Source organism: Balaenoptera musculus, chromosome 5 (genome assembly GCF_009873245.2).
Source record: "Balaenoptera musculus isolate JJ_BM4_2016_0621 chromosome 5, mBalMus1.pri.v3, whole genome shotgun sequence".
NCBI classification, from domain to species: domain Eukaryota; kingdom Metazoa; phylum Chordata; class Mammalia; order Artiodactyla; family Balaenopteridae; genus Balaenoptera; species Balaenoptera musculus.
In genome coordinates this window covers 89,536,375-90,085,024 of record NC_045789.1, presented here as the reverse complement: position 1 = coordinate 90,085,024, position 548,650 = coordinate 89,536,375, and the positions used below count along the sequence as shown (strand labels likewise).

At 40.0% G+C, this 548,650-nt stretch overlaps 1 protein-coding gene across 5 annotated transcripts; it reads right to left on the bottom strand.

The window, feature by feature from the left end:
* Nucleotides 1–124,395: 124,395 nt before the first annotated feature.
* PPARGC1A (PPARG coactivator 1 alpha) lies at nucleotides 124,396–430,826 on the bottom strand. Of its 5 annotated transcripts, none has more exons than XM_036852984.1 (13): nucleotides 430,616–430,826; nucleotides 226,226–226,405; nucleotides 173,168–173,362; nucleotides 170,586–170,708; nucleotides 169,508–169,712; nucleotides 165,333–165,378; nucleotides 165,150–165,223; nucleotides 152,445–153,360; nucleotides 151,781–151,885; nucleotides 151,506–151,626; nucleotides 135,094–135,215; nucleotides 134,611–134,762; nucleotides 124,396–128,303 (listed from the first exon to the last, which is right to left on the bottom strand). In XM_036852984.1, exons 1-13 carry the CDS (start codon nucleotides 430,682–430,684, stop codon nucleotides 128,200–128,202), a joined length of 2,412 nt encoding a protein of 803 aa, XP_036708879.1. In that variant the 5' UTR covers nucleotides 430,685–430,826; the 3' UTR covers nucleotides 124,396–128,199. The 5 variants fall into 5 exon arrangements, with proteins under 5 accessions (XP_036708879.1, XP_036708882.1, XP_036708881.1 ...); XM_036852987.1 differs by lacking the exon at nucleotides 430,616–430,826 and adding an exon at nucleotides 244,282–244,364; XM_036852986.1 differs by lacking the exon at nucleotides 430,616–430,826 and adding an exon at nucleotides 231,327–231,477.
* Between the last annotated feature and the right edge of the window lie 117,824 nt (nucleotides 430,827–548,650).

Below are 548,650 nucleotides of genomic sequence, written 5' to 3'. Positions count from 1 at the left end.
AACTATTTTAAATATATATACTATTACGTAAATGTCAAAGGTATTTATCTGTTGATCATCATTCCTCACTTTGTGTATCTGTTCTGTATTTGTTTATCTTATTAATCTTATTCATCCTTCAAGAAATACCTCTCCTAGGAAGCTTTCTCTGATTTTTCCCTTTGCAGAAAGAACTGGGGGCTCCTTATTCTGAACTACCATGGTGCCTTATACATGCTTCTGTTTTTGCACTTATCACCCCATGTTTAATTGTAAGTGTGTGTGTGTGTGTGTGTGTGTGTGTGTGTTTGCTTATTTATCTCTGCACCAACTTGAGGTTAGAACACTGTGGATTCCTTTTACGTGTTTCTTTCAAGTCATTACGCTTAGTGTCCCCAACATATCTTATAGAGACTATGGTAAGCAGAGTTCCAATATGGCCCCATAATCTCTTCCCCCTGGTGTTATGTTCATGATTAAGTTACATTATATGGCAAGGGTAATGGGTCCCACTCCCCTGAGTAGGTTACATTATAATACAATTATAGAGGAATTTTGCAGATGTAATTAAAACCCCAAATAAGTTGAATTTAATCAAAAGGGAAATTATCCTGGACAGTCCTGGCTTAGCAAGTGGAAAGCCTTTAAAAGAGGGCTTAGGCTTTCCCTGAAATCAGAAGTGATCTTGTTGGCTTTCAGAAACAAGTTACCATAAGTTCTACAGCTGTAAGAAGATGAGTTTTGCCCCAAAACTGAATTTATTTATGTAAAAGCATGTGATCACCATCTTCTCATTTATGCATATATGCATTGACGTTCATGTATCTTCATAGAAAGTTTCTAAAAGTATATACAAATAGTAGTCAATGGTTGTTAAGCCCTGGAAAGCTGAATTGAAATAAAAAACAATTTTTTTTTAAGTTTTTACTAATCATTAGAGAAATGCAAATCAAAACCACAATGAGATATCACCTCATGCCTGTTATAATGACTAGCCTCAAAAAGAAAAGAGATAAATGCTGGTGAGGATGTGGAGAAAAGAAAACCCTTGTTTACTGTTGGTGGGATTGTAAACTGGTACAATCAGTATGAAAAACAGTATGGAGATTCCTCAAAAAATTAAAAATAGAACTGCCATAAGATCCAGCAATTCCACCTCTGGGAATATATCCAGAGGAAACTAAAACACTATGTTGAAGAGAGAGATATTTGCATCCCCATGTTCATAGCAGCACTATTTACAATAGCCAGGACATGGAATCAAGCTAAGTGTCCATCAATGGATGAATGGATAAAGTATTTGTGGAATATTATTCAGCCCCGAAAAAGTGCAACAAAGTGGATGGAACTTGAGGGCATTATACTAAGTGAAATAAGCCAGAGGAAAATAAACACAATATGATTTCACTTATATGTGACATCTAAACAAACAAAAAAAACCAAGCAGATGAACAAACTCAGACATAGAGAAAGAGATCAGATTTGTGGTTTCCAGAAGCAGAGAGTAGGGGTAGGGGGAATTGGATGAAGATAGTCAAAAGTTACTAACTTCCAGTTATAAGATAAATAAGCACTAGGGGTGTAATGTACAACATGATAACTGTATTTAACACTGTAGTATGATATATATATATACATATATATACGCATACACATACATATGAAAGTTGAGGGACTTCCCTGGAGGCACAGTGGTTAAGAATCCACCACCTGCCAATGCAGGGGACATGGGTTCAATCCCTGGTCTGAGAAGATGCCACAGGCCACAGAGCAACTAAGCCCGTGCACCACAACTACTAAGCCTGTGCTCTAGAGCCCGTGAGCCAGAACTCCTGAAGACTGCATACCACAACTACTGAAAAGCCTGCGCGCCTAGACCCACTTCTCTGCAACAAGAGAAACCACCGCAACGAGAAGCCCGCACACTGCAATGAAGGGTAGCCCCCGCTCGCTGCAACTAGAGAAAGCCCATGTGCAGCAACAAAGACCCAACTCAGCCAAAAATAAATAAATGAAATAAAATAAATTTAAAAAAAAAGTTGAACAAAGTAACTCCTAAGAATTCTCATCACAGGAAAAACATTTTTATCTTCTTTTTTTTTTGTATCTATAGGAGATAATGGACGTTAACTAAACTAATTGTAGTAATTATTTCACAATATATGTAAGTCAAATCATTATGTTGTACATCTTAAATTTATACGGTGCTGTGTATCAATTATATCACAATAAAACTGGACAAAAATTTAAAAAATATTTTAATTTTGTAAGTTTAAAATTTTTTTGATCTGTTTGGCCATTTTACTACATGCATGTATTACTTTTAAAAATTAATAAAATATGTACATTTATTATAAAATAAATTAATATAATAAATGATATAACTATATATTTATATATAGTTACTTATAATACTTGTCTGTATATAATATATACACACCTTCAAAGAAGAAATATAATCACAAGTTCAATATAATCACATTTCCTCTATTTGAGGAAAAGGGAGAAAAAACACACAAACATATAAATCCAAGATAATTATTACCTTCATGTATTTTCCTTGTCTTTCCTCATATGCATACTTTTCTCCTAGTTTTTATTGTATTTGACATTGAATTTTGCATAAACAAATTAATTTGTATAAATTAAGTAACATAGCAAAAATTTGTTGAGTTTATTCCATAATCTTCATAAAGCATAATTTTAATACCTGGAAAATATACCTTGAAGTATTGTGCCATATTTATTAAATCAGTATATCATGAGCTAGCATTTAAGTTGATTTCATTTATTCACCATTGTAAACAATATTGCAATAAATATTTGTTTTGCAAAAATATTATCCTTATTTAGCATATTTTTATTAAGATAGATATCCAGGGTCTTCCCTGGCAGTCCAGTGGTGAAGAATCCACACTTCTACTGCAGGGGGCACGTGTTCGATCCCTGGCCGGGGAAATAAAATCCTGCATGCTGCACGGCGCGGCCAAAAAAGAAAAAAATAAAAAAGATAGATACCCAGATGTGGAACTGTATCAAATGTACAAGTTACCATCCTTATAGACTTTCTTTACCCTATTCCCCCCCTAATATAATCTCTCCTTGCTAACACATTTTAGTATGTTGGTCTATTTTTACATACTTGACTACTATCTACCCTTTACAATGTATATATCTATATCCCATAGGTAACTAATTTCCATATAACACACGAATATATAAATCGGGTAGTAATAAGTGGAAGATGTTCTTGCCAGGCTGTTATGATATGAGGCTAATGGTAAGGGGCTACACTAGGGGCTTCAGTCTGTGGTACTTCTGCTTCATGTACCCCTGCTGTTGTATGAAGACTTTCCAAGAGTTCTGAGTGCCCAACTTCCTTAGGTACTCATATAAAATTAGTCCCCTTGAGAACGTTAAAGACATCATGCAATATTTTAAACTTTCCACCTACTTTAACCAAAACCTCTTTTCTTCTTGTTTAAGATAGAAAGGCATAGCTCCCACCAATCCTGGAGTCTACCTCTGGTAAAATACCCCATATGAAACTCTATGACACCAAACAAAGGGACACATACTGGTGGAGATGCTGAAAAACTGAATGAATCTAATAACTAGGTGACAAATTTTTCTCTGAAAGCTAGGTGGTTTCTAATTCTTTGCTTTCAGCAAAACTAAGGAGGACTTGTCAACTAATAGATTAAAAATAATTTATGATGCTAGATGACTATGCGAATTCTGGCATTTATCTCTGAAGAAGATCAAAGAATTGAGTAACATTGCTCCTTCCATTCCCATCCCCTTATTTATGTGAATATGATTTCTTAGTGCTTACATCTATAAAAAACAAAAATAGGAGCAGAATTTATGCAGTAACTATATGATTCTAGCAATAAGTAATATTCATTCATAGATATGAGCCAATGAAAGAATAAAAAGACATCTATCTCATTAAGAGATGAATTTCCAATAAAATATTACTTTTATACTTAATGATTATTGATCATTTTTGAAATATAACATATTGTTTTGATCAATGGTGTACTTAAGACAATTGCTGTAACAATCTGGAAGATAATTTTAACACTTAACAGTCTTATGGTTACAGGAAACATTTAAAAAATTAAATCTCTATTTATATACATGGTTTATTGTAGAGAAGTATGTTCAGGTGATCTATAAAGTTTTTCAAGCACAAAATACATGAAATTAGGATAAAATTATTCAGAGAAAGTAGACTAAAAAATACTAGTTTGAAGAGTAAAAAGAATTTTATTTTACTTAAAGTTGTTCATGTGTTTTAATGGGACTTCCCTGGCGGTCCGATGGTTAAGACTCTGTACTACCACTGCAGGGGGCACGGTTCGATCCCTGGTCTGGGAACCAAGATCCTGCATGCCACGCAGCATGGCCAGAAAAAAAATAATAATAAAAAAATAAAATAAAATTTACCACTTTATTTAAAAAAGTAAAGTTGTTCATGTGTTTTAAACAAACGGTGATAAGTATTTATTATTATTATTATTGTACTTAAATTTTATTGGAAAAGTTTAAAGCATGGTCTAACAGTTTTATTTTAAGTTTTTAATATTTCTACCACGTGGAAAATGACATTTTTGAAAGTATTTAAATACATGATGACATGGGTTTCCCTGACGATGCAGTGGTTAAGAATCCGCCTGCTGATGCAGGGGGCACGGGTTCAATCCCTGGTCCAGGAAGATGCCACATGCCGCACAGTAACTAAGCCCATGAGCCACAACTACTGAGCCTGTGCTCTGCGTGTGCCACAGCTATTGAAGCCCACGTGCCACAACTACTGAACCCATGTGCCAAAACTACTGAAGCCACGCACCTAGAGCCCATGCTCAGCAACAAGAGAAGCTGCCACAATGAGAAGCCTGCACACTTCAGTGAAGAGTAGCCCCTGCTCGCCGCAACTACAGAAAGCCCGTGCACAGCAACAAAGACCCAGCACAGCCAAAAATAAAATAAATTTTAAAAAATAAGATAAATCTTTTAAAAACAAATAAATAAATAAATGATGACAAATGTCAGTTGCCAGGTGAAAATTGAACAAGTGTATAGTTTTACTAAATTATTTTAGGGATACTCTGTAATCTACAATTATTAAACTTTATGTTTCATTATAATTATTATCAAGTAGTATGCACAGAAGTCAACCTCACCTCACCCTTGTGCTTCACTCCATACCTATGATACTACCTATGACTGAGTCTCACCACAAACCTTAGCCCATTCCAGGTTCTTGAACCATCCTTGACCTCCACCAAAACGGCTCAGTTAAATGACACATATTGAACAAAAAGGACAAATAAACTGCTAAAATTTTCAGTAGATACTGCAAGTTTGCTCCTTTAGTACAAAGGATATCCGGGTGAGTTCCAATGAGCTCCCTGCAGGTGCCAGGCCAAGCACCTCTTCCGCCAAAAAACTGACTCCTCTGATGGTCCAACCACTGAATTCCCCTGTCACTCCTGCTGCTCACAGCCATGGCTGTGCCAGACACTATAGTCTCTCAGTTTCCCAGAAATTTTACGTTCAGGAGGGAAAAATTATGCTCTTGTTAGTTTAATATTTCACAAATCAAGCATGTTTGTTACATAAGATATTTCAGATGTGATTTTTTTAAAGTCTTTTCACTTTAAAATTTTCCTGAGGACTTATGATTTTCCATGTGTGGATTATTTAGACTTTTATTCTAGGACATTTTTTTCTGGAATCAAAGAATGGATAAGATGGAACTCACGCTGATTTGAAATTTTGCATTTAAAATATAATACGGAAGATTGATACAAGCCTAGGCATGGCAGGCTATGCCACAGGTTTGTTACTCAAGATAAAGCTCTATTAAGATGTTCCTTTATAAATTGATCTACTAAAAATTTGAAGTATTTTTTAATTAAAGCATAACTGACTTACAATATTATATTAATTTCAGGTGTACAACATAGTAATTCAATATTTTATAGGTTATACTCTTTGCAAATTTATTATAATATATTAGCTATGTATCCTGTGTTGTACATTATATCCTTGTAACTTGTCTATTTTATACCTAGTAGTTTGTACCTCTTAATCCCTCTCACCCGTTTTCCCCTTCCCCCCACTCTGGCAACCACCAGTCTGTTCTCTGTATCTGTGAGTTTGTTTCATTTTGTTATATTTGTTTGTTTTATTTTTTAGATTCCACATATAATTGAAAACAAAGTTTTCCCTCTTTTTATAAAAAGGAGGAAGCATTATATTCTCTTCACATAAATGAAAATGCGTCACAAGTCTCAAACTGAATAGAAAGTTCAACCAGGGTATAACTCTCTGGATCCAAGGTGCCTTATAAACTTGTCAGGTTGCAAGAAAGTTATCTGTAGCACAACACACCAGATCTTGATTGTTCTACTTCCTTTCCACCTCTCCAAAATGTAATCATTAAAATGTAATTAAAGCCAGGTAATCCAGTTTAAAATTACAGTGATTTTTTAATGTTAAATCTAAAAGATGCTTAAAAACATGTTGTTACGCATTTCCACCTAACACACACATCTAGAACTTAAACTCTCTACTTGGCACTATAAAGTAGACTCTAATATTTTCATAAAACTCTTTGTGCATATAAAATGTACCCAGCAGTGTTCAAGGTATTGGGGATTAAAAATAAATAAAAAATAATCCCTGCCTTAAAGAGTTCACTGTGTGTAGGGGAGGTAAATTTATAGACCATGAATTTAAAATTGTAAATTGTGAATTTATAACTGTAAAATGCAAAAAGTAAATTAGAAATTGTAGTATATTAAATATTTTAGTGAAATAAATAATAATTTCCCATTATTAATTCTGTTCCTTCTACATAGTAATTATTGCGCCAATCACGTGACTTTCTATTTCTCTTCTCCCAGCCGTGCCCCAAGGTAGATCTTATTATCTACTACAACTAAATTGAGAAAAAAGTAAATAAATAAGTAGTCAATTTGACTTGCTAAGTATGTGATTATGGCATGAGATAATAAATGCATGTAAAAATGCAGGATTTTGTCCTCAACCCTCTTTTTTCATTCTTATAGTCTCTCAGTAAGTGATCTCTTCCATTCCCATGACTTAGAATGCTACCTTTATGTAGATGACTCTCAAATTCATAATATCAAGAGTACCATCCCTCTACACCCCAGATCCATACGCAATTACATATTTTCACTCCCAAACTTGTCTGTTCAAAGTTGAACACTTGTTCTCTCCTGAAATCTGGAACCTGGATATTTTTCCTTTTTGTTGCCAGTAAGGGGCTCTGACATCTATCAGTTGCTAATGCCAGAGACTGGAAGTCATCCATAATTGCTTCTTTTTCCCTACCCAACATTGAATCCATTTAAAGTCTCATTGGTTTTACTTCCAAAAATATATTTTGAATCTGTCCCATCTCTACTATCAACACCAACATCACCCTTGTCCTAGACCACAATAAAAGGTTTCCTCTCAGTGTTTCCCTGCTTTCACTCTTCTTCCCTCTCCAGCCCACCTAACCATCAATCTATTCCCCACACTATAGCCACGATGCTCTTTCCTAACCCATAATTTTGATCATATCACTCTTTGGCTTAAAACCTCCATTGCCATCTTTTGCTACTTGGAATGAAGCCAAACTCTTTTCTATAATCCAAATATGAATGATATGACCCCTGCCTACTCCTTCAGCCACCTTTTACACCATCATTCTTATGCTCCAGAGACATTGGCCTTCTTTCAGTGTCTCCTCCATGTTAAATGCTTCCTTTTTCAAGACGTTCATACACGTTATTACCTCTGCATGTAAATACCTTCTCCTGTGCTTTGTATGGCTATTCTCTTCTCAGTGTTGGTCTAAGCTTTCAACATAATCTTCTCGGAGAGGTTTCCCCTGATTATCTTATCTAAGAAGAATTCTTGCTGACATTTTTTTAATATTACATCTAAACCCTTCCTATCTCTTCACTCAATTTGCAAATATACATTTCTTTACTTGTTTATTTCCTGTCTTCCCTACTGAAATGTGAGATCATCCACAAGACCTAAGACTGTCTATTTCATTCATCAAAGTAGATCTAGAGCCTGTAATAATATTTGGCACATAGTTGATACAAGTATTTGCTAAGTATGAATAAATTAAAAAATGAGAATATTATTGAATACATGAAGGAGGCATGGCTTCTAAACATTTGAGAAGCAGTCAAAACTGTGTCTTTTTAGCTCACTTATAAAATAGGGATAAGAATGACTATCGTTCCTAAACTTGTAAGGATATAGTAAGTATCATGAGAAAGAAATTGATGTGAAAGTCAGAAAAGTTAAAAGCATTAAATAATTGACTTTTATTATTACTTAATGGTTATCATTTTTATCACTGTCATTGTCCTAGATGATATAACTTCTGACTATTAATAACTAGATGTCACCAAATGTTGGTGTCCCTTTTGAAAATCATGTGACAATATTCTAGTACCACTGCATACATAAGAGTTTCCATGTTAATAATAAAACTGACCCAGCATGACTTATGGACTAAAACACTGCCACACCCCACTTTCTGCTCACCCCAGACTTAATGTGGAACTTCAGGGAATTTGTTTAGTCTCTGGGGGCCTCAGTTTCCTTATCCATAAAATGGAGCCTGCCTCTTAGAAAGTACTCTGTGAAATAACTAATTAATGAGGGCAGTCACTAATTGCTGAGAATGAAATTGGGACTGAGGGGCAATCTGAATGTTAAGGGCTATTAATTGTAATAAAGCACAAAGGTCACTAACTTACATCTTTCTCCTTTGAGGGACTCAGCCAAAAGGATTTGGAGCACTTTTGCAGAAATTCCTATTAGGTCCTTGCATTGAGCTCACAATGTCCCTGGGGTTTGGGGAGGAGAAATCAATGGTTCATTATAATAGGAGTCCTGCAAGGATAATAATGTATTTCAACCTTCTTTATACATAGCCCTTTGATAATCCACACAGGATGCTCAGCAAGCAACAGTCAAGATAAAAAGTGTCCTATTTTAGTGATTTTCCTTTTGATCACCAAAACTCCACATTATTGTGACAGTGAGCTAGTGCTCATGATATCCTGTTATTCAGCTGGACCTAGGCAACCCTCAAGAGCTACTTGCTTTCAGGTAGCCTCTTTCTCTCTGATGCCAATTTCATCTTCTGGAAATACTACATTAAACAAATCACTCCGCCACTTAAAGGTCCTCAGTGCCAGTTGCTCTTGTGGATTTCCAAGGACATTAAGAAATCAAGCAAACCTTGGTTAGCATTCAAGGCTCTCCCTGACTTGATTTGGCTTATCTTCTGATGCTCTCCTTCAGATGCCCCACGCTGAAGCCAGACTCATCAGGAATTGTTTCCTCATGCCTTACTCCTCAAGCTGACACTTCTGGGCATTCCATTTTCAGCTAAATAAAACCCTCGCTCTCAAGCCCTCTACAAAGTCTACGCTTGCTGCCCCTCTTGCCTGGAATTCTCTTCAGCCATTCATTCATTCAATTCATGTTTATTGAGCACCTATCATGTATCTTGGGCACAGAGCCATAGAGAAAATAGGCACATTTCTGAACTCACAGAGCTTAAATAATGCTAAAGAGAGTCATTCAATGAACAAATAAAAGAAGAGTACCTCTTGAGGTAATAAATACTATGAAGATAAATGATATGAGGTAAGGGGTGTGGCAGAGAGAGATGATTTGGGAGATGTTATGTATGGTGGCCATGGAGGGCCTGTCTGTAAAAGGTGAGAACTAAGTGGAGACCTGAATAAAGTAAGGGGGAAAAAAAATCTATGTATCTATGTATATATCATGGCAAGGACGTAGGGGCATTTTGGGGAAAGGGTTCCAAGAAAAGGAAAAGGGAAGGCAAAGAATCTGCCTTGTTTGAGGAAAAGCCTGGAGTTTCAGAAGCTCTTCAAGCTTCTGAAGTTCTTCAAGACGGGATTCCTGTAGGTACTTCAAGATGCATGAACTAGGAAGAAGGGACTAGGGACAGAGGTATGGCAGGGAGTGAGACTTTTACTGCCTAATAGATGTTTTTTTTTCCTGAGGTGGTAAACCATTAGTGGGTGTTTGGAGAAGAGATGTGACATCTTTTGATGTCACATCAAATAGATGTATTTTATAGACCCTCTGATTTTTTCTTCTCTGCTCGGTGAGACTACAGTGCTCTGCTAGCTGGTGCTCAGTGCCTGCTCCCTGCACTACAGGCCAGAAAGCCCTTCCACACAGAAAGCCCTGGAGAGCTCACATCATTTATTTCCCCCCTCTGTCCTACACTGCCTATTTCCAATGCTTCATACATTTTGACCAGTTTTCTTGTTATTTAAAGTAGGAAGGCAGGTCCAGTACCAATTAAGAGGAAACTCCAAAATTATTTGCGTTATGATTTGAATGCTTATAATTACTTTGTTGTCTGCTTTAAAGGAACTGGAAGTGTTGGGAGGAAAATGTTTAAATTGCTCAAATAATCTAAAAAAACTATGATCCCAAGAGAAGTCTGTAAAAATCGTACATTAAGGATTCATTTCTCCTTTCTCTCTGTAGTGGGGAGAGGTACAGCAGATCACTTACACATTTATATTTGATTTTATTGTGTGTGACAGCTATTACAGGAAGGGTCTCCCTCAGCCTTCCTTATTTAGCACTGACACTAAAGTGACTTTCAGATAGCACCCCTTCTGGGGGGCACATTGCCTTCTTTTCTTGTTGCCGTGGTCATCACTGTCTTCCTTGTTGTTATTGCTGTTTTTTGCCTCAATAATGTATCTTGAAATAAATTTTGAATGGAAAGGGATCACAATCTACTAGATGCTAAATCAAATCATGTGTCTAATGCCTCCAGTTATCTCAATTAATGTCAGCATCGACTCATCTGCTAAAAGTACTCTCTCACAAATCCTACTTTTTCTACTCACCTGCACACATATATTCTGTCTTCAAGCCATTTGTGCCATGGCTTCCCTCAATCTACACACTGTTCTTCCTTCAAGGCTCAGTGTATGCCCCAAGTCCATCAAAAATATTTGCCAATTACTAGTATTTCCTAGCATATACACTTACTGTCTGTCTATTATACACACCTGGCCCTTAGTTATATACTCTACTATGAATTAGGTTAGGTTATATGATGAATCAACAGCTGTTCACTAACCTTATGGGATCCTTGGGATGTAATATGTTTTGTATCTATCACAAGTCTTAAAGTTAGAATCTCAGTAAATACTTAACAAAAGTTCATCACTATTGTTATATGTAATTCCACCAATCAGTTGCTCATCATCAAAATACAGGAACATTTTTTAAAAAGGAAGATCATTTGAAAAATTAAGGCAAAAGGGAATTCCCTGGTAGTCCAAGGGTTAGGACTCTGTGCTTTCACTGCTGAGGGTCCGGGTTCAATCCCTGGTTGGAAAACTAAGATCCCACAAGCTGCGCAGCATGGTCACAAAAAAAGGAAAAAAATTAAGGCAAAAAACATGAACCAACAATTCACAGAAGATATATAAGTGGCCTATAAACTTGCAAAACTATTTAGCTTTAATAGTAATCAAAGAAATGTAAATCAAAATGGCAATGAATATGTATTTTCAATTTTAAAAATTGGAAAAGATATTTTTAAGTAATAATGTTCAATGCTAATAAAACTCTAGTGAAAAAGGATCATTTTTCAACTACTAGAGGGGATGTAAATTAGCACAACTTTTCTGAAAGTCACTTAGCAATATATATAAATTGCTTAAAACAATCCATACCTTTTTATTCTTTTCTTAGGAATCTACCCTATGGGAATAATCATAGATTTACCAAAGAAAGGTGTGGTAAAGGATGCTATTCATAACATTACTCATAATAGCTCATAAAAAGCAAATACAAACCAATAAGGGAGAGGATAAATAATAGCACATATAATGAGCTTTTTACATTGCCATTAAAAATGATGTTTCAGGGCTTCCCTGGTGGTGCAGTGGTTAAGAATCTGCCTGCCAATGCAGAGGACACAGGTTCGCGCCCTGGTCTGGGAAGATCCCACATGCCGCGGAGCGGCTAGGCCCGTGAGCCACAACTACTGAGCCTGCGCGTCTGGAGCCTGTGCTCCGCAACAAGAGAGGCCACGATAGTGAGAGGCCCGCGCACCGCGATGAAGAGTGGCCCCCACTTGCCGCAACTAGAGAAAGCCCTCGCACAGAAACGAAGACCCAACACAGACAAAAATAAATATGAATAAAAATAAATTTAAAAAAAAAAAAAAGATGTTTCGAAGAATATTTAATGACATGCAATATAACATGTAGTGAAAAGTCAGGCCACAAATCAATATATAGAAATGTTAACAATTTTGTTAAGAGTCTACCCATACACTCAAGAGAAAATAAAAAGAAAAAAAGAAATAAAATTAAATGGACTAAATAAAAAAATTAATGAAATGATTCTTTTAAATCCAAATATGCCAGTAATTATATTAAATGGCAATGGATAAAATGCTTTACTGTTTCTGGATAGGAGTTTCTATTGTGTTATATTCTGTCATTCTATTAAGTTGTTATTTACTAATTCTTTAAATGGCCACCCTAGAAATTACAACTTGCATTCTTGATTTTAAATTAATAACTTTCCTGTCTCTCAGAAAATGCAAGTAATAACAGTTTAACTCCATCTTTTGTGCTACTACTATATTTTGAGCCCACTTTAGGATATATCAGGAGATGTTTAGCAACCGGTTACCTGGGAAAAAATATATGCAGAGATACATAAATGAGTTTATTATTGTTTTTCTTGATAAAAAGCATGTGTAGCACTAAATTTTCAAATAAAAATAAAATGTACAATTTTATCTGTTATAAATTCCATATAGTCAATTGATTCTCACAGAATGCTTACACTGCATTTTTTCAAACTCTTGTATCCTTAGTCAAACTATGGCTGAATTTGATAAATATATATAGTTATAACACCAGTGGGCTCATATCTTGGTTACATTAACATGAATGATGAAAATGAAACAAGGATAAATGTCAGAGCTTGACAAACTGACGTGAGCTATTTCTTTGCTAAAATGGTTGATAGTTAATCTGCTTTATCAACATTTTTATCACTTTCTAGACAATTAACAAAAACAATAAATCAAGCCCTGATTTGTAGTATATGCCAATTTTCATGATATAAATACTCCCATGAGAGCCAACTCCAAGTTACAGCATGACATCACTGAATGCATGTTGAAAACAGTTGTGCATTAATACACAATTATGTGGTATTTCCATCATAACATATATAACAGATATAAATAATATCCAGAGCATAGATAAAATGTAGTAAGATAAGGAATGGGAAGTTATGGGGTTTTGGTTATTTATTACATTTGTTGTTGCTATAAATTATTTTATTGGAATATTATACAATTTAATTTTTAATAATAGTTAAAATACTGTGTTCAACAACCAAATTTCAGAACTCCTGAAAACTTAACAGTAAGTTCTTACAAGCCAGTACTAGCTGACTCCAGCACATCACTGAACTCTCTCTATATATATCAATTCCTCAAGACATTATTATCATTTTAAACAGTTATGCTTATCCACATATTTATCTTTTTGATAGTTTTTGTTTCTTCCTGAATTACCATGGTTATTATTAGAATTATTTTCCCTCTTCCTGAAGAACTCCCTTTCGTATTTATATCAGTGAAGGCCAACTGGCAACAGATTTTTGAAGTTTCTATTTTTCTGTGTGGTAGGCAGAATAATGACAGCCAAATATGTTCACACTCTAATGCTCAGACCTGTGAATACATTACAGTATGTTACCTTTCATGACAAAAGGGACTTTGCAACAAATGTAATTGCCTAGGTCCACTTTTGCTGATTTTAAAGATGGAGTAAGAGTGCCACAGACCAAGAAATGGAGGTGACCTCTAGAAGCTTGAAAAGGCAAGGAAATGAATTCTCCTCTAGAGTCTCCAGAAGAAAATTCAACCCTGCCAACACTTTGATTGCATTCAGTGAGACTGGTTTTGGACTTCCAATCTACAGAACTACAAGATGATTATAAGTTTGTATTGTTTATGGGACCAAATTTGTGGTGCTTTGTATTGGCAGCAATAGAACGCTAATACGGTTTGAAATGCCTTTCATTTACCTTCATTTTTGAGGCATTTTTTTAACATCTTTATTGGAGTATAATTGCTTTACATTGTTGCATTAATTGCTGCTGTATAACAAAGTGAGTCAGGTATACATATACATATATCCCCATATGCCCTCCCTTTTGCGTCTCCCTCCCGTCCTCCCTATCCCACCCCTCTAGGTGGTCACAAAGCACTGAGCTGATCTCCCTGTGCTATGCGACTGCTTCTAACTAGCTACATAATTTACATTTGATAGTATATATATGTCAATGCCACTCTCTCACTTTGTCCCAGCTTACCCTTCCCCCTCCCTGTGTCCTCAAGTCCATTCTCTAGTAGGTCTGTGTCTTTATTCCTGTCCTGCCCCTAGGTTCCTCATGACCTTTTTTTTTTTTTTAGATTCCACATATATGTGTTAGCATATGGTATTTGTTTTTCTCTTTCTGACTTACTTCACTCTGCATGACAGACTCTAGGTCTATCCACCTCACTACAAATAACTCAATTTCGTTTCTTTTTATGGCTGAGTAATATTCCATTGTATATATACGCCACATCTTCTTTATCCATTCATCTGTTGATGGGCATTTTGGTTGCTTCCATGACCTGGATATTGTAAACAGTGCTGCAATGAACATTGTGGGACATGTATCTTTTGGAATTATGGGTTTCTTAGGGTATATGCCCAGTAGTGGGATTGCTGGGTCATATGGTAATTCTATTTTTAGTTTTTTAAGGAACCTCCATACTGTTCTCCATAGTGGCTGTATCAATTTACATTCCCACCAACAGTGCAAGAGGATTCCTTTTTCTCCACACGCTCTCTAGCATTTATTGTTTGTAGATTTTTTGACAATGGCCATTCTGACCTGTGTAACGTGATACATCATTGTAGTTTTGATCTGTATTTCTCTAATGATTAGTGATGTTGGGCATCCTTTCATGTATTTGTTAGCAATCTGTATATCTTCTTTGGAGAAATGTCTATTTAGGTCTTCTATCCATTTTTGGATTGGGTTGTTTATTCTTTTTGATATTGATCTGCATGAGCTGCTTGTATATTTTGGAGATTAATCCTTTGTCAGTTGCTTCATTTGCAAATATTTTTTCCCTGTCTGAGGGTTGTCTTTTCATCTTGCTTATGGTTTCCTTTGCTGTGCAAAAGCTTTTAAGTTTCATTAGGTCCCATTTGTTTATTTTTGTTTTTATTTCCATTTCCCTAGGAGGTGGATGAAAGAGGATCTTGCTGTGACTTATGTCATAGAGTGTTCTGCCTATGTTTTCCTCTAAGAGTTTGATAGTGTCTGGCCTTATATTTAGGTCTTTAATCCATTTTGAGTTTATCATTGTGTATGGTGTTAAGAAATGTTCTGTCATTCTTTTACATGTAGCTGTCCAGTTTTCCTAGCACCACTTATTGAAGAGGCTGTCTTTTCTCCATTGTATATTCTTGCCTCCTTTATCAAAGATAAGGTGACCATATTTGCATGGGTTTATCTCTGGGCTTTCTATCCTGTTCCATTTATCTATATTTCTGTTTTTGTGCCAGTACCATATTGTCTTGATTGCTGTAGCTTTGTAGTATAGTCTGAAGTCTGGGGGCCTGATTCCTCCAGCTCCATTTTTCTTTCTCAGGATTGTTTGGCTATTCGGGGTCTTTTGTGTTTCCATACACATTGTGAAATTTTTTGTTCTAGTTCTGTGAAAAATGCCATTGGTAGTTTGATAGGGATTACACTGAATCTGTAGATTGCTTTCGGTAGCATAGTTATTTTAACAATGTAGATTTCCAATCCAAGATCATAGTATATCTCTCCATCTGTTTGTATCATCTTTAATTTCTTTCATCAGTGTCTTATAGTTTTCTGCATACAGGTCTTTTGTCTCCTTAGGTAAGTTTATTCCTAGGTATTTTGTTCTTTTTGTTGCAATGGTAAATCGGAGTGTTTCCTTAATTTCTATTTCAGATTTTTCATCATTAGTGTATGGGAATGCAAGAGATTTCTGTGCATTAATTTTGTATCCTGATACTTTATCAAATTCATTGATTAGTTCTAGCACTTTTCTGGTAGCATCTTAAGGATTCTCTATGTACAGTATCATGTCATCTGCAAACAGTGATAGCTTTACTTCTTCTTTTCTGATTTGGATTCCTTTTCTTTCTTTTTCTTCTCTGATTGCTGTGGCTAAAACTTCCAAAACTATGTTGAATAATAGTGGCGAGAGTGGACAACCTTGTCTTGTTCCTGATCTTAGTGGAAATGGTTTCAGTTTTTCACCACTGAGAAAGATGTTGGCTCTGGGTTTGTCATATGCGGCCTTTATTATGTTGAGGTAATTTCCCTCTATGCCTACTTTCTAGAGGGTTTCTATCATAAATGGGTGTTGAATTTTGTTGAAAGCTTCTTCTGCATCTACTGAGATTATCATATGGTTTTTCTCCTTCAATTTGTTAATATGGTTTATCACATTGATTGATTTGCGTATATTGAAGAATCCTTGCATTCCTGGGATAAATCCCACTTGATCATGATGTATGAACCTTTTAATGTGCTGCTGGATTCTGTTTGCTAGTATTTTGTTGAGGATTTTTGCATCTATGTTCATCAGTGATATTTGCCTGCAGTTTTCTTTCTTTGTGACATCTTTGTCTGGTTTTGGTATCAGGGTGGTGATGGTGACCTTGTAGAATGAGTTTGGGAGTGTTCCTCCCTCTGCTATATTTTGGAAGAGTTTGAGAAGTATAGGTGTTAGCTCTTCTCTAAATGTTTGATAGAGCTCACCTGTGAAGCCATCTGGTCCTGGGCTTTTGTTTGTTGGAAGATTTTTAATCACAGTTTCAATTTCAGTGCTTATGATTAGTCTGTTTATATTTTCTATTTCTTCCTGGTTCAGTCTCGGAAGGTTGTGCTTTTCTAAGAATTTGTCCATTTGTTCCAGGTTGTCCATTTTATTGGCATATAGTTGCTTGTAGTAATCTCTCATGATCCTTTGTATTTCTGCAGTGTCAGTTGCTACTTCTTTTTCATTTCTAATTCTGTTGATTTGAGTCTTCTCCCTTTTTTTCCTGATGAGTGTGCCTAATGGCAATTTTGTTTATCTTCTCAAAGAACCAGCTTTTAGTTTTCTTGATCTTTGCTATTGTTTCCTTCACTTCTTTTTCGTTTATTTCTGATCTGATCTTTATGATTTCTTTCCTTCTGCTAACTTTGGGGGTTTTTTGTTCTTCTTTCTGTAATTGCTTTAGGTATAAGGTTAGGTTGATTTCAGATGTTTCTTGTTTCTTGAGATAGGATTGTATTGCTATAAACTTCCCTCTTAGAACTGCTTTTGCTGCATTCCATAGGTTTTGGGTCATCATGTTTTCATTGTCATTTGTTTCTAGGTATTTTCTATTTCTTCAGTGATCTCTTGGTTATTTAGTAGTGTATTGTTTAGCCTCCATGTGTTCGTATTTTTACAAATTTTTTTCCTGTAGTTGATGTCTAGTCTCATAGCGTTGTGGTCGGAAAAGATCCTTGATATGATTTCAATTTTCTTAAATTTACCAAGGCTTGATTTGTGACCCAAGATGTGATCTATCCTGGAGAATGTTCCATGGGCTCTTGAGAAGATAGTGTATTCTGTTGTTTTTGGATGGAATGTCCTGTAAATATCAATTAAGTCCATCTTGTTTAATGTATCATTTAAAGCTTGTGTTTCCTTATTTATTTTCATTTTTGTTGATTTGTCCATTGGTGAACATGGGGTGTTAAAGTCCCCTACTATGATTGTGTTACTGTCGATTTCCCTTTTTATGGCTGTTAGCATTTGCCTCATACATTGAGGTGCTCCTATGTTGGGTGCATAAATATTTACAATTGTTATATTTTCTTCTTGGATTGATCCCTTGATCATTATGTAGCGTCCTTCTTTGTCTCTTATAATAGTCTTTATTTTAAAGTCTATTTTGTCTGATACAAGAATTGCTACTCCAGCTTTCTTTTGATTTCCATTTGCATGAAATACCTTTTTCCATTCCCTCACTTTCCTTCTGTATGTGTCCCTAGGTCTGAAGTGGGTCTGTTGTAGACAGCATATATATGGTCTTGTTTTTGTATCCATTCAGCCAGTCTATATCTTTTGGTTGGAGCATTTAATCCATTTACATTTAAGGTAATTATTGATATGTATGTTCTTACTACCATTTTCTTAATTGTCTTGGGTTTGTTATTGTAGGTCTTTTCCTTCTCTTGTATATCCTGCCTTGAGAAGTTCCTTTAGCATTTGTTGTAAAGCTGGTTTCATGGTGCTGAATTCTCTTAGCTTTTGCTTGTCTGTAAAGTTTTTAATTTCTCCATCAAATCTGAATGAGATCCTTGCTGGGTAGAGTAATCTTGGTTGTAGGTTTTTCCCTTTCATCACTTTAAATATGTCCTGCCACTCCCTTCTGGCTTGCAGAGTTTCTCCTGAAAGATCAGCTGTTAACTTTATGGGGATTCCCTTGTATGTTATTGTTTCCTTTCCCTTGCTGTTTTTAATATTTTTTCTTTGTATTTAATTTTTGATAGTTTGATTAATATGTGTCTTGGTGTGTTTCTCCTTGGATTTTTCCTGTATGGGACTCTCTGTGCTTCCTGGAATTGATTGACTATTTCCCTTCCCATATAAGGAAGTTTTCAACTATAATCTCTTCAAATATTTTCTCAGTCCCTTTCTTTTTCTCATTTTCTTCTGGGACCCTTATAATTCAAATAGTGGTGCATTTAATGTTGTCCCAGAAGTCTCTGAGACTGTCCTCAACTCTTTTTATTCTTTTTTCTTTACTCTGCTCTGTGGTAGTTATTTCCACTATTTTATCTTCCAGGTCACTTATCCGTTCTTCTGCTTCAGTTATTCTGCTATTGATTCCTTCTAGAGAATTTTTATTTTCACTTATTGTGTTGTTCATCATTGTTTGTTTGTGTTTTAGTTCTTCTAGGTCCTTGTTGAACTTTTCTTGTATTTTCTCCATTGTATTTCCAAGATTTTGGATGATCTTTACTATCATTACTCTGAATTCTTTTTTCAGATAGACCACCTAGTTCCTCTTCATTTGTTTGGTCTGTTGAGTTTTTACCTTGCTCCTTCATCTGCTGCATATTTCTCTGTCTTCTCATTTTGCTTAACTTACTGTGTTTGGGGCCTTCTTTTCTCAGGCTACTTGTTCGTAGTTCCCGTTGTTTTTGGTGTCTGCCCCCAGTGGGTAAGTTTTGTTCAATGGGTTGTGTAGGCTTCCTGGTGGAGGGGACTTGTGCCTGTGTTTTGGTGGATAAGGCTGGATTTTGTCTTTCTCGTGGGCAGGACTGAGTCCAGTGGTGTGTTTTGGGGTGTCTGTGAACTTAGTATGATTTCAGGCAACCTCTCTGCTAATGGGTGGGGCTGTGTTCCTGTCTTGCTAGTTGTTTGGCGTGGGGTGTCTGTCACTGGAGGTTGCTGGTCATTGAGTGGCGCTGGGTCTTAGAGGCATGTTCTTGGTGGCAATTGGATTCTAGGTTTACAATTATTTTATTTCAGCAGTTTAAAATTCATTCCGTTATCTTCTGGTTTCATCTTTTCTCTATAGCTCCTCCTTTGAAATCAATATGTCTTTTGGTCTCTGGTTTTTAGGTTTTCTGTTTGCCCTTGTTTTTTGACAATTTTACTATGATGTGCTTAGACATAGCTTTATTTTATATTTTTTTATCCTGCTTTGGTTTCTCGGAGCTCTTCAAACCTGTGGCTTAATGTATCATGTTGGTTTTGAAAAATGTTTTTCTTCTTTTTTTGTATCTGTTAAAAATGTTTTTGCCCCATTCTCTCTTTTTTTCCCTACTCTGAGACTCAATTTACAAGTATGTTATACATCTTTGCTGTATTCTAGATGTCTGGTATGCTCCTTTTTATATTTTACATTTTTTTCTCTATGTCTCAAAATGGATATTTCCTACTGTTTTATCTTCCAATTCTCTGCTCTTATCTTCTATTGTATTTAATCTTCTATTAAAAGAAGCCATTGATCTCTTAAAAGCTGCTATTTTCTTTTTTATAACTAGAATTTCCATTTGATTTTTCTCATATATTTAAGTTCAATTTCAATGTTATCCTTCTTCACATTTTTAACACATTAATCTTAGTTATCTTAAAGTGTCTGTTGGATGACTCTAATAAATGTTTCACCCAAGGTTTTTATTTTTTATTTTTTAATTTTTTGTGTTTCTTCTCCTTCTCCTGTTTTTGGTCAGTATTTTACAATATCTAGCATTCAATTAAATAAATTCCATAAAACAGTTTTAAAGGGTCTGGTGATGTTATCTTTCAGAGGATTTATTTTTCATCTGGCCAGTAGCTAGAATATGATCATATCACCTTAATCAGTCAAGATCAGTGGCCCTTCCAGGCTCTCAAGAAAATTTGGTCTGTTTACCTAGGCTTTACTTCATTACCCTGAATTTCAATTTTATCTCCCAGTCATTACAAAACTGCTTAATATTTTATTTAGCTTTTCGGCCTCTTAAAAATATCTTCTTGAAATATTGTCTCTCAAATCCTGATTGCCTTGGTTGTTCTCTATATCTTCAAATAACTGTTTTTTCCTTTGTACTTTATCCAGATTTTATAGTTGGTTCCGGTGAGAGGGTCAGCCTAATATCAGCTATTCCATTAAATCCAGAAGCAGAATTGACTAAGGGACCATGCTTTATTTCTGTATATAGCAAAGACTTAACTTAATGTTGGCAAATGCTAGGTATTTGATGTAAATTGATAGAAACAGAATTAACAGATTAACAGAATTTATTATATATGAGTTCAAAAAAACTGAGTACTCTGAATAATTTACACAGTACTCATTGGAACTGCATTTAATGAATTATGCTTTGATTTTATGCCAACAGTTTACCCTGTTGAACCCTAAAATAAATAGTCCTATAAAAGTATTATGGTGTGTACTATTTGACATATTATTGAGGAACTTGTTTATTATGACGGTAGTGTTCTCTCTAGGAGAGCACTCAGAAAACATACTCTTTTGGCCATAGTGCCAAGAATAGCTTTTTTTTTTTTTGCCGTATTGATTGGTCTTTATTCTGAATTTTATATGTTGTGTAACTCTCAAGGTTTGGTTTGGTTTTTTCCATTTGGTTGAGAGGAAACATAGAGGACATAGAGGAAAGTTTGTAGTCTATCCATATAAAATATATGATTTAGCTTTATCCCTCACTACATTTTATTTTCCTGACTTTTTTTCCTACTACACTTAATTTAAATATTTTTGTTTATTTTATGTATTTTTGATTGCGGCCTCAGGTTGCCTTGAAACTAAATAGAGAGGACAAGTAAATTATTTGAATTCTTTACAAAGGGTTTTCTGCAACATATATTCCTTCTCAAAACAGTACTTAGCTACATTTACATTGGTAAGAAGGCTTTGATAAGTATAACATAGACATATATAATACATATTTTATAGTATAAAGAGATTTGCAAATTTTATTTAGTTGTTTAATATCCAATAAAATAGTATAAATATTACCTCTGCCACCTCTTTAACAAATAAAGAAACCAAAGTGCAGAATCAATTAGATAGCATGTTAACAAGTTAGAATTTAACCCAAATATCTTGATTTCAATAAAATACAAATAGAAAATAATAAACATAAGTGTTTCCTTTAAAAACCATGTCAAGAACTTAGATGCTTATTCCCGTTGTCTTTCTACTTTGCTTTTGTGTGTCTTCAATTAATCAGTACAAATATTTTCTTAAGTATGATAACAATTTTATTTTAGCTTAGTACTTACAAATCCTTTCTTTGCTTATCACTACACTTTCTGTAAAATAAGAGCTCTTTAATTCACCTTTCATACATTTCTGCTTGAAGATACACCTTCAAATGGATCAAATTTAATTGCAGTGTGGCCCTTAGCTAGTTCAAATTCCTCAATCAATTCACCTCAGACTCATCGTCTTTCAAGACTAAACGACCCCATTTTTCTTAATCTCTTCTCATATGTTCCATAATCCTTTCCATTCCATTTATCATTTTGTTGCCCTGTGCTCTCTCCAATTTAGCTATAATGTTCCTCAAATAAGATCTTCTATCAGATGGACACATGCTTAAAATCTCCTCTTCTATACTCACACTAGGCCAACTAAGAAGCTTCCCTGGTAATTTCAGCTTGCACAGTTATTATGAGCCTCAAGTCTGTGGAATGTTAAATACAGTATTCTAAAGAGGTGGGAACAGATGACATTTCCTTGTGTCAATATTTTGAGGCAACATGGTACTTTGCCTAAAAAATAAAAAGATGAGTCTTCAAATCCCAACAAAGTAAGTGCTTTGCCTATAATATGGATTTTTTGATGTCTGTATTAAAGAGCTACTTTGCAATTTCAGGAGATAATGTCATAATTGTAAATAAATAAATATGGTTTCCTTTCCCCAAATACCCAGTGACTCTTGACAAGAGTTTATCTATCATTATCAAGGCAATGAGTCTGATGTGAATTCAGGGTCTTTGCAATAATGGACCAAATTCATCATAAGATAGTATTTGCTTAAAAAAATTAAGTAAGCAAGAAAAAACAAATGTTACCTAAAAAAGTTAGTCTGCAGTTCTCTGAGGCACCTCGAAAAAGAAAGAAACACTGGTGTAAGAAACATCAATTACAAAAGCCCCTGAGTGATAAATAGCTACTTCCATGCAAGGAGTAATTACTGTCTCCTGGAGCTGACCCAGAGAATCTCTGTAGGGAGCAAATGTAATAGTGTAGTTGGAGCCATATGCCATGGGCATCTCTATGCACTGATGGAGAGGACTCATTTGGGAATGAGTTGGAAGAAGTCATGTGTGTTTATGCAAAACAATCTTGCCATTCTGTTATAAAGAGCTCAAATGCTATATTCAGATTCTTAAGGGAAAGGCAGAGTGGCAAGACCAGAAGTTGGGCAATGCAGTTCACTGGTTAGATTTTGAGAGCAAGCACTCAACTAAAACAGGCATGGAGAGCTTATCTAAAAGGCTTGGAATATTTGTTGCCAATAGTGCTGAGCATTTCAAATGCATTTGGCAGTTTCAACACTTGGAAGTCAAAAGAGTAACTACCTTTGTATTGTTTAGTGACAAATGATATAGCACCAATTTTCCTAGTTTAGGGGAAAATGATAATTTGTTGGCCCTGGTAACTGAAAATTTTGATCATATTCTGGCTTCAGATACAGATGGATCCACAGGAGATCAGTGGTATCCTCAGGACTCAATCTTTATCCATCTCTGAACTATGCTTTCCTCTGTATTTGTTCCACTGTCAGGCAGAGTCTTCATTCATGATGGCAAGATAGCTGCCAGCAACTCCAAGGTTATATTTCTATCCTATCCTCTCAGCCATGTCAGTAGAAAAAATGTGTTTCTTTCCCAATAGTTTTAAAAGAAATCCAGAATGAGTCTTATTGACTCAGATTGATCTGGCTTGTTTCATAAGTCCATCTCCAGACCAATCACCCTGGCCAGAGGAATATGATTCTCTGATTGGTCAGACATGGGTCACTTCTACTGCTTCATTCAAAGTGCCCCCCTTGGAGTTAAGAGCAAGATTAGCCCTCTCTCCCAACAATTGCATATGCTGAAAGGGGCTAACTGATGTTTCTCCAAAGGAAAACCATAGTGTTGGTATCAGAAGAAGAAATAAATTTTTTTAAAAAGTCAGGTGTTTAACTCTCCATAGAATTAAAAGGGAAAGAGCTATTCTGGGAAACCCCATAGGACTATAAAAAGTAGACAGTGGCATTCCTCTCACATTTAAGTACGTACTTATGCATATTTCTGACTACCACAACTGCCCCAGAGATGTTTAAAACACTACTGGGAACAGAAATCCCTTTAATCATGTGAAGTTGGCTTTATATCTCTCAAAAGACATGAGATCAGTTATTCCAACCCTAGAAATCACTCATTTTTTTTATTGTTGTTGCTGTTTGTTTGTTTGTTTGCTTGTTATAAGGGATGAGAACACTCTGTTAAGTGCTTTACAAACATTAACCCATTTAATTGTTAAAACAGTCCCATTTAATTATAATTTAATTATTCTTCTTTCCCTGTTATTAAAACAGTCCTGAGAAGTAGTATTATTGACATTTATTTACACATGAGAAAACTTGGTCACAGAAGGTTTAATGACTTGTGGTTCCACAGCCATTGATGGCAAGACTGGGATTAAGACACAAATTTCTTAGACCTTTTTTCTGCATAATGCTCATTCCCACTCTAAGTTAGCAATACCATTTGAAAAGCAGGAAAAGTGAATTCTAATTTTATTGTGAAGTAGAAAGCTATTTTGCAATCATCGTATACAACACTTCAAATCCTTGTCTTTCCGTAGTTTGTAACCCTTATACAGCCCCTTGAAGAGAACTGAGAGTCATTCAGAGCTCCATAGATTTAGGTTTTATACAGTTTGGCAGCCATTTCTGCAGTATGGCAGGTGATTGTATGTCCAAAGCAGTTGGAGCTTTATGAGTTCAAAACTCATTTCTACCACTTTCTAGATGTATGAATTTAAATAGGGTTTTTTAAGCTCTGTTTTCAAATATTTTCCCAAATATTAAATAGGTATGATATTTGTCCCTCCTTCATGATATTTGTCCCTCCTTCTGAGAGCTATTTTGAGGATTAAATGAATTATACATGAAAATTCCTTAGAACAGTCCCTTGTACACAAGATGCACTCAACACATTTAGTTTTATTATTATTGTTATTGCTCCTGTTATTGTTGTTGAAAGTAACCGCCATAACATAATTACCAAGAACTAAACAAATCAGGAAGCAGAGCTTATGCTTAATAAAAAGCCTATGTGGTTAATAAACAGATAAATATAAAGCAGTTATTTTTCTGTGATTTTGAAAGCACTAGTGGAGCTTGAAATATACAAATCCAAATATATACATGGGGAATTGATGACTACAATTTATTCTCCAGTCATCAAGAATGGATTCTCAGCAGGAAAGGAAGATGAACAACTAAATGAACAAAAGAATCAACCATTCAAATGGTATCAGCTCTGTGAATTTGTCTAGTTACTTCCTGAAACTTTGGACGCCACATTTGCTCCTTTGAGATCATCATATCTATGCCCAGTCACTTATGGAGGCTTCAATAAAATACTGTGATAGTTTGTGCTATATAGTGGGTACACAGCACAGTGTGGAGATTAACTTGGATACTCATGGACGCAGGATTCTGTCTGACTTTAATTACCCCAAATTATATTCTTTCCACTAGCACTGTGTTTCAAAATTAATGCAAATACAGTCTCCAGGTCAGTAAACTAAAATTCAGAAAGATTCTAACTTATTTAAAATATTTTTCAAAAAGCTATTAAGTGACTCTAAAGTACATCATCATTTCTTTCTTCTACCACCTGTTCTAAATTTTTCTGTTTTGGCTAGCAACTTCAGCTGGTCTGTGTGGTTTATTGGGTGGAATGAGCCAAATCCTTATCCCCGAATTTTGTCATAAACTCCACACAGTGTCTTTCACAAACATTAATACGCTTCATTCCATAGAGTCATCCAGATCATGCAATCCAAGCAACAGGGCCACTTGCATGGAGCCGTAAACTTCCACAGAGCCATTTTCTCCTCTGGGTCCCATCAAATATGTCTGACTTTTGGGTCATTCAGGGTATGGATTAGAGCAATACTTCCAAGTGTGGTATTGGCTTTCTCCAGAACCTGAAAACTTCTATGAGATATTGTGCTTCCTTCATCACCAAGTGAGATAGAAAATACAATCATCTGTCCTTTAGTTTGGAAGGTATGTCACAGCATGTCCCAAACCACTGGAATCCTAAAATTTTCACTGATGTATCTTCATCATGTTATCTCCTATTTTCTCGAGGGCATGTGTCTTACTGAGGCCTCTTATCTACTTGCCACATCTTGCTCATTCATGCCAGTTAGCATGATGTCATTATAGATTGGACCAGTGGGATGCTCTGATGTATGTCAAGAGAGTCCAGCTTTCCTCAGTCTATATTTTGACAGAACATGGGAGAATTTTCACATAGCTCTGGGACATGACTATAAATGCATACTGTTTTGGTTTTTTTTTTTTTTATTTGAAGGTAAACTTCTTTTGATCCACCCTTTTGATAGGGATGGGAAAAAATTATTCACCAGATCAATAGCTGAATACCATGTACTTGAGGCTATTTTTATCTGTTCTAGCACATCTGGCACTATATCTGCAATTGAGATACTACTCAATTGAGTTGGCAGTAACTTACTATTATCTTTCAGAATTCATCTGACTTTTATAGGGTAGAGACTGGTGAATCAAATGGAGATATGATAGGATGCACTACCCTATATTCTTTAGTTTTTTAGGTAGCATTAATTTCTGTCATTTTCCTGATTTTTTTTTTTTTTTCTAGCTGTCTTAGCAAGAGAGAGAGTTTCAGTTTCAGAGGCTTCACTTGGCTTTCCTAACTACTGTGGCTCTTATTCTATAATAAAGGAATCAAAATGAGTATATCTATGTCAATTATTTATTCAGAGACTGGGAAACAACCACTGGGTGGGTCCTTGGACCCACTGGACACACTGTGAGCCAGACCTGGGCCAGAACACCATTTATTACTTTGCCACATACTTCCACTTTACCAGAGGAGTCATGAAACCTGGATATTAACTCGAATCCTCCCTTCTTGAAATATTTGGATATTCTTCTTTCCCTGTTGTAAATGTCTGAAGGCCCCTTTGGGAAGTATTGCGGAAATATTACTCTATATTTGACCTGGTTTTCTAGGATCTTTTCATCTGAAGATCTGGCCTCTCTTTCAGTCAGTGGATTCCGGATGTGAAAATTGGCTTCTATTTAGAAGCTGAACATGAGATCATGACTTTCATTGGGTAGCTATTCTCAGTATGCTGATAATTCAGACTTGGTATTTTTTTGTTAGTAAAGACCGTGCAGTATGCTTTTAGCTATTATTCTGGACACAACCTTCATAGATCCCTACAGGTCAGGACTTCCTGGATGCCACTCCAGCCCTGTTGTTCATTTTGATAGTTACACCCCCTTGCCTTCTGAGAATTAAGCACTGCCACCTAGCCTCTTTTATTTGAAACCCTATCATTTCCAATGCTATAAGGAGCTAAGTGTGTAACATATCCCAATGTCAAGGGATGATATCATCTCAGAGGAAAACCATCACTGAGTTTCTCAGTGATGCTGACACCCTTTTAACCAGTGAACTCTTTTTTTTTTTTTTAATTAATTAATTAATTTATTTTGGCTGTGTTGGGTCTTCGTTTCTGTGCGAGGGCTTTCTCTAGTTGTGGCAAGCGGGGGCCACTCTTCATCGCGGTGCGCGGGCCTCCCACTATCGCGGCCTCTCTTGTTGCGGAGCACAGGCTCCAGACGCGCAGGCTCAGCAATTGTGGCTCACGGGCTTAGTTGCTCCCCGGCATGTGGGATCTTCCCAGATCAGGGCTCGAACCCGTGTCCCCTGCATTGGCAGGCAGATTCTCAACCACTGCGTCACCAGGGAAGCCCACCAGTGAACTCTTTATTAATCTGGCAAACAAAATGTTCTCTGGGCTCCCCCACGGAACATAAGCACCCAGTGGGGTGTTCAGGTTTACACCCACGCTCACATGCCTACTTCTTGGAGCTTTCGGAGCTCCTCTTCCATGGTGTGGCATGAGTTACAGTATTTCTACTTCATCTAATGTGCATCATAACTGTCTCCAAGCTCCTAAGAGCCCTCCTAGCAGATGTTAGCACAGCCCCCTGTACCCCTATCAGAGTGTTAAATTCCACCCCCCCAGAAGTATGCTCACATAAAATACAGCGTTTACAATCAGGTCAATCTGATTTCAAACTCAGTGTTCTTTGATTCATTTCCCCTTTGTTAAAAAGGTTTGCCTTTTTTCTAATTTAAATAGGTAATAAGCAGTTTACCATCCTTCTCTCAGAATGGACTCATGTTGTTTTTTAACAGAAGGTCCTAAAATACATGCTGGTGAATCCTGACCAATAATGAAGAAGGAACAATGAGTGTGAAAACTCAATTTCCTAGCTAATTTCTGTGAATTTCCCTCATATACATACAGGAAAATATATTTAATATAATTAAAAGAACTTTTATTTTTGTAAGATTCAATAGATTCCTCCTAACAGAATATTTGAAATAAAGTGACCAATCAGTTTAATGGATTAATAAATGATTAAGTAATCATAATTATAAATAATAAATCCATCAATAAAGGATTGTATCTGAAATTTATTTTTCTGGTTTTGTTCACTGGTCAATATCAAGCATCTAAGGCAGTGCCTGGCACATACTACTTTCCCAACAAATATTTGGTAATGAATGACCGTTAGGAAATAATATACGCTTATACGTTTGTGTGTGTGTGTGTGTGTGTGTGCGTGTGTGTGAACATATATAGCTTTAAGATATCATTTTAATACAATTAAATAGATGTGTATTTTAAAATATTTAAGCAATGTAGATATCTCTAGTAAAACGTGAAAGTTGTATTTCACCTTCAACATAATGTATTTAATTTATTCATTTATCAAACAGAAGATCTTCTATGTGACAATGACTATGCTATGTGCAAGAGATAAAACATTTAGCAAAAATAGAATGATCCTCCTCAGAGTAACCACTGTTACCGTACTGGTGTTTATCCTTCCAGATATTTTCTTGTCTATTTTTAAACACAAAAACACCCACATATACACACACATTCACAAGCCAAACAAACATTTTTTTAACATAAATGAAATTACCCTGTATATATGATTACATAACAAGCATTTCAGGTTAACATAAGGTGTTTTAAACCTCTTTACTTCATGGCAAACATACAAAATGATAATATTTATACACTGTGCTAAGATAAACTGTTTATAACTTAACATATAATGGACATTTCTTTTGTTAAAGTAACCCTTTGGTTACCTAATACTGAATCATGAAATATTCTTTTAATAAGTTACTGGATCTAGTTTGCTAAATTTCAATCTAGAATTTTTATATATTTATATATTTTCTGTATGTTTATATTTATATGTAACTGTGATTGGACAGTAGTTTTCTTTCACCTCTTTTAAAATCTCTATTTTTCTAGAATTGCTGTAAGGATTATGGTAGCTTTATAGAATGAGTTGAGAAGCTCTGCATTTTATCCTAAGATCTGGGATCATTTTTTACATAAATAAAGGATTTATTTGCTCATAATACATTGATGACTCTCTTATGTAAAACTGTCTTGGTTTATTGCCGTTGGTGTGGGTAGAGGGTTACCATGAGATCTTGACTATTTTTCAAATTTTTTCTATGATTTTCAGTCTGTTAAGATTATTTCCCTCCATTTGAATCAATTTGCTCATTTATATTTTTCCAGGAAAATCGGCCATTTCATCTCAACTTTAAAATTCTATTTGTTAAAGTTTTTCTCTGTAGCTTATGTCAACTTTCTTATTTAAAGTGAATTTGTTTGTGATTTCCTTCTTTTATTCTGTCCCCTCAGAGACAGGACTGGCTGACTGCTGGACTGATTGGAGTGGGCTTATGGACAAGCTGACTTCCCTTACAGCTAGTGAATCAATCAGAACAGGTATGAAGTCTGCCCCCTCCTCCTTAATTACCAGAGAAAAGATACCTTTACTCTGGATGAGAAACTTGTCAATGACTTTCACACTTTGAATAGTGGGTGGAACTGCCTTTCCTTTTTCCATTATTATTATTATTACTTTTATTCTTTCAGATCTACTATGAAGGTCTGAAATCATAGCATCCTCTGATTGGCTTACCCTCATCAGGGTAGCCCTCATCAGGAATATCTCTTACTTTCAGCTAAGAGTCATGTGCTAAAAAGGGCCAATGTTACACTCTAGAGGAAGCATAACTGGACCAACTCTTCCATAGTTAAGCCTTAATTCCTCCCCACATCATCACCTTACTGACTGCTCATGCTCTTTCTGCACCTTCTAAGCTAAGTTTTCTCCTGATCCAAATGGGCAAGAACTGCTCTTACCTCCATAGTTATGATTTTCTCTGTTCTAATTTCTATGACAATTTGATTCCACATGCTTTCTATCTTCCAGAAATTTTCAAAATTTCTATTTCGCTGATAGCATCGCTTCCTCTGTTAGGAATGTGTACAAGTTTTACAGTGTTGACCTCACCCTTGCAAATTGTAATGAATGGTCTTTTTGGCATTTTGATGGGTTGCAAAAAGCAAATTCTTTGGAAGCTAGACAGGTGACATTTGTATCATATTTGCTTACTAAATGTATCTATTCATGTGAGAATTATAAGGAATTTTATAGTTGTACTTATACAACTATAGAATGTATTAATTAAGAGTTACGAAGTAATTTAAAGTTGTATATGAAGTGGTCTTTCCTTTTGAAGAGTTATTTTCAAAATTATCTGTGTTCTCGCAAAATCTGTAACAGCTTGATGTGGACCTGTTTCTGAGATGGTGATTGGAAAGCATTTGCACCAACATGCAAAGAGTTTCCAGTATCTGTCAGCACTGTCTGGTTTTCAAGTATGTGCATCTTTCACCACCTAGATTCCTGCTCACGATAAGTGACATGTGGACTTTTAGTGCTTCCTGCACCAGGGACTGTCTTTCCAAGTCAGATTGTGAAGTCCTTTCAGAATTCGGCAGCATTACTCATCTTGATTATGCCACCAGTCTCTTTGATGGGAGGCTCACCCACTTCCTTTAAGAATAAGGATGAGATTTAAGGTTTAACTTCAAACATTTAAGGCACTTAAGATGCCAGGTCCAATTTATTTACAGCTTCTGATCGATGTCTACTTTCTGTGTGGAGCATGAACTGAAGATCGGGATTACTTCCGTCAGTTCACTCGCCATCCCTATGTACATGCGAAGCCAGGACCTTTATCTAGAATCGCCTGCTGCCACAGTCATCTTTTGGCATCAGATCTAAGCAAGATTTTTGAGTTTTTACTCTTTGGACTTTTAATGGTCTAACTGGAGAGCTGTTTGGACAGCATATGCAGGCACGGTGTTAAAAATGGGGCCCCTTTAGAAAATTGAGTGCATACTTGCCAGTATAAAAGCCAAACTTGTATTAAGTTTTTAAAAAAATTTTACTTAATCTGGTTCGGGGGCAACGAAATATGTAAACCAAAGTTGTTCATTGGGGTGGAAGACTATCTCTTATTGAATAATGTTGCTTATATTTTATTTATGATTCTTGCTTGATTTATAATGTTTTAATATAATCTCCTTGGAGAGAAAGCATGGTCCTTTGTAGTGGCATGATGACTAGGCAAGGAGATATGTGACATGACTTTTAATCCTCAGTCTGTCACTAAGAATTGTCTGACCTTTGTCATCTCACCTATCTGGACATGAGCTTTCACAGCTCTGAAACAATCTTTAAGTTTCCTCTCATTTCTAAGAATCTATTTTCTATGCTACTGATTGCTTTTTGTTTTATGATTAGGCTCTGAGAAAATTATGAAAATCCCCATACAAGTAAATAGACAATCATAGTAATGACAAAAACAAAAATTAGAATCCACAACTTCATTTTTTCCCTCTAGCAAGTCTGTAGTTATTCCAGTATTGTCTACAGGTATCTGATTTACTGGAGTGCCATATTTAAACATTCATTATCAACTCATGCAATCAGACTTAAGTGCACCTAAGTACACCATCTGTCTTTTTCTTTCTTATATATTCCTCTGTAGTCACACACAGATATCTGCTATTCTAGTAGTGTCTAGAGCCTATTATAGCTGCATCAGTTACAGCGCAATCAGCAAAGGAGGCATTCCCTTTCCAAGTCCTGATTTTCAGAATTTAACTGCACCAACATTTATAATGGCTCTACCCTTAATGTGATACATTCACGATTTTCTACACAGGTGTGTGTGTGTGTGTGTGTGTGCCTTTTTCCCCAAAGCTCCAAAGGCAAAGTCTATCTTTGGAGGAACTGTTCAAAGCTTGGACCTCTTTTTAAAAAGGCAAAGCATGACAGAAAATGTTTTGCAAATCCAAGAGGTTTCTGGTCAGTCTGTACCGTCATGCAAACCATTTCAAGACTACAATGCAGGCAGAGAGTGGTTCGGAGGCTGTCGGCTGTTCCATCACTATAATCCCTGAGGCCAGAGCCTGGTCCTTTAAATTGGGTTCTACAGTCACATTATTCGAACAGTGTGCCTGATCTTGGCCCAAAGAGGCATTAGTTCATCCTCTGAAAAGCAAACTGGAACACACCTTTTCAACATATCAGTGATGACTTGACGGCAGTGGGACCCAAAAGTACAGAGCAGGGACTCTCAGTGATAGGTCTTGCATTTTGGCAACATAAGCATGTAAATGAATAGGACACAGGATGAGGATTGAGACCTTTTGGAAACCAATAAGATCCTGAGGTTGCATTCTGGAATAATCAACTACACATTGAAATGAAATGCCCTTAAGTATGCTGACTCTTGTCACTCAGTTCTTGTATTATATATTTTATGGTCTCTTGGGACCTTTGAAATCATTCAGCCTTCATTGTAGTTCCCATCCCTGCCATTTATGAATTGTGTGGTTTTAAGCTGGTTGCTTAACCTTCATTAGCCCTGGTAGCCTCATAGGTGGGATGGGGATTATAATACCCATTGTTCATAGCTTTTGGGAAGATCAGCAAGACAAAGCACAGTGTGCCAAAGGTATGCTTAGCACTGCATAAATGAGAGAAGAAAAAATAATACTATAAGGCACTTACTATATTCCAGGCTCTATTCAAATAGCTTTCATAGGTTATCTCCGTTAACCCTCACAATAACTAAGAAGTCAATGCTATTAGTATCTCCATGATAGATGAGAAAGAGGTTAAGTAAGCACCTGAGTACATTCAGCTGTTCTTGATGGAATCAATAACTGAACCCAGAAGTCTGATTTCCTTGTCCACACTCTCATCTACTACCCCGTACTTCCTTGAAGAAAACCAAGCAGCTAGTCAGCTGGTCACCCAGCTTGCCCAATGCACAAGTATGCTAAAAAATATTGTTTATTACCTGACCTGTCCACAGTTCCCAGGGGTTCACATTGCCTCTCCTGGCCTCAGCTGGTTGAACCACTAGATGACCTGGCTCAAGAACTGTCCACCCAGAAACAAGCCAGCAAGTGATGATTTGGACAAATGCAAAAGTGGGGCAAATAAGATTTTCTCATTAAGGAACTTGAATGAAAAAAGCATGGAGAGAATTTGTCCTTAAGCAATGAGAATAAGAGTTGAGACAAGAAAGAGACCAGGGTGGATGTAATTTGTCATGGTAATATCAGTTTTATGAGCCCATGTTGACTGCACTATGATACTTTTGAACACCAAAACACTGGTCTTTTTCTTCCATGATGTCATTATTTTACCATTTTTTAAAAATCTGAAACCTGAATAATTTAAAACTTCAGAAGTTACACAAAGAGACTGATGGAACCAAGCAGTACTCTGAAAGTGTTCTAACTGTATTTCTCCCTTGTTTAAAATCTTTCCCAAGTATTTTATTGATGTTTCCAATTCTTCTTTCTAAGGTGATCATCTTCTCATATGTTTAGTAATCATTTTCATACCAGGAAGGACCAATTTGGGTTCGTTGTTACTTCTGCAGGCCCTGATAGGGTTGGCTTAGAGTGGTAGCCGTTACCTTAAGGAAAATAGTAGGAGGGTGAGGTAAGGGGATTGGAAGAGAAGAGGACAGGGAGAAGGTGGGGAGGGTCTCCGAGGCCCAATTTCTAGCTACTTCCCTAGAGCCTAACCATCTCCCTTCTTCACGTGTGTGGGTCCCTCTTTTCCCCCTGTTCCTTTATCCTCCTAAGACCAAGTTCATTTCTTAGGATCTCATCACTGCCATCCCTCCAGCACCATGGACACTATTATTTATCTTAACAAAGGCTATATTTCCCAACCATCTGCCTCGGGGATACTCTAACCAAAAGGCCCGAATAACCTTAATTTTCTCTCAAGTAGAACAGAGTCTGATATACAATGTAGAACCCTATTGCTCAATGCAGTAACCTCCAACCATAAGTGGCTATTGAACACTTGAAATGTGGCTAGTCCAAATTGAGGTCTGCCATAAGTGTAAAGTACATGCTGGACTTCAAAAACTTAATAGAAAAAAAAGAATAAAAATATACCTCACTATCTTTATATTGACTATCTGTTGAAAAAAATACTTTGGAGTATTTTTTAAAATAAAATACAGTATTAAAAAATACAGTATTGGTATTAATTTCATATGTTAATGTGCTTATTTTTACTTTTTTAATGTGACTCCTAGAAAAATTATATATATGTCTTATATTTTTGTTGGTGTAGAAGTTGACAGTAATCATATTTCACTTTTTGTTAAAAATATTGGCATTAATACTGGTGTTAATACAGCTCTTGGAAATTACATGAAATAAGGATTAAAATGCTGTGATTGTGATTTTGCTTTATAACAATCTCTGTGAGGTATTAAAGGCAAATCAAAATTATGAGAAACGAGTCAGTAGAAGCTCTGAAGAAGGGAAAATATAGAGAACAAGTAGAGGGTCAGGAGCCTGAATTGCAAAAAGAATAGATAACAGAATAGAAACGAGCTGAGGAGAGGGAGAATGACTGATAATATTGCCTCCCAAGCAAAGGGCAGACATCCCCAACTCCAGCTCTTAGGTCCTTACTGGCATCTGGAGCCATCCTTTTCTTTCTTTCTGAGGCTGGGTAGCTTCACAGGAAGCCTTGTATTCTGGGAGGCAAACTTTCCTTGTCTTTATGAAGCACCTTCAACATACAAAACATCCTTCTTTTGCTTGGGGACGTAATAGTGAGCAGGTCTATTATGTACTATTATTTTGCGTAATAGTAAAAACAGGTCTTTGTTTACACTTTGAGAGCAAGAAACTAATATTATAAAAATAATCAGTATTTAAGAACTGTGAAACAATAACTAAGCAAGAAAAGTGGATGCAGTGAGAAGATCTCTAAAGACTAGAAAACAGGTGGATGCCACAGAGGGTTTTTGTCAGGAGATGGCTACTCCTTATTCAGAAAGTGACAGGTGAGCTGAGATGCAGAAAGTGAGAAAGAGCCAGTCATGCAAAAATTCTGGAATAGGGAGAGAAAGGGGAGAACATTCCAGGAGGAAGGAACAGCAGGTGCAATGTCCTGAAGGCAGAAAGATTTTTAGTTTATTGGAGAAACAGTGTGATTGTGATTAGAGGGAAAGAGAGTGGTATGAGATAAGATGAAAGCGTCAGACAAGAGACCAAGTCGTGTACACAATTTGGGTTTTATTTGCACTGAAAAGCCACTGAAGGGTTTTAAGCTGTGGAATGACATGACCAATTAGGCATCCATTGCAGTGGTTCAAGCAAGATGTGATAGAAGCTTGGGCTTTGAATAATCCCTGGTACTTTTGAATCAACAGAATGTAGGATTAAGTCATCTGTATGGGATTTATTTGTCAAGAAATAATAATATTCAGCTGGTTTTTTAATATGCTCCGTTCTATTTTTATCAATAACAAAATTTATATGTAGTCTTTGAAACAAACTTTGAAAATATAAATAAGCACAAAAAAAATCACCCATATTTCTGCCACCCTGTAAGCATGGTTGACATCTTAGAGTGTATGGTTCAATACATTTCTAACATCTAGGTGTTTGTGTATACACAGAAATAGGATCATATTTATATATTTTTCAGAAGTTTTTTAAAACTTATACTGGGGATGCACTTCTATATCATTAAATATTCTACAAAATCATAGACTGCATGACAATTCAAGTGTATGGATGTTAGAGAATTGATCTGATACACTAAGTGATTTAATTTGCTTCCAAGTTATTACTAGTATTGTTTTAATTTTTTAATAGTATAACAAAATGTGATTATTGTCATCTTTATAAATAAATATTGGTGTTTACCCTTAATTATTTCCAAATGATAAATTCCAAACATGTAATTATATCCTAATTTAAACTATTTCCACATTTTCAATGCATAATGTATATGGTAATGTATCCTTATTCCAGTTTCCCAGGACTTTTGGACACAATGGATACGATAATTTTAAATTTTTTTTGCCTATTTAGTAGGCAATTAATAATACATCATTATTATTTTGTTTAAAGTACATATTTTAAATTTGTATTTCTGTTTAGTAAGGTTGAATATGTTTTTCTTTTGCTTATTGGCCAATTTACCTATAGTCTCTCAAAATTGTTTATTCATATCCATTTTGCTATGGGGGTCCTCATTTAGCTTGGCCTTAAAATAAATAAAAGGATAGAGAAATTGTTGTTGAGATGTTATTTCTGAGTCATGAGGTTAATCAGGAAAAAATTCTATTAAGTAACAGCACAACTAATGCCAAGTAATCCCTGCCAAAGTGATAGTGACAGACACTGAAAAGATTCCACCTACAAGGAAATGGTTCAACACAAAGTTTCCTTCTATTCAATAATGTTTGCTGAGAATATTCTCAGAAGTTTTTGAGGATTCCAAAATACTATTTATGTCATATTTTATGTCTCTTATTTGCAGGAAGCTTCACTTACTATCTACTCAGCTTGTTCAGGGTTCTGATTTTCCTGAAAAACAGCTCAAAGTGAAATGTCATAAGTTAGAGAAAGTCAAGTAGGTAGTGAGAAAAAGATGTATATCCTACCAGGTGAAAAACCTAATAGGCTCTGTTTGAGGGGTGATAATTTAAAACTGGTTATTTTTCTAACTAAACAAATGTCTCCAAGAAACTTTCTAGAAATATCCATATGGGTCAGAGCTTAGAACCATACCTAGTTTCTTGGCCATTTAGTATTTTTCACATAAAACAAATCGTTTCATCTAAGAGGCCAATGCTAGTACTTTAAGCTCCAAATAAAGGATGTTTACTTCACCTGAGTGCACATATTACTCCAGTGAACAGTTTCATAAATGATCTCAGACAAGACGTAGCAGAGCTCAGTTGAAAGGTTAGGAGATTAAGAGGCTAAAGACTCGGATTCATGTCCTGGCTTCTTCACCTTCTAACTTGTCTCCTTGGGGGAGGTACTTTAACAAAGCCTCAGTTTATTTTTCTATAAGCTGTATTTATTCTGTAAAATAAATTAAGATATGCAAACTTACTATCAACTGCAGAAGGTTTCTATAAACACAAGATGTTTTTGGCCCAGGAGTGACAAACCCAAACATCTTCAAGGGGTAGGTTGTCTTCTAACTGCACGTGGTGGATCCATTGGGCTCTGGTATCTTCTAGTTCCATAGGATTGCTGCCATCGTGGCAAATAAAAGCCAGGTGTTGTCTGATATTTCCTTTCTCCAAAAAAACCCTTATAAATCCTGATGAGTGTGTAAAATCTCCATCTTTACGTATTGACAGCTGATTAAAATATATTTCAAAATGATTTTGTTGGCCAATCAAATCATACTGGCTGCTCATTTTACAAACTGTTTTATTGTCTCCAATTTACACTGCTGCTAAAGCCCCTCAAACCTCCACGTTAGCATCTTTAGTTTCAGAGTATTTATTGTACTGAGTGTATCACATGCAGTCCAATCTTGTAGTAACCAATTATTTGTAATTATTTCCATGATGAGGGTTTTTCTCTTCAGGTGGCCAATTACTTCCTATCAAATTATCACTGAAAACCATTATTTTCATTTCCATTTGTAGACATCTCAAGACTTTATTTTCTATTCGGTACAAGTAAATGAAAAGGAAATAATAACAGCCAATGCAATCATGACTGTGATCTTATCTGTCTGGATTGATTAGAAGTCCTTACTCTAATCATGCAAACTCTTTATTAATGTTAAGTTTATTAAAACCTAGGTTCAGATTTAGTTTTTTCTTTAAAGATTTCATTTATTTTATCTTTTTATTTTATAAGATGGCAGGGAAGGCAGGATAGGGAAACCAAAGGAAAGCCTAGTTACCAAAGGGACCTAGTCTTTCCTGTAATTTGGCTTCACCACACTGATCTACTTTAAAACCCTTTCTCCATTTATCAAAACTCTGTCTCTGGTGAACTACAGTGGAGTGTTGCTAATTCATACTAATGACTGGGATACCCAGTGCAGATCATTGAATTCTGAGAATTAGCAAGTGAGCAAAGAAGGTGAAAAAAAAATGACAATAAATGGAGGCCACTGAATCACAAAAGGGTCCTTTGTTCATTTGTTTTCTTAATTATAAGCCAGCTTTTAATTAATTAGGTTAATGTATCATTGATACTAGCACAAATTATGTCCCTAGAGTTTTCCAACTTTAAAAATGAGTTAAAAATTAGGTGTAAGTTTATTTGGCAGTGAGTTGAAATAAAGCATTGGCAGAAGGGCAAGGCTAGATTTAAATTGGTATTAAACTCACAAAATTGCCACTTACTGTAATATTCTTTTTTTTTCCAGCCTTGGCATCAGTCATTGGTATTAAATATGCTTTTGGATTAGACCAGTACTCTAGGGAAGGGCTACCCGCTGTTGAACACTTACCTGCTTAAAGAAATGGCAGCTGGATGCTCTCAAGGAGTTGGCATGATTGCTGCTCCTCCAAGCATTCCCACAAGCATCTCAGGGTGAAAACCACTCCCCACCCCATTTTTCAAGAAAACAAAAGGAGAAAGTTTGGGTAGAATTTCATAGAAATATAATTAACTTCTTTTGAATGTTAAGCATTGGAGAGCTCCTTATGTAGAGGTGATGAAAATGCAGATCAGAGAAAGAGAATGAGGTTCCACAGAGAGGACCCAGTTTCATGCTCTTTTCAATCTACCTCCTTGGATGCTGGAAGATGCCCCACACTCCTTCTCACATTTTGTTATTTACAATTTATTTATTCTTTTACTGAATCGGCTATAAGACCGGGGTGTGAATTTGTTTTCTGCTCACGCTATGCCCACACTGCCTAGCAAAGTTCTCTAGCAAATCATAATCACTCAGTAAACATGCGTTCGGGACTGAATGCTTATATGATAGCATGAGGAATCCCAGGATCTAAGAACAGAGCTGTGGAGTTTTCCTTTAGAGAGCTCACATTCCTGAGAAGGAAAAAAAAAAAGTAAGCAAATCAGTAGGATGTTTCTATACATTTCTATACAGTAGAATGTTTCTATGATAGAGGGTAAGCTCGGACTGCCATGAAAGCACAGAGTAAGTGAAGCAAAGTTGGCCCAAGACAGTAAGGTTATGCAAGGCCTCCAGAGGGGAATGGGATTAAAGAATGAGGAAGAGTGAGTTAGATGCAGAAGGCTGGAAAAATGTTTAGGGAGCTTCACCTAGTTCATTCTGGAGAGGAGATAGAAAAGTAACGAGGAGCTAGACAGGAAAGAGTTCATAAAGAAGTTGGGATGCCATGTGAGCTACTTCAGTTTCATTTGTTTGTCATCAGGAGCAGAATCAAAGATGGATCAAAGGGGACAATGCTAGAGGCAGGACACCCAATGAGCAGACTGGCAATAGCCCAGCTGAGATTTGGCAAGGGCCTCATGGGATCAGTTGTTGCTACCCTGAACATATTTCCTCGTGGTACACAGGATTTCTAGAAAACTACCCTTCTCCCTACTTTTAGCCTGCAGTGTGAGTGAGATGACTTCATCCTCAGCTCCAAGGGTGATTCTTAATTAATGCAAGCTAATCAGCAAAGCCCACTCACTTGGCCATAGTCATCGGATTGGGACTAGGCACATGACTCGAGTGGAACTAATGTGGCCAGAGAATATCTGGGCTGGGCTTTCGTTTGTTTCCTTGTTTGTTTGCTTTTGTTTGTTTTTCTGCTTTAAGAGTAGTTTATTAAGAGTGACATGCTATTTTTTTTTTAATTTTGTTGGTGTATAGTTGATTTACAATGCTGTGTTAGTTTCAGGTGTACAGGAAAGTGATTGCTATACATATACATACATTCATTCTTCTTCAGATGCTTTTCTCATATAGATCATCACAAAATATTGAGTAGAGTTCCCTGTGCTATACAATAGGTCCTTGTTGGTCATCTATCTTATATATAGTAGTGTGGGCTGGGCTTTTGGAAGAGAATCTCCTATGCTCTTTTGGGAAAACTACTAGGAATACAGATTGTTCTGACTTATGATGGTTTGGCTTATTTTTTGACTTTACATTGGTGCAGGAGTGATATACATTCAGTAGAAACCTAGAAAACCTTGAACTTTGATATTTTCCCCACTTAGGAATATGTGGTGCAGTCCTCTCTCATGATGCTGAACATCACCGGAATAAATAACCAACACACTTGCAACCGTTCTGTACCCAGGCAACCATTCTGTTTTCCAAACTCAGCAGAGTAGTCAACAAATTACATGAGCTATTCCACACTTTATTATAAAATAGGCTTTGTCCTAGAGGATTTTGCCCAATTGGAGGTTAATGTGAGTGTTCTGAGCACATTTAAGGCAGGCGAGGCTAAGCTAACATGTTTGCTAAGTTAGGTGTGTTAAATACATTTTCAATCTGGGATATTTTCAACTTATGTTGAGTGTATCGCGACGTAACCTCCACGGTAAGTCAAGGAAGATCCGTGGTATTCTCTCTCCCATGACCAAGCAAGGCAGCCTGGACACTATTGGCTGCCAAATTGTGAACAGAAAGAAAATCAACCTTTAGATTAAGCCAACACTTCAGAAAGCAAACGTGGAGAACCAACTGTACCAAACCCCACTTTAAGTCTACTCTAACTTAGGGTCATAGATAAACAGAATTATGAATTTTTGAAAATCATTTATGCCATTTAAATGGGTTTTTCTGGAACTTGGACATTCTTGTTCCTGAAAGTATCTTAACTGCTAAAAACCTGTCTGTGGCAGCGACAATCTGGATAAAGGTAGAGATTTAGATGACCTCTTCCAGTCTCTTCATTTTTACGATTCCCTCTCATCCTTAGTTTATTAAGAAAATATCAAGGCTGCAAACAGCAGGCTGATGACTGAAGAAAAATGACATAAACATCACAAGAGTCAAATGACTCCTCCACGGTCCCCTGACAGCTTTTCTCCTTTCCTCTCTGTTGCCTGCCTGTCTCTGGCTGCCAAGAATTTGCTGTTTGCTTCTCACTTCCCTCATCCAATCCACACTGAGAAGATAATGTGCCCAGAGAGCACCAGCACAGAAAGCAAACGTCAGTGCACATTTCCCAGTGAATGAAAATAACCTACCGGTGCAGAGTGCCCTCTGCGCTCCAGGGCTGAGATGGGGTTGGGTTGGGTGGGGAATTCTTCAGCCTTCTGGTCCTGGGATTGCAGCTAATGGCTTTGGGGTTTTGCACAAGCCACATGCTCCTGGCTTTAATGTTGCCACTGTGGATGAAAACTTGTCATGTTGGATAATATTACACAGTTACTCCAAAGCAGCTTTCTGGCTAAGTGACAGCTTTTGACATGTCTCTAATATTGACAGTAGTGGTGACTTTCAAGTGTGCTATTTATTTCAGGTAGAAAGGGAGCAGAGAGTTTTAAATAAAATAAACATGTGCAAAGGAAATGTGGCTTAGTGGAGTAAAAATGTCAAGGGAGCTTGAATACCTGCTCTGCTATTTTTTAGCCATGGACCATTGGGCAAGTCTAGAGACTCAGTATCTGTCTGTAGAATGGAAATGGTGATAATGTCCACCTTCAAGCATCAAAATCACATTAGCCAATGTGTCTAAGTGTCTTGTGTGATGCCTGGCTCACTGTAGATGATAATGGTACATCTATTAATTGGGATTCCTGCCATGTCCATGACCTTTTCTAAGTAAACAGCTATAATCAAGCACTTAACTCTGAGAATCCTCAGGCAACATTGGTTCTGCCATAAGGCTTAGCTACCTTGGCCACAGATGATTATACCATTGGTAACCAGGCTCAACACAGGTGACGTATAAGGTAGCCAAGAAGTTATGACCTGGCAGGTACCTAAATTTGAACTACTTCTAAGATTCTGACAGACTCTTGCTTGAGTCCTGAAAAAATCAGAGAGTTAGTAGCCAGGGTTGAAACTGAAAGGATTTACAGAGAGAAGCCATGATGTTAGGGCAACAGCATGAAGAATCACTGAGGTCATGAGAAAGGAGAGTGTAAGCAAACTGGCAAAGTTTGGCATGATTCACAGACGGGAAGAATCCATGAGTTTATGGTGAGGGAAGCAGATAGATCTACAGAGAAGCAGACATATTAAGAGGAGCTGAGTTGCATGAATGGAAAATCATAAGTTTGAGACCAATGAACCTGTCTGTTGAGGACCTGGTAACTTCCTGTAGATCATCTAGAGGTCCTGGAGGAAACAGTATGGTGGAATTGTTAATCACACAGCTCTGGGGTCAGAATAGCTGGGCTCAAGCCCTGTCTCTGTCACTTACCAGCTGTGGGGATTTAAGCAAGTTTATCTATAAAATGGGGAACCAATGGGACCCACCAATAGAGCCATTATGCGGAACAAATAAATTAGTACATGTGAAGGCATAGTACACCACTGACACATAGTTATTTTTCAATAAGTAAATATTAGCCATTATTAGCTACTACCAACTATACCTCAACTGACATAAAACTGACATATTTAGCAGCCCTTCAGTTCCAATATAACTCCTATTTCCCTTATATCTAAATGTACCTTATAATTAATATCACTGTCAATCAAAGAGGCTACCTAAACATCTATTATCATTTTTATTTGAAGAACAAGGTAAAAAAATAAGAGGGGCAAAAGGAGATAAAATGTTAAATACAGCAGTAATGGTTACCATTTTTGTGTCCTAACAATTTTTTGTGTCATTCATTCATTCATTTATATATTTGTTTTTTCATTTATTCACTTTCAAAGATGTATTAAATTCCTACTATGCTGGAAATTCAATAAAACAAAGCAAAACAAAACAAATTCAGCCCCTGTATTTGTGGAGCTTTAAAATTTCGTGGCGTTAAGCAAATATTGAAGAAGGATCATTTTTAAGCTGACATCTGAAGATGAAAAATCTGTTTATTCCCTCACCTCATTTAGATAGTGACTCAAAGTCATCTTTTTGGTGAGTTCTTGTCTAACCAATGTTATTAGTCAGAATAAGATACGTAATGTGGTGGTAAATTAACAAATTTAATTTTAAATGGCTTAACAAAACAAATATATATTTCTTGCTCATATTATATGTCCAAAGTGGGTTGGTCAGGCAATCTGTATCATCTCACACAATTACTGAGGTTGATGAAGACTCTACCATATTTTATTGGCACCATCTGGAGCATGAAGGCTCATGGCCTCAGTGACAGAGGAAGAATGCCGTAAAGAATGTACAGCTTCTCTTTAATTCCTAAATGAAGTGACCATATCACTTTTACCACTAAGCCATTGGCCCAAACTAATGATATGATCCCATCTAACTGTGAGGGACTGGAAAGTCTTTCCAGCTACCAGGGAGCACAGAGAACTAGTAATCTGTACCAGAGACCATCTCATTTCAACTGTAGCTCCAGCTTTAACCCTTCCTATCTCTTTCTCTGGTTTATTTTTCTCTTTAGTCTTTTATACCATCTAACATTCTAATTTAAGACTGTCTCTTCTAACTAGAATGTAAGCTTTAAGAAGGAAAGCATTCTTGTCTGTCTTGTATGCTGATACCTCCCTAACACCTAGAACAATCTTTGGCACAGAGAAAGCACTTGATACATATTTGTTAAATAAATGAATAAATGAATGTTATTAGTGAGAAGAGATGGCAATTAGAAGGGGCAAAAAGCATTAAAAAGACCCCAAGACTGGAAGGAACTTGTCTTTTTCAAGCAAGAGATAAAAACCAACCTGGCTACAGAAGAATGCATAAGAAAATTGGCCCAATGTTTATATGCATTTCGTTAATACTTGAAAGATCCTTCCAAGGCAAGAATTATTATATTCCTAGGAAACAAAAACTGAAGCCCAGGATAGTAAGCTAACTTTCCTAAGGTCACACAGCTGCCAAATTGAAGAAGTAAGAGTCAATCTGAGTTTACACATTTTCTGCTCTACCAGCGTAAGGGTCTGGCTGATTCAAACCAGCCTAGAGCTGCAGGGAACTAGATCCATAAAATCACTGTTATGTGACCAACTAAGAATAATATGGACAATGTTAGTTAGATATCTGTCAATTTAGGCACCTCCCTATAGTAATACCTGATATGTTTGACATGATGAAAATATGTTCTAAGTCCTACTAACTTGTACATGTATACCTTAATACATCCTAACCAGAGCAAAAAGGTTAAAATTGAAACCAGAGGCCTGACACCAAATTAGTTGTTTGAACCCAGTAAGATAAACTACTTTTAAAAAATGGGAAAACCTAAAAATCACCCACAATTAACATGAGTACTAAGAAGAGAAGCACAAAGCCTCAAAACAAATGGGAGGAAATTTTACATTGGGACCACCCATTACTCACAAAGAAACACTGATATCCTTTTGTAAACTTTCCAGAAGTCATAATTCAGAGGCAAAACCCAAAATTGGGAACTGGAGGCCATAGTTGGAATGGTCTTTGTAATTTTGGTCTGTCTCATATCTGAAACTCTTTTCAATGTTTGAGAAATTCCCTAAGAAACAAGTCTTGAAGGGAGATAATTTAATTCTTCTAGAAACGTTAAAATGCAAAAGTCAAGAATCACTTGCCCACACTGTTTTCATGGGCATGTGACCTACTCTCAGCCAATAGGATGTATCTGCTAAGGACTTTTACCAGGAAACAGTAAAACTAAAACCTGCAGCATAGGGGAGTCTATTCAAGTGGAGACTGTATGTGGGCAGGAACATTCAGCTTCCATGTGTTCAGGGTCAGAGGGGCATCCAGGGTTCAACGGCAGTGACAGCTCTATCCTGGTGAGTAATGGATGGTCTCAAAGTGAAATTCCCTGCTGCTCTCCTGACTGTTTCCTGAGTTTGATTCTGCAATGTTTCTTTTATTAAATGCCTTTTCTAGTTTAATCTAACAGAGTCATTTCTATTGCTTACAATTAAGAAAACTGAATATTATGATACTCACATATTAATTACTCAGTGGGTCTAGCAAGGAGGTGACACAGTAGAATCTATGAAGGATAATGATGAGAGACAGATGATATGACTGTCTCTTCAAGTGTTTAGGGCCAGAAACTTTCCTAAATACTTGAAATATATTATTCAATTTAATTCTCACATCCATTTGTGCTGAGCACTTTTATTTCTCCCTTAGATGAGTAAAATAAGAGAGGCTAAGCAAAATGTTCAAGGTCACAGAGCCAGTATGGTAGATTAGATTACTGTTTCTCAAAAATTCACTTCTTCTCCCTAACCTACCTACCAATTGGATGATTGTACATCCCTACCCCACTGATACTGAACCTGGCCATGATACTTGATTTGGTCTCATAAAGGGTTGAATATTTTGCCCATTGACTTAGGAGCTGGTCTTGTGATTTGTTTCAGTCAATGGGGAGTAACTGGCTATAACATAAGCAAAGTGCAAAATATGACTGCATGTGATTGGACTTTCAACTCACACTTCTGTCTTCAGTGTTACAGGAACATGGCCCAAGTACCCTGTCAGTCTCAGAAGAATTGACAATAAATTGAGTATGCCTGACCTAAACCAATGTTCCAATACCAAGACCAGATGAGCCCAGGCTAGATCAGCTAAGCTCTAGCTGTTCCACAGACACCTCAGTCAGTAAAAGATTCTAGTTTTTGCATCCTTCTGAGTTTGGGAGTGATTTGTTACTCAGCATTATTGGGGCAATAGCTGACTGATAAAGGTAGTAAGCCATGCAACCAGGATTCAGACCTGGACCTGGTTTGACTCATAAACCTGTCTCTTAATTACTTTGCTGTATCACCTTCCCTGCTAGGTCTGGATATTTGCATTGAAAGAGTACAAAAGCAGGACAAAGTACTAGCACACCTTGGACTCTGACATTTCCATAGGCATAAGAGAGTCCCTTAACTAGAAATGTCTATGATAGTGTCTCTGTCTTTTTTGGACCATAGCCTCATTTTAGTTCATTTGTCTTGGTCAGTATGTCTTGCTTCTGTGTTTCTTTGTTCCATGCTGGTCTCCACAGGCAAATTATTTCCTGGTTTCAGTGCTAATGGACCTAGTACAAAGATTCTAACTTCTCGGAGTGCAGTATATTGAAGTTCTGCTCTTAACTCATGAAGCTCAGCAACAAAATCTGTATTTTCTCTGATTCTGCTTCTATTTCTGCCCTGAATTCTTAGTTCACAAAGCTAGCTAAAACAAGAAGTACATGAGGTAAGAGTAGCTTGTAACTAACTTGTGGGAGTTCCTAAGTATCTTGCTCTTCTAGTGATTGATAGTTTTGTCCTTTTTGGTTCAAGAAGCACATTTGTGCCAAATAATTCCTAAATAGGTTTTCCCCCTACTCATGCACACTTTCCATCATAACTGTTTCCTGCCTGCTCCTTAGAGATTATTGCATGGTCAAAATGTTGCCTTTTCCTACTGGTCTTGGGTATAACTCTTTCATGCCACTCAACCACTGTCTAAAGATTTATATTAGCACATTTACCTCATGTCTCCTTACATTCTATTGACTTTGTGTAACCAAGGATTGGATGATTAGCTGAAGGCAACTGACCTTGCCTGATTGCCACCTGGAGTGAGAGAAGCAAGACAGAGTCGATGGTGTTTGAGCATCAGTGCTGATAACCACCATCCACTTAATATCTTGTCTTGTGTACACTCTTTGAAAAAGAAAGAGATCCGTAACTGATTTGTCTGATATAAGAAACAGCTTAAAAGCACAATCTCAGCTACCCCTAAAGAAGAGAAGGTGTTTTCATTTCCTGAGAATAGCACTTGAATGTGGTATGAACTGGACCCTTCCTGTTCCTACCTTTCAGGTAATGCCCATTGTTTATTGCCCACATGAATACGGTGCACTCACCCAGAGGAGATACAAGCTGATTTTGGTCCTTTTAGCTAGAGAGAAACAAGCCACAACTGAGTCTTTCCTGCTCTTGCCACTCACAGGAGGTCCTTGCCCAGACTGCTTCCTGCTCTGTGTCTTACCCTGTAGATGCCAAGGGTTGTAAGAGCTTGGAAACACACACACACACACACACACACACACGCATAGAACCACCCATGTGGATCAGCAATGTCAGGCCCAGGCTGGTCCGAGGCAGCAGAGAAAATTAATCCACAAAATCCTGATTTAACTGAGTGTTTCCAAAGTACACAGGATGGATGTCTTGGGACCATGAACTGAAGATAAAAACCACTCAGTTGCAGGACCTCCACCTCTTGCTATGGGGACAACCTCTTTCAGATGGTTTTTTGTATAAGAAAATGCCCTTTGTAGAGCACGCATAAGATTCCAAGTTTCTTTCACTACTGCAACTATTTTAAAGACTAGGCAGGGTCTCTAGAAACATAAGAAGGAAAGAGGTGCTAATATAAAAAAAAATCTGAGGCTCAGAGATATATAAAAAGTTTATAAACAATATCCAATTCCCCATGCAGAAAAATGGATCTAAAGAATCCCTTATTCGTTCTACCCACAAATCCCTAGGGACATCAGATATAAGATTCTATTAACTCCATACAGTGGCAAAATCAAATGATTAAATGAAGACCACTGCACTTGTCTGGTTGCTACCTGCAGTGGGAGACGTGATCAGTTGCTGAGTAATTCTCAGAACTTAAGGATCGCAGTAGTTCCGGGTTTTGTTTTTTCTTCTAATCATGAGTCATAGCCTATTCTCAGGCTTACTGAGCAAAATGAAAGGAAGTATACTGAGAAAGTAATTGGAACAAGGTGAATATTGTGGGTTAAGCCAGAACGAGGACATAGCTGGGCATACGGTGTGGATCGGTACTCCAGGGAGGGGATCATGTCCACTCCTCACGTCCCATTTTTATAGATAAGAGTGAGAAAACAGACCTATCTATGGAGAGTGCACAGGCTTCTCAGCACTGGGAGGTCTGGATGTGGGTACCCTTGGAGTCTCTGGCACCATGAGAATGCGCAGTTTCCCTACTGGAAGGAAGAAGGCCTTGGCCCATGGAAGGTGAACTTGGGCACAGCCTCTGCCCCTGGAGAAAATCTTGGGGGAGGTGGACTGGCCTCCCCAGCTCAGTGTCCAGGCGTCCCAGAGTGAGCACCCAGGGTCACATTAAACCGTTCAGCTCCTCTGGCCACACCATATCACTGGGCTGGTGTCCCCCAGTGTGTTTAAGAAACAACTTACTAAGTAAAGAGAACCGAACCCTGCGCGGCTGAGGCAACCTCATCAATATAGATCATTAATTAAAATAAAACCTGACTCTGGGTTGTCTTTTTTTTTTTTTTTAACAAACTGAATGAGGTGTAATTTATACTGATTTTGTTTTGCTTTGTTTTGTTGCTGCTTTAAAAAAATGATTCCAACGTTGCATTCCATAAGGGCATTTCATTAACCGGTTGAATTTAAGTGACTTAACTGATGTAGTTAAAGCATTCACTTTGCTGATAAAAAAATAAAATGACTCAGGGCAAACACACTGTCATATTGTTATTATTGAACATGGGCTGCAACGCGCTGGCACAGGAGATGTTGCAGAGCACACCGTTAGACATGGTCCGTGTCCCAGGGGCATGCAACCCCAGCAAGGTTGTTATATGGTATTCATTGCAATTTGATGAACTTCATTTATCTAGACAGCCACTTATTTAGGATGAATTGGAACCTACTGAATCATCTTAATTCAGAGGCTTCTATGGCACCATGGGTCTACAGCATCTATTAAACTTGGGAAGATTTGGCAGCCATGACACAATGAATGTTATTAGCCCCAAAAAAATTGTCTAGGGGTGATGAATCATCAGCTTTATGGACAGGTGTGGGGGTGATACCCACTATCACCTTACTTCCCCCTTAGGTTTTTAAGTATGATATCAGTGCTGCAGTCACTGTTACTCATCTTCCCCAATAAAGAAGTTATCTGTCACAGATGATGCTATTTCCCCAGTAACACAATCATTCAATTCTTGGGGAAAAGAAAATCACACAGTCTGAAACCCTGATACAAGACGAGGGTTCCCCTAGGCACTGAGTTCTCTGAAGTGATCAGTTAATGAGGAGAGCAGAGCTCTCTCTGCCGCAGATACAGCCACTTTATGGCATCCTGTTACTAATTGAGAGTAGGAACTCCCATAAACTATACTTAGAGGATTTATTTGGATTATTTACAAGGCCAAGGGAGGAAACAGGCAAATAGAGACTTGCATCTAGAGTGAATCCAATTGCTGAACAATTGTACATTCTATTTATAGACTAGAGGGCTTTTTCGAAGACTGGTGCTATGTAAAATTTGAAAAAAAAATCTTAGGGTTGTCACTTTCCAAATTCCTGGCTGCTTTCTGAATTCAGTACCAGAGGCTTTTATAACCTATAGACCAAGTCTGTGTTGTCTTTGATGATAAAGCTTAAAGTTTTGAAATCTCAATGGTAGAATCTTCCAAAAAGTCACAGCAACTTTTAATCATTTCTGGCTCGAAAACACACTAAGGGCATTGTATCAGCCAGGGTTCTCCAGAGAAGCAAACAGAACAAACATATACATCATATGTCATTATAAAATATATATGAAATATTATATATGATAAACATATGATTTATTCATGTATACATGGCTTATTTTAAGGAGTTGGCTCACACGACGATGGGGGTGGCAAGTCTGAAATCTGAATTTGTAGGGCAGGCCAGCCGGCTGGAAACTCAGGCAGGAATTTTTTACCATTACCAAATTGAAGTAGAATTACTTCTTGTCCAGGAGATTTGCTTTTGTTCTATGGCCTTCAATCGATTGCATGAGGCCCAGCCACATTATTGATTTTCCTTCTGATCGCAGATGTTAGTCACACCTGCAAAATACTCCCACAGCAACATCTGCATAAGTGTTTGACCAAACAGCTGGGCACCATAACCTAGCCAAGGTGACACATAAAATTTAACCATCACACATATCAACTCTATTTGTTGATATCTATGTTGTGAACTTCAGCAAACAATATTTCCTAAATTGGCACATACAAAACCAGTAAGATCTGTGTTCAAAAGAAAAGGATCATCTAACTTTTTCCCATATTACAGCTTTAATGAAAGGTTATTTAGATTCAGAATACATAATGCTTTTTTGTGCTGATGTCAATTATTCTGCTGAAAAGGGTAGTTCTTGTGTTTTTGTAAACCCAGTGTTGGCAAATGATGACCCACAGCTAACTCTCATCCACTGCCTGTTTTTGTATGGCCAATGAGCTTAGATTGCTTTACATGTAAATGGTTACATTATAAATAGTTATGTAAGGAATTGCAATTCAAAAATGGTTAAAATGGTAAAATTTATGTTAACTGTAATTACAACACACACACACACACACAAATTATGTAAGAACCTCTTGGCCTTCAAACTCTAAAATATGTACGTACGATCTGACCCTTTGAAAAAGTTTGCCAGCTCTTGTTATAAACGAAATACTTGCTTACTGAGGGAAGTCCTAAATATCCCACCTAGTGATATGCAGCATTATTGTAACAAGTTCCTTTAGTCCATCTCATAATATCATAATTCCTCAAGAAACATTAAAAATAATAGATTTTTGTTTGTTTGTCTTTTTACTTAAAATCCTATCTTTATGAAGTAGACTTAAAGAATATCAGGAGTTCTGGTGTTTAATGAAAGAAAACTTTGTTTAAATCAGGAGCTTGGTATAAACATACACTACTATATATAAGATAGATAACCAACAAGGACCTACTCTATACCACAAGGAACTCTACTCAGTATTCTGTGATAACCTATAAGAGAAGAGAATCTAAAAAAGAATGAGTGTATGTATACGTATAACGGATTCACTTTGCTGTACACCTGAAACTAACACAACATTGCAAATCAACTATACACCAATAAAATTAAAATGAAAAAAAAAAAACTAATAAAAGCAATCAGCAATCTCAAGGTCCACCATGATCTGGCTCTCTGCCCTCCCCTCCAGCCTCACCTCCTATGGTCTCCCACCCCTCATTCCAATCCAGATTCATGGACTTCTTTTTATTCTTTGAATACTTCCATCTTGTTCCCACCTCAAGCTTTTGCACTTGCTGTTCCCTCTGCCTGGGGCACAATCTCCCCAGGGCCTCACATGGCTGCCCTCTTCTCATCAGGCAGATGTCAACTCAACCGGGACCTACTAAGGCAGGCTGTCTCTGACCACCCTCCTGACCCACACCCCCATCCATCTCTCCATCTCACTATTCTGATTTAATTTTATATAGTGCCGTCTGGAATTATTTGTAAATGTGTTACTCATCTTTCATCAGTACAACGCCAGCCCTGTCTTGTTCATGCCTGTACCTCAGTATCTAGAACATTCCATGGCCATAGAAGGTGTTCAGTTGATATTCATGTAGTAGGCAAGTGGGAAAACAGAACACTAGCCAAACTGAGTTAATATGTAATTCTCCCTAGTGATTAGTCTTCCAGTTAAGTCACCATTGGGTTAAGAGTGGTATTTAATCTGACCATTAGTTCATTTAACTAAAGGCACTGAGGACCCAACTCAGGGAAAGGACTAGGTACTGTGGATCCAACAGTGAAGAAGACAGACGAGGTCCCTGCATTCAGAGAAGTCACAAAATGATACAACAGGAACAGAGAAGTTTGAGATAATGCCATACACCAGTGGTATTATAAAACATTTTGTATATGTCACTGAATATGTTCCTTACCTCAAATAATTTCCAAACCACTTTGAATCATCATTTTCTAGCTTTAATAACATTCACAGTGGTTTCTTGAATATATAGGGTTTTGACACCATATCAGTGTTAGCTATAAAGGAATTATTATAAAGATTTAAGCTAAAAACTAAAGGAAAGACAGAAAAAAATATTTCCTGTGCTACAAAACACTATATAGAAAGTAATTCATTTACAACATTCAAAAATAGTGATCCTCTGACTTTATGACTACTGTTTTGATGGCAGAGATGGAAAATGTCCATATAAACATATACATGATGCTTTTTCTGTTGTGTGGATTTCTGACATTCAGATATAACAGCTCATTTTTAGCCAGAAAGGAGATATTTAACATGCCTACCTTTACTTCCTCCTTTTCATGCTTTTTTATTTTTTTATAAGAGTTTACTTTATAGTTTAAACATGGCCAAGCCCAGTTTTGAATTTTAAAACTTCAGGTGACCTCCCAAGCCTAGGGTCCCTATCCCAAGAGGAAAAGTCAACAGTAAAACCTGGCAAAGAATCCAGTAGCATCTTAGACCAAGAATGAAAAGGAGAAGTAGAGACACTGAGTTCACACACTGTGTTTCATGTGTTGGTTTGCTTCATGGAGAATTTTGTACTTTTAACTCAGCCAGCACAAGTTTATTAAGTAGCAAAAAAAAAAAAAAAATCAAGTCCTACCCAATAAATCTTTCTTTATGTACCTGTCAATATCTGTGTGGGTGTCCCATGACCTTGTTTCTTAGAATGTATCCTTCTAAACACACAGGCGCACACAAACATACAAACTGAAGGGGAATTTGAGGGTTTCTCTCTTATTTACTTCTTAGTAAATTTAGTAAGACAATTTGCATTCCAATTAGCCTTTAGCATAAAATTGAGAATTTTGTATATATAGAAATATTCTCTCTATATAGAATAGTGTGTATTCTATATATAATGTGTATATATAAATAATTTTTATATATAAGTGTACATATGTATATATATATACATTTTTTTTTTCCCTACCCTCAAGAGTCAAAGCGACAGATAGGTGTATATAACTGCCACAGAACTGAAAACCAGAAGCCCTGCCTGGGTTGTAGCACAAATAATCTTTTAGCTTGAATAACAGACTTCACTTCTTTGTCAGTTTCCTCACCTGTAAAATGAAAGCATCTTATTATATCATCTCTAATCTGTTCACTTCCAATTCTAGGTTCTACCAGAAAGTTTAGTTTATATAAATAAATAGCGCCTTGTCTCATTATAGTAAGCATAGCCAATTTTAAGCAAGGATTAACCAGAATTTTTTGGAATTTCAGGACTGACACTGGATACACATGTCAAAACATAATAAAACTGCACACTTTAAATGTATGCAGCTTAATGTATGTGAACTATAGCTTCATAAAGCTCTAATTTTAAAAAATAAAAGAATGACATAGCTCATTATCTATAAAGAATTTAAATTAACAGCACTTTGGAGGAAAAAATTAAAAATCACGTATTTTTATATGGATATTATTTTAAACTGCTGCTCAGGTAAGTAAAAAAATAAATGTGCCCTTTAAGAGCCACTCTTTTTTTAATTTAATTTTTATTCTATATTGGAGTGTAGTTGATTTACAATGCTGTGCACAGCCCTAAGGAGCCTTCTGTACGCAGATAAACTGCTTTGAGACAAAGCCCCTAAAAGCTGAGTTTTGTCCACCTGTTTGATTTGTTTAACAACCTCTTGAATTCAGCAGGTAAATAGGTATGCATCATTTTCAAAATAACCGGTTGTTTGTTCACCACCTCCCACCGCTGCCCCCAGCCTAGGTAGGACTGTGGGGCAGAGACTCTGCTCCCAGCTTGTGAGTGGAAGAAGGCAGGTCTGTTTACCTGCCAAGAAAGGTCTGGGATGAGCTCACGACTCAGCTGTATTACTGCAAAGCAAGAACAACTCGTTAAAGAGAAAACAATTCAGTCAAACTGAAACAAAACATAAATTTCTCTGAATTCAACTGTATTTTGAGAGACTACATTCAATGAAACCAATTAACAGAGGGTCAGGCAGCTTTAGGAATGATAAGGAGAAAAGAAAACTGTGGGATGGAGAGAAAACACAAGGAGAAAAAGAGATGAAAACAAAAGAGAGACAGGAAATGGCAGTTTGCAGTTTCGGGATCAACACTCGTGTTTTCTTATACTTTATTTAAAAAACAACCCTTCTAGGATTCCCAGGCAAAAATCTCGGCCAACATGCCAGCTCTGTGAATACAGAAGAGAAAACAGAGAAGTGAAGCAACTACACAGATTCTATAGAATGGTCTTTACTGAACATCGAGGTGATTAAAGCAAATTCTTTTTCTTTACCTTGCATTATTCACAAAATTGTCTTAACGTTTCACTTCTCATTGTGTTGTAAACAGAGCTAAAGCCAAGTGAAAAGTTAGTCCAGTTCTTTGCATAACTCAGGCAAAAAATCTGTATTACACACATATTTGCAAATGTGTAAACTTGCATTGGAGAACTTTGTGAAATAGAAGACAAAGAGCAAGAGAGGTGTCTACCAAAAGCACAAAAATGTTTTGCAGCATTTTCCTGTATCTTTCCTGAATGGCCGGGGATGTTTTAAACAAGGTTCTGCTTTCATTATCACGTAGACACTTCTCCCTCCTCAACACTGAAATGACATTCTAAATGGCATGTCTGTGTATTATAACCAGGTCCCAATTTCTCCTTGTTTTTGCCTTCCACGTTAGCAGCGGGAAAGGAAAAAGATTGGCCTGGACATTGCTAAAGCAATGCAGAAACGCCTTTAGTTATTATTACCAAAGTAAATGAAGAAACTGCCGACCAGATGGGTGTATATTATCTATCCAACTAAAAAAGTGTCTTGTTAACAGAGATAAATGGTCTGAAATGGCAGAACATTTTCTTGCAATTTTAAAAAATAATAGCAGCAATATTTCAGAGGATAATTCTGCAATTTTTTCAAGGTTTCTGTTAAAAACCACATTTGATATTGATAGATACATTCTTAAACTGTTCATTGACACATTCATAAATATGAGAAGTTGAAAGGGGATTTTTTTTAAAAAAACCCAACTATAATAATCTCTTTTGGAAGCTTGAAGACCAGATAGCACCCAGTAGGGCTGAAGATGTTTCATTCATTCCTGAATCAGCATTACCAAAACAAAATCGAGGCAGAGTGATGCAGAGGGGAATGTGTAAGTTAAAAGAATCAGACAGACCTGGGCCGCTCCCATTACTATCCTTGTGACCTTGAATGTGTCAAATAATGTTATGTAATCTCAGTTTTCATATCTCTAACATGTAGATAAAATCTAGGACTTTAGCATTGCCTTGAGAATTTTTTAAATACCTTATAAATTTCCTGTATGGTACATGCAAGTTGCCGTCTAAATGTTAACTTTTCAATGAGCAATATTTGTACAACACATTGGTTCTTTTCATCTTCTAGAAATGAGTTTCTAGTTTTATACAATTGGAATATTTTGTTTTCTTTCAATGTTATGGGTACATTGCTACACTTCGGATAGAAAATGAAACAAGATCTTTAGCAAAAATTTATAACACATGTTATCCTCTTCTATAGTCCTTGGCCTGGTTACATCAATGGTACAATTAAACCTAAAATCTATTATGGATATGAAAACATCGCCTTCATTTGCACTCAGCCATATCTATAGTCAAAAAAAAAAAAGGTTATTTACTAGAAGAAAAATACAATTAAATTCTGAGATGTTTTATTTCATTTGGAAAGCCTCCTTTCTCCAGGAACATAACAATGACTTACTGATTTATAAAGTGCTATACTTTAGAGGCAGTCAAAATGCTTTCCTGTAATTATGACACCTTGTATTTCTAATCTCCATAATACCTAGCTAGAACATCAAAAACTGCCTTTAAAGAGGCTTTGGGTCTTTTTTTGCTTGGATCACCTCAATTGCCCTTGGAGCCACCCAGGAGCTGTGGGTAAGTTTTAATATTTCCATTTTTAGCATTTGGTTAGTTGGTTTATTTAATTACTAGGCATACTGAAGAATACAAGTGACTTATTAGCTTGTCAAGCCCAGGAGAAGCTACAACACTGCATGTGACACCCCAGGAATAAAAAAGAAGATGAAAATGTCTTTCCTGACACTTGCAGCCTGGCTGTGTAAAGTCTGCTTTGATGAGCAGAATCAGAAGAGTTCCATTTTACTTGGAGTTTCGAGTCGGAGCTCTAAATGGTGATCATATCAAGTCAAAGGACTCTTGGAAAAAAAGAAAGCAGCATGGGTGAGACTCACACACTATTTTCATTATAAGAAGTCCAAAGCAAGCCACTCTTTTTTTTCCCCTTTTTTTTAAATTTAATTTTATTTTTCTGGCTGCCTCGGGTCTTAGTTGCAGCACGTGGGGTCTTCCTTGAGGCATGCGGGATCTTTCGTTGCTGCGCGGGCTCTTCGTTGTGGTGTGCGGGCTTCTCTCTAGTTGTGGCATGCGGGTTTTGTCTCTTTAGTTGTGGGTCGAGGGTCCCAGGGCATGTGGTCTCTGTGGCTTGCAGCACATGGGCTCTCTCGTTCAGGTGAGGCCCGCAAGCTCAGCTGGTGCACGGGCTTAGCTGCCCCACGGCATGTGGGATCTTAGTTCCCCGACCGGGGATTGAACCCGCGACCCCTGCATTGGAAGGCGGATTCTTTACCGCTGGACCACCAGGGAAGTCCCAAAAGCAAGCCACTCTTGCTCCAGCGTCCCTCTGTTCTTCAGCTGAGCACCAGAGGAAGTATCTTGCTTGGACTGAGAAGATCTAGCCTATGAAAAATACATACCTCAGCACAGTGTGGAAGCTGAGACAGATAGTGGCAACTTCAGATTCATCTCTCTTAATTCACGCTATAAGAGAACTCTGTGGCATCAAGTGGTCCTGAGGTTGTATTTATGTGATTAGATACATATTTTAAGTGACTCCATCACATTACTTTTCTGCCCAGGAAAACTCAGTTTCTGGGAACAGGTCCTTCCCTGCTCCATCTATGTGCTCCTGACTGGAACTGCCATGTTTTTATTAACATCACCCTCTTCCCCAATCTGGACCAATCCCTGCACTTTCCTAAGATATTTATAGATTCAGAACACACAGAGGGTGATACAGTCTCCCTCTTGTGGCCAAAGCAAAAAATGTGAATCTTGGTTTTTCCATATGCCTCCTCAGAAACATGACGTGCGATGAAAATAATAAAGTTGAAATGCAGACAGATAGCACTGTGAGACTTTCAGGGAGGGTCTAGTGCACTCACACCCCTGGACCTGGTTATTCCTGACACTCAGCTGCTTCCCTCTCCTTGCCCTTGTTTGGTTGGTCAACTCTGCCATGATTGTACGTGTTGATAAATGACCCTCTTGCTGATAGCTTGCTAGGGTTAGGCTTCTGACACTTGCAACCAAACTAATACACTCACCAAAGTATTATTTACTCAGCTCAATTTTCTCCTAAGCAGAAATAGAACTATCACCCTAATAAAATCCTTATTACTTGCACACATGTATAGAGGTCTTTGCAGAACCCTTCACTCTGACAGTCTGATTTAACAAGCTGCTTCAACTCGCTGCGTCTTAACGTCCTCATCCATGAAATGACACTGGTGAACTAGGTCAGAGGAAATAAGGGATGCGCATACACCACCACACCCCCATGGCAGTTATTAAGTACCAATCCTGGCATTCTTCCCAAGGACCTTCGCTTCTGTTTCAGAAGCTTTCTAACGCAGTATACAAGAGGAAGTTTATTTTTCTTTATTGGACCTTAAATAATCTCAAAATAGCATGATAACCTTTCTGCTTGTCCAGTGTAATAGACCGGGCAAGTATCTGATTCCCACTTCACAGGTAAGGAAATTGAAGCACAGAGGAACATATGGTTTACGTAAAGCTGTTCACCTTGCTTTTAACCCCTCCTCCCATTCAGGACAGGGAGGAGGAAGGAGGGTTAAAACTGTGGCGGCCTTTAAGTACAGTGAGTTTATTCCCTGGGAAAGGGAGCAGAGTGAGGCAAGTCACTCCAGGCCTTTTGTATGTTGCCTTGGAAGTTATCTCCTTCGCTTCCCCACCCCTTTCTCTCCCCTACCTTATCCCATCACATTGGTACCAGCTGGCTGTACCCCATATCAGAGGAAGAACGTGGCCCAGCCAATTACTGCTTCTCTGCACTAAGATGTACCCTGGTGAGCAGCACTCCCAAAGGGGTTTCACTTATGAGCAGGAAATAACAGAGGAGCCAAGGGAAACAGGCTCAGGGACCCACTTTTGAACCCAAGCAGAGATGCAAATTTGGGGTCTAAGCATGCCATTTAGTCAACCATGCAAATTAGCACATGCTCACTTGCCTGGGGCCTGAAAGAAACCAGGAGGGGGAGCCACAAGGAATTCCAATCTGTTCTGTTTCTCCTTCAACTGACTTTTGGTCATGTTTTCATTGGTATTTGCTTCTGCAGATTCCAATGGCTGAAGGGGAAAGTTTGTTTTCTTAACCTGGGCATCAGGAAGCAGATGTGAAGTAGAAGAAATGAGTTAAGATTGAAGGTTAGTAATGCTAAATTTTACGAGTAAACTAGGAAGAAAAGGTTAAAAGAATAAGATATATAAAAATTATATCTATATAAAATTTTACACAACACGTGCACACACATACCTCTGAAAGTCTGGTACAAAAAGGCAATTCAACCTAGTCAACCCCACATCTAAGAATCTTTCTTTTTTTTTTCTTTTAAAGGTTACCATTTACAATCACTGTTTATGGGTGCAGGGGTTAGGACGACTGTATTTAGTTGCAGTTGTTCAAATATATGCTCTTCATAAAAGCAAGTGTCTCACTCTGACAAGGGTTGTAACCCTCATATATTTCCTATAGCTCTAGCTGAATTGCAACTATTAAGTCCTATTCACTTACACCTTCTCAGCAAAGATTCCATTTCCCAATTATTGGAATAGCGAGTCAAATAAAAGCAATATTGCTAAAGAAAACAACATGAAAAGAGCCTTTCAATATCTAAAGAAAGCTGGGGAATGATTTAAACTAAGTAGTTGGAAAAGTATCTCCATCCATGGCTTCAACTACGAAGGTGGTGATGCTAGGGGATGGGGTGAGGACAAGAGGGGTAGGAGCTTGGAGCAGGGGCAAAGAGGGGAGAAAATTCATTGAAGTAAAGAAAGAGAATTGGTGTCTGGCATTTCCTCTGCAATTTAATGCTGTCAGGCCAGCATCATGCACAGTTACCCAGATTGAGCACATTGCTATTACGGAAGCAGAGCTCTCTTCTAGGATAGATTAAAGAGCTAATAGGTGAAACCAACTGCAAGGAGCATCTGTTTTTTTCATTTCAGAGCAAGAGTCCTTGCAGAACTGGAGAAATACAGGTTCCAGATTTCTTAGGGGGGTTGTAGTCTAGGAGGGGGTTTCTATAATTTTCCAATTTTTAAAGAGCCCTAAGCTCAATGAATCTCCATGATTCCTTCCAACATGTGACTTGTCATAGCAACTTCACCTTCTAAAATGTTACCGGTGTGAAGAGACCTGGAGAAGCACAGTGCCACTTTACCCAAGACATCTCCTATCAATGGCCTTATTCTTTGAGTGAGACTTGCGTGGGTATATCTGCACATCCTGGCTCCTGGGTACCTTGAGTGGTTGCCCCGCTACTTATGCCCTAAAAGAATAGATGACCTGGGCTTCCCTGGTGGCGCAGTGGTTGAATCTGCCTGCCAATGCAGGGGACACGGGTTTGAGCCCTGGTCTGGGAGGATCCCACATGCCGCAGAGCAACTGGGCCCGTGAGCCACAATTACTGAGCCTGCGCATCTGGAGCCTGTGCTCCGCAACAAGAGAGGCCGCGATAGTGAGAGGCCCGCGCACCGCGATGAAGAGTGGCTCCCGCTTGCCGCAACTAGAGAAAGCCCTCACACAGAAACGAAGACCCAACACAGCCATAAATAAATAAATTAAAAAAAAAAAAAAAAAAAGAATAGATGACCTGCTTCTTCTCTGTCATTGTAAACTAAACAAATGATTGGAAATGACAAGTCTGCCAAACATCTGGGGGTCATACAGCCAACTCACGGAATCTTTAAGGATTTCTTTGAGCAGGGATCAAGATGTATAGAGTATGAATGGTGGGAGTGTCAGAGAAAGAAGAGACACTCAGGATATTTGTTAAACAGCAGTGGTAGGTCAAGCAATTTAAATTTGTTATCTCATGAAACCTTCACAATAATCCTGCAAATAAAATCAGAGTATTCATATTTTCATTGAGGAAACATAAGACTTATCAAGAATCTCCAACATCCCTGATTACAGCCTTGCAAGGTAAACTCAGCTGTCCTTGACTCCAAAAGCTCATGAACCATGGAAAATGCATCCACCTTTCCCTCAGCTTTATTGAGGTATAATTGACAAATAAAATTGTAAGATGTTTAAAGTGTACAACGTGATGATTTGATATACATACATTGTGAAAGAATTCCTCCCATTGAGTTAATTAACACATCCATCACCTCACATATTTACCTTTTTGTGTGTGTGTGAGAAAAATTAAGTTCTACTCTCTTAGCAAATTGTAATTATACAAGACAGTGCTATCAATTATAGTCACCATGTTATACATTAGATCCTCAGACCTTATTCATCTTGTAACTGAAAGTTTATACCCTTTTACAAACCTCTCCCTATTTCCCCCACCTCCCAGCCCCAGTGCAGCCACTTTTAAAGTTGTGTCACCTTCTCCTGAAATCCTATTTTAAATAGCAGACACTTCTGGGAAGAAGAGAGGGCTCCTGTACACTAACGTGCTGTGGGTCCCTATGGTTTAGTAGCAGGGCTTTTGAAGCTCTTTTGAGCATGATGCACATAAGAAATGAATATTATTGTGACTCTGTACATATATACCTGTTTACATATGTGTATTATAACTGAAAAAACGTCCCCAAACAATATTTTCTGTTATATATGCAATGGATTCTGATGTTTAATGTATTTTTAGACTATGTTGCTATGAACCCACTAGCACAGTGGTTGTGAATGCACTATGGAGTAAAACCAGCTGGGATCAGACCTAAGTCTAGATACGTGCCAGCTGTATGAACTTGGAAACATTACTGAACCTATAATAATAGTAACAATTCATAGGGATTATGATGGTTAAGTTAATGTATCAATTTGACTGGGGTAAAGATGTCCAGATAGCTGGGAAAACATTATTTCTGGATGTGCCTGTGAAGATGTCTCCAAAAGAGATTAGCGTTTGAACCTGTAGACTGAGTAAAGAAGATCACTTCCATTGATGTGGGTGGGAATCATCCAACCCACTGAGGGCTTGAATAGAACAGGAAGGTGGGGAAAGTGTGGGCATTTGATCTCTCTGCTTAAGCTGAGACATCCATTTTTCTCCTGCCCTGGACATTAGCGCTCCTGGTTCTCAGGTCTTTAGAGTCACAGTAAGATTTCAGCCATCAGCACCCCCATTCTCAGGCCTTTGAACTTGGACTGAATTATACCACCAGCCTTCCTGGTTCTCCAGCTTGCAGATAGCAGATCATGGGACTTCTCATCCCTCATAATCATATGAACCAATTTCTATAATAAATCTATTTTATGTATCTATGTCTATATCCTATTGGTTCTGTTTCTCTGGAGAATGCTAATTTAAAGATGTTGTGAAGATTAAATAAATAAATATTACATGAAAATCACTGACACATTAAAAGTACCCAATGAACGTTAACTCTTATTCTGTGAAGCCCTTAGCATAATGTGACACATTGATGGAGCATCTTTACAGTGACTGACGTATAGAAAGTGCTCAACAAATATTAGCCATTTGTGGTAGTGTGTTCTTATTATAGCTACTAAGTATAGGACAGTATGATAAGAGTTTTGCAAGTAAAACAAAAGAAACTGGAGACTATTTAAATCAATGAGAAGAAAGAGGAGATCAAACGACATAAAGACTTTTGTGGAGACAGAAACATTTTTTACTACTTTGGCATCAGAACCCTAGCCATTTCCTTTTGTAACGATATAAAATAATATGGTGTAAGTATTTGTCTGTTCTCTTATTTTAGACTATTTATCTCGCTAGACTGTCAAGTCTTTCAGGACTGAGGCTGTGTCTTTTTTTTTTTAATAAATTTATTTATTTATTTTTGGCTGCATTGGGTCTTCGTTGCTGCACGTGGGCTTTCTCTAGTTGCGGTGAGTGGGGGCTACTCTTCGTTGCGGTGCGCGGGCTTCTCATTGCAGTGGCTTCTCCTGTTGCGGAGCATGGGCCCTAGGAGCACAGGCTTCAGTAGTTGTGGCTCACAGTCTCAGTAGTTGTGGCTTGCGGGCTCTAGAGCGCAGGCTCAGTAGTTGTGGTGCACGGACTAGTTGCTCCGCGGCATGTGGGATCTTCCAGGACCAGGGCTGGAGCCCATGTCTCCTGAATTGGCAGGCAGATTCTTAACCACTGTGCTGCCAGGGAAGCCCAGGCTGTGTCTATTAATTCACCACTGTTAACCTAGAGCCATGCCCTTTACATAGAAGTCACTCTATAAATTGCTATTGTTGAATGGATAAAGAAATGAATGGACACACATTATTAGTTTATTTGCATCCATATGTCAAAGTAATTGTTCAATTGATTAAAAACTATAGTCTTGTGGCTAGTGGTTGTATTGAACAGAACCCTCCCCTAAACTTTACTCACTACCCAGTTTTTAACATCATGTTGGTATCCATGCACTATGAGAGAGAGCACATACAATGTGTTTGTTCAAATCCTAAAAGAAAAGCTAGATTTGGAGAAATTTTACCTTTTTCTGTGAAGCACATCATTCCAGCTATGGGACATCTCTTGAGAACTCTACATGCTCTTGTGAGGTAAGCTTAAAGATGAAGTTGAGATCTCCGGTTGCCCAGGCTAGGAAGTTGGTCACCCATGAATTCCCACTCCCTCCACTGTCCCAGAGGAGGGAGCGAAGCTGAATGAAATGACATCACTTAAAATTTCCATTCGTGTGTTTTTTCTTTTGACTTCCTCTATTGATCTGGGCAAAAGTACAGAAGAAACTGGCAGTAGAAGAAAAGTACTGAAATCCAAGAGGGAAAAGACCTATGAGATTATGACACATTGTTTCCTGTTGATGCTTCCAGCTTCTTTTCATGCCCAGTTGGCATTATATCCTTAACCCTTCTCATTTCCATTTCCGTTAATAGAAGAGAATTCTGTTAATTCTGTTCATTGTGCTAGTGCAAGGAAATTACAATGTTGAAATTATTCAAAACATTGAGGGATCATGATTCAAGGTACAATGGTCCTGATTCACCTCTCAAGTGAGAGATGGCAGGACGAACAAGGTCTTGAGATGAATAAGCCAATTATGTAGTATTGTTGAATGCCTACTGCTTACCTAATATTATGCAGGGCAAAACAGAGGAGGAAGAAACAGAAGACTCAGTCTTAATCAAGAGCTATGAAATTTTCTTCCTAATAGGACAAGATTGACTAAAACATGAAGGACATAAAACCCTGAGGGTAGGACTTGTTTCTTATTTATCTGTAATTTCCTGTACCTAGCACCGGACCTAGCACACAGTAGGTAAATGCTGCTAATTAACCAATGAGTAGGTTAAAGTAGTACAAATGTAACCCTTGGAATTGGACAGACCTAGATCTCAAATCTGTCATTTTCTAGATATGTGATTCTGCACAACTTAGTTGATTTCTCCAAGTGCTGGCTTTCAAAACTCTCCTCATCTTATCCTAAACATAAACATTATGAAGATTAAGTGGATTAGAGATAAAACATCTAGAACAGTGCCTGACAAGGAATGTCTGCTCAATACACGTTTATTGCCTTATGGTTGTGGTGACATCATGCCTTAGCCCATACTCAGCAGGGCGAGCTCCCTTTTCTATACATGAAGATGCCAGGACAAACCAGGATGCAGAGCACAGTTCCTATGTTTATCCAGGAGTAAGCCTGTGGGCTGTCCCCAATTTAACTATGCTCATCAAATATCTCCCCCACTCATGTTCTACAGATCTCAGATTCTATCCTTAGCTGTATCTTGGGTAATACTGATCCCTGGCATAATAATAAAGGGAACCTAATTTGCACCTAGATGAAGAACACAAGGCCCAGTCTTATCAGAGCAATGCTAACAGGTAGTAGAGTGATACTGAAGAGCTCTAAGCCATGAGGCAGACACCAAAGTTTACATGGTTGAAAGAGAACACACTTTTTCTGACAAATCTTGAGTTCAAGTCCAAGTCATGCACTAGATATATGCACTAAGGCAAATGGTTTAATCTTTCTGAACCACAGATTTAAAATGTAGATATTACCTAAAAGTTTATTTTAAGAATTATGTGACATAATGTATAATGCGTTTAACATGGTTACTGGCACAGAATAATTAACCAATACCTGATTTGAATATTTTTTCTCCTCTAAGCTTGATATTAGAACCCTAACAGTGGATGCAGCCATTGTCCTGCATACCCATTCTGTCTTCCTAATGTATTTCTAAAAATACTGTAATTTCACATTGCTTCATTGAGCACTTAATATTTCTCATCCTTTTGAATCATAAGCCTTTTTAGTTTGTGAAGAACTGATCATTTCTGTCACCGAACCCCAGAAACTCTCAACTCCTGAAATAGTAACTTTCCTTCTTGAGCTAAAGAAACGTCATCAACAGCCATTACCAACTGCGGCAATGACTTATTCTTTCAAAGCCTCTAGAGGGCAAGATCACTATAATTTGCTCCTAAATTTCATCTGACTTGTGATTCCAATTTAGCCAGAATTATGAAATGTCCCTTCAAATTAAGTAAACCACAGCAGTCCTTGTGCTATCTACAGGATGACAATATATCCCATTATCCCTGCTCTACAGATTTCAATGAAATCCAAACCCATCTGTAATGGCCCTACAATTGGCACTATTGCCCTTGATCAGTACCAAGAGTCTATTGATGGAAAGGAGCCATCAGCAATCAATAGAGCATTAACTTCCCAAAAAAGCCTATGGTTAGCAGTTATTTATTGAGATACTGACAGTTTCTAAACCCAAATCAAGGTATAGAAAACAGAAAATTAGGGGACTCCACCATCATTAATGAGATATCTCTAGAGAAGGTAGAAATATTACATAAATATAATGTGATTCTGTGTTCTTAAATGGAACTGTATTTGAGGACCAGAAAGTAAAGCATTTGATGTCATTATCCAGGAAAAGAAGTTTTCAGACAGGTTAGTTAAAGAAGTGGATAGTGCCATATGGTATTACAGAGGGGCAGGTATTTCATACATCTAATCTATGCCAATCTGCTGAGCTTTCTTTGTTTCTATCACACAATCCTTCCTACAGCTCTATAAAACAGTATTATCTCAATTTTAAAAATGAGTGAATTGAGGTTCAGAAAAGTTGAATAACACATCCAAGGGCACAGAGGTAGAGGTGGAAGAATTAGGATGGGAACATGGGTCCGTTTAGCTTTAGAAGCCATGTCCCAGGTTGACTGTGAGGCATAAAGCATCAGAAGCGTATTGCATTGAGGACAAGGACTAGAGAGGGATAATTTTCAACTCAATGTTGAGTTCAATTAAATTCTTTAAGCATTTTTTTAGTAATTGTAATCACAAACTTTTATCAGCTGCCCTAGAGAAGCTATATACCTTTATATCTGTGGGTTCTATAGTCAGATTCTCTTTGTGTTTGTATCTCTGACATGCCTCTTACTAGCTGTGTAAACTCAGAGAAATTAACTCAATTCTCTGGTTTCCTCATCTGTAAAATGGATATAAAACTTACCTTGCACAATTTCCACGGAGATTAAACGAGATGACTTATAAAAGCAAAGTACTTTGCCTGGCATAGTGTGCATTCAACACATGGTGGTTGTTGTTATTACCCTTTTAATACAAAGCTATCTTATAAATTAACACAATGTTAGTGAAGCAGTCGAATCCTTCAGTGGAAATATTATTTCTTGTTAGAGGAGAACAGAACAAGAGTGGACAAATACTGCTTATTCAGGACAAGGAAAAAGTTGAAACCAATCATCATACCTTAACCAGAGTTATAGAGAAAACAGGAATATGAGATGGATCCCCCCATGGTACTGCTGAGAGCCATACACGAGACAGATGGTGGGGGGGGGGGCAGGCTCTTACCTGCCTGTGTTAAAATTTTATGTTATTATTTATTCAAAATATCAGAAGGCAAAACTTTTACTAAAGCTTGTGACAATTAACACTGACTGAGAAAATCTAATGGGCAGTAAACATCCAAAACCACTTTGAAGGTGTGGATCATCCCAAGAATTGTATTGTTCTCTTTCAGAATCTGGTCTTCCGATTCTTTAAAATCGCTGCTTAGCTGGTAGTTTAGGGGTATCACACCCTTTTTAAAGAAGCAGTTCATCCAGGATAATTTCCTCAATTCAGATTAATAGTTTTGTTGGGAAAAAATTTGCCACTTAAGGCCACGAAAATGCTTACAATGCCCCCCAAACTCTTGTAATCCATGCTGTCCTATGCCTTCTGGGCACATAATCCAGATCACCTGAATTTGGCCTTATTTGATCAGAGGCAAGAAACGGGATCACAGTGGTAGAAATGAGGCAGAAAAGAACTTCCAGAACACTGAGAAGCGGTCCCCACCAATCCTGCCCCCAAACCAGTCCTATTTCATGTTAAAATGAAACATTCACATCACGCTTTTGGCCATCGACTCCCCATACTTTCCCGTCATTTCATTTCCTAAGCAGAAGGTAGCTATGTGGACCTCTACTAAGCCAATCTATTTCTCTATGGAGAAATTTCTATTTCCCATGAGGTTATATGCAGGAAATGAATTCGTCATCTTCAAGAGATTCCATATAAAGATGAGAGAGGCATCAGCCTGAGCTCGGATGCCAAAGACCTTCTGTACAATGTCCCCAACACACAACCCTGGAATCCCTGAGCACTCTTACTCCTTCTCCCCAGGCCAAGGTTACTCCCTTAGCCAGCACTTTCTCATCCTCTTCTGGCTTCTTTGCTTTTCTACTTCCTTTCCTGCTCTCTCCTTTTCCTTTGCTGCAGGCTCCAAATGCTTCCACAAATCATTAATGCGTTTCCTATTCTGTACCTTCTTTTTAATTTGACTTCTTCCTACCCTAGTCCTGTGCCCAGTTTTATATGCTTCATTCTCACTGGGATCTTCTTCCCTTGGAAACCTCTACTTGGCTTCTCTTCCAAAACTTATCTTCAGTTTTTCAGTGCTCACAGGAAGCAAGGTAAGCTTGGAAAGCAAGCCTTGACATTCAAAGCATCCTGGAATATTTATCCCAACGGGGTTCTTAGTCCCAAAATGTTTGCCTTTCTTTTTCTTCTTGGCATATGGCTGGAGTGAGGAAAAGGAAGACAGTATGATTGCTGATCTTGGTCTTACGAGACTGATACTTTCAGGGGAACAGCCTGTTTGTTTACAGACAGGGCCCTTGGGGTGGTTACCATTGGTGGTTGCTGTGGCAGCTTCAATAGCACCATCGGCAAGGATTCACCTCCACCCTGTCTTTTCCCCACACCTCCCTCCCCTCTTTACCCAGACTCTGGTTACCAGGAAACAATAGCAAACCAAAATGTTATGTAGACCTCTTCATTGATAGAAGAGCTCATTTGCTATAGTTAAGCCTATAGTTGCAGAATTAAACTCACCTACTTGCCTCCACTACTAAACACCTCACACTGTCAAAGCCCAGGGCAGATGAAATCTGCTTCACGTTCAATCATCCTTTATGTTGGCTGTGTACCTGACACCACTGTAGTCCCATAGGAAAAGCCAGCTTTCCTGATCAGCTATGGCTTGGATCCACCTGTGGCTGACACCAAGGCAGCTCATTGTGATAGGGCTTAGGATGAGCAAAGAGTTGGCTGTCACTAGGTACTATGCCTGCTTTCTAGTGTGCCTGGGAATAAATTGAACCTCTGAAACCTCTGTCTCACTACCTAACACCAAAGGTAGTATCAGACCATCTGTCTGGCTTTATCCTTTCTGTTTTTTCCTTCTCAGTCCTAACAACCTAGCCCTTTTCAACCAGAGAAAACCCTACTTTCAGACACGTATATCAATACAAACTGATCTCTTCCATTTAAGACTGTGACACCAAAGTTTATCATGCTACACCTGAGTCTTTTTGTATTTGACTGCTGAAATATTGGAAATAGTTGAATTGGCTTGAAGAAAGATCAAGTTGGATTAGTACTAAAAGATAATCTAAATTTGATGCTTTGGGCTCTGGATCTTCCTTGAAAGGAAACTTATCAAGAACACACTTCTAGTATTTTTCAGTAGCTTAAGAGAATATAAGTAAAAAAGTTTTAAAGCAAGTCACCACTTTTTAGGTGAAAGTCCTAGGAAGCTATGCTTTTCATGTCACATCCTCCTCACTCTTTCCCATGACACAGAGAAGATGGGAGCAAGGAGGAAGTTCACCCTAACTTCACGCCAGTAAAATATACTGACTAAACAATTTAAAGACAATCACAGGGTCCCAGGCAACCAGGCCTCTCAGTTTTAAATGACTGTGGACTCATTTAAGCTTTTATTCACAGAGGGGCAGAAGTCTATAATGGATCACGGAAGTCAGAGCTGAGTAATGGTTCACCATGGCCTAGTTAATAGTTAGACAAGCTGTTCCCGTTTGATTAGGGTTTTCTTTTCCATTGCTATAATTGTATGATAATTAACTCAACAGAATTACATCTCATTTGGGGGAAATATGTACATTTTGAAGTTTCAGGAGTAACAGATCCCACATGCCAAGGAAAATGTCTGAAATTATACTGTGGGTCTCTTGCTTAGCCATAAAGATTGAATTGTTAGGCATGCGCCTTGTGAGTTTTTGCCTCTAAAGGAGCTAGTGAGTTTCCTTAGCTCTGACTTCTTCCAAAGGCTCTATGCACAAAAGTACTGTACCCAGACAGCTGTTGATAGATTAGAATTGCCAAGTGGCAAACAGCATGAACATCTAATGTAATCTGACTTTGGAATTCAGTGTGAGATGGAGCACATGAGGCTTCCCTAAAAGAAAAAAGCATCCATTAATACAGGCATCACCCCATGATCAGGTGTTTTACATAATGGAAGGAAAGTCTTTTAAAGCAGATGGCAAGGTATCAGAGTGGATGTCCAAATTAAGTCATTTATAAATTGGCCATACTGATAACCGTGGAGATCTTTTCCCTCCTCTAACCACCTATAAACTGATCTCTATCACACATTGCAGCTAATAATCATTTACTGTCTCATGGTTATGCTAATTTCTAGAGTTGCTTGTATCTTTAAAGAGAGAGAAGACACTTTAGAGCAGAAACTCATCTTTGTTCTCTCCAAATCTTGCTAGTTTAGTGCTAGTGCACGATCTGTGCCTAATACATGGGTTGAGTCACCCTTTAGGCCTCCATGTCAATGTCATTTTTTTCTAAGAAGCCACCCTTGACCATCAGTATTGAGTAAGTTGTTTCTACTCTGTGCTTCTAGAGCTTCCTGGACTTAAATTTATCAAAAATAGGACTCCTGTATTAAAATTATTGTCATGCTTGTCTTGCTGGCCTACAGTTTGTTTTCAATACAAACTTTTGTGATAGTAAAAGTTCTAACACATTTACCTTTCTCTTTTAGCAAACAGGAAGAATCATGCAAAGATCCTTGACAAACAAGGTGTATCTGCCAATTTATCTCCTGGCTAAAACTTGGCATTATTCTCCCACCAAGTTCCAGTAGTCTTACCATATTAGGATTTAGAAAACTAAACATACTCTCTTAGGCTGTCAGTAATGAGCTATCTAAATGTGGGCAGGGTGGAGGGTGGGGAGAAAAAGATTGTAAGATTTCTGAAAGGCCAGTATGCATTGCTTGATGAGGCACATAGCAAATGATCACCCTTAACTGCTGTCCATGCTAAGTGTTGCTTCTTCCAGGGACCTTTGGATCCTAGACTCACAGGTAAGATTGACTGATGTAGTACAGTCAAAACAGCGTTGATTTTCCTGTTGTTTGTCTACCAGAGAATTCTAGGGACCTAATATCCTTAACTGAAATCCTTGATTTTGGGGTAGATGAATGGTCTAGAATCACTGATGGTGTTCCCTGTTCTCCTGCTTCCCTCTCACACCATGAATTTTCTCTCATTGAATTTTTCCTCCCTCTTACCCATTTCCATCTCAGCAGGGAAGTTCTTCTTTTTCTCTCTGGTCTAAGCCTGGATATAAATCCCTCTCCTTATTTCTCCCTAGAATAATAGGCTGACATTTTGAACAGATACTTTATGGAAAAATAACCTGATCCAACACAGGTATAGAGTTCATTATACAGTTCACCTTATCATGTCTATTTTTCGGATTCTATACAATGTAGGAAATGCAGTGAAGAGCACTCACACCCCGAATCCCTACCTTAACATAATCCCCTCCTTAAAGTGCAGTCACTATGGTTCTTCCTCCCAGCCTGACTGCCCATGTTGCCCGAGAACACCATCTTGCCTCTCCAGCACCCATGTGTAGAGCTACTTATTTATTATATCCTTCCAAGGAAAAATGCCAACGCATTAAATGACAACACGTGGGAGTTAGAACCTTGCAGACACCTAGGGACACCTTCCCACTCAGTTCCTATTTCCCGGTGGAAGGTCTAGTCTGGTACATAGAAAAATAATCTGCAAGGAGGTATCCTACCTATTATCCCCTTGAGCAACCTGATTCTTCCATTTCTGCATTATCATTCATTGTTCACACACCTAGAGAATTCTAAATGACTCATTGAAGGGAGTACCATCATCTAAATACCTAAAGAAGTGATATTTCACTAAGACACCTAGCAGTATAGTTACTAGAACATACTTACAGGGACCTCCCTGGTGGTCCAGTGGTTAAGAATCTGCCTTCCAATGCAGGGGATGCGGGTTTGATCCCTGGTGGGGGAACTAAGATCCCACATGTCTGGGGGTCAACTGAGCCTGCAGTGTTCTAGAGCCTGTGTGCCACAACTAGAGAGAAGCCCGTGCACCGCAATGAAGATCTCACGTGCCGCAACTGACCCAACACACCTGACGCAGCCAAATAAATAAATATTTTTAAAAAGAACATACTTACAATAAGCATGTACATTAGTTTTTAAAGATGTATTGGGTTTAGAGACACTATAGCAGTGACACTTGCAATCAGTCTATTAATTTAAAGAACTGTAAGTGTTAAACACACGACTGCCTGTAATAGTAGACATTACACTCTCTACATACTTGTTAATGTTTCTGTCTCCTTAAGATCAGGAACCACTTGAAATCAGAGATTATGTCTCTTTAAAAATTTTTCATTTCCCTCATCCAACACAGTGTCTGACACGCTGTTAGCCCTCAGTAAATGTTTGATTAATTAGCAAATGAATACCTGAATTAATTAATTGTCTGATACAAAGCAACTTTGCTTTCTATAGTAAGTACTATTTAAATTTAGACTAAGAAAAAGAAGCAAAACTATTATATAGAGAATGGATAAACAACAAGGTCCTACTGTATAGCACAGGGAACCACAATATATTCAATACCCTGTGATAAACCATAATGGAAAAATATGAAAAAAAATGTGTGTATATATATATATATATATATATATATATATATATATATATATATATATAAATTACTTTGCTGTACAGTAGAAGCTAACACAACATTGTAAATCAACTCTACTTCAATAAAATAAAAAGAAAAAAGAAAAAACGAAAAACATAAGCAAACTCAGGTGAAGCTTAGTGACTGAATGTCCTAAACGTATATGGGAAGGTGATGTTGTTTTAGAAGCACAGGCAGAAGGATGAAAACCTGAGTTGATAATTCTGGCAAGTTTATTTCCTTTTCTGAAAAGCAGGGATAATAATACTTATAGTATAAGACTGATAAATAAAATAATGTTTACAAAGACCTTAGCATGAGCCTGGTACATAGTCAGCACTCGTAAAATGGAAGCTTCTGCTGTTGTCATCCGTGTGGCAGTGTAAGAAGGCAAGGCACAGCTAAAGAGGTTCTTAGTTAAGAAGATGCTAGATCTAAGCAAAACATTGTCTGAGGTATCCATATTTGCATAGCTCATCTCCAGACCATAGCCTAAAGTTACCAAATATTTAATCTCTAGGGATATTGACAAGAGCCAAATGGGATCCTTTAAGCAGAACTGAAGGTTTTGAATGGACAGAAATGACCACATAAAAACTGGTCTCAGTAAGAACAAAGGCCTGTGACCCCATGGCCATGTAGAGAGGCCTCATTCTCAGCAAGGAACACCAAGCCCCCACTTCCGTGCCAATGGGTTTATTCCAAGCCCCAGTGGACATAGAAAGTGTGTTTGGTAGTAAACACTCTCTGTCTGAGTTGGTGTAAAATCAACAGGGGTGTGGTTAAACCCATGAATGGGGACAGCTGTGGACCAACCTGGGAGGAGCTGGGGAGAGCGGAAGCAGGTTGACAGAGACCAAGATGAGCACAAAGCATCCTGTGCCTAAGGGATGACCATGGCATTGAGGTGGTGGTTTGTAGCTGAACTTGGACAAAGGAAAATCCTGTGTGGCCAGGCCCTCTTCATATGACAAACACTCTGGGCATCCATCAAACTGAAATCACATTCAAAGTGAAATCATGTTTGTGTGACCAACAATAGTGCATCAATCAAAATGTACATCCAAGCCCAGAATGTATTGAGAAATCAGAAATATAAGATCGTGGCAAATGCTGATAGCAATACAATGTAGAAGGCCCAAGCAAGAAGATTTTGAGAAAAATACCACAGAAAAACAGGGTTATGGGCATACATCATGTCTCAGGGTTAAGTTGTCCTAAAGAGACATGTCCCCAAATGCATTCTTCCTAGTTTTAGACTGTGAGAAGCTCCAGGGAAAAAAATTGTTTCTGTGCTCAAGTAACTGAGAAATGCTATAGCCCTTTTTAGAGAGTTTTCATATAACATTAGCATATTAATGACAAGAGAAATCCTGCTAAAAATCATGCTTATATTTATTTAATCTAACACTTCCCAATCTTCTGCGGCCACCATTTCCTTTTCACAGTGCTTAATATTCTGTGAAATAACTTTGGGAAGTTCTGGCCTAGGACCAACCATATTAAAGCAACTACATGTTTTTGATTTCCTCATTTAAGTAACAGAGATGCCAAAAATATGAGAGCAAAGTGCAAGGATCAAATAAGGTAAAGTATGTTAAGCACCAAGAAAAGCAATGGACCAGCTACATGGTATCTAGAAACAATGGAAGGTAACAAGAAGAGCCATTGAGAATAATGGTAGCCGAGAAGGATAATATTACTAAGACAGTCAATGTATCATTGAAATATTAGAACTAATACTCTTTGGAATATATTAGTTATATATTTTGCAACTGTATCCTGTATCCAAGAATGTCTTAAGCACATCCTACTACAGTCTTATATTATAAAACAGCATGAACCATTCCTTTTTCCCTCCTCATATCAAATATGTCTGATCACTGTCAATTCTCAGTTTAGAAGATCTCTCTCTCTCTCTGTGGTCATCCAACTCCTTTCCTGCTTTCAAAAGCAGCACCACTTTGTATGGAAACTGGGAAACAAAAACAAAAATAAAACAAAATGTGTATCCCTTTTCTTTCCTTCAGGTCTTCAATGGGTGGGATGACTCAGGTCAAACAGAAAAATCTTGGAACTGAAATTTAGAGAAGAATGAGAAACAAGAAAGATTCCCTCCCACCAACACACCCTCAAGATAGACATCTCAGTGACAAGGTCATTATAGGCCTTGCACAGTGTTGATTTCTAGAGATTCAAATGTTGAGTTTTTAATAGGCCCAGCCTTCTGCCAGAAGTCAAGACTCCTACATCCATTTGTCTGTTTCACATCTCCAGTTGGATGTCAAAACAAAATTCTTAATTGAACTTCCTGCTGCCTCCAGGCTACCAAACTTCTTCTTCCATTGTCATTCAGTAAATACGATAAGCAGCAACCCAAGTCTATCATTGCTCAACCAGAAGCCATTGGTGTCATTTTTGATGTCTCTTTCTCTCACACATCACTTCCAATTCTTTAGCCAAATCTGTCAGTTCTATCATCAAAATATATACCATCTACTCACCTGCTAGCCACCACCATCTCTTACCCAGATTACTACCCTATCCTCCTAACAGACATACCTGTGCTTCCACCCCATGATCCTTCTCACATATTCATCTTCTAATGTGAGCCCTCGGCAGCTTGCCAGCTCACTCATGATATAATCCAAGGTCCTCACCATGGCCCCAAAAGGCCTGCATTCTTTAACTTCTCATTCCATCTCATCATATCTCTGACTCTCTTCCCACTCCTTCTCCTCTCCATTCGCTTATCTCTGGCCTTCTTGCTTTCCCTGGAACATTCAGGAGTGCTCCCACTTCTTAGAACTGTTGTGAGGATTAGATGGTTGATATATATAAAGTACATAGAGCTGCATCTTACTCATAAGAGGTCTGAGTTAATATTGCATCACCACTATTTAAAACCCCTATGTATTTCTTTTTACTTTATCTTTTCACCACATCATGTATCATGGGTAGTGTTTTATGTCTCCACCACAGAGCATTTCTTCCAAATATTCTTTCTGCTCAAATATCCTTCCCCAGAAAGCTACATGGTCCTCAGCCTCACTGCCTTAAGATCTCTACTAAAAGCATCTTAACCATAAGTCTCTCCTGATCACACTATATTAAATAGCACTCACAGCACAAGATCTGGTGAAAATATAAAGAGGAAAAAACAAAAAGTCAAAGGGGCTCCAAATAGTTATGACATAACGTTAATTGAAATTTATTATAAGACATGACTCTAAGAGCTTTACATGAATTGATCACTTAATCCTCGCAACAGCTTTGTGGGACAGATAACATTATTAATCCCATTTTTTAGAGAAGAAATTTAAGACACATAGAATTTACTAACCTGCTCAAGACCATGCAGCTAAAAATTATGCAATGATGTTAGGATTTGAACCCAGGCATTTAAACTGATAGCCACTGTGTTTATCCACATTACAACCTGGTGTCTTGCTGATCTTTCCATTTTAGTGTCCATAGAGCTCTTCTTTCACTGATTCAGCAATGTTTTGTTGAACTCCTACTATATGACATGGTGTAGGGATAGGAAAAGATAAAGGTAAGAAATTAATTTGGAGATGTAGCCAGGGCTCAGATTGCATGTGGCTTAGTAGGTATTGTCTTAAATGTGATGAGAAACCGTTGGAGTGATATGACCACATCTGCATTTAGATGGAGCACTCTGGTTGCTTAGTGGAAAATAAGCTGTAGGAGGTGATAGAGAAAGCTGCAGGGTCAGTAAGGAGGCTACTGCCAGGTCCTAGTTCACAGGAACCGTGATGTATTGTTCCTTGAACAAGGGTGCCTATGGTGGAATTGATGACAATTGGTCAGATTCACAGTATATTTTGAGGGAAAACTAACAGAATTTGCTGGTGGTTTGAACATATGTCCCCCATTCTTTAAGTTGTACCGTTATATTGCACAATATGAATACTCCATTGTTATTAGCCATTCCTCATATTGAAGGCACCTCCCCACCTTTTTAAAATCACAAAGTGTGCTAGAATGTTTGTCTGTATTCATGGTTTTTTATACACGTGTGATTGTTTCTATAGGGCTGTGAAGTGAAAATGCTGAGTTACAGAGTCCACGAAAGTTTCATCCTAACAGATATTGACAAAAAAGTCTCTAAACCATGTGTACCGATCAGCCTGTGCCAATTGATATTCCTCTATTTCTCTCTTTAAAATGTGTTGACAATGTGATTTCAATGTGACATTGAAAACAGGCCTTCTCCCTGTTTTCCCAGTCTGTCTGCAGGTTATGCTGGGACGCAACCTCATCTATGTACCAGTGATAAGATGATCCTCATTACATCACCGGCCTCCCCTTGCTCAATCAATGCCCAAGCAAACTTCCACTTCTATTTGCAGCTGTCTGTTCTGGGCAAAGCTGAGAAATCACAGAGAGAGAAGAGGTGTGGGCCTTTCCAAGGAAATTGTAACTGCTGCATTCAGCTACCCTTGTAAGTACCTGGATACACGAAGAGCCTTCCCAAATCCGGTTATTTCCTTGTCAAGAACATGTCTTTTCACAGCCCTGGTACAAGGTCAGGCAGTGCCTTCAGGGGCTGTTAAGAACAGGATGCCCTGTAATTAACTGATTTTCTGCAATACAGTAGTAAAGCATGTGTTTCTGTAACCTTGAATATCACCTAGTACATAGGTGCTCATTGACCTAGAAGTTGAGGGCTTTCAAGGAAAAGAGATAACTGTGCCCAATAATCTTTCTTACCCTCTGCTACCTAGCACAATCACTCAGAGATTGCCTATCACAACAGACTGTAGACTTTCTGATAAACAGTGTTTTGGACACTTTCTAAACTTTATCTCATTAACTCTTTCAAACTCACATGCCTGGGAGCAAGGCAGGCAGGGATATATTATTCTAAATTTACTTAAGGTCAACCTGAGGAATGGAAAGGTTAACTGACTTGGCCAAGGTCATAAAACAAGCTGTAAATAGAATCAAGAACAGAATTCAGATCTCTGGAAATGTTTCAATTCTAGTGTGGGAAATGTTAAAGCACTGTTCCTTTCTACAATCTTATACCCCAAGAGCAATTTTGCCATTCTAATTATTCTCAATTATGTTTTCATATCATGGCATGCACAGAAAACAGCAGCACTTATATGAGTCATGAGGGTAAATGGATGAAGATGTCTGTGGTGCCAGGTGACCAGCTTGGAGCCCCAGTCATCCCAGGTCCTGCTAGACTCTTTTGAAGAGTGAAGGCATCAGAATCTCTGCCAACTATAATCCATTTGGGTCAAACTAATGAGGAAGCATCCAACATTCCTATAAAGTTCAGCTTCGTGCAAAGAACTACCTTGCTCTGCCTTGCAACAGATGTAAAAGTATGGCAGGACCTGAAGAATTGAGATTTTGTGTATGCTGGGCATCCTGTAGGCCTGGGATTCATAGCGATTTCTCACTGGAGCTGTAGGAGACCAGGCGTTTGGAAAAGGGAGCTAAGGGCTAGATCACTCCAGATAAGAGAGGAGGAGCTGCAGGACCATGGGAATGGCAGTGGGACAGAAAGCAGATACCTGAATTAAAAGAAATTTCCTAGGAATTGGTGACCATCCATGGATGTCTTCAAGATGATTAGCCTTTTAAAACTTCTCCCTAATGTTCCTTTCTCTATACTTAACATATGGTCTCAAATCTTATGTAGTTATTTTTCTAACACAAAAATTTGATCACACTTTCTGTGAAAGCTTTAACTGTTTCTTATCCGGCATAAGAAGAAGTCCAGACTCATTACCTGGGCATACAAGATCCTTCAAAACCAGGGTCCAAGAACAAGCCACCAGGTTTCTCTCTCTCCACTGCCTATCTCAAAACCAGGGCTTCCAGACACACAAAAGAATGATCCTTCCCTTCCAAACTGAGCTTTTCAATACCTTCTGGATGGTCTTTGCTCTTTCCTTTACCTTGTTCTCTGCCTGACAAAATCCTCCTCAAGATCCCGCATGAATGTTACTTCCTCTGTAAAAACTTTCCCTAATCTACCAAGCATGTAAGTTTTCTCCCTTCCTTTTCCTACCATAGAACCTTGCTATTCTTGCATATTAATTAGTGATCTGTATGAGTTCTGTCTCTTCCATTGGGCAATGAATTTCCCCCCAAGGTCAATGCTAAGACAACACCCAGCATCTAGCATGGTACCTGGAACATAATAGGTACTCCAGAGTGTTCATTTGAAGAATTGAATAAATAGATCTTCCATGCTGAACAATGTTTGTGGACTAAGAAAATGATTATTCCTTTTATTGTTCAACATCCTACTAAAAGTGGGCCTTATTGGTGCCGTCATACATGATTTTGAATCTCATTTTTGACTTAAGATTTTAAGTGACTTAACATCTTGGAGCCTCCTTTCTCCCACCTATAGAATGAATACAACAATAACCTTACAAGGTTGATGTGAGAAACCAGTGTTATCCTAATACTTGCCATATATCAAGATATTTAGTAAACATCTCTTCCTTTCTGCTTTTCTTCATTGAAGGTGTTTTAAATGCTAATAAAAATATATTGTTTTTACAATTCCAGTCTTTATTCACATCTTAATCTACTATTTTATAAAGGTCACACATTTACTTTTGAAATTACTTATCCATGTGAACATAGCATATTAAGGTACATATGTATAGCTGTATCTTCAAGTATATAAACAAAAATTTTTTAATGGCATCCCCAAGAAATCTATTATTGTTGCTAAACACTCATACAGGCAACATATGAATGGCTAAAAATGAGTAATAGTAATAAGCTTATTGCAGTAATCTTATAGTAATAACCTGAGAGGTAATAAAATATGGAGGTTAAGTGCGTGGGCCAGGAGTAAAGAACAAACTTGGATTTTAATTCTGACAATATCCCTTACAGGAAAATCTGATGTATGATGCTTCAATTTCCTCAACTGTATCATGGACATAATAAAACATATTTAACTCAAAGAATTATTGTGAGGACCAAAAGAGATATAGAGTGTAAAGCATGTGGCACAGAGCCCAGCACTTGGTACACTCAGTGGCTCTTATTTTTATGGTTCCAATCATTATTATTATTTCTCCGACTTCACCCAAACCTACTATAGCAGACTTCCAGGACCATGATAATCTCACACACATATTCTGAGCATCCCACAGGGCGTCCCCAATGTGCCTATGAATGACATCTCAGCCTTCACCCAATAGGGAGCATAGAAAGGGCAAATAGGGCCTCTTGGTGAAAAAAGAGTGTGACCATGGTAGATCCATGCAGGAAGCTGTGTGACTCTTCCTTATTAATTCCCCTGGTGCCAGAAATGCAGTCACCCACCCTCTGACCCTCTACCACCCCCCTCACCTCTGAGCACTACCTCGGCAGACACAGCCATCTACAAGCACTGTCACCCCACATCCCACTGCCACCTGGGTATTTCCAGTGTACAACAGCTCTTGATGTGCTAAAGTAGCACTGAGTGCCGTGCCAACGTGGAGAGGATGCTTTGCCACCATCTGTCTTGTTACATTTGTGGCATAGACACAAAACTGGTTTTGTCTTGAGGCTCAATATTGTATGGGGTTTTCAGTGTGTGGGAAGTAGAGGTTCATAGGCTGGGGTAAAACCTGAATGACTGAGGGTTCTTCTATTAGAATCACTCTTATTCCCTTTCCAATAACAGAGTCAGATTACCAGACACAGCCAATTTGTCTTTCTCTTCTCTTCAAAGAGAAAGTCACTCTAGTTAGCACTCTTCAAACTCTCCCTCCCAAGTTCTATACACAGTGAACCTGAACCCCATGTGTCTGGGAACAGAGCCAAAAATGGCCTGACATGAGAGCAAAATCTCTTTGATGTGCCATCTTTTATCTTAGGGAAAAAAATCATATGAATTTGGCATCCTCTTTGTGGTATTATATTAATCTAAAATAATGGCATTCTTCCTCCAGATTTTTTAGTCCATTTCATGGCTTTGGGTTCCCTCTGGAATTCCCAACCAACCTCAACAGCACTCATATCTCATGTTAGGATCCCTGATCAGCCTTGGAATAAATGAGTTCTCTCCCAGGAGACGCCTTCTTTGTTAGTACTTGGTGGAAAATAGATTTCTGGCATGCTCTTTTCACTCATTTGTCAAACATGCCCTGACATGGCTGAATCCCAGCCATAAACACAACGTAAGGTTGAACTTGACTCCCCTGTTCCCCAAGACATTTAAGCCCTGTCTCAGAGGCATCATGAAGAACCTCAATTTTTATCCTACCATCTGCCTATGCATTTGCTGGGTAAATGTGAGGTTCTGTTGGCTGAGTAGTCAAAAGCAGAAGGTTTGCTGTGCATGATTACTGATGGAAACCACACTGCTTCAAAGTATGGGCAGACACAAGGGAAGCATTTGATAAATGTGTCTTAAAGATAATGACTTACATGGAAGTATAGCTTTCTGCGAAGAAAATTTGGGTTATCCAAAGACTTTCAGGGCCTTCCAGAAAATAAAACCCATTCAATTAGTTCTCTCCATGTACTTAAGCATATAAAAGTAATGGATCCATATAAATTATTACATTCCATATTCACGCCAATTAAAAATTCCTCAGATGCTTCAGTCAATGGCCCATATGTATTATAGTTCTAGCGACTCCCATCTCTTTTATAGATGCAAGTCAACCATATGCAGTGACATAGGCTGTGCCAGAAGTACCAAAATAGTCTTTGGAAATGAATGCCTCTGCATTGTGGCTCATAAAAATACCTGTTCATTATAAATGTAAGTCAACCCAGCCCAGTATTAGTTGAATGACAAGAAGCTAATTGCTGAAATGCAGTGAGATCCAGAGCTAAACGCAGTGGGCAAAGACTTAATGGAAAAGTAATAAGGTTAGGTCATGTTACTATTATCTCTAAATTCATGTGGTTTTCCATGAAATAAGTGGAGCTCACTGCAGTCCTCTGAGACCTGGAGGTTTATAGCCCTCATGTTGGTTCTGCTTAAAAAGGCCAACCTCCATTAAAAGGAATGAAGTACTGATACATGTTACAACATAGATGAACCTTGAAACATTACGTCAAGTGAAATAAGCCAGTCACAAAAGGCCACATATTATATGATTCCACTTACATGAAATCACCAAAATAGGCAAATCCATAGAGACAGAAAGTAGATTAGTGTTTGCCAGGGGCTAGGGGAGAAGAGAATGGGGCCTGACTGCTAATGAGTGGGCGTTTCTTTTTGGAGTGATGAAGTGTTACAAAATTAGATAGTGGCCATCGTTGCACAACTCTGTGAATATACTAAAAACCACTGAATTGTATGTTTCGAAAGAGTGAATTTTATGGTAGGTGAATTATACCTCAATAAAGCTGTTATAAAGGAAAAACAAAAGTTCAACCAGGGTGTAATATGAAGTGGAGCCTAGGACTGGGGAAGGATGAACCATGGCAAAAAAAAAAAAAAATCCTCGGAAGAGCTATACTGGACCCATCCATTCCTGGACAAGCTTCCGGAATGAAGCCCAGCATCACTTTCGAACCTAACCGATTTCATTCCCCAAATCCATAGGGTGACAGTCTTCAAGTCACTAAGATATTTTCATTCCCTTTCTTTCTTTGTTTTTTTTCCCCCTTCATTGAATTTTCTAGTAATTTTGAGTCAGGTGGAGAGGAGTCCGCTCTGCTTGTGCTGTTCATTATGGAAATTGATTTGACCCTCATTTGCATCTATTTGCACCGCCATTAAGCTGATTTAGAATCCGAGGGTGGTTGCAGCCTCCTCGGAAGCTGGCAGATTTGCTCTAAAAACAGAGCCCTGGAACTTTCTAACCAGCTCTGAAGAACTTGTTCTCTTGCCCTTTTGATTTCTGCATAACATGGGCAGAGTTTCAGAGAAATACAACTCGTGGTAAAGGAAAGAAAGGAAACCTTTGTTGTCTCCTGCTATAAATAGCCTCCATCCGCTTGCCTTCCCTCCACGCTGCTGGTCAACCCTGCAATCCTGGGTTGCACATCAGAAACAAATACGTTGGTCTGTGGAGCAAGTGGCCCCAGGCAAGCTTGCAGCTGGCAACCGGCGGCAGAGGAGTTAATTTTAAACAGTCTAATATGACCTGAGCGCAACAATTATGCTTGCCGTACTGACCCACACGTTCCTCACGAGCCGCAGGAAAGGACAAAGAGCAACCCTGCAACCTGGACAAACTCGTCAAGAGTCGTGATAAGAACTTAGGAGAATTCAGACTACCCCTGCCTTAGACGTTCTTGCCTCTCCTCTTTAATTTCCCTTTCCTCTACAGGCCGGAGCTGATTTCTTGCTTTCCATTTAACTCTTTCTCACACCTGCTCTGTTTGGTCCCTTCCTTCATCTAGCAACCAACAACCTCACATTCTCTATACAACCTGCACTCTCTCTTATTATGATGGCATAGCTTGATTGCTCTCCGTGATTGTAAAATATTGAATTCTCGTTGTAAAAAAAATTTCAGTTTATATAAAAAGGAAAATAAGAAGGTATAGAAATTAACTCTATTTGCCACTCAGAGAAATTCACTGGTATTTTGAATGCAGAGTCTTCAAATTCAAAGAGAATATATATTTTTTAAAATGAAACCTATGAGACGTATCTATTTTTCACTTAGAAATCCATCTTGTGCATCTTTGCATTTCAATAAATATAGATCTACACTACCATTTTTAGCAATCTCTATAAATGTATCCATAATTTGCACACTTAGTCTGTTTCTTCTTGATTCATATATATATATATATATATATATATATATATATATATTCATAGATAATGTACACATTCACAGGTTTTTTTTTCTTATCCCCAAATTTATCCATGAGGGCTTCACTCTATCCACAAGTTATCCAAGTTTTCCTAGTCGCACCTGCCATCTGGACCTCCTACTGTGCCAAACTGTCTGCTCATCAGAAGTTGCCCATCCTAGGCCTTATTCTTCACAACCGTATTCCATTTGGGGATAACTGGGAAACTGCAAGGAACAAAGTGAGCTAATGGGTTAATTGGGACAGTGGCTTTTATTTGGTTCCAACAGATAATTGGAGCAGGATGAGCTTTAGAGATAACCTGATATGGCATTGCCCCAAGGAAACTAGGATGGAATACAGGGGTCAGAGTGAGTATTAAACAAGTCTCTGGCCCCTACTCCAGAGAGCCCAATGTGATGAGTTTGGAGTGGGGTCTGGAAAACTACAATTTAACAAGCACTCCATGAAATGATTTTGATCAGTCAAATTTCAGAAATGCTAGTTTTATCCAACAGCTTTATCTTTCATATGAGGTCATAGAGGACCAAAAAGATATAATTTGTCATGTCTCCATGAACAATTAAGGTAAGACTTGAGGTATTGCCTATATTTTCCTATCTCCAAACCTGTCATCTTTTCACTGTGTCAGAGCATCTTATTCTAAAAAAATTTTTTATTAGAACAAAGGACTTCTAAATAGAATACTGTAACAGGAAGGTTTTTTGTCTGGTACACAGTGACAGTTCTGGTACTCAAAGTGGGCTAAAGGGAGATTGACTTTGAGGCAAAAAATGTTATTCTACTGCCACTCAAATCATATAGAATGCAAATGGCTGTTTACATCGTGTGTGTGTGTGTGGGTGTGTGTGTACATATGCCTATATACAGGTCTTAGGAAAAAATACAGTGAAACATGATTATAGAACCAACAGGATCAGAATAAAGGCTTTAAAGACCTATTTCTAGAACTATCTCCAATGGAAAAAAAAATACCAGTGCTAACGCAGAAAGACTGAATCTAATCAAAAGCAAAGTTTCCTTTGATTTGAGTCTGTCTCCATCCATGCAGAAAAAAATGCAAATCTTTCAGCAAGATTTTCAACTTTCAGTACAAATGCGTAACACAGAACATGCAGAGACAGAAAGAAGACTTCTTAAAAGCAGTATTCAATAGTGGGCTACTTATCTGGTCTAGTGGTCAGTTCAGTTTTGGTGTTTATATATAATAAGTATTTGGCAGGATTCTTTAATTCAAGATCATATAAAGATAATAAAAGTGGTCATTTAAAATGCCCTAACCTCATGGAGTAGGAACTATGATGGAAACCTTCCATTTTCCCAAGAGATAGTAGTGCTTCCAGTGGGCACAACTTCAAGTGGTACGTTCAGTTGTCTACTTTGCATGGGAGGAAAAGTAACCATATCAATCTCCCAGGTTCCTGTCATGGGTTGAATTGTGTCCCTCCAAAATTCATATGTTGAAATCTCAACCCTCAACGCCTCAAAATGTGACCTTATTTGGAAATGGGGTCATTGCATATCTAATTAGTTAAATCAAATGAGATCACAGTGGAATAAGGTGGGCCTTTAATGCAATATGACTGGGGTCCTTATAAAAAGGGGAAATATAGATGCAGAAACAGACACACACAGAAAGAATGCCATATGAAGATGAGTTATACTGCCACAAACCAATGAAACCCCAGTAGAAGCTAGAAGAGAGGCCTAGAACAGATCCCAACTTACAGCCTTCAGAGAATATGGCCCTGCTGACACCTTGATCTTGAACTTGTGACCTCCAGAACTGAGACAGTAAATTTCTATTGTTTAAACTACTCAATCTGTGGTACTTTGTTACAGCATTGGTCAGAAACTAATACACTGCCCTTCAGAACACAGCCTTCAACCAGATGACACTTTTTAAGCCAAGGACAATCCAACAATAGGCTAATACCCACGACACTCACTGTTTGGACCATACAAAAGCTTAACAGATTCTGAGACCCTAATGGCAATGGACTAACACCTGCAACAAGGTTCAAAACCTGATTCTCTTGAAATAGAAGCTGACTGTTCCCCTCAGTTATTTCATGATCCTTGTGCAGCTGCACTAACAGAGAGAAAAGGGTCATTGTACCTGCAGGGATGATTGATCCTGAGTCTTGGATTGTTGCTATCAAACATTACAAGGAGGACCATATATGAAACGTAGGATGTCACCTGGAACACCTCTTAGTAACCTCTTGCCCAATAGTAATAATGAATGGAAAACTGAATCATCCCCCGCCTCACATTCTCTCTAAATTGTAAGATCCGTAAGGATGCAAAACTATGTGAATGAAGGTTCAGGTCACCACCCACCTGGGCAAGGTGCTGCCAGAAGTCATAAGGAACCTGAAATGCATGGCAGAATATGATGGTGACGATGGTGATGATTACCAAATTAGGCCTCATGACCAGCTACTGAAGCAGGGCCAAAGCAGCAGAACATTATGATTATTTACTCTTTCTCTTTTTCTACTACTTTATATGATGACCGGTGGCTAATGTTTTCAGTTTCAAGTAGAAGAATGAAGGAATCAACGTCACCCCTACAATGATACAGTAGCAACTTTGTCTCCTGTGTTTAGGCCATAAGATTTTTTTTTTTTTAATTTATTTTTGGCTGTGTTGGGTCTTCGTTTCTGTGCGAGGGCTTTCTCTAGTTGCGGCAAGCGGGGGCCACTCTTCATCGCGGTGCGCGGGTCTCTCACTATCGCGGCCTCTCTTGTTGCGGAGCACAGGCTCCAGACGCGCAGGCTCAGTAGTTGTGGCTCACGGGCCCAGTTGCTCCACGGCATGTGGGATCTTCCCAGACCAGGGCTCGAACCCGTGTCCCCTGCATTGGCAGGCAGATTCTCAACCACTGCGCCACCAGGGAAGCCCCAGGCCATAAGATTTTTAATGGATGAAGGATGGGAGTGGTTGCTCAGAGGCCAAAAGGATTGACTGTGCTCCTGATCTCTCCAGATCTGCTCACTGCTCTTCCCCACCCTGCTATTTGCCTCAGGAGGCAGACCTATAAATGTTGCATCAATGGACTCTCATCTCTCTGGGTTCTTGTTGGGATCACCCAATGGGAGCACTGGCAAGAAACGAGATACAGAGAAGACAAAGAAGTCACGCTATTTCCCTCACTCCTTCTATTAAGTCAAAGTGTTTGACTGGCTACATTCTCATCAGAAGATCATAGGGCCCATCAAGTGGCCCTCACCTCATATTTCTTTCTTTCGAGTTCCAGTAAGTATTCTCTTTCTCTGCCCCTTTATGCCTAGAAATGGTAATGGTGCCACCACCATCCCCCCCCCCCCCCCCCCACACACACACAGTTGAATAGTCCCTGGTAACTGGTCTCTATTCTTTGTGGTTTCCCTGTATCTTTGAAAGCACTCTATTAAATGCTCTTCAAATGACTCGATGTGAGTATGCCATCATTTATTTGCCAGGACTCTGATGAAATAGAAACTCCGACTTATTTAGCTATATGTATAATGTATACAAATTCTGTTTAGCAAACTTAAAGTGCATCTAAAATTGAATTCTCATTTTAATTTCCAAGTTTCCCTTCCCAAGAAGTTGATGAAAACCCCTAGCTGGCCATGGTTCAGTCCATTATAGACGTGTTCTGTTGGCTGTGGCCGCGTTCTGTTGATCCTCAATGCTGAGAGCTGGGCTGCCTTTGTTCCGTGGCAGCATGCGTTCAGTTGTCCCTTTCTTATATCCAAACTAGTTTTCAATCCAAGTTGATTTTTTTTTTAGTCAATCTGCAGTACTTTCAAGTTTTAGTTGTTAGGTTTCACTTGGACCATTTACTTATTTATCTACGGTATTTCTAAAGTTTGTTCTCCCTCTGATGCATTTTGAAAAATTCTGACCAGATATTATTTTTACCCAGGTAATGGCTTTATTTCTACCTCTCGTTATATTGTCCTTTCTCCTTCTCCCTTTCAATCTCCCCTCCCCTCCCCTCCCTTCCCATCTCCTCTCCTCTCCTCTTCTCTCCTCTCCTCTTCTCTCCTCTCTACACTCTTGTTCTATCATTGCACAGAGCAGTGGTGAGAAAGCACTTCATTCTGCTTCTTTTGTGGAAAGAGTAACTTTTGTATCAGGAACTACACTGCAAGGAGTCATACCCTGTTTAACAGTGGCTGTAGCTTCTTAGGGGTGTTAAACTATTACTTGTGTAGTTTCGGGTAAATTAACTACAATCTTGCCACTACTGACTTTATGTAGGAACTCTTTTTTTTTTTAATTTAATTTTATTTATTTTTTTATACAGCAGGTTCTTATTAGTCATCAATTTTATGCACATCAGTGTATACATGTCAATCCCAATCTCCCAATTCATCACACGACCCACCCCCCACTGTTTTCCCCCTTGGTGTCCACATGTTTGTTCTCTACATCTGTGTCTCTATTTCTGCCCTTCAAACCGGTTCACCTGTACCATTTTTCTAGGTTCCACATATATGTGTTAATATACGATATTTGTTTTTCTCTTTCTGACTTACTTCACTCTGTATGACAGTCTCTAGATCCATCCACGTCTCTACAAATGACCCAATTTCGTTCCTTTTTATGGCTGAGTAATATTCCATTGTATATATGTACCACAACTTCTTTACTGTTCATCTGTCGATGGGCATTTAGGTTGCTTCCATGACCTGGCTATTGTAAATAGTGCTGCAATGAACATTGGGGTGCATGTGTCTTTTTGAATTATGGTTTTCTCTGGGTATATGTCCACTAGTGGGATTGCTGGGTCATATGGTAATTCTATTTTTAGTTTTTTAAGGAACCTCCATACGGTTCTCCATAGTGGCTGTATCAATTTACATTCCTACCAACAGTGCAAGAGGGTCCCCTTTTCTCCACACCCTCTCCAGCATTTGTTGCTTGTAGATTTTCTGATGATGCCCATTCTAACTGGTGTGAGGTGATACCTCATTGTAGTTTTGATTTGCATTTCTCTCATAATTAGTGATGTTGAGCAGCTTTTCATGTGCTTCTTGGCCATCTGTATGTCTTCTTTGGAAAAATGTCTATTTAGGTCTTCGGCCCATTTTTGGATTAGGTTGTTCGTTTTTTTAATATTGAGCTGCATGAGCTGTTTAAATATTTTGGAGATTAATCCTTCGTCCGTTGATTCATTTGCAAATATTTTCTCCCATTTTGAGGGTTGTCTTTTCATCTTGTTTATGGTTTCTTTGCTGTGCAAAAGCTTTTAAGTTTCATCAGGTCCCATTTGTTTATTTTTCTTTTTATTTCCATTACTCTAGGAGGTGGATCAAAAAAGATCTTGCTGTGATTTATGTCAAAGAGTATTCTTCCTATGTTTTCCTCTAAGAGTTTTATAGTGTCCGGCCTTACATTTAGGTCTCTAATCCATTTTTATTTTTGTGTATGGTGTTAGGGAGTGTTCTAATTTCATTCTTTTACATGTAGCTGTCCAGTTTTCCCAGCCACTTTTTGAAGAGACTGTCTTTTCTCCATTGTATATCCTTGCCTCCTTTGTCATAGATCAGTTGACCATAGGTGCATGGGTTTATCTCTGGGCTTTCTATCCTGTTCCATTGATCTATATTTCTGTTTTTGTGCCAGTACCATATTGTCTTGATTACTGTAGCTTTGTATTATAGTCTGAAGACAGGGAGTCTGACTCCTCCAGCTCCGTTTTTTTCCCTCAAGACTGCTTTGGCTATTCCGGGTCTTTTGTGTCTCCATATAAAGTTTAAGATTTTTTTTTCTAGTTCCGTAAAAAATGCCATTGGTAATTTGATAGGGATTGCATTGAATCTGTAGATTGCTTTGGGTGGTATAGTCATTTTCACAATATTGATTCTTCCATTCCAAGAACATGGTATATCTCTCCATCTGTTGGTATCATCTTTAATTTCTTTCATCAGTGTCTTATAGTTCTCTGCATGCAGGTCTTTTGTGTCCCTAGGTAGGTTTATTCCTAGGTATTTTATTCTTTTTGTTGCAATGGTAAATGGGAGTGTTTCCTTAATTTCACTTTCAGATTTTTCATCATTAGTGTATAGGAATGCAAGAGATTTCTGTGCATTAATTTTGTATAATGCAACTTTACCAAATTCATTGATTAGCTCTAGTAGTTTTCTGACAGCATCTTTAGGATTCTCTATGTATAGTATCATGTCATCTGCAAACAGTGACAGTTTTACTTCTTCTTTTCCAATCTGTATTCCTTTTATTTCTTTTTCTTCTCTGATTGCCATGGCTAGGACTTCCAAAACTATGTTGAATAATAGTGGTGAGAGTGGACATCCTTGTCTTGTTCCTGATCTTAGAGGAAATGCTTTCAATTTTTCACCATTGAGAATGATGTTTGCTGTGGGTTTGTCATATATGGCCTTTATTATGTTGAGGTAGGTTCCCTCTATGCCCACTTTCTGGAGAGTTTTTGTCATAAATCAGTGTTGAATCTTGCCAAAAGCTTTTTCTGCATCTATTGAGATGATCATATGGTTTTTATTCTTCAATTTGTTAATATGCTTTATCACATTGATTGATTTGCATATATTGAAGAATCCTTGGATCCCTGGGATAAATCCCACTTGATCATGGTGTATGATCCTTTTAATATGTTGTTGGATTCTGTTTGCTAGTATTTTTTTGAGGATTTTTGCATGTATATTCATCAGTGATATTGGTCTGTAATTTTCTTTTTTTGTAGTATCTTTGTCTGGTTTTGATATCAGGGTGATGGTGGCCTCTTAGAATGAGTTTGGGAGTGTTCCTTCCTCTGCAATTTTTTGGAAGAGTTTGAGAAGGATGGGTGTTAGCTCTTCTCTAAATGTTTGATAGAATTCACCTGTGAAGCTATCTGGTCCTGGACTTTTCCTTGTTGGAAGATTTTTAATCACAGTTTCAATTTCATTACTTGTGATTGGTCTGTTCATATTTTCTATTTCTTCCTGGTTCAGTCTTAGGAGGTTATACCTTTTTAAGAATTTGTCCATTTGTTCCAGGTTGTCCATTTTATTGGCATACAGTTGCTTGTAGTAATCTCTTAGGATGCTTTGTATTTCTGCAGTGTCTGTTGTAACTTCTCCTTTTTCATTTCTAATTTTATTGATTTGAGTCCTCTCCCTCTTTTTCTTGATGAGTCTGGCTAATGATTTATCAATTTTGTTTATCTTCTCAAAGAACCAGCTTTTAGTTTTATTAATCTTTGCTATTTTTTTCTTTGTTTCTATTTCATTTATTTCTGCTCTGATCTTTATGATTTCTTTCCTTCTGCTAACTTTGGGTTTTGTTTGTTCTTCTCTCTCTAGTTCCTTTAGGTGTAAGGTTAGATTGTTTATTTGAGGGATATCTTGTTTCTTGAGGTAGGCTTGTATAGCTATAAACTTCCCTCTTAGAACTGCTTTTGCTGCATCCCATAGGTTTTGGATCATCGTGTTTTCATCGTCATTTGCCTCTAGGTATTTTTTGATTTCCTCTTTGATTTCTTCAGTGATCACTTGGTTATTTAGTAACATATTGTTTAGCCTCCATGTGTTTGTGTTTTTTACGTTTTTTTCCCTGTAATTCATTTCTAATCTCATAGTGTTATGGTCAGAAAAGATGCTTGATATGATTTCAATTTTCTTAAGTTTACTGAGGCTTGATATGTGACCCAAGATGTGATCTATCCTGGAGAATGTTCTGTGTGCACTTGAGAAGAAAGTGTAATCTGCTGTTTTTGGATGGAATGCCCTATAAATATCAATTAAATCTATCTGGTCTATTGTGTCATTTAAAACTTCTATTTCCTTATTTATTTTCATTTTGGATGATCTGTCCATTGGTGTAAGTGAGGTGTTAAAGTCCCCCACTATTATTGTGTTTCTGTCGATTTCCCCTTTTATAGCTGTTAGCAGTTGTCTTATGTATTGTGGTGCTCCTATGTTGGGTGCATATATATTTATAATTGTTATATCTTCTTCTTGGATTGATCCCTTGATCATTATGTAGTGTCCTTCCTTGTCTCTTGTAACATTCTTTATTTTAAAGTCTATTTTATCTGATATGAGTATTGTTACTCCAGCTTTCTTTTGATTTCCATTTGCATGGAATATGTTTTTCCATCCCCTCACTTTCAGTCTATATGTGTCCCTAGGTTTGAAGTGGGTCTCTTGTAGACAGCATATATATGGGTCTTGTTTTTGTATCCACTCAGCAACCCTGTGTCTTTTGGTTGGAACATTTAATCCATTCACGTTTAAGGTAATTATTGATATGTATGCTCCTATTACCGTTTTCTTAATCGTTTTGGGTTTGTTTTTGTAGGTCCTTTTCTTCTCTTGTGTTTCCCACTTAGAGAAGTTCCTTTAGCATTTGTTATAGAGCTGGTTTGGTGGTGCTGAATTCTCTTAGCTTTTGCTTGTCTGTAAAGCTTTTGATTTCTCTATCGAATCTGAATGAGATCCTTGCAGGGTGGAGTAATCTTGGTTGTAGGTTTTTCCCTTTCATCACTTTAAGTATATCATGCCACTCCCTTCTGGTTTGTAGAGTTTCTGCTGAGAAATCAGCTGTTAACCTTATGGCAGTTCCCTTGTATGTTATTTGTCATTTTTCCCTTGCTGCTTTCAATAATTGTTCTTTGTCTTTAATTTTTGCCAATTTGATTACCATGTGTCTCGGTGTGCTTCTCCTTGGGTTTATCCTGTATGTGACTCTTTGTGCTTCCTGGACTTGGGTGGCTATTTCCTTTCCCATGTTAGGGAAGTTTTCGACTATATCTCTTCAAGTATTTTCTCGGGTCCTTTCTCTCTCTCTTCTCCTTCTGGGACCCCTATAATGCGAATGTTGCTGCATTTAATGTTGTCCCAGAGTTCTCTTAGGCTGTCTTCATTTCTTTTAATTCTTGTTTCTTTATTCTCTTCTGCAGTAGTGAATTCCACCATTCTGTCTTCCAGGTCACTTATCCATTCTTCTGCCTCAGTTATTCTGCTATTGAGTCCTTCTAGTGTATTGTTCATTTCAATTATTGTATTGTTCATCTCTGTTTGTTTGTTCTTTAATTCTTCTAGGTCTTTGTTAAACTTTTTTTGCATCTTCTCGATCTTTGCCTCCATTTTTTTCCCGAGGTCCTGGATCATCTTCACTATCATTATTCTGAATTCTTTTCCTGGAAGGTTGCCTATCTCCCCTTCATTTAGTTGTTTTTCTGGGGTTTTATCTTGTTCCTTCATCTGGTACATAGCCTTCTGCCTTTTCATCTTGTCTATATTTCTATGAATGTGGCTTTTGTTCCACAGGCTGCAGGATTGTAGTTCTTCTTGCTTCTTCTCAGCTTAAATTAATTCCCAGACTGTCCTCCCCTTTTTGTCCTCTCTCTCTTCCTCTTTCTCTCATTCTTTCTTTCTTCTCTCAATTGATAATGAGTGGAGGAATAGAGAAAATGGAATTGATCTGCTAGTGTTAGAGGGTATCCTGCAGAGGCAGGGGGTGGCTGTGGCTCACCATGAGGACAAGGAAACTGGCAGCAGAAGCTCTGGGAAGTACTCCTTGGTGTGAGCCTTTCCAGAGTCCTATGTAGGAATGCTTCACAGAATATACCAGCTGTTAATGAGATACTGTCCTTGCAGCATTTCATCATAAATAGCATATCCTTGAGGATAAGAAGGAGTGTTTTGGTGTATGAGGCAACCCACCATCACCATCATGAAAATATTTGAAGAGATAATATTTTTAGAAAACAATCTTTTGAATCACATTTTGTTGCTAGAGACAGGCTTGGGGTGGGGTCTTGAGTTTCCATGATAAGCAAAAACTACTCTTCCAGTGGCTGTGACTCAGAGCCTTTTCTCTCTTCTTGAGTTGAAGCTATTTAATTCATCTCTGCTCAATTCAATTCCATTCAATGCATTTTAATTCAACCCTGAAGATAGAGATGGACGACTTATATGTACTTGGTATTGTGAGAGATTCAACAATGAGAAGTTGCTATCATTTTATTCTTAGCACTTTCCCATTCACAAATTTACTTCCTCTTGCTCATCATCCATATTTGTTCATCTCCCATGTGTCCAGGTCCTTCATACTGTGACTTGATTGGGCAAAGCCTCATATAGTGCCATGCTTCCATCTATACTTGAACCTCAAGAAACAAAAGCTCTTCTCTCATTATTTTTAAGCAAACACCCCTCCTTTGCATGCATTCCAAGAAAGACATGCATTAATTGTTGTAGAAAGATCTAATAAATTCATCCCCACTATTATTTTATCTAAGGTGGAATCGGAATGGTAAGAACCAATTTGATTACATCCCCCTGGGGTAAAAGTTTGCCTTTGAGCATAATGCTCTAAGACAATGGAGTCTATTATTAATACAACTTAAAGTTTTAGTAGAAAATAAGGTGGTAAAACGATTGGGTAGGGAGTGGTCCAGATGTTTTCCACTGATTTTCATTTTGCCAGTAGGATTCTTTCTCCCACTGTTACCACATGGAGATCTCCTCCCAGAGCTCTTTTTAGCAAAATCCTTGGAGGATTCTGTGCTTTGCATCTGTAATTGAGGAAGTGGCTGGATGAAAGGGAATAAACACTGTGAAAGGTGACACTGAGGAGAAAATAGTCCAAACCCATTTAGACAACTGTGCCATCATTCTTCTTCAAGAGCACTTTTTTTTTTGGCTGTGTTGGGTCTTCATTGCTGCACGCGGGCTTTCTCTAGTTGCGGCAAGCGGGGGCTGCTCTTATTTGCAGTGGGCGGGCTTCTCATTGCCGTGGCTTCTCTTGTTGTGGAGCACGGGATCTAGGCATGCAGCTTCACTAGTTGTGGCTCATGGGCTCTAAAGCACAGGCTCAGTAGTTGTGGCACATGGGCTTAGTTGCTCTGTGACATGTGGGATCTTCCTGGACCAGGGCTCAAACCCATGTCCCCTGCTTTGGCTGGTGGATTCTTAACCACTGCACCACCAGGGAAGCCCCCCAAGAGCACTTTTTTTTAGAGCTTTGTGCTCTATTTTTTCTACACACATTGAGGTGTAATTTACAACAATAAAATGTATTCTTTTTAGGTGACAGTTCTATGCATTTTGACAAACTTATATAGTCATGTAACCACACAAAAATCAAGATGTAGAATATTTCTGTCACCCCAAAATATTCCCTTGTGTCCCTTTGTAGAAAAATCTCCTTTCTTCACTTCCAGCCCCTGGCAACCTCTGATCTAATGTGTGTCCTTTTAGTTTTGTCTTTTCCAATATGTTATGTAAAGGGAATTATACAGTATTGTAGCCTTTTGAGTCTGGCTTCTTTCAATTAGCATAATGCTTTTGAGAGTTATCATTTCTGTTCAATGTTTTAGTACTTCATTCTTTTTTTATTGCTGAATAAAATACTTATTATAGTATTTTGCTGTATGGCACACCACAATTTGTTTAACCATTCACCAGCTGGTGCATATTTAAGTTGTTTCAAGTTTTGACAATTATGAATAAAGCCACAGCATGTATTATTATTTCTCTTTGGTAAATACCAAAGAATATTTTCATAGGTTGTATGGTAAATATCTGCTTAAATTCATAAGAAACTACCAAACTGTTTTCTAAAAGGCCACACCATTTTGAAGTTGTGCCAGCAGTATATTAGAATTCTAGTTTCTCCACATCATCACTGACATTTGTTATTGCCTTTTTAAAAAAAATTGAGCCATTCTAATACTTGTGGTATTTCTTTGTATTTCTGATTTGCATTTTTCTAACAGTTAATGCTTTCAAATATCTTTTCATGTGTTTGTCATCTATATACCTTCTCAACTGAACTGTAGGATCAAATGTTTTGCCTCTTTTTTAATTGGGTTGATTATTTCCATATTATTGAGTTTTGAGAATTCTTTATATTGAATATATTCTGGCTATTAGTACTTTTTCAAATTATTGCCTTTTTTAAAAATGTCAGCAATTTCCTTACAAACATTGTAACCCCAAGAATCACTTTCTCATTCTTTCATTACCTTTGGAGGATCATTGATTCACAATTATTATACTTTTCCCTCAATCTTCTAATCTTAAAATTTTGATCTTGGGTCACTTTGAAAGTTATATAAAAACGAACTATCCACTGTCTCTCCATAATAATCTGTATATATACAAATTTTTTTCATAGCTTTTTAGGAGTCCATAAGATACCTACTCCTGAAGTTGCATATGGACCATGAACCATGAATTCCAGATTAGAAACTCATGTGTGCACCCTGTTAATGCCAACTTGGATCACTATAATTATCTTCCTCTTTATCTTAGATGGACACAAGCTATTGGGTGATGCTGGATAAATCACACAACTGTGCAAATTAATACACTAAAGATATTCTTTCAACTATTTCAACAAAGTCTACACAGCTATACAATAATATTTCATTAGTCTCTGTAGTTCTATGTTTAATTCTTACCGAAGCCAGTCAACACATGTTCTTTATTGCCATTTCCTTCACTCTCTGCAGATGGTCCTGCTACCTACTTCCCAGAAAAATAGAAGAAATCAGGTGTGAATGAGCCCCCACTTAATTTAAACTTACACATGTACACAGCCTTTCTTCTCTCTAGTCTCAGAGAGAGAGGTGACCTTCTTCCAGCCAATGTTAATCCTTCCTTTTGGGCTCTTGATCCTACTCTATCCTAGACTTTGTTCATACACCCATATAGTCCACCTGTATTATTAATGTTGCCCTCTTAAATTGCTACTTATTCTCAAGATTTCATTATGTTTTTTTAATTTGAAAAGAGAAAAAAAGCCTCCTCGATGGTGTAACTCATTTTTCACTCCTTTCCATACTCTACCCCATCCATTTCTCTGTTTTCATAACCACACTTCTGAGAAGAATATGTTACACTCACTACCTTCAATGGTTCCATTTCTCAAATCAATCCAAACTCCTGTAACATCTCTGATACTCCATTAAAATTGCTCTTCACAAGTAGTGAATAACTTTACATATGTTCTAATCACAAAAAAATAAATTGGTTATTTTCAGTTATTATAGATGTCCTCTTGGAAATATTTGCTGTTGATGACTGTTTCCTGGAACTCATTTCTCTCTTGTCTTTTATAGCAATATTCTTTCCAAACTTCTCTGTTAGTGTCTAAACTTTCCTTGATCTCTTCTCCCAAAAAGCACCACTATGATGGTCAGGTCTCAGATCCTCAGGTCTCTCTCTCTGTTAAGAACTTTTTTTCCTCAATACACAGAGTGTTCCTGGATGATGAAACTATGATACTTTCAACAACCAGCTACCTATGAATCAATGAATCACAACTCTTGACCTCACACTAGATCACTTTTAGAAGTTCCGCTAAAAAACTTTTAAGCATTCTTTTCATAAGCTGCTTGAACCCAACCTGTCTCAAGTAAATGTAATCATTGTCACCCTCCCCAAATTATTCTCCAAATTTGTTTTTCCCTCTCTTGCCCTAGCTCAGTGATTATTCCCACCATTTCCCCGTTGCCCAAGAAGAAAACTGAGTGTCACACTAAGTTTACTCTTTTTCCTAAAATTCCCATTTCTGAGTAGTCATTTAGTCACTCACACATTCATCTGTGCAGTAAATATTTATTGACTGCATACCACATGCCAAACACTCTGCTAACTTTTTGCCAAGTTGAATCAGACATTGTGTTTGCTCTCTAACTGCTTACATTTTAATGTTGCAGATGCTATATACTATATTTAATGTGAGCTTAAAAGTAGGATTATCTTAATTATCTTAAATGTGGGAGAGTCAGAGAAAACTTGCCAGAGGTAACCCTTGAATTGAATGATAAAGGATAAATGGTAATTAGCTAAAGAAAGGAGAGAACAATAGTCCAAGAAGGAACAGCCTACTTCAAGGCATGGCAATATGGTTCTGCTTCCTAAGTCACTCCCTTTCACTTCCTCTCCAGATGCACTGCCGAGTACTTACATACAGCTGGTCCATCATATTTTTTACCAATACAATTAAAAAGTGCTCCTAACAGGTCTCATTGGCCTCTAGTACATCTTCCTCCAATCCACCTTCTACACCGCTGCTAGAGTGATCTTTCTAAAGTGTCCCTCTGAGCATACCTCTCTCATATCTAAAATCAGTGAATAGCCCCCAAGTTTTTAATTGCATCAAGAGGCATAATGAGTTCGCTTCTCATTACCGTACGGATCCAATAAGCTACTATCATTGGACACTCTATTGACCACTGAGCTTGCTGAATATGCCAATGTTCTTGCCAACTTTTGATCTTTTCCAAGTGCTGGTTCCTCCTTCTAAGATTTGCTTCTTTCCTCTCATCTGACATCTGACATACTACTTTTTCTACAATCCATAGCAATGTATGCATATGTTTATTATAGCATCTATCATGTCATATTATGCTTGCTTACTTGTCTGTTTTCCCGGTCACACCTGGAAAGCCTTGAGGAAAAGAAAAATGTCTTATTCATCCTCATATACCCAGTGTTCAGCATCGCCCCTGACATAGTCATAGGTGTTGAGAATATTTATTGATTGAGCATTAATTAATTAATTAATTAATATTAGGTACATCCGTTGATTAATGAGAAAGATTTCACAAAATCTTTCTCATTAATTTCACATCTGAAAATATGTCTTTCCTACAACACTAAAGAATCAACAAATATTGCCAAGCTCTTACTATATAGTCACCGCTGTGTCAGGAACCAATGATTTAAAGATGAAAAACACAGTGCCTACTTTCAAGGGGCTTATAGTCTATAAGGGAAGATAGACATGAACACAGGCAACTACAAAAGATAAGTTTTAAGCAATATGATAAGGGAAATAAAGAGAACCATGAGAAAAGGGGTAGAAGGGCGTCCAACCTGGATTCGTAGAGTAACTTTCCAGAGCCAGTGAGGTTTAAGCTGAGACCTGAAGAATAAACAGGTGGATGAGATAATTATTCCAGGCAGCGGTAATTTCATGTGACTGTCCTGGGTGAGAGGAAAAATCACTAGAATTTAAAGATCAGTCTGGCTGGACCATAGTAATCCATGAGAGTTAGTGGGATGTGAGATTGTGAAGGGCTCTCAGAGTTCCCAGGGCTTAAAGAAAGGGACAGGAAAGATCAGGTTATGTTTAAGAAAATCACACTGGCTGCAGGATAGAGACTGGTTTGGAGGAGGGCAAGTATGAAGTCAGAGAGATCAGAAAACGATCTATTCCCATCATCTGGGCAGGGGATGATGGTGGTATAGTCAGAACTCTGTCGGCTCCACCAGTCTTTAAGAATGTGCTCTGCGATCACAGATTTTTAAAAAGCTGTTATGCATCAAAGTGCCTCTACCCTTCTGCCTCCCTTCCTGGGAAATGACAAGAAGGCTGTGGGATGAAGGCAAGAAGGAGGTCCTTTATCTGAAGATATCCTATGTCTTCATCTGGATGCCAATTTAAATGTGTGAGGGAAACCTTTACAAGACAAGGTGTGAAGAGCTGAAACTCAGAGATGATGACAGATTGATGATTAGGCTTTGGCCAGCCACACCGCAGAAATAAGTTACAGAATACAGTGTGAAACAACAACCATAAAAGTATGTTCCACAGGCAAGAAAAAACTGCTCTCAGTGCTCTGCTGAAGATGACTGGCAGTAAAATATGTCTATTCAATTGGACAAAAGTTAAATTCAGTAAGGAGACAATATAAAGCCAAAAAGGGGCTTCTATTCATGTACTTTCTGGTTATGAAATGGATGAAAAATGAGGTTTCTCTGGTTTTATGTTGCAGCCTAGCACGGGCGTCCAGGCTGAGTTCAGATTCTTCCAAGTTGCTGCTGTCATTTTGTTTTCTTAGAATCTGGCTTCAGGTCCTTCTTCATTTAAAGAAAAAGCAACTTGAAGGGGAGAGTAGGATCTCAGTGTGGCGAGACAGAATGTTTTCTACCACACTCTTTTCTCAAAATAAACAACTGCTGTCAGGAAGAACTCCCCTCAATTTCCCCACCGAGTCCCATATTTCAACGCCTCACAGCAGAGTTTCCACTTGGCTTTATAATTGCAGAAAGGAATTCAAGTATACGTTAAGCACCCTGATGTCCTAATACCACCCATCCTTTGCCATATATATTGGGCTTATTTCAAGAAAACGAGAGGCTCCCCCTCTTCTATATTACCAACTATGAAAATGTACATTTTGCTGGCATAGGTTTCCCATAAGTTCTCAGTCACTCAATTAGTTGTTAAAAATATGGCCTAAAATCTCAAGTCATATTTACTGCAGAGGAATGGCCATATATACATTATATTACACATCCATGTGGAAGGCGCATGGCAAGCTCTGCCTGGTTCACCTTTTTAGATTCCTCTCCATCTCGTTCACTTTTCTCTATCCCAGTGGCCACTGCCATAGTTCAGGCCACTATGATCTCTCACCTGGAGACTGTAGCTGACTTCATCCCAAATGACTCTGCCTACCATCTTGCCCCATATCCAATCCATCCTCCACACTGCAGCCAGAGTGATACTTCTAGAATGCAAATGAATGAAACATGTCACTCCCCTACTTAGCACTCATCAAAGGTTTCACAGTGTCATTAGGATAAAGTCCAAGCCCTTCAGAATGCCCTTTGTAGCCTGGCATCCAGCTTTTCTTTCTTGCCAATCTCTCATCCTCTTGTCCTTCCCTCTTTATGTTCAAATTAGGTAATGGATCCTTTTCTAGTTCTTGAACATAATTTTTTTCCTACTCACTGAACTCTTAGTGACCATTTGTTTTTCACTTTAAATATCATTGAGCAAAGCTTTTCTGCCCCTTAATAAACAACGTCAAGTGCCCCTGCCCTGAGTTAACACTGTATCTTGCATCTTATTGCTTTACCCAGCACACTTTATCTCAAGTGATGATTTAACTATCTGATTCTCCTGCTAGACTGTAAACTTCCAAAGAAGTGAGCTTTCGAATTTGTTCACCATCATATTCCCAGCAGCTAGCACAGCAACTTGCAAATCAATTTACTGAGTGAATGAATGGTTGGATGAATGGATGGATGAATGGACAGATGAGGATGAGCCTCATGGAGAGCTTGGTAAAGAAAGTGAATGGAGTCTTTTGTCCCTTCTATAAAGTGGAGATGATAAAAATACCAACCACATAATCATTGCCGTGAAGGTTAAATGAGATGTTTATTGAATATTATAATGTAAAGCATTTAGAACTGTGCCTGGTATGTTCTAAGCATGCCTCCAAAAAACACTAGTATTGAGAGTCATAATGTTATGTTCTCAAGAAATATGATAAATAAATTAATGGGTAAAAAATTAAAAAGCCAAAAATACAATTCAGTAGTAAAATCTAGATAAGTTCTCACTGACATTTCTGTTCTGCCCTTAATTACAAAAAGCCTTTGAGACTTCCTGACAAGGCCCAGCATCTGTGGTCCCAACTCTTCCACATTCAGCAGGCAGACACAGAATACAATGGAGCACTTTCTGCCTTAGGATCCAAGTTCAACCCTTATTACTAGAGTTATTTCTGCCTAATTCCTAACCTCTTAGACTCTGGACCCTGTCTGTGTTCTGAGATCTATGACATCTTCTTGCTCCCCCTTGTATTAGCTGACCTTTTGGTCTTTGGCCCCGTGACTGCCTGCACTGGTGGTACCTGATTAATTGGGCTTATGCTCCTGACCCTTCCTTGTTTGGTTTGTATCCAGGATGGGTCAATGGCTTTAAGGACATGCCCCTGGGCAGTGCACCATGCCGAGACACACAGGAGAGGAATACCATGGCAGTTGGTCTACATTAGCGTAATTCTCTCTGAATCCACTTTCAACCAAGTCATTCTTTGTCTGAAACCAACCTATTTTTTTACCTTTGCTTTATTTTTATTACTTTCTTACCAGTTGCCCTTTCAACTTGGTGTTGTCCTTTTTAAGGCTTTGATTAGCCTTCTCCTAATGTGACATTTCCTTGGAAAATGTTTGGCTTGGTCCCAGGATCCCGCATATCACTGAACATACTTCTGTGCTGCTCTAACTGGGTATAAGCCAGAGGTGATGTACAAAATATTTAATGAGGCAATAAGGAGTCAAACTGAATGTTGGCAACAGGACTGGAGGAGGATTCTGGAAAGTCCTCATACTATGTCAAGCATTAATCATTTGGTAGCTGGATCTGAGAGTGTAGACTGGGGACTTAGGGAAACAGCCACCCACCAAGCTGTATAAAAGCATTCCAATATTCAACAACCATGGTAACTATACCTCAGCAAAGATTTTATCTAAGATGGTGTTTTCTAACACAAGCCTATTTTCTTTTTTTATATCCCCACAAGGCATTGCCTATTAGACTAACCTTTAAACTTAGGCATTAGGAGACAGGATTTCTCACAAAGACTATGTCTACACATATATTTGGCTTTAGTTTCTTCATATGGAGATTACTAGAAGCAAAATCACCCCTGAGGTTACTATGATTTTGAGGAGATGATATTGCTCAGAAAAGCTCAAACTTGTGGCTGTTTAATAATTTAAGCCCTTGAAACTTCATGAACAAGAAATGAACTAGGAAGTTTGTACATGCCTCAGGAAGATCATTTTCTCCAGTCTCTTTCAGATACAACCATGATGGATACTAGGGATCATATTAGAAAAGGATAGGCTGACTGTCTAACAAAAATCTGTACTCCACTGCCAAGGTGAAGACCTTGCCATTTGATGTGTGTTATAGACCAGTAATTTGTATGTAACACCCATTCTTCCTTTTTCCAAGATGGCGATTTTATTGTAGTTACCCTGTTCCTTCACCACAGTTGGATACTGGAAGAAGGGAACAGATTACTTGTCTTTCAGCTAATAGTCACCAGACCAGGAAATTCACACCTGGATCCGATAGTGAGGACTGGACATCACTCTCAGAGATAATGCACTTGAAGCTAGATTCTAAAATGAATGAGATTAGGGGTTACTTCTTGTGGGAGAAGGATGAAACATATCTATATGAAGAAAGCTATATGAAGATGTCCACTAGTGTAAGGGGCAGATTATGTTAGAGACTACTGATTGGTTAATTAAGTACTTACCTCTAACCTTCTTCTTCCTTGCTCCATCTATCACAGAGGCCAGAAAAGCTAAATATATGCTTTCCCAGCTTCCCTTGCAACCAGGGTGAGCCACATACTTCTAAACACAAAGAGATGAAGGTCAGAAGTAATATGTGAAAGTTGTTACTGATAAAATAAGCAGACACTACTGATTCTTTACTTTACCACTTTTTTCCTAACTTTAAGGTAGATATGAGACTTGGCGGTGTGGCATCCATCTGATAATCATGGGAAAAAACCCAAGAGAGTTAAAGTACAAACCCTGACACTATTATGGTATTGAACGTGTCAGCAATAATCAACCTTCTGATTCTTGTTAAGTGAAAAACAGTTATTCATATTAATTTACATCGCTATTGATTGGATTTGCTGTTGTTTGCAGCTGAAAGCATCTGTACTAACAAAGTCCTTTGTAATGTAATTGAAGTCTCCAACCTCATTAAACCTAGTGAAAACAATGGTAAATTTTGCACTGTATACCTTTTGCTTTCTTAGGTTGAAATCTGTTTCCTTATGGTCCATGTGGGCTATCTGCTCTCTGCCATGAAATCTGTCAGGGTACAACTTTGTAATAACTCCAACTGGGCAAACAATATAAGGGCCAGATGGCTATGATGATACATCAATCTTTCCAGAAGCAAATTTTATAATAACAAGTTTAGAAACCTACCCAAAAAATTATCAGAAGAAAACTAAACATAATTGAAGTAATAATTAGATATGAATCAACAATGAAAAATTCATAGAACTCAAGCTAGCACTTGTAAGCATTATGTTCATGATAGGTATTTCTAAATGATTATGGAATATTTTTTCAGTGATACCCCTTAATGTCTGAGAATCCTTCATTAGGGAAAGTTCTAGACAACCAGTATCAAGTAATTGGAGCTGACACATAATGTGACACCTAACTATTTGTTAACAATTGCATACACACATTGTGTAGGTATGGTTCATGATACAAACACAAATCCATGCTCACCAGGAACTGATAATATTTTTTGGTGGGCAGAGAGAGGGTACCAAGTGAATGTTCCAATTTTGTTTTGCACCCTCTTATTTCCCTTGTCTTAATTAACATTGTCATCCTCATCCTAGTCAAGAAGATATACAGAATCTCTTTGAGTTTATTCAAAACTCCATTATTATGACATTGTATTCACTGTATTCATGACTAGAGCTAGTAAACAATCCTGTTGCTTATTGCTTTTATCTCTGCCCCTTTATCTTTGCATCTGAACATTTAAAACTTCAAAACTATTCTTACTGTTATGCGTAAAAAGATGTTTCCACTATCCCTTTACAAACGATTATTTATCTGCCCTTTTAGACAAACTACAGCCGTTGATGAAAAAAATTTGTTTCTAGATGTGACTTTTGGAAGACAGCCTCTCCCTCTCCCCCATGCAGGAAAATAGCTCCCTGCTTGAGTGACCTTCCATTTCCAACCAATTGGCAGTTTCCTGCCAGTTGTCAAATCTATCTGGCAACTTAACCTAAAGGATAGATGAAAAGGAGCAGGGCTATTAGGAATTAATACTTAACACTTTCCTGCATATGGAATGTATTTATTTGATCTGGGCTGTAGTGAAACAGTGCTAAAAGATACCTCCAAAAATACCAAAACAGAGATGTTACCCAGAAACTCAGGCAATTGCTCTTTGGTGACCTGAAAGAAAGAATAACATGAGTAAAGCAAATGGGAAAGTGCCAAGAAAAGAAAATATAGATCGGGGGGGAACAAAATAGAACAGAAAATTAAGTTTAATGACATTTTAGAAATAGGTATATGTGCATGAAAAAAATAATCTAAAAAAAATAGGCTCCTGCTAAAAGCAACTCCAGAAATACAAGGAATGTAAAAAATATAGAAAGGTTGACTTAAAATCAGCTGGTGTCAGTGAGAAAGAATGGGCATGGAAATTCCAGCTCCCCATGATAAAATGGCATGATCTTGAAAAATAACTGTAAGTTCTCTCATTGCAAGTGACACTGTGAACCCTCCCCAAGAGAGAAAACAAAAACCCACATGAAACAAAGACAGGAAGCAAATGAAGGAGGGCACTTTGACTTTGATTCAGTTATTCATTTATTCAAATATTTAGTGAGTTCCTACTAGTTCTAGACACTTTTAGGTGCTGAGTGTACATCAGTTAACAAGAACCTCAAAACCCTTGTCTTCATGGAGCTTACAATTCTAGTGAGGCAAACAGAGATGATACAATAATAGAAAACATAGAGATAATCTCATGTCATTCCCATGGTGCTGCCATTGGGATAGGCCATCCCATCTATTGTCTTCAAAGCTTGCTCCTAACTTCGCCTTCTGCATCGAGACATAATATGACAGACATACAATAAATCAGGGCTGAACAATATCAGAAGCAAACAAGTCCACTAGTGGAAAGCAAGAAAACGCATTGGTTGGGGGAGAGGATGCTGGCCTGGGTGTCAATCCCCCTGGGGCCCACTCACATCCTTCCCTTCCCACGGTTTAGTTATGGGGACCGCAAATCCCTTGTGTCTACACTCGTTCCTGTGGGGTTCTGACACGCACAACCAAATGGGCATGACTTCTACATAAGATACAAGAGCAATAAGCTGTCTTCCACCTTATTTCATCGTTGGATAACATTGTGTTAACATGCATCTGATGTTAAATAATGGAGCTCTCTGTATGCTGACTGTTTTGGTTTTGGTTTTGGTTTTTGCTGCTAAATGTTGTTTCTCATTTAATTGTATTCCCTTCCAAAATGATGCTGTGTTATCTATGCCAATTTTGATATAGTATTTGTAAGAGGTTAATATAAATACAATCACACACACAAAACTCAATAGAAAATGTTTCAAACTCGTTTTGATTTGAAAACTGTGGTCAGTGTGAATGTATCCAAGAGAAATAACTGCCCCCAAATTACACAATTGGCACAATGTTGTTAAAAAAAAACACAAAAAACTCATGTCATTCCATACTGTGTAATTATGTAAAATGAAGCCTAAGTATTTCACAACTTCTCAGATACAACAGACCTGTCGTCTAATACAATCAGTGTAAGAGATAAGTTATATATTTGCGTATACATATTGTCTTGCCTTTTTTCACGTGTCAGCATCCCTCCCCATAAGAAACCATGCTTGCTTGGTGAAAGGTAGAAGCTCAATTTCCCGATCAGGAGAGGTAACTTGGACTAGGTGCCCTGTTGCATGTTGTCCCTCCTAACTTTGGCTTTAGGCCAAGGAGGATTAAACCCACCAGGAGAAGGGAGCAAAGCAAGGTATAGAAATAGAAAAATCTCAAAGAAATTAGTAACAATGATCAAGGCCAAAACACTGAGAGATAACATCTTTTCTTAAAGGTGAAAAAAATGAGTATAAAAATGTGCTAAGAAGTTACATTTTCATATAGGGATGGTTGTTCTAGGTCATCCATCCATCCATCCATCCATCCATGTATTCTAAACAGAGTAAGGTATAGGCAAATTTATCTTCACTAAGAAGGAGACGCCCAAATATGAGCTGACTTGCAAAATCACATTCAAATCCCATGAAGTTTATTCTGCAGGCTTTGTCAATAGAGCTGATTCTTGGGGGTAAAAACTGTGATATAAGGCATATTTGTCCTAAGCCCAGCCTCTTTTTCTCTTCCTGTGCATTGCCACATCTTTACGTTTCCTGTTTAACATATAGGCTGGGGTGAGCAATTTCCCAAAGTTGTTAGATGTGCCTGTTTGTGGAAGAGTCAAACCAAAAATCCTAACAAAAGAAAACTTCCTCCTGTCAGAGATCTGGTATAGTTTTGCCATGAATGATGTAGAGAGATTCCGTAAAGCACTAAAGGAAGCCCTGGGAAATTTATGTTAAATACAATCAGTCTTACATAGACATATATCTTGAAGTCCACTCTTTGACATTTCCTTCTTAAGACAAAAATTAAATAATGACCCTCTATAAAAACATTAAAGGGCTCCTTTTACTGAAAAAAAAAAAAGAGCAAAATTACATGGCAGATTTTAAGCTCAACTTGTGTTTAGCCCACCTTGAATTCCTTTGACACACTTCCAGCTCTACCTTAACAACAATAGGAACAATTCCGTAAACTAGAGATTTATAACATATGACAACTCAACCCAGATCCTTAAGAAACTAGAAGTGAGTCAGCAACATTATATCTGCTTGAAATTCAGGGCATTTCAGAATGAGGGGGAGAAATCTTCAAGAATTTCACAGACAATGCTTTACTCTCTGAAAAATTGCTGAGAATTCCTCATAGGCAAAGAGGTGCCTGAGGTTTGTAATCCCCCTGTGGCTAGGTGGCAAATGAACCCAGGCTTTGTGAACCAGGGCCAGACAGCTGACAACAAGAAGGGCCACATCCTCAGGATATTTAGTTGCTACCATACAACATTTCTTAAAAAGGGATTAACCTTCAAAGGCTTCCGTCCTCTTCAAGCAAATAATCTCTACTCCTTAATGCAGGCCACGCGGCCCTTAGTGAATAGGCTTTTGCTTGACTATCCACACGTGTCACCCACTCAGTCTTGCTGCCCCTCTTCTACATACCCCCTGCTAATTTCAGACATATTGAAATTCTTTCATTTCCTTAATAGATCGTGCCCTAGTTCTAATTATTATTGAGATGACTCATGATAGATTCATAATATAAAACAGTTATCATACATAATAACAACAAAAATAGAGTCTCCATGCATTAACTATTTACTGTGTCAGACATGAGTCTTGTGCTTACATATAGCGTGCTCATTTTCACCCAAACCCCACAAAGCAGGCTATATCTATTTTTGAGCTCAGGAACCTGCATTTTGAGAGGATGGGTAATTTGTCTAGGTAACATTGAACATATATGGTAGATGTGGAACGTTAGTGAAGGTCTATTGATGTCCAAACACATCATCTTCCTCTGCTCAAGACTCAGTACCATGCCTAGAAAGTCTTCCTTGGATGCCCTCTGCCCCTACTTGCCATTTGAAAGCAAGTAAGGTTGTTACAACTTACTAGTCTGCTTGCACCTCCTTCTCTTAGAGTGCAAGCAACAACCCGGCCCTCTTCTTTCTCAGTTATCACATTACCGTGTATGAGCTAGGGGCTCAAAAGGTGTTTGTCACCCATGGCCAACCATAAATGAATGAATGATCCAAATGTTGCTGCATGACGATTCAGGGACCAGGTGAATCGCAGGAAGTAACTATCTTAAGTCTTTCTGCGAACGCTAACTGGTATAACCAGATGTGGCTAAAGCCCAGGACTTTGTTTTCCGAGCCCTCCTTCTCCCCATCCCAGCCCAATTTACCCGCACAGACGATCCAGGAAAAGACAAAATTATCTCCCTACAAGGAGATTTAAAAGTGATCATGACAGGTGGCTGCTGAAGGGCCTGTGTGAAGTCATGATAAAGGCCGTTAGGAGGCTTTATGGAATTGTAACCCAGGAGAAATGTGGCTGGATTCATCCGGCTGTGGTTTGGGGACCTATGAGCAAATTTTACTGGCTGACCTGAACTAGTGAATTGATTTTTCTTTTCTCACAGATCCTCTAGCAAGAGTGGAACAGAGAAAAGACTGGAGGCCTGGAAGATGAACAGAAGAGATGGCAGAGCTGAGGGGAGTCTTTCCTTCTTTCTTCAAGTGTTCTTGAAGAAAGGGCTCAGTGTTCTCTGCAGAACTGAGAATGTGTTCTCCGGAGACTGAGCCCTGGGGGAGGGAGACACCACCGGGGCCCAGCTGAAGATGAACCCACTGCATCCCATGGCTTCTGCGAGTTGGGCGTTTCCAGACCAAATTATAGAGCAGGTCATAGAATCAGGTCACAGGTGGGGATGCTAATTTCCTGCTTCACTTTCAAGAGTGCTAAATGACACATATGAAATCTCTCTCTCTCTCTCTCTCTTTCTCTCTGCTTTTAACAAGGAATCACTATAGCACATAATCACTATAGCATAATACAAAACAGTATTGCACTACAGCTCTCCACACACTTGTATACTAGGTAGGATATGCCTTCAGTCAATTAAATGTCTTACTATCCTACTGTCATAAGAGGACGAAGTGGGCATTGGAGGGAGCGTCATCTATCTGAGTGCAGGAGCTCTTCCAAAGTATGCCATTTATTAAGTGATGAAAGCTCTTCCTTGGCAGAGATGGTTATCACAGAAGTTGCACAGTCATTTAACTTAAAAAAAGATAACCGTTGTTTTTTAAAAAAGCGTTACCTGTAGTGATTTCTGACCTGTGACCATGATTCTCTATAATAATAGCTATTGATTGGTGTAATCACACTTAACTCATGGAGACTGTGAGCTTCTGATGAGGGCATGAATCTCCAGCAGTGCTTGAACAGAGCAATAATCCCCTCATAGATGTTTTGTTATTATTAGCTACTATTAATATTATCCCCAGTTTACAGATAAAGAAGCTGAGGCTTAGAGGAGTTACACGCTTACCCAAAGTCACACAGCTAGTAACTGATAGAGCTAGGGTTTGCTTCTCACTGGGCCATGTGAAGACTCTAGCAAGGCTTCTTGACAAGAGACATGAGTGCAGAATCCAAGGAGCAGAGAGGGTTCCTGCAACTGCCTCTTTCTCTCCCGTAACTCAGAGGAGAATGCCAAGAGTTGCTTTCCAATAGCTTAAGTAAGAGGAGGGTCCCACACTATGTGGTGAGCAATCAGCAGTGGTCCAGTTTCACCAAAGACCTCCCCAGCCATTGTCTCAGAATCAAGTCGCTCAAGCTGGGAAGTTGTGGTAACTCCTTGGAACTCAATTTCATTCTGACATCCTATTCATCTTCCAGCTTATTTCCCATCACTGACCCTGATCTGATTAGAAAGACCTTGGAAAATATCAGTAATGGCACTTTTTTTTGACAAGTTACTCCAGAATGTATTTAATATCTTAAAATTGTCATTGATTGAAACTGGTAATTCTAAATGAGCAATTTAAAACTAATATCCCTCTTTTTTTTCTTAATCTTTTTCCTTCCTAGCCACTGGTTACTTGATATTTTCAAAGGTGTCTTCCTAAGCATTCAACAGGCTGTAAAAATGTTGAGAGAGGAAGATAGAAATGTCCCATAGCATAGAACCTCTCTGGAAGCATGAGTTGTTTCCCCACTGAATCTCCTACGTAGAACAGAGCCCAGCGCACAGCAGTTGCTCAAGAAGTATTTCACAAATCAGAAAAAGTTTTTCCTAATGGATTCTTATTATTCAGAATATTGGAGACCTGAATCTCAACACTCAGTAGTGGTTTTCCATTGGGGCTCCTGTAAGTAAGGACCTGCCAACTTGTAGGTAGGATGGGTGATGTTATTCAGTGAGATTTGAGAGGCAATGAAGTTTTGTCTACTTCAACCATTTCTCTCGTCCAGTAATCTTTTACCAACTGAAATTTCCATCTTTGATTCTGCATTCAGTACCAGAGGAAGGGCACTGACAGGAATTAAGAGCTATTAGCCCAGATAAGTTCATTTAATTAGCGAATTGAGACTTGGGCCCCTAAAGGACAAACTTATAGGGGTGAGTGAGCCCCAGTTATAGGAGAGAATCAAAAGTGCTTGACCAAAGGGGTAGAATGATTTGTTGCTGTTTGTTCAAGGAGAGCTGAGAGGAGCATGCCAAAGGGAGGGTCACCCCACCAAATTCACCAACTTAACTAGCCCTCGCCTAAGTGCCAAACGAGTGACATGGGTTTGCTCCAGAAAGCCATGTTTGCACGGTCCATGAGAGACACATAGCATTATAAGACAATCATGAGGGAGGTGATGTGGGTTTGTGTGTATATGTATAGCTGATTCACTTTGTTATACAGCAGAAGCTAATGCACCATTGTAGGGCAATTATACTCCAATAAAGAGGTTGAAAAAAAAAAAAAGACAATCATGGAGTTGGAGCCTGGAAAACTTGAACTGGCATTCTAGCTCTGTATAACCCCAAAGCTTAGCTGCCTGACTGCCAAACCATGCCCTTCATCTTAAAACTCTAAGCAGCCTTTTACCGGAGAGGGAGATTCCCAAGCTGCAAATAGGAAGCAATTCCTTAAGAATAAAAACCCCCGTGTGGGTAAAAATAAATAAATAAATAAAATAAAAGCCCCCGAATCAAAGGAAAACTTGCTGTGCACTGGTTCTAAAATTTCCATTCTAAAACACCAGAGAAAGTGACTAAAGGGGAAGTTTGATCAACCACCATCACAGAGTCACAGAGTAAGGGAATGTTATCTCCTCATCTTGGACTATTCTGGAAGAGAAGAGGTTCCATCTCTCCCGCTATTTTTTTCATCACGTCTTCAGAAGTATTCAAATGAGTTGAGACAACTGCTTCACTTGGCATTTGGATCCATCTATTAGCTACTCAGGGCCTCGAGTGCTTAGTCATTTCTTAGCTCATGTCACTGCGCTTTGTTCTCGCACTTGACACTGACTCCAATGACCTTGTAGCATCTGCCCTGCCAGTTCCCTGAAAACCCTGAGCAACCTGCTCCGATGAATGCTCCGATGAACGTCCTTTTCTCTCTCTCTCTCTTTTTTGACAAGGAAAAGAGCTACCAGGTTTCTTGAACATTCCTGAGTAGCTAATTCCTGGAGTCCTTGTCCTCACTTCTTTCCCTCTGCACCTTACTGGCATTGGCTCCAAAATCTGCTGCTTTTCCAACAACGGCCTGGCATGGAGCTGAGGTTTTCAAATGTTAACTCCCTGGCACCAGTCCTGTAGGTGTTGGCAGAATTCTTCCCTGATTTGCACACAAACCCTTTCGTTTTGATGCATCCGGCTCAGCTCGGCTTTTTGCCTGGCCTACAAGGTGGTTAGGAGGCCATGGCCCAGGGAACAGAGTACAGAAGTGTCCTCTTCCTTTTCAGATCATCTCTCAGCCACTTTCATCTGAGCTTGTAGAAATGCACCGTCCCTCCAGGCTCTTACTTAAACCCTGTGGGCAGAGCCAGAGGGTGGACTCACGCCTAGATACCAGCTTTTCAGACTTCCTTCAGGGAGGTCTGCACGGTCTCCGGCTTGCCTGTGCGGTTCTCATGCCCTTGCTCAGGGGAAAGCTTTTCTAAAGCTTCTATGATGGAAAAACCTTTCCACCCAGGAGCCACTATCAATATGTGTATTTTAGCAGAACACCAGGGGGCTATCTGTAATGTCTACTCTGGGGTGAAGGAGTAGTCTGACCTGCCTGACATCCATTGGTTTCCATATTCTCTGCCTGATTCTTATGAACAGAATGTAAATGGAGCATGGTAAGGGGAAAACAGGAGAAAAAAAGATACGAGTGAAAGAGATAATCCATTCATTCATCCATTTATTCATTCAAAAAGCTTTTCTTGAGTGCTACTATATGGATCTGGGAAGGGTGCTGGGGTTTCAAACATAAATGACACAGTCTTTGTCCTCCAGAAATTCAAGACTCTAGAGAAGAAAGAGAAACCATTCCCATAGCAGAGTCTGTTACTTAGGAGAAGTACTGCACCAATGTTGAAGGAAGATTAGGGGGTTAATAAAAGCTTCCTAGAAGAAACAGTGTTAGAGTTGAATCTTGATGGAAATAACAAATTTTATAGTGGCCTTGCTGTGGGTCAGACACAGTGACAAGTGCTAAATAAATGTGCACAAAATAGACTCTGTCCCTGACATCCTGGGGCTTAAATTCCAGAGCAGGGCATAGAGAGGTGTGGTTGCAGGATGGGGGGAGGAGCTTAGAATCGCTGTAAAGGACAAACATTAGCTAACAATGATTGAATGTTCCTATGTGCCATATGCCATGCTAATTGCATCATATTTAATCTTTAGAATAACATTATGTAGCGGGTACTGTTATTTATATTTTAAAGGTGATCTAACTTACGAGATCTGGCATTCAATCTTAGGTGTGTCTTACCTCAAAGCAAAACCTCTTAACCGTATGGGGAAAAGACCCTCAGGCTCTCTGACAGGGCAGGAGAGGGAGGGCATTCCAAGTAGAGGGAATAGCTTTTGCAAAGTTTTGGAAATAGGACAGAATTGAGAATGTATATTCCAGAAACTACAAAGGTGGAGTAAGAGTGAAACTGTAGTACCGGGGAGCCATGGAGCTGGGAGCATGGTAAAAAGTAATGGTTGGGGGATGGTAGGGGCCATTCGTGGATGAAATTATACTCAATAATAAGGCCTTTGCGTTTGTTTCCAGAGAGCCACGTGAAACCATCAGTGGGTTTAAGAACAGGGTAGGATAAATTTAGAGTTTTCAAAACACTATTTTGACTGCTAAATGGAAGCTATAGTGGAATTGGTTATAACTGGAATAATGAAGATGAAAAATTTGAGAGCTTGAAAAGAAGTAGAATAAATAAGACTTGGTGAGCTTAGATTTGGTGAAATTAGATATGGTAATGAAAGAGAGGGAGGATTTATGATGACTCCCATGTTTTTGCCAGGGAATTTCGAGTTGATGACAATCTCTGAAAAGGCGAATATAAGTCTATTTTTCTAAGGAGTAAGATGATGTGTTCAGTTTGGGACATACTGTGTTTAAACTTCTAGGAGAAACTCAAAAGAAAATGTCCAGTAGGTCTATGACTCTGAAGCTTGGGAGAGTGACTTGGGTGAGAGAAATTGATTTAGAAGTCATCTGCCATGGTCTTCGGGCACTCACCATTATCATGGCCAATGATACATCTCGAGAACATGCATCAAGAAGAGAAAGATGATTAAAGAAAAAAGCCAGGGGAATATCAACATGAGAGAGATAAGTAGAAGAAAAAAAAAAAAAAAACTAATGAAGGAGACTACAAAGGGGTGGCTAGAATGGAAAGAGAAAGATGAGAGGATAATGCACTAAGAGTATTTTCCTATTTCCATAGCATGTTAGAATTGGAAGCTATCTGCCCCTTTCACTTTAAAGATGTGAAAAGTAGTGCTTGGGATACAGCTGGTGACCAGAACTGAAGCCCAGAGCCGACCACGGTTTTGTGTTTTTGTTTGTATTTCCTTTAGTCTCACTGTCTAGCATAGTGTATGGAAACTGAAATATATATATGTATACAAAAAAGAAGTGTCCTTTTTGACATCAGATTTCATCACAGCTTTCCAATTTTTCAAAGGTATTTCAAGTGCCCATTTGGACCACTAAGAAGAAAAGGGAGTATTCTCATCATTTCCCCGGTGGTTTTACAGAGATTAGCCCAGGAAACGTCATATCAACCTCACAGAATGGGCTTTGTCTTCCCATTTCCTCTTGAAGAAACTGAGGCTAAGAAATGTCAAGAAATAAATTTGCTGGGATCACACAGCTACGGTAGACAGCTATTTCATAGTCAAATTGCCCTAATTATTTCTGCTTGTCAATTTCTCGGGGGTTCGGTGCTGACTCCATATGCAAACTAGCCAGAAGGGACAATTTTAGGGGTTATCTTAATAATAATAATTAAAGGGTAGATTGATTTAAAAGCTTTGTTCTCTGCATTGGGGCACTGAGATGAATTCTAAAGTGGTGCCAGAGCTTTGAGGAAATTAGTGATATCTTTCAAGAAATGCCAATAATTGAGAACTAGCTCCAGAGTTATTAACAGAGTTGGCACTTTCTACTTTCAGAAAGAGTCTATCATTGTGCTGGGGCCTTGGCCTCTTGTGTTGGAAATGAGTTAATGTCGTCAAAATATGACAAGCTATTTTTATTCCTTACCCAGATCAGCCATAGTTTAACAACGCATTTCAGAGTACGGCTGATGGAAGCTCCACCTGAAACCTGTTCTCCCAGATAAGTATCTTCATCCCATTCATCGTTTCAAGAAAAGAAATCTTACTGCATGGCAGCATTTTCATCTGCTTTGGTTTCAGCTAGAGATAAATTGTGCTTGCTGCAAACTAATTAATATCAGTCACCTGGAAAGTAGAAATTGGGAGACAACAGGCTTCTCTTTCTTGATAAACAGATTGCTGGGTAAGGGATGCACATGGATGTGACAATTCATTTGGCCGTAGAAATAGCAGAAATGAGACTTTTTGGATAGATATTTGGAAGGCACGAGCAAACCTCCCCAGCTTCTGCCATTTCTGCTCAGGTGGGGCTTTTGGGCTAAGTTTCAACATTCCCTAAGTTGTTTGGATCAGCAGAAATCTCTATGCCCCCAGAGAAGTTTCCCTAAAGCTATAAGCAGAATGTGAAAAGAATGACCAACTCCTGGGAAAGCTCTATTTGCACCCCAGTCATCAGCAGCCCCCTTGCCTGAACCAAGTTCCCACTTGGCTAAAGAACCATAAAGGATGGCCTGGGTGATGTGTAATCCAAGGATTCCATCAGAACTATGCTGCTAGCAAAGAAAAGCAAAGTATGTTTAGAAGCAATAAACAGACAGATTCCTCCCCAGAACTAGCCTGCGGTGGCCGGGGGAGGGGTGGGGGAGGATGAGTTGTAAAGCTCTGAGGAAAGAGCCCATGTTTCTCATGGACCCCATAGAACCAGTTCATCATGACCTCCCTCAAATGAAGAGATCACATTCTGTCATAGCAGGCTCTCGTTTCAGGGGGTGGTTCTTTGAAAGAGGCAGAAGAGGGAAAATGCCACCATGTGAGTATTCCTTACACTCAATTTCTCAGAGAAGTCTTGAGGGACCATTTTTCCATATCAAGAATCATAAATTGCCCTTTTTATAGGAGCTTGAGAAGAATGATCTTCCAGAAACGATTCAGAGCCAGGGCATTTGGGGATTCGTTTAGCGAAAACTGAAAATTCTGTCAACTTTTCATTCATCTATCCAGTCAGGTGTATACACAGAAGATGTAAAAATGAAGAAGTTAGCTCTGCAAATCTGGGGCAGAAAGTGGGGAGAGATAGGTATGGAAAGTATTTGTAGAAAAGGCAACACTTCAGCTAAGTCAATGAAAGATGGCAAGTATTCACAGGCAGACATTTTAGGGAAATCTTGAATGTTCCCTATTTGAGGAGAGATTCTGGGGAAAGAGAGAGTTTTACTGCTTCTGCTTCTCCCACTGCCCAGTTCCACATATCACGGTCAGTTCTGTTAATAAAGATCCCATGGAGGGACTTCCCTTGTGGTCCAGTGGTTAAGACTCTGCACTCCCAATGCAGGGGGCCCGGGTTTGATCCCTGGTCCGGGAACTAGACCCCACATGCCACAACTAAGAGCTGGAATGTTGCAACAAAGATCCACGTGCTGCAACTAAGACCCAGCGCAGCCATATAAATAAATAAATATTAAAAACAAATCCCATGGAGCTTTCACTGTCCATTCTCCCTTATGAGAAATAAATTTGTTCCCATAGATCTTGGGACATTTCTGAACTGTTCACTCATTACATTGTATATGCATTCACCAGGCTGCAAATTCCTTGAGGACAGGGTATCTCATTAATTGGTTTTTGCTACCTCTGGTGATGACAACAGTGTCTGGGACATAGCAGGTGTTTTTGTAACATTTGTCAAGTACTCTGCATGTCTCCACACTTGATTGGGAGTTTCTTAAATGTAGAAACTACATTATTCATCCCTTCCAGGTCTAGCTCAAAGTACATATTAAATAAATGTTTAATGAATATCTAAATAAGTGAGAAAGAAAGTTCTTAGATATTGAGAATACAAGTGAGTATTACATCTTCTTGTAGGAACTCACTCAAACTTTAGCATGATAATGGAGCCAAAGACACACTCATTGTGTACCCTTCTTCTGACCACCCGGTGTCACTGTCCTTCCTGCCTTCCTTCAGGGAGGGAGGACTTGGGTTTTCCAGTTTCTCTCACTTTGGGTCTAACACAACCACCTATTATCTTGAAATGATCTGAGCAACAATGAGTTAGAACTGATAATGGCCATAGTTTTTCATCTTTCCCAAGAGTACTTTCAGTTTAATTAAAACCTATATGAATCACCAAGTGTTGAATTTACAATATGATTGGTCAGCCGTAGAAGAGATATTTTGGAGAAAGGCATCTGCCATGAACCTCTCAACTCATACTGTGGATGCAGCTGCCTCATTAGTAGTCAATTGTTCTGCGTGAGTTTGTTCTTGTCAATGTGTTGCTGGTTCGTGTTCTGATATTGTATGGTGCCCAGCAACTTGTGATGTCACTGAAATAACAATGACAGCCTGTATTCTAACCCAGACTCTACCATCGTGCAACCTGAAGCCAGGGACTTTTCCACTATGACCCTGAGCATCCTTGACTGTGTCCCCTAAGACTCTCCTCCTGGTGTTAATTCTATCATTCTTTGAGTTTTATTTATCTTCTCAGATAGAGTCCATGAAGTCAGTGGATATGGTATTTCACTTCATCTTATTCGTAAGTTTCCTTTGGGAGGGGGAAGGATGACCTTGGAGGGATGTAAGAATTGTGTAACTTGTTACTCATGGTGATTCATTAAGCTGCAGAGAGGTTCACAGCCCATCCAAGCTTCTTAAACTACCCATCCAGTCCCAGCCCCTGGCCTGATCATGTAGAGGGTTGGAAAATTCACAGCCACAGAAAGCTCTGGAAATGGAATAGCATCTGTATATATGTTGGGTGATGGGGGAGACATGAAGAAGAAGAAGAGACATATCCGATGGGGGGAGTAGCATCTTCTGCCATCCAGATTTACTTCAGGACCACCTCCTTCTTCAATTTAAATATTCACTGATTGTGTACAGTGGTCCTCAATACAGAAAGGCCACCCCCTCAAGGAAAACCATGCCCTCCAAACAGATACACAAACTACATTCTAGCCAGATTCTCCCAGAAAAAAAACAAAAACAAAAAACCCCTGCATTTCCTCTATTAACCTCAACATCCTTTCATCAATTCCTTTCTTCCTTGGTCCATGAAACGAATCACGAAGAGATTATTTTCTGGGAAAATTAGTAGAAAAATCCTGATGCAGACAGTTCCCCTTCTGATTGCAGTCTGACTTCCACGTATTGAATATCACATCAAGTATTGGTTCAGGGGTTTCAAAGGAGAGCTCAGCAAAAGAAGAAAAACAAATAAGCCCACAAAGTTTTTCAATGTACCTACTGCAGAGTTATCAGGTCATAGATCTAAATGTCAGCGCTATATGCCCGATTTGCACATTTCAAACCGATTTGGTAATTTTTTTTCATTTTTGTCTGCACGCATGAAGTGCTTTAGAATACTGAAACAATTTAGAATCATATTTAGTTTGCAACAGTTCAATTAACTTAAGTGCTGAAACATGCTCCCCAGCTGGTAACTAGTTTAATCGGTTACTATTACAAGAAATAATTTCTTCAGTGCTGGGGCTTCCCAATGTCCTCTTTGGAGAGGGCATGGCCATTCACAGGTATGTGGGAATGGAAAGGTTAGGAGTCTAGCAAAAATCTCTGATTTAACAGAGAAGAAACATCAGAACCCATTCTATTATTAAAAAAAAAAAAAAAAAAATACGTAGGTATGGGTTTTCAACTTCTGTGATTTTATGATCCCCTGTTCCCTTGGAATAACTTTATAACCACTCAATAAGCTAGATGAGGGTGTGGATCAAGGGTCGAAGACTTTTAAAGATATTGCATAAATGCACTTAAGCATGCGCCAAAGTGATAAATAGGAAACCAAGATGAATGTCAGGAATGCTGTGAAGAATGATTGGCTGGGACAGTTGAGCAGCTGCTAAGGCAACTCCAAACACCTGGAAAGAAGGATTTCCTTCTGGCTTACAGCAAGGCTGAATTGTTCTAATTGCATTTGCATTAAAAGGCACCACTGGCAAATTGCAAAAAGGATACCGTACGGTGGGAAAACATTATGTAAATTTTCAAAAGGCACAACATAATACTGCATCTCGCTTTTGGAGACGTGGAAAGGTAGTTAACAGAAAAAGAAATGGATGGGAATAGCAACACGCCAACCACAGGAGACAGGTCACTACTGAGGAGGGAAGGAGAAAAAAAGAGATGGGTATGTGATTTTTTTCAGAGCGATCTTAGGCATAGAGGGTAAAATGTTAAGATCTCATACATGAGGCTCTATTCGAATATTTTATGCACTTACGTGTCTGTTTGGTATGTTTTCTAATTAAACCTTAAAAACATTTTAAAAAGAGTCTGTGACAGTATCCATTTTGCAGCCATTGTTAAGCCAGTCATTGCTGGAATGTTTTCTCTTACCCTGGAGACTGATAGCCCTAGACTATTTTTTTAAGGTTCATAGAATGCCAAAGACCAAAGTCTGTGATGAACTACCCCTCTTTCCCGGTTTATAATTTTTTTCTTTTTATTTATTTATTTTTTATTGGAGTATAGTTGATTTACAATGTTGTGTTAGTTACTGCTGTACAGCAAAGTGATTCAGTTATACATATATACATATATATATATATATATATATACACACGCACATTCTTTTTTATATTCTTTTCATTGTGGTTTATCATAGGATGTTGAATATAGTTCTCTGTGCTATACAGTAGGACCTTGTTTATCCATGCTATATATAACAGCTTACATCTGCTAACCCCGACCTCCCACTCCAGCCCTCCCCCAAGCCCCCTTGGCAATCACCAGTTTATTCTCTATGTCTGTAATTCTGTTTCTGTTTCATAGATAGGTTCATTTGTGTCATATTTTAGATTCCACATATAAATGATATCATCTGGTATTTTTCTCTTTCTGACATTTCACTTAGTATGATAATCGCTAGTTGCATCCATGTTGCTGCAAATGGCATTATTTCGTTCTTTTTGCCCTCTTTATAATTTTAACTGACCTCGTTGAGCTTGGACACTGAATTGGAAATGTAGCACAAATATTGCAGTGTTAGAAACTGAGCCCTCTTTTCTCTACTATTGATTCCAGGTACAACATGGACACTACCCCCAAAAGGCCATCCATAAACTCAAACTGTGAGTGTCTAGTGATTGATTGCTTTCCACAGTAATCCTAAGACCTTACTGTAGAAATGTTAGCACTGGAGAGAGAAATCCAGACAAAATACACCTGAGAAATTTTAAGAAGGTCCTCTATCATGAACAGCTGATATTCAAGATGAAAATGACTATACACACAGGAAAGAGAAAGCAGTCAAAAGGTGCCTAGTGATTACGCCTTCAGCTTGTCACATAGCTTAGCTTTAACCGAGAAACTTTTAAATAGTGTTGGGAAAACTGTAAAGAGTTATCAAATATTGATTATTTTTGTTATTGAATACCTAAGTGGTAATGGTGCACCAACTCCAATTTAATTTTAATGCAGGCAGGAGGTCTACTTTTTTTAAAGTTGATTGGCAGTCCTTTTAAATCAAATTGTTTACCATGGGATCACAGCACTTTGCCATTCCTGCCCATTAAGTATGAGAATCTCTGGCCTCAACCTCATAGACATTAGTAATACCGCAATATACCTTCCAGAAAACACAAATACACACGCACACACACATATACATATGCATATATGTATACACACGTATACACACATATGTACATACACACATATACATATATACATGTATACATATACAGTTGACCCTTGGACAACATGGGTTTGAACTGCTAGGGTCCACTTATACTTGGATTTTTAAATATGATGCGATGTGGAACCATGGATATGGAGGGCTGACTGTAAAGATATTCTTGGATTTTTGACTACACAAGTTGTAGGCACTCCTAACTCCATGTTGTTCAAGGATCAACTGTACATATATACATATACACTTGTGTATGTGTACACACACACACACACACACACACACACACACTTTCTCTCTCACACTACTGCTAAGAGTGCCTTGCTGTTGTTATTAGTAAACACACAGTTTAATTTTTTCTTACTATATTGTCAACTAGTCCCTTCTGCTCCTAGTACCTAGTATGGTTTCTGGCCCATTGGAAGTGTTCAGTGAATGCAGAATGAATGAATGCATTACATAACATTCATTCATTCTAACAAGATGGTAACAACAAAACCACACAAACTTTTCAATCACCTCCAACAGAAAAATGTTTTCTTTTGGGCATTAATATTTTATTGGTGGAGGCATTATATATAGGAAATAGTCAATTAAATAAGTGTTAGGGTCAACTGGACTTACCCAAATGTTGGCAGATTCTCTACACCTCCATTTTCTCCTCTATAAGGTGAGAATAATGGTACACTACCTCATTCTTTACTTAGGAGGATTTATCAAGAAAATTCACATAAAGAGTCAAGCAAAGTGACTAGAAGATTGTAAGCCCACAATAAATGTTAGCTGATACCACCATAGTCATTACCATTATCCTCACTGTTTTAATCACAGCCTGAATTTGCTGGACTTTCGAATGGAAGATAGATTTTCATATTAGCCTTCTTACTGCAGCAGAAAGATTCATCTAATTTGAAAATTAAGATGTTAGAGGAAAAGACTCAGATTAAGTACCATCGTTATCTGAGGTGGAATTGCTGAGCAACCAAACAGCCAGGTGTGTCACTAAGACCAGATTCCGAGAACAGAAGCCTCCAAGTTGATCAAGTTTCCAAATGGAGATGGTAAGGTTAAGTTTTTAAGAGCATGCAAAAAAAAGAGCAAATGATGCCTTTAAATCATCCCATTGCCATGAATTTAAATGTCTCCATGGTATCTAACAGATATGACTTTTGAGGGGGTTCAAGTTTAACCTTCAAAATGCTGCAAGTCTCTGAGGCTCCCTTGCTGCAGGTGGTGACTCTGGGGATGGTGAAACTGAACCAATTAGAAGGAAAAAATGGGATCTTCTGCAATGCGTCATTGGAAGGTGAAGAGTCCTGTTTATTGTATGTACCTGTGGTATCTTTTTATCATTCCCCAAAAGTAAAGCTGAAAATTTCTCTCCGAAAACCTCATTAGGGAAACCTCTAAGAGCCTCCCACCAATGTTAACAACCCAGGCAGTAAACAGGATTTTAATAACTCCTCCAAGCAAACACCAGGTCGGTAAAGGCCAATTGCTGTCTAGCTGACACAGAACCACACACACACATGGAACCAGCTTTGTAAGGTCCATTCTCTTATTCACAGCTCCACTGCCCTCGCAGTTCAATTGCCCATTTTGTTTATATAATCCCACAGGCTGAGTTGGCATAAAAGGCAAATAAGAAACCAGGGGGAATCTTTGCCCAAACCTTGCTCTGTACCTGAAGTTCAAATGTGTTTGGTTAACCTTCTCTTTATTCCTTCTCTTTCCTTCAGCTGAGCTTTCTAGTTTTAGTACTTGACATGGTGAGTCATGGCAGAATGTGGTTCAATGAGACCCTGGCACCATGTGACAGAGGAACTCTTATGAGCTCTCCATCACTTGTTTCATTCATCAGGCGCATACACCGACACTCTCTATGGATGTCACCATACCTGCCATTAAAAATGGGAAAATGTCAGCCATAACACACAGGTACTTCTCAACCTCAGACACAAAGGCCAAACATTTGGTGGAGAACTCCAATTTTTGCTTTCCTTCTAATCATTTTCCTACTGGATGGTTTGATAGAGATTCAGATGTTGACCCTGGGAAAGGCAGCTCATTGAATAGTACCAGGATGTTTTGTAGCCAGATAATTGGAGGAACATTAGGCCATGTGTTGCCCTTGATCATGAAGTTACCTGACACGAAAGTAACATGGCCACATCACATGTTGTGTCACCTGATTACTAACTTATCCTTCTCTGGCAAGCAGAGTAATTAACCATCATTCTGTGATAGTGTACATACATTCCTACCAACAAATAGTGACATGCTTACAGAGGGCAATACCTCTAAGTACTACAAAACATGAGTCATTTGATTAAAGGGTATAGCAATCAAGCTGAAAACATGCCAAGTGATTAAACTAGGAACAAACACAGCCTCATTTTCTTTAAGTCTTAAGTGTGCTGGGAAGCTCTGGTAGGAATAAGAGACCTGGTTGGAAATGAAGTTCCATTTAAGAGCATTGATATGAATGATTTTCAACACCACCAAAGTCAATCAAAGGAAAGTACCTGTGAATTCCCTTAAATGACCTGCTGAAGAGTATTGTGTGGTAGCTATATTACTATAGTCCCCCTTTTTCTCATCAATTAGTAATGTTAAAGAGAAGCTTGATGATAGAGTTCCTAACAACGGCAAAAATAAATTCTCTCCAATTAAGTAGTCTAATAAGCTACTTAGGATTTTACCACTTAACATTCTTTCCTTCCCATTTAATTTCAGCTTTCACTTGGATGTCATCTGGTTGAAAATCCATCACAGAAAACTACATGGAAAAAAAGATAATGTTGCTAAGTGCTCCCAATGTTCCAAAACGAGCAGAAGTACAACATTTTTTCTAAATCAACCCAGGACTTTCCTTAAAAATTCAGCTTCTTCCTACTAGAAATTAATATATGAAAATGGTCAATATGCAAATTTAAATATCACACTGGCTACTCACCTTCAGTAAGTGTTATCTGCATACATTTGGAACAATACAATATTTTAAGGTTCTTGATGATACTAATGCCTTGGTGTGCATATGTGCATGTATAATTATGCTCATTTAATTTAATCAGGAAAATATTATAGGATCATTTGGTTTTCTCCTCTAAAAGTTCTCTCACTTTTTTCAATTAATTAATTCCACTCTTCCCCTTTTATAAGTCAGCCGATGGTAAGTAATGGTTTTAGGGTTAAAAGGAATATGATCACATTCCTGTAAGAATGATGGACGGAAAAGAGGCAGCGGGGAAGGGGGTGGTCTCTTGTCCTTATCATACATCCTAATCAAGGAAAAGTGTTAGGCTTTTCAGTGGGAACCTGGTCCTAGAAACATCCAAATTTTCTGATCATTTCTTCCTGCAAGTTTCCAGTGTCCCTGAATGCTGAGAATTTGCCCCGGGGGCAGTCACCTGGTTACAACAGAAGCCCAGGAAACAAGCTCATGTGACCCACACATTCCACATGCTTGACTGGAGTGGAGCTTGTGGGGCTTTGCAGAATTACTGGAATCACATGGGATATACTGAGGGGAGCAGGAGGGTAGAGGACATTTAACTGAAACCATGAACTAGAAGAGTAGATAATGTCGCGGTAAGTAGAATAAAAAGGACCATGTTGATTGAAAGGGAAGAAACATGACCCAAATCTCATTGCATATTATCTTTCCCCCACCAAGGAAATCTTATTTTCTTTCTCATAGAAGAAACTTTGTTCCTCTTCCCCAACATGTTAACAGAGACCAGTGAAAAGAAATAGGCTGCTTTGTGCCCATCAATAGAATCTATACAGCATCTTTTTCCCCAGGGATTAATTCAGCTTTTGATTAAATCTTTCTGAGATTTAAATCATGATGTTCCAAACCTCCAAGGAGCTCCTCTATGAGTTGTGACCTTATTTATTGCTCTCTGCTGTTTGATAAAGTGTGAAGATTGATTTATAATAGTGTATACTGTGTTTGAAAATAAGAAATGGTAAAGAGAATTGCAAAATACAAGATTAATATAAACATTGCAAAAAGTACATCTTGGTTATAACATTCTATGATTAATACTGAGTTACGACTGTGTAGCTAGTGACGCTAGTGTCAAATGAGTATAGCAGTGCTCTCAGAGCTGTAAATTATACCCAGTGATCAGCTAAATAATGCTACAATTAAGAGAAAACTGGCAATGCTGAAAAAGGATTTTGAACCAATATCACATTGTATACTTTAAACAGATTAGTTTGGAGGACTTTTGAATGGAAACAAGCTCCTTTTAAATAAACTATTCATATCCAGTGTTCATTTATTTTAGTCAGCCTAATTTTGGCTTCAATAATTATTTTGCCATTAGTATCATTAAGGATGGAAGCGATTTAATGTTTGAGGACAACATCAAATGAATCCTCTATCTCTAATCAGGATGTCCCTGTGTAAGACTAGTGGCTACTCCTTTTTTTTTTTCTTAAAAATCCCTCTTTACCCTCAAAAGGTTTTTAAGGGTAAAAAAGTTAACCCTTTAAAAGGAAGACTGTCATTATTCTATTGCCCTTGCTAATTCCAGCCAGAAGATTCAAAATGCCCTATACAATTTAAACACCAGTGGAGACAAGTCACAATCTGAGGCTTATCCACTGACTGAATCACAGTTGTAGATGAATGCAGTATTTGGGTAAGATAACGGTAAGTTTTTATTTTCTATTTTGATAAAATAATTGGCAAATCTTACAGTGCTATAAAATAGACAGAGAGCCATGGGAAGTGCTTCTTGTGTTATTTAGTAGATTTCGATGTACTATTGATAGCTCTATCACATTTCCAATAATTACGAACACGTTTTTCTGTAGGAGAAAGGGGGGGGTGCTGGGAGCTGGAATATATTTAGCCACCTTTCCCCATGTGTAGGCTTATGCTGAATCTTGCAATGCAAGTGGCTGGGAGTGAGGACCACATCTGAAATCTGGACATGGCAGAGCACTAATAACACATTCTCTGCAATCTCTGTCATGAAGATCACCAATCACCTACAAGGTGCAGTGGACATCCTGACAGCAAGCTGTACCAGCAGCAATCTATCAGCTTGTCCCATATTTAACCTGATGACTTACATATGACGGGGGGACAGGGAGATGCATTCTGTTACAAGTCTTCAAAAAATATTCAGTCCATGCTATACACCAGAAACTAACATAACATTGTAAATCAACTGTCAATAAAAAAAAATTCAGTCCATTAGAGTAGAATTGCTTCCTAAGCTGACATATTTAGCAGGTTTCTCACTAGGGGCAGTGGCTTGTACTTAAAATTCACACTTTCCAGGGTTAAGTACAAAAACAGAGCTAATCCGTTTGATAAAGTCCCACATCACTTCTCATTATAGAAATCACCACTTCTGCCTTTGCCATTTGAAAGGAGACAAGGTAAAATACAGAAGGTGCATGTTACCTTAGAGCTGAAATCCATCCATGAATATGGAAAAGCAGGGGGAGGGGGGAGATCCAGAGAGGAAACAGAATAACGATAAGCAAGTAATGTGTACTGATCTGAGGAATATGCCAGGAGCTTGGTTATGATAAATAAGAAAAGCAGAAGTAGATTTGAAACATTCGTTTCCCTTTATTAGCTCAGTGAGGCTGATGTGTACTGCACATTTAAAAAAAAAAATCACAGGAATTTTCATACAATGAATAAAACCACAACAATACATGTAGAGTTGGCAGGTGGGAAAAATAAAAAGCCCGACAAGGGCTCAACTAATCGCTCACTTTCCCTCTTCAGCATAGTTCAACCAACAGTATTACACTTTCACCTACAAATCTTATAGTAGCTCCATCAAATCAGCAGTTCATATTATTGAAAATGTCTGTCACATAGGTACAAATTTAGAATCATCACATTATATTACATGGCTATTCTAGGTCATCTATAGATCAGGTCTTAGACTACAGTGATTGAAGTTCTCGTTACAGCCATCAAAAAAGGACACATAATCATTACCTACTGTAAGTTCACATCTAAAGGCATGAAAAGGTTTCCTTTTTTTCAACTGACCCAACCATCATACCCCAATAGTGCAAAGTTCCCTCTCTGCTGCTTTGAATGTTGACAGCCCAACCGTTGCTCTCAGAGTCATTTAGCAAAAATTGATTTTGTTGCACTGGAAGAATTATTCTGCTACATCTCTTGAAAAAAAAAAAAAACCCCACATTTCTAAAGCACCAGTTCAGTTACCAAAATTGTAGATGTGGTACTTACCACAGCATGAAGGCAATGGCCCGGGGTCATCTAAAAATCCTACAGATCTATGCTGAAATTTGCCTCCAGTGATGATGGGGTGCATGTGTTCATTTGAAATATTCTCTCCAAAAATAATTTAAAAAATAAAAATAAAAGGAACACAGTTTACATTTTGATGGGCTACCCACAGTGTCTGCATAAGATACAAAAGCTCTATTTGGATGGTCTAGTGAGTCTCTCTTTGCACTAATTTTAGATGCAATTTGAAGTCCATGGAAGAAAACTATCTTCATGGTAACAATATTTGTCAGGCCAGAAGGGGGGATAAATGAATCCTCAACATGAAATCTGTAGTGTTGTCTTTTCATAAGTAAGAAAAGAAACCTAGATTTTTACTCATGTCAACAATCCAGGGCAAAAAGGAGAATGTATTGAAAATTGGATCACAAAAAATTTCAAGGCAAAATAGAGAAAGCATCTGGTCCTTGAACACATAATATGATTTACTAAATATTGATTTCTTAAAAATAATTTATTGCTCTTAATAGTCTTTTTTTTATTCTTATTCTACAACAGAAGATACTCAAAATTCAGAAAGAAAGACTGTAAACTTTAGTTTGGCGTCCACACAGAGTTAAAATACCTGCATTTAACCTACGGAACAACAAGAATTAGGCGGATTAAAGATGTGTTACGGTCGTAACGCAGGACCTGTGAACAAGTTCTTTTATTTCATAGTATTTTTATTGCTTTCTATCTACTTAGAAATAAGAAGCCAAAAACTCAAGCAAGCATCCGACAGGACAGACAGTGGATTCACTCAGAACACAATATGCTGGTGATAAATGAATGCAGCTTTCAAAATGAGCTGCATTGGCCTGGGGGTGAAATCCATTTTATAAGATTGTGTTGGGCGAGAGAAAGGAAAAGAACGATTACGTAGTAGGTATATCATGTCTTCCAGGAAAGTCATGTCGGCCAAACTGTGATCGAATCTCAATTTAGAAACTTGAATATACACGCCAAACTTTACTGACTTCCATTCCAGGGCTCCACACTCAGAGGAAATCCTGATGCTCAAAAATGGAGGTTTTTCTGAAGTTTTTATTGAATTTAGCAGAAGCAATGTCATCAAGAACAACTTCATGGTCACGTCAGAGGCCATGCTAGTGCAAGTAGAAACACTGCTTCTGCAAAAGCGGAATTTCCCAAATGAAACACTTAAACTCCAACCTGACAATTGCCATGCATCCTAGGTAGAAAATTTCCACTGGCTTTATTATTTTCATCATCTCATAATTTATAATAAATAGGCTATCTGCAACTGATAAATATGTCTCTTTAGTAAACAAAGGAATGAAATATCAGTATTTATACAGGATGCATAACTGTAAAAAATACAGATAAATACCATCATCATACTCTGCCAAGGGAAAGAGATACTGGCTTCAAAGATAGTCTTCAGACACACATTAATTATTGTAAAAATCATACTGTAATTATTACCTCAGCATTTTGTATCAAATTAAAATCACAAAAATTAAAACAAAACAGCATTTTAAAAAGATTTCTGACCTCTAGTTTCAAAACTACTGTTGATAGAGAAAATAAAAACATTTCTTAATGGTTACCCATTGAGAGACTTTACATAAAATCATGATATCTTCTAGAAAAATTTTAGATGAGAAAATTTCATTCCCCTAACAAATCCAGTGTATAAAACTTCAAAGAAAAACAAGCAACAAGAAAATGTGGAAAAATATCGCAGAAGTGGTTAATACCTTTAGGGGGCTAGGAGATTTCTTGACAAGATGCTTGGATCGAAGCTCACCTAAGAAGGGATGGTTGTGCGTAAAGCATCGATTTGTTGTGTTGCACTCAACGGACACACACACTGTCCTTTTTTGTTTGTTTGTTTTGTTTTACAATCAAATATATATAAGCGGTAAGTTCAGCTTCTAAATATGTTAGTGTACAATAATTGTTTCACCTCATAGTTACATTTGAATATTCTCGATTAAGAAAAATTTAGCAGTTTTGAAAAGAAGGCTGCATTTACAGTGCATAGCTGTAACAAAAAAAGAACATCATTGTATCGTATGTACACAAAATAAAAATACTCCATTTAACATCTGTAAATACTTAACTACATCAGAGAATGTAGCAATTATACTATCTGAACACATCCCAGAGAGTTCTACCCAACTCCCATTAGCAATGTAACACCGTGCTCGCTCCTAAGAAAGAACCACTGAACAAGCTGCACGCTTGACCATTGACAAGGCTTTTGAAATTCGCTGTGGAAGATCAACATTTTGGACATTTACATGGGTGTCATGAGAAAGGACGAACTACAGAAACTTCAAAATGTTAGGAAAGTTGAGCTCGGTGCCCGAAGTATCCTTTCCCACCCAGATTCCATGGCAAAAGGAAAAAGGAAAAAAAGAAAGAAAAAAAGGGAGAGAGAGAGAAAGGATATGAGTTCTACGGAACCTGCAGTTTCTTCGGGATTGTCATATAATCATTACGTTATGAGAGAAAGCTTGCTTCAAGTTGATGTTGCACTTTCTTAAAAAAAAACAGAGTACGGAGGCTGATGCCCAGACATCAGTGGCTGTCATTTTAGGGTGGCTTGTGGTTGGTTGGTTTTCTTTCCTTTTGGATGTACACATTTTTTTTTCCTTTTGAATAGAATATGAACATTTTGAAGTTCTAGGTTTTAAGTGTGTCTTCATGGAACTGCTGCCATTTGAAGTGGTTTGCCCTTGCACGCTCTGGTCAGGTGCCCCCAGTCCCCACCTGTACATACACACTTCCCCCAAACCAGGCAAACACACACACCGCGTACACACACACACACACACACACACACACACACACACACACTCCATCACCAAGAGACTCAGGGAAAGCAAAGCTGACACCCATAAATAAACATGTGCTTACTGGGTTTCCATTCTGTCTCTTGCCTCTTCAGCAGCTGTGTTCATGTAAACCATTGTTGTTCTTGTTGTATTGTTGTTGTTTTGTTTTGTTTTTGTACAGAGAGTGTAAAGTAGGAGAAATTCCTAAGTATGACTTGCAACAGTCTGTTAGGGAAGGACGCGCTGTCCCGTGAGGTATTCACCGTCCCTCTGTCATCCTCAGCCAGGGAACATGTTACCTGCGCAAGCTTCTCTGGGCTTCTTTCAGTAAACTATCGAAATCCAGAGAGTCATACTTGCTCTTGGTGGAAGCAGGGTCAAAGTCATCTGAGTTTGAATCTGAAAGAAACCCAAGCCAGATTTAGATGTACCCTTTGCTGATGGTCATTAACTCAATCATCTAATCTAAGATTACCTGATTCAAGAGCAACTTATCCAATCGATATACTTTAAAAAATACGCCCAACTTTTATTAGTATATGATATTGGTGTTGGTGTACACATATATATGTGCATATATTTACATATATATTTGTTCAGAAGGTATTTATATGTATGAATATTAATATGCATATATATATTTGCAGAAGGTATTTTTACAGTATATGGTACTGGTATATATACACACCAATATTTTAGTTAATTAATTGTATATTTATATATTTATTTATCTATTTATAGCACATGTATATATTTGCAGAGGGTAAGGAGTGACGAGCATTCAAAACAGTCATCTATTGACTCATTTTAGATTTAAACACTCCTGGGACGTAATCAGAACAGACCTTAATATTTCTTTTCAATAGCAACTTAGTCAATCAATATGCTTTAAAAATAAGCCCCCTCTCCCTTCCTGGTAGATGACTTACCCAAGGTTCCCCAACCACTTAGTTGGAGAGGTAAAAGTAGAAGCTGGAACTAATTTTCCTATTCAGTGGGATTGATTGCATTGAGCATGAAAGCCAGTTGAGTGGGAGAGAGGGAATTGTCAGAACTTCACCGAATCATCGCCCTGCTGCTCCCCTTTCAGGTGGGAGGGACATATGATCTCCAGTACCTTGAGGGACCCCAGCAACAGTGGCACAAACTCTCCCCAAATTAGAAGGTTTAGGAAAATGCTTCATGTCCAGAGAGGGCAAATGCAGCCTCTTTACTCACTAATAGGAGAGGAAAAATACACCCGCATAAATAAAGCCATGGTCTTTCTTAGATCCTTAAACTAGTCCAAGTAAGCTTTTGTGCAAAGCTCCACATGCCACTTTAAGTGGCCCTGAACAAAATGGGTGTATGTCAGCCACGTTGGACGTCAAGTAAAATTCTGTCAAATATTTCTGATTTTTCTCCATCGACATCTATGAAAAAGTCAACTATTTCTGCTGGTGTCTCAGCTTGAGAAAAGGTATCTTGGAAATACAATAGAGGGCCTCTGGCAAACACATTCATGCTTTGGAAAGCACTTACTAGAAGAGAAAACTAAACCTTTCTGGGAAACGTTAACAATGTTACTAAAATATAAGTATTTGTGTTTTACCCAGATTAAATTACAAAATAGAAACGCTCAGTGACAGAAAAGGGTAATACTGGATAATATGGGGGCTAATCACTGACCTCACAAGGTGTTCTTCTGAAAAGGTTGCAAATCCCTCAAGCTCTCCAGAACCAGGCTGATTCCCCTTCCCCACCAGCTTCAATCTACTTTAATGACAAGGAAATTCCTTCACTTTTTTTTTTTTTTTCATTCTCACCATCCCTTGTCTTTACCACATTTCTTTTTCCAGGTAAGATGAACAATTATAGTCAGCCTCAGATATAAAAACAGGACAAAAATGGCCCATCTTTCCTCACTAACATTTTATATGGTCCATCTTAAATTACACTGGCTTACACTCTTCTCTTCATAGCCTAATGAATACTTTGCTTGTATAACCAAAGCCTCACGAGTAGCTGTTGTTCAAATCAAAATCTTTTCTGTAGACACACAAAACAAGTCCTGCTCATTATCAGAGATTAGCCTGAAATCAGAATTCCACTTGCATTGTAGATGAAGATGGAAGAGTTGTCCAGTGATGGCAGTCTGTGTGACATAAAGTCAGCATAGAACCGTCGAGAACATATATGTGTATCTTTCCTTGGAGGAAATTTTGAGAATATTTAAAATGTCTTAATTTGGGATTATTCTACATGAAACCCAGAATTACAGTGTTTCTGTATTTTCATTAGTAAATACTAAAAGCACTTTGATACAGTGGGTTTCAAGAATTTCTACACTGTGAAATACAGTGACTGGTGCTTACGTATATACCAACTTTCATGGGCATACCATGTGAGTCGGCACCCACAAAATCTTTCTCATTTCTTGAAAAGACAACGTGTTTATATGCAACTCCTGTGGCAATAACATCCACTCCACCCCTTTCCCTCCACTAAAGGAAGGATATTGCAACACAGGTAAGAGATAACGAAATTTTTATAGGAATAACCTGAAAGCCACTCTAACAAATTAAAAAAATAAATTTTTATAATTAATAATACTGTATTAATAGAAACAAATCACATCACAACTGTATTCCCAGCACCTAGAAAACTGTTGGCACAAAGTAGGCACTCAGTATTTGTCTAATGAATGTATTAATCTTGAACATCCACATATTATTAAAAACATGATTGAAAATATTTGTGTTTAGATCTGGGATTGATTTACCAATGAATGGCAAGGGTATATGTAAAGTTACATATGTATTCAAGATGTTGATAATATAATACATTTCTTTGAGTTGATAAAGAGTTTGTGACCAATGTTATTTGCTTACTTTTTATTATTTACAAATTCTAAGCCATAACTAATTCCTGATCAAAATGATCATATTCTTAATCGTGACCCATCCTTCTATTTTGATCCTATAGTCCTAATTTAATTTCTGTCTTTCCTCTTTGAGATTTTTCATCAAGCTCTTTCAAATGGAAAGATCTACTTGTTTATAGAACAGTAAACAGAAAGACACACAGATTACAGATTCATAGAAACCAGACTTAAATATTGGCTTCATCATGGTAAGCTTGATCATCCCTTTAAACTCTGAGTCTCATTTATAAATCTGGCTCATAAATAGTAACTAGAATCATTGTGTTTTGCATTAATAGTATTGTAAGTAACCATTAAGTGGCCTCAACAGCAGAGAAATGGAGACCTAAATAGACATTTCTCCAAAGAAGACATACAGATGGCCAACAGGGACATGAAAAGCTGCTCAATATCACTAATTATTAGGGAAATGCAAATCAAAACTATGATGAGGTATCACTTTACACCAGTCAGAATGGCCATCATTTAAAAGTCTACAAATAATAGATGCTGAAGAGGGTGTGGAGAAAAAGGAACCCTCCTACACTGTTGGTGGGAATGTAAATTGGTACAACCACTATGGAGAACAGTATGGAGGTTCCTTAAAAAACTAAAAATAGAACTACCATATGATCCATCAATCCCACTCCTGGGCATATATCTGGAGAAAACCGTAATCTGAAAGGATACATGTACCCCAGTGTTACAATAACCAAGACATGGAAGCAACCTAAATGTCCACTGACAGAGGAATGGATAAAAAAGATGTGGTACATATATACAATGGAATATTACTCAGCCCTAAAAAAAGAATGAAATAATGCCATTTGCAGCAACATGGGTGGACCTAGAATTTATCATACCAAGTGAAGTAAGTCAGACAGAGAAAGACAAATATCATATATCACTTAAATGTTGAATCTAAAAAAAATGATACAAATGAACTTACTTACAGAACAGAAATAGACTCACAGACATAGAAAACAAACTTATGGTTACCAAAGGGGATGGTGGGGAGGGGGGTGGGGAGAGATAAATTAGGTGACTGGGATGAACAGACACACACGACTATATATAAAATAGATAAACAACAAGGACCTACTGGATAGCACAGGGAACTCTACTCAATATCTTATAATAATCTATAGTGGAAAAGAATCTGAAAAAGAATATATATGTACATGTATAACTGAATCACTTTGCTGTATGCTTGAAACTAATACAACATTGTAAATTAACTATACTTTAAAAATAGCAGAGAAATGGGATATGTGAGCTAACTTAATTTAGGAGAGCAAATAAAAATTTTAAAAATTGATAATCTATCTAAAATGATAGGTTGCTTTACTTTTGGTAAAATTAATCAGTATCACATCATGTCACTTTACTCTTGACATACACGCAAGCTCCCAACCCCTCTAAGAGTCCAGTATATGCTTACATGCACGTTATTCAGCATTCATGGCCCTAGGCACTTAACTTCAACTATTCAGGGAATAAAGACAAGACATATATGATGTTGTTTGGTTCCAAAGCTGGCCCCTGGTGTTGATTCTTTCATTTTAAAATAACTTGAAATTTATAACTTCTCATAACAATCATTTTTATTATAATTATAGCTACTATTCATTGAGAATCTATTTTGTGCCAGACACTGACACTATGCTAAGGGCTTCACAGACACATATTTAATCTTCACAACCACATTATGATGTATTTTACAAATGAAGAACCAGAAGCAGAGGGAGTTTAATTGCTCAAGGTCAAAAAGCTAACTCAGGTTTCAAAACCAGGCCTGCGAAATTCCAAAGCCAAGGCGCTTTCAACTACACCAGGCCTACACTCAGATGGACTCCACTTCCTGCATTTATAAGGCTGGAGGGAATTGGAAAAGTCCATGCTATTACAATACACATCAAACACACCTTTCAGGAAATCAGAGCTAGCTTAGCAATGGCAAAGTTTCTATTGCTGCTGGCAAGGCAGAAAGATAACTAGAGGAGAAGCATTCTTCTTAGAAATATTTCAGGGAGGCTCCAGTTCAATTTGGAAATACTATCCCATGCTCCCTTTACCAGTGATGAATCATGATCTAAAGGCCCCTCTAGGTAGCTTATTTTAAACTCTAGATGTTTGGAAAGACTAGAAAACACCCTGGCCTTCATCACTGAAGAAAATAAGTCAAACCAACTCAAGACTTCAATCTGTCTGGACTGTTTTTATCAGCCAACATTTGAACAAATGACTTGCCACCTTTTATATTTTCATCCCGAGGCGTCTATCTCTCTAACAGTCAACTGCCTCTCCCTTGCTTCATACTATCTATTTAACTTGTGAAGTGAATTATAGCATATTCCCCCTGAACAATACACCCCACCTGTATCAATTACTCTAGGAAGACATCAGTTCAGCTGAAGGAAGAAAAAAGCTCTGTATTTGGTATTCATTTTTTTGTCTTTATACCAAGCCAAAGCAAGTGCAGATAGACATATAATAATGCTTAGGAGCAGATTTATATGTTAATTTCATGATGATTATTATAAATTGATTTAAATAATTATGTCATATGCACAAGACATTTGCCATTTTCCTTCCTTCATTATTTCATGAAGGAATTTAAAGGCTTACAATACACACATTAGTCAGGGAATAACATGGAAAGGAACAAAATTAAAATTGGAAAGGAAATCAAGATGTCCATCGTGGCATTATTTATAATATCAAAAACTGAAAATGTGTTTAGCTATAATGGAACAATTAAATATAATGGCACTATTTGCCAAATAGAATACTATACAACCATTAAAATATACTGGTAAATTATTTTTGATCCTTTGAATCACAGTGGAAAATGAACTTATATAATATTAATCGAGAAAAGCAGAACTTAAAAGTGTATATATATGTATAATATGACCTCAACTATAAGAAATTTGACGTTCTGAGACAAAATACTGAACAGCAAATCCCATACTAGGTAACATGGTTATCTGTAGGTGATAGACTGATAGGTGATTTTACTACTTTTCTTAATACCTTTTTATATTTTCCAAATGTTACCCCTTGAGTCTGTACAACTTTTATAACAGGAAAAAAGGAATACTTATCTATTCTTCAGCTTCCTTACCTGTAAAATGGGGATGATAATATCCACTTCCTAGGATTGTTCTGGTAATTAAATGAGAAAATGCTTACAAAGCCTTGGCACAGTGCCTAGCATATAGAAGCACTAAAAAAAACCAGGGTTTTTTTTCTTCTTTTGTTTTAAAGAAAGTACAGTGTGATTTAGCACATGAAATTTTACTTTCTCCTCTCTGAGTGTAACGTGTAGAAAATGTTGACATTTCTAAGAGTTTGTGAGATAATAAGGAAAAAAGAATAAGACTTTTGCATATTCTGTTCTGCAAAGCAATGATGCCAATGTTATAGCTTGTACAAAAGGATTCAGGGTAGGCACGGAAAGCAGTAAGAGATTACAAACGAATACAACACCTGCACACTCAAAACATACCACACACACACACACACACACACACACAAGACATACCAATAGTGCAGAATTTCAGCATATGGGCAGACAGTAGAAACAATTTGCTTCTTCTCTTTGTTGCCGAAACTTAAGCCCCTTGCTTCTGAAACTGTCTCGTGTGTTAAAAAATAAAAAACAAGATAAAATCTGTATTCAAATATTCCCGCTAGTAAAATAAAGTGATGGTCCAACCCAATGTGCCTACAGTTTACATATGCTTCCCTTTTGAGCTCTACATTATGGATTCCTCATTCTATGTACAGTAAAATCCATACCTAGGTCTGCATAGTTAGACTTGAAAAATTGCTTGCGTCCACAAAAGTACAGCTCGAAGTCAGTTTCATTCGACCTGCGTAAAGTATATCCATTTTCAAGAGCAGCAAAAGCATCACAGGTATAACGGTAGGTAATGAAACCATAGCTGTCTCTGCAACGGACAAAGAAGAGAAGTTCAAAGCTAGTGAGGAAGCATTAGCATATATGACTGTAACCCTTTCTACTTTGGAGACTTCGCTGGTGCCAACGTCTGAACCACTGCATCCATTTATCAGTGTGATTGTCCTGTCAAGCAGCTAAATACTTATTTCTGGGACAGGAAATCTCAACTAGAAAGATTAATAAATAGGGATGAAAGAAAATAAATAAGGTTCTGAACTCAACATGTCATCTGTCAAAGCATTCCCATTCTAGTAATCTTATGGCCATAATTTTTTACATATGTCAGCTTCTAAACAAGAAATAATCTTGAAGATTCTCACCCATCATCCCGCAGATTTACTGTGCACTCCTCAATTTCACCAAAAACTTCAAAACGGCCCCTCAGTTCTGTCCGTGTTGTGTCAGGTCTGATTTTACCAACATAAATCACACGGCGTTCTTCCTAGGGGGGGAAAGTGAGAAGACACTTGCTAGTTCTGAAAATAGGAAAGAAGTTGAATGCTAGAAACATTAATAAATGTACAATCATGCATAATGAGAACCCCCCCAGAGCATGCCAATTAAAGCAAAACACACACTAAACCTGAACAAAAGACTACACTTGAATCAAGTTTTACTTTCCATTTCTTCAGTATCACTCTCTTCCGCCTCTCACTCTCTTCTACTTTTTCTATCCATCTCTGTTCCTTTGTCACATGAAATTTAATGTATTATAGAAGAAATGTGTGTAATGCAATCTTTTTTATCACTGAATAGCTGAATAATATCTATTAAATTTTTAAAACTTGTGACTCGATTATTAATCTTCAAAATTGGTAGGAAACTGACCTGGCTTGCAAAACTCTTTAATTTCCCCTTAACTCAGAATTCTAATGATAAAATATACACATTTTTTAGTTCTATTGACAAATAATTGACATCAATTACTATATAATTTTAAGATGTACAGCATGATAGTTTGACATACAAATTTTGACACCCCTCAAAATATTGATTCTTAAACTCTAGTATAAATACAAATTACCTGGGGCACTTATTAAAAATGCAAATTATTGGGTTTATTCCAGCTGTATTAAAAAAATTTGGAAAGTAAGCTTCAATGATCTTTATTTTTAACAAGCACACCCCAGTGATTCTGATACAGGTGGTCCAAAGACAATAATTTTAAAAATACAGTCTTAAAATACTGGCCATTTTAAGCCATGGGTCTCCAAAGAATAAGAGCTATAAAAGAGGCTATAAATTTCACTTTGCCAATGAATCTTATTTTAGGAACAGATGAGAAGGGTGTGGCCTAATTTTCACAAGTGGAGTCAATATCATCATAATCTGAAAGTCAACAGCAATTTATAACCTACAAAATATGGGAAGAATATTTTATAGCCTGAAGATGGATCACTTTTTAAAGAACAAGAATGCATTCTTAGTGTAAGAAGTAATTGTATATCTCTTATTCCAAGAAGACAAGGCCAAAGATGATGTTTCTCAAACTGAGAAAAGGTTTTTCAAGAACGTAAGAATTTAGTATAACGAAGTGCTTACCCGTTAGCTTGTATGTCTATCAATGGCGAACAAGAATGAAATGAACTTAAGGTTGGAGAGATTTAAGTTAGATGGAGGCAGAGACTAGGAAATACAGGGCAAAGGTACAGATTTAGCTTGCCTAAGAGTTTTCTCTGGATGTGCTGAGAATATCTGAGAATATCTTTTTACATCTTGGATGATGCAAAAAGTCATTTAGGCTTAAAGCAAAGAGATGTCCTATGTTATTTACTGAACATATGTCCATTTCATGTGCCCAGTATTTAGCAAAGAACTTGGCAAAGAGTGGACTCTCGGGAGAGGAGAGAAGATGGCGGAAGAGTAAGACGCGGAGATCACCTTCCTTCCCACAGATACAGTAGAAATACATCTACACGTGGAACTGCTCCTACAGAACACCCACTGAACGCTGGCAGAAAACGTCCGACCTCCAAAAAGGCAAGAAACTCCCCCCGTACTTGGGTAGGGCAAAAGAAAAAAGAAATAACAGAGACAAAAGAATAGGGACGGCACCTGCACCAGTGGGAGGGAGCCGTGAAGGAGGAAAGATTTCCACGCACTAGGAGCCCCTTCGCGGGCAGAGACTGCGGGTGGCAGAGGGGGGAAGCTTCGGAGCCATGGAGGAGAGCGCAGCCACAGGGGTGCGGAGGGCAAAGCGGAGAGGTTCCCACACGGAGGAGCGGTGCCGACCAGCACTCACCAGCCCGAGAGGCTTGTCTGCTCCCCCGCCGGGGTGGGCGGGGCTGGGAGCTGAGGCTCCGGCTTTGGTCGGATCGCAGGGAGAGGACTGGGGCTGGCGGCGTGAACACAGCCTGAAGGGGTTGGCGCACCACAGCTGGCTGGGAGGGAGACCGGGAAAAGGTCTGCAGCTGCCGAAGAGGCAAGAGACTTTTTCTTGCCTCTTTGTTTTGCGGCGCGCAAGGAGAGGGGATTCAGAGCGCCGCCTAAACGAGCTCCAGACAAGGGCGCGAGCCGCGGCGATCAGCGCGGACCCCAGAGACGGGCGTGAGACGCTGGGGCTGCTGCTGCCGCCTCCAAAAAGCCTGTGTGCGAGCACAGGTCACTCTCCACACTGCCCCTCCCGGGAGCCTGTGCAGCCCGCCACGGCCAGGGTCCCGTGATCTGGGGACAACTTTCCCGGGAGAACACACTGCGCGCCTCAGACTGCTGCAACGTCACGACGGCCTCTGACGCTGCAGGCTCGCCCCACCTCCTCCGTACCGCTCCCTCCCCGCGGCCTGGGTGAGCCAGAGCCCCCGAAGCAGCTGCTCCTTTAACCCCGTCCTGTCTGAGCGAAGAACAGACGCCCTCAGGCGACCTACACGCAGAGGCGGGTCCAAATCCAAAGCTGATCCCCAGGAGCTGTGCGAACAGGGAAGAGAAGGGGAAATCTCTCCCAGCAGCCTCAGAAGTAGCGGATTAAAACTCCACAAACAACTTGATGTGCCTGCATCTGTTGAATACCTGAATAGACAACGAATCATCCCAAATTCAGGAGGTGGACTTTCGGAGCAGGATATATTAATTTTTCCCCTTTTCTTTTTTTTTGTGAGTGTATATGTATATGCACCTGGGTGAGATTTTGTCTGTATAGCTTTGCTTTACAATAGCTTTATTTTACTTCACTATACTATAGCCTCTTTCTTTCTTTCTTTCTATTTTTTCTCCCTTTTACTCTGAGCCGTGTGGACGAAAGGCTCTCGGTGCTCCAGCCAGGCATCAGGGCTGTGCCTCTGAGGTGGGAGAGCCAACTTCAGGACACTGGTCCACAAGAGACCTCCCAGCTCCACATAATACCAAACGGCAAAAATCTCTCAGAGATCTGCATCTCAACATCAAGACCCAGCTTCACTCAACGACCAGCAAGCTACAGTGCTGGACACCCTATGCCAAACAACTAGCAAGACAGGAACACAGCCCCATCCATTAGCAGAGAGGCTGCCTAAGATCATAATAAGGCCACAGACACCCCAAAATACACCACCAGACGTGGACGTGCCCACCAGAAAGACAAGATCCAGCCTCATCCACCAGAGCTCAGGCACTAGTTCCCTCCACCAGGAAGCCTACACAACCCACTGAACCAACCTTAGCCACTGGGGACAGATACCAAAAACAACAGGAACTACGAACCTGCAGCCTGTGAAAAGGAGACCCCAAACACAGTAAGATAAGCAAAATGAGATGACAGAAAAACACACAGCAGATGAAGGAGCAGGGTCAAAACACACCAGACTTAACAAATGAAGAGGAAATAGGTAGTCTACCTGAAAAAGAATTCAGAATAATGATAGTAAGGATGATCCAAAATCTTGGAAATAGAATAGACAAAATGCAAGAAACATTTAACAAGGACGTAGAAGAACTAAAAAGGAACCAAGCAATGATGAAAAACACAATAAATGAAATTAAAAATACTCTAGATGGGATCAATAGCAGAATAACTGAGGCAGAAGAAAGGATAAGTGACCTGGAAGATAAAATGGTGGAAATAACTACTACAGAGCAGGATAAAGAAAAAAGAATGAAAAGAACTGAGGACAGTCTCAGAGACCTCTGGGACAACATTAAACGCACCAACATTCGAATTATAGGGGTCCCAGAAGAAGAAGAGAAAAAGAAAGGGACTGAGAAAATATTTGAAGAGATTATAGTTGAAAACTTCCCTAATATGGGAAAGGAAATAGTTAATCAAGTCCTGGAAGCACAGAGAGTCCCATACAGGATAAACCCAAGGAGAAACACGCCAAGACACATATTAATCAAACTGTCAAAAATTAAATATAAGGAAAACATATTAAAGGCAGCAAGGGAAAAACAACAAATAACACACAAGGGAATCCCCATAAGGTTAACATCTGATCTTTCAGCAGAAACTCTGCAAGCCAGAAGGGAGTGGCAGGATATACTTAAAGTGATGAAGGAGAAGAGCCTACAACCAAGATTACTCTACCCAGCAAGGATCTCATTCATATGTGATGGAGAAATTAAAACCTTTACAGACAAGCAAAAGCTGAGAGAGTTCAGCACCACCAAACCAGCTTTACAACAAATGCTAAAGGAACTTCTCTAGGCAAGAAACACAAGGGAAGGAAAACACCTACAATAACAAACCCAAAACATTTAAGAAAATGGGAATAGGAACATACATATCGATAATTACCTTGAATGTAAATGGATTAAATGCTCCCACCAAAAGACACAGGCTGGCTGAATGGATACAAAAACAAGACCCATATATATGCTGTCTACAAGAGACCCACTTCAGACCTAGAGACACATACAGACTGAAAGTGAGGGGATGGAAAAAGATATTCCATGCAAATGGAAATCAAAAGAAAGCTGGAGTAGCAATTCTCATATCAGACAAAATAGACTTTAAAATAAAGACTATTACAAGAGACAAAGAAGGACACTATATAATCATCAAGGGATCGATCCAAGAGGAAGGTATAACAATTGTAAATATTTATGCACCCAACATAGGAGCACCTCAATACATAAGGCAAATACTAACAGCCATAAAAGGGGAAATCGACAGCAACACAATCATAGTAGGGGACTTTAACACCCCACTTTCACCAATGGACAGATCATCCAAAATGAAAATAAATAAGGAAACACAAGCTTTAAATGATACATTAAACAAGATGGACTTAATTGATATTTATAGGACATTCCACCCAAAAACAACAGAATACACATTTTTCTCAAGTGCTCATGGAATATTCTCCAGGATAGATCATATCTTGGGTCACAAATCAAGCCTTGGTAAATTTAAGAAAATTGAAATCGTATCAAGTATCTTTTCCGACCACAACGCTATGAGACTAGATATCAATTACAGGAAAAGATCTGTAAAAAATACAAACACATGGAGGCTACACAATACATTACTTAATAACGAAGTGATTACTGAAGAAATCAAAGGGGAAATCAAAAAATACCTAGAAACAAATGACAATGGAGATACGACGACCCAAAACCTATGGGACGCAGCAAAAGCAGTGCTAAGAGGGAAGTTTATAGCAATACAAGCCTACCTCAAGAAACAGGAAACATCTCGAATAAACAACCTAACCTTGCACCTAAAGCAATTAGAGAAAGAAGAACAAAAAAACCCCAAAGCCAGCAGAAGGAAAGAAATTATAAAGATCAGGTAAGAAATAAATGAAAAAGAAATGAAGGAAACAATAGCAAAAATCAATGAAACTAAAAGCTGGTTCTTTGAGAAGATAAACAAAATTGATAAACCATTAGCCAGACTCATCAAGAGAAAAAGGGAGAAGACTCAGATCAATAGAATTAGAAATGAAAACGGAGAAGTAACCACTGACACTGCAGAAATACAAAAGATCATGAGAGATTACTACAAGCAACTCTATGCCAATAAAATGGACAACCTGGAAGAAATGGACAGATTCTTAGAAATGCACAAACTGCCGAGACTGAACCAGGAAGAAATAGAAAATATGAACAGACCAATCACAAGCACTGAAATTGAAACTGTGATTAAAAACCTTCCAACAAACAAAAGCCCAGGACCAGATGGCTTCACAGGTGAATTCTATCAAACATTTAGAGAAGAGCTAACACCTATCCTTCTCAAACTCTTCCAAAATATTGCAGAGGGAGGAATACTCCCAAACTCATTCTACGAGGCCACCATCACCCTGATACCAAAACCAGACAAAGATGTCACAAAGAAAGAAAACTACAGGCCAATATCACTGATGAACATAGATGCAAAAATCCTCAACAAAATACTAGCAAACAGAATCCAACAGCACATTAAAAGGATCATACACCATGATCAAGTGGGGTTTATCCCAGGAATGCAAGGATTCTTCAATATACGCAAATCAATCAACGTGATACACCATATTAACAAATTGAAGGAGAAAAACCATATGATCATCTCAATAGATGCAGAGAAAGCTTTCGACAAAATTCAACACCCATTTATGATAAAAGCCCTGCAGAAAGTAGGCATAGAGGGAACTTTCCTCAACATAATAAAGGCCATATATGACAAACCCACAGCCAACATTGTCCTCAATGGTGAAAAACTGAAACCATTTCCACTAAGATCAGGAACAAGACAAGGTTGCCCACTCTCACCACTATTATTCAACATAGTTTTGGAAGTGTTAGCCACAGCAATCAGAGAAGACAAAGAAATAAAAGGAATCCAAATCGGAAAAGAAGAAGCAAAGCTGTCACTATTTGCAGATGACATGATACTATACATAGAGAATCCTAAAGATGCTACCAGAAAACTCCTAGAGCTAATCAATGAATTTGGTAAAGTAGCAGGATACAAAATTAATGCACAGAAATCTCTTGCATTTCTATACACTAATGACGAAAAATCTGAAAGTGAAATTAAGAAAACACTCCCGTTTACCATTGCAACAAAAAGAATAAAATATCTAGGAATAAACCCACCTAAGCAGACAAAAGACCTGTACACAGAAAATTATAAGACACTGATGAAAGAAATTAAAGATGATACAAATAGATGGAGAGATATACCATGTTCCTGGATTGGAAGAATCAACATTGTGAAAATGACTCTACTACCCAAAGCAATCTACAGATTCAATGCAATCCCTATCAAACTACCACTGGCATTTTTCACAGAACTAGAACAAAAAATTTCACAATTTGTATGGAAACACAAAAGACCCCGAATAGCCAAAGCAATCTTGAGAACGAAAAATGGAGCTGGGGGAATCAGGCTCCCTGACTTCAGACTATATTACAAAGCTTCAGTAATCAAGACAGTTTGGTACTGGCACAAAAACAGACATATAGATCAATGGAACAGGATAGAAAGCCCAGAGATAAATCCACACACATATGGTCACCTTATCTTTGATAAAGGAGGCAAGCATATACAGTGGAGAAAAGACAGCCTCTTCAATAAGTGGTGCTGGGAAAATTGGACAGATACATGTAAAAGTATGAAATTAGAACACTCCCTGACACCATGCACAAAAATAAACTCAAAATGGATTAAAGACCTAAGTGTAAGGGCAGACACTATCAAACTCTTAGAGGAAAACATAGGCAGAACACTCTATGACATACATCACAGCAAGATTCTTTTTGACCCAGCTCCCAGAGAAATGGAAATAAGAACACAAATAAACAAATGGGACCTAATGAAACTTAAAAGCTTTTGCACAGCAAAGGAAACCATAAACAAGACCAAAAGACAACCATCAGAATGGGAGAAAATATTTGCAAATGAAGCAACTGACAAAGGATTAATCTCCAAGATTTACAAGCAGCTCATGCAGCTCAATAACAAAAAAACGAACAACCCAATCCAAAAATGGGCAGAAGACCTAAATAGACATTTCTCCAAAGAAGATATACAGATGGCCTACAGACACATGAAAGAATGCTCAACATCATTAATCATTAGAGAAATGCAAATCAAAACTACAATGAGATATCATCTCACACCGGTCAGAATGGCCATCATCAAAAAATCTAGAAACAATAAATGCTGGAGAGGGTGTGGAGGAAAGGGAACCCTCTTGCACTGTTGGTGGGAATGTAAATTGATACAGCCACTATGGAGAACAGTATGGAGGTTCCTTAAAAAACTACAAATAGAACTACCATACGACCCAGCAATCCCACTACTGGGCATATACCCTGAGAAAACCATAGGTCAAAAAGAGTCATGTACCAAAATGTTCATTGCAGCTCTATTTACAATAGCCAGGACATGAAAGCAACCTGAATGTCCATCGACAGATGAATGGATAAAGAAGATGTGGCACATATATACAATGGAATATTACTCAGCCATAAAAGGAAATGAAATGGAGGTATTTGTAATGAGGTGGATGGAGTTAGAGTCTGTCATACAGAGTGAAGTAAGTCAGAAAGAGAAAAACAAATACAGTATGCTAACACATATATACCCAATCTAAGGGAAAAAAAAAAAAAAAAAAGGCCACGAAGAACCTAGTGGCAAGACGGGAATAAAGACACAGACCTACTAGAGAATGGACTTGAGGATATGGGGAGGGGGTGGGGTGAGATGTGACAGGGTAAGAAAGTGTCATGGACATATATACACTACCAAATGTAAAACAGATAACTAGTGGGAAGCAGCCGCATAGCACAGGGAGATCAGCTCGGTGCTTTGTGACCACCTAGAGGGGTGGGATGGGGAGGGTGGGAGGGAGGGAGATGCAAGAGGGAGGAGAAATGGGAACATATTGTATATGTATAACTGATTCACTTTGTTATAAAGCAGAAGCTAACACACCATTGTAAGGCAATTATACTTCAATAAAGATGTTTAAAAAAAAAAAAAAAAGAGGGGACTCTCAATAAATGTTTGAGAAACGTAACTGAACAATTCACAGACCCTATAATATATATCCTCATAGGTGATTTGATCATCCATGTTTCTTCTTTTACCATATGCAACACTCATATTTCTGTTTTCATCAGGGAAGTTCCTCTGAGCTTCAGATTCAAATCAACAACTATCTATTTGACATCTCAGGTTGGATGTCCCATAGGCACCTCAACCTCAAACTAGACCAACATTACCCAAACCAAACTCTGTAGTTCAGCCTCTTCCCAGTGGGTCTTTCTTGTATCAGTGAAGTTAACCTCATCTAGCCAGTTATTCAGGACAAACACTCAAGTGCCTTCCTTGCTTCTTCCCGCTTAGTCCCCTCCACATTTCCAATCACTCCTTAAGTCCTGTTGATTTTTACTTCCTAAATCTGCCTCTTTTATTGCATGTCCCCTAAATCAAGCTGCCAGCATCTCTTTCTGGACCAGTAAAACAGCCTCTTTACTTGGATCCTGTGTCTGTGTTTACCCTCCTCCAAACTATTCTTTCACTTCAGTCAGAATAGTCTTTACGAAGAGTACAGGAATCCAATAATGCCAATTAAGATCTAAAACATTTCAATAGTTTCTCATAGCATTTAAGGAAAGAACTAAATCATTAACAGAACCTACCGGGCACTTCAGGGTCTGGATCTATCTTCATCTTGGGCTTCAGCTCCCACATCCCATTCTTTCCTTTCCTCTATTTCCAGCCATATTGATCTTCTCTCAATCCCTAGTATGTACTGTGCTCCTTCCTTTTCTAAGGGCTTTGCACAAGCTGCTTCCCTGCTACTTGGAATACCCTTTCCACACTGCCTCTCCCTCCCCTCCACCAACATACACATACTGTCTAGAATTACAGTGAACTCAACAATCATTTTCCTTTCTGAGACTTGAGGTGAGGTCTGGCTTTCTATTACTAGTTGCTCTGATAGAACACTCTACTTCTCCTTTGTAGTTCTGTGCCCAATTGTAATTAAATAATTAATAGTTTATTCGGTGTTTAATGTCTATCTCCCCCAACAATGAAAGCTTCATGAAAGTACAGACCATACCAGTCCTATCGACTACTATATTTTAACAGTACCCAAACATGAGTCTTCTTAATGAATATTTGTTGAAAAATCAATCAATTGCCAATAAATTAATCACTTTTAACACCTAGTTCCAGACCCTTCATTACGTCAAAGGTGACTAAGTGTGGTCCTTACTCTGAGACTCTCTAAGACAATGGAGAATGAAAACCAGGTTTGGTGCTTTATCATAGGAAAAACCTTGCCCAGGTAGCTCAGCTGAGTGTACTAACAAAGGTTTCCATGATTTGCTTTTATGGTTTAAGTGTAAGGACTCTCACTTTTCTCACTCCACTGAAACAGCTGGTAAAACACAATTCCTCTGACAGCAACCATTGAGCCTACATAACTGACCAGATGAAGTACAGCAAGCAGAGCGGGCTGCCTGATTCGCTTCCATGTAGATTGTATGTCTCAACTGAAGGCTGTAATTGTGTTGTTCCAGAGCACCCAGCACATCCTGGAGGTCAATAAATATAAATGGAGAGTGCGGCTCATCCCGGGGGAGTGCTGTACACTTGAGCAAGGGAATCATCACATCACATTCCGTTCTATTTATGCAGCCAGCTCCAGCCAAACAGCAGAATTTGATGGGACTGTTATCTAAACTTCCTGGCGCCTGCTTGCATGAGTGTTATTTATTTATTTTTTTTAATGAATGTTTTTAGTAAGGTTACTACTGTACAGAGGAAAAGGAGGGAGAAATGCAGAAGAGAGAGAAAGAAATTGAATCATCACAAAGAAATTGCTCATCTACTATTAAGGGAATATACACAGCCTATGTTCATCTTAAAGGAAATGCAAAGTAAACGTGAAAATCGACCATATGCACATCCATATGCAGACATATTGGGATAGTCTCTGAATTGCTTCTTTATACGAAACTGTATGCAACAATAATCCCAAAAGAAGATAAACCAGAGGACCTTTTGTATCAGATACTGATACATTCTGCAGTAAAAAGAAGACACAACCTAGATAGGAAAGACAGAAATCCAAAGGGCTGTTCCACAATCACTTAAATTACCTATTTGACTGTCAATCTTCTTTTATGCAACGTAAGAATGCGACCACATCTTGCTATCTTACAAAGATCAGAGATTGAATTCATGTTGAAATTCTCATTTGAGAAAATGATTAGAGTGTTTGGTTTTCCTAGTGATAAAAATGAAATTAAAAGGCATCTGAAGGTCTAAAAAGCAAAGACAAAAATCTTTCCAAGATTGGCCAAAATGTCTAGTGAAGAACTGATTATTTTTAACATGTTGCAGTTTTATTAGACAGATGAATAGATTCCATATCTTTAAAAAACCTTAACATTTGCAGCCAATTTTTCAAGACATTAATTTCTAAACAGGAGATGAAAGGAAAAGAAATCAAAATGCTTAATAACATTTCCAACTTCTTAAAGGCTTGGAGGAACTCTAAACCTTTGGAAAAAGCTCCTTGAAAAATGATTTTCAGACCAGTTTTCACTATCGAGGAGGAAGGGACATTTATCAAGTATATTTTAGCTTCAATTTTCACAGAAGCCAGTTTGCTGATGGGGTGGATAATAAAAGTGAAGATTTATGTTGCATTAACAGGTATGGTAAATCCTCATTATATCAAAACACAGGGGATAAACAGAGAAAAAAAATCTGACTGAATTAACTGACTTTGCATTATCAAAATCTTTATCAGAAAGTGTGTAGAGCCTCCCAGTTAGCTGGGGAAAACATACAATGGTTGTTTCTCATCAAAAAATAAGTAACTCCTGGTAAAAGGGGTTTGACTAAGAAGAAAAGGCAATTAGTAGTGAGATTAACGTTTACTAAATTCTAATAGATGCCAAGTACTGTGCTTGATGCTTTTCTGTGGGTTATCTCACTAAAATGCTCTGCAGTGTTAGGTAACAATAAGGAACAGCCTGACATAATTTGGATTTTAGTTCTCAGAACTTTTATTCTACATTTCCAAGTCAGGATAATTTAAAAATCCCTCTTCCTATGCTAAGGAAACTGCATGTCAACTTTGGCAATGAAAGATTTATGTTCACTTCCAGATTAGTTACAACCTAACTTCCTCAAAAATTCCAAGGATGTTACAAATACTATAGATGAGACGAGTGGATAAAATCCATGCCACTTCTACAGTGAATGGTATAGCTAGGTCCTCTATCTAAAAGATAAAGTGGGAGGGGTGAATGACCATGAAAAGGTGTGAATGGATAGAAACAAAGGCCAAAACTCTGACATAATGCCAAAACAAGTTTCCTTTTTTTTTGTTTTTTCTCTTGTTCTTAACATTGATTACACTCATCTGATTCAGTAGGCATTCAGTAAGTGACTGCTACTAGGAGACACTTCCAGGGGAGAAACAAAACTATAGCTTTCAGTTTACCAAAGTTACTTCCATCCAAGTACCGCCCAGGAATACTCCTCCTTCGTGTCTTAGGTTGGATAGATGTGAATACATCCAGGTTAGTTTACTTAAGAGCTAATATAATAATAAGAGCTGAGATGCAAGTAAACACAGTGATAAGTCAGAAAACATGAAAACTATAGACTCAGAGCATGTGTAACTACTTTTGATAAAACTGAAAATTTCTAAGTTGTGAGTTTAGACTCATAATATAACATATTCACCCATATGGAATAGCTCTCGAAAAAGGCTTGAATAGAAAACTACTTTATTTTCTCCAAAAAGTATAACCATGAGAAATCACACAACTTTTTTTTTTTTTCATTTGGAAGAAGCTGATAATTATCAGTGATGAGGCACTGCTTCTGGCTCCCTGGCTGCACATTGACCAATGGAGAAGAGAAAAGAAATGGCACAGTCATCGCCCAAGCACATCTGGTTTTGGTTTTAAGCCCTGAGCCATTTCATAATGTCTAGATTTGCCCTTTAAATTAACATCCCATTATCATGTTTTCTGGCAGGAAACTGTAAAGATTGCAAATGGAATTGGACTTAGAACTCCCCAAGAAATTAGAGCAGTGACAGTTTAGACATTAAGTACTATACTCTGGCTTCCAGAATTCCAGTATAACCTGAATTATTTCAAGCCTATGAGACTGAGAAAAGCGGAGGATAAATTGGGTTTTGAGAGCATTTAGATGGAAATTGGAGGAAAACAGCAACTTAAACAATGGCAATATTCAACCACAACATATGATTCTGTGTAATTACTAATTATTAGTCTTTTCTTAGCTGTCTGATTTGGTGCACTGAAGTCGGTCTGAATAAAGACTTTTGGACACATACACGATAAAAAGTTTATAGATGACCTAAACCACCATCTCCTTCTTATGGAACTCAAAAATAAGTCAATATTATAGACCACAAGGCAAGGTAGCAAAGGTTAATTTTGTAAAGTATCTATTACATGATTGTAACATTATTTTTTTCATTTCCTTTTGGAGCCTCTGTTTTGCTGCTCCCCTGATTATAAAATTGATCTGAATTAATGAATAATCCAGCACTGCACCCAAGATAGTCCAGATTAAATTTGCTATTTATTCATTACTTTAAGGGTGTCTCAGAAATCTGAATGGAAATCACCTACCCGACCAACTTAGGCAAACTGTCCTAGTTCCTTTAGCTGTTTCATGAATGACTTTTCAAACTAATCTAGTCAAATGAGTCAAAAATCATTGCTCGTATCTCCAAGTCCGCAAAAATATATTTTGCAGATGCATTATGGCACAAGAAAGCAGATCATTTTGAGGAAGGAAATCAATCAGAAAAACTTCCTGCGGGTAATCTCATTAAATAGTTCCACTATGCCTTCAAGATAGTCTTCAAAATCTTTATTATGACTTACAGGACCCTTCAAGGATCTGGCTACCATGGAGACCTCCAGACTTATTTCTTGCCTCTCCTGTACCCTGGTGTTCTAATTAAATGACTAGCAGTTTCCCAGTATAGCTTGTTCTTTTCCAGAGACTTAGTATAAGCTAAAGTCTCTGCCTAGAATAGTAATTTCCAATAAAAATATAATGCACCATATGTAACTTTTAAATTTTCTGAGGCACATTTTAAAAAGTAAAAAGAAACAAATTTAATTTTAATAATATATTTTACTTGGCTCAGCATAGCCAAAATATTATTGTTTCAACTTGTCATTGATGTAAAAAATATTAATGAAGTATTTTACACTCTTTTTTTTTTTTTGTACTGTCTTCAAAATTCAGTCACACTCGTAGTGCATCTAAATTTGGGACTAGCTGAATTAGCCTCATGGCTAATGGCTCCCACACTGGACAGCACAGGTGTAAAAAACCTTTTGCCTTTTCCTCCCTTTAGGTTTCAAATCAATCTCACCCTCTCCAGGGATGCCCTCCCTCGTTCTCAGGGCTGGTTGCCAACCCGTTTGCCACTGCAGTACCTTAGGCACATCCTCTGCAATAGCAATTAACACATCCTATTGCCTCTTCATGTATCTTTACCAGCCAGTAGACTTGAACTCCCTGGATGTGGGGACTAGGTCTTACCTAATTTTAGAGCCCAGGCACCTAACAAATGTCTCTCATATAGTCATGTGTTTTCACTTATATTAAGCAAAAATAGCATCTAATAGTCCAAGTGGGAATTGGTTTAACAGTAAGTCCCAAATCTTTATACTAAGCTCTTACTACCTATGGGTCACTGTGTTAGTAAACAATCTCTATGTCCTAGTTTTCTTTTTTAATCTGCTTTTTAAAAACAAAAATAAAAATCTCAAAGCCAAAATTCTCACAAACGTCTAGTTAATTATGATGACTTAATATAAGCCAAGTTGACATTTGCACTATAATTGCTGTCTTTCAAAGGGAACTGATAAAGATTGTCTTAGTCAAAGAATTAACCAAGGAACTGATCAATATTTGTGACACATGGAAAGGCAGGGTGGTAGGGTGGTATCTGCTTCCAAACTGAGGCTAGCGGCCTCAAGAGTACTTTTGGCTCAGGCATCTATGGAATATAGACCATCACACTATTTGATCTATCTGTAAAGAACCAAACTAGCAAAAAGACCCCTCCCTCCCTTTCTTCACCCTGGTAAGTATCTGGCACTAAGTTATCTTTGGAAGAATAGAATAAGCACATGTCATTTATCTACATTTATCTACATAGCTTTAGTTACAGCTGTGTTACATTTTGCACAAATGAGCAAATATATGATAAAACAATTTCTCCAGTGTCATTCTTTTGGGAAGAAACATGAAGAGTTTTATCAAATATGAATATGAAAACACTGAAATAACTATTTTCCTTTATGCTTACTCAACATGACTCTCTTTGGTATATATTAACTGTACTGTTCCATACTACAAGGCTTTGTAAACTATATGGCACTCTATAAATGTGAATTATTATAATTATTGAACAGGCTATTAATTAAAAACATCTAAATTAGAAAAATTGAATTTTTAATTTTCATTAGTCTTCTTAAGTGTTAACTAATGATACTCTGGCAGATCTTAATATCACAGCTCATTTGAAAGTTGTGAAAAATGAGGGAAAGTGTTATAATTTTCACAAGGCCTTTAATTTGGTCTTAGGTAGATTCAAAGTTAAATGGCAGCAAAGCCCTAGACCTTTAGCCTAAGTATTCAATTACTTCTCCTTTCTTTCTCCTTGAGCGCCTGAGTTAACAAACCTCTCAGTTAACCTTTTTCCTCCAGTTGATAACTGTTGGCCAACGCTCGATTTGGACTCTATTAGTCAGCTCTTTTACGTAGGTTTTTCAAGATTTTGTTGATGGTTGTGGGTTGTTTTAAAGGTACCATATCCATCTAACATTTACAGCTAAAAATCATTTCCCTAAGCCCTGGTTAGCTTGTATGCAAGATGTGTCAAAGGTTGATCTTCATTGAAATGACGTTTAGCAGCTAACAGACAGCAGCTGCAATGAATGAAAACAGTGCCATTTCCAATGGATATGCCATGGCTCCCTGGAGCACCATGTTGGGAAAACGCTCAAGGCTCTATTGGGGTTCAGTGGGAAAGATTTCCTTAATCAATTAGGAATATCTGCCTTGAACAAGTACTGGATGCTGACAATTGGAGGACCTCCTTTTTGCCTTCTAAGGTCTGACCAACATAGAATGAACTAGATGCACATAACCTAGATCCTTACCCCAAAGGGTCAGTACTGTGTATATGTCAAGTGAATGTAATACCCTGCAGTACATGGTGCTGAAATCCATAATAGGTTATTGAAAAGCAGTTCATAAGAAATATGGATGTGTTAGGTGTTGACCCGGCACAAGGAAGAAATGATGACTTTCTAAGCAAATCTTTCTCTACCACTGCCTTTAAATCTAATTCAATCCAACCCTCACGTCTGCCAAAAAGATGAAAACTGAAACCAAATAGTGATATCTCTTCATTTTCCACTCAGAGAAAAAAAAGCAGCCGAGAACAATACAAAGAACTCATCCTCTGGCTTGATGGGACCAGTATCTGACTGGACAAATCTCTCCTTCCTCCATTTTTAGAAACAAAGATCGAAAACAGTAATGAGCTTCAAGATGAATGAGAAACAGGTAGTATGGAGGAGAAATACACTGACCTAACATTTTGTTTTCCGATAGTCTGTGTTAAGAGGGATTGAGGGCTCACTGATGCTTTAAAGCCAAAAGGCTGAGTATTGCGTATTCTAACAAGAGTCTTTACCTTATTTTCTAATCTGTGCCCACCCCCCGGAAAAGAAAAGACAGGAAAAGAAAAGAAAAGAAACCCTCCTGTAAAATGAAAGTAAGCTCCAAGCTGCTTACAATTGCCTTCTGCCTTTGCCTCTCTCTCTGTTTGGCCCTTTCAGACTCCCGCTTTTCAGACTCTCTGCGGTATTCTTCCCTCTTCAGCCTCTCGTGCTGATACTCCTCGTAGCTGTCATACCTGAGAAACAGAACTTCATCATTAAGGCAACCACCTCCAATCGCATGAGCAAAATTAAACAGAAATTGGGGGGTGGGGGCAGGGTTTTAGAAAACATCTTGTCATCTACGGGAGGAGATGAGAGGCGCGGAGGGTAAAGGACGTGTATCTTTACCTGGGCCGCCGGCCGTAGGGCGATCTTGAACGTGATCTCGCGCACAGGGGAGAATTTCGGTGCACGCGGTGTTTGCAGTGGCCTGACTCATAGTAGTAGCAAGATCTGGGAGAGAGGAGGAAAAACAAAAGGGCATTTGCAACTGCCGGCGAACCCCAGTTCATCGGCATGACTGAACAGCCCCTGGAATTCCGCATTACACAAACCGGCTTTCAGTTCCCAGCTACTTGTGAGATTTCCCAGTGACAGTTTGTGATCGTCTAGTCAGCTTAGAGGTCTGGAGTGACGTGTTCTCTTGCAGCGTCTCTTATTGATGTGAATGCCGAACGCCGGCCTGGTACACTGTCAGCTTTATCTTGCATGGATCTCACCTATCCTGGCACAAGGCAGCTCTCCAGGTAATGGAAAAAGTTAGATGAGCAAGTTTCTTACAAATTGCTCTCTCTGATCTGACTGGCTCAAGGCACTGGGCTCAAGAATGACAGATTTAAGAGAAGATGGGGAGGAATGTATGGGTAACGACAATCTCCTTAGTTCCTGTCGCACTGGGAATGGATGGTGAGGGGCGGGGCTGCCCGTGGGTTTTGAATGCGTTTTCTGCCTTTGTTTTTTTTTCACTTCCTGGGAACGCCTTAGGCTTTGGGTGGGTTTTGACAAGGTTTACCTTGAAGAGGATCTACTGCCTGGGGACCTTGATCTTGACCTGGAATATGGTGATCGAGAACACGACCTATGTCGAGAAAAGGACCTTGAACGAGAGCGCATCCTTTGGGGTCTTTGAGAAAATAAGGATTTGGGTGGTGACACGGAATCTCTACACGGAGAGTTAAAAGAAGAACAAGAAGGCGACACATGGAACAATGAATAGGACTGTGTGCCATCCCAAGGGGACTTCAGTTTATCACTTTCATCCTCGCTGTCATCAAACAGGCCGTCCATGGCTAGTCCTGAATTTATAAACATAGGTAGTTTGGAGAATTGTTCATCACTGAAATCACTGTCCCTCAGTTCACTGGTCTTGTCTGCTTCGTCGTCAAAAACAGCTTGACTGGGATGACCGAAGTGCTTGTTCAGCTCAGCTCGGATTTCCTGGTCTTGGAGCTGTTTTCTGGTGCTGCCGGGAGAGACCTGCCTGCTCACCTCCGAGGCCTCTCTCAGGTAGCACTGGTCTGAATCTGTGGAAGAGCGCATCTGCCCCTGCCAGTTGGAGGAGGCATCTTTATATTCTAGTTGTCTGGAGTTGTGGAGCTCCTGTGATATATTAATGAGTATTTCCGTTTTGGAATTAATTGACTGACAATAGTCATGGTCACCAAACAGCCGCAGACTGGGCCGCTTGGCCTTCCTTTCCTCGTGTCCACTGGTGAGCACGGAGGTCTTGCTGAGCTGTGAGTACAACTCAGACTGCTCGGGCCCTTTCCTGGTGGAGTTATTGTCTTGGATACCAGAAGACTCACTGTACCGGGCCTTCTTTGATGGCGGAGGTACCACGGTCTTGCAAGAGGGCTTCAGCTTTGGAGAAGCCCTAAAAGGGTTATCTTGGTTGGCTTTATGAGGAGGAGTTGTGGGTGGAGTTAGGCCTAAGATAATAAAAGAAAAAAAAAAAAAGGGAGGGGAGAGAGAGAAAGAAAAGAGACAGAGATACGTTGTTAAATGCCAGAATATGTTTTCCTAACTTTTCCAAGATTTCAGACAATGGTTAAAACTCAGTGTAAAGGAAGGAAACTAAATTCATGATAAGACCGGAAAAAGTGACCCTGTCCCCCGAAGCCTCTGTCACCAAGAAAAGATGGACCTACAATATGAGGCTGTGGTGAAAGCCATGATATTTTGTATTTCAAACGCCAATGCTAACAGATCCTGCTTCCCAGGAAACATGACCACGTCACCACCAGGCATTACCAAAGCTCAGGTTTACAGGGGCTTCTCACAGTCTGAGTTGTGGAAAATTAACACAGTGGGACACAGGGAAATCATAGAAGACCTTTGGTGGCATTTGTCTGCAAAGAACGCTGGGGAGGATGCATGTAGATCAGGAATTTTTGTAAAATCAAGGATATCTACCCATGGAGCCAAAGAATTAGGCAACTTTAAAAAAAAAAAAAGACAAGAAAAGAAAAGATGGGATGACAGCAACTGAGAGGGAGGAGGGTGGGAATGACATTGGCAACATCAAAGTAAGTTCAGTAAAATGCAGCCGGCTAATGCAGGGCACCAGACAACTCTACAACCTGACGGCAATGATTCTTTGTCTCCACAGTTCATTAACTTTGTAAACCATGGCTAATGTAGGTATAGTACAGTCTTGTAAGCATAACTAATACATTCTGTCTAAAATATGGTTCTGCAACAGAAACCTAAGTGAACAGTAACACTAAATATTGCGGTGCCAGAGGACCATTTTACTTGGAGCACCACATCAGGGCGGGTTACAAGGCTGAAGGATTGAAATGAATCCAAGCTTCGGCAACTAACTAATTGAAAAAAATGAAAAAAAAGAAAGGAAGAAGAGGGGAAATCTGTCACTTGTTGCCTTTTGTGCTTTTCTACAGAGGGCAGAAAATTCCATCACAAGTCACTGTGGGAGAGTGTGTGAAGGCTGGTTACCTCTGTTCAGTTTCACCCCTAAGTCCTCCTCAGCCCTTTATGCCAAGGAAGAAGAATTGTGGAAAGGCTCCAGAGTCGACGGAACTTTGAAGAAGGGCAGGCTGGAGTTCAAATGACTTTATGCTTACAAGGGAACATTTTAGTTTACAATACACTTTTTATTTAGGAGGATGGGAGGACGCTATTCAGCGAAAAAGAACTTAAGTCCACAAGAAGCCTGGGCTTAGACTTAAGGCGACTGCATGCTTCAAGGAAAATTCTACCTTGCTGGAAAATAGAAGTATATATATGTATATATATATATATATATATATATATATACACACACACACACACACACACACATATACACACACACATACATACACACACATAACCAAGTAGGGCACAGAAAGCTACATGACGTTTTGGTATGAACAGAAAGACACTGCCTCTCTCCCCTACTTTACAATAAAGAGATAGAAGAAATTAATATTTTCCTTAAAATGAAATATTTTGCACCAATATTTGGCAATTTTTATTATACATAGCTAATTCTCCCTAAAGGAGGGAAGGAAACGTGCAAAAACACAAAGAGGTTTGACTTTGGAAATCTATCCCAGAAAAGTTCAGAAAGACAGGGAAATGCAAACACAAAGAGAAGGAGACACTGCTCTCCCTTCGTGACACGTCTGAGTCTCAGAAAAGCTTCCCTTTATCAGCAGCCAACTGTACACCTGCCCCCCATTCTCTGCTTGAAGATAATAGGGAGGTGACGTTACTGAATGAATCATCCATGTCACTGAAGTTCACTCTCCTTGTGTTCCCTCTTTCATAGACAAGTATATCTTTCACTCAATCTAAGGAACTCCTTTATGACCAATTTTCTCTCCTCCTCCCCCTCCTTCCCCTCCTCCATCTCCTCCTATTCCTCCCATTACCCCTCCATCTCCTTCTCCTCTTCCTTTTCTTTCGTTCTTTCTTTCCCTGTCTATCTTTCTGTTTGTCTGTCTCTCTCTCTGCTTGTTTCCTCTACCCTTTGCACTGCCCCATTCATACACACTGATTTCTACCACATGCTACCTTCAATTACTGCTACAACAAATTTAAAGATACCAATTCCCAGCAAAGAAATGACAAGATCTCAAATATTTCTCACAGGAAGCTAAGATGCTCAAAGAAATAATGATGAATAATCTCTCTTTGCTGAGTAAATAACAGTCAAATATTCCAAATGAGATAGCCCTTGAATTGGGGGAAATGACATTCAACATCCTCAAATACAACTTCATAAATCTTTTCATGATACTCTGAATGGGGGTAATTTTTACTTTTCCAATAATTTACTGCCAGGATCACTCACTTACCAGATATTGCTATATTTTCACGCTTATCTCTTTTTGAATGTGAATTATATCTTGTCTCTCCAGACAGATGAGGAGCTCTCAGTGGAATATTGCTTGGGCTTATTTTTGCAAAATGTTTCACTCGTTTTTATTTTTCTAGATCCTCCTTTACTAGTAGGTGTCCCATTTCAGTGGCCCAAGGATCACTTGGGAAGCTGGTCAAATATTTTTAATGACACGGTTCATAGACCACTTATGGAGAGCCAGTGTCCCGTCGCGTCTATGTGGCACCCTGCCTTGATCTCAGGTAGATATATTTTGACTGACATTCTAGACTTATAAAAAGAAACCCTAAACTTCAGAAACACCAAATTAGGCCACTATTAAAGAGAGACTAGTTCTAAAAATAGCTCAGCTATCTAGGGATTTTAAATATAGAAATTCTTTTTCGTCTTGAACATTTGAAACCCTTGTCCTAGTACCTAAGCTCATTATCGCTTAAATAACCGATTCTCAAGTTGCTCTTGGGAGTGCTAACACATGATTAGAGTTTCTTGGCGTTAAAAACAAAGCCTTTTACTTCCTTTTCATTTTAGATGGCCTGTGGCAATTAAACAGACTTTCACTCAGCACCTACTATGTGCTGAATATTCCCCCAAATGCTGGCATTTCAGGGATTCAGCCCCCAGGACTTCATAAAGAGATCATTCTCTAAAATCTGCAGTAAGTACAGATTTTCTTGTGTATCTGCTTAACACTTACAGAAACACCCTGAGATAACCAGATATACCCTGTGAGTGAAAATATCAGGGCTATAAATTTCGGACGGCCCTGCTCATTAAAACAAATAAATAATACTCGCTTAGTAGATGGAAGTTATTTTAGGATTAGTGAGTCGGTGGGCAGGGAGAAATAATTCAGATCATTCCCTAACCTTTTGACTGTTTACTGAAACTTCTTTAATCTGAGGAGAATACCCCAGAGCAAGACTGAGACATCTTAAGGACCATGAGACTGCGTGTCACCAGTGCCTCATTGAAAATCTATTTCCAGATAGGGTTGAGATCCAGAGTAAAACAAAACAAAGCAAAACAAAAGTGTAAGAAGCATTTTTTTTTTTTTTTTTCTTTTAACGTGATGTCCAGCTTTTAGGAGTTGTGCCCGGGACAGGGAACCCTTTGCTGCACCTGAACTAATTAGATTTCTCTAACCCCATCTCCTCCACCCAGAATGTTTTCCCCTGCGGTAGAAGGGCAGTCAATACTCAATTCCTCAACGCCACTACCTTTGTCATCTTCCCACTAATTGCCGGACTCTCAATTTCAGCCCACAAGCCTAAATCAACCGGGCTAATGCCTCCCATAACCTCCGGATTATTTCCTGTGTGTTGATTTTCTGGGGAATGTGTACATTTTGGTGTTGACAGTACAAGGTATATTCCATGCTCTCTCTTGAACTTAGCAGGTTTTGACAGATTTATGTGAGGACAGATGGCCGTTACAGGCTGAAGGCTGACAAGAGGCAGTTCAGAACATTGTTAACACACTTGCACAAACTCTCAGCAGTGCAGCACTGTGCAGAATGTAATTCAGACTATAGCTTTTTTATTGTTGCCTATTTTCTTTTGTCAGAAGAGCCTGCTGTGCAGAGCAACAAATGGCTGCTATTACCCAGAACGTAATGGGTGTCAGACAAATCACGTAACACAAACAATCAAGAGTATGTAGGTCATATTTCAACGGAGCACAACCTTAGCAATATTTATGATTACTGCATTGAAATGTGCTCTATAATAAACAAGTACCTCTACATCACTCACACTTCTGCACTTCTGCACAGCAAATCTGGGGGAAGTGGTACACACTCTCCCACACTCTCCAGTTATCTTTTTAAACAGCCCTTAAAAAAAAAAAGTCAGAGACAAGTTTGGTTTGGTTTTGTGTTTCATTATGTGCTATAAAACGATTTCCTTTGAGGAGTTCTCTTTTGGGTTGGTGTGTTTAATTGAATGACTGATAAATGGCAAGTCCTCTGCTCTGTATTCTGTGCTCCACTATCCAGCCAATGACTTCAGGAAGATCTTTTTTAATAGTTTACACAGTTTTACAGTTTACATTTCACACAACCTCCTGCTAAATCTGCGACTCGCTTTGGAGTTTGACAGTGGGATTTTTCTTACGTCACATGCCAATTCAAAGATTTCTCAAGGAAAGACACCGAGAAGATGATTTTCTAATTTGCTTAAAAACTCACCAAAGAAGGAGGACTGGGCAAAGAGAGGAGACTGACTTGAGTTCTACTCACATATTTTTGGCCTCAAGAACTTGGAGTGGGTGTCAAGGGAGCATAGGAAGGACTGATACTCAATCAGTATGAACTGTTACTGCTATAATTGTTAAAATATTTTGTTGATAAAAGCTCCTCCAGTGCTCTCTCTTCACCCCTAACTTCCCCAGGACTCACTGGATCTCCACAAAAGCCAGCGAACAAAGTGTTAACCCCTGACACAGAAGGGCCTCCCACACCTCACTCTGGTACCCAGGCTGGCATGTCCCCTCTGACTGATGGAGCCCCCGCCTTTCCTGCTTTTTAAGGATTTCCTGTATCAGCCCTGAGAACTGGGGAACAAACTCACAGAAAAGCTTCAGAACATTCCTATGACATGTGTCTAATGCCCCAACTCTTGCTCATGGAACATGAAGTTGCTATTCATTGGCCCTCGGGCACTTTCCCACAGAGCTGGGGCAGGAGAGGGGGTCCGGGTCGGGGACGGAGGAGTCTGGCTTTCCAGGTGTCTCCCACCAAACCCCTGAAGTTGATATGGGAGAGAAAATTGCTTTGCTATCCTTGGCTTGAAAGACATTGGATAGTGCCATTTCCAGAAAAGAAAACTGAGGTGCTTTTCAGACGCTGAGTCAAGAAGAATGAGATTAAAAATAGAAAATGAGGGATATGAAATATGGAAGAAATTCCTGTCAGGACAAGTTGCAAAACACTGGAATGGGCTGTAAAGAGAATTTGTCGGGTCTCCCTTTCTTGGCTTCTTCAGCCACAGGAATGGATTATATGACCTGTCAAAATCACTTTCTAGTTCTCTGTCGCTGTGGCTTTCTTTTAAAAGTACCAGCTACTGCTCCTATTTTGCTTTGGTCTATTTCCCCACGGATAAGTCACATACAAAAGACGTATATAGCAAAAGGGTATAGCAAATTTATGCTGTTTGTCAATATACCATCCAGCAAAATCAGCTTTTAAGTGGGAAGTCCAAAAATGACAATATAAGACTCCACATAAAAGAATAAGAAATTACTCATTGATGGGTTAACGAGCGGGGTATTTTAAGTGCAAGTCTACTGAAGTGCAATTTGAATAACTGCCGATTTAAACAAAATCCACCATCATGAAAACCATGGGGAAAAATATACATATCGATGGAGGAAAGCATTGCTAAGACCTCGTGAGTTAGGGTGATGAGGGTGCTGATGATTTTGTTCTTATTTTCCTAATTAGTTCTAAAATAGTTATATTTATTCTTATTACTTTTACAGTAATAAAAATAAAACGTTTATATATACATATACGTGTGTGTGTGTATATATATATATATACACACACATATACATATATATGTATGTACATGTAAATAAATATATATAAATAAAAGTTTGGGGGTCATTCACTTTGGTTCCTAATCAAATTCCTTCATGTCCTGTGGTTAAAACCATCACCTTGTTGAGATGACATTGCTTTGCCATTCCCATTTCAGAAGCAAAGATTCTAGCACTCTGAACATCTCCATATGCAATAGATTTAAATGCCTTCTGCCAAAAGAGCATTCTCTTTTCTCTCATCTTGCTTTACTAACAGCTATTTTGAAATCAAATTAGTTTTTACACCTGTAAAAGAGAAGCATTTTTTTTTTATCAGCCAAAATGAGCTAGTTTAGGACAATCACAAAGTCAGACCAGCTGGTGATACCTAATAAAACAAACTTCCTATCTCATCCCTCCTGTTTCCCAAAGACTCTGCAGATGGGGCAGAGGGATTATTCTTGAGGTCTTAGAATGTTGTTGACTCTTTACATTTTCACTTAAATGTTTGGAAAATTTCACTAAAATTTGTAAAATTAAATAAGAAGACACCAGAAAGTCCTGGGCAACAGCTTGATCCACGTCCTCTGTTGCGACCAAAGGCATTCAGCATGCATACCAAGGATCAACAAATCAACAGCCTGCATGCTGTCCACACCCTGTCCACCCCTCTGCTGCACCGACGGCAGACATTACTAACTGATCATGGGCAGACATTACTAACTGATCATGACATTCCCACTGAGTACAGACTTGGCCTTAGCAGCCTTCTCAACACAATGCTTCTGGCAGCCAATACCAACCAAAGACGCTTGGCAAGTGAAATAAAACCTATTTAACATAACAGATGTCCACTACTATCTTTAAAATTCAGGCTTCGGGGAAGAGACATAATCTCTAGTCAGACAGACTTGCTTTGAACCCAGGGTCCACCACAGACCTAGAATCAACATATAGCTTTTTCCTTCACAATTAAATGGACAGAGAGTCCAGAAATAATACAAGTGAAGTGCCTATTAGTGAATGTCTGGCCTCTAGGATTTGTAGTAACAGCAGAAGTACCTGTTGTTGAGAGAATGAATGCCCAAGAGGAGATTTTTCTACCTTGATTTGGTAAATCCCAGCCCCACACCAAAAGCAGTATATGTTCAGTTTCATGGGGAATTAGGGGAATTTTGCCACAAAAAAGAATACATAGCTTCATATAGGAGAGTGCCAAAGAGGAGATAGTATTAAGGCCAATAAAAGGAAACAGGTAAAAGGTAGTCTAAAGTTGAAAAGATGAGCTGGAAGGTACAATGACCTCCAGAAATGAATTTAATGTAGAATTAGTAATTAAATAGCTAATAGTTATTGAACACATATGCTGTCACTGGACTAAGCTTTTTTCATGTTTTATCTCATTTAATCCTCACAGTGCCTCAATGAGATGCAGGTACTGTGATCAGCTTCATTTGATACATAAGCTTCCTGAGTCTTACAGAATTTAATTAGATTGACCAAAGGCCTTACAGCTAGATGAGGGTAGATCCAGAATTTAAACTTGGCTTTGTTCAATATCAGAGCCAAGGTTTTGCACAACTTCACTAAACTGTGCTGTCTGTTTTTTAAAAAATCATCATAGACTACTTTCATTTGGAGATTTGCAGCTTTTCAAGTATCTTAGTTCAGGTAGTATCACACGAAACTGCCAATTTTTTTGGTATGTCAAAAATGTTGAATACTGGCAATTTTATGTTTCAATTTACAATACAGTATCTTCTGCTCCATCAATATCTTCTCTCCTTTCCACCCACACACTTAAAAATCAGATGCAAATATTTTTCTCCCTTAAGGCACCCCAAGTCAGTGGAGCGCTCAATTTCCTCCAAACTCCTTTCCACAGATCAACTCTGTCACTCACTGCCTAATGGTATTGCCTTAATGCTTCCTTCAGTCCTGAACTGTCTCTACAATTCTTTTCAATCTTTTGCACAATCATGGTATTTAACTTGAAGCCATGTTACAGGGTTCCCTTTGAAAGCTTATTTTCTCCCTTTGGTGATTCTCTTGAGGCACAATCAGTGTTTGTCATATCCTCCAAACGCTACTACACAACAAATTTTACTGAAGATATTTAGTGGGGATGGAGGTCATGAACATTACACATTGTCTAGCACTTCAAACACACAATAGCTCTATCAAAAAAAAAAAAAACCCTCTTCTCCCCCAATCTCCTCCTCCCTACACCATCCTCCGAACAGGTTTCAAACGTCTCCTTCTAGCCACCTTCTACAGCCTCCAAGTTCTACTTCATCCCTTGATTTTCCTGTAGCTAGAATTCCCTTCTTGCATGTAATGCAATTTGGCCATACATCAGCTTGTGTAATTTGTATCTGCACTCATTACCACCATGCTCAACAAATGAAAAACCAACCTCTGAGCCCACCTTCTTTAGAAAGTAGCAGAACATTATAAACAGTAAATAATATTTTCCCTTCATGCTACTTGGACAATATGTGTTACTTTCCCAACTGACTATAAGCCCACATCTTAAAAACAAGAACATTTATTTAGCACCTACTATGAGCCAAGTACAATAGTCCATGCTTTGCATGGATTAGTCTCTATGTCTTATGCTTGATATATATTCCCCAAGACCTACTGTGTTGCAAGCATAGAGCAGGTGTTATATATGTTGGTAAATTGATTTCCATTGTACTCAATACTCTTTCAAAGCACTAAGAAAAAGGGGTTTAAACTAGTAAGATGAATTCTGGTTCACCAACAGAAATAAATCCACTGTATATATTTTTAGGATGCTAAGTATTTTTTTAAAGTATCTTCTATAACTTCTCAACAGTGTAGCCTACTAACCTTTCAAATGTATAACTAAAATATTTAAAATTAGGTCAGTAAGAGAAATAATAAAACTTCTGACAAGAAGAAAATAAAAGTAAGTGCTTTTTTGTAACACCATAATCTCATGAGTACAAGGAATGCAATTTAAAGGAAATGTTATACACATAAATGAGCAAAATGTTTTAAAAACGAAGATACCCAATGCTAGCAAGGATGTAATAAAGCAAATATATCCACATAGTGATAATAGGACTATAAGTGGAAACACCTCTTTTGGAAAGCAATGGGTTAATATGTATCAGAAGCCCCCAAGATATTTATATCCTTATATTCATGTTAATAACTACTAGTAGTTTATTTTGAGAAAAATAAGATTTAAACAATTTATGAACAAAGATTTCCACTGCATGCTATTTCAAAATGGTAACACTTTAAAACAACCTAAATGTGTAACACTAAAAGTATAATTAAATTTTGATACATTTTGATACATGTACCTACTCAAACTAATGTTATACAGCACACTAAGAAAAGCCTGATAATAAAGGGTCTGTGATAATATAAAACTTCCTTATTAAAATGTTAACTGAAAAATCAGAATGCAAAATTATGTACATACAAAATGATCACAGATGTAAAAATATCCATAGAAAACAATTTAGAACTATACACAATTTTTCCACTAGTTTGTATTTTGGACATCTTTTATAGTAAGCTTATATTATTTATAATCAGAGAAAAATAAAAAAATGTTTCTTTAATGGAAAGCTTGGTATCGGTATACACAGTGGAAGCTTTCTCAATCCTCTCTAAACCAAAGCAACTTACACCTACAGCATTCTGAACACTCCTAGTTAATGGATTCCTTTCAGCTGGTTGTTACTATAGCCAAGGTAATGTATTTTCCCAAATCCGTTAATGTCCATTGTACTGGTGACTGCAATTATGACAGATAATAAAATATTATGTAACTGAATGAATATTAGTAAGAAAATATTAGTAAGAAAAGTTTTTTCTATTAAAAGACCCGATAAAGGTATGTTACTAAAAGAAGGGCTGGGCTTCCCTGGTGGCGCAGTGGTTGAGAATCTGCTTGCTAATGCAGGGGACACGGGTTCGAGCCCTGGTCTGGGAAGATCCCACATGCCGCGGAGCAACTGGGCCCGTGAGCCACAATTACTGAGCCTGCGCGTCTGGAGCCTGTGCTCCGCAGTAAGAGAGGCCGCGATAGTGAGAGGCCCGCGCACCGCGATGAAGAGTGGCGCCCGCTTGCCGCAACTAGAGAAAGCCCTCGCACAGAAACGAAGACCCAACACAGCCAAAAATAAATAAAATAAATAAATTAAAAAAAAAAAAAAAGAAGGGCTGTCAAATTAGTTGTAGGTGGGTGGTATGGGAAAACATAAGGAATTCTGATTATGATTTATATTAAAAAATCATAAAAACCTAGAATGATTCTGCACTCAGACTACCACACAAATACCCTTAATTATTTTCCTTCAAAAAGCAAGAAACGAAACGTGAATACCATCTATGATGCATTATTAGTGAAGTTTGTGCCAGAAAGATGAATGGATCCCTAGTTAGTACATTTAAGTTCAGTGCAAAGGTCTCTCTGTCTTATACCAAAAATTTTATAGTTGAATGTATAATTCGTATGTTTTAAGCAAAAGTGAAATGATTAAACTGTGTATACTTCAATCAACTTTTTAGATAAAACCACCAAATACTCACTCATTGGTCAGACAAGAAGGCCTCTACTGCACATAATAGACGCACACACAAGTTACTTATATCACATGTGTAATTGTAATTTATTTAAGAAATGATGTTATATATATTCTTTATATGTGAATACATGTGTGTACATGTATTATTATATAACGATATATTTATACTTGCAGACACACACATAAAATATATATAAATACCATGAAGTTAACTGCTCTACTGCTTGACCAAATCATGCAATCATGCAATAGACCTTTCATAAGGAGGTAATTTAGCAAACTCAAAGGGTGAAATTAAACTTAGTAACAATGACCACGGTGTGTGTAGGCACCATAGTTCTGGCTGAAAGCATTTGTTTAACTTTCTGTTCCTTTACCCTTATCAGCAATGGCCAGAGCCTAGGAACTTCTTGTACAGACATCCTCAGATTCACTTTCTGGTGGGGTTCAAGTGCCTAAACCTAAGCACTTACTGCAAAGGTACCATTTGCAGCCAACTCAGAAGTCTGCCTAGGAACTCTTTGGATTTGTAAGTTTCTCAGGGGTTAGTTCAAGTTTTTAAAGCTTCTTCCTCTTCAGAATGTGAAGTAAGACTGGCCAGATAAACTAAGAAGTCCAAACGGTGAAGGAAATTGCTCTTGTTTAAAATATATAAGAACATTTTGTTTTGGTGAATGGACATATTTTCATTTTTCTCCTTTACTGGAAAGATATAAAAATGGTAATATATATAGGAGAGCATTACACTGTTGAGTACAATGGAGAGTAAGAAAATATTTCAAGTGAAGTATTGATAATTAGTAAACCTGAGTTCAAACCTTTGCTCTTTGCTTTCTAGCTCTGCAATCTTGGGCAAGTTACTTAACATCTCTGAACCTTATTTTCTCATCTTAAAAATGAAAAATACTACCACCATCTTCATGAGGTCGTTATGAAATTAGCTAAAACCACTTATACGCTTGGCGTATCTATTGAGTGGAAGACCAATAAATGTTAATTTCTCCTCCTACTCAAGTTTTAGTGTCTTAATCGGAAATAGGTTTATTTGTGGATCCAAATCAATGATATATATCAGAGGGTCTGGCCCAGGTGTGACACACAATAAACGTCTCCTCTTAAAAAAATAAACAACTGAAAATATTTATAGATAACTTCTTATCCAATGTTGTTTGTACTCTTTGTGAATTTCATTAATCACATAGAGAATATACGCTAATATATATTTCACATACAGACTCACCCACACAAAAAGATCCAAGTGAAATGTAAGGCTTACCTGCAGTTCCAGAGAGTTCCACACTTAAGGTTCGTTCAATAGTCTTGTTCTCAAATGGGGAACCCTTGGGGTCACTGGAAGATATGGCACATTTATAAAAACAAACTGAAATGGAGTTGCTGTAGCCAAATGTATTAGAACCCCCTTCCCTTTCTGAAAATGGTTACATTTCGTAATACTTACTTTGGTGACTCTGGGGTCAGAGGAAGAGATAAAGTTGTTGGTTTGGCTAAAGGAAAAAAAAGGAAACTAATTATGAAATATTGAGAGTTTTTCAGATTTGTTTTCTTTCTACAAGTCAAGTTGGAAACTGGAAACCGGAAAACTAAAGTAAGGAAGTCCCTGAATATTGGATCAAACTCAGACAACAATCCATTATGCTAAAACAAATTCCAAACAACATTTGCATCAGTAAACTATCATTTGAAAACACATACGAAAACAGAATTTTCCCCAAAATGTAGCATCCCTGTTAAGGATACAAAATTTGCATCAGACCATCAGAGAGAAATAATGTTTTCTATTTTAATTTGGAATATAGTACACGGTTTGTTTAGGCAAGTAAACAGCAGAGTAACTACAAGACGACAGAACATTATGAATATTCAGTTGATTTTTCTCCTAAAATGTATAATTTTATATCTAGCCCTGAGAATAGGTTATCTCTATGAGGCCAAAGCTCACTCAAGAACTATTCTATTCACTGACAATTAAGTGAGAGATTATGGCAAATTGTGGACACTGACCCAGATAGTTTAAAAGGCCTTCAGATCCCCAAATCTGATAGACAACTAAAGGAAGACTACTGTTTATCAGTTGAGAGACCTATAGACCTGCAAAGAGAGCTCATCTACTTCTTTTTCTGCTTCCTAAATCTTACCCTCCTACAGGAGGCATTTCCCAGTTATGAAGGGTGGAGTAAGAATCTTCTCACTCCAAAATTTCAATTGCTTCTCCTTGGCAGTCTTGTCTTTTGAACAGAAGGAGGGGAAAACATGATGAGAAACGTACTTGGGATATACGTCCACATATTATGTATATATATGCTTATCTATAAAGATATTTTTATATGTATGTAGATTTTGTCAACTTTTTCTCATTAAAATAACTTTCAAAAGGTCAAGAGGTAGTCATTTATGTAATGAAAATCATGGACTTGAAACCAAAAAGGTCTTTAGAATAAACTTTCTTATTTTATGGATGAAAAACCTGAGACCTAAGATGCTGCATGATATTTCCAGGGCCATAAAACTAGTTACTGGCAGAGTCGGGCCCTGAATATGTTTTCTTTCCCCTATTATCAAAAGGAATTGCGTTCAATAGATATTAAAGGAAATTAATCAACACCAGTAATTAAGGCCCTTTGAAATGTGAAAATACTATTTATGTCCAAATTAGGTTGAAATTAGGTACTTTACTTGGACAAACAGCATTTACATATACAAGTAGTATTTACATAGCATTTAATTTGTAGATTTAGATTTCGTTTTTAAACAATTGCATGGTTTATCATCTATCCAATGTGCATCCAGAAATACGAAGCTCATGCTGTCTTGTGCAAATTAGGTACATTGATTGATTGGCTTTTTCAGATATAACAATAAATGAACTGATTTGACACTAACTTTTTAATATGTCTGACATAATGAGCCTTTCAAAAAGAACACACTTATGAAGGAAATTTACCAACTTCTATGGTGCTCAACTAATAATTAAGATAACACATAAAGGTTCTATACAAAATATCACCAGGTATGAATATGTGTGATGTCACACAATAATGTACATTGAAAATCAGTCACTGAAATTCCAGTTTTCAAGGTGTAGGGTAGCCTATCTGGAATGCTTAAAGGAAGATCCCCCAAATTCTGATAGTTGGGTAAAAGTAAGGCCTATGGCAATGGAAGGAAAGGAACAGGCAGTGGTCATATTTCGTGGGACAAAATGCAAACAGGAAATGAGGGCCACAGGAAGGGCACAGCTTCAAAGCGAATCCAGAATCTAATCCCAAAATAAGCCCACGCTCACAAAAACTACCACTAGAGGAGCTTTGATTTGGTTTACTGGAAGTTTAATCCACACTGTTGCAATGACTGGTAGACCAGAGACTCTAAGATCCTTGAGGACAGGAATGAATCTTTTTCATGAAGATCATGATATCTTTGATGAATGACTGCATTAGTAAATGAATCAATACATGAATAAATGGGACCATACAATCGCCCAAGTCCAGACCATTATCCTAGGGAAGTGAAAAGAAATGGACCCTACAATGGTACAGAGAGCACACGTGAAGCTCCGTGCAAAAAAAATGACAATATGTTCAATAAGGCAACCTCAGAAAATCCTCTTAGTTAATTGTCTCTAATTGTTCATATATTTTCTACATTAAAATTTTGAATAATAATTTAAATAATCCCTGAAACCCAGCATTTATTTCCTGTTGGTTATTAACAGCCAGCCATGTTTGCATGTTTATTTTCTTTTAGACCTCTAGTAACTACAGGAATTTTTTTTTTTTTTTTTGGTTGTTGTTGTTTAACAAGCTTTGTTCTATTCTGGGATATACTTTTGATGCCTCACCACAGATATATACCTTAAAAAAAAAAAAAACCCTACATACAGCAGGTTTTATCTAAAGTATATGTCTTTCACAGGCCAATTTAGTTCTTCACTGCCATGGTTTGTAACAGATTACAATAATATTTAGTGGTACATGGATTGACAAAATTAATAAACCCTCGAAATCCAAAAGGACCAAGTAAAATTTTAAAAAAAGACAAAAAACCCCCCACTTTAAAACATGTGTTGCTGGACTAGGTTCACTGACTACAGGGTTCCAGCAAGTTTGGGGCTTCAGATTCAGCTCCAGAAAATGAACATATGACCAGCACCACGTGGGGAGTAGCCCAGTGAATTCCTCATTTCAGGTCACCCACTAGAATCCCACAGCACGTCTGGTTCTGCACTGAGAAAACTGTTCCAGTGCATGCATGTGAGAGGCCAGTCAGGGTGCAGCAAACTGAGAGACTGTGGCCCATTTTGATAAATATATTTCCTTGAACGGACAGAAAGGGATGGACGGTGATTTTGAGATATCCACCAGGGAAAATCTAATTGAGAGCCAATTAAAAATATTAAAGGAATATGAAAATCCCAGGTTTATGGTGAGGTAGGGATGAGAGAGGGAAATTCAAAACACTGGAGAAGAAAAGACGTATTAAAAGCAGCAGCAACAGCATACCTGTATGAAATAATCATGGTTCAAAACAGGGATCAGGGGCTACCACTCTGCAGCTGGAAGGGGAATTGGGGAAACAAAAGGGAAAAAAAAAAAAGAGGTGGATGTTTATAACTGCTATTTTAGAACGTGTCTACTTCCACTACAAAGTCAGAGGTACAGATGACGTGGAGGTTAAATATTTTAAAGCAACGGCAACTTTCTACAGGCTCTCGTTGGGCCTCTACAATTAGAATATTTTGAAGGAAGACAAAGAAAGAAAGGAAGGAAGAAAGAAAGAAAGAAAGAAAAAGAAAGAAAGAAAGAAAGAAAGAAAGAAAGAAAGAAAGAAAGAAAGAAAGAAAGAAAGAAAGAAAAAGAAAGAAAGAAAGGAAAGAAAGAAAGAAAGAAAAGAAAGAAAGAAAATGTATCTTTGCTAACAGAGATTTTCCCCAAATCACCCTGATCTGCCTCAGGAGTATCAGCCTTCTAGTACCGTATGGGGACAATAAAAATCACCCCAGATGTTTAGTGCAATATAAGCTTATATTTTTTAAATAGAAAGCAAATTTTTTAAATATCCAGGAATTTCCAAATCCTTATTTACAAAATAAAATTTGTGACTATACCATGTAGTCTAGAAAAAAGAAGAACGCACATCATAAATGAGAGACTGCGTAAATACTATTTACTATTTCATAAGGGATAGACAGCAAGCAAATCAACAGTGCCTCATTTTTTTTTTTCCATTATTGGAAGGGAAAAAATAAAAGCTCTTTCATGAATTGGCTAGCCCGGCTTGCTCAGAGCTTCAGTTGTTTCAGCAATTCAGAGGTTCCTACAAACCTCATCTGATGTTGCAATTCCCTCTGCACCACCCCTGGCTCCCCACCCGGCTAACATTTCAGGTGCCTTCTGGTGACTGTGAATTAGGCTGTATCTCAGCTAAATAGGATATGTTCAACCTGTGTCCAAGGAAGGATTTTTTTTTCCCCCAGCTATCATAAAGTGCTGAGTTCTCCTTCAAGAGAGACACCGATGGAACAGAAGCCCGAAGTTTGGGTCCCCTCAGCCCAGTGCAGGCTTGCCCTGCCCTCTGCGCCCTCACCCGCAGCTTGTGTTTGGGTCCACAGCCTACCTTGTAAATGTTGCGACTGAGATTGTGTGTGGGCCTTCTTTCTGGAGGTGCATTTGTCTCTGCTGCTGTTCCGGTTCTCTGTGGGTTTGGTGTGAGGAGGGTCATCATTTGTGGTCAGATACTTGAGAAGCTCCGAGCAGGGACGTCTTTGTGGCTTTTGCTGTTGACAAATGCTCTTCGCTTTATTGCTCCATGAATTCTCGGTCTTAAAAGCAAGGCATAAAGAAAGCTAAAATTGGTGAACTGAACCTTATCAGAATGGATATAGGTTTTCTGAAGAGATGAGATTTTCAATGAAGTGTTCAGTCTAAGTGTACTAGATCTATGAGCTGTGAATAATTGTTTGCAGAACAAGGAAAGAAAATTACATTTAAAATTCCTAAATGACATTTATGCAGCTTTTTATTTCATTTCTCCTACATTTCAATGTTCCTACTCAGCAACATGTAACTAACAAGACCCTACAGCGCCTTTACTGTGAATAAAAAAAAAAAAAAAAAAAGCCGGTTTAAACCTTAATTTGCCACTGATTGCCGGAGCCCAGTATTCACAATTCTCTTAAGTACCCCTTAACGCTCCGTTTTCACTCACAGTGAATGGCAAGACAAACATTGTTTAATACAGCCCGCTAACCGAATTATGTCATTGCCAGCATTCCATGCAATTAATGGCAGAGATAGATATTTTGTGGTGATTCCAGAGCAATCTTTCTCAGGTTAGACAGCTGGTAAAATGGCAATCCAGCATCTTAAAGTCACTCATAGATGATACCAGACTATCAGCAAATTGTATTGTAGCCCACGTTGCTGCGTGTATTAATAAAGTAGGCAAGAAGTAACAGACAGTAGAACTTTCATTTCAATCGTCCAAAGACAAAGCGTTGATGAACTCTTCCTAGTTTAAAACAGGTAGAGTATTGCTTTTGGAAACCCATTTCATAATCTGTTTCACCATTAGGAAGCCGCTGCAGGATTCCAGCTGAATTAACACATAGAAACCTATTGTTTATTTTATAGCTTTAAGCCAAAGTCCCTTGTGATTTCCCCTCCTGTATTAAAAAAAAACTTTACATTTGTACCTTAACAACTGCAGGGTTTGTTCTGATCCTGTGATTATGGTTTGCATGGTTGTGGGTACTGAGGCCACTGCATTCATTATAACTTAGCTGAGTGTTGGCTGGTGCCAGTAAGAGCTTCTTAAGCTAGAAACATATCAAGGAAGAGAGAAAGCAAGAAACGTTAGGCATCTTTTCAGCATTAGAATAAGCTGTTGAAATTTTAAACTTAAAATTAATTAATTTTAATTACAAAAATGAATTCACTCTAATCATAGTACACCTTAGCACAATAGCACTAAGGAAACATTTTTAAAAAGTAAGAAAAAGGGGCTTCCCTGGTGGCGCAGTGGTTGAGAATCTGCCTGCCAGTACAGGGGACACGGGTTCGAGCCCTGGTCTGGGAAGATCCCACATGCCGCGGAGCAACTGGGACCGTGAGCCACAATTGCTGAGCCTGCGCGTCTGGAGCCTGTGCTCCGCAACAAGAGAGGCCGCGATAGTGAGAGGCCCGCGCACCGCGATGAAGAGTGGTCCCCGCTCGCCGCAACTAGAGAAAGCCCTCACACAGAAACGAAGACCCAGCACAGCCATAAATAAATTAATTAATAATTAAATTAAAAAAAAAAAAAGTAAGAAAAAGTTTGGCATTACACTACAAACTGTGAAAGCGTTACCTTCTCCTACATTTGAGACTTAGTAGTATCTACCTTAATTTTTCTTTTAGATAAAGTAAGCCAGAAGAATCTTCCTAAAAGGATTTCCAAATACCTATGAGGTGAGAAAAGCTGCTTTACTAAATGAAGACTAGGGGATTTGGGGGGGGGCGGGGGGCTGTACATTTCCCCCTCAATAACCCAAATGAATCAAGGGGCAATAAAGAAAAGATTCTGTGATGTTTTGAATCATGTTTCACAATCAAGTGTAAAACACTACTGATTCAAATAATATTTCAGATAAAAGAGTGGCTTTCACTAAAAAGAATTTTTAAGTAGGTAGAGTCCTGGCCTGTAGATCAAGAGATCTGGGTTCTGGCTTAGGCAAAGCATTTCATCTCTTTTGACCTCTTTCTCTTCATTTGACTTGCTGGCCTTCCAGGACCTCCCTGATGGGATATGTAGTATGACTCTGAGTCAACAGCCCCTCCCAACTGAAACCACTGTGTGGATGAAAATCGTTGGGTATCCATGTAAAGAAATCAGAGCCTAGGGGCTTCCCTGGTGGCGCAGTGGTTAAGAATCTCCCTGCCAATGCAGGGGACATGGGTTCGAGCCCTGGTCTGGGAAGATACCACATGCCGCAGAGCGGCTAGGCCCGTGAGCCACAACTACTGAGCCTGCGCGTCTGGAGCCTGTGCTCCGCAATGGGAGAGGCCGCGACAGTGAGAGGCCTGCGCACCGCGATGAAGAGTGGCCCCCGCTCGCCGGAACTGGAGAAAGCCCTCACACAGAAACGAAGACCCAACATAGCCAAAAATAAATAAATAAATAAATAAATTAAAAAAAAAAGAAGAAATCAGAGTCTTAGGCAGCAAAGCCAATGACACTGGCACGTGGAAAAACTGGGGAATACATATGTTACCATTGCTTATGAGATATTCTCCTCTAAACCAAAAATCTCGAAATGGAAAGGCATATAAGTAGGGTCTCCACAGGTTTACATGGAATGCTTTTAACATATAGAAACTTAGAGACGGGAGAGAAACAACACCTAGATGGCAGGCCAAAGCACACTATTAAAGTTTGCAGGATGGCATTCCATAATTTACATTGCATGCTATTACATCAGATTTATGGCAAATGACAAATGGCTACCATAGCTGAGAAGGTAAACTGTGTCTTAGAACTAATAAAATCCTGGTCGAGTACTGCACTGAAAAGAAAATTCACTCTTCATTGCCAATAAATCTACTCTTCATTGCCTACCATAAATTTAGGTAACTTAGGTGGCAAATGTGCTATTATTTTCCAGTCTTCATAAGAATTATGGATCCAAAGCCTTGAAATACTGCATACTCTTTGATCTACCTTCTATTTCTAAAATAATATGCATGAGAATAAAACTACAAATATGTCAATTATCATACAATTTATGATGGTGAAAAAAAATAGGAAAAAGACTAAATATCCCCACCATAAGGGATTGCTTAATAAATTAGTTCATCTCCAAACAATAAAATACTATGCAACCATTCAAAATTATGCATCTATTTAAAATTCACGAACATGTTCATGATATATCTTAAAACAAGAGATTTCAATAATTTTTGATACTAGAGATTATTTGAAATTACAGGTGAACTTTTTGTCTATTCTTTTTAGTTGTCTACATTTTCTAAGTTTCTAACCATAAACATCAATAATACTAAAAGATATAAAAACCTACAAAAGGTAGTTTTAAAAAACTGCAGTGAGACCACATGAAGACTGTATTATCAACATTTTTCAACACAGAATCACAGAATTTGCAACTCTGAGTGTGCTTGGGGATTATTTTGGCATCAGTCTAAACAAAAAATCCAAACCTTATTGTTACTACATCATACCCACGCAGCGGGTAGCCAGAGGCAACTCCAATTCCTGTTAAACAGTAGGAAGGGTTCTTACTAGAGACGGCTCTTCTGTCTCCTGAGGCGGAGGGGTGCCATCAGGCATGGAGGAAGGACTGGCCTCATTCTCGGTGGTCACATCTCCATCTGTCAGTGCATCAAATGAGGGCAATCCGTCTTCATCCACAGGGAGACTGTCCAGTGTCTCTGTGAGGACTGCTAGCAAGTTTGCCTCATTCTCCTCATCTATCTTCTGCAAAAAACAATAAAACAGAAGAAGTCATGAGTTAGTTCACATTGGGAGATGAGTAATCTATTAATCAGCATAGACTGAATATGTTTACCCAAATGAATATGCGATACATGAAATTTGGAACGTCCGAGCCAGAACACAAGATCACGTCTTCCTTAAATTCCAAATCCCTTTTGGTCTGAATCACGCAATCAATTAATACCTTTAGTGTACCAATCTCTGATTGTTGAGCTGTCCAATTCAGCTATTTATTGTGTCGGTGTTAACACTGCTAAATACGATTCTGTCTTGTTCACAGTCATTTTCCGTATATTTATGTCTTGTTTCCTTAACTAAAAGAGAAGATTTAGAGAATCTCAGGGCTTGAGAGCATTTTAATTATCATCTATTGCATCATCAGATATAGTGTTTCAATCTCCTGTACAGCATACCCACCAAAATGTTTAGATAACCCTCTGTTTGAACACCACCACAAACTGAAACTATACCAAGAAAAACTATACACTTCCATGGTTTCAATTATAATCTCATCACTGAACACTCCACAGACATTTATTTCTCTCCCTGACATCTCTCCCAACTTTAGCCATAAATCTATAACTGCCTACTGGACATTTCTACCTGATAAGAGCTCCCTTATCTCAAAATCCAAACTGAGGACCTTTCGTGGAAAAAAACCCAAAAAAACAAAACCAAAAAACTTGCTGTTTCTCTTGACTTTCTGGGTTTGGATAACAATTCATCAGACCCTAAACTCTGGAACCACCTTGAGTTCTCTGTACCTGGCCAGTCACTAAGTAGAGCCTTACTTTGTAACATCTCTTGAATGCATTCATTTCTTGTGACCAGGGGTACTTTCTAGGGCAACATCGCCTCTAACAGGGGCTCTTCCAAACATGGTTTAACTCATTTTCCCACCTGCCACACTCATTTCCACCAACACATCCTTGGAAAGCTCATCTTCAGTTATTCATTGCACAAATATTTTTGAACACCTACTGTATGTCAGGGCCATGCTAAGTGTTGGAGACACAAGGAGAAACAAGACAAAACTCTGCCCCTCTGAGAACCCACCAGGGGAGGGAAAGAATCTGTAAACAATGTATTATAAAAGAGAATATTCATTTATTTCAGCACTCTGTAAAAAAAACTCAAGATCTTCCGAACTGGAGCTTATACCCCTTGTCTATAGGTCAATGTGCTATATTCTTATGTACCTGGGCAACCAGTGCCAATGCGGGGCGTACAGTATAGACAGTCATTGATTACTTGCTGAATAATTCATTGATCTGCATTTTTTTACCTAAAATATATGTTGTGTAGATCACTTTCTTTTCCTTCTTTTAGCACTTCACGTTGTCCAATCTGACCTGCTTCATAAGTCATTTTTTTAAGTTCTGTACGCTATGACATTAACAATATCAGCTAAATTATCCCACGCAGATCCTATTACAAAATACACCTAAGCTGCTGACATCTAACGAAGTCAGCAGTGCCACACTTCCTTTCTCTCTAGCACTGAACTCCAGTTAATTGACCTGACAAAATTACAAGAATCACAGAATAAGACAGCTAATCAGAAAATCAAATTGTATTACTAGAGAAATTAGGCAGGCGTTTATCACGTATACATTCTATTTTCACATAAAAATTGCTTTCCCTCCTTACTGATGATTCTCCATCCAGGAGGAAAACTATGAACGTCTTTCTGTTTTGGATTTAAGAAAGCAAGAAGAGCCATAGATACTCATGGTAGACTTTATTTGGCACTTTTAACATTTGTTTCCATCTCCCTAATGGCCCTGTACTTGACCTTGTGAGTCAAGTGGTTTGGGGCACACAGTGTGGAGTAACAATTCTAGGAGTTTTTAGACTCTAGTGTAGGTGGTAAACCCTAATCAGAAGGTGTGAAATGGGGCTTCCCTGGTGGCGCAGTGGTTGAGAATCTGCCTGCAGATGTAGGGGACACGGATTTGAGCCCTGGTCTGGGAAGATCCCACATGCCGCGGAGCAACTGAGCCCGTGAGCCACAATTACTGAGCCTGCGCGTCTGGAGCTTGTGCTCCGCAACACGAGAGGCCGTGATAGTGAGAGGCCCGCGCACCGTGATGAAGAGTGGCCCCCGCTTGTCACAGCTAGAGAAAGCCCTCGCACAGAAACGAAGACCCAACACGGCCATAAATAAATAAAAAAGAAAGAAAGAAAGAAAGAAAGAAAGAAAGAAAGAAAGAAAGAAAGAAAGAAAGAAAGAAAGAAAGAAAGAAAAAAGGGCACAAGGAAATCTTAAAAAAAAAAAAAAAGGTGTGAAATGTTAACTTCAAAATTGCACCACTTCCTTCCATAAATTGGCCAATCCTTTAAAATCCAAATTGCTCAATTCAATAATAAGACTTTATTGAGCATCCCCCTCACCCTCAACTCTTCTGGACTCTGTCCATGTAACCTTAATAATAAAGATACTGAAATAATTTGCTCCTATTTTCTGCAGAGGATCATAATCTGGTATCCAAAGATGCCAATCTCTCCCTTTTAATTTTGATTTCGATTCTCCCACGTACCAAAAACCAAATTCAGGTTATTAAACTATTCTGAATAAAAGTTATATTTAAATGAAATATATATTGTTTTAAATCATCTTAAAATAATATATATTTAAATGAAATATATATTATTTTAAATCATTTCAAAATCATCTCAAAATCTCAAAATCAGATTTACACTAATATAAGTATCCCCATATTGCCTAATAAATATAATCTTTGAAAATGACTCAAGCACACACATTCATGCTTACACACACACACACACACACACACTCACACACACACACAAGCACATGCACAAGCACTTTCAATAAGCTGGACATTTTTTCCAGGTATCCCAGTTTTCAGAAAGGCTTACTTCACTGAAGTTCAAAAAGAGCTCAGGAAAAACAGTTAAGCATGTTTACCAGTAAATTAGTAATTTTGTTAACTCCAATTTAAATTTTGCGTTTGGCTTCCCAGCAATACTACAAGCCCCTATTTGCTTTCAGTCACATAATACAATAGTGTCTTAGTTCTATCCCTAGTGTAAACAAACGACGATAATTCTAATCAAGTCAAAATGACCAAGAACACTTAAATTAACTAGTTTTCTTCAGTTCCTTTAATAAGCCTGGGTGAGTGTACACCAAATACAATGGCAGAAATACTGGAGCTTGATAATGTCATAATTAATTTACAAGACTTGATTAAACCACCAACTATTTAAAGTCTCCTCTCTCCTGAAACCACCATGGGAGGGGAGGGTTTGTGGAATGGAAGACTGGCATTGTGTGGGGGGGAGGGGGGAGGGGGAGGGGGGGAGGGGGAGGGGGGAGGGGGAGGGGGAGGGGGGAGGGGGAGGGGGAGGGGAGGGGGGAGGGGAGGGGGGAGGGGGGAGGGGAGGGGGAGGGGGAGGGATGGGGGAGGGGCAGGCTGGTCTTAAATCAGTATGGAACAGTGGGACTGTAATCATTATTTACAGGCAGTGTCCATTAGAAATAATTATTAAACCTTTTTATTATCATCCTTGTATATGTGTGACTCAGAGAGGTGCTCCAAGACCATTTGTTTTAATAAAGTTATTCTTGAATTAAGGTAGAAACGAATGCTATGATTTCAAAATCTCTGTTTTCTTCCGTCATAGCAGACTGGGAAGAAAGTTTGATGACGCTTCTGTGTTGAAGCTCAACAGATATTCGTACATGTAAAGTTGAGTGGACACTGTCCCTCATTCTGACAATTTCAATTAATTTGGCATGAGTTTCAACAATCGAACACCCCAGAGAAGGCAACGCATGTGACCAAAAGAACTCAAACAATTAATGTCACTTTCCATTATTGCTTCGGTCCCAATTTACAGAGCAAATAAATGAAAGTCGCTGCAGACAAAGCCCACTGGCCTACTAACACATGTCTGTTCACAGGGCATGGAAATACATGAGTCAGGAAAAATGCCATTGCAAGATAACCTTTCCAAGACTCGGCTCTGATACTGCTTTCTAATTGTTCAAAATTACTGTTTTTATAAAAATATACTAATTAGCTCCATGTAAGTTGGAAAAGAAAAGCAGAGTGGTGAAAAAGAGAGAGCAGATCACCAACTGGGTGGTGAGCTACAGCTACACAAATAGCTCAGTCTCCTCTGGGGGCAGAAAGGCAGAAGTAAGGTTGGGAAGCAGACAAGGAACATTTCCATGTGGAACTCTGTGGCTATCAAGCCGCATTTCCCACGATGGGTTTCAACCTTGGCCTCTCCTTACATAAAGGAAGTCCGCAGCTATTCTTCTGACCTAAATAAAGGTCCTTGTGACTGTAACACTTCAATCTCTAAGGGCTCTCCAGGAATAAAGAAGGCATAGCAACAAAAACTCACTCAAGGTGTAAAGAATTTCCAGTGACAGATATACATACATGTATACTAACAAACCACAATTCAGAATGTGCAACAAATCAGAAGCCATATCGTGTCCTTAATAAACGATAGTTCAGAACAGTCAATAAAACCAGAAGATTCATTACCTCTCTTTGGAACTGTCGGGTCCCTATATGAATTGCACTAAGTGTGATATAATTCAAAAGGTACAGTTGAAGGAAGGTAGATTCTGCCCCTTCACACACCCCAAGTCACCTCAAGATTGAAATTTGGGATCCAGTGTATAATATCTGGGCCTTGTTCCTTTGTGAGCAGTTGGCAAAACAATCTTCCAACCAGTTACACATGGTGGGGTAGACAATGCATTCAACTCACCCAAATGCACCCAGAGTGAATACATCCACTAAATTAAGGAGGAGGTGAGGGACTCTGAGATGCTGACGCCTGAAGGGAGAAACACAGAGTGCAAAACTGCATGAGGTATCCCAAAGATTTTTAATGCAGACTATTCTGGAAGGACCATGCCCTGCTTATGATAGTAATTTTTTCCACATCTTGTAGAATTGCAATTATACTCTGCATCCCCAGATTCTTACACTCGCTTGATCTCTGTTTGATAAAAATAGTTTAATAGCCATTTAATCACAGCTTCATTATCTTAGCTCTCTTAATGCGAATTAGGCCAGGAGAATTCTTGCTTCCTCATTAGTCAAATCATCAATAAGAAGGAAACAGTGGGGTCTTCTTATCATTCATTAATCAGTTTCAATACCTTAGGGGCTGTTTACTCCGAGATCAATCTGTGTGAGAGGTCACTTAACCTCTCTGAGCCTCTATTTTTTTACTATGTAAAATTTCGAGTTGTTATCTGCCAAATTCCTATTACAGAATTTTTCTGCACTCATGAGTAATAAGGAGAAAAAAAAAAAGAGTTGATAAAGGCCTGAGAATTCTTAAAGAAGGTGCTCAATAAACATCTCCTGTGTATATGCCCATCATCTTGATTATCTGTATTTGAACTTCATTCTTTGAGCACGTTCTACCGCCGACTCTTAGCACTGGGCCAGCTTCCTCCCAAATTCCCAGCATGCCTTGGGCTTCCTTCTTGCCCCATCCTGCTGATTTGGAAGCAGCTAATGCAGACAAAATTAACTCCTACTTTAAATGAGGCCTAATTAAGAAGGGAATTCTGCTAAAGTAACATCTGGTAATGTATTCTGAAGCCAAATATAAATGACATTTTTGGATTATCCACTATATTGGATTATTTGTTCCAATAGACCCCACCAGGAGTTGAAATAAATAAATAAGAAAGTGAATTTTATGATAGATTCAGGGGCTCAAATAAGGAATACAATTGATCATAGGCGTCCCTTTCCTGAATCACCATATATAAAGTGTTGTACCACTGTTTCATGCACAAAAAGGCAAAAAACATTTGCATGTATCAAGGTTGGTTTTGATGTATAAAGTTTGATTCAAGATTTGCAAGAAGCTGAATTCAAAATAAAGAAAAAACTTTTCTTCTGAAATGAAATAAAAAATAACAATTCGGATTAAACCCCTGAAATAGAATTTGAGGTTTTTAGTTTTTTTAAAAACCATTTTAATGAGGACAGATAACACTTCACTAATTGTTTATTGCACATGTCTGCTCTGAGTAATCTGAGTCTTTGCTGAAGAGGTTGTTAAATATTTTGAATACTATTTTCAAACAATTCTTTTTCCTTCTTTCTTCTCTCTCTCTCCTTGAATGCTCTACAATCCACTGTGGTTTTTCTTGTTTTGCTTACATCCAGGCATGGGTAACAACAGCATGTCTGTCCACCTTCTCACACTCCAAATCAGGCAGAATCCCCACATGGCACTTCTTATAGGTTGCTAACTCTTACCCCATTCCATAGGAAGAGTCTCTAAAACACTCTACTAACTTTTTGCTTAGCATATGGAATAAAGGGCTTTGAAAATGGGATGGTCACTTGAAGGCAGAAAAAAAAAAAAACAACTTAAGAAATCTCAAGCACATATGTCCAGCAGAAAAATAATCAAGACAATAAAGACCACCTTACATCATATCACACATTTCTTATAAAAAACACTTTTTCATCTATTCATTTCTTACAAATACCCCAAAAGTTAGCTTATTCCTCTATTTTATTCCCAGGAGAGATACAATGAGTACATTAGGCGCCACTGTATTTGCCCTGTCAGATGCCAGAGTTGCTGGTTGTACGATATAGTGGCTAACAGGAAGAAACAAATTTAAATTTCACTGTCTAGGCAACTCCCCATGAAACTATAGGCTACTTAAAATATCGTGTACGTAAATGTGTCTACACACACCACACCCCTCAACACATACAAGTCTGCATTTCAAGGACATATTTGAAACAGAATCTATGTATATGTGCATCTCAATCTCTTGAGTGTATTCTACATATTCAATTGTCATTGACTGTGTAAGTGTATAATCAGTGCATGTATTCTTCCTCCCAGTTATCCACTCTAACTGAAGAAAGCAATGAACAAAAACTGAAGATAACTCCTGCAAAAATAAAATAAAATAAGGATCAAGCAGAAATAAATACAAGCAAAACTGAAGGATTCCCTCCATAGATATATTTACCTGTGGGAGTCCATTTAATTCCTGGTAATACTTACGCTCCTATTTAAGCAGGCATAAAATTTAGGTTCACATCTGCACTTAGGCTCTATACTAACTTATTAGCTTACATCACACACTCATGAGTTAATAAGCATGTCCTGAACATATGGAGTTCATTATTCTGAAGAGGTCACATGAGCCAAAAGTGTAAATACAGAAGTTCAAGAGAAAGGCCTAAGAAAATCCTGGTTGATGCACTCAAAATGAGCTAGTTAAGGGGTGGGCGGGGGAGATGTTTCATGTCTATTCCTCACACTATATAGAGGAAGCAACTGGGTTGTGTCATCAAACAGGAGGCTTAATAGACCTGAAAAGAGCCAGTAAGGCATTCCATTTGTCCTCAAGTTTAAAACAAGAGAGAAACTGGGCAGGTTATAAGAACACCAGACTGGAAGTCAAGAGAATGGATCCTAGTCCCATTTGGACCACCAGCTATCTGTATGGCTTAAGTCAAACAACTCAATTCCGGCTTCCCTGCACATGCTAGAATGGTCATTCTATAGGCTCCCAACTGGCTTCCTGTTTTCACCCTTGCCACTTGCCACCCCATCCCAATAGTCCATTTAGTCCATCCCAATAGTCCATCCCAATAGTCCATTCTCAACCCAGAAGACAGTGGTCCTGATAAACCTTGAGTCTTATCTTGCCTCAATTTTGACCACGCCCTCCATGGCTTCCCATGTCTCTAAGAGTAAGAGTCAAAGTTCTAAGAGTGACCTACCAGCCTAGGATCACCATATAATTTATCATCCAAGCCAGAACACTTTTGAGAGTGACTGGGAATAATCAACAATCAACCACTGGGGGCTTAACCCAGACTATTGCAGGCTAACTGAGATGCATTGTTGGTTGCCCTATACTAGACCTATAGCCTCTGATGCTCTCAACACCCCCATTTATCAGGCTGAATCCTTTCCAAACACTCTGAGCTCCTTACTAGATCACAAAAATGCCAGGCATTCCTCTGCCCCAAGGCTCTGCACCTGCTGTTTCCCCTTTCTAGAAGGCGTTTCTGCCAGAAGGCCACATGGCTTGCCCCCTTTATCCCCTTATTTACTCAGATGTTACCTTCTCAGTGAGACCCTCCTAACTACTCCAAACACAGTCTATCCACCTTCCTGGTTTATTTTTCCCTTTGAAACTTACTGCTTAACTGAAACTTAACTCAGTATATATTTTAATGACAATTGTTCATGGCCTGTGTAAAATAGAAACCCTGCAAGGTCCATCTGATCACTGGTTAAAACATGTGACATATAGTAGAAGCTTAATTAAAATGAATCAGTAATAACTAAAAAGTCTAACCAGTTCTAAGAATATAATGTGACTTTTCATCCTTTTGTTATTGCCACTGTTGTATCCTCTGTAATTCCCACCTCTTCTCACCCTCAGCAGATCTGTCTTGATAATAATGTTTATCTTAGGCTCTGATTTAGAATAGCTTCCATTCATTTCTCATGCATTTTTTGTAAATCCATCTTTTGTAAAGGAAGGGTTTGGGATGGGTCTTGTAAATGTAGAGATTTACTCTCACCAATTCTGGTGTTTGGAAAGATACTGGAATGCATTATTAAGCAATTAATTCACAAATATCTCAAAAGAGCCAAGAGAAAAATCATGCCAGACCAACTAACTATCTGTCCATGCAGGAGCATCAGGCTCACTAATCAAGAGAAAACAATTGACATAATCTATCTGGATTAGAGTGAGCTTCTTTATTTCATACCTTATAACATACTCGTCTACAAGCTGGGAATATATATTACTCTTAGCCAGAGGGTTTTTCAAACTGTGTTCCATGGAACCTTGGACATCAGTACAGTTACTACAAGGATTGATTGTAAATATTTTAGTATATAATATATTTTATATAATTGAATTCATATACAAATATAAATAATTTGCTTTTAGAAAGCAAAATGTACATTCAATTGTGTTATGTATCTTATCATAAACACAGTGCAGATCACCACTGCCTTAACCTGCCAAGTTGAATCATTTGGTGTTGGTCTCAAGATTTAAAAATATCTTGAGATGTGCACATGAGCAGTTTAAAACCTGAAGCCATTTACAAATACTCCTTTCTATGAGGCAGCGTTTTCTCCATCCTCTTCAATCAAAACAAAGTACAAAATAATCAGTTGCTAAGATTGCTATAACATACCAATCATTATCTTATAACCCAACTTCACTTTTTTATGTTCATTTAAATAGTATCAAAAATATTATGACATAAATGTTATTTTGATTTAAAAAATAGTAAACAGCAGCTGACCTTTACTGAGGGCTTCTCATGTGCATGGTGCTGAGTTAATTTCTTTATGCATATTATTTCATTTAAACCACCATTAACCCTAGTAGTAGCCCCAAACTCATGTGGCTAATAAGCAGAGTTGGATATCAAAACAGATACTTCTGATAAAAACTTGTTCTCCCTCCCTTTCTTTATATGTTGGGATTTTACGGAAGAAATTATTAGAACAAAAATGAAAGTGGGCATGGGCTAGTCTAATCTATATTCACATTTGGGGGGTACAAAATCAGTTGGAAAGACATGTCAGTTCATTATCAACAGGTAGGGACTAAGGTGAAGAAATATAGTTACATCCCATGAAGCAGAGTTGGCCTTCCATGTAGAAAGAGGCGGTTTCTCTGAGATTGCTTCTTACTATCTACAGCTGGCCCAGTGTTACTGCCTATCTTTAGTCCTACTGGGTGTGATTTTCTCTTCGATTAGAATGATCTCCCCTTTCCCCTTCATTTTTTTTCATATCTCTGACTCTCACCTCAAAGCCTATTATAAGTGGTCCTTCTTTAATGAAAAGTTTTTCAACAAATCCAACCCATACTGGTATCTTCAAGACTTTATAATAGTAACCTGGATCCCTGGTTAGAAATACAGATTTCTGGATCCCACCACATACCACCAAATCAAAATATCTAGATCAGTGTTTCTCAGCTTTGGCACAATTGACATTTTGGATCAGATCATTCTTTGTTCTAGGGGGCTCCCCTGTGCCCTGTAGGTTGTTTCACAGCTTCCCTGACCACTACCTATTTAGATGCCTATAGCACCTCTCCAATTGTGACAACCAAAATTGTCTCCAGATATTGCCAAATATTTGCCAGGAGGCAAAACTTCCCCCATTTGAGAACAATTTCCCTAGAGAAACAGTCCAGGATTCTGTAGTTTTGATAAGCACACCAAGTGATTCTGATAATCATGCAAGTTTGGGTAAGTTGCTATTTTGTGCCTCTTGAGAAATGTATAAATCAAGTTAGAATATACGATTCCATGTATGCTAGATTGATCTCTTCTCACACATGCAATTCTAGTAGTGCCTAATAGTTATTAATAACATTTTTAATTTATTCTATGTGAATGCTTATTTCTAATATCTTACATTAATGTGCCTAGGTGCTTTACAGCCTTACTCCCCGAATTTCTTTTGGATTAGTTCTACGGCATTTTACTCTTTTTATTACCAATCACTCTCCTCTTTCTTCAGCATTTTCTGACCATCATCATTATCGTAAAGTTCATTTTCGTTTTGTAGCCTATTTGATTGCATAGGCTAGATGCCAAATGATTCTTGAGGATTTTCTTCTATATACTTTCACAGAGTTCTTAAATATTTCTAGACTTCTTAAGATTTTTTTAAAGATCAAAAGCACATAAAAGCCTTGTAAGATTTTCATGTTCTTATGAAAGAGGCAGTGAGGCAAAATATAGATTCTGAAGTTAGATTGCCTGAGTTGGTATCCTGAATTCATCCTTACAAGGTATGTAACCTTCAGCAAGTTACTTAACCTCTCCGTGTCTCAGATTTCATGTCTGAGAAGTGCGTTATAATAATGACTTATAGGGACTTCCCTGGTGGTGCAGTGGTTAAGATTCTGCACCCCCAATTCAGGGGGCCCGGGTTCAATCCCTGGTCAGGGAACTAAATCCCACATGTATGCTGCAACTAAGAGTTCGCATGCCACAACTAAGGAGCCACCCAGCACAACCAAATAAATAAATATTAAAAAAAATTTTTTTAATTGAAAAAATAAATAAAACTCTGGGCTTAATTTAAGAGAAAAATAATAAGACTTACATTGTAGGGTTATTTTGAGACTCAGTTGTGCTAATCCATGCATATCATGTAGAACAGTGCCTGATATATAGTAACGACTTATGTTTGCTATTATTAATATTATCATTATTATTGTCCTCATGCACTAGATTGAGTTCAAAATAACTGAGACCAAATATAAATTTGTTGCAAAAATAATATGAAGGAACACAGAGTAGACTTTGAGGTAGGGATAGAGTATAAACAAATGAAGGGAAACGGAAAGAACATTCTACTCAATAAACTGACACAATATAGAGATTAGAAATGTGGCATCAAAATTATTAAATACACGAATGCTCAGAAATCCTTACAATTTGTATAAAGGTCATTGCCTACCTGTTACTTGTTAAGGCTAATATGTCCGAGTTAACAGGCATGGTTTGACATAATCCCTGGATGCTTGCATGTTTATTACATGAAGTGATCACCTGAAACCCATATCAAGCTGAACTTTGATATCTACACTTGACATACACTCGTGCACACACAGGCATAAATACCATATTTATGTGCATGTTTATAAATGTATGTTTTTATTACTTACACATATTTATTGAGTGACTACTACGTGCTATAATCGTTTTTCTAGAAACTTACATTTTAGTTTGGTAGAGAGAAGATGGCAGACCTTCCAAAGATTAGACTAATATATACAGATATGTATAAATATATATATACATATATAATATATAAATAATATAGAGTATATATACATATTACACAGAGAGAGTACATATATATAGAGAGAGAATATATTTGGTTCATTTATATATATACATATATGTAATATATACATACATAGAGAGAGAGAAGGAGACAAAATATTTGGAGTATATAGATAGACAAAGAATGGAATATATGTGTGTGTGTGTGTATATTTATAGTGTAAATGCATATATATACCGTATTGTGTGTGTGTGTGTGTGTGTGTATGAGAGAGAGAGAGAGAGAGAGAGAGAGAGAAAGCATTTGAAGTAGCAAGGCATAATATCTGAGAAAGAAATATTTTAGGCAAAGGACAGAGTAAGTACAAAGGTCCTGAGGTACAAACTTGCAGTGAGTAAGATATTAATTTTTCCATGGTTTACATATTGGCAGAAGGGTGAGGGAGGTAATATTGAAAATATTTAAAAAACATTCCACAAGAGCATTGATCAATCAGAACAGCAACACTAGGGCTTCAGAGAGGACGCTTACTCTAAATGACTCATAAAGTTTTACTTTTTTAAATTAGCAGATTATACTAACCCTGGGCATAAGCAATGTTTTTTAGATTGGCTCTGTAAGAAACATTTATAATAATTTTCCATTACAACTAATAAATTCTCTCTAAGATAGTACATTTTCTGCCCCAAAGAAGTGCTTAGAAGGCACCATTACAGAGGTCAATGCAAAGCTATTTGTTCCTAAAGACTTAGCACCACGAGCTATGTGTGCAAAACGTGCAGCTGCAGATGCCTGGCACCTGGATCCAGATGGTATATTAAGGTTGGGGACGCCAAGATGCAGGTGATGTCAAATGATCTGATTACTGCAATATTCTGGCAATAGCATTAAAATGAGAGAAAACTGTCTCAAGGTAGTTAGAAGCTAATCAGAGGCAAGGCTGTCCTCTCTATGGGGCCATCTAGGGTGAAGGAAATCAAAGTGTACATCCTGATAATCCTCTGTGCCACTCCTGGCCTGTCCCCAAGAGAATAGGAGCCATTTAGATCCTGGGATTGGACCTTGGACTCCTTGAGCACCTTTCATTTTCCATTAAAGTGTTCCTGCACAGAATAGCGGGTTGTCAATAAATACTTGCCAAATAAATACAATATGAGAAGTTCATCTTTTCAATGACTTTGTAGCTAAGTGTTTCACATAGGTTTGGGTTTCCGAAGCATCTGAGTAAGTCTGCAGTCTCCTAGGATTTAGAGATTGAGCTTCTCTTAATGCCAGACTGAGTGCAACCCTCCTGAAAAATCTTTAAATACTTTATACTGAATTCCGTCTGGATACAGAACCATTCATGATGGTCAGTGATTTATATGCATACCCAGTTAGCAGGCACAGCAGTGTAGCCTAGGACATCCAGTTAGACAAAGTGGCTAATAACACCAAAGGTAACATATTCAAAAGTGGCCTTGAAAACTGTATTTTTAAAAGTGTATGTGCCTTTAACAACATGGGAAATGACAAGAGAAGTACAAACCAAACTGGATACAAATTCGAGAGTTACAGAAAGGAGAAAAGAAGCCTCATATAATGATAGAACATAGTAACAGAAATACCAAACAGTAAGAGCTAAAAGGGTCAACTCACCCAGCCACATGATTTTGGAGATTAGACGACTGACCCCCAGAGGGTTAAACAGACTTTCTCAAGGCCAATTAGTAACTGATCTAAATCTATACTTGTTTGTGGCCTACGGTTTCCTTATTTTTTCTACTATACTATGTTGTTTCCCAGGAGAATTAAAGGAAATAATAGCAAAGAATCTTTCTCATGCACTTGCCACTTTATTCTTTAGGCCTCAACATTGTTTAAAATATTGTAAATGGCAGTGTGTACATGTCAATCCCAAACTCCCTAACTATCCCTCCCCTCCCCACCCTTCCCCACCTTGGTAATCATAAGTTCCTTCTCTGAGTCTGTGAGTCTGTTTCTGTTTTGTAAATGAGTTCATTTGTATCCTTTCTTTTTAGATTCCACATGTAAGGGATATCATACATATTTCTCTTTCTCTGTAAACACTGCTATATTTAAGATGGATAACCAACAAGGACCTACTGTATAGCACAGGCAACTCTGCTCAATGTTATGTGGCAGCCTGGATGGGAGAGGAGTTTGGGGGAGAATGGATACGTGTATATGTATGGCTGAGTCACTTCGCTGTGCACCTGAAACTATCACAACATTGTTAATCAGCTATACCCCAATATAAAATAGAAAGTTTAAAAAAATAAAAATAAAATATCGTAAATGGAAAGTTCCCATTTCAGTCCTCTATAGAAATGCTGGACTACAATTAAGTTCTATGTCTGTGCTTTTCAATAGACCATAAGCTTCTTGGGAATAGGAATCATGATGTGCATGTCAAACTGAGTGTCAAAAAATGTTAACGAATATTTATTGAGTATCTACTAATGTGCCAGGCATTCTTGACAGCGGGAATATGAACAAAATAATTAAAAATGAACAAAGTAATTAAATGTCCCTGCCCTCACAGAGCTTATTCTAGCAAGGGAAGACAGATGATTAACAAAATAAATTACTGTAAATGAAGTAAACAATTGTGAGGAATAAATGACTAGATAAAATAATAAGAATTCCACTTTTATTCAAGAAAAGCCAAATATTTTTAAAAATCAGATTTACTTACAAAACAGGGCATGACTTTTCCTTAGAAAATATTTCATACTGGGATAACATAGAAACACTTACACTATTGAAAATATAATTCTTAGTACAAAAAGTTGACTCAAAGAAAAGTTTCCTGCTGTCTTTCACAGAAAGTAAAAGGTATCTGTGAGTCTCAACTTTGGCTACATATTAGAATCACATGAGCATTTAAAAAAATATTTATGCTTGATACCCCTTATCCCCACCCCCAGAGCAACTAAATCAGTATCAGTATCTTTGGAAGTAGGAGTTAGTATTTTTATAAAGCTCCTCTGGCAGGATTCGGGAGCCAGGACTTAATGGTAGAGTCTTTGAGGTGAAAATACTTGCTATGATCTATATTTCATGGGCTTTTCCATCAGTGCAGGCCAGTGTCCCACAGTGAGTCGCCCTGAATTCTCACATGTTCCACAGAATGTGGATGCTTCACCTTCATCCAGCGCACATCAAATCTGGCCCCCTTGCTAGGTGAGGCTTTCTTTCCTGGGTCCTGTTCTCATTTCAATTTCCCACTCAGGCTAGGAGCTCAGAGTTTGACCTTCGAATCCCTGGGTTAGTTCTGTCAGTATCTCTCTCCAGCACTGGATCCTTCTTTAGTGCTCGTAAGTCCATCAAATAGATCTTTTTGGCATATGGCAGGGACAACCACCAGCCAAGAGCCTCATTGCTATGACTGCTGCCATCATACTGGATCTCTTCTTTAAAAAAAAAAATCATCACAGATCACGTTAGAGTGGCCTCTGGCTATAGGCTGGGCAGGCGATGAAAGCTTGGGTTTCAAGTAAAAAGATGTCCAGGAGAACACACACAGTGACATGCTACATCCGTGAAAATGATGATACAGATGTATATCATTAAAATGAAATGTACCCATTAAATACTATTAAATCAATAAAGAAATTTAGCAAATGGCACTTGTTCAGCCCATGATCTATGCATGTATATGGGGGAAACATCTGAAAGAATAAACACCAAAAATTACAAGGAAGTGAGACTTCAGATGACTTTAGTTCAATTTGTCTTTTCTCTAATCGTTCTGTAATGATCACTTTTGTATTTATAAAATAAAAACGTAAAAACAAAAAGCATGTGTAGTAATGTGATAAAAGGGACAAGAGAAAAAGCTTAAGTGTGATTAAAGAGTTAATCCAGATCAGTCCAGGTCTACTCAGCTTTGCGGCTCTGGCTTAGAATCTGCCTTCCTTGGACCTTAATTTTCTCAACTGTAAAATGGCAACTGAAATATGCCCTGGTTATTCCTGAAGGTTACTGGAAGTGGAAACATTGTAATACCTATGTGTTTTGAGGAAGAGTTGAGAAGCAATACACAAAAATGTAGTGCTAAAGGTACATGCATGTCAGATAAAATCATTCAAACACTATTTACTGAATTTGCAATATACTTCCATAGTTGAATACTTTATTTAAATTTAGTTCTTCCTCACAACACCCCACAATATCAAGCAGACTATAGCAACCTGTATAAGAACAATGACAGAATTGGCTGAACCAGGACAAAAGTATCATTAAAAAAAATGAAGTACCACTGAGTCATAGGCAATATAAACAGGGGGTATATAGGAAAAGAAAAGGTTATTGTGTTGGAAGACTCTATAGCAAAGCCATGGAAGGGGATTGAGAAACGACTCTGACACCCTTGTTGCCCCAGCTGACATCAATGGTTGTAGACAGACTTTCCAGGTATGTTTGTTGGGATGATGTCAGCCTGCTGTAATCTGTTCAGGGGTGAAAGATCTGATGTTATCAGCTAAGGGTGGCCCTGGAGTAAATCCTTTCACCTCTGGGCACAATATGAAAACATACGGCTTTAGCAATTGACAGCAAAATAGTTCTGAGCCATCACAGCATCAATTGCTGCTCACTTTGTCCCTGGCAGAGCATTCAGTAGTTCAATATTCCTGAAACATTAACCCAAAGTCCCTCATTTTGCTTCTGTTCCTATTGATATCATGTCCACTGTGAATACTTTTAAAGTAATAGTCAAAATCTTATGAGATTTGGCCTAAGAAGAATAGGGTTCAAGTTCTGATTCTGTCACAGACTAGCCTATATCCTTAGAGAAGGCATTTGGGCCCTGTGACCCCAGTTCTATCAACTGTATATAGAGGTAGCTGCTTCACAACATTGAGGTAAGGATTAAATGAGATATTGGACAAAAGAATACCATAAAACACTATGTAACTATTTCCTACTATTTCTCTAGTGATGTTCCTTTTAAAAACTCATTTCAAAATGTTACCCTGTCAATAAAAGAGCAAAACTTAGGAGAATATCCTAAGAAACCCTAGGTAATAAGAACTTAATCTATTACCTAAGATGAGCCATTTCACAATCTTTACCCCTGATTAAATAGCCTTTCTACTTATACAATAAATTGGGTTTAGTAACTGATAAAACCTTATAGATATTGCCTTCAATTTGGAATAGCTGAACTAGGACAAAAGTATCATTTAAAAAAATCAAATACAATTGAGTCGAAGGAAATATAAACAGCAGATACAGGAAAAGAAAAGGTTATGGTGTTTGAAGATGATAATGGGAAGAAATAATTGATTCATCTTATCTAAAAATAAGACTAGGTAAAATAGAGTCTTCAGTAAATATAGCAGGTATTGCACTTTCATTTTTATATCTTTAAAAAATGGGAAAAAAGCCTCAATACATATTTAAGCATTTTGAAGTCCACAGCCATGTTTTATGTGGCTTTATTCATTCATTCCTCCTTTTATTCATTTGTATATTTAGAAAATACTTTTTGAATGGCAAGTGTCTAAGACACACAGCCATGGCTCTAACAGACACCGTCCCTGTTCTCATGATGTTTACAGCATTCCAGCTGCTCAGCAGTCATTGGTGTAGAATCTAACATAATTATTTAAACAAAAAATGAAGGAAAAATAGACTAAAAAATGAAAAGATGGAGAAAAAGAAAACTGAAAATCAAAGAACAGGAAATTAGAAGGAGAATGGAATAATTCATAATTTTATCATCACTTTTAGTTAGAAATGAAATACTCTTTTCATATTATACTCTTTGTTTGGGCTGTGGGCTTCGGAAAATAATTACTGTCTTTGAAATGTGAATTAAAGTTTTAATCACCACACACAACTCTTCAACTGTTCTTTATTCTTAAACATTGCCAAGATCTTCTTTGGGATCTATAGCTATAATAAAACATTAGAAGAGAAGCAAGATTTTTCCTTGAGCTTCTGTGACAGTGATCAGAGTATTATTGCCATAAAGGCCAAATAAAATCAAACCACAATCTACCAGGGAACTAAAAAGTAAACTCTTGTTTTGGCAGAAACTGTCCATTTCTGTAAAGTACAAGTATGACAGCAAGATACAGCTCTCTTTCTAGTAGATAATACAATGGCTGCATGCTTTTTAATGATTGCATATTTAATCTTGAAAAAAATAAGGTTGCTCTAAGATCAAAGTTATTTCAAGATAAAGGGCAAGTGAAGAAAACTATCTACGTTGACAAATAAAAGAGAATAGTATTCTTTGAGCTCTTGCTATGTGCTAGGGATATTGTACCTGCTATGTCTTTTTATCTGTAAACAATCCTTTGAAACAGCTATCACTTCACCATTTTACAGATAAAGAGACTGAGGCTTAAGGAGGTTAAGAAACTTGCCTAAGTTTACATTGCAAACATGTGACTGAGTGGAAATTTGAACCCAGGTTCCCCCTCTCTTCAGTGTCCCTAACATTTCTAGAGCATTTTTCCAGTGGCAGAATTCAAAACTCTTATACCTTCACAGGTGTGAATTTCAACTTAATTGTTAATTTTATTTTCAAGATCTCTTTGGGGAAAAACACAGCTCACCGAATATTCTTCTAGAAATAAAAGTCACATGTTTCATGGCTTCTAATGAGTTGTTGCAGCTCAGAAGTTTCCATTATATTCTGACAATTAAGTTGCTAATAAACTGAGGAACCACTAATTGACTTACCTATCTCACAAATTCAAGATCCAGCTAGTACCCTACAACACAATTCCCATCACTGAACCAAAAATCCCTCACATTTTGCAATCCACTTAGTGAGTAGATTTGATCTGAGTAAATTTCATATGGTTCCTGTATTTGACATGAAGTTCTGACTGGGAACACACCAGCACCTTGTCACATATTAGTGACAACATGCCCCACTGCTGCCGAATGCATTATCAGAATGATAAGATATTGTTATGCTGGGACCAATGCAACGGCTGAGGACCCAATATAAAAAAATTTATGGTAATTGAAACCACAGAATCTTAGGAAATGCAGTCAATTTCATAGAGTATCAAAAGGTCACCGTATTCAATTCATACTTGAGGCTGAGCACGATATTGAAAAAAAACACATGAAAGCCAACGACCTTATCAGTTGTCCAGGATGCAACATTTACTGACTATATAAGGTAATTTACTGATTACCAAATAAACGCATTACCTGTGTGTGTGGAGCCTTGTATTTGGCTCACCAAGTTCTTGTAAAGAACTTAACAGTGTGAAAGCATTGTTAAATATGTCAGCATTACCATATTAACTGCTCTGTTCAAGCTTCAGTAAGAGCAAACTTTTTCAGTTCCATGTTCCACTAGTAACACTAAAGGTTCTTGGAAATTTTGCTCTCTTCTCAAATTTTGGCAGTACGATTTGCCTACAAGGGCCATTTAAAAATAAGAACATTAAGTGTACTAAATCAGGTGCTTCGCATCACTGGATGATGTTGGTAAAATGCAGATTCTTATCCTGGGGTTCGGCCTGAGATTCTGAGTCTCTAATATCCTCTTGGATGATACTAATGCCGCTGGTTCACAGACCACAGTTTGAGTAGCAAGTCTCAAGTTTTCTTCATAAACTCAGCACATTTTCTCTAATACTTGTCCCATCACATAGGGCAGAAAAATTCTGTTTATTACAGTTAATCCCCACTAGAAAGACACGCCATAACATTTTGGATGAAGACTTAGATTTTTATGTCATTTCACTCATTCTAGCTCAGATTCCAAATTGGAGATCTTTGGGCCAGAACTAGCCCAGACATATGTTTTGTTTAGATAACATAGTGTTTACCTACAAAAGGTTTTAAACCTTATTAGATGATTGGGTAATAATATTTACTGAACTGGAGATTTCATATGAAACTTTTGTTTTTCCAAAGAAATCAGAAGATTCGAGGAGCAGCTGACCATTTTACACAAGGGATGTCCTCACCAATTCTCCACTCTCTCCCCTTATAGCTCTGCCATTGAGTTTCCATGGCCTTTTTTACTGTGTTGCCCACTTGCATTAAAGTCTCTCTCTCCTCTGATCTTCCTTTTTTTCCCATTTACCTCCCTATTCATTATGGTATCTCTAATATAAAGTGCTTTTCCCAATTTTTTTCCTCATAGAAATCCTAAGTATGGCTTAAGATCCAGTTTGATTTTTCCTATCCCATTAAATATTACTTAAGCACACCAATATAACTCTTTTAAAGTGTTTTAGCACATCCTACTATACTTTAAGCTTATCGTGTAAAGCCTAGTTTTTATCTTTTCATTAGCACATTTTTATCAGTCTTCATCTATGTAGTGATAGACAGATGCAAGAAACATGACTCAGATAAGCATATGAGAGTGTGTGTGTGTGTGTGTGTGTGTGTGCATTTGTATACCAATTACTTCAGCTTTTAACTAGATTGTCACTGTCTTCAAGGAATTAACAATGTGCAGTGGTGTTTGCATATTAACAGGATGATCCATAGGAAGTAATTATAAGCAAAATTATTTGCTAATTTTATGCTGGAGCTATGATAGATCTCCTTTCACAGGTTTTCCTTTTTGTATAAGGGATTTGTAAAGTTTTTTTTTTTTTTTTTTTTTTAAGCATTTAGCACTTAGGATATTGGTTTTCTATATTAGAAGATCTGGGTTACAGAAAGCAAAGACATAGTCAAAACTTTTAACTACTTAAAACATCATAGCTTGATTAAAGTTAAGTACAGAAAGAGGGGATCATCTTTAGTGGAAGACACACTCTGAAACATCTCTTTGAATGGGGAATGTGAGAGGTGTGTAAAAAGACAGGTAGAACAGAAAATTCAGCATAAAAGCAATATCTACATCAGGGTGGTGATACTTTATATGCACTATTACAGTGGGCCAAAGTATTATTATTTATTAAATAGATGAAAGGAAAGATTTCCTAAGTTATATCTACTATGTTGCCTCAGGAAAAAAATGAGCTACATTTTGAGGAGGGAAAGTATACTAGATGAATCTCAAATTGGGGAGTCAGACATGTTTCCATATCTGAACTTGATGAACACTGAGCCACTATGAATTTTCAGTGGTGAAAATGAAGAGGGATTTCTGCAGAAAATTCTTATGCTGAAATAATCCCTGCTCCTTAGTCAAACTCCACAGAATATTAAGGTAATAACTGCTTATATCTTCTATCCAGAAGGATATATCAAAACATGATAAAATTATGAAAACATTTGGAAAGCTATTTGATAAATCAATCATTTCATTTTTTTTGGAGCCCCTACCATGTATGAGTCATCATGCAGTAACGCATGAGATAGCTGGAGAGGTCATAGAGTGAAGGATCTAAGGATACAGGAGCTGGCGTCAGACTGTATGGGCACAAATCCTAGCTCTGACACTAGGGCTGCGGACCGAGGGTGAGCTGCTGAACTTCTCTATGACTCGGTTCCCCATATATAGTGAAGACAATTATAAAATATCTGCCTCAAGGTTGTTGTAAGGATTAAATGAATTAAAACATGTAAAGTGCTTAGAATACTGCTGGCACATAGAGGCCTTCAATAGTTAAAAGTTTTCTTTGTTATCCTGAATGAGTGAGTTTATGATCTAGTCAAGGAAGTGTGACGGGAACAATGAAAATATAACTAACTCCACAAGGCCATGGACGTATGACATGTGTTAGATAAGTCATTCAGAGACTGAGGGTTAGTTCTGAGAAGGGAGCATTATTTTTAGTTTTACATAACGTTGCCAGGAATCCAGGCAAGGGATTTCTTATAGAAGTCATAGCATTTTTAGCATAGTTACATTGTTTTGGTCATGGAAATCCCTTCAACAACAATTACAGAACAGGCCTCTCCTAATGTCTGGGTATGATGAGACATCTAGGTTTTCCCTCTGACCTGTGAATGAAGGCTCATGGTGAGCACATCTAGACCTCACACTCGGGTTGATTATGAACCTATCCAATTACCAGAAACACGTACAAGTTTCCGATGGTCTTGCAACTTGTCTGGCCTGAGAGGCCATACAGCCAAATAATTTCACAGGCTTAGCAAAGAAGCCTAGCTTGAGAGAAAAAAATTAAAACCTCTATAAATGAAGATACCCTTGCCCCACAAAGATGAGTTTTATTTTTATTTTATTTTTTTTAAACAATCTATTACCTTTTATACAAATGTAGGAGTAGAGTTTTATTTTATTTACATACTTTGCCATTATAAATCCAGTAAAGTCAGAGCATGTATACAAATTAGGAATGATCTAACATTAATACGGAAAGCCACAATTGGGGGGAAAAAAAAGTATGCTTTCTTTACAAACAATAAATGCTGGAGAGGATGTGGAGAAAAGGGAACCCTCCTACACTGTTGGTGGGAATGTAAATTGGTACAGCCACTATGGAGAACAGTATGGAGGGTCCTTAAAAAACTAAAAACATAACTACCATATGATCCAGCAATCCCACTCCTGTGCATATATCTGGAGAAAATCATAATCTGAAAGGATACATGCAACCCAGTGTTACAATAACCAAGACATGGAAGCAACCTAAATGTCCATCAACAAAGGAATGGATAAAGAAGATGTGGTACATATATACAATGGAATATTACTCAGCCCTAAAAAAGAATGAAATAATGTCATTTGCAGCAACATGAATGGACCTGGAGATTATCATACAAAGTGAAGTAAGTCAGACAGAGAAAGACAAATATCATATGATATCACTCATATGTGGAATCTAATTTTAAAAAACTGATACAAATTAACTTATTTAAAAAACAGAAACAGACTTACAGATATCGAAAACAAACTTATGGTTACCAAAGGGGAAACGTGATGGGTAGGGGGGGATAAATCAGGAGCTTGGGATGAACATACACACACTACTATATATACGATAGATAACCAACAAGGACCTACTGTATAGCACAGGGAACTCTACTCAAAATTCTGTGATAACCTACATGAGAAAATAATCTAAAAAAGAGTGGATATATGTATATATATAACTGAATCACTTTGCTGTTCACTTGAAACTAACACACATTGTAAATCAACTATACTCCAACAAAATTAAAATTAAAAAAATAAATGTGTGACATAACTAGATAGAAGGTAGTTAAGTTAAATAAAGGAAAAATGATGTAAAAAAGTATGCTTTATTTGATATTAATTATTTAATAGAAGCCTATCAACTCCATATAAAAAGCTTCACATATTGGCATTTACCAACAGCAACAAAAAATGGCGATACATAGGTTTGCTATCATTTACATCCTTCAGTTCATTATCTGAATGTCAAATAATAAAGATGCGTTTTAATACCGATAATATTCACTGTACTAAAATGTTTGGCTCAAAGGCAGGGCTCACCTTAAAAATTGTTTACCTGTGTATATTTCCTAGGGAGGGATGTGCCATTTATTTTTGTATGCTGAGTCTCTGATACAGCAGATGCTGCGCAAATCCCAGATGGAGGAATGAATGAATGTGAAGAAGAAAAGGGGAAAGAAGAGAAAGAAAGGCCTTATTTCAAAATAAAATAGGTTCAAATATTTTACCTTTCTCTTTAAGTGATCCTCCCATGACGCCACTCTTCATTTCTCTTTGTCTTATTTGAACCTACCATCACTAGAGGCAAACAGCACTTAATATTAATTATCTTTTAAAATATCCATCTTGGGAGTTCCCTGGTGGTCTAGAGGTTAGTGCTTTTACTGCCGTGGCCTGGGTTCAGTCCCTGGTTGGGGAACTGAGACCCTGTAAGCTTAGCAGCGCAGCCAAAAGAATAAATAAATAAATAAAATAAAATACCCGTCTTTACTTCTAAATAGACAATGACCTGGAACATAGTAGGCATCCAAAAAGCACTTGTCGAAAAATGAGAATGGTTGAGTTAACTGTAAGCTCCTTTAGGACAAGCAAGTACCTACTTATGCTTGATGGTTCTCCAAACAGCGAGCACTGTACCTTTCATAATGTACTCCAAAAAAAAATTTCAGATTTTTTTAATGCCTTACTCATTCAACATATGCATAAAAAGAGCTGACTATATTTCAGACACTGAGTTAGGTAATGGGACTACGTTAGTGAAAATCATAGTTCATACCTCTATGGGGCACATAGTAGAGGTGCCTGGATGTCTTGGGGACCAGAGAGAGATAGTCTAAGGGAGGTGATGTAGAAGGGGAAGTCTGGATGATAGTAAGAAATTAGGCAAGCAGCAAAGAGATGGACAAAGAGATGTGCTACATCTAAACAAAACGGTGTAACTTACACATAGAAAAACCCAAAGCGTCACCAGACCTAGCATCTAGTAGATGTTCAATAAATAACCACGGAATAAGTGAATGATTACACAAATGGTACATTACGGGACCCATTCAACATTAAGCTACCACCAGGTTCTCCCACCCTGAACCAAAATAAAGTGGTGGTTGGGCGTTTGTTATACAGTCATAATACAAATGTGTTACACAGTTATAAAACAAAAAAATATTTATATGCCCTAACCCCACCCCAAATTGCTCACACAACATAGATTAGAGCTTACTGCCTTTCCAGAATGTGCCCCTACAACCATAAAGAAAATCAAACAGCAGTTGTTGCAAATGCCAAATTCTGAACTTTTGCAAGCAGTATTCTGAGCAAAGGTTCCCTGTGTCGATGTTTTCTGTAGTGTAGGCCACTGTTTCCTGGTTTCCTCTTACCATGGACTCATTAGTCATCGCAAACATCATTGACTCAATGGGGTCCACTTTAACATATAAAATGCCTTCGCTTGTTGGCTCTCCTCAGCCACATCAAAGAGAGGTCCGGGCCATGCTCAAAGCTGCTGGACACTCTGAGAAATCACACTGTGCTTGCTTGTCTTCCCTCCAAAGGTTACATTTCCTGACAGAGATTGAACACTTCACCCGTTCTAGGATCGCTTTTGGGGATTATGCACTAATGTTAGCCACTCAAGCAAGTAGCTTAGTCATTTCCCTTTCGCCTCCGTCTAGAGCTTCCCAGTTTGGCCATTTTTTCAACAAATATTTCTTAGGTGCCTACCATGTGCTGGGACCCATGCTAAGTGCAGGGTCCGAGGTGAATAAAAGAGACACGGCCCCTCCCTCCTGGAATTTACCTTGGATTCAAGGTACGCATTGGATACACACTAGGAAGTCACTAAGCAGAAACCCCACTTCCCCTTCATCAATGATGGGCTGGCACAGAGCCCAGGGGCGGGCTGCTGGACACTCCTTCCCTGGAATTTGAATCTTGCCCAGAATTCTCTTGCAGTTTTTGTTCCCAAGGACACTTTGGGTTTTACAGAGCTATCCAGGAAATTTGGGGTATCGAATTTTCCTACACATGGCCATTTACTGACTACCAATGAGGTCCAAGCATTAAACTATGCACTTCCCTTACATTATTTCTACATATATTATTTGAGATTGTTTTTTTTAAATGAGAAGACTAATGTTTCTTGGCAGAGAAACACAAGTGAGTTCTCAGGGATAGCAAATACGTGTGATTATGGAGTGTAATGAGACACACATTCCTCTGTATCCACAGAGCCAGCATACCACTGGGCTCACAGAAGATGCTCATCACTGGTGTTCTATATGTGTTTCTGGGACTGTTGGATCACTATAAAAGGCTATGAGTGCATACTGCCAAATGCCAATGAGATATACAGACCACAGGATGGAGAGCACAACTTTGGCAAATAACATCAGAAGCAAGGTTTCATAAAATGTAATTTATTGTGTGTATATATACAAATGTATATTTATATTTCGAAGGCACAAGTAATTAAAATATCAGTGCTATTTTTAATTCATGGAATTTCAGAGGAGAGACACTGTGTGGTCGGATTTCCACTGTTTATTTAGGAGCAAGAACCCTGTTCCTTTCCTCAATGTCAAGCATTTTATGCTGACAAGATCCTCCAACCACCTTAGGACCCTATAGCTTTCATGTCTTGCTTCTTGACTTCACTGTATTTTGTAGTAGCACCACAATTTCCTCTTACAAAATGATCCCTGCTCCATTAGATACACACTGAGAGCCAGAAAGCCAAAGCCCCACTCTCTGCTCACCACCCAGGAGCTGGCATAGGACCCAAGCGAAAACTATTAAGATTTGAACGGTGATCAGAGCCATCTGGCAGTTCTGTTCCAAGGCTTGTAAGCCCACTTCAACCTCTCTCATCAATTCCATCAGCCACTGATGTCCTTTTGCTCCTCTGCTTGGGAGTTGATTCTATTTTTTTTTTTTTTCATTCTGTTGTTTACAACAAAAGAACTCAAAAATTCTAAATTCCCACTATTATAGCTAAATTGTAAATGGTTTCCATGGAATAGACTGATTCTTGGAAAATGTAAGGCTTTGTTCATATTACATTTATTATCTTTACAGATACCCTTAAGGATGAAGGACAAATAGCATCACCTCCAGCTGTTTACAGATTTTTTATTTGTTAAAAATCATTTCTTGCATATCCACTATGTCCAGGCACTGTGCAAAGTACTTTCATTGCATTATCTCATTTAATCCTAACAACAACTTACTAGAACATAAGCTCCAGGAGGGCAGGGCTTTTTATTCCCTTGTTTACTACTGAATCCCCAGTGCCCAGCAGATTTTTCACATGTAATAAGTTATCAGTAAATGTTTGCTGAATGAATGAATAATCCTACGAGGCAGGCACTAGTATATGAAAGAAGAAACTGAGACTCAGAGGAGTTACGTAAATGTATCCATGGCCCCACTGCAAGTAAGTGGTGGAACTAGGATTTCAAACCCAGGCCTATCTGACTCTAGGACCCAATCTCCTAACCATCCTGTTATGCCTTTGGATTCTTGGGATGCAGAGAAGAAGGAGGTCACCGATGTCTAGGAACTTGGGAAAGGCCCTCTGAGTCTCGGTGTCCTCTTGTGAAGAGGAGATATGGCCCTCATTTGTTTTTTTGTAGATTTTCCATAATCCCTTCGTACACATGGGAAAATGTCATTTGTAGAGATAATATGCTAAAATTGGGAGAGAGGATTGAGAGTCGAATGTCACCTTTGCCATTGCTAGCTCATAGACTGGCAGGTTTCTTAATTCTGAGACTGAGCCCCACTCTGCCAAACATTTGCTTTCTAGTCCATTTAGGAAGGCAGGAAGAATTAGTGAAAGTCGTATGGACTGACTCTGTGAGTGGAAATATAAATAGAAATTAAGATATATAAATATATAATTATATAAGTATAAGATATAAATTTAAGGTATAAATTTATATTTTATGAGATAACATAAATAGAAATGAAGGTAACACATAAATATAAATTTATATAACATAAATATAGTTTTAAATATAAATTAGACTATTATTATGATAACTTTTAATACCAGCCCACTCCAGTACACTCTTCAAACCAAGTATCCACTCTGTGCTCTTCCCAGGAAATAAAGTTATACTAGGAGGGTTCTCAAGCATCATTTCAGAAACCATTCTTCCTTGCCTCTGTTAACTAGGGAAGAGTGATATTGCCTAAAATGCTAGTCCCAATGTCAGACCAAGACAAGGCTCAATGCAGAGGTGATGGCAACACAATCAACAGAGCCAGTTCAGATGTGAGCTTTGGCTTGAACAGTTAGCTCTGGTGTGCCTGCATCCCGAAAGTGTAAGGGACGGGTAATGTTAGGATCTTCTAAGCAAAGGAAAGAGAAGAGATGTGCTCAGAGAAGTAGGAAGAAAATTAGGAGACTACAAAAAGGAAAATTAACAACAACTAAAACATTTAAAATAAAATACCAAGGGAGCAAAGAGTTTTACTACCTCCCGGTCAATGGGGAATCATAAAATAGCACAGAAAATTCCAGAAGATCAAGGGCTTTTATATTAGACAATTAAGAATTCCCTGATGGGGGCTTCCCTGGTGGCCCAGCGGTTGAGAGTCTGCCTGCCAATGCAGGGGACACGGGTTCGCGCCCTGGTCTGGGGAGGATCCCACATGCCACGGAGCAACTGGGCCCGTAAGCCACAATTACTGAGCCTGCACGTCTGGAGCCTGTGCTCCGCAATGGGAGAGGCCGCGACAGTGAGAGGCCCACGCACCGCGATGAAGAGTGGCCCCCGCTCGCCGCAACTAGAGAAAGCCCTCGCACAGAAACGAAGACCCAACACAGCCAAAAATAAGTAAATTAATTAATTAATTTTAAAAAAAAAAGAATGAAGGAGAAAAGAAAAGAAATTTAAGAATTCCCTGATGATATCAGAGGAAGCGCCATTAAATTCAAGAGGGGGAAATTAGATGCAATGATACTGTCTCCCCATAATCCTTCAAAAAATGGATGAAAATATGAGTATTAACGTGAGAAGAAGAAAGGAGTGAGGAGCAACAGAAGAATTCTAAAAAGTCGAGGAATTCTAAATAAAGAGTAAAAAGGTGGGAGCAGGACAATATAAGGGCCAAAATCTAAATAGTGGTTCTCAGAGGGCATTGGCTTGCTCCCTGCTTGATAATATTCACCTACTGACCATTCTTAGCCTTCCTGGGATGACCAGGCTCCCAGGAATAACAATAGTGCCTGGTAATAACAGTTGCATTCTTGGATATTTATCTTCATTCAATCAGCAGTATAACTGTTACCATAATACTCTGATCAATACTCTGCTACCCAAACCAGAACACGATGACCTTTAAATACAACATATTTCAAATGAAGGGCAAGTCCACATGACAGTCCTTTCTCCGTGTGCTGCAGTAGGAGTGGTTGCGAGCAGTCTTGTGTTTAGACAGCAATAAAACACTGTTTTGTAAATGTAACCAGAAATGCAAAATGGGCACCACTTTATCTTAAACATCAGTGCACAAAAACCTGTATTATTTGAAGCAAAGAATGAACTAGCTGAAATGGAATCATTGGCTTAACCAAAGATTTTGATACAGTCACCAGACTCAGCCTGGCAGCTGCTCAAGAGATCTTGTTACCCAGGTAATTTTCCCAGTCCCCTAAAAATTCTTCCAGGATGGTTTAGAAGATCACAAGTAAAATGTCATTAATTCATTCATTAGGCAGCACTGAGTACCTTTTGTTCACAGAATTTTGAACTAGGAACTAAAGAACTGCTAAGATAACACAGGAACCAAAAGAAATAAAAATCAACATCCCTACTTATAAATTAGCTGAGGGAATAATACACAGTCTTATGACATGTATTTATTGAGTTCCTATTATATGCAAGGCATTGTATATAAGAAAAAGATGAATAAGACAGTTTGACTTCTTAACCCAGGAGCAACAGAAAAACAGAATATTAAGAAAAAATGCACAGCCACAATGCAAAATGATTTGACGTGCACTAAGGGAAGGAGAATTGTCAGAGCTAAGTGAAATTGTAAGAAATGGTTTATTGGGGGATATATGCCTGTTTTCAATTGCATTTTAAAAGAGTTATATTCCCCACTAAACTTGTCTTCTGGGAGACTTATCTTACAGGTATATTCTACCAAATCTAGTTTATGAAGACATGCCCATGAGTTCAATAAAGGACTTTAAAGCCAAGTTTAGGATGCTTTATCAATACTTTGCAATTGCCCTCCTTCTCAACCAAATACCAACAAAAATATTGGTCCATCAGTCAACATGCATCAGGAGTATACACACTGGGGGCATGAAGAATATCACAAACAGTTCCTGGCCTTACAATTTTAATATATGCTTCCAAGTACAATCCTCTGCAAATGAAAACATCTACAGATCCATGTGCAGTAAGGCATAAACTCTGATCTGTTGACCAGGCTGTGGCAGGATGGATTCATGCAATCTCTCCACTAAATAACATGAAATCTACTCTAACAAGATCAGATCTGGGCTCTGCTAGCTGTTGGGGTAGAGGTGGAATTAATCAGGGAACACTTCCTGAATTTGAGAGGTTCCTGTGATTTTCAAATTCAGGAGAATTGAAAACAAGGGGACAGAAATAATTCCAGGCATTTGGAAAATTTTAAAAAGGCTGGGAGTAGGAGGGGATGAGAAGCTTAGAGCCCGGCAATAGAGGTATTAAGTCAAAAGGTATGGTTAAAAATTCAAGTTTGGGAGTTGGGCCGTCTTAGTTCTTCTGGTTACTTTTTGTAACTTGGCCCTGGACAAGTTACTTATCTAAGCCTCACTGTCTGAACAGTAAAGTGAGATAACACCTCCAACCCGTCATGGCAATTAGGTGAATCAGACGAGATCATTTATTTTTAATATATTAAGTTAAACTCTTTAAAAAAATCTTATTTTATTATTTTTTTTAATATACAGCAGGTTCTTATTAGTTATCTATTTTATACATATTAGTGTATATATGTCAATCCCAATCTCTCAATTCATCCCACCACCGCCACCTCACCCCCTGCTTTCCCCCTTGGTACCCATACGTTTGTTCTCTACATCTGTGTCTCTATTTCTGCCTTGCAAACCGGTTCATCTGTACCATTTTTCCAGATTCCACATATATGTGTTAATATACGATATTTGTTGTTTTCTTTCTGACTTACTTCACTCTGTATGACAGTCTCTAGGTCCATCCATGTCTTTACAAATGACCCAATTTCATTCCTTTTTATGGCTGAGTAATATTCCACTGTATATATGTACTACATCTTCTTTATCCATTCGTCTGTCCACGGGCATTTAGGTTGCTTCCATGACCTGGCTACTGTAAATAGCGCTACAGTGAACATTGGGGTGCATGTGTCTTTTTGAATTATGGTTTTCTCTGGGTATATGCCCAGTAGTGGGATTGCTGGGTCATATGGTTAATTCTACTTTTAGTTTTTTAAGGAACCTCCATACTGTTCTCCATAGTGGCTGTATCAATTTACATTCCCACCAACAGTGCAAGAGGGTTCCCTTTTCTCCACACCCTCTCCAGCATTTGCTGTTTGTAGATTTTTCTGATGATGCCCATTCTAACCCGTGTGAGGTGATACCTCATTGTACTATTGATTTGCATTTCTCTAATAATTAGTGATGCTGAGCAGCTTTTCATGTGCCTCTTGGCCATCTGTATGTCTTCTTTGGAGAAATGTTTTTTAGGTCGTCGGTCCATTTTTTGATTGGGTTGTTTTTTTGATAATGAGCTGAATGAGCTGTTTATATATTTTGGAGATTAATCCTTTGTCCGTTGATTCGTTTGCAAGTATTTTCTCTCATTCTGAGGGTTGTCTTTTCGTCTTGTTTATAGTTTCCTTTGTTGTGCAAAAGCTTTTAAGTTTCATTAGGTCCCGTTTGTTTATTTTTGTTTTTATTTCCATTACTCTAGGAGATGGGTCAAAAAAGATCTTGCTGTGATTTATGTCAAAGAGTGTTCTTCCTATGTTTTCCTCTAAGAGTTTTATAGTGTCTGGCCTTACATTTAGGTCTTTAATCCATTTTAAGTTTATATTTGTGTATGGTGTCAGGGAGTGTTCTAACTTCATTCTTTTACATGTAGCTCTCCAGGTTTCCCAGCACCACTTATTGAAGAGACTGTCTTTTCTCCATTGTATATCCAAAATTAAACTTTTTTTTTACATGAAAATGCTCTTTGAAAGTGTAGTCCTAGTGTCTAGCACATAAAAATACCGAAAGTTACTGTTACTATTGGCAAGAAAAAGCCTGGCGAATTATTGACCTCAAAGCAGAAGTGAAAAATCTTTAATCTGTCAGACAAAGGGGAACCTTGATATCCCTCCTCCACAGCGTCTGCCAAATAAATATTTCCTTTAAGACACCCATCCTCATAAAGACTTCCATGACTGTGCCCAAGCTCAATTATTATATTTTTTTTCACAGACTTCCAATAGCAGCTCTTTACAATCGAAGCACATTACATTCTAGATCCTTCCTCTCAGCTCCTGCCATGATCCACATACCCTCCTCTGATTCTCTTATTTTCCTTAACTGATCCCAAAGTCTCCAAATCACCCAGGCTTGAAACCACAGCCATTTTTACTCCTTTTTCTCCCACCACAGCATCGAACCTCTCACTGGATGGGATCAAGATCTTCATCGATTCTTTCTTCACAACGTCTCCCACATCCACCCCTTCTTCATTGTCACCATCATCTCCTAATTCCAGTCCTATTACCTCAAGCTTGAAAACCACAACCGCCTGCTCACTGGGCCTCTGCCTGCAACCTCTGTGCAAGGTAACACTTCTTCCATGATAACAAGCCCTGCCTTCTGTCTTCCCCCTGCTTGTCCTGACCTCAAGCTGTTATCTGTCATACAAGTCACATAAGGTACCTGGGCCTCAGTTTCCCTATTGCTGGACTAATCTCTCCTCAAATTAATTTAGTCCAATGCTAAGATTCTATTCACTTGTATCTACTTTCCCTCTTGCCCAATTAGATTCGTTCTTATTTCCCAGTCATCCCTTGGGCTCTCTCCACCACCATGACTTTGCGTTTAACATGGTCCCTGTCTCATCCAGTTTGTTATGCCAACAGCTAGCATAAATCCTGGTACATAGTAGGTGGGCAATAAGTATGTAGTAGAGATGAAAACTGATGTCTGAAATACTTCCCTTTCCTCTCTGCTGATGGAAATCTCTCTCCATTCTGAAGATCTGTTTCAGAAGATCTGGCTTCTGTGTTCCCCGACAGGTCTTATGGATCTCTTCCCAATTCTAAAACTCTTAGAGGAGTTTGCTAATATTATGCCAATGAGCACATGTTTCCTTATGGGACAATTTATTTCTAATGGAAACTGAACACAGGGAGTAGATCACTGACTCGTATATTTTACGTTGTGCCTAGAATCGGGCTTTGTTGAATGTCCATCCACATTTCACCCACTGTCCAATTGTGTCCCATGAGTAGGTCTTGTTTCCTCACAAAGCTGTGTATCCCCAAAGAAAGATAATCCCTAAAGTCCATATATTTCTTTTTCTTTTTTTAAATCCTGGCTTTACTATTTTTTTTTTAATTTTTTTTTTTTTATTTTATTTTTATATATGGCTGTGTTGGGTCTTAATTTCTGTGCGAGGGCTCTCTCCAGCTGCGGCAAGCGGGGGCCACTCTTCACCGCGGTGCGCGGGCCTCCCACCATCGCAGCCTCTCCCGTTGCGGAGCACAGGCTCCAGACTCAGCAATTGTGGCTCACGGGCCCAGTCGCCCCGCGGCATGTGGGATCCTCCCAGACCAGGGCTCGAACCCGTGTCCCCCGCATTGGCAGGCAGACTCTCAACCACTGCGCCACCAGGGAAGCCCCATATATTTCTTTTATAGGCAGCATAGTTTCTGGCAAAGTTCTAGACACACAGAAGAAGCTGAAAAATAATGGTTGGTTTCGTCATCAAGTATGGCGTGTGCGGGATATGATACCTTCTGAAGTAGCTGGGAACAACACCATCAGGGAAGCACTAAAGGGGGCTGTGATCACTAAGTACAAGGTGATAAGAGTTAAAAAGAAATGACGGAGGAAGATGTGATCATTCACTTAAGAACAGGAAGTTTTCAGCAAAAGACCGAACATGGAGAACAAAGGACGGGGAGACGGAGGCAGTGACCCTAAGGCTTGTGGTTTGGGGGAAAAACAGCAAACTGGTTTCTGATCCCTGGGAGCACACAAACAAGAAGTTAGGCAACCTGGTGTGCGCTGGGTTGCAGAGTCAGCCTGTGCTAAAGATTAACAGCTGGTCTTAAAGGGGACTAAAGATCAGGAGCGAGCTTGTAAAGCACAAAACACCTCCCTGGCAGCAGACTGCAATGGCAGGACAAAGAATGCCCAGACCCCACCAGTGCTCTGCAGAAGTAGGCACCATTTGATCATTGAACAGGCAATAGAGCAGCTCAAGGAAGCAAATATATCCTTGGAGATGGTCATGCGACTGGCCAGTGTTTCTGAAGCTTCCTGATAGAAAACAGCAATTCCATCCTACTGACACTGAGGGCAAGCAATGGGAACCCGGGAATTTGAGTTCTGGTTAAATACTAACTCCTAAATCCCTAATCTGTGGGAAGATAGAAATCATGCATAACCAAGAGGAGTGGTGGGGCATTCATTTATCCGGGGCCTAATGACATGTTTATGAGAAGGCTGGTAATTGAGGTAGAATCACTCTGGAAGAGAGGAAACCTAGGCATGGTGTCTGGATCTCTATAAACGTCCTAAACTTTTCTGACTGCCACTGTGTGGGCGTGGGCAACTTCTTTCTGCCATTTGGTGACAAGTCTCCTTGAGAACTGAAGTCCTGCCTTAATCACCTTTCTAACCGCCACCTCACCTGGCGTACCATCTTGCTTATACTATGAGCTCAAGAAACTTCTGGCTATTGATTGCTGAAATCTACCCGATACTGGATTGGCAAATTGTCTTCTGAATGTCAATAACCCAGTCAATCTGGGAACAACCTTAAACTTGGATGCTTAACAGCATTGTTTTTGATGAACTAAGTAGAAATTAATGCATGGCTAAGTGTTGTGATCCACACCTGTGGTTATATGATTTAAACTGAGATAGCTCACACCTATGCCTCCAGACATACACCCAACCCCCACCAACCCACGCCCTCAAAAAACACACAGGGCTGTGAACAATAGAAAGCTGATAGAGTTGTTTGGATATACTATATAGAGACAGACAGACAAGAATTGACAGAGCAATCGTCTCACAAAGAGTTGTTAATCGGTAAGAAAGAAAGATACCAGGAATAGCCAGCCTAGTGTTTTAAGACGGCATTTTCTTTGCTTTCTGCTTTTAAATTACACACTGCAAAGTCACTGAGGAGAAAGCATTAAGAAAACTTTCATTTGCTGTGGTACAGTTCACTAGTCTTTCTTTGCCTAAATAAATGAATAAATAAACCCCCTGGAAACGTTTCTTTCTTCTCATAGACATTAATAATGATAGCTTGAACTGTAAAGATTTGGTTTTACTGAAGGTAATGGAGTAATGTTTATTTCCATTAGGCTAGGCCTATAAAATCCTCTTTTTATAACCGTGAGCCTACAATTTCAAAACAGCAAAGTTTGACATTTTGGTCTCTGACAGGCAACACTTAATATTGGGATGTTTTAAAAATCTATATGAAAAAAGCTCCTAATACAAGATAGGCTGAACATTTTCCCCGAAAATGGTTTGTTTTAGCTATCTCTCTTCCTCCTGGATGGACAAGGAAAATCAGACAGCTTATTGGCTTAGTTTGTTAGGCCAGGTTAAAGGGATGCAACGCCAAAGACTCTTAAAGGAGCTTACCCTTGGGCTAAAAATAGCACGCACTAGAGAATTATCTTAAATACGACCAAACTTGTTCTGCACTGTGAATGCAGATAACTGTAATATGTTTCCATTTTTGGTCTTTTCAGGGCTTTTTTTTAAGTTTGGCTTGTGGTAGCTGACTATTTAAGTCATTTCTGATTCTATTTGTCACATGTGCTCCCAGGGATACTGCCAAGAGTACCTGACTGAGGAATTCTTCTCATTTAGCTCTGCTGCTTTTGTTAAAATCTAATGAGCTATTGGACTGCCAAGCGTGACGTAGAACGGCCTTGTTAGAAGGCAGATTCATTAAAAAAAAATGTTATTAAGGGCCTAATATGTGCATCCTTTTTCTTGGCCATTCCGTTTTCCTGCTAAGAGATGAGAAATGCAGTTTACTATATTTTATAAGTAAATAGGAGTATGTTTAACCCCTGATGTGGTGAAGTCTCAAATAAATAACCTACCAACACTTACAAACTTTCCTCCCTTTTCACCCTTTCAGCAGACATTTTTACCCCTCTGTTTGTGTCTTCATGTACTTCATCTCTAATTTTGCCACAAAATCCATCCCAATATCTTATAATTTGTTAAGTGTCTTTTCACTAGACAACCAACTCTGTGTCCTAAGTATTATGTACACAATACGTCCTTGTATTTTGAGCACCTAAATTAGTGCCTTGCACATAGTGGATGCTCTTTAAATGGTCAATAAATGGGTCAATTGAAGAAGGACTGAAATAAATTCCTGTATCAGAGCATCCTATATAATAGCATACTAAATTTTAACCCATGAGTCAGCCTAAACAGGTACCCACGTGGGCTGGGTAAACTGTTCCCTTTTAAACAAAGACAGCTCTCTGAGGTCTTTGCTAAAATAGCAAAGATGACCAAGAATTCAACTGCTCTACAGAAACTGGTAAGACATTCAGGTTAAGGGGACCCTTTTGCTTTGCTATTTTTGTACCCAGGTTTCCAGCCTATAAACCAAAGCAAGCCCAAAACATTCACAACTTCTGAAAAGCCTGAACGCCTTGGAAGATTAGCCATCATTTGCCATCCCACCATTTCTTTCTAGCCTCTGTGCTTGATTCTTCCAGGAAACAGGATAACTGTCGTAGAGCTGTGGTACTGTAAACTTGTGCGATTAGGCAATCACTTTTCCTCATGAGATAAGTTCTTTTTATTGTAATTTTTGACAAGGAAATGACAACAAAAACAAAATATCTGCACATGTTGGAAGTCTGGATCTGTTGAGAGAGGCAAAACAGGCCAGGAAACATGGGCACAGTGTGGGAACAATGTGGGCCATGGGAAGCTGGGGCCGTGCATTTTTATGAGCTCCCAGGTAACAGCTGATCCCTTGGACAGAGGCAGAGTTAATCCCCCATGCTCTGGAATGCCATAAAGGTACCAATTCTTTAGCTCTTCACTGAGTGTGAGAAATATTCCCTCTTCCGTAGGAGAGAGGAGTGAATACTCGACGTCCAAAGCAGACATACAACAGTGCCTTCATGTGCCAACACACACCAGCTTAACACATGTCTTGCAACTACCATTATAACCACCCATCTATCTTAATCTGAGGAGCAAGTTGCAGTGCATTAGAAAGTAAGTTCACAGCTCGTCTGGCAGGTGCACACATACTGCTGTCACAGTTGGCTCTGTTTACAAACCATCTCTTGGAGAGCATGCTCTCAGATCTTTGAGATGTCTTATTTTTAGCAGGATTGGTCTAAATGGCTGGGGAGGTCATTTTATTCTCTCTCTCTCTTCCTCTCCCTGAATCTGATAGAACCACTGTAAATCCATCTGTTAACAGACATCAGAGATAGAATTCCAAATATGCACAGTTTTGTGCTCGGCACAGAGAAGGTGATGAGGTAACAAGTTAAGGTACACTTATAAAGGATACGAAGGAACGCCCTCATGCAGTTCATAATGTAGCTCGAGGGATACTGCCGGAAGGACAGACCCCTATGGCCACAATGCTCTTTGGCACATGTGATAATAATACTCATTTTGCCTAAGAGGGGCCACTGATAGCTTCTTAAGTTTAGGGATTTAATAGTTTATCCTTTGCCTGGTGAAGGTTCCCACTGAACACAGACCCAACCAAACACTGGCCTTTAGTGTAGCACATGGTTATAATACAGTTTACGGACCTTGGGTGTATGGCAAATTTCCTTTGGACTCTCATTTCTTAAGACTTATTTCCACTGACACTCAAAGGAGGACAGATGTAATTTCTGAGAACCCCCAACTGCACATCTTCTTCTGTCCGTGCCTCCGCACTTCATTTACATTGATTCTTTCCTTTCCACTGCTCAGCTCCATGGAGGACACTGAGGTGGCAGGGCAGCCAGCTCGCACACAGCCTGGGATGGGCTTTTATGCTCCTGGATGAAAGGTCGGGTGGAAAGGCCCACCATCGGCACAATGAATCTGGTCATTCAGGGACCATCCACTGGTTCAAGAATAGCTTGCAGGTGAGTGATGGACAGGGTCACCACTGCCCGACTGTATCAGGAGCTATTATGACAGCCATAAAGAGAAAGGGGAAAAATTGAACGACGGAAGAATGATTCCTGAAGGGGACATGAAGAGAGGCACAAATGTCTTCATACAAGGGAGAAGCGTGAGAAGTACCAGGGGGGCCGGGCTGCTTACAGCAGTCAGGGTGGACGGCATTCTTTGAAATTGCCAAAGTTTGAATACTAATGAGGGGTCATGGCCCAACCAAGGCTCAGGGTCCATATAGAGAAACCCACGCTGTCCATTCTCTCCCCTCAGGTGAAAGGTGACAGAGCTGGGCCAGAGAGTTTGGATAAAGAAGACACACTTAGAGCTTTCCTTGGGTTTCGAGAGAGAAATGAGATTTAGAGAACTCAGTCCTGCACATTATCTGAAATCCTTTACCCAAAACCAAGCAGCGCATTTTAGTGATTGTCTTGTAAGCCCTACATCCTCTATTTATAAGGATCTCCAAACAAAATGGGAAAAAAAGGGGGAAATTACTCATAGTACTGGTAATACAATTGAGTGTGTTCTCAAAGAATATAGACACATGAATTATGCATTGTTGGAGTGGTGGTTTATTTGGGGACTGGGTAGAAAAGCAACGAAGGGGAAAGTATCAGTAATTTCCTTCTAAGGTAATGCAGGGAATTACTTATTTAAGGATAAGTCTGCTGAGCTGTATTTGCCTTGACCAATGGCCTTACAGCTAAAGAGCTTTACTCCTGACAAGAAAAAAAGAATCAGTGATCTTTTTATTGCAGGAAATTTTTACCAGTTGTGTTCTTTTTGTTTTGTTTTGTTTTGTTTTGTTTTGTTTTGCCTTTGGCTGCGTTGGGTCTTCGTTGCTGCACGTGGGCTTTCTCTGGTTGCGGCGAGTAGGGGCTACTCTTCATTGCGGTGCACGGGCTTCTCACTGCGGTGGCTTCTCTTGTTGCAGAGCACGGGCTCTAGGCGCGCGGGTTTCAGTCGTTGTGGCGCACAGGCTTAGTTGCTCTGCAGCATGTGGGATCTTCCTGGACCAGGGATCGAACCCGTGTCCCCTGCATTGGCAGGAGGATTCTTAACCATCGCGCCACCAGGGAAATCCCACCAGTTGTGTTTTTTTAAGGGAGAAAGTGATCTGACAAATTATACAATGAAGTTTAACATTACATGGAATATTCTCCTATTAGGTACTACTACGTGGGAAAAACAGGATGATATCCAGACCCCAGGAAAATCTTTTAGATGCAAAAATATGTGTGTGTGTTTGCATATATGCCTCATTTATTTCTCATGATCAGGCATTAATCCACATGGGCACTTGTGCAGATGAATCAAGAAGTTGAACGGCTTAACCACCCAATTTTTTATTAAAGCATTTAATGGGAAGATTTCAAAATCATTTACATATATCCCTCATCTTAAAAATTATGAGAATTGATTTTTGTAGCATTATGTGATATTGTAAAATGACCACAGGGAGCTGTTTAGAAAGATAGCCCTGAGAAATACAGGGCGCTTTGCCCTCAACTGAAATGGCCCCAGACAGTCATATTTTGAGTAAGTGTCTACTTTTTGTAGTTTTTAGTCTCGTCTGTTTTGGCCAGTTCCTATTTCCCACCCCTTGCCTCTACAAGCTCATTAACTTTCTAAATCATTTCTTCTAATCTCCCATGTGCTCAGAACACAGATAACTAGATTGGTGTAAATTGCAAGTAAAACAAAAGGAAGCAAGTGATAAGTGAGAGCTGGAGAAGCTTATCTGGGAATAAAATGCATTGAGTTTGAGGGTATGATTTTTTTTTCATCTGGTTTGGCTTCTCAGAGACATTTATACAAATGGTATGTTTCTCAGCTATGTTTCAGACAATTAATAATACTAAGTTAAAAATGGCCAGAGAAATGAGGTCTCCTAATATGAATTATAAAAATAACCACTGTGATTAAGTAAAAATGCATCCCATCTATGGAACATACGTCTTCCCTTTCAGCTATGAAACATGTCGCTGGAAATAAAAGCGAACCAGCAACTAAAGGAAAAAAAGTGGGATCGCTGTTTTGTTTTTCCATATCACAAAAGCAGGAGGGAGGTCACACAGTACCGTTGGAGGGTATCATGGCTTTTGCTGACTCAGAGAAGAAACACATTTGCCATTCAAAGACAAATTAAACAGGGCATGGGTCATGCTACGTGGATTGCCAGACTCAGTTACCTGCCAAGACCAGGCAACATTCTGTTACCTCCAAATGCATCTAAACACAGAAAATTCTTTGGCTCTGTGTGGACAGAATGTCTCTGTCAAAATTTTCAGTTGGAACAAATATTGCAAAGCAGTCCAGATGAGATCTGTCCCAGGAGAAACTGACACAAATTCCTTTAGGACAGAGGAAGCCACCTCAGCTACATTGCTGGGATTGCCGGGTGATAGGATTAAAGGAGCTAGAAAGTGGCATTGTGACCTAATATAACTCTCAAATCTATTGCACACAGAGCCCTAGAACTGCGGACCAGCGGGGTAAGATGTCACTTAACCCACGCAGCGTCGCGGCGTTCAGATGCTCAGGTATTTGACTAGACTCTTCTCCAGTGGGAATAGGAGGCGAGCCTGCCCATCAGGCAGCACTGCCTAAAAGAAAAGGCAAGCCGGTATCAGTGGCTCAGAGGAGAGCAGGGTGTCCCTGCTAAACATGTGCTGGCAAGACACAAGAGGATCCTGACATGAGAACATTTCTGGACAGGATCTGAGTTGGCGAGGATCCCTGGACACCTGGGAGAACTATGTCTGGAATACAGAAGCTCCAATTTCACCTCTGAACAAATGTGAAGCTAATGGCACCCAGCGAAGCTAATGTCCTTAGGCCAAGAGTCCATGGAAAAACCAAGGGCATTCCTATAATAGAGGGACTTTTTTCCCTATATAAGCACCATTCAAATCAGAAATAAACTTCTCGGAAAGGACTGGGGAGAAAAAGTTTAAGCCGGGGAATTACAGGGAAGTGAAAGGGATCTAATTGAATCAGGCCCAGTAGAGATGTAATGCTTGGTACCTCCAGAGAGAAGAGGCAAGAGGTAGTGAGCCTTCTTCCTGTGCCTGCCTCATTCACAGAAGCAGGTAGGACCATCCATGAAACAGTGCAAAGAAAGCTCCAAGACGTAGGAAAGCCACATATTCAAGGTGTCGCATATAGACAAAAAGTGTGTCAGGCCTTCCAGCTGGACTGAAATATCATTCTCACAGAGAAATGTCAACAGGCCTAAAATGGTGCAAAATGGTATTCATCCAAAGGAGCCCCAAATACGTTGCCAGGGGCTCAGTGTTCCACTCACGGCAGCCTTGTACACTGGTGAGAGAACTTTCTGCTGACAGCCTTGCCCTCTTCCCTTAGGTTGGCTACCTCTCCTCTTCTCTCAGCCATTCCAATGAGCAAACTGCTGTTTTTCTCAATACACAGTTGTGTAGGACACCATAAATCCCAGGTTCTCTAATTTCAAATATTCTGTCCCACTGCCCTGCTTTTGATGGACCCTATGCCTGGGCTCTTGGTTTGGAACAGAAGGTCCCATTAGCTAGGAGAAATGCTCTCCGGCAAAACTCCATGTCGAGGTGAAGGCATTTCTGAAGATGATAAGTGTACCAACCCAGAGAAGGGCAGAAATTATCTGTGAGCGATAACCAGGATAACAGGCAGGTGGGGAAAGTCCCCGCTTTGCTTTCTCTCTCAGAGAGCTTATCTCACTTGATTTTAAAGCTCCGTCTTCATCACTAACCATGAGCTTCATGGTACCATGGACTTTGTCTACACGTAATCACTGTATCTTCAGAAAGTGGCAAGGAGACGGGCATGCTAATGGTTGACAGTAATTTTTCTTTTTTTAATGAAGGGATAAATAAATCAGTGAGAGAACAGAGAAACTGTTAAAATCCAGAAGCATGAAAAAATGTGAAAATACGCACAAGTTGGAGACCAGTAGCTTCGGCAGGCAAGTGGTTTCTTCCATGAGAAAATGTGACCATCCACACCACAAGTGATATGGGATGAAAGATCAGAGTTAGTCATACCCCCTCAGTAATACATGCATTCTAAAGCACAGTCCTGAGGTTTTAAAGTTGGCATCTTAACCAGGAAAATCCACATGACGGCAGAGATAGCCGGCAACACCTTCTGTTTCCAGACCACTTGAAGGAAGATGGGGAGTGTTGAACACACTCTAAGAATTTCTCCAAAGTTCAGAAGTACTTGGCATCAGTTTCTACTCATGCCTCTGGTGCCGAAATATCAGCCATCGTGGAAACTGGTCCCTGCAGTTGCTCCCCGGCGACTGGTATGTTTCATTTGTCCCCCTCTCCTTTCAGTAAATTGCACATTTGCTCCAATCATTTCTCTGCTGCATCTCTCTAAATTCTCTATCGTGGGAAAGTCTGATCAAAATGTCCAGCCTTCGCTATGACCCAGGGCTCTGGTAATGAATTAAGAGTTAACTGGAGTGCAAATGAAACAGAGAGCTTGCCAGAAGATGGTTAGAGAATTTCATGACAATTAGCACTGATTTGCGCTACAAGAATACAAAAAAAAATTGTTTCAAAGGAGAACAAAAAAAGCTTCTCACACATACATAACCCAAAAAAAGCCTTCTAGCACTGACTGAAAATGATACCATTGGATGACAGAAGAAACACACCAGATTAGCCAATTAACATTCACCCAAGAAAAGTAAGCACTTTGGAGAGAAGGGAGGAAAGGAACCCATCAACTGTAATATCAACTTTACAATAGCCCTGACTGTTTATCTACCCAAAGGAAGTGCTACCTCCCAATTTTTTTTGTGACCCTCTCGACAATTCTGGGGGAAAAAGTGTTAGTTCAACATTATGGCAAGCCAGAATATGACTCTATTTATGTGACAAGTTGACAACATACAATTTCATGCTTGTTGAACTGATCGGTGTTATATATTCACTGTGCATATTACGAAGGCTCACTGTTATAAATATGAAACAGTATACACTTATTCAAAGTAATTCCAGCAGTGGCAATTTATAGCTGCTCTTACGAAGCCCATTGCCACCTTAAGGGGCTGCAGCGCACAGAAACAGATGTGAAGTGTGACTCTGACCAAAATGGACTGACGATGACCTATGTGAAAGCAGGCTATTACATTTTGGTCTGCATGGCAGCTGACACTGGTTTGTATTTAGATATGTGACTGGTGAGAACACTGTGTCCTTAAAGCTCTGTTTAAACATGGGCCAAGACATTTGTCTGCTGGACTAATTATTTTACCACCCAGCCATGGCAAGTATCCCATTTTTTTCCCTAAAAAAAAAAAGAATGCAAATGTGTATGCGCACACACACAGGCACACAGTTCCACTATGCTGTGTAAAGTTACAGGCAGTACTTTAAACCTTGGTCATGTCAGGTGAATGTTGGCAAGAGTTCTGGAACGTCTGCATAACAGAATTGTACCACGTTCTCGATCAGGTGCCTGGGAATGGGACAAGGCCACAAACCATCAAATCATAAGCTGTCCCAGACACTGTTTTTGGTCAAATCATTTCCTCCTTTCTTTCCCCGCTTTCTTTCTTTCTCTTAGCAAGCTTCAACCAATTTGCAAGTGTTCGCTTCCACAAGGACAAATTTGGAAGAGTGAAGAACAACACAATTTATCCAAATGTGGAAGGAAATGAGGGAACCAGGTGCCTTGCTAAAGCTAGATATCACAAATTTGCATAAGTAGTTTCCCAACGACAGAAGTGCTATTTGGAACAAAATAAATTGCTTGTATTGTATGCAAGGGCACAAACCTTGACCAAGTTTGTGGTTGCTTCCCTGCTCCTATGTTTCTTTAAGTACACCCTGATATTCCTGCTAAGAAGCCCAAGTTGGTGGCCCTCTGTAGGTAGATCTAAAAGGATAATAGTTTATTTATTATTTCATTTAATTATTTGTTTTTAGGTAGACCTAAAAAGCTTACTGTTTATCTAGAAGTCTTCAACATCTGTATGTGACTATTAAGAAAATAAATAAAAATATTTGAATATGAATTACATTGCTGCAGGATTTTCTAGTAATTCTTTTGTTTCCTTTTTGTTTGTGTGTTTGCTTAAGAGTAAGTAACACCCTTAGCTCTCATTTTGAGATCTAGCAATGCAGTCACTGACCGGAATCGTGGATCTTTTTTGAAAGATTTTAATTCTAGTGTTTCGGAACTTCCACACTCTAACAAAGTTTGTTATTCAAAATCTACATCTCTTTCTACTTTTCCTGTTGGACTGAAGTGAAGGTGTTGTCGGTCTGTCTAGTAAATCCAACCCACAAGATAACATAATCACATACATTCATTTCTCAGAGACCTTGGCGGTTCTTATCTCCTTGCTTTTATGATCTCTTATGAACAGCCAGGAATAGCAATTTGCAGGCTGTTTGTAAAGCCATCTTAGTCTGAACCTAGCCTTCCCCTCTTTTATCACATGGCAATATTCTGCAGCTAAATCCCATTCGCCACAGCAAAAGTTGCTCTGAGCTCCATTTTCGAATAATTTAAGTATTCTCTGTGTGTATGGAACGTATCAAACATGCAGTGTAGGGCGATTATCATTTCAATGAACTATTTATTAATAGAAGGTGGTGTGTGTGCTTTGCTTAGATTTATTGATATGCTGCCCACTGTATATTGTAGCCTGAAGCTATTTAGTTCATGGTCATCAGCGTCTCAGACAAGCAGCTCTGTGGCTCTCATGGTCAAAGTTCTTCTTTGTGCTTTGCTCAACTTTATTTTACCACTATATCCCCTACAACCTTAAACACAAGGCTTGAGTTCTGTGTTAAATCACAATTGTTTCCTATTAAGTGTTCCAAGCTCCCCATTTTTATTAACAGTTACTTTATTAAATCCTTAATAACATAGATAGAATAGTTAGTTAATTTGTGTGTCGAGCCATGGATGCTAATTTGTAAACATAATAACATACTGCAATCATTTGCATAATAGCATTTTAATCTTTTTAGTAAAAGCTGTAATTCCCTACAAAGTACACTGCAGCAGAAACTAAGTGACTATTGGTAATAGTACAAAGGCCTTAAAATTCTGATCCTATTATAGTGTTGGAACATACCCAAACTGCTTCCATAATCTCTGAAATGTTACTATTCTCTGATTTAGGTGTCTGTGTCAAGAATAAAAATGAAGTATAACCGGTAGCAATAGACTATTTCCTAAATGTAATTTAGTATTCACTAAGCACCAGCACTTTGCAAATAGCTCTGAGGCTTTCCTTCAAAGATCAGAGCTCCAGCCTTGCATATTGTGTGAGAAACACCAAGGATCTCACACTAAACTCAGTTGTGCCGAAGACAAGGCTCCAATAAATCATGCTGATGTGGCACAGGGCAGGGCATCGGCCACCAAGAATTTGGCTGTGAAGTCTCCTCCCTCCTCCCTGCCCGACCAGCCTGCTTTCACCTCCTTGAACTAACTGCTTCTGAGCAGAAGTTTGGGAGAGAATGAAAAAGTGGGGGAAATAGTTAACAAAGCTACTTCTAAAAAAAAAAAACACAAAAAAACACAAAAAAACAACTCTAGAGGGGGCTTGAAAGAGCCCATTAACACCAATCACAAGACTGGCCAAAAACAAAAAAATAACAAAAAAAAAGCCTACTTGTTTAAAAGTCAAGCCAAGTCATTTTACGCAAGACCTGGTCATTCATTAATCTATCCGGCTGCAAACCTTGAATGAATAACTTGCTCTAGTAATGGAGATGGGCAGGTCTACACAGCATCAGTGTTTAGGATCTGAAACTATGCAAATTATTCTATCATTTTGGAACAGAAAAGGCACAAAAGTATCTCCTATTATCATTTTGGGGTAAATTGCATAATGGATAAGAAGTCATTTATCTTCGTAAAAATTTGCCCTTGCCAAGAGTAAGAGTGTGTATTTCCTTGTGTATCTCTCTCCCCTTTTCCCTTGCTCTCATTCTAGCTGCTTGTAATTCAGCATCTTTGGCAGGCTACAGTAAAACACAGTACCCTGCTTTGCTTTCAAACTATACCTCAGAGCGCACAATCTTGAAAGTAACCTGAGAGGTTAAAGAAGAAGAAAAAAATGGTCCTTACAAAATTGTTTTACATCACAGGCAATTCATTTTATAAAACACACAGTAAAAGTTTTCATTGCTAAAAGAATAGGCACATAATTATCGGGACAGATAAACCTTGTTAAAAATGTGAAGTCTGGGGTAGAGAACAGTGGAAGAACAATGTGGCTGTCGGTCTTTAATGTTCATCTTTTTATCTGCTTTGTGTGTTGATCTCGTTCAGAGGTGAGCCACCTACTGGGCTGTGTTTCCACGACATTTCATATAGATGGGGGAGGAGGACAAACAGACACTATGTATAAGCTTACTGTGCAAGCACACATAGTTGCTATACAAAGAGACAGTTTGTCCCCTGCAGCACCCTGAATCTTAATTACTTTAACCTCGACTAATATCTTTGAAGTAAATCTAAGAGGCATTGCGCCACTTTTTCCTGATTCCTCCCCAAGTTTTCCTCCTTGTGAATGTGGGTCTCCACTTTCCTGGCTCCAAAGATATCCAGGTGGAGTAAATTTTAGTTCAATGACCCACTGGAGAGTCCAGGAGGTAGGAAAAGCCCAAGATATGCCCATAAAATGTCTCACCTCCTTCTTGGAGTGCCAAGAGTATCGAAATAGTTGGTCTCTATCCCCAAAACACAAACTAGTACCTTCTACAATCATTATGCCCAATTACACATATGGATTCTCACTTTCCAAATTGCAAATGCCTAAGAACTGGATTGACTTCCCGGAAAAACAGCAGCCGACCTCACCTTTTGTAACCACAACTTACACTAACAAAAGCAACCATCAGGAAAGTTAGTGGTGAAGGATGTCATTTAACCGGCATCCTTTGACTTACTATTTATTAGTAGGGATTGATGCCAATAGACATAGCCCCATGGGTCAGAGCTCCTGAGCCATATTTTTCCAGTGGTCAGCATAATGGCAAGGCGGAAACAGGGTGATAAACCAGATGTTCCCAAGATAAGGTAGATGTTATCAAGACAAGAAGTCTAAACGGTCTTTAACTGAGGTGTGTAGAGAAACACACACACACACACGTGAACACTACTCAGTCTCCCAGCTGGATAAGCCTACAGTAGAGGTTGAAAATAAAGCAGCACACAGGCTGGGTCAGATTGTTGCTTCCTGATTTGTGACTCTCCAAGATGAACATCTAACTGATTTATACCCAGAATTTGAAATTTTGTGGTAGGCTACAAATGCAAAGATAAGTACAACATAAATTTTTAAAATACTCCATAAGTCTCCAGGAGTTTCAACATTCTTCAATGTTCTTATGTTACAGCCAATTATCTCTCCACTTAAATGGCTATTATTTTCTTACTTGAAGTCTATATTCTCCCTAAGCGTCATTACCAAGTGTGGCAAAAATCTGGTTGTGGGCCGTAAATTGAATTTAAATGACAAACATTTATTGATTGCAAATTGGAGATTCCAGAAATCTTCAAGAAGTGATTATTGTAAATGAATTCGGTCTCTCCATATAACAAAGGAGAATTTATTCTCCTGATGATTAAATTAAGGGGAGGTGGTTTGGACACACATTTTTTTTCTCTGTTTGTTTTATTAAAATCCCAAGAGGTGTGCCATTCATAGAAAAGTCTGCCTGACCTCAGGCACAGTCAGAAGCAGGAATTCATTACCATGGAAGGCTACAGAATTTCCTCCAAGGAGACAAGTGAGAAAAAGCAGACACCACGTGAATTTGTGGATTGGGTTAAATCTGTTCTGCCCCTGACGCAGCAGGGAGATGGGAGCCCCTTTGTAAAATGACTCACAGTCTAAGAAAGTGCTTCAGCTCCTAAAGGTGAGCAGAAACTTAACCAGATAGATACCCATGAAGTTCCAATTCCCTTTGGAATATTTTTGAGTTAGTCTGCTTTGCCACCTCCCTCCCCAACCTAACTCATATTTATCAGGACTGATGGAATTTTCCTTTGAGGTGCTTCAAATTTTGTTCCCTGGACGCCATCCCCTCTGCTGTCACCTTGTCCCTTCCCTGCACCTGCATCGCATGGGGTTTGGAATGCAGCAGAGCCTGCTGTCAGATTTCCTCTACTTTCTTCTTGTCCATAGCTCTTAAAACGATCAGAACGATCACCCTTAAATACCATCTCTGTCACATTGCTCTCCTGCTAAAAATCTTCAGTGGCACCCTAATTCCTATCGTGTAAACACTTGCAACTGGGTCCTCAGGGCCTGGCATAATTTTGTACCCACCCTAAATCCAGACTAACCTATCTTACTCCTGTGCTCCCATTAATACATTTTTCACTTTGAGTAAACCAAGCTCTTTACCTTCATAATCCGTCTATGAAAAGACTTCACTCTTATTCTCTTATTAACCTGGGTGATGTTATTCTTGCTGATTCCCTCCTTAGCTAGGATACATACATATACACACACACACACGTACATATATACATGTATACATGAATACACACAGTCTTGCAATATTTGCCAATTGCTAATATATATATAATATATAACTCCATGCATATAACTATACATGTGCACATATACATGGATGTAGATAGTGTTACGTTGTTCTCCAATTACTGATATATATGAACATGTACATATATCTGTATATTTGTATACATAGTCTTCCATTATTTGCTAATGGTTTCCGATTTCACCCTCCCAAACTAGATTTAAAGTCCTTTAGGGGAAATAGATCTATTGGAGCTTTATATGTAATTTTCACATTAGCTAACGCAGTTCACACCATCAATAAATATATGATGGTGAACTCATTCATGAGGTTGCAATTATTTACTGAGTACACACTTTCTCCTGCTTTCTAAGAAAACATCTAGAAAAACATCAGCGACCAAGACAAGCTGGTTCCCTGCTCCCAAAATGCTCACAGCCTTTTGAATAGCCAAGATCTGTTGTTTTTAACTTCTTCATAAGTATATAATATATGCCCATTGTAGAAAAAAATTAGAATACAACTGAAAGTCGAAGGAAAAAGTGTAAAATCATCTATAGTCCCACTATAATGATCGAATATTCTTGAAAGCTTCCATCCACCATTCCCCGGTGGCATATAGCAGGACACCTTACAGACAGATAGCAGGAAACCACCTTTTTTCTTTTACAAAAGTTCACAGTATCAGACCTTCCTGCAAGTTTCAGTAATTACCCAACGTGAATGCTGGCCACAGATTAGAGACCTTCCCTCCCCATTAGCAAAAGCAGCCTTCAGTACGTATTATGAGCAATGACCTAGAGACAGCTACATTCTCACTCTCCATGTACTAAAGAACCCCAAGTAGCTGCATTCAGAAGTTAACAGACCACCAAATGAAAGATGCCCATTCAGTGGAATCAAGGAGGCATCAAAGCAGAGGTTAAAATAAAGCAGAGACAAGGTGGCCCACAATGTCCCAGAAGAGCCAATGTGCTATTTAACCTAACCCATGCCACCCATCTTTACAACACTGCCATGCTTTAAAAGTACTTCTTTATTCTCCTCCTTCAAACAATGCACAAAGCGACAGAGAGAAGGAAGTTGTGTTGCAATATTCTGAAACATAAATCTTGCTACCAGCCGGTCCAGGGACAGCATCCTGTTTTCCTGACACATGGATAAGATAAACTGGCTGCTGCACCTATAGGCCTTGTGTCCTGTTTTGCTAAGTGGCTTCTGAATCATACATGGTCACCTGCATTTACACATCCAAACATAGGTTGTGCAAGCAGATATCGCTGCTTGTGTGCCCAGTTACTCAACCAACATGCGCGACTACGCATCAGCTCACTCTCCTCCCACTCAGGAATTCACTGTTGCCCAAATTGGGACATTCAATTCCATTCTTTTTTTTCTTCTTCTTCTTAAGTTATTCAACACATAAAAATCAAACTAAGATTCAAATTATGGAAGAGGTCAAAGGAAGAAATTTCTATTTATTCCCAACGTTTAAACATTCTGCAATACTAAACGTAACTCTAAATACCCGCTTTCTTCCCGCTTTGATGAGAATTCAGAAATCCTGTGGCCAGTGTCCAGCAGTGTCATCAATGTGATACTTGAGTCAGGGAAAAGTGTTGAACTGCTCGGTGCCTTATTTTATTCTGGGAATCCGAGGTAGATAATGCTTGTTATTGGCAGATCAGAGGTGGCAGAGACCGTGACTGTTGGGCTTGCTCAAGTACAAGGCCTTCACAAATGTGATGAGGCAGGGTTTTGAGAATTGGAGGAGAACAAGGGAGCACAGGTGAAAGTCCGCTGTGAGAGGTTTAAAGTCACAGGCGCTGGGAAATGCCTTTCGGGTAATGCCGCTTTGGTAGAAGCAATGTGCAAAGCTGTAGCCATTCAAGGGTTACTCTGTTGCCTATGGAGCTTCTTCACAGGGGAAGACACAATTTTAGAATTCCACCTATGCTCAAAACACACTTTTTTCTTCGTTATAGAAAAGATGTCTGAGTTTAACGCTAGAGGGCAAAGAGTAGAGGCATCTTTTCTGTATGCAAATGCTGAGGAAGCTGCTTCTGTGTGTAACAGTATTGAGTATTGCCACATTTGGCCTTGCCCTTGGCATCGACAAAGAAGAATGGGTTTCGTGACATCAGAGAAAACTGTTATGGGGACTTATTGATACAGTCACTTTTGCTGTCTGCCACTAAGAGAATTCCTGACATATCAGTCCTGGGGCCCTGGGCATCTCGATAATTTTATATGGCTTCTAAGTCTTCATATCCTGTATCTTAACTCTATTTTCTCTCTCGGAAATCTGACGGATTCATCTTTAGTGTTTTCTAAAAATTGTGGCGACTTTTTTTTTTAAACAGGATTTCTTCACCTCAGCACTATGGTCACTTGGGGCCAAATGATTCTTTGCTGTGGGGAGCTGTCCTGTGCATTATAGGATGTTAAACAGCATCTCTGGTCTCTGCCTACTAAATACCAGCAGCACCTCTCTGCCTCCTGTCCTAAAAAATCAAACATCCCGCCAAACAATGTGAAATATCCCCAGGCAGGCAAAATTGCCTTCAGTTGAGAACCACTGGTTTAAAATGAACTGATGAGAGATTAAATGAAATAAACCTTGTGTTTAGAGTGTTGAAAACAATTCTACCAGTAGTAGAAAGTTATATAGGAAAACAAAAGGGGTGTCTTTGTGTAGATTAAGCATCTATAGATATATAACTAGTTGCCAAACCAAGTCTCCCGGAAGTGTAAATGAGAAGTACCTCATGCAGGTGCCACGACATGAAATACAGGGACACCAGCCATGAAAAAAAGGTGTATTTTTTGCAACCAGCCCACAAGGGAGGCCTTGACTACCACGCCATCGCCCCAACCACCTTTTAGTTTTTCCCTAACCATCTTCTACAAAATGCATGGCATTCATCCAATATGAAATAGTCGATTTTTAGATAAGAGGTCTATGGAGATGGACATTTTTAAAAGTACCGTTTACTTAATGCAGCATGACTTAAAATGGGCCTGTAACCTGACAAGTGTACTGAATGAGGAATGTTCAATTTACCAGTTCGAACCAGCCAAGTCCTCACATGAACTTTCTGAGACCCGGCTGAGAAGCCTGGGAAAGTATAACTAACCACAAACCCTCAGTGTTTCCTCCACCTGATTCCTTCTCCCCAGCCTTCACTCCATTACCTTAAGCACTCTTCTAAGACCCACTTAATGCTCCAGACATATTATAAAATCTTAGCGGTCAACAGAATCTACAGCCACCTCAGCTCACCAGCTATATACCTGCTTCCATGTCAACCAACACTGAAAGGAAAGATTCTGTTCTATTTTTAAATATATTGAGCAAAGAAGCAGCTTGGTATGTAAAGGATGGCTGTCACCCAAATTCACTGTTATTCTATTTTTAATCAAGGATAATAGACTTTGAAGTCAGATACATCTGGGGTTCAAATCCCACGTCTTTGTCAACTGTGTGATTTTGGGAAAATCACTTAGCCTCTCTGAAACTCACTGTCTGCATATGTAAAATGGGAATGATAATAATAGTACCTAAACAGTAGGTTGTTTTGAGGGATGAGTGCGATGACATACATAAAGCAAAAGTGTGCTAAAATGTTGGCCGTTTTGTTATTACTATTACTCTTATGAACATACTATATTCATCATTCACCCACTATTCACGAAGCACTTATTCAACACCTTCTGTGTGCTGGAAAAACTCAGTAAATATTGTAAAATGGGTTTTCTTAATGACTCAATAAACATTTATTCAGTGCCTTTTATGTGCTGGGTGCTGGAAAAACTCAATAAATATTGTAAAATTGGCTTTCTTAATGACTCGAGATTTCAACCAAACAACACTGAAGTATAAGAAATGTCTCTGCTGGTGGATAAAAAATACATTTAAAGTGATTTGTATGGAACCTGGCACATGGTAGATAGAAAATGTTACATGATAATGGTGGTGCTGGTGGTGGTGATACTGAAAACTAGTTGATTTGATAATCTTTACTCAGTTCACTTGCCAGAGTTTGTCCCTCTAAGAAACCATTTATTTTCAAGTAAATGAGTACTGATCTTGTAAGAAAGAACTTCTTTTCTCAAAGTAACTGTTTAATAGATGCAGATTAACATTCTTTATTACAGGGTAGGCTTCTAATAAAGAGTCTAGAGTCTGGGAGGTAATTCTCACTACTGAAAAGTAAATTAATTGTGACTAATTTATAAGTAAATATCAGAGTAGTTGGGCTTAGTAGTTGGGCTTAGAAGTTCCCATAATATAAAGAAATCAGAGGTACGATTATAAATATGATAACGATAGTAAAAAAAAAAAAAACTGCTCACCTACTTTGTAAAATAATTAAAGGTAGACCTCACCCCTTGGTTAAAAAGAAATGTATTCTTTTACATTTTACATTAGTTTACAGTAGGCATCATTTTCTGTGGGAAATAGACAGGAATAAACAGGTGTAGACGTTTGTTCTTCTTTGTCATTTATTCTTTCACAATCCCTTAGTATTTCAACAGAGTTTGATGCACTCTGTTGTGGGTCCTTAGGGCCTTAATTCTCAAAAAAAAAAAAAAAAATTTTTTTTCCAAAATTGTTTTTCCACAAAATAGGAAGTGCCTAAATATGATAAAAAGTCTTTTGGTGACAGCAAAGTAAGAACTCATTATGCTTTCAGGCCAATAATCATGTTAGTGTGGCATAAGCCAAGTTCAATGAGAAATTAATTTTCACCAAGGGCTGTCCTTACCTCAAATATGTTTGAAGGCTCATTGTTGTACTGATTGGATATTATTTCGGACTGGTCACTGCACCACTTGAGTCCACCCAGAAAGCTGTCCGTATCCAAGTCGTTCACGTCTAGTTCAGAAAGGTCAAGTTCAGGAAGATCTGGGCAAAGAGGCTGGTCTTCACCAACCAGAGCAGCACACTGCAGGGGGCAGGGGAGGAAAGAAAAAAGCTTTCATTAACTGCAGGAATTTATTAAACTGCAATAGCATGTGATAGGAATTAAGCCTGGTTAATTCAACGACACCACCAAAGCTGGTTTCCAGGGTTTTAGTCCCCAGAATAAACATCCTAAATTCTTTAACTCACTTTGCTCCCAAAGGATACTTTGCCAGAACCATTCCATCCCAAATTCTACCTCCAAATCCATAGTAAATGCCATGCTTCCATGAAGCCTTCTCTGACTCGTCCAGTTAGAAATCAACTTAGATTTGTTGGTACCTCTTTGATAGTAAGCACTTACCAAGTTTCAAATTGTTTTCTGGTTAACTATATGCAAAATTTCACTCTACTCTTAGAGTATAAGCCCTTTGAGGGAAGGATACAAATTTGATTTCACCTTGGAATTGCATCACACATACGAGAGACAAAATAAACGATTACTAAATGAGAGAAGAAAAAAAAAGAACTATACCAGGAAAACTTTCTCCATTTACTCTCTCTTTAACCATTATAATCCATATAATTCATTTAGCAACTAATGATGCAACGTCCTTTAACGTGTCTATGGTTCTCTTGAACTGTTATTTAAATCTTTTACTTTTCATGAGCTTCTGAACTTCTCAAACAGGTCAAAAATAAATCCATTGAGATGAAGGACAAAAATCATATTTTTTATGATCTTTGGTATCTTTCGCTATGTGTAACTTGCAGGTCTTGTGTGTTGGTGTGTGCGTCTGTGTATATGTGTATACCGTTGGGATCACCTGAAGTCTGAAAAGAAAAACCACTCTAGCACACCACAACTATGTTTTTGTTCATCATTTATATATTCCTAAACTATGCTCTAAGTGAATTCAAAAGAACAATTCTTTATTTGGAGTTTTAAAAATGATTTCAATATATTGAGAGGCTTAAAATACCCTCTACCGTGACTGCGCTGCTTGTCACCTCCTTGCATAGAGTAAGTGGTCTGTTAACTCTCCTGCACTGTGGCTTTCTGAGGAAAGTGGACCCGCTTCCTAAGGTGGGCTTCTAAGCTCGGACTGGCTATCTGACTGCTGATTCATCACTGCCAATTGTGAAGAACCCTGCAGAAACTTCCTCTTGAAGGGATCTGGTGATGCCAGAGCCATAAGGACTTTATCTATCTGCAGGCCGAGGGGTCTCAATTGAAAGGCACACTCTCTGAGGTGGTCCCCTCACGGCCCTCCCTCCCAAGGCCAGGAGAGACGATGGGGAGTTCTTCCCATCCAGGCAGCAGTTGGGCATGAAGCTAAAGATACTGCTTGACATTCAGATTTTGAATAAAATGAGTTCTACGCAGATTTTTTTTCTCAAGCACCCCTGTCATCCCTGGCAGGCTACATGACACGGGTCATATGCAGCAGCATGATCGTAAGCACCACGCTGAGAAGTAGGTGCTGGGTAATGGAGTCAGCAGTTGGTAAGGGGAGGCTGGGAGAAGCCTGAAAATTCCTGCACTTCCTCCCTAAGACCACTGGGCCCCACGGAGATCGCAAATTGCAGGCACAAAGGTAATGCCAAGAAAGGGCAACCCCCTTCATCTCAACTCTTTCCTTATCATTTTATTGGTCTTTCTCTTTTATTATTGGAGTTAGCCCAGAATTACAGATCCGTATACTTGACTAGATTGATAAGTAAGCGGAGGCTGGGCTGAAGAGAAGATTTTGTTCTGGGACAGTGTTTGGATTTTGTTACAGGCACAACACTTCCCAGTCTCCACACTTGCCCACTGCTTGTCCTCCAAACACAAACACACACACACACCCCCACACACAGTTAACTCTTCCACAACACGACCAATTCAGAGACAAGGGGAGAACTTTTTCGCTGGTGCAAAACCCACTAGGATTAGGGGAGAGTCCTTAAAATAAAAAGCATAAACAACAAAAAAATAAGTTCGACAACGTAGGATCTCTACATCTGGCTTAAATTCCTTTTGTGGAGAGCATACTCTAGAACCCGTGTTTGGGAATGCTGATACCAACTGGTGGACAACTTCTTGCTGTCTCTCTCTTTAACAGCCCTCTCGAGGCATGATTTCTTCAAAACCCTTTAACCTTTCAGAAATATGTATTTTTCAGTAACTTTTGAAAACCATTAAAAAGATCAGATCAATGTTTTGTATTTTACTCTGGTGTAATTCACATATTTCTTTCCTTTCCTCTCTCTGTCTGCCTCTCCCCTTTTTGCTTTTCTGTTATCATTGAAAAATGTGCATGTGCTCTTGCCAATGCTGACGTGCTAATAAAATCAGGGCTTCTGAACGTGGCATTATCCTGATAATCTAAAACACATTAGTGGTAGCAAGTGTTCCTGTTATTAATTTATATTTGGCCTTTGGATGATGCCAGACTTAACAGTCCGAGCCCTGGAACTGTCCCCATCTGACACTCTGATATTTACTGCTTCCCTATACATCTGTAACAGGTGTGCTTTATTGCAATTACGGAGACACATTCTACTGCCTCTTTGCAACTATGACAGCTATTTCACAACCATAGCCTTAATTTTATAATAAGATTTAAGAGGATAAAGCAGTCACTAAACACAAAAGGCTAATTATTGTACGTTATTTCACCCCAACAGACTTTTCTCTTAGTTGAAGAGCAGACAATAAATTAGCTTAACTGCACTGATGATAATGAAACATTATAATTAAGTATAATTCTCCATTAACCTTTTGGAGGTTTTTGTGCCATTGATGGTAAATTTTAAAGAGAGAGAGAGAAGAAAGAGTGGACTTGCCCACATTAATTACATTAATGAAAAAAGAATCTTACTTCTTAAAAAAAAAATTAGGACAGGGGATAAGGGGCAGGGCAGGGGTCAGTAAAGAATGACAGTCTTAGTAGAGTGTATGTCATCGGAACTGTCTCTATCAATCTTGGTAAGCTTATTGGACATCACCTCCATTAAACTGGGAAACACGGGGGACTCGGAGTAGCTATAGTGATGGAGGCCTTTATTAACCAATGTACTGTCCCGTCATTATGTGCAAAAGGGCATAATACGTCTTAGGATGACAGCAGACATTAATGATTCAAAACATGAAAGCGGCCTACGCTACCTGCTGCTCGTAATATTTGAGCCTGGCGGAGGTGATTCCCAGGGCTGCCACCACCGAGGTTGGGCTGCCTCCAGCGCAACAGAGAAGCGACTGGCCCGTCTCAGCTGACCGACAGCTCAACCCACGGCTGGACAATTAGCCCGAGACCTCACCTCCTTAAGAACAAGATTAAAAAGCCGCTGTTCTAAACGGTTCTGGCGCTTATTTGAAAATGACTGCAGGAATGCCAATGAGGAAACTAAATCTTCCCTATTTCCATATGATCTAGTTCCTCAATCAACTCCTAGCAGCGTCAGGAAGAATACATGATGCAAAAATGAAACTGCAGCAGCTGAGACCCACAGTGCCAGACAGACAACCACCCACAGGATACTCCAGCTGCTCGAAGACAATTAGGACTTTGAAGCCACTTAGATCCCTGACTCGTCATAGCTGCAGGACGTATGAATTATCCATAACTCTTCCACCTTACCAAGAAATCACAACAAGATAAGAACAGTTACAATCCGCAAACATGTTATCTGCCAAGGCAAGAGAGGGCAAACGGAGCCAGCATTTGCAAGCCCAGCGAAGAGTTAAGAATCCAGGCCATGCCTCACTAGAGAGGAAAAATGCATTCGCAGACGGCCTTGGCCAAATTATTTTCACTTTAGATGTGTATCGCAGCACCACATGGACATCTTATTTAATCAAATCACGTGTAGCCCTTGATCCTCCCCTTACCCTACGTGCCCCCAGCTTCCCAGAGGAAGCTCTCCCAGCCCTTTGCCAGATTCATTGTTAGCCGCTCAGATCCTCCCTGCAATTCAATTCGGGTCCATCTCACCAGAGTCCACAGAAAGTTTTGCTTGTTTCCCAAGTTGGCCAAACTTTCCGAGAACATTCCATTGTGTTGAATGCGAACATGCCGCGGTCCTCCGTCCCCCCCGCTAGTCACTCTAGACTCCAGAGATTACGAGGAAACCGGCTCGCTTTTTTTCCCCCCTGTATGAATTGTAGCCAGCAGAGACTGTGGAATTGATGTATTGCCATCTATTTTTACACAAGCAGCGAGCAGCTCCACACACAGTCCTGCATAAACTCTATTCTCTCTCCGGCTTCAGGCAGCTCTCCGTGGTACAGAGAGATTTAACCATTGGCTTCCCTGCCACTGACGCTGATGGAAAACCTTGCACCGTGAGGCTTTTTTTTTTTTTTTTTTCTTTGCTGGCCAAAGCTTTCAACCGCAGAGGAGTTTTAAAAGAATCAGCTTTGTTGTTTTGTGTTCTGTGGGAAAAGCAATCTAAAATAGCCCAGCAGGATTATTTAGGATTTTGTGAGTTCTCTGATGAACAGAGAGAGAAGAAGAAAAAAATCCAGACTAGAGTCAAAACTGACTAGATTTGAGCCCATCTATTTTAATATTTTTATCTTCATCTTATTATAAATAGAAATGGCATTTTTCCAACCAGGCCACTAAACACCACTGGAAAGACTTCAGCTTCTGATTCATATCAATATCTTAGGGCATAAATATTGCATATGAGTAGAAACAGAGCCAAAGGCACATGGAAAGAGTTTCTAACTGCAACAGATCCTGATGACAGCAGCTAAGCTTTGATTTGTTCACGGTATCTCAGAGCCACCTTAAAATAGCAAACTTATTGGAGTTAAGATAAGATTGAGATTCCCTTCCCAAAGCTCCTGCCCGGGCTACTTTGCTGCCTCCTCTCCTCGCCCAAGCCCAAGCCCTTCCCCCTCTTACAAGCATAATTGCATTGCGAGGGAAGCTTCCGCCCTGGCTGCAGTGTTGAGCCCAGCCCCACCTCACCTCGATGTCACTCCATACAGAGTCCTGGTTGCACATGTCCCACGCCATCCAGCTCCTGAATGACGCCAGTCAAGCTGTTTCAACTCCAATCCACAGGGACACAGAGCACACACTCATGCAGGCAACCAGCCCCTTACTGAGAGTGAACTGAAGGCACCTGTCTTACTACAGTCCCCAGTCACATGACAAAGCTATTAAAAAGTAGGCTGGGCTGTCACTCACCCAGCCTCCCTTCTCCTGTGCTGCTAGCTGCTCAAACTCGTGACGTCACTCAAAGGCAGCCCTCTGCCTCAGTGAAGTAACGCTTAAAAAAAAAAAAAAAAAAAAAACAGAAAGAAAGAAAGGAAACACTTGGACTTTTGGAGCATCATGCTGTGACTAAAGCCAGCTTTGAATGCCACCGACTCTAAATGGAGCCTTGGCCATATAATAACTAAAATCCCCTGCAATCTTTTTTTAATTTATTTTCCTTCCAAAACAAGCAAGTGGCAAAGCTCTCTGTTTCATGACAGAGTAACTACATTCTTAGCTAAAATGTGGACTCCCTCAGGACTCAGATTTGAAGACATCCAAGTGGACTTGGTTTGGGACTAAAGCAAGATCTTATCACATGATGGATTTTTATGAGACATTTTCTAATTGGGGGAAGTGTTTGAAAACAGAGAATGGGGCATGCTTTCTTTCTTTTTTTCTTTTTTGTTTGCTTATTTAATCAACAAAACAGCCTGTATTTGTTAAGGTATAAACAAACTCCTCCACCCAGAAATCTGCTGTCCCTGTGGCAGTAGGGAACACCAGCTCCCGAGAAGTGTTACTGCAGTTTACTTTGTTCCATATAAGGAGAACAAGCAACAAAATACCACCCTTTCAGGGTCCTTCTAATTATTTCCATTTCTCTCATAGGCTCTCAGAAAACAAGTGTTAGTAAAGACATTCGCTGCCGCTTTGCCCAGATCAGCTTAGTTTCCCGGCTACCTTTTTTTTTTTTTTCATACATGTAGCATTTCCTCTGCAACTGCCTTAGGGTGCCTTTTTGAATAAACACTGGATTCCAACCCTAGTACCCTGGGTTGTGCAGTTTGCCTTTGAGATCAAGAATGTCCATGGAGTAAGGGAAAAATACCAACATGCTATTAGCAGAAATATTCATTTCTTGAGCTTTTTCATTTTTTGAATTTTTCAGCTTCTAGCCTGAGACAATGAGGGCTAATGCAGGTTCAACTGTTGTATGATGACACTACATATTGAATCCATAACAAACTCAAGGTACTAGACAACGCCAGAAAACACTTCCCATAACACCACAGAGGTCGGATTTAACCCTTCCAAGTTCCAGAGTGATGTTCACGTGGATACATATTTGTGAATATACATGTTTTTATAAAATTTTAAACCCCATTTATTTTAAAAATCAACTCAGTCTTTTACTTGATAATTACTCATCTGAAAAAAAAATTCCCCAGGGATCTAAAAATGATTCTAAAGCACTATTCATTTAATCTCCTATTCTACTAGGTTTAATGTAATGAATTTGCTATTGTCCATCCCTTTATCAGGAAAAAAATGGTGATTTGCTCTAAATATAAAGTAGCTCAAATATTAAAGTGAAAGAAAAAACAAACCAAAAAACATCAGACTGTTTCTTCTTTCAGATCACATCTATTTTAAGAAATTTGTCTACCCTGAGATCTGCAACAAGTTGCTAGTATATTCCTGAATAATGTGATGAAATTGACAGTTTGTCATTACTGGACGTAAAACGATGGCCAAAAGCTTTGACGTTTTAAGTTAGCTGAATACATTTCACTGGCACATTTTCCCTCTTACAAATAGCGGAAAATTACCATAGTTTTAATTTTCCAAATCAAGAAAGAACAGGAAAATACTACCTCGGGAAGGTTTTTATACATGCAATTAGTGGCATTACTCTGCACTCCCCACAAAGAAACACTAATTTTCTTCACAATTATATTCTGATTTAATGTAAAACTACAGTAAATTATTAAAATGCAGGGCAAAGGTCATTGGCTCTGTGCTCAACACAGTCAACTGTGAAATAATATTGGTCACTTGACCAAGAAGAGTTGATGTTTATTCATTATTATCAGGTGATCCCTGTGTCGTGATATTCTCTGATACTTTTGTGTTCATTGAATGCTAGGCATCCATTATATTTATGTGAATATATATATATTTTTTAATCCTATCTTTTAGAGATGTTCTTTACACTGGAACATTCTGTATTATTGTTTTTGATATTTAACCTGTTCATATTATGTTATCGGGGTTTTCTTGTTTGTCTTTTTGCCGCCTAATTCCACTTTTTCTTAATCAAATCAGCACATCCACTGAAAGCAAAGGTGGTTTTATATATACATACTTTTTTCTTTTTCTTACCATCACGAAGAGGGTTAGTTAGGAGTCAAAACATTGAAATGATTTATAAACTCCAGCATACTGCAATTTTTCCCTCAGATTTCTATTATTGTACACATAAAAATTTAAATAGATTCTTGGGGAAAATTAGAGTACCTTCCACTGTTTTTTTTTGGTCTCAAAATTACAACTCTAATGAGAGGGATACTTTAGAGGTCTTATAACTTGGTTAATTAGCTCTTCAGATTAAAGTTTCTCTTCTGTCCAGTTTTTCTTTTCTCAGGAGTACATAAAGTGTTAGTTGCTCACCAACCTTGGTCTTTCCTGGTTTCCCAGGATGTTTCTATATTTGATTCCCCCTCTGCCTTGACTGTTTCTCTTCCTTTCTCCCTGCAGCCCTCATTTCATCCCTTCATCAACTCTGCCTCCAAGATTTCCAAATGTTTGGTTTCAATCAACAATGATCTATTGAAACCTTACTGTGTCCACAGCAATGTATTGCAAAGGCTGCTAAGAAGGCATATGTCATGAACACAAGGGAACTTACTTACAATTTGGGAGGATGACAGACCTTAAAAACACAGAGTAATCTGATATGAAAAAAACATTGCTATTTTGCTCAATATCCAATTCTTTTCTTCCTTAAAATACACCCTTTCTAGGTACAAGGTCCTTTCACTAACCATTAAATTCACACCCAAATCAACCCCATTTTGTCTCAACAATAGAAGGAGGTATTTATTAACATCTGTTGAGTGCTCATAATGTTCCATATCTACACAGAGCCTGGATTCCACCCCAATGGAATTTCTCCCCTCAGTAGTTCGGTTATCGTTCCCCAAGACTCCAACATTGGTGGAGGCAAGAGTATCTATCCTTAAAGTCGGTAAGAGAGAAATTAAACCTTCAAGAGAAGAATTCAATTCTATGAAAAAAATTTGACAAAGTACATAACGTTTGAGTTTCCTTCCCCTCTCCTGCCCCAGATTGCAAGGCTTTTGCTGCCCTGCCTATTTCAGACATCTGCCAGTTATAAAAAATAAACACCATCAAACCCAAATACCCAAGTAGACAACAGCAGAGACTACTGGTTTTGATCTCATTATTGAACATAGGTGGGAACTCAGAAGTGAAGAGCTACTAGTATAAATATCTTTTTGCTCATTTGTTTTTCTAAGCTTACCATAAACTACATGAGAATAAATTTAAGGCTAAAAGTTTTTAAAGAAGAAAAATGGGGAAAAAAATATACAGCAGAGCTTACAAGGGCTAGACACTGAAATTAGCATTTTAGATACCACACTTCGATCAATTTAGTCCTCAAAACTACCCAATAAAGATGATCTGTGTACCCATTTTATAACTGAGAAAAATAAGACAGAGCCAGGATTTAGATAACAGCTGAAAAGAGCATACAGATCTCTGAAAACCCTTCTAGGAAGAACTAAAGTTTCATAATAAGAATAATATTCATTCCCAAATCAAAAGCACAGCAAAGTCCCCCGAGGCAACTTTATAACCTAGAGACTGTCTATGTAGCTGGAAACCAACATTCCTGGGAATGCTGCCTGCATAGAAAGGAAAGGGATCTGCCTAGAATGGCTAATATTTTTAAAGTTAATCATTGATAACAGGCATTCAACTGCTGGCTTTTAATTCCTAGAGGGGCTAACTGATCCTGAAACCCCACATCAGTCTGAGCACGTGCTCTGAGCCCCTGGGACGTGTTTGAAGCTGCTGCTGTGCAGGGCACAGAAGTTGGTAGCAGGGCAGGGTATAACAAAGGCCTCTAGCCTATAACCACTCTAAAATGAAGTCTTATTTTACACAAAATCACCATGGTGTTGTCACTGTGAACTGAGCATATTTGGAAAACAGAGGAAAATCAGTAGTTGGCTTTAATGCCTCCTAGCATTTGTTTATTTATCTTTTTATCTTCTAATAAACTAAACAACTTCAGCAACCTCTCTCTCATCTCCAGTGAAACCTTCTGCAGACCAGCTCTATGCAACTGAGCCTGTATTTTAACGTGGATCTCAAAATCTGCTCTTGGCATTTTTCACATTAAAATAGAAAATAATGTGCAAATTAATCCAAATTGCAATCAATTGGACTAATCTAAACATAAGGCAAGAAGTATGCTTATTAGGCCCACAGATAAGAGATAATAAAAGGATGGTTAAAATCTGATTTTGTCTGATGCTTAACTCTGTTGTATTTGTGCATTTATAGACATTTTCATTTACCTTAATTATTTCAGGTTAATTCATTTATAATGCAGCGAGTTATTGACTATTTAAACAAGAAATGTTCAATAGGATTATTTAGCATTTTTTTTTTACTGAAACTGAAAATAAAGCACATCATATCTTATTAAATTTGTTATTATTTAAAATTTTAAAGTCCTATCGAACCTCAATAACATAATTCACTTGGTAAGAGAGATATTTTATCCCCTAACTGAAGTTACTGAGGGCCAGAGAAACCTCAGGTACACAAATTATTAAATTGGAAAAAAACTGTTAGTCAAACAGTTCCCCCTGTTTGGTACTTATTTCTAGAGCTGGGGTCCTAATGAGCTTAACTTTTTTTGATTGTAGAGAAAAAATTGTATTTTCAACTATTGTTGAAATGGAAGAATTAAATAAGTGAAGTGTTTTTTTTTTTCTTTTTCTTTTTTTCAATCCCACCAGGTAAGATTCAGACGGGTTTTAGTTATTTTGCTTTTGTTTCTGTTGTGGATTTCTCCAGTGCTTTGGTATTTGAATTTTACTCTAGCAGAGTGAATATATATCCTAAAAATGTGAGGATGTAGAAAGGAAATAAATTCTCATCTTAGGAAGCAATTAGCTTAAGGTCTAGCTAAATTTTGTGATGCCTTATATAAACTCTTACTTTTTTTGCTAGCCCAAGTAAACACAAGATTTTTGAGGAAATATTCTTAATCAAGAAGACCACTTCTAAGACTGACCTCCACATAGCAGCTCAATCAAAAACAGATGTCAAATACTACTGGTCAGATTATAAATGAGTACAAAGTTTTCTAGAGGACAAGCAGGCAGTATGTGTCAAAAATGTTAAAAATGGGCATCCGCATAGATCCAGAAATTCTACTTCTAGAAGTTCATCTTAAGGAAATAACAGGGGGATATGTGCAAAGATTTTTAGTGTGAAGATAGTCAATGCTACATAATTTACATTATTGAAAACTTGAAAGCAGTGTAAATGTCCAACAGTAATGGCCTAGCAAAATAAATAATGGAACACTATATATATATAAACTCATATATATTCACACACATACATTCATTATGTATATATATTCAATGCTATCATTAAAAACTGTTGTGAAATACATTAATGGCATAATGAGAAAATGTTCAAAATATATTAAGGTTTAAAATTTTATGTTTGAAAAAACTATAATCACAACAAATTTACATATAAATATACACTCAGAAAGATAGAAGAGCTAAGAGGATAAGGAGAAAATATAACAAGGTGTTAACAGTGGCCGATGACATAAGTTCTTTTAAATTTGTGTGTGTGGGGGGGGTATATGTGCCTTTCTGTAATTTTTTAATTTTCTATGCTAAATATGTATAACTTTTATATTCAGAAGAAGAATAAAAACTATTCATTTTTAAAAGAAATATAGAGATTCAGACTTATAACTGTGCCTTCTTAACATACAGGGAATGTAGCAAATAGAAATGTAGCCCCTGACATCCAATATAAGTCTCAATATTCATCATATATTTAAAAGAAAGCCATTTCTGTATATGAAATCGAGTCTAACAGCCACTCCACTCAGGATGCAAAGCTGAGAGAAGTTACTACCTGGCACCCTGAGAAACCTCTGAGCCCCGACTTATAGGGATAGGAAAGCTATCCACTATTAGCTTGCCTCAGAGGTGGGCCCAGACCACTGACACCCAGATGCCACAGCCATCTTCACTTTGTTTCTCAAGTTGAAATTCATCAATTAAGTGAAACAAACATTCCATTCTAAAATGCGATTATCCTTGGTAGGGTTAAGGGGATTTCAGTTATTTATACAAAAGCATCTATTTGTTAATCATATTTTTTATTCCCTTCTAGCATCTAATGGAGCTCAGAAGCACAAACCAAGAAAAAAAAAAAGTAAATGCTTTCAGAATGTTATGACTAAAGTATTAAGAAAATTTCTCAAGAAGGGATTGTTACTGACTAGGGAATAGGAAGGGGCAGTTCTAGAAGGAAGAAGGGAAGAGACGCTGGAGATGTGGCTTCTACTGGAGACCATGGAAATTGACTGGATGGGGAAAATGCAGTCCACGTTTCAAACCAATGACTTGCAAGTGAACTTCTGGACCACAATCTGTTCCAAAACGGGGAGCCACCTGTGTAAATACTGTCATGCTGCAGCCCTGTTCTTGGGCAAGAAGCTCATTCTGGGTTCTCCGAATGTCACATGAGACCTTGACCCACCTCCTTTCCCCTGGAAGGCTGACTATCTCCGCAGGAATGGAAGCTGTATTATGAGCCTCTTCGACTTAGCATCCTTGCAGTTTCATGGGTCTTTCCTGCAAATCACTCTTCCTACACTTGGGTGATCATTATTTTGACCATTAAGAATTCTCATGAGAAGATAGTTGACGGGGCTGGAACCAAGGCCAAGTTCATGAGTTATCAAGTGATTACATGAGGCTCAAGTCTTCCTGATAAGTAGAGTGACTTTGTGGATCTTGATTTAGCCCAAAAGAGAAGGACAAGGATGGTAGGAAGGACATGGGTCCTGCAATTCAACTTTGGGCGGTTCACTTAATGATTCTGAGCCTCAGTTTCCTTATCTATCAACAGAGATGGCCGGATTCAACTATATCTAAGATTTCTGTCAACTCTCAAACGCAATGCTGTATCTGCCTTGACAGACACAGGCAACCTAGGAAGACTTCTCTGCATGCGGTGAATCCAAATGTTTCATTGTACAAAGGCACTAGAAATCAGGGAGGGTGTGCAGGAAAGGTATCCGGTGCTCAACTTTGCTGAAAAACCACACAGCTTCATCACTTTCATAGCAATATGGATATTTAACTTCCTAACCATTGCAGAAAAAGAATAGATGAGAACTGGTAAAACATAATACTTTCATGAATATTGGCTGTAAGAAGACCAGCTTCTACAGACCTGGATTTCTTACAAAGCCCAGGTCATTGCCCCAGAGAAACAGCAAGTTTTCATCTTGTTTATCATTAATTCTATTAAATGGTACAAGTCACGTAGAAGATCAAGTCCCTGCTTGCATGGTAAGGATGAAAAACACACAGCTGATATGATAGTGACTATTCACTTCTGCCTGCATATAGATGCAGTTTCACATACTAACATGTGATTTGGTTTTACAACAGGTAAGAAATGATGTTACCCAGAGAGAGAAGATAGAAAAGAGGATGGATCTGAAATTCAGGGTTTTGTAAATAGGAATAAGGTCTAGGGAAATACGAGCTTAGAGTAACGCTTTTGCCTCCTAATACCAGAGCACTCCCCCCGTTAAATAAAAAGCTCATGGTATTGGGTAAAAGAAGACCTTACCTTTTTTTTTTTTGTAATTTGAGAAGGATCATCTGAGAGACTACTTTAGGGTATGGAGGCAGAAAAGAAGGACAAATGCCTAACATGGGTTATCTTGGCATTATTAGCAAATATATTAAACCAATGCTGTATCACAAGATATATGGTTGATGCATCACTGGGAGTTGTCGAGTTTTCCTGTTTAGCTGTGTTCTTTGTACATATGACCCTATTTATCAGGAGGAAGATCTGTGCTTCAGAGCCAAATAATATCACCAACTTAGAGACCTTCCTTTAGCGCTGAATGAATAGCTCAGCTGCAGCCACACTAGATTCCCTAATAGGACATTTGGAGAGGGAGCCCTGGTAACAATGGAGTAAGCAAAGTAAGACCAGGTGAATGATAAACCTCAGTAAGAACAAAGCCTTGACAGACCACCAGCTCAAACAGTGCAGGACACTCCAGCAGTACACTCTAGCAGGACAGATTTAACTTCCTGTTTCCTTGCACCCAGAAAAAAGAAACAACAAGAAAGCTAACATAAGAAAGCTTGATTTCTGGGCCTGTGAAACAGTCTCCAAAAGGCAGTTTACAAGTTTCCCTTTTCAACAGTCCAAAAGCTTGATTATTCTTTAAAGAGCCCAGGTTGTACTTTGCCCCAAGCAGATGATCAGAAAGGATTCTTTTCCTACCTCTTTTCAAAACAAAAATCTCTGACAACTCCTGAGGTGTAACTTCCTACCATCCATCTTAGTACATCCATTTCCATGTAGGGTACCTAAAAATAGGCCACACCTAACCTTTTGCACAGCCATACAAAGCTACTTAGTGGGAACTCCAACTATTCAATCTCCTGTGGGTATTTTCAGACTGTGCCCTTTTTGTCTTCCCTATTGTATTACCTTATGTTGAATATTGCGTAAAAACACAGAACAAGAGAGGTTTGCTGGGAGATACCTTACACTGCAACCGTTAAGGCTCCATATTTGAGCTTTGTGATTTTGTTTTAGACTGAATCAAATGAAACTGTGGTTAATAACGTTCTTAAAAAAGCAATTTAAATAATAATGTTCAATAAACTTATTAATTCCACTGACAATATTATGGTTGTTGAGGTTCTTACACTTCAAAAGTATAGCCAAGTACATCAATGAGAATGAATAAACTTCTAGTACACATCAAAATGTACATAATTTCCACAAACATAATGTGAAGCAAAAGAAGCCACACACACCAAAAAAGTACATACCTACTTACGCTAGTCATTATACAAATAAGTACAGAAACAGATATACCTAATTTATGCAGCCAGAAGTCAGGACAGAGGTTGCCTTTGGTAGTGGTTGGAGGCTGGAAGGGGCTCCAGAAAGCTAGTTATGGTTTATTTCTTGTTGGCAGTGCTAGTTCCATGGGTCTGTTCAGTTAGTAAAAGTTCATGGAACTGAACCCTTATGATATATGCACTTTTTGGTATTCATATCATATGTCAATAAAAAGTCTAAAAAGCATAGAGAAGAAAGAGAAAGAAGTCTTTCTATACTCCCAAGTTTTAAAGTTTGCTACCTTTCTGTTAAAAAAAAATATTCTGAATGTTCAATTTATCTCAAAAATCCAGAAATTACATAGACAATCAGAAGTGTAGTAGGAATCAAGGGACCCGATGTGTAGGTTTGTTTGTTGACCTTGGACAAAGCCATTTCACCTTTCTAGATCTATCTTCTATCAAAAGATGGGCTAGGATTAGGTATCTCTGAATGTATTTCCTAAATGAGTGAAGTGAAGGAAACTTCCAACTCTATACCTTTAGTATTTTGCCCTTGGTTTAAAATTTGTTATTGAAGGGGGTCATTGACTTGGTGTGAAAACAATGGTCCCCTTCTGTGAGAACATAACCTTTGGGGTCAGTCAGCGCAGATGCGCCACTGGGTATCTACCTGTGTGATCCCAAGCAAGTTACCTAAACTATCAGACCTCTCATTCTTAGCTGTGAAAATGGCAACATAAATACCTACTTTACATGATTGGTGTTAGGGTTAAATGAGATGTATACAAGCCCAGTGCCTAGCATATAATAAGTACCCAGTAATGATACCTGTCATTCACATACCAATACTTAAAACTCTTTGAACATCAAACACCAGTAGAATAAATACATAGGTTTGCTTTTTGCCTGGCTTCCCCATCTAAAAAAAGTCCTAAAAGCAAAGCAGAGCAGACTTCCTTTTGAAGTCTTACATTAAGCCAACTCTCTATGAGTGTACACACAGAATCATCACCTAAGCTGTGGGGATGCCAAGTGCCCGTACCTGAGGAAGGGAAAACCAGCCTCATACCAGTCCTGACCTGTCTCTACCTCTAAAGAGACCGGAAGGAGCAAGTGCAGAGAACAGTTTTTGTTTCCATGTTGCTGTCCACAAAAGTGATCTGAGCCAAAAGTCTTTCAAGAGTTTCTCTGTTAAGAAACAAGACATCCATATGGTGCCTGAAAACTGACAAGATACCATGAGTTTGCAAATTCGAGAAGATCCGCCAAATAGCAAATCGTGTTTTAAAATGATGATATCTATGGGGTAAAAGTGGAAAACAAAGCCGCAGGAGCAAAACAATTCAATATAAAGTCAATTTTGCCACCAGTGGTCCATTAACTAAATTGTCTTAGCATTCACACTTTTCTCGAATTTGTGATCAATCATACAATTACTTTTTAAATTGATAAAGTGACATAAAGGGTATGTGATATTTTGTTTTAGATAGTTGAGGTATTTTTTTTATTTCAAGTAATTTTTCTGTGGAAGGATATCCATATACATTAAAAAACTGTGTTGGCATATACATTTAAAAAGTTGGCATATACATTAAAGTATATACATTGGCATATACATTAAAAAACTGTTGTCCAATGCAGCAGCCACTACCCACCTATGGCTACTGAGCATTTGAAATGTGTCTAGTCAAACTTGAGATGTGCTGTCAAGGCAAAATATACAGAGGATTTCAAAGTCTTAAGTGTGAAAAATTGAATGGAGGATATTAATAATTTATAGTGATGACATGTTGATATAATATTTTGGACATATTGGGAAAAATAAAAGATTTTATTAAAATTAAACTTACCTTTTCTAAATGTGGCTACTAGAAAATTCCAAATTATATATGTGATGTACATAATGTTCCTATTTGACAGTGGTGGCCTGAAGTTTTGCACTCACTCTCAAGTAAGTGGTATCATAGATGCAAATAAAATGAAAGAATACAGAATCAGGGAATTTCAGAAGAAAAGGGGTATTAGAGCAGGGCCCCAGCAGTACACAACTCCAGGGCCATCACCCCCATCCCCGTCAGTGAACAGTGATCCTTGGACCTTTACCGTATTCTCGCACAGCCCTGTATTAAATGTTGTATAATCCACCTCCTTACATAATCAGGAAGTCCTTCTAGAATATCCCTGAGGCAACCCCATATTATCTTTTCAACACCTTCCAAACCTTTTCAAACATATACGTAATAACGCGATGGAAATTTATAAAGTGAGGTCTAACCGGTACTCCAGATTGGGAGCGGGGGGTGTGGATAGAAAATAGAGCTGATCATATTATAAAACTTGAACAGGCTGCAGGAGAAGGCCAGAGCAGCACAAAGTATGCAAGGTCTGAGGGATGAATATGCAAGGTTCTCAAGAAGACTGTTCCCTTCCTGGGGACTAGAGGCATTTTTCAGAGGGTAACATTCACTTGAATTACAAATGCACCCGCCTCTCTCTTCCAAGGGAGAAAAGCCCGTTGTTGCATCTATAATGTAGCTTTAGTTTTTGGTGCCAGAAATGATTCAGTAAACACAGTTATGTTATGGTACACTATTCGTATTCAGCACTCAAATTAATCTCAAGGCAGTGCTGGCATGAATTCAATTTGATGCCTGTGCTTAGGATTTCACATAGGTGCCTTCATCCAATTCTTCTTCGCAACTAATAAAATCTTAATTCATGGTAATATGTTTATTTCTAGTTCAGTTCATATTAAGGAGTGCAGTACTTTACAGAAAACTAATTAATATCAATCATATATTATAACATTTTTAATGTTTCAGAGGAAAATCTTACACTAGGGGAAAGATTAGATGAACCGGGGGTCTTAGCCTATCCTATTACTCTATTTCTAGAATTTGAGAAAAAGGTACCAAACATCACTTAAAATATTAATTTAATTGAAGGTGTGCATCATGGGAAGTCTGGGAATTAAGAAACCTCGTTCTTATCCCTAATAGGACATCGATTTGATGTGGCCCAAGAATGTAATTTACACTCTCAGAAACTCTGTTTTCCACCTATTTTGTGTAACCACCATATAATTTGCAAGTTGGTAAAGACAGTCAAATTCAGATGTGTGACACTATTAAAATAATGAACTTCACTAATAGCATGCCTTCTGCAATTGTTGGTAACAATTCTATTTTTATGTAATGTTTGAGTAATGTTAATAGCATCATATTTTCTGGGATTGAACATATAGCCAGCTGGATAGTACAAGCGTGAGTCCTTGACTACGACAGAAATGGTGCCCCCTGGAGTTGTGCAATACAGTGGCCCTCCATTGCCTTAAGGAACTATGTTTAAAAGGCCTAATTCTCCCCTAGGTACAAAGGACTGGAGCAGTGGTTATACAACTCCTGAACATCTTAAAAAATAATAATAATAATTCAATAGATGCCTTGAAATTGCATGGTCATACTATCCAGCCTTTCCAAATCAGGCATTAGGCATTCATTCATTCTATAACAATTTCCCCACACTGACATGCTATAAGCAAAAAATAAAGTTAAATAAATAAATAAAAATTAAAAAGATAGGCACATCCTATTCTTTTTTTTTTTTGCCTCTTTAACAATCTACACATAAAACCTCCAAATCTGAGATAGACAGATAGATATCTATATATGTATTTTTTAAATCCTGATAAGTAGAAAGAAAACAAAAGCCAAGACACCAGAAGGAGTCTGGGGGCAGAGATCATGCCTCCTGATACTCACTTTCAGAATCGAGTCCATAAATGATAACCCCCAAGATGCGTGTCATTCATTTTACTGCAGTGTAAATACTTGCATGGCAAGTTGAGGGAACACTCACGATGGGGGCTCACACACACTACTTTTTAATTCACAAGGGCATGGTGACGTGGGAGGGCACCTCGGAGTCACTGCTCAATGAACTCCACAATAGGGCACAAATCTGAAACCCAATCTTAGCCTGATATGGACGTAAGAGCAAATATATACAGTATCATGTGCTTTCCAACAGCCCTGTGTCTCGAGGGAGCTCTCTGACATCAGCCGTTGAGACAGGTGGTTCCCTTTCCAACTGTGGAAAATAAAACCCCATTGCAGAGGCACTAAGTAAATATAGCTGTACTGTAATTTTTCTTTGGTGCACTCTCCCTGTGATTTCTGTCCTGTGATGATACTTTATCGAAGGAACCCATCCAGGGCATCCTTCCATGCTAAACACTGATTAAACATTGGCAAACGGGCTGAAATTGGCATTCAAGACACTGGTAGAGGATTCTGTTTTGCTGCTCTGGTTGGAGAGTTCTCCTCCTCTCGTTGTCAAGTGGCTGCCTAAACCTCTGCTGGAATATGTCCCTGTTACTAATACAGCCCAACAAAATGACAGACAAGAGTCAGACCATCTGAAAATCACATGCACAGAGCAGGTTAATACCAATCACATCCAGTTCAAGTCTGAGAACTCAAATCAGCTGAGATGTACTAAGCCCTTTGTGACCACAACTATTTGCTTTTGCATTTAAGAATTATTAGCAGAAGGGCACCCTGTAACTTGTGTATAAAATTACTTAATTCAATTTCTGTTTCCCTTTCTGAACATAGATACTTTTACACTCTGACAGCCGCTGGCTCTTGAAGCATTCTCCTTTTTGTTGTATCTCCTTAGAAACACAAATCTTGTTCCCTGGCAGCGGCGGCTCTAAGTGCTGTACCACATGCCCAAACTAGTTCTCCCTCGCAGCTTTAATTCACAGTAAGTGGCATGAAAGGAGGTCAACCCTTCTCGAAAAATACTCAGAGTTCTTTTTGACTTCAGAATCTATTTTGGAAAGCCACACTCCCTGGTACGTAAAGAGCAGCTTCCCATTTTGAAATTCTGGCTGTAACTACTGCCAACTTGACGGAATGGCCTCAAAAGGGCAAAAGCAGGGTGACAATCACAGTTTCAACTCTTGATCATCATTCTCTCAGGAAACTCCATGAGATAAGGAAGTCAGTAAACTGCCATCCCGTCTTTGCCCCCAAATAACCCTTTTATTTGAAAACTACTTATGGCGTGCATACATGTCTTAGCTTTGCTTTCCTGAGGTGTTTATTGAATGCTTAACTCAATAATGCCATCTTAATCCCAAAAGTTTCCATGGTAACCTACCACTGTAATAAACAAGTCTGAAGGATGGGAAATGAAGCACGGGGCTCCTTTCTCCCCCTCTCCTTCTTCAGCTTTCAAAGAACAGGGTCTTTTCTACTTCTAGAGAACGTTCTACTTCTAACATTCATAGCCCATAACTCTTTGAGCTAGAGTCAAAATAGTAGCAATAAAAAAAAAATGATGACCAACATTTGGTGAATATTTGCTATTAATGCCAAGCACTGTGCTGAGGAGCTTTGTGGATTATCTCACTTAGTTCTTGGACTAACAGGAGAAGCAAGTACTATTATTATGTCAGTTCTAGGAATTGAATCTTAAAGTTTAAGTAACTTTTCTAAAGACAAAAAGCTGATATGTAGGAGACCTGGGGCCTGAAGTCAGTCTTGTCTGACTCCAAACATTCTGCAGACCGTGCAGAAAAATGGCATTTTTGCTTGTGCCCCAAAGTCACGTAACTTAGACATCTAGGAATCTCTCCACGAATCAGAAGGGAACCATAGCTTCCCATTCAGAATGAAAGTAAAAACACCACACACATCTAGCTAAAACTGCCAGGGAAATTAAGAAAAGGCAGAACTCAAACAGGATCACAGCCAACACATGGCACCCTGCTCTGGTCAAAAGTAGCCACACCACAGGTCTCTTTGAACGTGATTTGGCAAATCATTTAAAAGAACGTCCCTTTCTCTGTGGATCAACCTCTAAAGTTAACTTGGGATGTCTGATTCAGATCACTGACAGCACCCCCCCAGAGAAAAAGGAGCCCTTATTATAATGCCACTCTTCTTCCGAAATGAAATTTAGACTACTTTTGAAGATGGCAATTGCAAACGAAAGTCAGATTAGAACACATCTTAAGACCACATGGCAAACCACATTACAAAAATGTTTTCCATGCCACAAACCTGTTCCTATACAAATCTATCCCATGAAGTACAAACAATATGCTTATCTCACTCTAGAACAGAACTCAGTAAATACACCTTAAGCTTGACTCTTAATACCAGTAATTGAATAAACTCACAATTTTATAGCCTTTGCTTGGAGTGCAGCCAAACACAGAAAGGTAGCATGAGTCAGGGCCATTCAAAACTCATCATGGTACTAGTCTTCAGAAACGGGAGCTAAAAAATATGGTTTTCTAATCTCCTCTGATTTATGAAAAATAAATAAAACAAACTCCATTGAATGCATTTACCCCCGAAAAATGTAAGCTCGCAGAACTTGGCAGCTCTGGTCTTAAAACAATTATAACTAAGATCCAAAGTACCTGGGTCACCTGGTGGACTAGAGGGTCATCATTCAATGGGGCAGGTTCCAAAGTAAATAGCCCAGAATTCAAAGCCAGAATGAGACTGTGTCCTCTGATATGCTCACACCTCTTGGAGCCTAGAAGAACAAAGGCAAACAGGGATGGCCTATGGCCACTTGGGGAGGTAGGCATGTGTTATTAATTCTGAAATCCCCATGGCCACCGTCACCACCACGCCTAAAAAAAATCAAAACCACACTGATTATAACTGAGTAGGAATGAAAGTTGCATGTTTTGGTTTTGTAATATTTTGAGGTCTGGTCTGAATGTAATGATTTAAAAAGGAGAAACTCATTTTCTAAAAGAGCATTAAGCCAAGTTCACATTCATGATCCCTTTCTAGGCATGCACATTATACTGCTAAGAACAAACACTTTGAAGCAAAATCTAATTCCGATGGACGCAGAATACATTGGCTGTGAAGGCTGTGCCCTCAGCAAGGAGCACCAGACACAAACATGAGTACGAAGCCACTTCAGAACATTTCATCTCAATCCCAAGAGCTGAACTACTTAACGTCTCTGTGCCTTCATTTTCCCATCTGGAAAATGGACATAATGCCTACCTCCCAGGCTTATCACAGGGATTCAACAGGAAAAGCTGAAGGGGTGTAAGTAAGGGGAGTACAAAATGAATGCCTCACCTACAGGGGGGAGCTACACAAATGCCCACTTCCCTCACTTTTCAAATTTCTCAGATCCAACTATTTCTCTGTCCTCTCACTCCTTCTTCTCCCTCCTTTCCTAAAGCATTTTAAAGTAAATTATATGCAATAAAGTTTTTGTACCTTTTAGTCCATGGAGTAGAGATTGAGATTTATGAATACACAAAGGTGTATAAGGACCAGGACTCATGCTTCCTTCTCTGGGGGTGCCTTGCCCACTTACTGAAGGGAGAGAAGAAATGACAACTCTGCTTGGAGGATAAAGTAAGTCCCAACTCAATGTATAAAAGAGAGGCATTTTTGGGACTTCCCTGGTGGCCCAGTGGCTAGGACTCCGCGTTGCCAGTGCAGGGGGCCTGGGTTCCATCCCTGGTCAGGGAACTGGATCCCACATGCTGCAGCTAGGAGTTCGCATGCCACAACTAAATTTCCTGCATACCACAACGAAGATCCTGCATGCGGCAATGAGGATCCCGCGAGCCGCAACTAAGACCCAGAGCAGCCAAATAAATAAATAAATAATAAATAAATATTAAAAAAAAAAAAGAGGCATTTTTAAAGATCAAAGATTCGTGTGAAAGAAAAATCTTGAAAACTTTTAAACGGAAAAAAAAATTTGATATTTGGATTTATCGCTGATGCTTTAGTCATTGCCAGTTTGGGTAAATGTATGAGGAAAGAGATAGTACAAAATGCTACCAAATGTCACTTGCTTCAAAAGAACGAGTGACAGACAATGTCTACATATTCCAACTCCAAGCATCTCTTTTGTTATTTATAGGCAAAATTATTAAGGACTAAATATGAAAAATCAAAATTTTGAAAATGCAGAAATAGGTGAAGTGCGGAAAATAAAAACAAGCAAACAAAAACAAGGAAAACCTGAAAGTTAGATTACTCATATGCACCAAAGCTCTCTCCGAATAGTTGCATCATAAAGCTACTGTAGAAATGCCCAGAGGTTAAAATAAGTAAAATAAATTAAACTGGTGGTATAGGAGAGAAGAAATGTATTCTCAGAATCTATATATTGTTTTTCTAAATATTATCAGTAACCATCACCACTTGAAAGGGGAAGAGGGAAGTGGAAAGAAAACACCTTACTGCTTGGAAAATTATCCACAAAGAATTCGTCTCTGCGATTCATGTCCACAGTCGTTATTTATAGTCTCAGACAGTAACTTGAGACTTGTTAAAGGGTGTGTGATGGACTTCCTTCTCCTCCACAGGAACTCTGCCTACTAAATACTAACTGTTCACAATCTTCCCACCTTGTAAAGGTAGATAAAGTCGATCCTAAAGGTTATAGTTAAAACTGAAAGTCCTTGCTCAAAGACTTGGGGTCAAAGGACCACGTCAGCGTCATGATGCCGAGGCAAAGAGGAAGACACACATCACCAATCTCTCTACACCTAGCCAACTGTCTGGGAAAATACATATCTGCAAACATGTAGAATGCAAGATTAAAGGGGAAACAGCCAGCTGTTACAAGTCAACAAATCAGTAAGTATCCACTACTATCCAAAAGATGGTCCAGCAACATGCCAGGTGCTTAACTTGTATAAGACTGTATAACTCTCTGCCCTGAAACCGCTTATAGTCCAAGAGTGAGTGGAAGGTCAGACTCACAATCAATTAATACACTCACATGTGAACAGAACAATAGCAAGTGTGTTGAGGGAGAAGAGACGGGGATCAGTTAGGGGCTTGAAAATAGATCTACTTCACCTTATAGACAGCCAGGCCCTGTGAAGACTTTAGAGGCTCCTGCCCCACATGTAATTCAAAATAAAAAGTAGACTCATTACTAAATTACATGTGTATAGAGAAGCCCAATAGGGTTCTAACCTTTGTCAGAATAGCTGTTTCCAATGATCACCTTTTTAACCATTTTTTAAAATTGAAGTATAGTTAATTTACAATGTTGTGTTAGTTTCAGGTGTACAGCAAAGTGATTTCAGATTCTTTTCCATTATAGGTTATTACAAGATATCAAATATAGTTCCCTGTGCTGTACAGTAGGTCTTTGTTGTTTGTCTATTTTATATATAGTAGTGTGTACCTGTTAATCCCAAACTCCTAATTTATCTCCCCCCTTCCACCTCCAACCTCCACTATCCCCTTTGGTAACCATAAGTTTGTTTTCTGTGTCTGTGAGTCTATTTCTATTTTGTAAATAAGTTCATTTATATCATTTCTTTAGATTCCGCATATAAGTGATACCATACAATATTTGCCTTTCTCTGTCTGACTTATTTCACTTAATATGATCATCTCTAGACCCATCTATGTTGCTGCAAATGGCACTATTTCATTCTTTTAAACAAATGTAATAATCTTTCAAAGGAAAAATTTTGGTGCCCTTGCATGTGTGCCCTGCTTTGCTGAGTGCCCTACTCACTAGTTTAGTGTAGTATTGGGTAATCCTGTGTGCTTGCCAACATGCAAATAAAGGAAAACAGAGATGTGGTTTGCCAGGACCTTGCCCGTCCATTCGTGGGCCCTCCAATAAAAGTTCTGCGATCACGAATAAATGATTGCAAGAGGCATACGTGGCCGGAAAAGAGCATGTGGATTCCTCTAGCTCTGGGATGGGGGGTACCTGCTGAGACCCCAGAAGGGTGAAAGGCAGAAGGAGGAAGGATAATGAAGGGGAGATTTAAAAGAAGGCTGACCTGAGGACAGAACCAGGCTCTGATACCTCCTGACTCTTTGAAATGAGTCAAGATATTGATACTTAATCTCCCTGGGTCTCTATAAAATAAGGATGACACCACTGTCCTCGTGGAGAATGTAAGGACCAGATACCTAGGTTGGCATCTGTAGATATTTGGTTAAATTTTAGTTTTCCCCAATACTAAGGGGACTAGAAAATAAAAAGTCCTGGTGACAAATGATAAATCATACAAGGTCCAGTGTTAAATGCTAAGGGAAATACAAAGAAATATGAAAGGCAGTGAGAGCCAAGATCTGGCTCTCAAGCAGGTGGTAGGATGCAGCTGCTTATGTGATATTATTGGAAATCAGTCTTTAACCCACAAAATTCTAGGAAGTAACTAGACCAGAGAGAGAAAATCGAAAGTAGTTTAAAACGGAAATAGGTGGTTTTCTTAAAAAAATAGAATTCAATATATAATGTCCATCATGTACCCACTACCATTCTAAGTGCTTTATACATATTATCTTATGAAATAGGAACTATTCTTATCCTTTTTTTTTCAGATGGAGAAAGAGACACAAAAAGTTAAGTAACTTACCCCAGACTGCACATCTAATAAATGGTAAGGTTGGAACTTGAACCTGGGCAGCCTGGTCCCAGGGTGTATGCCCTTAACCTCTACACTAAACTGCCTCCCTCTGCTGCCTGACAAAGTTTTTAATCTTCGCTAGCTAAAACTGTGTGAGGCGCTACAGCTACATAGTTGAATTAGATCTGGCTGCTGGCCTCACAGAGCCCACACTTTAATAGGGATGATGGAGTCTCTGAGTCTGGAGCAGCTGTACAAGAGGAATCTGTTGGACAAAGAACAGGGCAACCCAGGCTGCCTGGAAGAGAGTGGGGAAGGAGAAGCAGGCGTTATCAGGAGTCTTTCTCCCATCTTCCCTTCTTTGAAATCATTCTGTGTGTGCCTAGCGCAGTGTGGGGCGCACCCAGTGGAAATCATTGCCTTTGTCCCCTTCTGACTATCAAGATAATATTTTCTTCTGATCTTACTCACAATTATGAATAAAATACAATCTATCCTCTCGCAAGGAGTTTATGATCTTGTGGGGCTAGAGATGTGAACTTTAATAATTCTAATATGGGCTCACATGGTTTGCGGTGAAATCTTGAGATGACAGACATGATATACAATTAGAGACCTGATATAAATAATGACACCAACAAGTTCTGATAGTTACCTGATGATCTTCCTAACGGGCCATCAGTCTGACAAAATCTGCTGTTAACTGTTGATAAACTGGGATAAATGGCCATGCATTTAACCAAGAAACACATGTTAAACTATAATTAATCAATGATTTTCCAATTGGACAAAAGATTGACAATGTCCACCATGGACTAGAGAAATTATGATACATGAATACAAATTATTTCATCAAGAAATATATACTAAAATGCATATCAATGGATTCTGGAAAGCATCTATTTTTAAAGATATGCAATCCTAGGGGCTGTTCAGGAACTGCCTGTCCCCAAATGTACACAATCACAAACTGCATAATCACAAAACGGAAAGACTAAACCACAAAGAGGTCATCAGGATTCATTTGAAAAGATACCCAGTATGCAGAACTACTTTTTAAAGTAGAAAAATGTCTTAGAAAAGGTTTAAACAAAGAGAGGGAGAGAGAATACCAGGTGAAGAGATGGCATTTTCAAAAGTGGGTTCTCGGTTGCTAGGCCAGGCTGAGAGGCAACATGGTACAGACAGAGCCTCACACCCTTGACTCTGACACTGACCTTGGCTCAGAGCCACATGGCCTGAGGAAAGGTTTGAAGGCTCCCTGTGCCTTCTGTACAACTGGGCTCACTGTGCCTAGGCTCTTTAGGAGGATTCTATAAGGATCATAGAAGATAATAATCTGATTGTCTATGTGTCAACTCGGCTGGACTATGGTGCCTAGTTGTTCAAACACTAATCTAGGTGTCGCTGTGAAGTTCTTTTGTAGATGTAACTAATATCTACAATCAGTTGACTTTAAATAAAGCAGATGACCCTCCATAATGTGGGTGGGCCTCATCCAATCAATTGAAAGCTATAAGACCAAAAACTGAGGTTGCCCTAAGAAGAAGGAATTCTGCCTCAAGGCTATAACCTAAAAAATCCTGCCTGAGTTTCCAGTCTGCTAGCCTGCCCAACAGATCTGTAGATTTTTGGCTTGCCAACCTTCCCAATCATGTGTGCCAATTTCTTCAAATTCCTTTCTCTTTCCGTCCCCCTCCCCTTCCAATTTAATCAAGAAACACATGTTAAGCTATAATTAGTCAATGACTAATAGTCAATGACTTCCCTTTCCCCCCACCCCCTATCTCTGTCTCTGTCTCTCTCAACCTCTCTCTCCCCTCTGCCAAGTAATAAATGAGCATATAGAATGTAGGCCCTTCAACAGTAGTAGACCAACTGGTGAAATGTCTAAAAGCTCAGGAATATAATTTGTAATGTAATTTCAAAAGTAAATTAGGCCTCTCAGAAGAGAGAAAATGCAAATAAAATGAAGCACAGAGATATTTAGAACACACTCTTCATGAAGACAAAGACAATGCCTTGTTCACAGTTATGTCCATAGGTCTAAAATGGTAACTCAACAACTTAAAAAACATGTGTTGAAAAGGAATGAATACTAGAATTCTATAGAAATGTACAGCAAGGTAGGATATTTTTTCCTATTGGTATCCACCCAAACTATTTTTCTTCTGAGCTAACAGAACATCATGGAGGAGGTATGTATTCAAGCATCCATCCTCATGTGCATCCGTTCATAAAGCATGCACTGAGACCCTGCCACATTCAATAGGCTGTGCTGGCCTTCAGACTGTGAGATAAAGAAGATGTCTTCGCTTTGGAGCACCACAGGCTGGTAAGTGAGCCGATGAGTAAACAAGTATAATATATTAGTAGAATATATTGGAGTTAAGCAATGCAGGAGGTGCTGGGCAAGCTCACAGAATGGATACCAAACCTCTTCTGGAATTCATTCATTCATTCATTCATGTGTTCTTTCTTAAATGAATCTTTATTAAGGTGAACTCTGTGCCATACATTCTGCTATGCCCTGGGACTACTCAGATAGTATAATAAATAATATTAATAATGGGTAAATTATATTGAGCACTTACTGTATTTCAGGCATGTTCTAAGCCTTTTACTTTATTTACAGATTCTCCTTATACCAGTAGGGAATCAGGTATGTGTTTTCTATATCTTTCCTATAAGACAATCATATGGGCATAAATTCTCATATTTACTCTTCAAAGAGTTGTTGATCACCGACCATCTAGAAGGCACTCTGTTAAGCACCAATTTATGTGATTAACACCTAATCTCTGCCTTAAATTTAGTGGAAGAGTCTGACATATCCACAAACGACTACAATATCAGGCTATGTGACACCCACAGTCTTGCAAAGGCCTTGTCATAAGCATAAAGATGCCACCTCCAAAACTTCACAAAAACTTGGGAATATGATTATGAACACAACCAATAGAGATGTGTTGAGAGTGGGTTTTTTTTGCTTTTTTTTAATTGAAGTATAGTTGGTTTACAATGTTGTATTATTTTCAGGTATACAGCAAAGTGATTCAATTATACATGTATCTATTTTTTGTCATATTCTTTTTCATTATAGGTTATTACAAGATATTGAATATAGTTCCCTGTGCTATACAGTAGGTCCTTGCTGTTTATCTCCTTTACTTAAAGTACTGTGTATCGGTTAATCCCAAACACCTTGTTGTTTTATCCTATCCTTAAGCCAGAAAAATAACCAAAGAGAAATATTGTTAACATGCATGATAGATCTTCAAAATTATATTTAAAAACAAAACTCTCTCTTTTTTGTGACTAAGGACTAGTTACCACGTTAACTGCAGGTCAACATGGCCTGAACCAAACATAGACGCCTGGGATGTCAGTCAACACCAGTGTTTTCAGTCACCTTCCAGGCACTAATGTTAACATAAAGTCTTGTTTCTCAAGATCGCGAAGTTAAAGGTGTGAGCATAACAACAGAAGATGTTGACATAAATATCTTGCATTATTGATAAACAGCTTGAATTTGTCATCAATTAACACCAGCTATAGATTGCAACAGTTTCTAAATGAAGCCTTGTAAATAACTGTAGTTTTAATTACTCTAGGAAACTACAATATCCATCAGCATCCACAACTCCTGCCAAGTATCACCATGGTCCTAGGAAGTTTCACAGTCACTTAAAAAGGTTATAGTAATGAAAGAGGAAAGATTTTTGTATCTCAAAAGAAAAGACCAATTCTATCCAAGAAACACAAGTCTAAACCTTCTTGGAAAGAGAGAGAGAGATAGAGATAGAGACAGAGTCAGAGAGAAAGAAAGAGAAAGAGAGAGAGAGAGAGAGAGGGAGAGAGGGTCATGAGCATTGGGGAGAAAGCAATAAAAGCAATAAATGAAGAGTCCCCAATCAAGTCAGAGATAAGATTATTCAACAGTCAATATGAGAAAAAAGAAGGGGAGATTCCTTTGAACTCAAGGAAAATGGGCTGTTTGGTTTCTCTTGTACTTTTCATTGACTCTATTCATTTCTTTGATATTTAAAATGTATATCCTATCTATTTCTAAAAATGGGATTCTGGATTACATATGAAGTTAGACACATAAAACAAGACTATAAAAATGAAAACCAGATCAAATCAGGTTAAGAGGAGCCAGGAATTAAACATTAGGTATATACTTGGGATGCACTACTTTTTTTGTAACTGAGTTCTGAATTTACTTCTGAGTTTCCTGGCCATTTGGACAAAAATCAAAAAGTGTTGGGATAGATAAACGTTCATTATTCAACAAAAGGAAACAGGACTTCCCTGACCTCTCTAGTACAATTGTAACCTCACCCCTACTCCCATTGCCCAGCCATTACTATCCCTATTCCTTCCATATTTTTCTTCATAGCATTTATCAATTTTCTAAACTTTGTATCTTTTGCTTATTTTCTGTCCCCTTCCACTAGAATGTAAGGTTCATGAGGACAGGAGTTTTTTGTTCACTATTTTATCTCAGTTCCTAGAACAGTGCCTGGCACATAGTAGATTATATATGTATAAATGTTGTCACGTAGCCAAGAGTGATTTTTTTCTCAATACCGAATTCCAGCAGAAATGTATCATGAGGTCCCCTAAATAAATTATACCAGGCTATGAGGCCACGTTGGGATGGGGAGATAATGGGCTGACAATCCACGGCAAGCATAAAATGAGGCACATGCAAACGTGCAGTGACAAGGGAACAGAATTTGGAGCCAGGAGAGCTAATTTCAGCTACCAAGGCTACCTCCTGCCACCCTGCACCTTCTATCAGGCAGCACAGCATCATTGTGAAACACGTGGACTCTGGAGTCAAGCAAACTGGTTTGAAATCCTGGCTCTGTAAGCTTATAAGCTGTGTGACCTTTGACAATTTACTTAACCTCTCTGTGCCTCAATTTCTTCATCTGTAAAATATAGATAATAATAGGACCTACCTCAAAAGATTTCTGTGATAATTAAATGAGTTTATATGTGTAAATCAATCAGAATATTGCCTGACACGGTAAAACTAAGTACTGGCAGTTAATTTGAACTTGTGCCCCTCATTTGTAAAGCATGGATAACAACTACCCTTGGAGTGGTCATAAGGATCAAGTGACCTTAATATATGGTAATGTGCTTAAGTTTTTTAATGGATGACTTATTTTTTATTTTCATGAGTGTAGCACATGTTCATCATAAGTTTTTCAGAAAACGCAGAAAGATGGAAAGGAGACAGTAAAAGTCTTCTATATCCCAGTAAACAGTGACAACCACTATTAGCATTTTCTTGTATAAATTTCCAGATTGCTTTCAATGCTGTATCTACATACAAATATAGATGTCTGTGAAAATATAATTTTTAAACAGCATTAGACACGTACAATAGACCTGCTTTTCTGAAACTTATCATGGGTGTTATCTCATATCAGCAAATAAAGATCTACATCATTCTGTGTAACAGCTGCCTAGTATTCCATTGTATGAAAGTGCCTTGATTTATTTAGCCAACACTCCATTCACAGACAGTTAGGTTGTTTCCGCTTTGTGAAAGTGCTTGGTAAACTACAAAGTAATATACAAATGTTAGCTATCATTATCATTATTTTTAAAATAAATATCTAGACATCACCATTAAACTTTTGAAAGGTCTTTTTTTTCACTATTTCTTTAACCCCCTGGAAATGATGCTTTGATCAAATTGTATTCACACCATCATTCAAAAAAGCATGGCATTTAGGGATCCTATGTCTGAACAGGAAAATCAACAACTACTAAATCAGAAGTAGGGGAAGACGTTAGGGAATGAATGTCTCGAAGAGCCCACTTCTCAGTACGAAGCCTGTGTCCTTTCCTGGCACGTGCCACCTCACTCTCCTTTGCTCATAGACTGACACTGCTCACTGATTGCCACCCTTTTCAGAATCTTCCCATGGCTTCAGAATCTTTTTTGATAATGAATTCCAAGTAAACATTATGAAACAACTGGAACAGGCAAGAGAGATGAAATATATTTGCTCACCCCAAGTTGAGGATATAAGGTGATATCTACCAGCACTTACTGCGTAGCTACAACTTATAGTACCCATGTGGTAAATGGCAGATTTTGTAGCTATGTTAATTTACATCATTGCCCCTCCTATATTCTGAGTTCCTTGAGATTAGAAACTATGTCCTGTCCTTCTATGTAGTCTCACCTTTGCCTAAAAGAACGCCTCATAAGAGTAGATGCTTAATAAATGTTGTTCACTTGTGGGTGAGCAGTTGAAATAATGTCTGAAGTCCTTGATCTCATGTATTTTACAATCTCATTGATTAATAACTGAAATTAAAATAAAAGTGCCAATGTATTCTCTGAAAATAAAACCTGCCAAATTATTCCTGGTAGAGTGGAGTTGGATAGGGCATCCAAATGCATGAAAACAAGTAATTTAGAATTGCTACTCTTTTTTTACAATAAATTTTTTCCATTAATTAATGTTGTGACTTAGAGCAAATGTGCATGGCAGGAAACAGAGGGTCGTGCTTACACCAATTTTACAGAAGAAAGTGGCTGTGCATTGAGATATATTGTGAATATTCTACTTCCTAACTCAGGTCCCAGCATGAGTTGGACGGATTCAGCTCATAAAATTCTGGCCTTTCACCTCTTCAAGGCTACAGTTAACTTCGCCGTGAGTTTCATTCATTCAACAAATATTTACTGCATGCCCAATATATACGAGGCACTGCAGTAAGCTCTAGATTTGGAAAGGTCCAACATGACAAAAAATGATTTAAATTCAAATAGATTAGACGTAAACATTCCATGTCCCTTAACAATGAATGGGGCCATCATGACAAGTATTATTCATGACTGTCAAAGACAGGGCTTGTATGTTTTTATCTCCTAATATTAAAATAGGAACTCATCACTCTAACCAGGAAGATATTTCTATCCTAACGTGGAAATTAACAAATAGATTTCATTGTCTCCTCCCTATTTCATAAAGGCTACCAGAAATTCACTGCTTAAAAAAATTCAACCATGTCTAAGCATTGGGAAAATTTCTACGATCAATGAGTAATGTCTGCCATGAATAAAGAGTGGGGCAAGCGGCCTGTGTGTCAAGTACTTGCCATTCCTATTCCATATATATCATGCTGACCCTGCTCCTCTGTTCTGGGCTGTTCTCTCTGGATAACTATTCTATTGGTTCTTTGTGAGTTATCTGAGGACTCATCTATTCCATAAACCATGACCCAACATGGTTAATATTGAGTGCTGCCCCCATCCACACTGCACCATCTAGCACTTGATTCTATGCCGAGCTTCACCCTTCTCCAGTTTCTTCATTTGAATATATCTAATTTTTATCTAAAATCATAAAGCTCCCTGAGAGCAGCAACCTTTTATCTTCATTCTCTGTTGCCCCTACAGCACTAAGCACCCTGCTGGCTATGTCGAAAGTACTCAATTATTTTTTTGTATGGTTGCATGGGGAAAGGATCAATCTCAGAGCCCTAAAAACCTGGCTTCCTATACTAATTATCCCCTTACCATATACAAGACTCTGTATAAATTTATATAACTATTGTAAGCCTCAGTTTTTCCATCCCTAAAATAGAGCGGCGGCAAGAGAAAATCTCTAACTTTCCAAATCACCCTAGCATTCAAGGATTCTACGTATTTTAGAGGATATTTTGCTTGAAGGAAAACTTTTGCTGTTTGAAATATCTCTTTTCATCTAAGAAAGGAAGAGATTTTTTTTCTTTGAAAAAGAAGTGAATTGTGAATCCTCTTGAGAGGCAGCTCAGCCTTCACTTGCTCTCTATTCTAACTTCCCAATAAATGAATGGTCATTTTCTCCTCTTGCTTCAGCCCTTAAGAAAAGTCCACCCTCTTACTAATAGAAAATAGGATTTGAGTGATGGCTTTTATACTAATTGGTCAGGAGCTTAGATAAAATATTGTTATTGACAGAATGTTCTCTTTTTTCATGCACTGATAAAGTGGCTTAGCAGAGCGAATAGAGAGTAAATGCAGGACAAAGAAAAAGTACCCGAGATTTGAGTCAGATTGGAAGAATCAAGTCAGCACTGTAAAGTGCTTGCTAATAAGAGACCCTGATAAGAGGATGTAACAGAAGCCAACGTATTCAACAAGACAATGGAAACAGGAACGCGAGAATCACCAGTGGTGGGTGAGAGGTTAAGAGCGAAGATCCAGAAGTCTGACTTGTTCTCTTTGACCCTTGAGGTCCACATAGGATCAAATGTAAATGAAATCATTCTGAGACTATCATTTTTAACTCAGCCAGAAGAGTGGTATGCATAAAGAAATCCCATCGCAATCTGTCAAAAACTATCTATTGATTTTAAAAGATAAAACATAAAATGTTCAAAGCAGCATTGTAAGTGTAATGGAATGGGTTAAGATCAAGGGCAGAGAAGCTTCTACTGGTGGGACTGTATTCTCCTGTGGCAGGTGATGAACTAACTCAGTAATCTCTCAGGTCTTTTACCTAGAAAGGCACCGCTGGCTACTATGACTTGATCTATCTAAATTTTAGAAGATGAAAATGGAACCAAGGTTAATATCAATGTTAATCGTCATAATGGTAATTTGTTTATACTGTGGTCAAGACTTTAATTTGCCATCCCTTAACACTAAACTACAAAATGCAGAAAACACTACTCAGCCAGCAGCTTGGCAGTGCACTAAGGAAATAGAAGCCATGAGAGAGCAAGCAGTGCCCCCTGCCCCCGGGGAATTTGATTCAGGCATAAATACCATAATCCTTTCATTTTAAGTAGTGCTTGGACAAACCAAATCTTCATTTTCCCCCAAACCCTAAACTTGTCTATGAAGAATGCTGCAATCATTCTTCTAATCTTTTCCTCTTACACCCCAACTTTCCTCTTCCCATCTCCCCAGTGGCAACCTTCCCTCAACTTCAGAAATGGGAACGTTGGGGCAAGTTTGGCTGGAATTCTTTTATGTAGTCTCTGTATCCTACAACTTGCCCTCGAGAATCCTCCTTCTTGCTTGCCCTGCAATTGAAATGACCAGAGCCAGACCAGACTCAGGTTCCTGTTTGGAAAAAATAAAGAGGTTCCTCCCCGTTCTTCAGACCAGTCCCAGCAACGGGGCGCCTGTCCCAGGCAGAACTCACGCTCTGCTGAGGATTCACCAGCTCCACCACCCAGCCCGGGCCTGCCCACCAAGTAAACAGCCAGGAAAGCACAGCCCGGAGAACTAGGGGTTCATCTATAAAAGGAATGCCACCCACCACATCCCTCCTACCCTGCGTCTCAAAGGGGAGAGAGTGGGGTACTCCACTTTGAGCTTCGGGCAAAGGAACAATTCCTGTCTCCCACTCATCACATTCTTCCGAGGAATGGGGCTGACTTTGATTCATCAGATTACATTCACAATTCAACTCTTCAAGACTTTGTGTTCTGGGAAACCAGTAAACAACCCAAGGCTTGTCCTCAGATAACCAACTGTGTGTGTGTGTGTGTGTGTGTGTGTGTGTGTGTGTGTGTGTTGGGGAGACAGGGGTGGGGTGTGTAAGGAATTGCACTGAATGAATGAGAAGGGATTCTTCGACTCCTGAGAAAGTCTCCACACAGAGAAGTGCATGGGAGTGAAACACCTTGTAACTTAAAACTATGTTTCTCCCGGCATCTCCAGTTCTCAGCCTGAGCCAGGTCAGCCGTGGGATCCGACTTGGCTGTCCTTGCATTAAACACAAACACCACACTGCTGGGCCGACTCCGGGGTGCCAGGCAGCAACTCATGAAAAGTCCCCCTGGGCACCCTGAACACCAGTTTGTTTGACATTTCACTGGCGACCTCGGAACTGTCTGAAAGTGCTCAGATCCCATCAGGCCGGCAGGTGGGAGGGGAGGGTTTAACAAGATAAGCACACTCTGTGTGGGGCTTCTCTGGAATTTATTGTCAAAGGAACGTGGAGCCAACTGAATACACGCACAGTTTTACAGGTGCACATTTCATGTATTCGTTGGGGTGAAACGCTATTTGGACTCAGCTTTCAAAAGGAAGTTCAATCCTGGTAGCCATAAATTTGTTTTCTACATTCGTGACTCTACTTCTGTTTTGTAAATAAGTTCATTTGCACCCTTCTTTTTTTTTTTTTTTTTTTTTTAGATTCCACATATAAGCAATATCCTATGATATTTGTCTTGCTGTGTCTGACTTACTTCACTCAGTATGACAATCTCTAGGTCCACCCATGTTGCTACAAATCCTGAAAGCAATAATAATAATTCCGTGGTTTCAAGGAAAATACAGCATTCGCCTAAACAGAAGGCCTCTGCCAGCCCCCAAATTACGATGTGATTCTAGAAATGTTAGAGAGCACTTTCTAAGTGTGTGAGCCTTGCTTATGACCCATCGACAGGTAATAATATCATTCATTCATTCCACAAATATTTATTGAATATCCACAATGTTCATGAAATATTCTTATCATACTAGAAGGTAGGCAGAGCAGGGAAGGATACCCAGATAATCAGATCTGGATTTTGACCTTATGGAATTTACAGTCTGATAGGAGAAACAATACACAAACACTAAAGATCCTTCGGTGCAAGGGAGAAATACCAGGCATGTGAGAAATTGGCCCCTGATGGACCGGGTGGCACTTGAAGAGAAATTGATTCCAGCTGGGGCAGAGTGTATTTCTTAGCTTTGGTATGCAGTGGAAGACAGGGAGCCCTCAACATCCCATCACATCAAGAAAGGAGCATCTCTAAGACAACTTCACTTTCTTGCCAAGATATACAGGTACACATCCATGTGTGGTCTGAATTTCTATAGCCATCCAGGGGTTTTCCCTCCTTTCTTGCCCCCAGTAACAGCAGGGAGTAGACGTGTTCACACAATGGCTAGGCTTCATTTTTTTTTTAACTCTGTCATGTTTTTTAAGAGGATTAGCTTTATTAGTGCAGTTAGTTCACTTTCCTTTGATTTTTTTCTTTAATGTTAAAAACAAACCGAGAATAAAAGCAGGAGTTGACTTCAGTCATCCACAGCAAGGCACTAACTCTCTGGGTCTGAGGTGAAGGAGTCCGCCAGCATTTTAGCTCTCCATGTGTTTCTTTGGTTTACTCCTGACAGGTACAGTGGAATGCTTCAATGAAAAACACCCAACTCATTTTCGATCTGTGAATGAACCGAAGGCATCCCGTGGCTATTCAACCCCACTGGAAGCCTGCTGGCTCGTCCATGCTCCACCATGATTGTACCCACTCTGGCTTCCACATGGAACTTACTAAAGTTTGTGCTGTTTCCTGGCAGGGTGATTTATCGCTGACACCTCTTTGCCACTTCAACTGGGGGCCACTGCGATGGGGCAAGGTTCAAGGAAGTTGGCCAAAACTGAAGCAGACATTTTATCAGCTAACTATTGCATTTTCTAGTTCTTGACTTTTCCCCAGGAGCTTCTGGTTTTCATTTTGTTGGCTGCCATTAACTCTTCCAGTGCTGTACAACCCGAGGTTGTTTTTTCTGAAAATAAAAGCACCTCCAGTACAGCAGGGTTTTTTGGTAAAAAGATATGGAGGCTCCTTGCTCCTAACAACTGAGTCTCACCATGGTTTCGAGCATTAGAGAAATATTTCTGAAGATGCTGGATAAATGGGCAGACTGAGGTATGGAATTAAGTCAAGAGCCTGAAATTATATACAGGTCAAAAGAGGCAACTGAGGAACGTGGCCGTTTGCTTGACTCACCCCCTTGAAAACAACTCTATTCCAGTATCTGTTACTTTTATAACTTCTTCACTTGCTCGATCACTAATTTATTTACTCATTTATTTACTCACTTAACAAATGAGCTTAGTGAACGTAATATGAGATAGATTACTGTGTAATGACTAAATGCTAGTGATGGAAACAAAAAACTGAATAAGATATGCATGCTCCTCTCAAGGAATCCACAGTCCCATAGGGAAAATGCATCATCAACAAATACTCTTGAGGCAAAAAAAAAAAAAAAAGTGACTACTAGAAAAGAAGTACATCAAAGAGCTGTCAGAATATAAAGGGGAGAAAGGAGTATAACCTGATCAACATAGATTTAGAAATAGGTTCCAAAACTGCTCCAATTATACTTGAAGCAAAATTTTAACTTGACTTCCTGAGATGGAAAAGAGAGAGAGGTATCAAATCCACCCCCTACCTTTCCCCTGAGATAAAATATTTCCAAAAAAAGTTCACTTTCGAAATACTTTCTCCACCTCCTTTTCCTTAATTCTACACCCACCCTCAACACTTTCTTCATATTTTCATTCTTTTTGCTCTTGTTGAAGCCACATAGTTTTCTTCAAGAGGACACAACCCAGAACTCAAGAAGAAATCGTGAAATCTCCTTCCAGGATTGGCCTACACTCTCCTTCTTTACTAAGGACAGATGCCGTTTCCGAGTCTGGGAAGCAAGGGTAAATCAGTTTCAGGGCTGGCTCAGTCCTGGCCTCTCCTGGGCACAGGTAGAAGTGATACCAAACTATGCTGAATCACTTACAGTGGTTTTATGATGAAGATGATTAGTCACAGAAGATCGACTTGACCATCAACTCCATTTTGTAATACTGCAAAATAAGTTGGACACCGAATGGGACAGTCTTAAACTTCTTAGCCTCCTTCTCTGTGTAAACAAGTGCCCTACCTCTCCTAGAAGATTCCCTACCCCATTTTCAGGGGCCATCCGTGCTATCTAGAGGAAGGGTTGCTCAATTAATGTCCACAGTAGACATATCCAAATTTCTAAGGCAAAAAGTAAAGGAAGAGTCTTTTATTCCATTTGTTTTCTTGGACAGGACTCCAATCACGAGTCTCTGGGACAGTTTAGTTTTTGCAGGCACAAACTTCCATGCAGCACCAAGCCCAGGCAGGACCAACTTCCTCACCATAGATGTTCACTGAATTCCATCCTCACTCACATCACCAAAGGGCACGAGGGATGTGGCCGCCTGAACTAACCCTTTGGTTACACACGCTGTTTTCATTTAAGACTCTCCTGATCCATCTCTTTCACACACCAAACAGAAGGACAGTTTTCTCCCCCTTTCCTCTCTTTTGTAGAAACCTCATAGGTTCATGGTCAGAAGATCAGAACACATCAGTGTCGAGCAAAACACATTATGTTTTGAAAAGTGTGAACTACTTGAACAATTAAATAGCTTAAAAGACAAGCCTTCAAGTGTCCTCAGAAGAGATGTGTAAGCACAATTTTCTCCTAAAATGAAAACCCAGAGAACTAAATATGGGCCTGAAAGCATTTTGTTTTTAATTAACTTTCTAAAAATCCTCTCAACAGGAGTGATCTTTCACCAACCCATTGTCAACTGGAAGAAACAATTAATTTGGTCATCAAAAGAGTCATTTTTACCAATGAACCGTCATTATCAATCAATCTAAGGTTCTCTGCATACCCCTGCACTAAATATAAGAATGAATAGGAGAATAAATCTGTAAGTGAATAAATTTTCTGCACACCAATCCCCACAGGCTATGTGTTTATAAGTCAACAGCTTAAAATGAAAACATCTGATGAAGGTAATACACCTGTTAAAGGAGCATAAAATTCCAAACCCAAAGGCAAAATATAAAGTTTATAAAGCCTCTTAAAGGAGCCATCAAAGCGAACTATTAAATGAGTACATCTGCTCCATGCTAGACTCTAGTTTATAAGTGCCACTCAAAATAAAAGAGATTTAGGACAAACATTTCATGAAAGAATGTGAAAAGCAGTGAAGGGACCATCTTTTGAGGATGATGAAAGGAAATGGAATGGATTCAGTTAAAAAGAAGAATTGACCTAAACTCAGTCCAGGACTCAAACAAAAGGTTTTATGAGTCTAGTTTTCACTGAAAGGGGTGCGACATGAGAGGATATAGGAAGATCATTTTTATGTCCCACTTTATACTTTGGTTTTAGTCTACAGGCAAAAAGGAAAATAAATCAGTTCAATGCTTAAAGTTACCTGTCATGAAACATGATATTTAAGAAAAATACACATATATAAATATATATATATTAATATATATATTCAGCCAACGAAGTCAAGGCAGTTCTTATAAAACTTTGAACCCAACATGTTACCAAAGAAGTCTAATAACAGAGGAGTATTAATTGTGCAAGATTGTGTGTCTACCTGACCCTCTCAAATTTGATTGTAGTCATGCTATATTTTCTGGGTTTTCTACCTTTCCAAATGCTGTTTCACAGTGCTCCATCCCTATAATGTTGGTGTTCACTATAATTCTGTTCTCAGCCCACTCTGCTTGCTCTTCTTACTCTTCCTTGGATTATGTCATTGCCTCTCAAGGTATGAACCATCATCACTACAATAACGATACCCATATCCACGTCTCCAGCCCAGAATGCCTCCTCTCAGCCTTTGAGTCAGCCAGCTGCCAACCACTGACACCCTGCAAGTCCAGGGGAACTCAAAGTATACGACCTATATCTTCACATCCTCCCCCCAACCCAGCTGCTTCTCTGTGTTTTTTGTATCACTTGGAAAGTAGCCGTAAGATCCACCCAAACCAGAAATACAGGCATCACTTTTAACTCCTCATCACTCCTAAATCTGGCCCTTCTTTTCCGTTCCACTCCCAAGGTGCTAGTTCAGACCCTCTTCAACCTCATCCCAGTGCTCTTTCTAAGACACAATGATGGCCACACCCACCTTGTTACCTCATTTCAGGGCCTCCACACTGACCTAGAGGGAGCTCTTGAACATGGCGGGGAGGCCTTCTCTGAGCTGGCCCCTGCCCATGCTTCCAGCCTGACTACTTACCAACCCCCACCCCCTTCCAATTTCCAAAAGAATGATCTTTTTCATGCCTTTCCCCAAGCTCTACCCAAAATCCCTTTCCAGTCCTTTTTCCTTATCTAACACCTCTTCTTCCTTGAAGAATCATCTAAGATGTCAGCTTGTCTGGGAGATGCTGCTGACCCCTTGAGGCTAAGTTAGGTCATTCTGCTCAGGGTTCCAAGTGCCCAGTATACTCAGGCTACAGCACATTATATGCCCACTTCCCCCAATAGACAAAGAGCTCATAGATAGCAAGGGCACTCTGATGCATCTCTGTTTCCACCACAAACAAAACAACAACTACTGAATACAAGATCTCTCACAAAAATGCATATACATACACCTATATCCTACACACAGATATTTTAAAGATACTATCATCTAATCACACCAAAAAAAATAAGAATTTCATATATGTTTACTTCCTTACATCCCTTAAGAAAAGGTTTATGGTTTCTTTTTTGGTTTTGTTTTGTTTTGTTCTGCAGTTAGAGAAGAGCGTAATCCAAGCTGGTTCACCTTTTCTTGAAATAAATTAAATTTGAACATGAGTTTTGCCAAACTATCTAATAACATTAAGAATAAATAATAATCCACTGTTCTAGGTGCCGTAGATGTCTGAATTAATTTATCCTTGCTGTAGCTCTAGGCAGCTTGGGTCCAGGTATTACTATTCTCCCCATCTACACAAAGGATAACTAAAGAATTGAGAATAGCTCATCTAAAGCCACACCAATCAGAAGGGGAGGAATCCTGATGCAGCCCAAGATCTTCAACTGTGTACTACACTGCCCTCAATCAAAATTCAGCTCATGATGATTGACTTCTACATCATGCAAACAAATTGTACTATGACTCAAAAATGTTCTAGGCATAATAGCTTATATGGAAATGGACATCACCAATCAGAACATATTCTAGAGGGTTCTGCTATAACAATTAATTCTTTGGTTCCTGTATCATGAGGCAACCAAGGGATTCCAAGAGCAGAAGCCAAGGTGACGGGGGGCAGGCACTCAGAGGGCTCAGGCAGCAGCTATTTACTGTTGAGCACTTCACTATTTTGACAACTGATAATATCAACTGAATATCAACCCTGCTCTAATTCATCAGAAAAAAGGTATCAAAAAAAAGTGTCTGGCCTATTCTCAGGTTTGATGGTTTACCCTCCCAAGGGTCACCATCCCTGTATGCAGCCGCCATTGAGTAGAATTTCCTTAGAGGGAAAAATCCACAATTTCTGGTGGAAGAACAGAGGCAGCAAAATTATTCTGGGCTTCTGTGCTCTTTTTTTAAAATTTTGTATCTCCAGGCCCTAGAAGAATGTCTGGCACAAAAAAAGGCACTCGGTAATTATTGTTAAATAAATGGATAAGTAACTCACCGACATTGGATTAAATGTTAGGACAGATAGGGAGGGACACAGAGCACTAATCTACCAAGGATGCTAAAGCACTGCTGGTGACAAAGTGAGACACAGGGCGCTAGATGTGGTAGAAGGAAAACTTTGATAAGTTGCTCGAGATAGAAGAATGAAACTCCCCAGCATGTGCTCACATCGTAACAGACGTTCCTTAAACTGCCATCTAAGGATGGAGGCCCTGTGAACCACAGGCCTGTTGTACGGTTGAATGACACATGCAAGCTGGAGCCAGAGCTGAACTGCTCGGGGCAATAGGATGAGGCTGATGCTGCCTCCAGGGGTCCTCCCACTCACTCTATCATTTTACCGGAAGTGGTCCTGGTCCCTTTGCAGTAACAAAGTGGGAACATTGTTGGATGTCAGTGACAAAGGCAGTAGCAGGCACTGTACTGAGGGGAAGAAGTGTGGCACTCATGGGGATGTTGGGGGAGGATTTGGGAATGGCTTGACCCTCAGTAGGAAGACTGAAAGTGGTCTCATGGTTGAAATCATCCTGGAAATGTCAACATTTCAAGTCTGTGCTCAAAGTTTTCTGCCTTCTGCTGCTGAGCATGCAAACAATGACAATAACAAGAATAATAACTAGAGTAACACCTGTCAGCTTTCATTGAGCACTCATTGTGCCCTAGGCTAAGCCTGTCTAAGCCTCTTCTCATTAAATCTTTTTAACAACCCAATAACGAAGGTACTATTATTATTCCATTTTATAGCCAAATGTTAACAGGGCCTGAACTCACCAAGGAAATCCTCAAAACACGGCTGTTCTCTAACATCTCCTAAAGCTTTGAGATCCCATTGTTTGTCCCTCCAGGGTACCCCACTGAGCATAGTTACATTTTAGCACCCAGGACATTATTTAGATGATGTCATCCAAATTTTGCTCCAAACACTGTTTTATTTACTTTTAAGTCCCCAAATAAGGTTTGAAATTTCTTTTCACTCAAACATAAAGATCATTTACATTGCTTCATATGGCTTCAAGCAGGACAAAATCCCTCTCTGCCACATGAGGGGCTGTGAATTTATTTATTTATTTTTTATTGAAGTATAGTTGATTTACAATGCTGTGTTAATTTCTGCTGTACAGCAAAGTGACTCAGTTATACACATATATACATTCTTTTTTTATATTCTTTTCCATTATGGTTTAACCCAGGATATGGACTATAGTTCCCTGCGCTATACAATAGGACCTTGTTATTTATCCTTCCTATATGTAACAGTTTGCATCTGCTAAGAGTGGCTGTGAATTTGATTTTTGGCATGGCAGCCCTCGTGCAGTTGGCTACCATTGTGCCCTTCCATGGACACTCAGGGCAGCATATAAATAATAAATCATAGCATTTCTTATGTTTGCTTTGCACCCTCCGAGACACCAGTCGTATCGTGAGGAGGAACGCCTTCTCACTGCTGACATTTAGGTACGACGTTGAATGGCTGTTTCTCTAGCCAGGATTTCCATGCAGTTCTCTAATACCTTAAAGATCAACCTTAGCAACAACAACAACAAAGGCAAAGAATTTTATCAGTACAACGTGTAAGAAAAGAAAGGTTTTAAAATATGAACAACCAACACCATTGATTTTTTTTTTAAGCCCAAAGAGCATATACCATTCAAGCTATAGGGACAAAAATAATTTGCTACTAAGGGGCCATCCAAATGGGAACCAGTAGGATCCTTTGAGGTCCAATGGACTTTTGTGTTTCTTTCTCCTCCCCCTCCCTACCCAGACTCTCAAGGGGACAAACCCGTGTGGGAAAGTGATCCTGGAAAGAATGGGTTAATACATGCCATACAGTGTCCTCTGTGATGCCTGAAATAATTGTCACATGGCCCCTATAATCTGTCCCATGCTGTCAGCACTGGGTTAGTCATAATAATATCAGATAAGAGCTGTTCAAAGTGACACACTAACCAACATGAGAGCCACATGACTTTCTGGCTCGGCTGCTGCCCTTCAGCTGAACTTCGGCTTAGAACGAAAGACTCCCAGAGGCGGCCCAGCACATGCCCCCGAGGGTCCCGTGGCATTTTCCGTTGCTAGGGCCTCTGTTGCTTCCTGGGCCGGTGAGGGGCAGCCGGGGCTCAGTTACAGGGAGTCTCTGGCTCACCCGACCTCTGGGGCCAGGGAGAGGGAACCGCGGCGGGGCGGCCGCTGCTGCCTTTCTGAGCCTGGGCTGGGACTCCCTGTCCCCGCCACACTTGATTAGTTTTGCAAATGTGTGTGTCACACCGTTGTGCCGAGTGCCGCAGCGGGGAAACGGAACCCCACAGGGAGTTTGTGCTGGAAGAGATGGAGAAGGAATGTGGCTCCTGGCTAAGCGGACGCCAAGGCAAGGGCAGGAAAGGAAGGAGGAAAAAAAAAAAAAGAAGGAAAGTGGTCATCTCTGGGTGGAAGGTTATTATAGGCTGACTCTGGTTTATTTGTGCTTTTCTGCTACTACTGCCTCCTCCCTGTTTTTTGGCTTCTGGCATGTTTTAGATTTTTAACTTGAAAAGTAAAGTCATATCTTTTTTTTTCAAGGAGAAGAAAGGAAGCAAAGAATAGTGGAAAAGAGGAAGAAAGGAAGGTGACCCGTTGACTCCCTGATGCATTCACAAAGCAGAGAGCAGAAAAGAAGGGAGAAAGGAGGTCATCTGACATTGGATTTGAGGACATTTATTGGCTGTGTGCCTCTGGCATATTTACCTAACGTCTCTCTCTAAGTGTTGTTATCCTCAGCAGTAAAATGAAATAATAATACGTAATTTACAATATTGCTGTGAGGGTAAAAAGACGTGATCCATGCTAAGTGGCACATGTCGTAGATGCTAGATAAATAGTAGCTACTGGAAAGGCACAGAAGCTGTGGTGATCTTTGGAGTCAGAACTACCCAAGCCCACAATCTGGCTCTACCACTTATTGGCATGTGACCTCAGTCGAGTTATTTCACCTCTATGAGCCTCAGTCTTCTTATCTGTAAAATGGGGATAATGACACCCAACTGTCAGAGTTATTGAAAGGAATTATGGAGGTAATGTTCAGCACTCAGCACAAAGCCAGGCACTGAGTAGGTATTCAGTAGATAGTAACGGTGGTGGTAGTAGCGGTGGTGGTCATAGGTAGGTAGGTACGTAGGCAGGTAAAAGGAAAACAAATCCATTCATTTATTCAGCAGACGGAAATCACAAGAAGTAGAAGTAAATGAAAATTTATACAAAGGTAGGGAATACGTAACTAAAAATCAAAGGGAAGGGTCAGTAAAGATTGGAAGGTTTTTTAAAGGACACAAGTACGTGAAGAGACAGAGAACATCCTGAGTAGGACTAATCCTATTTCCTACTTGGAAATTACCTAGTCCACCCTCCTTCTGCCTTTAGGGAGGTAATATGTTATTCCTCCCATTTTATAGATTGAAGGTCAGAGATACGTAATGACTTTTCTAGGATCACACAGCTAGTAAGTAGCATAATGGGACCTAACCTGCAGCTAGCGCCCTTACTATGCTCTTTTAGGAAAGACAGGTGAGTAACAAAAAGCATGACAGAAGTTCCACGTAATTAGAGAAACATTAGCAACTAAATGAAAGGCAATAAATGGTATTGGGCAAAAATTCCTGTTTACATGACGGGAGATGGAATAGAAAATAGTTTTTTTTTTTTTAAATAAACACAAACAGTATTTTGACAAGACGAAAATTTTAAAAATGAGAAATAAAAATTGTATTTAATAGAAAGACAACTTATTGAAGATAAATCAAGGAAGCTAGAAATTCATGGAGAAACATAAGTAGGAAGAATTCCAGTGGGAAGAAGGAAAGCTAGACCCCCTCCTGCTAATGTACCCACGTCTGTTCAGGGCGCTGCATGTGCTAATGCCCTGACAAAGGCCACAGCAACTTGCTCTGCAAAAGGGAAAGCCACCAACATATGGGGTCTAGGAATCCTAGTCTTGCTGGTTCTAGGCTGTTAACATTAGGTGCTTCAGGAAGAAGAAACAACTTGCACTGGCCAGGTGGGCACACTGCACACTCTTCCCTCCAAGTGGTGGCTCTAAGGGCATAAAAATAAGAAGACCCCAAAGCAAAGGTGAAGCTCAGCAGGAAGGAATGGAGCCGTTGTCCAATTATTCTGGCGCCAAAATGTCTGAAAGCTTGTGAACATTTTTCAAGTGGAGTCCATTCCCTTTCCTGAAGCCAGGGGGTGCACTAGGGCAGAAAACAGTCACAGATGATGAAGTTTGCCTCTTGCTTCTGCCACTCAGGAGCCAGGTGGACTTGGGCCTGTCCTTGAAGCTCAACATCTCCACCTTTCTTTCCTCAGATGTGAGAAGAAAGCCTTCAGGGTTGTTTCAAGGATTAAATGAGATAGTAAGGATGCACCTGGCACATTATAAGTTATTAATACGATAATTTTTCCTTTGCGTCCAGGAGCATGTGTTTCCCCACCACACAAAATCTTGGCTTGTTGGGTGGACTAACTCTCACCTGCTCACCCCACACTGGTTGGAGGCTTATGAAGCTTAAGTAAAAGGAACGAATATGAAAATGGATAACAAAGAATGGGAGAAAAAGGAGAAACACGATTCAGTATTAAGGAGAATAGTACTGGCCCAGCATTCTGAGGCACTAGAGGCATTTTATTTCAGAGAGCTTCCTGGCTATCACCTGAAGTTCATGAGTGCTAGCCTTGCCTATGCCATGTGTATAAATCATCCCTGCCCATTTAATAACAATCATAAGAGCTTACTTTTATAGGGCTTTAGTTTAGGAGGCACTTTCACATACATTACTTAATCATTCACCTGACGCCAGGTACCGGCAGCTGCTGACCACTCATCTGCCAGGAGTGGGCAAAACAAGTCTTTCTTTAGTTATGTAAAGATGAGCACCAATTCCTTCTGGGAAAGAGGTACTATATCCTGTGTGGTCTAACAAAGATGTCTCCCAATATCGCTTGCTATGTAAACCCATCCACTGAAGGATGGATTTACAAACAAATTGCCATGGGGATAAGGAGACTCCTGGAAAGAGAAATTGGAACGTCTCATTTAATGTTCAATGTTATTGGAATCTCACTATTAGAATGAGGCAGACTCAATTCAGGTCCCAAAGAGGACCCATATGAAGGTGACATGGGGAAGGATGGATTTGGCTGAGACTGGAAATCCACCCAGAGCCTGCTACCCTGTGTTGGTATAATGCTATGAGGAACACTAACTTAGCATGCGAGTGTGATGAAAGAACGTGGCAAGTTGGACCCCAAGCCAAGGGACATCGTTGGGTCTGCTTGGAGATCTATAGCAACAAAGGTCCCTGCAGAGCAATGGACCAGACTTCACTGTGCTATGTAGGATCACCGTCCAACAACGACACTGTGTGGTAGCAACAGAAGCAGCGGTGCCAGTAGAAAGCATAGCATCCACTTGTCCTGCTAGCATGGTGTAAAAAAAAAAAAAAATAGAAAGAAAGAAAGGAAGGAAGGAAGAAAGAAAAAAGGCTGGATCCTCTGGACTAAATAAAACCCTAGTTACTGGGAACAATTAGGATTGTGATCTGTGAGATGATGGAGAGACTTCAGGAAGGCAATTTCAACTTCCTGCAACAATGGCACCTGAGACACTCTGCTGATTAATAACAAGAAGAAGACACATAACTGGGTGGCCCACGCTGATGAAGCCCATCATCTTGGTTACATTTACAGCAAATATTGGTTGAGCAAAAACTCTGGGCCAGACACTATTATACAGGCAGAAAAGTTTTATTATTAGTCTCAATTTATAGATGAAGAAACGGAGGCTCATTTAGGTCGACTGGCTTCCTAAGACCCCAGTTCCAGGAAATGAATGAGGAGGTTTCCTTTCCAAAGAAGATGATTCTAGGTAAACAAGAAACAATGTTCCTCCTTTGGGACAAAGGTGGAATATCCTACCAGATACTGTGGAAGTGTCTCTGCATGTGAGGATGCATCATTTTCACAAAGGTTCCCTGTCTTTTCCACTCCCCTACATGTACTTGGGCAGAAACCAAGCTCGCGGTCCCGCTCACATGCTTGTGGCTTGGCTGCCAGCTAGGGATCACATTCTCTGCTCCACAGGCAAAGCCAAGGATTCTTCTTGCAAAATACTACTTGTGTCCTGGTATCACCTCCTGAAAGAGCCGTCGTCTACGATACCCACATGCCCGGGAGGTGGGGTGGGCAGGATCAAGCACTGGCAACCAGACCATCCAGCAAGAAAAGACTATTTTTCCCCCCAGTAAGTTTCCTAAGAGTCATAGACTTGACCATTGATAAATACAACACACATTCAGGAAATCTCTCAGATGATCTTAAAGAGAAATGACACTGGTAGTTTCTAATATACTGATGTTGGCCACTTTTTTTCTGCTTACACGTGTGGCAGAGAAAGAGCAGATAATCATGTATTTCTGACTCACAGGTACTTTTCCTAGCTGTATCATCATAATGAAAATGTTAGTAGATACCAATTTTTATAACAGAGCCACTTATTGCACAACTCAAATGGGTGTCATTTACATAGAATACAGTGTTGAATGGTGCCCCCTAGAGGTGTGCAATATGGCAGTGTCTATAGACTACTTTCCTTATGCCAGGCACCAAAATGATTTACATGTAGTACCTCATTTTGATATAATGACAAACCATGTGGTAGGCATTAGTATCTATTTTATAGACAAGGAAACAAATAAATATTGAAAGTTTAAATTATTTACCTATGGTACCACAACTAGTAAGTTGCAGAAGCAGGATTCAAACTCAGAACTATCTAAGTCCAAAACTCATATTGTTAATTGTTTCACTATCCTAGCTGATGCCATAGTATAACAGTTAGACATGAACCTTTAAGAAAGAATTACAAAGCTGGTTAGTATCTAAATGCTAACTCCATATATAAGCAGACCTTTAATTCTATTTTTTCAAAAAGACAAATGGATTAAGTTTTCTTGTCCTCTTAACATGTAATAACTTTTCAGTACATCTCTTTAATTTAGTGACTATTAAGTACTGATATTACTACACATTCATTCATGCCCACATCCAGAAAAAAAAGTTTAACTGATTTCATTTAAAATAAGCCAATATCATCACAAAGCCTTTAGATACAACTGATCTATCACTATGATTGCAAGAGCTAATAACAAAAGCTAGCACATGTTGAGTAACTACTATGTTAATAGTTCTAAGTCATTTCCATAGCATGTCTCATCCCCAAGACACCTTTATAATGCAAGTACTATAGTTAGGCCTACTTTACACAGATATTTTAAGGAATCAGAATATGAACTGGGCAGCAGTCTGGCTCTGGGTTCTACTTTACTGACGCAAAGATCTGAAGGATAGAGATCATAAGATATGGAAAGCAGCAGATGGAGCCAAGAAGGGTAATCGTATAAAAACAGAAAGAAACAGCATCCCAGAACAGGGTAAAGCACCAGCTCTTGCATGTACGAGACATCAAAAGCATCGACTTCGCCATAATGCCCAAGAATGAGGAGGCATTTTCTGTGCAGAGACCAAGAGTGGTACCATGAAGGGTGCCACAGTGACAAACCACAAGTTTCATGATCCACAGAACGATGCAACTCTTTCCATCACATCTCTTTTGCATAGAAAAGAGAGGAAGAGAAGACAGGATAAACCATAAGATAACAATATCCCCGGTGTAACGTCCACTGATTTACCCACCTTCCTTGCCTCTATGGTAGTTTTACAAGTGAAATTCATCTTTCATTTATTTGGGTGGTCTTTCTCCCACCGCCATAGGGAGCTCATACAATGTAGGATGATGCATTCAAAAGTGCTGTTGAGGGCTTCCCTGGTGGCGCAGTGGTTGAGAATCTGCCTGCTAATGCATGGGACATGGGTTCGAGCCCTGGTCTGGGAAGATCCCACATGCCGCGGAGCAACTAGGCCCGTGAGCCACAACTACTGAGCCTGCGCGTCTGGAGCCTGTGCTCCGCAACAAGAGAGGCTGCGATGGTGAGAGGCCCACGCACCGCAATGAAGAGTGGCCCCCGCTTGCCACAACTAGAGAAAGCCCTCGCACAGAAACGAAGACCCAACATAGCCAAAAATAAAAATAGATAAATAAATTTAAAAAAAAACAAAAAAACTGTAGCCCCTTCCTCTCCTCTCCCAGGACTTTCTATCCCCCTTCTTCAAAAAAAAAAAAAAAAGTGCTGTTGATCCCATTCTGAACCAGGAAATGGAATCAGAAAGTTCCACCATTTCTGCCCAAAGTTAAAACTTGGCGCTAAGCCAGAGGTAGAATCGTGGGTCATAACTGACTCCCAGTTCCCAGCACACAAGTTCCCTTTTCCTTTCACTGGAAAAAAAAGTTAACCCAAATATAAACTCTGTTGACTCTCTTCACCTTTTTTCTATTAAAATAAACCAGATTTCTGTCTGTCCTCAACAGGTATACTTATACCAGAAAGGTGAGAAGGTACTGCCAACTGTCTAATCATTGAGCATAAATTCACTTGTTGGGTGTTCACTCTCCCATTCTGTACCCTGCAAGTCCAAACTGCTTCATAGATTGTTACCAGAGACAGAAATGGTCCCTCTGTCCTTCTCCCCAGGAGGAAGAACAGAGCCTCATGTGGTAGTACTTTCTGCCTCATCATCACAGTGCTTTCAATTATACAACTTCTCGTTATTTAGGATCAGTCCCTTTTCCCAGTGTCCCCAAGGAACATGCCGCAACAAACATCCCATTCATCTCAACAGAACTTAGCAAACTCAGAATAATATGCATAAGCACAATTGGGCTTGGAGGTAGGTCCAAAAGAAACTAGCAAACGTTGTGGCCCACGGGAGGCTTGGAGTGGCCAAAACGGGTCCTATGAGATTGAGTCGAGGTTACGAAAATAAGTAAACCAAGGAAGTGGAAGAGTCGCACAGAGACAGGAAAACCAGAAAAAAAAAAAAAAAAAAAGGTTTCTGCTAAATACAGTTTCTGGTCCTTGCCATGGGTTTAATTTCAGCACCTCTAAGTCTCCTGAGTAAGAATTGCTGCAGAGAAGGTCTGAGGAACAATGAAAAGTCCCTCTTTGGAAGGTAGAGGCACCATATGACACTTCTTCATTTAAAAAGAAAAACGCACATCTTTTCCTGGTCCAACAACTCTCTAGGTCAATCATTTATTCATCCTTTCATTAAATTACTGCACACTTAGTACATGTCATACGTTGTGCTAGGTAGCCACTGGAAGATACAATGACAAATAAGACATGCCTTCGAGGAACTTGCAGTAGAGTCAGGAAAACAGACTCGAAAAGACTGATGAAGATGCAAGATGCTAAGGGAGTAGAGAGGAGAAAATGACTAACTAAGGATGACAAGGAAGACCTCCTTGAAGATGTGATGTAAAGCACCGTCAACAATGAAGGTGCAAGTGCAAGAGGCAAAGAAGTCAGAGAAGGACACTCAGGGAGTGGTAATATCATGACCCCTTTCATTAAGTAGGGATCACTTAAAAAAAAAAAAAAAAAAGAGGTTAAAAGCAAAAGCCAGAAAACTGATGAGAGACAGTGTCAGGGAAGTGAACCTTCCTTCCAGCCCTCTAGGACATTACTTCCATGTCGAAGAAGAGCTGTGAGGAGACAGCGTGCCTGCTGCCCAGCAAAGGTCGCTTGGCCTTTGGCAGCTAGAAGGCGTCCTGTGGCTGCCCCGGCGGGTGCCCCCTTGGAGTCAGGGAGAAGCGTCCACAGCTGCGCCTGCTCAGAGGCTCATCAAGGCTATTTTGGGCTGGATGGGGTCCATGGTGATGATTGCCTGGCCAGGGCAGCTTACCCAGTGTTACTTTTTAGCATTCTGTTTTCCTTGTCATTTAGCTCTGCACCATACAATTACTCAAATAAGGAGGAAAAAAAAAAAAAAAAAAGGAAGAAGAATATGACTATATCTTATTTTTAGTACTCAAATCAGTGGTGGCGATGTCCTCTGCATTTCAATAGCAATTTTGCATATCAAAATCCCCCCAGATAAAGCATAGTAAACATATTAAAATCCATAATGACATTTTTTCTGCGCTGTTTCAAAATATGTTTGTTTGTTTTGAAATACCAAAATGGCTCAGCCCAAATTAAAGACTTAATTCATTGTCAGATGGGCAAAAATAATGTATAAATGCAATGAGCATCCTCACCTTATTGCCCTCTAGGTCAAAGAATAATTTAAAAAACAACAACATTTTAAAAAAATTTCAATACTCTCTCCTTCTAAAGAATTCAACGCACATTTCAAAGATTATCATAGTCACAGGATTCTACAGTGGTAGGGACTCTTAGAGATTTTGCTGTCTTTGCCCTGTGTGCAAACATTCTCTGCAAAATGAATTTCTAGCCCATTTGATTATTAGAGAGGGAAAACATTAGAGGGTAGCTCACACTAGTAAATGCCACAAACCTAGGAGTTAGAGAGACCCTCACTTCAGCACTATTGATGGTTACCATTTAACCAGCTATGTGCAGACACTAATGCTGAGAACTTTACATGCAACGTCATAATTTAACTCTCACAATTACTCTGCAGAAGTTGATATGACCTTAGTTTTACCTATGAGAACACTGAGGCTAAAGAACACAAAGCGTGTAAGGGAGAAACATAATAAGAACCTTCGAAGTCTGATCTGTTTTAAAAAATAGCATGTTACCTCTTAACAAGGAAAAAAATCATTCTCATTAATTTATCTCTTCTCATCTTCACTTGCTTGAAAGTGGTCAGAATCTGCATATAATTAACTGTATATATTTTAAAATATATTTTAATCCTTTTGCATCCCTAAAATCTTTTCCAGAACACTGAGTTTTCAAGCATCCCCTTATTGGTCCTAATTTCTAAAATGTAATCAGCAATTTCCCAGAACATATAAAAATTGTGTTGGTCTCAGTTCATTCAGCAATTAATTTACCAAATATATATTAAGTGCCTTCTCTTGCAGTGCACTCCTCTTTTTATCCACAGAGATGAAAGTACACCATTCCTGCTTTGAGGAATTCAAGAGACATGTAATAAATAGTTGCAGCAATGTAACAAATTCCATCTTATAACAGAGAACTATGGAAGGTACTACATGGAACATGGTAGAGAAAGTGTCAACTCTTCCGTTAGCTCCAGGGTAAATTCCAGAAGGAAGTGATTTCATTTAAGTCTTAAAAACTGAGTTGAAATTTCTCAGGTGATCTAAATAGGCAATTGTCAAAGGAGAGAGGACAGGTTGAAGCACATTCTAGATTTCCATTTGAGAATATGCTATGGTTTCTACTGTCACGTTAAAAACAAACAAAAAAGAAACAACTAATTTTCACTGGCTTTACATGCTTATGATAATAGCAAATGAATAGTAACTATATGGTCAGTAGAAGCAGAAGCATGAAACAAGATGACATCAACAAAATTAATCCATGAGATCTTTTTATCTCATTAGTTCAAGTGTATGTGTGTGTGTTACTATTGGTTTTGCTTTGTTTTTGTTTTGTAGTTAGTTCATGGAATTGTCTTGTTTGGTGGGCATTCTGACAAACTAGACCTGGGCCTCACAAAGAATCACCCTATAAGATCCAATTCTAATTTGCCAGTATCCTTCTTGGTTGCTTGCTACTTAAAGCCCCAGCATAAGATCATTCCCCTCCAGACTCTAGAACACCACTTAGCTCAGTAGGAAATAGATGAACTTTAAAGCCCAGATGTAAAGTAGTGTCTCCAAACTGTAGGCTAAAATGTAGAATGCCTTATGAAATTAATGTTTGTTAAACATAGACTCTGGCAAACAGAACTCTGAATCACTGAAAATAATTTTTTAATGCCTTAACTCTAAAATGGATTAACCAATTCATGTAGCTTTGTAAGAGAGAAAGCAAAAATCTAACTTCTAGATTAGAATGTAACATCCATCACACTGGATCAGACGGGCAACTGATATAAACAAAGAATTTCAGGATTACCTTCTAAAATGGAAATAATAGCCCACCTTTAACCTCATCCCCAAAGGGACTTATAAACTCCAGACAGAATATATAAACTCCATTTCACACATACCCATTTTAGAAAGGAGAATGGCTTTGGTGACAGATTTCCATGTCACAGGGCACCTACTGTTGCTTTTTGGAGTAGGAATTCTTTTTTTTTTAAAATTAATTAATTAATTTACTTATTTTTGGCTGTGTTGGGTCTTCGTTTCTGTGCGAGGGCTTTCTCTAGTTGTGGCGAGCGGGGGCCACTCTTCATCGCGGTGCGCGGGCCTCTCACTATCGCGGCCTCTCTTGTTGCGGAGCACAGGCTCCAGACGCGCAGGCTCAGTAGTTGTGGCTCATGGGCCCAGTTGCTCTGCGGCATGTGGGATCCTCCCAGACCAGGGCTTGAACCCGTGTCCCCTGCATTGGCAGGCGGATTCTCAACCACTGCGCCACCAGGGAAGCCCTGGAATAGGAATTCTGATGCAAGACCGTTCTAGCTTTATGCGGCCATGTACCGTCCTAAGGCACAGTGTCACCACTGGATGGCTTCGTATCCATCGATCCTTCTAGGTATTATTCCCTGGATACATGTTGAGTATCGTCACTAAAAAAACTCACTGCATGAACCCAAGCCACAACACTGACCACTGCTACAATTACATTATGAATGACTATAATGTCTTTCCTTTTCCTGCTTACCTGTTCTACTAAGAATGATTTTAATTGGATTTAGAGACTCAAAAACCACCATTTCAGAGAATGGTCAGACCTCTCGGTCCTCTGTACTTTAAGCTGGGCAAAGACTTTAGCTCTTAAACAACCCAAGAATACCATATAATATGAGAAGATACAATCTTTCCACTGTGGGAGATGATGGATTGCAAAAAAGCAAAAGAGGAAGGAGAAGAAGAAAAAGCAGGAGGAGGAGGAAGGGAAAAGGAGGAGGAGGGAGAAGGAGGGAGGGGGAGGAGGGAGGGAGAGGAAGAGGAAAAGGAGGAAGGAGAAGAAGGAGAAGAGCAAGGGGAAGAAGGACAACTTCATAGATTTTTGACCTTAACGAAATAGTTTTCAAATTTCACCTCTTGCCCTACTGATCCAAGTGTGTTCTAAAACAGTACCATCAGCAGCACGGTTCTTGGGATAAACAAGGAACTGATGAGCAGTGAGGGGAAAAAAGTAATTGAATTCACTGAAGAACAGCTGAAAATGTCCCTCTGAGAAAGGAATTAGTATCCATATTTAGATTTTGATTGTATCTAAATGATTCCTAATTTCTGATCCATTCTACACAGTCAGATTTCACAGAACCAGTGGATTTTGCTGTTAGTAATCTCAGAATTTTTTCTCTTTTCCTCCGGTTCCCAATCTAAATATAGTACATTAAGATCATTCCAAATAAGTATAGGGTTTAGGACAAAAATCTCAGTCCTTTGAAACACCCACATTGTTATTTATTTAAAATTCACCTCCACACTTATTGAATCTGTGCAGCTCTGTTTTCAACATATCCCATTGTGCTCATACACTTAGTATTAGTAAATTGGTCCCTTTGGGAATCTAAACTTAGGTGCACATAACGCTACATCTTGGAATTCATAATTCTTCCATAATCACCTCCCATTTGGCATCTGTGAAATCACAAAGGCAGGCTTCCTCAGTGAAGATCTGTTCAGAGTCCAATATTTACATAAACAATTTCTGTTTGGAGTGTAGGTTCTTTCATGCACCAATAACCTCTCCATCTCTGTAGGTCTCTAAATTTCATGTTAAATAAATTTTAGCGCTGTAGAAATACTTCAAGCAATCTTCATCATTTTTTCAGCATGAAAAGTCATGTAGACAGTCTAAAGAGGTATTTTGTGGATTTTTAATGGAATAAATGTAAGTACAATTTGAATTGTAGGTACTATTTGTGTTGCAGGAATAATTTGAGGGTTTTTTTTTTTTTTTAATGTTACCTCCATCCCTAGACTAAAACATCCTTGGGAGTGGGAACTAGCTACCTATCCAGAACATGGTCCAGCGAATACCCACTGAATTAACATTTTAGATAATCTGAGTTATTTCCCTGATAAAATAAAAGAGTGATTATGATTTTTCAGTCAAAACAGGACTTTGACTTTAAATCCTTCTTTTTAGTAGTATATCTACTACATGCTTAAATTTTCTGCGTATCAAATCATCAAGGATTAAAAGGATTAATATACAACCTTGCTATGGTTTGGTAAAGATAGCATTCACCAGTGTAAATAGGTATTACCTTTCTATAAAGTAATTCCCCACCAAAATTTAAAGTCTTTTAAAAATACCTACTCTTGGGCTTCCCTGGTGGTGCAGTGGTTGAGAATCTGCCTGCCAATGCAGGGGACACGGGTTCGAGCCCTGGTCTGGGAAGATCCCACATGCCGCGGAGCAACTGGGCCCGTGAGCCACAACTACTGAGCCTGCGCGTCTGGAGCCTGTGCTCCGCAACAAGAGAGGCCGCGATAGTGAGAGGCCCGCGCACCGCGATGAAGAGTGGCCCCCGCTCGCCGCAACTAGAGAAAGCCCTCACATAGAAACGAAGACCCCACACAGCTAAAAATAATAAATAAATAAATAAATAAATTTATTTTTTAAAAAAAAGACCTAGTGAAAAAAGATATCAGGATCGATTAAAAAAAAAAAAAAAACCTACTCTTTGACCCAAATTTATGTAGAAAAGGGTTTTTTCTAAAGAAAATAATTTGAGGGGTTCAAGGATAATTGTAAAGACTATTCATGTGGCATTGCTTTAAAAGTTGATATAAATGGAAAAACCTCAAAGTCTATCAATAGGGAGCTGGGGAAATCAGTGGTGGAACATCCACACAGTGTAAAAATGCAATCATGCTCTCTGCTCAAGGAAGTAGAACTTAACTCCCCATCCCTTAAGTGTGGGCTGTACATAGTGACTTGTTTCTAAAAGTACAATCTGGAATGCAGGATAGGGAGTAACTTCACAGTGGAGAAATCAGACACACAGACCTTAGCCTGATGATCAAGGTTAACACCATCACAACTGATGCTGATAGCATGTACTCTGGACGTGATGTGTTGAGGATGGCACTTCACCTCTTTGGGCTTCCCCCGCAAAACCCATAACCCCAGTCTAAACATGAGAAAAGCATCAGACAAATCCCAATTGAGGCACATTCTATAAAATTCCTGACCAGTACTCCTCAAAAGTGTCAAGGTCATCAAAAACAAGGAAAGTCTGAGAAACTGTCACAACCCTGAGAAGCCCAAGGACACATGACAACTAAATGGAATGTGGGCTCCTGGATGGGATCCTGGAACAGAAAAAGGATATTATGGAAAAACTAATGAAATCTGATTAAAGTATGGAGTTTAGTTAATAACAATGTACCAAAATTGGTTCATTAGTTGTGACAAGTGTGCCATAGTCATACGATATTAAATTAGGTGAGACTGGTTACAAGGTATATGGGAATTCTCTGTACTATCTTTACAACTTTCCCATAAATTTAAAACTATTCTAAAATAAAAAGATTATTTGAAATAATATAGTCATGAACAACGATGATAAATAAATGTGTGCGCTACTTCCAGATTAAATTAGGTGTTGCCAATGTGCCCCACAGTACCCTGAACTCTTCCTATCATACAGCACAACTGTCTCTTTCCTATTTCATGAGAGCAGAGGCTAGTTCTGTTCCGTGCAAAATTCTCCCAAGACTACGCAGGAACTTAGTAAATAAATGAATGGATTACCATGTTGTCAAGTAAAAAATCATCATAATAATAAATTACAAAGCACTCTGTGTAGCATGCTCTATCATATATTAGCTATACAACCTTGGGCAAGTCAGTTCAGAGCTCTGAGCATCAGTTTCTGTATCTTTAAAGCAAAGATGATCATCACCCATATCCCATAGATTTGTTCTGAGTATTCAAGGGTTAATATGTATAAAATACATTGTTCTTCCCCCCCATCTCTCTTTGCCTCTCCATCATCCAGATGGAGTGATTAAAAAATATGTATATTAGAAGCTACATATCTAAAGTGAATGATATTTGCCATTTTAAAATGTGTATTTTCAATTATTTTCAATTTATTTTCGATTAGCTCTGTTCATAATTTTTAGATAATGAAAATATATTACACTTGTTAAAAATATTAATAAAAAGGAAAATAAGTCAACATACATATATACATACACCAATGAGACATAGCAAAGATACATAGACTATTGTTCTGTCCCCCAAATAATTTACAATCTAGCTGAAGAGGCAAGGGACAAAACCACTGCTGAAAAGTTGAAGAATCACTCAGTAAAGCAATATAAAAGATGCCTTAGAGTAATCTCTGAGGAGCAGGTAAGCGACCAGAAGAAGTCATCATTAGAACAGAACCTGAGAGAAAGGAAAGGATGACGCTATGAGATGCCAGCTGGGGACAGAGTTGGGGGCACGGTGGTCCTAGCCGGAGGGACAGCATCAGAGAAAGCACAGTTAGGGAAGCTCGGGTGTGAGAGGCACCCACCGCTCACACACAAGCCTGCCTTGTATATCTTTACATCAATCCAGGTTCTTGAATTGTCCCCAAGTCCCCAAATTTGTTTTTTTAAGAACTCCTGATTAATAAACCCTCATCAAGCCTTCCTAATCCACTCCCATTACATAGAAAGAAGAACAAAAGACCAAAAGAAGCCTAACCTCATTTCTGAATTTACATTTCCAACGCCAGTGACTCACGCACGTGTCAAGATGGTCAGCCTCGCGTGACCTGCAGATGTGGGTCACAAAGAGATGCAGAGCCGGCACAACCCAGAACAGCTGGAAGCGGACACAGAGTGACAGGCCAGCCCCTCCCTCCTCCCGGGGGCGAATCGACTCCCTCCATATCATAACTTGGCTCGGGTATCTTTAGGATGCCAGGCTTCCAGACAGAGAGGGAGTGAAAAGAAATGGGGAGCTAATTTCGTTCATTACTTGACAGCACATCATGGAGTACACACTCTCCCATTCCCCCCAGAAAAGAGTACCCATTTTGTCTACCAGTAGAACTTATGGACTTTTAAAAATAGATTTTGCCAACAATCGTGCGGGCAAATGCTGACTTGCAGTCTGGGAGCTATCTCTTCGTCAGGCCCAGCAAGATGAAAGCAGGTTCTATTTTCATCATGAGAGAGCCGCGCGTGGAGGCACAAAGGAGAAATTCACTTTTCATCTCCATCAAGCAGAGCCCCTCACGAGCCAAAGCGGGGCTGGCTCCAACAATCGCCAAAATGCCCTGTGCGGGGGCACAGCGGCTTCTGCTTGAAGAATGGCATCGTGCGGCTACAAATCCAGGACAGGAGGATTTCCCAGCGCCCAGCTCAAGCTCAAAGTACAGAAAAATTCTTTCCTAGTCTGGTGTGCCAGGAACTTGACAGTGGAAGAGTCTTAGTAGCAAGAGCAGCAAAGGTGCAGCGCAACCCAGACATACAAGAACGAAAAGAGGACACGGATAAAGCCCGCTCCGAAGCATGGGGGATTGGTGCTTTTTTTGATCTCTTTGATTTTCCCCCCAGGGCGGATTGTTCCCTTTCAAGCTTCAAGTCTGAGAGTAGTTTCAGTATATTTCTTTCCTGGTGGGGAGGTTAAACAATTTTTTTTTTAATATTCGTATGTATGTATTTTGCTCTCTTATTAACTGCTACCAAGTAGTATTTTTTAATATTCACAGGGTACCTCTCATGTAACTATCTCTTTACAACAATCGAACTGAACCCAAAGACCCCAGTTGTGCATTCAGCCTCTGGCGGGTTAGTGCAAAATTCAATTTGTACTAATCAGCCCCTGGCTGTTGAAGCATGTAGTATACTAGACGTGACAATTCCCTGTCTTACCGTATCCACTTTTCCCCCCTGGAGGTTCCCTGATGCCAGCTAACTGGGAGCAATCACCTCACTGAGAGAATTCGGTATAACGAAGGGTGAGGTTCAAACCCATTAATGATGATGGTGACAATCCTACCAGCATTAATATGGGAAATGGCAGCTAATAATGATCATGTGCCTACTATGCGCCAAACACAAAACTAAATGCTTTACATAGATCATCTCATTTTACCTTCAAAATAACCCTGTAAGGTACATAGAATTATTATCACTGTTTAATAAATGGGGAAATGGAGACTTAAAGAATTTGATCAGTCTGCACAGGCCCACACTAGTAAGCAGTGGAGCTGGAATTTGAACTTGGGCGGTGTCACCCCAGAGCCCGCGCTCTGGTCCACTGCTCAGATCATACCTATATCCTCCCCAAAGCTATGCTTACCACCCCTTAGTGCAGACAGGAAACAAAAGCCACCCAGTCGAGACAGGGCCCATCAGATTTCACAGACGTTCCATGTGGCCAGCCTCCTCTCCAGTCCCACCAAAGAGCCGATAGTCTCAGGCTCCTGGGTCTGTCCATCGCACGCTGGGCGTGCAGCAGCCTGTTAGAGCAGCCTGGTGGAGAGAAGCAACAGAATTGCCGGGGAGGGGGGGTGGCGGTAGGGGGGCAGAGGGTGGGCACAAAGGAAATTACATGTGTTTCTCCCTCCCTGCTGTGCCGAGCTCCTTCCTCTCCACCTCAGAAACTCAGCAGGATCTGGCGAGCCAAGTGGGGACAGGAGGACCAGTTCTTCCTTGGTTATGACAAACCCTAGAGAAGAGCCTTCTTATTTTGCCACTCAGCGTAAGTTTCCATTGGGGAAAGACCACTCTGTGTTCTCGTGCTTCCTGAATTCTTATCAGCCAAGGACACAGTCACGCTCCTTGCTGTCTGAGAAACCTCTGCTGTGGAACAACCAAGATTCTTTTATTCTTTAATTCATTCATCTATTCAACGAATGTTTACTGAGTACTACTCTGTCCCAGGCACCATGTGACTGGGATAAATGATTAATAACACACAATGGCTAACTTCAAAGGGTTCAGCATCGATTAGGGAATACAAAACTCTGGTCCCTTCCTTTAAAAATGTATTTTAAGACATGCTCCAGAGTGCAACTGTCTCCGTGGGGAAGGGAGGAGGGGGAGGAAGGAGGCAAGAGGACAAGCAACTCCTGTGTGACAGCCCCTGTCCTAGAAGCTTTATGCACATCGAATTTAATTCTTTCCCCAGTTCTGAGAGGCAAGTACCCTAAGCCCCATTTCATAGCCAACCGAGGTACAGAGAGGTTCGAAAACACCTTTTCCCAAGACAGTGAAGGCTTCACAACTCCTGTCTGGGAGATCCTGAGGGGCTGAAATCCAGCTGGACTAGGGAGCTCTAGGGGGCTTGTCTTGAAGTTGCATTTGCAAAGTGAGTGCGTTATTCTGACTTAGGGACACCATACATCTCACTATCTCCAGGTCAGTCCTGCTTTATGCCAGGGTCCCTGAGTGATTATTCATGAACTGAACTCCTCTTTTCACTTGTAAGTGTTCCATGTTGATGATAAATTACACGGGCATCCTATTTTTTTTTTAACATCTTTATTGGAGTATAGTTGCTTTACAATGGTGTGTTAGTTGCTGCTGTATAACAAAGTGAATCAGCTATACGTATACATATATCCCCATATCCCCTCCCTCTTGCGTCTCCCTCCCACCCTCCCTATCCCACCCCTCTAGGTGGACACAAAGTACCGAGCTGATCTCCCTGTGCTATGCTGGGGATCCTATTTTTACTTCAACTTTACTCATTTGAATTGGCTTGGAGAAGACTGGTGGACATTGCTGGGATTAAATCTTCTATTTCCCAAGCCAGTCCTTTGGAGCACCAAGAGCCAAAAGGCTCATGTCCAACCCTAGTAGGATTCTTCCCCAAATTACGAGACTCCAAATCCAGTGTTTTTTCCCCTAGTACTCTTGCTTCCTATGAGAATCATAGCTAGAGATGGACATAGAACTTAACTTCCAAACCACATTACTCTATTGGCCTAAACTAGTTTTTCCCTTCATATTTCAAGTCATAAGGCAGATAGAGAGCTGAATGGCACAGGACTGGTTTAATGAAGATCATTTCTGAATTAGCTGCCCATTGTAAGAAAATCGGAATAAGATCAATTAACAGACCAGTCAGAAACTCAAGGAGCCAACATGCAGACATGGACCAAGCACAGCATCAGTCATCCTGCAAAAAGTCAATACGATGTCTAATTTGTTAACCATATATGGAATGATATGCACAAAAGAAACAAAGACAACATCATGATGCTTGCCACCATCAGCTCTCTCTGTGCTGGGCTGTTCCATTATGTAAGTCCCAAAGCACCAAGCAAGGCACTAAATTACGTACAGGTAGTGGTTGGATATAGGCTGCCAGCCGGCTTTTAGCAACATCCCCCATATGGCTAGGAACACTTGTGCCAGTTAATTAGCACTGGCATTAATCGAGAGAAGGAACATTGACCAGGACATCGAGGTTATCCTTAGACTATTTAAATGTGTCATGTGATCATTCGTTCCATCTGTTATCAACATACCTCACACTTAATCCAGTAAATCAACTCCCTACCATTTTAAGCAAATGATTCCATTTTGCCAGGCCTCTTTGCAAATCTCGGGGTGTTTTTCTCCCTAGAATCTATAGTGTGAAGTGTCACAGTGTCCTGATGTGAATTCAAGGACAAGAGCTACCCCTCCCCCCATCCATGAAATCCTGGGGAAGTATCCGTAAGAGGTGGGGGAATAAAATCAACCACATGCCATCACTCACTCAAATGCATATTTTTCACTTTGCAGCTACCCAACAAATCTGCCTTATTTTCTTTCCATGCTCACAATTCTGCTGAAAGCACATAGAAAATAAAGCCCCATTATTCAAATGAATTTCACTGTGCACTAAAAATGTGACTACGTTTGGGGGAAACCCATTTTAAAAGTGATCTCCTCTGAAATGGATAATGCCTAGCAAGGTATAAAACACTTGGGTACTTAGAAAAGCAGACAGGAAATAGTCCAACCTCAAAACACCTCATTGGCAAATTGACTCATTATAGGTATAGACCCAAAGTAGATATCCAATCCACATCCTAGAAAGGTATATAGACCATGCATTTTTAGAAACACTGGTAAACATCTTCCCTGAGAAACTTATCTTCAAGAGTCTCTTTTCGTACCCTAAGAAAGGTTATATATTCAATATATCATTAATCTTTAGCATTTCTTTATCTACCTCTTCCATAGACTTCTTTCCTCTTCAACACTACCTCCAAAGCCAATTCTCATTAAATTGATGAAAATGTACATCATTTGCCCAATGCACGAGATGGCCTTTAGGAAGAGGCCAAAACCCCCTCAAAGTTATAAAAGGTCTCGAGTATTGGTCAGATGAAAGTAAAAATAATGCCTGATCATGATGGAACGTCTCTCAGTGCTGAGACATCTTAGAATAATCAATAGAAAGCACTGAACCTGACTGAGGAAGATCAGGGTTCAAATCCTGCTGCCTCCAGAATGGTGACCTCGGGGAAATTACTTGATCTCTCCTGGCTAAAAATGACAATAAAATCCCTATTCTCTCCAAATAATAGAGTTAGCATGAGACCCAGCGTAATAATGGACACTGTCATTGCCACCTGACTCACTGTGGACTTGGCATAGAGTGGTAATCAAGTTTAGTTCCCTTCTCTAGTACTTCATATAAAAGGTATTACCTAATCTGCAATGTCGTCTTAAAAAAAGTACAACTTACTCTTTCAGGTAGCTCAGTGTGATGAAGCAGACATTACTGGTCTAATTTTACCCCAAGCACAGGGAAAATCCAAAAGTCATCTCAGGAGCCAATTAATCAGAGAGAGATAATTAAATTTTACACATTGGACTAAGTTTTAACTAGGACACTAGAGCTACCTTGAGGATTACATAGTGTTTCCTGCTCTGGGGAAAATGAAATTCGTACAATTATACAATTGTTCAGCTCAGCCAATACTTATTGATGATCTGCTTCATGCCAGATCCTACACGCTCTGAACACAGATAGGAATTCGACCCTTTTCCTGACCTGGAAAACCACGTGGTCTAGGAGGCAAAGATAAACACAGAGATACGATGTGATATATGATATGCAAATTGTGAGACAGAGGTACACAGTGAATCAGGGGGTGGCTTCCTGTAAGGGATGTCATGTCTGAGTCAAGATGAATAAGAGTTAGATGAGTGACTAGTCACAGGAAGGGATGCCAGGCAGAGGGAAGAGCACAGACAAGACCCTACATGGAACCCTTACAGGGAGTTAGATGCCGTGCTTTTGTACTGGAAAATCGACATGAAAGAGCAAGGTCTGGAACATGAGGCTAGGGAGTATGACAAACAGATAACCTGAGAAGAGGAGAAATGGTGCCGTGCACTATCAAAGGATTCTTTACTTTACCATCAAACATCACACAGTTTTTCTTAAAATGAAGATCAAAACAGACAAGCAAAATGCATTCCTGTTTGTAAAACACAGTCTTACGATAGATTCCAAAGAAACCATCTATTTACCCAAATAAGGAACAGTGGGATACACACAGAGATGGACACAATAGTCTCTGGGATGCTGCAAAGCTGACTCCCTTGACTGAAACTCACAAAAACAAACACACAAACAAAGACCCCAAACTACCTGGGAATTTAGAAGGAAAAACCTGGAGCTTAGCAATCCTGCTCTAACCTCCTCCATTTATTGACTAGAATAATTTGCAGTCTCTCAATCTAGAACCCGTTCATGAAAAATAAATCCTCTCCCCCTTGCCCTACCAGAAGAGTCATTGCCTTCATCTCCAATACAACACTCCAGAAGTCTAACATTTCTATCCATTCATCAGTGGTATGTGCAAATATTTGAACAGTTATTAACAAAAGCTCAGGTTGAAAGGTAGTTGTTCATCTGGAAAGTGTCTGTAGATTGAATAATTCTGTTTATAATTCATGGCCATTTCCTTCCACTTCCCCATCACAATTTACCATGTGGGACACACTGGCCCATGGTCGTTCTGTGTGTTCTGTTACTTGTTTTAACCAAGGCTCTTGTACAAACTAAAGTCTGCAATACAACTTTAAACATTATGTTGCATATTATCCTTCTCAGAATCTACCATAAGAACCCATACCCTGCACATTCCCAAGCTCACAAGAATCCACCTGCCAATGCAGGGGACACAGGTTCAAGCCCTGGTCCGGGAAGATCCCACATGCCGTGGAACAACTAAGCCCATGCACCACAGCTACTGAGCCTGCGTGCCACAACTACTGAAGCCCGCGCACCTAGAGCCCGTGCTCCGCTAACAAGAGAAGCCACTGCAAGGAGAAGCCTGTGCACCGCAATGAAGAGTAGCCCCCGCTCACCACAACTAGAGAAAGCCCGCACACAGCAATGAAGACCCAATGCAACCAAAAATAAATAAATAAATAAAATTTAAAGTAAATAAAATAAATAAAAATATATGACCATAGGAACATATCCCTGACCCCTCTTGGGGCCTTGGAAGGGGTCTATAGAATGAGAAACCCTGAAGCCTAAACTTGATTTGTTTCATGGTAAGTCCCCTCTCTGCTGAAGACTTCCCACTTTGGCCTGCCTCTTGGTGCCCCAGCATGCCTGTTTGTTCTCTTTATAAGGTCACACCTCTATAAGGAACCCCTTCATTAACGTTTCTTCATATACACAATCTGTGTTGATTCTGAGTCCTGCAAAAATCCTTGCCCATTCTAACGTATTAAGTGAAGATGTGATAGACAACCTTGCTTTCTTCCCCTTCTGCTTACCTTCCTGAGAGACGTGAAAGTTTCCTGTAACTTAGTCTAAATTTTGGGCCTTTCTTTCCAAAAGCAGTCATGAAAAAATAAAACTAGGCAGGACTAAAAGAAATACTTTACTCTCTTATGAGCTTTTCCAAGCAGGCCACAAGCTAAATGTATTGGGTCTATCCTCACTAAATGCATAAAAGAAATATGATGGCACCTTTCTAAAGATATGTTTGGTCAACTACGATTTTTAGCAGCTGTAATTGCAGTGCAGCTATCCAGCATTTTTCTTGCTGCTCCTTTTGAATAAACATCTTAGTAAACACCCAAAACAAAGCATTATTATGTTACAGAGACAGAGAGAAGAACTTTATTATGGAACCATGTTGGTTTGGCTCTAACCATACAGAGTACACAGGTCTGCAGGTATTTGATGCAGATGTTTGAATTGATTGGCCCCTTGCTTTTACTATAATATCCAGGGTCTGCATCATTAGATTATAGAGCAAAATCCCCAGTGAAGTGGTGAGAGCGTCAGTTCCCTGAACATCCAAAGCCCAGTCAGATTAAGCCTGCAATAGTGTATTGCAAGCCTGCCGTTTCTTTTTAATTTTCAGAACCATGGCATTCCTAATGTCCACAGACGGAATACTCAGTAGTAAAAGAAATGGTGACCATTTTACAACTGATTCAAACAACTTCACCTTCCAAAGTTAGAAACTCTAAGAGCTACATACCAGGAAGAAAATACAAGGCTACATTGTCACACGTGGAAATATACAATGGTATTCCAGTCACCTCCTATGATAAAAGTGCTTCAAATTAGAACAACACATTCATTGTTAGGAAGATGTTTCATAAGACTACACTGTCCAGTAAGAGATATTCAGTTAATTTCCTTTGAAACATGGCTTTTTTCCCTCCATATCATCACTTATCCACCTAACTCCCTCCAGTCTTTGGTTTTGTTTTTTAACTCTTCGTAGCAACTTCACGACTAAGAGTTTCAATTGTTTATGGATGCTGGCTACCTTGCTCAACCAAGTTGAAATTTACATTATCAAATTCTTACTACATTAGTGTTTCTAGGATGGAAAAGAAAGGAACAAGAAGATGAGATCTTCATAGCAAGTTCACCATCCTAAATGTAGCACAGAAAATAAGCAGGCTTATTTTTTTCACTCTGGCAGTTTAGTAATGCTAACTGTGGGAATATCCAGTTTTTACATTGCATATGTACTAATTAGTAAATTACACATTTATTAATATGTTAGTAAACAAGTACATATTTGTTTTAAGCAGTGGTCATTTTAAACGCTTTTTTGACAATTTTGTACTATTTGTAACTTAAATGTAATATATGTTCTTTCATATTTGAAAGAACTCTAGAGAATTTTTTCATACTGTTTACAACCTAAGATCTTCTAGAAAGAGCTCACATTTAAATGTTTAATTTGAACAAGTTTAAATAAAAGTTTGAAATATTCTCAATAATTATATAACAATAATTTTGGCATCATTCTAGTAGATGCCAACTGGAAATATAAATGTTGATTAACAAAGCAAATTAAAATGGAGAATAAGAATATAAATAGAAAACATATATGTATTTATCTCTACCAAGTTGTAAAGAAATAGATTGTTTCATATTAAGAGGCAACACTCTGCTCTTTTTTATTTGTAACAATTATAACGTATTAGAAATCTGAGTCCGTTTCTCTATTTCCTAACTCCTAAAGGCTGTGCTAAGAGAAGATATTTACAATAATGGAAGATCTAAGAAAATTATCTGATACTTAACACCACAGCCCAATATTACACTCACAACCAGGAAAGAGCTGCACATAAATTCTCAGTTTTGCTGTTGTCTTGTTCTTTGCACCAAGCGTCCCCAGATATCAGTATTTGCTAAAAGAGATATCAGAGTGTAGCTAATAAGAAAAGGCAGAGGTAAAAAGGCAGGAACATTCCATTCTTCTTGAAACTGTTTCTTTCTTTTGAGGAAAAGTTATACTTCAATTGGGGAGATAACCAAAATATTGATCTACATTCAATTTAAGTTCAAATCAAGGTCCAAGTATTAAATACCAGCATGGTTATTTGCAGCATTCCCTGAAAATGGGAAAAAAATCCATGACAGTGATTTTCTTTTATTGATGCTTTTAAAATGTATTCAAAACACCCCATGCTTGTGTTACTATTAATAAATGTTAATTCTTTACCCTAGAAAACCTCTGGAAATACACACAGCATCTGCCCAGAATATAAAACAACATTGATTTATGCCTTGAACGTAGGGTTACAATGAATAACAAACAAATTCATTATGATGGCATAAAAATATCAAAATAAATTACTCCCTAGTATCTATATCACATTGTAGGTTATTAGTTATTAATATCATTATTCATGACAGGCTTAAATACTGATGTAAAGGAGTAATTTTCTTTATTACTATGCGTTCCTCTAAAATCGGTTAGTTGGACAAGGACAGAAATCTAGGTAACTTAGAGTGAATATTAAAAAAACAGCTGTGTCAGATGTGCCTGAAAAGAAATCTGCATGTGTCTGAAAAGAAATCTGCAAGCAGGATTAAACAAAAGCCCTGGGATGTACCTCGGTCATTTATTAGTATTTTTACTGAGTAATAAGAATAATTGCTGATATGTACTGAGCACTTACTATGCACTAGTCTTTGGGTTAAGTACAATAGGTGCATTATTCCCATTTATTCTTATTATTCCATAGGTAAAATTATATCTTCATTTTATAAGTGGAAAAAAATCAAAACGGAGAGATTTTAGGTAACTGCATGTGGGCAAATAGCATCAGTATGACTAGAACTTAGGTCTTCCTAACTCCCAAGTTCCTTCTGTAGATCAGAAGCCAGGAAACTTTCTGTTAAGAGCAATGTAGTAATATTTTTGGCTTAGGGAGTCATATCTTCTCCGTGGCAGCTACTCAACTCTACAGTTGTAGAGCAAAAGCAGCCATTGACGACATGTCCAGGAATGAGCTTGGCCGTGTTGCAGTAAAACTTTACTTAAGGACACTGAAATTTGAATTTCATATAATTTTATAAGTCATGAAATATTATTCTTCCTTTATTTTTTCTAACCATTTTAAAAATATAAAAACGATTCAGCAGATGAAAGGACAGAGAAGATGTAATATATACATGCGTGTGTGTGTGTGTATGTACATGTACACACACACACACACACACACACACACAATGGAATATTACTCAGCCATAAAAAAGAATGAAATAATGCCATTTGCAGCAACATGGATGGACCTAGAGATTATCATACTAAGTGAAGTAAGTCAGACAAAGAAAGACAAATACCATATGTTAGCGCTTATATGTAGAATCTAAAAATAATAATACAAATGAACTTATTTACAAAACAGAAACGGACTCACAGACATAGGAAACAAACTTATGGATACCAAAGGGGAAGTGAGGGAGGGAGGGATAAATTGGAAGTAGGGGATTAACAGATGCACACTACTATATATAAAATAGATAAACAACAAGAATTTACCATATAGCACAGGGAACTATATTCAATATCCTGTAATAAACTATATTGGAAAAGAAATTTTAAAAGAATATATATATATATATATATATATATATATATATATAAAACTGGATCACTTTGCTGCACACCTGAAACTAACACAATATTGTAAATCAACTATAATTCCAAAAAAAAAAAACCATTCTTAGCTCTCAGGCTAAAACGAAAACAGTGAGCTGGATTCGGTCAAGAGGCTGTAGTGTGCAAAACCTGCTCCGAACTAGTACTTTTCTACTTTAATGTACACACACATTAGCTGGGAGGTCTGGGGTGAGGTCTGGAAACTCTGAATTTCTATCAAACCCCCAGGTAATGTTGGTGCTGCTGGCCCACAGACCACCACGCTCTGAAGAACAAAGTTCTACACTGTAATGCTCTCCTAAGCAATCTCTAAAGATGCTCATTTTCTTACACCCAGGGTTTTGGTTAATGACCTCACTGAAGCTCACAGATGTTCAAGTTGGGAAGCTTTGAGCCCCTGCCCCCATTCTTATTGTTCCATATCTGATTTATCTCTCCAGAGGCTCTGCCTCCTTTCCATCCCCAATTCCAATGCCAATCACATCTTCCAAACAGTTCCCTAGTCTCCAGTCCCTTCTCTCTGAAGCCTCTCCTCTATTTGGCAATCTGGGACTTCTTTCTCTTTAAAATATAATAAAGCCCAAATATTTCCCTTCCTGACTCGCACTCATCTCGGTGGTGGCCCAGGGCATACAGAATAAGATTCAAATGTTAAGTTCTTCACAGTCTCACCTAACCCACCTTACCGATTTCGTCTCGCATCATTTCCTAATGATAATCATGATAACGGTAGCCCCAAACTTTTGTTAAGCTCTTATCATGTAGAAGGCACAAATACATTTCTTTTAACCATTGCTCCAGACTACTGTATGAGGTATGTTCTGTTATTCCTATTTTATAGATAAGGAAACTAAGATGTAAAGAGCTTCAGGTGCCCAAAGCTACAGAGCTCCTAAACAACAGATGTGAAGCCAGAACCCTGGCCTCCTGACTCGAGCCCACAGCCTAACCGCTAAGGTGTATTCCCTCCCAAGGTCATTTCACACGCTCACCACGCTGAACTACTTGAGTCCCTAATGCAGGCCACGCATTTGCAGTGGCTCATCTCTGCCTGTGACCTCCTTTACTGCCATCGTCGCTTGCCTCCTCCTCACTCAGCACTCAACTCACAGGTCACCCCTCTCAAAGTCTCCTTTGTCTCCCTCTCTCCTCATGGTACAGAGATGCCCCCAGAGTCATTATTTTTCTAGCGTCTATTTCCCCTACCAACACTGACCTCCCTTAAGGCAGGATCTCTGATTATTTTTTTCTGGTACCCCCGTCAGTTAATACTATGCTTGGGAGGTAGTTGGTGTTCAATAAATATTTGACAGATGAACAAGAGAGTTGAGGAATGAATGAATGGGTGGGCAGTCAATTTAACAAATCACCCTTCGCTGGATTTCCACATCTGTATAAAGAAGGGATTGAATCAGATAAGTTCTAAATTATTTTCGTCAAGACCCATTATATATTTATTATTCATTCACGCCCTTATTTATTAAATGCCTACAGCCTGCCGGGCACAATTCTAGATCCTGAGCATATACAGTAGCAGAGGGAGCAAAGTCCCTGCCAAAACTGACTTAAGGAGCACTCTTTTAGACAGATGTACACATATGCATAACAAAAAAGACAGCTATTTACAAGTGGCATTTATAATTGTATTAATCAACTCATATGTGTACAAGTAAGAATCAGTTCCTTCCGGTCTTCAAAGAATATGTATTGCCAATAAGGCAAGAATATGGGACAAAAGGACAGAGGGACACTTGAGTTTAGGTTGATTATACTGTCCATTTGGGGCCTCAAAATTGTAGCAGTTTTGCATTTGATGTATTTAGTTGCTAGCAACCTATACCTGAGTGTGCATTTACAGAAGGACACTGCAAATAAGAAAAGTAAAGAGATATGAAACAACTTTCCATGGCTTAAGAAACAGTTATCTTGTGGAGAAATGGAAAGTTATACTTGTTGAATGGCATATGAAAAGCACAAATGATTTAAGTTCATTCTATTTAAGTTTAAATTAAGTTCCAAGTATTGGATTATTTTAACAATAATCATCATTTTGCTTACTTTTCATTTTACTTACTGGTCATTTTTACTGCACATAGAATTGCAGTTACAATAAAAATAGAAGCATTCTTATAGAAAAAAATATATATAACCTGAAATCCTTGTAAAATTTTCATAAAACCCCAGTAAGATAAACTTGTAAATTAGTATTCAGAGATTTAAAACAGCTGATAACTTGACAACCACAAATTCATAACAAAAACAGATATGAACCCAGGGGCCTAAGCATAGTGTTCAAGTTTATAACTCAGAATTTTCTTTACCCTGTTTAAAATTCTGCTGTACTTTAAGTAAATGTATCTGTATCAACTGTAATCTACTCCAACAATTCATTTAGCCTTAATGGTATCAATTTTGCTTAAGTGCAATGCAGTTTTCAAATAAATGGTCTTATGCGGCTATCAATACCTATGTTTGTGAATGTAACTCATTGCCCTTTCTATAAGAAAACCTAGAAATATAGAAATATATAATATTTTTCTTATAGAAATCTTTTCTTACAGAAAACATAGCTAATGGAAAATAGCTAATAGAAAATAAAGGTTTTGTACTTGCAATATTTACAGTAAAATTATTTCTAGAAAGTGCTTAAGCGTACTTATGAAATGGAATTGTCTTTAGCATAGTCTCAGACATAAATGAAAATAGATCACTATGCCCTTCCCACCAAGGAAGGCTAGAAAATGTTAGTAGACATACACCCGGAGTCCTAGTTGCCTTTATTTCTTGAAGAGTGTGTTTGTTAGTATGATTTACCCCCAAAGGGTTTATTAATATTAACAGAAGGAGCAGAATTTGGAAGATATCCTAGAACTTCAATATGCAAATAAATGACTTTAGCTAGAACCCTTGATTTAAAAATAAATGAAGCCTTTATCACTCTATGCTCAGTCCTGCTCCAAGCACAAGGTCCTTGGCATTGGAGAGGAGTCTCCCCTTTACTGTCTCATCAGGGAGTGCATGCAAATGTGACTACATTGACTGAGGGTAGGCATTACACACCATATGGCCCTCTTCAACAGAATCAACATGAGGATGGGCTCTTTGCTGACAGAGAACTAAGCAGGGAACAAAGTGAACACCTGGTCAGATAAAAATCCATCAGGATATTTGAATCGGCTGCCCAGTCTCCAAATTATTTGCAGGCATCAAGTCCGAGGTAAAATGAAATGTGCCCCTCTCCCATATTTCAGTAATTATTCTGGTGTTAGAATGTGCATGATATATCCCTGAATGGAAAAACCTTCTCAACTGGCCAGTATGACTTTTAATTCCACAGAAGGTGGTGATGGTATGGTGAACAGCTTAAGAGATTAGAAATTGAGACTCCCTGCCATTTCTTCAGTGGGCACAGCCCAGCCCAGTGTGGCTTTGGGGAACACCACCCTCCCTAGCTTTGTCTTGACCATTTGGAAAGATGCCAACAATGACTACCAGCATGCTTGCTGCCCTTTTAAGCCCTCAGGTGGCTGGGAGGCCTTGGACTCTCCTGTGAAGGTAGAAAGAGAAGAGTGTATGTGACAGGTCAATCTTTCTCCTTCTTTTCTCTCTGATCAGCACTTCTTTGTCCTTCTCATTTATAGAGCAGAACTTCTATATCAGCCGGGAAGGTGATGGCAGCAGAAGATTTCAAGTCGTTGGATGCACCAGTAAAAGGCTGCTTATCAGTAAGTGCACCAGGCCATGGTAAGCTCAGCGAGCTCCTGTAATGAGTGCCCAAGAGCAGAGGGGAAACCTTGAGTCTGTAAAAAAGCAACCCAGCCTCTAAGGTTGGTCAGCCTGGGCAAGTGCTCAAAATGGCGATTTCAAGGCCAGACTAAGGAGCTAATAAATTATAGTCACTTCACACGCAACATGGTATGATTTTTCCTGCTGAGTTGGATCAGGTAGCAATCTAGACTAACCTTTAAAAACTGATTTGAAATCTCCCAATAAGGTGGCCCGATAGATGCAGCCTCTGTTTTGGATATGAAGGCCTAAATTTTCATCCTTCTGTGTCAGAAATATCTCTAGAGCGGTAGCGATTTTGTCCCCCAGGGACATTTGGCAATGCCAGGAGACATTTTTATTTGTGATTCCATGGTGGCGAGGTGGTGGGCAGGGATGCTTCTGGCATCTAGTAAATAGAGGTCAGGGATGCTGTTAAACATCCTACAGCATATGACAGCACCCCTCCCCATAAAAAAAGTTATATAGCCTAAAATGTCAACAGTACTGAGGTAGTATTAAGAAATTCCTCTCTAGAGGGTACACAAATAGGTAAACCACAGCTTGTTTAACCAACAAGAGTGAGCTGGCAAAATCTGGCTCCTAATTTGAGAGGCAGGACCGAACAAAGCATGTTAAGTCCACTTGCGTTCCACTGGGCAGGCCTTGCCTTTGTCAAGTAAATCCACTACGAAGTCCTGTTGGGGTAATGAACTTGTCCTGTGAAAATGACTAAACGGAAAAAGGAATAAAATCATCATTATTTCCGGCAGAGAGCCCCATCATCTTGAATTGTGCAATGTGTCCTGCAGATGGGGAAGGTTTAACGAGCATGCCCAATTAGCTCTATTGCCTCCACCTAGGGTGAAAGTCATCACGTTGTTTCAGTGCCTGAGGCTTCAAGCTCCCCTTAATCTGCCCCAATTCATAACAAAATTAAGCATCACTAAAGTAAGTCATTCCACTTTCTCTGGGAACCCGATGGCCTAGTGGACTTATAAGCACGTGACAGAAAAATGGTAGTTAGATTAACTACCAACTCTGTTCACTGCGCGCTCTCACTTCCAGATATCAAGGAAATCATCTATGAATAGTTGCTTTAATTATGTTTCTGTGTTTCAATTTAGCTAAGTCTACATGTTGGTGGAAAAAGCCAAAAAATGGCTAAATGGATGTGCGTGTGTGTGTGAGCACACACGTGTGTGTGTGTATGTAGTTTTTCTAGATAGTTCTTTAAAAAAAATCATATATCTAGGCAGCTAAAAATAATGTCAAGAATGGGGCAGTTACACCATTTTACTATTTTAATCTTATAACAATACTATCTCTTCAGGAAAGATCTGCCACCATAGCAGAAGTTCTGATGACAGAATAGCAATGTAGATTTAATTTCCCCCTGAGCAAAATTTCATCAAACTTGGAAAAGGGTCAGAATATCCTAACTCAAGTCCCAGGGCAGGACAGTTCCACTCGTGGAGGATTTCAGGGATTCAGCTAAAGGATATGACGTGATTTATCCTTACGCTTCTATAGAAACCATATGGTACCCAGAAGTTCTCAGCATGCTCAATTGAACCTACTGGGGAGACCAGCCATCTCCCTTGCTGACGCCCACATTACACTTCCTGTAAAAGGTTAGGGCACTTGTGGGTAATTTCAGCATGAATCCAATCCCTAGAGCAACACATGACAATCAGGTTGTCTGACAAGGACACATGGTCCCCCACCCTTCCATGTCACCTGTTACTGTGTTATAACTACATGGAACAAGAACTGGCCTTTTTCACTATGGCAATTGGGATAGGCATTGAGTGGCCACATTCCCTGCCTATCAAAAGGCCCCCTGTGCTTGTTATGCAGTGATGAGATGCCCATCGCAGAGGACTCTCCTGAAATCATCCTTTGCCCTACACGGTGACGCCAGCCCTAAAGGTGTCCAAGTGAATACTTTAACTAATAGGCTGTTTTGAGGACTTTGGACAAAGAAATGGGTGTCAGGATCATGACCAATAGAGATAAGGAGCATTTGCACTGTTAGATGCCATTTCCAACTAAATCAAACCCTCTGGCCAGTAAGAAAAGGGCTGGAAAAAAAAATCCAACAACAAATCTGCTGAGAAAGCCAAATGGGTCCACCTTCCACAACCCCTTCTCTCCCCCGTTTTTTTTTTTTTTTTTTTTTTTGAATAGCACCAGGAAGAAAAGTAGAAGTAGCAGGGGTGGGGGCAGTTTTTCTTCCAGTTAAAATGTAGTGGGACAGAAAATTCTGAATATCCATTCGGCAACAATTGTCAAATTCTACTGTATGTTGTGGGTGAGGCAAAGCATGGCTGAAAGGGACTGAAGCTAGGTTTGTCACCTAAGCATAGCATGTTAGGACCATGAGGTCACCTGGCCCAACACCTTCATTTCAAAGAGGAGAAAACTGAAGCTCAGAGAGGGTGAATGATTCACTCAACCAATTCTCTAGTAAGAACACCAGGAAGCGAAACTTCCCATTTCATCCTGTTGCCTCCCCTCACTGGTCCACTATTTCAAGTCCATTGCTTAGATCTCTCTAGAGTCTACCATCTCTGAGTTCAAAGCTGTCCAAGACAATTTGACAGTCTAAAGCAACCGATGCTTCCCAACTCCCAAATCCAAACTGGGAGCTGGAACTTGAGGTTGGCTCTACCTAGCCAGGAAGATATTTTTTCTGACTCTGAGCAATCCCAAATGTCAATACAAGACTCCTGTTTGCCCAGGGCTTACTGCAGGAACTTGGTCCACTGAGAACATATGGCCTGCTGGGCACCTGCACATATAGATTATAACCTTGACTGAAGGCCAAGTAGAGGAGGTGATAAAGGCAATTGCCATTAGTCTGTGCCTTTTACCTCTTCCATTTCAATTGTCTCTTGCTCTTACCTGAACCCACAGGAAAACTGCACAGCAAGAAACACTAAAAAAAAGGGAGGCCTCTTAAGCTCCAGGGACTTGAGCTCCTAGCCGCAAATTTCCTTTCATTCAAAAGAATGATCTCCACCTTTTTTCTCAGCACAACACTTAGCATGCCCATGGGGGGTGGCGGGGCACGGGAAGTGTTTCTCACCAGGAATAAGCTGCAAGGTATATTTGAAAACTGAGATTTCTGAATTGCAATTGGCATCTCTCGGTGCCTTTCAGATGGGGGCCATCTAACTGCAAAGTGACATTTTGTGGTCAGGACTTGGTGGAGACCCAGTGAAAAACTACAATCAGTCAGTTTCTAAAACACAGGCTCAAGAAACTGGGACCTAGCATTAAACCTAGACAATCTTCCATGATTGTTCATCAAAGGAAAATCACAAGAGACATTCAGTTTTCAAATTATTCTCCCTCGCTAGCCGCTCTTATTGCTATTACCATGAGCAATATCATTCTTTACCCACTGCAGGAATCTTTTGTGAGCAAAATACCATTGAAAATCTTTACTTTCGAATCCATTCACTCCTGGCAAGAAGCAGTCCTGGATGAATTTTCGGGTGCCCAGCTCAGTAAAGGAGTGACCTTTGGTTGATCTAATTTACTTGTCTCTTTTATCCACATATGATTTATATTAATGTGTATTTAAGTAATGCCTTTGTCTTCTAGCACCTGTAAGCCCTTCATAATCATTAATTAAGCCTCAAGTCCATTTGAAATAACAGATTTCTTCGCTTCGTAGAGATGGAGAAACTCTGGAAGGATTGCGGGTCCACGTGGAGACAGTCTTGACTCAATCCCTAGAGGGAGATCAGTACTTTTCCCAACCTCTCCAGGCAGCCTAACTGTCCATAAATGTGTGGCCATAATATTAAGTCCCTGCTAACCACATAATTGCATTTATGAACCCTGGCAGTTCTGTATTCACTCCTGGGTGCTCTTGGAAAGTTGGCCAAAGAGATGAGGGTATTGGAGCATGGCTAGAGTGAGGAAGGGCCAGCCAGGGAGGAAATATTGAAGTTTTTGATGGCTTGATCTTCTTGAAACAAATATTCTTTATAACATGGTCAAGCAACTGTGAAGAAGCCATTAGAGAGGGGTGAAGCTGGAGGCCAGGGGGCCAGTTAGGATGTCTTTATAGAGTGAATCCAGAAAGTACAGTGGCTAAGGGCACAAGTTGGTTTTTTTTTTTTTTTTTTGGCTGTGTTGTGTCTTCCTTGCTGTGCACGGGCTTTCTCGAGTTGCGGCAAGCGGGGGCTACTCTTCGTGGCGGTGGGCGGGCTTCTCATTGCAGTGGCTTCTCTTGTCCTAGAGCACGGGCTCTAGGAGCGTGGGCTCAGTAGTTGTGGCACGCAGGCCCTAGAGCTCAGGGGCTTCAGTAGTTGCAGTGCATGGTCTCAATAGTTGTAGCTCACAGGCTGTAGAGCGCAGGCTCAGTAGTTGTGGCACACGGGCTTCGTTACTCCGAGGCATGTGAGATCTTCCCAGACCAGGGCTCGAACCCATGTCCCCTGCACTGGCAGGTGGATTCTTAACCACTGCGCCACCAGGGAAGTCCCTCAGGGCACAAGTTTTGATGTCAGTCAGCTATGGGTTGGAATGCTGGCTTTGTTACTCGCCAGATGTGTGGGCAATTTATTTCCCTTTTTGAAGACTCTTGTTTTCTCATCTGTAAAATGGGACTAACAAAAGTTCCCCATAGTGCTGTGGAGATTCTATAAGATAAATGTAAATCACTCAGCACAATATTCAGTGCAAAAAATGTTCAGTTATAATTGCAAAAACTGAAATAACGCTAACATTTGCTGGGCACTGTTCTGTTACTCGTTAACTCCTCACAACAGCTTGAGAGGCAGTGTTATATTTTGCCTCCATTTTGCAGGTGAAGAAACTAAGGTACAGAGAGGATTTGTAACTTAAGTTATGGAGCTAAGATTCGAACCCACACACTCTGTCTCCAGAATCTGTGCTGCTTATTACTCCTCTAATAATAGCAATTAGTATTGATTACTAAGGCCATAGATCTGGAATGGAGACAGATGGAGGACTGCGTGCCCGGCAGGACGTAGGGATGACAAGAGAAGGGATGACCCAGACTGGTTCCCTGCGGTTCTGACTTGAGCGATGGTCCATGGTATCTCTCACAGTGGTGGGTGGTGGGGAATACAGAAAGAGGAACAAGTCTTATATACCCGTAGAACATTCAGATATAAATGGTTAATAGGCGGGTGCATACATGGATCTGGAGTTCAAGGCAGAAATTAGGGTGGGTTTTATAAATTTGGGAGTCATCAGAAAATACTTGGGAACGGGAGTCCTGTGAGTGGATGAGCTCACACACACAGTGTATGGGGTGAGAAAAGAAGAGGACCCCTTTGGGGGGAAGCAGAGGACTCCAACATTTAAGGGTTGAACAAAGAAGGGTCCTTAAAGGAACGCAAGAAGGAGTGGGTGGAGAAGGCACGTGCTTGCTGAAAGCCAAGAAGGAAGAGGGTTTCAACAGTCTTTCTCTGGTTTAAAATTAGATTTTTTTAATTAGGGGAAATATTTTATCTTTCCCCACTTACGTCTTTAGGGTACCACTCCCCAACCAAATACAAGGAATTTAAGTGTAGATGGATTAGTGCCATGCCAGCTCATTTCCTGGGAAAATAAAAAACTCACATCACGGGCTAAGGGGAGGTTAGCTTGTCCATCCCTCTCTCCATCTCTGACTGTTAAGGACTCATCTGTTCTTCATCTCAAAGACTACCACATCCATGAAGCTCTCCCACGCACTCTAGTTGGAATTTAAACCATGTTCCTTTGTGGTTCTAGAGAATTCCATACATATCTATACCACATTTTTTTGGTCTAATTCATGTCACAGTTGTTCGTACAACAGTTCAGTCACTTACTAGACCAAAATTTAATTGATGGCAGGACCACATCTTAGCCTTTCTGTATCACTAGTGCTTGATGCTGTGTCTGGCACATAGCAGGTGCTAAATAAATGCTTGTGGGCCATGAATGAATTTAAATTTTTTAAAATTTTTTATTTATTTATTTTATTTTATTTTTTTATAAATTTGAATTTAAATTTTTAGTGAATGTAGCCTAACAGGTACATTCAAGTCAGTCACCATCTTGCTTCTGGTTTCACCTTTTATGCACTGTATCTCAGTGCAAAAATACAGTATCAAGTTTCCATATCTGTAAAATTAATAAAATAGAGCTAGTGGGAATTAAATGAGATTATAAATGGAAGGTACTTAGAACATAGCAAGCATCCAATACTCGTTAGCCATTAAGTGCCAGGTTCTCAGCTCAATGACTCGCCGAGCCCCTCTGTGGAGGGTCTTAGAAATTCCTTGCTGTGTTTGGATTTCCTGTGGGCCCCTCACAGACCCAGGGGTCCTGGTTCCCAACCTATTCCTTTAACTCCTGTCCTGTAGGATTTACAGCCTGACTGTGACAACTAATTTTGGAACTGTAATGCCTCCTGTCATCTTCCATAAATTTGACATAAATAAATCACAAAATACCCTTTTTATATCGCTTTTTATCTTGCCACGCTCCTTGTTTCTTTTGGAAACAGTTTTTATGGCAAATGCACAGTGTAAATCCAGCCGGCAATAAAGCATGCCAAACAAGCGTGTAGCACAGGCACCTGAGAGGAAATTACCCGCCATTTGCAGTGCTCCACACAATTACCAGCAGGATGTCGTGGAGTGGCCTATTCAACGCGCCGCTCTGTCCTCCTCACGCATGATTTGCATAGCCCTTGTAAACAACATTGTCACACAACAGAGAGGGGACCCACTGGTCTGCGTCTTCATGCCGGCCTCCTCTTGTGGCAACGTGAAGTCCTGACTTTGCATGGCACCTCCCCTGCCTGCTTCCCTGAAGAGGTCCTTTCCCCTACAGCAGCAAAATCCAATAGAACCTTCTGCAATGATGGAAATGTTCTGTACAGATACGCTCGCTATCCAGGATGGTAGCCACAAGCCCCATGCAGCTACTGGACACTTGACGTGTGGGTTGTGAGACAGAGGAACTAGATTTTTCAATTTGAGTGTAATCAATTTAAATGTAAACTCTACCTGATAATTCTGTAGCTAAAAATATATACAATGTTGGATTGACGTAGCTAATACTTCATTTCAAATTTTTGCATCTATAAGTGAAATGATATATAATTTTCTTTTCTTGTATTATCCTGATACAGTTTTTGAACGAAGATTACACTAACCTCAAAAAAAAAAAAGTAAATAGCCACATGGGGCTAGTGGCTACCATAGGGACAGCACGGCAAAGACCATTTGACCTGTCTTCCTTTTCAGATACCTTGTTCCGTACTTCTCCAATTTCAAACAACACCAGGAATCATGGTAAGTATCCACTGAGTACTTTCTCATGTGGCTGCTCTGCTTTCACCCTAATGGTTACCCTATGGGGTAGTTATTAAGATCTCCATCATTTAAATGAGGCCCCCGAAGTTGAGAGATTTTAAGTGACAAGTCTGAAGTCTCTCTGTGCTGGAACAGAGACACGCACCCAGGTCTGTCTGTCAAAGCTTTGCTGCCCTCAGAGTGGTGTTCAGACCAGGCATTGTGGCTTCAGGTTATTATAACTGAATCGTTAGGGCAACCTTTGTATGAATTTGTTAGCACTGCAGGGTTCAATACCTAGCTCTGCAAAGCTCTCCATCAGGGGATGGAGACAGCTAGCTTCTCATCGCACCCTACCGCCCACTAGCTGCAGGTGTGAGGCCGTGCACTTCCAGACACATCTCTCCATGTGTGTGTACAGGCTTGTTGCTGCCTCACAGGTTTGTTGGGAGCACTTGAGAGATCCATTTGAGGATGTGCTAAAGAGTAAAAGCGCTGCACAAATATAAGGCCTTGTGATTAAAGGAAACTCTGATGAATCCTACCGCACCCTATTTATTTCCGGCCTAAGTTGCCACAAAATCCATGTGCAATATCATTACCCACATCGATATTTACTGAACACCCCCGAAAGCCTACATTCTGTGCAGCAAAATTAAAGGAATGCATCCTGTGGCTTTTTTGTAATACCAAATTAAAGTAATGACTATCCACAGCAGAAAACCCACCCCACCGTGCACTGATTATTAACATGTTAATTTCTATGTCCCAGCTTTTGAAAATGATTCTGGGAACTACTTATTGAATTTTTAATTTGCAGATTATCTACCAAATTGGCTGCAATGGCTCTGAGCAATGGGGCCCACATGTCAGCTGAGCAGGTAAAGCAGACGCATGCAGACAACAGCGGCTCAAGTTCTGATGGGTCTGCCTACCCAGGACCTGGGCCCCTTACTGGCTCCTGAGAGCTTCGTGTTCAAGAGAAATAATAGTGTATTTCCCATATGTGTGTATCAGGAGGGGAAGAGATATTAGAATCCTCCCCTAAAGAGGTTTCTAAAAATCATTCCACAGTCTGAACCTCTAAAGTCATTTACCAAGCTTATCTTTTATTATGCAAAGCCTCCCTCTTTCTTTCCCTTCCTTTCTTCTTTCTTCCCTTCCCTCCATCCTCCTTCCTTCCTGGCACTGGGAATACCGGCTGGAATCAGGCAGACCTGTCTCTGCTCTCACAGAACTCGCAGTCCAGCTGAAAGCTGTGGACACCAACAGTATGTGACACAACAGTGTGACAAGATCTATGCATGAAAGTGTATAGGAATCCCTAGCCCAGAAATGAGGAGGAATAATACCAAAGACGCCTTCCTAGAAAAAGCAAATTAAAGGGGGAGCAGGAGACAGTCAAATGGGTGAAGGGAGAGAATATTTCAGGCCGTGGGAACAGCAGAAGAGAAGAACCGGAGGTGGAAGGAAGTTAGAGAGCCTTTGGTGGTCCTCCACCAGGGCTGCAGGTTCAAGCCCCGCCCCCTCGCAGGTGCAAGCAGAAGAGCCCCAGGAGCTGAAAGCCTCCCCCACCAAATCAGGCAGGAGGCAGAACGGTCCCCAAAGCTCCTACGCACCACTTGTTAGCCATTTGTCCTCCAGAAAGTGACTTACCCTTTCTCAGCCCCCTCAGATCACTGGAGATCTCGCCTTCACCTGGAGTACCTTCAGCTCCCTTTTTCTTCCCCTTTCATTCTCTACTCACTCTCTTATATACACAGTCATCTTTTTCTTCTACATACCTTATTTCTGCAACTAGATCATAACAACTTATTCCTAATAATAAATGCCTTTCTTAAAGTAAAAACTACTGAGACTTTGCATTTGCCCAGAACTTTGTACCTTGCAAAGGGGTTTCACCAGAGGGATTGTTATAGAGATCGGCAGAATAATCCCCTCAGTCAGTAGGGCAAGTATTAAGATCCTCAATTTACTGAAGAGAGCGCTGTGCTTCAGAGAAGCACAGAAGCTATGTGACATACCTGAAGCAACACGGCTGCTTCATGGTTGAGCTGATACGAGGACTCAAGCCCTAGAGCCAAGATTAGATCCTTGATAAATGTTTGGTAAGAGTCTTACCAAACATTAAATGGCTGACATTTTAAGTGCTTGCTGGGTATGTCGTTCTAAAAACGCTGTATGTATGAAGTACATTCAACTTAAACTCATTGTATGAGGCAAGGGCTACCATTATGTGCTTTATTACGGACAAGGAAACTGAGTCACAAGGATGTTAAACAGTTTGCCCAGGCTCACTAAACTAGTGATGCCGCTGTGGTCCACGCCTAGATCCACCCCACAGCATGTATCCAGAGCCGCTGGGCACGCTGCTTCTCTTGATGACAAAATTTCTTTTACACTTGTTAGGAATCCTCCAGTGCTGGGAAGAACACCATGAAGACTGAAGAGGCTCAATGAATATTTATTTATTTATCTTTAAAACAGTTTACTCTCTTGTAGGAATTAAAAGTTTCTTGACAAGTTCGAAGGCTTTGATTGTTTATTTCTTCCAAATTCCCATAACGATCACGGCTGCCCATGAATCAGCTTTCTCTAGTATCTCTTTACATGCATTCCCAGCCCTGGACTGGGGACATTCTGTTATTGTATTTCTTTCTGCTGCTGGGTCACCCATCGGACCCACCCACGTTGGCACTCCCAGACACACACCTGCCTCAAGAGCAGCCTCTCAGCATAAACCACACACTCTCAGCAGGAGGCACCTTCAATATCACTTGCTCAAAACAGCCCATTATGTCCCTTAATCTTTTTTCCCCCGTGGTGGGTAAGGACTTTCCTTGGTTCCCTTTTTCTTTTCCCACAGAGATGAGGAAACAATTCTCCTTAACCTTTTGAAAGCAAACAACAGACAGCAAAACCATGACACAAGATACAGATAGATACATGCGAGCTACCGTGAATATTCTATGGGATTGTTTAGTGTGTGACTGTCCCACTTCTCATTGACCAAAAGCAATGCGGACTTAGGAACACTTAGACAGACTTCTTATTTTACTAGATATCCTTTTACCTCTGGGTCTAAGAATTCCTACATCAGTCTGCAGCAGACTGGAGAAAAAGCTTAAGTACAACAAATTCCAACTCACCATAGCAGCCATCATTCAATAAGATAGGAAACCAAATGACACACTCACCCCTTTTCCCACGGCTGCAAAGGGCTGAGGTGAAACCGTTGCAAATTCCTCAGACTTTGCTACTGCAGCTGAGGTTTAATGGGTTAATGATGGGCCCTGAAGTCAGATGAACCTGGCGACTCCCAACCCTGCTATTTTGCGACTTAGCAGAAGTTGCTAACTTAGCAAGCTGTTAGGCACATGTCCTGGCCTAGCCCCTCCAATTTTTCAAATCATGATTTGTATGCTTGGCTGCTTACGTCTGGGATAGGCACGGTAATCTGTGCTTATATGAGGGGGTAGGTAACCATGCGGAAACTCTACCTGGAGGTTCAATTAACAAGCTTGATTTGACCCTCAGAGAATGGCAGATACAATTCGTGGAGTCATATGCTATGTCTTTTCCCTCAATCAACTTATTTTCACAAGTGTTTACTAATCCATACAAAATGTGTTACCTGCAGCTGAGGGACCTCGGGTCACCACTTTATGTACATCCTTTCTTCCTGGATCAATGGAAAGAATAGCAGGTTGGTATCTATTTGGTCTAGTGTCAGTGACTATGATTTTGGGTAAAGGTCAAAAGGCTTTTATACACCAGTTGTTTTTTTTTCCCTGAGAAAAATGGTACCACGTCAGTCTATTTCTTAGTATCTTTCTCATGATATAGTCTGCTCTGATCTGCAGCATAGTACAGCTGCACTGGCTGTTAAAACATGAAGACACTTCCATGCCAGCTACTTGGGTGCAACATCGATCACCCTATGATGTGATGCAACCTCCCTTGGATGCAACAGCTAAGAGGGGGGCGCCCAGCACAGCACAGTGGGGTGGGGGGAGGGGCTCCACCATTCTGCTTTGGGCTGGACCTGGGTCCATTTTGATTGGTCATTGCCCTAGTTTTTGTGCCTGTGGTTATCTATTCCAAATAGTATCTCAGGATATATGGGATAATAGATGCAAGAATCCTTACAGATTTTTGCAAGGTTCCAAGGTTCCATATAAATTTAAGATAGTATTATAGTAATAACTCATGTAATCAATATGGCTGGGGCATAGTATGTTCAGAATGACCTAATTTGCTAATTTACTCGAGGTTAACCCACTTCTGCAGGGAGATTGACTGAAGCAAAGGACCTTTCCTCAAACGATATAGAGGACGGCACCTTGGACCTGCATTTCAGACATTTGACTTTAGTGATCGAGCTTTTCTCTAATTCATATTTTTAGCAGAAAATAGGACTTTTTCACCAAATACAAATACAACATCTGTCATCTGGACCATCATATATTCTTAGAAACAGCATGCTAGGCCTGCTGAGTTGCTTATCTCCAATGATGTGGTTAAGCAAGGTGGAAGAGCGAAAATTCATCCTCCCCAAATGACACAGGAATAAAGGCACAGACATTTAAAGAAATAAAGTAAAATTTGAAATGTAAAACGTCAGAGGGGGTGCTTAGGAATAATGAAACTGTAAGAAGTTAAACACAATCAGGTTTAAAGAGATAATGATAAAAATGAAAATCTGAAATCTCTTGCCAGTAGAGTAAACCTAGTCTAGGAAAATGAATTCAATATTTCCTGCAAATAAACAGTGGTTTCTAAAAATAGAAAACACAGATGTGAAAGCCAGAAAGTTTCAGGGGATCTTAGGTAGTGATGGTCAAAGCATGACTTTTTTGTGACTCTGTGAAATTACAGATGAGGGATTTCAACCCTGAAGGTAACTGAGATTTTATTAAACCGACAGACTATATTTTAATACATCCCTGATGAAATATACATGTGCTCACTTTTCAGACATAATCTGTATGAAAGTGCTTTGTGAAGCACTAAACCAGTGTATCTTCAAGTGGATTGCAAAGAATCAAAGACCTGTGAGACACTTAGTGAAAAATCAAACTACTATTTCACCCTGTTTCTCTGTTAGATATTCACAATGCTCATGAATCTATTAAAGGCTCTGAAAAGTCCTGCAATATTTTTTTAAATTCCTTTCACTTTTTTTTCTCTCTTTAATCAATATTTCCCAAATTTACCTGAGCAGAGAAACCATTTTTATTTGTCACAATTTGGGGGATGTTACATTAGAAAAATATAAGGAATTATCATTTTGCTACTGGAAGATTTTTGAAACACAAATATTCTGTGCACATCTTCAGGTGTCTGATCCTAAGGGTCCTCAAAGGCACCCTCTTAGGCTTCACCTGTGACTTCCTATCTGTACCAGCGATGTTGGTTTGAGGGTCTTTCAGCTGCTGGTTAAGTGAAGATGAACTGCATTATTATTCAATTGCAGTGATTCTACCCACTGTCAATTCCCTAGAGGATCAGAGAAGTCCTCCCACTGTGGTCTTCCTGGGCTCAGGATGCTGGCTTGCAAGCTTCCCTAATTGCTTCACCCCCCTCACTTCCTACCCTGCATTTTTATCACTGGCAGGTGTTAGCAGGAAGCGCAGTCCTGTGGCCGAAGGAGGAAAGAAAATTTAGAGCAAGTGCCTTCTTTTAAGGAGAGCAGCCTTAGCAAAAATGTTACAAATTAGCTACAATTTACAGGTTCTCATTCTTTCCTGATTTCTTCAGGTGCCTGTGCTTGGCTCTCCAAAGGCTTTTAAACTTTATTTTCCTTTCTTTGATTATGCTGGTAGAAAGATGGAATTCTAAAGGAAATGCATCATAAAATTTATATTTGGGCAGTCTTATCAGCATTGGACATACATAATCTTTCATTGCAAAGTTTTTGCTATGAAATTGCACACAAATTCATTTCTACAAAGAGAGACAGAGACAGAGACAGAGAGAGGAAACCCTCTATGTTTTTATGGTGTTTGATGTCTATTTTTATGTTTCTTAAAGATAAAGCATTTATTCTATGCATGATTTGAATTTTATGCATCTCTTCTTTTTGCCTTAACGGAAGTGAATTCTTATTGCATAGCCAAATTTTACACTCAATTTATACTGCAGAGTAACTCCCTTCCTCCAGATGGGACTATAAACCAGTAGAAAGAAGTTTTTTAAGTGTTACTAATTGAATATAAGGGATCTACTTCTGAAAGGAAATCAAAGGCTCAGGGGAAAGCACAGAACATTATTGGTAAAGGACACTAATATCCATAAAATAAAATAACAAAATTGGTGCTGGGGTGGCTTGGTAACCAGGTTGGGTTGCTAACTTTGAAGGCACTGCATCGCCAAGTCACAGAAAGGGCAGCATATGGGGGGAATGCAGAGGAGGAAAGGCTGGCTTACCGGGTAAAAAAGATTTCTCCAGCTTCTTTGAAAGCTATTGGAGATCAAAACAAAGATAAGGACTTCTAATGGCCTGGAAGATGAATGGGCGAAGAATAACTACAAAGCCGTGGAGAGCAGGCCCAAGTATTAGATAGATCGAGAGGGAAAAACTAGTTGTATCAGGACCACTATTATCAAGGATCCAATAATGATAACATGGAAAAAACTTCTTTGCTTAATGTGTGTGTGTGTGTGTGTGTGTGTGTGTTTCCCCACAAAACACCTGTAATAATGCTGTATGCAAGCAGAACAGACAACTGCCAGGGGACCCAAAATAATATAATAACAATAATAGTACCACCTCATAATATTTGTTGAGTACTTACTATGTCCCAGGAAGCTGTGCTAAGCCCTTTGTAATGTATTTTTAAATTCTCTCAGAAACCTTTGAGGCCAAAACCCTGTCTCTAGTGGTCACATGAAAGGTGCTAAATAAATATTCATTGAATTAATAAACATTGCCTTGATGTGGTTACCATTATTCTTCCTCTTTCACATACAAGAAAAATCAAGTCTCAGAGAGCCTTGAGGAGGTGAGGGAACCATACAGCTAGTAGTTGCAGAGGCTGGCTTGCACCCATGACTGTCTGTGTCTACGTTTTATTTCAGTGATACTGCCTAAATTGGGACAGAGACACACATAATCTTTCCTCACAAAGGTTACGGGGGATGGGGTCTCAGGATCTGGAGCCATGGCTGTAGAGACAGCGCAAAGCCAGGAGAGAGGAAAGAGCATGGTTATAGGACAAAGAAACACCTAGTTTGATTTTGGGGTCCATTATAACTAACTGCTGACCTCAGTTTCCTTAGCTGCAAAATGGGGAGATTGAAATCCATCTTATTCAATTGTGAAAGTTTGAGGTTATGCAGACAAAGTGGTATTTACATGTTCAAAGTTGGTAAACATTATTTTTATTCTGTGTAATAAAAATAGCAATCCCAGCCGCCTGGCATCTGTTGGGTGGCATTTCATTGTATGACTGTGTGAAAATAAGAACCACTGGGCCCTTGGTTTCGTCATCAGTTTCAAATACTGAGTTAAACTATGAAGGGTTTCTAGGGTCTCTTCCTGATCTCAGCTGTGCTATTCCCTCCTAACAGCATCATAGTTAATAGAGCAGGTGCTAGAGTCAGGCTTCCCAAGTTCAAGTTCTTGCTCAGCCACTTAAAAGTTGCGCAATCTTGTGCACAGCACTTAACCTCTTAATGGCCTTCGTTTCTAATTTCTAATATGCAAATAATGACATAACAGTCTCAGTTTCCACATCTGCAACACATGAATAATGATAGTGACTACTGGGCATGGTTGTTGTGAGGCTCAAATAAATGTTGGCAGTGATGACGGTTGTCACAAAGATGATAATGGTCCTTTATCAGACAGCTTTTGGAGTTTGAAATTCTCACCATACACGTACATCAGGTTTGGTTAAGCAGATATGAGACATCCAAAAAAATGAAGTTCAGAATTTGGAATGGCTGAACAAGAGGGTAGGTAAGCTTTGATGTGGGGCAGGAAAGAGGAACCATGGAACTTTTATTTAGTCATTAAGCAAAGAAGTCTCCTAAAATGTAATCGTTCTGCTAAAAACAACCCCACAGTAATGTGGGGCTTGGGACCCTGAAGAGGAGGATGGTTGGTCTCCAGAGTGAGAAGCTCTGAAGGAGAAGAGAAGTATTTAAAAAAGAGTGGGAATGAGGGTTGGGCTGTTAACTCCTTCACAAATAGCTCTCTCTTGGATGTGAGATGGACAACATTCACTCACCAGAAAAGATCTAATGTATATTTCATATAATGGTCTAAATGAATCATTTATCCAGACAGCCTTTATGGTAGCTATTATAGACTGAATTGTGTCTCCTTAAAATTTACATGTTGAAGTCCTATCCCTCAAGGTGACTGTATCTGGGGCCAGAGCCTTTAGGGGATAATAAGGTTAAAGGAGATCATAAGGGCAGGGCCCTAATCTGATAGTACTGATGCCTTTATACGAGGAGGAAGAAACACCAGAAATACGTTCAAGCAAAGGGGAAAAACCACGTGAGGACACAGGGAGAAGGCGGCCACCTGTAAGCCAAGAACAGAGGCCTCAGAAGAAACCCACCCTGCTGGCACCTTGGTCTTGGACTTCCAGCCTCCAGAACCATGAGGAAATAAGTTTCTGTTGGTTAAGCCTGGCTACAGCACACTGACACAGTAGCTGTAAGAACATGTACGCTTAGAAGAATCCCTCTGCTTAAGTGTTGAAGAATAAAGAAGAAAGCTAGAAGGAATTATAGAAGGAGAAAGAAGAGAAGGAGGAGGAGGAAGAAGTTCAGGAGAAGAGCAATGTTCCTCAGCATCTATTCTGAACCACAATATAAAATCACCACGGCTGAAGAATCTTCCCACGACCCTCTGCTGAGGATGGAGTTTGCCTGTCTACAGAGCTCAGCCGCACGAGAGCTGCTGCCTGGATCCTGCCGCCTTCTGCGCGTGCGCTAAAACCACGAGGCTTTCTCATCCCGTAGCCTCCCTGGCCATTGCCTTCTCTGAAATTAGGCCCAAAGCAAAATGATATTTTAAATAAGATCACCTCCACCCGAAAGAGAAGAACAGAGTGGAAGCTTAGCTCATTGTAAACTTGCTCATTGTAAAAAAACAAAAATAATAAGCAAAATCTCAGAGAAGCCTTCCACCTTGTATATAGCTACAAAGAGTGAAAAATTAAACTAAGAAAAGGATGGTTCTAAGATAAATACAAATAGGAAAAAGAAAAACATTTTTTCACTTTCATTCAACTTCTATCATCATCACCCATTCGCTTCCGACTTTGAAGGCTACCATGGTACCTGTTTGTCAATAATAAAAAGTAAATGTATTTTGAGACTGTATTATAAGCCTCCTGATAGATTTTTATCGCAGTTGATATTAATTTGCCTTCTCTATTCACATACTATGGGTGCCAAACTAAGTTTAAAAAACTACTAGTACATAGTAAAACAGGGCAGAGAATGACATTAAAACGACAGTATTTTCAGTTGGATTTATAGAAGGTCTCCATTCAGATATGAGTGGCTATAGTTAGCCCCCATCCCCCAGCCACTAAGCATCCAATTTGCAGCCAGTTTTGCTACTACCAGCTAAAGAAAAGACTCCAGTGTTACTTTGAACCCACTCCATCCTGACAGGGGAGGACCATTTGAAAGGCAATTAAGTATTCAATAGTAAAATGCTTGCCTGTTAAGGTCACCTAACCATCCTACTCTATTCTTTTTGAATTTACTGGCTAGAGACTACTTTAATTCATTTTATAGCAGAACAGTTAGATTATGCTCCATTTATTATAAACATTTGGTTTGCATAGAAGATTTGCTATGTTTTATTAATCTATCCCATAGTCTTTCTAAAAATATGATGAACAAGGTAGCATAAAATGTCATTCTTTATACACTTTAGGTGGTTGGCAATTAACGCGTTGAGGCTCTGCAGCTCTTCTGACTCAAAGGCTGTTTTCTGATACGGATCCATCTTGCCCACATCATCTGTGGAATTACAAAACATATGATAAATCCAAGCATTTGACAGCATTATTTCCATCCGGTTATAACCCTATTTGATAAACTCAAATCAGCAGCAAAACTATACCAGATTAATGAAAACCCATCAGAAAGTGCACCATGCCATTTAATTTCTGGGGAATTACAGCTAAGATACATTCTAAAACATTCAGAACAAATGGGGCAGGCTTTTTAGAAGTATATTTTAGTTAAAGTGACTGGGAAAAAAAACACCCGCAGTATTGTATGTTCACCACATCATGTCCAAGAAGCTGAAACAAGAACAAAATAAAATGCAATGTGTTTTTGCCGATGAACAAAAGCTGCTTCAATTATGAAAGAGTACACTGATAATAGAATCCCAGAGACAAAGAAGTAATATGAACACATGGCTCACTGCTTACTGTATATACAGCAAGGAAACAAGTTACATCTATTGCACGTAGAAAGAGGCAAGAAAAAGAGTAAAAAAAAGAGAAAATGGAGGAAGAAAATGCACACTTAGCTTCTGTTATGTTCAAAGAATAATATCACGTCTAAGAATGGTTTAACCCAATAATGTAGCAAAAATTCTGTCTTATATGTAATTATTGAAGAATCCTAGCGCCATCTTTTTTTAAGAAGATAAAATTGTCATATTCAGATGCTGACCTTTTACCATGCAATATGAAGCCATTAATAAAAATTTATGTTAACACCAACAACCCCAAAATGCTTTAAAATATCAATTTTAAAGGATACTTTCTCCTATATCCTTTATTATAAATGTTACACAGACACAGGCAGAAACCAAAAATCAATTTTTAATATATTTCTTCCTACCACAGGGCATGAGAAACATTAATGGTTTCTGCATCTACATGGTTACAATTACTAGCTTTGCTTTTCTAACGCAGTGCTCATAAAGTATGCTCGGCTTATGATTGGGGGGATGGGGTGCTATTCTTAAGGTTTTTCTGGATGTAAGTTAATAAGCGATAATCCAAGATCTTGAGAGTCATGCCATTACTTGCTTCCCCCATCCAGCATCCTGATATTTACATGATCACTTACACGGAAGCAGCAGAACAACTTAAAACTTAATGATCCCAATTCACAGCCCTGCAGGGGGGAGAAGAAGCTGCTGTAAACCTACTGAGGGATGTTATCATGGGTCCTTGCTGTAGAGGGAGGGAAAATAACCACTCCGATGGTTTTGTTTCACCTCTACTCAGATGGACTCAGATATGCTTTATGCCTTTTCGCTTTGTGTCCAATGTCTTTAGGGCCATTGCTGAGGACAGGTACAGTGGACATCTCCTCTTTCATCTGCTCCTAGTGCCTGATCTCTCTGGAGAACCAATTTTCTCTCTATGGATGTTCTTACTGGGACTGTTTATCAGGGTACATGGCCCTCTCCTAGCCATGGGGTAAGCACAGCCCAATGAAAAGACTGCTTTATAGTTGCTAGTATCTAGGGCTTCGGGAATACGCTGGTCCCAACTTTACTATAACCTGGTTCTTCAGGATTTCCCCTGATTCAGTAACCTACCCCATAGCTTTTCCTCTCTGTTTTAGTTCATTTAGCCAGCATCACTTCCTGTGGCTTGAATTGAAACTACCTGCCAGGAGAAAAGGGGAGGTAAGCAGCTTGGTCTTTACTTTCCTCCAAACTCATGTTCATTGATGCCATTTATCTGTTCAGATATTTTCAGTAGCTCCCCTTCTCAATGGTTTAAAATTCTCATTCCTCTGCAAGGCATTCAAGGCTCTTGTCAACTGGTTTTACTCCATCTATCCAAACTTAACTCCCACTTCCCAAGACAAGGAATCCACAGAAATTGTGCGAATTCATTTTCCTTGCTTAATGCTCTATTCTGAGCATATATATGTTCTCTTGGTCATTTCACGTAACAAATCTCCCACTCTTTATGAGCAGTGATTCTTAGTTGGAAACAACAGAACCCATGTGCACCAGTTTCAGCTGAAAAAAGAAATTATCAAAGGGTGTAAAGTACTTCCCAGAAACTCCAAGAGCTTTAGGCCAGAGGCAAAGCAACCGAAAGCAACGATCAAATTACATCCCAGGCCTGCCCACTGGGGACCCAAGGCAGTTGAGGCAGACCATAGACTTCCCACCACCCAGAAAGAGGCTGGCACAGGAGGCTTCCTTTCAATTCTCCCCATTGCTACCTCTGATAGTCAGTGCCAAGTGGAGCGTACTTTTTCCCATAATTTGTTTCCAAGCTAAAATCTGAGTGCAGAACTTAGATCACATGCCTGCACCTTAGAAAGGTCCCTGGGAAGAAGTTTCTGTCTTCTGCCTTCAGGGAGACACAAATGCATAAGCTGCTGGGTGACCGTGAACTTGACAAACATCCACTATACTAGCCCTTATGGGCCTACCTCCGCCATAAGACCTTCTTCAAGCTTTTAATATGGAATGGTCTCGCTTGTCTCTGAACTCCTTTTAACTTACTATCTGTATCTCAAATGTTCAGCTTGATTGAACACATTTAAACTACATTATGATTTGAAAAGTGTTTCCGCACACATCATCTCTTCTGATCTTCCCAACGCTCTGTCAGTTGGGTTTCCCTAGTGTTCTCCTTTTATAGATGAAGCAGGGGAGTGTTGGTAAAGTTGAATGACTTGCCCAACTTCCTACTTAAGACGCACTCTCCATGTTATCCTCAGTAAACACACCATGAGGGCAGAAGTCAGGAGCCAGCATTTCCTTGGGTGTCTGTCTTCTCAAATCGCCCACCTCATATCTAGAAAAGCATAAACCACTTTGCATGTGTGTTCTCTTTTTTTGAACATATAGAACAAAGTTCAACAGCACACCAACCATGGGACATCACATTTCCAAGGAAGAGGAGAAGGAAATGTTTCCAGGATACCACTGCTGTAGAAATTCCCCTCTAAGTCTCATAGCCATGCAAGCCAGTTGGGCAACTTGAGGGAAATTAGGTGTGGGCTGGAAAAGGAGCATTTCGGGAAAAAGGAATAAGCATCACCTATCAAAGAGAAGGGGTCAGGACGAGGAAGAGAGTTTCACTGCACAGAAACAGGTGACAGTCCCAAACCCTTCAGAGGGAAGTCAACAACCAGACACCAACGACCTGAATGCAGAAATGGCATTAGCTTTTTAAGCTCTGCAATTTCTCCATGTGTGTTACTTTTATTATTATTCCCTATTTGGTTTTGGTCTTTCCTTGTTCTGCATTTTTTTTTTTGCCTTGGTTTGTTTGATCACAAAGTGATCAGCCATGGTACTTTTCCTTGAAACCACAAGGAACGGGAAAGCTAAGGAAATGCTGCCCTTAGTGGGAAGACAGAACTCAGAGATGGATGAGGGTGACTGATTAAAGAAAAGGAAAGCAGAGGAGCTTCTATGACAAAAGGGCCCTGAGGCAAGAAACAAAATGCAAGACCAAAATAGGGGCCCAGAATTAATCAAAGAGCAAGATGTTTTGACTCAGATGCATCAAGAAAGTGACACCCTTTCATCTAATTTCTCTTCGAACACTGAAGTGTATCCACTTTTACCCATAAGCAAGAGATTTCTGGGAAACTCCTCGGAATATGCCCTCTGTCCCCAGTATGGGTTTTTATGTTAGTCAGGATACAGATGTACTGCTCTAACAAAGATACTCCAAATAACAGTGGTTTAAAAAGAAAAAAAGTTTCATACAGCAGTTCAAATAACATGCAGTCCTAGGCTGACATGCTAGGTCCATTTCAAGTCCTCATCCCAAATGGTAGATACTTAACCATTCTCAACACATTACTTTCAACTCCTGATCTAGAGGGCTGCCCCAGCTCCTGCCATCATGACAGCATTCCAGTCAGTGGGAAGAGGAACAAGACAATGTACTAGGCATGCTCCTTTTCTTTATGGGCAGGCCTGGAAATTGAAAACATCATGCTCACTTATTTCCCTTCGACTATAACCATGCCCCACTACAAAAAAAGACAAGGATATGCAGTCTGTGACTAGGCAGTCAGAAGCTCAGCTAGAACTATACTATAGCTGCTATACTAAAGGAAAGAAGAAATGATAGATATTGAAGGACAACCAGCAGTGTTTGCTAAAAAGGCTAGAAATAAAAAAGACCTAGGATAAAATCCTGGTGCCGTCACTGACCAACTGCTTAATCTTAAATAAATTACTTATCCTGGATAAGTCTTGGTTTTCACATCTACAAAGTGCGCATAAAGACACTCACCATACAGAAGAGTTATGAAGATTCAGTGGGATAATGCATGTAAAATACTTGACCCACAGAATTGGCAATTGATAAATGACAGTTATTATTATTTTATTGTTATTATTTTTTAACAGGAGTTGGCAAACTATAGACCGAGGGCCAAATTCATAAATAAAAAGTTTTATTGGAGTACAGCCATGCCTGATTACTTGTGTATTGTCTATGGTTGCTTTCACCCTACAAGGGTAGAGTTGAGTAGTTGAGACAAACTCTACGGCCTGCAAAGTCTAAAATATTTACTCTCTGGTCCTTTTAAGAAAAGGTTTGCTAACCCATGATCTATAGTCACATGTTCTGTTTCTTCAGTTGCAAATAAGTCATGAAACATACTTCACACATCATTTCAAGAATGAAAGAAATAAATTATGTGAAGCACCGAGCACAGTGCCAAGCACATAGTAAACACTCTATAACCTTTAGTCCTATTTTATTTTCCTTGACATATGGTTACCACTGGTCCTACAAAAACATTACTAAATGTATACAAGACATTACATGACAAAAACAAGTGTCTCGGGAGCTTCCCTGGTGGTGCAGTCGTTAAGAATCCACCTGCCAATGCAGGGAATGCAGGTTCGAGCCCTGGTCCGGGAAGATCCCACATGCCGCGGAGCAACTAAGCCTGTGCACCACAACTACTGAGCCTGCGAGCCACAACTACTGAGCCTGTACTCTAGAGCTCATGAGCCGCAACTACTGAGCCCACGTGCCTAGAGCCCGTACTCTACAACAAGAGAAGCCACCACAATGAGAAGCCCACGCACTGCAACGAAGAGTAGCCCCTGCTCACCGCAACTAGAGAAAGCCCATGCGCAGCAGCGAAGACCCAACGCAGCCAAAAATAAATGAATGAATTAATTAATTTAAAAAAAAAACCTGCTGCACTTAGTTTGAAGCTTCCTTAAAAACAAACAAACAGGGCTTCCCTGGTGGTGCAGTGGTTGAGAATCTGCCTGCCAATGCAGGGGACACGGGTTCGAGCCCTGGTCTGGGAAGATCCCACATGCCGCAGAGCAACTAGGTCCATGAGCCACAACTACTGAGCCTGTGCGTCTGGAGCCTGTGCTCCGCAACAAGAGAGGCCGCGACAGTGAGAGGCCCTCGCACCGCGATGAAGAGTGGCCCCCGCTCGCCGCAACTAGAGAAAGCCCTCACACAGAAACGAAGACCCAACACAGCCAAAAATAAATAAATAAACAAAACAAACAAAAAACAAGTGTCTCACTTTGGGGTGCTCATATATTAAACTCAGGTGCCTTTAAAACAGCAGCATCACCACCCAGGGCAGCAACACCTCACGTCAGTTATGCCAGGGAGAGCTGGGTGCACCCTTAATGACTATCTGAAGTCCATGTGGGAAAAACAGGGTCCACATCACATAAAGGAGAAGTTCTTATCTATACGTGGCCAAAATATGCAAAGCTTTGAATGGGAAGATGCTAAATCTAAGTTAAGAATTTCTAGAAATACAAAATATAGAAGAAGATGGAACAGTGCCTGGTTCTAGAAATATTTATTAAATGCAAAGAAAGAAGGGAGTGGGGAGGGAGGAGGGGAGAGCCTTAAATGGTTTTCCAGTGTTCTTACAAAAAAGAAGATTCTTAACTGGCCTGTCCTGTCTCCCTCTGTGGCTCTTCACTCACCACCAGCCCCCGAATTTCCTGCTCTCCAACCGCCCTGCCCTTCTTGAAGTCTCTTAAAATTGTCCACATTCCTCCTCCTTTTATCAGAACTTTTGTGCATCTTTTTCTATCTGGCTAAAACAGTATTCTTTTACCTTTTTTGACTGTATGTTTCTATTAGTAAAAACATTTTAGTGCCCATGCAAACACGTGAATATTTAGTCATTTACAAATTACATGTACATATATGTACGTATACATATATGTATATGCACATACTTATACAAAATGTATATGTATGTTCTTCTCTAAAATGACAAAAATAGAAATGTAAAGGCTAGATAGAAAGTTATGACAGAGCTAATGTTTAATGTTTTCCCCCAACCCCTGGACATGCATTTCTCTCCCAGCCTCTGCCCTCCCCCTGATTTTACTTCAGGTCTCATCTCGAAGGTCCCATCCTCAGAGAAACCTTCACACCGTGAGGTACTTCTTTGCTCTCATAACTCTTTTTACTTCTCCTTCAGGGTACTTATCACAGCTTAAACTACACGCTCGTTTGTAATTACTCAATTAATGTCTTTCTCCGTCTCTCCCTGCCAACCCCACTCCCACCAATTCTAATATCTATTCAAATGTCTATTCTGCCCACTCGTGAGAGCAGAGATCGCGTCTGTTTTACTTAACCACATGTCCTCATCACTTGACACATTGTAGATCTGACTAAATATTGATTAAACCAACACGTGAACCATTCTATAAAGAAATGCATGCTTTAAAAAAAGGCTTAGAAAGGATAAATTTAGAAAATAAGAAATGTCTTATCAAGAAGGTCGCTGACAAGATAAGGCTGGGTGAATAATCACATATCACTTTCTGGGGCATCTTCATTTTTCAAAAAGCCTTTTCTGTCTGTAATCATATCAGATTTTCCCAATACCTCTTCAGGTAGATGAGGCCAGACATTTTTATCCCCATTTTACAGATGAGAGAACTGGAACTTAGAGAGTCTGAATGATTTTCCCAAAGCTATACAGCTAGTTGGTAGCAGAACAAGAACTTGAACTCAAGTCTTCCCACCCCCCGTCCACACAGCCCACAGTCAGGCAGGATGAGGGAGCCCAGGCAGTGGGAAACTCCTGAATGTCTTCAGGAAGATATGAATTAGAGCTGTCAGAAGAACCCACTGTATGCAATACCATAGAACACTGACAAACGTTTCAGAGTGGCCAGGAGATAGAAATGGAAATAATTAAAGCCCCGGGAATTAACACAGAAAGATGACAGGGCTACAGTGAAAGTTTGGAGGATGGAAACTAAGAGATGAGTTACTAACAGCCTTCAAGTTCATCAATGTTTGTTACGTGGCGGGTGGGTGGCCAGCTGCTCTCCAGTTCCAAAGACCACCAAAGAAATGGGAAATCGTTTAAATTAGACGAGGACGCACTCTCCATTCACTACACAAATGGCTGGGTGAGCAAAACGGATGTTAGACTGGAGGATTCACCCCGGGTATGGAATCTCATTCCCTGACGATAAGGGCTGAGAGGACTCCCCACCTAACATCTGATGGAAAGTCAGTAGAAGAGGTAAGTTGTGCTGGTTCCTGCTGACCAGCACCATCCAATGTTCAGAGGTGGATGCTATACACAAAGCAGGAAAAACCAGGAAAATTAGATCCATCCCTGCAATTTTTCCTGCTGCCCATTCCTGAACTGTAGACATTGATGCTTAGCTTTTTTAAAAGCAAATATTTTGGCTAAACAGGTAGGAAGCAGACGTAAATGCGCATCTAGTAAGTATGGTGATTTTGAACAACTGCCTGTGCAGGAGGTGTTTTCAAATTTGAGAATGAATTAAAAGAAAACTAAATATAAAATCGCACACAAATCATAATGCTCAAGGGATTACAGAGAGCACAGAGGAAATTTGAATGTTTCTACTTTATCTTCAAGTTAATGGACAACAACCAAAAAAATAGAATGGTCTTATTGGGACTGTTTCTCATGAAGGCCAATCATGCCAAAAGCATGTTATATATCACACCGCAACCAATTTTTAAAGAGAAAATGATGGTAGAAAATAGTAAACTAACTTGAAAGGTGCTGGTCAAGCAATCAGAAGACCTGCCCACCAGCCTCAGCTCTGAGACTAAACCTCAAGTAAATGCCAAAGGGTCCAGCCCTGTGACCTTGGGCTTCATCTGTCTAGACCTCAGTTTCCCTGTCTGTAAAATGAGAAGACACCGCCCAAAGCCTTCTCCACTTCTATAACAACCCGGCTCTCTGGTTTTAAATCTCTGAAGAGTTATTAAAAGGAAGCTATGTATTAAAGGCCTCCTTTGTGTCAATCTGAAGATTAGAGACTATCTAGTAAACATTTGGAAAAGTGAAGTGTTCACTGGGATGCATCTCAGTATTAATTGAAATGTCTTAAAGCAGAGTTAAAAAGTCTAAAATATTTACATACACTTAATCGAGATTAGCTAGGGAAAAATAAGAAGATTTCCCCTTACTTTGGTTCATGGAATTCTTCATCAATTAAACTTAAATGTAATGACATTTTGACTCAAGTTCTCAGATTAAAATGATTTGCATATGACTCCAAGTAACATTCAGTTGAAAGAAATAGTTAATAAGGCTCTACTTGCAAGAGTAACAGGGCAGTATTTACCAAGTGGACACAGCTCTGCCTAGCTTCTCTACAAGTTCAGAGCAACTGAATTTCCCTTCAGGAGGTAGGGACAACTCTTGCAGGAAAACATACAGAAACCCGGACTATTTTAGGCATTTGATAATCATGATCTCATTTCACTGTTTCAATCTCACAATAACAGTTGGTAGTATCATCTACGTTTTACAGATGATGAACTTGAGGCTGAGAAAAGTCAAATTTGCCAAGTCACGTAGTCCAGCATCCAGCAAAAACAAAGTTCAAACTCAGGCGTGCCAGTTTTCTCCATCCTAAGGTATCACCTCTCTAGAGTGTATTCATAAACAATGAGACATTATTGAGCCTCCATGCTACATAAATGACACGTTCATAGAGGGAATAGCACAAAATGTATAGTTGTATAGCAAACATCATCAAGAATATTATTTCTCTTTCTTATCTTCAAATTCTCCAATGTAACTTGGCAATTACAGGTTTTTAAAGCGTATTTCAGTAGTAATTTTACTACCAAGAAGAACATAGAACTGGTTGTAAAAGTAAACCCCAAGGTACCTAGGTCTACTTTCAACTCTCAAGTCCCATAACATGTCTTATGGTACGCATTATAGGTATTTGATGGGTGCAAAATGGCATCTTCCTTATGCTGGCCCACGGGGCAAAAATATCAAACCAAAGGCATAGAATCACAAAGTCACCTGTGGAAAGCAATATTAAGAATACTGAGTTTGTCCACCTCCCTCTTTTTCAGAAAGGTCTACGTTTAAGCCACAGAAAACACACACACAATTCCCTCCACACCTAAAGGACCGCAGGAAGTGATTTCACAGCAGCGGGATTTCTTTCACTATAGACTCTAACCGTTGCCTGCTTATTAACAGTCATATTGTTAACACTCATTCCTCACCATTCTGCCCTCCCAAATACATTGCCACCTTCAAGAGCTACTTTTGGTTCCCTAAGCCCATCATGGTATTCCTTGCCTCTGAGCTTTCCCAAATGCACATGCTCACTCTGCCCAGACTGCCCCATGCTCCTCTCCCACCGCCCACCCAGCTCTCTTCCTGTAGGTGTCAGTGTGTCACCACTTCCTGGAAGCACTTCCTAAACCCCACCTCACCCACCACGCCCATGAGAGGTGCCTCTTCTATATGCTTCCACAGCATCACACTTCTAAGTAATAACCACCTGTTCTTTAACTGATTTCCCCACTCCCCAACTATAGGCCCCCAGAGAGTAGAACCTTATTTTGTTTATCACGGTATCCACAGCACCCAGCTCAACACTAGCACCTTGTAGGTTAGCTATAAATACTTGTTAAAAGAATCAGAATGAATAGCTCTGGTGTTCAATACTGTTGGGAATACCCAAATGCAAAAACTATCCTCAGATAAACAAACCTCTGAAAGACAAATGTTGTTAAAAATTTAGTGCACTGAAGATTAATAACATTTCTTGCTCTCTTACGTTTTTAGACTATATTTATGTTTTGTATTAGTATAATAGAAATCATCCCAATAGTATATATGGGTTTACTGCTCTTTATAGAGAAAGTTACATACAGTATGTCCATTTAAATATGTATATACATACATATTCTATATATATATATATATATATATGCAGAGTAGATATATATAACACATAAAAAGAGTTCTAACCACAAAAATAATTTGCACCATAAGTTTATGTACTTATTTGTATACATATAAAATTAGTATATAAAATGTATATACTAAAAAAAGATGTATATACTAACTCCTTGATTACTAGGGAACAAATCTTACGTTGAAAAACATTTGCTGATGCAGACACGGTTACGCAGAAAACCAAGGTTGGAAAGGTTGCCAGCAAGTATGTATTTATCAAAGTGTTTCTAATGGCCCCATCATTACAAGATCTAGTAACTTCTAAACTTTCAGATTAATGGCTTTAGAATTGGGGGTGGAGTTTCTTTTAATAATGCACATTTCAATCCTCAGTTAACAAGAGGTCATGTCAATAATTAATGGTTTCTGTAGCGGTTCGACACTGCATCACTTCCTTGACAGATTTTTTTAAATGTAGGCTTTGCCTTCATAACTAAGTACAAGTGGGGAGGGGAATAGGGAGGTGTGGCATGAGGCCGCACTGTGGGATTTACTCATTTAACTTGTGCTCTAAAGTGTTCTTACATATCATCCCATTTGATAGGTACAAAAATCCTGCAAGGAAATTGGGGTGAATGGAAGAGGGACAGGTAAGAAGAGTGGAAGACACTATTCTGTTTTTCTTTTTTTACTTTTTTTTACTTTATTATTTTTTATTTTATTTAATAAACTAGTTGATTTACAATATTGTGTTACTTTCAGGTGTACAGCTTCAGATTTTTTTCCATTATAGGTTATTACAAGGTATTGAATATAGTTCCCTGTGCTATACAGTAAATCCTTGTTGTTTATCTATTTTATATATATAGTAGTGTGTATCTAGTAATCCCATACTCCTAATTTATCCCTCTCCCTCCCCTTTCCCCTTTGGTAACCCTAAGTTTGTTTTCTATGTCTATGAGTCTATTTCTGTTTGGTAAGTAAGTTGATTTCTATCATTTTTTTAGATTCCATATATGAGTGATATCATATATTTGTCCTTCTCTGCCTGACTTACTTCACTTAGTATGATAATCTCTAGGTCCATCTATGTTGCTGTAAATGGCATTATTTCATTCTTTTTTTCGGCTTAGTAATATTCCATTGCATATATGTACCACATCTTCTTTATCCATGCATCTGTCGATGGACACTTAGGTTGTGGAAGACGTTATTCTATATGTTTTATAAATTGTAGAAACCAGAATGTAGAGAAGTTATGTAACTTACCTAAGAACATAAACTCCACAAGAACAGTAGCATTATCTGCTTTCGTGTTCATTGCTGGTTTTACCGCTAGCATGGTAGTTGCTCGATAAATATTTAGTGAATTAAATATTGAATAAGTGAATGAATGAATGAGTAAATGAGTACTAAAATTTGCTGCAAGAATAGGACCTCGACTCCAACTTCCTGACTCTCAGTCTCATGAACTCCCAGATATATGAACTCCTTTGTTCTCAGACTATCCCTTAAAAAGGTTAAAAATGATTTAAAAGAAAATAATTGCATGTATTCTAAAAGACATTAATAAGTTTTATCCCCACTTCAAAAGGCAAAAAAATTGTTGAAGATTTTTTTAAATTAGCTTCCTTAAATAATTTGTCCCTACAATTAATGTTCACTTCTAATATATATATCCTGTGGATAATAATAATAAAAAAGAACCGAGCCTCTTTGCTGATAATTTACCAGGTACTCTGAATGCACAGAATAATAATACCAACAACAGTAAATTATGTTATATAAATACTGTATTCCCTATACTATGTACCACGTAGGTATTAATGTAGCAATTACACTTCCTCGCCTTACCATAGTGTTGTGTCCTATAGATTGTATGTAGCAAGAAGTATTCTACTGATACACATAGGATAGATCATTTCCCTACAGTAATTACTAGGATGCTGCATTATCCATAAGAAAGCTGTCACGTGCTTTCAAGAAACATAAAGAACAACACGCATCTCCTGTTTTATTGAAGGCAGAACTCAGCCGGCCTCTCTGAAGAGTAAGTTCTCGCTGAGAAACGCACTTGGCCTTTCCTGATCACTGGAGAATTGAGTTATTGCACTCAGATCCAGCTCAGAGGTGGAATCAGCTGTCCTGACCTGCAGGGCTTCTGCAGGCGTCACCAACTCACGGACGATCAACAGAAAGGAGGAGCGCAGAAGACTTAGGCACAATTGTAATCAATTCCTGTAATTGAGGGAAATAAACCATGGCCACCTGACAAAGTAAAAATCAAGTCAAGTAGGAGAGAGAAAGAAGCATCACCATCTGATACAGAAATTGACATCTGTTGCTAAAACTGCTCCCAGAAATGATAAAATAAAATAAAAGTAGCGAAACATCTCACCCGGTGAGAGTTTGGCAGCTGCAATCAAAGCATCCTTATAAGCCGGAGACTTGTTTAAATTTAGTTTTTGATCCATTTAAAATAAGAAATAAAAGAGCTCCAGAATCATACTGTTGACCCAGAAGGACAAGCCTAGTCCCCCAAGGTCAGTTACAAATGATAGGGCCACCCCACTTTCTGGAAATCAAAGCCATTCCTCCAGAGTCAAGGCCAATTGAGAGACATGGGTGGGCAGATGGTTTGCTTCGTTGTCTTGAGGAGTAGGAATACAAGACAATGAAAGTTTTATGAAATTAGGAACTATGTCTTCTCCACCTTGGTAACCCCCAGTGCTGAACACAATGCTGCTTAATAAATATTTGTTGAATGAATCAAACAATTGATTAACCTGGGACTAACAAAAATTAACCAGGTAAGAGAAGCTTCTGACCCTGAGAAAGTACTCAGACAAAGGCAGGCAAAGCTGCTTTCCCCTTGGGGCTGGGGCCTCCTCCACTCTGATCCTATCTAGGGAGCAGGACCTACCCCCCAGAAAGACCTTCAAAGAGCGTGTGAAAGGGAAACCTGGGCGGCGGAGGCAGTGACATACGAGAGCCTACAGAGTCAAATCCTACTCTGGGAGCCGAATCTACAGAATCTACATCACCGGGGCTTACTCCCTAGCAGCACTGCAAAGGTGTTTTTAAGAGCCTCCTTTGGCCAATGAGAAAATCGAGACTGGAAGAGCTTAAATCAGTTGCTCAAAACATCCCACAGACAAAAGACAGCAGTAATATGAGCACAGGTTTCTGAAACCCACTGTCACTTTCTCTCCTCTATACCTATCCAGGAGTTTCAGCAACTAGACTAGAAAATGAATAGTATAACTGAATCACTTTGCAGTACAACAGAAACTAACACAACATTGTAAATCAGCTCTACTTCAATGAAATAAAATTTTAAAAATAAATTAGATAAAAAATTAACATGTGACAAAGGCCAAAAGCCAAGACAAAGAAAAAGGGATGGAAAAAACCACAGCAAGAAATCTCAACCAAGGAATGCTACAACGGCAGAGTGCAAAATCATTGGTGCTGAGTCTCCTGGAATCGCGCAAGTGTTCTCTGTCTCATAGTAGGTGAGAGCTCAGTGAACAGAATGAAGTTTTCCAGGCACTGTATTTTTGAGGGAATTTACTGTGGTATTCTTTTTATAACATTCACTGAACAATGTAATAAACGATCCTTGCATCAGCCACTGCTTGGTGATTTTTTCCCCTTCTTTCAAGTCCTTGGAAAAGAAAGTTTCAATCATATTTCCTTGTTTCTGTCACATGGAAGGTAGAATTCTCTTAGTAGTTCCATTGATTCTGTTGTGCTAGTACAGAGGGCAGGAATACACCTGACTGCATTGCTATTAATGTTATAATTACCATCAGGTAATATTATTACCATTATGTTCCATTCTTAATGTGTGCCAGGCATTGTTCTAAGCATTGTTTTGCATACATTATTTCATTTAATTCATATAACAACCCTATAAAGCAGGTGTTATATGTCTCCTGTTAAAATAATCAGGGAACTGGGAGTCGAAAGGTTATACAATTTGCTTACGGAGTTGTACCCAGAAAACAGCAGAGTTGGACTTTGAACTCAAGTATGGTTTGACGCCAAGGACCATCTTTTTAACCACTGCTAGATGAAGGATGCCTGGCTTTGTGACCGCTAATCGTACCTTTTGACAAGCTGCATGTTCCCATTTTAAAAGAGTGATTGAAAGGCTCGATGTAGTCCATTAATTTTATAGCCACTTGTATCAAAATCTCTTCAATTCCCTTTGCAGCGTTTCCTGCTCCCATGTTAAGCTCTTCCCCCTTCCCTCTACTGCTCCTGCCCTCCACGTGTGCACCAGAATGAAGTCTGGAGCCTCCTTCCAACCCGAGTCTTTCAACATTTGAAGAGCCAATGAAAGCACACCCTCTACCTTCAATTAAACAATATTTAATTCACACAGCACTTCCCTTCTGAAAAATTCAAAGAGCCCTAGGTGCTTTTAATCAGAGTCTCTTGGTACCTAAATGATTGCTTAAGTTTAATTGTGTCCCCTTTAGGTGACAAATTAGCTTCATCCCCTAATCCTAGAATCTGAAGGGAATTGATCCTACTCTGTCCTGCCTTAAAAAACAACGGCCACTGAAACAAAGCAAAACAAAACAAAACAAAACAAAAAACAAATGGTGTGTAGATAACAATAAAACATAACTAAGGAAAAGCTCTACTCTATAGAAGCTTAGTAAGAATAACGATGGTATTTAACAATTATTGAGTGCATTCTATGTGCCAGCTAACTCTCCAAGTGCTTTACACAGATTATTTCTTCCTTCCACACTGAATCCTGTCAGACACCAAGTCACTGCAAAAGCAGTAGACTTAACCCCCGCAATGTATAGAGAAGACAACAAATGGGGACAGAGGAGAAAGTTCACTGGACCAATACAGCAGGAATGAAACACTGATATCAAATGATCCCCAGTCAAAAAATGTTTGCCAACTTCCTCCATGAAGGAGTGATGGTCAAAATGTAGATTCACATTTGGGGTAGCATGTTTGAAACTAACCATGTTCTACCTGTTTTAGCTGCTTATATATTCTGATCCTAGTTTACCTCTATGAGCCAGGGATTGCTGTCATCAGCCTCATTTTACAGATGTTGAAACTGAGGCTTGAAAAGAGTGAATAACTTACCCAAGGACACACACCTTCTCAGGGCTACAGACAGGGTTTGGACCAAGCCCCCCAGTCTAAGCTCTTGACCACTAAGCTAAAAGTACCTGGCTATGTGGTCTCTGGGTTATTGAAAAGTCTGCAAGCATTTAGAGCAGAGAAGGAAAGAAATGGATTTTTGTAAACAGCACAGCAAAGGCATAATAACTTCTTGAAAGACTAGGATGCCATTCAGTACCTAGGAGTACCTAAAACTCAGCATCTAAAATAATTTAAGAGTAATTTTTTCAGTAGTATTCTAGGGGCTTAAAACAATCCACTGGACACTTCTTCCTTCCTGAAGGGACTTCAAAATTTAAAAGATTGTCATCTGTGTTTGACAATTTCTCCTGAGAGTAGGAGTTTCCAGGTAATGCGAATTGAAGGTAAAATATCCCAGTCTGTTCAGATACGCACGCTGTGAGCTAGTAATAAGCTGAGGTTTAGAACCCTGGTCATCTCATTTCCAGACAAACACTCTTCATACTGGCTATTTTCACTCTTGTCTCGGCTTAAACCCATCCCGCCCCCGTCTATGTAATCCCTGTGTGCAGGCAGTCACCAGTTAAAGGCTCCTGAGCAGATTTAAAACGTTCTGAAGCTCCAGGAGTACAGAGTTCTTTTGATCCTGCCTGGAAGATTCAGCAGAAAGACTTTAAAGTATACCAGTCAGAAAGTACTATAGAAAAAGGCTGTTTTGTTTCCTGGGGCGAAAGTCTTCCAGGGGGTTGAGGAGAGAAGTGATCTGTAGGGAAGTTGGTCTTTCCTCGTGAAATAAACACTCGCCCAGATTGGGCAGAGAAGGGAAGTGAGAAAAACACTGCTACTAATAAAGCCCTACAGCCATCATTTTCTAGGCATGTAAATTGCAGGAAGCACAATGCTAGGTACATTCCTCAGGTCTAATCTAAACCTGACAATGATCTACGAGGTAGGTACTAGTAATTTCATTTTTACAAATGAAGGAATGGAAGACGTGAGAACTTAAGCAAACTCTTTCCGAGGTCACAAAGATACTAAGTGACACCTCCAGGTTTCCACCTCAAGTTTGTCGGAATTCAAAGTCGACATTCTTTCCCACGTGCCCCACTCCCTCAAGACCAGGGAGGCAGCAGCAATCCAGAAGGAGGCAAGAGAAAGAAACACATTTTTCCATGCATGAAATATAAGAAAGAAGATGATAGGATAAGAAAGGAAGTTGGTCAGGCTTTGCAAGAAGGACAGCCACAGATGAGTGCTATCAGCAGTGATAGTGACCAGACACTACCAAGGAATGGATTTGGTCATTGAAACATATAAAGCAGATGACGCTTAGAAGGAACAATCACCAGAGCAAGAATGAGACCAACCAGCCCAGACTGAAAATGTTTACCAGTTCCCTCCATGAAGGATGGCTGGCCTAAAAGAAACTCACATTTACAATAGCATGTTCGAAATTGATCGTGCTCTACCTACATGAGCAGTTTAATATAATTTAGTGTGAGTCTAAATCATGGTTGTATAATCAATCTCTTCCTGTGACAGGTTCCAGTTTAAAACTCCCAATGGTACTGATTATATTAAAACTCCTCAGGTCTGAGCAAAGTCTGCAGAGTAGTACAGTACCCAGACAAGGACTGGCAGGTTCTCATGGGTCCTATCTGCATCCTGGGCTTACACGATAGAAAATAACGTGGGAAAGTCATGTAGATTGACTCCATGAAAAAGAGACACACACACACTCACACACACACATCCCTTGCTTAGATGTGTCCGTCTTGCCATGGGCTTATTCTCCTTGCAAGTATTGTATTTCAGTTTACAGAACCTCTCTGACCTCCAAAATACTATCCTCTTTTAAAGACCTGTTCACCATTTGATGATGTCACTGCCCTGCTCAGTGGTCCTCTGTGGGATGGCAGAGAGAGTTTAATTCCCTCAGCTCTACTGCCTTCCCAGCACCCTCCAGCAGCACCCAACAGCATGGAGGTCCTCTCACTTTAATTTCGACTTTTTCACCTCCTTACTGTCCACGGGTCTGGAATCCTCACCCCACCCCTCCTCTGCATTCTAAACATTCTATGTATCACTCAAGATTTGGCTAAAGAGTCCCTTCTGTGGGGAAGTGACTTTCCAGGGAAGGAGCCAGACCCTCCTGGAGCATTGCCATGGCCCTACCTCTTTCCTCCTCATCCTAATTATCATCTACTTGCTTATTCTTCTGGTAGACTGTGGGGAGGAAATGAGTCATTTTCACTTTTAGACGCTCATTGATTAGCTGAATGAAACAATGAACAATCCCTTTCAGCAACAGAGAACACTTTAAATGATGAGGTAAATTCTAGTCAGCCTTCCAAAGGGAACCTGACTTTGGGCCAAATCCAGAAGATCCTCAAAGGCGAGAAAGAATGTAAGTCTAGAAACTCTCAGAGATGCTAAGGAGAAAGCATGTGCTTCTCATCTTCAGCAGGACTGATATCTGCATGACAAAAGCAAGAGAACTGGGACTTCCCTGGTGGTCCAGTGGTAAAGAATCCACCTTCCAATGCAGGGGACGCGGGTTCGATCCCTGGTTGGGGAACTAAGATCCCACATGCTGCGGGGCAACTAAGCCCACGCACCACAACTACTGAGCTCGTGCGCCTCAACAAGAGAGCCCACGTGCCACAAACTACAAAGCCCATGTGCTCTGGAGCCCACACACCACAACTAGAGAGAGAAAAACCTGCATGCCACAACTAAAGAGAAGCCTGCACACCGCAGTGAAGAACCTGCACTGCAACAAAAGATCCCGCAAGCCTCAACAAAGATCCCGCGTGTTGCAACTAAGACCCAATGCAGCCAAAAGAAATACATAAAGAAAAAGCAAGAGAACTATGCACAGTTTGCTCAGACATTGTATTTATAAGCACTTTCACAGCTATGATAGCATTTTCTACCTTTGATGAAATGGAGGTGATGGAGATGAATAATGATTGTACCCATACCTCTTACCAGTACTTTTCATGTGTTATACCATGTAACAACCTGAAGAGGTAAGTATTTCCCCATTTATTATGCAAAGCCCAAAGTCACCCAGGAAGTGAGCAGTGGTCATGACTCCAACTCAGGTATGATGATGGGAAAACCTAAGATCTTTCCGCTATAGTTCAGCTTCCACAGAAGAGAAAAATCCTCCTATGTATTGGTCTTAACCTGTATCAGTCAAAAAGGATTTCCCACTCAGAACTGCAGAATAGGCTTCCCCATGAAGCAAGTTCACTGCTTCTCATTCTCAGTGCCACTTAGACCTGCTCAGTCCCTAGAGATCAGCTCACGAAGCTTGGCTGGACACTAGGCTTCCCCCTCTGCTCCATTCTTCCTATCTTCCCTCCTTCCATCCCTCTCTCCCACCGTGTTTCCCCTGAGAAACTTCTTAACATGTTCTATTTCTGCAAAACAAGCAGAGCCTAGACACAGGTAACCTATAAAGACCTGGGCCGGAGGTCAACAAAATTTTTCTGTAAAGGGCCAAAGGGTAAATACTTTTAGACTCTGACAGCCATACATTCTCTATCACCACTATTCAACTCTGCCATTAGCATGAAAACAGCCATAGACAACATGTAAATGAATGAACGTGGCTGTATCCCAATAAAACTTCATTTTCCAAAATAGGAGGCCAGCCATATTTGGCCCATGAGTTATAGTTTGCCAACGCCTGGTCTAGACCAAGGGCAATAAATAAATTTCATCTCATGTGCCAGCTTTGATCAATGAGTGGTAGCTGGCTTCCTGGAGCTCCATGTTCACAAAGACTCTAAGGCTATCTACGGGCTTAATAGGAAAAATGCTCTGATCCATTACTGATGTCTGCTATAGGTGTCAGAATGATCATGGTGGGACATGTGCCATATTTGCCATCTTTGGTTAAGCTTTGAGTACACAAATGAGTTTATAAAGAGGCCTTGAAACAATGTATATTTCTCAAATACCCTGAGACCCACCGAAGTTGAGTGATCACCAAGCCACCACTCTGCTACCACCTCTTTCCCTAGTAAATTTCATCTAGCTTCTATTCTAAATGATTCACAACTCAAGAACCAATGATTTGGAAAAAGAAGAAAGTTAGAAAATCTATCTGTAGATCCAATCTAAAAGTAAATCATACTTTGAGAAGTTGGATTAGGCAAAAGTCCTTTCTTATCTAAAGTTTGTACCCTAGATTACCTAGGATTAACAAACCATCCTACTCTCTCTGTAGCAAAAGCAACCGTAGCAGGCGGGAACTGTTTTTCTTTTTCAAAGAGACTCACCATTAATGACTGCCAAGAAAACCTTTTATATAAGCGGTGTTGTCGTTGACAACAGAGATGGTTCAAGAATCACACTTTGAGTTAACATTGAACTTGTAAGTAAATACATAAAGCTTCAGTGCCATAAAGCTAACTTAAAAGGGGCATTTCTCTTTGTAGTTCCCCGGAGTATTATGGACTCGATGATATTCTTCTGTTATAATGTGGGATTCATTAAAGAACTAAAGTTATAATTGTCTCCATCAGTACATACAGGCCTCCAACCAGATAAATCGTCCCAATGAATTGGTTAATACAACCTCAAGACCTTGGTATGAAGTCCTCCATCTGACCCCTGGCAGGTGGGCAGAAAACCCAAGGCTGAATTTTACTTGGGAGAATATCAGAGAAGGAAATTCAAAGGGCATTTCCAAAGCATGACAATCTTTACACACATAAGACAATTTCTACCTCACAGTTTTATTCCTAAAAATGGAAAATGATATAAGAAACAAATGCATACATGTGTAGTTTTAAGATTTATGTAGTAATTAATGTAATTGTTGATTGTGATCAGTACTATCTTTCTCATTATATCAATAATGAAAAATTTAAATTTAACTGGAAAAGTATGTATCATTTGAAGGCATTTTTTTTAGCCATCGTATTTCTACATTATTTCGTATAATGATATGGTAAAGACATGAAGTAACAAAGAGAAAGTAAAGTAAGAACTATGCAAACTGATATCCTCTTAATTAATCAATGGGAAGGCCATGTGATAGCAGGAAACTTAGAATAACACAACTTTTACTAAACTCACTACCAATTTTACTGAGAGCAATTTTGGAAGAGTAAGACAATGCAGGGTACATTGGCCAGATATAGATATTATTTTGTCTGTTTAAGGTTTCTGTGCATTATCATTCATAAAATATGTATGGCTTTATTGACTTCCTAGTGAGAACAAGAGGTTGCTTCCCTTTAGAATATAAAAAGTCAGAGAGAAGCTTGAGAGTCAATATCTCTCATACTAAATGCTGCGGTAGCTTGGTGAGTGGCCTATATTTGAATGTTTTGATCTCCCTCAGTTGTTGTCAAGTTTAAGGACTATTTCAACGATTAAAATTCTAAATGAAATACCGTGACTAAAATCAGAAATGAAGATGCTTGATTTATTATGTATCATGAACATTGCTATCAACCTACGAATACATATTTATTTATTACAATAAAAAGAGGCATGCATGAGAACAGGGAACCCTGGAGATTATTTTGCCCATGTTTTATTTTGGCTGGTTACAGACAACAAAGAAAACAGCATATGTAGCACTTCTAGCAAGTGTATATCTACAAGAATACCAAGGGCCTCTTCCTGAGTGCCTTTATAAGCCACGCTATTCCCTACCCTCTTCTGTGGAAGTTATCGCTGTATTAGATGTTGTTGAACATATTTGATATGAAAGCATTGTCTGTTTGCTACCAGTATGTAACGAGTCTCTCCCCCAGAGTTGCCAGCAAGGTGCTGATTAATTAACTGAAGTAGTGAAGCTGAATCGTACAACAGCTGTTTAGAGAATTGTCATTAACTTGGTCTCCTTTCCTGTCTATTAGCTTTCTTGCAGCGATTCCACTAAAATGCAAATCTGGGAAACTCAGCATCACCATCTTAACCTCTGTGTCCTCTTTGATGCAAAAAAAAAAAGAGTTAATGGTCTGGGCTGATTTGTTTTTGAGGGAAATCCAGAATCCAGTGAGGAAACAGGAATGGAAAGAAGGCATAAGGAGGTAAAGAAGGGATTTTTGGAAACTTCCTAGAAGTCCCTGTTTGTCTTGTCACTTGTCACTGGCAGCTGACAACAGGACAGTCCTTTGGGCTGAATGTCAAAATGGGAAGGGCAGCTATCCTAAGCTTATTGAACAGTTCAGCTATCTGACAATCTCTCCCTGGGACCTCCTTGCACTAGAGGGAAAAAGGCAGTCTGTCACGGAGAGAAACTGCAAAAACCAAAAACGAGCAGTGTGGCGAGGCAGATGTAGCTGCTCCTCTGGAATGATGACAGTTGGCGAAGGATTCCAACCTGTAGACCTCAGCTGCCCCAAGAACCAGGATGATTATTCAGAGGTGCAGAATCTATATTAAGTGGCAGATTGGAGGGAGGGTCGACTTGATGAGACACAAGCACATCGTTAAAACATTCTGCAGCGAGGTGTAGTGACTCAGACCAAATAAAAATGATGCGCTTTCTTTTTTTAAGTTCATTTCTTCCTTGCTTTCTTCCTTCTTCCCTCCCTTCCCTCCTTCCTTCCCTGCTTTTATTCTTTTCTTTCCCTTCTCCCTTCTTTTCCCCTTCTTTTTTCTTTTACATATATTTTGAAGTCTCCCTGGCACCTTTTGTAAAAGGCAACATCTTCCACATGTAGGCCAACAAAATTAATTCATAACAGAGGCTGTCACCGTTTCATCCCAGGTATCACCTGATAACCCCGGTAAGCTCTGCTTATTCCCTCTGACATGAATCTCAGAGACTTAGTACCAGAGAGCTCAGATGTTGACACCTTCTGTCGCTGTAACGGTTACCCCGTGCAATTTCATTTGCCGTGTCACCCCTTCACATCAGACTCACTTGATAAAACAGCTAAGGATTTTCAAATCATAAAAAAGGAGAAATGAAAGATGTGATGAAGTAGCACGTAATCGGGTCATCGAGGCATAGAATAAAGAAGCCAAATACATCCCCCCAAATGCAGCAGGTGCTTTTTTTTTTTAATGAAGCAGATAAATGTAGAAACGAATACATTGATACAGACAGAGCATCTGCCTCATGATAAAATTAAGTCTTGTGACAGAAATAAATCACTGTGGGGGAGAAGTAAACCATTATCCAGTGGGATATTTTCTTTTCTTCTTATGTGACAGGACTTATTGGATTCCCTGACGCTAGGCAGCTAAGTGCATCCACAATTTGATGATAAATCAGAAAGACTGCAGGATTTGAAATTTAACGACTTATTTTTCTGTGATGTAGAGATAAGGGGAAAATTTTGGTGAGTAACTATTAAATTGGGAATCTCCTTCTTCTCTGATAATCTGATCTTCTGGTACTGTGTCACATCATCACACAATGCCAACAACCAGCTGTGAGTAAAATAGGTTTTGGACTAAGATGAATAAGGGAACTACTTATCTTTCCTTTTCTTTCCCAATATTCATCTAAAGAGTACCATAGAAAGGTTACTTTTGACATAAAAATATACCGTTCTTATTACACTTTCCTTTTTATCCCCTTCAATATTTTAAAAAATGGCAATAAAGGCATGTTTTTCTTTTTAAAACATTTTCACATTTGAACAATTGAAAAGGAAAATCCATATATCATGTTAAAAGTACACAGGAACTAATAGGGCTCGGGATTACTTTACCATGTTTGATAAATGTGACTTGAAAAAACACACCTTCACGTTTTCATGATTCCCTTTGTTGTAATACGCTATTAATTACTGGGAGTGGGGGGGAAATGATTTATCTCTCCAAGATGGACCTTTATTTTTCTCGTGTTGGATCTCTGCAGTACTTTAGCTAATGCTTGCACCAATCACAAACTCTCCTACTGAACTATATACATTGCCCTTCCAAGAAGCAGAGAGGGAGAAATCAAACGATTTTTCTCTCCAGGTAGTTTTTTTAAGAGAGAACATGGTATATCTTCAAGAGGAACCCGATCCATTGTGTAAAAATATAGTAACAATCTAACAACCGACATCCTAGAGAACACTCAGAAACAGTGCATTTTTGAACCTGGGTATATTTCAAAAACCAGACCAGAATCAGCTTTCTTATAAACTAAATCAAGCTCACTGTCAAGCTGAGATCTGATATTTTTTTCCTTCTAAGTACTGTCTTGTAAAGAGCCAAAGGTGGGTTTGGATGGAGAGGCATTAAACACTGATCACTGGTAATTACGGTAATCTCCTTCAAGGCTGCAAACTCAGCCTGTCTTCAGAGAGAGCTAACTCCTTGTGACAACACGAGAAAAGCTGTTGAAGAACTGTAGACTCCTACAGCTGGGTACCAGCCTTTAATTAGAGTGTGGCACCAAAACAGTCGTTCTTCAAGTATCCGAAGAGGTATAATGAATCTATTAGTTCACGATATAAAAGATATCACCAGCCAAATCCTACATCTATCACAAAACATACCAAGAAGTGAAGGAGGGGGGTCATACCATCGGCCAAACGTCATGACCATCAGGAAGAGAGTCATGCAGTGTGGTCTGGTATTCAGTTGTTCAGTTTCACACAAACTGGATGACAAAAACAACAACAACCAAAAAAAAAGAGAAAGATACACACTTCTGAGAGTGTCTAGAAATTTGGAACATATTTTTATGCTTTAGAAACTCAGTTTGACCTGATTCGTCATTTCCAGAGAGCAGAAGTCACTGATCTCCTTGCAATTTGCTTTTGAGACAGTGGAAAGGGTTTTACAAAAAAAAAAAATCAAGCAAGAGATCCTGGCATAATCCCAGCATTAATTATGGTTCTCAAAAGTGCACGCTGCTATTTCTTTTACTTTTAACAATCATGACAATATTTTCCTAGCTTTGTTTTCCACAAAAACACAAACAAAAAGAACTAGACGCAATATTGAATTGGCAAGCTCTCCATAGAAACCTCAAGATAAAGGACTAGAAAATGTACCTCTTAGTGTCCTTCATTATATGCTACGATCTCACAGTTTGGCTCCAGCTACCAGGCATTCCACACATACCTACAAATGTCCCATTTTTTGTTGCTGTGATTTATTGCAGCCCGACACGCTAAACATAATTACAGGAAGAATATGGACCTTCATTATATGGAACTGAGTCCACCTCGCGGGGCCTTAAATCTTTCCCAAAACATAGAAATAATTTGAAACGGACAGCCGTGTTCGTTTCAATCTTGTTGGATTTATTTACTCTGATCGTCTCTTGATTACCACAGAGAAATCCATTTTTACGATCACACAAAGAATCAGAGTCATGAAAGCTATGTCCATGAATAAAAAGAATGAGATGGAGTCAAAAGCATCTCATCTTCCAGAAGGAAACTCTAAGACAGAGAGAGGTGGATGTGTTACCTACACCCACACAGCTGGTTATCAAGTCGGCCAATCTAGAACACAAACCCCTGAACTCAGAATCCAACACTCTTTCCACTAAGTTGTCAAATATCTTACCTTCTTACCCTCTAGTGAACAGCACTGAAGGGGGAAATCACAGAAAAATCAAAGATATGCTACTTCAACCTCTGGGAACTTAGTTGAATATATTTTCAATGGTACATAAGACCTAAAACAGATGTCCAGTAGATGGAAGAACAGAATTAAAATAGAAAAAATATGCAGTCAAAGAAGATCTGAGTGAGGAAGAGGGTGGGAGGATGGGCTTTGAAATAGTAAACATCCATGAGAATCACCCTGGCCATGAGGATTAATTAGCTGACACCTATTTCAGGCATCAAGGAGCCAGCCACACAGACATCTTCACCGAAAGCATTCTAGGCATGGCAAACAGCAAGGCCAAAGACCCTGAAGCAAAAATGAATCCCAAGAATAAGAAAAAGACCAAAGAGTGTACAACTGAGTCAGCAGGAGATAAAGAGGTAGGCAGGGGTCAGCTCCTGTAGGAACCTTTAAACCATGGAAAGGAATTTGGCATTTGTTTTGATGGCAACAGGAAGTGATTTTAAGTTAAGGATGTGATACGATCAGATTGATGTTCTGTTTTTTAAGGTGACTGGCTGCAGTGTGCAGAATGGAATGTAGGATTGAAACAACATACATAAATCCCTTTTAAAAAAAAAAGTTAAGGAGAAACAGAAGCAGCGGCTGTCGTTATATAAACAGCATCATAATCTTCAAAAATAATAATGCAGTGATTTTTTTCAGAGAATGTCTTAAACTCTGGCACTAGCCAAAAGCATATGGTTTGTCCACGTTCTAAAACCCAGAGTGATAGATGTCTGAAACAGAGGCAAAGATGAAACTGATGTTGGGCCTCATTGGGTCAGGTCATCATTGGAATTCAAGCCACCTGTGTTGCTACTGCAGCTTGAGAAAGCTCAGACCTAACATAGGCAAGTCTCAGGTGTTCAGAATTTCAGAATTCTGTCACCTAAGCATTCCAAATTGAATAGAGGGGAAATGATACTTCTTTACAAAGAAGAACCCGAAGAAGTAGAATGAGTGAGCTGAGGGACAGGAATGCAGCCTCTGCATTGAGAAGAGTCAACACCTTAGGACTTTAGGGATCAAGAACCAGATCAGTCGGGGTGATTAAAACACAACTGGTGATTTTCCACAACAAAGGAGTAGTCAAGTCCTGCCCCACAGCTAAATTCAAACCGATCAATTTCATCTGCCAATCTCCCTTTTGTTTTTTTTGTTTGCTGGGGTTTTTTTTTAGGTTCTCATTAGTTACCTATTTTATACATAGTATCAGTAGTATATATATGTCAATACCAATTCTCCTAATTCATCCCATCCCGGCTCTTTGCCCTTTGGTATTCATACGTTTGTTCTCTACGTCTATGTCTCTATTCCTGCTTTGTAAATAAGATTGTACCGATTTTTTCAAATTCCACATATATGCATTAATATATGATATTTGTTTTTCTCTTTCTGACTTACTTCCCTCTGTTATATTGGAGTATAATTGCTTTACAATATTGTGTTAGTTTCTGTGGTACAATAAAGTGAGTCAACTATATGTATACATATATCCCCTCCCTCTTGGACCTCCCTCCCACCCATCTGGGTCATCACAGAGCACTGACCTCAGCTTCCTGTGCCTTATAGCAGGTTCCCACTAGCTATCTATTTTACACATGGTAGTGTATATATGTCAATCCTAATCTCCCAATTCGTCCCACCCTCCCCCCAGCCCCGTGTCCACATGTCCGTTCTCTACATCTGCGTCTCTATTCCTGCCCTGGAAATAGGTTCATCTTAAAAAACTAAAAATAGAACTACCATATGACCCAGTAATCCCACTACTGGGCATATACCCTGAGAAAACCATAACTTCCTTTAGTTTTGGTAGTAACTTTGAACCATTAACCCAAGGTAGAGTTCACCTCTAAAGTCCTGCCTGTTGATGACAAATTCCCAGGGATGTTCATATAAGACAAAAAAAAAAAAAAAAAAAAAAAGAAAAAGGAAAGGGATGGTTTATAAAGCTCTAGGGAAATCACTGATTGTGATACTGGTCTTCAGTAAGATAAAAAATTAAATCAACAGCTCAAGAACCACACTAGCCACACATTATGAAAAACTGAAGTTCTTGGATCTGCAAAGACAAACTACTAGGAGAACACCAGGCTTCATAAAGAGACAGGTTTGTGTTTGAATCCTGGTTCCACCTCTCACTGAGTGACTTGCCAATCCATTATGTTTTACCTCTCTGGGCCTCAGTTTCTTTATCTGTAAAGTGAAAGTCACATTGACAGCTGATTGTTGGGAGGGTTAAAATGAGGTCATTTTGGTGAGGCACATAGTAGGTAAGACACATAGGAGGTACACAAGAAATGTTCGTCACAGTACAGCTTGCCCACCCTTATCTCCCTGAGGACTTTCCAACAGCATTCATGACTTAGAAAGACTCCATCTGTGCTACTGACTGAAGTTTTGTGTCTCTCAAAATTCATATACAGAATCCTCATCACCAGTGTGATACTATTTGGCATTGGGGCCTTTGGGAAGTGATTAGGTCATAAGGATGGAGCCCTCATGAATGGGATTAGTCCCCTTATAAAAGAGGCCCAAGAGAGTTCCCTTGCCCTTCCACCATGAACTAGGAAGCAGGCCCTCATCAGACACTGAATCGGCCAGCACCTTGATTTGAACTTCCCAGTCTTCAAAACTGTAAGAAATAAACGTTTGCTGTTGTAGCCACCCAGTCTATGATATTTTTGTTACAGCAGCCTGAGCTAAGACAATCTAGTTACAAACAGAGATGAAGTCTTCAGGGGAATGAGAATCTTTAAGATAGGATCCTGAAGAAATATCCTGAGTCCCCAGGTTATTCCTAAGAAAAAAGATTTAAATTCAAAAGGCAGCAACAAAGCATTTTGAAGCTGGTGATTTAAAGAAAATTATAAGCACTAAACGTATAAAGGAATTCATATTCACATTCTTTAAATGTGAAATAAAAGAAGAGCTTTTGAAAAAAAAGATTCTTTTTCAAAACAGGTTTGCAAAACTCAGAAGGCAAAGTAAATAGACACCTAAAATAGGGTACAGGAAACTATTGTGCTCGGTATTGTTAAGAATGAAGTCAGCTTGGTATATGGAGAACACATGTGATGGAGAATCCTGTCCTGAGTCTACCAGAACCAGCTCTGGGTAACCTTTGGTAATTCAGCCCCCTCAATTCTTCTGTTAAATGAGACAATTAGCTAAGACAATCCCTACAGATCCTGTCAGATCCAGCCTTTTCATAGTTTATGTTTATGGCCCTTAAGATCATGGGGACCAAGAGGGCAGTGTTAAGTGCCATATTGTTCACATTTTCATTTCTAGACAAAATTGGAGGTTTCTGGATTTTAGGTGCTACACGTAAACTGGTGGGAAGGACACAGGGTCAGACCTATGAAGAGAAAAAATACCAGAAATGAGGAAAAAATGCAACAGAAGCAGAGAAGGGCAGAAGTCATCACTATGGCATAGTAACTGGCACTGAAAACGTGTTGATTGGTTAAAGAGAAAGACGGAGAGGAATCAATGGGAGGACTGCATACTTACACAAAGCCTAGAAATCTTACAATTTCATTAACATATGGGAAGGGGGACTCAGATTAAGAGTGGGGATTGGAAAAGTCTTGGAGACATGTAATCCCACTGAAGCTCACAGTGGTGACATAGTCACTCAGCTAGTTATAGACTCAGGATCAGAATGAAGACTCTTGACTCTCGACCAGTTAGTCTTCTTTCTCCAGCTGGACAGCAAGAGTGATGGCTTTGCAACTTTATAGGTTTACCCCTAAATACTGACTGAAACCACTGTTAATCCATTACTCCTCTTCAGAGTAGCCTGGTGCCAAAACAATCACAGAAAGATGCATAACTATGCTATGCTTTAGGCGTTTAGGGAAAAGATATGCTTGGGCACCTCTTTGGACTACACTCTGTACTGTCTGTAACTTGCTAGTCCATTGGTTAGTCCACTGATAGCGGTGATGTCTTCCTCTTGCCATATTGAAGACTGCCCCTCATAATCCCAACCACCTGAAACTCAAATGCTACTTCTCACTAGATTAGCAAGGCGTACCTGTGTGACTAGATGTACCCTAATCTGTGTCACATTACAGAAAAGAAAAAAAGGAAAAAACATTGCTGAGGTCAGCAGTGGCATTCTGATATTCAACATTGGTGGGCAGTAGCATTAATCCTCAAGGCCATCATTATTCAACCCACATCCACGTGACTATTGATTGAGCTCATTTTCCCTAGATTTAATGTAATCCAACTCTGATGTGCATCACTTCTAAGATGCTCATCTTTTCACATTTTGCCATCTGAAATTTTGATGTCTAAAAATTGGGAGACATTTTACAATCAATAGTATCTCATAGTTTAATGGGCAGTGTTTGTTCATTCTTTGTGATAAAGAAAGTAATCATGTATCATACAATTATGTATCTTAGACTCAGTGAAATGTAGTATTGAAAGCAGAAATGGAGAGCAAACATTTCATCACTCTCTTCAGCAAGCTACAGGAGAGTGAACTGCCCATTTTTCTCTTTGTCTCTCTCTCTCTTTGTGTCCATATGTCTCTCTCTCCCTCCCTCCCTTCTCACTTCCTTCTCTCTCTTTTGTGTGTGTGCACAAGCTCTATTCCTACCACTCTCTCTTCATTCTCTTGTCCTTCCCATGTTTAAACTTAGATTTATCAGCTGTCTCCTCTGTAGCAGGCACTATGCTAAGCACTAGAGATGAAATGATGAGTCCAAACAGCAGTGGCCCCTGCCTACATGAAGCTTACCAGCTACTAGGGAGAGACAGATATTGATCAAATAGTACAAGAACCAATGTAAAGCTACAAGCATAGTAAATGTTTGAAAGGAGAGGTGCCTAGTGCCACGAAGGAGTACAGAACAGGGTAATGACCTAGTTGGGAAGACTCCCTTGAGAAATGAAGAATGAGTTGGGATATCCTGCTTGAGAATAAGTAAAGGTGAAGGTTACAGGCAGAGGCTTTTGTGTAAAGGGAATTTCATATCAAAAGGTCCTTTGGTAGACAGAAGTAAAACTTTGAGAAGGCCATGTCGCTGAAGCCCAGAGAACAAGGGGGGCCTGGATATGGGGTGAAATGGGTCAGGAGTAAGACTATGGCCGGGTTCTGTCTTCGTCTTAAGAGAATCTGAAGGCCCTGAAGAGGTAAAACTAATGGGGAGGGTGGGAGAGGCAGTATGTTCAGATCAAAAACCGCATGGAGTTAGAGTCTGTCATAGAGAGTGAAGTAAGTCAGAAAGAGAAAAACAAATACAGTATGCTAACACATATATATGGTATCTAAGGGAAAAAAAAGGTCATGAAGAACCTAGTGGCAAGACGGCAATAAAGACGCAGACCTACTAGAGAATGGACTTGAGGATATGGGGAGGGGGAAGGGTAAGCTGGGACAAAGTTAGAGAGTGGCATGGACATATATACACTACCAAAGGTAAAATAGATAGCTAGTGGGAAGCAGCCGCATAGCACAGGGAGATCAGCTCGGTGCTTTGTGACCACCTGGAGGGGTGGGATGGGGAGGGTGGGAGGGAGGGAGATGCAAGAGGGAAGAGATATGGGGACATATGTATAGGCATAACTGATTCACTTTGTTATAAAGCAGAAACTAACACACCATTGTAAAGCAATTATACTCCAATAAAGATGTTAAAAAAGAACAAAAAACAAAAAACCGCATTCTAGCTGCCACATGGGGTCCACTGAAGGGTGCGGGCTAGAAGACTGTTCTAGTGGTCCAGGCAAGCACTGATGGAGGAAAGTGGACTCAGGGCTACTCTCCTCACCAGCTCAGCCATGCAGTCCTCAGCTCTGCAGTGCAGCCCTTCCTGTCACCTCTCCTGTGCACAGACCTTGCAGTGACATCCTGGGAGCAATACCCATAGATTGAGGTCAGAATATTCAATAGAGGTTCCTGCCACAGATGGCAGAGAACCGTGAACAAGACAGGACAGGGGAGGGGGCTTGGAGACGCACGGGGAGAGCAAGGAAGCGTAGCCCATATGGTCTGCCAGGTCTCCCCCAGCTGGGATGTTATGTAGCAAGCCTGGACACTCCTGAACTTTCTGAGTCAACCTATTGTATCACTAGCATGGTCCTCATTAGATAGATGCCTTGAAGATCTCACAACCAACTTGGGGAAGATAAAAGTTTATTTGAAGCCTGGAGAAAAAGAGCTCTTTATTTAAAGGAACACAAAGGGTCCTTAGGAGCTTTTGTTTCTTGGCAGATATTGACTTAAAAACCGATCTTACTCCACTGGTTGGAATATATCTATTTCCAGTCCTTGTACCTCTACCCTATGAATTGCGATTTGATGAAGCCATATGAACAACAAATAAAGCCTCAGTGTAAAAACACTAGATGTTCTTAGGAAGGGAAAACATAAAACTTCAATCCATGGTTTATTAAAATCCCTAGGTAAGCACAGTTTACAAAGCTAAATGCCAATACCTATAATTCACCCCCATGATAACGTTAGCCACAGAGTAACTGCTACCTCTAGCTGCCTTCAAGTTTGGTTGCCCTTCAGAAGTACTGAAGATCTAACTCCTAATGGCTTTTTATATAAAAAACAGTCTTTGATTGACAGAATCTAATCACTAGAAGGGCAGCAAACAAAAGCTGGGCAAAGCACGGTTCCCTGTTGCTTTTTTTTTTCCTTGCAACCTCTATAAGCATCTGATCACACAGTTGTGCAATTATTTGCTAACTGAAGATGTTATTATTCTGTTACCGTCTTGGAAAAATAGTAACCTTTCTCGGCAAAGATAAAAATATGTGAGTTCTTTTCCCACAGTTTATATGTCTTAAATCTTACGTCATTTTTACAGCAGCTTTCTTCTCAACTCTCCCACCATTTATCTTTCCATTTTCTGCAAGGGCTAGTTTACTTAATACAGCAAGACCTTCACATAACTTTTTGACATTAATTATTTTGGTGGCACAAACTCCTGTGTGAAATATTTGCTGCAATGTGTCCCACAGCCTATTAAAAAAAAAAATACAGTGAAGGAAAAGAAAAAATGGAAGGCAAAACACTTCTGATGATTATTCACTACGCTATAAGAATTTTACATAAATTAATGGAGAGTTTGATTGTAAAGCACAGAGCCTCTCCCATTACAGCCTTGCATCAGTAAGCTAACAGAAACATTCTGAAACTGTGTCGGCAAGTAAAGGATGCCAGCGAGGAAAGTGATGGAGTAGAACACAGCCTTTATTCTGAGAACAGGATCTGACCCTGCTCTTGCTAGAGGTGTCTTCTGGCGACCGCACGAGGATTACGAAGCACTGTGAGTGACATTAAAAGAATTCAGCCCTAAATGAAAACTAATAAGCAGTTCTGAAGAATCAGCCCGCTAGGATGACTCGCCGTGAGATGCTGCACATTTCAGGGCGGACAATGTATTGCTGGCTTTTTTCTTCTCACTCTCTCCTTCTTGTTAACTACAAACAACTCTCCGTAAACTTCCATTCTGAGAAGAAGTGAAGTGGGTAAAACACTGACTGGGTCAATATTTTAAGGAACAGCTCTGGGTTTAACTCGACCGGAGGGAAACTGACAAGATCTCTGTTTTAGAACACAGCCCTCGAGTCTGTTTTGGAAGCAGCCGCCGGCACCTCCTGCAAACAGACTGTCACTCTGGTCCAGCTATGGGGCATTTCACAGTTCATTACTACCCCCTCCATCGGGAATATCCGGGAAGTAAACTGGCCTGTAATTTGTCCGTTTATCCTAGCAGTGCTTATAGACCCACCTACACCTCTTCCCCCAACCCGTGCCCTGCCCTCCTCTCCTCCTTAGCAGGTAGAAAAGGCAGGGACCACTCTGTCAGGCACCCAGCTTAGTGCCTGACACATAGAGAACCCTCAGTAAGAGTTGGTTAGTTGATTGGTTGGCTGAATAAGCAAGTCATAAAAAGACACTGGAAGCCTCTGATGGTTCAAGGGGTGGCTCTGGCATTAGGGAAACCTGGAGTTGAATTGCTATCACTCACCTCATTAGTCCTGTGCTCTTGGGCACAACTATAACCTCCGTAAACTTTAGTGTCTTCATTTACAAAATGGGTGTAATCATAGTACATACCTCACAGAACTGTAAATGGAAAATTCATTCATATGTCAACAAACTACTTATCCCCAGCACCTGGAATGCAGTAGATCACTCAGTAAATATTAACTTTCAAGGCAGTTTTGTGCAGGCTAGAGGATTTAAAGGAGAAGCAGCTAAGAAACACCCTGAAAAGCAGAATTTAACGTTGCTGCCGCCACTTATTCAGTGGCAGTCCCCGTGGCGGAGCCATGCATTTAACACGTATTTATTAAATGCCTAGCCTAATCTTCTTCTGAGAAAGCTGTATTGACTCAAAAAAGATTCCCGCTTTCATAGAACTTATATTCTAGCGAGGAAGGCAGATGAAAACACATCAGGAAATTTGTAACGTGTCAGAAAGCACAGATGCCCAATAATTATTCATTCATTCATTTTATGTATATTTATTTAGGATTGCTTTCTGCAATCACTGAGTGTATGTAACATTTTTTTTTCTGATCACAGGATAATAATTTTTGATAAATATGTACCTAAAATGTCAAGAAATGGAGATAAGAAATTAGATACAGTCCACACAGCCTCCTCAGAGCAGACTGCTTCCCCATAACATTTGCCTGACGGGGCAGAGAAGTGCTGACTATTGTGACTACTGAACATTCTAGGTTGGGGCAGTGTCTCCAAATACCAAAACTAAGATCTCGGTTTTAGAATAACAGAGGGTCCCCGCGAGTATTAATTTTCACTTGGCATCATGTGGAAACCCAGAGAACTGCTCACAACCATCTGTTCAGCTATGATAATGAGGGGTAGTGGGTTTCTTTGAGGCATGTGCTGGGATGGATGAAGAGCTGGTAGCAGAAGTAGGACTTTGCAGTTTCAAGAGCAAGTAGAAGTGGCCACCATCATCCTGGGGGAGGACAGAACTCCAGGCGGCCACGCCTTCTTTCCACTGTGATATAAGGCAACTGAATAATAATAGACTTTAAAGTAGGGGCATCTCCTTTTTAAGAAAGGTCAAAACTCTCTATCCGTTCTCTCTGAAGCTCATGCGCAAATGTATCCATGGAGAGACTTTACCGTCTGCCATCAGGACATTGGCTTCCCACGTTAAAGTCTTGACGGAAACAATGCAGCACCAATTACACACCCATGGACTCAGGCACATATGACTCACACATACACACTCATATGTGAAAGTGCATACTGGGGACTCTCATTCAAGTTTATAGAGCATTTCACTCCCATGCTTGGAGAGTAAACAAGGCAGTCTGAGCCCAGGAGGGAACACGCCAAAGTCTCTTGGCTTTCTAGGCTGTGGGCTCTGGGACAGTCGCCTGCGACGATCTGAAGGCTGCACAGAAACCACTTCCTTGTATCCACAAGGTCCTGGATTTCCCTTTCCGTCAACCTTCTCTGACCCACAGTTACCAAAACCCAATGTAACAACTCTAGCTCTTTTGTGTTCAATACCTGAATTCGGTCAGCTCAGAGCCTACAAGGAAATGGCAGAAAGAGGATAAACTACCACAAGCTGTGGCAGCAGCTTCCAGTGGAATCAGTGGCACCCTATACCATTTGTGCACAGATTGCCTCTTTAAGGACAACTGGAATTAGGTGCAATATATCATTTATTCTGGAAGTTACTGGTTTGTGAAAGTATGGGAAAACTGCCAACTCACCTGAACTGCAGTTATGAGTAATAACAAGGGTTATAATTGACATTCAGATTCCATTTTTAAGTTAATGAGGTATCTAACGTGCAATCCAGCAAAAGGCCTTCTGTGCACATAACCTCCGGCTCCCTAAAATAGAAATCTGGGTTCTGATCGTGCCTTTCAGACTCATCAGAACACTTACAATATTCACTGAGAAAATAGTGATAGAGTAACTCTTCACAAAATGGAGCTGCCATCGTGTGCCCAGTGAAATATTTTTGCGAAGAGTGTCCAGGGTGGTTAAAGCTAAAGTTGCCTGTATACGTAGAAGTGAGCCTTTGGGGAGAAAAAGTCTGTTGTGAACCAGCCAACCTCACTGAGCCACCATAGTATTGGTAATTTCTAGGTGAGGATGATATTAGGGAAGCCAATTGTCAAGAAGTATAGCTCAGCTCTTAGCGTTTGACCTGAACTTATTACGTTCCTGACCCATTAATCAGACTGGACATAGGATTTCTGCTGTTCAGTCTTACCTCCCCTCCACAGAAAGCATCTCCCTGGACGTCTACCTTTGGAGTTTTCTGTGGCCATCGCCAGCCCATTCGGACTGGACTCTCTCTCCTGCGCCAGATTCTTGATGACCTGGTGCTGCCCTGTTCTGCTCTGCAGCCCTGCTTCATAACACTCTCAAGATCTGACTCACATGTCTTGAACTCAGGTCTGGCTGCCCACTTAGCCTCCAGTGCCCATTAGGATCCCTAACCCTGGTAAAATATCAAAATGGAAAGCCTGCCAAAGCCTCATGAAATCTTTACTCATTCAGAAGGTCAGATGGGAAGGTAGGCTAGTGAATGAGATACTATTTTGGAAAATATATATATATTTTGTACATTCAAAATATCCAGTGAATCCCACTGGACTATCAATGAATTCATTTACAGCCTTCCTTTGGAGCCCTGCTTTAATGAATGGGAAACAATGTTTTGTGATGGAGCGATCATTTCCATGTTAACAGTTTGTTCTTCCCACTTTTTTGTTTTTATAGATGCAATCACACAATCTTATTAGGAAACCCTTTTAATGGGTTGCTCAGTGGTGAGATTCACTCACTGAGCCTCTAGCTGTGTTTGAGCATTCCCTACACGCCACATTCTGAGCTAGGCATCGTGGACGCAACAGAGAACAAGAAGGCGATGGCTCCTGCCCTGGCAGAATTTACATTCCCAATTCTCACCAATTCTAAATTAGCAGAGTATTAGTTAATTAATTTTCATGCTGCCATGCATTGGGTAGTACAAAACTTCCCTAAAAGTATACCCAGTTTCAAGTTCAAGGCGTGCTGAAAAACCAATAAATTCTTCATCACTCCACACTCTTTTTCTTCTGCAAAATTCCATCATCCAAGTCTAGTTCAAACACCACGTCTCAGATGCCTTCCTTCCCCCCAGACACAGTCTGTCTCCCTATCCTCTTCTCTTTCATGTGTTTGTACATGTAGTTGCACCGTCTATCAAAAGTTCATGAGTGGGGCTTCCCTGGTGGCGCAGTGGTTGAGAATCTGCCTGCCAATGCAGGGGACACGGGTTCGAGCCCTGGTCTGGGAAGATCCCACATGCCGCGGAGCAACTAGGCCCGTGAGCCACAACTACTGAGCCTGCGCGTCTGGAGCCTGTGCTCCGCAACAAGAGAGGCCGCGATAGTGAGAGGCCCGCGCACTGCGATGAAGAGTGGCCCCCACTTGCCGCAACAAGAGAAAGCCCTCACACAGAAACGAAGACCCAATGCAGCCATAAATAAATAAATTAATTAAATTTTTTTTTAAAAAAAAGAAAAAAGAAAGAAAAATATCCCCCAGGAATCTGAAAACGAAGACTAGATTCCAAAATAATTACTGTGAATGTACAGGGAGCATATCTCTTAAAAAAAAAAAAAGTTCATGAGTGATCTTCTTTGCATGATGGCCACCCTAACAGACTGTAATCTCCCTGAGGCATGGTTCAGCCTCCATGAACCATGGATGGTCCTCTTCCAGGGCTCCAGAGCATAAAATTGCAAATAAAATGACTTAAGAGACCAGAGCCCATGTTCTCAAGGATTCCCTCACTGTCCTCCTGTGAATTCTGCCCTTACCCTCTTACACGTGCAATCACCATTCCCATTCCCGCTAGAGCAAGTTCAATAAATGATTAATTTTTGGCAAAAGGTAAGGCAATAATTGCACATGTCCCATGCTTGGACATTTAGTCAGTCAGTTCGTACCTAAGAAAGTCACAGTTGTGAAGTACTGCTAGGGTGCCAAGAATTAATTACCCTAAATAAGTTCTTGGGGAGGGACCAAGTTTCCCACATCAACATTCAAGGCGGATGCCACCACACAAAGGGAAAGAGGAAGAAAAAGCCCAGAAGCCTGAACAGGAAAGAACATTTAAAAAGAGAGTAAGGAAATTTAAAAAAAAGTGTATTATAGCAGCCACACGCCTTTTTCCGCACGTAATGCTGTAGGATGACGTCTCTGCAGGGAACAGTCCAAGACCCCATTCCTAGCATCAAGTGTCTGATGTTTCCAAACCAAGAACAAGCTAAATATTTTTCTTCCTGAAAAGAGAATTTCTCCCTGTTGCAGTAACAGAATGAAACAAATAAGAATAAAGCTGGGTTCACAGATATGGGAGCAAAAGCACCAGCTGAAGCCAGAATGAACACAAAGGTCTCTCTGCACCTACATCTCATCCTTGGGATGGGATAGAGGCGGATGAAGCAAGAGGGTGAAGGTGCAGATGGCAGCAGGCACGAGTGCCGTCAGACCCTCTATCTGAACATGCAGATCTTGTTATGTTATGTTTGCCCATTTTCTATTGTTGCATAACCAGTGACTAAAACTTTAGTGGCTTAAAACAGCACACATCGAGCACACCTTAGCTGGGTCCTCTGCTCAGGGTCTTACAAGGCTGCAGTCAAGGTGCTGGCCAGGCTGTGTCCTCATCTGGAGCTCAAGGTCCTCCTCCGAACTCAATCAGATTATTGACAGACTTCAGTTCCTTGGAGTAAGACTGAGACTCTGAGTTGTTAGGGGTCATTCCCCTCCATAGGAGGCTCACAATATGGCTGGTCGCTTCATCACAGCCCTGACGGGGTGTCTGTCTCCTGAGGAAGGACCCAACCTTCTTTTTTTTTTTTTTTTTTCTTTTATTATTTATTTTATTTATGGCTGTGTTGGGTCTTCGTTTCTGTGCGAGGGCTTTCTCCAGTTGCAGCAAGCGGGGGCCACTCTTCATCGCGGTGCGCGGGCCTCTCACTATCGCGGCCTCTCTTGTTGCAGAGCACAGGCTCCAGACGCGCAGGCTCAGTAGTTGTGGTTCATGGGTCCAGTTGCTCCGCGGCATGTGGGATCTTCCCAGACCAGGGCTTGAACCCGTGTCCCCTGCATTGGCAGGCAGATTCTCAACCACTGCGCCACCAGGGAAGCCCCAGCCTTCTTTTAAAGGCTCTCACCTGACTCAGATCCATCCAGAATGACCTCTCTTTTGATTAATTCAAAACCAAATGACTTGGGATCTTAATTACATCTCTAAAATCCCATCACCTTTGTCTTATAACGTAACCTAATCACAGGAATGACATAGCATCATATGCACAAGTTTTGACCACACTCAGGGGGATGGGATTATACAGGGCACATACACCAGGGAGTAGAAATCTTGGAGCCATCGTGAAATTCTGCCTACCACAATGTTGCAATTCTCTCTTGACACTTCCAGCTCCTGGTCATTTCTCTAGCATGGGAGGAAATAGGAGAAAAGTGGTAGGGAAGGCAGGCAGGAACCTATTCTATGGTCAGAGTTACTGGGCTGAACCATACAAAATCACCAATAACTCACCATTTTTTTGGCCAAAGAAATAGATACAGCGGGCATGAGATATACGTGTGTGTGTGTGTATGCATATATGTAAACATACGTTAATAGATATAATTAGATATAGGTATAATCTATTTACTAGATATATAGGTATCAGTATAGATGATGTAGATGCAGATAGATATAGAGATAGATGTGAATCACCCTTTTTTCATAAAGTCAAGTCTTCCAAACCACTCTGCCTCTGGGGTACCCAAGAAAACCCTTTTCAGTTTGGTATATATTATGTGTATTTAAGTTAAGATTTCAGTGGTTTTATGGGTAAAAGAGTTGTTATTTACTCTCCCTTCTAACAGATTTTCTTTTTCATCTTCACCTTCATTTTTGTAGCAACCATGGAGTCTCAAGGAAAGGAGAAACAAGAGAAAGCTCATTCCAAATCAGGCTTTCACCTCTTGGTAAAGCTTTCTTCATGGCTGCCTAGATCTTCAGCAATGCAGAGCTATTCTCAGTTCATGGTGGCATATATGTGCGTGTGTGTGCCTGAGTGTGGTGTCCTCATGTGTACATACACTTGGGAGACTCTGGAAGGAAATGCCTCCAAAGTACTTGTCTTTTCTGACAGATGAATTAAGTCTGGTCCAACAAGCAATCTATACAACTCATACAAAGCTGCACAGAGAAAGCCTTGCCCAAAGCAGGAAAACAAAGCAAAACTAAACTAAACCAATGTTCATTTTGTAAGGTGGCAAAACTTCAAGAAGACATCATAAACGAACTTGGAGTAAACATTCCATGTTCAATGCCAAGAGTTGCTAAAAGAAGTGAGATTGGCGTCTGTGGACAAGCCAGACAGCACAAAGGCATGAATTGTTTGCAGGCTGATAAGACACACACAAATATGTGATCGTGTGTACTTTCGGTGGATAAACCCACTGCCAACAGAGTGGTACCACAGGCTGTGATGTTTACAGTATGAATAGGAAAGTATGAACACAAAATGTGAGAATTTCACCAATCATTTAAGCAAGGAAACAGTTTGTCAATGTTCTGAAAATCAGAAAATATTATTTGAGTTCAATTCTGCTGGAAGCATAAATTAGAATAAGAATCACCAATACCTGGGACCATTTCAAAGGCTCATGGTAAGTGAAAATTGAACCTTTCCTGAAAAGCTGGGTTACAGTGCCATGTGATGGGAATTAGGAATAAATGGCGGAAGGCAGCACGTAACTAAATGTTTGAACTAAACAGTCAAATCTAACCCCAGTTTTCTCAGTGACTTCATGTATGACCAAAAGCAAGTTGTTTCTCTTCTCTCTGTCTCGTTTTCACAAACATATATAAAAGTGTGCATTCATCTAACAAACATCTATTGAATGCTAAGCATAGGCCGGGCACTGGTGTGCTCTTGGCATATTCAGGGAGATCAGTATAGCCACAAGGGGCAACACCAGGGAAAAATTATCAACTATTTGTGGGGGAAAGGAAAACTCAGATATGACCCCATGATAGACCCCTTCCAGACCCCAGAACCATGAATATATGTGTATTATTGAAAGCTAGACATGCACCAATAGAATTTTAAAGTTCTTTCAACTTTTGTTTCTGTTCAAATTATGATAAAATATATTTCAGTTCATTGTATGTCCCCTAATCTTTAAAAAGATGAATAACACATCTGAAAAATACCAGAGAACAAATTACACCAATAAGTCTAAATGGCTGAAAGACTCAGATAGCAGTGACCTCAAGTAACATTAGAAGCTGTTCATAACAGTTATCAACAGTCTCTGTCTTGAGTTCAGCCTATATGTAAGCTGAGGAGTCATTCGAGGGATAACCAAAGGTACCCTCTCTTATTGGTCCAGCCATCGTAACTGGTGTTCCCAATGTTCGCACATCTTTTGGGGGAGGAGATAGGGGAGTTCGGGGAGAGGAAATTCTAGGACCAGGGAGGAAGGGAATGGGAGTGGCAAAGCACTGCCTCCAGAGAACGGGGCAGGAACAGAGATGAATGAAGACCCCAAAGGGTAGGAAAGACTGATGTATTAAGAGGCTGCTACCTCTCCACTTCAGCTCACTATTGCCATGTGGTGAGGTACCCAAGATGGTTAAATCTTCCGATCTTTTTAAGAAGATCCAAATTTCCATGTAGAATCTTGAAGCCCTAGCAACCAAACAAAAAACTTTTGAACAGCATTTGGATCAAAGCAAACAACCAGCTAGCCAGTTGAAACCTCTACCAGTAGACCATAAAGCACTGACATTTTCATCTCCTAATACTATGCCTGAAATTGTAATAATACATAATATAATCCCTGATGGCTAAAAGTGCTCTGAGGAAATGAATGATGAGGGTAAATTTTATTGGGAAAGCTAAGATCTCCATGGTAGGAGATGGGATTGAATCAGTGGTGGGGGGGGGGGAGGGTTTGTACATAAAAAATAAAAACAGTGTACATCAAAATGCAGAAAAGACAGATAAGCAGAGACAGAGAAAGACAGCTTAGAGAGAGAGAGAGCACGAGGGAGGGAGAGAGAAAGTGCCAACACACAGGAACCAAAAGAAAAAGGAAAGAGGGCAGAAATGGGCATTTGGGGAAAGTAAATGTAATTCCTTTAAATCTTCACTTAGAACAGTCCTGTTAGCAAAATAATTTTTAGAAATTTTTACTGACAATGTCATCATTTTTTTTAATAACAATCAGCATTCTTTATGATGCTCAACTTTTGTGTTGTCTTCAAGAGAGTGAGGCCCCAGAAAAAACTCATTATTCCTGGAATTGAATTCTTAACAGACAGAAAAAGTGCCTGTGGACATATTTGAGAGTATGATGGTTTTGAGAAAAATATAATTTTTCCCTTGCAAAAAACTCAGTTAAAAAGACAAAATATTCATAAATATGATTTAACCATTTGGAGAATAAAAAAGGATGCTTAATAAGCATTAGGGTACTATCTTATATGTGAGCACATATGCACCTGTCTCTAAAATTATGTATTCAGCAGGATGCCCTGAAAATTCCAGAACACTAAGGGTCAAGTTGTAGCATCATAAAAATTATAAACCTCCATGTGTGAAAATAATTTTCGATTTATGAGGAAAATTAAGGGACCTGGCCCATTCCTGAGGTATGAATATAAATAGATATTTATAGCAATCGTGTGCCCCTTCCAAACATTATTTCAATTTTTACAAAATCCATTGGGATTTAGACACAACTATTTCAATAAAGACTTGATATGAAACTATTCTCAGTTCTTCTCGTTTTGTTTTGTTTTTTCCTCTCTGAACAGGTACAATTTTCTTTTTTCTGCCTTTTTTTTTCTTTTTTAACAAGAGTCAGTAAAAGCGTTTAAAATGTCACAAGTTACGTTTTCAAATTTCTATCCAGATAAGTCATATTTTGAAAACGACAAGTAGTCTTTCCGCACATAGCCATTTTAGAAAGTTTTATAGCTGATCCAATTTAATTCAAAGGGTGGATGGGTGAGGGTTTGGATGGGGGGCAAATAATGCCTTATACTGCCCATAAATGCCAATCAACCTCCAGTCAGTGGCACAGGCCTCCATCTTTCAAATGTCAGTAAGTCTCCTATTAAAAAAAAATATACGGGGCCAAACGACTGTGTAGTTCTCATTCCTCAAGATCTCATTTTCAAATGTTCCTGATCTTTCATCCTTTGTTTATGCTTTCTGATAGAGTGACACACCACCAGCACACCCAAGTTTACATCCTGAATTCTCTGATAAAGCCACACTGACACAGTGACTTTTGTTTTTTCACCACTAAACAAGATAGTCTCCAACTGGGAGCCTCACCCTCACTTTAATGTTTTCTTTTTTCCAGTCAAAACTAGATTTAAATCAAGAATAGCGTGTGAATATTGTAAAAATCTCAGAGAAGCCACAAAAATAAAAAATTAAAATTAAAACATAAAGAAAATTGTATTCCATCACCTAGAGATACACCTAGACAAACTTTTTTGATGTGTGAGTATATACTTATGTTGTTACTGTTTAAACAAACCATAGGATGATACTATTTTGTTACCTAATGTTTCACTTGAATTATTGAGAATACTGTTCTATCAATAAATATCAACCACATGGCTCTTAATAGCCAAATAACCATGAGTCATGTATTTAAATATTTGCCGTGATATATTTAGCCAATCCAATTTTTCACTATTATAAACAATGCTGTGAGGAACATCTTTCCAACTAAACCTTTGTACATGTTCCTACATATGTCTTAGGCTAGGTTCCTAACAACAGCAGCAATAACAATAGAAATAATAATATATATGAGGACTTACTTTATTATACCAGGCTCTGACCAATCACTTTTCATGCATTATCTCATTTAACCATGGTACCAATCCCAGTTTTACAGGTTAGAAAATTGAGATATGATAAGGATAAGTAATTTGTCTTAGGAAGTAGTATTCCCAGATCTCCCAAATTTGGTTGAATTCAAAAATCCATTCTTGGTACATGTATCTTTTTTGAATTATGGTTTTCTCAGTGTATATGCCCAGTAGTGGGATTACTGGGTCATATGGTAGTTCTATTTTTAGTTTTTTAAAGAACCTCCACACTGTTCTCCATAGTGGCTGTATCAATTTACATTCCCACCAACAGTGCAGAAGGGTTCCCTTTTCCCCACATTGCAGCACTATTTACAATTGCCAGCCAGGACATGGAAGCAATCTAAATGTCCATCGACAGATGAATGGGTAAAGAAGATGTGGCACATATATACAATGGAATATTACTAAGCCATAAAAAGGAACGAAATTGAGTTATTTGTAATGAGGTGGATGGACCTACAGTCTATCATACAGAGTGAAGTAAGTCAGAAAGAGGAAAACAAATACTGTATGCTAATGCACATATATGGAATCTAAAAGAACGGTACTGATGAACCTAGTGGCAGAGCAAGAATAAAGACGCAGACATAGAGAACGGACTTGAGGACATGGGGGGAAGGGGAGGATGGGATGAAGTGAGAGAGTAGCATTGACATATATACACTACCAAACGTAAAATGGATGGCTAGTGGGAAGCTGCTGCATAGCAGAGGGAGATCAGCTCGGTGCTTTGTGACGATCTAGAGGGGTGGGATAGGGAGGGTGGGAGGGAGGCTCAAGAGGGAGGGGATATGGGGATATATGTATATGTATAGCTAATTCACTTCGTTGTACAACAGAAATTAACACAACATTGTAAAGCAATTATACTCCAATAAAGATATATATATATTTAAAAAATCCATTCTTTTTCCCACCCACACCAATCTACCACCCTGGAGGTGAAATTTTCAGCTCAAACAATATTCATTATTCAAAGCATTTCAATGACACTTGACAAACAGCCCTCCAATTTTAATAACGTCCACTGTCTCTATGGATCCAGGAGAACAGTCTTCCTTGCTCTCCAAGCCCCTCCAGAAATACCACCAACACCACCACTTACTTAAACACTGCTTGTAAGTTATCTTTAACACCTCAGAAAATGGTACTATAAAAATAAGCAAAAGACCTGGGACTCAAATTGAACATGAAAGTTATTGTAGATATTGTTTCTTGACAAACAGCCTCTCCAAACCACATAAATTGTCCAAAGCCCCTTAAACCTTTGTTCTCCATTACCCACATAGGACTGCAAAGGAAATGCCACCAAGGAACTACAGGCTAATTGAAAAATCACTCACCTGAGATGCAATCAGGATCACGCTCCATTTCTACAGACGTACATAGAAACTAGAAACATGTGGAGTCTTCCCTGAACAGAGCAACCAGCTAATCAGCAAACTCAAAGGGAAGTCATCTGCTTTTTTCTCCCCTGTGTTGCTGGATTTGCATTTAATAATTCAAAAGAGATGCCGAAAAAACCCAAAAAACTCTACAGGGGAGATCAGGTATCCAAACTCCTTCCACCCCTGAGTCCTACCTGCTCCCCTTTCAAGGAAAAACTGTAGCCTTGACTGGGTGGGAGGCCAGCCTACCACCCAAGAGCTGATGTTTCTAAAACCTGTTGTCCAGAGATCATGACCATGGGTTTCCATTAACAGGACTAAGTAAACGCTTTCCTAAATAATCCTGTCAATGGTTGAAAAAAATACGTGTATTTTTGGAAGAAAGGCTCAATACCATACTGGCAGGGGATAATACTGATCCTCATTTTGGAGGCTTTTTCCCCCCCTGCTTTTTGGAGAGACAGTTAATACTGACTGTACCTATCATTAATTTTCCACAGTCATCAGGGGCTTTTAGGTTTTATAAGCATAATATCAATACAGACTGTCTTCAAAGCTCTTATTTCTTTTAGATTTTCCTTCTGCGTTCAGTGTTCTCTACCGCCGCAAGACAATACTTCACAGGTTTAAGGCATGCGGCTACTAGAGAAAGTCACTCTGATACTAGTAAGGAGATGGACTCTCATTATCTTTCCAGAGGGACTGGCATGTGTGAGTAAAACGCTTTGATTTCTCAGATCCCCAGTCCTAGGGGGTTGGGAGTGTGTGCTGAGAGTAGAGCGAGGACAAGGCACGGGGGAAAAAGGGGTAGAAGCGCACCCCTTTCTCTTCTTCTGCATCCCAGGGCTCAATTTCTTACATCCCCTCTCTTTTTTTTTTTAATTTATATTTTATATGGAAGTATAGTTGATTTACAATGTTGTGTTAGTTTCAGGCGTACAGCAAAGTGATTCAGTTATACATATACATGTATCCATTCTTTTCCAGGTTCTTTTCCCATATAGGTTATTACAGAATAATGAGTAGAGCTCTCTGTGCTATACAGTAGGTCTTTGTTGGTTATCTGTTTCATATATAGTAGTGTGTATATGTTAATCCCACTCCTGGGCATATATCTGGAGAAAACCATACTTCGAAAAGATACCTGTGCCCCAATGTTCACTGCAGCACTATTTACAATAACCAAGACATGGAAGCAACCTAAATGTCCATTGACAGAGGAATGGATAAAGAAGATGTGGTACATATATACAATGAAATATCACTCAGCCATAAAAAAGAGTGAAATAATGCCATTTTCAGCAACAAGGATGGACCTAGAGATGATCATACTAAGTGAAGTCAGTCAGACAGAGAAAGACAAATATCATATATCACTTATATGCAGAATGACAAATGAACTTATTCACCCCCTGTCTCTTTAAAGCCCCCATGGAGCATGTGAACATCTAGACATGGATGTAGTTTTCTCCCTCTGGGGAACATCAGTACTTTAGGTGTAGTTTGATTCCGTGTTCTCTCTGTTCTTTCAGAAATCTATTCTTTCAAGAATCCCTATGAAAACACCACCAAAGTGCTGACTGACAAGAGCTAAACTGTGACCTCCATGGCTCTGCTCGGGCCAGTGTGGCCTGGTCACCATTCCTGCCACCCATCAGTGTTTGCTCTAACAGCTCTGAGGTTGCAAGAACATGAGTGATTCCAGTCAACGACCCAGGTTTCTTGGCCAAGACCTGAATGGTCCTTGGGGAATCAGAGACCTCTATAACCTTTGAGATGCCACCTGAAAGGTCTGGCTTGGAGGCAGGCTTCTTGGTCCATAGGAGGGAAGCAGGGTTCCCCTCATCTGCCCCTCTTGCCTCTTTCAGGCACATGAGAAATTATAGGGAGTCCGCTGGCCGGGCAGCCACCTCCAGAGGGCACAGACCATCCACTTCCAAAGGCCTCCTGACCCAGGAATATCCCTCCTCTGGCATCCTGTGCTATCTCAGACAGGCTGACCCTGGACAATGTCACACAGGTCTTCCAAAGCCATGACTAAGAAGCCCACAGGTCACTTGCTAACCCTTCTTCTGTTGGGATGTTCTAACCATGTTGCATTCCTTCCTTCCTCAGGGATGTATTTAGAGCTGACTTTCTGCCACGTGCTAAGCTACACACCAAAGATGCCTGTCCTGTCTTCAAGCAGTTCCTCGTCCAGGAGTATGTATATATTATCTGGGGGAGGGGAGGGAAGGAGAGGCACAGAAACGTCACAGAAATGGTGATAAATCTGGTGTTAGGAATGAGAGTAACGTGTGCATGTTTGTTGAGGTTAGAAGAGCAGGCTGCCCTGCTATTTAGAAGCCTGGTTACCTTGGGCAAGTTCCTTCACCTTTCTAAGCCACAGGTTCACCACCTCTGAAGGGGATGTTAGAGGATGTTCCGGATGCATCAGATCTGGATGACACCGTGATTTGGTGTAGAAGAGATTTTAAAAACCCCAAACACTATAACATAAGATAGAAATACAAAGTGGCATGAGGGAAGTCAAAATAAAGCATGTGGGCTGGTCAGAGCAGGGGGCATCTCTTGACAGTAGGCGGCTGAGGTTTCTTTGCTACAAACCTCCAAAGCAGGTAGAACCAAGCTTCTCTTTGGAGAACATTCCAAAGTGCAGCCAACGTAAGTGGAATTTGATAGCTAAAATGCTATCCTGGGATGTCCATGTTGCAACCATGGCATAATTCACTTATTTCTGCTTTCCTTATGGGTGTAATCAACACCTGGGGACCACAGCCTGCCTGCACCTACCAACAGACTAGCATAAGTAATGACAAACACCCTCTCTGGGTTTGAATCGGTATTCAAGCTTAACTCACTAACGGACACCTTACTAAGTTCAGGGTCAGACTTCTGCCAGGACCAGCATGTATAAAGCATGCTCTATGTTCCAAGCACTGACCCAGGTAACTTACAGACAACGAAACTGAGTCTGAGAGGTTAAGTCACACAGCCAGTGAGCAATGGAACCAGATTTCTGATCCATGTGTGTCTGACTTCATAGACCAGGGTCTTCCTATTGCATCAATAACCAGCTCTTCCCTGGCTTAGTTCACAAGAAGCAGCTTCTCTCTCCACCCTCACTGTCCACCCACGTCCTCCGACTTAACTAAATGTCTGGTTTTGCCTTTTCTCAACAGCCTTGTCACAGAGCTGCTCAAAACCCAGAGTGACAGTCTCCAAATTCTGACGGGCAGTAATTTAGACCCACGTCATCCTGTGCAGCTCTTTCTCAGAGACTGACTTCAAGGGTTCCCTGGAAATGGAAAGCACCAAGCATTATGGTGTTTGATGGCAATTTCAACAGATCAGCCGGTGGTCAAGCTCTTCGACTGCCTAAGAGTATCAAGTTACCCCCAAAGAAGCGAGTCCTAGGTCCTGCCATAGCACAAGGCAAGGGTGGAGAGGCACTGCCAAGTATCTGCTGTGCTGCTCAGTTCTGTACCATTTATCTAACAGCTAATATAATATCAAGTGACAGTTTAAATGGGCTACTTTCACCTAATCTGTGCATGCTGTATGCAAAACAGCTCTGACCCTGGCTTGGTTCCTTAAAGCATGTAGGATTTAATTATCTCCCACTGTTATAGAAGTAATGACAAGTTACTTAGTACTTTTAAGACTGATAAATAAAGTCCTTTTGACAGGTGAGCTGAAAACTACCCCATTTACAAAGTTGTGATACAAATGCCCCTGTCCCTAGCCTCAGGACTTCCTTTCTTAAGTGAAAATGATCTCTAGTCCCTGGACCCTCTTAAATATAGTACACCCAGAGCAGTGAAGTTATACAGTGTCTTTTCTGAAAAGGGGAATTCTTCAGGTGCTAAATGAGATAAATTGACAAAGAGAAAGGGAGAGCATGAGGGAAAGAGAAATAAAGAGAAGCATCTACGTATTTTATTAACACTGAACTTCAAATAAACATCTGTGTGAGTTTCAATACACTTGACTACACACCATCATCTTTATGTCACAGCTAAGGCCCTGGATTGGAGAGTGCAGTAGAGATTTATCTGCAGTGATAAAATTTCCAGTTTCTTTCAATTCACATTCATTTCTCCCATCTTTCCAGAAGGAATAGTCTCTCCTGCCTCCCCAGTAATCACAGATCTGTTCCCCTGCCCAGACTCCATGTCCAATCTCTCTTAATTAACTGAGTTTGACATGTTTCTAGTACTTATTTAGAGCTGCCAGTCACCTCTGTCCAATGCCTCACCCCCTCACAGAGGGGTATTTGTCACCAGGAAAGAAAGTATGGATATTAATACAGAAGTCAGCAAGGCCCCAAGTGCAACAGACTGAGGCAGGTAAAATAAGAGACATTGTCATAAATACATGTAATGTTCAGTAAAGGAGGAGTTGCTCTCAAATGACTTAAATACAACTCCAGGTTTAGATGACTTTTTAAAGATCATTATGTAATTCAATGGGAAAAGAAGCAGGAGAAAACCTGTCACCTAGTGCTGTAACTGTCATTAGCAAAGCTGGCTTTTCCCCAGGTGTTTTGCATCATGGTTTCTCTCTAGAATCTGTTAAGAGGTATAAATCCGTGTTTGCAAACATGTGGCCCATAGTTGATATCTAACCCAACAGCATGTTGTGTTTGGCCTGCACTACCTTAAAAATCTTTGAATGAATTGACAATATAAAATTGAAATATTTTACATAAAGTCCAGAAAATTTACTTCTCTTGAAAAGTTTAAAGGCCTGACAATACTATGCCAGCGTGACCCCATGGTAACAACTGACTGATGCTAGGTAGCAACTTTTCCTATCAATGGGGTAGGCAGTGTCTGGTTGGCCACACTCTCTACCAGTCCCAACTGCCCTCCACCTGACTGCATCACTCATGTGCACGATCTGTAGAACCATGAGTTTCCAATGCCTGCCATAAAACTTCTCTTCCAAGAAATATTTATACACACAAAATTCAGAGTAAAGGTTCAGGGGTGGATAGAGCCCTTGATATAGATTATCCATTATCCAGAGCTTCTTAAGCTTGGCCAAGCCACCTCTCTGATTTTCAGCTTCCTTGTCTGCAGCATTAGAGTGTGCATGATCATCTTTTAGGTCCCTTTCTTCCCTTGAAGTGAAAGACAAAACCACTTTTTAAATGAATTCTCATGATGGAAAGCTCAGAGTTTTTTTTTTTTTTTTTTTTATTCTGTAGACCAACAAATGAGCCACTACCAACAGCACGTTCAAAGGCTCCGTGGGGAAAACTGGCAAATCTTCAGATACACACTTGCTCCAAATAATCATCCATCCTTCACTCCGAGTCATGGAGGGTCCATTCTGCACAACAAGCGATCACATGCAGTTTCTCTAAGGAGCAGGGTGTACAGGAAAGCTGTGGGATAAGAAATCCAACCTGAGAAATCTCTCGGTCCGCAACGCAGTTGTATGGGTGTAGGAAGAGAATAAGCACTCCAGGACTAAATCCCAAGTGAGAAGCTGATAACGTGCTTCAAATTGCTCTGTTGGGCCTCCATCTTTACTCCTTTCCCCAAAACTGTATAAACAGGGCCTAAGTACAAATTAAGCCATTCACGTGATGGCCATTTTCTAGCGGGTCAGTATTGCGGCAGAGACACACAAGAAAAGCTGTATTTTGTCCTCCTATTTACAGAGTCATAGGCTTTCAGTGGCAGAAAGGACTTTAAAGGGGCCCTAATGCAAGCCTCTAGTTTTACAGGGAAGGGAAAAGACTTAACCCAAGAAACAGGGTAATGCACCCCTGTCCCAGGCTGCTGTATGTGTGTGTTTGTTTCTCCCCATTTTTAGCATAGTGTGGCCTATAGAACAGACTGCCTGAGCTCAAAGTGTGGTCCCATTCTCATTACCTGAGTCCCCTGTTTCCTTTGACTCTTTTTCTTCATCTATAAAAATTGGGATAACGGTATACTTATAGGATTTTGTGAGGATAAAATGAGATGATTCATGTAAAGCACTTGGAACGGGGCCCAACAATTAGAACTAAGTAAGTGCTAACTCATTATTTATTATCAGTTTTGCTTCTGAGTAGAATTAAGTGGAAAACAGTGTGGGGTGCAGCCAGGTGGATCCTAGGTTCTACTTGGGGAGCCTCTATGCACTCACTATTGGAATATTGAGCAAGTAACTTGACCACCCTGAGACTTAATTACTGGTCAGCAAAATGCCGAGAATTACAGGAATAATGTGTGTGGAAATGACGAGCACTAGGTCCAGCATGCTATAGATGCTGGACAAGTAGTTCCAATAATTGACCGTTAATATTATCATTAATTTTTGCAAACTTTTCAGTTAGAGGCCACATAGAGTTAATCTTGGAATCCACGCCCCTTTCCCCACAAATCAGCACCCATAATAATGACTAACATCTGATACGTGCGTTTATCTACAAGGCACTGTGCCAAGTGCATTGAATCCTCATTGAATCCTCATAGCAACACTCTGAAATAGGTCATAGTATCATCATCCCCATTTTATAGATGAGGAGACTGAGGCTTGGAAAAATAAACTTAGTCAAGAGAACACGGCTAGTAATTGGAAAAGCTGGAATTTAAAACCAGGCATCAGACCCCCGCAGTTGTTTTATTGGCTCCCCAAGGAAACAAAATCCATTCTCTTAATAAGTTTTGTAGCTGGCCACTTCTGCATAGCATTTAGAAATAAATGGGCAAAGATATTAAAATGATGAAGTTAAACTTAATTTCTTTCACGGAATAAAAAAAATACTAAGTGCTTTCTGACAAACATGACAACTGTCTCAACTGAGACACACTGGTATGTGGAACAGTAACTGCAAGTAATCTACCCTAAATCATTAGCAAAGTGCCACTTGGAATTTTGACTTTGTCGAAATGAATGGCTTCTCTTTGTTAAACACCTACATCATACCAGGGGCCATCTATGAGTCTTTGAGATGTCATTTAATCCTAATGTCATACAGGTGCTAAAAGATCAAGTCAGGACTTGCCTGGAGTCCATCTCATTCTAAGCCCAAACCCCATGCACTATGTGTCAAGACAGACTGCAAGAGGTTCACAGGGAAGGTCTTGGAACCAGCTGCCTGCCTTCCAATGCGGGCTCCTCATCTCACTAGCTCTGTAGCCTTGGGAAGTTAATCCCCCCATGTTGCCTCCATCCCTTCTCCTGCAACATGAGGAAAACAATCTTCCCAAGACTGACTACATGTAAGTTGCTTAGGGAAGGGCTACTCAAAGTGTGATCCATGGACTTCCAAGACTGGATCCATGCCAGTCTTCACCCTGTGTTTCATCACTTCATGATCAGATAAATACTGAAATTGAGCTTCTGAGAAAATAATTTTTATGGCCATTGACTCCAATAATAATAAAAAATGGGGCTTGTATATTCTATGCCATTTTACAAAATTGTTTTTATTAATTGTTAGATTTTAATAGAGCAACAGTCCATGATATATTGAAATTTTTTAAGGAAAAAAAAAAGGAAGGGAGGGGTGTCCTACCCCACAAGCAGTTTGAGAAGCACGATGCTTACCAGTTATGCAGAAAGTTCTCAATAAATGTTAACTATCAATATTAATATCATTATTTGCTACACTGTTTCTCCACTTCCTAGAAAGGGAGCCAAAAATTCAAGCAGCATCAAGAAGATAAATTCTAAGACATAGGATGCTGGTAACTTTACTGACCAGAGCTTGACTCTTTCCAAGCCCTGGTTCATGATCTATGGGGAGAAACCATGAGGAAGTTCTGAGGCTTTTGCTGGATCAGCTCAGTGGACTTCCAAGATGCCCATTAGTAGAAGTGGTAGAAAATAACTCAATCCCTCAACTTTTCCCCTGCATTCCATGTCCAATGCTCTCTTATTTTCCAGTTATAAAGTCCTTTGCCTTAACATTTCCCCGGTCTTCTCCTTCCCCTTACTGATAGTATTTGATAGGATTCACCAGAACATTGGAGCAAAGATAAATATGGATTAGAAATCCCAGTTCTCCACTTACTGGCTCTGTGATCTTAGGTGTATTACCTAGTGTCTCAGAGCCCTGATTTCCCATCTGAATAATTGGGATGACAATGTGTACCTTAGAGGAAGGTTAAAGGGGGCGCCATATTGAAAACCCCCAACAGACTCCATTGGCCTTCTCCACTCTCCTCTGTAAAGCAGGTAATGCAGCAGTTGGTAGATGTAGGTGGGGAGAGGAAAATTAGAAAGTCTGAGAACTACATCGATAGAGTCACTTTGCTCTTATTATTTATTTAAAACCAAGACTCCAAAGTGTCTGTTAGACCACAGGAAAAAATAAATAAATAAATATGAAATCCAACACTTTCATACCATTGCCAGAAAAAAGAAAGTCTCAGTGAACAAGGCCATTGACTGAAAACCTAAGAGAAACGTCCTATATTAAACAATTGCTGGAGGAAGTACAAGCTGCCCAGGAGCCTGTGTATAAAGGAGGTGAGTTGTCTGGAAAGGCATTTACAGGAAGAAACCAACATGAGGAAGAGGTTCCTCACTCAAAAATCAGCCACCCACCGTGCAGATAGAGTGCTTTTGCTAGTGACGTGAAAGGGAGGAACCGAACTATAAATTAACACTAATAACCTATTGACGAGGACAACAGACCATTGACCAACTTAAGCGATTCTAATAGAACGGAATTAACTGCTACACAACAGAGTTTAACAAACACAGTCACTATCAGATTGGTTGTAAGTGTCTTTGCAGTGAGTCCGAACTTTTGGTTTCGGTAAGGGCTGCGGGTAGCAGAAACTGCAGTCACCTATATAAAAGTATCCAGTGCATCCAAAAGCTGCCTCCCCACTCCCACACCGTGAGGCAAAATACTGTCTCTACCAGAAAATACAGTTCACACTGGGAACATCATTTATCATGGCTGATGCCACCAGCCTGAGAAAGGTTTACATTCGGTGTAAATAAGGTAGATTTGCGAAGTTAATGAGTTCCACTACCCAAGCTCCTTATTAATTCATATACCTCAAAGACATCTACTAAAAATAACACCTTTTGAGTCGTATACCATCTTCATGGAGATCGTTAATATTTCCTCATAATAGAGCAGTTACCAGTCCCATTCTTTCCCTTGATCACCTTTGCACTCCTGACCCGCAACACCGGCTCATTCACAGTTCTCACTTATGTTCCAATTGCCCTCAGATCCCACTAGCCTCCCTTTCTCCAAGTGACAGTCATCTGTGTGCAACCCTAGTGAGACCTCGGCCGGAAAGCTGTCCTCCGCACCTCTCCCCTCTCTCTTTTCAGTCTGGGATTCACAGAGTAGACTGGGATGAAGGTGAAAAGGAGATGGAGTCTTAAAACTGCATGAAGACTGGTTTATGAAGCCTTGCCGCATTCATTCATTAATTTGTTTGTTCTCTCGCTCATCTTTTGAACAGTTTTTGAGTACCCGCTCAGCGCCAGGTACGATGCAAGATGCTCAGGATACAGAGAATAATAAGATCTGATCTCTGCAGGGAAGCAGACAGATAAACAGCTGAGTAAGAAGGTAAGTGCAGGGCTCAGTGGGAAGAGAACAGGAGGGCACCCAGCTCACCCTGAGAGAGTTAGAGAAGGAAGATTCTCTGAGCTGGGTCTGGAAGGATTAGGAGGACTTGCCTGTGGATGAAAAGGGGGAAGACACAGGAAAGTTCATATAAAAGAGCAGAGCCGTGCCATTTTATCCTTGTCTACGTACCCTCAGCAATGGCACGGAGCCTGGAAAGCAATAGGGACTCCATGCGCAGTGAGCGAATGAACTAACGGCACAAAGATTCCCATGAGAATCGACCACTCATTGCCCCCATCAGTCCCTTAGCAAGAGAGGTGGTGACCCCTTTCCATTCCTTCTGTGGCCCTTTAATACAGAAGTTGCTTCATGCTCTCCTCTCTAAGGGGTCTCTGATTTCATTTCTTATGTCGTATGACACCTCCTCTTTGTTCCCAACTTCCTGTCACAAAGAGACAGAAGAGCATGGGTGGAAAAGCCTCCCTAACAACAAAATTTGTATGTGGTCCCTTCAAATGACCCAGATGCCTAGTAAAACAACTGTGGATGGGGGCTTGGATGCAACTACATGGCCGAGCCCCCATGTTCGGAAAACACAAGGACTTCTCAACCTTTGTGCTACGGACACTTTGGCCCAGATCACTCTTTGTTGTAGAGGTCTGTCCAGTGCATTGTTGGATGCTTAGCAAAATCCCTGGCTTCAACCCACAAGATGCCAGTAGCATGCCCCATCCTGGGACATCAAAAATGTCTCCAGACATGGCCAAGTGTCCCTGGGTTGGGGGACAGTCAAAACCATTATAGATGATAGCTTTCTTGATAATCCACCCCTCTGGGGTTCTCCAGCAGTCAAATGTACAATCTTAGAAGGCCATCAGAGACTCCCAGTGTAAAAAGTGACCTTGGAGCTCATCCAGCCCAATACAGATTTTGCCTGTGGGTAGACTAATCCACTATTCCAAAATGCCTTCGAGTGGATTATAAAGGAGAAAAGGCACATGCACAAACACACAAAAGCCATTACTCCTGTGTCATGCTGCTACCCTGTGTGAAACTGACTAGGCAGAGCTCTGCAGATATGGCTTCAGATGATTGGAAGAGATCAGGGTGACGTGGGGCTTGTAGATGGGATGCTTAACTCCAACTCATATTCATTTACTGCTACATTTAGGCTGCTTTCAGGCCGCCTTTCTCTCAAAAATACCTTTCATATCAAAATGGCAAGGTTCTGGCTCTGAAGCCTTAGAATGCTGAGTGATCCAATTTGCTTTCATCTTCCTAAACACGTGGGTAAGCAGAGTCTTGGACAGCTTAGCATTGCCATAACATCATAAATAAATAATTATATAGATATCTGCTGGACATGCAAAAAATATATTTCTAAACAACAGCAAAAAAGAAGCCTCATTATTTCTCCCATGGAGTAACTCAGAAGTCATTCCTAAGGTCTTTTTCTTTCAAGATACTAAAGATGGAGAGAAAAGCAACTCCAATATCCACATTCCAGTTTGTTACTCTAAACTCAGAATTTGGACGTGAACCGTCTTCAGTAAATACATTAAAAGGTAAAACAAAAGAGATGGGAGGATATATAGAGTAAATGAAGCAGAAAAGACAAATCAACCAATAGCAACACATGGACCTTATTTAGATCCTTATTCAAACAAACTGTTAAAACATGGCATTTATAAAATAATTGAAAGTTTTGATATTGACCGCATATTTGATAATAAGAATTATTGTTAAATTTTTGATTTGCCAGTGGTATTGTGGTTGTTTTTCTTTAAACATACACAATAAAATACAGAAGAAAGAATATCTTGCATTTGCTTCAAAGTCATATGAGAGGAGGAAGCAGTCTTAAAGAAACAAGATTGGCCATGAATTGTTAATTGTTGAAGCTGGTTACAGGTACATAGTGGTTCATTATACTATTTTGTCTCTTTTTTATGCGTTTGTGATTAAAAAGTGAAATAGATTAATTTTTAAAGGAGCAAGAAAAAATATTTTGAAAAGGAAGTGATCGAAGACAAAGATAGAATGGCTTTTTCTGCCTCTGATCAAAAGTGGTGCATATGATCATCAACTGCTGTCTCAACAGTGTGTTGGGAAGCACCTGGATGGTATGACAGAGCTGTCTGAAAGACAATCACGTGGAGAACTCTGAACGGCTCTATAGAATGTGGCATATTCTGCCTTGAAGTACTATTACTTGTAGATGTACCTAACTCCCCCTCCTCTTTCCTTAGATTGTAATCTCTGTGACAAAGACTGGATCTTGCTTATCACTCTGCCTCCTGGAGAGCCATACCTAATACTTGGGACATAGTAAATGTGTGAGAATCACTTGTTGAAAGTATTGAGGCAGTGTCTGTGCCTCTATAGGACCGGTAAATTGAATTTAAGGTTAATTTTTTCATCAAAATATAGAGCAACAAAATTTTTAAAAACTTCTGAGAAATGAATGGGTGAATTTTGGCAGGCAGATCATCACATGGCTTAAATCAGTGTTTCCCAAAGTATGAGTACCGTAGTGATATGTGTGCAAGGTGATTTTATATGGTTCACAAACAACTTTTATTGAGGAGTTATGTATTTACTTTTAATATTTTTTAAGATGTAAGTACTTGGTGTTTACATAGATGCAATAGCTTAGGAAGAGGCTACAATTATTTATATTTGAAATAAAATTTAGTAAAAATTCATACTATTGGCAAAGAGCCATGGCAAAAATGTTTGAAGGTACTATTCATAGGTTTAAATAGCAGAATCCCAAAGAACATCTACCTGTTTACCTCTCATAAGTGCCCCATTGTTAGCAAAATGTTTTGGAATGTGGACTCTGGAACGAGACTATCTGTGTTCAAATATCGGCTTTGCCACTGACTAGCTGTGTGACCTTGAGCAAGTTACTTAACCTCTCTGTGCCCCCAGTTTCTTCATCTGTGAAGTGGGGATAACGATAGTGCCTATCTCCAGGGGTTATTTTGTGGATTAAATGTAAAGCATTTAGAAGAAAAAAAATAAGATACTAGTATATATATCCATCAGGATGGCTAAAATGAAAAAGACTGACAATACCCCGTGTTGGCACAAATGTGGAGTGACTAGAAGTCTCATATATTGCTGGGGAGGGTGCGAGTTGGTTCAACCACTTTGGAAAACTACTTGGAAATATTTACTAAAGCCAAACACATGCCTACTCTATGGCCCTGAAACTCCACTTCTTGGTTCACATCCAAGAGGATTGAGTGTATAAGTCCACCAAAAGTCATGTATGAAAATGTTTCTAGCAGTTTTAAGTATATTAGTCCCAAACAGGAAACAACTCAAACTGTCCATCAACAGGAGAAGGACTAAATAAATTGCAGTAAATTAATAAAATGAAATACCACACAGCAGTAAAATAAAGAGAATTGCTAATATGTGTAACAGCATGAGTAAATCTCACAGGCATTTTGTTTAGCAAAAGAAGATAGACACAAAAGAATAAATAATGTATGATTCTATTTACACGAAGTACAAGAACAGACATAACTAATTGATAATGATAGAAAGAACCTCTAGGAGTGGTAACCTCTTGGGTAGGGTATTGACTTGAAAAGGGCACAAGGGAATCTTCTGCAGTGTTGGAAATATTGTATACACATATAAAGATCCATTGAGCTGTACACTCAAGATTAAAGCACTTACATACTTTACTGTATTTTTTGTACATGGATCAAAAGTAAATTGTAATATAAAGTACTTAGAACAATGTCAGGTACATAGTAAACACTCTGCTATTATTATTTACTCTTATCTTCTAGTTATCTATCCATTTCAAAGAGTCTACAGAATTTCTTGAGAACCTAAATATTCTATGATGGTACAAGAGTTATCAAATATAGTCCCCATTTTAACGAGGAGACAAGCGATTTGAGGAGACCTGTTAACCAGTTCCAGTCACCCCTCAGGAAGCATCGTTATGGCTTAGCAATTCGGCGTACAGTCTCTGAAGCCAGAAAAACCTGCCTTTGATTCTTGGATCTGCCATTTACAAGCCTTGGCAATGTTTCTTAACATCCCAGAGTCTTGGTTTATCTTTTTTTTTTTTTTTAAACTTTGGGTTCTTTTATGTATTTATTTATTTATTTATGGCTGTGTTGGGTCTTCGTTTCTGTGAGAGGGCTTTCTCTAGTTGTGGCAAGTGGGGGCCACTCTTCATCGCGGTGCGCGGGCCTCTCACTGTCGTGGCCTCTCTTGTTGCGGAGCACAGGCTCCAGACGCGCAGGCTCAGTAATTGTGGCTCACGGGCCTAGTTGCTCTGCGGCATGTGGGATCTTCCCAGACCAGGACTCGAACCCGTGTCCCCTGCATTGGCAGGCAGATTCTCAACCACTGCGCCACCAGGGAAGCCCCTTGGTTTACCTTTAATATACAGCTGATAAAGAAGCTGCTTCATAAGATTGCTGTGAGATGCTTATAAAAAGTTAGCTAATATTACTATTTTTAGATTAATTTCATCTTTAATTTTCAGGAAAAAAATGATCAGGGCTAAAACTGAATATTTGAGAGGCATTAATTACAATTGAGTTATAGCTGTGTTCCCATGTTCACCTTCCTTTGAACTGTTTCCGAATGTTTATATAGACATCACCTGAGAAAGGCTAAATGATCTTTCAAGATCACAGAGGAGTTTCAACTCCAATTTATTTACAGACATGCTTGTGGAAACCTGTCAATATGGCAGTCAATTATGATTTTAAGTATTATCTCTATTACCAGCAGAGAAAGCAGGGCGTCCCTAGCTGTAGGTTTGCATTCGTTTCTTGATTACTGCGTATATGAGTATGTATTGCACCAGTATTTGTATATGTCCCTTCCTCAACCTTTCCAAACCACCTCAGCCTCTCTCCTCTTTGTATCTATGACATGCTGTGTGTATAATACTTTTATCACTGCATATATTTCACAACAGTGCCTTTATCCATTTACCTGGTTGCCGGCCCCATGAGACCACAAACTACTAAAAAGCAGAAGCCACGTCTTGCTCATCCCATACCCCCCAGAACTTAGCGTGGTGCCTGGTACAAAGTAGGTACTCAACAATTTGTGTTGACCTAAATGTCTAGAATGATCCAGGCTGCTGCTAGCCTAAACGGCAGCTTTTGAAAAAATCAAAGACACCTTCTTCTTCCATCACAAGAGGTCCCACACCGGGACACACAGCTTAGCAAGCTGAGAATGGACTGGATTTCAGCCCCCCACTTGCCCTGTCAAGTCAAGTTCCCTTGTGAAGTAAACACCCTGCCCAAACATAAGTGGACGAACAAGAGAATGCTATGACCTTGTGGAACAAAACAACATAAAGGGACGATGGCTTCACTGTGCATAATTCTCTGTTTCAGGATTATCAGCAGTCCCCTCTATAAACCTAGTCTGGATGTCTCTGTCACTTCTAGATGAGATTACTTCAACTCTAGGGGTACCCAAAGAGTAGCTGAGCTGGGTGCAATAGCGGTGGCCCAAACCTTCCTTAAATGAGAGAATCAGTAGCACTCGGGTACCTACTGAGCCAATGCAATTAACTCAAGGTTGGAAAAAGTCTATAAGTGATATTTAAAATTCAAGGGCCAGGTACCAGAGTAATTGCCCTGATTCTGACCCACCAAGGTTATTTGATCTAGCCTGCTCTTCTAATTCTCTCCCCCAGGAAGTGTAAAGCAGGAGCATTCCAAATCAGGGCCCTGACACCATCCCAACTGCTCTCCCTGAGGGCGACATTCCCTCTGGGATCTTCAGAGTAAGAGAAGAGTCTTTCTATATGGGCTGCTGGCTTGGATTTTTCCTTTCAGTTCCTTTTTTTCCCTCCCTCTGGTTGTATTTATGAAAGCAAATGGCTATATTCAGCAGTGGACCCATCTCCAGTTTAATTTCTATTTACACCTTGTAAGTGCACCCCAGACACTGCACTGAGATGGGCATTCCAGAATCCAAATAGAGCAAGTGATATACGGCAGAAGCTGGCAAATCCTCCCTCTTAACTCCTCGGGCTTAGTAATTCCCCACAGAACCTGGACAGCCTCACCTAACGTCGCCACAGAGACTTAACAGCAAAGAGCCACAGTGATGTCTTGTCTTACACAATTTAATTACACTCACCAAATAGACAACAGTGCATTTACTGGCCCACCATTAAATATTATCATAAGTAATTTAAACCCAACTTCACTTGTCCAAATATATGGACAAAATACATTCTGTCATCCCAAAGCTTTAATGTTCCCTCCATAACTGTGAATCATCGGCAAACCCTCAGTAATTTATTCTGCTTTCCAATTGGAAGCATATCTTAAAGGAAGAAAAGTCAGAATGTGCAACACTTCTGATAGTAAACTTGTCCACCTGCTATCCAACATAAATTAAGGAGCCATACTTTAGTGATTCAATTACACCACTGAGTAATTGAAAATATGCAATTACAAGGAGTTGAGGTTCTTATGAGAAACATAATGTCTGCATTCCAGATTCCCTAGTATTTGATTTATAATTGGAGTATTGGCATAATATTCTACATTTGAGAGGAAGTGCTCCCTTCTGGGTAGTTCTAGAATCTGAATATTTAGGGCTACAAAGACCCTACGAGCTCATCTTGCTTAACCCTTTGTTTTAGGTATGGGAAATGGAGGCTCAAAGATCAGTCAGCTTATAAAAGGCAAAGAGAGGCCTTCTGACTCCAGATCAGAAAGTTTAGCATCACGGTCAAACTCACAGTCTCTGGAGTAGGACAAAATTCAACCTTGATGCTATACAAGCCAATTAATCTTTCTATGCCTTTGTTGCTTCTTCTTGAATATGGTAACTCCTAGATCAACTAGATACTATTATCTAGTTAAATAAAGATGCCTTTGCTTCTTCCTCTATTAAATAGAGATGATAACTCCTAAAGCAATTAGCCACAAATAGAGAACACCTCCTAGAGTTCCTGACAGAGTAAGTTTTCTGAAACACTTAGCATAATGTTAGACACACAGTAAGTACTCAATAAAAAATTAGCCACCACCATCACCATCATCATGTCCAGTCCCAGTCACTGTATCATTTCATAGTCTTTTACTTAAATCCTATTGTTACTTTCAATATCTAACCAACAATTTGGCCAAAACATATTGCGGTTACTGTTCCACATTTAGCCAGATTATCTTTCCGCTCTATTCCAAAGACTGTACACCTTACAGCATACTTCCCCCAATTTGAACAACTGGATCCCCCTTTGTTTTGAGGACAACATGCTAACCAACCACTAAACCTCCAACGCTCGATTCATTTCTTGGGTTGTACGCTGACGAGGTATGTCTGCGTCAGGTGCAACACTTTATCCAATCAGGCTTCCAATGCCAGCTGTCCCAACTCAGACAGATGCACTGATCTGCCATTTTAGTCCTGTAACTAACAGTTGCATCTTAATATGTAAATATTTTAAAAAATCACAAATGATTATTCCCATCGTTGACCTCCATTCTTTCTCTTGACAAAGGAAACCATAGCTTCTTTGAAACCCCAAATAAGCACATGTGATCAAATGCTAATTTAGCAATAAACAGAAAATTGACTTCAAATCATCTCTCTGTCACTCTAATTGATTAACAGTCACATGAAAATTGATAACATGATTTTCAGCAACAGAGCGCGTGGCACAAGCCTGTCGGTTCTATTGGCTTTGGATATTTACTTCCTTCCAAATAAAGCTTTTTAAGAGTACATTAGTGAGTCCACTAATAATCTTAAAAAGCAGTCTAATTACAATAATGAACTCTGTACAGTGAGTTAATGCAGCGCTGAAGCTTATAGATCTGAGTCTCTTATTGCACGAAAAACAAAGTACAAATTCCACTGAATACAGGACAGTCATAGTTCTGTTTCACTGGGAGTGAATAAGTGACTATGGTCTTCTTTGCTTCTCTAGCATTCTGGCAAAATATACTCACATGATATCTACCTGCCTTAAAATTGCCCCAATATCCATAATACTTATCTTAACACAAAATGAATTTTAAGCTGCTGACCTAGTGGTCACATGGCTCAGTCAGAAACCATCCTTAAGAAGTAGAAGATTGAAAAAAATTTAACAGAAAATAAAGCTGCATTGGTCTAGGTTGTGAATATTCCTAAACTGAGTAAGTTATTATAGCAGAACTTGACTCCAGCTCATGTTGGCAATACAAAAACAGACATTGGAATGGTGATAAAGCATGCTAACTTTCAGTGCGCTGAACATTCTCTATCTGCTCCTTTAGTTCTCTGCTTCACCCTTCTCTATTCCTGTGACCCCTGAGGCTGACCTTTAGAAATTGTGTCCTCGGGCCTCCTTGCCTTCCACTTCTGACTAGATTGAGATATGGGGAAGCACTAACAGTAGGTCTAAGGTCAGTGGAAAAAGGAGGTGGGTATTTTCCTTACAACTCTCTCCCTGCTGGGCACAGGTTGAAAGGGACCTCGTTCCTCCACCAAAGGCTGCACTGCTGAGATGTGCCCTATCCACCAGCTATAGCTACAGGTCTCTGGGTTCCAAAACAAGCTCCCTTTCCTGGCATCTTCAGGTCTAGGGGAGGTCTTGGCCTTCCACTGCTGCTAACCCTGGGGATACATCATTTGTTGATTTCCTTTAACCCTTCCCACATCCTTGAAAATAGTCTCTTCATTAAACTCTAATCCCATTTGAATGTGCCATCTGTTATCTGCCAGAACCCTGTCTGAGATGTCTACCTTCCATTAACACAGTGGTCCTTTGCCTGTTGGGGGTTACAAACCCCTTTGAGAGCCTAAATGAAAAAAAAAAATTACAGAGACCTCTCTCTGCCAAAATGCACATAGTCACACACATGTGAATTTTCTGATACCATTTCAAAGAGCTGACAGACACCTTGAGTCACATCCATGGATCCCCAAGTATGAACCCCTACTATATTTAAGAAAACAGTTTTTATATTCAGAAGAGAATTATATGGGTACTATGTTGTTCTTTAAAGAGTCCAAAATGGGTATCAGATTGTGGAATATGAAGTTATAAGAAAGCACCCCACTCCTAAAAAAATCCGAATAAAGAATAAATATAAAAGATATTGCTCAATAATGCATCTTTAATTTTACTATTTTCCTTGCTTGTCACATCATTTAAGTATTTATCACATATACCCTTAGAATGTTTTTCCATCGGCCAATGTTTTATTTACTTGTAAAGCTGATTGTTCATCACTTCAAGTGCCATCTGGACTACTGATAAGTAAATGTCTTTAAAAATCTCTGAAAGAGATTTCTGGCAGTTTTACCATCTACCAGACCCACTCAGCCTTCCAAAGCCTTATCTCCAAGGATGCCGATATGTATTCAGCTGTTTTTTTATTAACACTGGTGGCTTCACAGTATTAAAAATGTATACACCAGGGACTTCCCTGGTGGCGCAGTGGTTAAGAATCCGCCTGCCAGTGCAGGGGACATGGGTTCGAGCCCTGGTCCGGGAAGATCCCACATGCTGCGGAGCAACTAAGCCCATGCGCCACAACTACTGAGCCTGTGCTCTAGAGCCCACATGCCACAACTACTGAGCCCACGTGCCACAACTACTGAAGCCGGTGTGCCTAGAGCCCATGCTCCGCAACAAGAGAAGCCACTGCAATGAGAAGCCCGCGCACCGCAACAAAGAGTAGCCCCCGCTCGCTGAGACTAGAGAAAGCCTGTGTGCAGCAACGAAGACCCAACGCAGCCAAAAATAAAATTAAAAAAAGAAACTAACACAACATTGTAAATAAACCATACTTCAAAAAAAAATTAAATGAAAAAAAAATGTATACACCAAGTTACCCAAATAGGAAACATGCACGGATTGTGATGAAAAATAAATTCCACTTCAGATAGTCACCCTCTCTGCCTATATGCCTTCCCCATGGTCCAGGATGAGCATCTTTCTATAGGAAAATCAAAAAATGAATGCTGAAGTCCAATGCTCCAGCGTGCTTGAATCTCTTAACGTCTCTATCAGTGGCTATTAAAATTTAAAGTGCACTGCATAGTCCTTGACTCCAAAAAACACATGCTACTTACATTCCTTAAGCTACTGGCAGCTTAAGTTATTCTGTGTGGCTTGGAGGGGAGCAAAAGAACCAATGCAACAGACACTGGACCATATAAATGTCAACTGAAGACCATGGGAACAAAAACTTTAGTTGATGTTTTCCCTCCAATGGCAGTCATCTTAATGACCCTGTATTTAAAAGTCACCTTTTTTATATAAACCTGTTTAAATACCATGATATAGTGTATATAAACTTGTATGAGTCCTATGGGCATATACATTATTCTTTTTTCAGCCCCCAAATAAGATTAGCATAAAAGACACCATTGGTGTTCATAATTTTAAAGAATACATGGATATTTAGTTGGCTGCAACTGATGTTTTTAAAAAAGAAACTGGGGCTTCCCTGGTGGCGCAGTGGTTGAGAATCTGCCTGCCAATGCAGGGGACACGGGTTCGAGCCCTGGTCTGGGAAGATCCCACATGCCGCGGAGCAACTGGGCCCGTGAGCCACAATTACTGAGCCTGCGCGTCTGGATCCTGTGCTCCGCAACAAGAGAGGCCGTGATAGTGAGAGGCCCGCGCACCGCGATGAAGAGTGGCCCCCACTTGCCACAACTAGAGAAAGCCCTCGCACAGAAATGAAGACCCAACACAGCCATAAATAAATAAATTAATTTTAAAAGAAAAAAGAAACTGAATGGAATAAAACAAATTGTATCAGAATGCATCACTTGTATTAAAGGTGAAATATTGTTTATAAAAAAAAGTCTAACAAAAAAATGTCTATCAAAGAATATGTGGATACACAAGCTCTACAGTTCACATACTTGATAGTAGTGGAGCACCTCTTTTTATTATTCTACATTATTTTCTTTGTTAACCAAGATCGCCTTGACTATTTTGGTGACAATCTTCAACACCAGTCATCAGCAGTACTGAGAGAGTGCCCTTATCCTCAAATGGTCTTTTTGTCCTCATGATTTCCTCATCTGCCATGAAGCTACCAATCTTATAGGCAGCTCTCTGGGGTCAGCGAACTGTGATGTCTTCCCTTCATCCTTTCCCCACACTGATCCTCTCCTCCTGAATCAGGAGATGACTTCTGTTTAATCTTAAAAAGAATAAACATGCAACTGGATTCGGAAGTCCAAAGAAGATGTCTCTCCTTGTCATCTCCAGCTCACCTAGGGATCCTACCCCTGATTCCATCAAATACATGGCTGCTAAATTAATCTTCCTAAAAGCACAGCCTCAACTGTTCCCCATTGTCCAACCATCCTGTTCAAAACCTTTCAAGGGCTCATCCTGTCTTTCTGAAAGAAGAAATGGTTTGAACTCTATAGCCTGGGATTCAGAACCCTTAATAATCTGGCACTGGGTTTACCCTGACTTTCCACCTTTCTTCTATGTTATTGTGGGTTCCAAATGAATTACATCACCATTCCCTGGAGGTACCATATGCTTTATAATCATGCCTTTGCCCATCTCTCCCTTCTACCAATAAAGAATGGCTTTTCCAAGGCAGTTCAAATGTTACCCCATCTATAACACATATGACATCTTTTCTATACCTTCCTGCCCACTGCTCACCAGCCCAACCCCAGGGATTTATCTGGTAGTCGTTAATCTCTCTGTAAACTACTAGACCCAGTTTAGCTGTTTGTAAAATGGGGTTAATAATGCCAAGTAATTTTGAGGACTAACTATGTAGAATACTTAAAGCACAGTTATGGTTTCTGTGGTGGTGGCCGTGGTTATTGCTTCTGTCTTCAAACAGGTACTATACAGTAAGGAATTGGAAAACTCAATGTGATTTTGTTGATTTTTGTATCTTCCACTGCCCCTGCCACAGTATAGATAACTTAGGAAGACACAGAGGAAGGACATATGAAAGAAACTACATGTCCTCAATTTGGGGGCACAGAAAGAACCAACAGTTTCAGATTCTGAGTATATCGTCTATGTAGATCAGTTTGGCCTGGAAATGCCATATGTGTACACTGGTTTTCGCTTAACAAAGTGTTAAATTGGGTCACTGCACTATCACTAATTGAATTCTAAGAGATGTCAACCATAATTCCTAGGCTGGGGCTCTTTTGTGCAAGATGGCAGTTGAGTGTAACAAGGACCCCTGCTGCTCTTACCAAAAGAACTGAGTCTGTCTTTGAGTCGGGCCCCGTTTCTTCCTTTTCAGCTTTCCTGAGCTATCACTTACAGAGAAAGCAAATTAGATGCCACTTTGTCATCTTGGTCTGCAGTTTCGCACAAAGCCTTCCTCTTTTAAAAGACCCTGAGGGTCAGATTCTAATCTGAGTTGTAGTGTGATGAGTCTCTTAAAAGAACCACTCTGATGCCTGCAAGCACAGCAGAAAGTATAAGGAAATACAACCTCATTAGTCAAAATCATGGCCACCTCCCAGACACCTCACGTAGAAGCAGGGCGGCCATGTTGGATTTGTTTTAGTAAGAAATACGACTGAGCACAAACAGGTTTCATCCTGTCAAAAGACTGCTTCTTTAATCCAGAGCTTGGAGTGGAAAATATGAGCTGAGGCATATTCAATGGCTCTGAGACATTTTAGGCATCGTACACACTCAGCTTGCAGCACCTCTGAGCCAGGAGTGCATCTCAAAGTGACACATGGTGACATAGAGTTCCACCAGAGCACAGAGCACTGAGTTAATTGGCAAGGCTGGTCACTAGAATGCACACTTCACTCTGCAGAAGCCGGAGGCCACTTGAGGAGCACCCAAAGAAACATTTTAAGTGGGCAAGAGTCACAAAACTCCTGCATACGGCTCACATGACAACCAAGAACTCCTCCTTATTTGTACTCTTTGTGCTCCTGGAGGGGAAAACGTAAGCCTTTCCACACAGGCAAGTATTTTAAGTCCTACTGAGCACAGAAGTTCTCAGGGGAACTACCCACAGCCTGAAGGGTCACTGCTTCCTAATTTCCCTGGGTGGTACCTGATGACTCAGCAAGAGTCTACATCTTAATTCTTGCATGGAAGGGATCACCCTAGTTCCAGGAATGAGTACTGAAGCCAGAGGACCTCAATACCACTCACTAGTCATGTGAACTCGGGCAATTTTCTTAACTCACTAAACCTTAGTTTCTTCCCCTCTACAGAAGAAATTATGTTTTATGAGAATGAGAATATGTATACAAATTATGTTGTAATATAAAAATATTTTTAAATTAAGGATTAATTTTAATGCTGAGCAAAGACAGACCATCCCTCTGTCAAAATATCTCTGTGTTTGGTGCCCTTAGATCCCACACTCTGCATTAGTCCCCTAGGGCTGTTATAACCAAGTGTTATAAACTGGGTGACTTAAGACAATAGTTATTCTATCATAGTTATGGAGGCTAGAAGTCCAAAATCAAGTTGTCAACAGGGCCATGCCCTCTGTTACGGCTCTAGGAGAGTAATTCTGTGATGGTAAATTTTATGAGACATCTTGACAAAGCCACAAGGTATCCAGATATTTGGCTAAATATCTGGGTGTATCTGTGAGGGTGTTTGAATTGGTAGACTGAGTAAAGTAGATTGCCCTCCCCAATGTGGGTGAGCATCATTCAATCCATTGAGGGCTTGCATAAAACCAAAAGACAGAGAAAGGGAGAATTTGCTCTCTCTGCCTGTCTGAGTGGGGACATTGGTCTTCTCCCGCCCCCAGATTGGAATTTACATCATCAGCTCTCCTGGTCCTCAGGCCTTCAAGTTTGGACTGGAACTTACATCATTGGTTCTCTCGGTTCTCAGGCCTTTGGACTCAGATCAGAACTACATCACCTTTCCTGGGTCTCCAGTTTCCAGACAGCAAATTGTGGAACTTCCCAGCCCCATAATCACAAGAGTCAATTCCTTATAGTCTCTCTCTCTCTTTCAAAGTATATATATAACACCCTGGATTTTCCAAGGTAATCCTGTGCTGGCCCTACAACTTCACTTATGCATGTCAGAATATATGCCCCAATATTGGTTTCAAAACCAGGCTCACTAAAATATAGGCATCAGAAGAAAAGACAATGGGGTGGTTTGTTCTTCAAAACCTTCATTTCCCTTCACAAATTTCTTCTCCCCCGATGTTTCTTCTCTCAGTGAATGACAGTTGGGGGTTCTTAATCCTTCTATATCAATTCCTGTCTTCTTCACTCCCATCCACTAATCTGTAACCCTGTCTATTCAAACTCTCCCACATTTCTCAAATCAGCCTCCTCTTCCCCAGCCCCACACCACTCATTGGTTGAGGACTCATTATGTCTCAGATTATTCACTTTGTTAACTTGAATTTTTGGCCTCATCAATACTCCTACCAGATTGATCTTTCTACAAAGCTAACTTGATCATTCACTGGCTTCAATTACCTTAGTGACTATCTACTGCCTTCAGGATTAAATCCAAGATTCTTAGCATGCCATGTATGGCAGATACTGCTGGCTATGTGTTCATCAAAACTCATCTCCTCTTCTCCTGGGCATACAGCTGGAGTTCATTGCCTAGCCATCCTTGCAATTAGTTGTGTCTCCATGTCAGTGGGTTTCTAGCCAAGAGAACATGAAAGAAAATGACACGTGCTATACCCAACCTGGTCCATAAAAATCTCCCATGCCATCCTCCATGCTCTCTCTTCCCCAGTCGGCTACTAGGTGCAGAGAGTCCACTACAGGGCTCTGGGGCCTTAGGAAACAGTAGAGCCATAAGATGGAAGAAATCTGGGCTCCTGGAATAATACTGAAAGCTACCTGCTATATGAATGAGATATTCATTTCTATCGTATTAAGATCTCATTATCCCACTGTATTAAGATATTCATTTCTATTGTATTGTATTGCTGAGTTGTGACAGTTTTTTATTACAGCCATGTGCCTACTTTGACCAATATACCATTTGAGGCTCTCAGTTTTCTGGCCCTTACCTACCTCTTCCATCTCATCATTGATTCGTTACTCTTTTCCATCCTATACCATCTTTTTGCCTCAGTGAACTATTATGGTCCTCCAAACTCATTACTTCCCTCTTGACTTTGGTTTCATTAGAGTAATGCTCTCTCTACTTAGAAGGACCCTATAAGATAGACTATTCTTTATCTTCATTTTACATATAAGGAAACTTAAGGCTTAGAGAGGTTAGGTTCCTTGCCAGATTGTCAGCTATTATGTAACTGAGTCAAGATTTGAACCTAATCAGATGGATACGGAACCCTTGCACTTAACCACTAGTTCATGAATCAATAAGTCTTTTGGAATGAGTCCTTCTCAGCCAGCAGCAGAAAAGTACTCAAGGTCTAGCTATCGCCAGGCCTATCCCAGCCCACTTGGACGGCTCAGACACCGTTCAGAGATTCTGTTCATGAACACACATAGAGAAGCTATATAATCTCCCATGCTTAATGTCACTCTTAATCTTACAGAGCAGAATGTTAATAATATCATTCCTTGAAGGTAACACAAACACTTAAAATGTTTTCTTTCCAACTCTTCTGCCTTTACACTTCACTTCCTGCCTTTTCTGGTTCAGTGTCATTGAACTTAGTTGGTAAATGGGCAAATATATATCTCCAGACCATACTAAGCATGTCTTTTGATGTGCTCAAGTTCCAAAATGAATGTCACTCATGTTACAACCTCTCAGGTGCTCAGAAGTATTAGCAATTTCCCTTTTCCTTTGCTGATTTTTTCTCTAGGCTATCTATGCTATATTACTTCAATCTTTTTTCGTACAGTAAGTCATGCCCTCTAATCCATTTATCATTCTCGTCATCCTTGCTTGCAGTATTTCTTTTTCATCTTTTTTGAAAGCAAAATGGTGTCCTAATAAACACACATTTATACAAACACACATTACAAAATCTCAGGCATTCCAGAACCAGTCTTTCCATCAGAATCCTCTCTTGACAACAGCTGATGTAATTTTTGTCCTGCCTCTTTCTCCCCTCTGCTCTTTGGTCAACACTTCACTTTTTTATCCAGATCTGTCCTTCTCATTTTTGCCCAAGTATCTTCAACAGTCACAAGTGGCTCTTTGATCTGCTATAATATACATAAGTAAACACATTTTGTGGTTCTTTTTTTTTTAACTCAAGTATTCCAAAGAGTGATGAATGTCAGGAACTATAAATGGACCCTTGCAGCACCCTGTGAAAATCAGAGTTCAGACAGGATTCAAGCCAGTCTTTCCAATACTGATGAAAGGCACCTCATCCCAAATGGTGCTTTGGAGAATATTGTCTATACCCAACCTGAGCCTAGAGAATTTATGAAGGAGAGAAATTTTTGCACTGCTATTCTCATGCCTTTCTATAACTTCCTCCAAGCTGTCCACAGATCTTATTTTCCACCCAATCATCCAGTGCTCACACACTAATCTTAGACACCTACCTCTTCCAACCTATCGGTCAATTGATTTGATAAATTAATGCTAACTAATGGAAATTAAGGAAAAATCTTCCTCTCTTTAGGCAACATATGACCTCTCTGAACCTCAGTTTCTTTGTGTGTAAAATGGAGATGATATTCTGCTTTCTGTATTTCCGCATGTAGGGAACTGTCAATTATTCATATGCTTGTTATAGGGACAACACACTAATTTTCACAGTCTCTTCCCTTAACCCTCCCACTCCCAAGAAAAATTCTAGTATCAGTATGTTCTCCTCCTATGAGCCCTTAATATATACATTAGGATAATCAGGGAAGGAAAGAACCTGAGAAGGTCCGAAGACAGGATTTACTCTGAAAAAGATCAAAACTAATAGTCTCAGGAATGGGGTAGAGGAATAAGTCGGTAGCTTCCTGGTATGGATTTGGGGGAATTCTTGGGGAGAATGGAGAGGAGTGAGTATTGAGGGGAATGGTTATTGTCTATCTGAAAGACAAGACAGGAACAGAGGAAAGAAGTGGTGGGTGTTATAAATGTCCTACTTCCTGAGCGTTTGTTGGAGAGAGAACAATGAAAACTTAAATCAATGTCAATGACTATTTTCCTTTGACTTGATCCTTGCCAAGACTGTGCTATGAGAGGTTTTGGCTTTATAAAAAGGTTCTGTGTATGTAGATTATTCACTTTTCCATTATCCAAGGCCATGGTTGGTTCCACCTTCTCAAATCCAGAATGGCCCACTTTAACCTTTGTGTGCCCTTTTGAGACACTGGCTCCCAACCTTAGTCATCCTTAGTCAATGTCTACCAAGGGGTTTCGGAATGACAGTAGGAAATATAATTAGAAGTTTCGTTCTCCTCCTGTGAAGGGGACAATCACAGAAGCACTTCAAAACCAAACCAACAGTTTAAGGATTATCCAGAAATGTGATTTATCTGAATTCTCCTCCATTAGTGTGTTTAATCAAGGACTGACTGTGTGGAGAACTGCATATTTCCATAGTTTCTAATGTTCACTCTGATTTTTCTGAAGATTTTTTTCATAAATTACTCCCTTGTTAGCTCTTTAAGAACCCTTGGAATAGATAATATGATCTTACTGATTTATATGGTATAGTTTAGCTACTAGAATATTCTTTTATTCAGCCGCTTATGTAGCTTTCTGACTTTCCCACCAAAAATCTCCTTGACTGCCACCTCTAAGCTTCCCCTCTGTATAATTTAGTTAAAGGCGGAGGCCAAGTAGTTGCTAATTAATTCCTCACATCGCAGTTCTCTAGTCATCTAGCTTTCCTCTTCACATAAAGTGGCCTGTCTGGTCTCCCATTCTCCTTCATTTTCTAATTCCATTACTTAGGAGAAATATTTTGGTTGTAGTTGTTCTTGGCATTGTGGAATCTATTACTGCAAAACACAAATTGTCCAAGTCAAGTCAGATCCTTAAACACTCACTGACAACTAGCTTATTTCAAAAGCGATTTTATCAGCCTTTTTGCCAAATCCAACAGACATTTTATTTAGAACATAGTCTATTCTTCGAACTCCATTCATTCAAATATTTTATGGAATTCCAGGTAGTGTACTAAGAATAGGGAATATGATAAAAGATATGGTTCTTTTCTTTGGAAAGGAGTTTCAAAGGAAATATCTTCATATTTGAAAAAAGATGAAACACATTCTTTTAAAGGCTACATTCTATTGTAAGTGATATCAATAGTAACGACAGCTATTTACTGTGCACTTTATGTGGGCTCTCTCTGTGCTAAGGGTTTTATCTTCATTCTCTTTTTTGATTCTCACCACACCCTATGAGTTAAGTGCTCTTGTTACCACCTATTTTACAGATAAGAAAATAGAGGATCAAAAGAAATTAAGACACTAGATCAAATTATACAGCTTACCAGTGGCAGAGCTATAATTCATATCTACAGTGTCTGCCTTCTTAAGTTCTAAAAACGTAGCATGAGCATGAGTGTGTCTGGCATGTAGTAGGCACCCATTTGCTGTTTGGTTCATTGTTAGTAAGAAGAGGGTCCGGGAGGACAACGGTGTGGCTTAAACAGCAAATCTGAGTCAAGGAGCAATGGAAGCAAGTGGACATGCAGGCTGAGGAAGTGGCCTTGCCCTCCTCTTGGAGGCCAGGCTGTAGAGTGAGCTCTGAAACCCACAGAGAAGGGGAAGGCACTGAAGACTTCTGAGCAGGGAAGAAACCTGGCGAAATGTGTCAACCAGGGACAGCTGTTCTCAGTGGTGATGTGCACAGAGAACTGAAAATTGGAGGCCTCACGACTCATTAGGAGAAAATAATAATAATCTATGGGTGGGATAATAATGAACTGAACTAAGAGAATGGGCATCACAGAAAAACAACGGGCAAAATTTGGATATGGGACTTTGTTGTAGGGTGTAAACAATGATTCTGAGGTTCTGGAGCTAGTAACTATTGTTGTCATCATCGAAAATCATTTAGTCAGGAATAGGTGTCAGTTTGGGCTTGACAAAACAGTGGGTACATAGTAGGCACTCAGACGTTCTTAAAATGAACAAAAGGATGAATGAACAGATGAGTAAATGAATGAGTGAATGAAGTGTTCTTGAGAAGCTGAGTTTGAGGGAATGGCAGAGCCTCCCAAGTAGAGTCAGATCCCAAAGAACTGTCCCTGGAAGCAATCTACATTCCCTGCGCTCTTTCCTTCTTTATTTATTTATTTATTTTTAATTTGCCCCTTTTTCTTTTTTTTTTAAATTTGCCCCTTTTTCTTTTTTTTTTTTAAATTTGCCCCTGTTGTAGCCAAACCTCCATATTCTCTTTAAAACTCTTCTTCTGAGTTAGTTTAGGTAATGTGGTAAATAGTCAGATTTATAAATTTATAGAACTAATTCCTGAGAAACTCTCCTGTCATGCAGCCAGATATATATATATATATATATATATTTTTTAATCCAGCAGGATTTCTCATTCTCGGAGAATGAGCTCTCTGGGAACAAGAGACTCAACCAATACCTCTATTCAGTTAATGCAAGGTTTTGTAACTCTCCTTCAGAATATAAGTTGAATAGAAGACCCAAAGGGTTACCCAATAACCTAAGGAATCAGTCTTATGTCATGCACTGGACACAAGGCATATGTGAAAAGGGCAAAATAGAAGAGGACATGGAATAAAATGGGTGAAAAGTCACATTCATAAAAGCCTAGGCACCAGCTTTGATAACCACCACCAATGTGCCTTAGGAGCAGTACGATGTGCCTAGTTAAATAAAAGATAAAAGATGAAGGGCAACAAGGAAAAATAAAAATAGTAACTCCGGGTTCATCAATCCTAAATTTCTGAGACCATTAAAAATGGAATTTCAGGGACTTCCCTGGTGGCGCAGTGGTTAAGAATCCACCTGCTAATGCAGGGGACTCCTAAGTTTCTGAGACCATTAAAGATGGGGGCTTCCCTGGTGGCGCAGTGGTTGAGAATCTACCTGCCAATGCAGGGGACACGGGTTCGAGCCCTGGTCTGGGAAGAGCTCACATGCACGCGGAGCAACTAGGCCCGTGAGCCACAACTACTGAGCCTGCGCGTCTGGAGCCTGTGCTCCGCAACAAGAGAGGCCACGATAGTGAGAAGCCCACGCACCGCGATGAAGAGTGGCCTCCGCTTGCCGCAACTAGAGAAAGCCCTCGCATAGAAACGAAGACCCAACACAGCCAAAGATAAATATAAAAATAAATTTTTAAAAAAAAAGGAATTTCAGGGACTTCCCTGGTGGCGCAGTGGTTAAGAATCCACCTGCCAATGCAGGGGACAGGTTCGAGCCCTGATCGGGGAAGATCCCACATGCCACGGAGCAACTAAGCCCATGCGCCACAACTACTGAGCCCGCATCCCACAGCTACTGAAGCCCACGTGCCTAGATCCCATGCTCGGCAACAAGAGAAGCCACTGCAATGAGAAGCCCCCGTACCGCAACGAAGAGTAGCCCCCGCTCGCCGCAACTAGAGAGAAAGCCCGTGTGCAGCAACGAAGACCCAACGCAGCCAATAAATAAATAAACAAATAAATAAAATAAAATAAAATTACTAAAAAAAAAATTGCCATTTCAGGTGGATCCATCCATCCATCCAAACGCTCTATTTATAGTGAATAAGAATGAAAGTTTTGAAGTCACACAGATCTGAGTTTGAATCTCAGCCACTTTTGCCATTAACCGAGAGACGTAGTGTGAGATGCTTCACTTCCCTTTGCCTCAGTTTCCTCATCTATAATATGCAGATAAAGCCTCAGGTTAGTTGTGAGGATTAAATAAGATAATGTGCTTAAACTCAGCATCTGCCTGGGGCACAGCAAATAGCTCAGTAAAACTGCGGCTGTAATTTGCATCATTACCAGACTGTGCTATGTACCGAGGCAAATCCAAAGCAATCCAAGTCCTGCTCCTTCAAACCCCTACTCCCCACCAGTCTCAGCCAACTACACCTCTAACTGTAACACTGCTTCAATCATCAGAACACCATGAAGATGTAAACGGAACAAGAAAATGTGTGGAGTAGATGAGAAAAATATACCCTAGTTACTGGTCTAGCATTACGGCTGCTCTGGATTAAGGAGATTTGGGTCATCAGCTAACAAGTGTTGCTCAAAGCAGTGTTGAATTCTCTAATGGAGAAAGGATTAGAGGACAGAACCAGCTGTTTGAGGTACTGGAATTATAAGAATCTGAACGTGATTTTAAGAAGAGATATCCTAAGGAGAAAAAAATGCTCAGTTTTAGATGCATAGTATTATTTGCTCCTGAGGCTGTGGAGGGGGAGGGGTCTCTGGGTGGGAATGAAACACATTCCTTAATATCCTCTTTGAAAAAAAATTATATGGGCACATAAAACACGTGTTTGTTAAAGGAAGAAACCCATCTGAGATAACAACCTAAGACTGATGTCTTGTGAAAAAAGAGAGTTTTTTGGAGATGTTTATTCCACTTGAGATTTCAACTTTATGTTTTGCATATGTCTATTTAGGGTTTTTAAATACTACTCTCTTCTCGCTGCCGCTAATCTTATTTGTACTCTGAAATAAGTTACACTGTAGTGTGGTGGGTGCTTGAAAATATCCTTTCAACTGAGCAAAAATTTACATAATTTACATTTTACATACATATTTAACTCTCATGGTAAAAACATAATCTCACTCAACTGGCAAATGAGCTACTATTAACATACTTTATTAATAATATGAGAAATCCTATTTAAATTAAGAAATTGAATCTCTTTAGAACTTCAAGTCAGTACATAGCATCTAGCAATTGTGCTTTAAGGTGTATTTCACAAGATATGTCTGTATGCAAGAAACAGTCATGAAATGAGTAATGCTTTTAAGCAGGCAGATGACTCCATTGTTGCCTAAGTAGTAACTTCAGAAGTAATAACAGTAACTGTAATAGTAGTAGTGGTAATAGTATAGTTACAATATTACTAAATTGCTGCAGGCATTGCTCTAAATGTGTCGTATGTGTTATCATATTTAATCCTCACAACCCTATGAATTTTTATTACTATCCCTTTTTACAGATGAAGACATTGAGGCATAACAAGGAAGTTAAGTATTGCCTCAGATCATGTAGAGCTGGAATTTAAACTGAGAAAGACTTAAGAGCCTGAGACTTTTTACACTTCTCTGGGACACACCTCACTTACATGACTACAGGGAAGGTGAGATTGGATTCTAGCCCATGTCTGTGTGATTACAGAATGTACTCCCTGATTATAAGACTTCAGTTGTGTTTTAGGAGATTCCCATGTCCTTTGGGCAAATACGGTCCAGAGGGACCTGTCTCATGAGTTCAGAGTATATGACCAGCCATCTTCATCCAAGAAGCAGCTATGAATTAGGTCTGGATAGTGATGGAAATTAAAATGAATGTGCATCAGAAAAGTGGTTCTATAGGCCTTAGTTGAGAACCTTGTTCATTTCCAGAGTGAAAGTGGGAGGGATGAAAGGATGAAGAAAAGAGAAGAGAAAGGAAAGAGAAAATTTTTATTAAACAACTATTAAGTGCCAAGAACAGTGCTGAGCACTTTATGTATAAGAACCCATTTCATCAAAGCACAGAATTCACAAAAAGAGCCACAAAAGTGATCAAAAGACCAATGCTAAGTTACAGAAAAATTAAGAAAACTAGATTGACTTATTAGGAAAAAGTCAGCTCTTTATTTTGCAAATTAGAGAACTTTAGTTGGGAGAGCTTCAATGCAATGCCCCAAGTTACACATTAAGTTAACACTAAATCCAAGACTGGACCCGTCCACTGGATTTCCCTCTGCCCCAGTCTCCATGTTTGCATCCAACTCAAAGGGGGTATCTTTGCTGTGCCCTCCCACTTCTCCACTGGTGTCTGGCACCCAATAGGATGGCTACTATCAAAAAGTAGATCACATCTCAGCTGAGACACGCTATCCCCGGTATTGATTAGTGACAAAGTCATCAGTCTGAATCAGGGATACCCCTTGTCAGACTGGACAAAAGGGAGCAGTGGTGGGTACCAAGCTTGACTTTCTAACATATATAAAAGGTTTTGTTTGCTCTTCTTCTTTCTTTAGGGAGAAAAGGACAGATATTATGAGCTAGCTATTTGTATTTTATAGATGGGAAAACTGAGTTTCAAAGAGGTGAATAAATTGGGCTAAAGTTACTTATCTTGGAAATGGCAGACTTACGGCCCAGCTGTAGGATTGCTGAACAAAAGTTTCACCGGTGGCAATGAAGTGCATATGTTTATGTCTATGCCTTTCACTTTGGATCTAAGATAATACCTTCCAGGCAACCAATTCTTTTTTTTTTTTAATCTATTTATTTATTTATGGCTGCGTTGGGTCTTTGTTACTGTGCACGGGCCTTCTTGAGTTGTGGCGAGCAGGGGGGCTACTCTTTGTTGCAGTGCACGGGATTCTCCTTGCGGTGGCTTCTCTTGTTGTGGTGCATCGGCTCTAGGCGCGGGGGCTTCCGTAGTTGTGGCACTCGGGCTCAGTAGTTGTGGCGCACGGGCTTAGTTGCTCGGCCACATGTGGGATCTTCCCGGACCAGGGCTGGAGCCCGTGTCCCCTGCGTTGGCAGGTGGATTCTTAACCACTACGCCACCAGGGAAGTCCCCCAATTCTTTTTTCTAAAGGCATGTTCTGCTTAGGCTGACAGAAAATAGCCATTCTCCTTCCAACCCTAGGAGGAGTCACCAGGTCGGTTCCTACCTGCCCAATTAGGGAAGTATTACGGCATAGAGAATAAATTACCCCCTTGTCGTTTAGCTCAATTTTCTTTTGTTTTCCTTAGAATAATAAAAGAAGAATGTCTTCTTTGTGCTCATATGCAACGTGCAGAGCTCTGTTTCTGGCAATTTTAGCCATTAACTGGAAAAAGAAAAGCCCCCAATTCTTTGTTGATATGCTGTCAATATTGCCAGTACAGGGGACCTTATACAACAGGGACCTTATTTTTCCTAGAATGATTCCAGAGGCAGCTAGATTGGAGTTAACTAGGTGTGTAGCCTTGAACAATCTCTTTTGACATTCCCAAGCCTCAATTTCCTGATCTTTCTTTTCCTAACTTCATTGAAGTATAATTGGCAAATAAATTGGCAAGTGATTTAAAGTGTACAACATGATGATTTTATATACATTTACATTGTGAAAGGGTTCCCCCCTCCCCACTGCACTGAGTTAATTAACACATCCATCACCTCATATATTTACTGATTTTTTTTTTTTTTTTTGGAGAACATTTGAGTTCCATTTTCTGATCTTTAAAATGAGGAAAATAATACTGCCTACTGCACAGGGTGATTGTGAGGCATAAAATACTTAGGGTGCCACCCTGCACCCAATAGGATGGCTACTATCAAAAAGGCAGAAAATAACAAGTGTTGGCCAGGATGTGGAGAAACTGGAACACTTGTGCTCTGTTGGTGAAAACGTAAAATGGGCCACTGCTGTGGAAAACCATATGGAGGTTCCTCAAAAAATTTAAAATGGAATCCAAAAGAATTGAAAGCAGGACCTCAAAGAGATATTTTATACCCATATACATAGCAGCATTATTCACAAGAGCCAAGACGTGGAAGCAACTAAAGTGTCCAACAACAGATGAAAGATAAGCCAAATGTGGTATACACGTACAGTGGAATATTATGTGGCCTTAAAAAGAAAGGAAATTCTAACACATGCTACGATATGGATGAGCATATTATGCTAAGTGAAATAAGCCAGTCACGGAAAGACAAATACTGATGCCACTTATACGAGATACCTAGAAAAGTCAAATTCATGGAGAGTGGAATGGTAGTTCCCAAGAGCTGGAGGAAGGGAGGATGGGGAATCATCGTTTAATGGGTATAGCGTTTCAGTTTTGCAAGCTGAAAAGAGTTCTGGAGATGGAAGGTGGTAATGGTTGCACAACAACGTGAATGTACTTAATATCATTTAAAATACACTTAAAAATGGTTAAGATCGTTTTTTAAAAAAAGGCAGGAGGACAGCCAACTTGGGGGAGGGGAAGCAATGACATAAAATTTTAAATGCCTGCAATGAAAAAAGAAAAAGTACTTAGCACAGGGCTGGCCCGTTGCGATTATTGAGTGAATGCTGAACCACTGGTAAAGATGTCAGGGAAGGTGGTGGTGAAGTGGGGATGATGTGGTGGACACAGTGATGCACGGGGTATTGATGCAGCGTGTGCCTACCTCTCCTCCCTCGAAGAGGCCGGCTTCCTCAGAGAGAGATGCGCGCTCTCCGTCTCAGAATGCAAAGCAACACGAAATGAACTGACTTCTCTTGCACAAGACGAGCCCCGTGTGAGAGCCCAATACAGGTAGGAACTGAGCAGGCCCAGCGTGGTGGTGACAAAGCATAGCACTGGGGGGAACTGTTTCAGCAACGGGAAAAACGTGTTTTAATTAGGTTGGTTGGTCGGTGGTTCCCAAAGCAATGGGCTCGGAGCGGAAGGCAGAGAGTGTGCATGCGCATGAGCGCAAGACAGCAGCGAGAGATGGAGAGAGAGCGGAGAATGATTGACTGGGGAGAAGGGGCACAATCTGCTGTAAACAGCCCGTGAGGTTCTGAGTGAGCGACTCGAACCGCAGAGAGCGAACTCCTGCACTTTTGGATCTTAGGGGCCAGTGGCATCTTCTTGTGGCACGTGGTGAGAAGCCCTGCCCTAAAGGGATGGCGGGGCCGCCGGGTGACTGCGCCATCACTCCCACTTCCTCAGCTGACTCCGCCTGTTTTTTGACGACTAGGAAGGCCAGTGAGGTGAGCGTCTCAGAGTCCAAGGCTAATAACGATAATAAACCTGCAAGAATGAAATTGACTCCACAGAATAAAATTTTGAAAGTGAGACAGTTCTCTACAGTTCTCTGTCATTTCTGTCTCGGATTATGCTGGGGAAGGTTGAACACAATTTTAGTGAGAAATCGATTGTAATTGGCACTCTGCATGCTCTCTGGCAGAGGACACTGAAAACAGGCTCTCCTGACATCGGCAGGCGAATTCACTTCTGCTGCCAACACCCTCGCAAAGGAGCCCGAGTTCGGGGCCCCTCTTCCCACCACCGTGCTGGGAAGACATTGATTTTGCAGCCCTCTCCTCTTGTTGATGAGATCAACGATAAATTTGGGAAAGGAAACAAAGGGATGAGTGCAGGGCAACTAGTGAAAAGTACAGCTGAGAAGATAGAGATAAAAACTGCAGGTAAGAGTCTGTGCTAAGGACCGGGAATTTCTAGGATACAGCTGACCAGAGAGAAGAAGGAAAAATAACTCTGTGTGTGGGGTAGGGACGTGGTGTTGGACGTGGTTTTTTAGTGTGTTTTACCAATAAAACCCAACAAAAGATCTCTTCCTAAGCTCTTTTCCATGTTTCTTTCAGTCAAGCTGCACTGCTTTAACCAAAGAAAACGTGCCAATACTGCACTATCCGAGAAGGAAAATCTGAACGAAATGCACAGTAAGTTAGCAGGAGCAAAAAATAAAAATGTGCTTTCTAATGCAATGCTATCCTGACCTTTCCAAGGGGAACAGCAGCTGGTCTCACCAGACTCACAGATTACAGGACCTTCCTCAGAATTTATACAACGTATTGATGCAAATCCACCCAAAGTATCCTTTATTGAGGTGGGAATTGCAATGTTGGAGGCTTAAGCCTCACCCACATGTACCTCGGGATGCACTGTCCCCATGACAAGGCCAAGTGAACTGCTTTCGAACAGTAAACAGCCAGCAGTTTTCAAGCTTCATACTTAGCATCTTGCTGACAAGCATCCTGAGTCCCTCCCGAGGTTTTCTTTGGTGTGGGAGAGAGAAAAGGAGAGCCACAGCCGTTTGTCCTCTTCCAAAGGGCCAGGTGCATTTGACTCTGTACCCATGCTCATTCCTGCCCAGCCCCCCATCCTGGGCACAGCTGTGGCTGCCACACATTCTTGACAGGGGCCACTTCCCTGAAAAGCACGATGGCATCTTCAAGACAACTTCCCATGCAGAACGACAGCCAAATGTTGCCAGCTTCCCAACTGCCTTCACAATCTGGGTTCAGCACCCTGCGGGAGGATGTCCCTCCCATCCCCGCCTGTGGGGTCCCCAGCTATTTTCAACTCCTATAACAATGATCCCTTTTCTCCATGTTGCTCCCAGCAGCCACCAAAAGCTAGGGCAACATGACCCTAAATGATCGTTCAAAGTCCCAGCAATCCCAAAGCCACCCAGGTCCCCATCTCTCATGACGCTCTTCTAGAAGGAGTGAATTGGGAGTTGCCTCCCTGACCTCCATCTCCACCACACACAAGCTCACCTTCGACCCTACCTCATGCACCTGGCACTGGGGAGCTCTCAGCATCTACCTTCCACAAAGGTTCATCACAGAGCTATTTTTTCCAGACTCTTGAGCTTACCAGCAGCACGTGGCTTTGAGCTCTGAAGATCCAAATCCAGAAAGACTGAACTTCATCTGATTAAAGCCCAGGAAGTTAAAAACAAACGAACAAAAATATAATACAACAAACAAGCACAGAAGTTGGAAGTATTTGCTGGTCTGCATACTGCCACACAAGCAGACCTTGGAAACAGGCTTTCTTCCATTTTGTAAGCAAACCACCAAGGAGCACAATTTCAGGAAATGTATGCCATTAAAGAATATTACAAGCAGCTCACTGCAGTAACACCTATAATTTTTCATTCATTCTAATATGCCCGTTTTTCACGTTTAGAATTTCTAGTAACTCTCCCTTATTATGTTCTCTTGGTTGATGTGCCTACATAATCGGATAAGCATTTGTCTAATACTGGGTTGTGCTATTTTTAAAAGTACTTTTGTGGAACAACAAAAACAAAAACAAAAACAAAAAATCACTATAAAAAAAAAAGCACCCAAGCACTGCATTTTAATATTTAAGTCTTTCTAAGGTTGAGGAAAAGATGTATTTTTTAAAAAGGGATTTTGAGGAAATGCGTTCAGGTTGTCAATTGACCACAATGTCCTTGCCACTTGGACTTCTCAAATCAAATCCTTCTTTTTGCCAGGTGAAGGGGAAAGGGTAGTGTTTCATGAGGTCTTCCTTGGAAATCTTAATATAAATGCATAAAAATAGTAGCAATGAGTACACTTTAGTAAAAATAACATTTATTGAGTGATCACTACATGCCAGGGTTTTACATAAATTAACCCATTTAATCCTAACAAAAATCCTGTAAGATACAAATTAAACGTATCCCCATTTTACAGATGAGGACATTAAGGCACCTACCACATACCACGCACAGAGCTAACTATTTTACATACATTACTACTTTCATCCTTGCAACTCTCATGGTTATCCTCATGGCATCAACATCTTTGCCTTAAAAAATGAAGAAAAAGTAGGTCAAAGACTTATAGGATGTGCCAAACATCATAAAGGAATTCAGCCCAGAGCCACTCCTTCCAGAAGCCACACTCTTAATCACCATGTTAATGTAGTGCTGATAAACTTTCTCTACAAACTGACCCAGTTTTCACTGTTCCAGCCTTAAATGGGTGAAGGCGGTTGGATTCACGATGCTGAAGAACAGCCACCTTGGCTGGGATCGGGGTTTGGCCTGATGACTTGATTCCATGCGTGCAGACAACTTGGGGAGGCTTCACTGAGCTGGGCAAGTTTGGCCAAAGGGAGGCTGGACAAGTGTCTTAGAAACTGCATAAAGTTCATGGCCACAACCATCCCATCGCTGCTTCCTTGGTGCTCACACCGACCACCAGAGGAAGATGAAGATCCTCTTTCCCTCCAAGCATCGAGAATTATCCTCAACACAAGAAATATTTGCTTGTCCTTCAGAGAGGAGTCAGGATTGGGAGAAAGATCATATATTGGACCATGGTCAGCTGACTGGGCCAAGAGAAGGTGGTCAAGGACATACTCACACTGTGGAGACCTAAATGGCCTCCTTTCTCTTGGTTTTATTTCAACTCCAAGCCTGTCTTAGATGCCACTTGTGAGCATCAACTTAGAGCAACAGTTCCAAGAGAAAGGCCACAGAGACCAGGATGCCCAAGAGCTTGGATTCCAAAGGACCACAGCAAGCCGACTCAACTGCTTCAAGTCTCTTCCTCCACCATACCTTCACATAGTACCATGACAGAGTCTGGGGGGACCAGAGTCTCAGTTATTAATTGAATGTGGTACTTTGTCATCCATGTAATCTTCTTCAGGCACTTCATGGGAAGAAGTGATCATGGCTCCAGCAGGTCTGGTCAAGGCTTTTGCACATGGAACCCTGGACCCTACCAAGTACACCATGCCATAAAACATATCCTACCATCTACTTATACTCCAAGCAACAAACAAAGCACCTCACCAACTCCATCCTAGGATGTTATTCCAACATTAAAGACCTGAGAAGCAGGGAAATGGCATGACTTGGCCCCAAGAGAGCAATGTTGATGTCCTTCCCTAATGGTACTGGGGATGCACTACAGGTGACAAGGATACTATTCTCATGCCTGCAGGAGACTCTTGACTCTTGATACCTCCTAAAATCCCATAGGACATGACTCGCATTCAACTAGATCAAGTGTTTCAGAACAGCTTTTGTTTACCCATTAAATGAACCACGTGGTCACCATCTAATTCCTAATAGGTAAAGTGTGCCAGCCTCATCAAGGCTAGTTTGGGAAGAATATAATCTGCAAGTAGAATTTCCCGGACATGAATCACCTCTTCCTCTGTACTCCCACAGCACCATGGACCAATCTCTACAGCAGCTTATCTCACAACCCTGTGATTATTCATCTGCAGGTCTGCTCCCCCGTCCAGCCTGGGGCCAACCACCGGCAGGGCAGAAGCTCTATCCTATGCTACTCTGTATCCCTGGTGCCACACAGTCTATGGCCCACCATCAGAGCTTTACAAATGGTTAGCAAATGCTTAGTGAAGCACCGCCCCAGCCATTTTTTCAGTTTTCTTCCGTAGCCAGACACTAAGTGCTGGAAAATAAAACTGAAGCATTGTCTCCTGGTATCAACCCAAATAGTCAGATACATGCCTTCAAGATGGATGCCTCATCTATAAATGTCTTTCAATCATTTTTTTAAATCCATGTATTTTTTTCCAGACATAGAAGTCCTCCCATTTACACAGAAAAACGTAGAACTACCCTTTATTCCTCTTGAACAACTTCAAAGTAAAGAAGAAAATATAGCCATAGTCCTAGAATTCTGGACCTTATAACTGATGGTCTACCACCTCCAGAATCCTCAGGACCCCTTCACTTTGGATGATACTCTCCTCTTGGCCGCCATCTTTCCAGACTGAGGGAGAGATTTTTGTTGCCTTTCTGTGAGAGAGCCCCTTCTCCTTGACCATTATAGATGTCCTCCCAAGTGGGCCTTTTTCATACTTTCTGAAAGTTCTGTAACTGAAACCATTCACTACTCTCCAACCATGGATTCTGAGCTGGCAGATATAATTGGCAAGGTTGGCAGAGAAGTGAAAAACCAAACCGGCCATAAGAGTCAACTCCCTCAAGCCTGACAAGAGGGAAACCAAAGTCAGAGAGAGGAGACGAGACTAATTGCCCTGTCTCCCTCCAGCTTGTTCGGGGCACACCGTGTTTTCTTTCGTTTAAACAAAGGCCCTTCCCCCATTCTGCCAAGGGCTCCGAAGACTTTCCCGGGATCTGGCCCAGGGCATGGCCCCGCCACTCAGTAGGTAGGGAGCGACTTCTGCCAAGTCACTTAACTGCCCAATCTCCAGTTCCTCATGTGTAAAATTGGGATAATATTTCTCCAGTGACATCTCAGGTCCCTAGCGATAAATATTAATGTCCGTAGAGGGCTTTGAGATCCCGCGGTGAAGGATGCAGCAGGGTGTTATTTTTATGACGTTGCAGCTTCCATAAAGCATCAAATTCAATGAGAAAGAGGAGAGAGGGGGCACTGGGCTGGAACTAAGGCTAATACAGGCAGATGCTGGTGGAGCTTCCCCTACTGCTAATGCAACCCGACAGTCACCTGCAAGTCTGCTGCTATTCCAGTCCCGGGGCTTTCATTTTCACTGGTGACCTCGTTCACTGCTTCCCCATCCCCGCCTCCGGCAAGCATAGGAATCCCTATTTAACATCATATTAATATGGAACTTCATAACGCTGATAAGGATCTGCGTATTCCCAACATCAGGGGGCCTGCCCGGCAGTCTGCTGGCATCAGCATGCTCCTCAGCAGGGAGTCTGTGTTCAAGGCTCTGGAGTGGGCCAGCCTTCCAGAGCTGGCCAGACGCCCACATCCCACCTGCCCAAGCAGCACCTCCCCACCCTCCTTCCTCTCCCAGCAGAGGCTTTCCAGGCCCCCAGGCACCAAAACGGAGTGAAGACTGCTGTGCAGAGAATTCTGTGACCAGAAAAGAAGCTGATTTTATTTGGGGATAAAAACGTAGAAGAGGAATCCTATAAGGACAAAGAACGGGGAAGATAATTCAATGGTCATAAGAAAGGATGGAAGGGGGTTGTTACAATGTGATGCCCTGTCTGCATAGCAGGTCAGTGATCATTCATTCTTGATGTGTCCACAAGGTCTCTGGAGACTTGGTTGAGGAAAAAGGACTATGGGGTCTGCTGCAGTGGAGGGTCAGGGGTAGTGAGTCCAGGGGTAGTTGCAGTAGTTCATTGTGTGAGACGTGGACCACAGACCAAGAGGGAAAGAGTCCAGGGCAGTAGGGAATGGGAGTAACTCTTCCCTCATCTCCCTGATGTGGGTGGGAAAACCAGAGCTGTCCCAAGAGTTGGCAAACCAGGACTGTCAGATCTGGTTAGAGCTGTCAGTGAGCAGAGAGTGGAAGCCAAAGATTGGAGGAGATGCCATGGAACTAGACTCTGCCAAAAATGTGATCAAAAGCCCACTCAAGATGCTCATATAAATACACACAAGGCAGCTGTCCTTCCTGACATGCCCCTCTGCTGCCCCTTGTCCTCTTGTAACAACTCTTCTTCAAAATTCCCTCTGCACCTTCCTTTTCCAGATTTCATCTATATAAAACCCTGTCCCAGGGCTTCCCTGGTGGCGCAGTGGCTAAGAATCCGCTTGCCAATGCAGGGGACACGGGTTCGAGCCCTGGTCCGGGAAGATCCCACATGCCGCGGAGCAGCTAAGCCCATGCACCACAACTACTGAGCCTGTGCTCTAGAGCCCGTGAGCCACAACTACTGAGCCCACGTGCCACAACTACTGAAGCCTGCGCACCTAGAGCTTGTGCTCCACAACAAGAGAAGACACCGCAATGAGAAGCCCGTGCACCACAACAAAGAGTAGCCCCTGCTCGCCTCAACTAGAGAAAGCCCGCGTGCAGCAACGAAGACCCAACGCAGCCAAAAATAAATAAATTTTAAAAAACAAACAAAAAGCAACCCTGTCCTTTCTGGATTTTTAAATGCCGACATGTACATCTTGCTATGAAATGACTGCTCATCCTGCCTTATGAAAACTGCCCCTCATGGTCCTCACATACAATCCAGGTTAGCGGATGTTGGGCTTCAAAAAATAAGGAAAATAAAGATGATCATGTAGAACATAAAAGCTGGGGGACTTGGTCCTAACACATCATTAAGAAAGTTGTGCATCAAGCCCTTTAAAGAATGGATTCAGGAACACCTTACAACCTGTTAAGGAGGAATGGTTATTCCTCACTTGTCTTGTTTCCACGGGGGAAGCTGTCATTTAAAGACTATCAGCCTCCCTCCACCCCTTGCCTCCCTCCTTTCCAGGGCAGGAGAAGGGACTTAACTTGACTGGCAAATTTGGAAGAAGGAACCCAACCTGGGTAGTACTTGACTGGCAAATTTGGAAGACGGAACCTAACCTGGGTAGTTCAGTCCCTTCTGGGTCCTCTCATGAGGTCCTGTCTTACCTGCATCTGCTCTCCCACGCAGGACTCTTGCTCTGCCAGTCTCTGGGTGGTCAATTTAACTCTGGTGTGCAGACTTTAGAAAGACTCTCCCCCACAGAGTGACAGCGTGTCCTTTGTTCAAGCTTCTATCTGCAATAGCACTGACCGTTTGATCTTCAGCTCATTGCCCCCCATGCCTACCCAACTCAGGTGGAGAAGTGATCCCCAAAACCCCAATGCAACTCAGCTTCTTCTCTGTTGGCCATGCACTCAGTGTGGCTAAGAAAAGGGGTGCATGAAAAGATGAAAAGATGCTCAACATCCCTAATTATTAGAGAAATGCGAATCAAAACTACAACAAGGTACCACCTCACACCAGTCGGAATAGCCATCATTAAAAAGTCTACAAATAATAAATGCTGGAGAGGGTGTGGAGAAAAGAGAATCCTCTTACACTGTTGGTGGGAATGTATACTGGTGCAGCCACTATGGAAAACAGTATGGAGGTTCCTCAAAAAACTAAAAATAGAGTTGCTGTATGATCCAGCAGTCCCATTTCTGGGCATATATCTGGAGAAAACTACAATTCAAAAAGATACATTCACCCCTGTTTTCATAGGAGCACTATTTACAATAACCAAGACATGGAAACAACCTAAATGTCCATCGATGGAGGAATGGATAAAGAAGATGTGGTACATATATACAGTGGAATACTACTCAGCCACAAAAAAGAATGAAATAATGCCATTTGCAGCAACATGGATGGACCTAGAGATTATCATACTAAGTGGAGTAAGTCAGACAAAGACAAATACCATATGATGTCACCTATATACGGAATCTAAACTATGACACAAATGAACTTATCTACAAAACAAAAACTCACAGACATAGAGAACAGACTTGTGGTTGCCAAGGGGGAGCGGGTGGGGGAGGAGTGGATTGGGAATATGGGATTAGCAGATGCAAACTATTAGATATAGAATGGATAAACAGCAAGTTCCTACTGTATAGCACAGGGAACTATATTCAATGTCCTGGGATGAACCATAATGGAAAAGAATATGAAAAAGAATATATATACAAGAATATATACATAAGAATATATATATATATGAATATATAAAGAATATATATATATATAAGAATATATATAAGAATATATATATGTGCATAACTGAATCACTTTGCTGTACAGCAGAAATTAACACAACATTGTAAATCAACTATACTTCAACAAAAAAAGAAAGAGAAAGGGTGTGTTTAACAGAATCCATCCCTTGCTTCTATTGGGCTGCTCGTAGGCCAGTTCAGTGCTACAATTTGTCCCTGTTGAGAACAGCCCTCAGTCTGAGAGCTACAGCCTCCATGGGCTTTACCTCCCTGACTCCCAAGAAGGCACCACAAGGTCTGAGCAAATTCCCTTTCCTAGGACACTGAGACCTGAGGGGGTTATGAAGCCAGTAAGAGAAAAGGACAAAAGCCAACATCAATCTTACGTGTCCATTCACACATCTGTTGATTCATCACGCATTTACTGAGAAACCACTGTGTGCTGTGCCCTCTGCAGGACCAAGCCCAGGTGGGAATGAGCACCCTCCATCCCTTCTCAGAAGCCCTGGAGGAACTTTCCTGTGGGATGCTAGATACCTACCCACCCTGGAAATCAGAAATCCAATTTCCAATGAAAATGGGTTTCAGCCTCTGGTTTCCACAAAATCTCAAACTACAACTTCACCTCTCTTTGCCTTGGTCTCCACTGAGCCCCTCCCTCTCAGGGGTCCTCCAAGACTCGTGACTGATAGAGCCACAGGGGGAAGGATGATTGAAGTGGAGCCCCGAGCTCAGGGCAAATCAGATGGAAGGATGTCTGGAAAACAAGCGGAGGGAAAATCGCCTTCCACAAACTCTTTCCAAGTGAGTAAAATAGCCATTTATTTTTTTAGGGTGGTAGGGATGGTGATTGGTTGTTTGCAAAACATAAACAAAAAAAACTAATATTTAAAAATGTATTTCAGGGCTTCCCTGGTGGTGCAGTGGTTGAGAGTCCACCTGCCAAAGCAGGGGACACGGGTTCGAGCCCTGGTCTGGGAAGATCCCACATGCCGCGGAGCAACTGGGCCCGTGAGCCACAACTACTGAGCCTGCGTGTCTGGAGCCTGTGCTCCACAACGAGAGAGGCCGCGATAGTGAGAGGCCCGCGCACCGCGATGAAGAGTGGCCCCCGCTTGCCGCAACTAGAGAAAGCCCTCGCACAGAAACGAAGACCCAACAGCCAAAAATAAATAAATAAATAAATTTATTTTTAAAAAAAATGTATTTCAGATGAAAGAGAGTTTTAAAAGTAGAATTATGACCCTCTAAAAAAGAGCTGCCACAAATCTCCATTAGCATAATGGCACCACAATGCTATCAAAACCCTGTTCACGCAGTCCTCTGCCCATCTCCGAATACCAGATAAAGAGAGCAAGAATATTATTCAGGGGTCTGTTCCTCCATCAGGGAGAGGACAGTTTGTATATGGGGAGCACCCATTAGAGTTGATGGGAGCCACAGATGTAAATCCCCAGGCACTGGAAGGGGAAATGGTTCCCTGGGATTTTCCGCCAAGAACCCATCCAGGGCTTCCCTGGTGGCGCAGTGGTTGAGAATCTGCCTGCCAATGCAGGGGACACGGGTTCGAGCCCTGGTCTGGGAAGATCCCACATGCCGCGGAGCAACTGGGCCCGTGAGCCACAATTACTGAGCCTGCGCGTCTGGAGCTTGTGCTCCACAACAAGAGAGGCCGCGATGGTGAGAGGCCCGCGCACCGCGATGAAGAGTGGTCCCCACTTGCCACAACTAGAGAAAGCCCTCGCACAGAAACGAAGACTCAACACAGTCATAAATAAATAAATAAATAAATAAATAAATAAAAGAACGTGAATTTCTTAAAAAAAAAAAAAAAAAAAAAGAACCCATCCAGTGTGACAGGTACTTAGGGACCAGAAAGTCCTCGTCATCAGCCCAGCCCCGCTCTGGGAGTGATTTGCAACCTCACCCCAAGTATGAGAGATTGAAATAGTCTTTCTTTGCTGTGACATCTATAGCCTCCCATGTTTTCTGCCTTTAGATATTGTGCCACTGAAGCCTAGTCTGAGACAAATGCCATTTTAATTTGCTTTAGGCGGTGAAGGCCAATACACATTTCACTGGAGAAAGTTATGTGTTTTAGTTGCTTTATGAAGACATAGCATATGCCCTGACACAGTTAAATGATTAACAGATTACTCCAAATGCCTTTGGCATAGACTATCTATACATTCATTAGCCAGAACCATTTGTCTTCTTGATAAAACTAAAATTACTTATATAGCAGGTTTACTTTCCATGATTAATAAATGATAAAAATCTAAATTATCCATCTGAAATGTCTCTTTTTGGCCATTAATCTCACATTTATCAGCTTCTATAACACATGTTAGTAATACAAAAATTCAATTTTCCAAGTATTTTAATTTGCTAAGAAAAACAAAACACGTTCAATGCAAAGAAGGATCTCAATGACTAGGAAATTCTATAATGATTCCGAAATAGTCAAGGAGTGAAAAGACAGAGTTTGCTTTAAATATGCTTTATGAAAACAGATAAACAAAATCTGGGGTGTAGACAGGCCTCAAGATGTTCCCAAAGCAATCCCTCGCTCAAACTTCTTTCCAGCAGCAAGCCATCAGAATGAATGGAGAGTTTAGTCTCATTCTGTCTGTGCTCAAAAGGACAAAATGAAGAGCACGCTCAGAAACAGAGCTGGGCGTGGAACGATCTAGAATCCACTAAAGGTCAAAATGCAAGCATTGCATGTGTCCGAGAAAGTGAGCTTCCAGAACAGGTTTAGCTCAAGGGGAAGCCTTGGGAATTGGATCCTTCTGTCAGCTTTTTTAAATGTTTAAGACCGTCTGTCCTCCAATTAAACTGATCAAGGGAGTCCAGGATGGTCTGTTAGCAACTCTGCTCAGGAGAACACTCATTAAAAGGCCCGAGGCTGATTCCGGACCTCCATCTCAGGCACTCACTTCTGCTGTCAGCGACTGATTTCTCTGAATTCCAACTGCCAGAGTAACAGTGGAGGCTGAGCCGTGCCACCCCCGCTGCCAGAAAAGGAGGAGGGAGACATCTGCCACTGTCCTGAGTCACCAGTTACTCACCTTGGTGACTCACTCTCTGAGGGCCCTGAACAGAATGGCTCCTGGAAGGACGTGTGTGTGTGTGTGTGTGTGTGTGTTCACTCACCTATGTTTACAGACAGGCCCCGGGCCCTCGTGGGGGTCTGACACTCTGCTAGGCATAGGGCATGTGGTGCTAGGGAAGAAAACCTCTGTCTTACCCTTCAGGAAGCCACAGTTAAAGGAGGTAAAAAGACTAGTAAAGAGGGGACTGCACTGCCATTTGCAGCAACCTGGATGACCTAGAGATGATCATATTAAGTGAGGTAAGCCAGACAGGGAAGGACAAACACCATATATCGCTTATATGTGGAATCTAAAAAAATGATACAAAGGAACTTATTTACAAACAGAAAGAGACTCACAGACATAGAAAACAAACTTGTGGTTACCAAAGGGGAAAGGCAGGGAGGGATAAATTAGGGATTGGGCATAAACAGATACACACTACTATATATAAAATAGATAAACAACATGGAGCTACTGTATAGCACAGGGAACTATAGTCAATATCCTGTAATAACCTATAATGGAAAAGAATCTGAAAAAGAATATATATATACATATATATTTATACATAACTGCATCATTTTGCTGTACACCTGAAACACTGTAAATCAAGTATACTTCAATAAGATATATATATAGAGAGAGAGAGAGAGAACAATAAAAAAGTTCAAAGAAAGAGGGGATTGCAGTACAAAGTGATAAATGCTGGGGAAGGAATGACTATGGTTCCTATGGACATGTGACTCAGGTTTTAAGGAAGGAGGAGGGAAGACGCAGTACACGCCTTCTGGAAGAGGTGACTGACAAAATTAAGTTAACAGAAGGTGGGAAGATTGTTCCAGTCAGAGGGAACAGGATGTACAAAAGTCCAGACGTGTGAGAGAACCCTCTTTTACTTATCCCTTCACTTTTTCACCCATCCTTCACAGAGCATCTGCTCTACACTAGGCGCTACCCTAGGCAGTAGGGTTACGGTGGGGGGTGACCGACATGGCCCTGCCTTCAAGCGGCTTCGGGGAATTGCAACTTAATTCTGTGACTGGCGCACAGTGTGTGGGAGGGGCGGGGGAGGGGAGAATGAGGGCTGAGAGCAGAAGCTGGGGAAGTAAGCATGGCTTTATCCGTGTCACATTTAGGATTTGGATGTTACACCCAGCGCCACTGTGTCTGTGTGTATGTGCGCATATGCATGTGTATTGTGGGATGAGTGTGGTACTAGAACAGGACACACACACCTGGCCTGAACTGAAGTCAAAGGGAAAGGTACGTAGTCATGTTCACTTAGTCACAGCCTTAAGTGAGCAGTGCATCCTACCCTGAAGGGGACACTAGTACTGCCCCCTACACACCCAACTTTCTCTCACACCACTCAGTACCCCAAATCCTCTACCTCATCATAGCACTCTCTTCACGGCCCTTCGTGTACCATCACGGTACCTCATCCTGCGCTCCAGCCTTCTCCCGTGCTGGATCCACCAGGACCACCTTCCACAACGGGGCTGGAGTGAAATGAGCAGCACAGAGGTAGAGTCAGACCTGCGTTCTGATCTCGGCCCTGCTCCTGGGCAAGGTGCTTGGTGGTGATAGTCATAACTGTACCTGGTATCTATTGAGCATTTAATACATGCCAGGCACTTGACATGCATTAACTCCACTAACCCATTCAAACTTCACAGTAATGCTACCTAGGTCGATACTTTTATGATCTCCATTTTACAAAGAGGAAAACTAAGGCAAAGAAAGGTTCAGTGTCTTGCCTGTGGTCACACAGCTAGTAAAATGGTAGTGCCTAGAGCCAATCCCAGGAACTTTGGCTCCAGAGTGTATACTTTTAACGACGCTACCTACCTCTCTTGGGTGCCTTGATTTCCTCAACTTTAAGGTGGATCTAGTAATGCTGATGTTCAGTGAGGATTAAATGAGTAACTTCAGTGCCCAGCACAGTACACACTCAAAAAATATTGATTTCCTCTGTCTATTTCAGTCCTCCTTGTTTCCAGAGGCCAGGTCAAATCTGTGCTTTTTCATGAAGTCTTTCCCAGACATTGAGTCTATATTGACCTGTTCTTTCTTTGAAATCTCCTCCAGCTTAGCATGTCTGCCACTAATGTTGGCACTAGTCATACTATTATGTATTGTTATTGAATTATTTCAAGATTTCTTGGTTTTTCCAACATCATACATTTCTTGGGCCAGTAATCAGGTCTTATCTTCCCCAGGAGCCCGGGCATTGCTAAGTGCATGGGTTTTCAGAGTGGGTTGGCAGAATAAAGAACAAGTAAATCCTACAGGCATCCACATGTGGAATAAATACCCGTTGGAAAAGAAATCAAGTAATTTATAAATTAGTTGAGATAGGGGTTTTTGTACGTATCTCCATCCATCCTACAGATTCCAAGGAACTTAAATTTCAAGTTATGTTCTAATCATTTATTTAAATTCTCTTGCTTCCTTAAGTATCTATTTTCTTTTCCTGTCCAAAGGCAGAAATCCCCAGGTCAACACAGGGAAAGAGGGGCTAACTGCTCAACAAATTTGAATGTGGGTATTCATTTTTCACTCTCTAAAGCGTGAGATGCCCTCCTACACTCAAGTCAATGACTTTCACTTAGGAGGAAGCAAACGCATTAATAAAATACATAAACACTCTCTAATGGCAATAAATCTTAAGAATAATTGACCTCATCTAATCAAAGTTTACAAGTGGCTTTAGGTCCCAAGCCTTATAAACTCTAAACTAGAGGCAAGGCTGGGTGGCTGAGGGGAAGGAAAAATGCATCGGGAGTCTAGTTTGGCTTTGAGCTGTGGTTCCACAACTTTCTACCTGTGTAACTTCCCTGAGTGTCAGTTTGCCATCTGCATCAGCGTTTTAGATGGAAAAAACCTGTCACCTTGAAAGCATGCCACGCATATACGGTATTACAGTCATAAAAAGGGCCAGGAACCAATCCAAAGTGTAGGGATTAGAAATATGAGTCATACTAAGTACAAATGATTGTGAGGGATGTAGCCCGGAACTCTTCACTGAGTGCACTTCTGGGGGTGGTTAGCAAGGTAGAGCCCCCCTGACATATGGGAGGAAGTCAGAACCCAAATGACACGTGGAAAGGTTTTCCCATGCATATACGCCACACAGAACTATATCCGAATGCAGGATGCACTTCAGAACAACAAACTTTTTCAGAAGTGCTACACCTTAGTCACAATGGCAAACATATTCAGCAAATGGTCTGTACAATGCAGTAAAGAACCTCTTTGTTTTATCCGCTGGAGTGCTTTGTGGATCAGGAAGTGAGATATTAGAGTGAAAAGATCACACATAGATCTTACTCTGTCTTCTGTCGAGACCACTGGTCTATGGAAAACAAAGCAAAACAGAGAGTACTCAGATTCCAGAAACCACAGAATTAGAGACAGAGAAAAGGGGCAGCTCCTCTCCACTCCTCTGCTGGGACAGCAGAATCATTCCTTAAGTGCTAGACCCTAACCCTTTGTTAGTCCAGCCCAGTGTTCCCCAAACTATGATCCATGAGCCAAATCCAGCTGACCGCCTATTCCTGTACAGCTCTGTGACCTGAGAATGGTTTCCATAGTTTTAAATGGTTGAAAACAATATGAAAAAAAGAAGACTGTGTGACATATGAAAATTACATGAAATTCAAATTCCTGTGACCATAAATAAAGTTTGATTGGCCCATAGCCATGCTCACTTGTCTACATCTTGTCTGTAGCCACTTTTGTGCTACAACAGCAGAGTTGAGTAATGGCAACAGAGACTTTATGGCTGGCAAAGCCCAAAATGTTTACTCTCTGGTTCTTTATAGAATAATTTTGCCAACCACTTGTCTAGGCCAATTATGTTTTCTTTCAGTTGGTGAAACTGACCTATCTATCCTGGCTGCTACCTGATCAAACTCTTTCTGACCTTAAGACTGGATTTCAAATGTGTCAGCCTCTGTTCAAGATAGTTCCTAGAACTCCAGAACACTTTCTTGACTCTTGCCTCTAATTTACCATCACCACTTCCATATGTATAGATAGCCCCCCATGAACACATGGACCCCCAATTCTGATTTCTATTTCCCCACTCTTTATACTCTGATTTCCTCTGTCTATTACACTGTCTTCCATAATTCCTGAACCATCAATACTCTGTTTCTCATCAAATGACAAACTGAAGGAACCATCAGGTACGGAAAGATGTTACTGGAACTTAATATTAACATTAGAAAGTTCCTACCAGCTATACTTTCTAACATTACATAGTTCCCTGTATCAATAATGTTTTATTTTTCCTGTTCCAAATTGCTTGTTTCTTTCTTTTTTTTTCTTGCCAAACTGGGTCAATTTTACAGGTACATTATAATTTCATAGGTATGTTATAATTTGCACTAGTCTCTAAAAGACAAATGCATCACTCCTATTGCATTCACGTTAACTAGCATTTTAAAATAGTCTTAACTGTCTAAAGAAGAGACCTAGTTTATCACAGCACTACTCAGGATGTACCTGAATTGTGTCAAAACACATCCTGAGAAGCAGTAGAGTAAAGGGGAAAGGGCATCAGACCCAAGTTTTCGTTCACAGAGTGCCATAAACTAAGTGTTTGACCTTGGACTAGTCACGGACAAGTCACTCTTTAGACTTGGTTGTCTTCATTTACAAGTGAATTACTTCAGATCCTGAGGAGCTTTCCCATTCTCACATTCCCTAATTCCAGGACAATAACTCATGCATAGATTCTAATTTGTCATTTAGCATCACATAAGAATTTGAAATATTAAATAGCAATTTGAATCAGAGTATTTAAGTTTTTGTTTTGTTCTGTTTTGTTAGGGCCTGAGAAGCAGGACAGGGTAATGGTATTTACCACTAAGGAACAGGGCTCAAAGTGAAGAGAGGTGGGCCAATTGTTTTTCATTACAAGTCCTTTTGAAACATTTGATTTTTTAAAGAAAATATAAGCACATATTATAAAAAAATATATAAAAAAATTTTTAAATTTTAATTAAACCTAGAAGAGACTTTAGATTACTTGTAATTCACACCTTGATGGATGGGGCTAGACGTACTACTGAATTTTAGACATGCGTGTGGATTTTACACACATTTCCCAAGGGTCACTGAGAGGACCAAGTGGGGTTAAATGACCCTAAAGTCCCTTCCAATACCAGATTCTATACTTCGACCTCCCCTCAATGCTCTCATTGTCTCTCTGAACGATTCTCATTTCATGAGCAAGCTTCTCCCTGGGAACTAGGCAGGTGGAAAGTTTCAGCTTTTAAACTTCATTTATGTGTGAGTCCTCCCAGCAACAAAAAAATTAATGAGATTAAAATAAAAATACTTTACTGCTTCAAAACCTCAAAAAAAATCATTTAAAATAGGTCTTGTATGAGATTTATCCCTTGAGGCTAAAATAAAGCATTAGAGTTTTTTGTTAAGAGAAACATTTCCTCAAATTGAAAGAAAACAGAGCTGTAATGGAAATATGAATGCAGGCTTTGCAGTTGCAACCATGTAATATAACATTAGAATTCTGCATTTGTGAATTGCTCTAATTTTATGTACATATATTTTTCAACAGGAATAGCATTTCTTTAGCTTTATAGATTTTTTCACTCATTTAATTGGTGATATAATTACTTGCTCTTATAAATCTGAAAATTAGGAATTCAAACACACACAAACAAAGAAAAGCTTGATTCTTAATGGCTTAGCCATTTTCCCCAGTGTATTGTCATCCCCTCAGCAGGAATCTACAGGCCCTGTGCACCCAATGATCAAAGATTTCTAAGCTACCCTTCCTGAAATGCACATACAAACTTCTCCAGGCAACCTCAAGCAGCCTCAGTATTTTGAACCACGATTGTCTGAAAGGTCTCTGGTATTTTAAAGGACTGAGGGTGACTCAGCCTTGCTCAGAGGTGCTAGCTACAGCAATTCAATGACTCCTAGAAAGGCCCATTGGTGCCAGGGAGACAAAACCAGGTGGAAACATTGGCGCAATGCAACTGCATGGGGATTGCTGGCCAAGAGAGACTTGCTAAAGGAAAGTCACTGGGTGGAAGTTGCTTGAAGCACTCAGAGTCACAGTGACTAACTTGCATTGAGTCACAAATTAAGTCTAACTGCAGTTACACTAAAGAGATGTATCAACAAGCGCTCCCAGGATAGCATGGAGGTCCAGATGTCTTAAAATATTCCCTGATGTCTTCCTTCATTTAATACAGCAAGGTGATCCAGAAAAGTTTTAGTTTTTCTAAGAGACAGTCTTCAGAGCATTCTAACCACTGGTGAACTTTATCCATAATAAAAATGGAGAGGTATGTTTCGTGTATGTTTATGTGTGAGGGAAGTGGCTGGAGTGTTCCTAAGAGTCAAGAGGAGAAACATTAAGGACAGTAGGGAGTTTATGTTCGTAAGCCCTGTTCTTATTTCTGCTTTTCCTTCTCTTGAACCCTGGACCTCCCCAAAACTCACCCCTATTCCTGCAAATCCAAACTTCAAACAGCTGAAACCAACCTCAGATGAAAAGAGCCACATGCCCTGAGCACCTTGTATGTGCAGGCCCTGTGGGGGTGGTAGTGAGATGATGATGACGATGATGGTGGTGTTATTTTCTTGTTTAATCCTCATGGCAGCCCTGTGAGGCAGCTACTGTTATTATCACCATTTTACAGATGGTGAAACACAGAAATTAGCACAAAGAAGTTAGGAAATTGTCAAGTTCTCACAGTTTTTAAGAGGTAGAACCAGGATTTGGACCGTTTAATGCTACTGACCAGCATTAAACTTGACCTCTCCCCTTTACAGGCAATCATGAGGAATTGCTGGTCAACTGTGGGTCTCAGTTTGTGGAATGTGGGCATGTTGGGGTGGAGGAGAGAGGACATGGAAGAGCTGTGATGTCTTTGGACCCCTTGTCGGCTCCTGGTGGGTATCCAGCCCCCCTACCCAAAGGCAGACATGGAAACAGCACTCAGTCTGGATGCCCAGACCCTCCTCCTCACCCATGTAGAGGGTCTTATAAAAGCAAGTCATCACCAGAAGGAAAAGGGGATTGGTCCAGCAAACACTGGGAAGGGTGGATCCCAACAAATAGGATTTCCAGTAACTGTAAAATCCCTAGAAAAGAAAGGGGGAGGAAAATGATAGTCTTGGGGGCCAGAGGGACCTGAGAAGTCACTACCTACTACTACCTATGTGGGCTTGGGTACCCTCCAGAGAACCAACATCCCCATCCTTCAGCTTCCTCATCTGAGAATGGGAATCATTATATAATTATATATCTGTAGGTTTGACATGAGAATTAAACATAAACTACCACACACATCAGCATCGTTTTACCTAAGTTGCCTTCCCCCGATTTCCTAATTACTTCCTTCTCCATAGAAGTTATTTCTCCCACAGGCTCCTTTGCCTACCTTTACGTGCCCTAATCTTTCTACTGTAAAATCAGCCTTGCTCTTTCATTCCTTCATAGAATTCTCTGAAATTTTGGATAAAGTACTCTCCCTGCGATAATTCCCACTGACTGAAAACATTTGTCCAGTGCAGTGAGATGCAAATAATTGGATGCTTTGGTCCATAAGCGTCTGCCCGACCAAGTGTTTCCTATATCCCTAACTCTGCACAGAGATATGTTTAGATTTTTTGAACCACAAGCATAAACAGAGGACAATGAATGAAAGATCCCACCTTCCCTAAGTGGCAGAGTGTGTTTTCCCTAAAGCAGAGGGAAGGAAAATCCTCCTGATGCCCCTCACAGATTCCAACTTTTTGCTCCAGAGATACCTAGGGGGCCCTAAGCATCCCCTCCCTTCCCTTCAAGCCCCAGATGCCAATGGCAGTCTCAGGTGAGAGAGACAAATGCCTCATTTCCTTAGAGGTGAAGACAAATATTTCCCCCTCTGCAGAATCCTTCAGGTTTGTATGAGCCCATCTCCACCTCATATACCAGAGAACAGGGCTTGTCATCGAATAATACATCATGTTTTGAAAATACTCTGTACCACAACAGGTGTGTTTCTTAAGAACAAGAAATTGCCACATGGGCTTCACACTGTAGACCAAGCAACCTAGTGGTCCATTTTGCTTCCTTGTGAAAATGTGTGATCGGCAGTGGTCTCCACCAGGGCTAAGCTCCAAAGATAGAAATCAAGGTTAAGCATCTCCCTGTTGCTTAGCAACTTCTTGAAACTATCATCCATGAAATTTTCAAATAATTCTCAAGCCCACTGTCATATTCAGAGATGTCCCATGGAGAAGTATGCTGAATTACTGAGAGAAATAACAAACCTGTAATATATTATTACTACCAGTTCCGCTCCAGTTGTCAAATACCACTACCAAAGGTCAGACCTTTTTCTAACCCATGCCAGTGGTTGGTGAAGGCAGGAGACCTAACACTGGTACCATACCACTTTGACTAGATTCCCTACAAATCTCCCTGTTCCTCCTATATTTTTATGCCATAGTTCCCAACAACCATGTAATGTGATATTAACATTATAAATATGTTAAAAAGGTACAATACTTGCAGTGATTTCTGGGATCAACTGCTTCCCCTGCTCCCCACCCCACAACTATGCTTCTGCTGTTATTACAATCATTAACATATCAAAGGTCTTCTGTGACCTGGGTACTGTGTTCATCCCTCTACATTCATAATCTGATTTAATCTTATGAAGTGACTACTATTTTTATTCCCATTTTACAGATGAGAAAACCAAAGCTTGGATAGATGAACTAGCTTGCCCAAGATCAGACAGCTAATCAACGGAGAAGGTAGCCCTCAAACCCAGACCCAGGGTAACAACAAAGGCAGCCCATTCAAATCACAATTTATATATAAATTCTGCCTATTCTTAGAAAATAATTTCCTTAACAGCACAATTACCGCATCTCAGAGTGAAACTCACATAAAATACATGATAAAAATCACTGGTTACCTACTTTAATTCAATACAAGTTTATGGAGAGAGGAATTTCTATTGAGTCAGCCAACTTGGAGGTATGGGAAGAGCTAGAGAAAGGTAGAAGATGTATTTTGATAGACCTTTCTGCCACAGTCAGGACCAAGACTAGACAGATAGCTAAGTTCTAGTTCTGGCTCTACCATGAGCTTGCTGCAAAACCTTGAACAAATCATCCAACCCTTAGGCTCATTTCCTTGTTTGTAAATTATAACAGTCCCTCTAATCAGGTTGTTGCATCAGATATTATCTACTGACTTTTAAATATGGAAGCAGAGGATTAGGTCTTACACCACCCCTACCGACACATACACCTCCTCTACTCTCACCCTCCTAGTACACTTATGTCATAGTGTTTTGTAAAATAAATTATATTCATGTTATGTTACGTTATTAAAAACTATTTGTTTTGTTCACTGCTGAGCTATGTAGTGTCTCATAATTAAATTTTCTTTCTTACATACTTTTTTGTTTTCCCTGGAGTTAATAGTTGTCTGCATTTTTTATTTCCCTTTTCTTTTTTTCACTCAGTGACAAACTCTTTGTCAGAGGTGAAAAAAACTTCTCAATATGTTCACTTCAGACAGATGTTCAGTTCCATTTTTTTCCAGAAGGCATCCCTCCAGGAGTCCTTAATCCTCTTGCTCTGATCTGGACTGGCTTCTCTTCAGCAATTCAGCACAGCTGACATCCTAGAGCTCCCTTCTGCCATCATCCCAGGAATATCCTTTGCCTCTCTTATTTCCTGGATCCCATATCTTCTTCCTTCTTGATTCACTCTCTTGTTTTTAATGGCGCACATCCTTTAGTAGCTTTCTGAGACATTTGTAAAGATCTTGCAATCTGAAAATATCTTATCTGAACAACCTTACATTCATTATCTTATTTAGTCCTATGAGATGCTTCCAATTTTATTCCCATAGCAGTGAGAGGCAGTAGCAGGATATTGACTTCTAGGTTGAAAATCAGTTAAGATTTTGAATATAATACTCTAGTCTCTTCTAGCTTCGAGTGGTAATTTTCAATGTTATTCTCAGTCTGCTGTATGTGACCTGTTGTTTTGTTTTTTTTTTTCTGGAATCATTTAGTATATTTTATTTATTCCAAATGTTCTGATATTTTTCAGTGATATGTCTATGTGTGTGTGTGTGTGTGTGTGTGTGTGTGTGTGTGTGTATTTCATTTGTTATGCTGGCATTAAGTAAATGGACCCTTACATTTGTAAACTCATGTCTTTCGGTTCAAAAGAATTCTCTTATATTATTTCTTTAACAGTGGCAGGCCCTCCATTTCATCTGGTATCACTTTCTGAATCTCCTCTGGATTTTAGACTTCCTAAGTTGTTCATCAAATTTTCTTGTTTTGTCATACAGAGTGAAGTAAGTGAGAAAGAGAAAAACAAATACAGTATGCTAACACATATATATGGAATCTAAGGAAAAAAAAAAAAAAAGGTCATGAAGAACCTAGTGGCAAGATGGGAATAAAGACACAGACCTACTAGAGAATGGACTTGAGGATATGGGGAGGGGGAAGGGTAAGATGTGACAAAGAGAGAGAGTGGCATGGACATATATACACTACCAAACGTAAAATAGATAGCTAGTGGGAAGCAGCCGCATAGCACAGGGAGATCAGCTCTGTGCTTTGTGACCCCCTAGAGGTGTGGGATAGGGAGGGCGGGAGGGAGGGAGATGCAAGAGGGAAGAGATATGGGAACATATGTATATGTATAACTGATTCATTTTGTTATAAAGCAGAAACTAACACACCATTGTAAAGCAATTATACTCCAATAAAGATGTTTAAAAAATAAAATTTTTCTTGTTTTTTTTTCTTGTCTTTTTTTTCTTTTGTATTTTCCTTCTCTTTGTCTTTTTTACCTAATTTGTCAGAGATTTTTTTCAAACGTGTTTTCCAACTCTTCTATTAAGTTTAATTTCTGCATTCATATTTTTATTTCCAAGAGCTCATTCTGGTTTTCTGAATGTTCCTTCCCATAGTGGCCTGTTCTTATATCTTGAATGAAATATATTCTCTTACCTCTCAAAATAAATTTAAGATTGTTTACAATGTTTTCCTCTGGCCTGCATAGCCTCCATTTGCTCCAATTATTTCTGTTTGTTTGTTTCTGTTTTAGTCTGTCTCTTTCATATTAGAATGCCTTCCAGCAACATCTGGTCATTCAAGAGTGAAACATCCAAGGCTGACTGGAAGTTCCAGGAGCGTGGAAAGGAGTGACAGGTGGTGGGCTTTCCCGCAGTATGGCATGGAGGAGAGTTATCTTTTCACAGGATGCATTTTTTATTGGACTGGTCAGTTTCCCCAGAAAGGAACCCTTCACTTTCCTCTCCAGCAGAGAATGAATCAAGGCATCAACACTTTGTAAGAGAAGAGAGAACTGGGGTCTCACTATTCAGTAGGCAGACTTTCACTTGAAACCCTCTTATTTTCATATTGCTTGTTACCTGTCCCACCACGGTGCCTGATTGTCCTCAAAACCCAGATCTTTTCTCAACTCTGTTCGGATATGAACTATTTGTTTTCTGCCATCATATAGTGGAGAAGACATCTGGTCTCTTTGCTCTTTCAGGATATCTTCAGCCTGTTCACCTATTTTCCATTCTACTTCTCACCCTCACCTTCTAAGACACTTGGCACATCCAATTCCTGAGCATTTCCAAAATTTGGCAATGCCAAACAGCCTGCTGTTTGCTGATTTCTCCCCCTGAAAGCTAAAATTTCACTATTATTTTAATGCCGTGCCAAGTCATTTACTAGTTGTTTATTCTCTTTCAAGCCTTCAGACTCCAGTAGACAGTTCTGCACCAATGTCATCTCCTCTTTCATTCTCTTTGTCTTTCATTGTTTAAACCTTTTTTATGTCTTTATTGTCTTTTGCTGGGTTTCAGTTACCATATTTAATCCAAAGTATATTGTCCATGGTTTTCACTTAATGTTCTATCAAAAGCATTCTCTCCCTACAGGAAATATGGAAAACACAATTTCTGATGGCTGTATCATGGTGTGTTTGACCAGCAACCTATAACTGGAAATTTAGAATGGGCCAGACTTTTATTATTATAGACAACATCAAAATAAACATCCTTTTACATGAAGTTTTATCTTTGTCACTGATAACTTCCTTAAGATCTATTTCTAGAATCACATTCAGTCAAGTTTTTAAATAATTTTAAGCTATTGATACATATATATAGTTGATTTCTAGAAAGGTGGCAATAATTCACACTCTCCCCCAAAAGGCAGAGGTAGTAGTTACATGGGATTCATTCCACCATCACCAACATCATCACCAACCTAATTGTTTCTCAAAATCTTTATCAGTTGTGTCTCACTGTTGTTTTAATTTGAATTCCTCTACTGACAAATATGATTACAATTTTTTCATGTATTTATTGGTAACATATATCTCTTGTTAGTTGTTCTTGGACCAAACTCATTTTTTTTCAAGTGGAATATTAGGTTATTTCTTATTTATAATCTCTTAATTTGTTAAAGATATCAAGCCGTTTAGACCAGACTTGTCAAAATATTTTTCCATTTTATTATTTGTTGGGTTTTTGTTTATTACATTTCTGACATAGAGAATTTTTAAATTTTTACATAATCAAAATTATCACTCTTTTTCTTCAAGCCTAGAAAGCCTCACCATTTCAGAATCGGATAAATATTACCCTATATTTTCTCCTTTCATTTGTATGTTTTGAATTTTTTACATTTTACTCTTTCTCCCTGGAATTTAATATGTAGTTGTTTCTCCTATTAGTTAACCAGGTGGCTCAACACCATTTATTGCATAATTGTCAGTTCTTCAACTAATATGTAATCTAGCCTTGACCACATCCACCTCCTAAAACTCTTTTTTTCACTAGAGTCTGTTTCTGGTCTATTTCAACCCCATTTGCCTGTTGATTCTTACTCCAGAGCATCCTGTTTTAATTACCATAACTTTACAACATTACAATACCTACTAGAGAAAAGCCTGCTTTACTGCTCTTGTTTTGAAATATTTTTTAGCTCTTTCATTCTATTTACTCTTCAAGATTAACTTTAGATTAGTCAAGTTTCCAGAAAACAACAGCAGCAAAATGATTTCGACTAGAATTACATTAAAAATGTATATTCATTTGAGAAGAGCTAACATGTTGACAGTATTCATTCCTCCTTTCTAAGAAAATGACTCCTTTTCCATTTATCCAACTCTTCTTTTATGTCTCCTGCTAAAATTTTACTGTTTCTTCATAGAGAATTACTCAATGAATTTATTTTTAGATAGTTTATATTTTAGTGCTATTCTGAATGATTTTAATCTTCATATTTTCTAACTGGTTATCACTACTACACCAGAAAGCTATTAATTTTTGTATATTTATTTTCTGTTGAATCAACTAACTCAACTCTCATTTTTAAAAATAATTTTCCAGTTTTTCTAAATATCTTTGCTTTCCTATATAGACAATAATTTTAGCTGATCATATACTTTTTTGTCTCTTTTTTTCTATGTCTTACTTCTGTCCCATATATGAGTAAGTTGGCATAAATGGGATTGTGAACAGCATTGTCATAATCCTGGTCTTAATGGAAACACCTTTACAATGAGAATAATAATTGCTGATTTTTACTGAGAGTTTTCTACATGCTAGCCACTTTGCCAAAGGATTTAGGTATATTATTTCCTTTAATTTTCAGAATCATTTTAGAGTAAAGTTACTATTGTGATCTCATTTTAAAGGTAGTGAAACTGAGGCTTTAAAGCAGAAATATATCCAAAGTTATCCAACTAGTCAATGGCAAAGCAGAATTCAACTTTACATTGGTTTGACTTCAGAGCTTATGTTTGTGTATAACTAACATTATATTCCAGAATTTCAAGTATGAGTTGGTGATAGGAGTTTTTAAGGATGACTAGGAGATTTTTTTTTTTTAAATTTTTGATTGAGAAAGGAGATGGGAGAGAGAAGAATGGATTGATTTTAGGCAGATGAAACATAGACATAAAAAGTACAATAACAGTGCAAGAAAAGTGCAACATAAGATGCTTCTCCACAGTTCCTCAAGTTACCTGTGAACACCAAAACCAATTACTAACAAAAATAGTATATTTCAAAGACCAATGCATCTAAGAGTTCATTATTATTCCCACAAAAATAACAAAAGCTGTACTGTGTAACCTCTTGACCATTTCAGTTTCCAAAAATTTCTAAAGAAAACATTTGGTTTCGTTACAAATGTAACGCTGAAATTTTGATTCATCCAAAAGGTGGGACTGAGGTGATGCATGCTATTTAAGTCACATCTTGGCAAGGAGCTAAGTTGCAGGAGATGGTGTGCCTCCTTCTCCAATGTGAAAAAAGAAAAAGGAATCTAGCAATGTTTAAAATAAAGTCTTTAGAGTGTGACACAAAATTATTTATCTCTGCAGCATATCCCCAGAGAGTGGTAACTGTGTAATAGCCCTGCTGGATTCCCACCACTGTGAGAAGCCCATGCCTGAAGCCTGAGGGGCAGCATGGAGAAACATGAACATCTTGCTTTCTCACCAGACATTTTCATTGTTGGGTTGGGGAGGGGAACTCTTCCTCAGAAATGATTACCTAAAAGTTTTTAGCTTTAAATGTCACCCTTTTTTAGGAAGGGGACAATTGATTGAGGTTAATTAAGTATTAATTTAATAACAATTTTTTACAAGCTTCTGGAAAGCTTACCCTTGACCAGTGAAGAGAGAGGTAGCTGGATCTGAGCACACAAGTGCAGGACTGTACTTCGACTCAGGTTCTCATCCTGGTTTTGCTGGGCAAGCCTCTTAAACCTGTCAGCCCTCAGTTTATACATTTGCCGATTGGTTATAATAACACGGTTGCCATTTCCTTCATAGGGCTTCTATGAGATTGAATAAGGAGTATAAATGATATGTGCTTTTGAAAACTGAAATACACTTGACATGTGTAAGGAAAGATCCAACAGTTTCCAGGATGCGCTCCCTATAGAGCAGTCCTATTTATCGCTCACCCGAACTCCTCTGAAAAAGACAAACGGTCATCAACAGTAATAGAGTTCTGCAGAGAGCCGGCCCGTTTCCATTTCGATTCAAAGCCCTGGAGGCAGCAAACTTTCAATCCAGGCACTACCCCAGAGTCTCCAGTAAATTTGTCTGTTTCCCCAATATATGTGGTGAGCATTTGACCAGAAGCATCAGGCTATGTCTGATCAGATTAGCCTATCAGGCGGAGATAATTACCATTTAAAGGCTAAAGGAGAAATGACCTATTTTACACGGACTTTGAGAGAGGCACTAGGGAGAGATGTTGCGTGATTCCAGGACTACTTGGTAACTTAGCTTTGGTCACCACGTGGCTCCGTCTTCCCCTCAGTCCCTTTGGCCAGTCATTTCTTTATACACTGTACAGTGGCTCCGTGTACTGGGGACTGAACTTAAATTGAGCTTGAGACAGGGGCCATGGAGTGACTGAGGAGTGAATTAGATAGAAAATTGCAGCTTTTGCGCCCTAAGTGAGAATCACTGCATTCAACCAGCTGGTACAACTTGAGTATTTCTCACTTCTTTTGACATTTTTTTCAACAGGGGAACTTGATGTAAAACACATTTGTCTCTTTAGAGTCCAGAGCTGCTTTTCCCCCCTCAACCTTCTTTTGAGATCTGCCCTTTACAGCTCGAATGTTCTGTAGCCAACATCAGCTACATCAGCTGGATTGTGACCTATGTAAGCCAATGCTCAAGAAAGAGTTCGAGAAGGGAAGAGTCTAAGACTTAAAGTCAATGTTCACTGGGCCCCCATCAGAATAATCAGCCGTGAATGTGGCACACAGGAGCACAGGATGCCGAATGTAAAAGGCAGAGACACCACAGGGAGAATTTGTTTCTCGTATTGGTTTTTTGGGTTTTACACAAAACTATTCCCTTCCCAAGAGGTGCTCGAAATTGAGTCAAATTTGAAAACTGTAAAATCCCTGGATGCATTTATTAGCGTGTGTTCATTCATGCATAAGCACAATTGGTTGTCCTTGAACAGGCAGATGAGGGCACTGGTTATACACGGCGAACTTGATTTCAACACACATGACTTAAGCCTGCCCCGTGCCTGGTACTATGCTAGGCCCTGAGAGAAATAGGAAAATGAATAAGATTCAGATTCTGGCCTCTAGGGATTGATACATAACTCTGATCCAAGACAATGTAAGAAAACTCCTAGAAGAGAGACATCAAATGCTGTGGCAGCCTCCCTAACACATCTACAACTTTTTAAAATAAAGCCCCATGAGCATGGATTAGGTTAAGGATATGGCAAATGCCTCAGCAAGGCCTCCTGCTCCATTCACAACCTGAAGCTACCCAGATGGAAGAGCCTCTCCCAGCATCACTGCCCATCACACCCCCTGACACAACAAGCCACCCTCCATCTTTCAAACATGTGCCAAATGTCTACTCTTCTAATTCTTTGTTCACAAGCCTCCCTCTGACCAGAGTGCCTTTTCACCCTCTTTACCACCTAGAAAGCCCTTACTCTTCCCCTAAGATCCAACTCAGTCATCTGTAGGGTGAAAATGAACAAGGAGACGTCATCTCAAGGTCTCTCCCAGCCTTTTATGTCAACGATATGTGAATTTAAGACGTGCATCCAACAGTCCACCTTCCTTGAACCATGAAGCCATTCCTGATGCCCTGGGGCATGATCCCTCTTGCTCCTCCGAACCCGCATCCCACATGCTCAAACTGCTACCAGAGCATCGAACATACTGAACTGTCATTGACTATTTATTCGTTCATCCTTCCAAGTAGAGTGGGTTAAACTAGAGGGCAGGATCTGCATCTTATTTCATTTTTATTTTCTTTAACAAGGAGTAACATGACCATAACTATGCGTTGACCACTATTTTTAAGTGCATTACATGTATTTATCCATTTAATCCTCACAACAAACCAATGAGATAGATTATTGATACTATCATTATCTCATTTGGCCCATGAAGGAAGTGAGATATAGAGTTTAAGTAACGTGCTCAAGGTCATACAGCTGGTAAGTAGTGATCCATGATACGAGCCTGGCTCTTAGTGCTACCTCATGCTCTTTTTACTTATCTTTGTACACTCAGGACTTTGCCCAGAGGTGTAGTATTTAGAACGTGGAGCTCAATAAATGTGCAGTAGCTGATTAAATAAATGAGCAGATGACCGCTACTGGTTAGCTCTGGCTAGATCCTCTTGAAAAGTTCTAGACTATAGAAGCTAAAGGTAATTAGTGTATATACATATACACTAATATGTATAAAATGGATAACTAATACGAACCTGCTGTATAAAAAAAAAGAAGCTAAAGTTAATGAGCATATTTGGAGAAGCTTCACAGAAACTCAAGAAGATGGAAATGAAGAATTATACCTAAGGATTTAAGTTGCTTAGCCTTGAGAAGCAAAAGCTGAAGGCTGCTTTCATAATGATCTTCAAGGCCAGGAAGGCTGATTCCTGAGGACAGTGACTGAACTGTTTTTCCCCACCTCCAGGGAGGATGAAGGAGCAGGTACTGTCCTCAGCTGCAATGGGAGCGGTTTAAATCCACCACAAGGAAGAATTCCCTTAGCTTAAGAATCATTTGTTAGACCCAGGGATGAGTTATGGACAGAAGCTATAGAAGGTCATCTGTCTTCAGCATTTTGGACTTGCTTCTGCTCAGAGCGAGGAACACAGAGGGTGAAAACAAACAATGACATGTCATCTCAAGGTCTCTTTGAGCCTTATAAATCGATGACATTTGAATCTAAGAAATACGTCACTTTACCTTCCTGGACCAAATGAATGAATGAATGAATGAGTCCCAAATAATTTAAAAGGCAACAAAAAATTATAACCAGCAGAAAAAGAGGTCTTCTCAAACATACTACTGTGCCAGAAATGTAACAATAGAAGAAAAACAGAACTTGTTTTCTGATAAACCTAAACTCTTACAGTTTCTACATTCAAACCATTTCTTGCTAGGTCCATCATACTCCTGACAAAAAGTTAGAACTGGTCAGTCTATATCCTCGGGTAATGCTTTTACCCCATCATCACAGTTTGCTCATTTGATAGATGACATTAGTATATTGAAGCAGATTTCTCTAAATATCACGTAAACTCAAAATACGAACCACTATTCCATTGATACCAATGTAAGGTGTATCCAACATAAAGAAATGAATCCTTTCCTGAGAGGAGGAAACAACCTCACACATACTTTTTTCCCTTCCTACATGGAAACTGAAACACAAAATAGCAATGGAATTGGAAGGGAAGGTAGAGAGTAGCATGAAACTATTTTTGTATTTGGTATTATTTCAGAGATACAATTCTACTTTATTTTCTGTTATTAGAGATAAAAATCTTACATTCTGTCTAATGCTTTACATTAGACAAATTCTTTTAAACACATATTATTTTACCTGGGAAGTGGGTATTTTGTTTTGTTTACAGAGGACGAAACATCTCAGAAGAGGGACTTGCCTGAGGTCACACATCTAAGTCTAGTTGCCCCTCCCCAGTCAGGCCCTCTAGTTTCCAGGCCTATCATCTCCCACACATCATGGACTGCTGGGCACTGGACTGGCCTTGCTAGAGGCCTCCTTCACCATATGCAACCTCTTTTGGGAGCTATGAAGTTGGCCTGTCCCACCTTGAGAAACTCAGGCCAATAACCTTAGGAGACCCATTGAACCCAGAGATACATACAAGAGACTGTTCTATCTGCCCCGAGTAGAGCATCTCCACCACCAGTGAAGCAGCAGAGCCCGGATTCTAACTCAGGGTTTCACTACTTGCAAATTGCACTCCTTAAAAACCCAGCTCAAATGTCATCTACTCTGTGAACTCATCCCTGGCCCCTAGCTCCATGCAAACGGACATAATCCTAAGTGCTTTCAAGCTCTGGATCCAGGCAGCTTTGGCCTAGGCTCCATGGACTGGTTAAGTGATCTTAACCTCTCTGAAACTTCCTCACCTACACCATGAGGATATGACTCGTATCTCTCTAATGCCGCGATGGTGAAGATTCTGTGAGTTAATATGACAAATGCTTAAAAAACAGCTCTTGGCACAAAGTAAGCTCTTGGTAATTGTTCAGTATTCTTGATATTATTACCTTCTCTGGGTTTTCTGAGTCCTCATGAGGTTTTGTTTATCTTTCTGGTATAAAACACTATATTATTCATAATTCTTATAACTCTCCTCCACTATTTTGTTAGTCATTATCCAGCCCATCATGAGCCGAGAGACCACCTTCTTTTCTGGCAATCTTTTCAGCTGATGTCACTGATATCCACTTAGCCACCCTAAAGAGTCACTGGACTCTCCACACCCTCATTCCCTGCTTCAATCGATCACCAAATCCAGAGGCCCCTGTCCTCTAGATTTTTCCAAATCTACCCTTCCATCTCCATCTTACTTCCACAGTCCTGCCAGCCCTCATTTAAAGTGGTGAAGCAGCTTCTTAACTGGGTTTCTGGCCTCTAGTCTTGTTACAGTCTAATTTATCTTCCACACTGAAGCCAGAATGATGTCTTTAAAAAATGTTGATCCCTATCTTATGCCTCTGTTTAAAGCCCATCGATGGCTCTCCACTGCTGTTTGAAGCTGTTTGGTCTGACCATGCAGGAACTGTCTCCTTCCTGCCCCTTATCTGCATCACTCCTGCCTCACCCTGAAAGGCTGGCACCAAAAGACAACTGGCTCCTCCTGCCTCTGATATGTTCTTTATTTTGGCCTAAACACTCTTCTGAGTTCTTTGTCTGGCTTAAGTCCTCCTCTTTGTTTAATTAGCACCAGTATCACCCCCTCCATGGAACCCCTTAGACGGATCAGAGGCCACTCCTCAGTGCTTCCGTGATACACGGAGCGTTCTGTGGCTCTTCTATAATCATGATGACCTGCTGTGCTCTCCCCACCATGACCTCAAGTTCAAGGGCAATGTCTCCGGTCACTGTCTCACTCACATAAGTATGGATGTGCTTTGCACACAGTACCTATTCAAAAAAATGCTAAATGGCTGATCTCATTAAATAGGTAATAGATCCAGATGACACATATACTGCACACTATGGGGCACTAAACAGTACTTAACTGAAGGGTTCTTCTAAGGGCTTTCCATGAATTGACTCATTTAATCCCCACAATAACCTTAGAACGTAGCTGGGATAATTATCTCTATCTTACAGGTGAGGAAACTGAAGCACAGAGAGGTTAGAAATGTTACCAGTGTGACATAGTTAGAAATTGATGACACCAAGGTTGGAACCCAGAAGTCTGACTCTAGATCCCATGTTCTTAACCTTTATGCCATTGTTCCTGTCAGATATGGGTACCATGATAAATAAAGATATCTAAACAGACACAGATAATATATTCTAGTTCCAATTCTACAGGTGGGAAAGTTGAGACATTGGAATTTCATGGAGAAGCGATCCAGGGAAACGGAAGAAAGCTAAACAGAGAGATTATCATCTTTGCTCCTCACTAACCAGCAGTAGAACTCAGCTCAGTCAGTCTTGCTCAGCCTTAGTTCTTCAAGTCTAAAATCAGGGCCTTGGGGCCACATTACACCTTAGTTTTTTCCAGATCAAATTTGCAATTCCCTTCAGTTAGGCAAACATCATCAGGGTTAAGTGTGTGTCAGGCTCAGTGCTAAGGGCAGAGACACAGAGACAAACGAGATGTGTCTCTGCCCTTGAGGAATTTGTCTTCTTGTGAGGGAGATGGACACAGACAGACAACATTGACAGAGGAGTTCACAATGGCCACACCACTATTACAATGGTTATTTTCAAGGGAACCACCCCAAGATAAAACATTACCCAGAAATGAGCCATTTGCCCCTCCATAATGTCTTTCAACTGACCATTGCCCAGAGCAATGAAGCATTGGTGTCTTCTCCCATCCTCTCTCCAATGCCCTACTCAAGCATAATCACCTCGGTTTACAAGCGAAGAAGCAAAGGCGCTGCCTTAAGTAAGTTTGCCAGTAGCCCGATGGTTACTTGGTGGCCGAAGCCCCTGCCATCTTGGTTCCCAGCTTCTTCCAGAGCTGAAGTGGGCCATGGGCAACAGGAGCATTAACCCTGACACAGCTGCTGTTGGTTTTCCAGTACAGGTTATAAGCTTAAAAGGATTTTTAGATTTACAGTTGATTCTAGAAATTGCATCTAGCTCATTTTCAACTCCATGGGTAAGCTGGTTCATTTAAGGCAAACAGCATCCAATTAAAATACATTCTGGAGAAATGAGTGAGCAAGGCATTTTTGCCCAACTCTTAATTTATTTACAAAAAAAAAAAAAAAACTATCGGGATTTCTCAAGGACCAAATCCCATCACAACATTGTGAGATGAGATAGTTAAAATATGTATGATCAAAATGTAATTTGAAAATACACTCTGAGAGGCAGCCTTGTATAAGAGTACAGGATTTGGGGCCAGTCTGAGTGGGCCCACATCTCTTTTCGTCATCTCAGTAGGTATGTAACCTTGAGCATGTTCCTCAGTTTCCTTGAGCTGAGCCTCAGTTTCCCCATCTGTATAAGATGAATAAATAATATCTGTCAGAGTACTTGTAAGAATTAGAAATGCAGCTTAGCGCCTGGTAGAGAGTAAGGGTTAAAAAAATCAACTATTAAAAAACATTTTATTAAAGTCTTAATGATTCAGAGATTGATTATTCCATTAGAAGATCGTCACGCTTTTTCCCTTTCTTTCTCTTTCTTCCTGCCTGCCCACGTCACAGCTGCTCATAAGCTATTATTCCATGAGATAAAAAATGAGATAAAATTCAATTCAGATGGTACAGCAAAGTGGGAAAACCAGAGGCACTGGAGTCAAACAGGACTGGACTTGAAGACTGGATGGCTTTGGACAGGTTAGGTCTTAATTTCTTCATCTGTAAAAGGGGGTAATCATATGTACCTTCTAGGCTTCTTAGGAATGTTGGAGTGTGTGTATGTGGACAAAATATTTAAACTAGGAACATGAAATCCAAATGTTTCTGTAAAAAAGCATGTGTCCTATCAATGGTAGCGTCCCATGAACCTTTAGGTTAGTCATTTCCCAAAAGGCAGATAATGAAAATGTTCTCTATGCTCCTTGCCTCCAAAGATGCGATCCTGTTCAAAACACACACACACACACACACACACACACACACACACACATGCACACGTGCATGCACGGGTGCACACACACACATGGGACACTGTGATTGGTAAATAGTAGTTAGTTAGGTAAAGAAGTATTGAATCAGTTTCTACAAGAAATGTAGTACTGAAGCTAAATTAAAGTTTCAGTATCAATCACAGTTTGTTTTTAAATTGTCCCCAACTCCATCACTACCATGGAGGGTCAAAAGAAGTCACTCTCACGACAAAGGTCTTACATCTAATGCCATCAGATTTCATTGCCTCCTTTAGGGACAGCTTAAGTATCAGCTGAAGTGGGGTGACTCCGTGCATGTGGGGACCCAGCATGGCAACACAGATGGCTGGACAGTGTGGGCAGCAGGCAGGCCTCACTGTGGGTAGAGCTCCAGAAGCAGAGTAGCAGGGGCTGACACACCGTGACACACAATGCCACGCATGGCCAAGAGTCAGGGAGGCCAATTGGGAGCCTGGGATGTCCTTCCCATAACCGTGACCTCCAGGAGCTATAGGGAGAGCTTCGGTTACCATAATGGAAATGGCAAGGGTCAATTTGAACACAATCACATCTTTGGAGGCAAGGAGCAGAGAGAACATTTTCATTATCTGCCTTTTGGGAAATGACTAACCTAAAGGTTCATGGGACGCTACCATTGATAGGACACATGCTTTTTTACAGAAACATTTGGATTTCATGTTCCTAGTTTAAATATTTTATCCACAGAGATCTCTGAGTCATCTCCTCACATGCTTCCTTCCTTCATTCTCCTTTGAAATGAAGACTATGTATAAGATGCCAACTCTCTAAAGGAAAACACATAAACAAAAGACAAAAATCCGAAAGTCACATCAATATACCATAAAATATCTGAATATTTGTTTAGAACCCCTGGGGACCTACCACGTGACATTCTCAAAGTAGCATGCAGAGATTTATTTGTATGCCTTCCTGCTTCCTAAATAACACTCCCACTCAAAGTGGAAGGACTCCAATTTCATGACAGGCTGGAGGAGGTTATTTTCTGAAGCTCCTTACTTAATATCACATGGCTTAGAACAGAACATACCTGTCAATATCAGTATTACATTTCACTGAAATTTCAATCGCAAAGGAGACTCTTATGAAAAGTTTCCCTCCTTTTATAAAAAGGGACAATTATTTTTAAAAATTGATGTTGAAAATCAACTCATCCTGAATCACCATTTTTGTAGGAAACTGCCTGCTATAGACAAAATGGAAAATCACAGTTGCACTTTATCCAACACCACCCATAAGAAATGCTTCATGCACGGAAGTGTTCTTTTTCCATAAGGAGCAGCATTAGAAAAAAAACACCAAACCTCTGGCATCACTCTTCAATATTGTTGTCTAATTAAATGGCAATGGAGTGGATGCGTAAAAATATGCATTAGAGGTGTGTAATGTGTAATGTGAAGAAGAGTAATCAAAGCCATTCAACAGGATTTAGGAAGGGATTTCAGTTGGCAGCTTATGAGACAGGAGCATATAATTTTGCTAATTTGAAATAGGTATTGTAACGTATAAACATTATTGCTTTGCATATTTTAATGAAAACTGCCTCTACACCAAAATGAATCCTTTAGCTTGAACTTTCTGCATACCACAGAGCTTCTACCTATTATGAGTTCAGCATAAATAAGAAAGGCACGCAAGCCGCATTAAAAGAATGGTCACCTCATTAAAATAGGTTAAAACCAAGCCCCTTATTCCAAGCTACTATAACACTATAAAGTAAGTCTGGTGACAGGTGTTGTATTAAATTTTTATGTTGCAATGAACTTGAACTCACACAAACCAAATCTTCATGCTTCCTTTGATATACACCTGCAACTTGTTAATTCAAGGGGCTTTATTAAGAAAGTATAAATTTAGCAACATCTATAGATTTGTAAAACTCTATTAGCTTGCTCAAGAATCTAGAGGAAATTCATTTGGAATCTTATTTGCATGGTTTACAAAGAAATGAAAACTAATGATGACTTTTCCCAAATGGATGTGTCTGCAGATAACGCATTTGTGCAAACAGACTGATGTGAATTACCCAGACTTGAGCTAAAAGAGTTGAGAGAGAGCTCTGGGTCCATCTGGGGCTGAGGACATCACTTACCTGCCAGCTCGCTTCTCGCTGAAGTCCTTTTTTCCAGTCTTCTTCCAGCCTGGTGGAGGTCTCATCCATTGCTGGTACTGCTTGCACAAACTGGATTCGCCAGTGGCTGTTACTCTTTCGTTGCAAGCCTTTACCAAAGCGGCAGCGAGGGCAGTTCAGGGGCAGACTGTCATGGAGAAAATGCCATGCCAGAGGATGAGGGATCAGGCAGGAAGAAGCCACGCGGGAACAAATTTGGGATACACGGGGCTACCCTGACAGCTGCCAAATGGCCAGGCAAGAGGCCAGCTCAGCCACTGAGCGTCCAGAGATTAGGAACAACCAAGCTCCAGGGCCAGTGGACAATGGGTCATTCTTATGTTTCTGGCATAAAGGTCAGAGGAGGGAAGTGTGAAGGCATGCTCTATGACCTAGAAATATGCATATCTATGTGTGCACCTGTCTTTTCCTCATCCCCAAACACACACACACACACACACACACACACACACACACACACACACACAGCAGGATTTGCATTGTTCTGCAGGGTTGCATCAGTGGGCCGGAGTATCCTAGAAGAAATAAGCTACTTTACATAGAAGCAACACATTTCATGTGAGCACATCTCCCTCAACACCGGATGAATCACTTAGCAGCCAGTAAACATGAATAATAGCAAGTCCCTTTGGGGGAAAATAGACTTTTCCTATAGTCGAATCCTGAGTGTCTACAGTCTCTGGTTTCCCCCCTCTAGGAAGTTCTGTGGCAGGCGTTTAAACTGAACATGGACCTCAACCCTTTACCCAAGCCATTAGCCAAAATGACCAGAGGCTTTAGTTTGGATGGACTTCTCATTATTTGGGGCTCAACGAAGCCAAACCCAACCAAACTCTGCCCTGTTGCATTACTATCTCTCACACAGAATGATACTCCCTCCTGCTATTCAAAACTGATCACCTACAGTTTTAAGAGAGGCGCTACTGCCAATGGCACCTGCTTCCTTTGTTAAAACAGTGGTTATCAAACTTGGCTGCACAACAGAATCAACTGGAAAGATTGTGAAAATACTGTTACAGGAGCCTCACCCCTAGACATTCTGATTTAATTGGTCTAGGGTAGGGCCCAAGACACTGTTATATTTTTTTAAATCCCACTGGATGATTCTATTGAGTGCCCAGGATTAGAATCACAAAACTCAGTGTTGAGTATCATTTAAGGTTTCTCTAATCTAATCACTTAGCTGATGCCTGAATCCCCAAGATCCTGCCATTACCCATGTGAACAATGTTCTTACCACCAATGACAGTAAACTCATTACCTCCCAAGACAGTCCAATTCCATGGTTGATTGTTCTGTCCCACAGTGAATTGATATCCTTCTCCCTGCAACTTCCATGGCTGTACTGTTTCTTAATTCCGTAAAGAATACTAAAGCCTATTCTGTAGGACAACCTTTCAGAGATCCAAAGACAGTAGCAGCCCATGCCCTCAAACCACTGCTAAAGTGTCTCTTTTCCAAGTTAGATCTTGCTAGTTTCTTCAGCAAACCATGGAAGATGGTTTCAGGTAAACTCTCCATCCTGGATGCCAGCCTCAAAATATATTTCACTATCTCTAGTGATAGTGATTCTAATGTTCCAGAAGTGATTGTAATATCCCAGCTATGGTCTATCATTGCGCATAGAGCCTAATAATCACATGCTTTATTTTAAAAATCCTCACACTAACAACCAACATAATAATAAGAGCAGCCAGCATTTACTGAGCATGGACCTACACACCCGGTACTGCAAGTACTTTATTAACCTTACATCATTTATCCTTTATGAGTATACTGTGAAGTCATCATTTTGCTCCTGATTTACAGTGAAAAGTCCAAGACAGACAAAGATATTTGCCTAGGTGATGGGTCAGAGGGTAGCCCAGATGTGACCCCAAGGCCTGCGTTCTCCACCTCTACTTCATGTTAGTCAGTCCCTTTCACTGATGCAGTCCCAGGTCCCATTGGCTATTTTGACAACCACACCTCACTGATATGGGTCACAGTCAATTAGTACACTGAGGTTTGCTCTCATCTTCAGATCATATATGAACATGTTATGTAGGCTACAAATTGCCATACAGGCCTAACTTGACATTGTTATCCCTTTAATAATTACAAGACTGTACCTTCCACCTCTAGCAAAGCAGAGAAATGCAAAATCGCTCCTTTACTTGCTCACCTCCTCTCTTTTATCCATAATATTCAGATGCTTCTTCAGAGGTTACCCTGAAGGGTAAGAGAGAAAGGCCAGAGGAGAAAGGGTCCAGAAAATTTCCCCAGAGACTAGACTCAATGGAAGCCTCACCAATCACCTGTTCTTCCCCATTTCCTCTAAATTCTATCAAGAGCACTCCATAAGGAAAACTGGGGGCAATTAGTTTTACCAGTTGAATCACATCATCTTCAAGGTAGCTGACTCAGTTCTTATGGAAGGCAGTACACAAAGTGGTTGAACAGATAGCCTTTGGAGTCAGACAGACCAAGGTGTGAGTAGCAGCTCCATTATTATCTGGTTCTATATCCCTAGGCAGGTCACCTAATACTTCTGAACCTTAGTTTCCATGTCTGTAAAAGGGAAGTATTATTGTCTCAAGCATATTTTTGTTCATCAATATCTGATTCCCATTTGTCCCAGGGACACAGCAAGATGGCATTTCCTTAAACCTCCTAAAATTAGCCTTAATCACATGTCTTGTTTCGGCCAATAACATGTAAGAAAAGTGATGGCTATCACTTCTCAGAGGGAGACCTTAATCACCAGCTCTTGGCTCCTAGCCAACTCTTCCCCTACTGCAGTGATTGCATATGTTGATAAGACATGCCTTAACATCGAAGCAGACTAGAATGCTGAGCCAACTCATGGAGGACAGCTGTCCTGGAGAGTCACCTGGACAAACAACAGACATTATGTGAACAAGAAATAAACCTCAGGGTTATTTGTTTCCACAGCGTAACCTAGCCTACCCTGACCAATACACTGTCCTTACCATAGAGTCATTATAAGAATCAAATGAAATAATCTCACTAGAGCATTATCATGAGCATCGAGTAAGTCTGCAATATTATTTTATTTTAAATAAATTCCATTACAAGTCAGTCTGTTCTACCCACGTCCCACATAATCCACTATTTCCTCCTTCTTTTACAGCCTGGGTTTTTCCTGCTCATAAGATAGTAGCATTAAGTGTGGCAATTTCCATAGATGATGTAGAAATATGAATTTTAAAAAGGAAGGGTAGAAGTGTTCAATAATGCAGCGTCACTCTGTCTCGGAAAGCAAACTCAGAATAGCATGACTTTAATGCCACTTATCATTTAGCAAGGAAATTAATGAAAGCAAAATGAAGCCTCAAATACTAAATGTAGCTCAGTATGAATTCACTACTGATAAAATAAAGTGCACGCCTTCAAAATGTAAACATAATGAGAACATACAGGAATACGGGAGCTTATTAAATAGCATAGCTTTTATTCATGATTCTTAAATCAAGCAATCAAAAAAGAATTCATTCTGTTTCTTTCTTTGTAAATATTTTCATTAAAGGAAGGCTCAACTATGAAAATAAAGTGTAAGGAAAGCATATATAACACGTTAGCCAAATTGCAACGCTGACATTTCAAGACACAAACTCAAACCTGCTTTGGGACACCGCTGGGAGAGTCTTTTTTCTTTTTTTTCTCAATGTTTTGCAAACGCAAACGCTAAAAACTATGCCCTGTGTCATGAGTTGAATTGTGTCTTCTCAAAAAGATAGGATGGAATCCTACCCCTAGAACCTCAGAATGTGATCTTATTTGGACACAGGGTCTTTACACAGGTAATCAAGCTAAAACAAAGTCATTAGGGTGGGTCTTAATCCAACCTGACTGGTGTTCTTATAAAAAGGGGAAAATGTGGACACAAAGACAAATGCACACAGGTAGAAAGCCATGTGAAAATGAAGGCAGAGATTGGGGTGATGCGTCTACATGCCAAGGATTGCTGGCAAATCACTATTTTTCCTTCAATATAAGCAGCTTATTGAGAATATGCTAACTAATAAGAAATAGAATGAGTTTTAGAATTTGTAACATTTTCCTTAAGGAAAAGTTATATAAAAAAATAAAAAAGGAAACATCTCTACAAAATGCATCAGTCAGTCCTCCCTTGATTTTAAGGAAAATTCCTTTAACTAATAGAATAAATATGGGTTAATACTTCATTTTTAAGAATCAAAGGACTAGAAAATAAAGAGTTTTCTAAGTGACTGAAGCCATGCATTCCACAGAGTTCTACGATGGCAGAATATGGCACTTTCACCTGCTCTATGGGATGCAGGTATTTGGTCTAGAGGAGAAAATGAAAGAAAGCCTGGGTGGGGAGAGCAGGGGGACATTGATGAAAATAAGTACAGAGCCAAGCAGTCCCCAGGTGTGGAAGGAACTGATGGTCTTTCACCCACCAATAGGATTTTGTACACACTTTCACTTAACACCTGGGCTAGAATTTTTATGAGTTCCTACCATCCATTTTATTATACATTCTCACTTTAAATCCATTCTCAATGAAATTTTCCAAGACGTTTTCCCACAAACTTTTACTTCTGTTTTTGCTCTCTTTTTTTTTTTATTAGAAGCTAATAGTAAGGTGTTTACCTTCAGAACTTTGCTTCACAAAAAAACGACAATAATGTATCAAATCCACAACACCAGAGGTGTCTGGATATTAACTCTCACAAAACAAAATAAATACAAACAAACAAAAACAGGTGTCATAAGAGTGATAAATCTGAAAAGGATGAACTTTGGTAGTGTAGTCATAATTTGGAAAGAAAAAAAATAGAACATTGGTTTCCAGTTCACTGTTTCACTGGAATAATTAATGCTAATCATTCCCTCTGTAAAATATCTACACTGAACTACAGTGATGCCCACAGGACAGTGGAAAATAAAGCACTGTGGCTAGGAGAATATTCTCTTGTGCACCTATGTGCTTTGGCTCCCATGTGGCTGAGTTGTATGCTTATCAAGATTCATTTGTGTTTGTTCCCAACCCTATTTATACCAGTTGTGCCTGTTAATGTAATTACATAATTTAATTAAATAATATAGCTATAAAATATGAGTTTCAATGGAAAGGGAGTTGTTGCTCTCATGAAACTAGTCAAATGCTTTGGAAAGACCCAATAAAGAAAAGTTGCTTTAAAAATATTGTCGTTGCAGGGGCAGGGATTATAAAGGTCTGCACAGATTCTACTCAGGTTACTGGTCATTGCCTTAAAATTCTTAATTCACTTTAAAGAAATTGAAACTGGAATTTGTAGAGGTTCCTCCAGGGATATAGCTTACACAAAAAAAAGACTCCAAAATTCCACTCTGTGGACCCCTACTTAGAGAAAAGGCCTTAGCTCCACAGCAATACACTGATGAATAAATGTGCATTTATGGATTTTGAGCAAAAGTCAAATTTTTGTGTAGGTATATGATTTATGATCCCCCAACTTAATCAACTTACGTGATTAATCAGTCAACAACCATTTTCAATCATATGGAGTAAGAAGGTAAACTAGAAAGGACCTTTTCTTAATCGACTCCTAGTGAACAGAGATAGAAAGCAATAGACTCAAATATTCAAACCAAGAAACAGAATCCATTTCAATACCTAAATCTACTTATATCACTTAAGCGAGAAACAGCCTGGCTATAACTATAAACATTAATCATTGTATAAATCCGAGCCACATAGACTTCTATTAATTAGTGCACAGCATCCCCATGTCTTCCTATAACCGTGTAATAATACCGACTGCCTATAATCGAAAGGATTTAGTAGACTTTTATTGATGGAAATCAGATGATTTCATCCACAGTGTCTGAATCACTTTGATATGTTTGAGCCCGAAGCAAAATAATGTAATAAAAAGCAACATACAGATGAGAACCTCATATGAATCTGTCGCTGACTTGAGAAGAATCAAATCTAAGTCCGACCAGGTGAAGACATTCCATACATCATCCTTCCAATTCAATATAAAAATAATATTTCCCCTTCCAGTATGTTTATGTACTGTTCCTGACTTTGTGAGATCCGGGACATCGAGAGAGCCCATAGACACAGAGCGTTGCCTTAGCAAATGGTACGCACAGCAGAGATGAATTACAGAATACTTCCTTGAAAGAGATTACTTTAAAGACTAACTGAAAGTCATAAGCCCCCAGAAGTTATAACCAATAGACTCACGAGTAGAGTGGGAAGGTAGATCTTATGAGTAGGATGAGTGAATGAGAAATAGGCTATGTGGTAGGCTGGAAACATCATTCATTCCCTCTTCCTCCTCACCGCCCAAAAAGGGTCCTCCAGTAGACTGCCACGGGGCTAAAATGTCACCAGTCATATCTTTTGATTTTAGAAACTTTTCTGTCACTGTCTATGAAATTGCATATACTCCTAGGAGGGGCCACCTAAAGCTTTATCTCCTAACACTTTGTCACAAGTTATTTTTCAGTTCAGCTTAGAGAGTAAGACTCTTTGCAACCAGGCAAGAAATGAAGATGGAGGCCAGAGGAACCTCAGAAGAGGAGAAGGGTTTAGAACCGAGGAAGTGAGGGATTGCCAGAGCCCCTCAGGCACAAATAACTTTAAGAAATATAAATTCAAAGACTCATGAAAATTGACTTTACTAACCACCAGATTCTTGGAAGATTATTAAAAGCTATCCAATTGGTTTAGGGATTTGTAACATACACCTAGGTTCTCATTGCTGTTAAAAAATATAACGTTGGAAAAATATAATGCCGATATAACTTGGTGGGGGCAGGAAGGGGGTTCATCTCTTCCCTCTTCATTTACTCCTAATACTAACATCTGAATGCCAGGGGAACCTCAGATATAGTTCAAGAATTTCAAACTACGAAGGAATCAGAATGGGAATTTAGTTAGTAGGTGGGCTAAGGACTCAAAGTGTACAGACCAACATCACCTAGGGGCTTGGCAGAAATGCAGAATCTCATGCCCCACTCCAGATCTACAGAATCTATTTACATTTTATCAAGGCTGATTCATTAAATTTAGGAAACAAAGGAAGAATTATCTGGAAGGTGTACTTGCATAGCAAGTTTTATTTATTTTATTTATTTTTTCTTAACTTAGAGCATAGGTTTAGAATAACTGAGGAACAGAATAACTGATAAATGTTACATGGAAGAATTGAGCCCCCTACTAAGAAACTGCTTGATGCTGCTGCCTCTGGAGAATCTTCTCAGTGATCTCACTTTCAAAATTCTGTAAGGATCTTTATAAGGATGATCCAGCAGGTGTGACGGGCAGGACTTCCACCCTTAAATCACTCAACAACCTCAGTGTACGTGACTATTCCACTTACTAGCTCAGAAAAACAGCTGATGACAAGTGAATGACACCTCCTCTGGACATTTAGATGACTGATTTTGTATAAATCAATATTGAGTGCCACAAAATGTCAGAAAATACCAAATGGGGAGAAAAGAATCAATAGATAACCCTGGAATTGAATGAGTGATGAATAATCTTTACCAACTAAAATAAATTAAACCAGGAAAAGCAAATTAAAGTAACATCAAGAATCTGGCTTAAAACCACAAAAAACCAATATAATTTAGAGGTAAGACCACTCGTGACAAACATGCTGTTCATTTTTTTTTTTCCAGAAAAGCATTATGACAGGAACTACAAAATAAGAGCTAAATCTGTACCTTCTAGCCTGTCTGAACAGCCATAATTTTTTAAGATTCTACAACAAATAAACTCCAATTTGCAGATGCAGACCATGCGATAACCTAGCAACCATGAAACTGAGCACACGTTTGATTAACACTTTTGGGTTCTAGGGGACAGGGGTAGGGAGACAAATTCTGTAATTTATTTAATTCATTTTAGATTTCAAACATGCCTCTTAGAGCTATCAAATAAACCATAAATTAATAGACAGACCAAATGTCAGAATTCAAATCCAAATGTTTTTCTTAGTCCTAAACTGGCATCAGAGATAAATCCAGGCCTGTAACAGAAATCAAGATAAATGTCTTTCTTCATAACTAAACAGATGCAAAGTGGTTTTTCACATTATTTTGTAGCTCTTGGATTCTAAGATCATGAACTAAACACCTAATATGTGCTAGGAACAGTGCTGGGTATTAGAGATGAGAGGTGAGGAACACACATCCTTGCCCTCATGTGAGGGAGACAGCCAGGTAAGCAAATCATCTCAGCCACAGTAATATCTGAACATGGAGAAGGAAGGATGCTGGCATTGCCCCAGGGATCCATCCATCCCAACCCCCTATGCCGACCTAGCTCAACGCCAGGAGGTCCGCTCCTGTTGCCGTGTCCTTGGAGAAGGCAACGTGGGGACCCTGCCCCAAACCTGAGTGTATAACCTAGGCTTAAGGTTTTTGGTGGTGATGTTTTTAAAGCAAATAGTTTCTGAAAGGTCTCTACAGGAACACAGACCACAGCACCAACAAGACTTCACAGCACTCTGACCCATGAATTCTTTTTTCTTTTTAGATTCATTTCCAAATCCAAATATCCACGGACACCTACAGGACACTGACGCCCACACAGACAAACTCTCCTCTGCTAGATTCCAGTCAATGATTTGTATAAACAGAGAAATTTGGGGACAAGGGGTTTTCTGACCTAATATCCCCAAGGTGTCTAAATTCGTACTTTCTAGCTTCTGTCTAAACAGCCATGATTTATCTAAGGGAGCCAAAAGTCCCCTTAGAGGCCAACCAACTAGAGATCAGCAGAGATGTTAAGTCTTTTGAATGTCATTTAACAAAAGATGTTCCTTTGGAGAGCTGCCTTTCTTAAGACAGAGGGACAGAGGCACACACAAGCAAAGAGACTTAAAAATGCAGCTTCTGTTGGAAGGTTTAGGGAGTAACTGGGGACTGTATTTCTTGGACTTGGGCAGAAAGAGTGCCATTCAGGACCTTTTGATTTCTACCCCGTTAGAAGAAATCCTTCGATGTTTCCAGCCGTAGTTCCGTCTCTCAGGCAGAGTTGTGGGCCACTCTTATTTCCTGGGGAATGGCAGAGGAGGCAGGAGAAAGACCTCTTCCCCAGGAGGCAGCCCACGTGAAGCACAGATACAGCACTTAATATAGATGCAACTTCTCTGAAACAAAGGCCGCCACTCTACCTAGAACAACACTAGGAATCAGGATAGTGAGCAGATTTAGAAACCAAATTAAGGCAAGACCATCCTGTAGATGGTTGTTAAAACATAGTAACTATATCAACCTTGAATCATGTCCCTGCTCTAGAAGATGCACTGGGCCCAGCCTTTGTTACAAGGGTAGACTTAGAGGCTAAAGGATGTTGAGTGTTTACTACTTGCCATGCACATCAATCTTTAAGACAATTCTGTATGAGATTATCATTATCTCTCTTTGACCGATGAGGAAACTGAAGCATGAAAAAGTTGAATCATTTTGCAAAGTTCTCACGGCTTTAAGGGAGGGAATCCAGGACCCAATGGGTGATTCCAGAGCCCATCCTGGGAGCCACACTCCCAACTGCTTCCCTTCTTAATCGGCCTCCAAAGCAACCACAGGTAATGATGGCACCAGCATCAGATTGAAGATGCATCCCAGCCACATCCCCAGATGCTGAGGATGTAGGGATCCACCCAAAACAAGTGGAAACAATGGATCCTGAAGGTGTGTGGGAAACGCAAAGGCCCGAAAGAAGGCATAAGACAGAGAGCAGAGCCCTCCAGCCCAGATCCCTCAGGCTCAGGGCAGCCGCAGTAAGCTCCAGTCTCCCTTCTGGTCCAACAAAGTACAACTTTGGGTACTCACAAAGTTGTTTGCTTTTAACAACCACTTAATGCCTTCTTTTGAAAAAAGAGAGAAGAAGAAAGCTCGTAAGTATATAATAAACCGGAATTATAGCTGCTGTTCTGATGCCGTGTGTTATTTTTGGCTGACTGTCCGGCTCTTCTGGATTCTGTCGGTAGGGTGCTGAAGCTCGCTCCAGTAACACAGGCTGCCTGCTGTCCCCAGAGGACCCTGAGGAAAACGAGAGGAACTATCTCGCCGTCTTCAGCAGACAGGGGAGGTTTAACATAAATAAACTCCCACTTCACATCTTCTCCAAAAAGAATCCATTCATTATCTTTATTTCCGACATGGTATTTATGAATTTCCTTGCAGCAAGGCCCAGCAGGGCAAACGTCACAACTCCGTGGTGAAATATCATGTGCATTTTCTTCTCCTCCCAGGAAGATTAAGGCCAATGAATAAAAGAAAGGGGGATGTGGCCCCTATATTTAGCTCTCCTTACAACATCATGTCTCACGGGTATTAAAAATAGACCCAAATCACTTGAAGACATTCTGAAAAATCAAAGGCAGAAGAGCTTTCCAAGAGGAAGGTTTAAATGTTTTCTGCTTTCTTTCTCGTTGAGATTCTTAAGGAGCAAAAGCAGTGGTGTGGGACCCCTCTTCCTAGGAGGCCGAGCTCATCATCCCCTCAGCTTCGGTTCTTTGTGGACTGGATTTTAAGAGACATCTGGGCTGGGCCTTGGCAAAAAGTGTGAAATAGCCTGTGTAGAGAAATTCTCCTCTGTTAACAACCTTCCCTCCACCCGGAGTCCTGACACTCCCAAGGTCCCTGTCAGAGAGAAATCATCTCAGATTCAATTCACTGAACAAATATGTGTTATTTGTGATGTGCCAGGCACAGTGCCAGGCAGGGCAAAGTGGACAGAGGGGAGCAAAGGATGGAATGTCCTTGTTAGAGAAAGCGTCAGGTAATTCCCCGAGTAAGGAAAGCTTTCCGAGGACCGCAGGCAACACAGTCCGAAGAAGAGAGAGTTGCCATCTCGCTGGAAGGAATCAGAACGGACCTTCTTCTGGAGGCAGCACTGGGAACAGACAATGAAGACAGTGTGGGGATGTGGACGCGAAATGCGCGAGCCCAGGCGTGGACGAAGATCAGGAATTAGCTTAGCGTAACGCCGCTTCTCAAAAATAGATGCCTAGTAAACCCGGAGGAAAAAGCTTTCTAGAAGGGAAAACAGGAAGTTCCAGCTGGAGAAATCACAGAGAACTGAAGAATGTAGACTCTTTCAAATCCTGCAGTTCACCAGTTATGCAACTTTGGGCAATTACTTCCCTTCCCTGAGCCTCACTTTCATATCTGTAGAATGGGGATCATGCTCTATTGGGCTGATGTGCTGATTAAATCATAATATGAATAGATAACTGGCTCAGGATTTGGCACAGGGTCCATGGAAAAGACTCAAGGAGCGGGTATAACTCACTCAACTGGGAGCAATTTAAATGAGATCATATTCTAATATGCCTCTAATCACACGCAGTACCCACTCTCCCGGCAGGAAGCCTTGATTAATATTAGGGTATGGCGAGAGTAAGACAGAGTGTCCTTTGCTTTCGTAAATGTCTAATTTCGGACTACCTTGTGGCTCACCCCACATTACAAAGGAAGAAGACCCCACAGCCACCACCAGTTTCCACTTACCCAAGCAAAGAAGCAACCTTGGGGGGAAAAGATCTTTTTAATGGGCCTTTTTGTCAATCCACAGCAGGGAAACTCATCACACTTTGGAATCACTCATACAGAGTTTAGTGAAAAGTGGATGAGCATTTTCTGAGCTAAGGTAAGGGGGGAAAGGGCCTGGGGGAGGTTAACAGTGAAGGAACAGAAATAGCAGGGGTGAAAATCAATGTTTGTTGAATAGTGCAGTGTTTCTCAAACTTTCATGTGCCCACGGATCCCCTGGGGATCTTGTTCAAATGAAGACTCTGATTCAGTCGGGCTGAATCATAGCTCCCAGAGTACATCTATGCTATTGGTCCATGGACCACACTTTGAATGTCAAGGGAATGATGTTTCCATCTGGTTCAAGAAAGGACTGAGTGGGGGAACCAGGAGAGCCCCCATGGAAAGAAGGGCAACTTGAAGGAGAGCAATGTCCAAACAAGATGGCAAGAATACCAGATGATTCGAGAGGCAGCCAAGCCAGAGAGGTAAATACAGAGACACGATGTCCAAGGGGAAGGTTTTCAGAATAGAAGAGGCCCCAGCTCACAAAGCTCCAGTGCATTACTCACATTGGCTGTGAGTCACTCACAGCCTTTTAAAATTGTGGATGGCAAACATTTTAGAGAGTGCAGCGATAACAAAATGTGCTCCCAGCCATTAACTATGAAGCACTAACTCATTTCAGCAGCCTGACACAAATTATGCTCCGCACTTGAAAAACAGCTATTGATCAGTCCCTTCTTTCTCATACCTTCCAATACTCCAGATCAGCACTTCTATGTGCTCCCCGCCCCACAGATGCCTTTACACACCTTCCCAAGGTTTAGATCCTTCCCAAACCCAAAGATGTCCCCCGAGACTTCACTCTACTTTCTTCTAGATTTCACCTTTGAAAAACCAGCCAAGAAAGAGGCAAACCAAAGCTATCTCTTTTCATTTCTCTACATATCTGCTTCCTAGGAACTTCCCAATGTCTTTTATTTTCTCTACTCATTAGAGACACAAAGGCAACAAATAGCTGATCTATCGTTTCCTGTGTTAGAAGATAAGAAACTAAGAGGGCATGAAAAAAACAGAATGTAGAATTAGCCTTTAAAGAATTAAATCAGCTTCAGGGGAAGATTGAGTAGTAATACTCTGAGCACCTTAAGCAGCAGCATGAGTATCAACGAGGCAAAAGGAAGTTCATGGTCCCTCAAGTTAGAGTAATGTGTATCTTCCCTCGTCTCCTTCTTAATCTCAAGAAAAACTGACGAAAGCATGTAGGTCTGCCATGGCAGACTGACTGCAAAGATGGATGTCCCCAGCTCTCTGTCTCTCCCTGCATCCGCGCCCTTTGCCATATGACTCTGCAGCTTCTTCCACTGAGAAGTGGAGAACACCTCCCCATTTCTTGAAGCTTGGCTACGTTGTCTCTTGCTCTAGCCAATACAATATGGTGGAAATAACAGTGTGAGTGTGTGATCTGAAGCTAGTGGCCCTTGCATACTTCTATTCTCTCTCTTTTTCTTCTGCCTTCACCAAGAGAACAAGTTTGGGCTAGCCCATGACCACTTAGAGCAGAGCCAAGCTTATCCTCCGACTCGCCAGCCCCCAGCTGGCCCACCAGCTGGCCCAGACACAAAAGTGGGCCCAGACACAAAAGTGGGCCCAGCTGAGATCATCTGAGCCTGCCTCAGACCAGAAGAACTGTACAGATAACCCATAGACTTATGAGAAATAATAAACAGTGGTTGTTTCAAGCCACCAAGTTTTGGAGTGCTTGGTGATGCAGCATTATTGGGCAAAAAAAAAAAATAACCGATATTGCGTCCTTTGGAAAAGCCATGATAAAAAGTCCAGGTATATAAATAATTCCAACAGGACACTGGCTTTCCTCTTACAAAACTATTAATGGACATAAACACATTATAATAACATAACTGCATCATTTATAAAACAAAAAACACATTAGGGGATTAGATAATAAAAACACATTTCTATATTAGTTTTCATTTTTCAAAGGGTTTAATCTATTCATTAATAGACTATATAAACTTGTGCAAATTTTTTCACAAATTTGGTTGGTCATTCCTTCTTTTGTGCATTTGTTTGTTGAGGATTATGGTGAGCAGAGCTGCGAGTCGTGTACTGTGGAGGCTCTAATAGCACATTAGTCCCTGATCTCAAATAATTACCATCTAGCAGGGTTGACAAAAGCACATATTCACCCTTAACGCATTGCAGGGAACATGATATGCTCTTGCTGCCATCTCTACGGTTTTAAATGTTGCCCATCTTACCAGGTCCAGGTGAGGTGGTTCTTTCTCTTTTTCATCTTCCCTAATCCTACCCTTATTTTTTTCCTTCCACAGCCATAAGTAAAGTTTCTGAACTTTCAAAACACATTTTGGGAGGCATAGAGCAGGTTCAGGCAAGAATCCAGGGAAGTCATAAAATTTAAGGTTAAAAAAGAAGCTTTATAGCAGATTGATCATGAAAGGCCTTGAAGATTGGTTGCAGAGTATGTGCTTGATTCTACAGGCAATAGGGAGTCATGGAGAGCTTCTGAGAAAGGGAGCGACTGAATCAAAGCTATCATTCAGGAAGCATTATTAAGATGCCTCAGGCCCTTACTTAAGGATCATGGAAGCCCCAGGATGATGGAGTTTCAGAAAGGATGAGACGGTTAGTTGCAGGTTCTGCATAGAGATAAAACAGGATGAAAAATCCATTGGGTTTGCCAGGCAGATACTCTGGTGACCTTGGAAAGGAAAAATTCAATAGAACACAAAAAAAGAACAGGACGGAGTAGGTAGGTGAGAAATTCAAAGTGCCAGTTCCCATCCCAAGTTCTTCCAGAGAGGAGACAAGGTTGACTGATGGAGAGTATTTAAGGATGCAGAGCATTTGAGGGAAGATTACCGTCAGCCTCCCTCTGATAAATGGCTTTGGCTGGTCTAAAAGACCTAAGAAATCCTAGTGATTCTCAAAAGTGCCTTACAGGCTGTTTTGTGGAGAGAAGGGAAGGTTGAGGTGTCAAGGGGTACAGGCTAAGCGGGCAGGATCCTGATTTCTTGCTCCCATTTCAACAAGCTTCATCCCATTTATCTTCCTTATGTTCTGAGGTTCCATGCCAGAATTTCATTGGGAAAAAATAGGGTTCCTTCTATTGATTTAAAAATTATAATAATTTGAAAACCATTAAACCAGATGATTTCCATGATCCATCCTGGCTCTAAGATAAAAGTCTATACTAATTATCTTCCAAAACGGAGAATGAGGAAAAAAATCGGGACGTAAGCACCCAACACCTCTCGAACATATTGTAGGTCAGGCAGTGTGCTGTACACTTCCCTTGGGTCCTCTCATTTAATTCACACCACAGATCTCCAAACTAGGAATCATTAGCCTCACTCTGCAGATGATGAATTGAAGTCCAGAAAGATCCAATAACTTGCCCAAAATCTCAGTGCTGACTACAGAGCCTGGGCTCTGACCACAGCTGTACACATTTCCATGCACACCCAGTGGCTCCAGTAACTCATCCACGAGTTCTCAGGGGCCTCTGAATTTGAATTTCTAGGAAAACATACAGGGTTGACTTTGGGAGAAGATGCTACTAAACTTAGGAAACAGAAGGGATATATTGAGAGAAAGAGATAGGAAGAGGAAGATTGAAAGTACTGTAAAGAATTGGAAAAAACAAGATTAGAGCATTAGTGGAACCTAGAAGTATTGGAAAACAAAAATCTTGACTCTGGAGCTGTAAAAAACCACACACACACACACACGCACGCACGCACGCACACACACACATCCCTATCTGTACCCATAATGCCATTTCTAGAAAGTATATCTACATAACAGAAAAGGCATTCTTTACCCTAGGTTGAAATAGATTTTTTTTTGGAAATAGATTTTAATTTGGAAAATCTAAACTCCTTGGTAAGAATTAATTATTAAAATACTATAGCCCCAGTGAGGCCTTGTCTAGTCGATCCCATTTAAAACTGCACCTCTCCCCAAGTCCTTATACCCCTCTCTGCTTTATATTTTTCTCCATAGGACCTAACACCATTTTCTGACGCTATATATCTTATTCCTTTGCTTACCGCCTATCTCTCTTCATCAGGACATAAGTTCCTTGGGCAGGAGTTGGAAAGGAGGTTTATTGTCATTTCTGTGGTTGTTCCCTCTGTATCTCTAGCACCTACCATAAAGTCTGGCTCCTACGAGGCAGTCAGGCACTCAATAAATATTTGTTGAACAAATGAACGTGTTACTTTGTCATGATATTTATGGAATAAGCCTTTATATCTATTCATTCCCACCCCACCTTATGGTATCTGAAATGTTAGCATCCCCATCAATTACAAGTCTATTTAGCATTTATATGACACTTCATATTTAAAACTCACTCTTCAATTATTGATCCCCACAATCGACCTTGAAAATAGATGCTGACAAGTGGTGTAGCCCACACCTCTTTTCTTTCCTAGGCCTTCACAACAGATGTGAGCAATGGGGTGGGAAGGAAAAGCAAGTTCGAGGATGTGGGAGAAAAGGGAAGGGGCAGGGATGCGAGGCACAAGGAGTTGTTGAAACTCCATTCCCTGGTCCAACTTGGCCTCCTAAGAAGTGGTGGCACAGAGCCAGAGATCCTCCTCTCCAGCTGCTACAGATGAGTTCAGCATCCCCACAGAGGAGGAGGAGAAGGAAGAAGCCCCAGAAGCCTAGAGAGGAGGGGAGGCGCAAGGGAAGGGGGGCCTCCCAGCAACCTTCTCCCAGCAGGGATCTCTGCTTCTGCCCTCTAAACTCTCTATCCTTTTCACTGGTGACAATCAGACTGCACATCTTTCCACACCACTTCCTTGCTTCCTTGGTGTTCTGCTATCTACCACAGCAAGCTTGAGGTCCTGGGCCTGGATGCGAGTGCCCTCCCCCAGCCATCTGGTCTACCCACCTATCTCAGCCACATGACTTAGCCTTAGGTGGGAAGACCAATGAGCCACTTTATGTGTGGAGATGACCCAAGTGGTAAAAAACAAACCACCAGATTTTAACCTAAGAGCTCGGTATGCCCTGCTTCATTTCCAAATATCTCAACCCCTTGGCTTTCAGGAAGAAGTTGACCTGAATATGGAATCAAGTGGACATTGATATGTTCCCTGAACTGTACATATTAAACAAACACCTGTCTAAATCACTTAATTTAGTACCATAGGACTTAAAGCCTCAGCTCCTAACCTACCACACCCTTCCCAGCTCAGCAACAAGCATCACCAAATCATCAGGAAAATAATCAATAGGAAAGGAGGACCAGGCGTTTGGTAGTTAGGTGGGTATTTTTGGATGAGGCAAGAAACACAGGTAGGAACAACCAGATCATTTTCATAAACTTAGTAAAATAATGTTGGCCATTTCTTTGAAATTTCTAACATACATTGTGTAAAAAAGCCTTTCTTCATGTAAAAGGAGAGGCAACTAACACTTGACCAGCACGTTGAGTATCTCCAATGTGTCCAGCACTATGCAAATTGCACACAGAAATAACCTTACTTTCACTTCTCAAGAACCCTATGAGGTGTATAGCATAAATCTCATGAAGGTATACCTTCATTTAACAGGGGAAAAGACTCATAAATGTTTAATAACTTGCTTAAGGTGCCACAGTTAAAAAGTGGAAGAATCAAGTCTGAAAACCAGGCCTTCTGATTTTCAACCCCATTATATATAAACAACTTAAATATTGTTTTATTTCCCACCGACTTTAACTTTTTGATCATTTCTTGTTTTAAAAGCTTAAGGGAGGGGCTTCCCTGGTGGCGCAGTGGTTGAGAATCTGCCTGCCAATGCAGGGGACAAGGGTTCGAGCCCTGGTCTGGGAAGATCCCACATGCCGCGGAGCAACTAGGCCCGTGAGCCACAATTACTGAGCCTGCGCGTCTGGAGCCTGTGCTCCGCAACAAGAGAGGCCGTGATAGTGAGAGGCCCGTGCACAGCGATGAAGAGTGGCCCCCGCCTGCCACAACTAGAGAAAGCCCTCGCACAGAAACGAAGACCCAACACAGCCATAAGTAAATTAAAAAAAAAAAAAAAAAAAAAAAATGTTCACCTCCTAACTCAGGAATACTGTTTTAAAAAAAAAAAAAAGCTTAAGGGAGAAAGCATTTAAGGCATTTAATCTTTCTTTGGTGTTACTCTGACATCACACCATTTGCACTGCCCCGGCGAGATTATTGCAAACATGATTTGTTCCAATACTGTTTGATCGCTGGGTATTTATTGAACACCTATTGATTGTTAATAGGGATTCCTAGGTGACAGAAAGAGTGGCAGAGCCACCTTTCTTTATTCATTGTTTTGTATATTGACTTCATCATTTGAAGCCTTCATCTTACCCTCATGAACATTCTCTAGACATATTTGATTCAAAGACAGGTTCACTCCACTGATGTTTCTAATCTTCAGTAAGTCATATATTGTATACACATCAGCTAGTGAATACATTTAAAAAGATATTTTTGATACACATAAATTCACACTGCATGATACTTCATGGAAGAAACTTCCAAACAGCTAACTTGCTACCAGGCCATTAATAAAAATGTCGTGGCAACTGCTGCTAAAAGCTGGCAATTAGCTACAATGATTAGATAAAACATGGTTTCACGTTAAATTAAATTGATATTTAAATGTAATTGTTTTTAGCTCTGTGGTGTCAAGGTACTACATAAATCCATTATTACTACTATTTAACAGCAATGGTAACAATCACAATAACTCAACCAAATTTTCCAAGATTGTAATTCGCAGTGCCCTGAAGAAGGTAATTGCATACTTGGAAGGTGAGTTAACCCTTTCAAGCCACTGGGATCATTTAATGACAGTTCTTTTTTATTTATTTATTTATTTATTTATTTATTTATTTATTTATGGCTGAGTTGGGTCTTCGTTTCTGTGCGAGGGCTTTCTCTAGTTGTGGCAAGGGGGGGCCACTCTTCATCGCGGTGCACGGGCCTCTCACTATCGTGGCCTCTCGTTGTGGAGCACAGGCTCTAGACGCGCAGGCTCAGTAATTGTGGCTCACGGGCCTAGTTGCTCCGCGGCATGTGGGATCTTCCCAGACCAGGGCTCGAACCCTTGTCCTCTGCATTGGCAGGCAGATTCTCAACCACTGCGCCATCAGGGAAGCCCCTAATGACAGTTCTTGAAAGAGTTAATTGCCTTCCAAATGCCTCCCAGTGGAGAAAGTTCATATATATATTATATATATATATATATATATAATATATATATGTATATGAATAGTATATGTAGTCATATTCATATATGTATATATGAATATATAAATATATGCATATAATATATACATATATGAATGATATATCATATGCATATATGAATAATATATGTATACACGAATATTATATGTATATATGAGTATCATATGTATATATGAATATTATATATACATATATGATATAATATAAAACAGCTCTGAAGAAGTGTATTAATTTACGCTTGGCTTGATTAACTCCAAATAGTTTACTCCATTTCTAAAACTAACTGAAATGTCATCACATTATAAAGAGAACTGTTAGCAATTCAAATATAAAGTTATTCATTACTTTAGACAAAACAAACAAACAAAATAATAAAACCTTTAGGAGATAGTGGTGAGCTTTCTCTGAGGACTTTGAAAGATAAGAAAAGTCAGTAATTTCTAAATGGGTAGAATCATCTGTTCCGTGTTGCCTAAGTTGAACTAAAGTCTCTAACTCAGGGAGGCAAAACTCCAAAGATTTCACTGCCCACCAGGGACTACAATTGCATCAAGTAGAGCCAGTGTGAGGCAACAGAGAATGGGAGGTGATGTGGCAAACTGAAGGGAATATGCCATGTTCAAGGCAGCTGGAGCTTCACAGTTCTAGGCAAATATTGCCCTGTAGGAATATGGACCCAGAATTTATATACAGTTCCATTTCTTAGGCCCAAAATCTGAATTTTTTTTTTATTTTGAAATTTCATGATTTTTAAAACACCACGCACACCTAACAAAATATGACCACAGGCTGGATTTGACACATAAGCCTCAAGTGTGCCCGTCTGCCCTTAGTGGTTTTCTGACTTCAAGTCTAAGTTAGCAGGCAGAACATTTCTAGATGTACACCCAGAAGCTATTTATGTCATTACGCCTTGGAAACGTAGCCAGGTAGAGGGCTGTCTGCTTCCAAGAGGAAAAAAAACAAAAAAAAGACCACATCAGGGCCATGATCATTCATCACTGTTAATGTGGCTGATGATTTCTATTTCTTCTCTAGGTTTTTGCTGTAGTGATCTTGCCCTGGATGCATCACTTGGAGTCATTGGTGACATAATTCCAATAGAAATCTCATCAAAACCAGCCACCCAATTCATCCACAAATTCAAATACACTCATTATCAAGTGAGGCGAAAGAACATGAAGACCCGTCCCTTGCCCTTCTCCACTCCTTTTTTAACCAGAGACCACTCCACCCCAAGACGTGTCACAGGAAGCTGGGGCAAGAGAAGCTGTCAAAAATAACTCCTGAGAGAATCATGGACATTTTTTCCAATGACAAAGATACAGGAAGGGCTATTATGTTTAATATAGGTATTAGATAGAAATAAAATGCTCAAATCCAATCTTATTCCAGAAAGCTTCCCTGGTTCTCTCACTTCTGAACTCTCAGGTCAATTCATACTTTCTATCTTGAGTTATGATTACTTAGGCATATGTCTAATTTCCAAATTATAGCAGGGTTGCTTTTAGAGCAGAATCCATGTCTAGTTTATCTCTCTGTTCCACAAAGCAGTTAATATGTACCTAGTACATAGTAGCTATTATTCAAATGTTTGGTAAGTTGATGGCGGGGTGGAAAGAGGAAGGATAGATGGGAAAATCTCTATCTTGACCGAGAGAACAATATCACAAGTGTAACTAGTAGAAATATTTACTGAGCAAAAACAAACAAACAAATAAGCAAACAAACCTTATAAATTGCTTTGTGACCAACAAGGCAGATAACAAATACTGGATATTCATTACCCAATAGTCATATGCCCTCTTTTCCCTTGTTGAGAGAACCCTTTATCTTAGGGAACAGGGATCCCTCTCCTTACCATAGTCCAATCCTGGTAATTTTATTGCTTGTTAGTCATTTGTTTGGGGGAGGAGAGGGTCAAGTGGACCAGTTCTGATCAATGAAATTTAAGATGAAGCCTGTAGAGTTTGAGGGAGGAGCTTCCTCTCTATGGAAAAAAAAAAGATACAAACTTACAAGACTTTTGCCTGTGCCTGTCCCTTTCTGCTTGCAACACTTAGTGTAAAGACGTGATACTTGGAGCTGTGGCAGCTATCTTGAGACCATGTGGCAACAGGCATGAAGAAAAAGCTGAGAGCTTTAGAGAAGAGGGATGGAAAGAACCTGTCTTTATAATACTGCTGAGCTAATGAACAAACCCTGAGACCACCTATCTCTCCTGTTAAGTAAATAATAGATATTAAGTAGATACTTAATATCATAAACAACTATCAGTTGGGTTTTCTGAATTTTACAGTAGAAATTATTCCTAACTGATACAGCCTTTCACTCAAAGACAGATGATAATAAACAACCACAGCCAGGATGATAACAGAGCAGAGAAATGAGTGGCTAGGTCTGAACGATTTCCACTAACCTACCCTGCAGCAAGGCAAAGTCTTGGGGGAAAAAAAGCAGAATTTTAACTATAATAGTCGAGCACCTCCTTACTCCATCCCGTCAGGCAACCACACACACCAAATGAGTTTCATTCCTGAGACTGACAACTCAGGGACTCATTCTTTCGTCCCCATTTGCCTCAAATCACAGTCCTTCGGCATGCCTCCTGGACACTATTTATGCAGGCTTGAATATATGGCTCACATTAGAACAAATAGAACTTCCTAAATTGGGCAATTTGTGATTTTGCACCCCAAGTTTCACTCACTCATCCCTGATTTGAAATGCACTAAAAGCACATTATTACTGTTTAAGATGCAAACTACTGCCCTGAAAAATATCACTTATTACCTGAGGTGAAACAAGTTATAAGTGAATGGTTGGGCGAGGGTAAGGTGCATTGATAAATAGAAATTCCTTAGAACCATGTGTAGGCCATTCTGCTAATATGATGAGGCTATACTTGCTAGTGGATTAATTATTCTTTTCTTCTAACTTATTTCATACTTTAAGAAACCAAAATGTCCAGTAGCCACTATGCTTGTGACAAACAAACACAATAAAAGCAATTTCTCCAGTACAAAAAATAAAGCATTCCCGGTAATGCATTTTTGAATCCAGCATACCTTCCCCTAATGAGGTTTCAGCATGCTATAAATAACACTAATGAGACTTTGTCTTGCCCGTGTAATATATTTCCTTGATATAGCCTTAGATTCTCCATGTTGTGTGGAAAACTAACAGCCTCAGAAAGAAATGTCGTCTAATAGCACATTAAAACCAAAAGCACAATTAAATATAAATGAAGTCAGTAATTTAATTGTACAATTGTCGCTTTAAAAAATTCAAAAGAAAAGTAATGATGTCATTTTTTTCAATCGGTAAATAATAAAAGTGCTTGTGGGGATGGTACAATATTTAAATAAACATTTTTCTGGTAAAGGGTAGGTAGCAAAGACAGTCAGACGTGCTTAGGAAAACCCTGGGGCTTGCAAAAGAAATGGAGCATCTTGGCGTGCATCATTCTGCCCATGTGATACATGGAGACAAACATCTCAATTTCAGTGTTTTTTGAAAGTGTATCCCATATCTGGCGGGTCTTCTGATTCTGAGCTTTAGCAACCAGGATTCACATTATTCCAATTAAAATGGAATGTCAAGTGCCAATGCATCTAAGAGGCTCTCTAAACAGCTCCTGGTGAAATGAGAACCCTATGTTATCCGAAAGGCTATCGTTTTCATAGACCAGCGATGGAGTACTTTCATGCTGACCAAGTATTAGAAAATCATTAAGGGCTATTCTTGAGCTCCTTTTTATCCAAGGACTGACCCAACACATCCTCCCTTTGATTGTCCTCCCTGATAAGATCAGAGACATGAAACTTTGTCTACAGGAAGATCTAAAGGAAGGCTTCCGGCTTCACTTTACATTGATTTTTATTCAATTTCAATCAAGAACATACCCAAGAAATTTACTTACTCAATTCCAGCATTATGATAAGGAGAGTGGGGGGAAGAGGCTTTTTAATTTTAAGTTAGCTATTATCTTGCCTTCCAGTTCCTGGAACTGACACAAGCAGGTCACCCGAGCACATTCTCTGATGGAGCACCTAGCTGCATGTAAATATCCTAAGCAGATCTGCCCCTTTGTTGTCACTGGCTTTGTGCTTGATATTTACAGCAATTTGTATACAGGACTTTCCTTTATCCCAAATAACTCTCCAACAAGTAACTCATTTAGTCATCTGCTCATTCCTTCTTTCAACAAATATTTATCAAGCACCCTCTCTGCTCCAGGCACAGTACTGGGCACTGGACTTACGTCGTTAACAAGATGGTCACATCCCTACTTTCAGGGGCTGACACTAGCGCACTTGGGGGTCACAGATGATCAACAACTTAGCAAATAAAAAGATCATTTCTAAAAGCAGTAAGTATACTAAGAATATAATAAGAATAATAAAAATATGAAAGAAAATAATACAGTAGAAGCTCAAGAGTAGAGGGCTGCCACTGTGGTCAAGGAAGAATTTTCCAGAAGCTGACGTGTGATGAGGGACAGCCAGACAATGCAAAGATCTGAGAAGGGCACTCCTGGCAGAAGGAACAGCACATGCAAAGGCTCGGAGGGGAGAATGACTCGGCAGGTCCAGGAACATAATGAAACGGGCAAGATGAGTAGGCTGGTCCCGATTTCACCAGGGATGAAACGAAAGCCCAGACAGGATTTTGCGAAAGTTCACTGGAGTCTCAAACTCGGACCTCCTCAACCTCTCCCCGACGCCACAGCCCTGCACTTCTCAGGTTAAAACATTCTGTCACACGCTTTGGTACAGGGTTCTGAGTGGCCCTTGGGGAACCCAGCCTCAGAAACTGTGCTGCATTTCCCACTGGGTTCTCTTCTAGACTTCACAAAGTTTAAAAAAAAAAAAAAATGATGACTACACAGCGAAGTAGGTAAATTATCATTGGAAAGAAATTGTTTTAGATTCCTCTGAAAGGGTTACATCTGGACTGAGCAGGGGAATTCCCAGAAAGCTTTTTGAAACCATAAAGTAATAACATCCCCATAAATAGAGAGCTTTATACTTTTCCAAGAAGACCAAATGGCCTGGATTCGAGTTCTGCCAATGCCTTTACCAGCTGCGTGGCCTTGGGCTCATTCTGTGCTGCGGTTTCCTCTTTAGTAAAACAAAACTAATAGCAAGACCAACGCTGTCCTGTCGCTGTGAGCATTAAGTGAGCGAATCCACGCGAGGTGCCGGCGAGGACAGGGTCAAGTGCATACTAATGTCTTTGGATGTTGTTGTTGTTTATCAACATGATTTCTCGAGGAACAAGTTCACCAAGATGAGAAACAGACCAAAAACAAAAAACAACAAAAAAAGCCCTTTTCACCCCTTTTTTTTCTTATTTGTAGAGGGCCTTTTGGAGAACAGCTATGACATGTTTAGCATTTGCGGTCTTCTCGTCTCTTTTGCCTAGAAGTGCCTAGTGGGCAAAGAATGTGTCTTTTTAATTAACTTACAACAGCGCCTGGCACACAACAGGAGCCGGGTGGCTCCCCCGAAAAGAACACCACCCCCTCTGTAAATATCTGCCACTTGGTATGAGGATAAAATGAGATGACAGAGGAGAGCACACTGTGAAACTGAAGTCCCTTGTAGGAACAAGACATAATTGTTATTAATAATAAATAGTCATAATGAGCAAGAGCAATACATGTTGGATGAATTATCCCCACGTCCACTGACATAACGGAACAATAACCTAAAAGTTCTAAGCATCTCTTACAGCGTCACCACGAAAGTCCCCGCTCTGTTACACAAGTTGGACCTCGTTTCTAATTCCCACGTCTCCCCGGCACCATCTCTTTTTATGCGTCCTTTGGAATTCCTCACGACGGGAGCAACAGCTGTGTTAGGCCAACCCATCATTCATCTTGGTGCCCCTCGCCGTAACTCAAAAAGCCTGTAATCACTTGGAAACCAGCTCTGATGGTAGGAGGCGGCCGGGCAGACTGAATTTACAACAAAGCCCTGCCTGCAGAAATCTTCCTGTCACCTGCAGGCCACATAAACCATTAGCATCCCAGCCATCGCGCGTGGTCAATGAGCTACACAGGCATTTCAAAACCAAACACTTTGCCGCTATTTATGGGCCAAGTCAGGGATTCCAGCAGCTCTCTGATTTTCTTGTCGGCCTGCCAGAAGAGAAGCTACAAAGAACAGCTGTGTTACCCACCCTCCTACAGTTGGAACGTTTGAAGAAAATTAAAAGAAAAATCCCCGAACGTTAAAAGGTGCTGCTCCCCGACGTGGGCTTCTCCTTGCAGTGGCCCTGCAAACACTTTTAGCTCCGCTGCCAGCCCCTGTCTTCTGCTAAAGAGGAAACTGACAACAGAATATCATTTTTGTCTAATTGCCCTATGCAGAGCTCTCACCAAAGGCCAGCCACAGTGGAATATTATTATTTTTAGAACACTACCCGGTTTTAACATTTTAGCAGCCACATGATCTCTTAGAACCACAATGGTCCTAAATGAACCATTTTACCCTATTCCCAGAAACAGATAAATATAGACACACACATACATATTTTTAAATAAGCCCTTTACCCTTACACAAGCTGATAAAAATATACTCCAAAGCCATACCTACATCTATTTATAAGTACACCATATACACATGGGATATTTAAAGCCTGGACTGGTCCTCAGAATAGTTTTTTTCATTTGCATAGAAAATTAAGTAAAGGTCAACACAATGAAACGTTTTCTAAGTCACTCCTCTTTATTAGGAAGTTCAGGATAATAGGCTCCAAACTGAAAAAAAAAAAAGTCAGTGCAATCTAAAAATAACAAAAGGTGCATAACAAATTTGTCCTCATTTTGTTCTTAATAGAAGGTGTTTCTAGTGCATTGGCGAGAATGACCTAGCAAACGCATCACCTTGTACAGTCAATTTATTCCTTTATCAGACAGTCATCAGGGAGGGATTTTGTTTTGCATTGTCTCAACATAAAATGGAATGCCAAACCTGCTTTCCCCGATGCCGTGAGGGAGGCTCTTTAGTCAGGAAACCTTTCAAAAAGACGATTGATCAAAACCAAGAAGATGAGACCCGGACGTGTTCCTCCTGCCGCCCTTAAGCGCTGCTCCCACTGCTGGGTATGAGAACCTCTCAGTCGAAGCGCTAAGTCCAAAGTAGGACCCCTTTTGGCTTTCAATGCCACCGCTTCACCAGAAACACACAGAATGTTCCCCCCAAATTAACTGTTTCCCGAGACGTGAAAGCCCTGGGCTCAGAAGGCAGGAACGTGCCCTCTCAATTTTTCGGTTGTAAAACTGAAGGGAGGAAAGATACGGGGGCTGCTCTGTGGCCACTGAGCAAACTGTCAGGAGATCAAAGGAGCGTGTAGAGCCACCCACAATGGTCCCCTCTTCATTTGCACCTCGCTAGCTGAACAAGCCAAATGAAAAGCTGAAGACCTGCCCGACTTTACCATAATACAGTATACACACTTGGCAAAAGAAAATCACAGAATAGAAACTTGTTGGAGGATTTTAATTTGGGTAATATGGTGCGTGTTTTCATAGGGAGGGCAAGAAACGAAGAAGTCGATGCTTTGATCCATTTTTCTGTGTCTGGGATAAGTTCAGGAGATGCGAATTCCACGTAAGCCATCCTTTTGGCCCAACAAATCCATCCCGCCAAAACCCTCCCCCTCTTCACTCACTCAAACACCCCCAAAATCATCTTATACTTATAAAAGGGGCCTGAACTTCCTCCACCGGAAACATATCCTTTGAGTCTTAAACACTTTCCTGGTCCTCACAAGTTCCCTCCGTAGGTTGTAAGAATACCCCGACAGATGACACTGTAAAAGGCCTGAGAGCAATGTAAATAACAGAGGAAGGCAGCTGAGAGCAAGAGAGGAAGAAATGTACCGGCATAGAATACCTGCTATGCACCAGCAACATTACATTATATTGTTTCATGTCACCTTTGCAAAAAACTCTTAAAGTAGACATTTAACACCACCATCTGGTCCCACCCCAGCCAGGCGGGCCGACAGGGATATGGGTAGGGGCGGCTCAGACACAGCAGGCACGGAGAGTCCCTCCACGGACCTTGGCAGAGGCAACAGCATGATATTCACAACCAAGATTTAATGTGAGCTGACTCTGCCCTGATTCCTGTCCATATGTGCAATCTCGCATTTAATTCCCGTAAGAATTTTGAGATAAGCTTTGTTCCCATTTTAGAGATGAGAAAATCAAGACTTAGAATAAGTAACCTGCCCAAGGTCTCACAGCTACTAATGGCAAAACCAGGCTGCAAACCAGCTCATTAGACCCCTCTGCTTCACGCTCTCCAGCAGTAACAAGCAGGAAATAATTCAGATTGCTGGTCTCATTCCGGCAAGCTACTTAACCTCTCTGGTTCCAGTTTCTTCACCTAAAAAACAGAGGCGGTAATAACCACCAGTCAGAGTTACTGTGAGGACTTAGGATTACACATCCGGGCCCTCCAGTGCGGCTGCATCAGAACCCAAGCATCTGGGTGGCTGAGGTTCACGGTCACGGGACAAAGGTCTGCGGCCCCCTCAGAGAGCTAGCTTTGGCCAGGAAAAGGCCAGTGAGAAAGAACACAGGCTTCTGGCTATTGGAATGAAGGCTTCTTCCGCCATCCCTCTGTTTCGAACAAGTGAGAACACCAACTAACTCTGTCCTCAGGAACCTCTGAGCTTGATCATCAGTCTCAGGGGTCCCACTCACTAGAGTTTACCTCTGGTCCCTTCCTGCTCCTTGTCATCATTACAGCAGTTGCCTAAGCACAACTGCCGGCAACCAAGGAAACATCACTAAGGACTCAGACAACTGCCACTGAAGGAGAGAAGCAGATCCAGCCAGAGACCCCACCGGCACCACCTCAGACTCAGGAGCCGTCCCTGCCAGGCTTGGGCACCCTGATCTTCCCCCTACTCCTTCTGGACCACCAGCACGGGTGACCAGAGGTGAGGACTACAGAGAAAACCACAAGTCCCATCCACAGCTACATATTTTAAATAGCATCTCCTCTCTGCAGTCCTCCGTGGGAGGGAAACATATGGTCCTACATTCATTATACTCCTGAGTTTAGGTTTGAAACATCATATTTTCATTACAAATAAGCTTTGATGACACTGCCTATTGCAATAATTTCAATGCATGGTTAATTTCATCTGCAGCAGTGGTGAGCGTGGCATACCAATTTACTGCCAGATGAGAACAATCTGATTTTAGCATCTTAACCCTGAACTTGAATTCCCTTTCTTCCTGAGAACCTCGTTTTAGCAAGACTTGAAGTGACGGGGAAGAGCACGTCACTGACGGTGACTCAAAGAGTGGAAAAGTTGAAGGGGGAGGAAATTTGCTGAGGAACTTTAATTCTCGAGTTGGGGGAGGAGGGGAAGAAAGTGGCAGAAAGTTTGGGGTCGGTGTGACAGTGTGCTTAGAACTTCAACGAGCGTGTCAAGTCTTTGCAATTTGGCTGGCAACCTGGCAAGAGCAGATCTATTTGTAAGGTTCCTTTCTGCTGCATCTGACTTCAGGCCAAGCCAGGAAGCAGCAAGAAAGGCTTCACTCATGGAGACCTTCGTTCTGGGCCAGGAAGTTCAGAGCGAAACTAAAATGTGGAATAATGTGGCTGGTGGACGGGGTGGAGAGAAAGGTATGCTCACTTCTTAGCTCCTCTGTAGGAGCCAGAATATAATATATACATATTATATATAATTTATAATTATATAAATTATATATAATTTGTAATATATATATAATTTGTAATTAAATATAATTAATATAATAATATATAATCAATTCTATATTGATTACATGTTTCTATATTAATTATATATTATTAATAATTACACAATTTTACTTATAATGTGGATTATATTTAAAATTATAAATACTACTATATATTACTATACACTGTACATATTATTATATGAAATATATTATATAAAATATATATACTAATATATATTATTTTTTCAACCAAACTGCTTCATTCTTACTTGGCAAACTTTTCTGCAGCCATTTGGCTACATTTCATTTCCATTCTTCTGTCATTCAACAAACACTTACTGAGCATGTGCTAGGTACTGGGAAAAGAAAAGGGTACTGAGAATATGGTCCCTGTCCCCGAGCAACCCAGAACTAGCCTGGGACACAGAGTAGAAGGAACCAATTACAGAGATGTGATAAGTTGTTCAGATGTACCAAGAATTCTGAAGAGGAAGTAAGTGACTCCTCACAGGGACTCGGAGAGGCCTTCAAAGAGGTGGTTAAATAGAAATTGAATCCCCCCCAAATTAAGAGGAGTTAACCAGAATGATGCCACCAGACAGAGCAGCCCTTATGGAGGCCCAGAGGCTAACCACAGCTTAGTGCTGACATTTGAGGAGCTACAGGTATAGGAAAACCCCAGGATAACATGTCGTGCAATAATGTGAATTTGAATATAAGATTCGGCTCCTGCCCTCTCTCCAGTCCCAGTTCTCAAATGGGGACAGCTGAAGTGCTTTGCTGTGTGTGTGTGTGTGTGTGTGCACACGCACGTCTGCCTGTATGCAAGCACGTACAAATGGTGTTCATGCACATAAAGGAAGGCTGATGCTGGATCCCACATGCCAAGTAACCTCCCATCCCAATTGCTCCAGAGTGGGCCAAAGAAATAGATGACAACCAGCTAAGATTCCCAGAATCACTGCTGCTATCCTGACCAGAATGGTTCCCATCAAGAACTAAGCCAGAGTAGACCTCCACCACCAGGCTGTACCAAACCACAGGTGGGACTGGGATGGATTTGGGTCTTGCAGCAAAATCCCTGAAACCTGTGTGCCTCACTGCATTGGCTCTCCGGGTCATTCCGTCCACCTCGTAGCTCCCACCCCCCCCCCCTCATTCCACACAGTTGACTTTTGGGAATCCACTGATTGCACTGTGGAAGATTTTACTATAGTGGGTTCAGTGTGAATAGCATTGGGACTGGTGGGAATGGAGTGCAGGGTAGAAGATAAGCATAGAAACAAAGCCCTGATTATTAAGAGTTGCATATCCCATGCCGAAGAGTTTGGAGTTATCTTAAGGTCCAAGGGGGGGACCAGTGAGTGACTATAAGCCAGGAATTCAAAAGCTGTGCACAGATGCAATTTGTTTGGCCCATACAAAGTTTTAAAAATCAAGACATTCTGCATAAACCTGGATCTTTCTTTAAGAAGCTGGGCTGACTTTCTCATTAGCTGGAATAGCATTGCTCTTTTTGTCAGGATATGCTCCCCTAGTCACCATAGGCCCCATCATACCTAATCAGATTCATGCCTTTGGTAAACCTGATCCCTTCAGGAACCTGGGTTTTCTTTAAAAAAAAAAAAAAAAAAAAAAAAGAAGAAGAAGAGGAAGAAGCTTTAAAAGAATCAAATTTGCACGTTACAAAACTCACTCAAGCCGCAGTGTCCAGAATAGGTGACAGGAGTGGGGAGGGGCTGGAGGCAGAAGAAACTGTCAGAGGGTTACAGTGATCATCAAGGTTTCACATGCAGAACCCAAGGAAAAATGTCTGAAATGGCTCTGACTACACCTTCAATAAGCACACTGTAGCTGCATATACCATCTTACAATGCTAACCTATAACCCCATAATCTAAATGCAAATGTCGAGGTGTCAGAGCGGCACCACAGTTTGACAATACTGATGGGAAACACAATAAATACCGAGGCAAATACACCAGTCAGAAGTAAAGTAAATTGATAGTACAGCTTAGCTGGGATCACAAATGAATCACTCTAAAAGCAATTTTGTCCTGTTGTAAAATGAGATAAACACCTACTTGCCAGTTATTTCAGGAAAAACACAAATCAGCCCATCTGTCTTAATTCAGTGGTACTCATCATACATTTTTTAAAGTTATCACTTCCTCAAGAGTCATCCTACTTGATGCCAACAGACACCTTACAGTGACAGTCTGTGGCATGACCTGCAGTCTGGGTGTCACTTCAAAGCAGCATTGAAACCCTGAGCTACACATCTTTACCGGAAGTGACTAGTTTTCTAGAAAGCCGGGGAGGGGGAGCCCTCAGTAGTTAGCCAGACACAGTCTTCAAATTACATTGGAGAGGTAGCTGAAGGTAGAAACACATTTTTTTTAGGAAGGAAATGCAAATGTTAGAACAGGCAACAATTTACTGCAAACTAAATTACTAATCAATATCTGATAGTGGGACAGACTGTCCACCAATGTTGTAAGAGTTATATTCAGCACATAACGGGAGATGCTAGAAAGGGAGCCTGCTCTGTTTAAATTGTATTCGTGTTTTGTACTCAGATATAAATAAGCTTGCTGATCGTATCGCTGTCTCAGATTTATGGTAAACACAGGAGAGCACAAGAATTTCAGAAAACCTCCCTGGGTCTTGCAATTTCTCAGAGTAAATACTTTCCACTCCCTCCTTGAATGAAAGAAAACATGGGATGAGAGTCCGAAAAACTCCTGAAATTCACAATTAGAAACTTAAGGCTCCATAGAAAATACTGGGTTAGACAGCCTGAGGTTAGGGCAGCACTATGGAAAGCTCAAAATACGTTTTATGACCAACACACACTGCATGCAGAATAATGATCCCCTGCTCTATAGAGGCCAACAATGGTATTTTACACATCTTAAATTAATCATGATGTGGATCACATAATTAACCCCCTCTTATCATTATCATTCTGGGCCTTCGAGAAACTTGCCAGGTCCTCCCTCCGTGAGGGAAGGAGGTCCTCCAACAAAATGCCTTTAAATATATTTTCTTGTCACAGACGGCGAGCACGCAGAAAAGCTTCCTCCCCGTCCCCTTCCCCAAGGTGGTCTCCAGGCAAATATTCACTGCCTTTCTGATTCTATAATATGGAACTGTGGACTCCTGGCCTCTGGGTCTTCCAGAGGAGCCACACACACCCCAAAGCATCTGCCATTAGTTCTGAAGATACCACAATGCTGAGCACCCGCTCTTCTCATAGGAGCGGTTCTGCAAGTCCAGCTACTGGTCTACTTTGGTGATGCTACCAGACTTCAGTGGAAAATTCCACTCCTGCCCTCCTCCTTTCTCCTGCCCTACTCCCTAATATGCTTTATTTGTAATTATCTCCATAGGAGAGACCAGCAGTTTATAAATAATGGCATCAAACCCACAAAGTTGCCAAAAAGTTTTATAGATTATTAGAAGTTCATGTAAGAAGAATTGAGAGACAAAGACTTCACACCCCAAATGTATTCAATGTGATCTTATTTCTACAGAGGGCAACTGGCTCCTTGGTTCCTTGAGGTGAGGCAAAGGGTTATGTCTCATATATCTCACCTGCCCACCTCCCTTGAGGGGTGGCACAGGGCTCCTTGAATAAATCAGTGAATAGCTTTCCTTGCCTCTATGAGAGTGAGACCAAAACAAGAAGAGGGTAAGCTCCGAATTGTAATTTTCTAAACCCTTGGCTATGAAATGAATGTGGTTCTTTAATCTTCACGATGACCTTGTGAAGAGTCATCACTACCCTCGCTTTCACAGGTAAGGAGAAAGAATGTTGAGAATCAGAGAGATTAAGTGACATGCCCAGTGTAGTGACTGCCCATTGTAAGCGACAGAACAAGACTCCAATCCAGATCTCGCTGGCTCTACAGCCCAGTGTAGACGCCAACAGTGCATCATTCGACAATGACTAATTTCTCCTCCCTCGGTGAATGTTGACACAGTAATTTAAATCATTGACTGGGCCTGGCTTCTCACCACACACAGACACAGTCATTTTTCACGTGGGTAAATTGACCCAAAAGGTCGTCTAAGTTAACTAAGCAGTAATGCCCTTTGCAGTCTAAAGTTACACAAGGGACAGAATCATTTCTGTAGTTCCTCGGATGAAACACACCTTAAAGGGACCAAGAAACAGTGAGTGTTTTATTTGGGATGTGTGACCTCAAGAGGACTGAGTAGAAGCCTGGTAGCAAGAAGAGATGGGTACTCTCCTTCGTCATCCCAAGACAAGTGCGTCTCAGAGGTAGCGAGGCAGGAACCAGGTGAGTTTTCCTGGCTTTTTTCTCCTGCCTGAAGATGATGTCTAGGGGCTGCCTAGCCATGAAAGCAGGAAGCCCCAAAGGTTACCGCATGTGGATAAAATCATCAGCAGAGGTGGGGAAAAGGTGGAGTGCATGCGGAGCTGATGATAATTATGACTTCTCAAGGGCTTCGTTCCAGGTATATTACCTGAAAATTTCAATCCTGGAGCTCTCTCTGTTCAAGTGAAGGAGCTGCCACAGAAGCTGGCTGACCAGCCAATTTCTTGGACACAATTACATTTTTATGTTGAGGTTCAAGAAAACTCAGGGCATCGAGAGGACTTCTGGGCACCACACATCACACCCAGAGCCCCTCTCTTCTGGTTCCATTTGTCAAAGGACGAATCAGCCGGTGTGGCCATTTTCCATGCCTGAACCGAACGGTGGGTCAATAACAACCATGCTTTTCCTCACACTGTGGTCACCTCCCAAAGTCCTGGGTCACAGCTGACTAAATGAGCTGGATAATTAAAAGAGGGGATGAGCCATGCCTGAGATATTTCCTGCCTCATCAAGAACACCATGCCCTTTTTATCAATCTGCTTGGTTTTTTCTTTTTATTTTTCCCCCTCTGAAAAATGATTAGCCTTGAGAAACTTCCAAACCATGGCACCCTCCATCATTAGCTGTCATGGCCAGAGTATTTGAAAAGTTTCAAATGTGCCCTGTGCTTAGAAAATTCAACTAATAAATCCTGGGGTGGGTGTGGGAGATCAGGGGCCTTTCCTGGGTTGTTTTGGGTTTTTTTTACATGAAAAACCAAAACCTCAACGTGTTCTTCCAAATTTGAAGATTTTCTATCACAACAAAGTCTTTGTTTAAAAACATTTTTATCTGGTGGGGAAGAGGATGGAGTTGGGGGTGGGTCATTCTTTGGCAATTAAAATTTCAAGACAGCAATTCTCAAGGATCATATGAGATATATATATTTTTAAATATATATAATATTATGTATATATATACACACACATGGTGCATGTATATGGATATATATATAATATTATATAACATATACAGATAGAGATAAAGATACAACTTCATAAAGACTTAAGTTCTATGACAGCTTTCCACTACTTTCAGGCTTTTAACAAAAAACATTCATATTTCTCCAGCACGTCACTCTCTCAGAGGCCTTCACGTGCAGTGGCTCACCTGAGCCCCACAGCAATACCTGCCTACCCACCTGCATGGCAGGTAACATTACCATCTCCATTTTAAAGATGGAGAAACTGAGGTTCAGAGAGTCTGAGCGACTTGTTCGATGAAATGCAATCCCATAAGATGGCCAGATCCAATTTGGACCACGAACTCGTCCACCTAGAAATCTCTTTCATCTTCCTATTATGCACCATGACCTCCAAATTACTTCACCTCTCCAGGCCTGAATTTCCTCATCTGTAAATATCTTAAATATTTATTCTAAATCTATTTTAAATCTACCGCTAGCTCTAACATTGGATGCTTCTATAAATGAAAATCAACTCATGCCACAAACTACTCAAGACTCATCAGCAGCCACTCATGACCTACGAGGCACAGTCCAGCCTCCTTTGTAGAGGGGACAGGCCCCACTCATCTCTCGGGGCTCACCTCCCAGGCATGACCCCATCTCTTTGACCAGATCCAGCCTGCTGAGCCAGGTGGTCTGAACTTTTTTTTTTTTTTTTAAGGACACCAATTGTACTTGAACATTTGTTACTTTCTTTTATTTATTTATTTATTTATTTTTGCCTGTGTTGGGTCTTCGTTTCTGTGCGAGGACTTTCTCCAGTTGCGGCAAGCGGGGGCCACTCTTCATCGCGGTGCGCGGGCCTCTCACTATCGCGGCTTCTCTTGTTGCGGAGCACAGGCTCCAGATACGCAGGCTCAGTAGTTGGTGGCGCACGGGCCTAGTTGCTCCGTGGCATGTGGGATCTTCCCAGACCAGGGCTCGAACCCGTGTCCCCTGAATTAGCAGGCAGATTCTCAACCACTGCGCCACCAGGGAAGCCCCCGGTCTGTACTTTTATCCCCTCCGCCAGGAACATTCTCTTCACCACCACTACCACCACCACTCTTTTTTCCCAGCAAAATCTGCTGAGATTTCCCCACCCACTTCCAGCAGGAAGTACTTCCTGTCCCTTTCAGATAGAACTGACCATTTCCTCATCTCGGACCCTTTACCACCCTTCTGTCACAACCCCTCTCCCGCTTTATTGCACTTCCTTACTTATATGCCCACCCCCCTTGACTGCACCCAGGGGCCATGTCTACCTTTAGAACCTAGCACAGTGTCAGGTACACAGGGCTTGGGGGAGAAATATATGTTGAATGAGCAGACAAAAAACTTGTCATTTGAAGTACTGAAAATGGTTTGAATCCGAGTGCCAAGGTTCTGTCTAGCACCCAAAACATAATCCATTGGTTGCGCTGAAAGCATTAAGAACTGACTTCACTAATTCTGTTTCCACTCTATTATTACGACTATAATCAGTCAACAAAAGATAAACGACGTCTACAAATGCCAAGCATTGTTCTGGGAGTATATATCATACCAGTAAATAAGGTGTAGTCCCTGTCCTAGTAGAAATCAGATGCTAGCCGAGAAGCCAGGTATGTAATGTACATCAGTAACTACTGCAATAGGACACGTGGTGTGAGAGGGAAATTTTATGCTGGACCGCAAAAAAGAGAAGGTTAAGCATACTTCTATTTCCCCAACTAAATAGATTGGACAAATGGAAAAGAAGCCACTTACTTTGATTCTATATGTTTTCCCTTATGCAATTATATGATTTGCCAAACAAAATAAAACCACATTAGTTAAAACACCACTATTTAAAATAATAACCAGAATGTGAGGTATTCTAAAGGTGACCTTGGTTCTATTCTTTAAAAAGGAGCTTAATACGCCAATTAATGCTGAAAACAAGATCAGAAAGGATGGCCACTCTTCTCAGCACTTGAGAAGGAACCACTTTGTATACAAACACACCTCTCACGATACAAGCAGAGGCCAGAAGCCCTGATAACGTAAATTTCGAAACATGCCACCAAATCTCTAAGGCACAACTCTCTAGACAGCATGGCATGATTCTCATACACACTTGAAAATAACGAACCCACATTTATGTTAAAGCACAGCACATGATTCACTTTGTTATAAAGCAGAAACTAACACACCCGGTAAAGCAATTATACCCCAATAAAGATGTTTAAAAAATAAATAAATAAATAAATAAATAAAATTAAAAAAACATAGCACAGTTTAGGCTTTTCACTAATTCACACTGACCTCCCTCTGAATTTGTCTGGAGCATTCACTGAGTGCTGAGAAAGGCACTTCTCATGCATTATCTATCGAATCCTTCCAACAACCCAACGTAGGTGGTGTTATTATCAAGCCCATTTTGAAAAAGAAGAAACTGAGGCAGAGACATTAAACATTAAACACGTCCAATGCTGCAATTTGCAAGGGGTGAAACCAAAGTTCATTTTCAGTCCTTTTGGACTCCCTACACTCCCTAGTCATCAATAAGCTATGGTACCTTCGTGGGGCTTTACCAGACCAGAAAAAATAAAAGCCATTATCAAAATAAATTACCAAACCTCTTATTGTTTTTTGAAGAAAGTGAAAACTGCTGTAAAGCTCATTTTGAAGACGGCTTGGAGTCCCCATGACTTTGCTGGGACAATATGCAGTGTTTCCCCTCTACGTAGCTAAATGGCACAGAATTCTCAAGTAATCCAGCAGCTGCTAACCACCATTACATTGTTTAGTCAGCGACTGTACCTCAATGACTTTTTTCTCTTGATATGTGCTTAGGTTACCAAGAGAAATCTGAGAACTTGCTAATGCAAAATTCATCTAGTGCAAAATGTTTTCCCTCTACCCTCTGCTCTCCCAAAACTGACCTTAGCCTTGGGATCCTGATAAACATTGCTTGATTTAAAGCTTGATTCAAAATCAGATGGAGGGGGTTTCCCAGATATTCACATATTAACATTTGCAGTTCAGGTTTTGTTTTGTTTTTTTTTCCTCCCAGACAAACAACATCCTTTCAAAGGGCTCCTCTGGTACCTTCCTCACCTGACCTACCTAATTTAGAGCTGTCCCTGGTGCCATCATGGTGGCGACGTGGCTCTGTGATAGCTAATACACATGCATACTTACTGCTGACATTTAAAAACATTCCTAACAGTTTGTGTGAGTACATGGTAAACAGATGCTGTGGGATTTTTTACCCATTATCAGTCATCTCCGAAGACTGCAGTCAAGTGACAGGCTTTTGAGGCTTTTCGGTCTAACAGAAAGAGATTTATTTTTAATAGAATATTGATATTATGGCATTTGATGTTTACCCCCCCCCCCCCTTTAGCAATGCAGTTCAGCTTGGTGGGTTATTTTGAAGCCCTAGCACCCTCTATTCTATCTGTTACTCTGTTCTTTTTTTCCTTGGTTGGGGGGAAAGTTGCAGACTTTTATGAACTCTGATTAAAGTACCTCCATCTGAATTCAGATTAAAAGTTCCAACACCTGAGAGCTCAAAACCAATGAATATTTATACCGAAAACCAGCAGATGAATACACTCTAAATCTTCAAATGCAAGTCTAGTCATGGGTTTTATCTTATTTTAGGACTTACTTTTTATTAAAATGAACTCTTGCATATTTACACTACAGAAATAAATGTTATTTGGAAGCACAATACAGTGGAGACCTTACAAATGCATTGCCTCTGGGGAAGGCAACTTCTTTCCTCAAGCAGATTTTTATTTCTTTATCACGTCTTCGTTGAAGAAAGGATTCATTGTATATGATTGGCATAATTTGGGAACCCGAAGACATACTCACTGGGGAGAGATTATTCATTTCGTGGCCAAGAAATTGTGAGTCCCTCCATACATGGGGGATTTCATCGATTTAACAATTTTCCCCCGTCCATTGGAAACTTCGTTCTGGACTGCTTCTCTAGAATGTAGAGATTGTATAAACAAGCACAAGGGAACATTATTTCAGAAACAAGTTTATCTTCCTTCTCTGTGAGGTGGCCTAACACATTTTGGTTTTGAGGTATATCCTTAAATCATGATCTGTCTTTTCAGAATGTAATCAGAGTGAACAAACATTGGCCTTCAGGACAGCTAGCTCTAAGAAGTGGTAGTGGTGGCACAGCCAGGCCAAAGTTTGATGATGCCAGAACCAGAGGTTCCCTACCAAGCTTATGCAGTAACACAAGTGAAAGTAACCACTGCCACCTACCAACATCACAGGATAAGTAAATGACTCCAAAATGCATTAAAAAGTGATTATTTCAAAGATAGAGAAATCTTCTGTCTTAAAATAACTAAGCTGGAGGTGAAAAAGAAACCCATTCCTTCCCCAATCCCCTTGCAACCTCTTGCTGTTCATTAAAGTGCAGTAAACCTCACATAAAAAGTCAAGTGGGCTTATCAGAATTTGGGGAAATACAAATTTTTATTGAACCCACCATGCATCTTGAGACTTCTGTGCCCTCACGACACTGAGGAATGAAAATGTGCAAATTTGCCATCATGTTCCCAAACTTATTCCTTCTTTTTCATAAAGTAAGCTTAGAGATAAATGTTTACAAATCAACCCAGTCGTCATTTCTTCATTTTAATGCTGAAACGCTTCATTTTGATTGCCGCCTTTTTGACATTTCACCAAGGAAATATGTTTGCGTGTTTGCAATGCCATTGAATCAGCAATTAGATCTCCATATTCCAGATGTCATGAGAGTTTTCAATGCATCGCCCAATAAAATTTATTTCTGAACTTTGAAAAAGAACCAAACAAATGTACTTTGTATAAATTAAACACATTATCCTTATTTTTCTAATTGCTACATTTAACACGGTCAGGGCTTGAACTTATGAATTCAAGGATTTCACATCATTCTATATAATATTTTTTCTTGCAAGGAATACAATTTTGGATTATTTATGGGAGTGACTTAGGCATTTTGATTCACTAATTTTTTTACCCCTGGTGGAACAAGAGACATGGAGACAAATTTATGCCATTAGCAGCATGCTGCACTCTCCATCCTTATGAGTCTCTCTTGAGCCTTGGCCGTCTGGCTGAAGCAGGAAGTTTATTGTCGAAAGTGGACAAAGAAAAATGTAATTCTGGTCTCATGCATGCCTTCATTAAGATTTTTTTTTAACTTCTTCACTCCCTTCCGGCAGACCTCACAATGCTCTCATTCTTCTTTAGCTCACAGGGCTAGCTCCAAAAGACAGTTTCTGCGACTGCTTGGCTATCGTGTGTCACTGCAGAGCAATCCAACGCCAAACTTTTCCTCTTTCACTCCTTGGTGAACTGAATATACAGCTTCCCAGCTCTTTGCAGCACACTCTAACTGACTCTTAAAAAAATACAATAAACTAAAATGACTATACAACGTGCAATTCGGCACCACCGGAACACTTAAATGGCAGGGCAGAGGTACCGCTGTAAGGGGCCACCCTGGGTGACTTCAAGTACAGCTGTGTCAGGGAGAAACAAGTTTGCTCCAGGACTCTGTTCACCTGAAATGGAGATACACATCAGCTCTTCATCTTCATGAATGGAGGAGCATGGCTAAGTGAGTAGAGAAATCCTTCCCTAAAACCCCCTTTGCAGGGCACGCCCATCACCACAGAGGACCCTGGCAGACAGCAGAGGTTCTACTCCTTCCATTATTCCCAAGACAACTCATTGGCATTTTCTCCTTTAATAAGAAAAATGACACAATCCAGTGCTCCTTCTGATGGAAGGATTTTGCTTGGTATTTACCCAGTTCCAAAGGGTAACACAAGAAGAGCTTGACTCCTTGTTCTCTTCCCATCCATAAAATGTTTTGTAGATGTCTCCACCTAGCCCATCCCACCTCCTGAAAAATGTGCCCGAGCAAAAACTCATCTGTTGGTAACAACACTGAAAATGCCTCATTCCGGCTAGAAGTGGTACGAGAGCTGCTCCTGCTCCAGCAAATTTATTTTGCCTTTCAAGGGTTTAATTGCACACAACATGGTGCAGTTTTGATTAATCCTTCAGAACTTAATATATACTCTGGGTGGGGTGGGGGGGGGTCCAATATGTTGATTCTTCATGCATCGCTATCATGGGAGTAACCAGAACGCGTTTAAACACCACAGGAGGTACACTTCAACTTACCTGGTCCTGCCAAGGGTAAAAAGTGCTCATTAATGACTCAATCCAGGAGGGGAGCCAGCAGGGGGTGGGGCTTCCTCTCCGACACAATTTCTGGTTTGCTTGGCAGTCACGTTTCCCTTGGGGAGGTCTCAGGTGAGGTGCACACTGGAATCTTCCAGGCTTATGCCCTGATCATTTTAATGAGAAAGCAGCATCAAAATATTGGCACCTTGCATCCAGCCAACATACGGAGCCACTGTACAGGCACTTAATTGAACTCATTCAAGATTATGAAGGGTAGAGTCAACCGGGTCGATGAGTGTTTATTCTGTGAACTTCGGCTCTGAAGAGGTGATGCACAGGTAATAACAAGTCCATTTGCCATTTTCACAGAGAATGATCTTTTAAAGTCTAGATTCCATGTTCCTGTAGTTGGATTTCTGATGAAGCACATGGGAAGTCTACGAGTTACAGTGCATTAGTAAACATGTGGACGGGTGTCATAAGACCTTATGGTTTGAGTGTAACACAAGCAGACTCTAAGTTACCAACCCTCCCCAGAAAGTCAGAATCAGAGGTGAAGAACCACAAGAACAGTGCTATGGAAACGCTGTGCTTGTGAAGTCATTGTACCAACTATCTCCTGGAGGGAGGTCTGCTTCAGCAGAAATAGAGAAACGAAATAGAGCACAGAATGTAGAACCAGAGAAGGATTCAAGCCTTGGCTCTGCTTCTCTCTGTGTAATGTTAAACAGCCTTTTCCAGACTGTTTTCTCACCTAAAAATTACAACGCTGAACCAATGCACAGGGGCTGTGTTACAGGCTGCACTGTGTCCCACCCCCAAAATCCCTATGTTGAAGTCCTAACCACCAGGACCTCAGAATGTGACTGTATTGGGAGATAAAGCCTATAAAGAAGTTATGAAGGTAAAATGAGGACAGATGGGTGGACCCTAATGCAATATAACTGGTGTCCTTATAATAAGAGAAGTATTAGATACAGATCCACACAGAGGAAAGACCACGAGAAGACAAAGGAAGAAGAGAGCCATCTGCAAGCTAACAAGAGAGGCCTCAGAATAAACCCTGCTGATACCCTGATCTTGGACTTCTAACCTCCAGAACTGTGAGAAAATAAACTTCTGTTGTTTAAGCCAACCAGTCTGTGGTGTTTTGTTATGGCAGCCCAAGCAAACTCATACAGGCTGTTCTGAGTCTCCAGTGCAATCAGATATAATAGGTGCTCAGCATGGCACAGGCCTTCAGAGAATGTTAGTTCCCGTTCCAGTCTCTCCAGTCCGATTACACTACACAAGATGCACAAATGGAAACAGATCAGTTAGGATGAGTTGCCTTAATGTGATATAGTAAGGACGGAAGGAGGAAGTCACCTTCCAAAATTCAGAGGCCAAGCCTCGTGATCCATGCCTCATCTACTGGACCATTCTGCCTCTGCAAGAAATGGAAGCACAGTGGGCATAGGGAAGCACATTAAACAAAACCCTAGATGACATTCCTGGCTTCTAGCCAAGGGCAGATTCATATCTCAATGTAGCTTCAATATTTCTAAGCTACAAACAAGGGGTCAGAGGGAGATCACTGTGTACAAGCAAACAGCTTTTTCAAAAATCCCTTCTCCAAAGTGCTAGCCAAATAATCAAGCAACGACTAACCCATTTTTTCCCCTCCTATCTAGAAAAAACTACCTGACAAGTCTATGATGAAATTAACCCAATTCCTAACTACCGCCCCCCAAAAAAGCCATCTCCCATGATCGTGAAAAAGTTCCAGTCATATTCATAGACTGTCATGCAAGCATTTGAAGAGCTTCATGCCAAAGAGAAAACCGGGGCCCCAGATGGCCAGGGTTATTGTGGAACCCAAGATTCTGAGTATAAACTCTCCACACCCATGGTCTGTGTGCTCACCAGATTAAACCAGCTATGAGACATTTAAAAGTTAGAACAACAAACACCCTGCCAGGTTTGCAGTGAAACTGCAGTCAGACAGGGCCACCTAGTCATGTGTGCCCCTCTTAATCCCCCCCTGAGGGTCAGGTAACACATCAAGAACCTGAGAAATATGCATATCCACCCACAGCCTGTTCCAAGTCAGTTTCTCTCGTTAAGTCAGGTGTCTCTCAACCTCCAATTCTTGGCAGTTTTCAGAACCAGAACCAAAGGGACAATTGGACACAGTCCAATTGCAATGAAATTCGAAGTTGCCTTAGATACACCAGGGTATACAGCGCAGGGACTTGCTTACTCAACATATAAGTTAAGGTCAACAAGGGAAGGAACGTTTCCTGTTCACAAATCCTTTAGGGCTGTTTGTTTTGGGGCCTCTGGTTGCTCCTGGTGAAATCCCAAAGTATATGCCTGGGACTAACCAGCTTGGTCACATGAAATGCATTCTCCTTTGCAAATCACTGAAGTCTTACCAGGCCTAACAGCATTCAGTTCCTGCTTGTTCTCGCTAAGAAGCGAAAGAATAGAATTGTCTCTCTTCTCAGAACAGCCAAGGCCTTTGACCATTCAAATGGTCAGCTTTCCCCTTAGCCTGCCAACTCAATTCAACTAGAAACATCAGGAGAAATCCATGTAAATGCAAAGATCCTAGTGTGTGCATATGAATATGTTTCACCCTGCCTGGAAACACAGCAGGGACCATGTATTAAGTGAGAGCATTGATTTTGAGACTTGCTTCTTTAACCTACAAGACACTCCTTGGTTTCATATCCAGTACCTCTTTTAACTTCTGTGTTTTGGGCCCTATATTGTGATCCACCGAGGGAAGCTTGTTTCCATCAGCAATATCTCCGTGTAAACTCTGTGCAGTTCTCCGGTACAGTTTTTCTTCCTCTGAATCAACAGTGGATGCAAAGTGGGTTAAGCTATTTCAAAAGAATCGAGTTACTAAATTGGTTTTCTCTACCATCAGAAACTTTTAATTACACATATTTACTAGTAAATTTTTTTGCTAGATGGTTATTAAAAAAATCAACTGACATTAATGGCTCCAAGTGTGAAATACAGATTACTTGAGTAAACACTGCTTTCTTTTTTTTACAGTGTATAAGTGGAGAGAAAAACAGACTTTTGCTATTAATTGATGCAATTTCACCCAAATGATCCTGTTTAGTGAGAAATAAACACAATCTCAACATGAAGATTATTGTTTGCTGTCACCCTGACTTGTTTCCTATGCTCATGGCCCTGAGGATACCTGAGGATTCTTGACGGTGCATGAAAGGATCTTGTGCGTGTCCCACACAAAGGTACCTGTCCTTCCTTCCTTCCCACATATTAATAAGCATTTGAGCAAAAGCATCAGGCAAACTGCACACTCAGTGGCTCACAAGGGAATTGCTCATTTGTGGGCTTAAATGCTGGAAACGAGCACACCAAAAAGGAGGTGTGTAAAACCCTGGTCCATTACGGCTCAATTATCCACAGGATTAAACCTGAAAGGCAGCATCTCTGAAACAAGTTCATCTGAACACCCAACTGGAAGCCTCTCCAAAAAACAAACAAACAAAAACAGGCTGGCTCCTTCCCAGTAGAGAATGGGGAAGAGCTGGGGTATCTCCAGGTACCAAGCAGAGGTGAACCCATCTTCTGCCCCTTCACTCCAGAGGTCATAAGGAGATCATCACTCAGCCAGGAGCCAAAAACTGCCCGAGATGCCTGCCTGACACCTGGCTGTGTAGACACTAGACCACAAAGGCATAGGTGAGGGAATGATTCACCCTCAGCATGGCACCAAGGGTAAACACCGTGGTGGAGGACAGAACTGGAAATAAATCCAACAGGCATGTCATCTTCAAATGCAAAGGACGCGCTCAGAGATACAGGTGGGGACAGATACAGATAAACCTGAGTCACATTCAGGAAGGCATCCATCTTGGGTCACGCATCTGATCACGGGCCCTGTAATCACATTGCCTGGCGACAGGAACAAGAAATTTCTTTTGTTCACAACAATGCCAAGGATCTGTGATTTCTTGGCCTGATCGTTGGACAATGCTACACTGGAAACTTTCTGAAAATAGCACGCTTCTCAAACGTACGTATCACCAGGAGAGAACTGAGATAATACACTCTGCCCTAACTTAGTCACATACCATGAATGGCTCTAGAAATTCCTAAAAGGAATGCCAGGACCTGGTTGTAAGGGAAGCTGAATTATATGCCAATGACTTAAAAATAGGATTCTGCTGACGAAAAGGGAGACAAAGAAAGGTGAATTTGTGCTCACATAGCCGAGAGAAGCATGACTTCGGATTCTTTCAAACCATCAGTCCCTGATGAATATACATCTTCAAAAACCACTGAGCAACACCAGCTTTTCAGGCTAGTAGGAGACACTGCCCCCATCCCATCCCACCTGGAACCACCCCCCGAAGAAACCAAAGATAGACAGTCCCATCCAAAAATGATGAAGGGTGTTCTTGGCAACACAGATTTATCTGTTTTTCTTCTCCTCCAAACCATATTGAATGATTCTCCAGATAACAGAAGAACTAATAGGAGGTGGGAGAACTCTAGGGAAGGCTAATCACTAAACACAGGCTTCAAACAGCCATTAGAGGTACCAGAAGATGCTGAGCCAGGATCCTTAGAGCGATGAATTAGGGAGAGAAGTGGGGAAATGAGGAGCAGGCAAAATCCCTCACTCCAGAAGAATTTCAACAAAACTCTGACAAAATGCCTTCTATGGTTCACAAGATGGCGGGCACATCAAAGAGGCCCAGAGAGCGAGATGGTGGCCAACTGGCCTCCAAATCCACACATTCAGTCCTCTGCCTATCCTGAGCTTGCCCACCCCTCAAGGAATGCATTGCTAGAAGCATCTACGCAGCTATCTCCAGCAGCTGTGAAGTCCTTCCATCTTCAGTGTTGCCGCTGTGCTCAAGTATTGCTGGGCTGATACAGTTTGACCCCAGATCTGGGTTTTACTAACCAGCTATGTCAAATTATGCATTTCTCAGAGGAACAGGCAGGGCCTCCAAGCAAAGAGGATAGAGGTAGAGAACACGGGCTCCAAGGAATTACTTTATTAAGCAAAAGCAGGAGGCCCTGAGGGAAATAGTGTATGTGTTCCCCCTTCCAATGCAGAGACTTTCTTATAACCAGCTATCATTTCCAACTGACCACCGAGGCATGAAAAATTCAAATGAGAGACGGGCTGGTAAGGAAAGTTGCTCGTTTTTATGGCATATCTTACTTGCTTAGAGGTAAAATCTGTTGCTGCATTTGGACTCCTGAGACAATGGGCTGCGGCTCTTGCTTCAGGATCTAAAGATGTGACCATCTGAAGCAAAGAAAGAAACAGTTTCCTCCAGTGAAAATAAGACACTGCAGGTTGATAGGTTCTAAGAACAGTTACCAGGGAAAAGGGACCACACTTCTAATCAAGGCACAAAACCTGCTACCAAACAGTGGCTCAAAAAGTTTGGCATCATGCTAAAAATGATCACCCATAAGACAAAGTTATGACCCTTTCCTGAGGAGCTCAAAGAACTATTTAACTGTCAAAATATTACTCTATTATAAGAGAGTCAGCACGTAGTGTTACATTCACTCAAAATTAAATCATCATGGCCCACACAGTACAACCACCTAAAATAACGGTGTTCAGGGGTAATCCCTTCAGCAAAGATTTATTGAAACCAACCTCAATAAAGTATTCCAGGCACTGATCTAGGCCCTGGGGATCAGCAAAAAAGAAAAGGGACAAAATGCCCTGCTCTCATGGAGCTTACATTTGAAGAGGGGTGGAAATGGAGCAGTAAGAAATAAGCAAAATATATATTGTCAAACAGTGGTAAATACCACGGAGAAAAACAGAGCAGGCAAAAGAGAAAGAAGAGTGTTGGCGTTACAATTTAAAAGGGGAGGGAGTTGTCAGGATCTCCCAAAGGAGATGAGGGTATCGGTCATGTAGATATTTAAAGTAAGAGTTTCCTAGATGTGTGCAAAGGCCCTGAGGCAGGAAAGAGGCCTGTTTGAGTAACCAAAGGTATAGTAAAGGTATGGTAAGTGAGGATATATAAGTTAGAATAGCATGAGACAGTGTGAAGATGAATAGATTATATGTGTGTATATATATATATATATATATATGTATATACACAAAAGATGTATATTATAATGTGTATATATTATAATGCATAGGTATATAGGTATACATATACAATGTATATATATATACATGTGTATACATATAGTCTTACATAGTTATATGACTGTGCCAAGTATTTTGATCACTCATTTATTGAACATCTATTACACGCAAGCAACTGTGCTAGGAATAAGGTTGTAAATAAAACAGACGCTGGTCCCTGCTCTCAGGAAGGCTTAAATCAAATCAGAGGCAAAACCAAGATCTCAGAACTCCCACTTGGCACTACAGCAAATTGGGAAAGAGCCAGCAATGGATTTCAGGAACTGGGCAGTCTTACCCCAAGTTTTCCACAAGCGTTAAGCAAAAATAGCAGGTAAATTGGTTTTCTTTAGCACGCTCTTGACTGAACAAGGAGTCTATGTGCTTTTCACTTATTTGCATTCATATTTATCAATACATTCAACCAGCCCTACTGACCACAGGCCCTATGCTGACCCAGTACTAAGAGGTAAAGGTGTAGAGGTGGAAGAAAGTTTCCCCTTAAGGAGCTTCCTATTTAATGAGATAGACTGCAAACAATTACAAGTAGACAGTGTCCCAAGAAAGTGCCTGCACAATTTAGTCATGTGATGATTAACTTGTAGCAAATAGGATAGATAGATGTTAACTGTTTTGATTACCTTAAAGTCACAAATATCCAGAGCCCCCACCCAGTGCCATTGCATACGATTTATGATGTTAACTTCAGAAAGGTGTATATGGTCCAAGAAAACTCTGGTGTAGGAATATGCAGGTCTGTGATTAAGAAACAGGGAAACACCTGTTCGATAGCTTTAAGGATAACTTCCCAGGGGAATTGATGCTGGAGGTGACTTTTAAAAGAAAGTGAGAGTGAATTGGAGCCTTAGAATTACCACAAACAGTCGTCCCTGGGTATCCACAGGGTATTGGTTCCAGGAAAACACACACACACACACACACACACACACACCACAGATACCAAAATCCGGTTGCTCAGATCACATAGAAAAAATGGCATAGTACAGTCAGGCCTCCGTATCTGCAGATTCCGCATTCACAGAAATTCTATCCTCAGTCGGTTGAATTCCTGGATGCAGAACCCGCGGATATGAAGGGCTGACCGTAGGAATCTGCAAGCTGGCACTAGCACGCATGGAGGGGAATTCTGAGCTCCTGGCAGATGGTGAGACCGATGCAGAATGAGAGTTCCTGGGAAAGGGCACCAGTCTTCCTCCTGTGGCCCCTCTGGTCTGTCTCCTCTCCCTCCACTTTCTCCCTGGTTGTCGGTCCTCCTTTGAACCTTCATTGTCACCTCATCCAGACAGTAAAAGAATAGAGCCAGCCTCCCTACAAAATTGATGCACTGTTCGAATAAATGTTAGTCCTCCTCTGATGTTGACATTTGGCAAAATAACCGAAGTGTTATTTTGTTTCTCAGCCAGGGGCAAGCATGCTTTCACGCTCATGCTCTGTGAGGGCAATAAACATGTTTCAGGGTCTTTTTACTTTTGGTCTCTGGATCCTTGCCAACCAGGAATAATTAATATCTTGGATGACTCCCCACTTTCCCACGCATCCAAGAGCATCTGTTTTATGTAAAAGCTAGTGTTTGTTGAATATATAGATTTCATACCTATATTTATATAAGTTATATATTACATTATACCAATATATATTTTTATATGTATATTATTCAATAATATATTATAAACAATTATAATATAGTATTACATAATAATATATTTTATTCATATATTAGTGTTTGTTGAGGATATATATATATACATGTGTATACGCCAAGCACTTTACAAGTATTTACACACTTAATCCTCACAATTTCCCTATAATCACCTCTACTTTTAGAGGAAGGAGGAGACAAATTACGTTGCCCAAAGTCCCTCAGCCTATACCAGCAGGCACAACCAGCTAACTCCATTCTTCACTTGTGAGAGCAGGGTGCCTCACGCCATCCGCCCTGGTAGATCATGCTCTAAGCATCTTTACCAACAGATAATGGCACAAGGATTCAGCAAGTCTCAGTGCCTTGCCAAGGTCACACCATCAGACCCTTAACTTCCCTGAATCTACTGCTGGTTTTTTCTGTGAAATCATGGTACTCTGAAAATCTTTATGACCAGAATGGCAGACATCACCATGGAAAAGCCAAAAACTGCCCTTCCCAGCCTTGGTCATCCCCTGTGTAGGAGAGATGTTAAAAAATCAACTCACTCACAGAAAAACAAAGTAATACTACCTTCTACATGGGTTTATAAACACCCAGTATGAGACAGCTAGAGACAGGAGGATAATTCCAGATGCATAATGAACAAACAGTAAATTTCATAGTGTGGGCCTTGTTTATACTTTTGCCATCAACTTTAGTGATGAGCCTATTTATGCTAAACTTCGCTACATTATCGGAGTCATTAGTGCCTGTAAGTGAGTGATAATGTGCTTGAAACTTCCACAAGTATGTGGGGCTTTCTCTGAGCCTACATTTCAATGTTGGGAGATGCAGGGCCAATGAGTATTTGCATACGAACACCTAGCATAACTATTTGGTATTATGCCCCAGAAAGCAGCGCACTGGCCAAACAAGTTTGGGAATGTGAGTTAAAGAAAGCAAAACAGATGTATTTAACCTCAAAATCTGTAACACAGTATAAAACGTTAATGTGTCCTTTCTCCAAGATGGAACACATCATGTCACATTTTCTGAACACTGACCAAAGAAATTTGCTTCAAAAGAGGACCTATCTGATTATTAGTCTATTGAAACACCAGTGTAATGGATGTTGAATCAAAGAACTGTAGCAAAGCCAGTATTTAAGTATAGCAAAGAATAAACAGAATATGCATTGGTTCATCACTTAGCATTAGCCATGTGTATATTTGGGCATGGCCAAGTTATCTGTCCTCATGTGCAGGTCTTCCTAAGTATGTACATGTTACCAAGCGTGCACATTTCTGCAAATGTAAAGTCCTAACGGAAAAGGATTCAATAAAGTTAAAATCAAAGCTTCAGCAAAGAGCCTCAAAACTTTGCGTGAGTGTTTCCCCTCTGTCAATGTGAGCCAGAAGTTTCACGTAACCTCAAGTATCCCTACACCTTTACCCCCTGACTAGGAAAGCACTGCATCATTAGATCTTAAAAGCAAGTACACATTAAAGATTCCAGTCACCATCAGCGTTTTCCCCAGAGGTGAACCACGTTATTAGCAGACAAGCTACATGCAACCTCAATGAGGCCTGAAAGATAATCAATACAACAGCCAACATTGGACCTTACGAGCAGCTCAAAATGGGGCTGGTTGGAATGGGGCACTAGGACATTCTCACACGACAGACCTAAGCACCTTCTGACAGTGTCCCCACGTCAGAGGGTCCTCCCCAACCACCTATGTGAGGTTACCGTCCCAGTGGCTCTCCAGCCCATCTCCCTGTTGCTGTCTTCTACAGCACTTACTGTCTAATATTATTATTTTTCTTTTTATTGCCTGTCTCCTCCCACTAGACTATATGTTCCATGAGGTCAGGGACATATCTGTCACATTCATCACCATAGCCCCCATGGAACAATACTTGCCACAGAACAATCACTCAGCAAATACCTGCTGCACACTGAATGAATGTTCTGCTTTCAGGAAACCTTGATTCAGGGGACCAGATCCCCTGCCTTGGGGAATGACAGTCCTCTTTTAATTTCCTGTCCTACATTGACACAATTATCATGCCTCCTTACACTCCTCTCAGCCCCAACCTAACCCAGGGCAAAAGAAGTAAAGAAAAAAGGGGGCAGGGTAAAGGAGGCAGAGCTCTGGTGTAGAGATGACATCACACGTATCCTTGGGCTCATACACTATGCAGAAGGTCACGTGCTTCAAGAGGGACCCAGTGGTAACACGCCCTATGAGAAAGGAGCTCTTTCCTAGCTTCTTACATCAGAGCAGACAATGCCTAGCATTTGTACCAGCCCTCCGGCCACAAGGAGCTTGTCAAAGCCTTTAAACATCTGAGAGGACCCCTTTCTGTGCCTTTTCTTGCATTTAGCATATTTTATTGCCATTCCCGCCCAAAGCCTCTTCTAAAGAATGTGAATCGTTCAAACACCCTGTAAGGTCTGACTGTCCCCTCACCCAGTCTTGGCCAACTGAGTAAAGAAATGGCCACAAGGTCACAGACAGCCAACCTGCTGACTGACCAGTGGCCGATCAGTTCATATTCTCCTGAGAGATTATCTAAGGGCCACAGAGATCATCATCCACAGGTTGTGGGCAATAGAACTGTGAGGTCTTAACAAATCAGGACGTGCAATACTGGCCGATAAATGAGCAGAAGCAAACCAATCAAAATACAATGGAGATGGAGAAAGCAGGAATGAGATACTGTGGGTGGCTTCTGTAGTTAAGAAACCTGCAAAGCCAGGCCCCACCGTTGTAGACATGACAAGAGATGCTCTCCACTCCTAGCAGATGCCTAACTCCAACTCACCTAAGGCCTGAGCAGTTTTCATTTCCTGTATCTGTGAGTTTGCTCCTCATCCAGCCACATATACCCTCTTCACTTCAAGTAGCCTGTGTGGCCTTTCCTACCTCACAATCAAATCTTGGATGGAACACATGCTTTGGGGCTAAGATGCATTTGACATCTTGTTCCTTTATCTGTGTTCTCAGGACTATCCCCATAAGTTCTGTTTTCCACCCTTCCTTCATGACCCTGCTATAATCCTACCTGTTCTTTTTTAAAATTTATTTTATTGAATTATAGTTGATATACAATGTTGTGTTCATTTCTACTGTACAGCAAAGTGATTCAGTTATATATATATATATATATATATATATATTCTTATTCATATTCTTTTCCATTATGGTTTATTACAGGATATTGAATATAGCTCTCCATGTTATATGGTAGGACCTTGCTGCTTATCCACCTTATATATAATTGTTTGCATCTGCTAATGCCACACACCCAATCCATACCTCCCCCACCCCTTCCCCCTTAGCAACCACAAGTCTCTTCTCTTTGTCTGTGAGTCTGCTTCTGTTTTGTAGATAAGTTCATTTGTACCATATTTTAGGTTCCACATGTAAGTGATATCATATGGTATTTGTCTTCCTCTTTCTGACTTCACTTAGTATAATAATCTCTAGGTCTATCCATGTTGCTGTAAATGGCATTATTTCATTCTTTTTTATGGCTGAGTAATATTCCATTGTGTGTATATGTATGTGTATATATATACATGTTACACTATGTGTGTGTATATATATATTCCATTGTGTGTGTGTGTATATATATATATTTCATGGTGTGTGTGATAATATATCACATCTTCTTTACGCATTCATCTGTTGATGGACATGTTTCCATGTCTTGGCTATTGTAAATAGTGCTGCTGTGAACAACGTAGGGGTGCATGTATCTTTTCGAATTATACTTTTGTCTGGTTATATGCCCAGGAGTGGGACTGCAGGATCACATGGTACCTCTATTTTTTAGTTTTTGTTTTCCACGGTGGCTGCACCAACTTACGTTACCTCCAACAGAGTAGGAGGGTCTCCTTTTCTCCACACCCTCTCCAGCACTTGTTATTTCCGAACTGCTCTTAAACGTCTTTTTTGAGCCCTAGTAGAAGGAACACAACCCCTTACAAACTCAGGCATGACCTCTGACTCCATGTGATACCCACTGAAATTCCTCCCCTATGTGTTGAGCATCTACTATGTGCTCTGTCAGGTTCTGGGAATATGAAGAGGAAGGAGACACCGTCTCTGACCACGAGGAGCTCCTAGTAGGATGAAAAGGAACCAGCACATCAACATAAATTACAGCACACAGTGTGAAGAACTAAACAGAGCAACAGGGCTGAGAGCCCTGAGATTGCTTGTGTAGGTTCAGGGTCAGAACTGGTGCCGTGGAGCTTCAAGATGGCGGAAGAGTAAGACGCGGGGATCACCTTCCTCCCCACAAATACATCAGAAATACATCTACATGTGGAACAACTCCTACAGAACGCCTACTGAATGCTGGCAGAAGACCTCAGATTTCCCAAAAGGCAAGAAACTCCCTACGTACCTGGGTAGGGCAAAAGAAAAAAGAAAAAACAGAGACAAAAGAATAGGGACGGGACCTGCACCTCTGGGAAGGAGCTATGAAGGAGGAAAAGTTTCCACACACTAGGAAGCCCCTTCACTGGTGGAGACAGGGGGTGGCGGTGGGGGGAGCTTCGGAGCCACGGAGGAGAGCGCAGCAACAGGGGCGCGGAGGGCAAAGCGGAGAGATTCCGGCATGGAGGATCGGTGCAGACCAGCACTCACCAGCCTGAGAGGCTTGTCTGCTCCCCCGCCGGGGCGGGCGGGGCTGGGAGCTGAGGCTCGGGCTTCGGTCAGATCGCAGGGAGAGGACTGGGGTTGGCGGCGTGAACACAGCCTGAAGGGTGCTAGTGCGCCACAGCTGGCCGGGAGGGAGTCCGGGAAAGTCTGGAGCTGCCGGAGAGGCAAGAGACTTTTTCTTACCTCTTTGTTTCCTGGTGCGCGAGGAGAGGGGATTAAGAGGGCCGCTTAAAGGAGCTCCAGAGATGGGTGCGAGCCACGGCTATCAGCGCGGACCCCAGAGACGGGCATGAGACGCTAAGGCTGCTGCTGCCGCCACCAAGAAGCCTGTGTGCAGCACAGGTCACTATCCACACCGCCCCTCCCGGGAGCCTGTGCAGCCCGCCACTGCCAGGGTCCCGTGATCCGGGGACAACTTCTCCGGGAGAACGCACTGCGCGCCTCAGGCCGCTGCCGCCGCAGGCTCGCCCCGCCTCCGTACCCCTCCCTCCTCCCCGCCCGAGTGAGCCAGAGCCCGCGAATCAGCTGCTCCTTTAACCCCGTCCTGTCTGAGCGAAGAAAACACGCCCTCAGGCGACCTACACGCAGAGGCGGGGCCAAATCCAAAGCTGAACCCCGGGAGCTGTGCGAACAAAGAAGAGAAAGGGAAATTTCTCCCAGCAGCCTCAGGAGCAGCGGATTAAAACTCCACGGTCAACTTGATGTACCTGCATCTGTGGAATCCCTGAATAGACAACGAATCATCCCAAATTGAGGAGGTGGACTTTGGAGCAACGATATATATATTTTTTCCCCTTTTTCTCTTTTTGTGAGTGTGTATGTGTATGCTTCTTTGTGTGATATTGTCTGTATAGCTTTGCTTTTACCATTTGTCCTAGGGTTCTGTCTGTCCTTTTTTTTTTTTTTTTTAAGTATACTTTTTAGCACTTGTTATCATTGATGGATTTGTTTTTTGGTTTGGTTGCTCTCTTCTTTCTTTCTCTCCTTTTATTTTTTTTATTACTTAAAAAAATTTTTTTAATAATTATATTTTATTTTAATAACTTCATTTATCTTCTTCTTTCTTCCTTTTTTTTTTTTTCTCCCTTTTATTCTGAGCTGTGTGGATGAGAGGTTCTTGGTGCTCCAGCCAGGTGTCAGGGCTGTGCCTCTGAGGTGGGATAGCCAAGTTCAGGACACTGGTCCACAAGAGACCTCCCAGCTCCACGTAACTTCAAATGGCAAAAATCTCCCAGAGATCTCCATCTCAACGCTAAGACCCAGCTCCACTCAGTGACCACCAAGCTACAGTGCTGGACAACCTATGCCAAACAACTAGCAAGACAGGAACACAACCCCATCCATTAGCAGAGAGGCTGCCTAAAATCATAATTAGGTCACAGACACCCTAAAACACACCGCCAGACGTGGACCTGCCCACCAGAAAGACAAGATCCAGCCTCATCCACCAGAACACAGGAACTAGCCCCCTCCACCAGGAAGCCTACACAACCCACTGAACCAACTTTATCCACTGGGGACAGACACCAAAAACAATGGGAACTACAAACGTGCAGCCTGTGAAAAGGAAACGCCAAACACAGTAAGTTAAGGAAAATGAGAAGACAGAGAAACACACAGCACATGAAGGAGCAAGGCAAAAACCCACTAGACCTAACAAATGAAGAGGAAATAGGCAGACTACCTGAAAAAGAATTCACAATAATGATAGTAAAGATGATCCAAAATCTTGGAAATAGAATGGAGAAATACAAGAAACATTTAATAAGGACCTAGAAGAACTAAAGAGCAAACAAACAGTGATGGACAACACAATAAATGAAATTAAAAATTCTCTAGAAGGGATCAATAGCAGAATAACTGAGGCAGAAGAACGGATAAGTGACCTGGAAGATAAAATAGTGGAAATAACCACTGCAGAGCAGAATAAAGAAAAAAGAATGAAAAGAATTGAAGACAGTCTCAGAGACCTCTGGGACAACATTAAATGCACCAACATTCAAATTATAGGGGTCCCAGAAAAAGAAGAGAAAAAGAAAGGGACTGAGAAAATATTTGAAGAGATTATAGTTGAAAACTTCCCTAATATGGGAAATGAAATAGTTAATCAAGTCCAGGAAGCACATAGAGTCCCATACAGGATAAATTCAAGGAGAAACACACCAAGATACATATTAGTCAAACTATCAAAAATTAAATACAGAGAAAAAATATTAAAAGCAGCAAGGGAAAAACGACAAATAACACACAAGGGAATCCCCATAAGGTTAACAGCTGATCTTTCAGCAGAAACTCTGCAAGCCAGAAGGGAGTGGCAGGACATATTTAAAGTGATGAAGCAGAAAAACCTACAACCAAGATTACTCTACCCAGCAAGGATCTCATTCAGATTTGATGGAGAAATTAAAAACTTTACAGACAAGCAAAAGCTAAGAGAATTCAGCACCATGAAACCAGCTTTACAACAAATGCTAAAGGAACTTCTCTAGGAAGGAAACACAAGAGAAGGAAAAGACCCACAATAACAAACCCAAAACAATTAAGAAAACGGTAATAGGAACATACATATTGATAATTACCTTAAATGTAAATGGATTAAATGCTCCAACAAAAGACATAGACTGGCTAAATGGATACAAAAACAAGACCTGTATATATATGCTGTCTGCAAGAGACCCACTTCAGACCTAGGGACATATACAGACTGAAAGTGAGGGGATGGAAAAAGATATTCCATGCAAATGGAAATCAGAAGAAAGCTGGAGTAGCAATTCTCATATCAGACAAAATAGACTTTAAAACAAAGACTATTACAAGAGACAAAGAAGGACACTACATAATGATCAAGGGATCTATCCAAAAAGAAGATATAACTATTGTAAATATTTATGCACCCAACATAGGAGCACCTCAATACATAAGGCAAATACTAACAGCCATAAAAGGGGAAATCGACAGTAACACAATCATAATAGGGGACTTTAACAGCCCACTTTCACCAATGGACAGATCATCCAAAATGAAAATAAATAAGGAAACACAAGCTCTAAATGATACATTAAACAAGATGGGCTTAATTGATATTTATAGGACATTCCATCCAAAAGCAACAGAATACACATTCTTCTCAAGTGCTCATGGAACATTCTCCAGGATAGATCATATCTTGGGTCACAAATCAAGCCTTGGTAAATTTAAGAAAATTGAAATCGTATCAAGTATCTTTTCTGACCACAACGCTATGAGACTAGGTATCAATTACAGGAAAAAAACTGTAAAAAATACAAACACATGAAGGATAAACAATACACTACTTAATAACCAGGAGATCACTGAGGAAATAAAAGAGGTAATCAAAAAACACCTAGAAACAAATGACAATGAAAACACGACAACCCAAAACCTATGGGATGCAGTTAAAGCAGTTCGAAGAGGGAAATTTATAGCAATACAATCCTACCTTAAGAAACAAGAAACATCTCAAATAAACAACTTAACCTTACACCTAAACAATTAGAGAAAGAAGAACAAAAAAACCCCGAAGTTAGCAGAAGGAAAGAAATCATAAAGATCAGATTAGAAATAAATGAAAAAGAAATGAAGGAAACGATAGCAAAGGTCAATAAAACTAAAAGCTGGTTCTTTGAGAAGGTAAAATTCATCAACCACTAGCCAGACTCATCAAAAAAAAAAAAAAGGGAGAAGACTCAAATGAATAGAATTATAAATGAAAAAGGAGAAGTAACAGCTGACAGTGCAGAAATACAAAGGATCATGAGAGATTACTACAAGCAACTATATGCCAATAAAATGGACAACCTGGAACAAATGGACAAATTCTTAGAAATGCACAACCTTCCGAGACTGAACCAGGAAGAAATAGAAAATATGAACAGACCAATCACAAGCACTGAAATTGAAACTGTGATTAAAAATCTTCCAACAAACAAAAGCCCAGGACCAGATGGCTTCACAGGTGAATTCTATCAAACATTTAGAGAAGAGCTAACACCTATCCTTCTCAAACTCTTCCAAAATATAGCAGAGGGAGGAACACTCCCAAACTCATTCTACAAGGCCACCGTCACTCTGATACCAAAACCAGACAAAGATGTCACAAAGAAAGAAAACTACAGGCCAATATCACTGACGAACATAGATGCAAAAATCCTCAACAAAATACTGGCAAACAGAATCCAACAGCACATTAAAAGGACCATACACCATGATCAAGTGGGGTTTATCCCAGGAATGCAAGGATCCTTCAATATATGCAAATCAATCAATATGATACACCATATTAACAAATTGAAGGAGAAAAACCATATGATCATCTCAATAGATGCAGAGAAAGCTTTTGACAAAATTCAACACTCATTTATGATAAAAACCCTCCAGAAAGTAGGCATAGAGGGAAATTTCCTCAACATAATAAAGGCCATATATGACAAACCCACAGCCAACGTCGTCCTCAATGGTGAAAAACTGAAACCATTTCCACTAAGATCAGGAACAAGACAAGGTTGCTCACTCTCACCACTATTATTCAACATTCTTTTGGAAGTTTTAGCCACAGCAATCAGAGAAGAAAAAGAAATAAAAGGAATCCAAATCGGAAAAGAAGAAGTAAAGCTGTCACTGTTTGCAGATGACATGATACTCTACATACAGAATCCTAAAGATGCTACCAGAAAACCACTAGAGCTAATCAATGAATTTGGTAAAGTATCAGGATACAAAATTAATGCACAGAAATCTCTTGCATTCCTATACACTAATGTTGAAAAATCAGAAAGTGAAATTAAGGAAACACTCTCATTTACCACTGCAACAAAAAGAATAAAATACCTAGGAATAAACCTACCTAAGGAGACAAAAGACCTGTATGCAGAAAATTATAAGACACTGATGAAAGAAATTAAAGATAATACAAATAGATGGAGAGATACACCATGTTCTTGGATTGGAAGAATCAACATTGTGAAAATGACTCTACTATCCAAAGCAATCTACAGATTCAATGCAATCTCTATCAAACTACCAATGGCATTTTTCACAGAACTAGAACAAAAAATTTCACAATTTGTATGGAAACACAAAAGACCCCAAATAGCCAAAGCAATCTTGAGAATGAAAAACGGAGCTGGAGGAATCAGGCTCCCTGACTTCAAACTATACTACAGCTACAGTAATCAAGACAGTATGGTACTGGCACAAAAACAGAAATATAGATCAATGGAACAGGATAGAAAGCCCAGAGATAAAACCACTCACATATGGTCACCTTATCTTTGATAAAGGAGGCAAGAATATACAGCGGAGAAAAGACAGCCTCTTCAATAAGTGGTGCTGGGAAAACTGGACAGGTACATGTAAAAGTATGAAATTAGAACGCTCCCTAACACCATACACAAAAATGAACTCAAAATGGATTAAAGACCTAAATGTAAGGCCAGACACTATAAAACTCTTAGAGGAAAACACAGGCAGAATACTCTATGACATAAATCACAGCAAGATCCTTTTTGACCCACCTCCTAGAGAAATGGAAATAAAAACAAAAATAAACAAATGGGACCTAATGAAACTGAAAAGCTTTTGCACAGCAAAGGAAACCATAAACAAGACGGAAAGACAACCCTCAGAATGGGAGAAAATGTTTGCAAATGAAGCAACTGACAAAGGATTAATCTCCATAATTTACAAGCAGCTCATGCAGCTCAATATCAAAAAAACAAACAACCCAATCCAAAAATGGGCAGAAGACCTAAATAGACATTTCTCCAAAGAAGATACACAGATTGCCAACAAACACATGAAAGAATGCTCAACATCATTGATCATTAGAGAAATGCAAATCAAAACTACAATGAGATATCCTCTCACACTGGTTAGAATGGCCATCATCAAAAAATCTACAAACAATAAATGCTGGAGAGGGTGTGGAGAAAAGTGAACCCTCTTGCACTGTTGGTGGGAATGTAAATTGTTACAGCCACTATGGAGAACAGTATGGAGGTTCCTTAAAAAACTAAAAATAGAACTACCATAAGACCCAGCAATCCCACTACTGAGCATATACCCTGAGAAAACCATAATTCGAAAAGAGTCATGTACCAAAATGTTCATTGCAGCTGTATTTACAATAGCCACGACATGGAAGCAACCTAAGTGTCCATCAACAGATGAATGGATAAAGAAGATGTGGCACATATATACAATGGAATAGTACTCAGCCATAAAAAAGAAACGAAATTGAGTTATTTTTAGTGTGGTGGATGGACCTAGAGTCTGTCATACAGAGTGAAGTTAAGTCAGAAAGAGAAAAACAAATACCATATGCTAACACATATATATGGAATCTAAAAAAAAAAAAAAAATGGTCATGAAGGACCTAGGGGCAAGACAGGAATAAAGATGCAGACCTACTAGAGAATGGACTTGAGCATACCAGGAGGGGGAAGGGTAATCTGGGACAAAGTGAGAGAGTGGCATGGACATATATACACTAGCAAACGTAAAACAGATAGCTAGTGGGAAGCGGCCACATAGCACAGGGAGATCAGCTCGGTGCTTTGTGACTACCTAGAGGAGTGGGATAGGGAGTGTGGGAGGGAGGGAGACGCAAGAGGGAAGACATATGGGGACATATGTATATGTATAACTGATTCACTTTGTTGTAAAGCAGAAACTAACACACCATTGTAGAGCAATTATACTGCAATAAAGATATTTAAAAAAAAAGAAAAGAAAAGAAATATAGGCTGAAAGGTATATCCAGATCCATGAAACTAAAAAATCCTAAAGAGGATCAACCCAAAGATACTACACTGATACACATTACAAACAAACAAACAAACAACCAAAAAAGAAAAAAAAAAAAAACTGGTGCCTCTGTGTCTGTAATGAATCCCACATTCAAACGGGGCAAGTCGAGGGAAAGGATTAGTTGCTCATCATATCAAAGCTAAAAGTATATGTCCAACACAGAAAGAAATACACTTAGAAATGCTGCTGTCATGTAGACATGGATATAATACATGTTTGTCAAAGCAGATGAAAACTATTTCCTCTCCGTGAGTAAGGACATTCACAAACAGGATCTGAGACAACCCATTAATGACACAAGACTAAATGCCGCTCTAAATGCAATGTAAACACATGTGCTTGATTTATCAGTCAAATCTCTTAACATGCTCAGTGGCATCAAAGGCTGTATTCAAATCATGCTGTGCCCCAAATTTAATCTCTGAATGGTCTTCCCTTTCACCATGCCCATTAAAATTATTATTGCATTTATCTTTAAATGAGGAAGCACGCTTAAATGAATGACAAAAATAAAATTGGCAAAATACAAAGAGAATGCTCACAACTGCATGGAATTAAAGGATAAAACAGTTCTGATCAAGAGTTTTCTATATGAGTATAGTTATTATTAGCACTATCTGTCTCACATGGTAAATCAAGAATAATGATGATATGCTACCTATATAGAGTTCCATAATTCATTATTTGCTCCTAAAGCTAATATTCCTATAAGGAAAAACCAAGGTAAGCAGTATTAATGAATTGTTGGATTTAGAAGTTTTAAGAAGATTTTAATATCTAGCATCTTTTATGACAAGCTGCTAATAAAAAAAATAAGTTGGCAGTGAAAAGACAGAAGCTGGGTCTAGAGAATTAGGCTGGGGTTAAAGCAAAAAGGCCTATTGGGTTACCATTTGTATTACTAATTTGCTTTGTTCATTTAGGGAATCAATTTGTTGCCATTAAAGGCTTGGGTTTCATATACTTTACAATTTACACACATTTCCTGATGTGAAAGAGCTATGCAGTTTGTAGGAGCTCAGACAAGCTGTCCTCTAATGGTCCAATAGATGCACATGTTCTTACAATGCACTTGCAAATAGAATGGAAATGCCACCATGCCTACCATTCTCCATAATGGGAAAAAATCCTGAGCAGTGTTGAAACTTGGTTCAGCAGGTATATATTAAATAAACCAGATGTGAAATAATAGAAATTAAGAGGGTCCTTCCTAGCCTGAACTATTTTCATCTGAATCTAAATCTAATTTTTCCTTAACTTACAGCAAGCCCCATGGGAGAATTTGAAATTCATTGATTTGGAATAGGATGGATGACTATCCTTCAGGAAGGTGGAGTATCCCCAACTTTTGGGACAAAAGAGTTTTTACAGATCATAGTAAATCAATAACTCATAGACAGTATGACTTATACCGAATATCCTTACTTAAGATGAAAAACAAATTGTGCATTGCAATCGTTAATCAATAAAGAGCTAACAAATCAGCAGTGTAAACAGGATGAGAGAATCTTATTTCATCCTCAGTCACGAACTGAAGAGATATACCGGGCTGTGTTCTGTGGTTAAAAATTGCTCCCGGGATGGTGTGCTTGTGAACTATTGAGTAAGAAGGTCAGTGGAGACCAACTCCCTCTGGGATCTGCAATGCAGAAAGGACAAGTGGGTGGAACATAAAAGGGCACACTACATACATATCAGTTAATGTATTATTCTCCTACAAACTTCCTTTAGCAAGTATTTTGGTGGCTTTAAAGCCTCTGTTCTTCTCGTGAGAGCAAGAGGGAGACTTCTTGCTTTAGCTTTTCATTAAACGATGTTCAGAAGAAAACCTATCAACATAGACTAAACACTTCACATTAAAACTGGAAGGCTTGACCCACCCTATTTAGCCCAAATCCTTTGAAATTTTACAACCAAGAGGTCCTTTCTTTTCTGTTGCCAGTTAGCTCTAAAAGATTGTTTTTGGAGTGTAACTCTTCAATTGCAAAAACTCCAGTGTGCACTGCACACAGGAGATACACTAATTGGAGCCATCCTTTGAGTACTTGGAGCATTAGGACTTATGTAAATGATGCTCATTTTATAGATGAGGCCTCTGACACTCAGAAAGGTACACTGACATGCCCAAGGTTGTACAACTGAAAGAGGCAAAGCTGGGAGTCATATCAAGCTAGTCTGAATCCAAAGTCCATTCTCTTACACATGACACCGCTATAGCCGTAACGGGCTCAACCTAATTTTCCACTGTCTCCCCACATACCCTCCTCTTCTCTATTCTCACACATCTCCTTTATATCCCAAATATGCCTTGTACTTTCCCACTTTTATAGTTTACCACATGTAATTCCCTGTTCTGGGGTCCCCTCCACTTTTTAAAATCTACCATTCCTCAAGGTTCTGCTGTAAGCACTGTCTCCCCTAAATCCCTATTGCCTCTGGTTGCTGCCAACAAAGCATTTCTACTGCCATCTAATTTTCTTTTTTTTAGAAATTCACGTTCTTTTATTTATTTATTTATGACTGTGTTGAGTCTTCGTTTCTGTGGTGCGAGGGCTTTCTCTAGTTGCGGCAAGCGGGGACCACTCTTCATCGCGGTGCGCGGGCCTCTCACCATCGCCGCCTCTCTTGTTGCGGAGCACAGGCTCCAGACGCGCAGGCTCAGCAATTGTGGCCCACGGGCCCACGGGCCCAGTTGCTCCGCGGCATGTGGGATCTTCCCAGACCAGGGCTCGAACCCGTATCCCCTGCATTGGCAGGCAGATTCTCAACCACTGCGCCACCAGGGAAGCCCATAATTTTCATTTCTCTACATCACCTCTCCCTCTGGCCCCCCACATTATATGTTGCCTGGGGGCAGAAACTGTGTGCCTAGTGTTTTAATCAGCTCAGGCTGCTGGAACAAAATACCATAGACTGGGTAGCTTAAACCACAGACATTCTCTCACAATTGTGGAGGCTGGAAGGTCCAAGATCAAGGTGCTGGCAGATTCAGTTCTTGGTGAGGGCCTGCCTCCTAGTTTACAGATGGCAGCCTTCTTGCTGTGACCTCACATGGTGGAGAGAGAGAGGGCTCTAGTCTCCTCCTCTTCTTAGAGGACACTAATCTCATCATGGGGGCTCCACCCTCATGACCTTATCTAAACCTAATCACCTCCCAAAGGTCTCACCTCCAAATACTGTCACACTGGACATACGACTTCAACATATGAATCTTGGAAGAACACAAACATTCAGTCCATAGCACCTAACTAATATCTATTGAATGTGCATATTTTTGTGCTAAGCACTGTTCCAGGCTCTTTATATTGATTAGACATTTTCATTCATTTATTCACCACAATTACCCTATGAATAGGTTCTATCACTACCCCTATCCTAGATGGGAATACAAAGGCACAAAGTGTTTAGTAACAGATCCCATACATCATGGAATTAATGAATGTACAAAGGCCTGTGGTTCCAGAGGTCATACTCTCAACTTTGACACTGTAGCATCCCCATATATGTCTATGCTAAAAGAGCACCTAGCTAAGTGCCTCAGACATAGGCAAAACCAAATCATTGCAGAGTGGTTGGAACAGTCAATCAAGCTCAGAGTTTGTGGTCTCAGGAAGCATCTGGTTCACATGTTTAAACAGTAAGGCACAGAGAGGGGAAATGCATGGCTAGAGCTGGTCTTTTGTTATGGAAATTGAAGAAGAAAAGCATTGCTCCTCAACTGAGGGACTTGTTAGCTACTTCAAGGTTTTTCTTTCTTCTTTTTAAGCCACATCCCCCCAAAAACATAAAGGTAAATTTTAAAAGAAGCTTTTTCTTAACTACAAAGGCTTTGTAACTATGTCTCTTTTCTATCTGTACTTACATATTTAAAAAGAAGCAGCTCTAAGGGCAAACTAGTTCCTTGATTGGTATTAAAATCAATGAAACGCTGAAACTCAGCCTTCCATTCATGCAAACATTTACGCAGCACCTGAAATGTGTGCAACACAGTGAGTGATCATGGACACCATGATGTAAGTCAACACCTGCGGAGAGGGAGGGTAGCTTTTCACACAATGCGAAGTATACCACCACATGAAATATAGAAATAAGGAGTTATGGGAGCACACAAATGAATCAGAGATGGAGTTGGGACTTTGAGGTTGAGAATAATCAGTAGCTACCTTCTTCCAATACCACAGCATGAAATGTGACAAAGGCTTTGTCGAAATATATTTGAATGGTTTGCCATTTATTATTATTATTACTAGTCATAGCTATGAAGTACCTTCCAATGATTGCAACAGGCATTAGCTAAGTTCATTCATTAACTCTATATTAAGCATTCCCAAAGTTAACTGTTGAGATTGAAGCACTCCTAACCTAACTCTAGGTCTTCAACAAATAAATATCTATTTACATCTCACAAATAAGTTAGAATTTCTCAAATCCCACCTTGTTTGCCACTCAGCAACACTTCCACGTGCTAACACTTCTGTTCAAGACAGAAGACATTAATTAAATGATTAGCCTGAGCTCAGACATGTAAACAAACACAATTCATGAATTTGTTAATTGTTCTTCCCTGCTGTGGACATGAGCTATTGTTAGCAACAGTAATAATAGCGCTGACTGATTTCCAAGAGACACTTTGGATACAGAAGGCGAAATGAGCTCAGAGGTGGCGAAGGTGCTGAAGAGGAGCACAGAGTATTCTCTGAAGATGCCAACTGTACCATCGCTCTATTTATACAGTCACGTGGAATACTTGTCAAACAAAAATAACCTAGTCGATGGATATGAGAATTTGCACCAAACACTGACAATTCAATTGTTTTTCCCAGGCTCCCAGCACTCAGAAATAAAATAATTTAGATAATATCTCCAAAAAAATGCCATGCTTTGAAAAAAAAATCAAGCATTAGCCCCTCCTCTCCTTTCAGCAACAGGAAGATTTGATCTGAATAAAAATGAAACTAGATGGTGCAGACTGATGTTCCAACATTTCCCACGATTTCTTTATAAATGAACTATAAATAGTAATTATCAGCAGATGTGTGTACCCTGGACATGGAAGACATACGCTGGTTGACAACAGGGTTCCAATAGGAAATACAAGGATAACTAGAAAGCAAACCAAAGTATATTTTCTGCTGTTTATTAACATGTCAATTACTGCTTGGTCCATAAAAATTTCATAAAATCCTGTAAACATTTCCCCATGTTCTTCATTCACATGAAAACCTGATGATACTATTTCCTGTGCCATGTTAATGGGGTTTGATGGTGACTCTGTTGATGAATGAAGTGGCATGATCTGATTCTTATGGGCTGGGCTGTAGGTTTTCTATCACTATAAGCCTGGAAATAAGATCAAATTGAAATCAAACTGGGCCATTGGCCCAAGAGAGGAATGCTCTCTGCCAAGCAAAGACAGAGTCCTCCAAATGACAGATGGGGTGGGAAGGGGAGGAACAGTAGAGAACATACATACTTGAAAGGGAGGGAAGGGAGAAGTGAATACAGGACAAAAGATCCCAGAAAAGCCAGAGTTTCTTACAAAGAAATACAGAGGACCATGGGGCAAAGACAGGAACCCACAAACTCAAACTCAGGAGCCACCTTTCCCATTAAGACACTTGAGATTGATAATCGCTGTTACTTTTTTTAATTTTTAATTTTTATTTTTATTTTATTTTATTTATTTATTTATGGCTGTGTTGGGTCTTCGTTTCTGTGCGAGGGCTTTCTCTAGTTGCGGCGAGCGGGGGCCACTCTTCATTGCGGTGCGTGGGCCTCTCACTGTCGCGGCCTCTCTTGTTGCGGAGCACAGGCTCCAGACACGCAGGCTCAGTAATTGTGGCTCACGGGCCTAGTTGCTCCGCGGCATGTGGGATCTTCCCAGACCAGGGCTCGAACCCGTGTGCCCTGCATTGGCAGGCAGACTCTCAACCACCGCGCCACCAGGGAAGCCCTCGCTGTTACTTTTAATGTTCTACAAACTTCAAGGCCCAGTTTAAATCCCATCTCCTCTCGGAATTTGTCCAGTGTCACCTCCTGCATGATGTGTTTCCCGTCATCTTGTGAACTCATAAGCTGAATTCTACCACAGTGACTCTTTTGCTGTCTTGGCTCTCCAGCCAGACTGTGAAATTCTGGAGGGCAGGAGCTGGGCTTCACACCCTTCAAATTCCCCACAGGACCTGCACATGGCATCCCTCACACTGCAGATGCTCAAAAACACACTTGTCAAATAAATTAATCAAGCAAATGACTTTCTTCTTTTTTTATTGAAGTATAGTTAATTTACAGTGTTGTGTTAAGTTTGAAGTATACAGCAATGTGAAACAGTTATACATATAGATATTCTTTTTCAGATTCTTTTCTATTACAGGTTATTACAAGATATTGAACGTAGCTCCCTGCACTACACAGTAGGTCCTTGTTGTTTACCTATTTTATATATGGTAGTGTGTATCTATTAATCCCATACTCCTAATTTATCTCTCCCCCACTTCCCCCTTTGGTAACCATAAGTTTGTTTTCCATGTCTGTGAGTCTATTTCTGTTTTGTATATAAGTTCATTTGTATCACTCTTTTTAGATTCCTCAAATAAGTGATATCATATGATATTTGTCTTTCTCTGTCTGACTTACTTCACTTAGTATGATCATCTCTAGGTCCATCCATGTTGCTGCAAATTGCATTAGTTCATTCTTTTTTATGGCTGAGTAATATTCCATTGTATATATGTACCTCATCTTCTTTATCCATTCATCTATTGATGGACATTAAGGTTGCTTCCATGAATTTCTTCTAATAATCATAGAATAGTCATAGAATCTGAACACTTTTATTGTCTGAATGACAGAACTTAAAAAATTACGAGGAAACTTAGGGAAAATACTATGGGAAGAGTATTCTGCAAGTCGTGGTGGTCGGCACTTAAATACAACTCAAAATATATGGCCAGCCAACTTGCTTAAAGAACTTCCTCTCTGCTTTCTACTATCAAATTTTCCCACTGACATCAAACAAGGTGAAGTGCATGTCCTTTTCCCTTCACAATGGAAATGTAAAGGGTCATCAAACCTTGAATGAATGAGTGAATGAATGAATAAGCAGGCACTTGGGAGCTGGGAATTCAAAACTGAGTGAAGCTCTCATCTCTGCCTTCATGAAGCACACAATCACCCAGGAAATATAAAGTAAGACACAGATATGAAAACCAATATTGTGAAAGGCGGGGTAAGATTAAGTTCCAAAGCAAAAAACAACAATATTGATTCAAATAAAACAGGTAAGGGCATGAGGGAAAGCCCCTTGGAGTAGTTGCTAAGTCTTGAGCTAAGTCTTGAGACATGTACCAGAATCCACCCACCAAGTGAGGGGCAATGGTGTTCCAGGCCGCAAAAGCAAGAACCAGCACAACGTAATGAAAAAAGTCCAGGCTTTGTTCAGTGAAGATCTGGGTTCTAGTCTGATATCAGCCTCTTACAAGATGGATGGCCTTGTGTGAATCACTCTCTTCTCTGGACCCCAGCTTGTTGATCTTGAAGTAGGAAGGTTCACTGTCAATTTCAGTGGATTCTTGTAATAAATGTGATGATGCGAAATTGCCGGGCAAAATATTTTGCAGAAGGCAGAGGCTAAAGATCTCAGGGTATATTTGGGAAACAAATCAATCAATGAAGTATTTGCAAGAGGGACATACTATGGACCCAACGCTCACTGCCAAAACACAAGGAGAATATGAGCAATCAGTATATTTCACTTCCTGTGAAAGCCCTCATGAAGCTTGTAGTCTAGTTGCCAACACAGAAACACCAAGGCAAGTGTGACCCAGGGCTCAGTGGAAACTAGGGTGACCAATCGTCCAAGTTTGACCCAGACAGAGTGTGCTCCCAAGACCTGGGATTTTCCATGCTAAAACCGGGGGAGTCCTGGGCAAAGCATCATGAGTTGGTGACCCTACAGGAGACATGCAAGTTACAAGTTCTGCAAGAGTTCCAAGAAAGGAACTGGTACTAGAATTTACATAATTGGGGGACTTTGTAAAATAAGGACTTTTTAGACCCCTACACTCAGCTATTTCTCCATCTTTCTGTTCGCAGAATTCTGAACATTTTTTGTAAAGAAGATCCACTCACCTTAAAACTCAAATTTAAACAGGACTCTGAGCTTTGAATATGAAAACTGGTTTTCAGGTTCTGTTGGGTATAGGCAAACACTGTTTTTCTCATTTTGAAGATGGATAAACTGAGCTCCACAAACAGGTTAAACTACCTGTTCAAATCAACGACACAGCTGGAAATAAAACCCAGTTTCTTTACCTCCTGGTTCAGTATGTATTTTGGGATATATAACATAGGCTTCAAACAGTGTTTAAGTTCTATTTAACCTTAGTGGGGAATATTCCAATTAACATATCCACCCCTAGGGTGTTTCTCCCAGTTGAAATTTTCTTCCTTTTTTTTCGTAAAGTAGAGACACTCTCCTACCAACCCCCCATATCCTTTTTTTTCCTTACTAAAGCTGGCAAGTGTCTGTGCCTTTTTGGCTTTCTGCTCAATTCAACTCAAGAGAAGCTTGAAATGTATTCCATTTTTTGTAACAGTTAGGAGAGAACTGTTAAGGGGTGGGGAAGATCAATCACTTGTGAAAAATGCTAGGTGTCCCATTATGGTGTGATAAGTTCAGCTGCATAGCATATGCATTTTTTTTTTTTGCTCTCTGAATAAATGGCAGAAGTCAGTTCCCCATAAATTCAAAATGTATATTAGAACATGAAATCATATTTTAAGTGGATTTCACATATTGCTTCTCTTCATCATTCTAAATACCAAAGATTAAGCTTGCCACTTGCTCTGGAGGTCTTTTCTCTCTCTCTCTCTCTTTTTTTTTAACTTTTGTTTAATCAGATATGAAGAGTGGTTGGTGGCCTTTATTGCTCAGAGCTACCTGAAAAGGAAAGGGAGGGAATGAGCTCTGCTCACTGTCTCCGTTCCAAACGAGATTTATTTTCATTATGACTGTTTCTAGTCTCTTTCAAAATGGCACTGTCACCCAAATGGTGAAGCTGACCAAAATATCTTTTTACTAAGCTAATTCCGCTCCTCCTTTGATACAGAACACTTTTTTTTTCATTTATTTTAAACTCTTTCATGGATCCCACATAGAGGCAGTGTAGTACGGTGGTAAAGAATCCAGATGCTGGAGCCAAGATCTTTGAATTTAAATCCCAGCTCTGTCGCTTCTTAGCTCTGTCACCTTGGTCAAGACACTTAACCTTTCTGTTTTAGTTTCTGTAAAATGAAAGGTAGCCACTCCTTTGATCATCATCAGTATTGCTCCCAGGAAAACTCTCTCTACCAGACTCCTAGCCCAAAATGGGTCCATTACTCTGCAGCTATGATCCAGCTGTCAGTGTCTTTCATCTTTTTAAAATTTTTCTCCTCTTAATTGATCTGCAAAACTCACCATCTTCTCCTAGCAACACCCCCTGTGGGCTCCTTCTCCTCTTCCTCTAAACATCTCAACTCTATCTCCTTTCTCTCCTAGAAAACCTCACCTGAGCTTTAAATAATATCCTAAATGTATACCTTTTTTTTTTTTTGGGCTGCATTGGGTCTTCGTTGCTGCGCGCAGGCTTTCTCTAGTTGCGGCAAGTGGGGGCTACTCTTCCTTGCGGGTGTGTGGGCTTCTCATTGCGGTGGCTTCTCTTGTTGCGGAGCACGGGCTCTAGGCACGTGAGCTCCAGTAGTTGCAGCACGTTGGCTCAGTAGTTGCGGAACGCAGGCCCTAGAGCGGGTGGGCTTCAGTAGTTGTGACTCACGGGCTCAGTAGCTGTGGCGCACAGGTTTAGTTGCTCCACGGCGTGTGGGATCTTCCCGGACCAGGGATCGAACCTGCGTCCCCTGCATTGGCAGGCGGATTCTTAACTACTGCGCCACCAGGGGAGTCCCCTAAATGTATACCTTTAACAGTGATTGCTCCTCTGAACTCCTGGCTCACATACCTGCCTCCTGTCCCCCTCCACTTGGATGACTAACAAACATCTCAGTGGTAACCTGACCTTAGATGTCTCCCTGAATGCACTCCTCCAGGCTCCTTCCGACCTCGGAAAGTGGCATGACCATGCATTCTGTGGCTTGGTTCCAAAGCCTAGGAGTCAGCCTTGATTTTTCTCTTTCCTTCACCCTCCCAAATCCTTACCCCAAGACCTCCACCTCTCAAATCTGCCCCTATCCAACCACATCTCTCCATTTTTATCGCTGCCATTTTAGATTTGGTCTGGATCTTTGTGGTGTCTTCTTACTTCAATTTTTGCCCCTGTACCCCACCCCACAATTTTCTCTCTACTCTGCAGCCACAGAATTCAGAAAAAAATTAAAAGCAAATTAGATCTTATCAGTTCCCAGTTTCATGACCTGCCCTTGTCCACTGGTCTGCTTTTACATTTAGAATAAACTCCTGTCTCTTTACCCTGACCTTGTCAATGACCACCATGAGTGAGCCTCTGCCGACCTCCCCACTTTTCTTTTTCTTCCCCTTCTCCCCCTACATTTACATTCTCCACTTCTTTCTGTTTTGTAAATAGTCCAAGCCCATTTCTACCTTAGGAGGTCTTTGCAATAGCGGTCTCTGACCAGAATGTTCTCCTCGGCCACACCTCTCCCCCACCCAATGCCAGAATCATTCAGGTCTCTATTCATAGTAACATCTCCAAAGAATTTCCTTGCTGTTCTACCTACAATAGCCTCAGCAGCAGTCACTTTCTGTGTCATTATCCAGCTTAATTTTTGTCATAAACTTCATCACTATCTGAAATATTATTTCTTTGTTATTTGTGTATTACCGTTATTCTCCCAAATTCCATGAAAGTAGGCATCTTGTCTAGGTTACAATCCTATTTCCAATATTTAAAAGAGACCAAGTACATGTTATGCTCTCCATGTCTTGGTTGAATGAATGAATGAATGAATGAACTTTTTAAATCTCTTAATTCCCTGAACTCATCCACATTACACTGGTGAGATGTTTTGCAGGCCTAGATAATTATATTGTAATTAGACTGAAAGAAAGGCATTTAAGTTGTAAATTAACAAGCAGATGAATGAGTGTTCTGAGGACACTGGCCACTCGTATATTGTCTGCAGAGTGAAATAAACAAGCCAAATCTGGCTGAAATTGTTGTGGGACAGCTTGACTTGATGTAAGAAAAATCTTTTTGATTTTGAGGGTCATGAATAATTGAGAGAGGCAACGAAGAAAGGTGCTGGTACTCAGTTCCTAAAGCACTTGACAAACAATAGCCCATGATTTGCCTTCAGTGCTTCGGTAATTTGTTAATGTACTGTCATTATTAGTGGGCTACATAACCTATAACATAAACATATTTCATCCATTCTAAGATGCACATTTTCCCATCTCTGATAACAGAATGTACCTTACAATTGATAGTGCATGATAGTTAAATTGCCAGCATCTTTTCTTAGTGGTATATAAAATGATGGTACTTAACATACGGCATCTTAGACTCAATAAAGTATAGTGATTTATTATAAGTTACATTCATTGAATGCTGGTTTTGGGCAAGCACTTGCAAGTATTATCTTATTACTCTTCACAAGAAGCCTATAGAATAGGTAACGTTAGACTTATTTTATAACTAACAAACAAAGGAACATGGAGATTAAGTAACTTTTCTAAAATCATACAGCTTCTAAGTGCTAGAGCCTAGAATCTAATCCAGATCTATCCAACCTTCAAGCGAATTCTCATCACCACTCTACTATGATAATTATTAGCTGTTAAATTAGGTTCTGAACATAAAATACAAACTCACCAATGAGTCACACAGCAGGTATTCAATTCATGTTAGTTCCCTTCCTCCCTGCTCTTTTACATTTGCCTGAATGTGAGAGCACGAACTGTGCTCTGATTCCATGATTTATGTAAAACCTCTTAGAGGGCAAGCTTTGGCAGTCAGAGACTGAGGTCCAGTTTTTTGAAAAGATCTGAACCCATATCAAAGGCAGGAATTTAGCTTGGAAATCAGTGGGACCATATAATGATTGGGCTGCTGAAGGACCACTCCCTGATGAACAGGGCTGAGCAGAACAGCCAAATTAACCCCCTGCCTCAGTCTTGACTCAGTGGGATGCTAAAAAGATTAGACTTTGGAAGCAGGAGGGTCAGATGTACTAGAACAAGCATAGGTGGTAGAGCACAGTAGGAAATGCATTGGTTTTTGAGTCTGACAGTCTTGGGCTCAAATCCTAACTCTTCTTCTTAATGTCTCTGGGCCTTAGTCTTCTAATCTCTAAATGAGAGGAGGTGCTATTTCCGCTACAGGATTGCAGTAAGGATTTGTTTAGGTCGCAAGTATTTATTGAGCATTTTCTATGTGCATGTGAGATACATCATTGAGCAAAACAGATAAATATCCCTGCCTTCATTTGGCTTACATTTTAGCAATTAGTGCTAATGGATGCAGAGTGTCCAGCATATTACTTGGTGATTCGTAAATAAAAGTTATTGTTAAAACTATTATATAGGAGTATTCACATCCGATATTGTGATTAGAACTGCTGTCCAGTTGAAGTTCGCTCAAGAATTCTTAATGGAGCACCAAACTGATCCCATCTCGGGGCCCTTTGTGCCTAGGTCTCCTCTGCCAATAGCCTTCTTCCCCAAGATCGCCACACGTCTGCCTCCTCATCATGCCATATCTGGTCCAAGGTCACCTCTCAGAGGAGACGCTGCCTAAACCAGCCTCTTCTTCCTGGCCCAGCCCCATGTGTCTATCACCTCACCTTAGTTATTTGCTTCAGAGCCCTCACCGCAATCTGAAATTCTCATTTTTAAATGTTTGCTTGTTAATGTATTTACTGTCCTATCTTCGACTAGAATGTGAGCTCCCTGAGCACAGAGACCCATGCTCTTTGCACCTAGAACAGGCCCTGGCACTTAACATTTACATGAATTAGCATCAGTGATACACCTTGCCTTGCTAGAAAAGAGCTGTAACGTATAAACATGGTGAGTCAAGGATAAAGCTGGCGACCTCCGGAGCAAACATTCAAACTTTACTACCAGCAGCCAAAGCAATACAGAGTTAGCAGAATGCTACAGAGGCTGGGCTTCCAGAGCCTGAAAAGACAAATCACTTCATTTCATTCCGAGACCTGCAAATTCTTAGAATCAAGGTGTTCAAATCATTGCACACTGAAGACAACAAAACCAATGGGAGCATAGGAATAGGACTGAGGTTGGAGATGATGTATTCAGGTCTGCTTGATCATGGAACTCCTCTGAGAAGGCAAGCGTGGCAGCTAGGAGAAACGAACGTCTATGGTTTATTTAGCCTCAAAAAAAAAAACCTTCTGACAATATTTCAAGTCCAGGGCCATTAAAACACTGAGTCATCCTGGGATTGTGGGAACTAGCCTGACAAGGAAAGGGGATCAATGAATCAACAAGAAATTTATTGAACACGTACTATATACCTAACCTGCATCAAGTGAATTGGCTTAAAGACAGAATGCAACAAGAGAGAGCCCCAGAGGCTACACTGACGTTAGCCTTCTTTAATATTTTTATAAATGATCTAATATAGTAGTATGCACCCAATTCTCCAGCTCTGCTGAACAAACAAACTCTTCAGGTAAATGAAATACTGAGCTGATTGAATAAAGGGGCAGAAAGAGTTCACAATGCTACCCGATGCACAAAAGAATAGCAAAGGAGGAGTTTTGTGAGTGTAGAAAACTGTCTTGAACAGGCAGGAGTCCTGCCCCCCTAGGGAGAGTAAACTGAAAGGTTATGGAGGCCAAGGGCTTTATCTATCTTCTTTGTCACTGCATCCAGAACCTAAGACATAACAGGTGCTAATTTGGTGAAATAGAGGGGGAAAGGCACTAGACAGCTAAGATATGCCTTCCATTGGATTTCAAGGCATAGGCGGGGTAGAGGCACTGGATAGGAGGAGGAGAAGCTAAAACTGTGCACATAGCCAGCCTTGTTTCTTCATTCCTGAGACCTGAGCAGACAATGGGTTGACCGAGCAACCGTCAAGACCCCTGACTCTCCTGACAACGGGGAAGAAGTGGGACAGAGAGAAGAAGGTGGGTAATTTTCAGCCTGAACAAAATGGCCAACACAAGAAGCCTTTGTCAGATGAGAACATTTGGAAAATCAAGACTCTCCTGCTTCCCTCGGTCTAGCAATGCAAGATCTGAACAGCTAAGGATTTTCCTTTGTTGCATGATCTAAAATAAACATTTGACAAGTTTGATATCACTGGGCTTTCAAATTATACCACGTTGTCACTGGAGCTCAGCAGTGACACTGTCTACGGTCTAATTTCCTAATTTCAAGAGGCTCCCCAGACAGAAACCTGAAACTTAAACAACAGCACAAGAGGAGAAAACTTGAAACCGTTTCATCAGAAATGGGCTTTTTTGAGAATCTCTGGCTCTGTCAAATGTTCTCCCTCCTGCTGCCAAAAACCAGGTGTTAGCTGGGAGGAGTAACTATGGACGATGTGATGGGAGACGGTGGAGATGTTTTAACCTGTGCACCTTGCTGTGCCTTTAGAATGAAAAGCCAAAGTGGGGACTGAGCCAAATCTTCTTCCGGGCCTGGAGGAAGGCAATCACAGAAAAGGTACGGCGTAGATTCCTCAAAACATGAGGGAGGCGGCTGCTGGCTGCAGGATGAGTGATTAGAAAAGGAGTTTGTCAAAGAGCCACAGCTACCCTCCAACTAAATGATTCCCAAGTTCTACTGGCTGGTCTGCAATAAGGAAGAGCATGATTGAGGATTACAATGGTCAAGAAGCAAGAACACAGCATTGTTAAATGGCCCAGGTCCTCCCTTAGCAAACAAATCTAAAACACCAGAATCCTGACGACTTTATTCAAGGGTCCCTCTTCTCAGGACCAGCCACATGCTCTCACACCTTTGAGCTTTTGCTCGTACTTCTTAATTCTAGCCTGTTCCCACCTAGAATGTCCAACTTAAAAACACAGTTCTATCCCTGCCTTCAAGACCCAGCTCAGATTCCATGCAAAGGAACCCAGGCTTTGGAGCAGGGCACATGAGGAATCTGATACCAGGTCCATCCCGCATGAGATCTGTGCCTATGGGAAGCCACTTAACTTCCCCCAGCCATTCTCCTCACCTGGAAAATGGAGCTGACACGATCTATTTCATTCACAGGGTTACAGATACCATGGGAGAATTAGAGAGGAGAACAGAGGCGGACAGGTAGCAAATTCTAAATCAGCACTACAAGCCGGTTTTAACTGAGAGTAAAATATGAAGGAGTAGCTAAGGGAAAGAGGCAGTTTGCAGAGGTTCAGATGGTAAATTTGGAGGTCAGGGAAGGGATTGGCAGGGAGCTATCATGTCCCTGAGGACCAGCCATTGCATAGGGCACTGGGAGATATAGAGGTGAGCAAAAATATGACCCATTCACTCAAGAGCCTTCAACTGAATGAAAAAGAAGTGGCCTTTGGAGCCAGGCCCACTTGGGAGTGAATTCCAGCTCAGCCATATTCTAACACTTGGTCCTGGGCAAGTGATTCAAATTCACCCAAGCTACTTCCTTAGCTGTAAGATGAGGTTAATATAAGCTACCTCACAGCGTTCTTCTAAAGATTAAGTGGGATACCTCCGTAAGAGCCAGTCCTACAGGAGAAGGCATAGACTTTCCTTATTTCCTTCTTATTGGAGTTTTCTGCCATGCCAGAAACATCCAAGTGTTTTGTTTTCATAAAGGTAATAATATAAGATTTGTGGAAAACAGACACCAAGTGTATTTTTTTCCATCTCCCTTTCTAAAAAAATACCAGTATACAAACTATTGCCCTATGTGTATTGGATGAGCATTGTGGCCTTCATACAATATTCTTTACTTCTTCCTGAAAAATAAAGGATCTGATGATTTGAATGCTTCCCCTGCCCTCATGATCAACAGCAATGCTGATCTGTGTATGTTTCCACTAAATTATGTGCCATACTAGATAAAAGATTTGTTTTGAAAAACAGCCACTTCCAAAAATAAGAGAGTTTATCAATTCCAATCATTCTTATCCAAAATTAGTTGTCAAGTTTCAATGGCTGAAATGAATTTAACAACATAAATTTGGTACCGCTGCTGAATGACTAATGCAACCCTGTAGAGCAGGCCTGAATACGCAGCCCTGCTGGGGTTCACCAGCTACGTTTAAAATATCAGCACTTTTGTGTTATAATAGAGCCTATTAACAACACTTGACTGACATTAGATGTGGTCAAACTAAGCATCAATTAAAAAAATATGCTGACCTCCCCCAAACTTAAGAAGCCATTGTCCCACACTCACCAAAGGGAAATCGGAATAATTACTGTGGTGTTATGAAACCAACTTATTTGACCAATAGACGGCAATATTTTTTCACTGCCACAAAAAGCCAGCAAATACATTATGATGCTCTAGCAATATTGATATTCATAAAATCTCATTAGGCCAACTGGAAGTCAAACATTAGCCAATCATGCTCCTGACTCCTACTTACAGATCAAAGTTAAAGACGTGCTTTAGCCAGTTAGAAACAAAATTGAATTTGAGATCCGCATGGCTCTCATTAAGTAGCACTCTGTTAGGCTGTGTTTAAGACGAACAGCCCATAGGGAGCTTTTCCCAAACCAACAAGAAGACCTCCTTCCCACATCAGACTAGAAATACCATGACTGTTCATTCATTTAAATAAACACATTTTCAAGCAGGCTGGATTTCCATTGCCCTGCCTTCTCTCTTGCTCGGTCATTTCACCTTAAGCTGATTTATTTACAGCAAAATGAAAATCCTGTTTGAACCAAATAATTCTCATTTTCCAAATACACATCTCTGTATTGTGTCCATAGTACAATAGGCAACTATCTTCCTTGTGTGTTTCTTTCTTTCCTCTGACATTAGCGCTTAATGAAAAGGAAAGGCAAATAAACTGATTTAAACAGGTGTTATGCGTGAGCTGAGCTTCATGCAGAGGAAAACAAAGTTGAGTCAGGCGGTAGCGGAGTTGAGCTGGCACCCGGTGCAGAAGCAAAATCTCAGAATCCTCAGCTGTGGGGATAGAGCAGGGACTCCTTTTCCTAGATGAGACCATGTTTTGAAATTCCAATAAGCAGCACATGCCAGCAAAATGCGTCTCCCCTCATGCCGAGACGGTTCACTGCTTCTCCTACATCATTTATAGCCCGCAGCTGGGGGTTATTCCACAGGGTCGCCAGGCCAGGGAGCAATACCCAGAGACTGACAGCTTTGAGCTGAGCCTCATGTCCTCAAACGCTGACTGTATCTCCATGGTGCCATGTTATATACGTGTGTGTTTGTGTGTGAATCCCATCTAGTTGGTTTATACAAGGGACATCAAACAGAAAGAGGTTGATGTGATTTTCTTGTACCCTTTCAAATGAGTTGCTTTGGAGGATCTGTTTTAAAGTATTTGTTTGTTTATTTATTTATTTATGGCTGTGTTGGGTCTTCGTTTCTGTGCGAGGGCTTTCTCTAGTTGCAGCAAGCGGGGGGCCACTCTTTGTCGCGGTGCGCGGGCCTCTCACTATCGCGGCCTCTCTTCCCGCGGAGCACAGGCTCCAGACGCGCAGGCTCAGTAATTGTGGCTCACGGGCCCAGTTGCTCCGCGGCACGTGGGATCTTCCCAGACCAGGGCTCGAACCCGTGTCCCCTGCATTGGCAGGCAGATTCTCAACCACTGCGCCACCAGGATCTGTTTTAAAATAACTGAGAGCTTCACCACGTTAAGTACAAGGCACAGCCTTCATTGCTTGCAGTGCATGGGGAAAGCATAAGTTAGTCTATGCCTTGTTCCCAGTGCACGGATTGGAAGGTAAATAAACCTTCTGACTCTGCACATTGGCAGACCCAGAACTTCTATTGTGGGGGGGCAGAGGTTGGGCAAGCAGGTTGGAATGGGGGCTGAGGGAACCTGTCTCAATGTGACATTCTGCATGGCAAGCGCACTGTTTTGACACAGCAGATTCATTTGGTGTGCGAGGGGAGCCTGCCGAGGGGAAGTCTCCAAGTCTCTCCAAGCTGCTCTGATATACCTACTAGGAGTAACTACAGTTGTCTCTTGGTTAGTATCTGACTTGACTCCTTTTTAAACCTCTTAAAACATGGAAGCATTTGAGGAAAGGAAAATAATTTAACCAAAATATTAGAAGCTTTCCTTTTTTACAACAGAAATTTCCAATGGACGTATTACCAAATAAATTCTAAGATTAAAAATTATAAATTATTTTTCATTTAAAAAATAACTGGATGCTGGTGTTTAGGATCCTGTACTTGAAAATGCATGAAATTTGATCAAACTAAAATTATGACAACAACAGGCACAACTTATGCAAAAGCATTACGATGAAAATTTTAAAAACCTGTGTATAGAAACTTCCAATTCACGAAACATTTTCAAATAATATGAACTCTCTGGATCTTTGTTGAAACTCTGTAAATGAGGTGGGCAAGATACCAATATACCCATGCTGTACATCACAGAGGAAACTGAGGCTCACAAGTGAAGTGGATTGCTTGCATTCAAACATACAGTGACATGAACGAGTGCATCCCCGTGCCCCAAATAGCAGCTTCAAGTTCACAGCCTCTTCTACCATACCACAACTTTGTCTCCTCAAAAAAATGTTTGTGTTAAAGATAACCCCTCTGGGTGTAGAACAATTCTATCCCAGTAACAAGGAGAACTCCTAGAACCTAGTTTTTGGATTCCAATACCGTTCTCCAATAAAAGAAACCAGAGATCCTTGCATAAATGCCTGATTCTCAGACTGGGGCAAGAAATAAACTCTGGAGTATCTTGCAATGCCAGAAAGTAAGGAAGTGCTCAAACACACACACACACATACACACACACGTACACAATGATGGGAGCGTGTCAAAGGAACCCAAGAGCCAACCAAAAGAGTTAGCAATTGCCAAAGCTGAAACAAAATAAATAACACAGATTACCTATTTCTTAGAGCTCAGAGTATAAAATAAATATCCATGCATCCCTACTGATATAGGTAAATAATTGAAATAAATAAGTAAATTAAAGAGAGGAGACAAATATCCCATGCAGCAAAATTCCAAATAATTTCTGCACATTCGCTACCCTCAAAGAAGTGGAGTGTAACTTCAGCTTTTTAAGTGTGGGCAGTGCAGTGAGAACCCCTTCCTTCCAAAGAGTACAGTATGGGAAAAGGAAAAATAAAAGAATAACTTTACAGTGGAGAAACCTGCCAAACACTCCTTCAGATCAAGTTCAACATCAGCAGTGATAAGTCATGTTAATAGTATACACCCTTGACATGATGTGATTTACCTCTGTCACCTTCCTCACAAAATCCCATACGCCTAATCTAATCATGAGAAGAAAACATCAGACAAATCCCAATCGAGGGACATCCTGCAAAATGCCTGACCAATCCTCTTCAAAACTGTCAAGGTCATCAAAAACAAGGCAAGTCTGAGAAACGGTCACAGCCAAGAGGAACCTAAGGAGCCGTGACAACTAATGTAATGTGGTATCCTGGATGGAATCCTGCTGCAGAAAAAGGACAGCAGGTAAAGAATTAAGGAAATATGAATAAAGCATGGACTTAATAGTAAAGTATCAATAATGGTGCATTAATTGTAACAAATGTACCATACTAACATCAGATGTTAATTATAGGAGAAACTGGGGCAGGGGGTGGGGGGCGGAGTATATAGGAACTCTGTATTACCTTTGCAATGTTTCTGTAAACCTAAAACTGTTCTAAAATTAAATGTTTATTAAAAAAAAGATGTGTGTGTTGTCTCTGCAACAAAGCCACATACATGACACACAAACCATTTTACATGATCTAAGGATGGGATTTAATTCAGGGTAAACAAGGAAACTTAACTATGCTTTCTGTACACTGGCCCTAATGGCAGCCCTAAGCCTTCAGGTATCTAAATGTTTTATAACAAATATTTTAAATCTATAAGATGCTCCATAATCTGTGGGTCATTCTTCTTTACCACTGAGCAAACTAGTAAAAGATCAGAGGCAACAGCTGCTAAGGAAACAAGGGAAGCTTGGGGGAAAAAAATGTGTTGCAGGTGGTCCCAACTGTGCTCCCTGATTCCAGCCCCAACAGTACTCGACTGAGTGGTGGCGAAAGATGAAAAATCAGTGAGTCACTCACAGCTGGGGGAGTAAAAGGAAACAACTTCAGCTGGAGTGTGTGTGTACCCGGTGTGAAAGAGATCGGAAAATTGTAACTCCAAATGTCTTGGGTATTGACAGAGCAATCCATGTGGTGGCTAAGTGGACATTAATGTACTATACAGTACCTGTCGGAACCTCACAAACTAAGTTATTTTCCCTCCTACCTATACACCAAGAGGATATAATCTACTGAGGGGAAAAAAAGAATTCTTGATTTTTAAATTGAGCTAAATTGCAATGCCCGGGCAGGGAGGGGGGCCCAAGTAAGACTCTACTAAGTGAAATGAGATGTGCTGAGCTCCTCTGAGCCTGGTCACTTCACATCACCCACCTCCAGCAAACGCCGGGCAATATTCCATCAGCTCGTTGATGGAGTGGAGGCCCTCTGACATCTGCTCTGATATCCCATCTTTTTAGTGCCGAACAGCATTTTCCTGTCTCAGAGAATCATGGTGCGGTCTCAGTTTTGCAAGAGACCTGAAAAACTCTTGTATTCAGCAGATCATTTGATACCTGATGCATCACCATAGGATGTCTGCCAAAGGGTCCTTCAGCCTCTCTTTGGGATGAGAACCTCACTACCTTTCAGGGCATGTCCCGAGGGCATCATTGTCCTTTCTTGATCCCATTTCTCTGACATCCTCTCTTACTCTTACTCCCCCACTCCAGCCATCTGATCTTCTCACTGTTGCTTGTGCACTCCATGCACACTCCTGCCACAGGGCCTTTGCACTTGTCTCTTCCTCTACTTGAAATGCTATAATGCCATACACTCACATGACTTACTCCCTCACCTTCTTCATATCTGCGCCCAAGTGTCACCTTCTCAATGAAGCTTTCCCTGACCACCTCATTTTAAATCGTCCCATTCTCACCTTCATCCCCAACACTCTCTCCTCCTTAATGGCTTAATTTTTCTCTACAGCATTTACCTATCTATCTATCTAACCTACTATATATTTTCCTGTTTATTTCTTTATCATCTTAGTCTCCCCTCTAGAATATAAGTTCCCTGAGGTCAGGGTTCTTTGTTCACTGTTGTACCCCCAGCACTCAGAACTGTGGTTTGCATATGTCACTAAGTTCGTACAAATTCATGAATGAATAAATGCTTAACTCTCAGCAAAACTTTCTATTTGTTTGAGCAGCTCACATCTATAGAAACCTTATCCACCACCCCTATTAAAAAAGTTAATCCATGATATGCATATATATGACATTCCACTTTAACGGTATTATAAACTTTTTATCAACATGTCTTTTAAGACTAACTTTCGGTGTAGAAAATACAATCACCTTATGTATTAAAAGTGATGTTAAAACCGTTTTCGTTTGTTTCTTCCTTAGGTAGTGAGTGGGGAAGTTCACAAATACATGTGAAATTCACTTCTCATCTCTGTACTCCTCTCTGTTACATGGAGCCCAGCCCACTGATTTCCATATATGTCCACACTATAACTTGTACATGAATGTTCATAGCAGCATAAGAATCAAAAGAAAAAAGAAAAAAATACAAATGTCCATCAACTAGTAAATGGAAAAACAAAGTGTGATGTGTCTATACAAAGGAAAACCATTAAGCAATAAAAAGAAATAATCTACTGATACACACCGCAACATGGATGAACCTTCAAGACATTATGATACATGAAAGAAGCAAAATTCACATAGTATATGATTCTCTTATATAAGAAATGCCGAAAAGGCAAACCTACAGAGACATAAAGTAAATGAGTGGTCGCCTGGGGTTAAAGGTGGGATTGGAGCTTGAGGGCAAATGGACATGAAGATTCTTTCTGAGGTGATGGAAATATTCTAAATGTGGATTGTGGCGATGGTTGTACAATTATGTAATTTACTAAAAATCATTGAGTTGTACACTGAAAACAGGTGAATTTTATTGAGTGTTAAATATACTTCAAGATATTTAAAAATGAAAAAAAAAAAAAAACTGTTCAGGAACCAGCCAGGAGCTGTCTCACCATTACCATTGTGTCACAAGTCAATACATTGTACAGAGACAGAGGAAGAACAGCCCCAAACAGGGGTTCTCTACTAGGGCAAAAACTAACTCTAGTTTTATCAGAGTGAGAAAATGCTGATGACACTGAACCCCAAGATATATTACAGTATCACAGAGGAGCATTGAAAAAGAAGTTTAAAAGTGGTCTCTGCCCTTCTGGGTATTTTGCAACTGAAAGAAATGAGATGTTCAGATAAACTCCCAATTTAAGAATATCTTAATTCCTGAGCCCCCAAAGAGAGAGCAATTCATCAAGCATTTATTCGTTCAATTTTCAAGACACATAGTGAACATTTACTTTGTGCAATCACTTGCTAGGTGTTGGCGACACACAGATGCATCAGACACAATGAAGCACAGAATAGCTCTGATACTGTCACTCAAGGCTCAGGAAGATCCAAAAGAAAACCCCCAGTTCTCTCTCCCTACAGCTGAGACTTCCTGGGAGGATAGAAGAGAGGGCTTTGGCAAGCTCACAAATATATCTCTCTCCAGGATTCTAAGAGAAGGATTAAAGCCCTAGAATGTGCTCCTGGGTTGACCAAGAAAGAAGAGAGGGCCTGGGGTGTTTTATATGTAATTCCCTCCCTCCCTCGAAGGCATGGCCTTCTGGGTTTCTGCTTCCCTGTCAGTCTCTTTTTCTCAGGCAGACAGTTCATCTGTTGAAATCAATAGGTAGGAAATCAATAAAATGCAAACATGGCACTTTACCCTTGCTGGTTTAGACTCTCTCCTTTCAATCCTGAAAACACCGCAGCGTTTCCTTCACGTCAGCCCCCTTGGTGACTTAAAAGCCTCTTCCGTTTTTGCCATCTTACCGTTCTCCTCGGCTCTGATATGAAGTCACCTTGTTGTTTATCCAAGGAAGGTGACTATTCTAAAACCCAGGGACTCTGTGTCCTGCATTCAGTCAACCACTATGAACTGCACATTGTATTTTAGTCCCTTGAAGCTTTCCCATCAGCCCAAAAGAAGATGGAAGTAAATGTGGACAGATTGTGTTGTCTGCCCAGAGTGGTCAGAGACGGCCTATGATCGTAGACAGTTCTCTGTCCCGGGAGCCATTCAGATGGAGGGCTCAGGATGTGTCAGGGATCCTGGAGTCAACAGTCTGACAATGTTCAAGGTTGGCCTACACGACCATTAAAGTCCTTCTGATTCTGAGATTTTGTTATTCTAAATGGGCGTGATAGAGCCATATATTATGAAAGCAAAATAGCCGTGGTGGATATTGGGCTGGACAAAGAAGCCCCCTCCCCACAGAAATTTCTAGAAACATCTGAAGAGAAGCAGATTGTCAAAGACCAGAGAAACAAGTCAAGGAGGTGGGGCCTGGGTACATTAATATCAGTGGGACTACATCTGTACAGAGCAACTGGAAAAGTCAGAAATATTGGGATACATTATGAGGAGAATAATACAGTATGGTGGTCGAGGTTTGAGGCTGAACTGGGTTCCCGTTTCACTTCTGCCGTTCCCTACGGTAGCTAAGCAACCTCATGCAAGTTATATAACCTCTTCTGGATATTCTCAATTAATAGGTCAGTTGTGGGGGGGTGCTGGGAATCTGCATTTAACAAGCAGATTAACAGAGGACAGAATATTTGCCTTAGTGCCAAACCATTTATTGTTGGTTTTGTTCCTTGATAAGCACTCATCATCGAGGTCCTGGAACATGCCAGAACCTTGCTATAGTAATGCACATGAGACATGCCTCTCAGGCCTCTCAATTTCCATGTGACACAGTGACAGTTGTTCCCATTTTAAAGACAGACACTGAAGCTCAGCCAGGTAAGTGACTTGCCCCATTAAGCGTCAGAGCTGGGGTTCCAACTCACATCTTATGACTGCCGCCCAGGGCTCTTTTTCCATGATCTCATGCTGCCTCAGTAATCTAAATCACTCCTCTATCAACAACTCCAAGACCGATGATCCGGGCAGCCATATGGGACTAGTCATGGGATCTTCCCAGACTAATTCTGACATGTCTTTCATAGCAACAAAGAGCAGCTGCATTTCAAATACGATGTCACTGGCTGGAAATGGCACACCGCCCAATGCATGGCCTCTTTAGACATCCTGTGAAAATGTCCTAAGAATCCTCTTACAAAGTGTTTATTTTCTCTGGTAATACTAAATACAAATGTTGTCTCCCTGGAATCTGGTAGCTTGGGGCCTATGTATAACTTTATAAAAGTAACTAATGCCTCTACACAGTTCCCTACAGAGGCCTCACTATATATATCATTAGTTCACAAGCTTCACTGTTGGGTAAAAATGCCATTAGAAAACATATCATTTACCCAATAGACTGAAATGGATCCCAAGGAACTCTTCTAGTCTATCAGGTAATTATGGGGGAAACCCTTTATTATCTACCGGAAAAAATGGAATGCCGCTCCAGGGGGCATGAAGGTCCTTCCTCGCTCTTCGTAATAAATAGATGATCTCATTTTGTGATAACAACCATTGAACCTACTCTGATTTCTGGGGCTTTTTTCAAACATCCTTTTGTTGCTTTTCTTTTATATTTATATATATATATATGGCTAATAGCTCCAAGCCAACCATAAATAATAAAATACCTAAAAATTTCATTGTAATCCCATTCATAGCTCTATTTAGCAGAAGGGAGTACAAAATCCTCTGGAATCTCATTTATTTCACAACTGTGGTAATGACCACTTAAACAGGCAGCATATGGCATCCTCTTATCTCCCAGGGCCTTTGGAAGCTTAGAAGCCACAGGCCCAGAGTCTACTGACTCTTCAAATGCAACCACTCCGGGGACTCCAGCTAGAAGCACAGTGAATAACAAGGACTTAACCTTCACTCTCGTCATCTCAAATCTTGAGGATCACTGGGCTAGGGCTTTGCTTTCTCCCAAAACAAGCCACTCTTCAGAGCCTTCGACTGGAATACGGCTGTATCCCCTGGACCTACCATGGTCCCTGGCATCCTGAGGCTCTGCGATAAAGGTGTATTGCATGAGAAAGTCCCTTCTTCCAGCTCTAACATCCTATAACTCAGTCACTATATTCACTGCTTTGTTCCAGCACCTAGAACAGTGCTGACACAGAACAGAATTACCTTTTTAGCTGGTGATGTTTCTTTCCTTTTTGCAACATGCCTCAACTGCGGTATTAACACGGCCTTTACTTCTTGAGCCTCCATCATCCCCCACTGTGCCACCCACAGTGAAAAACTGTAATGGAAGGAGGCGAATGGGGACATGACACAAGACTCATCCTTGAAAGCAGAATGGGGAAAAAGAGAGCAAAGAGATGTTCAAAGGCAGAAGAGGATAGTGAAGATTACAATAGGGAGGGCTAGTGAGGAACCAGCAAAGAGACACAAACGGAAGATGGAACCTGTATATTTCCTGACCATGCAGAGTGTGCAAAGCACCGTGCTAAACACACCCCTGAGAGGCATGAAGAAGAGCTGTCGCTTCTTAGCCAAAGACCCACAGCACTCATCAGAGAAGAGTCAACCTCCTCAGAGAAGCATAACCCAGGTTAAGACAATAATAATAATAGTAATGCCAACTCAGAGAACCACGTGGAAAAGACAGAACTGGAGACAAGAAGGCAGTGCCAAGGAGGAAAGGTCAAAGGTGAAGAGTGCAAGCAACATACCTCATACCACGGGTAGAGTGCCCGTTTGCTCTATTTTTCACATTCTCCACAAAAGTCAGTCAAAAGTCCTCACGATTTTTGGAAAGAGGTCTTAAAACTCAGTATTTATGACTCTCTGCTGTCTTAACACTAGATGGGAAGCTCCTTGAGGGCAGGGCTTGGGCAGTGCCTTCAAGCCATGGAAGAATTCTTGGGCTTCTTAGTACCTAGTAGACGCCAGGCACTCTGAGGGGTGACAGGCATTCAAGTGACAAAACACAGTTGCTCTGTCTTCAAGGAGTTTACCATCAAAAGAAGGGAACCAATAGGAAACATGGCGCTTTAACTACATCTGGGATATCTTAGGGTAGATACGTGTAATGAGTCAACCACCACTTATATGCAATAATGCAGATTCCATTTCCAGGAAATTATCTGCAATCTTGAAGGTTACCTTACAAGGGAACAGGTTTCTCTTTATGCCATACACAGGTTATCTTACAGTAGTATACTGCAAATAGCATGGGGGGAACAGCACAACTGAAAGCATCTTTAGTGGGATGTCTCGTGTCTTTAATCAACTATATGAGATTTTGGTTAAAAGATAGCCTTCAGGAAATGAGATTCCCCCTTAATCCTCTTTGCCCCTCCCTTCCAGAAAAAGAAAAAAAAAAAAGAAATGAGATAGAACTCCATAAACCACCATTATTTTTTTCTTGAACTGAAATGCATCTCTTTATTCATTAGGCTCTCTTTTTGGAAGCCAAAGTAGGATTGGATCAAAAAGTGTGGCGAAATGTGAGAGAATGCCCTCATGATGGCACCCAAATATTCATTTTAATATACAATTATTTAGCAACTAGTATTTGCAACTCACTGAGATTTAAGTAAATTCCAACCTATGCCTTCCAGAGTCATACAATCTAGTGCTGGAACACTTTTGCTAGAGGGGTTACCTGCTATTATGATATCTAGGTGTCCATACTTTAAAGCAATGCCTGTAATGAATAAGGGCCACAAGTATTAAATGGCATGTTGCTGCTAGTGGTTTTTTAGAAGCATTACTCAAATAACACCATAAACACATGTGAGACTGCACAGCAGAAGAAAAGAAACAGCAAATGTACCAAGTCCTTTCTTGGAAGAGCTAACAATAAGACCTTCATTATTGTTTTTCTTAAAATCTGACTCTGTACAACATCACAGCATGCTCTACAATCTTACTTGAAGCAGTTAACTGTGGGGTGGGGGGGAGTTGAATATTCCTCGGAAAAGACTGTCCATTTCTACCTGCTAATGGGCCAGCTAAAATGACCATTTATATGCACAATCATTTACCTGATGCATAATACTTAACTCGAAAATTATCACTAAGAGGTATTGCCAGCGCCAGCATTTGAGCACAGGGTTTTGGTGCAAATGCTGAAGCATTTCTACAGATAATGAAGCACTCAACAAAGTGCCCTTTGTTAGACAATAAAAATAAATGACTTCAAAAGCCATCAACGGGTGATGAAAAAAATATATTTTATAGTAAAGCAGTTGGAGATTTGGGGGTCAGCTCATATTTCACTATAATGGGTTTGTTTTGTCTTTTGTTTTTCTCTCTTTTTTAATCACAACCTACTCGGTATTCTCCACCTATAGCTTATCTTCATTTTTTTATTAATAATAAGAACAGCCACTGTCATTTATGGACTCTTTCTTTGTGCCAGGACTGGGCTAAGCAGTTTGCAGTCACTATCTTATTGACTCTTTGCATCTCTTTATGAGGCAAGTTCTGTTATGATGTCCTGTTCTACAGAGGAATTTGTGCAAAGTCAGCACAAAATCATACCTTTTTAAGAAACTTTGTAGCTTTCAAAGTGTTTTGACATAGTTGGTCTGATTCATGTGGCCTGGTTGTAACTTTGAGCACTGAGGGGCTAGTGTGTGTGTGTGTGTGTGTGTGTGTGTGTGTGTGTGCACATATCTTTTTTTAGATTTTTTTTTAGATACAAGAATACCACAACCTAGAGAAGTGAAGTAACCTGTCCAAGGTGACACGTTTGCCAAGTGGTTGTAATAGACTACACCAAATGGCCACAATGCTTTACTTCCCTGTAACTACTCCCCTTTGCAATGTAATTTTGCTGTTCTTCCCACCAAGAGGTGGAGTCTCTTTCCCCTTGAATCTGAACTAGCCTTGGGATTTGCTTTGACCAATCCAATGTGTTAGAAGCAGCAACGTGCCAGTTCTCAGGCTCAAGAGGTCTTACACTTTTCTGTGCTCTATTCACCAAGAGAATGAGCTGTGCTAGCCTGATGGATGGTGAGAGACATATGGCCCAGCCGCCCCCCCTCATTCCAGGTAACGAGCCCCAAATCAAAGTGCCTAGCTAACCATCAACTCACTGCAAACACGTGCGTGAACTCAGAGGAGACAAACCCAAATTACAAAACCACAGAACTGTGAGCAAAAAAAAAAGATCATTATATTTAACCATTAAATCTTGGGGGCTTGTTACATAGCAAGAGCTGACTGACACAGTGGCAGTGCTGAATACAGAGTTCAGAAGTCAATGTTTTTTATTTGCTACAGAAAAACTAGATTACTTTCTAATTAAAAAATAAATGTCGGGTGTGGGAGGGTTAAAGTAGCACTAAAAGATAAAAACATGGAATTATTTGATTTAAACAAAAGGTAGGGGTTAATTAATCCTCCGTGTGTGTTTCCTCACCAGATCATACCCACCATGCTACCAGGGAATGATGTCTCCCTAGGATTTACCATAGCTATTGCCTTACATCTCCAATCTATCAGTGCTTCTTCCTGCCATGAGAGACTGCATCCACAGTGACTACATGCCCAATTTGAGCTCTGAAAATATAATGAGCATGAAAAACTTTTAGCAGTATTTACACACATAAAATTACCTTTTTAATTAACATTGTATTAGTTCAATATTCTCCAAATCTTATTCATTTACATATCACTTTCACAATCTTTGCTAATCTGCAAACTACCAATATTGTTATTTACTGAATATTTTTCTTTAAATGAAATTCAAATTGACTCACATTTTTTACTTTGCTTAATCCTGAGATAATAACCATGAGATCACTTGTTTTGTAAACTAATGATGTATTTTTCTACATAACTGTTAAAATAAAAATGCATACATTCATCTGTGTACCATCTAAAATCATCCTGCTTGCCATACTCTGAGAAATACTGCATGACCCATATTTGATTGACTTCAACTCTTTACCTTTGACTATTAGTTATAGGGGAAGGACAACTTACAAGGCTTTTCTAGGCCCAAGGGAACTCTGATGGAGATGACGATTCCATTGGTCACTTACTTGACCAACACCCTGCCATCTGAAGAACCATGAACAAATGTTCTAGCCCTGGGCCCAGCAAGCAAATGCTATTTCATTGGTCTCAACTGAGTTTTTGACTCTTTTTGGCACTCTTGATCTGAATAAGCTATCACCAGGCCCCCAGATGGCTTTGAGGCCATGAAACTGTTCATTCCCATCCATGAGGACTAGAAGATGGGTTTGCAAAAGTATTAGAATGTTCCCAATGCCCTGCATCATTTTTTTTAATACTTTTGATCCTCAACATAAACCTTTAAGTAGAAACATTTAAAGTTGTGGTTCCTGTGTCATTTACAAAATCAAGACTCAAAAAATGACCTCTCTGGGACTAAACAAGTTGCCTCTGATTCATCCAAGTAGGCACCTCCGTCCACAATAAACCAGCTCCAGCCCTGGGAACATATTTTTGCCCCTTCAATTATTGCCCACAAACAATATCAAGGAAATGCCATAAAATGGAGTAAACCTTAACTTAATCAAAACATTAAGTAAAAGTCTCCATGGTTTCTTTGAGAATAAGATGGTGGACTTGAGTGAATTACTAACAGCCAAAAATCACTGTAATCAGGAAGTATGGTCTAATGGATTAGTATCTACAGGAGGGATCATAGGGTAGGGTGTTAGAATGAAAAACACAGGCTCAAATCCTCTCTGGGTTGAATCCTAATTCTGTCTAAATATCTTGGGTAAATTATTTAGTTTCTCTCTTATTAGTTATTTATTTCCTCCATGTATGCATGGTGATAATAATGGTCATTACCTTGTAGGGTTCTTGTGAAGATTAAATGAGCTAATTCATTCGAAACCCTTAGAACAAGACCTTACATGAGTTAAGTACTTAACACTAGCTATTGCTGTAAGTAATTCTGATAACTTCCTTTTTATGTCAATATGGGATAGCTACTTTGGGTGTCACAGGCTCTATCCAGCTCCACATGTTTGCCAGCTCCTTGAAGGAGTGTGTATAGATCATGCTGATTAACTATGTATGGGTACCTGAAGATAAGAAAGAGAGCTCATACAATAGATGTCAGAACGAAAGTTCTAAGATACCTTGACAAACAGAACTTTGGGCATGGAGCCAAGAAAACTCAACAAGGATAAAAGTAAAGTCCCACATGGTCAACTATAATAGTTGAAGCAACTCTAAGGAAAACCTTGCTTCATAGAGTCTGGTTGGCCAGTAGCTGATGTGTGCTCCCCGACTGAGGCAGAAATGAAAAGCGCCATAGATGTCTCCCCCAACAAAACAATACGGAGGCCCATTTTCCTGAGAAGAAACGTTTCTGCAAGCCCTCGGGCCAACAAGATCACATCTGGTATAAGGTGCTTTGTTCTTGGTGCCACCTTTTAAGAGGAATAAAATGAATAGCAGGCTGGATAAAGTATTGAAACCAAGTCACCTGCGGGATGGCTAATGGTCTCAGGGGTATCTCCACTTGGGCAAGAGAATCAAGTCAGTCAATATTTATGAGCACCTATTATGTGTCAGGCCAGGGCACCAGGAATCACATGGTGAACAAGACAGACAGCATCTCTGCCCTCAATTAGCTTACAACCAGTGCAGAGAGTGACACAATAAACATGTAATCAAAGAAATAGCAAAAATCACTTTAGGCCCTGAAAAGTGCTGCAAAGAAGATAAAATAGGTTATGCAATGCCTTTCTAAGGAAATGGCTCCAAGTGGAAATAATATAAAGACAACCAGATGGGAGTAAGGAGAAAACAATACATTAGATGTAAAGCATTTATCAGAGTGCCTGGCACATGGTACAAGACTCCATCGCTGGTAGTAGCATCAATAATAACAACAGCAAATATTTCTACAGCACTTACTGAATGCCAGACACTGCTCTAAGCTCTTTACATGCATTAAGTCATCTCTGTTGGGTAGGAATCCTTATTACCCCATTTTATAGGTAAAGACACTGAGGCACAGGGCACTTAGTAAGTTGTCTACGATCACACTAGTTACAAGCTAACAAGACCCAGGCTCTGGAGCAGGCAGCCTGACTCCAAAGCCTAGGCTCTTGGCTACTATGCCTTCCAAATACTGAAGGATCATCTCATAATCTCATTGAAAGGAATTGTCTAGGTACTGAGTTGGAACAGAGGGCAGAAATAGAACCAAAGTGAGGGAGTTTCTTTAAGGTCTTGAAAAATAGACTTGTGACTATGAATCAACAAATGGTCCTTGCACACCGGCATGTTTCCTTCACCCTGGTAGGCATGAGACTGGTGAAAACCACATGTTTATATTCAGAATAGACTTGCAGCAAGTGGATCGGCATTCCTGTAATATAAAATCATCTTCTCATGGGCAATGGTTTCCCTTCCTCCCTCTGTTCTTTCATTCTCCCTTCGATGACCTTGTTACCTATATCAGGAACATCTGATCTTGAAAAGGATCTGCTAGTGATAAAAGGAAAAATGCAAGATTCGACTTAGTGTCTTGCCTGGCGGAGATGTTCTTTTAATGAAATGTTACAGGAGTCTAGTTTCTGGGAAATAATCAGTTTGCAAGTTGAAGAAAAAACATAAAACTCCACGGACACAAAGACTGGTGTGAAAAATACTTTCTTACCACCCCCCCCCAAAAAAATTGCCTACTGAATCTTCCTTGGCTGCATTCCTAAAATAATGCACTGCCTTGACATCCTGTGTCCAACTTTCTTAGTTGCACTTCTGTCCTCGGCCATCATTAGAGGAAGTGCGGAGTTGTAAAAGCACTGCCGAGCTACCTGGAATTGGGGATAGAAATTCTAGGAAGCCAATGGACGATAACAACAACAATAATAGTAGCTAACTATTATTGAACAGAATAACGCATTTGGCACTGTTCTAAGTATTTCACCTGGAGTTCAGTACTTTTATTATCCCCAATTTGGAAATTAGAAAACTGGCTTCTTAGGGAGAATATGTAAACTTACTGAAAGAAAAAAAAGAATATTCTATTTTCTGGTGAGACAACAGATGGTCCAGTGGTGAGCACTGAACTATATTTTTCTTTCTCACCTCCCATGGGTCGTTAAAGAACTCTGAAACTAACATTGAAGAGGTATTTGAGAAATTAATCAGCCAGTTCTTACCAGGTGTTTAGCCCATACCTGATATGTGGGCGGTCTCTTAGTTTTGCAACCACCAACCCCATCAGGTCGCCAAGGGCAGATAGGGTGCCTCCCAAGGACCTAGCTGAAGACCTTGCACATAGTAGGTGCTCAGGAAATACCTGCTGGTTGACTAGTTTCCTCCTCTAGGCCCAGTCTCTGCCTGGGGCCGATGATAGTGAGGATGTTATTCTCGGTGCTGGTGATGGCTTTCTCTCCTTATCCACCATGACTTTTTTGCTCTTTTTTTGTCCTTCAGGGTCCAACTGAAGTTCCATTTGGCTCAAGAAACATAGAAGGAGGGGCTGAATCCCAGTCTGACTCAGAGATATCCCAGCTAAAATAATTTTCTGGAGTCAAGGAACTGCTTTTCTCCAGGAAAGAAATGATGAGGAAGAGGGAGAGGGTGATAAGAAGAGGCAGAAGGAGAACGAAAAAGACCAGAGGAAAGAAAGAAAAAAGAATAGGATGGGAAAAAGAGAAAGAGACAAGAGAGCTACGTACCTCTCCTGTCCCTGTCTCAGTGATACTATGAGCTTCTTGAAAGGCACTGTGTTCTGAGAAGAGGATTTTTTTTCACAGTCAAACAGGTGTGGAGGCTTAATTATTATTTTAACAGTGTGTTCGAGAAAAGTACAGACACTGATCTATACAATTACTCTCCTCAAATACAGACATTTGCCTCTGTTTTCACACATATAAAATGAAATCATCAGATGTACCAAATGTTGACATTTTCCCTCATGAAATACCAGATATTTCCTGAAACTTGGGTAATTATGTCCTTCACCACCCTCCACAAAAAAAAAAAAAAATCTCAGCCTGTCACAATGTAATTCCAAAATCATTAAAATTGTTAAGTTATATACTTGAGAAACCGAGAGAAATCGAGAAAAACCAAGAGGTGGATGATTTTCTCATCTTAAAACTGAAAAGTAGATCAGTCACAAAGCAAACCTTGGAATTCTCCAAAAGAGCTAGGATGAGCGTGCCTCCAGAACCCCGGAAACGCTCATCAGTGAAATTGCAGCATTTTAAAAAATATTTATTTATTTATTTTTGCCTGCACTGGGTCTTCGTTGCTGCGCACAGGCTTTCTCCAGTTGTGGCGAGCGGGGGCTACTCTTCGTTGCAGTGCACGGGCTTCTCATTGCGGTGGCTTCTCTTGTTACGGAGCACAGGCTCTAGGCGCAGCGGGCTTCAGTAGTTGTGGCACGTGGGCTCAGTAGTTGTGGCTGGCAGGCTCTAGAGCGCAGGCTCAGTAGCTGTGGCGCACGGGCTTAGTTGCTCCGCGGCATGTGGGATCTTCCTCGCCAGGGCTCGAACCCTGTGTCCCCTGCATTGTCAGGCTGATTCTTAACCACTGCGCCACCAGGGAAGTCCCTGCAGCATTTTAAATGTACACAATCATATGTAACCCCCGGTCCTCACAAAGGCAGTGACATCAGTGTAGTAGTTCTCCCCTTGCCAGCCTAAGAAACAAGGTAGAGCAGCCGCCAACTTTCAGTTCAAAGATTAGGCTCTTTGTATGGGTGATTTATTACATGTTTATAGCTGGAGAGAACAAAGTTTTTTTTAGTTGAGAATATTACTTTCTTCCAGGGCTTCGGGATTTTTACCTTCTTCCTCTCCTTTAAAGCAGCAAAAAGCGTTATATGTATGAGGAATCATCCCTGGGCTAGATTCTATTTACAGATATTTGGGGGAGGGGGGAAAAGGAAAACATTTCTTAAAGCAATCTTTGGTTACTCATATACAGCAAGTTCGATTTGAATGTTCATGAATTTGTGGCATGTTGATACCTCTGCTGAACATGTCAATTATCAGACTGCGGGCAGATTGGAGCCTTTAGCCCTGCATGAGGCAGAGAGAAGGTAGGAGAAAGAAGACAGAGAAGGGGAGAGAGGGCAAGGCAGACCAAGAGAGAGATAAGAGGGACACATAAACGAGAGACAGACAGACAGATGGAGAAGGAGGCACATACAGTGCCAAATGCCTCAGAATGCAAAGAGGACCCTTCTGTGCAACCATTAAGTTACAGTCAAACAACCTCAGAGTGAGTATTAGGGCTTCAAACAACCCCACCTGTCACCTCCTGCATCTGTGCCTCATGAGGCAGGATCACCCAGTTATTAAGAGTGTGGGCGCTTCTGAATCAGACACCTGGGTTCAGGCCCATCATGTGCCACATGCTTATGTGGCATGTGACCTTGGGTAGTTTATTCACACTCTCTGTGTCACAGTGCCCTCAGTCTACAAATGGAGCCCAACAGCAGGGCCATTGGAACAATTAAATGAGTGTGAATGCAGGTAAAGAACCTAGAACACTGCCTGGCACGTGGGAGGGAAGGACTCAGTACACATTTGCTGCTGCTACTCACACCTTATCATCACATTATCATCTCTGAAGGTAGGTTGCAAAGAGGTTGCTACCCAGTTCCAGCCACTTGGAGCATGTGCTCCTTTGCGTGGGGGCATGATGGTTCTTCTAACCCATTCAGTGTCACTGGTCACCAGAACCATGGGCGGGACTGCCAAGGAAAGACAGCCACTAATTGCCAGCAAAAACTTGTGTACCTGCTTGACCACTGAAACTGCTTCTGCATGTGCAGCCAGAGGTGTTTTCCAAATGAGCATCTACTTGTGAAAAACTTAATGTGCTTTCCTTTAAATAAACCTATTTTTTCATTGCCAAACACTGCACCACCTAGAGAGAGGACAGTGCAGCTGCAGCTCCCATCGCCTCCAGGGACTTTGGGGTTTTAGGACAATAAAATGCCATGAATACTAGTCCTCTTTGCTATGCACCTTAAAATGATGTCACTTGTCATCTGGAAATACCCTCCTTGACTCAAGATGATGATAATAGCAGTGATGATGATGGTGGTGATGGTGGTGGTGGTGGTGGTGGTGATGGTGGTGGTGGTGGTGATGACGGTGGTGGTGGTGATAGTGGTGATGATGGTGGTGGTGGTGGTGACGGTGGTGATGATGGTGGTGGTGGTGATGGTGGTGATGATGGTGGTGATGGTGGTGACGATGGTGGTGATGATGGTGGTGGTGGTGGTGGTGGTGGTGGTGGTGGTGATGATGGTGGTGATGATGGTGGTGGTGGTGATGGTGATGATGGTGGTGGTGGTGGTGGCAATGATGGTGGTGGTGATGATGGTGGTGGTGGTGATGGTGGTGATGGTGGTGATGATGGTGATGGTGGTGATGATGGTGGTGATGGTGGTGACGATGGTGGTGGTGATGATGATGGTGGTGGTGGTGATGGTGGTGATGATGGTGGTGGTGATGATGACGGATAACATTTATTGAGCACTCTCCATGAGCTGGCACTTCTCTACATGCTTTACCTAGATTATCTCATTTACTTCTCATGAGTACCCTAGGAGATGGGTAGCCTTTTATACCCATTTATATAGATAAGGAAACTTAGGTGCTGAAGAGTTAGGTATCTTGCCCATGGTCATACAGCAGGTGACTCCAGAATCTTCACTCTTAATCACCATATTAGGCTACCTCTAAAATTATCTAATAGAAAAATCACTGATTTGGGAAATCCAATTGCTAGTTCTGGTTCTGCCCAACTACATTTTCACCTATTTAACTAACCTGGCTTAAGTCACTTTGCAACTTTGGTTTCAGTATCTTCTTCTAAAAAAGAGTAGCTTTTACATTAAATGTCTGTTAAGGTCTCTTCCAGATCATCAATTGTATGATTTATTCATTCATCTAGTAAATAATAATTGGGGATTAAGCATCTATTGTGTTATAGGCACTGTATTGGTCCTTATGCAACAGGGGTGTAAAAACAGATATGTTCCCTACCTTTCTGGAGCTCATGGTCTAGAAGAGGAGATGACGTTAAGTAAGCAGACAAGTAAATATATAATGACACATTTTTATAGGTGCCCTAAAGGGCAAATACCAGGGTCCCATGAAAGTGGATAATATGAAGAACCTGATTTAGACTGAGGGATCTTTTGAGGATGTGATATTTAAAATAAGGACTTCAACATAGTAGAAGATGATTAGTTTAAGAGTCCAAGAAAGGTATTCCAGGTTGAGGGACCAGCATATGCAAAGGCCTGAGACGGGAAAGAATATGGTATATTCCAGGAACTGAGAAAAGGCAATTGTAGTTAAGACATAATGAATAGGGGAGAAAAGTGGTACCAGACAGATCTGGTAAAGCAGGCAGGTGGCAGACCATTGGTGTCTTTGTCCATCCATGTCCTGTATCCTAAGACTACATCAGAATGCTAATAATTGCCACAGTAGACAAGTCTTCCCCATTCCCAGCTCCAAGGCCTCCATCTCAATATCAGGCTTTCCCCAAGGAAATGGATATTGAGCTTAGGGATCAGGCAGAGGCACTAACTTTTAAGGAACTCCCAGGCACCATTAGTGCTTTGACAACATTTACCTATATTATTCTCTTCACCAACAGGAATGGTCCTGGGGGAAATAGAGTTAAGAAGGGAAAAATGGACAACTACCTGGATAATTCAAGTCAAGTTTCCAATATTGCCTCAAAAACTGACCTGAGTGATCCAAATAGCTACTTGGATTCTCCATTTCACTCCATATATGTAGATACAACTGTGAACCCATCAAGAAGCTCTGCTGTACCCTGAGAAAGCCCTACCTAAGCGCTTTAGCCTACTCTCTGGCAAGACGGTGAAATAGGAAGCATTTGGTAATTGTCCTCTTAGACTTCCAGGTCCTTCTAACGTCACCCCTTCCAGGGAGCCTTCTCTAATTGCCCCTCTGAAGTCACTCCTTGGACTACTATAGTTCTTGCATCATACCTGCATAGGTGGTTATCTTACTCTGACTTGCACTCGCAAGTTGTTCACTAGGTGGTGAGCACCTTGACAGCAGAGTCTGACTTAGTCAAAGGTCTCCTTGCTGGAACCTGGCACAGTGGCTGCACAGAGAAGACCCTCATGCTCCATGTATTTAGTTTAATGGATTTAATCATCTGTAGCCCTAAATCTTTCATTGCCTGCCTCACCCCATCCCTACCAGCCAGCCCTGAGCACCCCACCAAATGATTTCACCTGGCAACTCTGTTCCTTCCACCATTTCTCAGCAGCCCCTTCCCAAGCACACCTGCTCTGTGTCCCATTTCTGCAAGGGCCTGCCACTGCCTGCTAGGTTACAAGGGATGGAAATTGGTTGATCCAATAAATAAATATGGTACTCAGCTAAGGAGGTTCCCTCCCAGGCAATCTCATACCATAACCCAATCAAGATGTCCAGAGTTACAGAACACTTGTAAGAATTGTGGACTTCTGGACAATAATGGGGGTTCTCTGCTGCAGGCCAGTCTCTGGTAAAATCACAACACATGGGAGGCTACCAACTCCGCTCATGGTTACAACTGACCTGTAAGTAATCTCATGAAAACAATAAAAATAATTATCTCCATTATTTCCCGAACCCCTACTAACTCTCAGGTGCTAATCCTCTCCAAGCCCTATAAATTAGGTTTTATTAGCCCCACATTACAAAGGGGGAAACTTAGCCTCAAAGAGATGAAGTGACTTCTGCATGCCATGCCGCTGAAATCCCAAGGCAGGTTTCAGCTGCACTCTCCATCACCTGGGCTCTTTCTACCCTGCCTCCTCATGCCTCTAGAAATAAAGGAAAACTACAGCCAGTGGCCAACCCCCACTCTCTTCTCAAGCTCAGCATATTTCCTGCTGCTGGAGGAAAGTGACGAACAGCTGCAGCATCCTCCAGAGGAAGATCAGTCTGCCTTTCATTGGAAAAAGAGCTTCCCAGAGAAGAACGCAGAAGGAGCTTATGTGGAGCCCAGCACTGCCCCCTTCCGTGAAACAGGGCAGCACAGCCAATCCCCCAGATGCCATGAGAGGAACAGACCCCACCGCTGCTGGGTGAAGAAAGCTGCAGCCCCTCTATTTGTGTTCATAGTGGACAACAGGCAGGTCTCCATAGTTCTCAACACCAACCTGGGACATTAACAAGGCATGAGACTGTCACGTGATCCAACATCCATGAACGAAGAATTGAGCTCCATGTGTTCTTTGAGCAGAAGTTACAACTCATCAAAACGGGGTCAATGTCAGCCTGAACATGAACGAGGGAAGGGAAATAACATCCAGTAGGCACCAGGTACTGGGATGGGCATTTGATATACCTTATCTCTGAACTGCCTTCAGAGAAGAAGTATTAACTAGAGTCCCACTGTGCAGAAAAGGAGACTGAGGCTCAGGGAGGTGATTTACAAAGGCTGACATGGCTAGCAAATGGTAGATTTTGGTTCCATGCCCGCGTCTGTTTCACTCCCAGGCTGATGCTTTTTCCATTATACCATAATGTCTCGCCTTTGCATGCTTTCTGAACTCCATTTGTTGTGATTTTCAGCTGCTTGGATGGATTGCACACTTGGAAATCCACCAAAAGCAGATCCTACATCTTTAGCAATCCACGTAAATGCTAGGCCAAATTCCAACCATCTTTTTCACAAGAGAACTCTCCACCCTGAGTAATGGGGTTTTAAAAAAAGAAAAGAAAAGAAAAGGAGAAAGGCAAAAAGTAATTTGCAGAGGAGGCCTGTGTGATTCAGATGGGTGTAGGTGGCCGAAGCTGGCACAGATATAATCACAGCCCATCGTCAGAACAATGAAGCCGTAAGTCCAACTTCTGAAGAATGCCATTCGTTCACTCCACAATGATTTCTGAGTGCCTCATTTCAACAGAGCAAAGCACTGTGGGAGTGACAAAGGAGCAAAAAGCTTGGGCCCAACCCACAGGGAGTACACAGCACTCCCATTCAGGTTCTCAGACATGAAAACGGGCATCTATACTGAGGAACATTACATTTTTCAGACATACCTAGATAGACACCTGTGATATGAACCTCTTCCCCGGTCTCTAAGCTTTTATGTTTGGTCCATGTCTCCACTAGGATTTCTTCCTTATTTTCCTTTCTTTCTTTCATACTCCTCTAGTTCTATTTCCTTACCTCTCTGGTGGAACGTGTAGTGCAGGAAAGAACGTTGTCCTGGAGATAAAAAGTGTCCATCCAGCTCTGTCATCTTCTAGCTATGTGACCTTGGACCAGTTTTTATGTCTCCTGAACCTCTATTTGCTCAACAGTAAAGGAAATGTAATAATCCCTATTTCAAGGGTTATGTGAGGATTAATTGAGATAATAATAGGTGAAAGTCCTTTGGAAAATAGCAAACTGCTAGAAAAAAATGTCCACTTTTACCACCAATGCTAAGATTTATTAGATTATTTATGTTAATGGTTAATATTCAGCTGAACAGAAAGCCCTGCCAATTGGCCGTCATTCTTTCTGGTTTTCCTTGGGCAAAGGCTGGCTAAGCAAAAAAGAAAAGCCAGACAAAGAACGCTATTTTGTGAATTCTTCCCCAAAAGGACAGCATTGTAAGTCTGCCGTGAATAAAGAGTGTAAATTATATTCAGCATGATATAAGTAATGACATATCAATTAACTGTGTCAACAAGGTCTAAAAATATGCAAATTACTGTACTTCAATTAGAAAAATCTACATCCTTAGAGAATATTGTAAATCAGGAAATTTGGGAGACATTAAGAGTAATCAGTGAGGGAAAGCATGTACTTTTTGCCATACCCTATTTTTATACCTACATAATGAAATAATTATAGCTACACTGTATTTATGCCTCTGCAAAAATATTAAAATCTTAAGATCTTTACAATGATAAGTTAAATCTGTATTATGTTTTCAGACAACATTAATTATAAGGAAAAGAAATCTATTATCATTCAATATAAGTAAGTTGAAACTAATTTGGACATGTAAATTAGAAATGCTGTTTTTTCTCAGTACCAGAACGTTAGAAAAGAAGAAGCAAGAAGAGATATCTAGATCAATTACTGAGTCTATAAATGCAAAAGCTTTAGCATATTTAAGTTGTAATGCAAATTTACGAATGTTTAGTAACTTTTCTCAAAAATATCAAACTATTTGGTTTTTGCATTTTAGAGGTTCTCCTGGTTTTCTTTGTTTAAAATGCATTAATCTATCTGTTTGGGATTAATTTGCTCTTACCTGAGTTGGCACCTAGCTGTAACTCCCAAACAAACTGCAAGAGACACGGCTGGGATTGTATAAGGTGATGCCAGTTTTCAATGACAGGGATATTCACCACAGTAACAGAGGAGTGCTACCTTTGCTTTGAAATTCAATTAGCATCAATTACAGAGATGCCAGAGGAATGCAAGGGAAAGAGACAGAGAACTCCATCAAAAGCAGCTCACCTCTCCCCAGCCTTCCAGGGAAGTACATCCCTGCGGAAAGTCCTGCAATAAGCCTCCTTGGCAACTGATGGGTTTTACCCTAACTAATTGCAAGCTATATGAGGCTTCATCAGGAACTGAAAATTCCTACCCCATAATGGTTTTTTCCCGCGAAGTTTCCATGCTCTGCCTCTTTTCCACGCATAGGGATGCCATTTACGTGTCAAGACCCAGAGTTCAACATCATCTTTTATAAAATCTACCCCAGCAGTTGCAAGCAGAGTCGCTCCCTGCCCTAGCTTTATGAAGCCTAGGGCATTGTGACTCTTAGTGTGTCCATTCCCCAGGCTAGGAGCAGCGTGAGAACAGGTACGGTGCGTTTTCTCTGTTCGTGCTCCAGGGAGGCACAGCAACTCTTACAAAGCAGACACTGGATCAAGAGTACACCAATAAACAAAAGGAAGGAAGAAGACTGGGCAACTCTCTACCTGGAAGAATGTATTCTATCAGCGCTAAGTGTGAAAACTTTCATTAAAGCACCCAGTACTGATTCAACTCTTTCCTTGGTTAAACCAACTAAATAACCAGAATTCAAGCTGCTTTAATGAAAAATGCGGAAGAAGGTGAAGTTTACCTTCACCCTTAGCATCCCTTTTCTATTCTCCAACCCCACTTCCCCCAGCAACTCCCATGAGACTTCCATTCTCTTCAGGCTTTCTTTACCTGCCCTCATCTAAGTCTGCTTCTCTAGAAAACATCTGATCAAATTGCTCACAATAAGTGGCAGGGTTTACTATAGCAACCCTTCCAGGAGTTTTGTTCTGAACATGGAATAAAATGTTATGTCAAAAGAACCAAAAAATATAGCAGAGGGAGGAACACTCCCAAACTCATTTTACGAGGCCACCATCACCCTGATACAAAACCCAGACAAAGATGTCACAAAGAAAGGAAACTAAAGGCCAATATCACTGATGAACATAGATGCAAAAATCCTCAACAAAATACTAGCAAACAGAATCCAACAGCACATTAAAATGATCATACACCATGATCAAGTGGGGTTTATCCCAGGAATTCAAGGATTCTTCAATATACACAAATTAATCAATGTGATACATCATATTAATAAATTGAAGAATAGGAATAATATGATCATCTCAATCGATGCAGAAAAAGCTTTCAACAAAATTCAACACGCATTTATGTTAAAAACCATCCAGAAAGTAGGCACAGAGGGAACTTACCTCAACATAATAAAGGTCATATGTGACAAACGCACAGCCAACATCGTCCTCAATGGTGAAAAAATGAAACCATTTCCACTAAGATCAGGAACAAGACAAGGTTGCTCACTCTCACCACTATTATTCAACATTCTTTTGGAAATTTTAGCCACAGCAATCAGAGAAGGAAAAGAAATAAAAGGAATCCAAATTGGAAAAGAAGAAGTAAAGCTGTCACTGTTTGCAGATGACATGATACTATACATACAGAATCCTAAAGATGCTACCAGAAAACTACTAGAGCTAATCAATGAATTTGGTAAAGTGTTAGGATACAAAATTAATGCACAGAGGGCTTTCCTGGTGGCGCAGCGGTTGAGAATCCACCTGCCGATGCAGGGGACACGGGTTCGAGCCCTGGTCTGGGAAGATCCCACATGCCGCGGAGCAACTGGGCCCGTGAGCCACAACTACTGAGCCTGCGCGTCTGGAGCCTGTGCTCCGCAGCAAGAGAGGCCGCGATAGTTAGAGGCCCGCGCACCGCGATGAAGAGTGGCCCTCGCTCGCCGCAACCAGAGAAAGCCCTCGCACAGAAACGAAGACCCAACACAGCCAAAAAAAAAAAAAAAAAAAATTAATGCACAGAAATCTCTTGCATTCCTATACACTAATGATGAAAAATCTGAAAGTGAAATTAAGGAAACACTCCCATTTACCATTGCAACAAAAAGAATAAAATACCTAGGAATAAACCCACCTAAGGAGACAAAAGACCTGTATGCAGAAAACTATAAGACACTGATGAAAGAAATTAAAGATGATACAAACAGATGGAGAGATATACCATGTTCTTGGATTGGAAGAATCAACATTGTGAAAATGACTATACTACCCAAAGCAATCTACAGATTCAATGCAATCCCTATCAAACTACCAATGGCATTTTTCACAGAACTAGAACAAAAAATTTCACAATTTGTATGGAAACACAAAAGACCCTGAATAGCCAAAGCAATCTTCAGAAAGAAAAACGGACCTGGAGGAATCAGGCTCCCTGACTTCAGACTATACTACGAAGCTACAGTAATCAAGACAGTATGGTACTGGCACAAAAACAGAAATGTAGATCAATGGAACAGGATAGAAAGCCCAGAGATAAACCCACGCACATATGGTCACCTTATCTTTGATAAAGGAGGCAAGAATATACAGTGGAGAAAAGACAGCCTCTTCAAGAAGTGGTGCTGGGAAAACTGGACAGCTACATGTAAAAGAATGAAATTAGAACACTCCCTAACACCATACACAAAAATAAACTCAGGGGCTTTCCCGGTGGCGCACTGGTTGAGAATCTGCCTGCCAATGCAGGGGACACGGGTTCGAGCCCTGGTCTGGGAAGATCCCACATGCCGCGGAGCAACTAGGCCCGTGAGCCACAACTACTGAGCCTGCGCGTCTGCAGCCTGTGCTCCGCAACAGGAGAGGCCGCGATGGTGAGGGGCCCGTGCACCGCGATGAAGAGTGGCCTCCGCTTGCCGCAACTAGAGAAAGCCCTCACACAGAAATGAAGACCCAACACAGCCATAAATAAATAAGTAAAATTAAAAACAAAACAAAACAAAAAAAAAAAACTAGCATCCTTCCTGGTTCACCCAGTGTAAATCCTGGCTTATAACAGGTGAGTTTGGGTACTGATGGTATTTGACAAGCTAGTACTTACCCCCAATTTTGCAGGCATATGGTACCTACTCCTTTAATCCACATGGCTCAAAGTAATTCATCTGTCTTACTTGTTTAAGAATTTAGGGAGGTAAATATTTGGGCCAGATTTGCTTAATCAAATGAACTTCCAGAAAAATGGGAATGTCAAAGATCAAGGAAACAGGATTTAAAATAGCAATTTTAAAACCATTAATTCGATACTGTTCCTTATGCAAAACCATCACATTATCATGCTTTTTTCTCTCTGTTACCAATTAATCCATATTTTTCTGCTCATTGTCTTCATTTTCCTCATTCTCTGAATTTTTATCCTTCACCATCCATAGTTTTGTGTCTTAGATACTCTAGGGTTTATAGCAAAAGTACCAAGTTCACACGCAGCTAAGGTTCTGCTGATTGATCATGCTAATAAAGAAATCCACTCAAGGTTTAATCACCAAGTGTAGCCCAAACTTCAGAGCATCAAGGATCACAAAGAAAGGAGTTCCAATCTTTTATTTAAAAGTTGAGGAGTCAGGATGAGATGACACCAAATCTGCCTGTCTGATCCGAAAGAGGCCAGGGGACTTTTCTCTAATTCATCTCATCTGTTTCGGTCCTCAGAAATAGAGAGAGCATTTACCCATCATAACTTCTGACTATCAAAAGTTAATTTTATTGAATGCCACAATCTATATCCTGGTGGTTGCGTCGGATAGATACCAGATTGGGGTAAGGATAAATTCTACAACATTGACCGAGTCATCAGTCTTTGTAAAAATAAAGGGAGAGCTAGGGAGGAAAATCAGTCACCCCTCTACCACTCCCAGAGAAAGAAAAAATAAAAATAAAAACAAGAGAGAGAAACACATGCAGTAAACACAGCCCACCTTTCATTGCAGAGCTCCTGCTTGGTATCCAAAGGCTTTGCAATTATTTGGCTATTACTTATCTTTAAACATCAGCTAAAGAGATCTAGCGTTTTGGAAAGGTAATTATACCGTAATGCAGATGGTAGTAATAACAATTACCCAAGATAAGCCCTTGCAATGATCTTTACAAAGCAAAGCAAAGCAGAGCAGAAGTAGTACTGACTCATGAAGGACCTCCAGTGGAGAAGGTTGCAATACAGGAGCCAGGCTCTAAGCACTTCCTAAGTTTAAACAATTCTTGATGGAGAGATAATTTCTGATAGCCGCTGTTTGCCATGAATCCTACCCATCTCAAATGGAAAAGGTTTCTTCCCCTGCCCCGTGCATGCCAAATTTGGCCCCGATTCCTATATCAGAAACTGCCTGCCACACACATTTCTGTGGGGAAAGAGTTATCCTACAACATGATAGTTGTTGAAACAGGGGGATCTAATTGCTTAGAAATCATTAATTGCTATAAATAGATGACTTCTGGGAGTCAATGAACTATAAGCAGAGGAGACAACGTGTTTGAATGTCACGCCTGCGCTCTGGATATTTTTATGACTTGTCAGTGGTTCCGTAAAGAACTCGCACAGCAAAAGGTGCCTAGTCAACCTGGACTGATTGAAATTGCCAGTTAGAAATAGATCGTCCCTCTTTTAAACCTTGACCATCCTTCTAACAAATCAGGATGTGCATTTATGATGCATTACTAAGGAAACTTAGCATCAGCCATCCCAGAAGGAAAAAAAGGAGAACACAGAGGAGGCACTATCTGATCTTTGCTATTTTCCAGGGCATAAAATAACAACCCGTCATCTACCTTTTGCAGGTCATTTTTATCACATTGCAGGCCAAAATGAAATTTGACCTCCATTTTCCAGCTACGCGGGTGAGGATAAATTTAATGCATGCAGAGCAAACGAACGGGAGGCCCAGAGAGAGTCAGATTAGTGGGATTATTCATTTCCGAGTTTCCACAAGGGAAAGGGGCATTTCTCCCCTTAGAACTTTTGTCATCTTCCTTCTTCTGGGTCCTCACTCGGTGCCACATCTGACCACTTGGCCTGAGTAATTCCACACAACAGCCCTTCTGCCTTCCTACACCACTAGGCCCTTTGCTCCTAAGACTTAAAGAGGAAGGGCCGTCATTTCTCTGAGTCATCTCATTCTGTGATCTGATCAGGGGGCTCATTTTTTCAACAAAGCAGTAAATAAATCCCATAAACACCTCTTTCAAAAACCCCAGCATTGAAGCAGAAAGGTGCCGCCTTGAAGAGGAGAAACTACTATGGAACCCAACAATCCCGCATGGCTTCACTGCAGGGAACGCAAAAGTAATTGAGTTGCCAGGTAGCAGTTTCTTACAAACCTGATGAATTAGCTAACATCCCCCTTAGCTGTAGAACTGGATTTTATGAAGAAAGCTTACCTTTACTTGCAGCTCACCTGCTAGAAAACATGGTTAAGCAGAGGGCATTCCGACTTAAAGCCACCCCCATCACAAAGCAACAAAGAGTCTGTGACCTCGAACAGCATTTTCAAAAACCCTCAGTGCCAGGGAATTCTAAGCGGCCTCAGATTCCTGTTGCTTCCCTTCCTACCTTCTCCCCTCCCGCACAGACTTACCAAAGCAAGCAACTTTGACCAGAGCTAACTTCAGCACTATCGAAGTGTGGAATCCAATTGGTCCTCACTAGAAGAGTTGGCTGTGATGCAATACTGTCTTGTGAAATACAATTGCCCTTCAGATCTGCATGAATTGGGATCTCTGAACAACCAAATTATTTGTGAGGTCTGTTTCAATCATAAGTACACATGCATGCATTCATTTAAAACCTTGGTTTTATCCTACCTCTCCTCTGTTCAAAGGCATCCAATTCATTCATTGAGAATGAATGATAAACCCCTTACCTTGGCTTACAGGGTCCCCGCTCCTACTCCGATATCATCTCCTGCTCCCTCCCCAGCTCACATCTGCTCCAGCTGTTTCTCTTGGCTGTTCCTCAAAAAATGCCAAGCACACGCCCACCTCAAGGTTAGGGTTGGGGTTAGACTTGCTGTTCCTTCTGCTGAGACAGCTTTCCTCCAGGTGTCCACAGTGTACCCTCTTTACACTCAGGCCCCCCATTCAAAGAGTCCTCTCTTAACTCCCCGTTATTGACTGGAAACCTCTCTAGCATTCTCTGTCTTAGTTTGGGTTCCTCCAGCCAGAGGCAAGGACTTGTGACCAGAATGTCTATCTGAAAGGCGATTCTAGGGGCTGGAGTGAAGGAGTGGCAGGAGAGAAAGCCAGTGCATGGCGAAGACGAAGCTGGGGACCCCGGTGGGTAACTGGAGCTCAATCCTGCCGGAGGGAAGACTGCTCCTCCCAGGACGTGCCGGCTCCTCAGCTTTGGAGAAAGTGTCGCAGGTGGGGGGCTGTCATCAGCAAAGGAATCTCGCTCAGTGGCAGCTGAGGTCAGGTGGGCTGAAGGGCCGTGATGCAAGGCAACATCAGCCTCCGCTCGCTCTCCCTCGCCTTACTTGGATTTCTTTCCCTGCAGTTTTCATCCCCTGACGTAGTATACATCGATTTGTTGATTTATTTATTGTCTATCCCTTTTCCATCCCTGCTCCCATCCCAACAAACACATCCATGTAAGCTCGAGGAGAACAGACAGTTCACAGGTTGGTCCTCTGCTACATCTCCAATGCCTAGACAAGTGCTTAGCAGATTTTGTTGGATGAATTAATTTATTAATTTATTTGTTCATGCATTTATATAATACCCATTGACTGGGCTGTACCTGGGCTAAGTGTTAGTGTGTCAGAAGTGACAGGAGCTCAGTTCTACTACACAGCTGGGGCCCTAACAGGATTCAAACAACACTCGGGAGGGAGAGACGATGCCAAGTATTTTTTCTGTTGTGGTTGTGGTTCTACAGAACCTAGCACAGGCCAGGCACAAGCAAGGTACTCAAGAGATGCTCGGGCTTCCCTGGTGGCACAGTGGTTAAGAATCTGCCTGCCAATGCAGGGGACACGGGTTCGAGCCCTGGTCCAGGAAGATCCCACATGCCGCAGAGCAACTAAGCCCATGCGCCACGACTACAGAACCTGTGCTCTAGAGCCCGCGAGCCACAACTACTGAGCCCACGTGCTACAACTACTGAAGCCCGCGTGCCTAGAGCCCGTGTTCTGCAACAAAGAGAAGCCACCGCAATGAGAAGCCTGCACACTGCAATGAAGAGTAGCCCCCGCCCACCGCAACTAGAGAAAGCCTGCACGCAGCAACGAACACCCAATGCAGCCAAAAATAAATAAATAATTTTTTTTTAAAAAAAAAGAGATGCTCACGAATTGAGTTGCCTGCCTATCATCCCTTCCCTGGAAAATCTCACAGTCCAGCCATGGAAACAGCCACAGAAAGTAATAATAATATAACATCGTAAGTGCAACAAGTGAGATCTATACAGAGAGCCATGAGAACAAAAAGAGGGAACAACAAAGAGTCTGGGGGAATCAGAGAAAGTGTCCCAGGGGCAGGGATATTTTAATTGGGACTTGAAAAATCAGTAAGAGTTTGCCACTCAAAGGCAATAAATGCATTCCTGGCAAAGGGGATGGCTTTTACGATGTTCAGATAGCATGTGACATTACACAAATCTGGAGCATGCAGCAGGTTGGCAGGGGTTGAACTTGTAACATAGCCTTCATCAGCCAGAAATAAATTCCCTTAAAAAATCAAAAGTGAAAGACTCTGATACCAAGTGTTAGTGAAAACGTGCAGAAGCAGGCATTACACTGCTGGTGGGAATGTCAATTAGTACAACCTTTTTGGAGGACAATTTATTGATATCTAGCAAAGCTGAAAATACAGTTCCCTCACCGTTGAGCCATTTTACTTCCCGGTACTTGCCCAAGAGGGACGTGCTCACAAGCAAAAGGAGGAACATCCATGAGGATGTCATTAACAGCGCCATTGATAACTGTGAAAAACTGGGGCAAATCTAGGTCTCCATCTATAGGAGAACAGATATCTTACCTATGAATAAGCAATAAATACACCACAAAATTTGTGTATAGAGGAGTTAAATGAATGAACTAGATCTACATCATCAACATAGAGAAATCTCCGTTATAATATCGAGAAAAGAAAGCAAGTCAGAGAAGGATACGTGCATCATAATACTATTACGTAGATTTTAAAATTCACAAAACTCTAGGCTGTTGGTGGAGTCTATGCTCACCTAAAAAATCAAAGGATAAAAACATGTATAGATCCTGTAGACTTAGTGGTTACCTCTGAGACGTGAGAGAGGCTAATGGGATTAGACAGGAGGCAAATGGAGCTTTAATGTATCTGAAATATGTTATTTCTTAAGAAAAAAATATCCGATGCAAACGTGCCAAACTGTGAGCATTTGTTAAATATGGATTTTGGACACACGGATGTTTTTAGGCGTTTGTTACATTCATCTCTGTGCTTTTCTTACTGTTCAGAAAGATTTCATAGTTTTTAAAATGGCCAAAGGAATTTCACTTGAAAGATAGACTTATTTTATATAGTTTTCATTCCTTGGCCTCATTTTTATTGCGTTGACTCTGTTTTCTATATGAAAACAAAAAGTCAGGGACTATTTACTCTATTCATAAATTCAACCATTCACTCCAACAACAAGCATTTATTCAGTGTCCATTATGTAAAAAGCTACCATTTCCCATAACTATAGGGGCCTTCTGTGAACCCAAAAGACAAAAATCGCCAACTTCAACATGTATATAAACTGTCTAGAGTCAAAAGATGTATACATTCAAATAGCTCCCAAACACCTCAGTATATAGAAATTATATGCCAGAAAACTACATCACCATAATGCACTTTATTTTTTATTAGTATGTGGCTGGTATCAGTGTAAAACAAACTTGGAGCCATAAATACAATATCATGTCTCGGCAGTTGTCAAGATCTAAAAAAAGCAATGGCAGAAAAGGACCTTACACACTCATAAGGACTTATGCCATAAGGCATAAGGACCTTATGTCCTTCTTGAGGACAAGGAGTCAAAAGTTACATTGCCAGCCCTCACCCCCACTAGCACAAACATGCTGGCGAAGAGAAAAGGAAGACAAATGATGCGTCTCCCCAACCTGCATTGTGTTCAGAAGCGGAGTCAGCCATTTTTAAAGTCATATAGATTATTGCGGCTACTTTCTAGGCCTGGTCCTGGGAAGAAGCAACTCCAGCCAGGCCCCTGGTCTTTTGCTCAAATAAGACCGCAGCTCAATATTCCAGGGTCAAGAAGGAGAGGGCACTCACTCTGTCCCTGCTCTCTTCTGATCTCATATAATCTAGCACTTACTTCCTTATTAACTTTAAATTATATAAGTAATATATAAATACATTACCCTTATGAAACAGAAAAAAAAAGTCCACACGTAAATATCATGGAAGTCTCTCTTCAATGCATTTATCTACATCCACGAATATATACTTTTTAATATAAATGGCTTATAGGGAAAGTAAAAATTTTTTTCACTTGATAATAGTCTTGGCAATCTTTCAGTGTCGTTGCCTATAGTTCCATTTACAGGCTTCCTTTAAACAGGTGCAGAATACTCTACGGTATGGTTATAGCATCATTGGTAAGCATTCCCATACTGATCGACATCAAGAGCGTTTCTAATTTCATTGCACTTTCAAATAACGCTGCAATTAATTTCCTTGTAAAGCTCAGTTCTACACAGCCAGGCACTGTTTTGTAGCCGCTTCATGTATCTCTGCCTCGGGCCCCAGTATGACTCAAACAACAGTCGGGAGGGAGAGACTATGTCACGTTCTTTTTGTTATGGTTCCTCTGAATGTAATGCAGAGCCAGGCATGTGCATGTACTCAAGAGGTGCTCGTGAACTGAGTACATTTGCGACCTTGGTGCCCTCACTGTCTCTAGTCCTCTGATAAGTAGAGTGCACCCGGGTGAAAGCTGACAACTGGCATCTTATGCAGAGAAGACACTTCAATAAATATTAAAAGACCCCAACAACTTGAATAAACCAAAGGATGGTGCCAGAAAGTTGAAAACTGTCCATGTGGGTCAACTCTCTTCCTCTTTGGTCTTTTAGGAGCAGAGAGGACACAGCCCTCTCCGCCTTGGACAGAGAGTGGGCCCATTCATCATTCTGCCAGGCCCCTCCAAACAAGATGCCTGCCGGCTCCTCTCTCAAGTGGGTCCAGGCAAGGTCATTACCTGGCAACATGAACTCTCCTTATCTCCCTGGCCCTGTTTCAGAAAAGAGTCATTGACAGCAGGGATTCGATCTCTCTTCTAAAGCCCTTTCCCAGATAAACAAGCTTTAAAGAATCCACCGTGTGCACGACCTTTTGAGAAGCCAAGTCATCAAACGGACAGGGAGGAGGCTGAGGAGATGACTGCCCTCTCACCAGGAAAAGGTTCTCTCTCCAAAAAAGGTCTGCGGCCCAGGAAAGCACTTGCAAGACAGAATGCGGATCCACAACTGCAGGGGCGGCTCTGAAAATGAACCATTATCAATTTAACAGGGCACGGCTTTTAAAATCCAACCCATGGTCCACGCGCAAGAAGACTTTATGATGGAAGGGAGCAGATCGCCGGCCAGTGGAAGCACAGAAATCCCTCCCGGGACTGTTTTCCACTAAGAATGGACCGTACCTGAGATTCATCCCTTCAATACAGAAGTAATGAACCATTCAAAGAAAGTGAAGGAAGAAATAACTAGAGAAAGATAGACAAGAGAAAGAAAAAGAAAGAGAAAACAGAGAAAGAATAAAGAAGTATTTACAAGTTGGGCTTTAAAATACAAAAGCATAAAACATCTTTGAATATGAAAATCTATCTTTTTGCCTGCAGACTCACAGAGGGCGAGGCAATGATGAAACCCCGTCGTGAACGTCTGATGGATAATGTGAGGATCAAGGAGATAAAGCAGGCAAGTTGCTCTGAGCTCTTTGAAAGAAAGGGAATAAGCCAAAGTACTGACTTAGGAGTGGTTTAAATTCTGGATAACTTAAATATGGTGAGCTTGGCTCTGTCTATGCTTATGGGTACTTCTGAAGTGTTCACTGGAATATGTATTGTTCATTGTTACTGTGAAATTAAGTTGCTGGAGTAGAGCATTACCTCTAAAAATAAATGCTTTAGGGATCTGCTTATTATAGATGTCGAACCAAAACCATCCTTGAGTCAACTCCTGCAGAGACTCTGCCTGGAAATGAGATAAGTCAAGGATGTAGGAAACTGAATTTTAAAAGGAAAAAAATGGCATATAATTAGGAAACTGGCAGAATCAGCCAAGTGCTGATCAACAAGCACATCATGAGGGCCTGCCATGAGCACAGCATGATGTGGATAAAACTCACACAGGGCCAGCAAAGAGTTAAAGGACTCAGGGAGCCAGCAGGAGCTTTTCTGCTAAGACAGCATATGGTTTGATAGCACCAGAAACATCTGCATATGGAGCACTGTAATTTGGTCCTTTAATCAGTGCCAATAGGCTGACCCACTGGAATATAAGCTTTTTGAGGGCAAGAATTTTGCCTATATTCATCATCACTGTATCTCCATGCTGGTAAATAGCAGCTGCTTAAGAAATATTTATTGAGTAAATTAAATAATAAATGACAGGAAGGAAGGGAGAGAGGGAGGAAGGAAGGACTTGAAGAAAAGAAGACACAGAAGGCTATATTCCTCGGTGAACAGCCTTCCTAGGATAATTTTCCTGGAAACTATCCCTTCCTATATCCACATACCCCACAGCATCCTGAAAGACAGAAGCAGAGAATAAGAGCCAGCAGGAGAGCTGTGAACGTCAGTGTACGTATGAGCACCAAATTCATCACCCCTCTTTTGCAACGTCATAATGTTTTGTTCACAACTCCTCTCCGGCACTTACCACCACTCTGTCTTATTTGTTTACGAGTTTGTTTACCTGATTCTGCCCATTGAGAAAATGGGCCTGACAGAGACGTACACAGGGGCCTCTCAAGTTCAAAACTGAATATTGACCACAGAAAACTCTGTGCAGCAGACACCATGTTTTCTCTTATTTCTCGATGGGGTTAGCCATGTGTACACCTTAGTGATGATGATCCAAGGCGTCACCCAGCCCGCATATCCCACACTAAATTTTCTTGCTCATATTTCTAGTCCCTTAAAACATAGCAAGGGCTCAACATGTACCTTTTAAATGCATGAAAACTTCCTTTCAGACCAGACTAGCAGTGGTTATCACCAGTGTTATCAAAAGACTTGACCAAACCAGATGGAAGACATAATTAGTGAGACCCTAAGCTGAAAACCTATAATTACCAACCTAAAGGAGAGACTTCAAGTTTACAGATTTTTTTTTTAGCATCTTTATTGGAGTATAATTGCTTTACAATGGTGTGTTAGTTTCCGCTTTATAACAAAGTGAATCAGTTATACATATGTTCCCATATCTCTTCCCTCTTGCGTCTCCCTCCCTCCCACCCTCCCTATCCCACCCCTCTAGGTGGTCACAAAGCACCGAGCTGATCTCCCTGTGCTATGCGGCTGCTTCCCACTAGCTATCTATTTTACATTTGCTAGTGTATATGTGTCCATGCCACTCTCACTTTGTCCCAGCTTACCCTTCCCCCTCCCCGTATGCTCAAGTCCATTCTCTAGTAGGTCTGTGTCTTTATTCCCATCTTGCCACTAGGTTCTTCATGACCATTTTTTTTTTTTTTTTTTTTTAGGTTCCACATATATGTGTTAGCATATGGTATTTGTTTTTCTCTTTCTGGCTTACTTCACTCTGTATGACAGACTCTAGGTCCATCCACCTCACTAAAAATAACTCAATTTCGTTTCTTTTTATGGCTGAGTAATATTCCATTGTATATATGTGCCACATCTTCTTTATCCATTCATCTGTCGATGGACACTTAGGTTGCTTCCATGTCCTGGCTATTGTAAATAAAGCTGCAATGAACATTGTGGTACATAATTCTTTCTGAATTATAGTTTTCTCAGGGTATATGCCCAGTAGTGGGATTGCTGGGTCGTATGGCAGTTCTATTTTTAGTTTTCTAAGGAACCTCCATACTGTTCTCCATAGTGGCTGTATCAATTTACATTCCCACCAACAGTGCAAGAGGGTTCCCTTTTCTCCACACCCTCTCCAGCATTTATTGTTTGTAGATATTTTGATAATGGCCATTCTGACCGGTGTGAGATGATATCTCATTGTAGTTTTGATTTGCATTTCTCTAATGATTAATGATGTTGAGCATTCTTTCATGTGTTTGTTGGCAATCTGTATAACTTCTTTGGAGAAATGTCTATTTAGGTCTTCTGCCCATTATTGGATTGGGTTGTTTGTTTTTTTGATATTGAGCTGCATGAGCTGCTTGTAAATTTTGGAGATTAATCCTTTGCCAGTTGCTTCATTTGCAAATATTTTATCCCATTCTTACCATTGCAACAAAAAGAATAAAATATCTAGGAAAAAACCTACCTAAGGAGACAAAAGACCTGTATGCAGAAAATTATAAGACACTGATGAAAGATATTAAAGATGATATAAATAGATGGAGAGATATACCATGTTCTTGGATTGGAAGAATCAACATTGTGAAAATGACTCTACTACACAAAGCAATCTACAGATTCAATGCAATCCCTATCAAACTGCCAATGGCATTTTTCACAGAACCAGAACAAAAAATTTCACAATTTGTATGGAAACACAAAAGACCCCGAATAGCCAAAGCAATCTTCAGAAAGAAAAACGGACCTGGAGGAATCAGGTTCCCTGACTTCAGACTATATTACAAAGCTACAGTAGTCAAGACAGTATGGTACTGGCACAAAAACAGAAATATAGACCAGTGGAACAGGATAGAAAGCCCAGAGATAAACCCACGCACATATGGTCACCTTATCTTTGATAAAGGAGGCAAGAATATACAGTGGGGAAAAGACAGCCTCTTCAATAAGTGGACAGCTACATGTAAAAGTATGAAATTAGAACACTCCCTAACACTATACACAAAAATAAACTCAAAATGGATTAAAGACCTAAATGTAAGGCCAGACACTATCAAACTCTTAGAGGAAAACATAGGCAGAACACTCTATGACATACATCACAGCAAGATCCTTTTTGACCCACCTCCTAGAGAAACGGAAATAAAAACAAAAATAAACAAATGGGACCTAATGAAACTTAAAAGCTTTTGCACAGCAAAGGAAACTATAAACAAGACAGAGAGAGATTTAGTATAACCTACAGACATTTAGCAAATGATATCTGTCATGAAAATTATAATGTGAAATTAGCAAAAGAAGTAACTTGAAGCAGATGTTCAAAATGTTCACCCTTGACCTCTCCACATGGTAGATCAGCACACACATGTCCAGATTCTATGCTTCCAACACGAATAAGAGCAATCGAGGCTTTTCTTCATGGAAACATGATCAATGGATGGTACAGTTTTTGCTCTAAACACAATCCCCATGTAGAAAACACTGAAGTCATAGTCAAGATATTTGGGAATCCTTCTGCTGCAGGTTCATTTTGGAAAGTCTGTTACTATGGTTAATAAACCATGCATTTTTGGCATAAAGTAACCCATGTTCAATAAGAACAATGTATGGTTAAACACAAGAAACTTCTGACAATTAGAGATTTAAAGTAGGTTTTGGGGGAAGCTAACCTTGAATTATTAAAACTCAGCTTTAAAAGGCAAGGCCAAGTTCAGCCAAGTTTCTCTCTTGGCTGAAGGCAACTATAGCTCCATTTTTTGGGCTCAGGGCAATAACGTTTCCACACTGGAGGCAAGACTTGGAAGTCAATTACAGGAAATCACCTGGGTCCTTTATGCCTGAAACCATCCCCTGGTAAAGATGTGGAAATTTTATTAAAAAGATAGAAGGCCATTTGGCCTAGTAAAAAAGCCAAGTTAAGATACCACAGAAGGAGATATAAGCAAATCACAAAAGTATGAGAATGGGAATATATATCTGGGCCAGACCATTCTCACCTAATTAATAGGTCCACAGTTTTGTGTAACAAAAATAATGGTAACTTAAATATCTAATAATAGAAGAACAGTTGAGTCAAATATGGTTTACCCACCAATGAAGATATTAAACTGCTATAAATTTGCAATAACACAAAAGCATGGCTATAAGTTACATGAAAGAAAAATTAGGATACAAAAATGTATGTGCAACAGGGAACTATATTCCATATCCTGAGATAAACCATAATGGAAAAGAATATGAAAAAGAATACATATATGTATAACTGAATCACTTTGCTGTACAGCAGAAATTAACACGACATTGTAAATCAACTATATTTCAATAAGATTTTTTTTTAATTTATGTGCAATATTATCTCAACTCTTTTATTTGAACCCATCTATAGAGAAAAGCCTGAGACCATATTTTAAAAAATGCTAACAGTGGTTGCAGTTAGATGACAGAACTTTATGTAACTTTTAAGTATTTTCTTTTGACTTTTTAAAAAATTTTCTGCATTTTTCACATATTTTCATAATTGGGGAGAAAAAAATTGAAACCCCCAGTTCCTCAGTTGTTTACTTCCTTTGAATCTCAACAGCCTTTCCTAGACACAGTGGGAATAAAAAGCCTGGCTGCTCTTGCTTTCAATTTTTTTTTAATATTTTGATGTGGCTAGGCAATTACATATAATTTAACATAAAATCAGCCTTTGAATGATACCAGACAAGGCAAAATGGAAGCTTCTATTCACTCATTCCATTAATACCTAAAGAGAGGTTACTCAATGAAGTTGAGAGGCAATATGTTTTTGAATACATGCTTTTCGAACAAAAGGAACACTCCAATTGCATATCTCATTTAGGTTAAACGAGGAAAGTCACATGCCTACTTACATACACACCTCTCTAACACACTCCCAATACCCATACAAACACAAAAACAAGCCTATACTGTTAATTTTGCTTTTATAAAACATATTCTGAAAATTATAGGTTTGAGGTGCTGAAAATTTGAAGAACATAAAACATCAACGAGTCAGAAAATGGTGGAAAACTTTCCCCTTTTTTAATGTTAAGATCCAGATTATCAACAGTCATTTGCTGAAAAGAAACTTGCTCATTTTTAAACAAGACAGAAATTAAAACTGATGTAGCTCCTGTGTTTGTTTGAGTAATGACGCAAGCAGGCATTAGTTTAAATCAGCTATCGCTGCTGCAATCAATTTTCTCTTAAATTTATCAAGCATTGTTATGCCTGGCTTATTGATGATTTTTGATGTATTCCCAACAAAAAAAAAACTTCCTCAACCTCATAAGTTATCTTTTTTTCATAAAGCCACAAAAGAATTCTAATTTTTCTAAAACTAGCCAGAGGAAACAAAGAATAAATCAAAAACCTGAAACCAGATAAGCAAACTTGCGTTATGAAATGGAATTCAGGAAAATATCATGACAGCAAGCATCTCAGTCAATTCCAAGGGAACAATTAGACAATCCTGATGATTAAGTTTCTGCATTTCCATTGACTAGATCAAATTATGATGAATTCCCTTTCCTTAAGCTTCAGGTCGTTAAGAAGAGTTTGAGCTCCCTTTCCTCCCTTCTTTCCATGGTAGAGCCAAACATATGCAGTCACATTGAGCTGCACAAGGGGCCGAGGGCAGGAGAATTTCTGGGAGCGCTACCTGGCCAGGACCATTAGGTATGATTCTAAAGCAGACCAAAAAAGATAATGATCCCACATTTTTGATGGCTTAAAAGGAAGAACACATGCATTCATGGCTTCACAACAAACAATTATTGACCACCTATTACATGCCAGGCTGAACTAGGCAATGATGATCAAGTGATAAATAAGACAGGTCTTGTCCCTATTTCATGGAATCCCTAGTCAAACTCACCAAACATATACATACACAGAAATATCTATACTTACAATATACATTATGATAATATGTATCATTCATTGAGTGCTTACTATGTGCCAGGCAAGAGTCTGAATGTTTTATACAATCATCATCATAATCAAAATAATAGCTACTACTGATTATTAAGAGCCAGGAACAGTCATTGTGCTAAATTCTTCATTCTTATGATACAAGAGTTCTCCTCCCTTGTATGTCTTATCATGATGAGGAAAGAGTGGCTTAGGGAGGTCGAAGGAATTGCTCAAGGTCACAGATAATAATGGCAGAAGACAGATTTGAACACAGGTCTACCTGATTCCACCCCACACTGGACCACCACGGTCTTCCACACTGGGCTTTGTCAAAGTCCATTGGCAGTGAAGCGCAAGATGTTAAAATTAGACGTGATATGCCTGGGGACAGAAGACATCCCAAGGTGATAACATCACTGAACAGCTGGACCTCTGTTCTGGCTGGCCAATCTCAGGAGCTGCTGGACACAGGCTAGAACCAAGCCCAAGGGTCCTCTGGATGAATTTCAAAGGGCAAGAAAAAACATCTTCCAAACTGGTGCTGCCAGATGTCTTCTTCTTTGACATTAGCAAGGAGAACATTCCTAATGATTACCCTAAAACGGTGGTTCTCAACTGGGGCGGATTTTGCTCCCCCTTCCCCCAACAAGGGACATTTGGCAATGCCTGGAGACATTTTTCTTTGTCACTCTGGGGAGGGTGTGCTACTGGCATCTAGTGGATAAAGGCCAGGGATGCCACTAAATATCCATAAGGCACAGCCCCTAACAGCAAAGAATCACCTGGTCCAAAATGCCAATAGTGCCTCTGCTGAGGAACCCCACCCGAAAGTATCCCTATGCTGCCTAGTGGATTTTTCTAAGAAAATTAGCCATAGGAATGAACTTTGTGCTCCTAAATTGCCAAGAAAGGAGTATAGACTAGACGGCAGTCTTCAAAATGGAGTGTAGCAAGAAAATAGTATGTCTTCCATTCATCTGTATGCATCTTTATGTTTTTACTTCCTGTGTATGTTTTATAATGTTCCTAAAATAGTAGTACAATAGTACATGCAAATAATTTGTGTATAAACAAATACACATTTATTGGAGGTAAATGCGCAGAACAGTAAAAACACATAATCAACAAGGTTGGAAATGTAGAGAAAGAGCTATAGATTTGGAATCAAGGAGATCTGGGATCCAACTCAACCTCTAAATATTAAATGTATGACTTTGGTTTAACTGTCTGTAAAATAGGCATAAGAATACTCATCCCCCCACCCCA

Excerpts from the sequence above, each read along its gene's own strand:
- PPARGC1A (XM_036852984.1), bottom strand. The coding sequence starts at position 430,684 with ATGGATGAGACCTCCACCAGGCTGGAAGAAGACTGGAAAAAAGGACTT. Across the intron at positions 173,363-226,225 it reads AGCCTTCAAACATATTTGAG|AAGATAGATGAGGAGAATGA; the intron begins GTAAGGACAGCC and ends TGTTTTTTGCAG. Across the intron at positions 165,224-165,332 it reads CTGACCCCAGAGTCACCAAA|TGACCCCAAGGGTTCCCCAT; the intron begins GTAAGTATTACG and ends CATATCTTCCAG.